The sequence below is a fragment of the Tenrec ecaudatus genome, chromosome 10 (assembly GCF_050624435.1).
Source record: "Tenrec ecaudatus isolate mTenEca1 chromosome 10, mTenEca1.hap1, whole genome shotgun sequence".
NCBI classification, from domain to species: Eukaryota; Metazoa; Chordata; class Mammalia; order Afrosoricida; family Tenrecidae; genus Tenrec; species Tenrec ecaudatus.
In genome coordinates, this window is record NC_134539.1 from 151315383 (window position 1) to 151886753 (window position 571371).

A 571371-nucleotide genomic window follows, 5' to 3' on the forward strand; every position below is an offset into this window, starting at 1 on the left:
CGTTCCCATCCCCCCACCCCATCAGCTGCTCTGCAGTCTCCTACACCTGAGATGAGCCTTTAATGCAGACCACCACGAGGAGGGGTCTGTGATAGTCAAGTTCTGTTTCACCTTGGCTGGGCCAGGGTTCTCAGTAGTTGGGCCACTGAGGCCTCCCCGGAGCTGGTGCGGTGGTCGAATACCATCTAATCAACTGCCTGATGGGCTCTGCTGGGAGCAGTCAAGCACCTGTGGGATGAGGGTGGAGTTTAACTTTTGATTCAAGTCACACCCCCCAAGGATGTTTCCTGGGGTGGGGTACGGCCTGCTTGAGAGGTGAGTAGGTGCTGGGCAGAGGGAACTTCTTCCATGTTTTTCTGCTGGGACTGGATCCTGCATCTGGTTGGCCAACTTCTTCTTCTCTGGAATTGAACCAATGCCCTGCCATACTGCCTACTGGCCCCAGGAGCCCTCCGTGGCTGCCAGCCTTGGGCTCCTTCGAGGCTGCAATCACAAGCCTGGCCTGCTGACCCCGCCCCCACCAGCCGGTGGTCTACGTGTTTTGCCTTCCTGCTTCCTGGTCCATCCTCCTGTTTGCTCATCAGCCTCTGCAGCCACGGGAATCAGGAGACCCCCTCCAGCTTTACGCCAGAGCCATGGACTGGAACTGGACTGGACTGACTGGCCATTTTCTTTCGTTGTTTTTTTTTTTTTTAACATTTTATTAGGGACTCATACGACTCTTATCACAATCCATACATATACATACATCAGTTGTATAAAGCACATCTGCACATTCTTTGCCTTAATCATTTTCAAAGCATTTGCTCTCCACTTAAGCCCTTTGCATCAAGTCCTCTTTTTGCCCCTCCCTCCCTGCTCCCCCCTCCCTCATGAGCCCTTGATAATTTATAAATTATTATTTTGTCATATCTTGCCCTATCCGGCGTCTCCCCATTTTTTTTCTTTTTAATTTTCTTGATACAGTTTTCTCTCTTTTGAGTGTGCGGGGTGTGACTGTGTGCTTGTGTGTGTGTGTGTTTTCACTGGTTTTGCTTCTCTCGAGAACTCGGCTCAACCAGAGCTTCTCCCGGCCTGCCCTCAGGTAGGAAGCAGGCCTATGTCAGCGCAACCCACGGCAGGCAGCTTCTTGACTGCACTGAGTGCTCCATGGTCTCTTCCAGGTGATCATGCATCCAGATCCCTCCCGGATGCCCCACCCCAACCCCCCAAGTGCAGCTCTTTGGTCACTGACCTTGTGCCCTCCGGAGTCACCCAGAACCTGGCCAAAGCTCTTGCGGATCAAGAACACCCAAACCCACAGAGCATGGTGGCTTGGACCACCCCCTACCTCCCACCTTGGGCAGCAGTAGACAGGGAGGGGTGCCCCCACTCAGCTCCCCAGTCGGAGAAGAATGAACATGGTCACAGAACTCCAAAAAAAAAAAAAAGTTTATTTATAAAATACCAACAGCTTAACAGGACCTGGGACTTTTCGCGGCATAGATTTCAAATGAATTCCTTTCTGACTTTTCATTTAAAAAATAAACCTGCTAACAAGCTATATGACATAGATACCTTTGCTCTTACAGATAGAAGGCAGACCCTCCCCGTAGCTTCTCGCTATATCTTTTAAATCAAAAAAATAAAGATTTGTGTTGATTTGTGTTTTTTTATCTATATGCATAAAGAACGGTAACACGTTTAAATACTTTTGGTTATTCTTATCGAAACAGAAAGGAGGTGGTCCCGGGGGCACCTGTGCTCGAGGGGGGTGCGCAGGGTCTCCTGGGGTGCCCCTGGCACTTGGGGAGTGAGCAGCTGCTCAGCCAGCTGCTGAGCTGGCCCTCGCCTTGTGAACTCCAGCCCCCTGCCCAGTGGGCACCTGTGGGTGTGCACTCCGGGCAGGAAGGGGGAGCCCCTACCCAGAGTGTGCTGGGGGAGGCTCTGGCGCCTTTCGCAGCGCAGCCCGGGGAGGCATGGGCAGTGACAGAAGGCCTCTGGGCAGTGTGTGCCGGGTGGGTCAGCCCGGGGAACCCTGGTTCCTGGGGATCTCGGCAGTGTGGGCGGTGGGGGGATGGGGAGGTTGCCTGGTTTCCAAGAGCCCTGGGCCTGGGGAACCAGGGCATCTTTGTGGTTGGTCAAGGCAGCCTGGGGTCGAGTGCTGGTGCCCAGGCCACAATGCGGAGCAGTAGTCCAGCTGGGCCAAGCCGGGGCTCCTGGGTCAAGACCAATTCCTCCCAGTGTCCCTGGCAGGGCCAGGCGAAGCTGGAGGCGCCAGGTGGGAGTGGCCTGGTGTGCACCTGCTTTGGTGGGGTCACAGGGCAGGGGCACTGGCACCATCAGCTCAGGAGATCAGGTCTGGGAGGCTCCCTGGTCCCCGTGGGCAGTGCCTACTCCACCCTTTCAAAGGGGCCTGGTGTCTGGGAGGTGGTTGAATCACTGAAGGCAAAGGAAACCTGGCCTTGTGTGTGCTCACGGCCCCTCCCCCGGGTTTTCCTCACCCCAGTGGTCCCTCTGTAGAGTCCCTCAAGGGGCTGGGCTAACACGATTCCCCAGGGTGAACTGGGGGCTCCCGTACAAGGTCAAACACACAGCACAGGGATGGGGACAGGGGCCCGCCAACATGAACGTCATGGGTAGAGAGGCAGAGGCAGCAGCTGCAGGCACACAGCGAGGGGGTGGAGGGAAGGAAGGGGAGGTGGGCTCTTTGCTGCCAGAGCCCTCGCTTCCTACAGGTGCAGATACCCCCAGCCCTTTGTCCTCCCACGGGAAGAAGTGTGGGTCTCCCTCCTAAGGTGCCCACAGCGGAGCCTGGAGCCTACCGCACTTGGCCAGCCTGTCTCACAACGTTGCTGCCCCCCTTTATCCAGGGCCCTGGGGACTCAGGGAGAATCCTGACCCTGGCTTTTAACCTCCGTCAGCATGGAAGCCCTCGCTTCCCTTGTCTCCTACCAGCGTAGACCCTGGGCTGAGCAGAGCAGGGGCCACTGGCCCTGCCCAGGGTGGTGCAGTGGGCCTGCTGGGTCCCTCCGGGGCCCAGGCAGTCCAGGAGTGGCAGACAGGCCACCTCCCTTTGCATCAGGACAGTCCAGGCCGATGGGATGCGCCAGGCTAACTGCGTGGCTTTTTAAAGAACGTTCCTGGGAGCAGTTGCTATTCTAGTTCCTGGTCCCAGCTGACCTGCCCTCTTGGCCGCTTGGCGGGGCGTCCTGGGCACTGGGTCTGCTTTGGACTGCGCCTCCCAAGGCCCTGCCCCCTCCCAGGCTGAGCGCCTGGGAAGACTTGGACTATGTGAGCCACCAGGCGGGCGCTGGGCAGCTTGTGTGTGTGTGTGTGTGTGTGTGTGTGTGTGTGTGTGTGTGTGTGTAGTGTCAGGCTTTGGATCAAGGACTGGGCTCTGTGGATGATGAAGCAGGTACTTCAGACCCAGGGACCTGGGGGCTCAGATCTGAAGGGGGTGTGCTGCCTGGGCCTGACACTCGAGGGGATCTCTGGACTGCTTCCTTGCATGGGAGACGGGGTGTGTGCATGTCTGTGCACGTGTGTGTGCACAGGTGTGTGTGCGCGCATGTGTGGATGTGTGCGCACCCCTGTGAGTGTGTGTATCAGTGCCCTCTCCCCACCCCTAGGGGCCTGGAGTTCACAATCCAAAATAGGCTGGAGCAGAGAGCCCCCTCCCTCGTCCTCGTCCCTTCTCTCCCCCACCTTCTCTTACTGGAGACGGTAAAGGGACCCAGCACTGTGTGGGGCGCCGAGCCACAGCTCTTGAGGGCTGAGGGAGGGGTAGAGAGGGCAGGCTGGGGGCACGGCCCGGCAGGGCACGGCAGTTGAGGGTGGAGAGAAGGGTGGACTTCCAGAACCTCCTCCCCACCCCACTCCACCTCTGCAGGGCCCCACCCACCCTCTGTAGACACCCACCCCCCCTCTGCAGATGCCCACCCCCCTCTGCAGACGCCCAACTCCCCCACTCCCAAAGACCCCCTTCCCCTTCTTTCTCAATGACGCTGGAAACTGCTGGAAAACTAAACCTGGGAGGTGAGGGGCTGACATGGTTTCTTGGTGGTGTGTTCTGGCAGGGGGGCGGGGGTGGGGGAGCAGGGTGGGTCTGGCCAGTGTGTTTCTCTTTCTGGCCCCTCCCCCGTGAATGTCACACGAACGAGGAGAAGCCCGCGATGGGTGCCCGAGAGCCGGGGGCCAGGCTGCTGGGTGGCCGGTAGAGGGTGCTCTGCTGGCTCGGGGGGTTCGGGGGGTTCTGCGGTGTTGGAGTCCGACTGGCCTTGGGCCGGAAGAGGCTGCCCTGCTGGGCGCTGGTGCTGTTGGCGAGGCTGGCGTGGTCGGGCTCGCCCGGGTCGCTCTCCGTGTAGCTGTAGGCCTGCGCCCGCGAGATGCCCTTCTGCTGACGCCTCCAGGAGTTGTAGTAGGTGGGGTCGCTGATGTAGTGGTTGACGAAGGAGTGGGCCTTCTGATGACCTGGGTCCACCTCGTACTCGCTGTCACTTCCCTGGGGGGCGAGGAGAGTCGGCGTGAGTGCTGGGGACAACAGGTCACTGACAGAAGCTGGGTGTCAGGGAGCCTGGGTGTGAGGCCCTGATGGTCTGCAGGTACTCTGCGGGTGCCACGTGGGTGTCATCTTCTTTTTTTATATCTACACCCTGCCACGGAGCTGATTCCCGACTCAGCGACCCGACAGGAGAGAGCAGAACTGACCCTGTGGGCCTCCGGGGCTGTCCACCTTTACTGGAGCAGAAAGCCTCACTCTTTCCCCGAGGAGCGACTGGTGGGCTTGAACCGCAAACCTGGTGGTTCAGCTTCACCCACCAGGGCTCCTTCTTCTCCCACAGAATCAAAAGCAACAAACAAATGCACTACCATCGAGTGGATGTCGACCCACAGCGACCCTGTGGGATGAGGGAAGACTGCCCCTGGGGGTTTCTGAAACTGTACTCTCGATGGGGATAGGGAGCCTCATCTTTCTCCTGCAGAGTGGCTGGTGGCTTTGAACTGCTGACCTTGCAGGTGGCAGTTCAACCCATAACCCATTAGCCACCAGGGCTCCTGCTCCTTTTACAAAGACCCTTTAAGGAGGCCCAAAGCAGGACACAGATGAGACAAAGCCACGTCCCCCTGACCGACGCAGGAGACCATGAACGTGAGGCCAGAACGGGGTAACAGGGTTCAGTCACAAGAGGACTTATGGGCATGATGGGCGACGGACAATCCCTGGAGGGGGAAGGCTCTTGCTTGGGCTACACCTGTCCACAGCTGTGGGTCTGAAAAGCCTCCAGATGGCTCCTGGGGCCCCCTGGCCCCCCGGCAATGGGGCAGCCCTTGCAGCGCCCACTCCCGGAGTATATCACGGACGTGAAAGGTCTAGGACGGCTCCTGCCTGCCAGGAGCCCTGGTAGTTACAGAATGAGCTGTGGTACTCAAGGTCTGCAGTTCGAAACCACCAGTCAATCCTCCAGAGAAAAAGGGGGTTTCCTGCTCTCGTAGAGTGAGGGTCTCATACACTCACAGGGGTTGTCCTGAGTCAGAGCTGACTCGATGGCAGTAGGTCTTGAGTCTGAGGACAGTGCCTAAGGAGCCCTGGTGGCACAAGGGTTTAAGGGCTCAATTGCCAAGCAGCAGGTGGGCGGTTGGAACCAAGGCCCTCGGGGATCCTGAAGGTAAAGAAGCAGTGCCGCGCCCCCCCCACCCCATGTGCATGACCCAGAACGGTAACAGCACGATGACAAAAGACAAGCTCAGAGTGTTCATGTAGGAGCCCGGAGGCAGTGGCACGAGGCCTATCTGATCTTGAGTCGTAGCCCTAGTGACTCCCCACCGACAACCCGGTCCCACGGGTCTGGGCAGGAGAAGGGGCAAAGTCCGAGGCGAGGATTCAGCCTTGAGAGCTTGGTAACAGGTTGGGTGGCGAGCGCCTCCCTGCCTGGTATGAGGTCGGCCTCTCAGAAGCAGGAACGGGATCTTGTTCCCAGCAAGAGAGAAGAGCCAGGGTGGAGCGGGTCCCCTGGACCCCAAGACCTCTGCGCAGTGAACCTCCTCGATCCAGGAGACAGCTGTCACACCAGGGGGTGGGGGGTGGGGGGCAGAGGAGCAGCAGCCGCAGAACCAGGGGCCAGAGCAGGGGGCTTCCCAGCCCACAGAGCAAGTAGTCTGAGTGCTTCGGGGCAGGTCACACATGACAACAGTTGTGAAGACGGTGCAGGGCCGGGCAGCACTGTGCATCCTGTGGGTCCCCACTGGACGGCACCCAAGGGCAACACCAGCTAACCAATAAACAGCCAAAGGAGAGGGCGGCTGGGCAGAGTCCGGCAGAGCCTGGGTTTCCCAGGGCAGCGGGCTCTGAAGCCGCTTCAGGCATGTGAAATGGGGAGCGGTTTCCCAGAGTGACTGGAGGCTCTGGAAAACGCACACTTTGCTGGCTTACTTTGCTTCAGAGCCTGGGGAGGCAGCAGCCTCTCTGGGTAGTAATGCAAAACAGGGCTTGGCCCTGAAATGTAGAGCTAAAAATACTGCGTTCCTATTCACCCCCTGCCCCCCCGCATTCCCAGGAATGTTCTGAGAACAAATAAGGCAGCAGATGGGAACACTCCGGAAGAGCCGCAGTGGGTTTCAGTCAACAGCGAAGGCCCAGGGCAATGCTGCTCTGAAGACCCCCACCCAGCTCCTGCACCCCTCACCGCCCCCCCCCCCACATACTCAGGAGGGCAGTGAACAGATTATACGGACCCCACTCACAACCACTCAAGGGGACAACGTCAAACGGACCCTCTGGGTCCCTGAGACGGAAAGCCTCAACTTTCTCCCGTGGAGTGGCTGGTGGTTTTGAACCGCTGACCTTGGGGTTAGCAGCCCAATACGTAACCCACTAGGCCACCAGGGCTCCTTATACCAACCCAAGTAAGATGAAAACCGAGTGCCACCGAGCCAACTCCGATTTATAGTGACCCTGCGGGGCAGAGTGGCCCGAATCCGATTTATAGCGACCCTGCGGGACAGAGTGGCGTTTCCAAGGCCTTGCAATCCTCCCAGATGCCGACGGCCACATCGTCTCCCCATCACTTGCTGGTAGGTCTAATTGGCAGCCTTCCTGTTAGCAGCTGAGCGCTTTGGCAACTGTGCCACCAGGATCCCTGTGCAGTGTGGAAGCCAGACTCCCCTGCGGTGGAGTCAGTCAAAACACATCACGGCCCTCTGGGATACAGCAGAACGGCTCACCAGACAGCCTCATCTTTCTGTCACAGAGCACGTGTGGGTTTGAACCACTGTGGTTAGCAGCCCAGATGCTTAACCCGAGGTACCACCAGGTCTCATTGAGTAGTAAACTTCTGGTGGGGGTGGAGAACCACAGAAAGAAGCTCTAGGTACCCCAGCACAAACTAGGTTGGGGACGTAGTCTGCTGCTGCTGTCACTTGGAGCCACTCACAGAGCTGCCCCGTGGGGTTCTGGGGTTGTAATCATCCTGAGAGACGGAGGAAGCTGTTCCTGCAGAGACCTACAAAGCCTCAAAGCCCCTGTGAGTGTGGGAAACTGAAGGATTTCTCCCAAGTTGTCTCCCCCAATATATGCCAAACCTAGCTGCTTGCTACACGGGGTGAATGACTATGCCCTTGGAGGTCAAGGGCAGTAGGTTAGAGGTTATATTTTCCCTAAGGGTTATGAGCCAGCCAGAGCAAGCAGACACCAGTGATTATCCAACAAGTAGGGCCCACTCCCTTCTGATAAGGCTAGTAGTAGATTGTTTCCCTGAAGGAGAGCCGAGGGAGGTCAAGCCCACTCAAGGGTGACCAAGGTTATGCCGCCATCATGAATCTAGGGTCCGCCCTTCTTGTCACATGTGTACCCCTAGTCCCACCCCTTCCTATCATCCCCTAGCTTATCCCCTTCCTGTTACGCCTATGCCCATTGTATATCCCCCTCCTATTGCTTGTATTGTCTATTGCACAGCCACCTCCCTGTGATGTGATGGTTACCTGTAATCACACACCCCTAAGTAGATATAGGCCTTGGTTAGCAATAAAGTTCCCTCCTGCCGGCTCTCTCTGGCTCCCTCACCTGCCCTCCGCCCACACTGTGCATGGACCGGCTGGTAAGATCATGGCTATCCAGGAGATGAGCATGCTACTATGAAATATGTCTGACTCCACTATTTCAATTTCTCTTCTAGTGTTCATGCTCTCTATGACTTTATAATCTTTATGTATCTTAACCGTACAATTGCATTTACTGAACCTGTGATTAGATGGGGGGGGGCTGTCCTTTCCCCCCACATCTGAGAGTCAGAGGCCACAGGAAGGAGGAAGTCAGTGGCTCACTTTTGGTTAATCTTTCCGGGAACAGATCACCAGCTCGGTCTTCCTGCGAGCCACTGGTGGGTTTGAACCACCGACCTTACAGGGAGCAGTTGAGTGCTTCTGGGGTCCCGATTTCCAGGAGGAGAAAACAGGCGTGGTCTTGACCCCAAGGGGTCCGTGGACAGCAGATATCACGTGCAACTTGTTCTCAGGAGCGCCTGCCATCTGGCGAGCATTAGCAATGCCAGCACCCCAGTCACCCGAGTGAGCCAGCACCCAGCCCGACTGTCCTGGCAGCCCCTGAGTTATGAAGGAAACCTGTCCCTCAGCGTGGTCTTCGTGGTCAACATATAGCCACGGTGCAGATAGGTGTTAGTTGTTTCGCCCGACTTCAGTGCAGAAAGTGGCTGAGGCCGACTCTAGGATTTAAAAGCCGCGCAAGCAAGCCGAAGCTGGAAGGAGGGGATCGAGAGCAAGGTCTGTCGGTCCAAGGAGCCCTGGTGGCGTAGTGGGTACACGGTGGAGTACGAACGGCAAGGTCGGTCGTTTGAACCCAAAGACCAAGCTTTCTACAGCCTTCAAAAACGACAGTCTTGGAAACCCACAGGGGCGGTGCTGTGGCGTGTCCTGCAGGGTGGCTCCGAGTGGGAATTGACCCCTTGGCAGTAAGTGACATCATAATTCAAACGCATCTTCAAGGATTGGCTCAGGCCTTTTGGAGTGAGGGCCAATTTGCATAACGTTAGAGGGCAAGTACCCCCCACACAGATGTACGACCAGAAGGCTCCTCAGAGGCAAGGCTGGTGAGACTTTGCCCCGCGTACTTTGGACATGCTGCCGGGAGAGCCCAGTCCCTGGAGAAGGACATCAGGTTTGGTAACGCGGAGGGGCAGCGGGAAAGAGGGAGACCCTCGATGAGATGGACGGATGCACGAGAAGCGCTATGCGGCCGGTGTGCCACTGGGCGGTGCTTTGTTCTGTTGGGCATCAGTCGCTATGAGTCGGAACCAACCCGATGGCACCTAATGACAACACGAAGGGTGACAGCCTGGGAAGCCCACAGGGGCAGGTCTCCCCTGGGCTATAAGACCACTGTGAGTCGGCATCGCCTTGATGGCAGTGAGTTTGGCCTTGGGGTTTAACCAGGCACCAGGGGACTCAAAGCCTTGAATTTCCGCATCTCCGTGTGCAGCAGTGTACAAGGGTTTGTCCAGCTGGCAGAGGGGAAAACAAGTGCAGAGCAAGTGACGGTTTTGCTGGAAGAAATGATCCGGCCGAGGCCTGAACTCAGAGTGGTCTGATGTTGAAGCTTCACCAGGTTCCAGGTTAGGAACGGCTAAGGAGAACTCTGTGTTTTTCCAAACCAAAAGCACCCTCACTGCCATCGGCGCCAGCTGTGACTCATCGTGAACCCTGTAGGACAGAGTAGAACTGGCTCTGTGGGCTTCTGAGACTGCGACCCACTACGCTGTCCAGATGCCTGGAGTCAACAGTCTGCAGCAGCTACATAAAGCATCACATTAACAGTGCAAAGGAAAAATGATATCGGGATCATCCAAGCTGGCACAGAAAGGGTAGCTGACAAAAATCAAACCCTGCTTCCTGATCGGAACTCTCAGCTACACAGGAATAGGAGGACGATTCTTCAACACAACCAAGGGCGTGTATGCAAAACCAACAGCCAGCATTCCTCTCAGTGGAGAAAGCCTGAGAGCATTCCCCGTGGAGAACAGGGATCAGACCAGGGTGCCCATGACCACCACCACTTCTTACTCAACACTGAACTAGAAGCCTCAGCCAAAGCAGCAAAGCAAGAAAGAGAAATCGACAGGATGTGCCTCCGACAGGAAAAGTGAAAGTGTCCTTCTTCACAGGTGACAGGGCTCCTCACAGAGACAACTGCAGGGACACCGTCAGAAAAGTTACTGGGACTGACAGAAGGACGCTGCCAAGTAGCAGGGTATTGGGAGACCAGTAGACGCACATTAGTTGGGTTTCTATATGTTACCCAAGAGGACTTGTGTTAGTCTGAGTAGACCAGAGAAACAAATCCACAGACACTCATATCATATGTGTATAAGAAAGAACTTTAGATACAAGAGAAATTGAATATTGAGAAAAACATCCCAGCCCAGTCCAGGTCAAGTCTATAAATCCACGATTAGCCCATATGTCCGATATAAATCTATAAAGTCCTCTTCAGACTCACAAAACACATGCAATGACGCTGAATGCAGGAAGATCACAGGCCAGTGGTGGAAAGTCTTGTGGATCCAGTGGCGGTGGAAGCATCTCAGTGCTGGCAAGGTCGCTACATGGCTCCTTCAGCTCCAGGGCTCTAGTGTAGCTCCGTGTGTCTTCTCCACAGGAATGTCTCACAGGGAGTAAGCATGTGTCCCACCTCCAATGAGCTATTTATCTCCTTAGTGCCTCCAAATGAAGTCATCAAGCTGTGACCTGATTGACAGGCTGGACTCCACCCCTTCACTCTTCAGTCTCAAATTGACAACAGATCATGTAACTACCACAGGACTCTTTCAGAGTATCAGATCAATACCATTTACAATAGGTCCCCAAAGACAAAATACCCAGGAGTAAACCTACTCAGGGATGCAAAACTACAAAACACTACTGCCTGAAACCAAAAGGGATCCACATGATGGAAAAACAACCCATGCTCATGGATAGGAAGACTTAAAAGTCTCAATACTACTAAAAAAGAGCAAATACCAATGACATTTCCTTACCAAAATGGAAAAACTAGCACCCAGCTTTATTTGGAAAGGAAAGAGGCCCCAGATAGTGAAGGCAATACTGAGTAAGAAAAAACAAGTAGGAAGCTTCATACTTCTGGATCTCACATACCTGGTAATCAGGTCGGTCTGGTACTGGCTCAAGACATAGACCATGGAGCAGAATTGAGAACCTGGGGTGACCCCATCCATTCACAGCCAACTAGTCTTTCAAAAAAGGTCAGCGTTCATTCCACGGAGAAGGAACTGTTCTCTTCCACAAAGGATGCTGGAGAAGCTGGTTATCCCCTTGCAGAAGGATGAAGCAGGCTCTGAATCTCACAACACACACACGCACACACAGTATCTCAACGAAGGGCTCAAAGAACTAAGTGTCAAGGCGACCACTGTATGGGAGGTGGGGGCATCTTTAAAAAGCTCATGGAAAAATTCCATCATCTTTGAATTCCATTTTTCCATGAACTTTTGAAGCTCCCTGTAAGACAAGATAGGAAGAAAACGAAGGGACCCGAATCTCAGCAGAAATGCTTTATTAAAACACAACTGGTGCATGGGTTTGGATTTGTGGCAGGTCCGATCCCATGGGCCTCTCACAGTGTCCCATGCGAAAGCAAACTGTCACCCCTAACCATTGCCTGGCTTTACCCCCATGGGCTTCAGGCACTGAGGCAGGTTGCACAGTTAAAAAAACAAAACAAAACACAACTGATAAGGCATGAACAGTAGAAGATAATTCAGGCACATCTACCTATCAAAAGACTTGACCAAAAGGGTGAATGGAACCCTGCAGAATAGGGAAAAATATTTGGCAACAACCTGTCAAGGAGCTAATCTCTGAAATACATAGAAAATGTCATCAACCTAATAGCAAAAAGACAAATAAGCCCATCCAAAAGTGGGTAAAAGGCATGATGGTCACGTCACCAAAGAGGATGTTCTGATGGTCAGCAGACACAGGAAAAGGTATCTGTGATCCTGAGCCATTAGAGAGAAACAAAACTGCAATAGGATACCATCTCCCTCCTGCAAACATGGTAATGACCGAAAAAAACCTCAAAACAAAACACCCCAGAAAACACCCAAACCAGAAAACACCACATGCTGGTGAGGCTGTGGGGGGATTAGAATGCCTGTCCTCTGCTGGCGGGACATGCAAAATGGTACAGCAACCACCATGGAAAGTCGTCAGGCAGTCCTCGAAAAGCCAGACACACAAGTACCTCCAGAGGCAGCCATCCCACTCCCAGGAGTGCAGCCACGGAAATGAGATCAAGGACATGAACAGACACATGCGCGCCCATGCTCCTGACAGCATCCCTCACCACAACAAAATGATGGAAACCACCCAAGTGCTTGGGTAAACAAACTCTGGTGCATCCTCACAGTGGGATATGAAGCAACTCCAGAGAATAATAGGAGAGTCTGCAAACACAACAAGGACGACGGCCCAGGAGGGCAGTGCCGAGTGAGGAAGGTCCTCCGGAAAGCATGATCTCACTACTATAGAAAATTAGGAATAGACATACACCCAGGAAGAAGCATTCTTTGGTAGGTACTAGGGAATGGGAGGGAGCGGGGAGGGGACGTATTTCCTAGAAATGCAGACGCCTGTCATTTTGGGCGATGGGAAAAACCAGAGCTCTCAGCCAGTGACTCAATTCTGATCCGCAGCCACCCTACAGGGCAGCATATAACCAACCGCCTCTGTGTATTTCCAAGACTACAGATCTTAAAAGCAGTAGAAAGCCGTATCTTTTTTTCCCCTATAGATTGGCTTGTAGTTTCAAACTGTTGACCTTGTGGTTGACAGCCCAATGTGTAGCCAGGACTCTGGTGGTGGGTATGGAAATAACAGATGAAGTACTGAGAGGAGTCAAATGAACGCGAACGTGATAGTGGGACAGGAGGAAAGTAAAAAGAACTAGGAGGCCAAAGGCATTCATAGAGGTACAAATATAGGCATGCACACATGTAAAAATATATTAGCAGGGATTATAGGCCTATGCATATATATTTAAATGTTAAGTATTAAGGTAGCAGGCGGGCATTGGGTCTCTACTCAAGTACTCCCTCAACTCGAGAACACTTTGTTTTAATAACCTGGCATTCTGTGATGCTCACCTTACTGACATGATTGCTGAGGTAAAAATGGGTGCATAAGCAATTGTGGTGAAGAAAAATGATGGTGCCTGGCTAGTAAAAGATAGAGCATTTTGAGTTTTAAGGGGTTGAAGTTAAACAAGCAGCCATCTAGCAGAGAAGCAACAAGCCCACATGGAAGAAGCACACCAGCCTGTGTGATCATGAGGTGTCAACAGGATCAGGTAAGAGGACCCAAAACAAATCTATTGAGTGGAGACCCAAAGCCCATCTGTAGACAATTGGACATTCCCTCACAGAAGGGTCACAAGGAAGGGACAAGTCAGCCAGGGTGCAGCATAGCACCAACGGAACACAGAACATTCCTCTAGTTCTTTAATGCTGCCCCCCCCCCCACCTATCATGACCACAGTTCCACCTTACAAATCTGGCTAGACCAGAGCATGTACACTGGTACAGATAAGAGCTCTCTACACAGGGAATCCAGGTCAGATAAACCCCTCAGGAACAGCAATGGGACTAGTGATACCATGAGGGTAGAGGAAGTTGGGGGGGGAGGGGGGAGAAATGGGGAACCATCTACAATGACTAATGGAAAACCCACCTCCCAGGGGGGACGAACAACAGAAACATGGGCGAAGGAAGACAGTGGACAGGGTAAGATGTGAAAAGAACAATCATTTATCATTTATCAGGGGTCCATGAGGGCAGGCGGGTCAGGAAGGAAGGGAAAAAAGAGGAGCTGATACCAAGGGCTCAAGCAGAAAGAAAATGTTTTGAAAATGATGATGGTGGCATATGTACAAATGGGTTTGATACAATAAATGTATGGATTGTTCTAGGAGCTGTGAGAGCCCCCAATAAAATTATTTATTAATAAAAGAGAAAGTATCTCAAAGGAGTCGTAACAATATAATGTGGAGCAGCATAAATACATGAAGCAGTCTCAAGATCTCCCCACCCCTAATCACCGGGAAAAAAAAAAGAGGATGACATTTGTACACCTTGGCCAGAATCCAGGAGGACACGAAGAACAACATGGGGAAATGGGCCAATTACAGCTCAATGCCATGCAATGGCCGCTGAGCAGATGCCGACTCATGGCGGCCAAAGGTTTCCAAGATTTCAAACCATGGGGGAAGCAGGCAGCCTCATCTTTCTCCATTAGAGGGGCTCGTGGGTTTGAACTGCTGATCTTATGGTTAGCGGCCCAACTCTCATTCCAGAGTGTCAGCAGGGCTCAATTCTGAACACTGACAGTCACATGTCTGCATGTGCTGACATGAGTAGAAATGCGTGCCTATGTCTGGAGGAGAGGGTATCTGAGCACTTCGTGTGTTGTTCAGTCCGCAGAGTTCTTGTTCGCTACCCTAGCTTGGTGGCTGGCGTCTGGTGTCTCCAGAGCTGTGGGTGGCCCTCTGAGACACAACGATGTGTCTCTACTTGTCTAGAGTCAGAGAGAAAGAAGGAAGCCAAATGCCCAAAGAAGAAACACAGGGTTAAAAACCCCCATGAACTGTGGGCTCGCCTAACCCGGGATTGGATGAACTCGATGGTGTCTGGCGACCACGGTGGGCCATTCTGACCAGGGGTGGGATGGAAGGTCCGGGTTAGAAGGGGGAAGACCTAGAATGAAACTCTATCATTCCAGCAGAGGCTGAGGGAACCTCCCAGACGATTGCCCCAAGGTACCCTGTTAGGCGGGAGCTGACAGAATTCCAGAGATCAGCTTCCAGTCAACCAGCAGACTGGACGATGAAAGGCACCGGAGCCCTTACATCTGTCCCTGCCCGAGCCCCAGCGGTCAACACTTGCCCACAGGCACGGAGAATGGCGAGGCCAGAGGAAAGGGGATGGAAGTGAGGAGGACACTGACACGCAGTGAGAGCTGTCACCAAGGTCCTGGAACCATCTGTCTATGGGGCTTGTGTGGAGCCTGGAGTCGGCTGGACCCACAGCGACCTCATGCACAGCCGAAGGAAACCGGCCGGGTCCCATGCCATTCTCACAATTGTTCCCATGCCTGAGCTTGGCTGCAGTCCCCGCGTCCACCCATAAGAAATGGCCACATGGGCACAGAAGTCGCTGAGCAACAGCCACGGTGACGTGTTCGGTGGCTGACCGCAAGTCAGCAGTTTGAACTGGCCAGCCCACTTGTCAGGGGACAGCCAGGCCGTTCTAGCCCTGCAGAGGGTTACAGTCTCAGAACCCCCTGGGGGCAGCTCCACCCTGTCCTACAGTGTCACTCTGTCATCCGCAGTGAGTTTGTTTGTGTGAATTCACCACCGTGAGCCTCCAGCTGCACACCCAACAGAAACAATTACACAGACATTTTATAAGTCTATAGCAGCCGTTGATTCCTGTCTGCCCGCTCAGCTCCTCACCCCTCTCCCACCTTCTCCACTCCCACCCCCCCACCTCCCCCAAGACCTCACTCTCCAATTCCTGCTCAGGACAAAAGGAACGTGCTTTGCCCCATCCACACGGCTCTTCTCCCACGATGCAGCACAGCACAATACGAGCCCCTTCTTCGCCTGCTGCCCAGCTGCTGGCCAGGAAGGAACAAAACCAGCCCGGCCGGTGGGCCGGGGACACCATATGCCCAGGGCAGGGAGGGGGCGGGGCTGGGGAGGGGGCACCTGGTGCCTGGGGCTGAGGCAAGCCTGGCCCTGGGAAGACAGGGTCTGAGTGAGCCCTGTAGGTGCCTCGTGGGCAGTCATCGTCCCTCTGTCCAGGGGCAGTGATGGGAAGTCCCAGCCTTCCCACTGGCAGGGGCTCTGCGAACACGTCCTCGTTGACCTGAGGAGGCGAAGACCGGCTGGGAGGCGTCCACTCCAGCTCTCAGTGCAGAGCCTGACACCCTGACCAGTGAGCGCCGAGTGCAGTTCCCACTCGGGGTTCTCACCAGCTGGGGTGTGGGCCCATCCTGTCCCCTCGCTAAGCCTCAGTGCCACCGCCTGTGAAGTGGGGCCATGCCCAGGGCCTCACAGGCTAGGTACCAGGGGTCCAGACAGGCAGCAGGAGGAGGAGGGGAGAACAGGCAGAGATGGAAAGGGGGCAGTCTCAAAACCCCCAAAGGAGGGCGTAGGGGAGTGGGGAGGCTGGCTCAGAGCTCAGTAGCTGGGAAGGGCGAAGAAAGCTCAGATGGAGCCCCCACCCCCAATACCCTCCACTCACATACACACAGGCTTGGGGGAGGGGTCTGACTAGTTTGGGGACAGGCTGGGGGTGGGGGCTCAGATCTTAAGGCCCTTGAGTCTATAATCTCAGCATCTCAACAGCCCCCACCCCCAGCCAGGTACCCTGAGGCCGGCGCCTTTCCCAGGGGAGGGGGTGAGAAGCAGCAAAGGGGGGGGGCTGGGTGCCCCAGACAGCGGGCGCCAGGGGAGGGGCAGGGCAGTGAGTCTGGCAGCCCCCTCCCAGCTCTCCCAGTCTAAGGAGGGGATCTCCAGAGCCTTCCACCTCGACAACATCTGTTTCTTTTCGAGGTGGGGGTGGGGTGAGAAGAGAAGAAAGCCAGGGGATGGGGGGTGGAGGGGGGAACCAGGGGCCCCGATTCCGGCTTTCAACTCTCCTGCGGCCTTCTCGGTAATTGAATGCAGCTTCCCTGAAACTAGTGCACAAAGGGGGCCTTTCACGGCGGCCCCCCAGCTCTCCCCCCACCAGGCCCCCTCCCCCTCTGGGCGGTCACTCAACCTGCCAGCCATTTCACAGTCCCTTAAAGCTGTGGCAGGGTCTGTGGAGGGGAGCGGGGAGGGGCCAGCAGGGTCTGTTCATCTCCACTCGGGCTGAATAAACTGCTAGGAGGGAATGATGGTGGGGGGGGGGCGTGCAAGGGGGTGCTGGGGGCAGGTGGAGGAGCGTGGGGGCTGGGCCCCCTGACACAGGAGCCCGCTTGTCCTCCTTCTCCAACACCACTCTGGGCCCCGCGGGACTCGCCAGGGCTGGTTCTCCAGAACCGGACTGCCAGGCCCTTCCAGAGCATCTCAAACCCTGGGGGGACTCCACACTCTCACCTTGGGCTCTGCCGGCTGGGGGTGGGAGGTGCACGGGGCTTCTGGCCGAGCTGCCTGACGGGACAGATGCATCGGGAGACCTCAAGTCCGTTCCATTGACGTCCTTGTAACTAGTTTGATTTCACAGCGATGTCTGCTGACCCAGTGATGATCCCGTGCCCCTGGGATGCACTAGGTGCTAAGCGATGTCTCCCCCATCAGCGTGGACTCCAGGTCTGCCCATAGAGTGGGGTTGCAATTGCCCTGCACTTTTCAGAATTTCTGCCCTCCCAGTGAGCCCTCTGTCTGTCCAGAACCTCAGCTCCCTCGGAGAAAGGGCGCCCTGCACTGCGCGGAACTCCAGCGGGTCGCCTGCAGCCCTCTGCTGTCCTCCCTCACCCTGTGTGCCCGCTCCTCTCCAGGCTGGACTGCCTTTACGCCTATTACACCGCATGGCAGAGGTTCCGGAGAGGGGGTTTGGGGTGGGCTGGCTCACCAACTGGTTCTGGGGGGATCCAAAAAATAGGCAGCTGTGTTCTCTCCAGCGGTGGGAACGGGGTGGGGGATGCTCCTGGGCCACAGCAGGCAAGCTAACAGGATCATCTTCTGGAGGTGCCCCTACCATGAAGGCACGTAGTGGTGGGCAGGGGGTGGGGGGATGTGCCTGCACTGGTGTGTGGAGCTACTTCTGCCAGGAGGGGCAGCTGGCTGGGCTCGTCCGGGTTTTGGGCGAGGGTGTCGAAGAAAGGCCGGCCACTCTGGCTCCAAGCCCTGACCACCTGGCCGCTGGGTGCCCCCTGGGGGGCATGGCCGTGCCCATGTCACCTCTGTCCCAAGCACTAGTCAGAGTAGGCTCACAGGGTAAGTGATGATGGGGGGGGGGAGGTCCTCAGCCAATGGCACTGACACCCTCGTGCACGTGGAGAGGCCAGAGTCGGGCCAGACACAGTCCTGTAGCTCCAGCGGGGCGGGTGGTCTTGGGGACACCTTTGGGTTCCATCAGGAATGGCTCTCCTGACGATGAGCACAGCTAGCTGACCAGTGCCCTGGGATGGGGACATGCTGAGGGCTCACCCACTTCTAGGTGGTCTGATGTCAGAGCTCTGGCCTCCTTTGTGTGACTGTAAACCATGAGCCTGGTTCTCTAGAGAGGCCAGCATCTGGGGGACCCTGGCTGCTGCTTCTGGGGGGCCCTGGCGGGAGCCTGGCTCTACTCAGGCACGGCTTCATCAGCGCAGAATTCACTCCTCCCTGCAGCCTTTGGGATAAACTCGGACCCCTGCCTTGTGTCGACAGGGCCGGAGCTCAGAGAGCCTCTCACCAGCAGGGCCTGGTGAGCTACGCTGCATTCACCCCTCCCCCTGCCCAGAGTGCTGCTCTCCAAGCCTGCAGTGGCCAGTCCTCAAAGCAGCCCTCCCTCGCTCCCCCTCGGGACAATGGCCCCATTGATCCCATTGCCCGGAGCTGCTTGGGAACCACTTGTCCGCTTGGAGCACTGTCCTCGGGTGCTTCCACTGGTGGCAGTGTCTGTTCTCTGAGGACGGGCCAGGCTTTCAAATGGCAGCAGCCCTCGGGGTGAGCCATGGGGCCTGAAAGAAGCGTGTTTGGTCTTTGCCAGTGTCTTGTCCACGGGGGGGGGAGGGCCATTCTAGAATGGTCTGCAGTGAGGGTGGGAGCCAGAATCCAGGTCTGTCCTCTCGGGCTGCTGCAGCGGCAGGGTCAACAGTCAGGTCTCCGAGATCCGGCTTCTTCCTCTGACCACCGGGCGGCTATGCCCACGGTGACGCTCCCTCGCAGCTCCTGGCAGGTGGAGGCGGTGTCTGAGCGCCACGTGACAGCGCCATGTTCCTGAGGCAGCGAGCCTTGGTGTTGGCCAGGAAGGCTGATGGCCTTACAACCGTGAGCCCTCGGCTTCACTAGCTGGCTCACCGCTGCCTCTGGTGTTGGTGCTGCTGCCGCCGCCGCTGCCGCCTGTGCTGTGCAGCCTGTCCCCATGCACAGCGACCCGAGGTACAACAGAGCAGAACACCGCCGGGCCTGCGCCCTCTGTTCCAACGCGATGTGTGAGCCCACGGCTGCAGCCACGGCGTCCACCATCTCCCTGACGCTCTTCCCCTAGTTAGCCAAGCACTGTGGCCTTCCCCACGGAAGGTCCTTCCTGGTGACGTGTCCAAAGCGTGCCAGCCAACGTCTCCCCATCTTGGCTCCTAAGGAGCATCCTAGCTGTACTCCGTCCAAGACCAATCGGCTTGTCCTTCTGGCCGTCCGCGGTACTGTCAATATGCTTCAGCGGCACCGTCACACCAAGGCACGGACGCTCCTCTGACCTTCCCGATGCCGTGTCCAACGTTCAAGTTCATGAAGGTGACTGGGCATCCAAGGCTGGGGTCAGGGGAACCTTGTGGTTGTGAGGTGCCAACGAGTCGGTTCCAACCCATAGCGACCCCGTGCACAACAGAACGAAACACTGCCCGCTCCTGCGCCGTCCTCTCAACTGCCCCTGTGCCGGAGCCCATGGCTGCAGCCACCATGTCCACCCATCTCCCCGAGAGCCATCCTCTTTCTCGCTGCCGGCGGCACCTTAACTGCCCTTAAGTCTGCTCAGGTTGAGTAACTTTCCCAAAGACGTCTTCATCCTTTCAACACACACCTGTGAGCCCTCCACCCTGTCTGTCCTTCCTACCTTCAGGGATCTTGGCATTCAGAGTAAATAGATCCATGCAGCCTAGACTGTGGACCACACCAAGTCCTGCAGGCAGGGCCCCAGGAGCAGGGCTGTGGTCAGTGGTCCCCACAAGGGCAGCTGGGCATTCTGTTACAACAACTACTTCCCAGAACCCATGAAGTGCTCTGCTCAGGATCAACTGGCCCTGGATTGCTATGGAAACCCCAGCCACATGATGAGCTTCTTCTGGAAGCTCCAGCGGCTGGCTTTGAGGGGTGACCCGGGCTCCTCTGCTCATCAAAGGGCAGCTTCTGAAGTCCCGGGTCCTGACACAAGCATCCCACAGCAGCCTCTCCAGGGCTGGGGACCTGGCCCGGCCGCATGTGCACCCACGGTCTCTCAACGGCTAACGCAGACCTCTGTCCTCTAGGCAATTCTGACAGCATGCAGGTGAGCTACGGGCAGTCGATCTGTGGCCCAGAGGGCTTCCTTCCGCCAATAAAGGCTGGTGCCCAGCCAGCGACCAAACCCAGGATCAAACTCCCTGCCGTCGAGCTGATACCGACTCCAGGTGACCTTATAGGACAGGGTAGACCCGCCCCTGTGGATTTCCGAGGCTGTAACTCTGGACAGGAGTAGAAAGCCCCATCTTTCCCATCGCCAGGACATTGGGTTCAAAACGTGCTCTTAGGAAGTTCCACCACCTGTCTCTCTGTTCTGAAAGGCACGGAGGAGTGTGTGTGTGCATGCGTGTATGTGTGTGTGCGTGTATGTGTGTGCACGTGCATGTACGTGCTGGGGCGGGGAGCATAGCTGATCTCCTCTGGCTCCCCCAGGAGCCCTGGTGGCTCAGTGCTAACATGCTGGGCTGCTAACCACAAGGTTGGCAGTTTGAAATTGACCAGCTACTCCTCCTGGCGGGTGGGGTGAGATATGAGGCTTCCTACTCCTGAACAGAGTTACCGTCTCAGAAACCCACAGGGGCAGTTCCACGCTGCTCTGTACGGTCGCCGTGCGTCAGAACTGACTTCGATGGCAGTGTGTTTGGTCTGGTTTGTCTGGCATCCCCTTGGCCATGAGGCAGAAGTCAGACATGCCTCCTCCACCTCCTGCCTCCTTTACCTACTCTGACCCCAATCGACCGTCATGGCTGAGTAGCTCGCTGCAGTGGCCACACAGAGCCCGGACGATGCGCAGGCTCCAGGAGTTTATCAGGGAGGCTGACAGGACCCCACGAGCCGGGGGCAGCAAACAGGGCGGACACAGCCATTAGTCCTCAGCAGCATCTCTCCACAGCCAGCAGCTGAGCCTTTCCCGGCTTACACCTCTCGGCCACATAGTCCTGTGGCCTCTCCTCTCTGGGCAGGAAGCCCACCCATGGCTCTGTCTCACAGTCCTGTAGTCTCTCATGGGCCTCCCTGCTCAGCCTTGGCCACCACAGACAGAGATCTGGAATGGGCCGTACTGGCGACGGTCAGTCCGGGGTCTCTCTCTGGGCCTGCAGAGAAGGCTCATCCTTCTGCAGGGGAGGAGCCACTCACATGGGGAACACGCCCCCATGCATAGCCGTGCCCCATCCTCTGCTGGGCCGCATGGAGCCGATTACAAGACCCCCCTCCCACACTTCACCCCACCCCACAGGCTGTCACATGGGTGTGGCGCCCATGTTACTGAGACGCTGGAAGCTATATGCCTCTGGTCATATTTCACATCCGGCAGGATCGCCCCACGGGGGACTGGATTCCGCTGTGTGTCTGGCTGACGACAGACTAGGAAGGCCGGCCTGGCCATCTGTTTCTGAGAACCAGCCAAGAAAGAGCCGTAGGTGCCGTGAGGAGGCTGTCTGTGTAGCTGATGAAACGGGGCTGCCCAGGTTGGAAGGCACAGAGCAGGGCAGCCTGGAGCCCACGCAGGGCCAGGCCGCTCTGCTCTGCGGTGCACATGATTGGTCGTCATCACGGCCACAAAGCCCACACAGTGGTAACTGCCACCATCACCGGCCACGGGCCGCTCACCTTCCTGCGCTCTCTGTCAACGGGAGCACGGCTTAAGGGACCCTGTGACAGCTGGAGGGGTGGGTGGGTGGAGAGGAGCAGGCCCACGAGCTCCCACTGCCTCCTTGAGGGTTAGCTTGACTCTCTACTCTCACCCTCCCCTTCGGCGACAGAGGATCCAAACTCAAGTTGTGGGCAAGGCCGTGGACCTCTCTGTATTGGCCCTGGGGCTCCCCACCATCTGCATGGCTGCCAAGCAGGGGAAAGCATGTTACAGAATCTCCTGTCAACTTCTGAAGGGGTGGAGTCAAGCCTGTCAATCAGGTCATAGCCAATGAGGCCTCTGTGTGGGCATGGCCTTCTCCTGAGAATTCTGAGAACTCCTGTCTTTCTCCCTAGAGGTGGGACCTACTCTCTCTCTGCCTTCCCTTTCCTGCTGTGGAGACACTCAGAGAGCTAGAGGAGCCACGTGGAGACCTGCGCCAGCATGGAAATGCTTCCACTACTCCTGGATCCACAAGGCCATCTACCCACCTGCCTGTGATCTTCCTGCATTCGGCATCATTGCATGTACTGCATGAGTCTGAAGAGGAATTTATGGACTAGTATTAGGCCTATGGGCTAATATCGGACGTATGGACTTGATCTGGACTGGGCTGGGATGTTTCTCTTTGATACAAAGCTCTCTCTTACACACTAGTGTCTCTGGATTTGTTTCTCTAGTCAACACGGCCTAACACAGCTCCCGGCTATTAACCAGGAGATTGGCGGTTCGAACCCACCCGAGGTGTCTCTGGAGAAAGGCCTGGCAATCTGCTCCCAGAGGGTCCCAGCCTGGAGCCTCTGAGGCAGCCCTGTTCGGCACACATGGGGCTACCTCGGGCCAGAATTGACCCAGAGGTCTTGCGTGGCTGTAAGGAGCTAAGGGTGTAGGATATCCGGTGGGGTGTACGGCAGCACCTTCCTCTTTGGGTTCCCCGTAAACCAGGCTACGGTGTCCATTCTCTCTCCCTGCCACCCAGGGTCAGCCTCTGGGCTCTGCACAGTCACCCTGGGCTGCACACAGCGGCAACAAGAGTGGGGTGGGGGGGAGGGTGGGGGGAGGGAGAGGCCAGATCTCAGGCTTCCTCCCACCCCACCAAGCACCCTGTTCTCTGCTGGCCCTTTGCTGTCCTCCTCCTCTCCCAGGACTGGGTGGAGAGGTCCAGGGGCTGGGGACACTGCAGCCTTTCAGGGCCTCTTCCTGGACACCAGCGGGTCTGGCAGAGCTTTGAGGGGAGGGTTGGAGTGGGCCGTGGAAATGGCTCAGCGTTGGAATGCACTCTTTCCTCCCCCATGTGGCCTAGGGCAGAGTGTCCCTGAGTGACCTTTCCCAAGAGGTCTCCGCAGGCACCGGCCCCTCCTTGACAGGAGGGCTGTGGCTTAGCGAGTGGTGGCCATGTGCCAGGCCCTTCTGCGTGCGGCCTTAGAGAACCTCCGCCATAGCCCAGGTCTCTCTTGCCCCGTGGACAGAGGCAGAAACGGAGGCCCAGAGACGGACAGCACGCCTCGGCCCCTGGCTCAGGAACAGCGAGGAACATCTGGAACTCAGTTCAGATCTGCCCCCCGGGCAGAGCGCCTCTCTGAGCTGCACCCCGCATACGGCGCCCTCACAGAAATCACGCGCACATGTGCACATACACACGCGCACATGTAAAGCCAGCGTGCGAGGGGATAGAGCACAGCTGTTTGCCTACGAACGGCTGCTGAACTCAGCGGTTCCCATGGCCTCCCAACACCCAGGCCTGGGTCCTTCCCTGGACGCTCTCCTGGACCCTGGCATTTCCTTTTGCAGGCTAGAGCTACTGCACGCTGGGGATGGGGACCCCCGCATGCCTCAAGGACCAGGTTCCCCAAGAGATCTAGTCCATCTCGTCCCAACATCCCAGGGTCCACGTTAAAGCTGGACGCCAAGCTATGCAGATGGCTTCTGGGTAGTTTTGTGTCATGCCCTCCCCCCCGAGTTGTCTGCCTTGGGTCTGCAGGGAAGGGGGTGCGGAAGCCTCACCTGAGAGTCGGAGATTTCTGAAGGCTTCTCCGTCAGACTGCTGCTCTCGGCCGGGATGAGGTCGTTGTACTTGGTGACGTCCTCGTCCGAGTAGTGGAGGCTGCCAGGGCTGGGTCTCGGAGGAGACCTGGGGAGAGGGTGGTGGGGATGTGAGAGGCCTCCCCAGAACCGGCCCTGGATGCCCCCTGAGTCTGGGAGGCAGGGGTGAGGACAGTGGGCAGGGATGGGCATCCAGGTGGCATGGGCGCCTCTCCCCAATGTCCTTTATTCTACTCTGTTCTTCCTCAGGCCTTGGAGAGCCTGGGGGCTGGGTAGGCTCAGGGGGTCATAGGCCCCAGAGATCAGCCCCATGAGCCTCCAGGGAAAAGTGGGGAGGGTGTCATGAGTCTCTAGTTGGGGTCCCAAGACCCCCGAGGTAGAGCCACATGGGGTGACTGTAACCAGCACTTGCTACAGGTGGGCAGTGTGGATTCTGTTTCCACCAGCACGGTCACACCTGACCCCACGACTCAGACACCAACGCCCTGCCTCGCTCCTCAGTGGGACTCCAGGTGAGGCCCACTCTGGGCCTGCAGATGAGCGCCACGGGGAACCCTTACCTCCAGGGAGCTCTCAAAGAGGGGGTACAGAGGGTGAGGGGAGGAGAGACACCTTCCTAGGGGCCAAGTCTCACCCCTGTTCTTGGCTCTCAGCTGTGCCCGGCCCAGGGTGCCAGAACCTGGGACACGGGCTCAGACAGGGCAGGGGGTTGGGGGCTGGGCTGCGTGCTCTGGAGCCCCGGGCAGTGGCGGTGAGGATGGTGGGCAGGTTCCTGGGCTCCCTGAACTTGATGCTGGCCCCCACTTCTTGTGCCTCTCAGGACGGGGTGGAGGGTGTCAGGGTACCCCGAGAAGGTCTCCCACGGGCCTGGTTCTGGACTCTGGCTGCCCCCATGGCTGTAGAACCACTGCTTGGAGGGCAAGCCTGGGTCCTGAGTATGTGCCACCGACCACTCACTGCCTATCTGCCAACCCCGCGACTCCTGATCCTGTAAGAGAGGGAACAACTGTCCCCCCCCCCAGGGGGGTGAGTTTCCGAGATGGAGACTCTTTGTGGGAGTAGAAAGCCTCATTGTTCTCCTGTGGAGGGGTTGGTGGTTTCCCACTGCTGACCTTGGGGTTCTCAGCCCCATGCGTAACCCACTAGGCCACCAGGGTTCCACCCACCAAGCCCTTGCACCAGACAGGCGGAGCCTGATCCCACCAGCAGGGCCACATCTCCATGATGCGAAGGATGCAGAGCTGGCAGTGACTTGTGTAGACATGACCTTGAGCGGAGGGGGAGTGGGACCCTGGTTCAGATGCGTGTCTCGGGGTGGCAGGTACAGCAGGTGCCCTGGGTGTCACTTAAGGCCGGCCCCAATGAGACATTTTCCTGGGCAGCAGAGGGTTGAAGACAACTTGCCAAACCAAACGGATTACCGTCTCCCGTCTCCTACCCACCCTCAAAGGTTCTCTGCGGCGGCCGCACAAGTACAGACAGGCTGCAGGCACAGCCAGCCTCCGCTTTCACCCAGGGAGTGGCCGGTGGGTTTGAACCTCAGCCCTCGCTACTTTCTGTGGATCTGCCTCTAGGCCGTGGGGTCCGGCATCCCCCTGGGGCTGGTCTGTGAGCAGGGAGTGATTTCTGTGTGTCCTCATCGAGGTGGGAGGCCTCCCAGTCTGTACACTGTGGGGGTGAAGCACTATGAGGAAGGGAAGTCATCCTGAAGGTCCCCTTGTTGCCTGTGGCAGGGCCCTGTGGCCAGCCTGGCGGGGCTGGCGTGGTCTCTGAGAGCTGGGCACAGGGGAAGCCTCAAACATCTCTTTCTTTGGGAGCCTGGTTGCTGGCAGGGGGTCAGGGGGGTTAGGGGGGATGAGAGCCCAGCTTGGCGGCCGGCACTGCTCCCCCTCCCTCCTTCCTCCCCATGAACACACACGTTGCTTCTCCACTTCCCTGGAGACAGAGGGGCTTTGTGTGCAGGGCCTGGGAGAAGCCGGCCCCCTGCATGCCGCCTCCGACGAGACTGGAATGTTAACAGGGCCCGAGGTAGAGTCCCCTTGGCCTAGCGGCCCCAGTGGCCCCTGAGACCCCGGAACGTAAAACCACCCAGGCACATCAGGTGAGGGTCGGCGGGCCCCCTTGGATTGAGACAGCTTTCAGGCACTGCTACCCTGTGTGGGGTACCTGGGGGTGAGCAGGGGAGATCCTTCTAGAGTGGGTCTGAAGAGGGGCCCCGGCAGAAGGGGTCTACACTGCAGGGCGCCTCTTCTTTCCTGGCTAAGGCAGTGGTAGGTAGGGGCTAGGTGAGAATGGGGGGGGGGGGCACCTGGCATCTCTTGGGGGTTGGCCCGGTCTACCCACAGAGTGGTCCATCTTGCCTTTGGACAAAGCCAGCTCAGGGCTGCAGCTCTGGGGCCAGGATTGGCTGACTTCCACCAGCAGGGGTTTGCAAGTGATTTGAATTCTGTTGTCATTGGCAGGAACCCTCTGGGTCCACTTCCTATTGGGCTGGGGAGGACCAGGACAAGGCCCTGGGGCACTGCCGGCCCTTCTGAGTTTTTCTGCTGACCCTGAACTTGCCAGCATTTCCCAGGATGTCTAAGATGGAATGGGTGCTGCCTGCTCTCTGTTCCTCCCCCTGCGTTCCTCACATGGGGATCCAGCTGGCCCCGCCGCCCACCCCCAAGTCCCCATCCTCAGCCCCTTGCCCCCACTCAGGGACCCCATTACCTGGTATAGAGGCCGTTCTTTCGGCAGAAGGAGTTCTTGACGGAGAGCCGGCGGTTGTTGAGCTCCAGGGCAGGGAAGCTGCTCTCGTCCAAGCTCAGCATCTCCCCATGGCCAAGGGCACCGGACTTGGCATTGTTCCCTGGGCAGAGGGATGGGAACCCGTCACTCCACTCCACTCTCTTAGACTGCGAGTCACCTGGCCTCACCCCACTCCACCTCCCGCCCCGCCTGGCTGCTCCCCTTTCTCTTGTTAGCGTATGGCTCCCAGCCGGAGCTTGAGATGGCATGTGCCCCCCCTACCCCCCATGGCCAGGGTGCTCACCAGAGTCAGTCTTCTTGGCGTACTTCTTGCTCTGGCCTCGGATGATGAGCACGAAGACCAGCAGCAGGATGAAGATGAGGCCGACGAGGGCGATGACCACCAGGAACCACCATTCCTCGTAGAACGGGGTGGCTTTCTGGGCTGTACACGGACGAGGGTAGGGGGCCTGTCACCTCACTCAGTTCACGGGTACGGCTGGTTCAGTGCCCCCCTGAGCCCAGCTGAGCCTAAGAGGAGCTTGGTGGCTTCCTGCCAAATGCCAGCTCAGGCACGGGGTGCCGTGGGGCACGGCTGCTTGGGAGGGTTGCCCGGTGGCATCTGGGCTCAGAGGAAAGCGTGCCGAGATGGATTAGTGATGTCTGCTCAGGCACAGGTGGGAAACAGAGGAGTACGTTTGCTACGTTTCTTTCTTCATCTTCTTTTAATCCTGCCACCTGGAGACTGGAAGGCTACCCTGATAGGCAGGTCCACATTTACATGGGGGGAAGGCCTTTCTCTGGCCTGGCAGGCCTTCCAGGGTTAAGTTTAAACCGAATCTTTTCCTGGTGCAGAGAGGGGGCGGTTGTGGCATGGGGAGGTGTGGGGAGACATGGGGGGGTCAGCCCTCCTCCAACCAGGGTCCCCCGCTCAGGTCTCAGTACCCCATTGACAAGGGGCATGACTCCTCTCTCTGTATCCCCAAGGGAGTGTCCTTTTTCATCATGGGGTCCTATCCATCTGGATAAGGGTGATGGGTGGGAGGAGGCCAGCGGGGGTGGGGGTGGGGTGGGACAGGGTGGTGGTTGTTCGCAGGGAACCGGAAGTGTGAGAGATGCCTGCTCAGGGAGACTCGGTTCTGGTTCTGGGTCACAGGTTTGGTGAGTGCAGTTCATGGTAAGCTCCGGGCAGGTGGGCCAGTAAGGGACAAAGGCGAGGCGTGGCATTCTGCCCACCCAGACCCTGGTCAGGCCAGAGGCGAGAGTGTACCCATGCAGGCTGCTGCCTGCACATGTTTTGGGGAGGTTTCCATGGAAATACAATGTCCGGCCTGGCTGGCGGATGCTGCAGGCCTGCGGATTGATCCGCTGGGACCCTGCCCCCAAAATGAACCCCACAGGCTCGAGGCCCCACTTCCTGTGTGTTCTGCACCGTGGGTTCACTGTACCGGGCCACCCCACAATGTGGGCTTTGTACCCCGCCCCCAGCCCCCCATCACCTGTACCTGGAACAGACTGGGAGGGGCTGCTGGGGGTCCCAAAGCCATAGTCATTGACGGCAATGACCCGGAAGTCATAGCTCACGCCCGGCTTCAGGATGTCCATGCTGAAGGTGTAAGAGGTCACCTCCTTGGGGATATCCTTGATGAGGATGTCCCAGAGCCCCTCATCTGCAAGGGCACAGACAGGGGAACCCATGAGTGCTCAGCTCGGCCCGGGCGGCGCCCCTTGGCTTCAGGAAGCCTCTATTGGAAATTATGGCTTTTGGAGCCTCTGTCCCACACTGCCATTTCTCTAGGGGAGACAGAGTCTCGCCATCCTTGGCTCTAAGGAGCATCCTGCCTGGACTTCTAAGACCGCTCTGTTTGTTCCTTTGGCTGGCTCGCTTCCAGAATTAGTTTATTAGAATCTCTCTGTGCACATGATGTTCAGTGGTACCTAAGGATTTCCCCACGGGTGATTAGTCTCCTTTACTCTCTGACCCTGCTCCTCCTGAGAGGGACGCCGGGGTACTGCAATCAGCTGCCATGCTCACTGCTCACGGAAAGGTGCCCCTGGGTGATGAATATGGTACAGGTTTATAAGAGCTATGGTCAGTCATCGAGCTATTAACTGCCAGGTCACCGGTTCGGACCCACTGGCAGCTCTGCGGGAGAAAGGCGAGGTTGTATGCCCCCAGTCAGGATTCACAGCCTTGGACGCCCTTGTTAGGGTCCGTGGGTACTAGAACCCACTGGGGAGGGCAGTGGGTTTTTTGAGTCCACCCAGAGGTGCCTTGAAAGAAAGATCTAGTGATCTATTTGTGAACGAAACAGCCCCTGAGACCATGGGGTGTGCAGTTCCACACTGACTCACCTGGCTGCCCCAAGTCAGAAGGACTTATTGAGGAGCTCTGGAGGCACAGTGGGGTGTCCGTGGGGCTGCTAACCCCAAAGGCAGCAGTTTGAAACCACCAGCCGCTCCTCGGGAAAAAGATGAAGCTCTCTTCGCCCGTAAAGAGTCCCTGTCCCAGAAACCCACAGGGATAGTCCTACCCTGTCCTATAGGGTCCCCACAGATCAGAAAGGACTCCAGGCAGTGAGTTTGTTTGGGAAACTACCCTGGCACTTCCCGGCGATTCTACTTGCTGCCACCAAGGTGCCTACGGGTCAGTGCCCCCTCCCAGAGGGCCAGGTCCTGCTCCATCAGCCCATTGAGGCAGCCCCCGTGTGGGCCCATCTCTTTGAGGGTCTCCCTCCTCTCCTCCGACCCTCTGCTCTACCAGGGACCAGGCCCTCCGGATCGCACAGCCAAAGGACGTGAGATGGAACACACACACACAGGGGCACGCTCTCTCGGGGAGCCCTGGTGGTGACATGGGTTAGCACTGGCTGCGGACTGCAAGGGCAGAGATTCGATCCGCTCCTGTGACTCTGACAGCTTCGGAAACCCTTGGGGTTAGTTGTGTCCTGTGATGCGGGTCAGGAGTACAAAGCCGGCACACCTTTACTTTTTGCCCTCTAAGTAGCAGCAGGGGGATGCGGGCTGCACGAGAGAGGGTAGCCTGTCCCCCAGACTCTCCTTTCTTAGGAGCCAGGGTCACAGAGACGGAGAAATTCTGAAGGGCTGGGACAGTCAATGGCTTCATTCCAGGAGGGGTTCCCCTCTGATTTCATCACGTGGCCCCGAACACACCATCCTTTGAGTGCCTAGCCTCCTCTCAGGCCCTTTGTCTGTGACCCTCTGGGTCTTGGCCCTTTGGGACATAATTCATGCCACCCCCCTACCTCTCCCAATTCAAGAACCACAGCAGGGTGGAGGGGCTGCCCCAGCTGGCCAGCACCCATCCATCAGGGTGACTGGGAGGTCAGATGGACGCTCCGTGGGGCGCTGGCCTGGCTGGGAGAGAGGATGTCTTCCTGCCGTGCTGTGGAGGAGGCAGAGTTCAGATGCAACCCGGCACACGGGCCCCTTTGCAGGCCGATGCCTGGCGCACAGTGGAAGGCGTGCTTGGCTTCCTGTCTCTATAGTAACTGCAGTGTGTGTGTGTGTGTGTGTGTGTGTGTGTGTGTGGTGGGGGTGATGCTGTTAAGCCTATTTTACAGAAGAACAAACCAGGGATCAGAGAGAGCCAGCTCTTTCAGCCCCGCTCTGTCTGACACCCTGGAAGCCAACTTTGTGTAGGATGGTTCTTGGGGGACCAGGGGGCTGGAGGCTTCCTGCCTGCTGTCTGACCCCTCTCCTCCCCCCCCCCCCCACAGGAGACAAAGGATGGACCAGGCCGGAGCCCACTGGAATGTCACACTTTGGCTCTGAAAGTCCCCTGGGTTCACCTGTCCTGGGTCTGCAGTGCCCGCTGCTCTGAGTGGCCAGGCCACACGGAGCTGTGGGGCAGGCAGGGCGTGAGTGACTTTGTCCTTAAGGGAGGAGGTGCATGAGCCCCCTCCCGCTGGGACCAAGGGGCAGGGAGGAAGCAGGGAGGAGGGCAGGGGCCATGAGGAAGGAAGGGGAGCCCATGCAGAATGGGGTCTGCTCACAAGCAAACAGCAGCCCCACTGCCCACCGCCCTCACCTGACCCTCTCGTTCCCATCCCCACCCAGGTCACCTCCCTGTTTCTTCTCAGACCCAGTCTTCCATCAGAGCCCAGAACCACCACCCCCAGCCCCATGCTGGGAAGCCCAGGAGATGCTGGGAAATCAACAGGGCCCAAGTCCCCAGCCAACATTCCTCAGCCCAGCGCCCCCGCCCGCCCGGGACTCCAATCACACAAACAAGTGGTGCGGCAGCACTGGAGGGGGCCGGGTGGGACCATCTGGAGGGGGACACAGCGCCAACCCGGCCCACGGCCTTCGGCTCAGGGCCGGACCAGGGGCTGATGGGTTAGCCATGTGACGACATTGCTTGGCTTAGGACCCCGCAGTGACTAAGGACGGTGTGGGGCTGTGCTCTGGGCATTATTAATGACTCGCTGTTGGGTGGCTGAACTCTCGGTGACCCCCAGCTCTTAATGGTCACCCGGGCAGAGGTTTAGTACCAGCTGTTGAGAGAGCCTGGACTTTGTCCTCTGACGGCCACTACCCAACCAGCCACCTCTTTCTGTTCTCACTCAACTTCAATCACCCCAGCAGGTGAGCCGAGCCGGGAACACAAAGACCAGCCCCCAGCTTGCCAGACCGGAGCTCTTTCTGATTCGCTCAGAAACCTGGCAACTCAGGGAAGCCGCCACTGAGAAGCAGGTGGCCGCTGTGAAAGCCGAGCTCAGGCTGCAGGCCCACAGGAGCGACTTTATCAGCCGTCCCTCTCATGACGGCTTTGGAAGTGCCTGTGATTCAGTTTCAGGCCCGACGGGAGAGGACGGTACAATTACAGGGGCTGCTGGGACGAGCCGAGGGCAGAGGCGGGGGCTGAAAGAGGCAGGGACGGTCTCTGGGAGACAGGGAGATGGTGGCCTCTCTGTCACGGGGCACTGGAAGCTGAGGTCACTCAGAGGACACTGGGCTTCAGCGGACAAGAGCCCAAAGCTGGAGCCTCTGGTTTCTAAGACAATCTTGGGCTCAAGTCGGTCTCTAACCCATGTTGGTCAATGCCAGCTGCTGCTATTCCCGAAGGACCCTGAGCTAGGGACTCATCTCTGAGGATGCCCTGCCCTTCTGTGGCCCTACCCGCCCCCAACACAGCCCTTCCAGGTGGAGGGCAGACAGAGGGAAATGAAGAGGGATCCTGGGCGACAGGAGAGACCTACCTGAAGGCCTGGCCTCTAGGACGTAGCGGGTGATGGGGCCCTTGCCAGGGTCCCCGCTGGACCAGTGGATGGCAATGGCGGAGCTGTAGCGCACAATGATGGGCACGCCAGGGGGTCCCGGGGCACCTGGAAGACAGCACCAGTGGGCACCCCCCTCCCCATGCTCTGAGGGGAGGAGAGGCTTAGACATAGGTAACGCAGTCCAGTCAAAGATGGTCTGAGAACACATTGTGTCCACTTGGCCGGCTCCCTAAGCCTCCAGCAGCCCTGTGTCCAGGAGGCAACTGGGCCGGTACCCCCCTGGACCCCCGCCCCTCACTCTGACTCAGGGTCCTTAAATCATAAGCCCTCGCTTGCAGCAGGGTATGAAACCGCACCTCTGCTGTTTACAGGATGTGTACCCCCAGGTGTGGGACCCCAGGGAGCCCTGGAATCTGCACGCTTCATAAGCACCCCCAAGAAACACCCGAGGGAAGGGGCAGATGCCCCCTGCCCACAAGTTCCTGGCTCCCCGGTTGCAGGGGGCGGGGGGAGGAAGGGAGACTGCCCCAGTGCGCTCTGGCCCTCACCTTCTCCAGGGCCGGTGGTGACGTTGGCTTCGATCTCCGGCCCGTAGGTGAAGGTCTTGGCTCGGATATGGAACCTGTAGGTCACGCCCTCAGCGAGATCCTTCACCTTCAGCCACAGGGGGCTGCTGCCTTTCACGTCCACTGTCACGATCTTGCTGACGCCTAGGGGGCACACGACCAGGGCACTGCAGGCGGGGCGGGAAGGGCAGCCCTATAGCCCAGGACCACCCGCCACTCAGCTTCCTAGCTTCTCCTCTGTCCTCCATGCTGGCCAGACCTGGGTGCTTACCCCTGACTTTTAGGGGTGCTTATGCTCCCCTAACCCCAACTGCTGGGGAAGAAGGCCTGGGCAGATGGCAGGAGGCAGGGGCCAGTGTGCTCAGGGCCAGGCTAGACTGCAGCTCTCATCCCCACTGGGTACCAAGGCCGGGCTGGGCAGCAGGCAGGCCTCTGGGTGAAGCACCCAGGGGAACTGGCCGGGCTGTCGGGGGTGAACAGACAGCAGGTGCCTGGTCCTCAGCAGGAGCTGGGTTCCTCTGCTGGGCCCCTCTTCCGAGCAAGGTTACTCAAGGTGACGGTATGGGTGACGCCAAAGGTCACCTGAGGGGTGATGAGTGCCCACCCCAGGATCAGAACTCAGTTCCCACTCCCCCACCTTCTGAAGAAACCTTGCATCTGCCTGTGCCTCAGTTTCCTCTCAGGAAAGGGGAGTGGCTGGTTTCCTGGGAAGTCTGTTTGGAGCTGATCTGGGCCCAGCATGAAGCTGGGATGTCCTGGACTGGTCAGGCTGGTCACTCTCTGGCCACCCCCTGGGGCTGGATGGTCCTATCTAGGGGTGGCCCCAGGTTGGACAGGACCCCTCTTCATTCACTGAGACATCAGAAGGTAGCATGCTCCACGTTTAGGCCAGAGTGTCCCTGCCCGACCCCACATCTTGTCTTTGTGACCTCTGACCTCGCCTCCCTTGTGAGGCTCCTGGTCAGCTCCCCTCTGTGTTGTGACACGCAGGCGCTCAGGTGGCAGCAGGGAGACTGAGAAGCCATTGTTCACTGGCTGACCCAGAACGCAGGCCCCGCCCCAGGGAGTGGGGTGAGTGGAGACCCATGGGGGTTCACCCGGCTACCAGGGCCCCCGCTGGGCCCCAGGGGGTGGGAAACAGGTCTGAGGAGCCCCCTTCAGGTAGGTCCAGTCCGGGGATGGCAGTGGGCAGGTGGGGTTAGCTGGAGGGGGTGAGGCAGAGGCTGTGCAGGAAGGGCTGACAGGGCCCAGCTCTGCAGGATGCAGGGTGAGGCAGGGGGCTCTGGACCTGAGGTCTGACCCCAGGGGGCTTCAGGGCACGGTGACTCCTAACTTGTATTTCGTCCAGGAGTAGGGAGGTCTCTGCTCCATGGTGAAAGGGTCCTGAGCCCCCCAAGGGGCCAGGAGAAGGTCTCTGGACCCCCTCGGGGGCTATGGCACCCAGTTTCTCCCTCCCCCCACCCTGACTCCTGCTGACTGAAGGGCAAGGAGGTATCTGACATGCCCCTGCCTGGGAGGGAAGACCCCTGGGCTGTGCCATCGGGAGGCTTCCAGCCCCTGACCTAGCGGTTTGAATGTCCCCAGGGTGCGTGGTGGAAGGGCCTGGTGACCCGTGAGGATGAGAGCCAGGGAGACCCCAGGGAGGGGTTCTGGTTTGCCACGTGTGAGTTTTGACAAACTCGACCCCCAGGAGATTGTTTTTCTTCTCCTGGTGGCTGGGCGGCCCAGGCTGCTGTTCCTCAGTTTCCCCGTGTGTAAGACAGAGACAGGCTCACCGCGTGTGCGAGCCCCACCATGTAGGCTGAGCTGGGGAGGGGCGAGGAGGGTGAGCCCCCCCACGTACCATCCACAGGCGTGCATGGCTCGTATACCACTCGATAGCCCTCCAGGATGCCGTTGGGGAACCGTGGGGCCTCCCAGGACACGTTTACCGAGGTGGTGGTCAGTTCACTGAACTTGACGGAGCCGGGAGCGCTGGGGGCTGTGGAGACAGAGAAGGGCTTTTAGACACGGATCTTCGGAGCCTGGAGTTTGTGCTGTGGCGCGACTGGATATTCTGACCCAGCTGGGAAGAGCGGGGCAGGCTTGGTACACAGTGGGCCGGGTGGGCCCTTGGGGTCATCCAGATTTCCCCCCTCCCCACCCCCAAATCTCTCTTCTTGCACTGTGGACTTGAGTCCTTGCCCCTGTCCTGGGAATAGCAAAGGGAGGGGGCTTGGCTCTCCCCAAACCATGGTATTTCAACGCCTCCCATCCGTGTGAGAGCTGACACTGAAGAGGGGAGAGCGAAGGAGAATTGAGGCCTTCGGAAAGTGGCGCTGGAGAAGGTCTGGAGGACCACGGCCGGCCCACAGCACAGACAGATCTGTCCTGGCAGGAGCACGGCGAGGATGGCGAGACATCCTCTCATGCACTTTGGACATGTGGTCAGGAGAGACCGGTCCCTGGAGAAGGGCAGCGTGCTTGGTAAAGCACAGGGGCCGCAACAAAGAGAGGTCGATGAGCTGGATGGACCCCCATGGCTGCAGACGTAACATGACGGCTCGCCCATCACCGCGGCGGTGAGGAGGACACAGTGCCGGGTGGTGCTCTGTCCCTGCACGTCGGGCCATGATGAGTCCACCCTGGCTCCAGGGCCCCTGACAGCAAGCCCTGGAGAAGTCAGGCTTCTTCCTGCTCAGCTTGGCCAAGGGCCGGGTGAGGCTGCCGTCCATGCCAGGGTGGTGGTGAAAAGGGGGTCGCCCGGATTCCAGGGGTTGCCGCCCCTGGTGGACAAGGCAGGGACTAGGTGGTCTCAGGCATCAAGGGGAGTCCTGAGCAGTGTGACGGTCAATGCCAGCGCCTGCTGACCAGAAGGGCTGAGGTTCGAATCCACATGAGTTCCTAGGAGGCAAGACCTGGCAACCCGCTTCCAAAGTCCAGCTGCCGAAGAAGCCCTGGGATGAGTTCTCCCCCAGCACACACGGGGATGCCAGAGGTTGTGGGGGAGGGTCACCTAATGGTGACTGGGTTCAAAACCAAACCAAACTCACCGCCCTCGAGCTGATGCTGACTCACAGCGACCCTCTGGGACAAGGCAGGAAGGTCCCTGTGGGCTTCTGAGACTGTTAGGTCTTGATAGGAAAAGAAACCTTCATCTTCCTACCCAGGGGCAGCTGGTGGTTTCGAACTACTGACTCTAATTTGTAACTTGCTACACCACAAGGTAAGTCGGATTAAAGGAGAGTCCAGAGGTGTGCTGGCCTCATTCTGGTCCCCGAGTGCTGGGGCTTGGGCCTGTCATCGAGAGGCTGTGGCGTCAGGAGCCAGCGCCAGACACAGAGTCTCCGGAAGAGACATTTTCTTGGCGAGAGAACCCTGGATCCGCCGAGGCTTCGGGAGGAGGGCAGAGAGGAAAAGGAGGAAGATCTGACGGGGCGGTTATTGTCCAGTGCCTCCTCCCCACCGAGCCAGCTGGGCTAATCCTGGCCTGTCCGGCTGTAGCTCCCCAAGCCGGCATCCTGAGTGGTCTTTGAAGGAGGGCCATGAACTTGCAGGGGTGGGGGGAGGCTTTCCTGCCTCCCGCTGGCTGGCTGGAGGGACGTGGGGCAGAACACTCTGTCCTGCTGCCACGGCTACAGAAGCTTCCAGGCTCCCGGGGGCTTACATCCGGCTGAGGACACTGACCGAGAGTGGACAGGCCATGTGCACATTCATCCTGGCCTCAGCCAGGGCCCTGGAGCCAGTTAGAGGGCAAGTGTCCCCTCCAACAGGACTCCTCAGCCCGTCAGGTGAGCTCCGCAGAGCGGGAGATAATGGTGTTGGAAGCAGAGGTCAGAGGAAGGCAGGGGGAAAATGCCCTCTTCATTCCACGAGGGGAACGCTGAGTGGGGACAGAGGGGTGAGCTGGGGCAGCAGCGCCAGCCCAGGACGCAGTCAGAACCCCTCGCTGGCCAGCTGGGGGGACCCTGGGCAGCCCTGGCCTGCTAACCCCAGGTGTTCTGTGAACCCCAAACTCCAAACCCAGTGCCATCAAGTCGATGTCCACTCACAGCAAGCCTAGAAGGCAGAACTTCCCCTGTGAGTTACCAAGACGGTAGTTCTTTAGGGGAGTAGAAAGCCTCGTCTTTCTTCTGTGGAGCAGCTGGTGGTTTTGAACTGCTGACCCTGTGGATCGCAGCCCCGTGCATCACCACCATGCCACTCTGTGAAAAACGGCCTAGAAGGAGCTGTGGACATTCTCTGGGGTGTTCTGTGCACCGGTGGGTGGCAGACCCCAGCCCTGCATCCCCTCCCTCAGCACCCTCGCCGCCCTTCCACGTCCCCAGAAGACTGTGTTGGCGCAGCAGGGACTGCAAGCAGGAATTCATCCAGTGGCTGAAAGAAAGTTTACTGTCGTACTGAGAACGAACCCCAGAGACCTTACAGCCCCCGGCCCTCTCTGGCCTGGCGACCACCCGCCTCTCCCAGCCCGTGAGCCCTTCTGCTTTCCTCTCCTCACTCGAATCCCTTCTAGCCGCCAGGCCTTTCATCTGCTGTTCCCCGGGCCCGGGACACTCTGTCTAGGACGTGCTGTGGCTGGCCTCTTCTCCTCCCTCGGATCTCAGCTCCACGTCTCCCTCGCCATGAGCTTCCCAGGCAGCCCTCTCCACAGCCCCGTCCCACCCCACCCCATCTTTACATCACCCACGCGAGCCCCACCGCAGGCTGGCCACGTCTCCTATTGGCTTGTTTGTAATCTGCCTCCCTCACCAGGGTGGGGAGCCCGTGGGTTTTGCTGTCTGTCCTGTCCCCAGCAGCGAAGGCTCACGGAAGACTCTCGGTAAATATTTGTGGAGTGAACAAAGCCAGGGACACATAAGGCAGGCAGGTTAGAACAAGGCAGGGGGAAGTGGGCGGCCGTGCCTGAACCACCTGCTTGGTGGGAGGCGGCCAGTGGCAGCTGCTCTTCTAGCCCATCCAGGCTGCTCTTTGCTGCTGCCCTGGGCCTCTGCAGGGCAGATCGGGGGGCCTGGGTAGCCCAGACCCTGGGGGTACAGAAGGAAGCTGCCTCCACTCCCCCACGAAGACCCAAGCCCTTCCACTTGTTGGTGCAGACCTCCTTGCCCGTCCCTCACCTGCTTGCTGGGTCTGGCCCTGGGTGGGTGTGCTCGGCGGCCCATCCCCTGCGGCATTGAAGGCGGCCACGCTGACCATGTAGGTCATGTAGCTGGTCAGGTTCTTGAGCTTCACGCCATGCTCGGCCAGGAAGAGTGTCTTCACTCGCTCCGTGAAGTTCCGCCGCTGGGCTTCCCAGAAATAAATCTGTGGGCGAGGGAGGGAGACGGCTCAGCAGTCAGGCATCCCCCTGCCCTGGCTGGCTGCCCCGGGCCTCCCGGGGCTCATGTGGATGTGGCCCAGGGTGAGAAGAGGAGCCTCTGTTAAGCGAACAAGCTCGGCTGCCGACAGAAAGGCTGGGAGTTCAAGTCCACCTGGATGTGCCTCACAAGAACGGCCTGCTGATGCCTGCTGCTGCAGATGACAGCCACAGACCGCCCTCTGAGGCACAGGTGTCCTGGGACACTGGGGCCACCTTGGAACTGAGTGCCCGGCCACTGCTTGTTTAAGAGCTGTTCCAGGGGCGCGTCCAGAGCCACGGCTCAGACAAGACTGGGCTGTCGGCTGGAGGCGGAAGGAGCCCCATGAGGGCACAGACCTCTGTGTAAATCCCCCTGAGAGATTTACAGAGCACTAGCACGTAAGCCAGAGGAGCCCTGGTGGTGTCAGTGGTTACGAATTGGGCTGCTAACTGCAAGGTCGGCCGTTTGAAAGCACCAGCTGCTCTGCAGGAGAAATTTGAGGCTTTTTACTTTTCAGTGTTGCACTGAGTCATTTTCGACACGATGGCAGTTGAGTTTGGTAAATAAGCCTGTTGGTTACGCATGGGGCTGCTAATCACAAGGTCAGCAGTTAGAAACCACCAACCCCCACATGGGAGAAAGATGAGGCAGGCTCTCTACTCCCATAACAAGTCACAGTCTCAGATATTCACAGGGGCAGTTCTACTCTGTCCTATGGGGACACTAGAGTTGAAGTCCACTCACTGGTCGTGGGTTAGTTTTGTGAGTGGGAAACATAAGCTAGGAGCCTGGTGGTGTGGCGGCGAAGCACTGAGCTGCCAACTGAGGCTTGAGCCCACCAGTCAGCCATTTGGCAGGAGAAAGATGAGGCTGGTTACAGCTGTGGAGGCCCCGTGGGGTGGGGCTGCTCCCTCCTGTATGGTTGCTATGGGTGGGAATCTCCCCGACGACAATGGCTTTGTTTTTGGGTGTCACACCAACAGTTAGGGAGACATGGGTCAGGTGGAAGGTGCCTGCGGGCAGTGTGACGTGGACTGGACTGCCCATCAGGGGTGCTGGGACAAGCACCAGCATCCCCTGGGGGAGGGGAGAAGGGGAGCTGACTGGAAGTAGAGTCTCAGTGGGGGATACAGTAAAGACCCACACCTGCCAGGATCTAAATGGTGCCAAGGTTGGGGCAACCTGGAGGACTGGGTGCTGCCCTTCCCCCTCCACTCAGCCTGCTTCCGGTGCTCCAGGCTGGAGGAAGATTTGCGGGGAGGAGCCCAGATCTGGTCTCCAAGTGTTTCACAGACCACCTGGGAATCTCAGGTGTGGCTGGGGAGGGCGGGCTCAACCACATGGGGGTTTGGTGGTCATTTGGCGCCATCTTCTGGCGAGAGAGGCTTCTGCAGGTTCCTGCCACCCGAATCTCTCAATTCCCGTAAGGCCGAAAATAAAAACGGGGTGTTAACAGAAGGTCCCCCGGATGTGACCCGCCACAGCAGCAGTGAGGGGGCCTTGTTGCTGTCACAGCCTTGCTTCTCTCCCCCCTTCCTGTCCAGACTTTTCTCCTATGGGTAGAGGGGTGAGGGACCCTGATGAACCATGGGCAGATGATTGGTTGATTGATTGATTGACTGGTTCACAGTAAACAACTCAAACCAGAACCTCGTTGTCCTTGAGTGGTTTCCACTGGCTGTTTTTTTGGCTAGGAGATCGCCAGGCCTGTCTTGGGTTTTGAAACATCACCTGTCAGTTAGCAGGTGAGCCCTTGTCTCTGCCCCGGGGTGAATTCCTGACGATTGTGGTGCTCCCAGAAAGGTTAGGGCTCCCCAACCCCAACATGCGGGTTCCCCAAACCAGCCATGGAAATCCCCGGGGGGCTGGGGATAGGGTGGGGGGTGCAGTCCATCCCTGGCCCGCATGGGGTCACCTTAAGCCGGGGTCAACCCGGCAAGCCTCCAGGAAGTTGGGTGAAAGATTTCAGAACCGTAGCTTATACGGCCTTGCCCGCGTCCCAGAGACGGGATTTGTGGCGCACATGGGGAGTCAACAGAGGGAGGAGTGGACGGACTGTCCCCCTGCCCCTCGGCGACCCCGTGTGTGACAGGAGGAGACCGGGGTGACCGAGCTTGCAGGCGTGGCAGCCTGTAAGTCAGTGGTTCTCAACCTGTGGGCCATGACCCTTTTGGGGGGTCACTCGATTCATGACAGTTCTGAAGTAGCAACGAAATAATTGTGATGATGAGTTGTATGAAAGGGCCGAGGCGTGAGGAAGGTTGAGAACCACGGCTGTTAAGTGTTTGCCATGCCTTTCTCCTGCAGCACTCCGGGTCCACGCCTTCCAGGGAGCAGCTAAGGGTCAGCATGTGCTCTCCTTGGGGATGAGGGCCACCTATCAGCACTATGGAGATGACCGGTGGCCTTGAGCAGAACAGGCTGGAAATGGGGAGAGCCACCTGGGTGGGGGCTTACGGGAGAGTGAACAGGAGGGAGGTGGAGGGGGTTTTTGAGGGTGTGGGATTCTGTGGTAAAGGGGGGGGCAGTGGGAGACAGCTGTGAGGAACCCTGAAGCCAGCAGGGGGCCCCTTAATGAAGAGACCTGCTCCCACCTGCCCTCACGGGCATCCCAGGTAGAGCCAACAGCAAATGCAGTGGCCTGCTGACTGGAAGGTGGTAATGGAGGGGGGGGGGGAAGGTGGGAGTTCAAGCCCACCTCGAGGAGCCACGGAAGAAAGGCCTGGCCATCTGGTTCCGACAACTCAGCTGCTGAGACCCTCTGCCGCCCACGGGCCTCCGTGAGTGGGAGCTCAGGGCTGTGGGGACATGGGCCAGGCAGGAGGGAGAGGGAAGCGACTACGTTTTGTCTTCGGAATGGGGAGAGGCTGGGGTCTGGGGCCTGGAGCCCAGGACAGGGCAGCAAGGGCATCCATCAGGTGATAACCAGGGAGAAGAGGAGTCCAAGTCGCACAGAGGACACAAAAGGGGCTGAGCCGTGATTGGAGGACTCAGGGGAGGGGTGCTCCTGCCAGTGTCAGCCCCACCAGGGGGCAGGTGCCTCTGCCCACTTGCACCTCAGGAGTCCTGGGGTGAGGGGTGGGGGTTAGAGAGTTAAACACTCCACTGCTGGCCCAAAGGTTGGTGGTTTGACCCAAGTGCCTTGGAAACAAGGCCTGGCAGTCCGCTTCCAAAAACGCAGCCACCGAAGGCCCCACAGAGCACAATCCCGACCCAGGGGGAGTTGGCCTGAGTCCTGCCTGGCTCGCAGCTGGGATCTGGCTGGGGGATAAAGTGCACTGCAGACAGCGCACCCTCCCCACCACGGTCCCATCTGTTCTGGGCTCCTCGCTCGGTCCTTGTTCCAGCACCTGCCGGAGAAAGGCCAGCCCTTCGGAGTCGGCCACTAGCCTGTGCTTCCTCCGGCGGAAGGTCACGGCACATTCACACGCACAGCCTCCAGTGGGGACCCCAGTTCCATCCCTGCATGCCTAGGTGGAGTCATGAGCGCATCCTCCATCCCTGCCTGGGGATGGAAGTCCTGGAGAAAACTTCCACTGGCCCCGTGACCCACCTCTACCCTCCTGCCCCTGGGCTCTGCACCCCTGCTCTGCTCGGCTCCCCTCTCCAGCACGCTCTCTCTTTGCTGGTTCCCATCGCGGCAGCACAGTGGGTTTGAACTGCTGATCTGTGAGTAGCAGTCCAATGCATAACCCACTCAGCCACCAGGGCTTAGCCAGGGCTACCTTTACAAGGTCGCCGGCGTGCGGTCCCTTCTGACCCTTGTTGCCACTGCCCCCGTCTCAGCCAGAACCTCCCCTCACCTGGATCACGTCGGGTCACCTGCCCACCTCCTCTCCTATGGCTCCCGCCTCCTTCTCTCCCAGCATGCACTCTGCGCCGGACTCTTCCTTCCTTCTGGAATGTTCTTCTCCCAGATCCACGCGACTCCCTTCCTTCAGGCTTTCGGCCCAATTCCCCTTTTTCCTTGACGTCCCTCCCTCAGAGCCCATGTGCAGTTCTTCACTCGCCCCACGCCTGGCTCTCTGTCTAGACCGAGCTTGTGTGTAGTGAGTGGGTCAAGGGCTGAGGGGGCACAGGCAAGAGTGACCACATGGCCGGACAGCCTGGGCTGCAGCAGTTCGTGGGGACACAGGGGGCCCAGTCTCAGCCCGTGAGGGCCGTTTTCCACTGGGCACACAGCTGCACTGGGGCACCCCATTCTGTAGTGCTGTCTGTTGTGTCTGTGCACCCCCCGGCCCCTGGCCCCCAGCCCTCCCTGGAGACTCCTTCAGACCTGACTGTCTGGAGGTCACTTGTCCCTGGATGCTTCTCCCAGGAAGGGGCTATGTGAGCGCAGCACTAGGTTGGAATTCCAGCTGGGTCCTGGGAGCGCGCGGGGGGAGGGGGGGACATCCTTGGCGTGTCTCTGGCGTTTGCCTTTCCTCCTCTCTGCTCCCCTCTCCCCAGCCCTCCCCAGGAAAAGGGGCCCCTGGGCTGGGTTCTGTCTCAGAGCAGCCTGGGACGGATGGACGTACGTACGTGCAGAGGCTCTCTACCTGGGCCCAGTCTCTGGTTTCCCCATCGATTGAAGGGGGGCCGGGCCGTGGACACCACTAACAACACAATCAACTAATCGTCTTTGAGGTGGTTCTGATTCCCCGCCACCCCGTGGAGACTTCCTGAGCCCTGCCGGCACAGTGGTTACACATTGGGCTGCAAAGTCAGCGGTTCGAAACCACCAGCCGTTCTGCTGCAGAAAGATGAGGAGTTCTGTTCCCGTGAAAGTTGCAGCCTCAGACACGCCCAGGGGCAGTTCTACCCTGTCCTACAGGGTCCCCACACGGCGGCACCGACTCCATGGCAGTGAGTGAGCCAGCGAGGGTGGTGTACTGGTGTGCGAGTTGGGCTGCAAACCACAAGGGGAGCAGTTTGAAACCACCAGCTGCTCCGAGGGAGAAAGCGCAGACTTTTGGCTTTCCAGCTTTGGAAACCCACAGGGGCAGTTCTGCCCTGTCCTGGAGGGTCTTTGCGTCAGAATGATGCCCTGACCGTGAGTTTGACTTTGCACTCCCTGTCCCCGTTCCTGCCCTGCACCGGGGTGACGTGCTACGCAACACACAGTATCCAAGAGCCTGGTCTCTGCGGACACGGCCTCACACACGACGTTACTCTTCCCTTCCACCCCCTCTCACGGGCATGTGGCTGGGGCCCCACCCTCGTGGGGTGAGACCCCACAGGCCTACAGCCTGAATCTCTGCTCTCATGACTTCAGCCTGGGCATCCGAATGGGCACTTCCTTTCCTCATTGCCACCACCACCTGCCAGCCTTCTACGGATCGCAGTGGACCGTAGGGCTCTGGGACATTAGAGACCACCTGAATCTCACCAGCACTCCCAACTGCCCTTAAATTCAAAAGCAGCTTCAGAAACCCCAACCAAACTCACTGCTCAATCAAAGTGACCCCCCCCCCCAAGGAACAAAGTAATACTGCCCCTGTGTGATTCCGAGCCTGTCACACTTTGTGGGAGCAGAACGCCTGTCTTTTGCCTGCCGAGAGACGGGTGGGTGGTTTCAAACTTCCGACCCTGCAGTTAGCAGTCCAGGCGTAGCCACTACGCCACCACCAACAGAGTCCCAAAGGTAGCCAGAAGCCCTTGGCTCACTGGGCAAACCCCACTGCTACCCCTTGATTATGGCGCCCCCATGTGTTGAAGGGTGGAACTGCACCATGGGAACAATATATTTATTTTTTTTACTAGCTGGCTGATTGGCCCCCTTGAAAATCACAACCGGGAAGGGCCTGGGTCAGCTCTGCTTTGTCCTGCAGGGTCGCTGTGAATGCAGGAGCACAGCACCCAAAGAAACAAACAGCCAGGAGTTTCTTCCTGGGCACCCCTGGGTTTGAACTCCCAACCTTTTGTTTCATGTAGGGATCTTAATTTGGAGCCCTGGTGGTGTGGTGATTACACCTGAGACTGCTAACTGCAAGGTCAGCAGTTCAAAGCCACCAGCTGCTCTGCGAGAGAAAGACGAGGCTCTCTTCCCCTGCCAAGAATTACCATCTGAGATTCACACAGCGGCAGTTCTATTGGTCCTAGAAGGTTGCTGTAGAGTTGGAATTGAGTCGGTCGCGGTGACTTTGGGTTTTATTTGGAGGGAGGGACCTTAATATTGTAATTATGTTTAGCCACTTTGAGGGATCTCAAATGAGGGCTGGGAGTTGGCAGGGCTTAGAAGGGCAGCTGCTCAGCCGTGTTGCCAAGCTGGGCCCTGCTTGGGTCTCCGGTGCTGCAGGTGATGGGTGCTGGTCTCTGTGCATGGCATGCCAGCAGCCACAGAGCAGGTCGACTAGAGTCCCCGAGCATGAGCCAGGCTGGGAGGAGGCAGCCCCGGCCCCTCTCTGCTACCACCCACTGACTACTCCAAGCCTCCCGCTGTCCCACTTGACCTGCGGGTGGCCCTACCTTGTACCCCTGGATGTCTCCGTTCTGGTTCTCCAGCGGGGGTGGCTCCCAGGTCACGTCCAGCTGTGTGGCGGTGGCGCCGTGGATGGCCACGTTTCTGGGCGCGGCGGTGGGCACTGAGGGGTGTGTGTACGGTGACTTAGGGGCCAGGGAGCTGGGTGAGGGAGGGTTGGGGTCCCCGAGTCCTATGCACCCTGTGGTTGGATTCAGGAGAGGTGGGAGACTGGGTAAGGCATACCTGCTTCCCCAACAAAGACTTCCTGGGGCGGGCTGGAGGGCCCCTCTCCCACGGCATTGTACACGCTCATCCGGATCTCATAGCGCCGGTGCTTGTTCAGGTCTGGGGGTGATAAGAGGTGGGGGGGGCACATGGAGGTTAGAGTCCTCAGGGCTGGGAGAGAAGGGTGGGCTGCCCCTTCCCCTCTAGCCCCTTGATGGAAAGCTGAGGTCGCAGCAGGTAAGGGCAAGACTTCCAACCAGATGAGGACATGTTTGAGGCCAAAGAGGGGGTGCTAGTAATATGTACGTGGGGTCACAGGTGGAACCCCAAGTGTGCCGGTCACACAAGGATATAAGGTCATTCGTCTGCCTGTCCTTCCGTCTGCCAGCTCTCTGCACAGGGTGTCAGCCTGGCGATGGGCATTGGGTGTGCTTCGGGGGCTCAGGAAGCCCCATGTTGCTGCCAAGTTTGGGGTGCTGGATGTAGGCTCCAGGGTGGGAGCTGGGAGCAGCCGGCAGACCAGGAACAGAGCCCTGGATGTCCCGGGTAGAGCAGCCGGCAGACCAGGAACAGAGCCCTGGATGTCCCGGGTTGTGTGTCTCTCCTCCCTCAAGGGTCCCCTTGCCCTCTCCCACAGGAATGAGGGGGTGTCTGATTCAAACGCCTCTAGAGCCCACGTGGGCTGCCAGTTGATAGAAGGAGAGGGAGAACCTGGCCCCAGTGGGGCCTTCTGGGCTGGGGCTGGGCTCTGGGAAAAGGGGGGTGTAGCAGGGGTATTTTCCCGGGGCCTTGGAGGGAGGCTGGTAAACCGAGCATCTGGAAGAGGGGGGTGTCTCAGGCTGGAAGATAAGGCCATGCCAACAGTTGCCCCACAAACACAGAGCTGGTCACCCAGCCGGGGGGCCCAGCAGCTCAGACCAGACCCGCTGCAGCACAAGGACAGGGGAGCCTGGATACACAGTGGCCCAGCTGCACACACAGGGCTGAAGCGCTCCTGCCCTGTGCCATCTCCCGCCCCAGGAGCAGACCAGACTGCTGTGCTCTAGAGGGCTATGTTGGCTGAGTTTGGGAGTGGATCGCCTGTCTTCTGCACGTCACCTACTTCCCCTTCCCGGCTGCTGACAGTTGGAGGGTGGTTGGAAATCAAACCCAGATCTCCCAGGTGCGAGGGTAGGAGTCTACCACTGAGCCACTCTGCGTTCAGACATGCCCTGCCCCTTCCACACAGGAATTGGGGTAAGCTTGGAGGGACTTGCCGGCCACCGCCTAGTTTTCTGGGATTTCAGGAAAGTCATGCAGCTGAAGGACTGCCCTGGTCCTCAGACACACTCAGAGGTGCCCCCCCCACACACACCCACCTCTGGTGGAGCAGCACATGGGAGGGGGGTGGCAGGCATGGTGGGAGCCCCAGGCTCGGAGACTTACTGTCCAGCTCGTACTGTGTGAGGCTGGGCCGACTCAGGTTCCGCGTGGAGTACAGGGCTATGGGGGGTTGGGGCGCGGGGTTCGGGTGAGACAGCAGACAGTGCAGGTTAGTATACACACATAACACACCCCACAGAGAAGCACCAATGCGGGGAGGGGAGGAGAGGCGGGACAGGAGAGAGGCGGTGCTGTAGCTGGCCTGGCTGCTGATGGGCAGCCAGAATCAGGACAGAGTCCCAGAAGCCTGAGGAACCAGGGTGGGGGTGGGGCAGGTAGGAAACCAGGTGGCTCAGGAACAGTGCTATTGCTCATTCTGGTCTGCCCACGCTCTTGCCTGGCCTGATGTCCCCAGAGCCCAGCATCCCTGGTGTGTGTGCGTGTGTGTGTGTGTGTGTGTGTCCCTCTAGGGGGCCCTCTAGCTCCAAGGAGCTCCCTTGTTTAAAGATGAACCCATGGAGAAATACGGGAGTCATTAATTCTCTCATATGAACCAGAAACTACTTTACTGCGGGAAATACGGCTGTATTATACACAGGCCATATAACATCACAACCACCAGTTCACGTCAGGGGGAAAGAGAGAGAGCAAGAGAGCGAGCGAGCGAGCGAGCTGGCGAGAAGGCGGGCTGCTGGCTGGGCGAAGACCGATCTTTCCCATTAATATTCCTTCGCTCCGCAATCAGTCATCTTGTTGTCTACGGACGCTCTCCGGAAGACAAAGCCCCAAAGGGTTCAGAGAATTACGAGTGGAAGAATCAGAGTTGAGAGGGTCTTAAAACGCGCCTCCTCTCCTGCCTGTCTGTTTTCATGAGTGGCCCCGGCTCTCACCCAAGTCCCATGGCCTCCTGGGCCCCCTCCCCCACAGCCAATCACAGAGCTTGGTGCTACTCCCGCCCATAGGGCCCCTCAACGCACCGCCAGCCTGCTGTGGGGGTCCCAACCCTGCTTTCTGTCCACATGACTGCAAGAGCCTCCCTGGGGGCTCCCTTGTCTTGGGTCCCCAACCCATGGTCAAGCCACCGGCCCCCACTGCCACACACAATAGCCCACTCCCTTCCCTTGCTTGGAAGTTCAGGGGAGTCCTATCTCCCTGGGACCCCTGTTGGACCCCTGCTGGCTCTGGCCACAGAGGCAGGCTGGCTTCTGAGGTACAAGAAGGGCCCCGGAGCACTGTCTCCTTAGGCGTGACTAAGGAGGGGTCTATTCTCTGCTCCTACAGGCCCTGTGGACACTCTGGTTGTCCCCTCCCTTCTGCCTGGTTACCTGGAATCACACTCCGAGGTCACCAAGACCAGGCTGCCTGGGGCCCAGAGGAGAACTATCCCCGAGGGGAGGAGTTCTGGTGGAACAGTAGGTCACCCCTGGGGCTGCTAACAGGAGCAAGGCCAGGAGTTCAAAGCCACCAGCTGCTCCAACGGAGAAAGAAGAGGCTTTCTACTCCGGGAACCCCCGGGGGTACTTCTGCCCTGTCACTCTGAGTCAGAATCAACTCGTGGGCTGTGAGTTTGGGCGTCAATCTCTAAGAAAGCACGTGGCCAGGCCTTTCTTGGGTGGGTCCAGTGGGTGGGTTTGAACCACAAACCTTTAAGTTACTAGTTGGAAGCACCCAGGACCCTCCTTCAGGGTTAGCTCACTGCCACCTAGTCGATTCCAACTCACAGTGAGCGGATGGGACAGGGCAGAGCTGCCCCCGTGGACTCAGAGGCTGAAGACGGTGGTGGGGCTGAAAGCCGCCTGTCTCTCAAGGGGAACGGTTGGTGGCTCACGGCAAAAGGCTCTTCCCTCGTGGATCGGGGACCCTGGCCGTATAGTGGGAGACCAGCCCGGCTGCTCCCCGCGTGGTCAGCAGTTCAGAAACACCGGCTGGCGGCTCGACTGCAGAGTGAGGTTTTCTATGGCCCTAGAGTTCCCGTCTCGGGGACCCACGGGGCAGTCCCCCTGGTCCCCCTGTCGCTGTGAGGCAGAAGCCACACCATGGCAGTGAGGGTGGTCTTTTTGTTGAGGGTATTGGGTGTCACCGTGGCATTGCTTTGGGTGTGACGTGACCCGGGGCTACGCCAGCCAGCAGGAGCTCAACACCGGTCTCATAGAAGGAGGGGGCTGAGACCCCAGGGTTCATGTCGCCGGGGTTCGGGGCGTCCCGAAGGTCAAAATCCAGAGGGGGAGAGGCACGCGCAGTGGGAGGGGTGTGCCCGGAGAAGAGTTTAAGGTCAGTCTCCCAGGTTGGCAGTGCCCCCGCCCCGCCCCGGCACTGTCACTCACAGGTGAGCTCCGCCCACTTGGCGCCCGGGTGGTGGATGGCGCGCATCGTGAAGCCCCGCAGCCCGTCGTAGAGCAGCTCCCGGTAGCGGATGCGGAAGCCCAGGAGGATGCCGTTGATCTTGTCCTCGGCGGGCGGCTGCGGGGAGGACCGGAGGGCAGGGCGGAGTGGGCGGGGCCGTCGGGGTGGCTATTCAGGCTCCGCCCCCGCCCCTCCCACTCCCCGCCTCCTGGGCCCCTAGGAGCGGCCTCTCCAAGCTAGATGCACTGCGGTGGAGTCCATGATGCTGACTCACCGCGACCCCGTAGGGCAGGGTAGAACTGCCCCCGTGGGTTTGCTGAGCGGTGGCGGGTGGTTCCGAACTGCTGACCATGTGCTTAGCAGCCTGGCACTGAGCGTTTTCAATTCCCAAAGCATATTCCCGTGCTAGTCACTGCAGCGTCCCCTGGGAGGCAGGGCATGGCAGGCCCACTTCATGTTGAAGCAGGGAAATGAGGCCCAGGAACTCATTCAAGATCACACAGCAAGGATATGCCTGAATAGCTGGTCAGTCACCCCAAACTTGGGCACCTGGGAGCTGGCCTGGTGTCTGCTGCTCTGTGCACATGGGTGCGTACCCACATGTATGTACATAGGTACACACACACACACACACACCACTTTGTCCTTTACTTTCAGCTCAGGGAGATGGTGGAAACTTCTTTTTAGGACCCTCTGTGAGAACCTGCTGAAGACCCAGGTTCCCTCTCCCCTGAGCCCCCCCCCCCCATTTTTATGAGCTCTTTAACTACCTCTGCAGCTGCCCTGGGGCCTCTCAGTCCCTTTTGCTGCCACTGTCATATCAGGAATGTCTTGAGGTGAGGGGGCTTCCCTGGCTAGGGAAGGGTTTTGGGAGGGTGTCCCTTCTGCTTTCTCTTTGCTTTGCCCCTGGGGTGGGGAGTGGATGCAGCACAGGCTGGTTTTGCCCCTCAGAGCCTCTGAAAGGCATGGCATGCAGGGGCCTGTCTTAAGCAGGACAGCTTGGCTGAGTGGGCAGTGCCCATGGGAGGGGTGGCTGGCGGGGGGGTACTCCCTCTCCCTTGACAGTGGATGCTTGTTCATGGGGACAGGTGCGCGCACACAGCAGACACACACACACACACACACACGCACCACACCACACTACACCCCCCCACACCACACTACACCCGGGGCTGACCTCTTTACTGGAAATCCTTTCATTGACCAGTCGGGGCTCTTGGGCCCTGAAGACATCAAGCATTTTCATGCCCAGTACTTAGTGGCCCCAGGTCAGTGTGGCCCTGTCTCTGACTAGCTGTGGGGCCGGTGGTCATTCACATCACTCCCCGAGCCTCTGTCTTCATCTTCAGAGGGGCTGGGCCAATCCCTGTCTTCATCTGCAGAGGGGCTGGGGCGGCCCATCCCTGTGGGCTGAATTGTCTGGAGAGTAGGATGGTGTGTGCGCATGTCTGCATGGGTGCACCTGTGTGTGTGCATGTCTGTGGGTGTAGCTGTGCTCCCTCTGTGTGCCCTGTGGGTGGAGACGACTGGGCCATGGGCTTCTGACCCAGCGGGGCACTTCTGGGCTCCTGGAGGGCCTCAGCCCACCCTCAGCACCACCTACCTGCCATCGGATGAGCACGGACGTGGTGGTGTGGGGCAGCACCGACAGGACTGTGGGGGCTTCATCCGGAGCTGGGGAGCGAGGACAGTGAGCGCCAGACCTTTGGCAACCCCCCAACCACTAGGGACCAGAACATGCAGAACTGGTCCCTCCCTCCCTTCTGGAGGGGGGCACAGGTGGAGGGAGTGTGGTCTGGGCACCAGGGGCTGCAGCTGCCCTCTGGCCCCGCCTCTGTGTCCACCCTGTCCCTCCCATGGCCATCCACAGAGCTTGGCAGATGTCAGAGAAGGCATGGCCTTGAATGGTGACCCATGCCCAACCTCTTTAAAGCGCTGTTCAAAGGGTGCAGATAAGGGTCCCAGTGGGCCTGGTGCCCCCACCCCCAATCTCTGCAAGCCCTTCTCATGAAGGCAGTGCCCAGGAGGCATGGCAGTACTGACCGGCCTGCAAGGTGGTCAGCGATTCGGACTCCTCACTGAATTCGCTGTCCCCAATGTCGTTGGTGGCCTTCACCCGGAACTTGTAGGAAGTGAAGGGCTTGACCCTATGGGAGAATATGGGTGGTCCTGTGAATGCCCCCCCTCCAAGGCTCCTGTGCCTGTCTTGGGGATGACGGGGTCAGGCTCCAACCCCAACACAGGTAGGGCCCAGCTACCTAGGAGGCAAAGTGGGCCCCTAGTGCCCCTGCCACCCCCTCCAACCGTGCCAGCTTGGGGCATGGCCTCCCCTTTCTTCCCAGCAGTGAGCCTCCTGCCCAGAAAACCTCTCCCCTCTGGATTTACTGCTGGGCGGAGGGGCTGGTGGGAATTCGACAGGGAACGAATTGCAGCTTGAACTGGGCTCTCTCGTTAAAGACATTGCGCCCGCTTCCCTCCTTAATGGGGGGTGGCGAGGAGTTCACTAGCGGGAACTTCAGACACCCATAATTAAGAGGCAGTCCTAATAGAGAGAGAGGAGGGGATGGGCAGAGAGGTGCATGTAGGGGGAGAGGGGAGAGGGGAGTGGGTGAGGATGGTGGAGGTGGGGAGACAGAATGGATTGGGAAAGCCTGTGGGTGATCAGAGCTTGGGAAGAGGGGTGGGGGTGGAGGGAGACGGGAGAGGAGCCAGAGAGATGGAGGGAGATGCCCAGAGAACTAGGAGCTTGGAGAGCAGGAGGGCCCAAAGGAGGGGAAGGGGCTGACTGGGAAGGCAGAGAGTAGATTGGGGTGGGGTGGCTAGGAGTGGCAGAGAAGAGGAAGATGGGAGAAAGGGTGGAAAGAGGCACGTGGACTGGGTGGGTGCTTGGTGTTGTAGCAGTGGAGGGAGCTGGGCTGGGGTTTTCCCAGAGCCCCCTGCTCCAGGGGCCAGCGGGTGGGGAGGGGTCACACTTACCTGTCCACCAGGAAGGAGGAGGCGTTGTGGTGGACGGAGGCGGAGTGCAGGACCCACCGGCCGCTGGGCAGCTCCCGCATCTGGACGCTGTAGTAGCGCACAGGGGACAGCCCGTCGCTGCCTGGCTCCCAGGACAGCAGTACGCTGCGAGCCTGCACGTCCTCCTGCCGCACTGTCGGCTTGCTGGGCGGCTGCGGGCGGTCTGGGGGGCAGGGGCGGAGGGCGCCTGGTGAGCCGGGCATCCCAGACGGAGGGCCAAAGACTGCCAGCTCTGGGCCCTGCCTGAGACACGCATATGGGGACTGCCTCTGTCCCTGGCTGTGTGGGGCTGGTTCCTGGTTCCTCAGCGAGTGGGCTGACTGCCCTGTGGCAGCGCTGAGACAGCTGGACAGGCCTGTCTTGGGTGGTGGGGGCTGTCCTGCATCCTGCAGGAGGCCAAGCGGCGTCCCTGGCCTCCCTGAAAGTTCTGAAACTCAAGAGCATCCTTCTACACTGCCAGGTGTAGGGACACACTGCTTAACCTTTTATTGGAGGTGGGGGGCGTGTTTCCTAAAAGTCAGTGTCACATAAATCCTTGTCTCAGGCCTGCTTTGGGGAGGGGGGACCCAGCCTCCAGTGGCAGCCTGAACTCTAGACCCTGGACAGCGCCCTTGGTAAGCATCATGGGCCAGGGCCAAGGACATGGCTACTTCCCATCCTTCTAGAACACCATAGTGGGCTCTTAGGGAGGGGAGCCCCTCACCCCCCAGGAACCCAAGGGTCCATCCCAACCAGAGACTGCATGACTCCCCAGCCATTCCCCCGGGGGGCTCTGAGCACCTGCTTTGGCCGGGCTGCCCCTGCTGCTGCCCCCCATGCCTTCCAGTCCCTGGGCCGGTCACCTCTCTTCTCTGTGGTCACCACCAAGGCCTCCGCAGCCTCTCCCCAGCCCTTGCGGGTCTGGGCCGTGATGCGAAACAGGTAGACAGCCTCGGGCTTGAGGCCGGTGGCCGTGTACTGCCGGGCGCTGGGGGCCAGCACCTCCACGGTGGCGGCGCTGGCTGTGGTGGAGTTGAGCCGGTATGTGATCTGGTAAGCTGAGGGGAGGGAAACAGGGAGGGAAGCAGGTGGAGCTGGCAGCCAGGCTGCAGGACCCGCCTATTGCTCGCCTGGCCACTGGGCCCCGGACACACAGGGCACGGCACACACAGGGTCTATGAGCTGCCTAACAGCCACAGGTGAGGGGACGAGCTGGGGTTTGACCCTCTCCTCCCATCCCTCAGAGGGAAACTTCTGGAGGCAATGGCGTTGGTCTGAGTGGACTCGGCAGTACCTGGGACTGGGGACCTTGGAGTATGGACAGTCCAGGTCCACAGGCTTGGAGGGAAGGCCCCTCCCACTCCATGTGTCTTTTCTTGATAGGTGTGTGTATGTGTGTGTGTGTGAGAGAGAGATTTCTGAATATGAAATGATGCTTTGTCTGTTTTCAGTTCCTTGCCCCCGCCCCTGTGGCCCATTCTCTCAGCTCTCTTCCCAGCATCCCACTGTGCTGAGCTGGCCGGCACACCCACACCTGGCCAGGCTTGGGCAGCATGGCCGTGACCCGTCAGCTGACCTGTGGGCCTTGGTGGTGCAGAGCCACCAGTGTTCCCTCGGGGGCCTGAGCTTCCAGCCAGAGAAAGCAGCTGGGACTGGGTTCTGGGGAGAATCAGGCATAGGGGCTGGGCCCCAAGTACTACCCCAACACCCCCACCCCTGGGTCTGGACTGAGCCGGGCCACCAGGAAGGCTTACCCAGAATGATGCCATTGGGGGCGGCGGGCGGCTGCCAGATGAGCCGCACGGATGTGGTCCTCACCTCGGGGAACAGGATGCCCATGGGTGGCCCAGGCACTGGGGGACACAGAGGACAGTGAGGCTCCTGGTCAGCCCCCACCCCCACCCATCTGTTTCCTGTCAAGCAGCTGGTCATGGATGGACACCGGGCTCAGGGCTCAGTGGGCTTGTGCGGGGAGCAGCTGGGGGCCTAAGCTGTCCAGATGGGTTCAGGGAAGCTTGGACCCTCAGCAGGGGCATCACTGGCAGCAGTGGCAGGCCCACGGGGCCCACTCCCTGGGATGCACCTGGGCCTTTGGAGGTCCAACCCTGGTTGCCACCCAGCATGCCCTGTGCCCTCCCCATCAGGCGAGGTGACTGCGGGGTGAGGGGACATGCCTCCCTTGAGCCCTCCACCTGTTCCTAGAAATACAGAACTCCAGAGATCTCTGATCACGCCCCTGTCCCCCAAACCAAATCTATTCCCAACCCACTGTTGGCCTGTCGATTCTGACTCCTGACAAGGGCAGAGTGGCACTGCCCACATGGAAGCCGACGGCCTCACCATTCTCCTTGGAGGGGTTGCTGAGTTTGCTCTGCCAGCTTTCAGGTTGGCAGCCAAGCACTTCACCCCCACACCAGCGGGGTCTGCGGGGGACCCACCCGTGGTGGGTGGTGCTGTGGGTGCTGGACTTGAGGTGTGGATGGGGCTGAATGTTGTGGGGAGTGGGGGTTGGGTAACTAACTACCTGGGCTGCCACTTTCCATCTCAGAAGGCCAAGAAGTCTGAGATTTCTAAATCTGAACTTGGCTTTCCAGGTCATTAGGAGAATGTATTTATCAGGGCAGGAGAATAGAACGTGTTTAATTTAACAGGTCATTAGCTTGATTGATAACGTGAAAAGGCACAGGCATTGGGTGGAGGGGCTTCCTTCTGCACTCTTATCGGCTCCTACAAGTATTTGCGGTGGGCAGCAGGTTGGCATGTGGATGGGGAGCTGTGGGGCGCAGTACAGATCAGCTGCCTGTGGGGTGCTCTGTGGCCGGCGTGGATGCCTGCTGGGCCTGTCCTTTCTTCTAAGTGGGCCCCTGGTGCCTGGGAAGCATTAAACCTCCCCTCCTGAGGTCTTGAACTCAGAGCCACTCTGCTCTTGGCTGAAGAGAGAACGGCAGGGATGCCAAGTTCAGATTCCAAGCCAGTATCCTGAGAGCACCAGGTGTCCCATGGCCCTGGGCTGTATGGGGTTGACCATAAACTGAAGGGTTGTCAGTTTGGGATCTGCCTGGAGGTGCCTCGGAAGAGATCCCTGGTGACCAGCTGCTGAGAGGACACAGCCACAAATGTCCTGCCTGGCTCCTGGTGGCAGTGTGCTGGGTGACTGCCCCAGGTTGGCTGCACCCGGACTCACCGTCGTCCAGCGTCCGCTCCAGGATGGGCGGGTGGCTGGGGCTGCCGTCGCCGACACGCGTGAAGGCCAGCACCCCGATCTCGTAGAGCACGTACTTGCCCAGGCCGGAGAGCTGGGTGCTGCGGGAGGAGTTCCCTTCCACCAGCCAGAAGCGGGGCTGGGCGTCGGAATCCTTTTCCTTGTACACCACCTGCCAGAGCGGGGGTTTGGGGTCGTGGGTCAGTGAGGCCGCGGGCTCGGCCTTGCAGCGCCCCTCCCTGGTCCTGGCCCCAGGAGTGAGTCGGGCAGACCCGGCAGTGCTGGCCAAGAAGGTTGGTAGATTGATCAACTGCCCCAAAGCACACACAGGTCTGTCTCGGAAGAAGTATGGTCAGGGTGCTCCCTTAGAAGCAAGGATGGAGAGACTTGGTCTCACGTTCCTCGGGCATGTCATCAAGACAGACCAGTCCCTGGAGAAAGGACATCGTGCGTGGTAAAGTGGAGGGGCGGCAGGAGCGAGGAAGGCCCTTGGCGAGATGGACTGACACCCTGGCAGCGCCACTGGGCTTAAGCCTAATGAACAATGGTGAGGTTGGTGCAGGCCTGGGCAGCGTGTCACTCTGCTGTGCAGACAGCCGCTGGGGTCGGCACCGACAACTGCGCCACCAGCCTACACTCCACAGAGCACAGGCCCCACCGTACTGCGTGTCCCCTCCCGCCGGTGACATGGGTCACGCTTACCAAGGGGTGCTGTCTCTGTCACAGTCTTTCTCAAACCACGTCACATCAGGGACACCCCCCCTCCCAAGTGTCTTGTCTAACCTTTCTGGTTGCCGTCTGTCCCAGGACTCTGTAAGCCCTGACCCACACTTCCTGTACAGGCTCTTTCCCTGCTAGGCTAGACGAGGACTGAGCTCAGCGATGGCCTGGGAGAAGGCTGTGGTTCAAGGTTCAAAGACTCCCTCAGGGTGGTCTTTGGTGGTCTTGGGAGGTCTTGGGAGTGGGGGCTCATCTGGCCTCCGCCTGGACCCGCCCAGACTTGGGTTCTTTGGAGTGGCCCTGTGCCCCGGGGTGGGGGGGTGGGGTTCAAAGCAGGTTGCATGGGCTTATAGTCAGGGCTAGACAGCTTCTTGGGGGTGAGCTGAGTCAAAGGCCACACAGAGTGGACGTCACCTAGGCCTCCTAGCTTCAGGGGCGTGGACCACGCCTGTAGGCGGGGCTCCGAGAAGATGATGGAGGCAGAGAACCCAGAGTGAGGCTTGGGGCTGGGAGGTGTAGCAGAGGCCAGGGCTGGCAGGTGTAGCAGAAGCCGGGGCTGGGAGGTGTAGCAGAGGCCCTGGAATGCCCTTGGGAGCTTCTCTACCCAGAGAGCTGCTCAGAAGGGGCCCGGGTTGCCATAGAACAGGAGACAGAGGCTCCTGTGTCCCCTCCAGGAGGCAGAGGCTGGCCTTTGAGGGATCACAGGGGACACCGCAGCTCCAATGGGGACCCAGGAGCAAAGAGTCCCTCCTGCTCCTCCTCCTCCAGGGTGCAGACCCACCTTGTAGCCCAGCACCAGCCCGTTGCGGTCGGCCTCAGGGACCTCGTTCCAGCGCACCAGCATGCTGCTGGAGGTGGTGGCCAGCGCAGACACGTTCGTGGGGCCGGAGGAAGGGACTGCGGAGGAAGGGGGTGGAGAGGAAGTCAGAGCCTCAGGTGGACCATCGGGTGGGGAGGGAGCACAGGACTCTGCCCACTTGATGGGGCACCCGTGCTCCCCAGAGCTCAATGGGACCTAGTGCACACGGCTCAGGGCTTCCGACCCTCCCTCCCTGTGGGCTGGGGACTCTTGCTCTGTGTGTGACCTTGTGAGCTTCTCCAGACTGTTGGAGAGCAAGCTCTTTCTGGATGCTCCACCTGAGGCTCTGAGATGCTGCTGGGTGTTGGGGTGTCTGCCCTAGGCTGCCTGCTCTCCTGTAGCGGCGGGGACAGAGGGGGTGGGCAGGGAGCAGGTGTTGGGGACAGGTAGATGCCCACCTAGGAAAATGAGCTCAATCTACTTTGGGGACAGTAGCTTCAGGCGTTGGTTCCTTAAACAGAACCGTGGTGGGGTGGGGAGCTGGGGGCTGACCTGACTCTCGGGTCCTGCCCACCACCGCCTGGCTCCAGGGCCCGCTCCCGATGGCGTTGAAGGCCTGGACCTGGACCCGGTACTCGGCCCACTCCTCCAGGTCCTCGATGACGTACTCCCGCCCCACGCGGTCGTGGATCACGTGGCTCAGCGTCTTGCCGTGGCCGTCCAGCCGGCTGTACTTGATCTTGTAGCCCACCGACTCGGGGTTCCCGTTGTACTCCATCTCGGGGAGCGGCTGGGTCAAGGCAGGGTGGGGTGGGGGGGCTCCCGTGAGACCAGCCCTGCCCTTTGAGGGGCGGGAGCCTTCAGGATGGGCACCACCTACTGCCCGACCTGCAGTACCCAGGTGAGGAGCCCTCACCTGGCGGCAGAGGTGGGTTAGACGGTATATATACCTGCCGCTCACCTGTCCCTCAGCTCTGGCCCCTGAGGGCAGCATGAACCAGGAGGATTAGACAGTACACCTGCCTCTCGCCTGTCTCTTCGCTCTGACCCCTGAGGGCAGCATGGGAGTGTTCATGGAGAGGAAATTCCATTCTCTTGCCACCCCATGTTCCCACGAACATTCAGATGCCCCTCCCCATCCTTCCCCAGCTATACTGCGAAGCCCCTGGGGGCACAACTGCCCAAACACTCGACCCCTAGCAGACACGGCGGTGGTTTCAGGCCACGTAGAGGCCCTGCAGAAGAAAGGCCTGGCAATCCGCTTCTCAAAGGCTGGAGCCCTGAAACCCCCAGGGGGCACTTTCCTGTGACTGACAACACATCCTTCTCTACCGGGCCCGGGAGGACCTTACCACCCTGCCACCCACCCACCCACCAAAGGACCCACTGTGGCCCTGGCCAGCCTACTGCCAGGCTGCCACCAGCCACCTCTGCCCATGAATACACCAGCCCCGCTTTCAGCTCCTGCCTGTCCTCGGAGAAGCATGCTTGGGGAGGGGGTATCCTGAGCAGGGATGGGGGACACCAGGCACTGGAAGGAAGTCCTTCCTTCCGACTGACCTCAGTCCCTCTGTTTCTGTATTTCCAGGCTTTTCTGTTGCCTCAGAAAACAGAACACACAGGCCCCGTCCCAGAGCCCGGTGCCTGGCTGGCGGGGCTGTGGCCCAGGGTTCTAGGTCACTGGCTGATGAACTTCTCAAGGCTGATCAGCAGGGGGGGAGGAGGGACTTGGGTCTGGGAGCCAGGAGCCAGGTCCTCAGAGAGTGACGGAGCTGGAGTGCCCACAGCCCCCTCTTCACCCCATACCCTTTTCTGCCTCCTCTGTCTGACTTCCACGTTGTCTGCTCACCCCGCTCACAGGCTCTTATAGGCCCGGACCCAAGGCCAAGATGGCGGTCAAGGAAGGTGGGGGAGTGGGACCCAACTGCCCACCACATACCCGTGAAGGGAAGGGGCCTCCTGGCATTAACCAGCTGAGCGGTGCCAGGGGCCTGATGGGCACAGCGATTGCCCTTTTTACACTCCTGCAGCCCCCTGGGGTCTCTTCAACCGTTCAGAGCTCAGAATGCTTAAAGGAAGATGGAAGGAGGGTGGGAGAGCCAAGAGCGGGCCAGGAGCCGGGCAGGCAGTAAGGGGAGGATGCTGATGGGTGCCCAGAGGCCCCATAGCCCCAGGCTGGGCCATGATGGACTGACAGTGCCCAGAGTCCTTCCCTAGCCACTACGACCTTTCGTCTGAGCCCCAGTGACTCGGTGGCTCGGGCTTGGGCTGCTAACAGACAAGTGAGCAGCTCTGGGGCTCTGTTTCTGTAGAGATGGATGCTGCTGTTGAGTGGCGGGTCACCTGTGACTCACAGCTACACCCGGTGACAGAGCAGAGCTTCCTAAGCCGCTGTGTCCGCCGGTGCTAATGGCCAGGGCCAGTGGCTCTCTGGTTCAACAAATGCGCTCACTGCCCTAGAGTGGACACAACTCACAGGGACCCGGAGGACAAGGCAGAACTGCCCCTGTGGGTTTCTGAGACTGCAGCTCTTGATGGGGGTAGAAAGCTGTGTTTTTCTCCCGAGGTGGTTTTGAACCGCCGACCTTGCTGCTACCAGGCCTTCTGGCGAGCAGCTAGGAACTTTACCATGGTGCCACGACGGGGCTCTGAGATTTGGTCAAATGACACCAAAGGAGACCCAAGTCCACCAGCGGGGAGTCGGTTCCCAGGACGGAGGGGAACCACCCCAGAGGGTGTCCAGGGCGGTGAGTCTCCCCGGAAACAGGCAGCCTCATCTTTCTCCCGGGGAGCGGCTGGTGGGCTCAAACCGCCCATCTTCTTGGTTAGCCTCTGAAACCCTGTGCTCCCTGACAAGTCCTGGGGGGCAGCGAGGCTCTCAAACATTTGAGGGTGCTGTGTGGTGGCAACTGTCCACCATTACAGGGGTGTCACTGAGACAGGGCCCACCTCACAGTGGGCCCAGCCACAGCCCAACCCTTGTCCTGTGGGATTCGTGGGATCTTCAGGGGAACAAAGAGGCTAGTGACTTTCATTGAGAGGACTGGAGATTCACCCATACAACCCCCCAGGAGCAGTCCTGCTCTGGCCTCCAGGGTCGCCCTGGTGATGTCGTGGTTTCTCGTTGGGCAGCTAACCCCAGGGTCCACAGTTTGAAACCACCAGCTGCTCCCCGGGAGAAATAGGGCTGCCTTCTCCCGTCAGGAGTGACAGTCTAAAAAGCTCACAGGGGCAGTTCGACCCTGTCCAGTTCTGTGGCTGTGCTTTATGGCATGAGGGAGTTCATGGGCGGATGGCCGTCAGAGCGGGTAGTGGTTGGCGAAGTAACCAATGGGACCAGCTGGGCCCGAGGCAGTCCCCACACACCGTGCTTTCTGGGAGTACCTTCTGCTCAGGGGGACAAGGAGACGGTCAGACAGGCAGCCAGCTGCAAGAGCTCAGACAAGAGTGCCCCGGCAATATAAAGGTGCCCCTTGGGTGCCTTTAGGTTAGGTCACCTTTGCAGGTGACGAGAGTCAAGGAGACACCCTCCCCAACCCCCACCCCACCTTCGGGACCTACTCACCATCCAGCGTAGCCACAGGCTGGTCTCACTGGCTGTGCGCAGAGTCACATTGGCCGGGGCCATGTCCGGTGGTGCCTGGAGCGTCTGGATCTTTCTAGAAGGCTGGCTGGGCGGGCTAGTGCCCACGATGTTCACCTGCCGCATGCGGAAGCTGCCGTGGGGGATGGGGTGAGCGAGACCGTGGGGGGGAGCCCAGAGCCCTTCCTCCTGTCAGGGCGCCCTGTGAGGCCTTGCCCTGCCCGAGTTACCTGTAGCAGGTGAAGGGGTTCAGGTCGGGCACCTGCATGGAGCGGGCATCAGGCTCACTGGGGAGCTGGTGGATCAGCTGCCACTCCTCACCCTCGCCAACCACGCCCACCTGGAAGCACCGGGGAGCTGACGCTGAGATGGGGGTGCTTGCTCGGCAGAGGTAGGGTTCCAACACTGCAGAGCACCCAATGGGGACGCCATCTCCTCAGGGTCCCCAAGTGTGACCTCAAGACAGCCTGTGTCAGGACCCCACCTTGGCTCCATTCAGCCCCAATCCTGGAGGGGGCAGGGCACCCTGGAAGCTGCGTTGTGGCAAGCCAACACGTGGTCCTTCCAGATACTCCAGGGGCCACCCCTCAGAGCAAGCCAGGGGCTCCAGGGACAGGGGCAACTTCAGAAGTCTCCCCGGGGTAACCCAGGGGCAGCCCAACCTGGGACACTGTTGCCAAGGGATTCAGGGGACAGCTGATGAGTGTGACATGCTGGCCAGACACATCCCACTGGCCCAGGACTCTGTGTGTGTGTGTGTGTGTGTGTGTGTGTGTGTGTGTGTGTGCAGGGATGGTGGAGGTGGAGGGGGCACTGGAGGGTCTTGGGAAGTGGGGGCGAGGAGTGGTTGGTGACCCTCTGGCAGGTGCCGGTGACAATTTCCATGCAGGGGTGGCCTAGGGCTGGGCTGGGGGCTGGGCTGGGGGCTGGGCCCTCCCCTCCCCTCCCCTCCCGTGCCTCACCTGGGCTTCCACCAGCCAGCGGGAGATGGAGGTCTTCCCGTCGTAGCCGGGTCTGAACTGCAGGGTCACAGCCCGGGGGCCGATGTTGGAGATGCCCAGGTTGCTGGGGGCCCCGGGGAGCTCTGGAGATGGGAGAAAAAGGGAGGGGATGGGAGGATACTGGGTCATCAGCAGGACTTCCCAGACAGTGAGTGGCCAAGGGTCACTTCTCCTCCAAACAGGGCACACACAGGGCTTCCTCTTCATGCCGAGGGAGAAGGAGGGGAGGCTGCCCCAAACTGCGCTGGACTCAGGAGGACACCAAGGGTCTTCCCAGCAGGACCACCACCCCTGCTGGTGGGATGCCTTATGGTTAATCCTCATGGTACACCCCGGAGAATAAGGCACAGTCCTTGGGGGGCTGTATGGTTTTTGGAGAGCCTTGTAGTCATGGGCTACACGGTCTGCTGCTAATTGCAATACCAGCAGTTCAAAACCACCAGCCGCTCTCAGAGAGAAAGAGGAGGCTTTCTACTCCTCTAAAGAGTTAGCACCTTGGAAACCCACAGGGGCGGTTCTACCCTGTCCCGTAAGGTCCCTGTGAGTCGGAACGGACCGGATGGTGGGCGTGGAGTTGGAGCAGGGGCAGCCATAGCCCTCAGAGTTGGGCCGTATTCTGGGAGGACCCAGGGACCAGGGATGGCAGAGGCAGGAGAGTGCTCTGAGGGGGTCGGGGGAGGCCGACACTCCTGAGAGAAAAGGGGCCCTAGCACGGGATTCTGGTCGGGTGGGCAGTAAGGACCCATGGAAACCCCTGCCCTTGACCCCGAGCCTGGCACCTACCTGGCGGCACCCCGGAGGAGATGGTGGAGGCAGACACCTGGCCCTGGCCCTTGGAGGTCATGGCAGCCACCTCAATGGTGTAGGTGGTGAGGGCCGTGAGGCCCGTGACCCGGTACTCCAGGGTCACGTTGGGCAGGTAGTGGGTCACTCGGGTGTTGGTCCGGTTGAACTCCTCCCAAGAGATCCGGTACCCTGGAGGGAAACAGGCCCAGAGCAGCTGCCTCCCATATCAACGGACTCCGGTGTGTGGCCCCCCAGGGGAATCGGAGCCAAGCTCCTCGGGCCCCCAGGGTGGAGTTCTTGGAAGGAGGTGGCCAGGGCTATCTCCCATGTCTAGGTGTATTCGGACTGAGCATGCGAGCAGGCCTGTCTCAGGCAGCTGAGGCTAGACCTTGGCTGAGCCCTCGGCTGCTTCTTATGTCTGTCTGCACACCTGCACTGGGTGCGCAGTCAGGTGCTCGGAGCAGGAAGGGGTGGAGGAAGGCAGCGCTGCGGCATCAGGCCTGGGCACCTGGTGGCCACCGAGGGGACTGCAGGAGCAAGAGCAGCAGTAGCCACTGGGGGCCAAAGATGCTGGGCACGGGTGCTGGGGACCCACTCAAGCCGTCTCAGGAGGAGGGGAGGGCTGGGTGGCATGGATGGAAACTGCTTGGAAGGTGAGGGGAAGGACTGGCTGGCCTCTCCAGGTCTCTGGCCCCCCCATACTCCCCCTAGTTAGCCCTGGACCCCTACCTGTGAGGAGGCCGTTCTTCTCCCCCGGCTCTTGCCAGCTGACCTTCAGCGAGGTGTCCAGGATCTCATTGAAGCTCAGGTGTCCCACCGGCCCGGGTACTGTGCCCCCAAAGAGTGCCCCAACACATACAAAGCCAGTTAGAGTCAGAGGGAGGCCATCGCTGCCCAGACAGCCCCAGGGGTCCTGGGGGGGCATCCCATCATAGTGGGAGAGCAGACAGGACTGGTCTCTGGCTCGGCTGTGTGGGGGGGACTGCCTACCATCCTCATGGGTGCGCACCAGCTGGGGGGCGCTCCGGGGCCCGTCTCCGGGCGTGGTGAAGCACAGCACCGAGGTGAAGTACTCCGTGAACTTCTTCAGTCCCGACACGAAGCCTGCGTGGATGCTGTCTTGGAAGTTGGGCCGCACGGTCACCACGGTAACCTCCTCTTCCAGCTCCGGCTCCCAGGCAATCAGCTGTGGGGGGGGGGGGGAGGCCAACAATTCAGGGGAACAGCAAGAAAGTTCCAGAAATGGCCACACCCTCTCACTGGTCAGCTGATGGACACAAAGCACCCAGACATCCAGGATGCTGGGCTCCCTCCCCGCCACACCCAGCATTGCAGATTACACACATGACCCTGAGGTGTACCATGAGGATTACCCATAAATCACTGGGGTGGTGTCCTCTGGGCAGTCCCTACCATGAGGATTACCCATAAGTCACTGGGGTGAGTGTTCTCTGGGCAGTCTCTGGGGTGTACCATGAGGATTACCCATAAGTCACTGGGGTGGTGTCCTCTGGGCAGTCCCTACCATGAGGATTACCCATAAGTCACTGGGGTGAGTGTTCTCTGGGCAGTCTCTGGGGTGTACCATGAGGATTACCCATAAGTCCTTGGGGGTAGGGTGCTCTGGGTGAGCACTTGGCTCTGGGCGGGGGCTGTGAGTGTCTCTCTGGCTCTGACACCAGCCCCTGCATTACTTCCCGGGCTCAGGGCCAGACGGGTGGTCATCACCTCGTCATTCTGCGGCGTCTGAGATCGGATGCTCCTGCCCCTCAACCGCACACTCTCTACCCAGTGCCGTCCTGTCCGCAGCCGGCTCCTAGTGGCCCACGAGGACAGAGTGGAAATGCCCATGGTGGGTTTCCGAGCCCGCACATCTTTCCAGGACCAGAGAGCCTCATCTTCCTCCCATGGAGCGGCTGTGGGTCTCACTGCAGACCTGGCAGTCGGCAGCGGAAAGCATCATCCATCCCGACACACCACGGCTCCTCCATGGACTAATGGGTGGTGGCTGTGCCCTAGGGGAGCCTGAGTCTCCCCTGCCGGGGGGAAGTGAGAGCTCTCCCTCTGCACCCCCACTGCCCCTGTGGGTGGGCCAGTCTCCCCCTTTTATTTGATGCTGGTCCCAAGGTGGGATTTCAATCAGTAACAGCCTCTTGGGGGTGGGATGTCTGTGAGAAGATGCAGGATGGGAATTCAGATGTTCTCTGTGGGACCCTTTTGTTGTGCTGCTCTGACGGGGCTGTCCCACCAGCTCTGACTCGCAGTCGCCCCAACACAAAGGCAAGGAACACCACCGGTCCTGCACCATCCCCACAATCCTTGGGATGCTCCAGCCCAGGCTGTGGTCCTGCGGCCCATCGCTCGCTCAGGGGGTCACCCAGGATGACGTCCTTCTCCAGAGAAGGGTCTTTCCTGACAGCGTCTCCCAAGCCTGTGAGAGGAAGCCCCTCATCCGCTGTGGACCCACCCCATCTTGTCTTCACTCCCTCCATCTCCCACCCCTCCCTTCCCTCCGCCGCCTGTTCCCTCACCTTCCTCTCTGGTTTTCTACCCTCTTCATCTGTCTCCACAGTGACAGCTGGTCTGGGAGACGTCCTCATATGTTTGAAGTTGATTAAATAGCAATTAATAGTGAAAAGCAACACTTGATGGGTTTTAATAAGCACGGGTATTTATAGATATAAAACAATACCACACCAATGTCTCCTGATTAACTCTCGCCTGCAACAATGCTTAATCTTCCCCTTCCCGTGGCCGCCTGTTTATAAAGGATGTTTTGAAATTTAATTGGTATTGTGAAGAGATAGCCTATGGCAAGTTAATGAGACACTAATTAGACCCTAAAATACTAATCAGAAATACTAAGTGGCATTTAATAAGTATGTAAAAGATCCCCCTTATTTTGGTTATCTTGTTTCATAGCAATTACGTCGCGCGGAACGTCTGCGGCGCAGACTACGAAACAAATCGAATGTTTTCATTTAATTTAATTAACGTAAATTTGAATTAATTATGCCGTCGGAACGAATCCTGTCGTGCGTTCCCCGGCGAGTGTGAAATCTGGGTAAATATTTTATTGGGTTTAGATCAATGAGAAGCACTTCCGGTTTGGTTTGGTTTCGGGGAGAGGCGTGTGTTTGCAGATGACTGGAGGCCACATGGCAGGTCCGGGGATGGGTCCAGTGGACGTGTGCCGGGTAACGACACAGAGCAGTGGTGGGGACTACACTGCAGTCCCGGGCAGCCCAAGATGGCAGCAGGGCCGTGGCTTCACAACACTGACTCTGGGTTGGGAGTCATTTAGGCCTCTCTGGCTGTCTCTGAGGATGACGAGGAGGTGGCGGCGGCTTAGGGCTAAGAGGTGTCCCCTCGGCCCGGAAAAGAGTAGGGACTTGCTTTCTGTGCCTTCCATGGCCTCAGAGAGGGGCTGGCTCGGGCGGCGACGAGGTGGGACCCACTCACAAGGCCACCGCTTGGTGAGCTCCCACCAGGCGCTCTAGGGGCCCTCTGAATGCGCCCTGCATCACCCTGCTAACCGGAAGCCTGGCAGTTCAAATCCCCCCAGCCCCTCCTGGTTAACCAGTGGCAGTTTGGGTCCCCAGTGTCTGTGGGGCAGGTGCACTCCGTTTGATTGGATTTGCCCGAATCTCTGACATGGATTACAACACAGTAAAAAAGAAGACCCAAGTTCTCACAACTGGACCGATAGGTAACCTCCTGGTAAATGAGGGAAAGGTGGAAGCAGTTTATTTTAAGGATTTCATCTTGCTTGGATCCACAATCAATGCTCATGAAATAAAATAATGTCTCCTTTGGGTCCATCTGCTGAACAAGATCCCCTTTTAAGTGCTGAAGAGCAAGGCTGTGCCTCTGAGGGCTAAGGTGCCCTGCTGGGCACGGGGAGCACACACTGAAGACGGGAGACGCGGGGAGAGCGAGCATCTGATGAAGAAGGCGCTCAGCAGCGGAACCCGGCTGTCCTGGAAGAACAGCAGCGTGCAATATGGCGACACCTCATCTCACTTGTTTGGACATGTTATCAGGAGCGACCAGTCCCCAGAAAAGGACACCACACTTGGTATAGCAGGGGGCCGCGAGTTTGAGGAAGACCGTCACGGAGATGGATGGGCACAGTGGCTGCAACCAGGGGCCCAGACATAGCCACCGCGGTGAGGCTGGCGGGGGGGGGGGGGGGAGGAGAGGGGACTGGGTGTGTTTTGTCCTGTATAACGATCACAATGAGGGCTTGTGTGTGTGGGTGGGGGTGGTGGGGGTGGTCACGGTCCTGGGCTGTCACAGAGAAGGACACTGAGCTCAGTAAGCCTGGGAGCCTTGCACATGGACCCACCTGGGGTCAGCTCCAGATTTGCTGATGGTGAGATTCCCATGGTCAAGACTGCCTCCGGGGTCTGCCTAGCTGTAGGTTAAGTCTTGCCTCTGCCCCTCCTAGTTAGCTGGGGGTGGCGTCAATGGAGCCCTTTAGCTGCCTGGCCTTGGGCTCCCCTGGGTGGGACCGGAGGGCGGTGAGAGCGTGCAGGGGAGGAGCATCCGATCTCAGTTCCTGAGACGGGCAGCTCCCGAGAGCAGAGGCCGGAGGTCACCTTATAAGTGCAGGGCTTGGCAGTGGTGGTAGGAGAAGCGGGTAGAGATGTGGGAGGAGGGCGAGGGGCTCTTTGGGGGTGCACGCTTGTGAGGAAGGAGGAAATGGACCTGCAATCAGCCAGCCTGATCCTGAGCCCAGTGCCGTCCCTTACTGTGTGACCTTAGGAAACCACCCGGCCTCTCTGAGCCTTAGACTGTTGCTGGGCTCTGTGGAGGCAGCTCTGGCTCAGGGAGACGCCGGGCACAAAAGGATGCAGCACCGCGCGCCCCGCACCTCAGTCTGTAACTCCAGACACCAAACCCGTTACCACGGGGCCAGTCCTGACTCACAGAGACCCCGTAGGACCGAGCAGAACTGCCCCCAAAGGCTGTCATCCTTAAGGAAGCAGATGGCCACACCCTCTCCCCCAAGGCAGCTGTGGGGTGGAGCCCCCGACCTTTCTGAGAGCAGGCCAATGATCAACCCATGGTACCCCCCCACCCCACTCCCCCCCGCCTCAGGACTCCTTTTATCCACAATCAACCACTCAGCTCACAGCCCTGGAGTTGGTGCTGATTCGCAGTGACCCTACAGGGCAGGTGAACTACCCCGGGGGGGGTGGGGGAGGGGGGTTTCTCAGCTGTAACTCGTTATGGGGGTAGGCAGCCCCCTCTCATTTCTCTCTCTCAAAGTGGCTGGTGGTTTCGAACTGCTGACCTTGGGGCTGGTAGTCCATCCTGTAACCATTACATCACAGAGCACAGCCACGTTTCAATTGTTGGCTCTGAGCAGGGCAGGGGTGCCTCTCCCTTCGGGTTTCAGCAGACCGAGGACAGAAAGGCCTCTGTGGCTCACTGACTCCTGCGTCTACAAGAAGGGGGACATGTCCTCTCTGGATAGATGTAGAAGAGAGGGCTTCAGACGTTTGTGAGAAAATGGAATGAAAAGATAATTGAGTTTTTCCACAAGCTTTTTTGCAGCCTTCTTGTGTGTGCGCCTGCACATATATGAGTGTATTTAAATGTATGTGTGCACGCACACCACACACATCAGGAGAGAGGCATCAGTAGGAGCACAGGAACTCCGAGGGACTCCATGTGACCCAGACTCCAATTTAGACCGCTAGCCTCTGAAACGGTGAGAAAATAAACTCTGTTCTTCAAAGCCACCCTCTTGTTATGGCCCCACTACGTAGCTGCAATGGGAGAGGATGCCTTTTTGTGGATGGAGCCTCTGCTGATATTAAACACAGGAAGGGTGGGAGGAGGAAGCAACCAAACCAAAAGCCCAGGCGTCCATGAAGGGAAATGAAGCCCCCTGGAGCCGCAGGGGTTGATCTCGCCATCCCCAAATTTACTTCGCCTCAAAGATTTAATTTCGGAGCCATGTAAATATTCTCCATAATCATAGCAGAAAATTAAATTTGAGAAATCAATCTGTAGAAATGGAAAACACAGAATGAGACCAACGGCCCCAGCGACTGATTGAATTAATCGGGTAATTACACACAGAGACACGATCTCTAAAGACGGCCGGGGCGGCCACGTGACTCTGCGTGTGTCTGTGGAGCTATCCCTACACACAAGGCGCCCTGGTGACACAGCGGCCCACGGTCAGCGGTTCAAACCCACCAGCTGCTCCTTGGGAGAAAGATGAGGCTGTCTGCTCCTGTAAGGACTGGCCACCCTGGACATCCACAGCGCCAAGGGCCAGTTGTGTTCTATCCTAGGCGGCTTGCCGGCAGTGGGTGTGTTAATCCCAGTGAACGGAGCCACACGGGGAGGACAACCCTTCTTCTGAAGCTGGCTTGTGTGCTGTGAGACTCAGCACACGAGGTCCTGAACTGCTGCAGCTGGAACTGGGTTTTTAGTCCGGGAGGAAAGATCTGAAGATAAATGGGACCATTTCAAAGCCCGTAGTGGGTTACACACAGGTCAGCAGTTTGAAACCACCAGCTGCCCCTCAGGAGAAAGACGGGGCTTCTCCTCCTGCTCAGTGACAATCTCGGAGACCCGCAGGGCACTGTGCCCTGCCCTAGAGGGGCGCTGAGTCAGCATGCTGGATGGCCGCGAGCTTGTTTGCGTGGAGACCTTGCATGTTGCACGTACATCAGAAGGATCAGCATTTCATCTTAAAAAAACACCCCCAAAACCAAAAACTCTTTCTTGGCTGTCCATTGAGGTCTCTGGTTCCTGTAAGCAGGCTCTGATCAGCTGCTAATCTAAAGGTTGGCAGTTCAAGTCCACCCAGCCATGGTTGGCAGGCTGGTGGTCTATTTCCACAGAGCAAGAGTCCCCCAATGGAGCAGGTTCTGCGCTGTAGCACGCAGGGTCACCGTGGGTTGGAATCGACTTGTCAGCCATGGGTGCGGTTTCCCCATCCCTCAGCAAGGCCTAGACACAACAGAGAGGCCAGGAGCAGGGTGCACCCCTAGCGCCCTGCTTGTGGTCTCTAAGGATCATTTCGCGACGGTGCAGCCGACCCGAGTCATGGGGGAACAAGGGCCCCTTGAAGAGAGGACCCATTCCAGGCAAGCAGCAGGCAGTGCAGACGGCTCCGGCCATCTCACCACGGCATGTAGCAAGGATGTTACCCAGATGCCTGGGCCCCGCCAAGAGGCCTCAGGAGCAGGCTGGAAGAAGTGGACAACAACCGGCACATTCCCAAGAATATGAGGATAGGACCCCAAGCGAATCGACACAAAACCCGAAAGAACCCAACCTGGCCCATCTGGGCTGCGAGGCGGCCGGTGGCTCCCTCTCAAACCCGGAGGGAAAAGAAGGGAAGGTCTTTCCCACTTTTGCCTCCCTTGGAATGACTTCCCTGGGAGGCGGCCGCCCCCCTGTTTGGCGTCGATCCAAGGACCTGTTGTTCGAGGCCGGAGTTCCAGAGTAGGTGGAGCTTTTCCACGCGCTTTCTTGGCTGTGACCAGTATGGAAGCTGGGCCCCAGGCCTATCACTCACGAAGCTCCTGGGTGGGTTTGAACTGCCGACCCGCAGGTGAGCAGCCACCGCCAAACCCTACACCACCCTGGTCTCTCTAGGGGAAGGCCACCGTTGGGCAACCGGAAAGATGTTCAGGGGGAAACGACGTCTTTTGGTGTTTCAGCTAATCAGTGGGGGAAAGTTCTAATATTTGACCCCCCCCCCCGTTTTTGCAGGCCCCCAAGGAAACAGGATTGCACCTGGAGATAGAGCACACCTCAACCTTAGGAAGATCAGAAGCCTCACAGTCCGGCCAAGGAGCGACCGCACGTGAACAGAAGGACATGCTGACGTCATTCAGGATTTCCTAGGACGGACGTGGGGGCCTCCGTCAACGCCCGCGGGAGGGACAGTCGGGAAGTCAAAGGGCAGTGCTACCGTGTTGGGTGAACCTGCTGGAAGGGGGCTCCTTACAGTGCTCATGAGCCACGATGTCCCTTAGAGGGCTAAGGTGCGCCCAACCACCCACATGACCATCTCTCCAGTCGCCTCATGCGTGTGGGGACGCTGGACGGCGAATAAAGAAGCGGGAAGAGGAAGTGATGCCTGAGCTATAAATATACTGCGAGTGTGGATGGCTAGAACAAAGAGCTCAGACACAGGACCCAATGGGAGGGTGGCCACTGCCCGGCGGCGGCGTTTCCTTCTATTGCACTTGGGTAGGTGCCTACGGGTCCGAACCGAGTCGATGGCACCTAACCACCACAACCTGGGCTGCAGGTAAGACAGACAAATCTGTCCCAGAAGAAGTCCAACCAGAATGCTCCTGAGAAGCAAAGATGGCGAGACTTCCTGTCTCAGGTCCTTTGGACACGTCATCAGGAGAGACCAGTCCCTGGAGAAGGACATCATGCTTGACGGAGTAGAGGGGCAGCGACAAAGAGGGGGCGCTTCGACAAGATGGATGGACACGGCGGCTGCAACAATGGGTTCAAACAGAGGAACCATTGCCAGGACGGCGGGCGCAGAGGGTCAACAACCACAACCACATAGGCGACCGGAGGGGGATTATCAGTGCGTGCTAAAACCACCCCAAGAGACAGGTAACGAACACACCAAACCCAAACCTAACTCATTGCCATTGAGTCGATGCTGACTCATAGTAACCGTATAGGGAAAGGTAGAACTGTCCCTTTGAGTTTCTGAGACTGCAGGTCTTTAAGGGAATAGAAAGCCCCCTTTTTTTCCTTCCCTGGGACAGCTAGTGGTTTTGAACTGCCGACCTTGCTGGTGGAAACACACAGGACCACTTCAAACTGACCCTCAAGCCATTGGCAGCCAAGTTGCACCCCACTCAGGGCCATTATGTGGGTGTCAGGGCAGGGCTGCTTCACGGGGCTGTCCGTGGCTGTGACTGCCCAGAAACAGATACTCCAGCCGTTCTCCTGAGGCACCTCAGGGAGATGTGCACAGCCAACATCGTGGCTGGCGGGGGTGCATGCTCATTGTTTGCAACTCCCCGGCATGCTTACACACAGCCATCTAAGAAGTCATACTTGGGGGGAAAATATTTTTTAAAGATTAAATTTGAATCTCTCCAGTTGCTAGCTGCAGGTTTCAATTTACTGCAAATAGAGTGCTCAGAGGAAGGTGGTCTATGGCCCCACAGGGAAGCAATCAGCAAAATCCAGACGGTGCAAGAGTTACGGGACAAATGGCCATGTCTCTTTCCCTGAGCAAATTACAAGAGAAAGAGAGAGGTGAGAAAGAGAGGCTGAACATTAAGTAAGACCTAAAAAAATGAAATCATTGCCAACAACAAAAAAAGCCCTAAGCAATTTCTACTCTGGGGGCCTTCTTGGGACCCCGAAGCAAATAAACCGTGGAGTCAAAGCGTGGGGTCTGGAGCCTGGCGGCAGTGCCGAGGGTATTATAGAGCTGCTGGGATTTCCCGGCGTGGGCGTGCGGCGTGGCTTTCGCCTCCGTGTTTATTCTAGAGCCCGGATGTACAGTCTCCCTTGGCAGCGATAACTACAGCCATAGACTGGATGCCCGAGAGTTGCTTCGAGAGATTCCAGGAAAGGGGGGTATGCGGTTGGGAGAGAGACGAGACACATTCGGCCCGAGCTGGGAAAGGGTACACAGGCGTCCGTGAGGGGCTCTGCTCCGTCTTTGGTGGATGTTTGTGACTTTCCATGCTTGACAATAAAACAATAAACAAAACCACCCAGCCCCACCTCATCGGAGGGACACACGTGCTGGGGGGGAGGGGTGTGTGTGCTGCAAATGGTTAAGCGCTCGACTACCAGCCCAATGGCTGACAGTTTGAAACTACTCTGGGAGCCTCAGAAGAAAGGCCTGGCTACCTGCTTTCCAAAGGTCACGGCCTCGAAACCCTAAGGAGCGGCTCTGCCCTGCACACACGGGGGTCGCCGCGGGTCATGACCCCCGTGGCAACACCCACACCCAGCGCGATGTGTAACAAGCACGGTGCCAGAGGCGCAGCGTACACGAGGTCAGCAGGTATTGTGCATATTACATGTGTCGGCTGTACACAGTCGACATCTCACGGCCATCAGCTGGACGCCACGTCATAGCGACCCTGCAGGGCACAGGAGGACTGTTGCGGTGGGTTTCTGAGAGGGTGGATCTTTACTGGAGCAGACAGCCTCACCTGTCATCCATGGAGTGCATGGGGGGATTCGAACTGCTGACCTTGCAATTAGCAGCCCACCTCATAACCACGCTGCCCCTAGGGCTCCATCTGTATCTCTCTCTCTCTCTCTCTCTCTCTCTCTCTCTCTCTCTCTCTCTCTCCCTCCCTCCCTCCCTCCCTCCCTCCATCCATCCATCCATCCATCCATCCATCCATCCATCCATCCATCTATCTATCTATCTATCTATCTATCTTTATATATCTATATAGACATAGTATAGCTACCGCATCTCCCCATAGAACAGGGTGGGCGAGGCACTTGGAGGGTCTTCCTGCTGGGAAGTGGGAGGATGTTTTGGACTCTTCTCCGTATGGATTTTAAAATGAGACATCCCAGTTGGCGTTTGACCACGATACCGAAAGGAGCAGGGTTTGACTGGGAGCTTGGTGGTTACCCCGTCCTGCTGTGAAAGGGTTACTTTCCCGTGTGCCTCAAAGATGAGCCCTGGAGGCCCTGCGGGTTCGGGTTCAAAAGCCGTGTCCGGTCGCTATGACCAGAACCGACCCGATGGTGGTGGATCCGGCACGGAGAACCCCCAAACCAAACCCACCACCACTGACTCGATACCAACCCTACAGGACAGAGGAGAAGTGGCTCCTGTGGGTTTCCCAGGCTGTACCTCTTTACAGAAGCAGGAGGCTGATCTCTCTCCACAGAGAGGCTTGTAGGTTTGAACCGCCAACCTTTGGCTTAACAGTTAAGTTCTCAACCCCTGCACCACCAGGGCTCTTGGGCACGGAGCAGACGCCCACAAGTGTGAGCTAGCTGTACCCTTCCCACCCTTCTTCCACCGGTGCCTGGCCTCGACACACCCCTAGTTAAAGTCTCCCAGCCTTAGGAGTATGCAGCCGCGACACGCGGCCCCTCCACTTGCCCTGGGAACCTGGGGTGCCTTCCACACCCCCTCTTGCTCTGGGTCATCATGAGACCTTGACCTAATTGCCTCAACTACCAGGCCAGCCCTCCTGGCCCATAGGGGGCCGTTTGCTTTGAAGTTGAAAACCTAGCCTTGGAATAAAAGTTTTATGCTTAGTATTGGCAGCAAGCTAATTGTTCCCAGTTCAGTCTCTCTGTTCCTCAGCTCTGGTCGCCCCAACTTCCCTCCCCAGTCTCCCCCCAGAGTCTCAATTAGGAGGTTTCTGCCAGCCGGGCAGTGCTGCGGGGGCTCAGTCGCAGCTCTCACCCTCTGGAGCCAGGGCGGGCTCTCTGCTCGGCGTGAAAGGCGGAGGCCAGGCTGCAGCAGCTCCGGGGCCACTTCTCCCAGGTTACTTGCAACCTCAGCAAAACATGCTCTGTGATTCAGGGTCCAGGCCACCTGCCAGGCTGCCCCAGCGTGCGGTGATAAGGCTACAAGATGGCTAATCCAAGGGACCCGGTGCCGAAGGCGTGTTCCAGAAACCTCCAACTTACACAGCTGGATTCCTGGCCATTCGCACGCCTGGAGTGTTGGAAGCAAGAGGGCCACGCTGTGCAGGACGCCTGGTCTCAGGTCTCTGGTCTCTGGGAGGTGGGTGGGTCTGGTGCACCCCGGGGGGGGGGGGTAAGTAAGGGGGGAAGTCCTGCCGTAGCACAGGCACACTAGAGGACATGAACCTTGACCCTGGGTGATGCCAACGGTTAAGGCACTCAGCAGCTAACCCAAAGGTTCCAAGTTGAGTCTGCTCATTGGTACCTCAGAAGAAAGGCCTGGTGAGCTCCTTCTAGAAAAGCCAGACATGGCAAACAGTATGGAACACCATTCTGCTGTGAGGCAGAATCGAATGGACCAATGATAACTGGTGATGCCCCCTACCGCTACTGGCATCCCCGAGGAGTTCTTGGTGGTGTAGCGGTTATAGGTCGGGCTGCTCACCACAAGGCCAGCAGTTCAAAACTACCAGATGCTCCGTAGGAGAAAGACGAGGCCATACAGAATGACAGCCCTGGGAACCCACAGGGACCGTTTGTTCTATTCTATCTTATAAAAAGAACCTCCTCAACTCTCACTGCCATCGAGTCCACGCTGACTCACACGCCCTCTGTGGACTTCCGAGACTAACTGCTGATGGGAGTAGAGAGCCCAGTCTTTCTCCCATGGAGCTGCTACTGGTTTTGAACTGCCGACCATGCGGATGGCAGCCACCGCGGTGTGTGCTGACACCACCACTCTGCTCCAAAGGGCTGTAGTAAGTTTTAAAAAAAACCAAAGACCTCCAGATGCTGTATCCTGTCCAAACGGGGAAAAGGAAGAGGAAAAAGAAGGAAAAGTAAAAAATGCGGAACCGGAGTCTTTAGTGACGAACCATTCCTCTCAAACCAACAGCAACGGGCTCGACGGCAGAGTGTCTGCCCGAACCCTGGGGCCACAATGAGTAAACAGATGGCTGCCGACTGAAAGCTGGGTGCCCGGGACCCCTCAGGAGAAGGCCCCGTGGCTTGCTTCCCCGAGGACAATGGCCAAGAGACCCCAATGAGCAGCTCCACGCTGTGAGCAGGGGCGGCTCTGAGTCGGCTGGACTTGACAGCTGTTGCTGGCACTGGGCAAACACACTGACCAAGACCTTGCAAGGGTGCTGAGAAGTCACACGCTCAAAGACTGATGGAAGGAACACGGACCAGAGACCCAACCGTGCCACGGAGACCAGCTCTATCTTTACGTGGCTTGTGCGGCCTTCCTGTGCAGACAGACCACGTCATTCCCAAACGAAGGCCACTCGAGGTGAAGCAAGTAAGCTGATACGCATTTCTAAGATCGTTACTTATTGACCAACATATTAGACTAATTTTGTGGATCAAAAAATTTATCTGCCAAGTAAAACGATTTTAAAGATAGTGTATTGATGCAAACATTTTCAAAATGAAAATTTTAAATTTAAAAACACTTTAGCAGAATAAGTATTCTTGATACACTTTAATCACTCGATTAAACTCTATTTCAGCCACTGATTTCTTTCTAAAAATTGTCTTTTTTTTTCAGTCTGACTTAATGTCTTGTGATGTTCTTCAAGAAATAAGGAAAAGTGCTGAAAAGCGAGCCTGTTTCCTCTGAGAACTGAAATGTGCCTGACCACGGTATTTTTCAGTCTCCTCATTTGCACGTGTCACCACTTGTCGGTCACTTTGCCGAACCGTGGTGGCTTGGGTGCCGCTGTGAGGCTGGAAGCGGTGTCCCTGGACTTTCAAATGCCAGCAGGGTCGCCCACAGGGAACGGGGTTCAGCAGAGCGTCCAGACTGAGAACAGACTATGAAGAAGGAGCAGGCTGCCCCCTGCAGAGGGACTCGCCACGGAAAGGCCTGCGCATAGCATGGAGACATTGCCGGTCCCTGAGAAGCTCATGCCCAGAAGCAGCAGAACCCGGTTGGAGACAGAGCCAGAAGATGGGCCCTCGGGTGGCAAGGCCCTCAGAGGATGACCGAAGAAGGCCTGCCTGCTCAAGTATAGTTGCCATAGAGACGCAGACGGGCCCGGCCTGCAGGAGGCAGGCCCGTGGGTCCTTCATCCGCTGATGGGCACGACTCAAACAGAGGAGAATCAGCTGTAAGCATCCGTTAGTAACTGGAACTTGGAATGTACAAGTGTGAATCTAGGAAAGTGGAAAGTCATTGAAAATGGGATGCAGCATATCACGGTCTATCTTCTAGGTGTTAATGGGCTGAAATGGACTGGCACTTGGCCATTTTGAATCAGAGAATGGTCAGGCTATGTCCAGAGTGATGGCTTTGCCTTCCTCATCAAAAAGGACGTGTCAAATGGATCTTGAAGCGCCTTGCTGCCTGTGAGAGGGTACTGTCTGTCTGCACACCAGGTAATCCAATCAGCACAGCAGTTCTTCAGATTTATGCTGCACCCACTAAAGCTAGCGATGGAGAAATGAAAGAATCCCGTCAACGTCTTCAGTCTGAAATGGATCAGACATGCGATCGGGACGCACTGATGACTATTGGTGTCTGGAATGCACAAGTTGGAAACAGCGAAGAAGGAGCAGTAGTTGGGAAAATACAGTAGTTGGTGATAGAAATGAAGCTGGCGATCGCAGGATAGAATTTTGCAAAAACCAATCACTTGTTTATAGGACATACCTTTATTCATCAACACGAAGGCGACTACACACATGGAGCTCTGCAGATGGAATATGCAGACATCGAATCGATTACATCTGTGGGAAGAGGTGCCGGGGAACCTCAATATCACCCTATAACACCAGGCCAGGGGCCTCCTGTGGAACAGACCACCAATTGCAGGTTGAACGTGAAGAAAATTCAAGCAAGTCCACGACAGCCAAAATCTCAACTTGGCAACATGCCACCTGAATTTCGAGAACGCTCAAGAAGCGAGTTGATACATCAAACCCGAGTGGCAGCAGACCGGATGAGTCGGGCAAGGTCATCAAGAACATCGAACGCGCAGAAAGCATAAGGTCACCCAAAAGCCAGGGAAGAAAGGAAAGATCAAAGTGAACGTCCAAAGAGACTCTGAAACTTGTCCGCATCCATGAAGTGACCTTAGCAAGGAAGAGCACGCTCAGCGAATCCTACATGGAAAGGCCTCAGAACAGAGGCAAGCCTTGAGTGGCAATGTCGAAAGATGACACTGAATGATGCAGGCGACCCCAAGAGAAGGTGGGAGGAATGCCGAGTCACGGCACCAAAAAGACCTGGTCGACTTCCACCGTTTCAAGAGGCTGCATAGGAGTGAGAACCAGCGGTGCTGAAGGCAGAAGTCCAAGCTGCACTGAAAACATTAGCCCCGAACAGGCTCCAGGAATTGATGAAATACCAATCGAAATGTTTCCTTCCACAAACTCGTCAACGCCAAGAAATTTAAATGACAGCTACTTGGCCAACCGACTGGAAGAGATCCATTTTGTACCCCTTCCAAAGAAAGGTCACCCGGCGGAACACACAAATTATAGAGCCATAGGATTGAGATCACATGTAAGTAAAATGTTGCCGAAGACCAGCCAATAATGGTGGCAGCAGTCCACTGATGGGGAGCTGCCGAAGGTTCAGGCCAGACTCTGAAGAGTCTGGAATAAAGGCGATCATTGCTGATGTCATACGGATCGTGGCCGGAAACAGAGAATACCATAAAGATGTTTACTTGTCGTCTATTGTCTATACAAAAGGCATCCGACTGGGTGGATCACAACGAATGACGGATCGCCTTGAGAAGAACAGGACTTCCAGAACAGGTCGTTGTGCTCACGTGGAACGTGCGTGTGGATCACGAGGCCGCTGTGCCAACAGAACAGGGGGATATACTGCATGGCTTAAAATCAGGAGCGGAGTGCGTCGGGGTTGCATCCTTTCGCCAGACTTACTCAACCTGTCCGCGGAGTCAATTGTCAGACGCTGGATGATATGGAGATGACTGCAGCATTGAGCCCGGAGGAAGGCTTAGTGACAATTTATAAATTATCAAGGGTTCATGAGGGAGGGGGAGCGGGGAGTGAGGGGTAAAATGAGGAGCTGATGCCAGGGGCTTAAGTGGAGAGCAAATGTTTGGAGAATGATGAGGGCAATGAACGTACAAATGTGCTTGACACAATTGATGTACGTATGGATTGTGATAAGAGTTGTATGAACCAGTGGGTGAACAAGTAAATGTGGTGAAGAAAGCTGATGGTGCCCGGCAATCAAAAGAGATAGTGACTGGGGTCTTAAAGGCTTGAAGATAAACAAGCGGCCATCTAGCTCAGAAGCAACGAAGTCCACATGGAAGAACACACCAGCCTGTGTGATCGAGTGGTCCCAAAGGGATCAGTTACCAGGCATCAAAGAACAAAAAATCATATCATTGACTGCACACCTCCATGATAGGATCGCTGAAGACGAATGGGTGCATAAGCAAATGTGGTGAAGAAAGCTGATGGTGCCCGGCTATCAAAAGAGATAGTGTCTGGGGTCTTAAAGGCTTGAAGGTGAACAAGCGGCCATCTAGCTCAGAAGCAACAAAGCCCACATGGAAGAAGCACACCGGCCAGTGCGATCACGAGGTGCCAAGGGACCAGGTATAAGGCATCATGCAAAAAAAAAAAAACCAACAATGATATAAGTGTGTGTATGTATGTGTATATATGTGTATATGTATATGTATATATATACCATATTAAATGAAGGGGGAAGTGCAGAGTGGAGACCCAAGGCCCAAGTGTCGGCCAATGGAGATCCCCTCATAGAGGCGTTTAGGAGAGGAGATGGGTTAATTAGGGTGCGAGGTAGTACCGATGAAGAACACAGCTTTCCCCCAGATCCTGGATGCTTCCTCCCCCCAACTACCATGATCCGAATTCTACCTTGCAGGCCTGGATAGGACAGAGGCTGTACACTGGTACATATGAGGGCTGGAGGTACAGGGAATCCAGGGTGGATGATACCTTCAGGACCAAGGGTGTGAGGGACGATGCTGGGAGAGTGGAGGGTGAGTGGGTTGGAAAGGGGGAACTGATTACAAGGATCCACATGTGACCTCTTCCCTGGGAGAGGGACAGCAGAGAAGGGGGGAAGGGAGACTCCAGATAGGGCAAGATATGACAAAATAACGAGGTATAAATTACCAAGGGCACATGAGGGAGGGGGGAAAGGGGAGGGAGGGGGGAAAAAAAAAGAGGACCTGATGCAAGGGGCTTAAGTGGAGAGCAAATGCCTAGAGAATGATTGGGGCAGGGAATGTATGGATGTGCTTTATACAATTGATGTATGTAAATGTATGGATGGTGATAAGAGTTGTATGAGTCCCTAATAAAATGTAAAAAAAGAAAAGAGGAGAAAAAATGATTAGGGCAAAGACTGTACAGATGTGCTTTATACAATTGATGTATGTATATGTATGAACTGTGATAAGAATTGTATGAGCCCCTAATAAATTGTTAAAATTTAAAAAAAAGAGTTGTATGAACCCCCAATAAAATGATTTAAAAAAAAAGAAAAAGAAAAACCAAACAAAAGGCAACCCTTTCTGACCATATACCAGGGATGTAATTAGCCTCAGTATTATGCAGAGTGCATTGGAAAGCGGATGATCAGAGGTAGTTAGCTGAAAATTCAGCACTTTGTCATTTAATCATCATCTTTTTTTACTCATTTAAAATTTATTCTAGTTTTAAATGTTTTCTACTTTCTTTTCTATTAAGGTTTTATTTTATTAATTGTTGTTAGTTTTTTTGTTTTGTTGTATGTTTTCTGTATATGCAATCCTGGATAAGTAAGTCTACACAGAGAGTAATTGGATTAATGGTCGGCATTTATTGGGGGGGGGGTTGTCAGGAAAGGTTGGGGGAAAATAAGGAGCTAATAGCAACGAGTACAAGAAAAAAAGAACATGTTCTGAAGTTGATTGTGGTGATGATTGTACAGTTCTTCCTGACATGATTGAACAATTGAATTGTATGGCGTTGATTATAAGCCAATACTCATATAACTGTTTTTTTGTTTTCTTTATTTAAAGAAAACAGTTGTAACTAAAGTGAATAAATGGTTGTAATGAAAGTGAAAGAAAAAAAAGACTGAAGAAGAAGAATGGATGCATTTGAACTACGATGCTGTGCAGAATATTTTAAGGCCCATGGACTGCCCAAAGAACAAACAGATCTGGGTAGTGTGAAGTCCAGCCAGAGTGCTCCTTAGAGGCAAGGATGGCAAGACTTTCTCTCATGTGTACTGTGGACATGTTACAGGAGAGGCTGGTCCCTGGAGAAGGACATCCTGCTTGGTAAAATGGAGGGGCAGCGAGAAAGAGGAGGGCCCTAGACAAGACGGACTGGCACGGCGGCTGCAGCCGTGGGCTCAGCGTGAGAACAATTGTGAGGAAGGAGCAGGGAGGGTGACTAGGAGCTGGAACCGACTGGACAGCACCTAACAACCCATTGCCAGCTCCGACTATTATTCCTATTACTAAAGCCATTGCCCGAGCGAGACCTTGCTGTACAAGGAAGTGACACCACCACCTTTCCTGTCCATACCCGGGGGAGACTGAGTTGTCCATTTTCAGCTGGGTTCTGGTCGTCGGCTGCCAGCACAGCGTACCCAGTAGGGGCTCACTCAAAATGGAGTGACTGAATGAAGCTCAGATTAAAGAACATGTCCAGGGGCCAGGAAGTGGTGGGCAGGATTGTGACCGAGTCTGCCCCAGACCCCCAGCACACCATGCTGGGCGCGCCCGGCCCCAGGAGCTCAGTCTAGTATCACGTGTCCACTTAAGTTGAGACCAGGGCTAAAAGGTAGTCGCTAGCGATGCCCAGAAGCTTAGAGTCCAGTGTCACCAAGGTTGTGCTCAGTCAGGGTATCCTGCTCTGTGGCCATGCATGGCCTGGACCTGTCCGTGTGTCCTCCGCCTTTATCACGTGTCCTCCGCCTGACTTGAGCCTCCCTCCTGATCTTTCCCTTGTCTTTCCCCCTCCCCAGCCATCCAGCGCCCACCCCCCCACACCCCCAAGCATTTCCAGGCACCCCCGGGACCAGCACCGGCAGCCATACCTTGTAGCCCTGGTTGATGCCATTGATGAACTGGGGACTGGGAGCATTCCAGGTGAGGCGGATGGCCGTGGAGTTAGTGGCTTCTGCATGCACGTTGCCCGGAGGGACCGTGGGCACTGGGGACAATAAGAAAGGGGTGGGGATGGGTGGGTGCAGGCCCAGCTGAGTATCTCACCCAAGGAGGGAGAGAAATGGGGACAGGCGTCTGCAGGCTCTGACTTAGTGCCCCCACCCCGCCCACCTCCTGGGTGGACTTATGCCCCTCGATCTCTCTGCCCCCTTCGCAGTGGAATGAGAGCTACAAGCGAAGGCAGCAGGGACTCTGGGGTAATGTGACACTGGTTGGAAGTCTCTGTGTCCCTGAACCTCTGCCCTTGGCAATGTCCCAGCCAGTTTTCCTGCCGTGGGGGGTGGAAGGCAGAGTCTGGCTCAGGGTGAAATAGGGAGGGTCTGGGGAATAGAGACGATGCAGGCAGAGGCTCCTGGGACCCGACAGGTGCAGGACCTGACAGGTAGGGGCCCAAAGGTACACAGCCTCTGACAGGTAGGAGACCCACAGATACAGGGCCCCACACAGAGCAGATGCATGAGGGCAGTAGGAATGGAACCCGCATGGCTGGGGCCCCCGGGGAGGGGCCCCCAGGGGCGGGGCCGGGAGGGAGGCCTGCCCACCTCCCTGCAGCGTCCACTCGGTGACTTTGCTGCTGTAGACGCCCAGCCCTGCACTGTTGTAGGCAGCCACCTCGATCTCGTAGTTGGTCCAGATGATGAGGTCTTCCAACAGCAGGTTGTTGACATCAGCATCCGTGATGTTCTTAAACTGGTACCCCACGGGCAGCCCGGCCAGGCAGTACCTTGGAAGGGGAGGGGAAGGGGACAGCGGGCTCAGAGGTGGCAAGGTCACCCGGGCTCCCTCCTCTGGGCCTTGGGACAGCTGTGCTGCCTGACACAGACACTGTGTCAGATGGACAGCCACCACCCGAGGCCAAGGCGCCCCTGCAGGGTCACGAGTGCCCAGGGGGAGCTGGAGTTGGGCCTGGCTTTAACGTCAAACCTGGAGCTGCACTAGGTAAACGAGGCGCGCCAGACCTCTTTAGAGTATTGCAGAGCAAGGATGCTGCTTTGAGGACCAAGGGGTGGCTGGCCCAAGCCGCGGCGCTTTCAGTTGCGTGTGAAAGTCGGGCAGGGAATCAGGGAGACCAAAGAAGAATCAATGCATCTGAATTATGGTGCCGGCGAAGAATATTGAAAGTCCCACGGACTGCCCAAAGAACCAACGGATCAAAGAACCAACAGATCTGTCTCAGGAGAAGCATGGGCAGAGTGCCCCGTGGAGGCAAGGACGGCGAGGCTAGGTCTCACGTACCATAGAGATGCTGCCAAAGAGACCAGTCCCTGGGGAAGGACACCATGCTTGGTCAAGTGGAGGGGCAGCGAGGAAGAGGACGGCCCTCCAGGAGGTGGATGGACACGGTGGCTGCAGCCACGGGCTCGGGCATAAGAATGCTGTCAGGACGGAGCAGGACTGGGCCGCATGTCACTGCATTGGACCCAGGCTGGCTGTGAACCGGGGCCCACGCCAAGGTACCGCCACAGGCCCAACAACACGGCTGTCAGTTCACGCAAACAGCCAGAGGTAGCCAATACCAGGCCGGCGGCTGGCTCAGTGGGTCCCCACTCCCGGCAGGCCTGCAAGCGGCAGGGCAGGCCTGTGGCCCTCAGTGCTTCAGAAGCAGGTTTCCAGGCCATTCCCAGGGGTCTCTGGGTGGGCCCGGATGCCACCGTTTCGGCTAATGCTTCAGTGCAGACCCATTTGTGCCTAGGCCCCAAATCCAAACTGGTTGCCCGGGAGGAATGCTTGGTTTGCAGGGGGAGGAAGACGGGGTGTGGCTGCAACCCAGGAAAGGGGCCTTGTGGGGGGTAGCTGAGCTTTAGGATGGCCCAGAATCCTGGGTCAGCAACATCGAGGGGTGATGCGTCAGCAAGGGCAACAGGAGCACCTTCCCTGAGGCCGGCCAGGCAGAAGGCAGGTCACAGTGCTCAAGCAAGGAAGTTCACACTCCACTTCTAATGGGTCACGGGTAACCCCCCATTTCAGAACTCAAGGTGGGGTGACAAGGAGCGGGGTCCTGGACGGCCCTGCAAACAGAAGTCCACACAACTGGGCTGTGTGCTCCAGCCCGACCCAAAGGACGGAGGTCCACTTTCCAACTTCACCAGCAGCCTGACGCCATGCTGGGCCTGGGCAGAGTCGTGGCGTCAGGTAAGTTAGCTCCTTCTGCCCCTGTCCCCCTGTGGGTCTCCCCGCAGGGCAGCGCTGACCTCAGGCAGACTTGCCCAGTCACAGTACTTCCTGGGTCCACGTTGTTGGCATCCCAGGCTCCCGCTGCTGGAAGTTCATCCAGATGTCTAAACTGAATGAGTCTTGCTGCCATGCAGGTGGCCCCGGGCTTGTTAGATGGAGCAGGGCTGCTGAGAATGTGCACTGTTCTCTAATCGGCTCCCTCCCTTCCTCCCGGGTCTGGAGTCTGCACCCTCCTGGGGGGCAGGGGGCGCCTACCTGATGATGTACCCCTTGAGAAGTCCATTCTGGTGATTCTCAGGAGGTGGCTGCCACTGGATCATGATGGACTGGTTGGTCCGGCCGCTGGCAATGACGTTCTGAGGGGGCGCTGTGGGGGGCTCCTCAGGGAGGGAGACCCTGGATGGGAAATCGGCAAGAGTGAGGAGGCTGCTGTCTGCTAGTGGGCTCTGGGGCAAGCCGAGGAGCTTCTGGGGCTCCAAGGGGCAGCCTGGCCCCTCCATGCCGGGTCCTGAACGGCCCTGGGCATGAGCAAGGCCAGTTGGGACATGCGGTATACAGACCACCCCCCACTAGGCTGCTGTGTGTGTGCTCTGTGTTTGTATCTTCAGAAAGGATGAAAAACAACCCCCTCCACCCTACCCCCACCCCCTGCCCTATGCCTGCCTTAGAAGACTGGCCAAGGGTCCTCTGAGACCAGCGACCTTAAAAATCCCACAACGCATGGTCACTGGGTCAGTGCCGACTCAGAGCGCCCCTCTAGGGCAGGGTAGAACTGCTCCTGTGGGCTTCTGAGACTGCAACTCTTCACGGGAGCAGGAAGCCTCCTCTTTCTTTTATGTAGTGGCGGGTGGTTTCGAACTGCTGACCTTGTGGTCAGCAGACCCTCGACTAACTACCACGCCCCCAGGATCCTGCCCCTAATGAACAGATACCGGAACAGCCAAGCCCACAGGTGGTGGTGGTCCGGCTTTGTCAAGTCGATTCTGACTCACAGGAACCCTGCAGGACAGGACAGAACTGCCCTGTGGGGGGTCCCAGGCAGGGTCCTCACAGGGCAGATTGACCAGCCTTTCTCCTTCTGAGGGAGGTGCAGCTTGCTTGCACTTAACTGCTGCGCACCGCAGCGGAGCATCTTCCAGAAACTTGGGGTGCATGAACCCCAGCTGTTCCTGACTGTGAGTGTTCAAACAATGGTGCCTGTCTTTTTTTAAAATTGTTTTGAAGTTTGGGTAGGGGTCAACGAGGGAGCCCCAGGGTGGGGTGTGGGGAAGTCGGGGTGCTGAATGCAAACGCTCCCGAGCCTCACCTCTGCAGCCCAGAGCCCCACGTTCCACTTGAGCGCATTTTTCACCCAGCGAACAGGCGTCCGTTACAGACAGAAGTTAATTATTTTTGATGGATGTCTTTCCCTTTTTGTATTTATTTTTATGCTATCCCCGCCCCACCCATACTGATGGATAGCGGTCCAAAGCTCAGGGCCGGGTGATTTAACTTTCTGCTCGGCGGCGAGGACGAGTGGCCTCAGGCAACTGGGAGGGCTGGACTCGGCATCCCACATGTCCTGCATCCTCTCCGGACCCCACTGGGCTTCTCTCTCTCCTGTGGCTTTGCAGATGCAGGAGGGGCTGGGGATCCTGCTGCTTTGTTCCCGACCCCTGTGGTGGCCCACTCGGGGCGTGGTACACAGTAGGTGCTCAACAGAGAGTGGACACATGGGTTTTCAGTGACCACCCTCCATGCAGAGTCGTCACTGGTCCTCTTTTCTGTTAGAGCCCGCCCCCCCACCCAAACTGAGGCTCGAGCGTGTGGGAACTGCAGCACACCCCACAGAAAGACCTTCAGCCCAGGGTCTCTGAGTGAGAGACTCAGGGCCTCTTTTTAGGAGCCGAAGCCAGAGTTCAAGGCCTGTGCCCAGTGCCTCTCCTTTCTCCCTGGGGGTGTCCGCTGGTTCTAAGGGACCGAGGCAGCCAGAACTTGCCACCTGCCCAGAGCTGGAGGAAAAACGGACCACAAAGACGGCGGCATCTCTCACGGGCAAACAAGAAGGGGCCATTGTGCCGGGACTTCTCAGAAGGGTTTACCCGTTTTGATTCAATTTCCAGTGTTTTATTTTTAACTCTGTTCATCTTAAAGAAAGCTTTGGTGACTGATGACCCGTGTACAAGGGCCCTGACCTGAAGCCCCGTGAGGTTCTATGTCCCTCGGGAGCGTAACACCCTTTCAACAATGCCGGTGGCCTGGGGGAGGGGGTATTGCAGGGTTGAGCAGGTGAGTTTCTGAACCTGTGATTTCACAGTCCAATTATGACTCCTGCCCACCTCCCTGAAGAACTCTGCTCCCTAAGGTGTTCAGTGGCTAGTTTTTCGGAAGGTGGTCACCAGATCTTTCTTGTAAGGGGCCTCTGGGGTGACCCGAACTGCCCACCTGTGGGTTAGCAGCCTAGTGGACCCTCCAGAAAACCAAGCCAAACCTGCTGCCTGGCCAGTCAATTCCAACTCAACAGCGCCCCTGGAGGCCAGGGGAAGACTGCCTGGAGCAGCCAGCCACGCCTCTGCTGGGGTGGGTGCCCACCTCTCTGCTGAGGAAGGACTGGTGGGTGCCCACCTCTCTGGTCGCTCCAGTTTGCAGACAGGCACTTAACCCTAGGTGCCACCAGGGCCCCTCTGGCACCCTCTAGGGATGACCTGTTTCCTGCTGTCCCGCTCACACCTGCCAGCACTTGGGCAGATAGGGCGCAGGCGTCTTTGCACCCATTTTACAGATGTGGAGCCTGAGTCCCGAGGGACAGAGAGAATCCCAGTGGGGTGTGTGTTGATGTTGGCTGTCCCCTGCCTCCCCCACCTTGGGCGCCTCACCGGGAGCAGCGGCCATGGAGGGAGCGGGCCTCCTCACCTCTCCGTGTCCCTGCTGAACTGGCCTTTGCCCACATCGTTGACGGCACACAGTCGGAACTGGTAGGACCGGGCTGGGGCCAGGCTCTTGACCATCACCGAGGTTGCCTCGGGGTCCACGCTGGCCAGGAGCGCTGTCCAGGGGGCATCTGCAGGGACAGAAGGTGGGGCAGAGTGGGTAGCTGGGGGAACTACTGTACCCCTCCCCCAGCAGGGGCCACACCTCACGGGCTAGCGGAGGAGTGCCCAGCCCTGCAAGGGGAAGTGGACATCAATCACGCCATCTTTTTCCAGTGCCTTAGCCTGTGACCGGGGTCGGGGGACAAAGGTGCTGGGTGAAGAAGCAAGGGCTCTTGGGAACTGAGTCACCTCACGTTGGTATGTTTCTCAGACCTGAGAGTTCAAGGTCACTTGAGAACTTGCTGCCATTGAGTCCATTCCGACTCATAGCAACCACTGGGTGGAACTGGCCCTGTGGGTATCCAAGACTGTCAACTCTTTAGGGGAGCAGTAAGCCTCCGCATTGTCCTGCAGAGCAGCTGGTGGGCTTGAACTGTTGACCTTGAGGTTAGCAGCCCGACATGCAGCCCACTGCCCACTGGATAGAGGGGGAGGACACTGCGATTTGAGGAGCTTCGGAGACTCTGGTCCTTAGTCCCCCTTCAGCTCTGGGCTCGAACGCACCCCAAAGCTGACTCTTCAGCCAGACAACTGACAACTCTATCAAGGAACCATTGTGAGGACGGCGCGGGACCAGGCATTGGTTCGTTCTGTTGTGCACGGGGCTGCTGTGGGTCGGAATTGACCCACGACCCCGAACAACCGAGGCACAGAACCGAGGGCCCCTGAGGTCTTGGTGGGGGTAGGGGCAGCCTTACTGTTTTCCGACATCTCCAGGATGTATCGGAGCAGAGGGCTGTTGCCGTCGAAGGGTTTGGCCCACGTCAGGTTGATAGCTCGCTTCTCTGTGGAGCTGAGAGTGGCCACTGGGTGCTCAGGGGCGTGGGGCAATTGCCTAGGGGAGAGAGAGGCATGGTGGGGGACCTCGAGCTGCCATGGCACCCATGCCTCCCAGCCCGATGCCTGGAAATCCTTCTCCAGAGCCCACCTGCTCAGCACCACGCCCATAACCCCGCTGGGGAAGAGCCCAGGGGAGGGTGACAGGTAGGGGGTGTCACCCTAGAGCTCGTGGCTTGCCCGGTGGGGCCTGGTTTGCTCTGAACCTTTGGTGCGCTCCTGTGGGCACAGGGTGTAGCCTCACCTGACACGCAGGTGGGCACTCCGGGAGTCATTGCCTCCGACCGAGAGAACACGACAGGTGTACGTGCCGATGTCCCCCGACCACGTCTGCGAGATGTGCAGGGAGCCGTTCTTGTCCAGGCGGGTGCGGGGGTTGCCCTCCACGCCCAGGGTGGCCCCGTCCTTCTCCCAGACATACCTACGGGTGAGGAGCAAGAGAGGTGAGGCGGGGTGAGCGGGATGGTATTCTGTGGGTGGGGGTGGGCTGACTTTACGCCCAGTTGAACCGGATGATGCAGGGGGCCTGCCGATTGCCTGCCAGACAGGTGTGCTCCATTCGGGGTTTCCTTGGTGGGTTTCTAGAAGTGGATCCCCGGGACTTTCCTCCTCCTCTAACTGAGCCCTGGAGTCCCAGAGAAACCTGTTCAGATTCCATCACAACCTGCATGCTGTGTGTGTGTGTGTGTGTGTGTGGTGTGCACTGACCAGGACTCACACCCGTGTCTCCCACATGGAAGGCGAGGAGGCTACTGTCGACTCACCACGTCCCTCTCCCAAAGTGGACAGGGTTGATTCCCACTCAGAGAGACCTCACGGGGCAGAGCAGACCTGGCTCTGAAGCCACACACCTTTCTTCTTTGGGATGGGCTAGGGGTTCCGGCGGCTGACCTTTCAGTTAACAGCCAAGTGTGTGACCATTGCACCACCAGAGTGGGCAAGGGGAGGCAAGCTCTACCAGCTCAAGCCTGAGAAGCTTCCAGACTCAGTCTGCAGCAGTTCGTCCAGGGCTGGTCTTGGACTGGGCCAGGCATTGGGGGGTGGGGGGTGGTTGGGTGGGGGGGAGGTGACTGACCCTGACTCCTGGCGGCCCATGACTGCCAGAAAAAAATCCATTCCTTGAGTTCTTATGGGCCAAGATTTTGGAAGGAGGCTGCCAGCCCTTTCTTTTGCGGTACCTCTGGGCAGACTCGAACCTTTCCATGAGCAGCCTGATGTGCGAGCTGGCACCCAGCCATCTGAACTGCCTGGGGAACTTGGGGAGGCTGCTGGAGTCCTCCATCTCGGCGGTGGGTGGTGGACAGGGCAGGGGCCGTCCTGGTTCTCAGTTGTTCCCACACCTCCGTTTTAGCGCTAGGTCAGCGCCAGGTTGCTTTTGGCCACAGACCACTGGGACACAGCCAGCCCCACAAAGCCAGGCCTGCGGTCTTCCTCCGGAAGGGCGGAAAGACGGCAGCTTGGAAAGGAGAGCCGCTTCCGCACAGCACGCATTTCGGAATTAGTTTTAGGAGGGGAATCATCTGATCGATGCATCGCTGTGACAAATTGACTTCAGTGTCCAAGAAAATCACTTTGGCTGTGGTCAGCCAGTACAAACGGGCCCTGAGAAATGAGTCACGCGCCCGAGCCTGACAATGCCAGCGATCTCGTCTGGGGGGAGCCCACGGTCATCCTTGTCATCGGCTCTGGGGTGGATGGCACGCCGCCACCACGGGGGATGGGGCTCTCCTTGCTGGGGCTGGCCTGCACGGGGTGGTAACCAAGAACCAATGGCCTGGGGGATGGAGGCCACACTTGCTAGGCGCGCTAGCAGGGCCGCGATGGGGGATGCAGAAGAGTGATCCTTTGCCTCAGGGGGGGCGAGGGCTTGGCTCCTAGCCAGCCCACCTCAGGGGCGGCCACCACCCATCTGTCAGTGGAGGCTGGGGTGTCCAGAGAATGCTGAGTAAGTTTCAGCGGTACTCCCAGATGAAGACTCACTAGGAAGAAAGGCTGGGCTCTCTGTTTCTGAGAACCAGCCCGTGAAGGCCTTAGGGACCAGGGGAGGCCCATCTGCAGCCCATTGTGGGAGCAGAGCAGGACCAGGCAGGAGAATAGGGCCACAGGACACAGGGGTCACCATGAGTCAGGGGTCACCTCCATGGCAGCTAATGTAAGGACAATAGGAATTACTCAGGGGAGGGAGCTTGTCATTTTTTTTAAGCCTAAGTTATGAGAAGAAAATCAGAGACAGAGAAGTAGAAAGTATAGATAAAAACTAGGAAAAACCGATAAACAAGCGGCCATCTAGCTCAGAAGCAACAAAGTCCACATGGAAGAACACACCAGCCTGTGTGATCGAGTGGTCCCAAAGGGATCAGTTACCAGGTATCAAAGAACAAAAAATCATATCATTGACTGCACACCTCCATGATAGGATCGCTGAAGACAAATGGGTGCATAAGCAAATGTGGTGAAGAAAGCTGATGGTGCCCGGCTATCAAAAGAGATAGTGTCTGGGGTCTTAAAGGCTTGAAGGTGAACAAGCGGCCATCTAGCTCAGAAGCAAAAAAGCCCACATGGAAGAAGCACACCGGCCAGTGCGATCACGAGGTGCCAAGGGACCAGGTATAAGGCGTCATGCAAAAAAAAACAACAACAACGATATAAGTGTGTGTATGTATATGTATATGTATATATATACCATATTAAATGAAGGGGGAAGTGCAGAGTGGAGACCCAAGGCCCAAGTGTCGGCCAATGGAGATCCCCTCATAGAGGCATTTAGGAGAGGAGATGGGTTAATTAGGGTGCGAGGTAGTACCGATGAAGAACACAGCTTTCCCCCAGATCCTGGATGCTTCCTCCCCCCAACTACCATGATCCGAATTCTATCTTGCAGGCCTGGATAGGACAGAGGCTGTACACTGGTACATATGAGGGCTGGAGGTACAGGGAATCCAGGGTGGATGATACCTTCAGGACCAAGGGTGTGAGGGACGATGCTGGGAGAGTGGAGGGTGAGTGGGTTGGAAAGGGGGAACTGATTACAAGGATCCACATGTGACCTCTTCCCTGGGAGAGGGACAGCAGAGAAGGGGGGAAGGGAGACTCTGGATAGGGCAAGATATGACAAATAACGAGGTATAAATTACCAAGGGCACATGAGGGAGGGGGGAAAGGGGAGGGAGGGAAAAAAAAAAGAGGACCTGATGCAAGGGGCTTAAGTGGAGAGCAAATGCCTTGAGAATGATTGGGGCAGGGAATGTATGGATGTGCTTTATACAATTGATGTATGTATATGTATGGATTGTGGTAAGAGTTGTTTGAGTCCCTAATAAAATGTAAAAGAAGAAAAGAGAAAAAAATGATTAGGGCAAAGACTGTACAGATGTGCTTTATACAATTGATGTATGTATATGTATGAACTGTGATAAGAATTGTATGAGCCCCAATAAATTGTTAAAATTAAAAAAAAGAGAGAATGAAAAGCATGCAACGTACTTGGTAAAAAAAAAAAAACTAGGAAAAACCAAACAAACAAATAAACCCATTACTCTTAAAAATAACAAATATTAAGGTAGTAAATGGACATTAGACCTCCACTCAAGTACTCCCTCAATGCAAGAACACTTTTCTCTATTAATCTGCCATTCCATGATGTTCACCTTCCCGACACGATTGCTGAAGACAAAGTGGGTGCATAAGCAAATGTGGTGAAGAAAGCTGATGGTGCCCAGCTATCAAAAGATATAGCATCTGTGGTCTTAAAGGCTTGAAGATAAACAAGCGGCCATCTAGCTGAGAAGCAAAAAGCTCACATGGAAGAAGCACACCAGCTTGTGTGATCATGAGGTGTCAATGTGATCAGGTATCAGGCATCAAAGAACAAATAAAATCATATCACTGTGAATGAGGGGGAATGTGGAGTGGAGACCCAAAGTCCATCTGTAGGCAACTGGACATTCCCTTACAGAAGGATCGCAGGGAGGAGATGAGCCAGTCAGTGTGCAGTGTAGCAATGATGAAATATACAACTTTCCTCTAGTTCTTAAATGCTTACTCCCCCCCACTATCATGATCCCAATTCTACCTTACAAATCCGGCTAGACCAGAGGATATACACTGGTACAGATAGGAACTGGAAACACAGGGTATCCAGGGCAGATGATGTCTTCAGGACCACTGGTGAGAGTGGTGACACTGGGAGGGTGGAGGGAGGGTGGGGTGGAAAGGGGGAACCAATTACAGGGATGCACATATAACCCCCCTCCCTGGGGGACAGACAACAGAAAAGTGGTGAAGGGAGACACTGGACATTGTAAGATGACAAAATAATTTATAAATTATCAAGGGCTCATGAGGGAGGGATCGGGGAGGGAGGGGGAAATGAGGAGCTGATACCAAGGACTCAAGTAGAAAGCAAATGCTTTGAGAAAGATGATGGCAACAAATGTACAAATGTGCTTGACACAATGGATGAATGGATGGATTGCGATGAGTTGTATGAGCCCCCCCAAAATGATTTAAAAAATCACCAACAACCTTAAGAACCATTCCCATCAGAGTAGAACTGGATTCATAGTGACCCTACAGAGGGCTGCCTTATGGGGTTTCTGAGCCCGTCTGTAATCTTTACGGAAGCAGGCGGCTTCTTCTTGCTCCTGCAGCAGCTAGTGGGTTGGAACTGCAGACCTTGAGGTTAGCAGTCCGAAGCCTAGCCGACAGCACTCCTGGGCTCCGTGGTGGTTAGACTCAAAACACAAAGCAAAAAACCCAAACAAATTCACTGCCACCCAAGAAAACCCCTAAAACTCACTGCCACCGAGTCAATTCTGACTCATTGCAACCCCATGGGGCAGGATAGAACTGCTCCATGAGTTTCCGAGACTGTAACTCATGATGGCAGTAGAAAGGTCCGCCTTTCTCCTGTGGAGCCGCTGGTGGTTTTGAACTGCCGACCTTGCTGTTGGTGGCCCACTGTGTACCCACTACACCACCAGGGCCCCTTGCTAGTTGTCAGGTCAGGAGCTGTCAAATGGACGCTATCAACAAGAACAGAAACTCGTTGTCACCCAGCAACCACTGACCTTGCAGCTAACAGTCTGATGCGTATCCCAGGGCGCCACTAGGGCTCCAGACATGACTTGGAGCTGAAGCGTACGGTACTTCAGGAGGACTCAGCTCCCCTCAAGGTAGAGAAGGCGAATCCTCACCACTGGACCAGCCAGCCACATCATGGTGAACGGAGCAGAGATGGACGTGGTCACGGATTTCGGTTCGTGTGGATCCACAATCAATGCTCACAGAAGCAGCGGGCAAGAGGTCAAGTGACACATTGCGCAAGACCTCTTAAAAGTGCTGAAGAGCAAGGGTGCTACTTTGAGGACTAAGGGGTGCCTGGCCCAGCTGCAGCATTCTCAGTCACTCGTAGGTATGCCAGAGTTGGACACAGCGCAGGGAAGACTGAAGAAGAATCGCATTTGAATGGGGATGGAGACTATTGAAACCATCATGGCCTGCCAAAGCACCATGCAAGTCTGTCTTGGAAGAAGCACTCCTAGAATGCTCCTTAGACGCAGGGAAGGCGAGACCTTGCTTCACGTGTTTTGGACGCATTGTCAGGAGAGACCAATCCCTGGCGAAGGACATCGTGGTTGGTAAGGCAGAGGGGCAGCGGAAGAGAGGAAGGGCCTTGAGGAGATGGGTGGACAGAGCTGCGGTGTTGGTACAAGGGCAGTTGTGAGGATGGTGCAGGACCGGGCAGTGTTTTGCTCTGTTGTGCACACGGTCGCTAAGAGTTGGAACCTACCCAACAACAACAGCAGCAGCAGCACCCCTGTGGTGACATCATCTGGTTTGGGACTTGAGAGGATTCAGAGTGAAGGGGTGGAGTCTAGTCTGTCAATCAGGTCATAGCCAATGGGGCCTCTGTGTGGGCTTGACCTTCTCCTGAGAATTCTGGGAACGCCTGGATTTTTCTCCTTGGAGGCGGGAGCCATTTCTCTTTCTCTCTGCTCACTCCCTTGGAGACGCTCTTGACAAGACACATGGCTCTATGCTGATAGACCCTGGGCCCTGGGAGCTGGAGAAGCCACATGGACCTACCCTGATGCAATCAGACCTCTGGAGCTGGAGAAGCCATGTAGAGACCCCTGCCAGTGCTGAGATGTTTACAATGCCACTGGATCCACAAGACTTCCCACCCACTGGCCTGTGATCCTCCTGCATTCGGCGTCATTGCATGTGTTTCGTGAGCCTGAAGAGGACTTTATAGATTGGTATTGGACATATGGGATAATATTGGATTTATGTACTGGGCTGGGACGTTTTCCTCAATATTCAATTGTGCTTATATTATATACCTTTCTTATATGCCTATGAGTATCTATGAATTTGTTTCTCTAGTCTACCCAGACTAACACAACCCCTTGGGAAATACATGTGCCAAGACCATTGAAGTTGAATCCAATTAGCAGGTTGTGGAGTCCAGTTAGAAATACAGGGGACAGAAGCACACAGTCACGCCACCAGGAAGCAGCAGACCTCCAAATCCAGAAGATGAGATCTCCCACAGCAGGGAGGCGGGCCAAAGGGTGGCCCTCTGCCTGTTTGTGTAAATAAAGTTTTATCGGAACACAGTAATTAGGACAAAGCTTGGAATATTGACTCTGGTCCTTTCGGTGAACAGGTTGGGGTCCTTCTGCCCTGCAAGAACTGGTGTCCCCAACTGATCAATGACGTGACAAGAAAATAAACAAAACAGGAAGATGGAAAGGTGGTGGGACTGAAGACGCAGTGCCATTCGGTCTTTGTTTAGAACCTCCATCCAGGCAACCACCACTGTCACTTCAGAGGTCGTCAGCGCGACAGAAACGGGGAGGAGACAGGAGCGAGCAGGAGGAAAAACACAGTCGTTACGTTTGTTTTTGTTTTAAAGTCCCAGCCGTGCACTCAGACATACTTAAGGTGAAATTACATGTCTGGGATTTTCTTTTAATGTATTGAGGTGGAAAAAAAGGCGGGGTTGGGGGTGGAGGAAATGGATCTGACAAAGCAGGCGCGTGCTGGTAATGGTGACAGAGTGGCGGGCACACGAGGGGTGATGATACAGCTCGCTTGACTTCGGTGTCTGTTTGGAAATTTCTGGAAGCAGAAGGGGGCTCATCCAAACCCGGTTGGGGCGGGGAGGCGGGAAGAGGGGTGTTTTCTAAGAGATTCTGCAATGACCGAACTATATAACTTTGGGGAATGGTTCTTCAAGGGCCGCTCAGCTTTAAATCTTATCACACAGTCCTCGGGAAATTAAAGAGGTGCAAACTTAAAGGGGTTACAAGGACATTCCTGACAGCATTTCTTTAGATGAGCAAAAACCCCAAAATAAAAACAAAACCCAAAACTAAAACTAAAGTTTTAGAAACGATTCCAATAGCCAGCACGAGAGCTGGCGACACGGAGTGGCCCCACTCACCACGGGGAGCTGTGCTCACACACAAACACTGACTGAGTTGAACCCCCAGCTCGCTTCCACGGGGTCCATGCTGGTTCGGAGCGAGCCTGCAGGGGAGGGCAGAACTGGCCCTGTGGGTGTCTCAGACGGTGGCTCTCAACGGTTGTAGGAAGCCTCACCTTTCCCAGACATTTGGGGAGCATTTAAAAAAGACAGATGCTTGGGCCCTGACTCAGAGACCAGCCGAAGCCGGTAGAAGCAGCAGGGAGACTCCGGACCCTGGCCCAAGTCCGAGGAGGAGGTGGGAGAGGGGGGCGGCCTTAGCCAGAGGCCTGATAAGGTTGAGGGTCACCAGAAACCAAGTCTTGGAAAGTTCGCAGTATGAAACTGCTCACTCTCTCAGGAGAGGGGGGGAGGCCTATCTTAAGGGGAGCCCCTTCCCGCAGGAAATCAGAAGAGAGATTTCCGCTGCCTGGCTCACAGGGCAAAAGAGCCCAGGAGGCATACTGGCTGCTAACTGCAAGGTCCGAGGTTCAAACCCACCAGCTGCTCCGAGGGAGCTGGATGAGCCAGAGTCCTTCTGTAAAGATGGACAGCATTGGAACCCCACAGAGCAGTTCCCCGCTGGCTTAGAGTCTCTGTGAGTAGGAATCGCGTCACGGGCAGTAGGTTCATTCATTCCCCTTGCAGGTCTGTAGGCTTCCCCTCTGGGAGCCCTCATGACCCAAACCAAAAAGCCATGGCCTTGCAGTCGATTCTGACTCCAAGTAGAAGTGACCCACAGGCTTCACGGGAGCCTCGTCTTTCTCCCTCAGAGTGGCTGGTGGGCCCGAACTGCCAACCTCTGAGTTAGTAGCCAAACCCTAACCCACAGTGCTACCAGGCTCCTTCCTTGTATTACAACCCAAAACCCAAACTCACTTCCACCGCCCCATTCCCTTTGGAGGGACCCTTGTTTATCTATAATCATCTCGAGAATGAATAAAATGTATGACATCTCCCAAGTACGAATAGATAATGTTTTCTAAATAAGATGCCATCTTTATTTAAAAAAAACATCACCAAATAGATATAACTCTTTGGTCACTTGGGACGTTTTCAATGGATGAGTGAATGTATTGCTGGGGCACACATGGGGATCCCTGTAGGACCCGCAGCCGCCTTCTGGTGTGTGTGTGTGTGTGTGTGTGTGTGTGTGTGTGTGTTTGAAGTTCTCTCTGAGGAGCTTTGACTGTTGGTAACTCAGGCTGATTAAGGGGATCGAAGAACAGATGTGTCTGAATGACGGGGCTGCTGGTGAGAGAGACTGAGTATCGTGGACCGCCAAAAAACCCCAAACGAATCTGTCTTGACAGCCAGAAAGCTCCTGAGAGGCCAGGATGGCGATCCTTTGTCTCACTTGGGACATGTTGTCAGGAGGGACCAGGCCCCGGAGAAGGACATCCTGCTTGCTAAAGGGAGGGGCAGCGATAGAGAGGAAGCCCGGTGAGATGGACAGGCACAGTGGCAGGCACCACTGGCTGAGACCTGAGCCCAGGTAAGAGGGCGGAGTCTCCTTCTCTTGCACACAGGGTCTCTGAGCCAGGACAGCACCTCATGGCAACAAGCTAACTTCAGATGTCGTTCCTCAAAGCCTCCGAGGACTTCAGCGTGATGCCCCCGTGGGTCGCGTGTTGCCAGTCTTACTCGTCCAGGCACATGTCTGTGCCTACGCCGGCCTCATCAGTTCTAACGAGCTGGGGTCGCTCAAACAGGGGCCTGTGAGGCACCCCCGGGCGCTCTGTGTTCTCTCCCGGGCGGGATGGTGAGGGAGCCTAGCGCCTGTACCCCCACCACACTTGGCTGCTGACAGCCTCAGGCCGGTGGCCAGGTATGCCAGACTCAGATTGTGCTCCACACGGTTTCCAGGGGCTGATTTTTCTTTTTCTTCTGAGTCTCCGCCAGCCTGCTGGTTCAAAGCCCAGGTCGTCCCTCCTGGGGTCTCGGGTGGTGCAGCCCTGTGGCCTGTCATATGCCCAGTGACCACCAGATGGCTCCCCAGCACACACTTGCCTTCTGGACAGATGCAGGGAGTGCCCTTTCTCCAAGACCCCAGCCCAGGGGTCCTCAAACTTTTTAAACAGGGGGCCAGTTCACTGTCCCTCAGGCCCACTGGAGGGCCAGACTATAGTTTAAAAAAATATGAACAAATTCCTATGCACACTGCACATATCTTACTTATTTTGAAGTAAAAACAAACAAATGGGGCAAAAACACCTCGGCGGGCCACATGTGGCCCGTGGGCCCTAGTTTGAGGATGCCTGGCTCAGCCCTTCCAGCCTTCCGGACACTTGCTTTAGCAGGATTGCAAACCAAGCTCACTGTCAGTGATCCTATAGGACAGAGAGGACCTGTGCTTGTGGGTTTCTGAGACCGTAACTCTTTATGGGGGAAGAGAGCCCCATCTTTCTTCTGCAGAGCAGCTAGTGGTTTTGAACTGCTGACCTTAGGGTTATTAGCCCTGTGTGTAACCCACTATGCCACCTGTAAAACAGAGAGGCAAACCAGAGGGATGTTTGCGTTCAGGGGAGCAGTTGGTCCTTGTACTCAGAGGAGACACGGCAGGGGTTCCTGGCTGCCCCCCCCAGCCCCCTGCAGGGGTGGTCACTGCAGGTCCCCAGCACAGTCCAGGAAGAGGTGAACTGGGTCACACCTGTCCTTCAGGTCACCCCAGGGGTGCTGTCCTGACCCTCGGCCTGGCACGGCTCCAGAGTCTCTTTCCCACGACCCCCGGTGGGCTTGGCCAGCTAGCAGGGGTGCCTGCAACCTCATGCCTCTTTCTCCCCCAAGTTATCCCCCCTCCTTCCCCTTCTCCCTCCGATGCTGGCGAGGCCTCAAGTCAACCCCAGGTGGCTCGGGTCCCAGGTAGCTAGTTGCCTAGCACCTGCCAGGTTCCGTCCCTGGGTATCACAAGCGTGGCCAACCTGCTCTGCGGCTAACAGCAAGGTGGGGACCAGCGCCCACCCAGAGGTGCCTCTTAAGAAAGACCTGGCGATCTGCTTCCAACAGGTCAACCCCCCCTGCAGCCCCCAGGGGCGCAGCGCTCCTGCGACACACATGGGGCACCCTGAGCCGTGGCCCTGCACGCCGCTCTGTGGAGGGACCCCAGGCTGTGACTTGACCCTACAGGCAGTGTCCATGGTTTATTAAACACCTGGGGCTGGCTACAAGCTGTCCCTTCCTCAGCGCCCCCTTCCCCCCCGCAGGGTGAGTACCTGACAGTCACTCTGGGGTCATGGCTCACGCCGCACACCATGGAGGCCTGGGTGCCCTTGATGACACTCTGGTCCTGGGGGGGCTTGGTGATGCGGGTCCGGGCTGAAAGAGAGCAGGAGGCTGAGTGGTGAAAGTGGACAGGGATGGACGACGGGCCATGTAGCCTGGCTCGCGGTGAGGGATGGCAGCCCTGAACCCACACGGGCGGGACTCCAACCTCGGGGACTCCCACGAGGGCCAGCCACCCAGAACAGAGCTTGCTCCGGTGACTTTGGGCCTGGGAACCATGTCCTACGGATGTCTTCCTGGCTTTTGCTCCTACAAGCCCACAGGATGGAGAAACAGAATACAGACACGTGGGGGGTGGGGTGGGGTGGCTATGGCTGCGGCACATCAGGGTGCAGCCGAGGGCTAGACGCCCCCCACCCCCACCCCAGGTATTCCGCCACTCACTGCTCAGGCTCAACAGGTGGCCCCCAGGTACGAGGACCTTGGTCCTAAGAGTCCTGTCCTGGAGTGGAACGGGCTGCCGGTATTTGCAGCCCACCTGGGATCCCTACCCCCCAAGTCCCTGAGTGGCCTGTTCCAGTCAAGGCTCTTCCTGGCACTCGGCCCCACCCACCTGATGATGTAGTGTCTGTGGCTGATCCCACGTCTGGGCCGCAGAGCCTAAAATATGCACTCTCGGGGATTACAGGAAGCACTTGCCCATACCTGCCTTCCAGTGTGAGGGCGGCGCCCACAGCAGGGTCCTGGACACCTGACACCCCTTACCGGACTCCCAGCTGGGCCCTGACCTCTGTGGCCCGCCCTCCAGGGACGATCCTGGCTAGACAGATGCCCAGATGTGCGTCCCCAGCCCTGCGGTGCACCTTCTTATACACAGATGTGTGAATGATGGGATTGCGCCGGACACACTCACCCCAAACAACCAGGTCCGCCGAGGCCTCGTCCACCCCCCGGGAGTTGGTGGCCAAGCAGGTGTAGGTGCCGGCATCCAGGATGTGCGTGGGGCTGACCAGCAGGCTGCCCGACTCCAGGAGCGTGAAGCGGGGCAGCTGGATGGAGCCGCTGGCTAAGATGCGCTCTCCTGGGGCGACATGGTGGGGGTGGTGCTCAGGCTGCAGGATCCCAGAGCTGCCTCAGGGCCCCCAGCACCCTTCCAGGGACACTCCTGGCACCCTGCCATGGAGCCCCTGAACACTGGAGACCCCCAACATCCTACCTGGTAGATTCCTTAGACCTCACCCTGATATCCTGTCCTGGAGTCTCCCCAAGCCCCGAGAGACTGCTGACACCCCACCCAGGGGACCCCCCCGTCAGACAACCCCTTGACATGATCTAAGCAAATCCACCCCAGCAGGCCCCCAACACGCAGCCAGATAGTCCCAGACATCCCACCGAGAAGCACCCCCCCTCTGACTTTTCTGTGTGTCCAGAGCACACCTCCCACCTGGCCCCAGCTCCTGCTGAAACGCTGGAAGTTCCACTGTGGCAGGGAGGCCCAGAGAGCCCTCTGCCTTGGTGACTAGCACAAGGTCACATGGACACAGAGGGGGCCCAGATCCCCGGATGTCCCCAGCCTCAGCTGCTGTCCGCCCTTCCCGTCTCCTGAGCCGGAGCAGCAGCTGGCACCAGGCGGGTGAGGAGCAGACAGTGTGACAGGTGGTTTGGAGCACCTGCCGCAGGAACCTCTGCAGGGTCACCTTCAGCGAGAGGAGGGGGGCCCGGATAGGAACATAGCATCTCTGGGTAGGACGGAGACCCCCCTGTGCAGTGGGCCAGGAAGGAGGGACCTGAGTGAGCCGAGGTGAGCCCAGCAAGGCCGAGGCACTGCTGCCCTGAGTGGGGAGGGCTCCGTGGGGCGCGCACAGGAGGACCTGGCTCCCGCTGGGGCGTGAGCACCCCATTGCTGGACTCCTTACTAAGCACTTTAGGCCAGGCCCCAGGCCAGTGAACATGCAGGGGTGGATGACGATGAAAATATAGTGCACGATGATAATATAGTGGGGCAGGAGGCCCGGGGGCAGGGGGAGGTCTGTGATGAAGGGGATCCCATGGGAAACTTGGAGACGGAGGGGCGACTGTGTGGACATGCGTGTGATATGGGCACACACGTGTGTGTGTGTGTCTACATGGGGAACTAGGAGTATTGGTGTGCAGAGGGGGAGTAGTGGGTGTGCGGGACCCAGACTATGAGGCAGGGGGACCTGGGCTGGGTGGGCTGCTACCACACAGGACTAGTGGATGCTAGGAGCCACCACCTCCCCGCACAGGGCACTCTCCTCTCGCCTTCCTGGCTGTCCCTGTCCCCACTGTACAGAGCGGGAAGCTGGCCACACCCGCAGAGGTGGCAGCGATACCCTCTGGAGCAGTCCAGGGTCTGGCACCCAGCTCAGCGTGCCCCAGAATTCAGCTCTGGAGACCACCCTAGACTACTACCCAGGCCCCCTGGCCCCCAAAGCCAAGAGCGTCCCACTTACCTTTTTGCCACGTGATGGCCGGCCGGGGTGCCCCCGAGGTCTCACAGGCCAGGACCACCGACATGCCGTCAATCACTGTGCTGTCCAGGGGGCCCCTGGTGATGTTGGGGGCGATGCCTGGAAGCAGAGATAGGGAGGATGCTCAGCTGCACCCCGGGAGGGAACCCCACTGTCACTGGGCCTCTCCTGCCATCCAGCTGGGCACCTACGCTCCGCGGGGCTCTCAGCCCAGACGTCCCCAGAGAAGGACACAGAGACCCAGGTTGCACCCAGTCTTGTTCCTCAGAAGCCAAGCCCTGCCCGCCCCTCAGGCAGATCACAGCCCCCAAGTCATCGGGACTCACCCTCCCCCAACAAGGAAGTTTCTGTGTTTTGGCGTCTTAAAGGAAAAGCGGCGGTGGCTACCGGGAGACCCCCCCCCCCCAGGAGACCCCCACCCACCGGGAGATCCCCACACCTGAAGAGCCCCTCTCCCCTAGCTGTTGGGGCTACGTTGCTTCACATGGGAACCCCCTCCTTGTCTGTGTTCCTGGGGCAGATGGCTGGTCTGACAGGAGCAGGAGCGGGGCTGAGAGCGGAGTTTAGGTCACCTCCATCAACAGGGACCGGTGACAAGCCCTTGGGACTCAAGGTCAGCCCTTAACACCCTGGGCTGTGGACAATGAGGCCACCAGCACCTCTGCACACGGGTCTGTGCATCTGTCACTTGGACCAACAGACACTGCCATCGAGCCAGAGCTGACTCAGAATGACCCTGTAGGACAGGGCAGACCTGCCCCTGTGGGTTCTGAGATTGGCCCTCTTGACGGGAGTGGAAAGTCCTGTCTTTCTCCCGTGGAGCGGCTGGTGGTTTTGAACTGCTGACCTTGTGACTAGCAGCCCAGTGTGTGACCACTACACGACCTGTCCCCAGGCTCTTTTTCATTGTGACAGCAGCTCTGGGAAGCCGGCCAGGCTGGGCAGCTATGTCTTGCCCTGAAATAGACTCCAAGGGGTGAGGCGAGGAAAGGGCCCTCCATCTTGACTCTGGGCACACGAGTGAGTTTGCTCTGGCTGGCATGGGGTCACAGGCTGGTGCCCCCCACCAGCCCCCAAGGCTACTGGGCCGAGCAGCTCCTGGGGTCCCATCTCTGCCGAGACCCAGGAAGGGAGGAAGCTGCATCCCAGGTGGGTAGGGCTCCTGGCAGGGCTGGGAGGTGGGCTTACTGGTGACAGCCAGGTAGGTGGAGGTCTGCACCTCGCCAGCCCCATTGCGGGCGAAACACTGGAACATGCCCGTGTCGTCGGGCACCAGCCCGCTGATCTGCAGGCCGCCGTCAGCGCGCAGCCGGAAGCGGGACAGCCTCTCCACGTCCACGACGGTCGCGTCCTTGTACCAGGTGATGGAGGGTGGCGGCACCCCTGCAGGGGACACAGGTGAGACTGTCAGCCAGGGTGCACAGGTGGGCTGCCTGCTGCTGCCCCTCTCTGCCTCTGAAGGTGCCCTGTCTCCAAGGGGCTCCACCCTGCGGGGAGAATGTCCGCAGGGTGGCTGGGTTCAGACTCTGTGGGCTGGAGGAGGGTCATGCTGACCTCTGGACCCAGCATTTGTTCCGGGTTTCGTTTGAGACTGGTGCAAATACAGGCACCTGAACATTTGCCGATTCAACCACGGCTCCACATGAAGCCCAGTGACACGGACTACATCGTCCACAGTGGCTCACCGTGCTCCTGCCTCCCTGGCTGAGTTACCCGTCACCGTGGACATCCATGCACTGCCCGCTAAGCCCCCTGGTCACCACGAACACATCATCTCTGGCTTCTCGCTATCAGTGAGGTCAAACGATCTCTGACCTGTGGGGACTGACTTGTTCCTGCATGTTGGGTGTTTGGTCAGGAGGGACAGCCCCACGCTTGGTAACGTGGAAGGGCAGCGACAAGAGGGGAGACTGCCAAGGAGATGGACCGACACAGCGGCTGCAACAGGATCAACCCCCTGTGAGGAGGGAGCAGGGCGGGGCGGAACTTTGTCCTGCCGGACACCAGGCTGCTACTAGTCAGAACCAACCCCACAGCACCGGAGCCCGCAGTTCACTCCGTGGGACATGCCCCAGGTCCACGTGGGTCTTGGGGAGCACCAGGCCCTCCACCTGCTCTGTACGGCCGGGGAGGGATCCAGGGACGGGATGGGCCATGTCCCGTTTACCCACGGACCTGCTCTTTGGCATTGTGGTGCTTTCCACTTCCAGACTACGGTGAAAAGAATTGCCACGCTAATTTTTTAAAAAGCAGTCTCTTGACCGGACTGAACTATTGTATGAAATGCAGAGTCAGTCCCAACAAAACGTTTTTTTTTTTTTTAAGGCGGCCTTTGGCAGAATCTTGCATGGGCGCCAGGGCCCCCAAGCTGGGAATGGTTCCTCCATCCACTTAACTCCTGATGTCTGGCAGCACCCTTGGCTGTGCTGCCTTGTCAGCACCAGCCCGCACCCGACGCACTCTTCCCCGGGCACCCTGGCTGGTTCCCAACTGCTTCCAGGTATTTGCTTATGAGTGCCTTCCCCAAACCCTCTTCTAATAGCACCCTGCCACGCGATGGGCCCCAAGCCTATCTCCTCCCTGACCCTCAGCGCTTCCAGCCCGGACATCACCGCACATGGCATCTCCGAGGTCAGCACCTGCCCCGTGAGGGACCACATGTTCCTAAAGGCAGTGCGTTTTCTTTCCTACTGGATCCTACACCGAGGGACACTGGATAAGCAAACCATCACTCCCCACCGTCGAGTCGGTGCCGACTCACGGAGACCCTACAGGACGGGGTACAACTGCCCCTGTGGGTTTCCGAGACTGGAACCCTTTAGGGGAGTGGAAAAGCCTCATCTTTCTCCTGTGTTGTGGCTGGTGGTTTCGAACAGCTGGCCTTGTGGTGAGCAAAGTCACGTAACCACTATGCTACCAGTGCTCTGGGGCACCCGGTAGCCGGCGGCATTTGAGATGAAGCAGGTCTGTTTATTCCCCCGTGGGCCGGCCCATCTCCTGAGCGAGAGAACAGGATTCTAGGACAGTGGAGGTTTGGTCTGGTGGTGTCGTGGTTACGCGTTGGGCTGCGATCCCCATGGTCGGCTGTTCGAAACCACCAGCAGCTCCATGGGAGGAAGACTGGGTTTTCTATTCCCGTCAACAGTGACAGTCTTGGAAACCCACGGGGGTGGCTGTGTGTCAGCGTGGACTTGGTGGCAGGGAGTTTTTGGTTTGGGAGTGTCTCTGCCGACCCCCGGCCCCTAACACAACTCAGACATGGGGGAGGGGCTCAGACTATCTTTGTAGCATGAATGAATGAATGAATGAATGAAGAGGCCTTTGTCTCCTTCCCTGGTGGAGTCTCAGGAAGGCCGTCCACGCGATGGCCGTGGGTTTGGCTGTGGGTCCCCGCTCTGTGCAGATTCTGTCTCCTCTCGGTGCTCAGTGGTGCTCCCTGTCCGGTCAATCGTGGACTTGGTCCCATTCAGGTTCTTCCTTCTCCCATCTACTCTGTTTCTCCCCCGACCCCCATGAAGGCCCTTCTCCCCTCTCTACCGCCCTCATCGCCCTTAGGTTGGAAAGTGTCACTTAGCCCGGCTACATAGGAACTGCCAGACATAGGAGAAGCTGATTCTGCAGGGGCTCCGCCAAGGGGGGTGGGGAGTGCACAAAGGAGAGCGAGCACAGAGCCCCCCCAAAAGGGCCTCAGGGTCACTGGGTGAGATGCCCTCGACACTGTCCACACCTCTGGAATGGGGGATGGTGTGGGTCTGCTCTCACAGGCCTGACGTGACGGCTGGCTGGGCCCTTTGTGGCCCCGAGGTTAGGGTGGTGTGGGGGTGGATTCGCCGTCAGAGATGACGCCCCTTTGGCCTGCTGCCCGAGCCCCGTTCTCTGCCCGACTGCCTCCATGCTCGGTGCCACGACCCAGGGGGGCGGGAGGTGGCGTGGGATGTGGAGGAGGGCCTGCAGGTGGAGGCGTTACCTTTAGCCCGGCAGGGAATGTCCACCACTTTCTCCATCTCGGCCGTGACGTGTCGTTCAGGCTCCTTGACAAACTGAGGTGGCTCTGCAGGAAAGAGGGGGGTCTTAGCCATGCGCCCGGAGACCCAACCACCGTGGATGGGGCCCTGTGGTCAGGGGAGTCCCAGAGCTCACCTAACACGGACAAGTAGGCCCCCCGGACCACGGCGGGGACGCTGCTGCTGCGCAGGACAGCCTGGCACTCGTAGTAGCCGGCATCGGCGCCCGAGGGGTTGGGGATGGTAAGCCGGCGGCTGTAGTCGCTGATGCCGGATGACAGGACTGCCCCATCTTTCTTCCAAATGATGTGCAACTTGATCAGGGGCCTGCAGGGATGAGGGTCCTGAGGAGGCAGCTTCCAAGCCTCTTGGCACCCTGAATGATCCCCTGGGGAACCCGTAGGCCAGGGCAGCACCTGAGTCAGGAGCTCTGGCAAGAGGGGCCCCTCTACCCACCTGGCGTTGGCCACGCACTCCAGGGTCACCTCCGAGGTCCCGGCCACCACGCTGGTGTTCTTGGGAGGGATGATGATCGTGGGAGCGATGGGGTCTGCTGGGCCCCCGACATCTGGGGAGAGGGCAGATGTCAGTGGGAACATAGATCCTGCTCCTCCGTGACCCATTAGAGGCGATATCCCGGGAGACCCGTGTCCCAGGGATCAGAGCAGCCACAGCGCCTGGGAGACCTCTCCCTGGAGAAGGACATCACGCTTGGTAAAGCAGAGGGGCAGCGAGGAAGAGGAAGGCCCTCGGTGAGATGGACGGACATACTGGCTGCCACCATGGGCTCAGGCAGAGGGACAGTTCATTGTGAGATGGTGCTGGACCGGGCAGTGTTTCTGTCCGTGTGCACAGGGTCCCTGTGGCTGGAGCCAACTCAATGGCCCCTAACAAAAGCAACAGTAGCGCCTGACCCTTCAGATGCTGACCCGAGACCCTCTGCTCTCTGCTCTGCCGATGTGGCATTGGATGGTGACCGGGGACGTTGCTGACCCGCAAGCCCTTGCCGCGCGCCTCAGGTAATGAAATCAAGCACACACTCGCTCGCAACCTGGCTCTGTTTTATTGCCTTCCCATCCATCTTCCTGCCTGGATTTATCCCGCTTACTTTGGCACCCCTGGCCTCTTCTGTCACCACGCAAGCTCTGGGGAGGGATAAACAACTACCAGACACTGCACCGGACGCCAGCCGGCCGACTCTAACCCCCGCCACAGGGCAGATCCGCGGTTTCTGAGGATGCGCGTTATTACAGATGCAAACTGCCTCACCTTCTTCCCTGAGAGCGGTGGGTGGCCTCAAACCGCCGGCCTTCCAGTTAGTGTTCTGATGCACAACCCTCTGTGCCCTTGTCACCAGGGATCCCTCTGGGTCCCCTGGACTCCATACTCGCTGCCCTCCAGTCGGTGCCCACTCCATAGAACAGGGTAGAATGGCCCCTGTGGGTTTCTCAGGCAAACTCTCTGCAGGAGTATAACCTCGTCTTTCTCCCACAGAGCAGCGGCTGGTTTCGAGCTCCTGACCTTGTGGCTAGCAGCCCGACATGTACCTGCTATGTCACCGGGGCTCCTCAAAAATTCCCGTGATTTTCACATGAATGTCAAGTCGGCTCTGACCCATAGCCACCCCCATGCATAACGGAACGAAACACCGCCAGGTCCTGCATCGTCCTCACATTGTCCTATGTCTGAGTCCTGTGGGCGCTGTGTCCATCCATCTCCCTGAAGGTCCTCCTCTTTATTCAGGGCCCCTCTACTTGACTGAGCACGATGTCCTTCTCCAGGGCCTAGTCTCTCCTGACACATCCAACATCCATGAGACAAGTCTCGACAGCCCTTGTTTCTAAAGGGCATCCTGGCTGTACATCTTACAGGACGGGTTGCTTGTTCTCTTGGCCGTCTCTGATACTTTTAAGTCACCAGAGGACACCCCCCCCACCCACCCAGAGGAGCCCTGGTGGTGTAGTGGTTACCCGTTGGGTTGCAATCCACAAGGTCAGCAGTTTGAAACCACCAGCCGCTCCGGGGGAGAATAAAGAGTCCCGGTCTCGGAAATTCACAGGGGACAGTGCTATCCTGTCCTACAGGGTCACTATGAGTCGCCATTGGCTGGATGGCGTTCACTTTCCAAAATCCATGGTCATCTGGGAATGGGGTCTGATCTGATCTGGAAGGAGGGGTTTGCAGACGGCCTCCAGGTCCTACTGGCGCAGGCTGGGTCTTAAACCCAGCATAACTGGTGTCCAAACCGTGAAGGGCTCAAACCCAGGCATTGACACAGGGGAGGGGTCAGGTGAAGGCGCAGGCAGAGGTGGGCGGGATGCAGCCCCAAAGGCAAGGAGGCCCCTCCCCCAGAGCCTTCAGAGGGCATGTGGCCCTGCCCACACCTGGACTCCTCCTCTGCAGAACCATCCTTTGACGCCACCCTGTCTGTGGTCCCAGGAAGGCCTCCGTGGGTGGTGGGAGCCTCCCGCCGGGTGTACATCTCGTCTCCAGCACAAAGAACAGCTGGGCCAAGTGCAGGGGCTCAGATCCGTTTGCTAAGTGACCCGGGAGCAGCCTGGCGCCCTCGCTGTGCTGCCCCCAGTGGCGCGGAGGGGAATGGCAAGCGGTGGGGGGCGCACCTGCCAGGTGTCCTGGGGGGTATTTGGGGTTCTGGTGTGTGGGTGGGGGTTCCCTGCATCACCCGGCCTAGTCTGCCGGCGCCATTTCCAACAGCGCGTGTGCACTTAGGTCCCAGAGGTTAAAGTTTCGTGTAGGTTCACCAGGCCGTCCTGCGGAGCCCAGCGATCTCCTCTGCTTCCTTGGTCCGCGCCCACCTTCCCGCTTGGGTGGGCCATTCATGCGTGCTCTTGGGCGAGCGGAGCCACCTTTTCCGCTTTCCTGTTCCTTTCCTTGATGCGTGGCTTCCCCGCCCGAGCTGGGGACTGGCTAGGCTGCTCCATTTCCTGCATCGTCTGGGGTCTTCTGCTCCCTCTTCCTGAGCCAGGGGGCTCTGAATGGAGTCTGGAGATGGGGGGCTTGTAGCTCTGCTGATCCTGGCCCCTCAGTCGGCCAAGCTCAGAGGCAGGCTCAAGAGTGGGGAAGGTTTGGGATTCTTCCTCCTCGTTTCCAGGGGTGAGACTTAGGGTTCCCCACCACCACCATTTTCATCTGAGGACAGGACCTCCTGTGGGGCCTCACACCAGGCCTCTGGCTTCTAGCTGGGCAGTGTGCCAAGGGGGAAAGATATTGGCTCGGTTTCCATCTCTGCAATTGGGGCAGAATCTGCCCTTTCAGGTGTCGTGAGTGACGATGCGCTTCCTTCCAGAGCTTTCTCTGCAGATTTCGGCTCTGCAGCTGCCACCTGCTCGAACCTCCAGCCTCCAAGTCAAACTTTTGCATCATGCCAAGGCACACCGTGGAAGAGCGCATGGTTTAGAATCAGACCAGGTGTGCGCCGCAGCTGTATCCGCCCACCACGCTGATCCAGTCTGCCCGCCGAGCAGCTAGTCTGAGAAGCTGGGTTACATGGAGAGGAACGTGGCGTCAGGATCAGAGAAGGGCACCGTACAGGTGGCCTCACCTTGCTTGCTTGAAGCGAGGAGGACTTGGAACCCTTGCTGATGAAGAAAGATCCCGAGGGTGGCCTTCGGGGTGGATTCCGACTCAGTGTGAAGGACACCCAGGTCCTCACACCTGCACCCACCAGGTCACATTATAAAAAATGGTGTGGATGTACGGCCAGGAGAGACCCATCCCTGGAGAAGGACATCCTGCTTGGTCACGTAGAGGGGCGGCGGGAATAAAGAGGAAGATGCTCAAGGAGGCAGATGGACACAATGGCTGCAACCACGAGCGCAGGCATTGGGACAAGCGTGAGGATGGCCCAGGACCACACAGCGTTTTGTTCTGTTGTCGGAAGAGCGCTGTGAGTTCGAACTGGCTGGACGGCACCTGACCACAACAGAGACCTTTTGCAGGTGATAGTGGAGCGCCAGCATCATTTCCCTCTGCGCTGACAAACCAGGAAAAAAAATAAGGGAAGGAAAAAGTCAGGTGACTGGCTTTGTGGCAGTGGTCTGGTTCAGAACCTGCAATATCTCCGAGGATCGGATGAAACAAAATCCACCACTAATCCTTGCAGCTCAGGCAGCCAGTTTTCGAAGCTCTGGGCGCTTCCAGACAAGGTCAGGTCGGGCTGCGTGTGGGTCAGCACGAGCCTGGGAAGGGCAGAGAATCCAACAGTCTCTGTGCACCTGCTCCACGGCTCCTGGAAATAAAACCTCCTGGGACTTCTTTTCTCATGACAAAGCTCTCCGGTTGGGCCCTTTCCAGAAGGCTCCGCACGCTGATTGATGCGGCTCTGGGTGGCAGCAACAGGGCAACCTTTATGGGGCCGGGAAGGGCATGCGGAGCCCAGGACCTTGGCCCTGAGCCACTTGGGGAGCCAGCCCAGCCAGCCCTCAGATTGGACGCCAGGCCTGGTTGGAGAAGGCCCAGCAGAGAATGAGAATAAAATGAACAAAATGAAGTACAAGGAAGGGGAAAGAGTGGGGGAATATAAAGCAAAATAATTGCACCTATATAAAAGGCTCATGTAGGTGTCGTAAAACGTGATCGGATTGAAAGCTGCTGATATAGCTGAATCCATAAAAGTGTGCTCTAAATTGTTTATTACACACCGGGCCGTGCAGGTACCACGGGCCCAGATTAATGGGGCTCGCGGCCGAGACAGACACTTAGAACCCCTGACGGGGACCGGCTGGGTAAACAAGGCCTGTGGAGGGAAGGTGGGACCCAGGTGGAAAAGGAGGATACAAGGCCCGGTGTGTGCACAGCGGGGCAGGAGGAAGAGTCACGAGAGACGAGGCGGGAGGGAAGCGTGCTGGAGGCTTGGAAGGGCAGGCGGCAGTGCAGGCAGGAGACAGGGTGAGAAATGGATTGTGATGCTGAGCAGGAGGAAGCGGGATTGTGGGGGCATTCCAGCAGGGCAGCACCCAAAAGGCGTGGGTTCCCACTGAGACCGAGGAGCTCTGAGCCTCCCAGGTGAATGGGGACTCCTGGCTGGGGAAGGGAGCCACAAGGTCAAAGGTTTGAGTCCGCCAGGGGCACTTTAGCAGCAAGGCAAGGAAACCAGCCAGCCCTGGGGTGGTTCCAGGTTGGACTGCTAACCACAAGGCCAGCAGTTCAAACCCACCAGCCGGTCTGCAGGAGAAAGACGAGACTGTCTGCTCCAGCAAAGAGCGGCAGTCAGGGAAGCCCATAGGGGCAGTTCTACTCTGTCCTAGAGGGTGGCTGTGAGCCCAAATGGACTCCGGGGCAGCGGGTCAACCCCATGCCAGTCTGGGAAGCCCAGAAGGGTGGTTCTTCCCTGCAGTGAGTGGGCCCCACCGAGCACTATTGCACCTGACACACTAGGGGGCGCCGTGAGCAGGTGGCTGTGGTTTCGGTGACACTGGCTTTGCCTGGCTGATGAGTGAGCAGCCGGACATCTCTACCTTGACTTCCTCCTCTGTCAAACAGGGACAAGTAGAGCTCGCTGTCTCAGAGGCTGCTGCAGAGAGCCAGTGGAGGCAGCTCAGCCACCTGCTGGGGCTCTGGGAAGCAGCAAGGGTGACAGAGATGGTTGTGGGGCCACACGGACGTGGGATGCACGGATGGCGCTGGGACATCGACCTTTTCACTTGTACTTGTGCCTCTCAAAGTCTGGGGCCTCCACATAAATACCACATCATGCGGGCCGCCCTGGGGCTCCCTGCCAGGCCCTGGAGGCCCAGAGGAGACCCCTAGCGAGCCAGGAATAAACTCTAACTTGGTGTTAGACCAAATGGGAGCAAAATCCCATTTCAAGCTCCAAGCTCCAGGGGCCTCCTGACCTGGAGGAGGGTGGATGGGAAGAAACACAGGGACCCCCAGCAAGGGGCATGGTTTTGAGACCAGCCCCACTGCACGCTACTGCACGCCAGGCTCAGGGTCCTCACGTCGCCTTATTTGGTCTTCTTAACTACTGCTTACCACAGGTGTCCACACAGAGGGGGAAACTGAGGCACTCAGTTCTCAAGCTCTGTCCAGGCTGCCTGCTCTCCTGTTACTGCCCGCCCTGCCCTGTCCTGGCACGCCCCACAGGTCTGGCACAGGCCAAGCATGCCCTTTGGTTTTTACTGTGATTTGATTTGAATGCATTCAGACATTGACATTCAAACTCAGAGCCTCCGTTCAGCTGCAGGAGTGCTTTCAGATGGGTGTGCGGGACTGTTCACACAGGCACCGAACCTGCTTCTTCCACTCCAGGGCAGATGCGATCTAAATCCAGATCACGCGCCGCCGATGGAAATTCCGCATCTGAAGTCTGACACGCACGCCGATTTCAAAGGCTCCGCATGGACACAACCCACCGCCAGGGTCCCACTAGGATTTCCTCTATCGATTCTGGGTTAACATGGTAACATTTTGGGTTAAATAAATTATGACTCAAATGAATTTCACTTATTTCCATTTACTCCTTTACAGCAGTGCGGCTCCTGGAAAATTCACAACGACTTCAGTGGCTTGGGTGGTATTTCTGCTGATGGCAGAACCCCGAGCCTTAGGGGCATCCGGGGGCCTTCTCAGATGTTTCTGAAGCTGCGATGGCCCCTGGGGGGTCACGACTGGGCTGGGGGACCACATCGAGGCCCCTGGCCTTGCTCTTTCAGCCCCCGGGGGCTACTGTGTGGCTGGCATGTCCTTGGAGGAGGAGAGAGGGTTGAGGGTGGGGGAGCAGGAAGGGGTAAGGCAAACTAGGGGGAGGAGCTGGAGCCAGAGGTGGGGACGTGGCAACTGGGCCCCCTAAATTTGCAGACAGGCACATGGGCGGGCAAGGGGCTGTGTTAATGTGAAGAGCAGGGTTTTGAAGCTCAGTCTCTCGGGGGATGGGGGTGGGGGTGGAGGAGAGCTTAGCTAAAAATCAGCAGAGCAGGCTCCTACACTTAGAAAATACTGCATGAGGCCGGAGGCAGGGGGTTGGACTGGAGAGACAGCCGGGGGTGGGGGTGGAGAGTGCAGGTAGGGGAGAGACCAGGTGGAGCCTCAGGGGGTTGAGTTGCAAGAGAGCGTGGTTATTGGGCCACTGAGTGAGCTCTGACTCAGGACCTGGTGTATGGCAGGACAAAGCACCGCCTGGTCCTGCGTCATCCTCCCAGTGGTTGGGTTGAGCCCATTGTGGCTGTGTCCCTCCAGGGGTCTCCTTCGCTGCTGACCTGCTTTACCAAGCATGGCCCCCTTCCTCAGGGCCTGGTCTCTCCTGACTTGTCCAAGGTCCGTGAGGCGGGGTCTCGCGCCACCCTGGCTTCTATGGAGCTCTTCTTCCCCGTGTTCCTTCCCAGGGAGATCTGTGGTTTTGGCAGTCCGTGGTACTTTCAGTCTCTTTCCTCAGCATCGTCCTTCAAATGCATTAGCTCTTCTGGGCTCTTCCTGGCTCAACCTCCAGCGTCCCCATGCAGGTGAGGGGACCGGTGGGGTGTGTGATGGGAGAGAAGGTGGGCTCCATGCTGGCAGGAAGGGTCTTCAACCTCGGGTCTGTCTGGGGTAAACTGAGTTGCCTTAGATGGTGTCGGGCCTGGGCTGGGTTTCTCTGACATCTTTGCCTCTGGTGGTGGCGGAGCTGGGACCGGGTTGGGCGTGGTAGGTCCCCTGCCTGTCTGTCCCCGCACGTTGCTGTCGGGGGGCGTGCATCTGCGCTCCCACAGATGATGGATGAGGCTGGCTTTGGTGCAGGAGCTGTGCAGATGTGAGAGGCGTGCACATCTGGCTAGCCATGCTCCTGACTGCGCTGCTGCTGTAGGAGGCTCGCCTGGGCCCTCCTATGCCCATTCCCTGCTCAGGACTGCTGCCGGGGGTGGGGGTGCGGCCCCACACCCATCCCTGAGTCCCAGATGGGAGACTGGGGAGAGCCACGCCAGCGAGGACCCACGTCCCCAGCACTGCTGTCCAGTGGGCCAGAAACCTGGTGGAACCAGCTATGCTGGACTGACACCGCTATGCCAGAGGAGTGGGCCTTCCATCCCTTATCCTCTGCTGAGCTATCAGGGGCCCTCCTGGGGAGGCCCATGCCCCTCTCTTTCAGGGATAGGGTTCCGAGGATGGGCATTCTGGGGAATACTCAGAGCCAGTGACACAAACAGTTAGGCGCTCAGCTGAAAGGTCGGTAGCTTGGACCTACCCCCAAATGCCGACGGGGACAGACCTGGCCATCGGCCTCTGAGAGCTCAGCCTGGGAAACCCGGCGGGAACTTCCTCCTGGCACACATGAACCAAACAGACTGGGCGATGACCCGTGTGGGCTTTGCTGTTATTTCGGTCCATGCTAGCTGAGCTGGGCACTTGGTTCCACACACAGGGGCTTCTGGCCTCCTGGGTGCCTGTCCTGCCACCACCTGAGCCCCTGCTACCGTGGGTGCATGCGCAGGCACTCCCCGGCACCCCGGATACCACGGGTCCCTCCCTTGGCCCAGCTGCTTGCCCCTCCCCAGTCCTCCTCCTCCTCCTCCTGCTCCTTGGGAGATATATCCCAGTCCCCACTTTTCTATCTTCCCAACGATCCCCTGGAGTGCCATTCCAGATTTCATGACCCGCTGCTGCTCCTGCCCCTTACTTACTCTCCACGGCGAGAGTGACAGGCTGGCTGGTCTTGTTGTCCCCGTTCTTGTCATTCACAGCCTGCACGTAGTAGCGGCCCGCGTCCGGAGCCACGCTGGACAGGATGACAAGCGTGTTGTCCAGTGTGATGGCTCTGAGAAGAGAGGAGAGAGGGTCCGGTGACGGGGCCTCAGGGACTCTGAAGATGAACCTCCCCTTTCCCCCTAGAGAGGGGCCTGCATCCCCCTATCGCCGCCCCAAGCCACCTCCCATTTAAAGACATGGCTTGTAGCCCCGTCCGTGGTCTGTCTGCCAATAGGCTGCCAGCATTGAGGGTCAGAGCCCCGGACACAAGTTCATGTCCAAAGGTCCCCACAAGTGTCCACGCCACATCCCCTTGACTCCTCCCAGAGTAGGCTCGGGGCCTGCCCTTTCTCCCAGGCCACCCCACCCCACTCCCTACCCCGAGGGCAGACCGTGGTGGCGAGGTGCTCATGAAATGATAGAAGGCATGATGGGTGAATGCATGAATGTGCAGAAGATCAGGATCACTCTCTGGAGTGCTTGGGGCCTCTGACCAATGCCGGATTTGTTCAGGAGGCGGAGGCGGGTCCGAGGTAGAATTCTCGCCCTCCAAGCCAGAGATGCAGGCATGAGCTGCCTCCCATCTGTCCTGGGGTGCTGGGTGCTGCTGGGGTGCTGAATAAGTTTCCGCAGGGCCCCCAGACTGAGGCAGAGTGGGAGAAGAGGCCTGGGAATCTGCTTCTGAAATCCAGTCCACGAAGACCCTGCGGGTCACAGTGGCCCCTCCACCCCTGAGTGTGCACAGTGGAGGTAGCGTATGGCCGGGCGGTGTGTCCTTGTGCACGGAGTCCCCCTCAGTCAGAGGCTGGCTTGATGGCAGCTCTCAACATCGGCTTCCGCATCTGTGCAGCCCGATCCAAAGGCCGCCTGTCCCATGGACTTCTGGGGTGCCCATCTCCCGCAGCCCCTTCCCTGATTGCTGCTTCCACTTTGCCAAGGGCAGCTGACAAGGCTGGGGGCAGCCAGGCAGGTGAGGAGGGGAGTCTGGCTGGCTGCCACTAGCCAGACCCCTATGCTGTCATCCTACCACTTAGTCCTTTCAGAGTCCATGTCCTTGGGAGACACGGATCTCGTCCATGCCAGGAGCGGGTCCCCCGTCAGCCACCGTGGCTCGGTCTACAAGTGTTGCCCACCCAGCCCCCGCCAAGCCCCGCCTCTCGCCGATTCTCCCAAAGACAAACACAGGCAGGAGTTTGTCAAGTGTCTCTCCCATTTTAATGTGATGCGCCCAAGACAGCTGTTAAACATCCTTAATGTTAGTTTAACAAGGACAAATCCAGTTGAATTCTTTTCAAATTTTCCCATTAGGTGAATGTTACAGTTGGAAACAGCCTCTCAAACAAACATCCGTTAATGCTTCTGCAGCCGGCGTGCTCCCCCTGATGCTGTGCCTCCTCACACGCCCAGCCTCCGACCTGCCATGGGCCCTGGGAGGTGTGGAGGCACCCCTACCCCCACCGCCACCCCCACCCCTCTGCACTCTAGCCAGGCCCGGCTGTTACAGTTTTAGCTCCCAAGCAAACCCGATGGGACAGTGGTTAAGCACATGGCTGTTATCCGATAGGCTGGCAGTTCAAACCCCCGCATCTGCTCCTCGGGGGGAAGGCGAGGCCGTCTGCTCCCATCAAGATGTATAGGGTGGGAGAATCCTGCGGGAAGTTCTGGTCGGTCCTACAAGGTCACTGAGTTGGGATTGAGCAGCGGGCAGGGGTTTTTATGAGATGTTGGGTAGTGCCCCTAGTTCACATGCACGGTGTTGCTAATTCAGAGGTGACTCAGAAGAAAGGTCTGGTGATCTCCTGAAAGACCAGCCATGGGAAACCCCATAGAGAAAATCCTAGAGGCCACCTGGGTCTGCCCAGCCCAGGTGAGGAGCTGAGGTCTCATCTGAGGTGAGGCTGCGTGCTAGCTAGCAGCTGGGGCCCGTGCTGGGGTCTGACACCCGTGAGGCCACTCCGAGTCACAACTGGCTTGGCTTTTGTACATGAGATAGTAGGGTTGGTACTGGAATCAGGAACTGGAAGGGATAAGGACGGGGACCAATCCTCTGCTTGCTGAGTCCCTTCCTGTCCCAGAGCTGCTTCAGGCAGTGGGTAGGATTGGGTAAAGGGAAGCCGGTGTGTCCCTGGGGCCATTCCCTGATGCAGGGTGCTGGCCAGGGCCAGGGGTGAACTCTGGAAGGGAGCCCGTGAGGCTCTCGGCTCCGCAGCCTCCTCCACTCCCAGTTCCTCTGAGGTGACCCCCCCCCCCTGCTCCTTGCTTACCAACCCCATCTGCACAGTCAAAACCCAGGGCTGAGAGAGATAGCCCTCAGTGGCCCCGCCAGTCTTGGCTATTGCCATGGCTACTGCAGGTGGGGTCGAAGGAAGGACAGCCGGGTTCTGCTCAGAACCACCTGCCTGCCTGCAGGCCAATCATGTCTCCCACCCCACATCGCTCCTGGACCAGAAGACCCCGTCTTGTCCTCATTCCACGTGTATCTAGTCTGCCTATACGCTTCTAGGTCAGGGTCCCCAACCGGGGCTGGCTTTGCCTCTCAGGGGACGTGTGGCCATTTCCAGAGGCATGTTGGTCACAATGAGGGCTAAGTAGAAAGAGGAGCCACCCGGTGGGGCAGTGGTGACTCTCTGGGCTGCTGACTGCAGGGTCAGCAGTTAGAAACCACCAGGTGCTCTCAGGGAGAAAGATGAGGCTGTCCACTCCCGTAAAGAGTTTCCCGTCTCGGGAACTCACAGAGGCCATCTACCCTGCCCTAAAGTGTCACTAAGAGTCTGCATCCACTGGGTGGCTTTGTTGTGGGACTAAAATAATGAGTTGATGGTCCCCAACAGCAACCACTACCACCCCCACACCTGTGCTTGCTGGGGCGGTGGGAGGGCTGGAGCTATCACCTCCCCTGCCAGAGACCCGCTCCGATTCCTGGCAGGCACACCTCGTGCACACCTGAAGCTCCCGCTGAAAGCTTGTGTGTGAACTGGAGGACGCTTGGCAGGTTTCAACGGCGCATCCAGGCTAAGAAAGATGAGGAAGAAAGGACTGGGGATCTGCTTCTGAAAGCCAGCCCCGTCGCAGCCCTGCCAATCACAGTGGTCTGAGCTGCAGCCGCTTGGGGGGTGCATGGTGCTTTGTTTTGTTGCCCGCACATAGCATCCTGGTTGCAGCTAGTTGTGCCGTGTGTGGCTGGCCTTAGAAGCAGGCTCAGGGCACTGGGACCCAGAGGTCATCGCTTCCAGGTGCAGCTGTGAGAGTGGAGGCAGAGGGCCGGGACAGGTCCTTCTCTGCTATGCACAGGTTTGGCACATCCACCGCTCTCACTTCTGTGTCTGTGCATCACCCCCACTGTGGGTTTCAGGTCCGCTCCACCCCGCAGCCACTGCACTGGAAGAACCCGGTGGAACCATCCTTGGGGGACAAGGTGGGGGTGTCATGGGCAGCAGGACCCAGCACTCGGGGCTGGGATAAAGTTCTGTTTTTCAGCCGGACCCCCTGCTCCTCCAGGTCCAGTTTCCCAAGCCTTCCTCACTCCTTGGATCGGTCCTGCTCCCGCCCACTGCCCCTAGGTGTGCGGGGCTCCACGAGCGAGCATCCAGTGGATGATCTAATTAGGAGTAGAACAGCTCATGCTAGTTCCTGCCTGAAGCCGCAGCATGAATCGCTGTCAGGGACCTCGTCTCCATGTCAACAGTGAGCAGCTGGGCGATGGGCGGCGTTGCCCCAGCAGGGGTGCATCCCCCGTAGTCGCCCCAGCACCCCTCCGGCGGGTAGCTCTTATCAAACTCGTATCTCCATGCACAGTCGCCAGAGAATGCCCTGAGATCCCCTTCTCTCAGTGACGAAGATGAACTCAGTCACTGCTGGGATAAGACCACCATAGGGGCCTTTGGGGTATCTGTCTGGGATGCCGGTGGGCGCTGCTGTGTCCCTGAAGCCATCTGTGTGTGCCAGGATGGCTCTCTCCTGGTCCCGAAGGATGCTGGCCATGACAAGGGGAGGAGAGGAGAGGCAGGGGCAAGAACAGGATGGGGAGAAGCATCAGGAAGTGAGGCTGGGGGATCAGTTTCATTAGCCATAAATATAGGTGATGAGAGTCAGAGTGCTTCCTACGGCTGCCAGGGCAGACATTACTAATTGATCACGTTCTTTTTATTCCCCTCCATGGCATGAGTCAGAAGCAGGCCCCAGACTCCTCTGGACACAGTGTTCCAGGCAGCCACTACCAACTGGTTGGCCTGCAAGATCTTGTCCTTGATGCCACCCAGGGAGTGTGAGATAGCTTCAGAGAAGGAAGGAGGGAAGGGGCCTCCCGTAGGGAAAGTCCACATTCACCAGCAGCTGCCCACACTCCTCTGGCGTCATGGTTCTACCTGCTAACAGGCTTCTAGCCCAGTTCTTCACTCCCTCTGTCCCGTATGTCTTACTCAGTAGCAGTCCACTTCCCTGAAGTTGAGTTTTGCCGTAAGGCTGGATCTGGCCAATGGGAGGTTAGCAGAGGCTTGAACAATGTATCTTTCTGGCTTCTCTCCTTCCTCTGCAGTGACCACGAGGACAAGACAGGAGTTGCAGAGCTGAGTCAGTCTAGTCGTCCCAGATCAGACAGTAGCCAGCAGACCTCTGACAAGTGAGCTAGTCAGCCAAGACCACACGAACAGCCCAGCCCAGCCCAGCCCAAAGCATTCATGAACACTCACAGCACTCTTGGGGACCAGATGTGCTGTTTCCATTTTGTGACACAACATTCCCGCGGTTGCCAGCATCTGATTATATAGATTTACATATTATATATATATCTTTATATATACACACATATAGGACAGGAGTTCTCAACCTTGGATTCAACCAAGGAACATTAAAAAAACTCTGATGTTCAGATCACACCCCATCTCTTTGTGTGCGTGTGTGTGTGATGCCCCAAAGGAGAGTATATTTTAAAGGCCCCTAGAGGACCTCACAAGGTAACTAAGATGACAATACCTCCATCAGGACCAAAAACCAAAGTCACCACACACAAAGCAACAACGAAACAGAATCAGTTGCCGCCAAGCCAACGGCGCCCGCTGGCAACCCCGTGGGTGCCCGTGTAGACCCACCATCCACAGGGCATTCAGCAGCTGTGGTCTTTGGGAAGCAGGTCACCAGGCCTTTCTTCCACAGTGCCCCTGGGTAGACGAGAACCTCCAACCTTCCAGTGAGCAGTTCATCCTGTCAGCCATCGACACCACCCGGGGATTCCATACCAGGATCCGTGTTGCTGTGCTTGTTAGGGGCCGACGCCCTACGTACAACTGGAGGAAACCCCGCCGGGTCTTGCACCAGCCCCCCAAGTCTTGTCATGTTGAGCCCATTGCTGCCATTCGGGGTGGGGCGGGGCTCTTCCTGTTTTTCCCTGTCACTCTATTTTACCAAGCGTGGGGGCCTTCCCCTGGGACCGGTCTCTCCTGATAAGACGTCCAAAGACGCGAGCCAAAGTCTCGCCATCCTCACTCTCTAAGACGCACTCGGGCTGCACGTCTACTCTCCTGGCAGCACATCGCGCATTCAATCTTCCTGGCCGGTGCCGTCATTCAGGGCATCCGTTATTTTTCAGTCTTTATTCATTGCCCAGCTGTTTGAGGCACTTGAACAGCCTACGGTGCGGTCGGGCCCATCTCAGTCCTCCGAGCGATACCTCTGCTTTCTTAACCCTTTAGAGGGCTCTTCTGCAGGAGGCGTGGCCAGAGCAACACTCTGTCATTTGCTTTCTCGACTGCTGCTTCCATGGGTGTGGACTAGGATCCAAGCTAGGTGAGATCCACGACAGTGTCAATCTTCTCTCCCTTTATTGCGATGCTGTTCATCGGTCCCGTTGTGAGGATTAGGGTTGTCTTTGAAGCAGTGGACAGGTGGTGCAGCAGGTTAAGCGCCAGGCTCTTCACCTAGAGTCGGCAGTTCAAATCTACCAGGCCCCCCCCAGGAGAGAAAAACGAGGCTGTCTGCTCCTGTCAAGACTTACAGCCTTAGGGACCACAGGGAGTAGTTCTCTGTCCTGCAGACTTGCTATGAGTCAGAATTTGATTTTTGAAACCATTACGATGTAATCCATACTGAAGTCGTCGATCTTCACCAGTAAGTGCTTCCAGTCTTCCTCACTGTCAGCAGGTAAGGCGGTGTCATCCAAGTACTGCAGGTTGCTGTGTTAGTCCAGGTAGACTAGAGAAACAAACTCATAGACACCCATACATGCATACGAAAGAGCTTTATATACAAGAGCAATTGAATACTGAGAAAACATCCCAGCCCAGTCCAGATCAAGTCCATAAGTCCGAAATTAGCCCACATGTCTGCTATCAATCTATGAAGTCCTCTTCAGATTCATGAAACACAGGCAATGATGCCAAATGCAGGGAGATCACAGGCCAGTGGGTGGAAGGTCTTGTGGATCCAGTGGCCGTATAAGCATCTCAGCACTGCTGTGAGTCTCCATGTGGCTCCTCCTCCAGCTCCAGGGCTCTAGAGCAGCCCCATGTGTCTTCTCAGCAAGCATGTCTCCCAAGATGTGAGTGTGTGTGTCCTGCGTCCAGCAAGCTCTTTATCTCCATAGTGCCTCCAAAGGAGGCCATCAAGCTGCCACCAATTGATAGGCTAAACCCCACCCTTTCAGTCTTCAGTCTCAAAGTGACAACAGATGATGTCACTACCACAGATGCTAATGGGCTTTCTTCCAGTCCTGACGCCGTGTTCTTCACATCGTCCAGCTTCTCGGGTTATTCGCTCTGCACACAGATGGAGTCAAGATGGTGCAAGAACATAACCTGAGGCACACCTGCCCTGATTTTAAACCACGTCCTGTTCACACAACGGCCTCTTGGTCTGTGTACAGGTTCCACACGAGCACAATGCAGTGTTCTGGGGTTTCTGTTCTTTTCTCTGCTACCCACAGCTGGGATCCACGCAGTCGAGTGCCTTGGCATGGTCTGGAAGACCCAGGGAAGCATGTTTCCAGTATTTGCTGCTTTCCGCCAAGATCCGTCTGACGTGAGCAGTGTCCCTCGCTTCACATCCATTGCTGATTCTGCCTTGGATTTCCGGCAGCTCCCTGTCCATGTGCCGTTGTCACCTTCAACAAAGTTTTGTTTGCATGCTATACTAATGAAATGGCTCAATGATTTCCACATTCCGTTGGGCCACCTCTCCTTGGGAAGGGCACAGGGATGCATCTCTTCCGGTCTGCTGGCCAGGCAGCTGCCTTGCAGATTTCTTGGCATGAACAACGTGCGCCGGCTCAGCACCGCATCAGCTTGGGGGGCATTTCAATTGGCATCCTGGCAACTCCCACAGCCCTACTCTGGCTAATGCAGCTCGGGCCTCTCCCTTCAGTACCACAGCCTCTTGAAAGGGCTGAATGTTGGTTGACTAGTTCTTTTTTGGCCCACTGACTCTGTTGACATCTTCTTTTGAAGCCCCGAAACCAGGGCTAGTGCCGCACAAATGAAATCACTTTATCTTGCCTTTGTCTGCGTGTGTCTCCGTGCCTCTCATCCCACAGAGAGCGAGGACCCCAATCCTCTTTTCCCAGATAGACCTAGGACCCTGACCTTCTCATCCCATATAGAACAAGGACCCTGAACCCTTCCAACCAACATAGAACAAGGGCCCTGGCCCTCCAGAACCATATAGAATAGGGACCCTGACCTTGGAGTAGGCAAGCCTGGAACCAGCCTCCCTCCCCTGCCAGCCCCACACCCAGCACCCCACTTGCCAGCTGCATGCAACTTGGCCAAGTGGTTCAACTTTTGGGCGCTTCCCTCCCCATCTGCGAGATGGGCACAGGATGAGTCATCTCATGCTGTCGTCGTGAGGATCACTCATTCGACAGGAAAGGAGAGTGAGCTAGGAGCATTCAGTCAGCATTCGCGTGCATCTCTCACCAGACCCAATATCTCCCCCAGGCCAGGACTCTCCGTTTGGTCCTGGGCTCCCGGAGAGGCCAGATTCTGCACCAACCAGGCAGCTTGGTGTAGTGGGCAGGCTGAGAGGATGAACAGGGAGAAGGTGGCCTTTTGCATTTTTTAGAAGTTGGTGAGGAGTTGGGACCTACCAGGGGATAGGCCAACAGCTAATGAACGCAACTGTTAAGGGGATGGTTGGGGGTCGAGTCTCCCCAGAAGCCCCTCAGAGGAGAGGCTGGTGATCTAAGAAGCTTCTCTGGAGCACAGCCCGGCTCTGACCCAAGGGCCGGAGCTCGAGTGGACACGGAGGCCGAGGTGACCGCTGGAATGGAGGCGGAGGGCCGCTGGGTGGATCCAGAGAGGAAATGCTTTGCTGGGAGCGGAGGTGTTGGGTGGCTCCAACTGCCTGCCCACAGCCTGGAGGCCACACGGCCTCGGGGGTGCGCACGCACAGAGGGTCCTTGTTAGAGCTGAAAGGGCCAAGTGTTCCCTTCTCCCGGCCACGCCTCCCGCTCCTGCCAAAACACACGCCAGGGACACCCAGCCACACCCACGCAACGGAAACACGGAGACTCCGCCGCCACCGGCCTTGGCTCACAGCAATGCCAGCGCCCGCCAACTCCCAGGGCCTGCCTGAGGCTGGCGGGTAACCACGGCAACGTGCCCGGTAAAGGCTGTTTGGTCAGTGCCCCTGAAAGGCTCCAGGATCCCTGCATACAGCCCGCTCCCTGCCTCTGAACAGAATTTCCCATCCTCCCGCCAGGTCCCCCCACGTGGAGACACCACGAGGCGCGCCATGCCCACTGCCTGCCCGACCCGTCCCCATCGGGCCCCACCCTGTCCCGCCCCAGTGGGCACTTACATGCGGCTGCTGGGTGGGATCTTACGGCCCTCCCGGAACCAGGTCACCTGCGGCTGTGGGAAACTGGCGATGCGCGGGGCACGGATGACGGCCGCTTCTCCGTGGGAGACACTCTGGCGCTTCTCACCCTCCTCAAAGCTCCCCATGTCTGCAGGAGGGCAGGGGTCAGCGGTCAGGGGGAGCAGTCAGGAAGGAACAAGGAAGGGGGAGTCTCTGGAGCTGGCCTCACTGCGATCAAGCACCCCATTAATCCCCTCACGCCCACACCCTCCACCCATGACCAGGACCTGCTCGGCTTTGTGCTCCAGAACATGCCCAAGGTCACACAGTCAGGGAGGGGCAGCGGCAGGATTTGAACTCTCCAGCCCGGTGGTCCTGGATGGCTGCAGGTCTTGGGGCTAGATCCCGGAGCCGGTGGGAGGCAGGTGGGAGGCGGAGAGGACTTGGGGCCCAGGGTGCGGTGGCACCCTCACACAGGTGGGAAGAGAACGGATTCCTCCCGTGTGGAGTGTGTGCGGTTCTGAGCGCGTGTGAACGTAAACACCAGATTGCTCTTGTAAAAATAGGCCTGCCCACTTGGCAGATACAGAGGGGAAGCCGGGAGAGAAGCGGAGAGCAGAGGGGGGTGGGGCAGGTGGGAGCCGTCTGGACGCCCACCTGCCTGTTGGGACCAGGAAGGGCCTGCCTCCCATGGCAGTGGCTCCAGGTGGGGGGAGGAAAGGATGCTTGTGCTGACCAGCACCTAGAAAGGGATGTGTCTGTTACCCAAGAGTCCCAGGGGTGTGTGTCTGTTAGTACCTTCGGCAGATAACCAAAGGGCTGGATGTTCGAGTCTCTAGAGAGGCAGTGCCTCAGAAGAAAGGCCTGGAGAGCCTCTCCTAAAACACCAGCTCTTGACCACTGTTGCTGGCACTGTTCTATGACGACGCGCAGAGGGCACCGCAAACCGGAATCGACACAAAGGCAAATGGACTTGGTTCCTCAGAGGATGGCTGTGGGCCAGCGTGCGTGGGCACCTCCCACGTACCTGTTGCTGTCACGTAGGTTCGAGCGGGTCCTGATTCACAGTAACCCGGCATACGGCACAAGGCACTGCGTGGCCCTACGCCGGCCTCACAACTGTTCTTAGGTTGCAGCCGTGGCAGCTCCGGTGTCCATCCATCTTATCGGAGGTCGTCCTCTTTTTCGCTGCCCTTCCTTCTAATTTACTGGGCATGGTGTCCTTCTCCAGGGACTGGTCTTTGTTAACATCCTGTCTAATCTAAGGGAGCGAGGCAAAGTCTCGCCATCCTCATTTCTAAGGAGCATGCTGGCCGTCGTCCTTCCAAGACGGAGCGCTTTGTTCCGTGGGCAGACCATGGCACCTTCAGTATTCTTCGCCAGCACCATAACCCACATGCATCAACTCTCCTCCGGTCTTCCTTGTTCAGGGTCCAACGTTCGCATGCATGGGGGCGACTGGGGAGACCCTGGTTTGGGTCTGGAGCTCCTGACTCCTCAAAGTAACACCCTCACTGTTCAACACTTTAAAGAGGTCTTGTGCAGCAGACGGTCCAATGCAGTGCCCGTGAGACATGCAGAACCTCTGGTCCCAGCCCAGACTCACGGACTGGGTCAGAACCTGCACCTTAACAGACACCCCCCACTCCCCAGGGTGACCCCTGCCCCCCCTCCCCCAAGTGAAGTTTGAGCAGCAGGGTTTGTCCTCAGACTTGGCTGCAGCTCAGAATCACGGACAGAGTCAGAAGTTGCTGCTACTGGGGCCCTGCTCCCGGGGCTCGGGCTCACTGGTTCGGTGGGCTGCCCATGGGAATTCCTTTCCACTGGCCAACAGACCTTCACGTCCCTCGGTCCCCTCATTGTGATGGACGGCACACTTCCTAATCCCTGGGACCCATGAACTCAACCAGGTCCAGCAATAACCCCAAACCTAAACTCACTGCCACTGAGGCGTTTGCGACCATATGGGGCAGGACAGAATGCCCCTGTGGGGTTCTGAGACTGTGAGTAGAAAGTCTCATCTTTACAGGAGTAGAAAGTCTCATCTTTTTCTGGAGGAGCTGCTGGTGGTTTCGAACTGCTGAACTTGCGTTTACCAGCCCCACGTGTAGCTCACGATGCCACCAGGGCTCCTGCTTGGAGGCAGGGCCTGGGGATGCTATGGGTCAGGAGAACACGGGGGAGGGCCAGCCTCCCTTCTGAGTGTGGGCTTGTAGAAGAGGGGAGACACTGAGACAGGCAATGCTCAGCTGGCCACTCACAAGCCGAGAGACACCAGGGGCAACCAGAAGCCGAGAGAGTCCAGGAAAGACCTGGCTGCAGAGCTGAAGAGAGGGCATGGCCTGCTGACAAGTAGACCTGGATTTCTCATGTCCAGAACCGGGCACAGAGCACACACTGCATTGAGTCATGTGTCACAGACGGAAGATTTTTTTTTTTCAATAAATGGAAAGTTTGTGGCCACCCTGCGCCCAGCAATCACCGCTCCGGTTTGCTCAGCCCTTCAGACATGCCTCAGGAAGGCCTCCACCCCCCGCTTGGATTCAAGGTCCCTCTGTAACTGGACCCCGGGCTCCCTCTCTTCCCACACCTCGCCAGAGCCCACCCCCTGCCGCCTTGGATGACTGACATCTCACTGGCCATCACAGGAAGTGTTGGGCCCTCCCTGGGAGTGACCGGGACAAGTCATGATTCAGCCAGGTGCCGTGACCCAAGAGTTTGCTGAAGGAATCTGGTCAGTCAACCAGGCCAACTCACAGTGACCCTAAAGGACAGAGTAGAGCTGCCCTGGACATCCCTGAGACTTTAAATCTCTGCTGGAGCAGACAGCCTCATCTTTCTCTGAGGATCGGCTTGTGGGTTTGAACTAATACCCCTGTGGTTAGCAGCTCAATGTACACCCCATTAAGCCACCATAAGAAAGCCTGGCATTGACATTCTTGCTTTAACTCTGGTAGACAGTATTTTCAATGTCTGTACTAAAAAGACCACAGAAAACAAAACAAAACAAAACAAAAACTCAAACCCACTGGGTCAGTTCTAATTCATAGTGACCCGGCAGGACAGATTAGAACTTCTCCAGAGGATTTCTGAGACTATAATTCCACACGGGAGCCAAAAACCCCATCTGTTTCCCTCAGAGGGGTTGGTGGATTCAAACCACCAACCTTCTGGCTACCAGCTCAACAGGCAACCCACTGCACCATTCAGGCTCTTTGTGTAGCAGCCAGTGCCTTTTACAACTTAGTCCTCTTATTTATTAGCTCTGGTCTTAGGCATGGCCTAAGGCTCCCGGCCTGTTGAGTCTTTATTTCCACTTTGGTAAGAAGGATTTAAGACCAGAGCCTTGGCCGTATGATTTATGAAGGATTATGTATGATTTTGTGTGTGTGTGTGTGTGTGTGTGTGTCCAGGAGGGGCAGGCTGTACCTTTTCAAAGATGGTGGCAAGGAGCTGGGCCTCTCCCTGGGCTACTGGGCTTCTGACGTGATTGACAGTCCTCCCGCTGAGAGGCTGGGTCTCTAATCCCTTCCTTTGGACTCTGGGGAGAGTGTGACTAATCCACCATTAGCACTTGCTGCCTGTGACTTCTGAGGCTAACTCATCCCAAAGTCACAGCTTCCATCTGCTTCTCTCGGTCTCGGGCCACTTGCCCAGGGAATCCAGACACCACGTTGTGAGCGAGGCCAGTATCGCCCGTGCAGACGTGGAACTCAAGCCGCGTAGAGAGGGACAGGAGTCTTTGCCAGCGACCAGCATCAGCATGAGGCAGGTGAAGGCATGGGCAAGCGCCCTGGGAATCCCAGCTCCCCAACCTCTAAGCCTTCTAGCTGTGGGCTCGGCCGTCACAGCTTAGGGACAAATCCTTGTGGTGCTCCATCCGTCAGGACGTCTGCCCAAGCTGACCGATAGATAGCATCACATGGTGAAGGGCTGGGGTAGTCTGTTTTAGGGGGGGCCACAGAAATGGGAAGTACGTATAAAACTGCTACTCACATTGTAGCTAATATTGTAGTATTCATAGGGAGGAAGCCATGTCCCCAAGCTACACACACACACACACACACACACAGAATGAAAGAACAAAGATTGGTGAGACGGTGAAGACCCCGCGCCCTAGCCAGCAGGCACCCCATGTGCATTCTCTCCCCCTCCTATAAGCCGAGGAGCCCAGTTTTAATAAATTCAGATTAATTCGGTGTTTATTAATTTCTATTACTTGGTCTTGCTTCTGAAAATCACATCAGTAAATCATACCGATTTCGGTTCTTGGAATAATTTCCTTTTTCTTAAACAAAACCACAAACAACAACATTTTCGCAGCCCTCGGAAGATATATTTGAACGTTTCTAAGCAATTTCATGCTAACAGTGTTTCTTTGTCCTCTCGTGCTTGTATTATTAGCTCCATTTCCTCGGTGAGGAAATTAAGGCTCATGGAGATAAAGTGGCTGATCCGAGCGTCGGTGGGGAAGGGTGGGCAGGGCCAGAGTCAAACGGGCCTGCCTCTTGAGCTTCCTGTTGGCATCGTTGGACGCGTCTGTGTAGCACAATGCTTAACCACTATGACACCAGGGCTGCGCTAGAGGCAGGTTATTTAGACACAAATCCCTCCAGGGCTCAGGTGTAAGCTCCCTTTAAGTCCACCCACTGCCATCACTCAACCATCCTGCAGGTCAGAGGAGGGTCAATGATGAAAGACCCTGTGCCTGGTGTCGTGGAAGCTGGTAGCCTGGCCACTGAGACAGGAGCAGCCAAGTGACCGACAGCACCCATGACACACTGGGACACATGCCCTTCTCTCCATGGCAAGTGGTGGCAGGGAGGTGCTGGCGATGGGGAGGGCGGGGGCGGCATCTTTATGTTGGAAAGCTCTGGGTCTGGAGGAAGGGGCTTTGTTCCTGAGGGAAGAGAGCATGTGAAGGTTAGGATGTGGGGGTGAGGGGCTGGTTACAGGAAATGGGATGGTAGGTTTGCCCAGGGGAATGGATGGATGGGTGACTAAATGGATGTTTGGCTGGATAATTATAGGATAGGTGAATGGGTGGTTGGGTGGACGGAAGGATGGACCCATGGAGGCATAGAAAGATAGATGGTTGGATGAGTGGATGTATCTACACAGAGATGGAGGGAGAGTGGGCTAGAGGACAGCTTAATACACATACATATATCACATATATATTAAAGAAGTATATAGATCACACCTATATTAAAGAAGTATATATATGGTATATATGTATATATAGATAGAGGTGTATGTACACAAATACACACACACAGAATCATGGAATCCTGGTGACTTAGTGAGTTACTCACTGGGCTGCTAACTGCAAGGTCAGCAGTTCAAATCCACCTGCCACTCTGCCAGAGAAAGGTGAGGCTTTCTGCCCTGGTTCAGATGCACAGTCTCAGGAACCCAAGGAGCAGTTCCACTCTGTCCTACAGGTCTTGAGGAGTTGGAGCTGATTGGATAGCAGTCAGCTTCATATGCGGTGGCTGGGAGGAGCGTCGAGGGGGCTTACAAAGAACAAAGCATTGCTAGTCGTGTGCCGGCTGCACAGGGTTTCTCATGTCTGGGCTCCTTGTTGGAGCCACAGTGTCTTGGAAGCCCCCCTCTTTCTGCTGACCTCTCCTAAGCAGGGCGTCCTTTCCCAAGGACCAATCAATCCTTCCAGATAACCTGTTCAGGGGACACGAGATGAAGGCTGGCCACCCTCGCTTCTAAGGCGCATTCTGACTGTACTTATATGTTCTTCCAGAGCATATTGGTTTGTTCTTCTGAGATAGACGGCACAGATACAGAGATGAAAAACCAAGCCCAAACTCAACTTGCTGCCATTAGAGAATCATGACTCATCTCGACCACGCAGGACAGGGTAGAGCTGCCCCTGTGCGTTTGCTGAGACGGTAGCTCTTTATGAAGGTAGATGGTCTCATCCTTCTTCCACAGGTGCCAGAAGCATAAACACACCTGTCTTAGCTGTTTCTATCTCTGTCCACTTATCAGTAGATAGCATATCAATCGCTCCATCATTATGTGTGTCTATAGTTACATACACGCGTGCACATGCGAGGGACACAGGCAGAGGTGGAGACAGGCAGAGCGATGGTGGGGTGCATCGGTGAATGGAGGGTCCAGGAGATGCAGCTGATGTACCTTTCCACCCCACCCCTGGCCCGACCTGCCTGTGGCTCTCAGGTCCCCCTACACCCCCATTCTCTCCACTCCTCTTTGTCACAGAGCACCTGGTCCTGCCTCAGGGGTTGGGGGCACAGGTGCTGAGCTGGGGCTGCAAGCAGGCTCACTCAGCCAGTCAGTTCGGAGGAGGGGGCCACACTGGGGTCTCTGTCCTGCCGACTCACTCACTCTCAGGGGCAGATTACCATGCCGACGCCAGAATGCACAGGCCCTGCTGGTCACCCTTCCAACGCGTCCCCTCAAGAGCAAGGAAGCTCCGGCCTGGGTGCGCAGCTGGCAGCGGGGAGGGTGGGTGTCTCAAAACGGTCCTTGATGTCTTTGCCATGTCGTAAAAGGCCTTGTAAAGTGCGCATGCCACTTGAGATGATGTTCCTTGGTTGTATTTATTGGAAGACATCTTCATCCCAGCATATGCCATCCATATCAAAGAGCGGATGTAATTACACGTCCGCGCGCGATACAAGACCTCAACAAACACGCTTGCGCCCACCTCCCAGCTCAAGGAAGAGAACACTGACAAAACAGGGCCCCCCACCCCTCCCCTCCGCCTGGCAGCCCCTTCTTCAAGCATGCACTCCCCTCCCCCCCGTCATTGCTGTCCCCAGGGCAGTGACAGCTAGGCGGTGGCTTTTCTGGAGTTTCGCTTCAAATAGAAACACCCTCCTTAAATCATGTGCGCTCCACGATGCCCGATTTCAAATCCTGTGCACCTGCCGTGGGAAGCACCGGGATTGAAGCCTAACTTTCCAGGAAGGGAGACTCCAGTTCAATCCCGGGCCAGTGCCTCCCATGCCCCCATCCCACCCCCAGCCACCACCCAGGTGTCAGTGCGGAGGACACGCGTAGCTGTGATGCTGACCAGGTGCCAGGCGAGCTTCCTAAGGGCAGAACAAAGGCCTGGCAATCGACTCCTGAGAACCAGCCCCTGGAAATCCCTGGATCCCAAGAATCTAGTCTGCACCTGCATTGTGTGCTCCTGGACCGACTGGTGATCCTTTCACCTCTGCCTGGGGTTGCTAAGATTCAGCAGTGGTTGACAACGCAATCGCCACAAGTCAACAGGCAAGCAAAGCAAAATCTAAGCTCACCGCTGCTGCGGAGAAGGCGCAGACCCAGAGAGACTCAGCTCAAACTGCTGACCTTGTGGCGGGTCGCCCAAAGAATGTGGTGACTCCTTAATGAATGAATGAGGCATTCAGGTCAACAAGGTGCTCCAGAGAGCCACTGTCATGTGACCCTGTGCCCTGGCGTGGTCCCTGGGGTCAGCACCTAATCTCAGGATGAAGACCAGGAGTGGCAGGTGCTGTGGTGTCTCAGCAGCCCGGTCCCCTGCTCCTGTCCAGTGACACGTGGGGCTGCTGAATTGCCAGGTGCAAGCGGAGACTGATTCTAGAACAGGGTGTGTGGTCTGGGGGTGGATGTGGAGGTTGGGGGCTGCATGTCCCAGTGGACAGGGAGGGGCTGGGTCAGGAGGGGGCCGTCGACCCCACTGAGGGGATGTGAGGTACCCAGGGATCAGGAAGGGGCCACATCTGGTCCCGAGGGAAACTGTTCCCAACACAACACCTCCAGCATTCATTCTGCCTGCTTCCTGCCAGAAGTGTACAGCGAATTAAAAAAAGAAACAAAAGGAGGGATTTTGGATAGGGATAGGGAAGGGGCTGGGGGTAGGGTGGGGTGGGGAGCTGTTTTATTGACTGCCCCTTAATTGCTGTAATTAAAAACATGTAGAGAATCTTTTTTTAATGACTTTGCTATTGTCATTACTTGTTAGCACAGCTGCCTTATTAATTTCTCATTAGAACCCAATTTGGAATCTGTTTGGGAAGGGGGCCTTGGGGCGGGGCAGGGCAGGGGGGGGGACTGCCTGGCCCCATGGAGGGAAAGACCCCCAAAGGGCAGGAGGCATTGGGGCACCAGGAGGGGAAGTAGGATTTGGGAGGAGCCAAAGAGGGGAAGTAGGATTTGGGAGGAACAGATCCTTAGAATGAATTCTCTCTCTCTCCGTGTCTCACAGACAGATGGATGCAGGTCTGTAGGCATAAGCCTGGGGAGCCATGGAGCAGGGATCAGGCTAGGATGAGTGAGGGGTGAGCATGAACTTCACGGTCACACTGGCTCAGCACCCTGTGCACCCTGATGGGTCCCTACCCTGGGACAGAGGGGCACCTGTCCAGGGAGATGAGTGTTGTTCTAGGACACCTCCCGTGGTCAGTGCCCCGAGCAGAAAGTCCTGCCTGCACTCCTCAGGGTCCCTGCAGGCTGAACAGGGTGGGGGGGGGAGGGCTTGACTCACCATCCCCATGGACATTGGTTTCAGAAATGAAAAAGATCACCACTAACCAAAACCTGCCCTTGAGTCGGTGCTGACTCGCAGTGACCCCACGGGGCAGGGTAGAATGCCACTGTGGGTTTCTGACCATGTTGCTCTTTACGGGAGTAGAAAGCCCCAAATATCTTCCACAGGGTGGCTGGTGGTGGTTTCAAACCACTGACCTTCCAGTTGGCAGCCCACCGCATAACCGCTATACCACAAGGTTCTGAGAGCCAGACTCCTCACTATGTTCAGAACAAGAAGAGTTGATTCTGACTCAGTTACTCTAGAAGACGAGGTAGAACTGCCCCTTTGGGTTTCCAAGACTAACTATCTTGGGAGTAGAAAGCCCTATCTTTCTCCCATGACATTCAGACAGTGGGTGCTAATATTTGCTTTTCTTTCTACACACTGAAAAGGAACCTGGTGGTGCAGTGGTTTAGCTGTCAGGCTGCTAACGGCAAGGCCAGCAGTTTGAACCCACCAGCCACTCTGCAGGATAAAGATGAGGCTGTCTGATCCCATAAAGACCTACAACCTTGTAACTCTAGGGAGCAGTTCTGCTCTGTCCTACAGGGTCGCTGTGAGTCACCCAGGAGGCACAGAGAAGTTAGGGAACTTGTGCCAGGACACATTGCCAGCAAGAGGTGACTCTCGGAGCCCAAAGGTCAAGGTCAAGTTCTTGGCTAGTGACTCTGTGCTACTGAGACCAAAGAAGGGAGAAGGGGGGAGAACGTCAGGTGCCCCCTGACTTCTGAGCCTTGGTTTCCTCATCTCTTTCCCCATCCTCTCAGAGTTGTCGTGGGACCCCACAGAGGTGTTACTAGAAGTTGTGTTGGGTCTACTTAGCAACTGATGGACAGGTGTGGGGCTTGGGTCTACTCTGTCCAGCTGCAATTGTCTGGAGTTGTTTGGGGCCTGTGTTCAGCATGCCTTCCTCTCTCCAGGTGCCCAGCCTGGGCTTACATCAGGGCCTGCATCAGGCTCTGGTCTCTTTGTCCCCTGGAAAGACATCAGAGCTGAAACGGATGTCTGAGATCACCCTCACTTCCAAATGTGGAAACTGAGGCCCAGAGAGGGGAAGGGGTCTGCACAGAGTTCTTGGCTACTCAGTGTCTCGTTTGGGCTAAGAAGCAGGGGTAAAGATCTATGACAGTTAAGGTTTTATGTCAACTTGGCTGGGCCAGGATTCTCAGGGTCTTTGTCAGGTAACACCTAGTAATGCCCCATGTCCTGAGTGAGCTCAATGTAATCATAGCCGAACAGCTATGGGGCCAGAATTAGGGTGGAATGTAACACTCTTCCTCGGGTCATATAGACCTGATACAATGAATTGCCTCTGGGATGTGGCTTGCTTCCAATATGCGTGGATGCTGTGGGAGACTTGTCAGTTCTTTGCTAGGTTTGGATCATGGACTTGAGCCAATGGCCTGCCATATTGCTTGCCGACCCTGGGAGTCCTCATCAACCTGCCATCAGAGCCGCTGGCCTCAGACTCAATGCCGCTGCAGCCACCAGGTCTCCCTGCTGATCTTGAATTCATCAGCCCCCACAGCTACAGGACTCAGGAGAAGCTTCTAGCCTAGCAGCGAACCCATGGATGTGGAATGTGCCCACACGTGGGACTTGCCGACTTCTACAACTGTGTGAGCCATTATCTTGACACAAAATCCTCTATCTATCTATCTATCTGTCTGTCTGTCTGTCTGTCTATCTATCTATCTATCTATCTATCTATCTATCTATCTATCTATCTATCTATCACCACTGTTTTCCTTTTTCTAGAGACCCCAGACTAAGACAGGTCCCCACTGTGAGTGGTGACACAGAGGTGGTTTAGGATGGCTCTGAGGGGGTGTGGGAGGAGGGTGCCCAACACGCATTTGCCAGAGGCCATTCCAGTCTGTAAGAGCCCAGGCGGCAGAGTGGTTTACACATCAGGCTGTTAACCACAAGGTCAGCAGTTCCAACCCACCAGTCACTCCAAGGAAGAAAGATGAAGCTTCCTACTCTCGTAAGAATTTACAGTCTCAGTTCTTCTCTGCCCTATAGGGTTGCTATGAGTTGGAATTTTCTTGAGGACAGTGAATTGATAGATAAGTAGATAGATAGATAGATAGATAGATAGATAGATAGATAGATACCATTCCGTGGTCTGCCCCAGGTAGAATGGGCGTAAAACATAAGAGTCAAACGCTTAAACAGTAAAACAGTGGTTCTCAACCCGTGGGTCGCGACCCCTTTGGGGGGTTGAACGGCCCTTTCACAGGGGTCGCCGGATTCATAACAGTAGTAAAATGACAGTTAAGAAGTAGCAATGAAAATAACGTTATGGTGGGGGGTCACCACCACATGAGGAACTGTGTGAAAGGGTCGCAGTGTGAGGAAGGTGGAGGACCGCTGCTCTAGACTCGTCACCCCGAGACACGCTTCTGACTTTGAACGGACACCATCCCCGGAAATCAAAATCACCTTCTAGCCAAACAGCAGGGAGGCACACAAGATAAAGGACCCGGCCAGGAAGACAGGAGCCCTGGTGGCATAGTGGGCTACATGCTGGCCTGCTAGCCACAAGGTCCGCAGTTTGAAACTCCCAGCCCATCCCCGGGAGAAAGACTTGTTTTTTAACTCCTGTAAAGCGTTACACTCTCGGGAGCCCACAGGGGCAGTTCTGCCCTGTCCTAGAGGGTTTCTGAGAGTCAGAATGCACTTGATGGCTGCGAATTTGAGTTTGACCTGGAAGAATGGTGTCCTACTGAAAAAAATCAGAAGCCACCAGCCTGACACCAAAAGGCCAACTGTTAGTCTATCGCAGAGATGGGAAGATAAGAGGGCAAAGGGGGCGCTGGGAACAGTAGCTGGAAGGAAATGAAGGAGTCTGTTGGCCCATTGTGAGACAGGCAGCAAGCACCACTGAACCACTGGGGCGAGGGAGGGCCAACGTGAACCCACCTGGCTAGGCAAACTTCCACTCAGACCCAGTAACTTCTTATTTTCTCTAAAACATATACTTAAGTATACTTCTTTATCCCAACAATGGCTCCCACGGGCTGGATGGGGGCCAGGGACCGGCGCTGGATTGGCCCTGGCCCCTCTGAGCTCAGTGAAGCTCCGGGCAGGCCGAGGAGGTGGTGAGGTCACTGGGCACGTGGGACAGATGGGCGTTGGGCTGGGCGGGTGGAGGTGACCCCAGCCCTCCCCCAGGCCACATGCCGCTCCTCTGGGTCCTGTCCGCTTGACAGCCGCTTGACATCCATCATCTTCATCCTGGGCTTTTCCGCCCCTCGGAACGCAGCGAGCTGCCTTTATCAAGCGCTTATTTATGGGGATGAGGCGTCCTCCGCTTCTGATTACGGTTGTTTTCCGTAATTATTACAAACACTCGGCCTCACTTGAAATTTCCCGTGAGGTCTGTCTGAGCGGCCGGCTCCTCCCTGTGCTACAGTGGTGGGGAGGGCATGGTTTCTGGGAGAAGGGGCCCCATGGTTTGGAAATTCCAGGGTTCACTAAGGCCTGCCCCACTCTCAGGTCCACCACGGAATCCTAGGCCACCCCTTGTTGAACCCCACCAAGGGACCACTCAAGAGAAGTCCCATTTCTGGACCCAGGAGGCATTTTAGGATGGGAGCAGGCCAGAAGGGGGTACTTACTGACCAGTGGCTGGGGGTCTAGGCCCTGTGACACCATTGAGAATCTCTGATGCGGCCCACCCCTTCCTCCACCAGGAGTCCTCTGGGGGGTGTTGGGGAGAGGCTATTGACCCCACAGACTTGGCAAGGGTTTACCACTTGATTTCTGTCCCCCTGCCTCTCTGGGGACCCCTACTTGTCACCTTCCCTCTCTGTCTCCCAGTGCCCCAGGAAAACCATGGCCCCTTTGGTGCAATTGCTCCAGGGCCTTGTTGGCTGGAGGATGGACCATTGGGGATGTGGGGCCCTCCCTGAAGTTGCCAGGCAGAGTGTTGCATGCAGCAAGAGAGACTCAAGCCAGCTTTAGGAAGAACCCCCCAGGTGAGGGTAAGATGCCGGGAGGAGGTTGTCACAGCAAGTGGGGCCCCTTTTAAGAGACAGAGAGACTGGTCTCATGTAAAGAACACCCAGGACAGACCCAGGGGGTACCTGGGTCACTCAAAGGGGCTGTGACCTCAGACGGCTCCTGGAGGGGAAGAACTTGGCTGCTGGTCCTGGCATGCTGGGATCCCGGGGTGGTGATGGCTGGGGGCCTGCAGACCCGCCCGCCCTGCTGGCACCCTGGTACTCACAGGCCACTTGCACCTCCGTCTGCCGCTGCAGTAGCGCCCCCATTCGGTTCCGCACGATGCAACGGTAGAAGCCGGCGTGGGTGCGGTCCAGGCTGCTGATCATGTACCTGGGGGCAGAGGACACAGCCCGTGAGCAGGGACGAAGGTGTGCATAGGTCATCATCACTGCTTCCGGGAGGAGGGCCAGCAGGAAGATCATTTCTCTCTCTCTTGTGTTTTAAGAACATCGTTGATTTGGTATTTCTATTGACAAGGTTCATAGGAACAAATGGAATATTTCAAATCAAAGGTCAACTGTTCGGTCTCACCTCCATGCTTATTTAATTCATTGGAAGGAAATATGCCTTTCCTGACTTAATATCTTTAACACACAATGAATCAAACCTTTTGAAAGCGAGCCTTTGACAGGGAACATTTTTTACACGTTTCTCTTCCGGGATCCAGAGATTCTAACCTTAAACACTCCCTGGACACACCACAGGGCTACTTGTCCCATACGGGTGTCTTGTTTTAGAATTCATAGGTTACAGTGGTGTAGTGGTCACCCATTTGTAATCTGAGAGGTTGGCAGTTCGAAACCACCAACCACTCCGTGGGAGAAAGAGGGCTTTCTGCGCTCATAAAGAGTGACCGCCCCGGAAACCCACAAGGGCAGTTCCACCCTGTCCTGCAGGGTCGCTGTGAGTTGGCGCGGACTCGATGGCAGTGAGTTTGGTTCGGTAGCAAAGTCAGTGTAACAGAAGAGATGCCAGTCTCACTCCAGGGTGGTCCCTATTGATCTTGAATCTTGATTGGCCCCCAATTAAAACTCCACAGCTCTGATCCCATGAATGCATGGCCTTCCTTGAATGGGAAAAGAGGTCTATCATCCCTTTAGAGAACACCTAGTCACGGAGGTCCCCTGCTACCCACACATGCTGCTTGACGGGTGTTTCTCTCCACATTATTTACGTGGCTGGAGGTGGCCCCAGGGCTCCTGTGAATGTCAGCGTTTTATATAGGCGAAGCAGTTAATAAAAATCAGTTCACCTACTATGAATATAAGCCACGTGTGTTTATATTTCACCCCACCCTGTCCCCTAGCTGGGACTTCATCCTGGCCTGTCACAAAGGCCCCTTTCAATGGAAGGTTTGCTCCCAGAGGCCACGAGGCCTGGCCTGGGCTCAGCTGCCCTGGGAAGGGAGGGCAGTGGGCAAGCCCTTGAACCTCCCAGTGAACAGGCCTCCCTGGGTCCTGTCTGGTCTGCTGGACACTGCTGTCCTCCCTGCCCAAATTCACACTACTGAGAATCGTGGGACACATGGCTGTTTGTGGCTGGGCACGGCTTTTTGCTGTATTAATTGAGATGGATGAAAGTGACACAGGCAGGGACGTTGGATATGGATGTGGTTCCCCAAATGCTCAGCATCCGCCCCTCCTCCGCATTCCAGACAGCCTGTCACCCTTCAGTGACGGGAACAGGCGGAGCCTGCGGGGGGCCTGGAGTGCCAGCTGGCTGTGGGCTCTTGGGTCAGGACACAGGGCTTGGAAGTGGCTCCCAAAGCACCAAGGGAGCAGCAGAGGAGTAGAAGGGGTGGGGGAGAAGGCAGCTGGAGGGCAGACCGGGGTGGTGGGGGCGGCGGGGGGTGCGTGCTGCAGGGTCAGGAGAGGGGCTTCTGACATCGGGAGCAGGGCAGGACACAGTGTGGCTGCGGGGTGCCAAGCTGTTGCCAATTCTGACTCACAGTGACCCCACGTAACACAGGAGAGCTGCCCTGCTGGGTGTCTTAGGTTGTCATCTCACCAGGGCCTTCTCCTAATGAGGCCAAAGGGTGGGCTTGAACCAGTGACCTATCGGCTAGCAGACCATCAGGGTTCTCTGCATGGCGCTCTTGGGCATAGAAGGGGCTGGGGACCAGGGGCCTGTCTCCCTGGCATGCCAATGTGACCCCATTTCCCCTCCCCAGGCAGGGGTCCAGCAGGGCCTTCAGAGGAACAAAGGACCCCAGAGTGGTCCTCTTAGATTCCCCAGTGTCCTAGGCTGGCTGACTCAGTGGACTAGCTGACAGGTACCTGAGCCTCGGCTGGTGTGTCCTGCCTGGGAGACACTGTGACGTCCTGGTCTTGCCAGGTTTTAAAATACCAGTTCTGGCAGAGGGGCTGCCACCTTGCCCACCCTCATGAACCTCACCACTGTGCCAGGACCCTCGTCACCACGGCCATCCTACCCCACCACCATCAGAATCTTCAACCGGATCAAGACAGTGTGGTTTCCCTACGTCCCTTCCTTTCACACCGCGGTTCCCAGACTCCCGGAGACCACGGGGCAGGAAAACGTAAACCACCGCCTCCACCCACCTCAGATTGACATGAGACCGTCACATTTTCATTTTCTCCGGCAGATCATTCAAACTAACCAACCCCCAAAAGGGAAGGGATGGGATGGGGTGCGGAGTACACGGAAATAGACATGGTCAGCATGCCGCTTAGAGAAGCACATTTCTTTTGGAGCTCACTCAAAGGAAAACCCGGTCTCAGCATCGGGTGATTTTAACTCACTTGAAATGTAAGCTTATGAGCAGCCCGCTAGCCATTCTCTCTGTTCTCCTTGTAGGGGGACAGGAGGACATGCTGCCGCCCAGTGGTCCGCATTTGGGGGCTTCGAATGCATCAGCACACGGACTCCGCGGTGGCCCTCGGATGACCCAGACAAGGACAATGTGCGCTCAGCAATCAGCCGGCCATGTGCGGGCCCCTTGTTCTGGAAACACTGCCTGGTTTCCGAGCAGGAAAGGGGTGCATCGGGTGCGTGCCCTTTCACCATACCGATTCAGTCTGTGTGCTGGGCAGGTCACCCAAGAAGGTGGATTCTATGAGAAAGACATCGGCACCAGGCTCGGAGGAAGGATGACTGACAACCTTCGAGAGGCAGAGAGATGACCTTGCTGGTTGAAAGCAGGAGGAGAGGAGATCAAGGGCTGCCACCGTTGTGACGGGGGTCACAGATCAGTGTAAAGACCCCCACAACCGGACCAGGAGGTAACATCATGGCGGATGGAGAGCGGACTACAGATGTCAAGGATTTCATTTTACTTGGATTGGCAGTCGGGCCTCGTGGACGCAGCTGCCAAGAAAGCAAGGGGTGTATGGTGTCAGGCAAATCTCCTCACAAGACCCCTTCAAAGTGTTGAAGAGCAAGGGTCTTCCTTTGGGGACTAAGGTGGCCCCGACACAGGCCATCTCCTCCTACGTGTGAAAGATGGGAAAGGAATATGGCAGGCTGCAGAAGAATTGATATATCTGAATTACGTTGTTGGTAGAGAGTACTGGAAGGCCCGCGGAGTCCCCGAAGAACAAACACACCTGTCTCGGAGGAAGTACAGCCAGACGGCTCCTTAGAAGCTAGGCTAGTGAGACTCCCTCTCAGTTACTGTGGACACGTTAGCAGGAGAGACCAGTCCCTGGAGAGGGACATCCTGCTTGGTAAAGTAGAGGGACAGCGGCAAAGAGGAAGCCCTCAGCAAGATGGATGGGCACCGTGGCTGTAACCACAGGCTCAAACATGACCCGCGGTGAGGCTGGCACAGGACTGGGTGGGGTTCCACTGTGCCGTGCCCACCCCCGGTCACCGTGCATCAGAGCAGACTCAACAGCACTAAGCAACAACTGCAGCAGGTTATCGGTTCGAACCCGCCCCATGGCTCCTAGGAAGACAGAAACCCAAAGGCAACTGGAAACAACACAGTCCCAGACCATGTGGACCTCAGAATCCACAACTCCAACACCAGAACAACTAGATGGTGTCTGGCCACTGCCACCGGCTCCACCAGCTCTGAAAGCGACCCCATTAGAAGGCCCTGGATAGAGGGGGAGAAAAACGTGGATTGAGACTCCCAACCCATACGAGAGACGAGGCTTCCTGGTAAGAGACCGGTGGAACCCTTGAGACCATGGTTCTTTGTTATCCTTGAGGATTGGGAATGCACCCACCCCAGGGATTGATTTTCAGCCGAATAAGAGACAGGCCTCTGAGGGGAACGATGCCACCAGCAGGCACACACACCTGAAGGCCCAAAGGACAGCACTGACTCCAGACCACGTGCAGCAGTCTTGGGAAAGAAGGAGCGATGGAGGCTGGAAACACAGGGAGGAGTGGGATGAGGGCTGCCACGTGTGGGAGCTGCCACCAACAGCCGGGAATAAAACATGTCTTCACTGTGGAAGGGAAGTCTCATCTACTCGGGAAACTTTCACCCCATTCGCAAGACACGCACGCACACGTGCTGTCACTGAGCCCATGCAGTCTCAGGAGAATTGCCTCTGGGAGTTTCGGAGACCAGCTCTATGGGAGAGGGTAGCCTCATCTTGCTCCCGTGGAGCGGCTGGGTGGCTTTGAACTTCTGGCCTGGCGGTGAGCAGCCCGACATGCCATCCACTGTGCCACCAGGGCTCCCCCAGACAAAACACTAGCAGCTCCTCGATTTTTAAAAAATTGAGCAGGATGGCCATGGAGAACGCCGAGCGGAGCATCTCTCTTCTGAGACAGAGGGGCTTGCAGGTGTCCGCTTGGTCCTAGCCCTGTGACCTGGGTACCTTGCTGAGAGTCGCTGTCTGGGAGACGAGGAGGCAGCTTCACTTGAACAACCATTTCCCCACATGCATTTCTGACAGGCAGTTCAGCCCTGACATGGGACCCCAGAGGGTCTCCCTGTCTTGCCGGCATTGTGTTTGCACAGCATTTCCCAGAATCCCCCGGCTGCCCAAGCCCCTTATCTTTGCCGAACCGGCTGTAGCTCTTATCTGTCCAGAGTGTCCATGCAGAGTGGAGCTGGGGGTACAGCCGGCTAGCAGCCTCTGGAAACTTCCCTCCTCTCACCCCATCCTCAGGCCAGTTGCCATCAGTTTCTGCCGCCATGGTCCAGGAGCTTCGTGTGGAGACAGTTTGGGCCTTAAATTCGGGGTGCGGACCAGCGAGAGAGATGGGCCAGAGGCAAGGGACTCTGGTATAAAAAGCAGAGCTAAAGAAATGGGCAGTCGGTTCCCAGGGGATGCTCCACCCCCCCCCCCCCCCGCCTGGCGGATTAGGCAGTAATCCCAGCATGCTCCGGCTGATGGTAAACAAGGCCCCTATGGGCTCAGCTGCGTTGATTTCTAATCTGCAGTGAACGGTGCACTGCGGATTAGCTAAGTAAGCACAGTCAGGCTCGTGCCTACCTGGTCTCGAGGGTCCTCCGTCCCTGCCACTATCATAGGGAAGGAGGCTCTAAACCAAACAGCGCCAAGGATGTACTCGTCACACACCGGACTGCAGGAGACTCACCAGTGGGAGTGATGGGCAGGGTGGGCAAGGGCCAGGGGGCATGGGCAGTGCACTCCGGGGGTCTGTGCGGGGTGGGGTGTCCCTGTCCAGTGTTGAGGACAGAACCTGCTATGGTTAAAATATGCGAGCCCTGGGACCCCGGGGACCCTCCTAGAGCTGGCCTTTGGGCAAGGTTTGCAAAAATGCAACAGAACATCTGCAGGGTTGGCAGGGGCCGGCGCCTTGCTTGTCCGCAGAAATCCGCAGACAGACGATGGAGCAAGTACAGTGTCCACCCAGAGCCGAGTGGACCGAGGAATGGTGGCCCGGCCATGGAACGGAAGTCGGCAGGGACACCTGCCAAGGCTGAGGTGGGAGAGAGCTGAGCGGGAACAAGGGCGTCTGGGCTGGAGCGTGCGTGCGCGCACACGTTATATGCACGTGCCCGCGCACGCCGGGAATCCAAACAGGAGGAGGCAAGGCTGAGCAACACTGGGGTCAAGGATGAGAACGCAGTGTCGCGGGTGCTGCGGTTACCATGGCAACCCATGGCCCAGACCCGCTACATCCCCACCATTGGCGGCTGGTTGGGCGGTTGGTGATCCACAGGGCTTTCATTGGCCACACTTCAGAAGTCGACTACCGGGCCTTTCTTCCTAGTCTCCCTGCATCTGAGAAGCACTTCTGGGGAATCCAATTCAGCCTCCTGGCAACACGGAGTCGCTTTTCGAGAATACAAGCTGCTGCGAATGTTCTCAGACTTAGGAGTCCAAGGACCAGCCCAGTAATGAGAATTTGGGTTGGCCACGCCCCTGTTCTCTCCCCCTCCCCCTCAAAGTTAACAAAGTGAAAGAATGAACAGTGCGATCCTGTTTGGCTAAACTGAAATGGAACCCCCCCTCCCCACCACACACCCACACAATGTATGCACATCTGTGTAGAGGTACAGGTCCCAAAGTTTGTTCCTGATGGATCACCTGTCTTGGGTTATCTACCTTTGGGGAGAAGTCTCAGGATGGGGAGGGGCGGGGGAGCAACTTTCCCTCCTGGGCGTGATGTCTGTCTGTGCCGTGAGCGCTTTCGTTATCCCACACACAACTGCTTCTGTGGTAACAATAAAACAAGGGCGTGCGCATACCTGAACATGCATCATCGCATATGAGAAGGCACGGGGCTCCTTAGGTTGGATTTGTTTGCTGATGTCAACGGTGTGCAGAGAAAAGCAAACTTGAATAAAAATAGCTTTCTGCCCCGGACTTCATATACATCAGTCAGGAGTCCCCAACCCTCACCTCACCCCCTTCTCCTCCAGCCCCATCGGTGGCTCCTGCATGTCCCCTCCGCTGGGTTCCAGGGGGGAGGTGGGCCCAGCCCCTAGGTCCTGCTCAGTGGGTGCAGTTGGGGTGCAGCCCCACGCTCTCAAGGGTGCCTCTTTCTCTGGCATGCCCCCAGCCAGGGAAATCTATTTCCAGCTCCTAGGCAACATTATTTAAAGTAACAGATCTGCCCACTGTTTTCCTGACCAGGGAAACCCACGTCCCTCTACCCACAGCGCAGCTCTCCCGAGGACTCCCGGGAGGAGGGGAGGCAGCTGGCCAGCCTCGCCTCTACAAAGCCCTTGCATCCCATTGCTGCCAGGAATAGCGCCCGCCTGGGCTGGTGGGACCCACTCATTGAAGCTCTGTTGTCCCACCCGCCTGCGGAGGCCAGCCCAGCTGGGAACAAGTCCAGGCTGCCCCAGAGGCAGGGACAGGGATGAAATGGGAGGAGAGCCCGGCATCTGCCCCGCCCTAGTGAGAGGGTGGGGTTGGAGGGTGTATGGTGCTTCCTTGCCGGGACTGGGGGACAGGCTCAACTTTTGCTTCTGCTTTTTGGTAGTCGTGGGACTTGGGAAGATGATGGAGCCCTCCTGAGCCTCAGTTTCCCCACTTGTACACTGGGGTCAGTGCTGCCCATCTTGGCTGTGAGGATGACAAGCGACTCTGACCCTGAGTGACCTGGGGCTGGTGCAGGAGCTGTACTGTGAGGGAGCAGGGGTGCCTGCCACTGTGGGAGGGTGCATGGTAAAGTGGGGGCAGGGGAGGCACCCTGTGAAGGAGGAGGACTGGCAGAGTGACAGGGGAGAGGAGAGCGGGCTCTTAAAGGAGGGGGCACAGATTCCCTGACTGGTAAATTCCGAGGTTTGTCCATGGGGAGAACCCCGGCTGGCCTCCGCATCAGTGAATGGAGGGGCTGCCACGCCCTTTGGCCCACCGCTGCTTGTCACCTCTCCAGGCTGGACCTCAGGCCCTCAGCTGCCAGCGGAGGCAGTGTCCTCTTCAGGGGGCTGCGGTGGGCAAGCATGAAGCACATGCCTCCCACAGCCCTCCTCTTGGTCTGCAGCACACTGTCACCCTCCTTCCCAGGGTGGGATTCCCAACCTCTGGCCACCTCTGTTGTGGTCTCAGGGGAGACCAGTGTCAGCCCCTTCCTGCCTGACTTACAACCTTGGTCTCCAGCCAGTACAGAAGAGTCACAAAGGTGTGTCCTCAGGGGCTGGTGAACATGTGGATTGACCCACCTTCACTCACCTATTTGTCCATCTCTTCATCCATCCACCCTCTATCTATCATCTGTCTATCTATCATCTACCAATTGATCAACTTGTCATCTAGCTATCCATCTCTTTTGGTCAATCAATCATATCTATAGCTCTGTCATCTAGATAGCTAGCTATCCTCTATATCTATCCACCTGTTCACCTATCTACCTACCACCCTACCTGTCTTCAAGTTAGCTATGATCTATTTCTACCCATCTACCCATCCATCCATCCATCCATCCATCCATCCATCCATCCATCCATCCATCCATCTATATCCACCTACCCACTAACTCATCTATCCATTCATCATCTGCTAATTCTATGTATCTTATCTATCTACCTATCTATCCGTTCACCTACTGACCTATTCTATCCATCCATCCATCATCTGTGAATCCTATGTATCTATCTACCTATCTATCCATCCACCTACCGACCTATTCTATCCATCCATCCATCATCTGTGAATCCTATCATCCCTTAATTCTATCTGTCAATCTGTCGACCACTCTATCAATCTGCCAATCATCTAGTAACCATATCTATCAATCAATCAATCAATCTATCTACCACCTGTCAAGCAGATATATTTATCATGTATTAATCATGCCTATCCACCTGTCACCTATTAACCATAGCTTTCTATAATGAACAAGATATTCACATGAAATCAAAACCAGAGAAGAAAAGGTGCCCAGGGAAGACCTTCACCCTTGTCTCCCCCTGCTCTGTCTTCTGGCCCCCGCCCCCACCCCACTGAGGAGGCCACACTGTGAGTTTCCAGAGTAGCATCTCTGCGTCCCTTTATGCAAATACCAGCCACTTCAAATGTACAATCCCCACCCCTTTGTAGACAGGAAGCAGGGCCTCCCTCCTCATGGCTCTCTCCCCACCGGTGCGTTGTGCAGGGAGAGGTGCATCTTGGGGGTGTCGTCACAGCCACACAAGAGCTCCCTCTGCTTTCCTGACAGCCTGAGTGGCCCGGGCTCTCTTAGCAGGAGGAAGCCTGGTGCTCTCCGAGGTAGATGGGCAAAGGGAGTGCCAGCCCCGGGAGGGCCACAGGGGTGGGGCAGAAAAGAGGGGGCCCAGGAAACTCCCACAAGAGTCCCCATCCGTCATGGGCTGTCCCACTGTTTCCCAGCAGGACCAGGTAGCTCAGTCCACTGGCTGCCCCAGTGAAGACGGGCCAGGGTGCAGGGCACGTGGTGAAGACGGCCCGGGGAAGAGCCGAGACGGATAATTGGATTTCAGAGACAAGAGATGAGCGAGCAGGGGAGAAAATGACTGTCTAACAAATGTGGCATCTTCCCCAGCGCGGGGGAAGCACAGTGCCCTTTTTTGGATCGAGTCCTTGAGTGTCACAGTTGATATTTAAAATGATTCTTACTCACATTAAATAAGATATTTCAATTCCATGAAGCTGTCAGTAGCTGATGCGGACACGAGAAATAATAGGCGCGCTCTCCTTGTATTGTCCTCGTTAATAAATCAGGCGCTGGGGAGATGTGTGTTGTGCTCACCGAGAGGAAGGGCGCATATGCGTGCACACACACATGCTACACATGTACACTCACTTGAACATACCTGTTCATGGGTGTGCACACCGCACCAAAACACACCTGTGCACATGCACACACCCACACATACGCCTACCAGCAAGCACATTCTTACACACACGAACACATATGCATGCAAATTCCAGCACATGTGTGAACACATAAACACAGTCACATGCACACTGCTGGCACACTCACATACACACAGCCATGCAGACACATGTCCACACACGCACATACTTGTATAAAAATGTACACACATATGTGTAACACTCATCTACACATGCACACAGGCCAATGGTGTGCCCATATGCTCACCCTGTCACACACACTTGTACTCACATTTATGCACAGACATACATGTGAGCACACACCCCCCACTCAAACACACACATGTGCTCATGCACATACAATCCCTGAGTGCACACGTGCCACAGACACTTCCATCCAAGATATGCAGGACTGATGCACGTCCACCCAGGTCCGCCCTGCTCAGGCTCCTCAGATGTCTCCTGACTCTGGACCCAGTCATGGATGCTTTGTCTCCTCCTTAGTGTGTGCTGGAGGGACCAAGGTGTGTGTGCGCACACACACACACACACACTATAACACATCACAACACACACAGTGCACACACATACACCGCACACACTCACACACACAAACACACACAGAGCATGCTCAGTAACAGATGCTGAGATTGGAGGTGAGCGAGCCTCGGACTGACCCCAGATATTCAAGCCAAGCATCCACTTGGGAGGCCAGAATTGTCATGGGCTTGTTGACTACGTCATGATGTCGTTGTCCTCCATCCTCACACAATGTCAGCGATGCCCATTTTCCCATCAGGACCCAGCCTTTGGAACTCCAGCTTGTCACTACGCTCCCAGTGGGTGTGTAATGATACTGAGGTAGTCACAGGTTATCATAGAATCATGAATGCATGATACAATGAACACAATAATTACCATGGCAAAAAACTATCCCCTGAGGTAGTTAGTTTATTGTACCAACCTGGCCAATAAACACATATGGGGTTAATTGAAGGACGAAGGGATAAATGGCTCAGTGTGCCTTGCCTTTGTAGTTCTCAGGTCTCTAGCTTTCTGATGGTTGGACCAGGGTAAGCTGCCTTAGCCAGTTCCCTGCTTCAGCTGGCAAGGCTCACTTCCTGCAAGACATCCTGAGAACCTACCCCGATGCAGCCCTGGGTGCTGGAGCAGCTATGTGGAGACCCCTGTCAGCGCTGAGATGCTGATACATTCACTGACTCGGCTTTCCTCCTGCAGTGGGTGTCATAGTGTGTGTTTTGTGAGATGGAGGAGGACTTTGTGGATTGGTGTTGGAAATATGGGTTAAAGTTGGACTTGTGGGCTTGGGCAGCACTGGGTTGGGATGTTTTCTGGATACTCACTTAACCTTTACATCAAACTCTCTCTTATACATGAGTTTCTGTGGATTTGTTTCTCTAAAGTCCCCAGACTAATACACCCCCGTTCTAAGGGGTTTACATGCCTATCACGATCCCTCACTCCCTGCCACCAAGTCCATGCTGACTGGCAGTGACCCTGGAGGACAGAGCAGACCACCCCTGTGGGTTTCTGAGCTGTAACTCTATATGTGAGCAGAGAGCCATATACCAACCAGTTTCACCCTGCAGCCCCCCTGGAGGCAGTGCTAGTGGAAGCCTCAGTTTACAGAGGAGAACACTGAGGCTCAGAGAGGTTGAGGCTGTTACTTACCCACTTACCCACGTCGACTAATCAGTACCCAGTCCACTGGGACAGTCTAGTCACAAAACCAAACCTCACTTCCACCAAGTCCATTCTGGCTCCTAGAGACCCTATGGGACAGGGCAGAACTGCCACATGTGAGTTTCCAAGATGGTAAAGTCTTTACAGGAGTAGAAAGCCCCATCTTTCTCCTGAGGAGCAGCTAGTGGTTTTGAACCATTGACCTTGTGGCTATTAGGCCAGTGCCTAACCCACTACATCACCAGGGTTCCCATAGAGAAGATGAACCTCTTCTGGATTTGTACCCAAAGGCCTGCTCTGGGGTCTGTGCTGAAAACAGGCAGTTTTGAGCATCTGTCCCCGTCCCCTTAGACACACACTATTGGTGCCGGAGGGGGTCAGAACTGGGGACCCAGAAGGACACTGCTGCTGAGCTGGGACCACCCTGGTAAGAGGAGCCTGCCAAGGAGGGGCCCCACTACTACTCAGGAGAAGCCCCTGGTGGGTCTGCAGATGGTGGAAGGGCAGACTTGGGGGTGGAGGGGCTGAGGCAGAGCTAAAGGCTTCTGAGTGGGGGTGTCACTGGGACCCTAAGAGTCCTGGATGCCAGAGGAGGTGGTGGGGGCACAACGAGGAGCTCAATGGAAGTATCCGGAGCCCGCGGATGTCAGGGCCGGCGCCAGGGAGGACACCGGGAGGACGGCCCGTGCTGAGACGCGACAGCGCAGTTCCGGAGCCCTGAATCTGCCCTGCTATTTTAGGCTGTTTCCTTCCCCCCACGCTGCATTCTCCTCCCACATCTTGGAGTGTGACACGCACACTCACACGCACACGCAGCTCCCGCTGACGGAGCACTGGGGCCGGGGGGCCGGTGGGAGGAGGAGTGGGCTGAGAGTATATGGGGGGAGGAGAGGTGGCCCCTGTTATCAGTATTCTCGGGAGGTGGGGGAGGGCCCTGGCTTGTCCCTGCACCGAGGGTGGACAGGAAAGGGCATGGTGGCCCTCGGAGGTGGGAGGACCGGCAGCACCGCAGGCTGGATGGATCATAACCCAGGGGGCCCGTGACTTTGACGATGGAACCTGCAGAACAGAGATGCTGGTGGGCTGGGAGTGGTGGGCCCGCCCCGCCATGCTCCATGCCTTCAATACTCATTCTCAGGCTCTGGGACTTTCCAGAGGTGGGTGGGTGGCAGCCAGGACTTGCCCGTATGTGGAGTAGCAGGCTACTGGGGGTCCTTAGAGACCCCCTTTTCCAAGGAATGGAAGCACCCAACCTTCTTCCAGCTCCATCACAGCTCGGTAGCTTCACCCCCACCCCCATCCCACCCCCCACCCCCAGCCAGAAGAAGCCTCCTCTCTGCCTGAGATGTCTACCCTAGGGTTGATTGGGGAGTGGCTTGAAATGCACTGTAATGTCCTATTGATTGGCACGGCCCCATGTGTCCCTGAGCCTGGGTCTGACACATTCTGCCACCCTGGGTACACATTGGCCTAGAACAGGGTGGGCCATGTCCAGCCCTGGGGCCTATATGAGGCTGTGATCAGCCACACAGTTAGCATCACCCACCTCACTCCAGAGAAGCGGTTCCAGCCTCCACATCATGGAGCTGGCTCCGACTCATCACAGCCCGACAGGACACAGCGAAGCCACCAAGGAACCAAGAGAACCAGACCCACCGCCAAACAGGACCGGGGGAGAACTGCCCCTGTGTTTCCGACATCGTCACTCTTGATGGGCGCAGAGAGCCCTGTCTTCCTCCGGTGGAGTTGCTGGTGGCTCTGAGCTGCTGACCTGAGCGAGTAGCTCAATGTGTAGACCCTGGGCCCCATAGGCATCACAGTAGGGGTGAGGTAATTAACTAAATGTTTGACCACTAAGGCCTGAGAATGATGTTATAAATATTCAGGTGGCCCTTGACGGAAGAAAGGGCCTGGGGTTCCCCCCACTCTACGCCCCCGGCCAGGAACCGTGGTGGGCAATCAGACAACAGTTCCTGGGGGAGTGGATGAAACAGCATTGAGCAAACCCAATGGGGTCCCCAAAGATGCCTGCAGCCTGGGGCCCCGTCACTGCCCATGCCAACAGGGGGTGCGACGTGAGTAAGTGAAGGAGCCAAGGAGTCGAGCTTGGAAGACCCAGATGCACCCAAGGTAAGCACAAGGCTCCTTGAAGGCCAGAGACTGGGGCGGGGCTGTGATGATGGGTGAACAGGATGGAAACATGGGTGCTGCTGCAAGTCAGGGAATGGGGGTGGCCTCGGGGACCTTGACACGACAAGACTATGGCCTCCCCCTCCCCAAACACCGAACTCCCCACCAGCAAGTCCGTTCTGACACACAGCAGCCCTGCAGGACAGAGCAGGACTGTCCCCGTGTTTCTGAGGCTGCACATCGTTCCGGGAGCAGAAGTCTTCTCTCGTCCAAGAAGCAGCCAGTGGATTCGAACTGCTGAGCTTGAGGTGAGCAGTCTGACTCCCAGAGAATCGAGTCCTTGACTCTCCCCCAGAGCGTCCAAAAGGTACCACCCCATGATGTCAGAGTCTCAACTTTCAAAACAGGAACAAGGACCAATAATGAGGGTCATGACGATGGCGTTATGATTAAAAGCATTATTATTGTCATTCCTCTCACAACGATGACCAAAAGGAAATGGAACTCACTGTCCTTGAGTCAGTGCTGGCGCCTGGTGACCCTCTAGGACAGAGCAGAACTGCTCCAGTGGGTTTCCAATGTCCTAACGCTTGACGGGAGTGGAACGCCGTGCCTTTCTCCTGCGGAGCGGCTTGTGGGTTTGAACTGCCGACCAGCAGATAACCCACTAGGCCATCAGGTCTCCTTGTCTCGAGTCAGTTGACAGCACTAGGTAACAAGCACAGCCAGATGGACTCTCGATTAGGGGCCGCAGCTGCTGACGGATAGAAAGGTTGGTGGTTCGAACCCACCAGCCGCTCGGAGGGAGACACGTGTGAAAGCCTTGGAAACCCCATGAGGCAGCCCGGCTCTTGTCTGTCCTTCAGGGTTGCTGTGAGTCGGAACTGACCTGTTGGCACTGGGCAGTGGGACTGGGCTGGGGATGGGACAAGGGGGGAGGGGATGGCCAGGGGGAGGGATGATGGAAGAAGCTGGCTGAGCCCCTGGATGTGGACCTGCCTGAAGGCCCTGCAGCTTCTGGATCCATGGACTGATCTGCTTAAAAGTGGGAGAGGTTCTTCTGGGCCGGCCTCCAGCTCTGAGCCTCACGCATCCAGAACAGAGGAAGTCCCATGGATCCCACCCTGTGGTTAGGGTGGTGGGGTGTTAAGCATTAGGGATTTAGCATCGGGGAAGCCCCAGGGCTCAGGTTCAGCCAAGGTTAGGTAGGTGGCCACCAGCCCTGTGGCTTTCTCACCCGTTTACAACTCTCAGTGAACCAGGGCCAGGCTTCATGACCCTGTGACTTGGCAGCCTGCAGGTTCCCACTGAGCTCTGGCTGGCCAGGAAACCAGTGGGGGCAGGGAGGTCTGGCAGGGGTGGGGGTGGGGGAAGAGGGTGGTGGGGAAAGGCGTGGGGGCGGGGCTGTCAATGCTTGAGGGGAGACTCAGGAAACAGCCCCTGGGTCCTGAGCCAAACACTTGGCGTGCACCCTGGGGTATCTGCCTCTCACTGAACCTTCGGGGGCACTGGGGGGGGCATCCCCACCCCATTTGGTAGATACTGGCTTCAGTGCCTTACGCAGCTCATGGTCCCTCATCCCAGGGGCAGCAAAGTGAGACTAGGTCCTAGACCCACCTGCCTGCCACAGTGTCCTACCCTGCCCGGCCCACCGAGGGCCTCTGCTCGTCCCCTCCCACCGCAGAGAGAGACTCTGCAGGGACCTGTCCGACCCAGGGCCTCCACTGGACCCCGAGGGGCTAAGCAGAGGGAACATTCTGCAGAGTGAGAGGGGACAGTGATGCCACACCTCTTACTGCCAACACAGAGGGGGACACAGGGGAGGGACACATCGCCTGGGCTGCCAGCAGTTGAAACCGGAAGGGCTTCAGTTGGCATTAAAGCAAGATGACCAGAGAGAGGACTGGGGAGGAATCCTGAGGATGGAGGGGGCGGGCAGAGTGCTCGCTGTTTGATAAAAAGAAGGAACGAAAGGCAAGACGGAAGATGCTTCTCTCGCCTGGCTGACAATCAGGCCCCAGACCGCCTCCTCTGGGCACCCTCCCATCCCACTCTGGGCTGGGAGCCCGAGCAGCGCCTCCACCCCGGCCCCCGCACCCCAGACCCCTGATGGAAATCGCTCTGATCTTGTTCAAGCTGCGCTGGATCAGAAAGGTAATCGGATTAAAACATCCTGATGAAAGCCCATGGGGAAATCAAGCCGTCCGATCACGGTGGATCACATGCCCCACCCTCTCCCGGCTCTCCTTGGCCTCTCTGGTGTCCAGGGCAATAGGGTGGCCCCTGATGGCCTCTCAGGCCCAAACCCAACCAAATGCCCTGCCTTGAGTCGATGCTGACTCATAGTGACCCTACAGGATAGGGTAGGCCTGCTGCTGTGGGATTCTGAGATTGTCATTCTTTATGGGAATCGAAAGCCCCCCTCTGACACTCGAGGAGTGGCTGGTGGTTTTGAACTGCGGACCTTATGGGACACAGCCAGATTCATAGCCACTAGGCCACCAGAGGAGAAAACACAAAACCCAGGTGGTAGCCATGGAGCAGGCTCTGACTCAGGGTGACTCGTGTGGGTCAGATGGGAGCTGGGCTCTGCAGGGTTCACAACAGAGGGCCGCAGGCCGATTTTCCGAGGTGGTAATGGGAGGGCTCAGGTAGCAGCTGTACGTTGTGCCACACAGGGACTCCTTGGGCATGGAGGAGTAGCCTCCTGATCAGACCTGCCCAGCGCCTGAGACTCTGAGCTGGTGGCCCAGGCACCTCTCCTCCTGACAAGACAGCCACAGCATCCCTGGTTCGAGAGAGCCCAGACACTGGGAGAACAGGCTTGAAGAGGGCTCGGCTCAGGCCAGGACGGAGGCTGCAGCGGAATGAGCAGGTGAGGGGCAGCAGCAATGGGGTCTGGGGTGACCAGAGACCTGGGCTGATGGGACCGGGCTGGGCACAGGTGCTGGGAGGGGCGGGAGCCTGAGATGAAGGAAGGTCTGGAGGAGGCAGCCCTATCCTAGGAAGGGCCTCAGGCATGATGGGTCAGTGGCAGGGACCTTGAACATGGCTGAGATGAGACCCACAGAGTCCATCGGGTCGCCGAGGCAGGCCTGTCCAGCAGGGGGCTGATGGACCACCGACCATTGCCTACAGGAGAGCTTAAGACCGTGAAAGCTTACGACACCCTTGCTGTTCAGTGTGTGGATGGGTGGGGAGGGCGCTGGGTGAGACCTGGCTAGAAATGTAGAGACCCTGGCCGGCCTCCACATGCCAACCTAGTCTTCCCAGAGGTTCTCAGGGCGCCTCACGAGCCCAGCAGGGTGAGAAATGCGTGTTGACAACGAGGAGGAGGCTATGGCACGTCAGGCTTCAGACACGGATGGTGCCAGACTCAGTGGGTGATCTCATCCGTCTCCTCGGCACCCCTGTGTGTGAGGGGAGCCACAGGCTTTTATGAACCCCAGCCGTGGCCTCATGTGGACGTTTAGGCCACTCTGGGCTTCACCACTCAACACTTAGGTACCTGTTACTCACGGGGCCATCAGGCGGTGGGCCGACTTGGCAGGAAGTAAAAAGCTCCTTGCAAGGGAACAAGAGCCCTGGGCTGATGGGGCGGGGGGTGGGCTGGGTCGTGGAGGTGCGGGGTAGGCACAGGTGTGAGGCAGGCACAAGTATGAGCGGGCAGCTCTGCAGTCATGCGGGCTTGGAAGACCCAGATTTGTTCCAGCATGATCAACATATCAGGAGACAATTTGAGCACAGGTGAATTCTGCCTTTGCTTAAGAATGCCTCTGTCCTCCCCTCACCCCCCCCCCCCCCGACTATCATGATCCCAATTCTACCTTAGAAATCTGACTAGACCAGAGAATCTGAATAGGTACAGAGAGCAACTGGAAACACAGAGAATCCAGGATAGATGACTCCTTCAGGAGCACTGGTGAGAATGGCAATGCCTGGAGGGTGGAGAGAATGTGGGGTGGAAAGGGGGAACTGATTACAAGAATCTATGTATATCCTGGGGGAAGGACAGCAGAGAAGAAGGCGGGGGGAGACATCGGACAGTGTTATATATGACAAAATAATAATAATTTATGAATGATGAAGGGTTCATGAGGTAGGGGGAGTGGGGAGGGAGGGGGGAAATGAGCAGCAGATATTAAGGGCTCAAGTAGAATGCAAATGTTTTGAGAATGAGGATGTCAACAAATGTACATATGTGCTTGACACAATGGATGGATGGGTGGATGGCTTGTGATAAGAATAGTAGGAGCCCCCAATAAAATGATTAAATAAATAAAGAATGCCTCTCTCTATAAATACAGTGTGAGGACAGCGAGACCTGGTCTCGTGTACTTGATAGTGGGCATCAGGCGAGGGGAGTCCCTGGAGAAGGCCCTCAGGCATGGCAAAGTAGAGGGGGTTCTCAGAAAAGAGGAAGACCCTCCATGAGACGGGCTGACGCGGGGGCTGCCACCACGGGCTCCCACAGAGCCAGGGTGGTGAGGACAGGGCAGGACCGGGCCGTGTTTCCCATAGTTGTGTGCTTGTACCCACAGTGCCGCTAGGAGTCATAGCAACCGCGGGCTGAGCCCAGTCCTGTAGGAATGCTCAGAGCACGCTCCCCAAACCTCACTGCCCGCGAGCCCATGCCGACTCACAGTGACCCCATGGGAGAGCATCAAACTGCTCCTGTGGACTTCAGACGGGAACCCTTTTCCAGGTGGAGAAAGCTCCACCTCTCTCCCGTGGAGCGGCCGTCCTGTCCTGCCTGGAGCTCAGTATATCTAAACTCTAGAATGGAGAATCCCATACTAATTTTTCAGACAAACATCCAAAAGACTCAGCGCTTCCACCACCCTCCCCTGCAATGAAAAGCTTCTGTCCTGCAGCCCATCACCCAAGAGAAGGATAGGCACCTGCTTTGGAGGCCCCCCTGGACCTTCTGGAGCCTCGGGGGTGGCATCACCCACTTTGGGGACACGGGTCTAGGTGAAGATGTGAAAGCTGCTGCCACATGCCATGCTTCCACTTGTGGCTCATGTCATTCTTCCAGTTACCCACCAGGACCACGGGTGGGAGGTGGGGCTTCCCGGAGGCAGCAGGGAAGGAGTTAACCCCAGCGGCCCTCAGCATCTCTGAAAGCCAGGCAAAGGAGGGTCTGGTCATCCTCGGGCAGGCACGGCTTGGCCTGATTCTTTTACTCTTTATAAAGCACGGGGGCTATATCCTGCCCGGTGGAAGGCGTGGGGTCAGGTAGATGGACCTCGGCAGCACTGGCTGGAGGTGCCCGGTGGGTACTTACTGAGCTGGGGTGGTGTGAACCCTGCTAGCTGTGCCAGTCCTGCCCAGCCTGAGCTGCTGCCACTGCGGGAGTCTCGACTTCCTCAGGCCTGATAAGGCTGAGGGCTCCCTGCCGCTGCCCTCGGAGAGGCCACCCGGTGTGGGCAGGAGTCCCTTTGCTGTTTCAGCAGATCCAGTTGCGAGGCCATGTTGATGGTATCTACCAGGACAGGGATCCCCCGGGCAGGGGCCTGCTTCTGCACTGCTCGCCCCACCAGGCCCCCAGTTCCCAGGCTCTGGGTCACTGCCCTTTTGGAAAAGCATGGACATCCTGCTACTAAGGTCGGCATGCACCTACCTACTAACTGCCAGCTCTAGACTGTGGACTTTGGGGACCCATGTGTCATTGTCCCCAGTTCAAGGAACACCGAAGTTGATACATGCAGAGCGTGTGGCTCTACCACCCTGCAAACATTCCCCCACACTACATTCCTCACTGCCAGCGGGTCAGTGCCGACTCATGGGGACCCCACAGGGCAGGGTAGACCTGCCCCTGTGAGTTTCTGAGACTGCGGCTCTCTGGGAGTAGACAGCCCCTTCTTCCTCGTGAGGAGTGGCTGGTGGTTTTGAACTGCCAACCTTGCAGTTAGGAGCCCAACTGGTAACCACCCAGGGCTCCTCAAATTACATTCACACACATGTATTTTATATACATATATGTGTGTGTATATATCTCTGCATATACATACACGTGTACGTTGCTGTGGGCCATTGAGTTGACTCTGACTCATAGAGACCCTTGGGGGCAGAGCCGAACTACGCGGCAGGGTCTGCGAGGTACCATCTTCACGGGAGCAGGTGAACACTGGTGGATTGGATCCACTGACTTCCGCTTAGGAACAAGTCTCCATCTGATTTCACATTGACAGACTGTGTCACGAGGGCTCCTCTCTCTACATATGTGTGAGGGTGCTTTGAGAGGTGTGTGGAAAATTCCAGCAGCTTTCAATTCCATTTTTCTGTGAACCTTTGAATCCCTCTCCTAAATATACACAACACACACACACACACACACACACACACTCCTGGTGCCATCACCAAGCCATTCTCCCAAGGCACTTCGGGGTAGACCGGAACTGTCAACCTTTAGGCCAGTAGCTATATGCATTGCACCACTCAGGGATGCCTCATACAGAGGTAGTTCGATGGATGGATGGATACATGGATGTCTGGATGGATGCCTGAATAGAAAAATGGATCAGTGAGTGGATGGATGGATACATGGATGCTTGGATGGATGGATAGATAGAGGAATGGATCTGTGGGTGGATGGATGGATGGGTCGATGGATGGGTCTGTGGGTGGATGGATAGATGATGGATGGATGGATAGATGGATAGATGATGGATGGATGGATAGATGGATAAATGGATAGATGGATAGATGGATGGATGGATGAATGGATATATGGGTAGATGGATGGATAAATGTGTGTATAGATGGTTGCATGGATGGGTGGGTGGATAGATGGATAATAGATGTATGTATGCATGTATGGATAGATGGGTGGGTGGATGGACAGACAGATGGATGGATGGATAGACGGCTGGCTGGCTAGACAGGCTAACCTTAACTTACCCCTCCCTCATTTTCAACATGGATATGAAAAGTAAATCCAAAAAAAAAAAAACATCTGCCACACAGATTGTGTTTTATCTTCAAGAGGACGTTTTTAGCACCAAGAGTAAATCGAGTTAGCTGTATGAAAGCTCGACACGCTGCCCTTGTTTCTATCCTGTCTCAGCAGACCCGGTAAACTCCATCTGGGCCGCCCGCCTCAGACTCGCCACCAGTCTCAGAAACACGTCACCTCTCCCATCTGCTGCGGGCCCTCTGCTCTCCCAGGCTGACGCCCGGCCCTCTTGGTGATCAGTCTCATCCTCCTCTGAAAGGCTACAAGCTCCTGAACCCAGAGCCAGGCCGGTTTCTTCCTGAGTCACCCCCCGGTGCCCGGCACCGTGTCTCGCACCCAGCGAGTGGTTAATCACCCTGTAGTGGACCAGCTGCTTGTCTACAGGGCTTTGGACGAGTTTGAAACAGCCAGTCCTGGGTCGATCACCATTCAAAGTGGTGCGGCCAGCTGTCATCCTTCATGGGGCAACCGTCGGCTTCCTACTTGGGCCCAAACCCCACTTGCACGGCGGCACAGGCTGCTCAAACGCTGTGCTCCGAGAGCCACAACCGAGCCCTTCGGAAAAGGCCAGACGTCCAAAGGCCCACGGAAGCACAAGGCAGAGGGTCCCAGTCTGTCACTACGCCGGTGGCACGCCTTAAGTGAAGAAGGAAAGGTTTCGGCTGTCCATATATTTTGCTTTCTGGGTGACCCAGGGCCAGGTCGTTGCTCAGTCTCTCCGTGCCACCTTTCTCATCTGTAACACTGAGACGATGGCAGTCATAAGCACTTCTATGGGCCAGGCACAGTTCTAAGGCCTTCACGGAACATAGCTCACTCGCTGTGTTTGTTGTGTGCTGGGCAGGCCACAGAGGCAAACTGTCCTGCAGGGGCTTCTTGGCTGTGGTCTTTTTTAAACTTGATTCACGCTTGCTGTTAAAAATGTCCTCTTAAAGATAAAACAAAGCCCGCGTGGCAGATGGCTTTCTTGGAATTACTTTTCATATCCCCGTCGAACACGAGGGAGGGCCAAGTTAAGGGCAACCAGTTTTATCAGGACTTCACCCACACGTGTCACCATTCAATAATCCAACCGTATCAGGAAGAGTTGGCCCAGTGACCCCCCCAGTCAAGCCCAGAATAGTTTCCTCTTCCTTGCACTCATTGTTATTCACGTAATTATATATTTTTCCCCCTAATTGTGGCCGAAACATACGCAACAAAACATTCTCCTGGCTGTCATCTTTACGGAAGCAAGTGCCTGGTCTTTCTCCTACTGAGCCCCTGGCTGGGTTCGAACTTCAGACATTTCAATTTGCAGCCCGATTATTAGCCATCGTGGCACCGGGGTTCCTCATTAACTACTGGAGGAAGTCAGAATGATTTTGTTTTTTAATCCCAAATGTGGTGTAGAGGTCAAGGCCCGTCTGAGAGCCACCGGGTGGATGTGGCCCTATTTCCAAACCCCTCACAGGGAACCTGGGGGCAGAGGAGTTACCTGTGGGGCTGCTGACTGCAAGGTCAGCAGTTCGAAACCCCAAGCCACTCCTCTGCAGAAAGACGAGGCTTTCTACTCCCCCCAAAAGAGATAGAGTCTTGTTCTTAATGTAAACTATGTACTTTAGTCAAGATCCCTGGCAGCACCTTGGGATGGCCAATGGCAGCTGGCTGTGAGGTTGGATGTTCAAACTCACCAGCCACTCGGGAGAGAGGGGCTGTCACTATGAACTCATTGGAGTCGGTTTGCTGGCAGTGAGTTTTGGCGTTTTGATACTTTTAAAAAACGGACGTCAGCGAGTAATAATGTATCGACATGCCCTTAGCAACGCCGTAAGAACAGCGTGGACCTGTCCCTGTGGCTTTTCGAGACTGCAGCTCTGTACAAGAGGAGAGAGCCATGAGCTGGAACCCATTGGACGGCAGTGAGCCTGTCTGGTTTTGTTTATTGACGTGTTGACTCGCCAGTGATAACAACTGGGCCGCTGGCAGGCAGGATGGTCACGCAAGCTGGAGACCGTGGAGTGAGAGTTATCTAGACTTCCGGCACCATTTTTCTGTAAAGATAACATTGCTTTAAGAAATAAAGTGTAAAAATAGTTTGTGGCAGTTACAGAGTCTACTGTCAACTTGAGCGAAGGGGTATAGTCTAGACTGTCAATGAGGCCTCTGTGTGAGCGTGGCCTTCTTCTGAGGATTCTGGGAACTCCTGTCTTCCTCCCTGGAGGTGGGACACACAGTCTCCCTTTGAGACAATGCTGTTGACAAGCCACATGGAGACACGCTAATGGAGCCAGAGCCCTGGATCTGGAGGGGCCACGTGGAGACCCACACCAGTGCTGAGGTGCTTCCACTGCCACTGGATCTGTAAGACTTCCCACCGATGGGCCTGTGATGTTGCTGCGTTTGGCATCATATCATGTGTTGCATGAGTCTGAAAGGAATTTATAGACTGGTATTGGACCTATGAGCTAATATCAGACTTACGGACTAGATCTGGACTGGGCTGGGCTGCTGTCTTAATATACCATTAGTCCGTAATAAAAGCCTACTCCAGGCCAGAGAGGGTCAAGGTGGGTACTCTTTAAGGGCAAGCCCCTAAATGGTCTATGCTTTCTAGGGGAACAGGTGGATGGATATCCCATAGAGGCTTTACCCTTTGGCCTCCAGGGGCTACCCTCCCCTCCTTTTCAGGGTCACTATCTCCCATTCCAGAGTGGCCTTTCCCTCCCCCAAGAGCCCTGGGAGTTCTGCCGGCACCCCGTCTGCCCTCATCCTCACGCTAACCTGTAGGACTCTGGGCTCTGCCAGGCCACTGAGCACCAGAGACAACGCTGTCCACACTCCCAGAAGCCTCCACTGCCTGGGGGACCCGTGCAGCCTCGGGAAGCTGTGAGTCCCAGAGCCCGCTGCAATTGTGGATGCTGTGTGTCCTGCAGCCGATTCTGATGCCCAGCTGCCCTCCAGGACAGAGGGGACCAGCCCCATAGAAGCCAGAGCTTTTTACCCATTTAGAGAGCAGAGAAGTGGACCCCATGAGAGATTCCTTTAAAAGGGGGAAGACCCTGGGAGGGGCCCCCGACCCAGGGAGAGGGGAGGGAGAGAAGTTCTCAGGGCAAGTTGGGGATCCCCAGCCCACTGTGGGGCAGCACAGACTAAACATATCATTTCCACACGGTGAAGGAGTCCAGGTTGGGCACCTGAGTGTCTCCAATGGTGTCTACCTCTCCTGTCTGGCAGGATGGCCACATCACGCCACGCCCACCTGTATGCAGGCTGCAGCACCAAGCACACGTGACATCCTCCTGCGTGCCACGTCCACATGTATGCGGCCAGCTCCTGGCCTTCAGACCAGACTCACACACACCAATTCCTCGGGATGAACCATCAAACCAGTCCCAATTGGCAGGTTCAAAATTTCCTTGTGGTGGAAAGAAATAGGTTCGGTTCATCACAGGAGAGCGTGTCCTGGGAGTCTTCCATAAATGGCGGCAGCAGCCAACGCTTCATTTGCACATTTCCCAGCAGCAAGGGTCCTCAAGGGCTATGGGGTTTGGCTGGGCCAGTGTGTCCGCCCTGGAGCCACCAGAGGTGGGTCCAGGACGTCATGGGACGGCAGGGGGTCTCCACAGGGCCTGGCTCCTCCTGCGGGGTGTCCTTGAGCTTTGCCTTCCCTGTCTAGGCTTCTGTAGCATTGGAAGCTCTGATACTTCCTGCTTGGCAGACTCCCCAGGCCTCCCTGTAAGGACAATCTTAAGTGATGCACACCCCACCCCAAGGACTCTTAGGGCTCCCCGAAAACCCACTGGAGGGGAAACTCAGGTAAGAGAGAGGTGGGGCCAAATCCGCACTTCAGGCCTTGCAGCACCCACAGAGCCTCTCCCGCCTGCCAGCCTCACCTCTGCTGGGTCAGAAGCCCCCTGCGTGTGATCCCAGGGATCGGAGGAGGAGGGATCTGGGGTCTGATTCTAATACGAGCGAGCACTCGGGGTCTCTGGCTGTAAAAGGGCCCGAGGCCGGCTGAGGCCTTCTCTGCAGCCATCTCAAAGCTCTGGGTGGGCCCCTGCCCCCCATCCTTTGCTCAGGTCCAGCAAGGTGATGGCTGCCATCCATGCCGCTTCCTCTGAGCTGGGACTGACTCCCCCCCACCCCCCCACCCCCACCACCGGCACAGGGCCTGTTAGCAGAAGTGAGAGGGAAGCAGTTGCCATGGAGACGGAGCCTGTGTTTAGAGACCTTGCTTCTTTCCCTCTTTCCCCTTACATTTTGAACTTATTAGTCTTAATTGACATAATTATTGCAACATCGACCTGAGGCTCAGGGAGCCAGCTGTGCTTCTGGGCGCCCGTGGCCCTGTTTCTCTTTGCACGTCCTGTCTGTCACCCTGCTCTACCCGGCAGCACCTTACAGGGCGACTCTTCTTCCCCCAGTGACTGAGGCCACCCTGGTCCTCTATCTGTCCACATAGGGAGCTGAAGCTGCCCTGGCCCCTCGCGTCTGTCCACGTAGGGACCTGTGACTACCATGGCCATTGTGTTCATTCGCCCCCATGTCTGAGAAGAATGTATCCTAGAGACGGGGTTTGGTATGGGTGAGAAGGGGCTTGGGATCTCAGAGCTTCTGTGGGGCCAGGTGAGTCATAGACTAAATGCCTCAAGGAAGCAGGGGAGCCAGGTCCAGCCCCTCCATCCACCAGATATGACCCTCTGAGTGGTATCTGCCCTCTTCGTCCTGCCAGGAAAAGCCAGGCTATGAGCCTGCAGGCTGCATCTTCCAGGGTCGCTGCAGGAAACAGAAGAGGGAGGAGGAGGAGGGAGCCCCACAAGGGGTCGGCGTGTGTCCTCTGAGGCCAGGCTGGTCCTGCCCACGCCAACAGGCCCTCTCAGGGCAGATTGGGCTCCTGCTGGGGCTGGGGCTCTGCTCTGCCCCAGCCAGGATGATGCCTCCCTTGAGTTAGGCTTGGGATCCCAGCCAGGGGCCACCTGGCAATGTTTGGGGACATTTCTGGCTGTCATACCAGCGGGGGAGCCCCAACGCACAGGATGGCTCCTGATGGTATTTGGTGTCGTGAGGTCAATAGGGTGGATGGCGAGAAGCCCTGCTCTAGTAAGCGGTGGTCTTGTAGCAGTAGTTCTGGTGGTGTAGTGGTTACATGCTGGAAAGCTAGCCGCCAGGTCTGCAGTTCAAAACCACCGTGGGAGAAAGACAGGGATTTCTGCTCCCACAAACAGCGGGTCGCTCTGAGTTGCCATCGACTCAATGCCAGGGAGTTGGGCTTTTTGAGTGAGTTTTCTTGTGGAAATACAGGGCACGGGACTCAAAACCCGTGATCTGAGCCCCTCCCACCCCCACTGACTCTGCATCCACCCCCCACTGATGTCAGCCTGTCCCTGCATGTGGGCCACCAGGTCCGGGTGCAGGCCAGCCTCCCAGCCCTCCCTGACTCCCCAGGAGTGGGCATACCAGGTCAGGAGAAGGACAGCAGGGCTGGCTGGGGTCTCTTCCCCCAGGTCCCCCTTGGGCAGTCCTCCCTGAAGATTATGGCATTTCCAAACTCGTTAACTTTTAATTACTACCTTCCCCCTGCCTGAGTACCCTGGCTCCATGCCAGGCACATCTCTATTAAAATGCAATTTATGCCCATCATAACTAATTCCTGCACTTCGGCTTCTCAGCCCCAGCCTTCAATTTCCAGACGAGATGTCCAAACTCCAGGCCGTATGGGAGTCGGTCTCCAAAGAGTCTGGCGGTGGATGGAAGCTGGCTGTGGTGAGGAGGGGGGTTGGCCTGGTTCCTGGGTTTACATGTTGGCCGCCCCACCCACCTACCACCTTCTAGGGGCACAGCCATCGATGCACCCACACCTAGACGGGACTTTCACAGCCACCCTGCCCTTAGTGTCCTTGGGGTTGTCGAGTGGATTTTCCTCTGACAGAGCGAAGGAGCCATAAGGTTTCTAGGCTGTAGGTTTGCCAAGCTCCTGTTGGCGTAGTGGTTACACGTTGGGCTGCTAACTATAAGATCAGCAGTTCAAAACTGCCAACCGCTCCTTGGGAGAAGGAGGGGCTTTCTACTCCAGAAAGGGCTACAGTCTCAGAAACCCACAGGTGTAGTTCTAACCTGTCTTGTACAGGTGGCTGTGAGTCGCCATCGACTCGATGGCAGTCAGTTTGGTCTTTTGGAGTTTAAATATTCCCAGGAGGAGATCGCCAGCTCTCTGTGCCGCGGAACTAGCTGCTGGCTGGGTTCCCACAGACCCCCTTTCAGTTAGAGGCCGGGCTGATCAGAATGTGTTTGTGGTCCTAACTAGCTTCAGGCATGCTTTCATGGCAGTACGGCAATATCAGTCCAATAATAACACTCCAAACAAACAAAACCCGAAAACACAATGGAGCTATTTTGTTGTGTCGGCCCCATCAACAGTGTCCCCGGCATGGTCTGCTGCACCACCACGACCACCACCACCACCACCCCGCTTCCAGTGATGTCACCGGTCAACTCAAAGGTAATTAATTGGCTGGTAAGATTTTGGTCAGCCATACATGCAGCCCACTGGTGAAGGGGGTTAGTGTGGGAGGAGGCTAGAGAGGAGCAGGGCCAACTTGGGCATCAAGGACCTAGGTGGGGTCTGACCTTGCAAGCCGTGTGACCTTGGGGAAGTCAAAGGACCTCTCTGAGCTCCAACTCCTTGATACAGAACAAAGGTGGTAATGGCTTCATCCTGGCAGCATCAGAGACCGGGGTGATGCCGACTGGGGTGGGGCTCAGGCTCTGGCACCCCCACCCCCAGCATGAGTCCCACAGCTCTCTGGGAAGGTGTCTGTCTCTGCTTCCCCCTCTCTAGCAGCCTGTTCCCCCCTGTAAGGGCAGGCTGGAGAGGAGGGCCTGAGGAGGGGTGAGAGACTAAGCAACCAGCAGGGAGTCCCCTTCATCTTTTCAAAGGCTTCAGTGTCCCTCATGAGTCCTTGCCTCTGTGTCCCCCCAGAAGGCCGCAGGGCCCTCTGTCTGTGCTGGGCTTTCTTCACTGACTGAGCCAGGCAGTGTCCCGGATGCTGCAGCTCCCTCAGCAGGGGCCCAGCCCAGTCTCCAGATGCCCGCCCTCCCCCCAAGCCTCCCATCCACACACAGCCCTTTTCTGCAGCCCAGGCTGGCACCCCCTCACCCTGGCCCCTTGCCCCTGGGTGCAGAAGCGACACATGGTAAGTGATGGGGTGGCGACAGAGCAGCCCCCCACCTGGAAGCCTGGGGGATTTCTCAAAAGGATAAGGAAGAATCCGAACTTGCTGAGGTCACTCAGTGCTCTTGGCTTGGACCTGCCCTCTGGGCATCGTCGGCCTGCCCGGGAACTTCTCTAGAAGTTCGCATCAGCAGAAGGTGGGGGGGGGGGGGAGGGGGAGGATGTCACAGGGCTCACCGCCTCCTGCTTGTTATGAAATGATGTAAAGAACCCAGCCCCCATGGCCACTAGTCCTCCTCTATGTGTGTGAGTGTGAGTGTGTGTGTATGTGTGAAAGCGCGTGAGTGTGTGCCAGTGTCGGGGTGTGTGTGAGTGTGCATGAGAGACCATGAGTATGTGAGTGATTGTGTATCAGTGTAGGTGTGTTTGAATGTATGTGTGTGTGTGTGTGTGTGTGAGAGAGAGCGTGAGTGTGTGTCTGTGTAGGGGTGTGTCTGAGTGAGTATGTGTGAGCTTGAGTGTGTGTTTATGCATGGAAGGGTGCTGACAGACAGCTGCAGGAGAAAGAGACATTTCCAGGACCGTGACAAAACAATCCTGGAGATGACTTTGCCTGGACTGGTCACGAGGACACATGGTCACCATTCCCGCAATCACCTCCTGATGGTCATTTCCCAGCTGCTGGGCCATCCCCAGCCACACGGCAGCCCCTGCAGACACCTCGGAACTATGTGCTTCCAGGAAGAGGGAGCCGACTCCCGAAGGTCCACCTGTTCCACTCGGTACCTGAGGCAGCGAGTAGGGGGAGAGCAACCGAGCCCAGGCGCGCCCTTCCAACGGACGCCAAGTCCTCGCACTGTGCTGTCTACAGTGGGCTCTGCAGCCACCCCCTCTGCAGCACACCCTGCACTTGTGGAAATGCCTCACGCACGTACTCACGCCCGTGCACAGCACACAAACACTCACTCATCCAATACCAGGCCCGTTTTGCTGCAGACCCCACTGAGAATCAAGTCTCTGGGAGGCTGGGCGACGCGAACTCAGCTTTTTCCTTTGGGAATGGGACAGGGAGGCGGGAAACACAGTTAGAGTTAGGGCAGCATTTCCAATCGGATTTTCTCTCCACGTGCCGAGTAAACTTGTTATGTTTCCGCCTGGAAACTGGATATAACCGCCTTACTTCAAGTGCTCGGGGACGAGGGAGTTCTGAGCGGCCAGCGGTAGCCAGAGGGCCCTGGGACGGGAAAGCGGGCCCCTTTGTACTTAATATGGTGTCAGTACACATTCATTTAAGGTGAGCAGAAGTGCTCAGAATCTGCTGGGGGCATGTCAGGAGGATGCAGGATTTAGCTTGAAGGGACTCCACTAGGCGAAAAAAACAAAACAAAACATGGATGGTGGGGGAGGGTTAAAACACACCGAATAAAGAAATTAAAAAAAAATTTACATGTTCCTACTGATGCCCCGTCATTGTAGTGGGGACAAGAAGGAGATGGCTCTGCTCTACCACAGAGTGACAAGAAGGGATGGAATTGTTCCCCATCGCCACCTCCACCACCACCACTGCCACCGCTGGCCGTGGCTAGCCCTCATTCACGGAGGCTGGGCCACACAAAGCAGGGCACTGACAGCCTCAGGCGACCATTCCGCAGCCCCTCATTGACTACAGCGGGGATCAGGAACCAGGAGGCCAGTCACCCAATCACACACTAGGCAGGGCCCTTTTACCTGAGAAGGGGCCCAATTGGTCCAAAAGTTCATGAAAAGACATTGAACATCATTGGTCCAACCAGAACCAGGGAGCTGCTACCTCACTTCCTTCCTGTCCCTCCCCTGCCCCCGCGCCCCACCTCCCACTGAGATGGCCAACAACGGTAACAACAGCAAGCATGGGTGCAGGTGTGGAGACACTGGAACCTGCATCCACGGATAGTGAGACTCAAATGGATCAGTGGCCTGGTTGGGGGGAAGCAATTGGACGGATCCTGAGAGAGAGAGAGAGGGTTGCCATGTGGAACGGCCATCAGAGGACTCCTAGGTGTGTACCCTAAGAACCAAAAGCAGGGACTACAGCAGAGACGTGGACACCAATGTCCACCGCAGTGCTCGGCACGGTAGCTGAAAGGCGGAAGCAACCTGCGTGCCAACAGCTTCATGGGCAAGACATGGCACGGTTACAGGGGAAGGGGGGGGAGGCTGGGCTTCTGGCAATGGGAAAATCTGGTGGCCGTTGCCTTGACCAATGGATTAAACGTTAAGTAGAGCCTCCTCCCCACTAGGGCACTCCTTGAATAGGAGAATCATCACAGGATGACAGCCGGACAAGCCCCCATTGGGAGCATCCTTCAGACGCAGCAGGGTATTTAACAAAGTCAGTGCCAGGACAAGACGTGGAGGCTCAGTTAAGTCCCGAGACACCCCGTGGGTCTATCTAAAGAGCCAGGACAATGGAATGCGACGTGCAGCCCTGGATCGGAGCTTGTATTGAACAACAACAACAACAACTGCGGCTGGAAACGGTGTGATTGGGACAAGTGATGACCTTCAAGGTCAGGCTGTGCATCAGAGAGTCACCAGGTGTCCGGGTTCGATCCCCCAAGGGTGAGCAGCGGGCTGGGGTTTTGGAGAACGCCTTGTTCTTGGGAAATGACTCAGGGCTGAAGCAACATCTCATCTGTAAGAGTGGAGCAGAACCAGTGTGTGTCTAGATGTGTAAGGAGAGAGGGAAAGAAAAGAGAGAGAGAGACATTTGCACAACCACAAGGAAACCCTATCAGAAGGAGAAGACATTTGAATGGCCTTCCAGGAGAGAGAAGGCTCATCCAGGTGTAGGAGGCCCAGGCAGAGAAGCAGGAACGTGCAGGGAGCCTTCCTGGAGCCTTCAATGGTCTACTTTGGTGGGCGTGGGAGTTAGCTCAGATGCGGGCAGCAGGAGTCTGGGCAGAGCTGCCTGGAGCAGACCACAGAGCGCTCAAAAGGCCGTGCTAAGAAGCGCCAGCTGCACCTGGGGTACAGCCAGTTGCGATTACAGGGAAACCCTAATGAAACCTAGACCCGTCGGCCATTCCTCGGCACATGAGTCTCCCAGGAAAGAGAGCAAGGAGTTGAACTATGCTAATGGCAGCCAGTGAGCGTGGCTTGGCTTCCCAAAAGGACCTGAAAGGAGGAACCGGCATTTGGGCCTCTGCTTGAGGTTGTAGGGGCAGAGGGGGTACAACGAGGGCGAGAATGCCAGCTCCCGAGTTGGATGATGCACACGTGAAGCCAGGAGCAGTCGCCTGACCTTGACCTTGGGTATGTTATTTACCTCCTCATCTGCTGTAAAAGGAGTCTGACCTACTCACTGGATTCAACAAGACAACCACAGACTGGACATCATCGCACCGGTCTGTCATAATATTCTTCCTCACAATGATTATTCTCATGGTAGCACCGGTAGATGGACCCTCTACCTTGAGGCCCTCCAGAGGCAGAGGGCTGATGATTTCCAAAGACGGCAAGGACAGGCGACAGTCCCATAGTCGGGCAGGTCTAGTTTTCTGCTCAGCTGGGATCTACTTCCCTGTAGCAACACCCTCCTTGGCTCCTAGCTTTCCCAGGACCACACAGGAGCAGCTCTGGACCAGAGAAAACACCAACTCTCCTTCTCATGAGTCCTGCCTCAGGCTCCCTGCTGATGGAAGTCCAGGGCAGGCTGGAAGCCCGGCATAACTTACACCACTTATACCTGTGGTGTACCACCTGCACTCTTTCAGTTCTCCCATCATGCACATGCATTCTCCAAGAGGGATGCAGGGGAGGCTGCCCAAACCTTATAGGGGTGCAGGCCGTGGTCAGGAGTGGCTCTGGGCTCCCAAATGAAAATGATTTGAGGACTTGCTTCTGGCCAACCTGAGGTCCAGAGTGGCCAGCCCTGGGGTCTTCTGCTTCCTGGTCCAGGTGCCACCTCATCCACAGGGGGCAACAAGGGTTGGTCCTCCTGCCTTGCGTCCTCCTCTTCCCCATCAGCACGTGAGCACACCTCAGACCAGCCTGGGGTCAGGGCAGAAGGAACCGGGGTGGAGGTCTCCCTGGGCTCTGGTCTCCCTGGCTCCAGACCGAAGGGATGGCTCTCCGGGAGGCACAGATTCTCCAGTGGAGAAAGCATCTCCTCTGGCTTGCAGCTCTGTCCCTGGCGACAGATTTGCATCTCCATCCCCAGGGCAAGACAATCTTGTTTCCCCAACAAAACCGATTATGTATATCAGGCTGGGATTAATCACCAGCACAGGGCCAGGAGCCAATAAACAAGGCTGAGATGGGAGGATAAGGGAGGGAAGGAAGGAGGGGGAGGGAGCTAAGGGGGAGGCTGGAGGACTGGCCCTTCACCCTCACCCTTCCAGCACTGACCTGCCCGCACTGAGACCCTGTTCTTCCTGTCCCTCCTCCTCCCTCCCAGCCTGGCAGTACCCTGAGCAGGGAAGGCAGCCTGAGCAGAGGGCCACCTCGTATACCCCACCTGAACTGCACCCTCCCCACTAAGCAAATGTTGCCCCTTTCTGACTGAGCCCAGGTGGTCGCACACCCTCCTGCTCCCCTGGACCCCATTCTTCCACAAGAGAGAACAGGGTCCTCTTCTCTGGGCCACTGACACCAGCTGACAGCAAGCCTCTGGACCCTGGGTCCTGTCTGGACAGTGCCCTTGTCCACCCCACAGCCATCCTCAGCCGGGCTCAGCCGGGCAGGATCTAAGACTCAGACTTACAGAGACCCTGGGGACAGAGTAGAACTGTCCCATAGGGTGTCCAAGACTGTCCTTGTCACGACTTTCTCCAGCTTCTGGGCCCACTGCTGACCCTTTGGTTCACAGGCAAGTGTTTTAGCTCTTGAGTCACCTGGGCTCCTTGGTCCCCAGGTGTCCTAAAGCGGGAGACTTTGGCCAGTCCTGATACCACATCGAACCACGCATCAGTTTCCCAGACATCCAGGAAGAGGAAGGGGCGGCCTAATTGCACTCCAAGGCCCGAGCTGACCTGCACGGGGGTTGTGGGTGGCCTACCTGTACTCCAGGGAGAACTTGGTCAGCTCCCGGTTGTCATGTAGCCACTTGAACTCCAGTGGCCAGCTGCCCTCGGCCATGCACGTCAGCACCAGCCGGTTCCCCTCCAGGTGCACCTGCGTGCGCACGGGCTCCGTCTTGAAATATGGGGAGACATCATCTGTGGGGACAGGAAAGAGCCACGGGTTAGTCCTCGCTCACCTAACTGTGCTCGCTTGCTTAATGCCTGCTAGCCTCTACCAGGTACCAGTCAGGTAACAGGTAACGCACCTGAGGCTGCAGGACCCAGCTACTGGTCCTGTTCCCCAGCTTCACCCCATCCCCCAGTCGGAGTTCACCACCATGCCCGGGACCCTGCTGTCCACGCCCCAGAGGCTACTCCAGGGCCACCTGCCTCGGACAGCCCCACCTTGCCCCTTTATCCTCTTCATCCCTGCCCCCACCACTCCAGCATGTCCTTGGCTTCTGGAATTTTCCGTCCAGGTGTAGGATGAAGGAAAGATGCTTGCCACTTCTTGGCCACTTCCTCCCATTAATGTCCTCCCAGTATGGAGGAAAGTGGCATTGGCCTGTGTTGTTGAACTTCTGACCTTCCAGCGAACAGCCGGACTCCGTGAGCACCTGTACCACCTGGCTCTCTGGTGCGGAGGGTGGGGACCCATGAGGTTTACTCTGACACAAAAGGAGGCTGCCAAGCAAAGCAGTAGATCCAGGGAAGAATAGGGAAGAGGAAGGGGGGGACAGCCAGCAGGAGGCAGGTACAGTGGCCTCTTCTATCCCTGGGCTGGCCCCGGGAGCATCAGGGAGGCCCAGGGAGCTGGATCCCCACATCTATCCTTGTACTCTCGGATTTGGCCAGTACTGTGCACCCTCTGACTTTGGGCAGGTTCAGCCTGCACCAAGGCCTCCCGCTGGGCTCACAGAAGCTAATAGACACTTGGGGCATGGTTGACGGTCTCTGCTTCCAAGCACCTCCCCTCTTGCACCCCTACGCCCCCGATCTCAAAATTTCCAGAATCTTGCTACCGACCCTCACTGTGGAAGGGTTCCCAGAAGGGTGTCTGGTGCTATCCAGGAGGAGCTGCCTGCGAGTAGGTGCAGAGCCAGCAGTGTCGTCACCTGTGTCACACCTGCCCACCTCCCTGTCGCTCCTAACAGCCGGGACGTGCACATCCTGTCTTGAGGGTGTTTGGCAAAAGAAGCTCTTTTAAGCTGGTGCCCCCCTCCCACTCCCAGTCTTGGCCCTTGCCCATGCCGGCTGGGCCCCGGGAGGGCGGAGCAGCCAGTAGGCACCCGTGTGCCAAGGAAGTGCTTTGTTGGCAGTCGCTGAGGCCGCAGGCTCGGGCTCGGCCGCGCGCGCTTAGTGAGCGGGCGCGCTCTCACTTCAAAGGCACGTTCACGTTCTCCAGCAGCTTTCCAGAGTCCTTTGCGTCTCGGCTTTAACCCGCTCCTTAGTTCCTGTCATCCATCGTTTGTTTTAAAACAATAACATCCCAGCCCCCTCGTGACTCCACCCCCCGACAGAGGGCTGACTCACAGCTTGTGCAGTCAGAGGCGGGCGCCAGGCAGGCAGGCAGGCAGGGGGCGGGCACTGGTCCTAGCATGCATGCCCACACGTACTCACACATGCACGCTCACATGCATGAACACACACATGCATGAATAAGCATGTGCAGACTTGTGCACTCACATAAACATATATGCACACATGCACAAACACAGCACATTCATACGCACTTGCATGTGCACACACGCATATTCACCTCCACGCATGTGCTCACCACACATGATCGCACAGGTGCACATACGTGCGGGCATGTGCATACACATGTGTGCAGATATGCACACACACGTATGCATGTGTGTATGCATAAAGACTCAGTCACACACATGATAAAGCATGTGGTGACACACACAGACATAAGCACACACATGCACACACTCTTTCTGCACCCAGACAGCCCCTCTGGAGACCTGCACGCAGCTGCACCTGACAGCTCCCTCCTCCAGCCCTCCCAAGGGTGCCGGGCAGAGCCGAACACCTTCTGCTTGGATGAGCCAATTCCAGTGGCTGCTGGAGATAATGACTTGGGGGGCAAAGGGGTGGGAGGCCCTGGCTCAGAAGGTGCTGGCACCGGGCCCAGTGCACCCGGGTGCTCTGCTCCGGTGGGGACCTGCCTCCCCTCTGCCCCTTGTCCCTTTGAAGAAAGGCCCCTTCTGTCTGACACCAGAGTCCGGTGCAGGAGGCCCTCCTGGTGTGTGGCTGGCCTGGTCTGGAAGCCGTGGATGCCAGGGGGCACAGACAGGGTGTGCTGTGGGAGGCAAGGCACTCTGGGACAAGCTGTGGGGTGTGTGTGTGTGTGTGTGTATGTGCGCGCGCACATTCAAGAACTGATTCCTGCACCACCAACGCAGGTAACACATGCAAATGAGAAAGAAAAAGACGGGGCCTGGGCATTCTGGGAAAGAGCAGGAACAAGGGGAGGCCAGCACCACCAGCTGCTGAGCTATGGTGTAAAGCTGTACGAATCGACAGCCTGGCGTCTAGAAGCAGACCCCAATCTAGGTGGGAATATTGACCATCGGTGACAGCACAACTCTAGATGGGCGGTGGGGGGGGGTGGGAAGGATCGGTTCTTCGGCAAATGAGTTTGAACAGCTAGGGGGACATTTGAGGGGCGGGGCGGGTGGGGGTGAGGTTGAGTTTCTTCTGCCTGCTTGACCTCAAAGTCTATGCTAGCTCAACTGAGTAGCAAGAAGCAGACTTCTGAAAGTGGCAGGGGAAAGGGGTCACGGAGGGTTCAGAACACAGCATCATGGCAGAGCACACCGACTCACCAAGTCCCTTCTTAGCGAGATCCAAAACCCACCAGAGAGAGACCTTCAGCGATACACAAATTCTGCAGGGGCCCCTCCCGGAAAACATACCCAAAACCTCATAAAGGAAAAACGCCCAAGGGCAAATATCGCTGCTCTGATTGTGGCCAAGGGGCTAATTTCCCCGATATCAAAATGGTCATCACCAACCAATAGGGAGAAGACGAAGAAGCCAACCGACGCCTGAGCAAAGGATCCGAGCTGTTTGTGGGCAGTATTTACAGACGGCCCAGACACCCGGCAGGGGCGCTCTGCCTCGTGACGAGAGGAGACAAGCAAACACACCTAGGCTCTGTGCAAGGCTGAGGCTTCCTCTCTTGCCCCATTAAAGGGGCGATCTGAAAGGCGGACGGTACTGGCAGCTGGCCGGCAGGGCAGAAGTACGTTCACATCCAACCTCGTGGGATGGTGGGCGGCTCTGTATTGTAGCGTCAGAGAGCGAGTGGGCAACAGCTAGCCAATGTGAAAATGCGTACCTTCTGCGATCTCTCAATTCTTCTCTACCAGCTCATCTGGGCAGGTAGGGGCAGTGTGGCACCAGCTGGAGTAGCTAAGGCTTGGCTCAGGAGCCCTGGTAGAGCAGTGGTTACGTGCTGTCTTGCTAACAGCATGGTCAGCAGTTCAAAGCCTCCAGCTGCTCCAAGGGAGAAAGACGAGGGGTTCTACTCCCGTAAAGAGTTACAGCCGCAGAAACCCACGGGCCAGGTCCACCCTGTCCTGTAGGGCCCCTGTGAGTCTGGATCGATTGGGTAGTTTGATTTGTGAGAGACCTTGGCCAACAGACTTCTCAGCCGGAGATGGGTCAGCACAGCCTTGGGAAAGGACCCTTGGGGAAGATACTGGGTGCCTAATGGGATACTAGTTGTACAGAAGATCCCCCTCTCCCCACATCAAGGATAAGACTATATGTTCTTGTCCGGGCATCAGCATTGCAGGAGGGGACATAGAGACATCTCTGTTTGCAGTGAAGTTTCGGGGGAGTACAGAGGAGTGGAGGGAGAGCAGGTGTGGATAGGGAGGGAGGGAGAGGGAGGGCGCTATATGCATATCAAGGTCCCTGAGCTTCACGGAAGGTTTGGGTGCAGCTGCTTAATTGACAGGAAGCCACTCTGGTGACCTGTCCTGACAGATTGCAGCTCAGGTGGTCCCCTATTCTGTGACACTCCGGTCCCCACGCATCAGGCTTGGCTGGAGTTCAGCATGTGTGTGTATTTGGGTGTATATATTATCACACCCAAAACTCACTGCCACAGCGTCATTTCCGGCTCCCAGCCACACCCTCTCTAGAGTTTCTGTGACCATGTATTTGAGGAGCGGACAGCCTCATCCTTCTCCCCGGGAGTGGCTGGAGGGCTTGAGCTTGACCTTGGAGTTCGCAGCCCAGTGCCTGACACACAGTGCCATGAGGTTCCTTGAGCATTTGGTTATTGTTGTTGTACAGGGCCATCGGTTTGGCTCTGACCCACAGCGATCCTGGACCCAACAGAAGGAAACACTGCCCGGACCTGCGCCAGCCTCACCTTTGTTCCTGTGCCTGAGCCCATGGCTGCAGCCACGGTGTCTATCCACCCTGTCTAGGGTTTGCCTCTTTTTCACCGCCTCACCAAACAGGATGCCTTTCCCCGGGGACTGGCCTCTCCTGACAATATGCCCCAAGTATGTAAGAGGAAGTCTTGCTATCTTGGCCTCTACGGAGCCCTCTGGCCTGACTTGTCCCAGGACAGATTGGTTTGTCCTTTTTTGTTTTGTTTTGTTTTAAACGTTTTATTAGGGGCTCATACAACTCTTATCACAGTCCATACATATACGTACATCAATTGTATAAAGCACATCTGTACATTCTTTGCCCTAATCATTTTCTTTTTTTTCCCTTTTCTTTTTTTACATTTTATTAGGGACTCATACAACTCTTATCACAATCCATACATATACATACATCAATTGTATAAAGCATATCCATACATTCCCCACCCAATCATTCTCAAAGCATTTGCTCTCCACTTAAGCCCTTTGCATCGGGTCCTCTTTTTTTCCCCCTCCCTCCCCGTCCCCCCCTCCCTCATGTGCCCTTTGTAATTTATACATCGTTATTTTGTCATATCTTGCTCTATCCAGAGTCTCCCTTCCCCCCCTTCTCTGCCGTCCCTCTCCCAGGGAGGAGGTCACATGTGGATCCCTGTAATCACTTCCCCCTTTCCAACCCACTCACCCTACACTCTCCCAGCATCGCCCCTCACACCCTTGGTCCTGAAGGTATCATCCACCCTGGATTCCCTGTGCCTCCGGCCCTCATATGTACCAGTGTGCAACCTCTGCCTTATCCAGCCCTGCAAGGTAGAATTCGGATCATGGTAGTTGGGGGGAGGAAGCATCCAGGATCTGGGGGAAAGCTGTGCTCTTCGTCAGTACTACCTCGCACCCTGACTGACCCATCTCCTCTCCTAAACCCCTCTGTGAGGGGATCTCCAGTGGCCGACACTTGGGCCTTGGGTCTCCACTCTGCACTTTCCCCTTCATTCAATGGTTTGTCCTTTTTTATAGCAGTCTGTGGTACTTTTAATATTCTTATCCAGCGCCTGTTCAAATGCACCTTGTCTACATTACATAATGTTATGCTATGTGTGTCTATGTGTTTACAGGAGCCCGGGTGGTGCAGGGGTTAAAACACTCTGCTGCTCTCACTCCCAAGTCTGTGGATTGAACCCACCAGGCACCCTGGGAGAGAACGAGGTGGTAGCCGGGTCCGGCAAAGATTGATTTACAGCTTGGAGACGCTATGAAGGGAAGGCTTAAGGATCTCTAGGAATTTTGGATATGTGTGCATACACACACACACATACACAAACACATATGCACACACACGGGTGGGTAAGCAGGGTGGATATGAAGCAGGCAGGAACTCAGGGGAGTCCTCATAAGTGGGGGTCCTGACCGCCAGATCCCAAGCCCCTGGAATAAAGAGCTGCCCTCAGAAGCACCAAGAGGCCTCAACCCAGGATGCCCCCCTAGATCCCCCGCCAGGTCAAGGCCCCCGGTTGCCCCCTTGCTACACTCTCTAAAGACACCATTGTCATCATCAGGCGTGCATGGCCCACCACGGAAGCTATTCTCAAAGTCTCCCCTGCCCTGTGCCCCCAGCCCAAGAATGCCTTCCTTCTCCCAGTCTCTAGGCCCCTCCGGCTCCCAGCTCCGGGCTGTGACTTCCCAGGCAGCTCAGGCCTGGGAACAGCACCTCCGGCCGGAAGCTTACCCTCTCGGATGGGAGCGCCAGGCGGGGGCCAGTCAGGGTAGGATATGGGGACATGGCCTCTGCCTGCCACCTAATTGGCCTTCTGAGCGGTCTCCTTCTCGGCTGGAAACATCAAAAAGCCGCTCTCAGCAGCTCTGCCCGGGTGCACAGTGAGTGTTCAGTCCCGGCCGGCCTCCCTGGAATGCCAGGCATGGTGGGTGGCTGGGATTCCGAGGCTTGCAATCTTCTCACCCCACCATCCCCTTCTGCCCACAATCACCTTTGGCCTGAAATGACCTTAGCCTAGCTGGACACCGAGAGGCCCTGTGCCATGGTCACCTCCAAGCAGATCAGGCCCTGGGCCAGAGGGATGGGGTGCTCACCATACCACACCCCCACCACATTTCTGCTCCAACCACCACCACGTCACCGCCACTGATTTTAGTCACCCCCCATTATTCACAGAACTTTCTAGAAACGAAGCCCTTTCTGGCCGCCATCTCTGGTAAGACTGATTGACTCGATGGTCACTAGCCAGGATGGCTCACACACACTGCCATCACCATCTCCACTGCCCATGTGAGGACCGTGCTGGGCCTGGGCAGCCAACTCTGCCATGTGGCCCTAAAGGTGGAGCTGATGGCCAGGTTCTGGATCCTCTGGAGGCCCCAGCCTCCCCTCTGCCCTCCCCTCTGGCCTGTAACCGCAAAGGGGTGATGAGGGTGGGGCGCCCCTGGGCGCTGGTGCTGTGGGGCGGGGGAGGCAGACGGAGACAGTGGAGCAGACATCTTGAGAGACTGGGGCCCACCTCTGGGGAGGGGGCTTCAGGTGGCAGGCTGGTGGGGTGCAGAGAGAGAAGGCGGGAAGTAAAGGAGGGCAGGAGAGCCGAAGGGGAAGACCCTGCATGCCAGAGTGGCCAAGTGACCTGAAGCAGGGCCAGAGCCCCAGGGATTCTTAGGACTGGAGATGCCGTGCTGCCGGCCCCTGCCACCTTCTTTCAGAAGTCTTGCCTGAGGGCCCCAGGGGAGAAGAAACACAGGCTGCCAGTCCCAATTCCTACGCTAACTAAAGGAGACCTGGTGGCACTGTGGGTTAGGCGCTGGACTGCCAACTACCAGGTTAGTGGTTCAAATCCACCAGCTGCTCCTCAGGTGACAGACGAGACCGTCTACTCTCAGAAAGAGTTACATTCTCAGAAAAACTCACAGAAGCAGGCCCACCCTGTTCTATAGGGTAATGAGTTGGGGTGCTCGGGAGAAAGATGAGGTTTTCCTGGAAGGGCAGTTCTACCTTGTCCCCCAAGGTCAGCATGAGCCGACTGGGGAGGCTTTTGGGGTGGGGTCTCTGTGAGTGGAAACGGACATGATGGCCGTGAGTGAGACCTAAGTATGTAAAGATTTACAGGCTCAGACATCCCAACGCTGCCTGCTGTGAGCCAGGCACTGCTGTGAGCCGGGACTGCCTGGACAGCGTGTGTGTGTGTGTGTGTGTGTGTGTGTGTGCGCGCGCGCACTAACCATTCAGAGTCCTCACTGCCCTCTTTACAGACAGCCTCGTCTTTCTCCCTTGGAGCGGCTAGGGGTTCTCAACTGATGATCTTGCTGTGGGCAGCCCAACTCGTAGCCACCACACCACCAGGGCGCCACGGGGTCCTCTGGGGGTGTGATGGGTTAACACGTGGGCGGGTTGAGTCCTCCTAGCAGAGCCACAGAGGCCAGGCCTGGTGATCCTCTGAAAAGCCAGTTGCTGAGCCCCTGGGGAGCACAGCGCCTCCTGGACACGTGCGAAGTCAGCATGCGTTGAGCTCAGACAGACAGCATTGGCTTTGGAGATGCGAGCTCATGGTTGACCTGGGGCTCATGAACCACCCGAGCCTCACCTGTCTCCAAACACAGGATTACCTGTCCAGAGGGCTGCTGGGAAGGTGTAAGGCAGTGGTTCTCAACCTTCCTAATGCTGCGCCCCTTTCATGCGGTTCCTCATGTTGTGGTGACCCCCCGACCATGACATTGTTTTCGTTGCTACTTCATCACTGTCATTTTGCTACTGTTAGGAACCAGTCGACCCCTGTGAAAGGGCCATTAGACCCCCAAAGGGGTTGAGACCCACAGGTTGAGACCCACTGGTCTAAGGAGCTGCTGTATATGAAGGTAGAACACTGAGCTTGGCACTTGAAAAGGTGTCAAGGGGATAAATGGGGCTGGAGGTAGGAGCAGGAAGTTTTTGATTCCTCCACCACCCATCTCAGTCACTTCAGAACCTCTGAGGGCCCCCGATCCATAGTTTGTTATGATCCACACAGTTGAATGTCAGCATACACTGTTAATAAAGCACAAGCAAACGTCTTTCTGGCGTTCTCCGCTTTCAGCCAAGATCCATCAGACATCAGCAATGAGATCCCTTGTTCCACATCCTCTCCCGAATCGGCCTGAATGCTGGCAGCTCCCTGTCAATGTGCTGCTGCCCCTGTTGTTGAATGATTGTCAGTGAAATCTTACTTGCACGTGGTCTCAATGGCACTGCTCTATCATTTGCCCATTCTTGGGGGCTCCTTTCTTTTGGGATGGGTGCAAATATGCTCGAAGACAAGTAAACCTGTCCTGGAAGAAGCTCAGCCAGAGTGCTCCTGAGAAGCGAGGGTGGTGAGGCTCTGTCTCACGAACTTTGGACATGTTCTTGGGAGAGGCCAGGCCCCGGAGAAGGACATCAGGACATCGTGCTTGGTACAGTGGAAGGGTGGCAAAAAAGCGGAAAACCCTCGACAGGATGGATTGACCTGGTGGCTGCAACAATGATGGCCTTGAACATGACAATGGTGTTGAGGACTGTGCAGGACAGGGTGCGGGCTGCTTGTTACACAAAGGGCCCCTATCACCTGGGACTGACTCAGCAGCATCTAACAACAGGATGCCCAGTCTCCTACGGGCTCTAAATATAACACCCTGGATCCACTCGGGGCAGTTCAGAGGGTCTTGAGCAAAGTCTCAGCCGGAGATGAGGATGGGCCGAGCCCTCAGGGGGTTTTGCCCAGAGCCACATATAGTCCTGTGGCCCCCTCTCTCCCACTTGAATCCAGGGGTGGGTGCTGAGCACGAGTGCTGACCAGGTGCTCAGGTATATAGAGGATAAAGGCCCAGGGAGAGGCTTGTGTGGCCCTTTGGGGTCCCCCCTCAAGCAGAAGCAATGCCCCTTGATCTTCCTTAGCACACACATCCAGCAGACCCTATGAGACCCCTCCAACCAAACATCTGGTCATCAGATCCATTCCAACTCATGGCCACCCCACGTGTTATAGAGGAGAATTGCCCCCATTTGAGCTGTGATCTTTATGGAAGATGGCATCATCTTGGCTTTCCCCTCTATGGGAGCAAATTGCCAGGCATTTCTTCTGCAGCACATTTGGGCTGGTAGCTGAAGACAAACGGCTGGTGCCATCCACCGACTACCTGTGTGCCGCAGATACAGGGCCAGATATGGGCCTTCCCAGCAGCCCCCCACACCCCCGGCCAGGCCCTGCCAGCTACAGTTTCACAGTAGTATCTGAACCCCTCAGCTCCTCCCAAATCTCTGCTCCTTGCTGCCGCCCCACAAATAGGATGCTAATTTATGCCCATCCCTTGCCTCCCTGTCTCCTGGCAGCTGCCAGACCCGCTCGGGCCGGTGCCGCCTGCATGCCAAGTGCTTCATTAGCCAGGAGAGAAGGCGCTCGCCCTTCTTAATCCAATCCCACCAGTGACCTTCAGGAACCAGCACCTTCGGATGCTGGGGGCCTGGGAGGGGGCGGCAATCAATTATGCCGCGGCCTCCGCAGCTGGCGCCGAATGCATGGCTCGCTCAGAAAAGCGTGTTCAAAAAGCATTTAATGGAACAGATCATCAATTTGTTTGAATACACATCTAATCTCATTAGAGGGGTCCTGGCCACTGGGGCAGCGAGCGCAACCGAGCTCCAGCACGGCCTTGGGGACTTGGGAGTGGGGCTGGGTAGGGGGGCCTGCCTGGGGAAGGAGGGGCTGGGTCCCTTGCCCACCACCCAGTCTACCTCGGCCCACTGCACGACCAGCCAGAACATTACAGGGAGAGAAGAAGGATGCGGGTCCATGGTAGAGGGGCGGTTATGTTCTGTAGGGTCTCCATGTGTCAGACTCAGTGTGACAGTCATGGGCGTGGCACATCATAGCTGCCTGTGTGTGACCCTGGGCTTAGGTGCTGTGTGCCAGGAGACAAGGACGGCAGCCCTCACCTCCCTATTCCTGGGGTCTAGCAGCAAGCCTGGGCCATAGGGTGGGGTGGGGGACACACCCAGATCTGTGAGTGAAAGAGTGGAGAAGCCACTGTAGAATTGGCCAGGTCACTGCCTCTTGCAGGCTGACCATCCTAAGGGATGTCTCCATCCTCCTCCATCACAATCTGATATCATAAGACCCACAGAGTCATGTGCATGATGGCCTTCTTGGGCCCTGAAAGGCACCCAAGCCCCCAAACAAATTCCCGTTGAGTGGGCACTGGCGACGAACCACCAACCTTTCAGTAAAGGTCAGCTACCCAGCGCATAACTGTCTGTGTCAGCCACAGCCTCGCCCAGGGTTCACAGGCCAGGGCTGCCATTCACTGCGCCTCTGGCACACACAGCTTGCTGAGAGGGGCGAGGACTTAGAGCAGGGCCCGGCACAGAGAGTGAGTGAGCCCCCTGAAAAAGTGGCTCTGGTCACCTGGCGTCCCTGAGCTGTGGACACCTCACAGCCAGGGCTCCCGCCGGGCCCGCACAGGTAACTACTTCCAGTCAGGCATGGAAAAAAGATGGCTGTCATTTCCAGTGGGTTTATTTTGCAATTAACGGAGAAGAAAAGAGGCCCTCTCTTCCGTTTCAGCTGGAGGGTTCAGAGATTAAACTTATATCATTGATTAGAATGCTTTTGCCTAATGGCACGATTACCATTTTAGTGTATTCAGATTCATTTGAGCTATAAAAGTATGATAATAAAATTTTCACGAACTCTGAGGTCACCCAGGGCAGGGCGTTGTGCTCGAGGGAAGATTCGCCAGTTTACCAACTGGGACCTGAGAGTCATAGAGATGGAGGCTTTCATTCACGGTCCGCCTCGGGGTGGTCAGCTGCTGGGCCAGGCCCAGCTGGCTCTGTGTCTCATTGTATCTGGTCATCACCCCCCCCTCCCCCAGCCCCCCCCTCCCCTGTAAGCCCTCAAAGGCCCTTCAGCTGGTGAGCACTCTCCATCTGGGGCTCCTACTCCCCCGAGCCTCTCATGGCTCAGGCTCCAGGAAGTGCAGAGTAAGACTTCAAGGGGCCCAAGGATGCTTCCTGGAACCCACAGCCCCTGCTCACTGATGGTGTCCACGGACACCTAGCCGGGAGGGAGGTGCCGTGAGGAAAGGACTAGGGCCCCCACAGTCCAGGCTGCCGTACTCCTCAAGGGCATCTCTCTCTGCCCCTTTTGCCTACCCAGGGTGCTGGGACTGCTCACCCTTGGAGAAATGTTCCCACCCAAATGCAGAGAGCCTCGGGCCTAAAGAGGGAGATGGGAAGCGAAGGCAAGAAGGCAGGCAGGCATGGATCGCCATTGGCTCACCTCGACCCCAAGATCTGAGCTGACGAGCAGACCACTTTAACACTCCCTGCCCTACTTCACCACCCATCTGGTCTGTCAGGGTGTCAGGGTGTGGTCCTGCTCCTGGGGCACCTCTGGTGCTGCCGTGCTGATGGAAGCTAAGCCACTGGTCAGCATGGTGCACCTAGGATGGAGCGGCAGTCTAGGGGAGAGCAGGGAGAAAAGCCAGGCTGGCGATCTACTTCAGAAAGCTGGCCCAGGAGAACCCCACGGATCCCCACGGAACACTGTCTGGTTTGCAGACTTTGGATGCGTCATCTGGAGGATCCATCTCCTTGGGTGGACAAGGTGTTTGGTGAAGGGCCTGCCAGGAGGACAAGGGGTGACATGGAATGGCACTGTCACCATGGTGATAGCTGGTGACTGAGAGGATAACTGGGTGCTGGGCAGTGTCCCATCCTGCTGGCAGGTCAGCTGTCAGGAGTCAGCTGATTCCTGGGCAGGTCATTAACTTAAGCAATGGGGGAGGATGAAGTGGGCTTGGTGCTGGGCTGCGGTTGGACCCAGGACCAGGCTCTAGGTGGGAGAAAGATGAGGCTTTCTGCTTCCAGAAAGATTTACGTCAGCGACCCCGCAGGGCAATTCTGCTCTGTCTTACAGGGTGGCTGTGCTTGGGACAGTGGTGGTTTAATCTTAAAACAACTGCACCTTATCGCCTCCCGCTGGGGCTTTCCAGCAAAGTGCCGCGCTTCTGCCCCCTCCCCTCTCCTCCCCTGGCGTCCAGGAGAATGAAGAAACAAAGGAGGTCATTGTTGAAGGCTCGCCCCACGCCAAGCGCCCTGCGTGTTCCCATTTAATTCTGGCAGCCACCTTGGGAGAGAATGATTACTGCTCTCCTTGTCTTTAGCTCGCTGGGGAGCCGGGTTGGTTCGAACCGCTGTCCCACCCAGCTGCCTGGGATGCGCCCGCGCGTCCGGGGGTCCCCAGACTCTCCAGGGTGGGTGGAGGGCGTGGCCCCGGGGGGAGGGCGCACCGAGGCGCGCGCACCGGCTGGCTGAGCGCCGCCGCCGGGCAGGGCACGCATCCATCAGGCTGGTGACCCCGCTGTACCGGAGCTCTGTGGCGTGTAACAAAGACTGCGGAGCAGAAAATTGGAGTTCAATTTGCCGTCCATCCCGCGCGCAGCACTCAGCCCATTCCAGTCCCCGGCAGGCACCTCTACGCTCGTCATAAATAATAACACCACGCGGCCGGCTCCGCGGCCCTTTCAGCGGTCCGCGGCCCAGCAATTTACAAGCGGGATTATCCACAGAGCCTGCACATGAGGGTGGGGGGGGGGAGGGGGCAGGCAGGGCCCTGGCCGCTCCCTTCCTGTGCTACCCACGCGTGGGCTGCATCCAATCTGGAGGGAGGCAGACCTCAGCCCTTTTCCTGAGGGGTGCAAACGTGCCCCCCCCCATATGACCTGAGAGACTGGAGGTTCAAACCCACCCAGAGGTGGGTAGGAAGAAAAACCTGGTGATCCGCATCTGAAAGCTCAGCCTTTGAAACCTTGTGTCCGACTGTTCTTCTCTGTCCCACACGGGGTCACCATATGCCAGGGTCCACTAGATGTCAGAGGGGTGAGGGATGGGAGTTCCCAGAAGCCCCCCAGGACTTGAGGCCTGGGACCCATGCTGAATGCAGTCCCTGGGACCACAGCCTCCTTGTCGTTCAGAGAGGAGTCCCGGAGTATCTCTCCGCCCACAGCAGTGTTGTCTGTTTTTACCAGAGGACCCTTTCATCCCAACTTCACGGGGCTCCTGGGAGAGGCGAGGGGGGGGGGTTCAGGGGTCACCAGGCCCACTGGTTCAGCCTCCCTTCCGACAGGTGAGACACCCAACGCCCAGAGAGGTGCTGTAACACATCTAGGGCATCAGGTGGTAGAGCCACATGGAGGGTGGCCAGCCAAGGGGCTGACACAGGCTGGACTGGTCTCTGAGCAGGCCTTGGGGACTTCCAGGGGGACAGGGGGGCATCTGGGGACAAGCCATGGGGTACCATACAGGGTCCCCACTCCTCACCGGTGTACCTGGGCCCTCCTGCTGCCCTCCACCCCTCAGGGAGACCCCCCAGAAAGCCTGCGTAGTGTTCTCAGTCCTAAGAAGTCACCCTAGCCTCACTTGACCCTATGCTCTCATCGCCTCCTCAAACAGCACCCTGAGCAGGTCTGGTCTGCCAGGCCTACGCCTGGCTCCCAAAGGGTGGGGCCGGGTTTTGGATCCATCTCATGGGGCAAGAGTGAGAGAGGGCAGGGACAAAAGCTTAGACTAGCTCAAAGAGAACCTCTCTCCCCCACACCTCTGCCCAGATGTCCAGGCTGTCTGGGGGGGACAGACAGAGAGCGAGACCTCATGGGTGGACAGGCAGTGTCTGCACCTCACCTGTCGCTCCAAGCTGCCCACCTTTGGCCAGCCATCTGTGCCCTGAGCTGCTGCTCCCTCGAGGGCACAGCGGGTACCTGGCAACACCTACCGTGCTGGGGTTGTCAGGACCGAGGGCGCTACATTTATGAAACGCTGGAAACAGATGCCTGGCTGTGGATCAGCAATGTGCCAGGCCTGTGCGGCGGGTCTTAGGTGTGATGGCTGCTGCCTGTCATGCTGTGGAGTGGTCGTCCAAGGATGGTGGGGGTGGGGACAGGTGTTGTCTCCAACTGCCATCCAGTCAGCTCCCACTCAGACGCGCCCACATGGGACACAAATGGTCCTGAGCCCCTTCACCATCTTTAGCCTGCCAGCCCATTGGTGTTCATCTTTCACGGATGGTCCCCCTCGCTCTCACTGGCCCGTTCCTTTAGCCAGCGTGATGTCCTTCTCCACAATCCCCTCTGGATGACACAGCCCAAACAGGAGAGTCTACACCTCGGACAAGAGTCTGTGCTCCAGGGTCTTCATGAGCTGGTCTTCAGAAAGAGACTGCCAGGCCTTTCTTCCTAGTCTCCATTAGTCTGGAAGCTCTGCTGAAACCTGTCCCCCCTGGGTGACCCTGCTGCATCACTGTCACCGCCACCTCTCACTGTCCGTCTCCCATGTACTATCTCTTCATCTTCCCCTCTTCTCACAGAGACCCGGGCATTATGCACCTAGGGCCCACCCTTACTTGCTGTAACTGACTTGATGCCGGCCCACAGAGACCCTACAGGACAAAGTAGAACTGCCCCCGTGAGTTTCTGAGACTATAACTCTTTATAGGAATACAAAGTCCCATCTTTCTCCCACTCAGTGGCTGGTGGTTTTGAACTGCTGACTTTGTGGCTAGCAGCCCACTATGTAAGGACTGTGCCACCAAGGCTCCTGTGTGGAGTCAGACTTCTGAGTTACACATTGGACTGCTAACTTCAAGGTGGGCGGTTCGAGCCCTTGAGCTGCTTCATGGGAGAAAGATGAGGCTGTCTGGTCCCATAAAGAGTTATAGTCTTCGGAAATCCCGGGGAGCAGTTGTCCTCTGACTTCTGGGGTCCCTGTGAGTTGGCATCGACTCAATGGCAGTCGGTTTGGGTTTTTGTTGTGGTTGTCCTGTGGGTTTGGTTGCTTTTGGTTTTCTGATCTAGGCAAGTAGTCCGGTGGTGCAGGTCGTTGGATACTCACTCAGTGCTGCCAAAGGCTCGCAATCCGAACCTACCCAGCAGCTCCACGAGGAAGCCCTGGGGCGGATTGGTCACAAGTTATGCTGCTAACTGCAAGGTCAGCCCTTCGAACCCACCAGCTATTTGTTGGGAGAAAACAAAACCAAACAAAGGACGCTCCTCTATGAGCCTTGGAAACTTAGAAGGGTAGTTCTACTCTGTCCATAGGGGTCGCTGAGTCAGGATCGGCTGGATGACAGACAGGCATTTTTCTGGTTTCGAGCAGCGTCTCTGGAGAGAGCTGGTGCCCTGCTTTCCAGAACCGAACATCAGATCCAGGACCATCTCCCATTAACAAAACTGACTACCCCTCCAAAGGAAGGCACAGCCACCGAGGCCAGGAGCAAGGGCGCGATGTCCCTCTCCAGGATGCAGCTTCGGCCACCGTGTCCTTCCAGGACCCAGCTCCGCTGTTCTAGAACCTTCTGTCTCTCGCTCTGAGTCTCATATGGAGCAGGTGCTCAGTCTGCATGGGGTGGAGGAATGAATGGCGGAAGGGAGGGAGGATGGAAAGGAGGAAGAATGCAATGAAGGAACCAGAGAGAAGCATGAGGATGCAATGTCAGGGTTCCCTGGTGCCCAGGACGGGCTCTGACATAACTTCAAGCCCCCCGTGACCCTGCCACTTCTCTCTGCGCTGGCCTCTATTGCCTCCCTGGTCCCGGACAGCTTGGGACAGTGCCGTGCCCAGCACTCTGCAGGCAGGGCCTGTGCTGAGCTAATGGTGACAGATGACGTGAGGCTGGGAGCCCGCAGGCAGCAGGATTGGCAAGCTGGCAGGAGGCGCTGGCCTGATGGATGGCTCTGCGTGGCATTAGGCCGTCACCAACCAACATTCCCCTTCCTTCCCCCAGCATTTCTGGGAAGGAGAGCAGTGCCCCCCGCCTGCACAGATTGAGCACACCCCCTTACTTCCCTGCAGTGTTCCCACCCTGGCTGCACCCACCAGACCTGGAAGCGAGGCGATGCCTCTTCCTTCCACAGACACCCTCACCTGGGGAGCATGCGCCCAGAGCCCTAGACGTCCCACCTCCTCTGCCTTCAAGCCAGGCTGGAGAAGTGGAGCCCTGCAGGCTGGAGTCCCCCCTTCCCAGCGCCCTAGCAGCTGTCTCTCTGTATGTGTCCCTGAGTCCAGTTTTCCGGATGGGAATATGGATGCTCACAGACTTGAAATGATTTGGCCCAGAATACACAGATGGCCAGTGTGGGTGCTGGCATTCAAACCCAGGCCCTCCTGTCTCCAGAGCCATGTACCCTCCATGCCAGCAGGTAGCATAGGTTGCTTCTGGGACTCCCTCCCACAACCCCTGAGTCTCTGGGCGGCAGGGGCAAGAGCCTAACCCCACATTGAGGTGGGCTGGGTGGGAGGCAGGGTAAAGGTTAGCAGTGGGGTCCTGGCAGAGGCTGCACCCCCATGAGCATCCTGAGATTGAGGCTGTGGCAACCCACCTCCCCCAGCACCTGGGTGGTCGTGGGCCTTAGTTCTCTCTAGGTCATTGTCAGGCTCGTTCACCTCTGCCCCCGCCAGTCACTGAGGGGCCAGGGCAGGAGGAGGATGGGACTGGCACAGTTGTGTGGGACCAGAGAGACTGCACATAAACCCTGCAGGGGAGAGGCAGGGAGAGTCAGGATCACTGCCCCCTGCCGGGGGGTCATGATGGAGGGCAGCAGGAGCTCGGGTTTGGCAGCAGATTAGGCCAGCGTGGGAAAGTGGGACTTTCCCGGAAGGCTGCACGTTACCGGAAAGGACAATAAATTAAAATAATAGGGCTGTTTGGCTGGTGACACGGGATAAAACATGCGGTCCCACAAAGCCCTGTGAGACAGTCGGAGAGTGAGAGAAGGCTGGCTGAGCCGGGTACAGTGAGGAAATGCCCTGATTGAGGGGGGGGGGGCGGTGGCGGGCCACCCCCTTGCCCCACTCTCTGCAGCCCCAACTGCCCCTTCCCTGGGTACAAGGGTACAGTGTTAGCTCCAGAGCTGGCTCTTCAGGGGACCACCTGCAGGAACACCCTCTCCTGACCTTGAACTCCCCTCCCTCTGCCACTGTTGCCCCGCTTCCCCTCCTCCACCCAGGACCCAGCCTTGCTGCCCATGCCCCTGGGCCCTGACACCCAGTCCACAAGATGCTCTAAGAATGCAGCTCGCTGATCATTCATTCATTCATTCACTCACTCATTCATTCATTCATTCTCCCTGCACTGGCCCACTGGCTCTTTTGCTCCCCCTCTCTCTCAGGACACGTTGGAAGAGGTGAGCCCACTGTGTGTCAGGAGCAAGAAGACCGCCTTTGTTCTCAGGGACCTGCAGGCCTGGGGGAAATGGGGGAGCCCCCTGACTGTGCAGAACAGCGGGGGTCCTCCTGCCCACTGTGGGGACGACTACCTGATGGCCAAGGGCAGCAGGGAGGTCCCCGTAAGCAGCACCCTGAGGGGACAGCTGACATCATAGCCCTGAGCAAAGAGTCCGCTTGTGCAAAATGCAGGCGGTGACAGAGGCACGGGGGCTTCCGGGACGGCGGTCACTTCCGAAGGATGGATGGGATAAAGGGTGAAGAGGGAGGTGGGCTTCACGGTAGGCACGCCTGGGTCAGATGAACTTGCATTTAAGCTGAGGCTGCCCCACTTGGGAGCCCTGTGCTGTGACCTCGGGGGTCGTTTCCTGATGAGAGCAGAGCCCTTGCAGGGCTGTGGCCAAGGACGAGGGGAAAGTGCAAACAGATCCCTGGTGCTGCCCAGGCATGTGGCTTGTCAGCAAGTGATGGCCAGCCCACTGTGGGGCGGGGTGGGGGTGCTCAGGTCCCAGAGGGTGAAGGGCTTATGGACGGGGCGAGGAGTTTGCATGCTAGTCTGAGGGCAGTGGGTGGCGCCACAGTGGGATTTGAGAGCATGTGTGTGGGTGTGGGTGTGTCTGTGTGATACTGTGAGTCTACGGGTGCATGTGAGCATATGCATGTGTGCACGTATAAGTGAGTATATATGTGTAAACGTATCAAGTGTGTGAGCAAGAATGAATGTGGGTGTGATACTATATGTATGCGAGACAAAGTGAGTATATGTATGTATGTGTGAGTATGTCTGCCTGAGCATGTGTGTGTGTCTGAGCATGTGTGTCTGTGTATGTGTGTGTCTGTGTCAATGTACGTGTGCATGGGCAAGAAGGAGTATGTGTGCACGTGAGGTAGTATCTGTATGGTGATAAAGTGAGTATATGTATGTATGTGTGAGTATGTATGCCCGAGCATGTGTGTGTATGCGTCAATGTATATGTGTGTGAAAGAATGAGTGTATGTGTATGTGTGGTAGCCTATATGCGAGCGTGTTGGCGTTAGGTGTGAGTGTGTGTGATAGATTGCACGGCAGAGTCTGTGTGTGAGTGAATGTGTACGTGTGATGATGGAGTGTCTGTGTGGTTGAGTGTATACGTGTGCTACAGTGGGTGCATGTGTGTGTCAGAGTGCGTCTGTGTGTGAGGTATGCATGTGTGTGTGTGTTTCTCTACTGGCCCTTGGGACACTAGGACCAGCCCCTGTCCCCAGGCCAGCCCCACCCCAGCTCTCCCAGCTTTAGTCCGGCTTGTTCCCAAGCAGAATCGGTGCGCAGACAAACCCCAGGGTAAAAAACGTGGATGCCGGTCTTGAATGGGAGAAAGGCTATGGCTTTGGTGGAGTTAGTGATGCTGTCGGCCAGGTTCTGACACACAGCGGTCCCAGGATGGAGCTGGACTACGCGTCGGGTTTCCTGGGATAGAATTTCATGAGGCTCTCCCAGGATGGAGAGACCTTTCTGCCACGGAGCTGCCGGAGGATGGTTGCGGTTAGTAACTAGAGGGCTTATCAGTTGCATGTAGCTGACCATCTGGGACCCCCTTGTATATACTCTGGAGCTGTTCAGGTAAGCAAAGACCCCAGGGAGAGGGGGGTCAGCGATGCAGAGGGCAGTTCTGCTGTCCCTGCCTGTGGTGCACCCCCGCCCCCCCCCCCACACACACACTTACAATCCCTGGTCCGTGCATGTTACCTGAGCCGAGAGAACAAACAGGCATTAAGCATCTGCAAAGTGCCGGCTGCCCCAGGTGCTTTAGATGCGCTTCTGTGCTGTGCTCAATCTCCCGGCAACCCTTCAAGGTCATGACCGCCCTCTTGCAGACAGGGAACCAGCTGTGTCTCCAGCTTCTGGACAGAGTGGCCCAGGCCACGCCCAGCCGCTGGTCGCGAGGAGAGCTGCTACCTGGTTCCACGGCAGGTGCGCAGGGAGGGCTGCTTTACCCAGGGGTGCAACAGCTAGAGGAGCTCTGTGAACCCTGGCCCTCACGCAGGGGCTTCCCTGGGGGATCCCATCTCAGGGAGGCGGCGATACCCCTAGGAAATCCGCAGGGTGGCTGCAGGAAGGGGACTACTCCCCAGAGTGTACGCCCCTTCTCCCTCTGTGGTCATGTCTGGCCCCTCCATCTCTCCCCCACGCTCTATGGACCTCGAGATGCTGCCAGGCTGTCACTCCCAATAGCAGCTCAGACTCCCCCAGCTTATCCACAACACTCCCACACCACATGTTTCTCCCCTGAAGGTGTAAGGACAGCCACTCCCAGGCACAGTGGATCCTTGGATCACTTCCAGCCCTGCCCTTGGGCTACCCCCTCCTGCACCTGCGCCTTCTTGCTGCACCCCTGAACGCACCCTAAGTGTGTGGCCTCCCCAAGGGCACCCGGATGCTCCTTTCTCTTTGTTTCATCCCAGAGCCCCTTGATGCCATTCTGGCCACTCGGGTAATTGGTATATGTCCCCTCCTGGGGACCTTGATTTCTCTGCTGTCAGATGGGAAACAGTCACCTGCCCAGAACAAAGGTGCCTTCACAAGAAGAGGAGGTTTCACTTGGAGCCAGAGGCACTTCAGACAGGAGGCCAGGGAGCCCTGAAGAGCCCGGGAAGGAGAGACTGGGCTGGAAGCAGGGAGGCGTGTTTGGGCACTGGCCCCACCACTTGGAGATGGGGGACTCAGGGGACCTGCTTGTGTGGTTTAGGAAATAGCATGGTCATGTAGGATGAAGCCCACACTCATTGCTGTGGAGTGGTCCTCTAGGATGGGGTGGATTGGAGCTGCCCCGGTGGGCTTCCTCTGAGAGACCGCCACTCTCGACGGGAGCAGAGAGCCTCATCTTTCTCCCGTGGAGTGGGCTGGTGGGTTTGAACCACCGGCCTTGTGGTTAGCAGCCCGACTCCCTTCATGAAGAGGAGGGTGATAACTAAACCAGGTCGCTGGGATGCGGGCACAGAGCAGGCTTCTCATTCACAGACACCTGGATGGGCTGGGGCCATGGAGGAACAGTCTACAACTGCCACCTGTCTTAGCCACTTTCCGCCCTCCCCTGCCTCATGCCCACCTTCTTTCGCCCACACCCCCCAGCCTAGTGTTAGCACACCTCATGCTTCCGATTCACCTGGCAGAGGCCAACACACAGCTCTCTTTTGAACACCCTACTTTCCCCAGAAGTCTTGGGGTTGAAGGAGAATTTTGCAGCAAGTACAGCCCCCCACCCGTATCTTCCTATCAGCATCTTGAATTCTTGGGGAACCTTAATCACTGTTGATGAGCTGATAATGATGTGTTACTGTGAACTACAGCCCACAGTTCACACTAGGGTTCACCCAGTGTGGTGGGCATCCAGTGGCTGACACATGACATCACACTGAACTTACACCATCCTCCCCCTGCCATCCAGTCAATTCCGACTCAAAGTGACAAGACTGGGCAGGGCAGACCTGCCCCCGTGAGTTTTTGAGGCTGTATCTCTGGACAGGAGCAGAAAGCCTCCTCTTTCTCCCCAGGAGCGGCTGGTGGGTTCAAACTGCTGACTTCGAGGTTAGCAGCCCAACATGTAACCAGTACGCCACCAGGGCTCCTCTGTCCACCCTTACAATGTCACATATTAGGAGTTTCACAAGGGCACCACGGTTGACAAGTGTTAGTGGGGACATGGAATGCAGACACTTAATTGTGCTCCTGGGGAACCGCCCATAGACCAAGAGATGGTAGTGTGAACAGCCTGGGGGAGACTGCGTGTTGGGAACCAGGAGCTGTGTGTGTCAGAGCTGTGTCCTCTCCTTCACACTTAGTCCGTCTGCCTGTGAGCAGATACTCTGGACCATCTGAAGAAGAACTTGGCATCAGGGCCGGAGGGAGGCTTATCTGCAGGACATCATGCTTGGCACGGGGAGGAAAGCCCCTCATTGAGATGGATTAACACCCTGGCTGTAGCCAAAGTCTCAGGCGTGAGTATTGTGAGGTTGGTGTGGGACTGGGCAATGTTTCTTTCTGGTGTACACGGAGTCGCAGTGGGTTGGAGCTCACACCATGGCACAGAACGCACACACGTATGTAGCCGACCCGCACAACCTTGCTAGTGGGAAACAAAGAAGACTCACAGCACTTGCTGATGAAGATCAAAGAGGATAACCTTCACGATGGAAAGAAATCCCAAATCCTCCCAATCGGACTGATCAACAACACCCAGCTAAGCAGGAGAAAAGATCAATGTCATCAGGGAGGTATGTCATTTTCCTTGGATCCTTCATCAACGCTCATGGAAGCAGCAGTCAGGAGATCCAGCTGTGTGCTGCCCTGGGGCGAATCTGCTTCACACGACTCTTTCAGGTGTTCACGAGCCAAGGCGTCACTCTGAGGACTCAGGTGAGCCTGACCTAAGCCGGGGTATTTGTCATGGGCTCCGGCGCAGGTGGAGGATTGAAGAAGAATCGGGACATTTGAATGACGGTGCTGGTGAACAATCCGTCATGGGAAAAGTATGGCCAGAATGTGCCCCAGAGGCAAGGATGGTGACACGCTCTCTCAGTCACGGACTTCAGACGTGTTGTGAAGCGAGACCCATCCCTGGGGAAGGACACCATGCTTGGCACAGTAGGCGGGCAGAGAAGAACAGGCAGACCTCTGGTGAGGTGGATTGGCGCAGCGGCTGCAACAATGGGCTCGAATATCACAATGGTGGGGCTGGTGCTGGCCCGGGCAGTGTTTTGTTCTGCTGTCCACAGGGTCACCAGGAATTGGAACTTCCCTGAGACCACCTAACAGTGACCACCAGACAGTGGAGCCAACCGCAGGCCCTTAGGGTACACTCCCCCAGCAATGCGTCCCCCGGCAAAACCCACGGGGAGATGCGACCCCATCCAACTTCCCTAACAAAGACTGGCCACCAATGCCAACTCATGGTCACTTCATGGGTGTAAGAGAAGAATGATGCTCCTGAGCATTCCCTGACTGGTTTTTCTCAGAAGTGGATCACCGGGACTTTTTTCCGCGGTACCTCTGGGTGGACTCATGCTAGCAGCCTCTAGGTGAATCACCACGCACATCAACCTGAGCCCCCTCCCAGGGTTTCCTCTATGACAAGCGCTTCTGATTCCTCTTAACTCCCATGAGCCTTGTTGGTGTCTGACCATGCCCATCACTCCTCCCCTAAAACTTTCCAAGTCTGGCCTAAAACTCGCCAAGCCTGGCTGTCCATCGCCTTCTGCTGGCCCTGCTCATATTCCCCCCACCCCCGACTATTCCGACTATTCCTTCCTTCCGACCTGGCTCATCTCTCTTCCTGAGAGATGGGGCTTCTGATCTGCTTCTTCACATCTCCCCAGGGTGAAGGCGGTGGAGTGAAATCATTTGGAATGGCTTTTCTGACCCTACTCTTTGCCATGCAAATAAGGTGTAGGGGATGCTAAGGAGGGGATTGGTCAGTTTGGCCTATCCTCTGGGTATAAAGGGAACCATCTCAGAAGCATCAACAGAGAGGCTCGCTCAACCATCAGAAGAGAAGGGCCACCAGCCGAGCACTTGCGAGATCCCTGTGTGAAGTGGCCGTGGCAGCAGAAGCACTGGGGCCATGGCACTGAGACCATGAGACTAAGCAATGGACTTTCAGGTTCATGGAAGGGTAAAACAGGGAGCCTTTAAGCAGGAGCCTGGCTTGTAGAATATGATGCCCTCTGGGCACTTATTGGCATGAGAGGAGGTTGCTAGGACTTGTTTGGGCCGGGGAGACGCCAAGGGAGCACATGGCTGAGAGGCTGAGGACCAGGGAGAGACGTCATGCCGGCCTGGCTGAGAAGAGGCGCTGCTATGGACCAAAGAGCTGCATCCGTAGAATGCTCAGGCATCCTTCCCTAAGCAGCTCCACAATTGGGAGTACTGTGTGTGCGTTGTGGTGGCACAGGGTGGATGATGGCACCCAGCAGAGCGCTGTGGGGAGATGGTTGGTGCCAGCTGGATGGCATGGAACAGCAGTGTGCAAGGTGAAGGCAGCTCTTGCCTCTGCCTCTTTGAACTCAGCCGTGAGCTGGTGTGGAGTGGGGTCCTCCTTCTCTTTTGGGGGGCTGCTGGAGGCCGAACGTGAGTCCTGTACCTCTTCTTCAGTAAGAACACCATTGTCGCTCTTGGGGTTTTTAAACTCCCACTTGAACGCTCAGGCCTCCCAGGTCTTTCCCTTTGATCCCCTGGCGGAATCAGGCAGCTGCCATATTCTGAGCCCGCTCCAGGTTCAAAACTCCCAAACGCCCAAAGTGGAACCTACATCTCTGCCAACTTGCAGCCCCTCCCCCAAATCCTCTAGAAGAGGGCAGCGCCACTGTCCCCTCATCGTCAACGCCTGAAACAATGACAGCCTTCTCCTCAGCTCCTGGCGCTGTGAGCAAGACCGCCATTCCTTGACGGCTCCTCTTCCCAGTAGTGTTTTGTCCATTCTGATTCATAGCGAGCCCAGAGGGCAGAGTAGAACTGCCCAGTGGGGTGGGGTGGGGTGGGGTGTTTCCACGGCTGAGGTCTTTCTGGGAGAAGACAGCCTCGCCTTTCTCTGGCGCAGCAGCTGGTGGGTTGGAACCCCCGGCTTTTCGGTTGGCAGCTTAGTGTGTCACGACTGTGTCCCCAGGGCTTCCTGATGCCTGTTCGAGGGAGCTGGAATGTGAACCAGAACTTGAGCTAATGATACTGTATCAGTACCAGTCAGTCCATCACTTGCAACAAGGGTAGTGCAAGCATGATACATACTATCACGTGTCTGGTCCACAGCCGGCAAGGGGCACCTACGAATCCTGTGAATGACTTAATTATTCTGCCCACTGATGCTCTGTAGTCCTTAAACCAGCCACCCCGCCTCCCTGCACCCCTCTCTGCGTTCAGATCTGACATGGGCGCGGGGTTTCCACGTGTCACAATCAACCTCGATGGCCACTCAGACACTCACGATTCTGACCCCCCGAGACCGCTCCAAGGAGTCGATGCCCCGACTCCTAGGGTGACCCTATAGGACAGGGTAGAACTGCCCCTGCGAGTTCCCGAGACTGTAACTGCCTGTGGATAATAGAAAGCCTCCTCTTTCCCCTGCAGGGGGGTGGGGGGGGGCTGGTGGTCTCAAACTGCTGACCTTGCAGTTAACAGCCCAGGTGTAACCACTACACCACCAGCCGTCTATAGCGACGGCACATCAAACAAAACTCCAACTCAGTGCCGTCCAGTCCACACTGGCTCACAGTGACCCGCTGTGGGTGTCTGAGACGTTAACTGCTGAGATAGGAGTCGAGCGCCCATTCTTTTTCCTCAGGAGCTGCTGGTGGGTTTGAACTGCTAACTATGAGGATCATAGCCCAACGCATAACCACTCCACCACCAGGGTTCCTTCGACATCTACTAGTGGTTACTTAATTACAAACACCCTTGGCCACATGCTTCCTGTTTAAATTCCTTCAGTGGCACCGGTCACAGAAAGGGCAAAACACACAGTCCTTTATGTTATTAAGCCGCACGCACGGTGGGGGTCTCATAAACATTGGTGCAGTGGAGGAACTCAGGTCCTGTGGGGGCCTGCTGAACCAGGCAGCCTTGTCTCTGGGCCTTAGCTGCTGCTCATCCTCCAGCCTCTTCTGGACACGGCTACGGGACCCAGCCTGGGGCCAGGCCTGTGACCCCATCCCTGCCCCACCCACCACCTGTGTGACAGTCCCCTCCTTAAATAGGCAGCGTCCTCCCTAGTCCTCAACATGGGGCTGATGTCCCCTCCCTGCCCCGCAGGCCAGGGCTTGGAGGAGTGTGTGCGTGTCCCCCGTGGGGGTGGGATGCCGCCGGCATGGAGTGGGCAGAGTCCGGAACGCTCAGCGCATCAGACCCCCACAGTGGGTGTGGGAAACTGTTCGGAAAAGACTGGCTGTCGGGAAAGGCGGCCCCGCCTGAAGACTGCTGCCAATGTCACCTTACGCGGGAGTGGTGTGCGCTGTGTTGTGTCGACTTTCCAGCCCACCCCCCGCTCTTGTTACAAAATAAAATAAAAACAGGAGGTAAAGGGAGCGCACCATGGGAAAGATTCCACAGGCCCATCCAACGGTGCTCTTTCTGTATTTGCATCTCCTTCCTTACCCACACACCAGAGCACCAGCCAGCAGGCTGCAAAGGAAGGCTGCAGTGCCTGCCGGCAGGGGTGTATGTGTGTGTGTGTGGGGGGGGTTGAGCTCTGAGGCTGAGCAAGGCTGCTCTTCCCTTCCTAGCCCCCCCCCCCGCAGCCCCCTGGCCTCGCCTCAGACAGCCCCAGCCCCCTGAGGGTCTTCTCTTTGAGCACGCGCTGAGCGAGCATCCCAGCCTGGTTCTGGTGTGGGACCCAAGCAGTCTCCCCCTGCTCCCCAGGAGGTCTGGGCTCCAGGACCAAAGAAAAGTCCCTGGCTGTCTCCTCCAGAATCAGGTGGCCAGGAAGGACAGAGGGACAGAGAGGAGAAGGAGGAGGAGGGGGAGAGCGAGGAGGAAGAGGGAGGCTTCTTGCTGGCCTTCAGAGACCAGGGAGTATCTTCCAGGATCCAAGGTGGAAGCGACCAATTTAGCTAACCAGTTGCAACCCCCCTTCTGACTTATCCACCCTGACTGTCAAGTGACGAGACGAACAAGCCCACTAATTAGACCAAAACGGCAGCCGGAGAGGGGACAATTTTCCCAAGGAGAGGGGGACTCCGCTATCCCACCAGAAAGGAGCCCTCCTCAGTGCGAGAGGCTAGGGGGGCACTGCAGGGGCAGGTGGGGAGTAGCTCTGTCCTGGCTCCTGGGGCCCTTGGCCTAGCAGGTGGTCGGCACAGGAATGCAGTCAGGTGGATAAGAAAGAGCAGTGTCTATACCAAAGGAACCGCCCTTCCATGCAGGGCCATGGCTCTGTCCCTCTCCAGCTCTGGCCCCTTCCTGATGCCAGGCCAGACTCAGAGCGGTCCTTCCTCTGTACCCCTGTCAGTGGGACTGTGGGGACCGGTCATGTGCCAACAGCCTCATCCTGACCAGGTTCCTCAGCATCCTTGGCCTGGGCTCTGAGCCAGGCATGCTCCCGACCTCCAGGGCCAACTGGTGACCCCTGACAAGGTGGCCTGGCTTCAGCAGACATCCTCCGGGCCAGCAAGCACATTCCCTGGAGGCCAGTCTGGTCCCTGGGCAGGGCCAGCAATACAGGTTTGTGTCCCAGCAGGAGGGCACACCCTCTAGGGTGTCTCAAGTGCCCTGGCCCTGTCCCTAGGTCCTCCAGAGGACATGCCAGTCATCAGCCACTTACAGGACTCACTTCCCAGGGTGCTATATGCTGTCCCTTGGACCACACGGGCCGGATCAGTGCCCCTTGGTAGCAGACCTGCCCCAGGCCGATTTGGGGATCCACAGTGGCTGCCAGCCCTCCCCCTTCCCTTCTGACCTCACAGGCAGGCTGGGCACCTGTCTCCTGTGGTCCAACTGCCTGCCGCCCAGCTCCACCGAGGCAGTGCCTGTCTTTGAGATTCTGCCCCCAAGAAGGGTCATTATTGCTAATGCCTTTTCTCCCCCATCTGTTGTGATTGTTTACACTCCACTTGCTAATTAGAGACTAATTAGCTGGTGCTGAAATTCATCACTTTCCAAACACAACACGGCAGCGGGAAGATGTGGGCAACATCTGCACCTCTGCTCAGGGCCCAGGCGGGGAGCGGGCGGGAGCAGCCGTCGGGCGTCTGTGGGGTTGAAGGAGTCAGGCCCAGGACCGCCTGAGCCTCCCAGGGGTGCAGCCTGCTGTGGGAGGGTGTGCAAGGGGCGGGGCGTGGGGGGTGGGGCGCACAGTTGCATGAATTTAGGCTGTTATGGGAAATGCCCATCACAGGCTGCAATCTGGGGTGGGGGTGGGGAGTGTGGAATCCTTCCCCTCTCCTTGCGCCATCCCACGAGGTACCGCTCACCCCTAGCCCTGGCCAGGGCTGCGGCTGGCACAGCCATGCATCCTGTGGACTAATTAGTCCCTTTGCTCTGGGCGGGAGGGACCAATCATTGTCTCTTAGATGGCAGCTCACAAGCTTTTAAAGCATCAGACGCTGCTCAACAAACTCGGATGTAGACATTAGCTTCATGAACTATGTTAAGCCAATTGACCCAGATGTCCCCTGAGACCGTGGTCCTCAGCCATCAAGTCCAGTAACTCAGCCCCTCAAGGGGTTTCGAGATGTCCATAGCTGTCTCCCTGATGTACTTTATGACTACATAGGCAGTGCATATAAATATGTAGTTACAAACACCCACAGCTATCCATGTACACGGCTCCCACATCCCCCCGTAGGCCCTCCCCCCGACATTTATGTGGGCAGCACACATACCCACTCATGTAACCCTCTCACACACATTCTGGGTTGTTATTACTGCTACTGCAGAACTGTGTATGTTCTAACATGAGGATCACGCTATTGATAACATGAAACATATTGCAGATGCTGTAACATGAAGCATGCTCCCTTGTTCATTGGCTTTGGTTACATTTATTGCACACTGCCTCTAGCTTCACCAGAATTAACACGCGGCTGTAATTTACTAGAGGAGGCCTGGTGGTGTAGTGGTCACACGCTGGGCTGCTAACTGCAAGGTCAGCGGTTCAAAACCACCGGCTGCTCCACAGGGGAAAGATGGGCTTTCTACTCCTATAAAGAGTTACAGACTTGGGAACTCCCAGAGGCCATTCTATGCTGCCTTGCTGTGGGTTGCTATGAGTCGGTATCCATTCAATGGCAGTGAGTTTAAATTCAGTAAGTGATCCTCCCATCCCCGGGAACCATCAAAGAACGCGGCTTTCTGCATGCAAACCTCATCTTGGCCGATCATAAAGGTGGCTTTCATAGAATTGTGTCCTTTTGAAATCGATGTAATTTCCCTCAGCACGATGTCCTCCAGATCCATTCACATTCTCAGGTGTTTGACGCAGTCCCCATCATTCTGTATCATGACCTCACATTTCATAGCCTGTATGGACTAACCGGGAAGCCAGCAGTTTGAAACCACCCGCTGCTCTGCAGGAGAGAGATGAGGTTTCCTACTCCCCCAAAGAGCTACCGTCTCAGAAAGCCACGGGGACCCTTCTATAGGGTTGTTAGGAGTTGGCATTGAGTGAATGGCAGTGAGTTTGCCCTATGGATGGGCACGGGGCCTATTTCCAACTAGTTCTCATCGCAAGTAACACTGCAGCGAACCTGGGTGTGCGCCTGTCTATTCGTGTCACTGCTCTGATACGTCTGGGAGGTAGATCCAGGAGTGGAATTGCTGAATCCCACGGTATTTTTATTCCTAGCTCCTTGAGAACACGCTTCTGTTTAACACGCACGATTTTAACATCCCATCAGCAGTCTGGCTGTTTCAATCTCCCCACAACCTTGCCAGCATTGGTGGTCTTCTGATGGGTGTTATTTCTGCCGGGGTGCGATGGGATTCTTGTTGAAGTCTGGCTTTGCATCTCTATGGGGGCTGATGGCCGCAGCGTCTCTCTCATCTAATGTTCTGTAGCTTCTGGCATGTCTTCTTGGGTGAAGTGTCTGTTCATGTCCTTTCCCCATTTTTTTTTTTTTTGGTTTGGATTGTTTGTCTTTCCCAGCTGTCTAGTTTATTTTCTGTGGTTTTCATATTTTCCTTTGGGTTTGTCACCACGTTAAGGCCCCTGACTTTGTAGTTTTAGCTTGTACACGTAGGACTCTGATCCGTGTTGAGTTGATGGGTGAGCTATGGATCCTGTTTCATTGTCCCACAAATGGATGCCCAGTTTGCCAACACGACTTGTTCAGGAGTCTCTCTCTTGCCCAGTGAACGAACTTTGACGCTGTTCCAAAGCTCATTTGTCCACAGATGGATGGATGTACTTCGGAGTCTTCAATGCCGTGCAATTCGTCCATGTGTCCGTTGTAGTGGTGTCAGGCTGCTTCGGCTGCCATGCTGTATAGTATGTTCTGAGATCAGGAAGCGCGAGACCTTTCACATTCTTCTTCGCGGATAATGCTTTAACCATTCGGAGCTCTCCCCTTTCCAAAGCAAGCTGGACATTAGCTTTTCCGTTGTGTTCAAAGTGTTGTTGGATTTGGGATCGACATTGCCTTATGGCTATAGGATGCTTTGGGTAGGCTCGATATTCCCACAATGGTCGGTTTGTCCTATCCATTCGCATGGTATCTTTTTCGGTTTATGTGTGTGTAGGTCCCCTGGTCGCCCTGATGATACAGGGGGCTGTGCAGTGAACAGCTAATTGAAAGGTCAGCGGTTTGACACCAGCAGCCACTCAGTGGGAGAAAGATGAGTTTTTATCTCCCCATGAAGATTTATAATCTTAGAAACTCACAGGGTCGGTTCTGCCTTGTCCCAAAGGGTCACTATGAGTAGGAATTGACTGCGCGGCAATGAGTTTGGGTGTTTTTCTTCTCTTTGGAGGTTTCTAGCTTTAGTGGTTTTCCTTGTAGAAGTCTTTTCTATCCCTGGCTAGAAGTATTCCTAGGTGTGTTATTCTTTTGAAAGTTATTGCAAAGGAATTGCTTTCTCGCTGTTCTCCTTGCTGGGGTGCAGGGGAAAGAGTAGGCTGTCTACTCCCATCAGAGTTTTCCAGCCTTGGAAATCCGTCCACATCAGCAGTTCCACGCCTTCCCATCGGGTCTCTGAGTCTGAATTGACTTGATGACAGTGTGAGTGTTTGGGGCTGACTAGGGAAACACATTCATAGACACTCCTGTGTGTATTCATTAGAAAGGCTTTATACAGAGAGTGATTTTACATTAAGAAAACAGTCCAGACCAAGTCCATCAGTCTGATATTAGCCCATATGTCCAATACCAGTCTATAAAGTCCTCTTCAGACTCACTAAACACATGCAATGACACTGAATGCAGGAGGATCACAGGCCAGTGGGTGGGAAGTCTTATGGATCCAGTGGCGTTGTAAGCATCTTAGCACTGGCAGGGGTCTCCATACGGCTTCTCCAGCTCAGGGCACTAGCGTAGCTCCATGTGTCTTGTCAGCTGCAATGTCTCCTCAGGGAGTGATCTGAGAGTCTCCCATCTCCAAGGAGGAATACAGGAGGTCCCAGAATCCTCAGGAGAAGTCCAGGCCCACACAGAAGCCTCATTGGCTATAACCTGATAGGCTAGACTCCACCCCTTGGTTCTTGGTCCTCTCAAATGGACAATTATGTAACTACCACACTAGTGTAGAGAAATCCAACTGATTTTTGCAAGTAGATCTTATACCCTGCCATTTTGTTGCCTATTCATTTCAGTAACATTTGGATGGACTCTCTGGGATTGTCTACGTATAGGCCCATGCCATCTGCAAACAAGGATTGCTTTACTTTTTCCTTGCTAAGTCAGATGCCCTTTATTTACCTTTCTGGTCTTATTGCTCTGGCTAGGATTGCCAGTGAAATATTGAATGAGCGTGATGACAACGGGCACCCTTGTCTAGGTCCCCTTCTCAAGCGCATGCTTCCAATCTCCCTCCATTGAGAATCACGCTGGCTGTTGGCTTTGCATACATGTCCTTAATTATGCAGGGGAATCCCCTGCTATTCCTAGTTTGCTGAGAGCTTTTATCAACAAAGACTGTTGGACTGTATCAGAGGCCCTTTCTACACTGGTTGAGATGGTCTTGTGCTTTGTGGTGGATTCTGTGGCTTCGTTGTCTAATGTTGAACCAGCCACTCTTGCATCTCTGGTGTCAAGCCCACCGGATGCAGTGTTCTTATTTGGTATGCTGTTGAGATCTGTTGGCCAGAATTTTGTAAGAAATTTTACTCTGTATTCGTGAGACATACAGGTCTTTAATTTCTCTTTAAAAATTTTTTTGGGGGGTGGAATCTTTGCCTGTTTTCAGTGTCAGGGTTTATAGGCTTCATTAAACAAATTTGGAAGTATTCCTTCCTTTCTGGGTTATGAAAAGTTTGAGCAGGCTGGCATGTTTGGTAGAATTCTCCCTTGGAGCCATCTGTACCAGGGTGTTTCAAAATAATATATAATGTCTTCCATTTCTTCTTTTGTTGTGGGTCTCCTTAGGGTTTCTCTCTCTGCATTCATTTAGGTCGACTGATGTTTCTAGAAATATATGTCCATTTCTCCTGGACTTTCAGTTTTGTTAGAGCCAATTGCCTTGGTACGATCGTCTTTATCCCAATTGGCTCTCTTGTCATTAGTCACCCAGTTTGCTGCTTATTTTGATGATTTGCTTCTTCTCCTCCCCCACCCCCACCCCAGCCTTTGCCAATTTGACTAGTGGTTTGCCAATTTTATTCCCTCTCTGAAAAACAAAACAACGTTTAGCTTTGCTGATTTCAATTTTTAAAATTCATGTCGATCATTCCTTCTCTGATCTCTATGATTCCCTTTCTTTTGGGGAATGGCAGGCTTCTCTGACTGCCTTTCCTGTGTGTTCAAGTTGTTGGGTTACCTTATTGATGTTGGATCTTGATTCTTTTTGTGTGTGCACTTAATGCTACATATCCCCCTGAGCACTGCTTTGGCTGTGTTCCAGAGGTTTTGGTTTAAAATTTTTTTTTCCTTTTCAAATTTCAATGACGCATTAGATTTTCAGTAAGGTGTTACACAGTTTTCAGGTATTTATTTTTTTCTTGTTCTTTCTGCTACTGATTTTCAGCTTTACAGCACGTGGTCAGAGAAGATATGTTATATTGATGTTTTTTAATTCATTAAGGCTTACGAGATCATCTGCTCTGGAGAAGGACCCATGAGCATTAGGAAAGAATTTGCATGAGGATGCTCTTGGAGGACGTCTTCTGCATATATGTCTATGAAGTCAAGTCGGTTGTGTTTTTTCGATCGCCCGTTTCTTTGTAGAGGAGCCCTGGTGGTATAGTGGTTACGAATTGGGCTGCTAACCATAAGGTCATTAGTTTGAAACCACCAGCTGCTCTGAGGGAAAAACGATGAGGCTTTCTACTCCTCAGAGTTACAGCCTTAGAAATCCACAGAGGCAGTTCTACCCTGTCCTGTAGGGTCGCTAAGAGACAGAATTGACTCAATGGCAACGACTTTGCTTGTCTATTTCTTATCTCAATTCTGTGAGCGTTTGCTTTGTGCATTTGAAGCGTTGTCTTTGCATGCGTACGTATTTATTATTACTCTCTCTTCTTGATTGAACCTTTAGTCATTCCATAGTGCTTTTGTCTCTTATAAATAATTTTGGCTTAAGGCCTATGTTATCTAAAATTATTATGGCTACTCCTGCTCTCTTTTGGATATTCTTTGTGATATCTATATCTATGTATGTCTGTCTATTTATCATCTATCTATGTATCTATCTAGCTCCTTTAACTTTTTAAAAAATGTGTTTAGGTCTCTGTGCCCAAAGTGTATCTCTTGTAGGCAACATACTGACAAGTCAGGTGTTTGAGAATCCCTCCTACCACTCTCCGTGCCTGGACTGGTGAATTTAACCCATTGACATCCATCGTGGTTCATGACAGTTGAGGATTCACGGCTGCTCTTGTGACAGAGTCTTTGTCCCCATCTGTCTGCCTGTGGGGCTCTTTTTGTCTGCGGCCCTATTTTCCCATCCACGGTGGTTGTGCTTGTGTTTCCTGATCTGGCTGGTTTTCTGCAGCTTGGCTTTTGGTGAGTTACCATCTTACTTCTTGTGGCCACCCTCAAGTTTACCGTCATCTCGTTACCATCCAAACCATCTGTTACATCTTGGAATCACCTTGAGCCACCCCATGTAGATGTTCTATAACTTACATCTTTTATTCTCCTTCCCCCCTTTTAAACATTTTTTTGAAAAGACCCTGGTGTCGGAGTGAGTGAGTGGGGCTGCTCACAGCCAGGCCAGCAGCTCCACCCCGGTGGAGAAGGAGGGAGGCTTTCTGTATCTTGTTCAACTTCGCTCCTCCGTGCCATGGTCCGCGTTTCATCTTCAGTTGGCCTCTCTCCATGCCCACTGCTTTTGTTCCGTTTCTCTTCCCATTGGCGCTCGACCTCGTCCTTCACCTGATGCTTGGGGTCCCAGGTTGTGCAGCTTATCTGCCCGCGTGGTCCTTTTGGTCTTTGCTGCTGCGGAAAGGCATGGTGTGCCTGGCGAGACCGCCATCTCGGGCCAACTCTGATGCTGGCACTTTAGCACAGTGCCCAGTAGGCACTTGTTGAGCGAGCCGTGGGGTGGCGCCATCGGCCATGCGGCTGCTCCTGGAGGCCACAGCCCCCCTTACCTTTCCTCGCACGCAGCCGTGTGCTGGGAAACCTTTAGAACAGCCCTCCAGGGGAAAAAAAATCTAATAAGAGTCCAATGTGCACTGTTTGGTGCATACTCCACCAGGACTGATTTCAGGCTCGCAATGAAGCATCGCTGAACAGGGTAGGGAGGGATGTGCACAGCACAGCTGGATTTTGGGGGGCTGGCACCGGCTCCCCCAGTGCCTGCCGCCACTCCAGGGGCTACAGCATGCTGGGGGGACCACAGCCTAACTGGACTCCACCGCCAGATCAGACACCTGGTTCAGGCCAGCCTGGCAGAACTACTCTGGCCAGAAGTGGCCATGGCACATGGGCATGTGGCGGTGAGGGCATGATGCATGCCCTTTTTAAAGACGGGGTACCCCCATCAGACATACTCTCTACTTGATTGTTCTTCGCCCCCTGCCTGATCTGACACTTCCCTCCTCTGGCTCATTCCAGACCAGTTTTAAACTCTTGCACAGGCTGGGGCTCCTTGGGAGGCACAAAGGATCAACATGCTCAGCTGCTACACAAAAGGTTGGAGGTTCTAGGTCACACAGAGGTACCTCAAAAGAAAGGCCAGGAGCCTGGCTCCTGAGGACGCAGGTCTGGAAAACTTGATGGCTCCCCTTCTGGGGTTCCATGAGTCAGAATCGACCCCACGGGCACTGTTGGGTTTTGTTTCCTTAACCACATGCTACCTGTCCTCCCAAATAGGCCCAATCCCTGCTCCCCGACTATCTGTGGGTCTGAGCACTGGGCTGGCACTGGAGCCTGCGTGGGCATCCTCCAAGGGCAGGCAGCACACAGGGAGGCTGGGTACCGCTGCAGCTCCACTGAGTTGGGAGGTCTGGGGCGGAGCCTGGGGCCCGGTGGCTACTTGGTTTCTCAGTGGGCTTTGAACTGCAAGGTCAGGAGTTTGAACCTAGGGCTGCTCTGCAGGAGAAGGATGAGGCTTTTCACCAGCCTGAGTGACCTTGACGGCGGTGGGTTTGGTTTTCTGGAAAGGTTTGCAGTCTCAGGAATACACGGGGCCGCTCTCCTCTGTCTTAAGGGGTCCCTATGAGTCAGAATCGATTCCACGACAGCGAGTTTGGTTTGGGGTCGGGGGTGAGGCCTGGGAATGTGCATTTTCTAGAAGTTTCCATGTGAAGTTGGGGCTGTGGGTTTAGGGGCCTCACTCTGAGAGCCACTCAGCTGCAGCAGGTAGTGCTGGCTGAGGAAGACTGGGCTGTGACAGATGAGCATGGGGGCTCTTTTCTGGAGCACTGGTGCCATTAGTGGTGATAGGTTGGGCTGCTAACTGAAAGGTGAGCAGTTCAAAACCACCCGCCGCTCCTCAGGAGAAAGATGAGGCTGTCTGTTCCCATAAAGAGTGACAGCCTCAGGATTCCACAGGGGCAATTTTACCCCATCTTACAGGGTCACTAGAGGCGCCGCGGTAGCATAGTGGCTACGTGTTGAGCTGCTAACTGCAAGGTTGGGGGTTCAAAACCACCTCTTACAGGAGTTTGGACAAGGCTTCCAAACTCCTGCAAAGAGTGATAGTTTCGGAAAACCACAGGGGGCAGTTCTACCTTGTCCTGTAGGGTCGCTGTGAGCCGACGTCGCGTCCGTGGACCTGAGTTTGGTTTTGGGGTGTAAAGGGTGGCTGTGAGTCAGTCTGCTTGATGGCAGTGAGTTTGGGTTGTTTTGTTTTCCCGGCGCCATGGGAGGACTGTAACTGAATGTACAGTGTGTGGTCTGTCCCCAGCCCGGTGCAGAGACAATCACAAAACAGCTGGTGTTCTGAGACCCCTTTCAACTCTCTGTACGAGACGAGGCGGGCCAGTGCCTTTCCAAGTGAACAGAGAGATGGAGGGATTGCTGGGGCTTCCAGTTGGACACACAAAGAGGCCATAGGATGCTCTCCCTGTCCGGCGGCCCCCACAAGCTGATGCAACCCCCGGAATGAGTCACTGCCCACCAGGCCCACGGGAGTCCCTTCCGCAGGCAGCACGCTGGCCAAGGGTTCAGAGCTGCTTTCTGCCTCCCCAGACCCTGGGCTCTGGGGGCAATGGAGCCACCCCCACCCCCACCCCAGCCTTTTCTGAATTGGGAGGGTGTGTGAGGGTCTGGGCAACTGTGGGCCCCCTCCCCCACCCCTGCCTGTGAACATTCTAATCTCTAATCTCCAGCCTTCAGGAATTAATCCCCCTAATGGGCCCACAGCCCTGTCCCTGCACTCTGTTTACACAGTGGGCCTACACTGTCAAGGGCTTCCAGGGCAGCTGCTGGGACCAGGCATGAGATGGGGTGGGGGAATGGTGACCACCCATCTTGGTCTGGCAGGGCCGTGGAGCCTAGGGAGGAGGCTGTGCCTGTCCGTCCATGCATATGCCTGCACCCATCTTGGCTTGCTCGTGGGCGCGCACGCCTTGGGTGGGTGGGTGGGTCTGGGCGCTGCCGGTGAACCGCTGCTACAGATATTAATTGCCTGGGATGATGGTGAGCTCAGCCCCCTGCCAAATGGAAGTCTGCTAACGAGGGACAGAGATGGGAGACCATCAAAGCCGATTTCCAGTCTGTCGATATTGCTTTCGGGCCACTCATCGACCCCGCCCCACCCTCACCCCAGCCATGGCCCTCCTTCCAGGCCCCACCCCCATGCTTTCATCTCTCAAAGTTGGGCCTATTGACCTGCCTGGCAAGAGAGCTTTTTATCATGCTCTGGATCTGATAATGGAGAGGTTTCCTGGGGCCAGGGAGCAGGGCCAGGTTGGCAGGCCTGCTGTAGGCTGGGGCTGGGGGGGTTTAGAGGGGAAGTAGCATTTACTGGGCACCCGTTGGATGCCACAGCTACCTCCTCACGAGCTGGGACCCCTTTGGCCACTGTTAGCCCCACTCTCCAGAGGAGGGCCAACAACCATCTGCAGCAGAGCGGGGCTAAGGCTGGCTCTTCTGACGCCCTTTCTTTCTGCCCTCTGCCTGGGTGTGTGGGCTGGAGCAGAAGTGTAAGCCCCGGCCAAAAGCAGAAGGCTCAGAGCGGGCAGGGAGGGGGCAGCCACTGGCCGGAGGGAACACCAGGAACACCTGCCTCAGTTTCCCCAGAGTCCGCACCCATCCAGGGGCGGAGATCATGTAGTTCACCCCTTGGGCAAAGGAATTACGGAGACACCACTGGGAATCTGTTTGGTCATCATTCACTGGACAGGCAAAGCTGCCCCCCTCCCCAGGAAAACATCACAGCTCAGCAGTGGTGGGGTGGGGGGTGGGAAGGGAGATCCTCCAAAGGAAGACTGAACCCCCAGCCAGGCTGCCACTGGACCAGGCATAGCCAAGGAGAGAGGCTGGTGGGGAGCAGAGGTGGAGGGAGAGGAGCCATGAGGAGGGGAGAGGGTAGCAGCAGGCACTGTAGGCCTGTGGGGGAGGGGGGAGAGGGGCTGGAACTCAGGTTGGGGGGCTCTTTGCTGAGGTCAGATGACACAGATGCTGAGATCAGGGCCACAAAGAGGAAATGGGAGGTCCTGAAAGGGGCTACCTCTCTGCCTTCATTTCTCAGGTAAGTCCCCAAACACCACACAGCTGTCCCCACCCCAGTGTGGTCTCCATGCCTTGCCCCCCTGGGATTCCCCCTCTGATCTGCCCACAGGGCTTATGGCTGCTCAGTGGCCTGGTCACCCGGCTGTGTAGCAGCAGGCCAGGCCCTCCCAGGAGGCACAAGCCTGAGGCACAGGTGAGAGGGGGTCCCAGAGGGGTGATGACGCTCCCCCGAGACCCCCAGGAAGCAGCGGCAGAGACCAGATTCCCATGCAGTCTGCAGAGCCAGTGTTCTCACCCTTAACCATCAGGCCATCCTGCCTCCTCCCCCCTTCCCCCCCCCCCCCACCATGGGTGGCTTCCACACACCCGCGTGCATACGGGTGGCAGAGGAGAAATACGGAGTCAAGTGGGTCCCCCTGTCTAAGAAATCGGGCGCATTGTGTCCTAGGAGCTACCAGCATGGACTACGACATCCCAGGCTAAGGGGGAGCCCAGGACCAAGATGGGCTAGAGAAGAAGCCCCACGCTGCAGCCCACTGGAAGGGGCCACTTGGCTGCTAAGAGAGAGGTCAGAGGCCAGATGCCTCCTCCAGGTAGCTCACAGAAAGGCCATCCACTGCCAAAACCCCAGCCACCGAAAACCTCTGGGGCACAATTCCCCTCTGGCAGTATGCGAGGGGTCCCCACCAACCAGTGCCGGCCACCCACTGGCTTCACTTCTGTTTTTAAAGACCCTCTTTTAGACCCACCCGGGGTTTACAGGAACGCCCCACAGACAACGCAGTGTGGCCCAGGCGTGAGCGCGCACATCCCACTGGGACGTTTGTCAAAGCCAATGAGCCCATATTGATACAGTATTATTAGCTAAACTACACAATGCATGAGAAAAAAAAAAGTAAGTGTTTTACTAATGTTCTCTTTCTTGCTGCCAATTCCCTCCCAGGACGCCTCGGTCCTGTCTCCCAGGCCAGGCCGGCAATGACTGTGTCTCCGGTCCTCATTGGCAGCCTCGGTGGCTCTGAGGATCAGCGGGTCAGTTGCTCTGTCTCTCCCAGCCGGGAGGAGTCAGTTGGTTTCAATCCTTAAAAGACACTTGAGACATGCACAGACCACCTACTGAAAAACCAACATCCTCGTAGCGAACTGCACCCCCCCCCCCCCAGCCACGGAGACGACACTGACACTGGTTCCCTTGGGCCGTAGCATTGCTGGTGGCTAGCGGAGTGTAGTACTGGGTTATGGGCTTTCAAGGAGCCCTGGTGGTGCAGTGGTTAAGTGCTCAGACACAAGGTCGGCAGTTCCAATCCCATCAGCTGCTCTGCAGGGGAAAGGCGAGGCTGCCGGCCTGCGTATAGACGGGAGCCTTAGATACACTAGGAGACAGTTCCCCTCTGTCCTCCAGGGTCGCTATGAGTCTGGGCCAACTCAAAGGCCCACAGGTGGGGCTTTCTGGTTTCATCTGCCTTGCCCTACCTCCTGCACCCCCTTCCTCACCCCAAGCATCTCTGGGTACTCACTCACCTGGGGTTGCCATGATTTAGGGTCAACGCCCCAGCAACTGGTTTATGACCTTTCTTCTTATTTCTGTTTGACAAATGAGAAAGGGGAGCAGAGCCGGTAGGTAAACTTGAGACCAGCCATCAGGTGGGGACAGGGCCTGGACATGGGCCCTCAAGCCTGTACCCCCTGCCCCTCGTCTGCTCCTCTCCCTCCAGGGGGCTGCAGCCTGCTCCTCCAACCAGGGCCTACCTGGAAGGTGGTCAGAGACTGAGGAGGGAAGTCTGTCTGGGGTGCAGGGTTTCAGCAGAGCCGGGACATTGGTCAAGCCTCTAGGCCCCTCAGCCAGTCAGAGGTGGAGGTGCTTGACTGTGGGTACCAGCTGCTGCCCAGCCCCTGCCCCCTCCTCCAGGCTGTGGCCATGAATGCCACATCAGCCTTGACCTATAGACTGTCCACTGCTATGTCTCATTTTGCTTAAGCAAGCGGCCGCCCAGGTCTTGTACACAAGCCTTGGCTGACTGTGGTCCAGGGCTTGCATTGGGGACCCCTACTCCACTCCAGGATCGCTGGTGGTGTCGTGTCATTGTTGGGTGATCAAGGTTAGCAGTTCAAAACCACCAGGTGCCCCGAGGGAGAAAGATGAGGCTTTCTGCTCCCATCAAGAGCTATAGTCTCAGAGCCTCCAGGGGCTGCTCCACCCTGTCCCGTGGGGTCTCCAGGAGTCCACAGAGCAGCTGGCCAGGGAGAGGCAGCTGAGCCTGGGGTGGGCCTCCAGTTAAGGGAAGGAACACTGGGGTCTGAAGAGCTGGGTTACAACATGGGCAGCCTGCCCACTAAGACCCCGGGGTGCTCCTGAAAGCATGCATGGTGACAGGGTGGATTTAGTCAGGAGCATGAGCAATCCCAGTGGGCAGCTGGCCCCTGAGACAGAAGAGGCTCCAAATTAGACTCTCAGCATCTCCACACCACCTTTCGGACCCTCGCTCCCTTCTCAGCAGAGTCACACGGTCCTGGTTCCCTTTTACAGATGAGAAGACTGCAGCAGCTGAGCAGGCCAGGCAGCCTGCCCACAGTCCCTCGGTAGGTGGCAGGGCCAGGCCGACTTCCAAGTCGGAGCTTGCTTGCCATTCTCCCAGGGCCGCTTCCAGAGCTTTTGTGTCTCTCCAGGCAGGATCACAGGCTTGGAGTCGGCTTTGTTTGGTTTGATATTGCCATGGCTCCCCCACAAGGAGCAGCGGCAGCGGGGGAGGGGGCGTGGGCGGGCCCGCAGAAGGGAAACAGCCTACCACGTGGGATCCTCCCACGGAGAAGCTGGGGTTTATTTAGCTGTGAGTCAGGCAGGCCAGGACTGGGAGCCGAGGTCTGAGTGATGATCGAGGCTTCCTGACGGGGAGCCTCAGGCCTCACATCCCTCTCAGAGGCTCCCCGCCCCCAGGGCTAAGTGGCGGCTGGGGCACCTATAAACAGCCTCTGTGCACTGCCGTTTCAAAGTGCCATGTGCCACACCTCAGGTCCCAGGGGCAGCCAAAGACCAGGGGTGGGAGGGAGCTGGGCCAGGCACAGGGCCTACCTCTCACTCAGCTCATGGGGGTTCTGCTGAAGCAGGTTCCCAGGATGACAGGGCCTGGCCAAGGGCACAGGGCGGGGTTGGGACCTGCTGATCAATGGATTAATCGATCAATCGCAATAGGGACTGACCCAGAGGTGGCTGCTGTTCAGAAGGGGGGGGGGGCAAGGACAGGACCGGGGTGCTCATCCGTCCTTTCTAAGGATGAGCCCTGGCTTGGTCTTTGGCGTACCTGTGGGCACAGTGGAAGTAGCTGTCTAAGAAAGAGGAACTCTTACAGCCAGGGGCCTCCCAGCGGGGCCCGGGGCTCACTGGGGAGGCTCAGTGGCCAGTTTCTAGGAGCAGGCTGCATCTCCATCATCTGGTAGTGGCAGGGCAGCCAGGAGAGGCCGTGGTGCCAGCAGAGGGGCCAGCAGGTAGGCCTCGGGCAGTGCTGGGCTGGGGCCTCAGCATGGCCAGACGGCAGGGCAGTGGTCCTGAGGGCAGGGCAGTGGGTCAGGGTTCAGGTCTGAGGGCAGTGGGTCAGGGTAGATTTCTGGGATTATTTCTCTCAGCTGCAGAAGCAGGAACCAGAAGATTCTTCCCAGCTCGGCCATTCCAAGGCTCAGTGAGGTAGGACTAAGATGGTGTGGGAGTTCTAGTCCTATGTCTCCGGAGCAGGCACATTGACGTGTGTGTGTGTGTGTGTGTGTGTGTTGGGGGGAGGGGAGGGGGAAGGTACCAGCCACCTACACACCCAGCGGTGGGGTCTATACTCTGCAGATGAAGACAGATTGGTGGCATGGCATTCTGCCCCCCAGCCTGTTACCCTACTGCTAGAAGGCACAGTGTCAAAGCCTGTTTCAGCCACCAATTAGCCAACCGATTCCTGTTCCCACTCCACAGACGCAAAGATCAGGTTCCCCAAACCTTTCCCGGGATCGATGCTGAAGTCGTTACTTCAGAGATGACGTGGTTAGGGGAAGTGCACCTCAATGCCGAGGCGGCTGTGTGTCTGAGGCCAGGGTGAGCATTGATCCAGGGTCGGGGGTGAGGTGGGGTGGGGCTACCGCTCTAGCTAGAAGGATGCAAGCAAGGGCCAGGCGTGGCCTCCCGGAGTCCAGGTGGGTGGATGGATGGATAAAGGAAGAGAGGGTGGCTAGATGGATGAACCAGTGGATAGATGAATGAGTGGATGGACAGATGAACATAAATGGATGGGAGGGTGGAGAGATGGATAGACAGGTAAATGAACAAATGGATGGGTGGGTAAGTGGGTAGGTGGATGGATGGATGGGTAAATATATGGAAGGGTTGGATAGACACATGGAAAAATGAATGGTGAATAAACAGATGAGTAAGTGAGTAGATGAATGGATGATGATGGATAGATGGGTGAATCGATGATGGTGGATAGATGGGTAGAGAACCGATGAATGGGTAGAAGGTGCATGGATAGCAGGATGGATGGATGGATGGATGAACAGATGGAAAGAAACACGGATGGATATAGATGATGAGTGGGCAGATGCATCAGCAAGTGGACAAAAGGGTGGAAAGCTGGGTGGGTGAGGTCCCTGACAAGCCCACAGCATCACATCATGCCAGAAACCATACCAAGAACCACTCAGAGGTCGTCAAGCCACCACCTTGGTTTCTCAGGTAGAAACAAGAGTCAGGGAAGGGGAATGGCTCCCCAAAGCATGCACAGAAAGCAGGGACTGGCCAGATGGGGGCCCGGATCTGTGTCCCCAGGCTGGAGGCTGACATTCACTGAGTCACAGAGTACAAATCACCCAGGCCTCCCCCACCTGGCCATGTGTCCACCTGTGTGTACGACAGTCCAGGTGGCAGGTGGGGTCCTGTGGGGAGCAGATTCTGCCCCCATCAAAGGGAGACTTTCCACCTTAAAGAATGAATTGCATTTGTGCTGTGAGAGCTACTTGGGAGACCAGGGGGACAGGAGGGGGTGTTGGATACCAGAGGCAAGGAAGGGAGAGCCCAGGGCACTAGGGCACTGCAGTCCAGGGCCTGCTTCAGCAACAGGGACACTCCTGCCGCTGCCCCTAGCCCCGGGCCCCAGCAGGGCGATGGTGAATGCCAGCATTGTCCTGCCCAGTGGGCTCATCAGCCTGATTAGTGCCCATTAGTGGAAGGCCCCACTGTGCTGCTTGGCCTAACCACCAGCTATTCCCCAGGGTGGGGGCATCCCCTGCTGCACAGGCTGCCCCACGGATGCCCCATCCGTGTATCTGGGGACTTCAGCCTGGACTGAGTCCCACCTTTGGGCTGCCCCTTCCCAAAAGCTGGAGTGCTCCTTCAGGGATTGGGAGAGGGTTTCCGGGGTGGGGGTGGGGGGCAGAGGGGCAGGATGAGGTAGGATCAGCCAAGCAGGGAAGTGACTGACCACCAGAAGAAGCAGACCACAGCCTCAGACCTGCCCCGTCCCCCACCCAAATAAAAAGATGTGATTTATGGGGAGCGAGAGAGGGGAACGGGGACAAGAGGTGCTTCGGGCAAGGGTGGGGGAGAGAGAACAGTGGGGGCAGTCACTGCCCCCTCTTCCCACCCTGGGTGCCCCTGACCTCTTTCCCCAGCCCAGACCCCTGCTGGGGAAGGCTGAGGTCTCCATCCAGGGTTCAGACCTCAGGCCTGCATGGCGCTCCGGGGCAGGCAGAGGAGAAAGGAATCAATTAATTCATTAGACTGGCGCGTCTGCAGGCATCGCTCCCAGGATGCGGCGGGCCTGGCAGGCGATGGCGGTTTAATGGGCACTTTTGCTCTGGAATGACACCTGGGCCAGCTGCTTCCTCCACGGCGGAGAGCTTGGTAAAGCTGTGGGAGCTGCCCACGAGGGAGGGACAAGTGACAAAAGTCTTGCAGCTCTCCCTGTCACAGCTCAGCCCACACCTCTTCCTCCTGGTGACCAGAGCGGGGACAGCACCTGGAGAAGGTGACCCAGACCTCTAGGGCTGCAGAGCAGCCTGGCGGCCCCATGTGTTGACTGGAGAGGAGGCTTCTGGTCCTGGTGGGTGCCTGCACCCAGGCCCGGCTGGTGAGCTAAATAAAGGATGATTTCCAAAGGCCAGCCACACACCCACGGCACCTGGGAACACTGGTGGCTCAGAGCGGGGTGAAAACTGTCGCTGGCACCCAGCTGACCAGGGGACAGAGGCTTGCCCATGGTTGGGCTTCTGAAACGATGCCCTGGGTCTGATTGGCACAGGGGCCAGGCGGGCTGGGCTCTGAGAACTGACCTGCTTCCGCAGCCCTGCCCCCCAGGACAAGTGGCCAGAGTTCCCTAAGGACCATCTCCCAGGGAGCCCCGGGAGCTGTCCCCTCCCTGGGAGCATGTGATCATGCCACTTCCCAGTGCCTGGGTGCCCAGCGCTCTTTGGGAAATTGGCCTCCTGCTCACCAACCAAAGAGCGAGCCTCTGTGACCGGTTTGACTGAAACCTCTGACCCAACGGTGTGTGCTACTAAACCGGAAGGCCGGAGGTTCAAAACCACGCCAAGGTGCTGCGCAAGAAGGGCCTGGAGATCTGCTTCCATAGGCGACCAGAAGACAGAAACAGGCTCGCAAGCACTGAGTAGATGCCAACTCATAGCGGCCCTACAGGACAGGAAGAGCTGCCCTGTAAGTTCCTGAGGCTGTCACTCTGCACAGGAGTGGCCAGGCCCCATCTATCTGTCTTTCCGAGGAACAGCTGGTGGTTTGCAGCCACTGATCTGTGGATCACAGCCTGACTTGGACCTGCGGCACCACCAGGCCTCCCCCTGACTACAGCCGGGGGCAGACCCACCCAGCAGTCACGCACATGCATGCACGTACACATGGTCACCTGAAGTTGGAATGAACTCACCTGAGACAGTTTGGCTGTTTTGACTGCCCCCAGGAGAGGCCAGACCCTCCCCTCCCCGCCCCTGACTGGCTGAGACACCCCAAGAAGGCTTGTCATCACGTACAGCCTCTGCGGTCAGCCCTCTCCCCTGCGGCATTCTGCGTTTCAATGATGACCCTGGCTGTCTCCAAGACGGATGTGCCAAGGACTCCTTGTCACCATGACGCCATTTGCCTCCTCATCGTTTGCCCAGGCGCCCACCAGGTGCTAGTGGCCCCCGTCTGAGTCCAACTGCGAGCTGGTAAAGGAATGACTTTCTGCCCAAGGTAGAAACCAGCAAGGAGCCCGCTCATTCATGCGCACGGCCGCAGATCGACGGGGAGGCTGGCCTGGAGAGTTCCGGGTGGGGCGAAAGAGGAGAGGGGCTCAGGGCTCCTCTCCTCCAGGCAGGGTCCCTAGATTGCTGCCAGCAGTGAACAGGAGTGGGGGCTGCTTGCAGCCCCCCAGCACTATGAGCAGCGTCCTCACAGGGTTTGTTTGTCTCATGGTGCCCTGGGCTCGGTGGGTACCCCGTGCCCTTTAGCTGGTGCTTGATCTATGAATTATTTAGCTAAGTAATGAGATCCCTCATTCATGCAAAAAGCCCTTCCCTGGCTCCCTGGCGAGAGGTGGCATTGTGAGTGATGCCCAGTCCCAGTGGAAGAGGGTGAACTGAAGGGGGTGGGGAGGGGAGGGGAGGGCGGCCAGTGGTGCTAGAGGTGGGACATTAATCCAGCCACTGCTAGAGAGGAGGCGTGTGTGTGTGTGTGTGTGTGTGTGTGTGTGTGTGTTGGTGGGGTGGTGGTGGTGGTGAATCAGGGAGAGCTTCCCAGAGGAGGAGGCAGTGTCTAAGCGGCTGGCAGTCCACCCAGCAGATGTGGGGGCATGCCCCACCAGACTAAACCTAACCCAGACTCGGCGGGGCCCTACGGAACAGAGTGGAACAGTTTCTTGGGTTTTTACGGCTGTAAATCTTTACAGGAGCAGACCACCCCATCTCTTTCCCTCCAAGCAGGGAGGCTTTTGGGTATGCTCTAGAAGGAGGAGGGTGACAAGGGCACCCTCGGGTGCACCCCGTGGCCTTCCCCCGTCCCCCTTCACTGCTCAGAGAGCCAGGGCTGCCAGGGAAGCAGTGGGCAAGAGGGGTCTGGCCTCCTCACCTCTTGCTTCATGGTTAGGGGCCCTGCCATGTGTTCGGCTGGATGCTGCAGCCCCAGGAAAGGGCTTCTCACTTGCTACCCCTGCTCCACATTGGGAGACAGCGCAGTGATCTCAACACGAGGAGTGAGCATGGGCCAGCTGAAGATGCTCCCGGGGAGGGGCTGGACTGGAGCAGATATTTGGGTGGGGAGGTGGCAGCCTGCCCCCAGTCCCGAGATGAAGGGGGCAGGCGCCAGTACAGCAGGAGGCAGCTGTGGGCCAGACTCCCTTCTCTCTGGGGTGCTTGTTGAAGAGGGGTGGCCAAAACCCAGCCTGGGACATAGGAACTATTGGGGTGTTCTCCGCAGGAGTTTGCACCTCCGCAGGAGATGCTCAGTCCCAGGTGCCGGGCAACAGAGAGGACACCTGCAGACCAGCAATATAGGCAGAGGCTCCTGCCCCTAGGCTGCAGGGCTCCTTAGAGCCAGGATGGGGTCAGGGCGTCAGCTAGAACGTGGAACACCTGCACAACAGGAAGCAGAGTCAGGAGAGAAGCTGAGCCATGCCCCTCATCCCCAAACCCATCACCAGCCTGTGAGCATTATATAGGGTTTCTGAGGCTGTACATCTTTCTGCCCTGGACTGGGTTCGAAACACCAACTTTATGGTTAGCAGTGTGTGCCGAACCCACAGCACCATTAGGGGCTCCTTTAGCTGAAGCAGAATTTTGTCTTTTTCTACTCCCACTGCCTTTAAGTTGATTCTGACTCATAGTGACCCTACAGAGCAGGGCAGAACTGCCCCTTTGGGTTTCCCAGCCTGTAAATCTTCACAGGAGAAGGAAGCCTCACTGTTCTCCCTCGGAGCAGCTGGTAGATTTGAACTGCCGACCTTGGGGCTAGCAACCAGCCGACCAAGTAACCCACGATGCCACCTGGGCTCCTTAGCTGAGGGAGAGCAAGGTAAACACCCCACCTTCCCTTTTCCTCCCACTGAGGGCTACCACCAGACTAAAACTCACTGGCCACTGAGATACAGGACAGAGCAGAGGGCAGGTGGAACGGGAGTGGACAGCACCCAGGGGACCAGAACTATGGGGCAGCATGGTAGCTGTAAGCCACCCCAGCTCTAGGCCGGCCGGGCTGTACAAACCCCACGGTGCTCCTCTGGCCCCTGCCAGACAAGGACTTCTGGCTCTCACCCAGCTCCAGGGGCCTTGGCGGAAAGGCCCAGAAACTCCAGCCCGATTCATCAAGCTCCCAGTGGCAGGTTGCAAGGCCAGAGACCTTGCCCGCCAGGAGCTTAATCTCCTGGACAAGGAACATAAACGCCTCCAGAGGAGCAGAAGACACATAGAACACTTCAAGGGCATTGCCGGTGGAGCTCCTGCCAGGTGGTCCTCGAGTGCCCTCCTCCTCCATCTCCTGGTCAGTGGGGCCAGGGACAAAGGCCTGAGGTCTTCCACACGATCCCCTGGTGCTGGGGAAATGGATCCGGCCCGCTCCCTGTTTTATCAAGCCTCCTGCGCACCGCCTATAGAGGGGGCTAGAGAGGCAACCAGCCACACAGTGGCAGAGCCCCTGCTTCCCGTGCCCAAGGGCGGAGTTCGATTCCCAGACAGTGCGCCCCAGAGAAGCTGCTTCTCCAGCATGCAGAAAGGTCTGGTGAGTGACAGCCCCAAACCAGCTCCTGGGTCCTGCTGTGCATGGACTGACCACTGCCGCTACTACTACCCTGGCCCAATGCCCCCGGGGAAGGAGGATTTCTAGAAGTCTATGCTGTCCGAAGCCACCCAGCTGGACAGGGTAGAAACTGCCCGCCCCCACCAGCCCACCCCGTGGGTTTCTGAGACTGTCACTCTGCATGGGCGCAGAAAGCTCCATCTTTCTTCTGCGGGGCGGCTGATGGTTTTGAACTGCTGACCTGTCGTTAGCAGCCCGACACTTAACCCCTATGCCACCAGGGCCCACCAAGCTTCAGTAAACGGTAAACTCCAGGCTCCCTTCCCCACTGGATTCTGGGACTATGATTGGCTACCACCGATCTGATGGATGGCTAAAGCGACCAATCCTCGGTCGGACAGCCAGTGTGCCAACCAATCGACGGTTGCCAGAGGCTGATGCTACAGGAGACACCCCCCCCGCCCTGCCCCCACCCCTCGGCCAGCTTCACCCTCTCGTCTGGAGCGCGCCTCTAAATCTCTTTGACATAAAATATCGTCTGAGAGCCGCAGCGCGGAGAGATTAAAAAACAATAAAGAGAAAGCGAAACTCTCCACTCTAATTACCAGCCTCTAGCCAGCAGCAGCGAAAACGCACTAAAACTTTAATAGGAACCACTGCATTTAATTTAACGACACATTTTTTCAATTACCAGAATAATTGTTTTATTCATAAAACGAGTTTCAATAAAGGGGGTAATTTTCCTTTGTTTTTATTATTCATTTGTGCAACATATTTGAGCGAGAATTCCCTCATGTTAAGGCAGCTTGGAGATGACGCATGACATCTGTGGCAGGAGCCATTGCTTGGTGTGTCCTGTGGGCTGGGGGGACCGGAGACCGGAGGAAGTGGGCCACGGTGGGCGGAGGGTGGACACGCAAGCCTGAAACCCTCCAGCCTCACCCCCTGGAATTTCCCAAGGTGCAGTTCACTGTGCTTTAACACGTGTTCACAACCTCCCCCGCACCCCATGTCCTCTGTCCAAACTCTGGGCTGCTGGTGGCCCCTGGGAGGAGGACACTGGGGATTCGGCACTGACGGCTGCTCCGGACCCGTCATCCTTCTACACCGTGACACTGGCGAGTTAAAGAGTGAGGGATGATTCTCGAGGGTCCTTGCTGGAGAAATGAGAGCAGGCGCACTTAAGGACACCCCCCAGCTCCCGACCTTCTCTCCTTCCTCCTCTCCGTCCAATCCAGTAACCACCACAGCCAACTGAGTGTTCACTCTGTGCAGTCCGGGATGGTGCAAAGGCTCCGCTACTAACCACAAGGTTGGAGCTTCTAGCCTACCCAGAGGTGCCTCCGGAGAAGGGCCAGGTGACTGACTTCTGTAAAGCAGCCACCGAAAACCCCGGGAGCACACAGGTCTACCCTGGCACGCACCTGGTCACCAGGAGTAGTCGGGGCCAGCTCTTGGCCATGTTGAAACAGAACCTGGGTTAGCAGTACCGCACCAAAGGGGGATCACTCACTGCTATGGGGTTGGGGCCTGTGTCATAGCATCTGTACAGGGCAGAGCAGAACTGCCCCTGTGGACTTCAGAGGCTGTACCCATTCACGGGAGTGGGAAGCCTCTGCTTTCGCCCAAGGAGGGGCTTGTGGTAGTTAGGTACTATCCAGTAGGTTCCGATTCACAGCGACCCTACAAGACAGGGTAGAACTGCCCCTGTGCGTTTCTGAGGCTGTCACTCTTTAAAGGAGTGGAAAGGCTCATCGTTCTTCTGTGGACCAGCTGGTGGATTCGAACTGCTGACCTTGTGGTCCATAGCCCAACACGTTACCTCACATGCCACCAGGGGAGTAGGCACTTGGACTTCACCCACTGTAGAGGGGAGAAAGGAGGTTACCTGACTTGTCCCTTGCCTGGTTGTACAGGTCATACATGGGGACAGGGTTCGCGTGCATGGCATGGATCCTGTCCTGAGCCGGTTGGCCTTAGGCAGGCTGCCTCTCTGTCTCCTGGGGACTGTCCCTATGAACAAGGCCCTGCACTCTGGCTTTGGCTCAATGTACACTGCCCCCTGCACACATGTGCTCTCTGAAGCTCTCGGCTGGAGCCACTGGCTGGAACTCGGCAGGGGGCCGGCTATCTGGGGAGCAGCCACAAGGAGAGGTTCAAATGTGGAGTGTGGGGTTCCTCAGGGATGGCTCCAGCTCCCCGGTCAGGGTCACAGAGGCCCCCCATGGGTGGGAGCAAAGGGCTAGAGCGAATACTGCCCTTGCCTCCTGCCCCTGGGCAATGAGGAGGAACTGAGCACAGCCCCCTGCCAGTCAGAAGGACGGGGAGAAGAGATGGGGCAGCCCCTCAGGGACACTGCCATTGGAGAGCCATCTGGGTATGAGGTCAAACACCCATAACACACACACACACACACACACAATCATTATCCTCACGGTAGAGATGACCAAGGAGACCCTGGCAGCTCCAACAGTTAAAACTGCCACCGACTGGACGGCCAGGTGTTCACGTCCACCCGGGGCACTCAGAAGAAAGACCTGGTGGTCAGTTTCTGAGAACGCAGATGCTGGCAGCCTCATGCTCTGGCACTCACGCCCACCACCGGGGGCAGGCATCCACTTGGCGGCAATGGTTCTGCATGTTTGGCGACTTTCCCCTACCCAGCCACCTCTCCGGAGACCACCTGATTCAGACCTCGGTGGCGGCCTGTCCCAGGCCTGCTCCATCCATTTGGAGGGGCCCCGAGGACAGGGCCACCAGCAGGTCTCTAAGCCTGCCTTGGCACAGGGCAGGGGCACGGGAGGTCCCATGTGGTGCTTATTCAGCAACCTGACCAGACGCAGCGACATCCCTACCCAGAGCCCTGATTCTGCAGCCAAGGTGTATCCTGGCTCAGTCCACCTCTTCCAGGAGGCTTGCTCACATTACCTATAGATCATCCCTTCCACGCTGCCCAGCTCTGGGCCGGCCTGGGTGTGGACACTCCATGGACATTTACTCCCTGGGGCTCTGCCCCTGTACCTGGTCAGTGGGGGGCAGTTTTTTAATGACAGAGAGCTGAGAGCTTTCGGCTGCTCGGCGCTGTGCCTCTTCCTGTCTCAGGAACCCCTGATCCCACACTGATGGGGACCCAGGCTTGGAGGAGAAGGGCTGGGGTTTTCTCTGGTGTGTTCCCTCTGACAGTGTCTGTCCCACCCCTCACTGTGCCCCCATCCCCCACGGGTTACAAGGAGCGCCAGCAGCCGTGGCTGCACCCTGGAGGATGACAGTCCAGGGGACAGAGAGCAAGGAAGGGTCACTGAGGTGCTGGATTTCGGGTCTCATGAGGCCCAGCGCCTCACCCGTCTGTCCAGGCCCAGGAGAGGAGGCAGCTTAGCCAAGGCCATTGTGCCTCTTGTCCAGGCCACACTTGGAGGTCACGCTCTGGCCCCTGCATTGAGCAAGCACGGTTGGCTAGCTCATCTCCCCGCTGCACTTCTTCTTTGCCTCTGAGCACTAGAGCTCAAGGGGGTTGGAAGAGGCAGGCACAGGTGGGGTGGGGGTGAGGGTAGGGGTGGAGAGGAGGGTCTAGATCACAGGAGCAGCAGATGTCGGCGGGTTAGCAGCGCTGCTTCCCAAAGCCGAGAGAGCCACTTAACATTCTGCAGAGGACACGGCTTCCCTTTCATCAAAAGCAAACACTGGGATTGAAGTGCCGCAGACAGTGGACACCTGGGAGGTGTGGCGTCTACTAGGCTCACCTGGAGAAGGGGTCGTGGACAAAGGAGGGGCTGGTGGCGTGGGTCCCCCCAGGTGGGTCGTCCCCCCCTCTCCCCACCCGCTCAGTGGACGGTGGTGGCCGGGAGGGAGGCTGTGGAAAGTGTGGGTCCTGGAAAAGCATTCAGGGCTTTGGAAGGCACAAGGGTGGGGTGGGGTGGGGCAGGGGGCAGTTTGCCAAGCAGAGACCCATGGTGGTGGTCACCATGGAGCCGTGCCACATTCTAGGGCTGTCCTTCGTGGGGACACCTGCTGCTGGGGATGGAGGCATGGCCACTGAGGCGGGTTATGGGGTAGGAGTAGGGATGGTGGGCAGGCTCTCCTCAAACAAACAGACTCAGGAGCAAACAGCAGCAGCTCTGGTTAAACACACGTCTTGCACGGGGCCTAGGAGACGTCTGGAAATACGAATACTAACAACAGAGCTTCTTGAGTGGGACTCACTCCAGCTTATCCAGCTGGTCCCCGGGCAGCTCTCCACCTCTCTCCCAGCCGCAGGCCAGAGCTGACCTGGTCCCACTGCTCAGTCTGGCTGGGCGCTGGGAGGGCATCCTCGGCTAGGGACCCTCATTCATGTTTGACCTGCATAGGCGGGTGCTTGAGTTTGATGTTTTATAAATCGACGGAACTCTCATGCCTTTGCCTGTTGCTGTTGTTACTGCGTGGCCGTGGCAGAGTCCCACCCCTGTGGCCGCCTGTCCTGGGCTTCAGAAAACCTCTGTAGCAATTGGTCAGCCAGCCTGGAGGGAGGTCGGCCAGGATGCAGGACAGCCCCTTCCAATTTGCGTGTGGTCGCCGCCTGCTGGCTCAGAGACTCTGGAGGGGAGGGGGTTCTCAGGACCTCAGTTTCCTCCCCTGGAATGGGGGTGATGATGATAAGGGAATACCCCCTCATAAGGCCTTTGCGGCTCATATGGGAATGCCGTGTAAGGGATGTAGCACCAGACGCACACTGAGAGCCAATATTGAGCTTGGAACCCGACATGTGAACCCTTTGAATCTCTGTGTGGAGCGTGAGAAGAGGGTTAGAGGGATAGTGAAACATGTGTGCCGCCCCCCACCCCCAACCAGTGCTCACTGCCATCGAGGGGAGGCCGACTCATGGGGGCCTTGGAGGACACAGCAGAACTGTCCCCACAGGGCTTTAGAGACTTGTCAATCCTCATGCAAGCAGACTGTCCCATTGCGCCCTGCCCCTCCCCGGGGAGCAGCAGGTGGGTTTGAACCAACCACTTTACAGCGAGCCACCGAGTGCTTTAACCACTGTGCCACCACCCCGCCTCAGCATGTCCACACACTGGGATGCGATTGGGTCGGAACATGCCGTGAAGTGCCTTCCTGCTCCGGACTGGAGGGACCATGATGTGGAGGGAGGCAGGTCCCCGGGCAGGAAGTGGATCTGACCCCCAGTGGCCCCGTGTTAGTGTTGGAGAGTTGAAATCTTTGTAGAGAGGCACTGGCCCGGACACCCACGGGGGGTGCGGGGAAGGTCTGCCCTGTGCTGTGGGGTTGCTGTGGGCCAGAGTCTCATGATGGCAGCGCATTTGGTTTGGTTTGGTGTGGTGTAAGAGTGGACCCCACTGAACCGCACTCTCTGGAGAGGTACACCCAAGGGTCCATGAAGTTCATCTCCATTGGTCTCTTCACATGGAAAGTAAACCAAAGATATATTATTGGGAGGTTCGATTCTAGTTCCAGAACCTTCCAACTGTGTGAAACTGAGCAAGCCATTGATCCTCTCACCGACTCAGCCCCCTTCCACAGGGCAGTAACGGATTCCTCAGAGAGATTGGTCTTACTGGGCAACTGAACTCCAAACCCACTGCTGTCAAGTCAATGCCAACTTGCAGGACCCTGAAGGATAGGGTGGAGATGCTCTTGCAGATTTCTGAGACTGTAACAGTGTCCGGGAGTAGAAAGCCTGGTTTTCCTCCCACGGAAGAGCTGGTGGTTTTGAACTGCTGACCCTGAAGTTAGCAGCTTCACGCGTGACCTACAGCGCCGCCAGGGCTGCGTTAGGTGATCCAAGCTCATGGGCAAATACAACCCATAGGGCATGCTCCACCAATGTGAGGGGCCCCAGGAAACCAGACCTGACCATGCTGAGGAGACTGAGCTCAGAGGGCTCATGGGGGCTGCTGGACCTCAACATCCTGCTCCTTGCTGAGTCGGGAATTCCTTTCAACAAAGGATGGAGATTATCTGGGTACCACAGACCCAGTGTGTCACAGCCAGCTGCTGCCTTGCCATCCCCCATCCAGGGATTGCTGGGAGCCTGCACTCTGCCAGGCAGCAGCATGGTGGGCAGTCACTCTAGGGTGTCTTAGCCGCCCCCATCCAGCCTCACTCCAGGAGGCACTGAAAAGCCAAGCCTGACACTCTCTTTGGAGAGACCTCCTCTCCCTGTACCCCCCTTCCTCTGTCTGCTGCCCCATTCACCCCTCCCCCAGCACCACGGGCATGAGTGCCGCATCTGTGGAAGCAGTGAGGATTCGGGTCAGCTATCAAGGGGGACAGCCTGAAGTTCTGGAAAGTTGATAAAGACTCCCAGGCTCGGGTTCACTGGGCAACCAGAGAAGCCGGTGAAACTGAGAATCTGTGGATGTAATTAGCTCCGCACCGCGTCTGCCGGATATCCTCCGGGACCTTCCAGGATTTCTCTATTAATGGCCGTGGTCATGCCGGGTAGAGAGGAGGGATGCCCAGCTCTGAAACCAGCTTCAGATGGAAGGAAGACAGAAGAGATGGGAGGGAGGAAGGGAAGGACTCCTCAACAATTCCGGGCACAGTAAGAGACCCCAACACGTTGCCCTCCACGCTCCCCTTACGTCATCCACCAAGCCCCCAGGGCTCACCACTCAGCATGATTGGCTCATCCCACAAAGAAACCAAGGCCTGTAGAGGTGGCCAGTCTTTCCCGGGACCACAGGCTTAGCTAGTGGCCCAGCTCAGACCAGCCGTGGGGTCCTTTTGCCCAAGCTGCCACTGGGGTCCCGACCCTTTCCGGATGAGGGTGACCGGTCCTGGCTCCTGGAGCCAGCCAGAAGCCATCGTCCTTGGAGAGGAGACTGATCTTCCACCACCCCCCCCACCCCCCCCCGCCACTGCATCCACCTGGGGAAGTGAATGCAGCCAGCACGCCCCCCCCCCTTGGCCCAAGACCCAGTGTGCTGGGACAAGGTCTCGTGTCAGTGCCAGAGGTGGCTCTGGTACATCACCAACCTGCCCATCCCTGCCAGAGTCGGGTGTCAGCGTCAGTCCCAGCAGTGCTTGTCCCATTCAAAAGGGGCATCCAGAGATGCTGTGGCCACTGACTGTCCACGTGCCTGTCCATTTGTCCATTACAGCAGCCCTTGGGGAGCGCAGGAAGAGTCCTGGTGGCACAGTGGGTGACACACTGGACTGCTATCCCCTAGATCAGCAGATCAAAACCACCAGCCGCTCTGTGGGAGAAAAATGAGGCTTTCTATTCCCCCTGAAGAGCAGCAGTCTGGGAAAAATGAGGCTTTCTATTCCCCTTAAAGAGTAGCAGTCTGGCTGTAAGGAGGAATGGGCATTGAGGTGGGTGTGCTCAGGGGTAGTGACTGAGAGAGGTGGTCAGGGCAGACATAGGCACGCGGCCGGCACCAGGGAGGGCCCAGAGAAGGAGGCAGCAGCCGGCAAAGGGCAGGCATGGGAGCTCTGTAGCCAACTGTGCCCCTAGCCTGCCCGGCCACCTCCTGTGCGCCTCTGGGGAATGACCTGACCTCTCGGAGCCTTGGTGGAGATGGTGGTGCCATGCCTGCTACAAGGCAGCTGGCTCGGGGTCTGGCAAAGGGCAAGGGCTGGATACGTGGAGCACAGTGGAATGGGAGGCAAGGCAGAATACCACCGTGCCGCCCGGATGCCTTATGTGTTAGAAGTCTCTCTGGGGACTCCCACGATGTGGAACTTTCTGTTGACCGGAAGGCAGAGGAGGCTAGTGGGGAGGTGGGCACTCGGTGATAAGCTGGGGGGCGCAGAAGGAGGCAGGGAGGGGAGCGGGGCAGGGTCCTCGTCATCTGCGGTGCCCCCCTCCCCCTCTCACGATACCTTAGTGTGGTCCAGTGCAACCCCCTACACCACCTAGGGAGTCCCCCTGAACGTCTGTGTTCCAGAGTCACCAAGACCCCCAGGAGATTCCAGAGAGCCAAGGGAAAGGGTAGAACAGGCCCCCAGGCCTGTCATTTGCACAGAAGCAACTGGGTGGGTTTGAACTGCCAACCTTCCTGCTGAGAGTCCAGTTCCGAACTGTTTGCACCGCCAGGGGTGCTTGGCTGGTGAGTCAAAGAAAGTCCAATCAAGCCCATGGTTGGTGTGTTGATTCCATCTAGGAGGGGCCCTGTAAGGGCAGCATACACTGGCCCATGGAGATTTCAAGGCTGTCTTTCTGCTTCAGAGCAGCTGCTGGGTTTGAACCTCTGAGTGTTTGGTTAGCAGGCGGGCACTGTGCCACCAGGGCTCCTTTAAGAGTCACGATGCCACGGGAATCTTGCCAAGAGAGGCCAAGAGAGGGAGGACAACTCAAAGTCCTCGGCCTCTGACCTGCTCAGGCCAGGCTGGGCCCAGTGCCATGGGGCTTCTGCATCTGCCGGCCTGCTGGGCTCACAGGGTCGCCCCAGAGGGGCAGAGCGGAGAGTCTGCTGGTGAAGGGACAGGGAGGGGGCCTTGTTTGGGCACTGCCTGAAAGGCTGTGCTGCATGGAGGCAAGTGTTCAGGCTCGGGGCCCGAGCACAGAAGCTGGGTTCAAGTTCGGCCTTGAGCACATTGATTAAGTTCTCAGAGTCTCAGTTTCCTTATCTGCCCCCAACTAGTACTGATGCCCCACATCATGGGATACAGACCAGGTGGCTAGAAGCCCAGGTGCTGCTTGGCTGGGGAGACCCCAAGCCCCGGGCTGTGTTAAGCCTTTGGTGGTTGGTTCGCAGGATGGCGTGCTCCACGGGTCTCAGGGGCGTGGTGATTGTGCGTGGTGTCCAGTGACCATGCGCAAACATCCAAACACAACAACTCAAAGTAACAGCCGTGCTCCTCACTACCCCAGAGAGGCTTGTGCAGCAGCTCGACCTCATGCCGTACGTTTTTGGCTCTCCTGACTGCTGCGTCCATGAGCCTTGATGGTGGATCCAAGCAAGACGAAATCCTCGACCACTTCAACCTTTTCTCCATTGATCAGATTGTGACCTACTGGCCCAGTGGTGAGGAGCTGGGTCTTCTTGACACTGAGCTGGCATCCATTCCGAAGACTGCTACCCTTGATCTTCATCAGCTCCAAGTCCTCACTTTCCGCAAGCAAGGCGGTGTCATCTGCATACAGCAGCACGGTGCTAATTAGCCTTCCTCCCCTCCTGATGCCGCACTCCTCCTCACAGTCCAGCTTCTCTGATGATTTGCTCAACACACGGACGGAGCAGCAAGTGAGCAACCCTGACACACGCCTTCTCCGAGTGTAACCCAGGCCGTGTTCCCTGTTCTGTTCACAGAACTGCCTCTTGATCCACGCACAAGTTCCGAGTGACCACAAGGAAGCATTCTGGAATTCCCGTCATCCTCAAGGCTGTCTGCGGTTCATGGTGGTCGACACAACGGAGCGCCTTTGCCCAGTCAACGAAACACAAGGAACCATCTTTCTGGGACTCTCTGCTTTGAGCCAGGATCCATCTGACATCATCCATGATGTCCTTTGCTCCACGTTCTCTTCTGAATTTGACCTGAACTTCTGGCGGCTCCCTGTCCATGTACCCCGGCAATCATTGTTGGATGATCTTAGGCAATATTTTACTTGCGTGCGAGATCAATGGTATCATGTTCTATCGCTTGAGCATTCTGTTGGGTCACTTTTCTTTGGAATGGGCACCAATATGGATCTCTTCCACACAGTCGGCCAGGTAGCTGTCCCCCAAATTTCCAGGCACAGATGAGTGAGTGCTTCCAGGGCTGCTTCGTCTTCATGAAACACTTCAATGGCTATTCGGTCAGTTCCTGGACCCTTGTTTTTGGCTAATGCGTTCAGTGCAGGTTGGACTGCTTCCTTCAGCCCCATTGGTTCTTGCTCACATGCTACCTCCCGTAATCCTGGACTGTGGGCTAGTTCTTTTGGGTACAGTGACTCTGCATTCTTTCCATCTTCTCTTGAGGTTGCTGGCATCACTCAATATTTTGCTCTAGAATCTTTCAAAATTGCAACTCAAGGCTTGACTTTGCCCTTGAGTTCTTTCGGCGTCAGATACGGGGAGCGAGTTCTTCCCCTTTGTTCCTCTAATTTCAGGTCCTTTGCACATTTCATTATATTTGGCTTTTTTAAAAATTTATGGGCAGAAGACACAAATAGGCAATTCACCAGAGAGGAGACCCCATGACCAACAAACAAGCATAAATGCTCACGATCACTAGCCAGATGAGAGGCACACATTAAAGCAACGAGGGGCTGCCTTCCCTCATCGGCACTGAGAGCCAAGTGCAAAACAAGCAAACAAGCAACAGACAAGAAAAAAACAGCAAATAAATTCTGGAGAGGCCGCGGAGAGATTGGAACCCTCGTCCCTGCAGGTGGGACTGTGACACTGGACAATCACTGTGGAAAGCTGTATGGCTCTTCCTTGAACAACTAGGTCTAGAAATACCTTATGATCCTGCAGTCTTTCCACTCGGGATATAGAAATAAGGAGCAGAACACGAGCAGAGACACACACGCTCCTTCTCATTGCAGCGACAGCCATCAAAGCAAGATGGTGGAGGCAACCCATATGCCCATCAGCGGAGACAGTGATAATCATACAACGGAATACTACACATCCCTGAAGAATGATGAAAGTGGCCAACCCCTCATAACAAGGACACATGTGGCACCAGGACGGATTTGGAAGAGAGTATGCTGAGCCACGTTGGTCAACTGCGTAAAGACAAACGCTGCTGGAGACCAGTGTTACAAAGGAAGAGCACCAGGAAAAATGGTTTTCATATAAAAAAAACACAGACGTTGGTGGCCCAGGGATGGAGGGAAGGAAAGGGAAAATGACAGGAAGCGAAGAAAGAGAGACAATTTAATTTATCAAAGATACATTGATAGTAGTACTCATTCACAACCAGGGAGTCCATTCCCACTCCTCTTGACCCTGTAGCGCAGGGTAGAGGGGACCCGGTGAGTTTCCTAGACCGTGACCATTTATGAGAACAGAAAGTGTTTCTTTATCCCAGATAGCAGCAGACATAGATCAGGCTCAGAAGGTCAACTCAAGGGGGGTCAAGGTTAGGTTGCCATCTTGACTTTAGAGTCCGCTCCTCTTGTCACATGTGTACCCCTCGCTCATCCACCTCCTACTGCATGTACGCCTATGGTACATCCCTTCCTGTTGTGATGTAATGGGCTGGGGCATTCTAGTCCCTGGAATGTATATAAGCCGCGATTGGAAATATATGCACGCGCTCTGTTTGGAACTGGCTGCTGAGATCATGGCCGTCTGGAAGGTGAGCAATTACATGCCTTATCTTGTCTGATGTCTCTTTAATTACCTATTGGGTTGTGAGGGCTGATACCCAATAGGTAGCTAGGTAGTAGATAGACAGATACATATAGGTAGGTAGACTAGCTGACGGCAGCAGGCTTGGACACACCCTGAGGTCAGCAAGTGGGGTACAATGTGGGGTGGGGACAGAACCCCAGCTTACACCCTCTTTACCACCCACAGGGGCACTGCCCCCACCCCCAGACATAGCAGGACACTGTGGTGCCCACTGCACCACATCGAGCTCACAGGCACAGGATAGAGAGCAAACCCCACTTACTCCAGACGCCACTAGGCACAAGACTTTGGGGAGCTAGCCAGGGCCCCGCCCCAGACCCCTCCCGCTTGGGCCTTTCTAGACACAGCAGAGACAAGGTTGACGGAGGGAGGGGCTGGGGGAGCTATTTTGGGCCTGGAAAGGAGGCAATGACAGGGTTGGTAGGGCGGGGACCCTACTCCTTCTGCCCCCATCCTCCTCCCTCTCCCGGCGGTCACCCTGAGTCTGGCCACAGCACTGAGGGTGAAGTGGGGGCAGAAGCCTGAGACAGGGGGTAGGGAGAGAAGGCAGCTTTCAGACAGGGCAGGCTGGGAGGTGCCCGGAATGCGAGGTGGTGGCTGAGAAGGGAGTGAGCAGATGGGTCTATTGGGGGGAGCAGAGAAGGGCATTCTGAGACTGTAATTCTTTAGAAGAATAGAAAGCCTGGTTTTTCTCCGGAGGAATCGCCAGTGGTTTCAAACCACCGACCTTGCGATCAGAAGCCCAATGTGTCACCACCATGCCACCAGGCTCTGCCACCAGCTATGGGTACTCTTGAAACAGAACGAGAAGGACAGACGATGGAGAATTTAGCAGTGCTGGTTCAGAGTCTGAAGTCCACCCGAATCTGGTTCGACTACAACAGGGGCACATCGGCGTGGTCTCCCGGGCCGGAGCCCCCAGCCACACAGCCACAGAGACAGGTGCCACTGGACGCAGGCACAGCTAGAGCCCCTTCCCCACTCACTGCCCATGCCCTTGCAAGACTGAGCAGCTGGGCGCTGGGCTTCAGGTAACAGGTGTGGCTGCTTCAGAGACCCCCTCCCTCCCCTCCCCCAGCCACCAGGTAACAATATCACCACCTAGTCGATGGACAGACCTCAGAAGCAGGCAGCCACTGGCCAGGCCTCAGCATTCAGAACATGCTGGTTCTTTATTTGAGGGCAGGTTCCGGTTTGGGCTAAATGGGGCAGCTATAACCCAGACAGAAACCCGCAGGCTTATTGGCTTGAAGCCCAAGAGGGGCGTCTGGAGCAGTTTTCCAAACTCAAAACCCCAAATCACTGTCATCAAGCCCATTCTTACTCCCCAGAACCCCAGAGAGGATTACTGAGATGGTTCAGGCTTTCCGGGGGCTGACGGCCTCCTCTTTCTATCCAGGACAGGCAGGTGGGTATGAACCTCCGACCCTGAGCTCAGCATTCCAGTGCTTGCCCTGCAGCACCACTGGGGCTCCTTAGAGCAGTTATAGCGCTGCAAGGAGAGGCTGGGAGCCCTAGAAGGAGGAGAGTGAGTGAGCGAGAGAGAGAGAGAGAGGTGGGGTGTGTATGTGTCCCACATCCTGAATATAATCTCTGTCCGTATCTGTTCATATCTGCTGTAGGTACCAATGCATCAGTTCTGACTCACCGCGACCCCGTGCACAACAGAAGGAAACACTGCCTGGCCCTGCACCCTCCTCACAATGGCCCATGGGTCCATCCACCCCCAGGACCGCCTTGCTCTCTTTCGCTGCCCCTCTACTTGACCAGGCACCATGTCCTTCTCCAGGGACCGGCCTCTCCTAACAACGTGTCCCAAGTATCCATGTCTTCGGCTGAGTCAAATATATGAGGGGTCTTTAAAAAAGTGCATGGAACAAACGGAAAGAAACGGTAATGGGATTTGTGTGTGTTTCCAGTTTTTTTAAATCATTTTATTAGGGGCTCATAAACTCTTATCACAATCCATACATACATCAATTGTGTAGAGCACATTTGTACATTCATTGCCCTCATCATTCTCAAAACATATGCTCTCCACTTAAGCCCCTGGCATCAGCTCATTTTTCCCCTCCCTCCCCACTGCCCCTCCCTCATGAACCCTTGATAATTTATAAATTATTATTTTGTCATATCTTTCCCTGTCTGACGTCTCTCTTCACCACTTTTCTGTTGTCCATCCCCCCAGGGAGGAGGTCACATGTAGATCCTTGGAATCGGGTTCCCCTTTCCAACCCATCCTCCCTCTACGGTTGGTAATGGGATTTTTCCATGAACTGCTTGATGCTCCCTTGTACATGCACACGACAGACTCTTCACAGCCCAAGCAACAAAGGCTTGAAGGACTGAGCAGGGAATGCTGCTTCTGCTCACTTCCAAGGGGGTGGGGGGGCGGGGAGAGCGTCCAGAGCTTCAATCCAGCCAAGGTAACTGCCTGCTCGAAAGAAGGGAGGGAGGGAGGGGGGATCGGAAGGAAGGAGCGAAAACCAATATGCTAGAGAGGCCTATCACAAAATCCCGAGTCTCCACAGGTGCCATTTGCAAAGCCCAGGGCACCATCCAAACATCCCAGGCATACGAAGAAACGGGACAACAGAGCCTACACACAGAGTAAAGGCAATCAATAGAAGCTAATTTACAGCAGCCAAGTTGTTTGCCTTGGGGAGGCTGATTGGGGTTGCTCTGGAGAATGCCAAGGAAGGGCAGGGGTGGTCTGGGCAGGAAAAAAATCAAATAAAAACAAGCCAAAAAATTATAAAGAGATGAGAAAGAAATGAATGCAACATGGCAATTATCATTAGCCTCAAGGACATAAAGGAAAAGATAGTCACAATGAAGGGCCAGAGAGAAAGTCTCAGCGCAGAGTTCAAAGAAAAATTGAAAAAGAGTCAAATAAAAATTCTAGCATAGAAATCTGTAAGATTTGGAAAACATTGAACTGGATAGACATCAAGGCAGATTGAAGGGCGCAGAAGAAAGAATTGGTGAATGTGAAGATTGATCAACTAAAAAACAACACAAAAGAGCAGGCGGGGCCAGGGGACTTGGAGACATTTCCGAAGGTCTAATTATTATGTAAATGAACCAGAAGAAAAGCAGCAAGAACAAAAGCGACTTTAAAAACTGGGTTTGCAGAGATAACCCCAAACCCAACCAAACTCACTGTCACCAGTCCATGCTGACTTACAGCGACCTGCAGGACAGGGGGGGAGCTGCCCCTCTAGTAATGGCTAAGAATTTCCCCCAACTGGAGAACGGCACACTTACTGAACCGGGGTGCTTAATAAACTCCAGCAGGACAACTACACAGAGAAAGCAATTATTAAACCAACAAGTTACAGCCGTGACCGCTCTGACGACAAACCACTGGAGAGCAGTTTGGGGCAATATATTGCAGCTTCCCCAACGAGAGCACACACACTCTCCCACCCCCACCCTCCACCCCACCCCACCTCAAACTCATTGCCACGGAGTCAGTTTCGACACATAAAGACCATACAGGGTGGGGGAGACCTGTCCTGGTGGGTCCCGGGGACCATAAATCTCTATGGGAGTAGAAAGCCTCATCTTTCTCCTAAGGAGCAGCTGGTGGATTCGAATCACTGACCTTGCAGTTAGCAACCCAAGGCCTAACCCACAATGCCAGCAGGACTCCTTTATAGCCTACAGTGTAATGTCAACGGAATTTTTATCTGGACTGGGAAACCAAGAAGGTCATGCGACTCCTTATATCACGATGTTTGCAATACCTCGGAGGTCTGCCTGCACCAGAAGGGAAGAGAACTGGGGGCAACCCTGCGGAGCGGGCAGTGAGGGGTTCGACCTCTCAATAAGGTCTTGGAACAAAGCTAGAGTTGTGAGTTCACTGCACCTGCAAGCCTCACCCCATACGTGTGTAATCCTCCAGCCCCGCTCTTTGTGTTAGATGCCTGGGACGTGCACAGTAGCCCCTCCATTAGCTCCAGAAGATATGGGGGTGATCAAAGTGTCAGTAGAACCTCTCGGCAGCCGGGCTTGAGTTACAGTCGGCCGGACGCAGCCGTGGACACAGGGAACTTACTCTGGGTGAGGGATGCGTGTAAGAGCTCTGAGCCTTAACTCTTGCAGGCTGGGATGGGGGAAAGGGAGAGAGGCAGACAGCCCCATTATTCTACCTGGAGCCCCTCGGGATGGCTCTGCGGTCCTGGGGTGAGTGAGTCTGTACTGAGCCAGGCAGACATGGGGCAATGGCTGTCCTGGGCGTCGCTCACATAACCTCCCTTCTTGTTACCACACACAGTCCTACCTCCCAGCTCAGCCCCCAGATGCTGTTCCTCCCGCTCCTCCTCTCAGCCCAGCAATCATACAAGGCAGACTCTGAGTGCTGGGCTCTGTTTCCCCAAAGCCCAGCATAGAGCACGTGCTCTATGGGAAATATCTGGGTGCTTGTAAGGAAGAAGGGGCAGGCCTCAGGATGTCTGGCTGAGTGCGTGGCCCAGCTTTGCCCAGCTGTGGCCACTAGACTAATCCTGAATGAAGAGTACGCCATCCACTGAGCATCCTTCTCACGGTGGTGGTGATGGCGGTGATGGTACTCATAATCCTGATGGTGAAGAGATGATGGTAGTGGTGGTAAGGATGATGGTGACGATGATGATGATGAAAGTGGTGGTGGTGGTAAAGATGGTGATGATCATGGTTTGGTGATGTGATGATGGCGGTAGACAAGATGGTAATGGCGATGATGATGATGGTGGTGATGGTGGTGGTGATGGTGATGGTGGTGGTGATGGTGGTGGTGATGGTGGTAATGGTGATGATGATGGTGGTGATGATGGTGGTATTAGCAGTGATGGTGATGGTGGTGGTGATGGTGATGATGGTGATGGTGGTGCTGATAGTGATGGTGGTGATGGTGGTGGTGGTGGTGATGATGGTGATGATGTGGTGGTGATGATGGTGGTGATGGTGGTGGAGGTGGTGGAGGAGGTGGTGGAGGAGGTGGTGGTGGTGGTGGTGGAGGTGGAGGTGGTGGTGGTGGTGGAGGTGGTATTAGCAGTGATGGTGGTGGTGATGATGTAGTGGTGGTGATGGTGGTGATGGTGGTGATGGTGGTGGTGGTGGTGATGGTGATGATGTGGTGGTGATGATGGTGGTGATGGAGGTGGTGGTGGTGGAGGAGGTGGTGGAGGAGGTGGTGGTGGTGGTGGTGGTGGTGGTGATGATGTAGTGGTGGTGGTGGTGGTGATGGTGGTGATGGTGGTGATGGTGGTGATGGTGGTGATGGTGGTGGTGGGGATGATGTAGTGATGATGATGGTGGTGGTGGCAATGATGGTGAGGGTGATGATGGTGGCTGGTGGTAGTAACGATGATGGCAGCAGTGATGATGGTGGCTATTGATGGTGGTGATGACGGTGATGAGAATGATGGAGTAACTACCTTCCACTGAGCACTGGCTACGTGCAGGAGTTTCTCCAAAGCACATACAACCCAATGCTGCTGAGTCAATCCTGCCTCACCGTGCCCCTATGGGAGAAGAGAGAGCGGTCCCAGCGGTTTCCATGACTGCATTTCTATGGAAACAGGTTGTCACATCTTTCTCCCAATGAGTAGTTGGTGGGTTCTGACCCCATGCCTTTCCCCTAGCAGCCAAACCTCCAACCCACCACCCTTTCGTCTGCTGAGCTGTGGTGGCTGTGTGTTGCTATGACCTTAGGGCCTACGCCACCGGCATGACAAAGACCAGCAGGGTTGCCACGGGCCACAGGTGCCACTGGGATAAGAAGGAAGGCCCGCTGCTGAAAACAAGCCACAGTAAACCCTTCAGGTCTCGACCAACCACTGTCTCATCCAGGGCTGGGCGATGAGCTGGGAGACACCTGAACTGCACGGTGGCCACACCAGGGGACTCAAGCCTGCAGGACCATGGAGATGGCATGGGACCGATCAAGGGTCCCGTCCACTGCACACGGTGTCCCGCAAGGTCGAAGAGCAGCAGCAACAAGCACTTGACATACAGGATCCCCGCGTGTCCTTACAACAACCCTACCAAAAGGGCCATTCATCCCACGGATGAAGAGACCGAGGGTCAGCGTGTGATGTCACCTGCCCTTGGCAGAGCTGGGGCCAAAGTCACGTCCATCTCCAAAGCCTTGGGAACTTTAAATCCAAGCCACAGTCACAGTCATCGAGTCGATGCTAACTCATAGTGACCCTAGAGGACAGGGGAGAACCGTCTGCCCGAGTTTCTGAGATTGTCACTCTTTATGGGAATAGAAAGCTCCCTCTTTCTCCTGGGGAGCATCCGGTGGTTTCAAACTGCCAACCTTTCGGGTCACAGCCCAGTGCAGAACCACTACCCACCAGAGGTCCTCTTGGGAACCTGAGAGCCCTTAAGAGCTGCCCTATTCTGAACACCCTCCTCTCAACTCTGGCTGGCCTGAGTCAGATTCAGCTCTGAGTGGTCCCCTTGGCCAGACTGGTCGAGTCTCTGGGGATGAGGTTGAACCTTCTGAAAACCTTTGGGGGTCCCGCCTCTTGGGAGTCTTGCTTCTCTGGGATCAAGAGGGATTTTGTGGAGCCCCAGCAAGGTCTCCAGCGGCCACCCATGCTCACCCGGGGCCCATGCTGGGCCTATTGATCTGGGCCCCGGGGCCGGGCCGGCACGCCCACACCCCTGCATGGAGGCCTAGGAAACCATTATAGCTCAATTAGCTGTAACCACTTTCCAGCTCTCAGCTCTGCTGGAGCGGGGGCTGTGTCCGGCTCCTTACTGGAAGCACAGCTTCTCAGCCTGCTCGGCTTCCAGGAAAGGTGGCCCAGCTGAGGCCCGGCAAGTGGTCCTACCCACACCCCCCACCAGGGTCTCCCTTCCCATAGCTGCTTTCTGGGGCCCAGGGCAAAAGGTCCAGGAACAAGTCAGCAGCCTCATGGAGTGCCCTGGCCATGCTCTCCACACTAGGACTGGCCTGACATGGGGCCAGAGGGCTGCCCATCCCATCCCACACAGTCATCCTGCTGTGGGGAGACTTTGAGCAGGCCAGGGAAGGTATCCGTGTCTGGGGCTGAAACCTCAGGTGTTCAAGTCCCGGTGTTCTGTCCCAGCAATGACCTCAACCTGCCTTCTCCAAATCGTTGCTGTTGGGGACTTTGAGTCCGGTCCTTTCCCTTGTGACCCATAAGACAAAGTAGATCTGCCCTGTGGGGCTCCCAGGTTGTCACCTGGAAGGGACAGATGGGCAGTGGCTGCTGAGTTCAAACTATCGATCTCTTCTTAATAACTGCACCACCAGGCCAGAGCTTTCCAGATGGTTCTAGCCTGGGTAGCCCTAACAAAATCCAACACGGGGTCCCAGCAGACCGAAAAGGCCCTTGTTCAAATGAGGGTGGAGTAAGGCTCCACGGCCTGTTGGCTGTCCTGGGTCCCACAGACAGGTGTGACCACTGGCTCTGACCACTGCCTGGAGTACCGGATCCCTCTCTTCACCGGCCAGCTCCTGTCCAGTCTCGGCAGACTTAACATCACTGCCCTCAGAAACCTCCCCTGCCTCCCAGCCTGGCTTTTCTTGCTCTTAACCCACAGCCCTTCTTCTTGGCATGTGTGACCCTTTCGCAGTTTGTTTTTATTTGGGCACTTCCTGCCCATGAGCTCCAGGGGCTGGGGAAGTATCTGTTTTACTCCTCTCCTGATCTCAACAATCCCCAGTGCTGGGCACACAGTGGGCATTTGGTAAAGATGTGTGAGTCGATGGATGGAAGGATGGTGGATGAGTGGATGGATGGATAGGTAGGTGAGAGATGGATGGATGGATGAATAGATGAGTAGATGGATAGGTGGATAGAAAAGTAGGTGGGTGGATGCATGGATAGATAGATGAGTAGATGGGTGGATGGATGGATGGATAGATGAGTAGGTAGGTGGATGGATAGATGAGTAGGTGGGTGGATGGATAGATGAGTAGATGGATGGGTGAATAGATTAGTAGGTGGGTGGATGCATGGATAGGTAGATGAGTAGATGGATGGATGGATAGATGAATAGAGGGATGGGTGGATAGATAGATGAGTAGATGGATTGATGGATAGATGAGTAGAGGGATGGGTGGATGGATGGATAGATGAGTAGGTGGGTGGATGGATGGATGGATGAGTGGGTGGGTCAGTGGATGCATGGATGGGTGGGTGGGTGGGTGGGTGGGTAGATGGATGGATGACTTGATGGGTGGATGGATGGATAGATGAGTAGGTGGGTGGATGGATGGATGGACGGATGGGTGGGTGGGTTGGTGGATGCATGGGTGGGTAGATGGATGGATGAGTTGGTGCATGGATGGATGGATAGATGAGTAAGTGGGTGGATGAGTTGGTGGGTGGATGGATGAGTTGGGTGGATAGATGGATGAACGGGTGGGTGGGTTGGTGGATGGATGGATGGATGAGTTGATGGGTTGATAGACAGATGAGTAGGTGGGTAGATGGATTGATGAGTTGGTGGGTGGATGGATAGACGGGTGGGTGAGTCGGTGGATGCATGGGTGGGTGTATACAGGAGAGGGTAGATAGATGAATATATGGATGGAATACATGGATAAATGAACTGATGATGGCTAGACATGAAATAGGTGGGTGGATGGATGGGCAGAGTGGTGAGGTGTGGGTGGGTGGGTGGGTTGGTGGAATGAGTGGGTGGGTGGGTAGATAAATGGGTAGATGGACAGCCCTGTAGGCTGAGGCACTGGGCTTCCTCTGAAACCCCCTGGAGGAGAGGCAGCTCTGACTCCTGCCCTTGACCATTCATTCCCCTGTCAGGCAAGACTCACAAGCAGTGTTCCCTCCACTTTCTACTTCCCCTTAGATCGCTCCTTCATCCTTCAGCCCATCCTCTTCCCCAAGAAACCCACCAGCCCCATGAGAACCCCCACCAACCTCCCTGGAATGGTCACTGTGATGAAACGGTGCCTCCAGCCCACCCAGACAGAGTTTGCTTAAGATGCTAAGGCAGGTTGAGTACCTATGAACCTGACCTTGTTTGGAAATAGGGCCTTTGAAGATAATAGCTGTTAGCTCACAAGAGGTCACCCTGGGGTAGGGTGGGTCCTACTCCCACCTGAGCAGTGTCCTTAGAAGACAGAAAGACACCAAGAGACACAGACGGAGGATGGTAATGGGTCAGTGATACACCCTCTCCCTCCTGGGGTTGCATGTCTGCTTCGGTGGGTTGGGGGAGGGAAGAGGACACGCATGACAGGAGGCACAGGTCCCAAAGGAAGCAAGTCCTGGGAGTCAGAACCTGGGCCCGGTGTGTGTGTGTGTGCGCATGTGTGTGTGTGTGTACATTGTGGACTCAGGGTTTTATGAACTTCAAAACCAAACTCCCTGCCATGGAGTTGATGCCAACTCAGAGCGACCCTACAGAGCAGGGTGCAACTGTCCCGGCAGGTTTCCGAGACTGTCAGTCTTCATGAAAGTTAAAAGCCTGTCTTTCTGACTTAGAACAACTGGTAGATTCAAACTTCTGACCTTGCCGTTGGCAGCCCAACGAAGAACTACTACACCAAGTCTGCAGTTGGGTTTCTCCAGGACAAACCCAGGCATTGGTTTCCCTGGGTGCTCAGCAGGTGTAGCAGTTACATCATCTCCTTTCAACTAGCGAAGGGGTGGAGGCTAGCCTGTCAATCAGGCCATAGCCAATGAGGCCTTGGGGTTGGCATGCCCTTCTCCTGAGGGTTCTGGGATCTCCTGACTTTCTGGGAAACACACTCTGCTACACAATCCTATTGACAAGCCACATGGAGCTACGCTGATGGAGCCAGAACCCTGGAGCTGGAGGACCCACGTAGAGACCCACGCCAGTGCTGAGATGCTTCCACCACCACTGGATCCACAAGACTTCCCACTCACTGGTCTGTGATCTGCCTGCATTAGGCATCATTGCATGTGTTGCATGAGTCTGAAGAGGAATTTCTAGACTGGTATCGGGCATATGGGGTAATATCAGACTTATGGATTTGATCTGGACTAGGCCGGGATGCTTCTTAATATACAATTGCCCTTTGATATGAAGTTTTCTATTACTATTTCTATTTCTGACCCCCTGGGTTGCCCTGGTGCATGGAGGGTCTGTGTCCTGTCCGAGGCTCCACTGACAGCTGGAGCACAGAACAGAGTCCCTGGTCCTCCGACCCAGCTCTGCATCAATCGACCAGAGAGCCTTCCAGAGGTTTCCACCCACGGAGAGCAGCGTATTCTCACCTGCACGTGTACACTATCATCAACCAAAGACCGCCGCCCAAAGACAACCCCCCGCCCCTGCCACCCGGCACCAGGTGCTCTCTGTCCATCAAATGTGGCCAGTCCCTCCCCCAGGACCCTCTCTCCAGCCCTCACCTCCCGGCCTCAGGACCCCTATGCCTTTAGTAGGGATCAGCTCAGGACGTGCTCAAACCCTGGACTGAAGAGCACGCGCACACTGGCCGCGGAATACCCCATCCCATGGCCGTGTTCACGAGCCTTCCTCTATTCCTCACGGCTAGTTCTTCTGCAGGTCGCTCAGCTTTTAATGATCCATTTCACGGGCTGAATAAATGGGATGGAGGGATATAATCCGGATCCATAGCTTTCCTGGTCTTAAACCAGGCAGCCTACAGGTGCGGTACAGGTTTTGCATGAGCACCATGGCTTCATGTTCTGCAACTCCTGTTCTCCTGGGGCTGCTTCTCTGTGCCAGGTAGTGGGGCAAGGGTGGGGAGTGGCCGGTGAGGCGTCCAGGGACAGACCACGTGTTATGGGTTGAAAAGTGTCCCCCTGCTTCTGGCTATTAATTAAAAGCTGCCTCTCTCTCAGCGCGCGTGTACTTGCCACAAATTAATAGCGGGCTTCTTAATCAAATATATATTAACTTGACCAGGTCATGGTTCTCAGTACCATGTAGTTATCTTCCAGGTGGTGATGTGATGTAATTATGTATCTTCCACCTTGTGATGTAATTATGAATCTTCCACCTTGTGATGTGATGTAATTATGTATCTTCCACCTTGTGATGTGATGTAATTATGAATCTTCCACCTTGTGATGTAATTAAGTATCTTCCACCTTGTGATGTGATGTAATTATCCTGGGTGTTGTAATGCCTATGCTCTGTGGTGCTGAGAAAGAGCCCGGGTGCTGCTGCTGGGTAATCATTAGACTACTAACCACAAGGTCAGCGGTTTAAAACCAGCAGCAGCTCCAAGGGAGAAACAGGAGGCTGCCTGCTCCCCTAAAGCGTCACAGCTCCAGAAACCCTGCATCGACTGGATGGCCATTAGGTTTGGGTTTGGTATGAGGCAAAACGGACTTGCTGGCAGTGGGTTGTTGGCATGTTAACGAGGCAGGACAGGATCTACAGGATTAGCTTGTCCTTTATTTTAAATCATTTTGTGATTTAATTCTGTAATCACAAGATGCTATGTGATCTATAATTCACATATCATACTATGTAATGGCTCAGTCCTATTAAGCAGTGTGGCATAACCATCACCACAGTCAATTTAGGGGTCTTTTCTCCTTTCTCACACTTGTGGTTAACTCCCCATTCTCACCTTGCCCCACTTCCCGGGCTCTGCCCCCCAGGACCCCTAACCAAATGCCAAATCCACTGTCATCTATTGGATGAGGACTCATGTGACCTACGGGAGCAAGCAGAACCACCCCTGTGGGTGTCTGGGACTGTCCTCTGTATGGGAGTAGAAAGCCCCGTCTCTGCACACTTGGCACGGCAGGTGGGGGTGGGGGGCACTGCCAGGAACGGGAATCGACTCCAACAATAACAACGTGGTGCAGGGGGAGACGTCAGTGGCTGGGTGTGGGGAGGGCAGCGGGGCCCAGGGCGTGAGAAGAGATACTCCTTGGGAATGGTATGGATGCACTTCCTCTGGTGGAGGGAGGGGGCGTCACACCCGGTCTTACTCCATCATATATGACTGTCTAACAGTTTGGGCGGGTGGGGGGTGGGGAGAGGGGCTGCCCTAAGTCCTGGTCTGGATGGCCCACATGCAGGGCGAGCAAGCCCTGGCAGAAATGCTCACCCCCCAGGCAGCTCTCCCCTTCTCCTCCCTGTCTATCAGTCTGATTCTTCTGCCCACCTGCCCTTCAGAGCCCAGAGGGATGGAGGTCTCCATCCTTCTGGTGCCCTTTATTTATTTACATTCCCTTCAGAGGGAAGGGGGGTGGTGTGTGTGTGTGTGTGTGTCGGGATCAATTCTTCCGCATCACTCAGCTCGGCTCTGTTCAGCTCCCCTCCCGCCAACCCCGCTCCCCCTTGCTGAGACCAGGAGCGTAAATTCCTTCTGGCTATTAATTAAAAGCTGCCTCTCCCTCAGCGCGCATGTACTTGCCATAAATTAATAGCGGGCTTCTTAATCAAATCTTATCTCCTCCTCGAGCCATAAACACGTGGAGCTGGAGTTGGTATCTTCACGCACCCAGCCGTGAAATTTAATTTCGGATGCTTCGGCAGACGGCATGGGGGTAATGGGTGGGGACCTGTTTGGGGAGGGGGCGCCCCTCCTTGCACCCCACGCCAACAGCTGGGCTGGTGGAACAGCCTCCCCTGATGTTTGGGGGGCGGAGCATGCCCAACCCTCCCCTCCCGATGGTTCAGAAGTTTAATCGTCTTGATTGAAATCTGTGTGCTGGCATATTTCCTCCCATCTGATCCTCCTGGCAGCTCCCTGAGGGAATGACTTTGGAGTCGGAAACTCTGGCTTAGAGATGAAGAGGAAACCTCTATCTAATTCAATTCAGAGTCTGGTCTGGATGGAGTTCCAGCTCAGTTCGTTACTAGCTACTACCACTGTCCCTCTGTCTCCATCCGTCCAAAGAAAACGTGCATGACTGTTGTCCCTCTGGGGAGAGAAGAGGGAAAAAGGATGGGATGCTACCTGAGAAGGATCCAGTGGGGCCTGCGGGGCCCCTCAGGAAGGAGCAGGTCACCACCGCACAGCCATCGCGGAATGGAGGAGCCCGGCATAGACCCCTGGTCTCCCACTCCATGCCCGTGACTCTCCATCTGGAGGTGCTGCAGGCTGGGGCGCCCTGGCAAGTTTGACTGATCCTTTTCTACCCCCCACTCCCACCCACCATCCTGTTGAACACTCGCCCAGTGTGTGTCCGTGAACCCAGGATAGAGGAAGCTCTAGGGACAGGTTAGGGCAAGGTCCAGATGAAGACACTCCTGCTTGAAGAAACTGTACCCCAAAGTACTCCCCGGTGCCTCCTTGCCTAGGTTACCCAGCATCCCCTTCTTCTCCATAGCAGTCTCTGGTCTCAGTCAGCACCTGGGGCTGCCTCTCCCTTCAGCTTGGTTACTGGGGCAGGGACTCATGTTCCGTTCACATACTGGATTGACTCCTGCAGCCACTGCTGGGCCAGTGAGCTTCCCCTTCAGAACCTGCAGGAATGAGCGGCTCTGTGTGGGCCCGAGCGTGGCAGCCCATATCAGCTCCCAGCAAGCCGTCCTCCTGGTGTGCAGTCCACCGCCATCAGACTCCTGTGGGTCTGGCTCACGGATGCTTCCTGAATGAGCTCCCCCTGGGGGCAGGTCTGCCCGCCCTACATGGTCGCTATGAGTTGGGATCCACTCAATGGCAGTGAGTTTGCATAAGGCCCTTGCTGCCCAGGACATCTGCTGAGAAGCCAGGATGTAGCTTTGAAGCCTAAGGTGCGCTTCAGATCCACGCCACGGTATTTCCAATCGCCTCTACGTTGATTGAGGAAGCCCAAAGGATCAATGCACTTGAATGCTGCTGCTGGCAAGGAATACTGAACGTACTGTAGACGGGCAAAAGGACAGACAGACGCGTCTTGGAGAAGTAAGGCCAAACCCAAGGAGGGCGAGACTGTCTCCTGTGTACTTTGGACATGTTGCCAACCGAGACCAGTCCCTAGAGGGCATTCTGCTTGGGCGGCGACAAAGAGGGCGGCCCTTGACAAGATGGACGGACGCAGAGGCTGCAACACTGGGCTCGAACATACGAACCACGGTGAGGCCAGTGCAGGACCGGGCGGGGCTTCCCCCTGGTGTGCTCGGAGTCGCTGTGGGTCAGAACAGACTCGATGGAGCCTGACCACAAGTCACTGGTGTTTGCCTCTCTGCGCTGCAGCCTGAGAAAGCAGACTTCACACCAAGCCCGCTGCCCCCCGTATGTGCTTACTGAGAAGGGCGGGGGCTATCACAGCCACCCTGGAGTCCCCAAGGACCAGGGCTTGGCATTTCCAGGGCTGGCACCACAACAAAGAGGGCAAGTCAGGCTACGTCACTGCAGAGTGGAAGTGCTGCCCTCTCTGCGGAGCCGGGACCCCTCCTCCAGCGGCCCATTTGACGGATGAGGGTCCTACAGCAAAGGGTCCTTCATGAGCCCCAAGGCCCACAACTAGTGGCAGCAGAGCCAGGTTTGAACCCAGGCCAAGGAAAGCCAGAGCCGGCACCCCAGGATATCCATGCATGCATGCGTGCTGACACTCAGCTGTGATTAAACCATCTGGTCCCCAAGGGGTGTTTAAGGGCCTACGGTGTGCCCTCTCTGCACCCTTGGACACTTTCCTGGGCCACGAACAAAAGGCTGGGGGTCCGGTCTACCCTAGGCACCTCAGAAGTAGGCCTGCGGATCTACTTCCAAAAAATCAGCCCTTGAGAGTCATTGGAGGCCAGTCTTTCCCAGACACACACGGGTCCTCCGTGCGTTGGGAGTGAGCTCAGCAAGACCCGGCTGGCCTGGCCTGCTCTCTGTAAGCTCCCTGTCCAGTCCCAGTGTGCAGAGTCACACTTGAACGCAGGCAGCAAGCATGCCCCTGAGCACACTCACATCACAACCCCAAGGACAGGGTGGCACCCATTGTCCCTCCCTGGTGTGCCTTTCAGGGGCTCAAAGCGCTCAAAGAAATATGATCCATTTTAGAAATGAAGTGTCCCCTGGAAGAGCCGGGCATAGGCTACCAAGCTGGGAAGAGCCATGGAAGAAGGCCTTGGAGCCAGCCAGGCAGAGCTGAGCCCAGAACCCCCACGTGCCGGGAGCCCAGATCTTGGGCAAAGCCCTGAAAGCCTTCAGTTTCCTAGTCTGCCCAGTGGGGCCACTGTCGCCTGCAACACAGTGCCGGTGGGGCCACCAGAGGCACATTAGATTAGCACTCACCCATAGCACACACCGCGTCTGAGCTGCCAACCGAAAGGTCAGGGGTTCGCTCCAGCCTGGCAGCTCCCAGGAAGATAAAGCCTGGTAATCTGTTCTGGAAAAGCCACCAGTATGGGAGGCGCTGCGGGGTGGGCGTCCGTCCTACATGGATCACTCAGGGGTCCAGGGGCCTCTCTCCTATGCCAGCGCTGGTGAGTACTGAATGACTCATTTCGGCCTGGTGTGGGGGGTGGAGTAGGGAGAGAGCAGGCAGGTGAGAGTGGTCCTGCCACAGAGCCCCCTCCCCAGCCTGCAGGAGCCATACTTAAGCTTGAAGCAGTCCCCTGGAGCAGAGCAGATTAGCAGGTGTTGTCGAGGCGCTAACTGCCATTAGCACCTAATTAAGCCTTTGTCCTTGCTGTCATCAGGTGAATTGAAGAAAGAGCAGGGGGAGAGGTGGGGGTGCAAGAGAAAGCCAGTGGGCAGCCCTCCAAGAGGGCCCACACAAGGGTCACTGCTCCTGGAAAGGAACCACGGGGCTGAGGGGACACGGTGGCCAGGACGGGGCAGCCCATCGCGGCTGTTATAAACACAGGGCGATTGACTGGGCTGGACTCAATAGGAAATGGGGGGGGGGGGGGCTTTGCGGATGAAAGAGCACATTTAGCGAGAAGGCTCTGGCAGCTGTCGGCCAGATGGATGGAGGAGCGGCTGGATCGGAGGGGGCAGCAAGGCGGCCGTTCCTGTAATCCACCGAGCGCCCACGTGGCTGAGTACCAGGAAGCCCAGAAAAGACAGGCCTGGCCACGACGCCTCTTGCTGACCATTGGCCTTACGGATCGGAGCCTGAAGGTCTCACCGGAAGCGCGCCAACCGTGATGATGCAAAGCTAGCTGTATTGGTTAGGGTCCTTTAGAGAAGCAAATCCACAGAAACTCATGTATACGAGAGAGCTTTAAATAAAGGGTAAGTGTGCATCAAGAAAACATCCCAACCCAGTGCTGCCCAAGCCCACAAGTCCAACATTAACCCAGTAACCCACATGTCCAACACCAATCCACAAAGTCCTCCTCCATCTCACAAAACACACCTATGATGCCGATTGCAGTAGGAAAGCCGAATCAATGAATGTGTAAGCATCTCAGCGCTGGCAGGGGTCTCCACACGGCTGCTCCAGCACCCAGGGCTGCATCGGGGTAGGTCCATATGGCTTCTCCACAGGGATGTCTTGCAGGAAGTGAGCCTTGCCAGCTAAAGCAGGGAACTGGCTAAGGCAGCTGCACCTGGTCCGACCATCACAAAGCAAGAAACCTGAGAACTAGAAAGGCGAGGCCCACTGAGCCCTTTATCCCTCCGTCCTTCAATTAACCCCTCATGTGTTTATTGGCCAGGTTGGCACAATAAACTAACTACCTCACTGGCCTTGAGTCTGGAGCCACAGGCAGAGCCAGCACCCCCCACGGCACAGAGGGCCGGCCTCCCCACCCCCGCCCGCTGGAGGTGGGGTTTCAACAACCAAACCTAGAGAATCACCTGGTCAGGGACGCTCATCCTGACCATGGCCTTGCGAGTGTTCTAGGGCGGCTGGGGAAAAAGGCCACAAGTGGTTGGCAGTCCCGAGGCTGCTAACTGAGACGTCAGTAGTGTGATCCACCCAGAAGCACCTCAGAAGAAAGGCTTGGCAAAGGCTCTACCAGTCCACAAAGCGTGTGGCTGCTGCATTCTGCAGTGCCTAGCATCACCAGGAGGGGGCAAGTTCAAGGAGCAGGCTCGCCTTCTTTCCCAGCCCTGGAGGCTGCCCGCTTCCTCTGGAGGGGACCGCAGAGAGAGGGTGTCATCCCCCGGCCAGCTGGCAGCTGGTGGCTTTCCACACATGCCCGTGGCCTTCCGTGGCTTGCAGCTGCCTCGGTGGCTGCCATCACATGGCTTTTCTTCCACATCTGTTTGTGTCCCTTTGAAAGGCCACATGGAAGGCCTCCCTTACTTTCTCACGTGATCCAAGGACGCCCCCAGGGACCCTGTCTTGAACAAGGCACTGAGGCTTAGGCTTAGGACCTATTTTGGGTGGGGACACACAATTCAACTCCAGGCAGCCCCCTGCCCTGGGTACCCCTGCCTGGCGACAGCTGGCTCAACTGCACCTGTTCTGAGCTCCCATGTGGAGGGCAGGGCGTGGCCTGCTCCGGTCAAGCCGCCTGACTCACGGGTGGTGGGCAGAGGTGAGGGTGTTGTGATTGGGGAGACTGGTTTCCAGTCACCCCAGGAGCTGTCTCTGCTTCAGAGGGCCCCAGTGGGGCTGGCGGGTTAGCACACTGAAACACAGGACTCGCAGGCACAGCTGAATCTGAGGTCAGACTCTGGACTGTGAGGATTGGGGGTTTCCAACCGGCCAGGCCTGCAGGGCCTGCGGCAGGCACGTGTGGGGTGGAGAACCCTCCTGTAGGAGGAGATGAGCTGTTTCCCTGATGTTCAGCCGGGCGGCTGCGGTGCGTCGCGTGCCACACGGACTCCAGCTCTGTAACAGGAAGCACTGCCCCCTTGGGTTCTCTAGACGCATCGTTACCCTCCCTGGTGATGCTGTGGGTTAGCCACTGGGCTGCTAACCTTAAGATCGGCAGTTCAAACCCACCAGCTGCTCCGAGGGGAGAAAGATGAGGCTGTCCAGTCTTGGGAAGCCCATGTAGGGTGGCGATAAGCCGGGGACTGGTGTTTGGGATGCTCAAGAAGCAGACCGCCATCTCTTTCGGCAGCTGAGCTGCCATCAACCTCTCTTTAGCATCCATGCCCTTAACCCGTGGTGCCGCCTGGCTCCTTTCAGATGACTCTGCCCACCTGGAGAAGACCAGACGCAGAAGAATCTAGAGGGAGTCCTGGAAGTGTAGTGGTTGCTCAGACAACCGAGGGGGAAAGATGGGCTTTCTACTCCCAGAAAGAATGACAGTCTTGGAAACCCACAGGGGTGGCCCTACCCTGTCCTGCAGGGCGGCCATGAGTCCAGCGCCGACTGGATGGCAGTGGGTTTTGTTTTGTTTTCTTTTAAGAACTAGAACATGGCAAGGAGCCCTGGTGGCAAAGTTACGCCTTGGGCTGTGACCTGTACGGTCGGCAGTTTGAAACACCAGCAGCTCCATGGGAGAAAGTTGGGACTTTCGAGCCACGAGTCGGCATTGACTGGGTGGCTGTGAGTTTGGTTTGGGTCTTGAAGAACCAGAACATGGTGAGTGGGACCTTCTCTGGATGAGATGCCAGGACTCCGGGGTCCCCCGGGCAGGTAGGTGGCCGAGGTTGTCTGGGGAGGGTACTACACCTGAGGCTAGTGGCATGGTTGGGGCTGTCAAGGGTCTCAAGGGAAGAGGGAGGGCAAGATGCAGGTATAAGAGGGGGTGCTTCCGAGGTCAGAGAGCTGACCCCAGTTAGAAACCAGAGGGCCCCAAAGTCTCACACAGGATACAGGCCCCCAAGCAGCCCACCTGCCTCTGCCTTCTCATCTGTAAGAAGAAGAGCTGGTTGTCTGGAGTCCCTTCCAACATAGGCACCTGGCTGGGCTACCGGCCATGATCTGTCAGGAGGGTGTGTGTACAGCCTCATAGCCTGCCTCCCCTTTAGCCCACTGCACCAGGGGAATGCATGGCTCCAAAGAGCACCACAGACTGCAGCTCCCAGCCCAGCCCAGCCTGCTCTTGGACTGACCCGGCCCCGACCCCCGGCCCCCTGCTTGGATGGAGGTTGGCCAGGCATCACTGCCTCTTACCTTCCTATTGGCAGGATTACATCTGGATGCTTAAAATATACTGGAGCAGATTTCATCAGAATAATGAAAAACGACCAAAAATGAATGGGAAGCCAGCCAAAGAGGGTGGGCTGGTGGAAATGGGGTTTGGCTTTTTTTTTTTTTGCCTCTGAGCAGCCAACCACATGGAGAGTGTGGTGGTCTCGTGCCCGGCCCTGCCAGAGCCTCTGCCATCTGTCTGGCTAGCTCCCTCTTGCTTAGTGGGCTTCCAGAAACGAGGCTGTCTGGTGTCCACGGAGGGCAGGAGACCGGTACAGCAGGGACCCCAGCTGAGTGGGCAGAGGGAGACCAGGGCACTGGGTCAGGGGGTCAGGTAGGGAAAAGGGGATAGATAGTGGTTGGGGCTTCCAGGCTGTCCCCCACACCTTGACAGTGATGAGTGGCCCTGCGTGATGGGGAGTGCTGGGGAGGGACAGAATGACAGGGTCATAGACTCAGGGCTGGTCACACGGCTTTCTCCTGAGCACCCTTTTGGTGGGGAGGGGGGTACAGCCTCAGGTAACCCCAGCAATGTTGTGTTTACAGCACGTGGGGTCCCTTATATGCTAGACTAGATGCGTGACAAGGAGATCACAGATCCCGCCTACTGAAGACAGCCAGGCATGTCCACGGGGCCGCCCACTGCCCTGCCCTGGGGGGCCCTCTTGTCCTCCTGTGCCTCGGCCATGCCCACACCCCTGGAGTGCTATCCCCAGTGCAGGCGCTGTGGGTCTGTTGCCAGCCCGGCTTGTGGGGCTTCACCTGGGAGCGGAGGGGGCTACAGGGTCCTGGAAGGGACACCCAGTCCTTGGCAGGAAGGTGTGCCCCTCTCTGCGGGGACCGTCCCATGATGCCTCCTTCTGTGGAATCCCTGGATCCCAGGAGGCACTTCCAGGCTGACACGGCTCTTTGGTGAGGTCAGCTTACGCTCAGCACGGCTGCAGGCCTCTCCGAAGTCCCTGCCTCTTGGCCTCTGCCTGTGTTACAAAACCCCTTCCCTCTGCCAACATGAGTCCGAAGGCACTGCCTTCAGCCAGGGAGACTTGGCCTGAGCGTACTCTTGTCTCTTTGTCTCTTGTCTGCCACCTCAATCCAATCCATGGGCCAGGAGCCCAGGACCCTCTGCTGCCCGTCCCCCTGTCCTGTGTTGACTCAGTGTTACAGTTCTGCCTCTGGGATCCAGGGGAGTCTCAGTTCAGTCTTGGGAGGGATCCAAAGGACTGCAGGCCGATGGGCTCTGAGGCTGTGCTTGGGCGGGGAGGGGCAGTATCAGTGCCCCCCCCCCCCACCAAGGGGCTAGGGAGCCTGCCTTACATGCTTTGCTTGTTGTCAGCCGAGAGCAGTCCCTGGAGATGGATGGGCGTCATGTTTAGTGGGGGAGGGCAGTGAGAAAGAGGAAGACTCTCTAGGAGATGGATTGGCACAGGGGCTGCCAACCATGGGCCCACGCCCGGCAGTGTTTCCTTCTATTGCCCTGAAGGTCGCTGTGGGTTGGAACTGACTCCGTGGTACCTCACACGACAAGAAGCCCTGCTGGCCTGGGGGATTCTCTGTGCACTGCAACCCGAAGGTCAGCAGTTTGAGCCCACCGGCCACTCCGAGGGAGAGAGATGACCCGCAAAGACCTACAAAGATGACCCGCAAAGACCCGCAAAAAGCCGGAGAAACCCAATAGGGGCTGTTCTGCCCTAGCACACAGGGGCTGAGTGCCCAGGTGGCACAGTGAATTAAGAACTCTCAGCTGCTCACCCCAAAAGCTGGCAGTCCGAATCTACCCAGAGGTGCCTAAGAAGCAAGCCCTGGCGGTCTGCTTTTGATCGGGAACAGCCTGAAACCCCCAGGGATGCCAGCTCTGCTCTGAAAGACATGGGGTCTCCAGGAGTCAGGATCACCTCCGGGACACCTAGGGGGCTCCTGAGTGGCAGCAGGGGGGTCGGGCATTGAACAATCACTCTGGGCGGACCACTCCCTTCCGGAGGGCAGGCAGCCTGATTCCTGCGCCTGCTGAGGAAGGGAGGCAGCAGTCCTTGTTTCTGTAAAGACAGTCCTGGCCTATTGGTGAGCCCCAGAGCAAGACCCGCCTCTCTGATGGGCTGGGCCTCTTATTGGCGCAGGGGCACAGGCCTCTGCTCTTGCCCCTGCCCTGTAAGAGCCCTGAGATGGGGGCACCACTCAGCTCCCCCTTCAAGGTAAGAGGAAGAGGAAGCTGAAAAGGGCAGGGGAGGGAGGAAGAAGGGGATTCCAGGAACAATAGGAACCAGCAGCCAGGCTCCTCCTCAGGCCCCTGCCCACCGCTGACCCCACAGCCCTTCTTGTCCCTGCGCCACTCACAGAGCAAACCCTAAACTCACCGCCGGTGAGTCATCTTGACCCCATGGGGGAGAACAGCTCCCCAGGGTCTCTGAGGCTACAAACCTTTAAGAGAGCAGCCGGCCTCTTTTTGATCCTAAGAGTGACTGGTGGGTTTGAACTCGCAACCTAGTGGTTCATGGCCAACCGCCTAATGGATGGTGCCACTAGGGCTCCAGAGCACTTGTCAGCCTCCAACACAAAAGGCACCCTGATGGCTGGAGGGCTACGTAACTCAGCAGCCAACTAAAAGGCCAGCGTCTCAAAGTTACCCAGCGGCTCCTCTGGAGAAAGGCTTGGCAGTCAGCTCCCATAAAGATGGCAGGTCAACCGCAACCACACACACACAAGGGGGGCTTCAGGAAGGTCACGGACACCTTCCATTCCCGCTTCAGGACAGTTCTCCATCCACCATACTCCTATGCCTTCTCTGTTGCTGCCTCCCCAAGCACTGACTGCAAGGTCAGAGGTTCAAGCCCACCAGCCTCTCTTCGGGAAGACTACGAGGCTCCCTGCTCCTGTAAAGAGTCACTGACGGGGAGACCCGAGGCAGGGCCACCGCGAGCCAGCATCACTTCCAGTGGGGGTGGGTTTGGAAGAAATATGTACGGCCAGAATGCTCTGTGGAGGCAAGGATGGGCACAGAGGCAAGCTAGGAGATGTCTCTGCACTCCACTTTGGACATGTAGTCAAGAGACCAGTCCCTGGAGAAGCACATCATCTTGGTCAAGTAGAGGGGCACGGAAAGGAGGAAGGCCCTTGACCAGATGGATGGGCACAGTGCCTGCCACAATGGGCTCAAGCGTAAGAACACTGGTGGGAGGATGGCGTAGGACCGGGCGGTGTTTCCTTCTGTGGGACACAGGCGGCCAGGGCCGCTATCAGTCAGCACTGACCCAGCAACACCTAACAAGCACATGTGGGTACACGCACCAGCTGCACAATGAGCATGGAAAGCTGAGAAGAATCGACGCATTGGAACCACCGTGTTGGCCAACGAGGGGCCTTGGTGGTGTGGTGGTTACACATTGGCTTGCTAACTACAAGGTCAGCAGTTCAAAGCCACCAGCTGCTCCCTTGGAGAAAGTTGAGGCTTTCTAGTCCCATAAAGAGTTGGTCTCAGAAACCCGTAGGGGGCAATTCTACCCTGTTCTATAGGGCGGCTGTGAATTGGAATAGACTCACAGGCAGTGAGTGTTTTCTTTTTCCTTTTTAGTTGACAAAGAATATAGTTGTACCACGGGCTTTCAGAAGAACAGCCAAAGCTGTCTTGGCAGAAGGACAGTGAGAATTCTCCTTTCAAATAGGGATGGTGAGGTCTTGCCTTGGGCGTCTCCGACATGTTCTGAGCAGAGACTCGTCCCTGGAGAAGGGCACCGTGTGTAAAGTCGCGGGTCAGTGAGGTGGACGGACACAGTGGCTATGTCCGTGGGCTCAAGCATGACTGTGAGGGTGGTTGGTGCAGGGCTGGGCAGAGCTTTATTCCCTTGTTCATGGGGCCACTGTGGGCAGAGACCAACCGACAGCCGCAAACAACAGCCTTGTTCTCTGATTAAGCTGCTCATGGGCTTGAACCAACGACCTTCATCAACAGGGCTCCTGCCTGGGGGTGTAAGCAGAATCCGTGTCCTGCATCAGCATACCTGGGCCCTGGACTCACTCTGAGCCCACCTGGCTGAGCGACCTGGAGGAGGCGCCATCCCTTCTCTGGAGAGGTAGCATGGCTCAGCAAGAAAGTCTGACCAAACTCCACACCTGGCTCTCCCATGCCTGCCCTGGCCTGTTCCAGCCTGTTTCCTTATCTGTCAAGTGGGTTGCCCTGAGCATGAAGCCGGATCACCTGCGGGATCACACCTCTCGAGGTGTGTCTGGCTTGGTTAGATGTGGATGTAGGTATGTGTTCACATGCCAACCTCACCCCACAGTCCCAGGGTCTGACAGCAGGATCCTTGCCAAGGACGGTCCCCTCCCTGTGGGTCCCAGGAGCCCACAACCAAACAACTCCTGTCCAGCAGGGCAGGACTCAGGAAGGCCACCCTCCAGGCAGATGAGGGGCGAGGGCTCGAGGCAGGGTTGCGGATGGCAGCCTGTATCAACCACCTTCCCGCCACCTCCGCCCTCCTGTACCTCCCAGTGACAGGCCCCTGTCACAGCCCAGCAGCATTTGGGCAAAGAAAGACAAGCTGGCTTGGGAGGAGAGGGGCTGGCCTTGTCATTGGAGGCCGGCAACTGGTCTCCCTCCCCTCCAGCACAGGAGGGCCCAGGTGGGGCGCAGGATGTCTCCTCCCTTTATTCTGTCCCCCGCTCCTCACCCAGGGCTTCTCAGCTATGTGCCAGCTCCTAGTCCTGACTAGTGTGCTTGCCAGTCTCACCCTCTGATGGGGACTTGCAGCATGGGACCCCTGCTACTGCCTGCGCCCTAGTGCTAGTTATCAGGTACCCCTTACCCAGCATGGGCCCCTGACCCTCTGACTCAGATAAACACAGCTGACCCAGAGGACAATGACAGCCTGACTGAAGGATGGTTGCTGAGGGCTGGACAATGGTGCTGGATGAGGCAGTGTCAGAATGTGAGTGAGTGTGTGTGTGTGTGTGTGTGCACGTCTGTGTCTGTGCATATGTATGTGTCTTGTGTGCATGTATGGGTGTATGCATACGATGGATGGCTGCTTGATCCGAATCGGGCTGCAAAGGCTTTCCTCTGAGGTACTTCCAGTACGACTCGAATCACCAACTGAGAGCCTGGGAGTGTCTGCACCACCAGGCACTCTCTCTGAGGAAGGATGGGGGGATGTGTGGACAGGAGCCGGGGTGTCGCAGAGGTGAAAGCGCTCTGATGCTAATTAAAAACAAGTAAACTAAACAAACCTCCCTGCCATTGAGCCCGTCCAACTCTTTGTGACCCTCTGGGCCAGGGCAGAGCTAGAGCTCTCCCTGTGGGTTTCTTTCCGAGAGGTGTAACTCCCCAGGCCGCGACTGTGGAGCCAGCCAGGTGAGGTCTCTGGCAGCTTGAAGCCTTTCTCCCCCTGTCGTGGTGTTGCTTATTAATTCAGTTGTGAAGGTTTTTTGAGCGGCTCGGCCGTGCTTAGTGCACTTGGAAGGACAGGAAGAAGGGAGAGGAGAGGGCGGGAGAAGGATGGGTCCCGGGACTCAGGACACTGCTGGAGGCTCCCTAGCTCCTGCCAGAACTCAGTCTGTGCCTGGGACCCCCCAGAGTTCAGTCAATGACACCCCGCCCCTGGAGACCAAGGGGCCCTGAGCATGGCCAGGGTCCTTGGGTTCTCCCCCAAGCACCGTCTGCTGGCAGGATCAATACAGCTCACACACCGACGGCTATTTGTCAAGTGCGCTCCGCAGCTGTGATTAATCAAGATGCTGAAAGCAGCACAGCCCTTTGCCGGCAAACCCTGGATGCCACACAAACCACCCCCGAGCGCAGATCCATGAAGGTTCTGGAAGAGGGGTCCTGGGCTGGGCAAAGAGGGGAGCCCAGTCCACACCATATAGCCCTGACATTTGGCAGTCTGACCCCTCTCGCTTGGGCTGTCCTGGTCTCAGCCCGGGCCCCGCGTAGGGAGGGCTCTGATCTCACCCCAGGAGCTAAGGAGGGCAGCTATCTGCTGGGGTCAGAAGCCACATCTGGAATCCTTCCTCTTCAGTAAGGGAGCGGCTGCTTCCCAAGGCCCCCTGATTCCTCCAAAGCCCCCCCAGCCTGTGCTGCGAACAAGCATGGTAATTTGTTCAGTAAGAGCGAGCCGCCTGCCCAGCAGATCTCTCCCGCATCTGTCTGCTCTACAGGAGGGCCGGCACGGGAAACAGGGCTGAGCCCCACCTGTCCTGGTCCCTCGGTCCATCTGGGGACAGACAGGCCATCAGGGGCCCTTGCCAGCTCCTCTCTTGCTCCATGGTAGAGCTTAGTGGGCATCCAATCAAGGTGGGGCAACTCGATGTGGCACCAAATCTTCAGTGCCAACCACAGTCCGTCAAGAGGCAAATATTCTGGCCCCTCTCCTGCCCGGGCACCTTTCCTTCATCCTTGGACCAGCTCTCATGGCGCCAGCCACTTGCTCCCCTGCATTCCAATCTGTGTCCGGGTGGACTCAGAGGAGCCCATGGGGGTCGCTGCTGGGGGCTGGCATCCTGGACAGCCTCTTCTGATGCCGTTGTCCATCCTGTGACCCCCCGCCTCCGCCCTAGATGGAGCCAGAGGCCTGAAGACCCTGCCCTTAGGAATGGTCCGGTTAACCACACCAGCCCCTTCAGGCAGGTGAGCAGGCTTGGGGATCAGTTCTGGGATCCAGAGTGTTCCACCTTGTCACCCAAAGGGGCTCCCCACCCCAGCCCCTCTGCCATAAGGAAGCCAGTGTGAAGAGGTGGGGCCGCCCATCTCCATTGCAGCCCCACCCCTCCCACAGCGCAGGCCCATGGCAGGGACTGGCCATGTCCCCCTAGCACTTGGCAGGGCCGGACACCTATGGGTGCTCATTTGGGACTGGTGGAAGAGGCCAAGCTGAGGCCCTTTCCCAGCTTTTCTGCAAACCCTGCTTGGGGAGGGGTGGGGAACCAGGAACCATGGGCAGGAAACCTGTGCCCTCCCCCCATCCCCCAGTCCCTGGAGTGCCAGGAAAGTCCACAGGCACAGGCGTCCTGGTCCTCCAGGCCTGGGCCTCTGGGAAGGGTGCTGGCTGCAGGGGGTTCCGGCCGAAGCACCCAGGCACTGCTCTGGGTGGGGCTGTCCTGTGCCCACTTGGAAGCTCAGCCGTTCTTACACGTCATAAGTACCGCCCACTGTGGCAACAACCCCGTGTCCCCTTGAGGCAACACTGCCCATGCTGAGACCACGTGTGGACACCTTGTGCATGCAGAGAGGGCAGGAGGACACCCGTCGGGTTGTGTCTTTGTAACATAGGACCCCCAGGGGTGTGTGGCCCAGAGGACACTGCCTATGGGGGAGGGGGATGGATGGCCAGTTCACTGGCCACCCAGACCCCTCCCTGCTAGAAGGCTGTAAACACCCCATGCTTCTGCTAAGCTGGTCAGGGGAGCAACATCTGCTCCCTGGACGATGGTCATTGGACAGCAGACACCCCAGGGCCCCACTGTCCTAGACTTCCTCCAAAGGAGACCCCCTCCAGCTGGGACCCCTCCTGGGGGAGAGAAGACAGAGGACTTGAGAGTCTGCAAGGGAGGTGTCAAAGAGAAGGCCTAGCTGGAGTGGGTTGGGGGTGGGTGGGCAGAGCGGACAAGGGTGAAGGGGAGGGAAAATGGGAGCAGAGGGTGGCTAGCGAGAGAGGACACGGAGAGAGAAGGCTCCGGGGCAGGAGGGAGGCGCCGGGTCCACGGCTACGTCACCTGGTCATAGGACAAAGACTGGCTCAGAGATGACAGCAAAACGGGCAACAGCAGGGCCATGGAAACTGCCCCTGAGGGAGTGCCCGCCAGCCCCTGGCACAGACACCAACACGTCAGCCCTCCTGGCCCACGGAGTGTTTATTTCCAGGGAGCGGTTTCCAGGTGGGGGTCCATGGAAATAGTGCCCTCACACACACTACCCCTTTAAAGCAGCCCCACCCCCTGGCCCCAGGAACAGAGCCCCTTTCAGCACGGCCACTGAGCTGACCTGTGCGGCTAACCAGAGAGCACCAGGGAGAGTGGAGGCCACGTCAGAGGTGGACGCCTGGTCGGGGCCCGACTTCCTCTCCCTGTCCCACACCCTGAGGACCCTGCATCTGGGGGAGGGCAGGCCACTGGGCCCTAGAAGTCAGCCGCCCAATTCATCCCAGGAGGCCAGAGGGCAGCTGGCTTGGAGGGACTCAGACTAAAAGGCAGAGGAGGGAGGGCCAGGCCATCTGAGGGCGTTGGCCCAGAAGCGTCCATGGCGAGGTGGGGATGGGCTGATGCGTGCGTGTGTGTGTGTGTGTGTGTGTGTGTGTGTGTGTGTAGATGGGGGACCTTCGAGATGGCACGGGGGGTGGGTAGGGAATGGAGCAGTCAGGAGAGAATACTGAGGCAAGGAGACCTGGGCCGGCACAGAGGGGAGGACAGACGGATGGGTGAGGGTCCAGGCCCAGGCCTGCCCCCCCTGTATTAGGTGCCGCAGAGTCGTGTCCTGGTCCTGGGGGCCCCTCGGGACACCATGGAACTAGTCCAAAGGGTTTATAAGATTGTGAATCTTTGTTACACTGACTGCTAGGTATTTTTTCCTGTAGTGGGACTCAAACCAGCGGCCTTCTGGTTGGTAGCCGAGTGCTGCATCCACTGCACCACCAGGGGTTCTTACTGCCCAGGGAGTGGAAAATGGGAGGTGGGACCGGGTGGAGGAAGAAGGCTTGCTGGCTGGAAATCCAAAAGGTAGGGGGGTCCTATCTGAGATGCCTCGCACAGGTCAGGCCACAGCTAAGAGGTGCGGGCCATGGCAAGGCTGCTTCATATCCGTGAAAATGGTCTGGATCCTGAACAGGAGGAAGCCTGCCTCAACTTCTCTTCTGACCCTTTCCTGCATCGACTCAGCCAGCACCGTCCCCCCCAAGACAACTAAAGAGCTGGGCTGCCGGTCAGATGTAGGACCATTGTGACCCACAGTATTCTCACCGACTGGTCTTCAGAAGCCAACTGCCAGGTCTTTCTTTCTAGGCCCCCAGTCAGGAAGGGCTGTAGAGACCAGTTCTGCACTGCAGCAACCTACAAGCAAACCAGGTGCAGGGCATGAGGTGCCCTGGCCGGGATTTGAACCGACATCTCCTGCGTGGAAGACCAGACTTTTACCACCTGTGGCCCAGGACAGGTGTCCAGAATGCTTGTTGGCTGGCTGACAGACCAGCAGCCACCTCCCCCGCCCCCCCCCCCCCCCGCCGTCCCCCAGCTCCCAACACTCACCAAGCCAGAGAAAGCTGACACCCCACTTCCCGAGACGACCGAAAATTGTGGAGTTAGCTTTTTTTTGATCCTCCCAGTGTTTTAAGGAGGGAGAAATTGGAGAAGGGAAGAGGCAAAACAAAACAACCCACTTTCAGCAAACAGACAAAACGAGGTGGCCTTGTTGGGACTCTGACGAGATCTAATTAGCAGAGACGGGCTGTGTTGGTTTTCCTCTGCGCACATCCTGTTTGTTTGTGGGGTGCTGGGGTGGGGAAGCACCCGGTGCTTCTGCTTATTATTACTTGGCTTCATGGCTCAACTAGCACGGAGACTTGTGTGATGAAAGGCAGGCTTGGTTCTCAGCGGAGGCAGCAGGAGTCCAGGAGCAGAGGAGAGAGAGAAAGAGAGAGAGAGAGAGAGAGAGAGAGAGAGAGAGAGAGAGAGAGAGAGAGAGAGAGAGGGAGGGAGGGAGGGAGGGAGGGAGGGAGGGAGAGAGAGAGAGAGAGAGAGAGAGCAAGCCCTGGGGGAACTGGGTATGGCCTGTGCTGCTGCAGGGGGACCACTCTCCTCAGAAGGGGGGCAGGGGTACTGCTTGTGGGAGAGGGCTTTGGGGGATAATGAAGTAAGGACAGAGACCACGTCTCTGGCACTGGCCACACCCATGTGCTACACAGCCCAGACTGGTTTGGAGCCCTGGCGGCTCAACAGTCACGCAGCTAACTGCAAGGTCGGCTGTTTGAAACCACCGTCAGCTCCTTGGCCTTAATAGGAGGCACTCCACTCTTGTCAAGAGTCACAGTCTCAGAAACTCACGGGGCAGTCACGCCCCGTCCCCCCGGCTGGCTAGGAGTCAGCATGGACTCGGTGGCAGCGGGTCTGTGTTGAGTTTAAACCCAGACAGCCACAGGAGGGCCCGGAGGGCAGGGTATGCTGTTTGCACCCAGCAGGCAGGACTACGAGAGCTGTCGTAAACCAGCCCGTGGGCCGTGGCTAGTAAATGGTGAGAGGATTTTCTAGTGCAGCTTGGGCTCATTCCAGAGCCCATCTCCCTTCGGACTCCCACTCCCTTCCCTTGCCTCTGGAGAATCTGGATGGTCTGTGTCAGCCACGGGAGAGAGGGAATGGAAATGGGAGACAGCTTCTACTAGGAATGGACCCAGCACCCACCGGACCTACAGGGGTGTGGCAGCTACATAATCTCCTGTCAGCTTGCGAAGGGGTGGAGTCTAGTCTGTCAATCAGGCCATAGCCAACGAGGTCTCGGTGCGAGCATGGCCTTCTCCTGAGGATTCTGGGAACTCCTGTCTTCCTCCCTGGAGGCAGGACTCACACACACTCTGCTTCATCTTCCTGTTGACAAGCCACATGGAGCTATGCTGATGGAGCCAGAGCCCTGGAGCTGGAGGAACCACGTGGAGACCCACGCCAGCACGGAGACGCTTCCACCGCCACTGGATCCACAAGACTTTCCACCCACTGGCCTGTGACCTTGCTGCATTCCGTGTCATTGCATGTGCTGTGTGAGTCTGAAGAGGACTTTATAGATTGGTATTGGACATATGAGCTAATATCGGACTTATGGGCTTGATCTGGACTGGGCCGGGATGTTTTCTCAATATTCAATTGCTTTTGTATGTAAAGCTCTTTCTGATACACATATGAGTGTCTATGAATTTGTTTCTCTGGTCAATCCAGATGGACACAAGCGGTGACTTGCCTGCTGGCTGTCCCTGATGTTGGGAGCTATACGCTCGGGGTTTCCAATATCAATATGGCTTCAAGAGAAAGAAGGCATTGTGAAAGGGAGTCAATGAATACCAGGTAGAGCTCCATCCCATGTGGTCCTGCCGATGTACCTCAGACTGGAAGGCGAGACATGGACCTGCCACTGTGACCTCAAACCTGCCCATACCCCGAGGATGGGGCAGGGCTGGGCAACCTGTCATCCTCTTGTCTGTGGGGCTGCCAGGAGTGGAGACAAGGCCGCCGCATGCACCTAACTGTGGGATGGAAATGGACACCCTGACTCTGGAAGAATCTTGGCTGCAGGTCCCAGGAGGGGCTGAGTGCAGATGCCTGGGGCCACGTGGAAATCCTTGGGTCAAGCATGAGGAGACAGGTTGGTCAAGGCCTTGCAGGCAGGAAGTGGAAGCAAGGGGAGCCGGCATGCCCCGTGGGCTTCCAGCCCGTCCCCTCTCTCCATAGGGGACACAGCACCCACAGGGTCCTACTGGTCTCTGCGAAAGATCCTGGAATCACAGGGCCATTGATTTGTGGCTGGTACACATGCCCTTTGCCAAGCATTCCAGGTCTCCCCACCCTGGATACTGTGTCAACGGCAGACTCAGAGCCCCACCCCACAAAAGCATGGTGGGGAGGCTTTCAGGCTTGCAGGTGGGAAGCGGGGGACGGTGAAAATTGCTACCGCCTCTGAGTGCCTGGAACAGGCAATGCTCTGAGCCAGACCGGGGGACTGGCACGTCAGGACAGTTCAGGGCTTTGTCTCCTAGCTTCCAGCACCCTTTCCCCGAGGGGCCTCTTTGTCTGTCTTTCTCTAGAGCAGTGGTTCTCAACCTTCCTCATGCCGTGACCCTTTCATACAGTTCGTGTGGCAGTGAACGCCCCCCCCCAACCATAAAATTATTTTCGTTGCTACTTCATCACTGTCATTTTGCTACTGTCATGAATCAGGCGACCCCTTGGAAAGGGTTGTTTGACCCCCAAAGGGGTCGCAACCCACAGGTTGAGAAGCGCTGCTCTAGGTAGACAGGTCATGTCCTTGAGAAGAGTCAAGTGCCCTCTGAGAAAGAGATGGGACAAAGAGTGTTGCTGAATGCTTCCCTGAAGCCCGAAGTCTTTGAGAAAGAAGCCCCCAGCACAGTCTGGGTGCGGACGAACCGGGGTGAGGGGCTGAGAGCGAGCAGAGGGCCCCTCAGGGAGGCTGGCCCCTCCATGAACTGAGAGCAGGGGAGGCCCAGACATGCACAGATTCATTCCACACGCACCCCTCCTTCAGAGCCCAGGCGCTGTTGTGGGTCACGGGGATGCATCAGGGGACAACGTCAGGGGGAGAACAGGGAACAAAAAGTGCACTAAAGGAGGACAGATGACCGAACATGCCCTCTCCATCAAAGTCACTGCCACCGAGTCAGTGCGGACTCAGCGATCCTCCTGTGGGTTTCCAAGAGACTGTAACCGTCGATGGAGCAGAAAGCCCAGTCTGTCTCCTGTGGAGCTGCTGGTGGTTTCGAACTGCCGGCCACTCAGATCGCAGCCAAATGAGTCACCACTACACCACCAGGACTCCTTTCTAATATGCTAGACGATGATACAAATACTGCCATGAGCCAGCCGGTTGCTGGTGGTGACCCCAGCGTGGTGGAGTCCAACCGCTCCACAGGGCTCCTCACCGCAGCATTGCCAGCCTTTCTTCCACAGGACTGCTGGACACATTCAAACACGCAGCCTCCAGGGCAACAGCCAGTGGCAAACCACCTGGACCACTCAGGACCTTCAGAAACACAAACTCACTCCCACGGAGTGGATTCCGACTCACAGCAACCCCACAGGCCAGGGCAGAACTGCCCCCGTGAGTTTCCCAGGTGACGATACAAAAAGCAACCAACGCACAATGCCATCCAGTCGATGAGGACTCAGAGTGACCCTGTAAGGCAGGGGAGAAGTGCCCCGGTGAGTTTCCAAGCCTGTCACTCCTTACGGGATGAGAAAGCCTCATCTTTCTCCTGAAGAGTGACTGGTGGTTTCGAACTGCTGACCTGGCACTCCCAGACCAACTAGTGGCCACCACGCCAGCAGGTCTCCTAATATAGTGATATGGAGGAAGAAGGAAAAAAAAAAAAAGATGTTGAGCAGGGGCCAGGGGGCTGGATGGCAGAGGTAGGGTGGCCAGGCTGCAGGTGTGAACAAAGCCTGCGTTCCCTGGGGGTGAGGCTGAGGCCTGGCAGTCAGGACCAGGATGGGGAGCTGTCTGGTGTTCTGGCAGGAGCTATCTCAGAGAGGCATCGGCGGGGCAGTGCAAGGCGCTGTCAGCACGGCAGCTCGTGTGGCTTCTACCCAGTAGGTTCTGAGCCGAGTCCATGTGCTCCGATCTGTTTTTACGGGACTCACGGACACGCAACGGGATCCCTGTGGGTTTCTGAGACTGCCACTGTTTATGGGAGTGGAAAGCCCTGCCTTTCTCCTATGGAGCTGCGGGTGGTTTCGAACTGCCGACCATGTGGATCACAGTCCGACGTGTAACCACGACACCACCAGGGTTCCTCTGCGTGGACTAGTTTAATAGGCTCTCCTTTTCGGAGGCGGCATGGAGGGTTCCCGTAGGCACCCTCACCCAAGTCTCCTGCTGTTCCTGCCTCCTTGCGTTGCTGGGGCCCTCGGAATCTTGGTGTGTCCTACAAGTTCCACCCCTCAGTGTGTCCCAGGTTCCCCAGAGTCCCTGAATGCCCCCCTTCTGCTCCAGCATCCCACCCAGGACACCACATTACCGTCGGTCATCAAGTCTCCACAGGCTCTGCTGTGCTAGGGCAGTTTCTCAGACTGCCCTGGCTTCCAATGCCCCTGGCCGGTTTGAGGAGGCCTGAAGCAGGCCCCCCAGGTCGAGTGTGTCTGGCGTTTTCCTCACGGTGAGATCGGGGTACGTGTGCTGTTGCAGAAGTGCAGGGTCATTGCCATCTCACTGAGTTGGGGCGCATCCAGACTCGGCATGCGACTAGCTGGCTGGTTCCTTCCCTGTGAAGTTCCTTTTGGAATTCTTTTCTCCATGCTGAGTTACTTGGGAGCAAGTCATGAAGAGCAACCTACACTCAGCTGGGGGACTAGCGTGTTGTGTTAGGAGGTTGCAACAGCCCTCCCCCCCTCCCCCGGGGCAGAGAAGGTAGGGAGGAGTGACTGGGGTCTCTGTGCATCCACATATGGGGCTCGAGAGATCACAACTACTCAACTAACTGACGTGGTTGGGTTCCAAAGACCAGGTCATTCTGGGAGAACCGACCTCATCAGATCTCCACGCGGAAGACAATGACATCATGACATCACTGCTCCAGGACGTCTCCACCCCCCAGCACCCCCAAGCACACCTTTACATGACGGACAAATCCCACCATTACAGAGCTGCCAGACTACTGAGGAGCAAGGCTGGGCCACGTGGACACTAACCTTCCCCATCACGGCCTCACTGTCACGGCTACTCGACGCTGTTAGCGTGAGACAATGCTCGCAGGGCAGTTTGGACTCGGGTCCTAAATCCAATAGGTTGGCGAAAGGGGTGGCTGATAAGGGAGGCTGTTGGCCAGGTGGGGCCCCAGGTGGTGCTGATGGTGGACTCTTGGCTGCTAAGCAGAAACGAGGACATCTGAGCCCCCCACCATCACCCCCGAGGCACTCAGAGCTAGTCTTGGCACTCCGAGTCCCGGGGCCAGCCACGTTCTGCTGCGCACATGCGTGCTTAGCCGGGCTTGGAGACAACTGCATGGCAGGGGGTCACGGGGGCTGCAGGTCCTCAGTCTGAACGGTTGAGGATTGGAGAGCAACCAGTAGGGAGGGCGGAGGTGATGCCTGGTTCATTCCTGGGGTGACCAATGGACACCCCAACATGAGAAGAGGGACGCATCTTGGCCGGGAGGGATGGTGCTGCGTGCCACGGAGTGTGTTTCAACGCCCGGTGAGCCCGCGACACGGGGACGCACCAGCTGCCCCCCAGGACTGGCCCTAGTGCTCTTTGCAATGTTTCCCTGGTATCTGCTGAGGCCCAGCTTCGAGCAGATGCACCGCAGCAGTGCCACAGTCCCCAATGTATAATTCAGTGGTCACTTACCTTGGCGGGGCCCCGCAGCCCTCGCGCCCGGCTTCTTCTGGCCGTCCCTCCCCTATGCACACCAGCTCATTGCTCCCGGCCTGCGGGCAGGCCAGGGAGCCTCCTATCTGATCCTCCCAGTGGCTGTGCCCTGGAGGGGTTGCTTGGCTGTAATTGATTTTCACCTACAGGGAATTAATCTGAGAGCAGCAGGGATCACGGAGGGAAGGACGAGGAGGGCCAGGCTGCTCTCAGGGCCTGAGAGAGGGGCCGGCGAGGGAGGAGCCATGAGAGGACATGGTCTTGGTCAAGTCCACAGGGAAGGTCTGAGCAGGCAGAGAGGGTTCTGGGACAGGCAGCACCATCAAGGTGTGTGTGGCAAAGGTGAGGTGGAAGTTGGCGGCGGCGGGGGTGGGCGGACTGGGCAGAGCCAGGGTTTGTTTCCAAGGTGGGAGATGCCGCAGCGTGTTTCTGGCCAAGGGACATGGCCTTCACGGCAGGCGACAAGTACCCTCACGTCTATGTTCCATGGACAAGCCTTCAGCAAGGCCTCCCCAGATTCCACAGGGGCCAAAGGGCAGGGAGAGGTGGAGTCCAGCCTGAGAGCAGAGGTCTCTGAATGCCTATAGGGAGCCCCCAAGAGACCCTGAGGATGATGGGGGTAGGGGTGGAGCAGGGGCCCTTGCTGGCTGGAAACGTGGTCCCCGTTCCTGAGGAACGCTGAGGGCAGCTGTCAGAAGTTAAAAATCCCTGTGCTGGATCAGGGGCCACCAAGCTGGCATAACAGGGGCACAGGAGAAGCCACCAGGTAGCCACATCGAAACAAGGGTCTCTCGCACAGGGGACAACAGGGGTAAAAGTGTGTGCTGCCCACGTCCACCAGTCTCAAGAAACTCAGGAGAGATCACATCCCCGTTCTGGGTCCTGGTGGGATGACCTTGGCCTCTCGGGCACCACTGCTCCCTGGATAGGAGTGGCAATGCTGAAACCAGCCTGGGGTGCTCTAGGCTCCCTTTTCTGGGGAGGGGGACCCTCAGGCTTCATCAGCTATGCAGAGGGGCCCCTGCCTTCAGGAGAAGAGAAGAGAAGAGTCTCAGCCCCAACATGCAGCCTGTCCCCCAACTCCAAGTCCAGAGACCACTTGTCCCATCCCAGGCCCTGCAGAGGGGCAGAATGTCAACCAGCTGCTCTGTCACCATCTTGGATCATGTCCCATCCCACGTCCCGAGAGGCAGCCAGTCTGGGGGGCAGTGCGAGGCAGGCTATCTGAGTCACTGGGTCTGGGGGTCACTCGGCTGCTTCGGCACAAGGGTGCTGGCCGCCAGCAGCACAGAGATGGGTGGGAGGAGGGCGGAGCCTGCAGAGCATGTGTATGTGAGTGGTCTGCACACGTGTGCAGATGAGTGGGCTCCTGTGTGTGCTGGTGAGTGTGTCACAGGTGACGTGAGGGCCAGGGAAGGGTGTGTGTGTGTGTGTGCGCGCGCGCGATATCTACTGCTAATTATAATAGGGTGTGGCCGGCCAGAGAGGGGGTGTTTATGTGTAGTGTGTGTGTGTGTGTGTGTAATAAAATATACTGCTATGTGTATTGTTCAGGCAGGTCCGGTCGCTGTGTGGGAATCTGTGCAGAGTACACATGTCATGTGTGTTTGTGTGCAATGGTGCATTGCACACATTGTGTGTGCTGTGTGTCTCAACAGGACTGGGAGACCATGTGCGGGTGTGATGTGAGTATGTGTATGTAATGCACTGCGTTTGTAAGTACTGCGTGTGTCGAGGAAGTACATGTGCCCTGGGGAAGTTTAGGAGCGTGTGTGCTTGTGCGTGTTACATGGAGAACATTGTGTGCGTGTGGACTATTGGTATGTGCCTGTGTGCCAGTGAAGGTGTGTGTGTGTAACCATGTAGGTGTACAGGCGGAGGTGTGAGTGTATTTGGTATATGGAAGTGAACGTGTGTGTTACTTGAAATGGGTGTAAGTGGAGGTGAGTGTGTGTGTGCGTGCTTTGGAGGTGGGGGTGCAGCATGGAGGTAAACAGCATGGAGGGGGCTTGCACCCCCAGGGCCCGCAGCCTCAGAAGAAACAGGAGCATCGATCAGAAACACAGTCAAGTCTCAGAAGGATGTGAAACACGCCGGCGACCACAGTTTCGATTCTCTGCACAGAGGGAAACTGCCTTCGACTGGAACTGCAGGTGCCCAGAGCCCACCTGCGTCTCTTCAGAGAGGCCAGGGGGCTGCCCAGGGTCACGCAGCTCTGAGGGCAGATGGGTCGGAGTGGACATAAGCGCTGGTTTACTCCTGGCCCCTCTCACTTCTCACTTGGGACCCAGATTCAGTGAGGGTTCAGATGAAGTTTTCTCTCTCTCTCTCTCTCTCTCTCTCTCTCTCTCTCTCTCTCTCTCTCTCTCTCTCTCTCTCTCTGTCCTGTGACCTTCCCAAGGACAAAGATCCTTGTCTGGTTCGGACTCCTGGCTCGGCACCTCCCACCCCTGACTTCAGGGCTATGGTGGTAGCCCCTGCCTCTGGCCCCTTCTAGGAAGACCACACAGAAGTTCCTGTCCTCTCTGGTCTGCTCAGGGGCCAGAAGTCCTTGTGCCCTCCCTGCCCGGGAAGGCTCTCCAGTGCAGGTGCTCTCTCTCCCGGGATCCTGACACCCCTGCCCCCTCCTTCTCTGTGAGACCTTGTGTACATGCCCAAACCTCCTGAGCACACTGGTGGTTTTGCGCCTCCCCAAGGGCCAGCTGCTGAAGGGTGCACAGCAAGGGCTGGGCCCACAGCTAGCACTCAGGAAGGGGTCCCCTGGCTCCCCTTCGGCTCATGGGCGCACCCCCACAGCCCTCTTGTCGGCACCCACCCCGTTGGCAACCAGAGAGGTAGAATTCGGTCTAGCTTCTCCCCTACAGCCACCTGTGAACAAGGACACTGGATCCCAGAGTGTGGATGACAATGTCGCCTGCGTGAGCTCTGGTGGGGGCAGGGCCGCTGGACGAGACCCACCTGCCCTGCACAGATTCCCCAAGTGGTGGCTGTGAAGGTGTAGAGCGAGACTGGGACACTTCCTGATGGTCACGGAGAGTCTAAGTGCCACACACCCCCTCCCCGCCGGCTCCCGTCTCAGGAGGAAGCCAATGCTCCCGCCACTCTCCCCACAGTACAGTTGTGAATTAAACATGCAGCCTAATGAGTTGATTTTATTAGTTTGCAAACGCATTGAGAACTCGTTATCAAAATAAACATCAATTTCTTTCGCCCCTGCCGCAGCCTCTTCAAACAGAAAAACAAGCACATACACACAAGGGCCAAGATGCAAATGCGGGTGTCTGGGAAGTCGGCCTGCGAGACCCCCTCCCCAACCCTTCGGCCCTACTGGGGTGTGAGGGGGATGAGAAGCCAAAGGGGAAGGAGCTGTCCAGGACAAGTCCGGGGGCTAGAGCCGGGATTCTCCCGTTCACGCCTCTGACTCCAGCCTGACCCAGGGGCTCAGAGACACAGGGCGGCCAAATCCATCACATCACACCATGGTGATGAGGAAAGTCATCCCCAGCACCATCACCTCGTCGTCATCCCCATCCCCATCTCAGCCTTATCACTGTCACCATCCCATGATCATGATTACAACCATCGTCTCCTCATGTGGTCATCCCCTCCATCCTCACCACCACCATCATTATCATTGTATCACAATACGCTGGTCATCATTACGATCACATCATGATCCTCATGTGGTCACCTCCACCACCACCACCTCCACCTCCACCACCACCAACACCAACACCACCTCCACCATCACCATCACCACCACCTCCACCTCCACCACTACCACCACCACCACCAACACCACCTCCACCATCACCATCACCACCACCACCACCACCAACAACAACACCTCCACCACCACCACCTCCACCACCACCACCACCTCCACCACCACCACCACCACCAACACCACCTCCACCATCACCATCACCACCACCACCACCACCACCACCACCACCACCACCATCACCATCACCACCACCACCAACAACAACAACAACACCTCCACCACCACCACCTCCACCATCACCATCACCATCACCACCACCACCAACAACAACACCTCCACCACCACCACCACCACCACCACCACCACCACCACCACCACCACCATCACCACCATCACCACCACCACTATCACCACCATCACCTCCACCACTACCTCCACCATTATACCACCACCACCATCATCATTGTATCATAATGTGATCTTCACCATCATATCACACCATATCATATCATATCATGTCATGTCATTGTCATCCTCATGATCTCATCTTTATCTCCATCACCATCATGACATCATATGATCATGATTATGACCACTGCCATTACCACCACCATCACTGTCCTCATCAACTGTATGTCTTAGTCCAGGTGGACTAGAGAAACAAATCTAGAGACAGTCATATGTGTATAAGAAAGAGCTTCATATCAAAGAATAATTATGCATCCAACCCAATCCAGATCAAGTCCATAAATCTGATATTAGCCCACATGTTCTATACCAGTCTATAAATTCCTCTTAAGGCTCATGAAACACATGCAATGACACCTAATGCAGGAAGATCACAGGCCACTGGGTGGAAAGTCTTGTGGATCCAGTGGCAATGGAAGCATCTCAGCGTTGGCATGGGTCTCCACATGGTTCCTCCAGCTCCAGGGCTCTGTCTCCATGGCGTAGCTCCATGCGGCTTCTCAACAGGAATGCCTCACAGGGAGAGTATGTATCCTGTCTCCAGGGAGGAAGAAAGGAGTTCCCAGAATACTCAGGAGAAGGCCATGCCCACACGGAGGCCTCATTGGCTGTGACCTGATTGACAGGCTAGACTACCTCTTCGCAAGTTGACAGATTATGTAACTGACACACTGTATCATAATGTGATGACAATCATCGCTAGCATATCATTATCGTCATATGGTCATCGCCACCACCATCCTCCTCATCACCTTCCTTGCATCATAACGTGGCGACCATCACCACCATCGTCTCATCATCACCGTCATCACCATCATCGTCATGTGGTCATCACCGCCATGGTGATGCCATCATCATCGTCACCCCCATCTTGTCAGCAGCAATATCAGACTCTCCCTGGGCATAAGACTACATTCTGTGCTCTCTGGCCTGCCATTAACTCTTATTACTGCGGTTGCTAACTGCCTCCAAGTCAGCTTCAACATGCAGCCACCCTGCGGTGCTGCATGGCGCCCCCTTCCCCAGTGTCCTTGGTGGCCACTCTGTAAAGGGAGTGCCTTCCAGCCTAGGGGCCGCATCTTCCAGCACACCGTACTGGACACGATCCTGTTGTGATGATGGGACTCCCACAGGCTAGTTTTCAGAAGCCGATCACCACGCCTCTCTTCCCAGTCTCAGCCGGGAAACTGAACCCTGTCTGCCACCGATGGCCCTGGTGGTGTTTGACATACGGGGGGCGGCATGGCTCCCAGCATCCCGGTAGCACGCACCACCACAGTGTGACAGACTGGTGGCGACCACGGACCCCATGGGGTAGACAATGTGACCCCATTTCACAGGGGAAGACATGAGGCTGAGAGTCGGATTGCCGGCGCCTGACCACCCATGAGCAAGACTGTTTTTCCCCACAACAGTTACCAGACGCATCTGGCTGAGCGGAGGCGCACATGAAGGAAGTTGTCCTTGGGGGTGCTGAGGGGGGCCCACCCTCCCAAACCACGGACTCTGTGGTCTCTAAACCTTGTCTCCTGGGAGCCGCCAGGAGGCCCCTGCTCCCCTCTCCCCCACGCTGCCCTCCCGCCTCCTCCCTCTGCATCCCCCTGGCCCCAGGCCCCAGGAGAGAAGGTTCCAGGCTGTCGGAATTAACCACCAAACCAGCAGGACAGGGACCGTATTGTCACGCTCTGCCGTCCGTACCCTCTCTGGATAGGATGTTCTAATCCCATTTCATCTGTTCATCCTCTTTCCACGGCTGTCAGCTGTTTGCTGGCATTTGGGAGGCAGGTTTCTGAAATCAGAGCTGCCCCAGGGCCGGCCCCTTCCCCCGCTGGCATGTGGGTCTCCATCTATCACGCTGTCCTGGGCCTCTTTGTGGGCAGCCAAGCCCCTTCCAATGGCCGCTGGGCCCCTCCCCTCGCTCCTAGGGCCTCACATTGCCTTCTATTTCTGTCCTTGGCAGAGCTAGGCTGGGATGCCTCAGCCAAGCCCCCTGCCGAGAGGAGGAGGGGACCCTGGGATTCCACTGGGAAGGAATTTGCTAAGCCCTAGCCCCTTTGCTGCAAGTGGGAGGTGGGAAGGAGGTAGGGGGTCTTTGAGAAGTCAAGACCCAGTGCTTCTTCAGCAAACTTGCCCTCCATAGTGCAGCTGGAGAGCCAACTACAAAAATAAAACTTCCAAATGACAATCACACACACCAGGAAAATCCCCGCCTCCCACCCCTGAAGATGCAGAAGATGGAGCCAGGCCTGGGAGAATCGTAGTGGTACAGGGGTGACAACACACAAGATGAAACGCACCACCCCCTGCAGCTCAGCGCACAGGAGGCAGAAGATAATGTCTGGCTCTTCCAGACCTGGTAGCAGGGTGGTTTTGTGTTGGGCTTCCACCGTTGAGGTCAGCAATTCGAAACCACCGGCCACTCTGAGGTTTTCCACTCCCGCACATGAGGGAAGCTTTACCTTGCCCGATAGGGTCTCCCTGAGTCAGAATGGACACACTTCTGCCTCCGAGCTTGCCCCTCCGCTAGGCTGTAGAGTCAGAATCTCCCCTTTGGCAGGAGGCTGGAAAGAGGCCAGAGGGTGAACCACCTAGATAGCCCATGGCCATCAAGTCGACAGCGACCCCCTGTGTGCCGTGGGGTTTCCCACGACTGATGGTCTGAAAATAGATCGCCTGGCCTTTCTTCCGAGGCACCTCACTCTGAACTCACTCTCACGTTCTGTGCACAGCCGTGTACCTCCACCGGGGACTCTAACTCTCCAGATGCCCTCTTGTTTCTTACCTGCTGGCACTGTAAGACCTGCACCTTGCTGACCCCCACCCTCCCGCCCTGCCCCTGTCTCATCACCTCGACCCTCAGTCTCCCAAGGTGCCCGGGAAAAACAGGGAGGAGAGTGGCTAGCAGGGAAGGGACCCCAATGTGCTAGGGAGGGCTGGTCAATTGCTTTCAGGGCCCTGTCGGTCCAGCTGATTGGTCCTGAGTGTGAATGTGTCTCTGTGAGTGACGGTTTGTTGTGCTTTCCCTTCCTGGATGAACGACCTGGAGACGGATCCTTGGGCTCCCGTGATGGAGCTCCAGACCTGGGCTCCTTGGGGCCGGAGAAGATGGCCACTCCGAGAGCTGCCATTCAGGAAGCAGCGTTAGTGAAGGTCACACAGGGTGTACAGGAAACAAGGAGAATCGATGGCAAGGCTTTGAAGAGCAGCACCCCTTAAAACAGAGACACAGATGCCTGCGAGTTTCTTCCCAGGGGCTCCCTAGGGTGCCTGGGGTAGAGGCCAGATTCCAGGGTGCCATGGAACCAACCGCCTGGGACACTGGAATAGAACAGGGGTCAGAGAGCCCCTTCTGAAGTGGGACAGCTGAGAATGGAGGGGCTGGACGGTGGACGGAAAGAAGGCCTTGACTATCGGATGGAAGGGGATTCCCACATGCCCACACCCGGCCCAGGGGCCGCTGGACAACTGTTTCACAGATGAACGAGCGAGTGAGCCAGTGACCACCGCTGAGAGCACACTTGTAGGGAGAGACAGCTGGCCTCATACCAAGCCCAGGAGGTGGAGGAGGAGGGGCAGGAGGGCAGTGGATGGACGGACCGACGGACCTGGGTTGCCAGAGTCACTTCTCATTCGGGACTTGTAATCACTGGAGGGGGAAGCATCGGTCCATCTCCTTACAGCAGGGTTGAAGGAAGTCTGGCTCTAAGCAGATGCTGCCGAAAGTCCGCTCTCACTGGCTGTACAGTGCCCTTGCTGCCTCAAACCCAGCGGTCTCCAGGGGGCAGAGCCTTGGCATGGGGAATCCCTACTATTAGGCTCTCCTGAGTGACACCCCCCCATGCCCACTCCCGTCTCGGCAGCCTAACTGCTGCTCTTCAGAGTTCATGAATAATTAGTGAGTCCACCCCACTGAAGCCACTTAACAGTGAGCGATTTCAGAGCACTTTATGCCCATTAACGAAAGAACTCTTCATGTGCCGCCAGGAGGGCAGGGCCATGAGGAGGAGGGGCCCCGGGGAGACCCGGGAAGTCATCCCGTCCATCCCCTGCCTCTGCCTCGGGGCCAGGTTGCGTCAGAGAAAGCCCAGCCCTTGGCTGTTGCGGCCATCGGACTCCTGGTGTGGCCCAGTCGACCTGCTCCATAAGGTTCTCTCGGATCCCCTGGTTACGTACCCGACTGCCAGGATTCTCTTCCACGGCACTCCTAGGTGGGTGGAAACGGCCACCCATCACTCCAAACCCCTGGCCGTGGCTTTAATTACAGCTCCAGCTCCCCAACCCCCACCCCGCCCCAAGGCCAGAGGAGAACTGTCCCCCAGTGATCCCAGATGGTGACATTTTATAAGGACGAGCGTCTCATCTTGTGGCCATAGACTGGCGGGAGGCCTTGAACTGCCAGCCTCATAGTTATTAGTTGGCAGCATGGCATCCCAAAAAGGAGGCAGGGGGAACAGAAGCAAAGCGAACGAAAACCTGCTTGGAGAATTCAGCCAGATCCAAGTGTCTCCAACACAGGGGAGACCAGGCCTGAGCAGGGGACGGGAGGACCAGTTCACCCCGGGGGGCACTGCCCCCAGCAGGTGAGGTGGGGAGGCCGTGTGGGCACCACAGGCAGGGCAGAAGCCAGTCTGTTGAAGGACAGGGAGGCAGACAAGGGAGGTTCAGGAGGGTGAGCAGTCCAGCCAACAAGAGAGCTTCCTCACCTCCAAGTAGGGGGAAAGGCAATTCGCCGGGGCAGAACCAGCTTCTTCGTCTGCAAGCAACATGGTTGCGATGCTCAGCCAAGGCCCTTGGCCTCAGGCTCCTCCCTCGGCCCAGCCACATTGGAAGTTGTGCTTCTGGCTGATGGGGCAGGAAGGGCCGCCCATGCCACCTGGACAAGGGTGAGCTTGGTCGGTCAGAGGAAACCTGCAGCTGCCCCGCACGCATCCCCAGAGGGAGCAGAGAGCCAGTCCTGGGGCCTGGAGAGGGTGTCCGTCCCCCACCCCCTGAGCACAGCCATTTCCTCGTCAGACGAGGCCCTACGGTAGGTCTGCCGTGTGTCCAGCTCAATGCTAAGGGGCCTCCATTTCTGTCCTTGGGATGGAAAGACCCTTTTTCACTAGTGCCCAAGCCGGGCGCAGAAGGGTCTTGGGAATGAGGGCCACATTTATACATCAACAGCGCACGCTTTCTCATATGTTTGCCACCCACCTCCCTGCCCGGGAGGTCTTTCAGGATACTAAACTTTTATTCTCTTCCAGCAACATGTTAAAAGGAGAAAAGGGGCGTCGTGGTGCTTATGAAACTATCTTTGGGGGTGGAGGTGAGATGGGAGGTGGCAAACGAGAGTTGGGTTGTTGGTGTGACAAAACAAAACACAGGGGTGGGGTGCAGCCCTCCTCACCCATAAACCCATGGTTCAGGAGAACACGAGCCAAGCAGGAAGTCCCCCGAGGAAAAGTGCCTGCCTCTCTCGCTAAAGCCAAGGAACTCCCTGGAAGGGCACGGGGACAGGTGGCCCTGGCTCTCGTGCTCTGCCTTTGAGACCCTGAACTCCACGTGGAAGCGCCTTCCCATGGGGAACAAGTATAAACTCTGGACAGAACACCACGCTAGTCCGCCCACCTTCCTTCGGGAGGGATGCTGCGCCCTTCGGAAGAAAGGGATGATGGCCTGATCGGAGTGCCCGTCTTTCACTTGAGGGCAGCTGAGAACGCTTGCCATCTCGCTGGCCTGAAGAACTAGAGTGTGTAGAAAATTCCACCAAGGAGCCCTGGTGGTGCCGTGAGCCATACGTTGAGCTGCTTCCCACAAGGTCAGCAGTTCAAACCCACCGGCTTCTCCGAGGGAGCAAGAGGAGGCTGGCTGTCTGCTCTCATTAAGATTTATAGCTTCAGAAACGCTAAGGGGACAGTTCTGGTCTGTCTACAGGGTCACTGTGATTTAGCATTGACTCAGGGGTCATTTGTTTTTGTTTTGTTTTGTTTTGCAGACACTGGAGGGTGAGCTGTGAACCCTGGAAAGTAAAGAGCGAAAGAGCAGAGTCCCAAAGCCTGCGTATCACCTCAGCCAACCGATAGCAGACTCTGGAGCCACGCTTGCCCACAGTGGAAGGCACGCAACCCAGGTAAAGACGACTCAGGTAAAGACTGGATCTGGGCGGGCACCTGGGGGACAGGCTTTGTGGTTTGAATCCCACCCAGTTAGTTCCCACTGATGCGAAAATAAAGCCAGCACCCTTTGAAAGGACAGATCAACATCCGGACCCACGGAGTCCACGACACACGGCGAAATAACTGCACATACTGGGAATCATGGGACAACGGCTTGTCCTCCAGCCAAAATCCCCAAACCAGATCACTGACCCCCCGAACCAGACCCCTGCCCTGAACTTGATTCCAAGTCATTCCCCACCCCACCACCCCGCCTCCTTGCTCACATAGATTTTTCTAGGTTGCAAATCTTTAAAAGAGCAGAGTCTCCTCTTTCTCCCATAGAGAAGCTGGTGGGTTTGAACCACCGACCTTGATGGCAGTTAGCAATCCAAGGCTTGCCCAACAAATAGAGGACCCACAAAATCCATCCCCACAAAAGCCTAGACATTGACTTTCACAGATAAGACTGTTGAAGCAGCTAGGCTAAGTCTAAAGAACCCTGGTGGTGCTGTGAGCCAAGTGCTTGGCTGCCACTCCAAAGTCAGTGGTTCGGATCAACCCACTGCTTTGCAGAAGGATGGTGAGGCAGTCCGCTTCCAGAGAGACTGATACAGAGGCAGCCTGGCACCAGGCTTCTAGATCCGACCAAGCCCCTGAGCTCTTTGAGCAGGGGAGCCCCGTCCACAACAGGAGGCCGCATACAGCTCCACTAGGACCAGAGACTGGAGAAATGACAGTGTCAACCCCTTCCATTCCCTCTCTGCCCTGCAAGAGCAGGGATGGTGGGTGGGGGCTAGCCTAACTCTTGAACTCTGAGCCCACTGGGTCAGCAGCTCCTGCCCTGCGGAGTCCAGGCAGGCTGGTGGGGCTTTCCCCCACCTGGTTAATGGATGCACACATGTGGGGAGAGGCTCTTAAAAAAAGTGGTAGCTCTCCACGGCGGATTCCCTGGTGACTTGGCCGTGCTGTTTGTTTAAAGGGATGATGTCCTTGGCCCATTCTCCTTCCTGGGTCAAAGACGGCAGTGTGGCCAGCATCTTCACCCAACATATCCTCTGGCTGTTTCTCCAGGAGGAGGATTGGGCTGGGCTGGGCATCTCCAGTCCTTCTCGGTTAGGCTGGGGTCAGGAAAGGGGTGAGGAGGCAAAGGGAGCAGGGAGACTGGGGAGAAGCAGGGCCAAGGGTGTCTTCTGAGTACCAGACACTGGTGGTCAAAACAGACCAGAAGCTTCCCTACTCCATCACAGCTTCAGGGGACCCACAGTTGGCTTCCTTTAGCAGGTGGCCACCCGTGGCCTGCAGGTCGGCAGTACGAAGCCACTAGCTGCTCTCTAGGAGACTCAGGAGGCTTGCTACTCCCATAAAGAGTTAGTCTCGGAAAGCCACGGCGGGGTGGGGGGGGGGAGGGGGGTAAGTTCTACCCTGTCCTACAGGGTCGCTGTGGGTCAGAGGGCCTACACGGTGGCGATTTTGGTTTGGGGATGGCCCTGCAGAAAGTCACCTTAAGATTGCACCAGCAGCCAGTCCGTCTCAAACATTAATGTTCACCTGAGTCACCTGGGCACAGGTTCTGATTCAGCGGCACATATAGCAAGTTTCACACGGTGCTGGTGGTACGAGAGGGCTCTCAGCCGCTCAAGGAGTGATTTGATGTGGGAAGACAGCCTGTCACATTGGTGGTGGAGCCTGTGATAGCAGCAAGCATTTGCTGAGCACCTACTGCCTTGGATTGCTAACTGCCATCAAGGTCGGTGGTTCAAACCCACCAGCTTCTCTATGGGAGAAAGAGGAGACTCTCTGCTCTTTTAAAGATTTGCAACCTAGAAAAATCTATGTGACCAAGGAGGCGGGGTGGTGCCAGAAGGTACCGGTGCAGAGGGACATTCTGCCCGGCCACCCTGTTGGAGGAGGGGGTCTCCTTTTCTCTTGCCGCCCATTTTATAGGAGAGGCAGTCGAGGTGAGAGCGCTCAGGAGCCTGGTGGAGTTTCCAGGACCCACAGGCTGCAGGCCCAGGATCCAGGTTTCGGCATGTTCTGGTTTCTGGGCTCTGAATTTGCCCTCAGCTTCTCCTGGATACCGAGACCAGAGGCAGGGGAGCCACACATACCAGACAGGACCGGACATGCAGGCCGGAGACCGAGGCTGAATTCCGGGCCCACCCTCCCCCAGCCCCTCCCCACCCAGACCCAGGCAACCCCCCTGGTCAGACAGGCAGAAAAGCCTGTGTGTGTGCTTGCCCAGCCTCTCCCTTATCTCCGAGGTGGCGCCTGGGACAACAAGACCTCTGTCTTCTGGGGGACAAGGAGGCGCCGGCAGGAGGACAGGGTCCCAGACAGCTGGACCCTCTGCTCTCACAGAGCAGGGGGAGCTTGGCAGTCTCAACAGTGGGCAGGGCCCGTTGGGGGGGGGGGCAGTCCCCCAGGCACCCTGCTTGAAGAGTCTGAGCTTTAGTTCCATTCTCTGCTATGGTGGTCCTCCAAGGTGTTCACCTTTCCCCATTCCATGCCTCCCTGCCCCCCGGGACCCCTACAAATCATGCCCGTGGGAGCGAGAGTACGGTAGCAGGGTACGGGTGGGAGTGAGACCCCCGTTTCATCTTGTGTTGGCTAAACCATCCTGAGCCGGTCAAAATGGTGTTGGTGAAAGGCTGAGGGGCTGGCCAGGGCTGGGGAAGGAGGCCCAAGGCCTGCTGTCTTCAGACTTCTGGCTCTCCAAGGCCACCCCCACCGGGCAACAACCTCTGTGGGGTGCTCAGCTGTCCCAGCCTGCCTCCAGGGTCTCCTTGAAACCTGAGCCAAGTGGAGTTGGTACAGAAACTCTGGCCTGGCCTGAAGCCCCAGCTGGAGAACACTGTTCCCCGCCCCCCCCCCCCCCCCATCCCAGGACACTGCTCAGGCCTTGTAGGATCAAAGCCCAAGCTCTTTGGCTGGGCAGAGCAGGCCAGGCCAGGGCAGGGGCTGGTGGCAGGCAAGCCCAGGAAGGACTGTGGGCCTGGGGCTTTTTATCAGACCACCCCCCACCCATGCCCCGTGGGAGCAGGAGAGAAAATTCTGGAACCCTGAGGAACAAACCTCGAGTCCTGAGCCCCATGACCCTGGTCTTTGATGTGGGCCCCGGAGGGGTCCCTGAAAATCTCTTGAGACAAAGGGTCAGCATCCATGTCCTTGAGATGTGGGGGTTTAGTCCTGTGCCTCTTCTGCATCATGGCCCCACAGAGGGCCCCGCTGGTGATGCACACACATGATTTGCATTCAATGATGAACCTGAAGGTTGGCAGTTCAAACCCACCAGAGGCACCTTAGACAAAAGGCCTGGCAATCGGCTTGAAAGAAACAAGTCCCCCCCCAAAAAAACCAGGGGACAGCTCCCCACCGGGACATGCCGGACCACCAGGAGTGGGAGGCAGGGTTTTGTTCAGTTTTGCTGTTTGGGGAGGGTGTGTGCCGAGCAACTGAGCAAACGCTGGCTGGAGGACGCAGCCCCGACACCGGGCACTCAGAAACCAACGTGAGCACCTTATCGTTTGGAGGCGACCCGACAGGTGCACTTGTGGGTTGAGATGATGGGGACACAGGGGGACTGTTGGGGGGAGTGAGTGGGCTAGAGAATGGAGCCCAGCGAGGGCTGAGCATTATATAAATGCCGGCAATTACTGGATTCCGAACGCGCCTCTTCGCATTTTCACATCCCTTGAGTTCAGATGCACCTCACAACAGACGAGTGGCAGCATTGGTGTTGTTCTTAGGGGCGGCACATACCTGGATGACATATTGTTACAAAGGAGCAGGTAGGTTTGGTGAAGGATGGCATGAGGGTGCTGATGGCAGAGATCGTGGTGGTGGTGATGATGGTGATGCGATGACACACATCAGACAGCATCATTCTGTGAAGCGTCCTTCCATGAGGGCTGAGTCCTGAAGCTCTTGAATGTCCAGTTTCATATGTAAAACTACTGGGAAGCAGGACAGTAGCAGGAACCTGGGGTCCCCCAGGGAAGGTGGCCCCTGAGGGCCGCTCCAGGCTCTGGAGGTGGGCCTGGGGTCATGGGTTCTAAGAAGGGTCCCAGGTCCTTCCGGAGCAAATGGAAAGCTGCTCGCTCACAGAGAGGTGGGGTTCACCTGTCTCTGAGGATGGGGCTCTGGGCCCCTAGATGGGCCATTGGCCCCACCCTGCCCTCCTCCAATCCCCCAGACACCCACTGCACCAAACAACAACAATAGCTCACCACCATCGGTTCCAGCTCAGAGCAACCTCTGAGTAGGAGGGAGCAGAACTGCCCCTGTGAGTTTCCCAATATTTTCAGGAATAGAAAGCCTCATTTTTTAACCCAAGGAGCGCCCGGCAGGTTCAAACTGCTAACCTCCTGGTTTGAAGTGCACAGTGTAATCTGCCCCACGTGCTCCTAGACCCAGGTGTCCAGAGCCAACTCCCTTCCCACCATCTGTGGGCAGCTGGGAGGCTGGGCTGGCTGTCGACGGTGGTGATGCGTGTTGCCCAGGGCAGGTTGAAAGGGACGGAGGAGAGAGGGTCCTGGGAAAATCGGTGTGCTCCTTGACCCTTAGGTTGACCTCCAAGAGCAAGGCGGCGTCTATAAGAAGTCTGGGTCCAGGTCTGCCCTGCTCCCCCCACAGATACCCTGGAGCTGGACATTCCAAGTTCCTAGAGATACAAGTTCAGACATTCCAGGCCCTTCGGCGGGCAGGGGGGCTGGTGCATACAATAGACTTTGTGTTTCTACCCACGCCTGTCCTTGGTTGCTCTCGAACCTGGGGCTGCGAGGGAGGCCCAACCATCAAAAGCGCCACTGTCTACCTCTGGCCAGACCCCTGAGCTGGGACTCCATCTCACCCCTCCTCCCTGGGAGGGGTACTTTGGAGCCCCCTTTCTGATGCCTTCCAGCACCTTCTACGTTCTTCCCCAGCCAAAGCGTCAGGAGAAAAGGGTTCCAGAGAACAAGGCGCTCCCTTCTTCCTCCGCGCCACGGGCAGGGGGTGACAGGGTGGTGGACACAGCTCTGCGGCCACCCTGGGTCCCAGCCCAGGGCACCTCCTGGCCCCATGGATTTCTCTTCATTAGTGCAATGCCATCAGCGCTGACAGCCGTGTGTTTATAACTGTCTCGACCACAGCCGTTCTTCACCCAGTGATGCACAGACTGGTAATGAGCCTGGCGCACAGCTAATGAGGAACTCCCCGCCATCCTCCTCCAAGCTCCAGGGCCAGGGCAGCCTGCCGAGCCCACCCCGTGGGCTCTTCATGGGAGCAGGAGCAGGGGCTCCCACAGGAGGTCAGGGTCCCGGGGCCAAGCCAGCTGGTACTCTCTCCCTGCCAGGCCCCCATTGCTTCTGCTAGCTCAGCGAGAGACATTTAACAGTGATGGGCGCTTCCCGGAGGTGCAGGGAGCGGTCTCTGAAGTGCAAGGACCTCTGGAAGGGCTGAACGGAGCCCTGGTGGTGCAATGGGTCAGGCGCTGGGCTGCTCATCACAAGGTCAGCGGTTCAAAGCCACCAGCCACCTTGTGGGCATGGCCTTCTCATGAGGACTCTGGGGACCTCCTCTCTCTCTCCCTGGAGGTGGACCACTCTCTCTCTGCTTCCCTTTCCTGCTGTGGAGACACTCAGAGAGCTGGGGGAGCCACATGGAGACCCGAGCCAGTGCTGAGATGCTTCCACTGCCACTGGATCCACAAGGCCTTCTACCCACTGGCCTGTGATCTTCCTGCATTTGGAATCATTGCAGGTGCTGTGTGAGTCTAAAGAGGAATTTATGGGCTAGCACCAGACTTAGGGACTTGATCTGGACTGGGCTGTTTTCTCAATATACAGTTGCTCTCTTAGATACAGCTCTTTCTGATACACATATGGATGGGCCTGGATTTGTGGCTCTAGTCAACCTGGTCTAACACAGACCCAAATGCCCTTCAGCTGATTAATGAGGAAACGAAACATGGCCTGTCCACACAACAGGAAGTTAGTCCACCACGAAGCGGGCGAGCCTTGCAGACAAGGTGTCCAGTGAAAGGAGCCACAATGCGGTGACCCCATTGCTGTGGGGCGCCCACGGTGGGCAAACCCACAGAGAGCGCGCACACCAGGCCTGGGGCAGTGGGGTGAGCGTGTTTTGTGTCCGATGGGCATGATGGCAGTACCACACGGCGGAGGCAGATGCCACGGGGCGCTGACCAGTGGACTGGGGACCTGTGGCACTCCCATGTGACAGTAGCACAGAACTGCCCTGCAGAGTGTTAGGGCTGACGTCTTCACAGGAGAAGATCCCCAGTCTTTCTACTGCAGAGCCACTGGCTGCGTTTGAACCGCCAACCATTCTGAGATTAGCCAAGGGCACACCCGGAGCTCTCCGTGCCATTCAGTCATACACACGCATGACTCTTTGATGGCATGTCAACCTGACCTTAGCACATACATGACAGGGCTTTGAAACGTGTGTGGGAAAGAGGAACGAAACCATTGTGCACGAATGTTTGGAAGCGGCCTCATGTGCTCAGTGCGTGTGTGCATGTATGCATGTGTGTGCATGTTGGGGGATGTAGGTGTACGTGTGTGGGAGTGTGTGGGGATGGGTGTTTGTGAAGAATGTGAACCTATGTGTGAGTACCTGTGTGTGGGTGTTTGTATTGTGTGTGTATGCTCGTGAAGAGTGAATTATGTGTGGCTATGTGTACATCTGTGGGTGTGTGTATTGCACAGGGGTAGGTGTGCGTGTGAACGTGTGTGTGAACGTGTAGGTGGCGTGTGTGTCCATCTGTATTTTTGTGAATGTGGATGTGAGTAGAGGATGTGTGTGTGTGTGTGTCAGAGAGAGTGTGTATGGGTGGGTGTGTATGTATGTGACCATTTGGGTCTGTGTGCAAATGTGTGTATGTGCTGGGGTTTGTGAGCATGAACACAGGTGGGCATGTATGTGTGGAGAAGGTGTGAGTGTACGTGTGGAGTGTGCGTGTATACGTGAGTGTGTGCACGTGGAAGGAGTGTGCGACTTGAGTGAGTGAGTGAATGTGTGAGTGTGCACACGCACAGGGTGGGTGGGGGTGTGAATGACTTCGTGTGTGTACCTGTGGAGAGTGTGTGCGAGGCACCTGTGGCGACCGTCTGTGAGCATATGTGTGTACGTGGGGAGGGTGTGTGTGCACAAAGCATCTTAGAATCTTCTGGATGACTCGGCCCGTGAGACGACCTCATTCGAGCTTCTCAGCAGGGCTCTGTGACGTGCCCTCCAGCAGAGGGGCATGAAGGGAGGGCAACAATGACCATCTTCACGGTGTCAACCAGCCCTCCAGCAGGGGGGCCCATGCGGATCAAGCCCAGGGGCATCCAGGGCAGAACGAAAGGAGAGACAGTCTCCTGCCAGGAGCCACGCGGCGTGGTCGCAGCATGTTTGGTGGTCTGGCCAGAGGCTGGGCAGGCGACCCCTCTCCTGGGTCACTAGAGTCCACCCTGGAGGAGTCTGGAAACACCGCGGTCATGCCCGCACCTTTTCCCTGTGAGGACAGAGAGGCCACGCAGCCCAAAAGGAGTGATCCCAAGTGACCGAGAGCAGGGCGATAGCCAGGCATCGTTCTGAGCCGTGACTGCTTCCCCGGCCGACAGCCCTTCAGTAAGTGCCAAGTAGTGCCCTAGTCATAGGGTTAAGTTCATTAATTGGGAAAAATAATTTCTGTCTACTCTCTCAATCTTTGTTGATGAAGGGTTATTATCCAAACTCAAGGAGTTTATAATTAAAGAAATCAGTCACATCCACATTAGGAGAGAGCTCAGATTCAATGTGACCGACGTGCCAAACGAGAAAGCTAGTGGCTCACTGGCTTCAGCGCGGGGGAGAGCTCCGGGGTGGGTGAGCTCCAGCCGGTGGACAGGGCAGGCAGGGCCAGGACGGAGGGGGTGGTGGACGGCTGGGGGGCAGCGAGATCGCAGGGACTCCCAAGGCCGGACCCCTCCGTGGTTGGTGTCAATCCCGCAGTGTGGGAAAGCCACCCCAGATCTGGCAAGCAGAGGGTGATGGGGACGGTGTGGGACTCGGACCCAGTGGGGGTAAGGGAGGGTCTCAAGTTCCCTTCTAGAGAGAAGTCAGCCTTGGACTATTCTCCCCACTCACTACTTCCCTTCCTGGCCAAGATGGGGACAAGCCTGTGGTCAAAAGGGATAGTCTCCAGAGCCCGGGACCACCGGCCCAAAGCAGCCTGGGGAGCCATTCCTGAAGGCCAAAAGCAGGGTCTTGGGGAGGGGCTGGTCTTCCTCCATGGGCTCCTTCTTGTAAGTCACGTGACCCCAGCGAGCTCCTTCATCTTTTCTGAGCATCGGCAATTCCGAGGCTGGTACCGTGGACCCTTTGCAGCCCACAGGGGTGAGGAGCATACGCAGGGATCGGGCAGGCTCCCCAGGGAGGGGTGTGGTCTGATGAGCATGCCGGAAGGCCCATGTCGCTTGTGCTGGTGTAGCAGGCGAGTTCTCCATGGCACGTGTACGCGCAAGCCAGAGACGGAGAGCGCTGTCACCCAAGGCACATCCCAGACAGTAGCGACAGAGGTGGCAGCAGGGGTTTCTGTGAGAGACCAGGGACCAGAGGCATGGGGAGCTGGGCCCAAAGCGGATAATGACGGTGACCATGACAGACACCTACTCCATGTTTACCAAGCACCGAGCACATCACATTCAACACCACCACGACACAGCTCAGACCGACCACCATGATGCCCACTGTCCGGGTGAGGAAACAGGCCTGGGTAGCCTGTCCAAAGCTGTGCCAGCTGGGCATGCATGGCAGAGGAGGGGCGTGGGCTCAGGGGTCCTCCTCCATGGGTCAGGCTCCTTAGAAGCTGTCCCGCGTGAGCCCTCAGAGGCCACACCTGCACGCAGGGGGTGGGGACGCTGCCCAGTTCCACGTCCATGACGTGGTGACGACCCAGTGCCCAGCCTATATCTGACCACGGCCCCGATTCTGAGCAGCAGAACAGCCTTGCCACGTGCACCCCTGCAGAGGTGCAGGGGGGCAGGGGGGAGATGTTTCCAGAACGCTGGCTCTAGTTAAGCAAAGAGAGGCCCCCGTGTCCACCCCAGAAACTGAGTATCCTACATGGGACTACTTTACGACCAGTAGGATCTCCTTCCCTGGAGACGGCCACATCATCAAACTGCCATCACCCCCGAGGGCCGCTCATTGCTTCCTGTGCGCCATCAAACTTTCATGGTCTACTCCTCGCCCGCTACCCACCCCCACGTCAGTTAGAGGGGCGCAGTCCCACGGGCCCTTCAGGACTGCCCCTTTAAGGGACCCTGAAGAGACTCCCAGGCCCAGGGAGGGAGCAGAAGACAGAGGGATGGTCCCGCTACTGCCCTCTCATCCCCTTCCACCCAAGGGGCCACGGCCAGGGTGAAGGCAAGAGTGAGAAGGATTCGGGGAAGGAGGAGAGGTGCCCAGAGCGATTTCCAAAGCTTGCTAGTGTCCCTATCCCAGCCCAGGTCTCCCACCCCCACAGCGGTCCGAGTATCTCCCCGGCAAACGGCTGTGTGACTTAGGGAAGATGTCATGACGATACCACGGAGACCACGGGCAGCCAGGGGCACCTGAGAGCGGACAGACATTGAGGCCTAGAGGGTTGGGCTCAGATCCCCACGCTGTGACTGCCGAGCTGCAGGACTGAGGGTCGTCAACCGCGCGGGCCTCAGGTTTACACACACCTTTCAGAGGTGCAGGGAGGATGGGAGCTGACCCTGGCTATGAGGCATCGAGCCATCTGCGGCACACAGGACCGGGCACTGAGTGTGGGTTGTGCCCACTGTGTTAGTCCACAAGGGGTCCTGAGATAGTTAAGGTTTATTGTGCCAAGCTGGCCGTTAAACACATGTGGGGTTCATTGAAGGGCAGAGAGATAAATGGCTTGGTGAGCTTCACCTTTCTTGTTCTCTGGTCTCTTGCTTTCTGATGGTCAGACCAGGGTGCAGCTGCCTTAGCCAGTACCCTGCTTTAGCTGGCAAGGCTCACTTCCTGCAAGACATCCCTGTGGAGAAGCCATATGGACCTACCCCAATGCAGCCCTGGGTGCTGGAGCAGCTGTGTGGAGACCCCTGCCAATGCTGAGATGCTTACATGCTCACTGATTTGGCTTTCCTCCTGCAGTTGGCCTCATTGCATGTGTTTTATGAGATTGAGGAGGAATTTGTAGATCAGGTGGGCTAATGTTGGACTTATGGGCTTGGACAGCACTGGGTTGGGATGTTTTCTTGATGTGCACTTACCCTTGATATAAAACTTGCTCTTATACATATGAGTTTCTGTGGATTTGTTTCTCCAGTCTACCCAGACTAACATAGGTCCCATGTGGGGAAGAGGCAGAAGCAAGTGGGGAAATGAGGTGCTCTGGGGGAGAAAGTAGGTCAGCAAATGAGTCATGTCCTGACCCCCATCTCAGCCCCTCTGGAGGCACAGACATGGGAGCAGAGTTAAAGCTGGTTTATCACGTGTGGATGATGCCCCAGGCTCCACGTTGCCTTCTCCTCCCAGGGCGCGCAAGCCTTATTTCATGGCCAAGGCCCCAGAGGCTCCCATGGTCAGTCGCTCAAAACCCAAACCAGGCAGATCAAGAGAGGCCACGGCAGAACTTGAACTCGGGTCAGCTCTGTCTCACGCTACCAACAACTCCTCAACAACCGAAGTGGGGAGGGGCGGAGGGGGAATCAAGAGGGCAGGGAAACTGGCGCACACTGGCCCTCCTTGCAGACGCAGACCGGTCAGTGCTCAGCAGTTCAACCCACAGCTGGAGGTTTGAGGCCAACGTGATGCCCCTTGGAGGAAAGGTCTGGCGATCTGCTTTGAAGTCAGCCACCAGGAACATGCTGGGGGCGGGGGGCGAGGGCAGTTGGTTTGGGTTCCCACATTCTCAGCTCAGGGAGGGGTTGGACACTCGGTCACTGGTAGTGTGGTGAGTTCCACGCTGGGCTGCAAACTGCAAGGCCAGTAGTTTGACCCCTCCAGTGGGAGGAGTGTGTGGCATTCTGCCCTGTCGAGAGGGCTCCCTTGGGAACCCACAGGGGCAGTTCTGCTTGGTGCCGCAGGGTCGCTAAGAATGGGAAAGGTCTTGATGGGCTGGCGTGAGTCTGAAGTTTTTTGGTGAGTGCAGAAGGACTTCCTTGGCTGAAATGAACTTTGGGAACCTTGTCGCCGATGGGTTAGAAGGCACGGATCCATTGTGACCCAATAGGCTTCCAGAGGAAGTGCTGTCGGCTCAAGCAGGTCATTGTGCTTCCACCCTACCCCCACCCCCACCCCTTCAGCAGCAGTCAGGGGCTTTGTGCATCCACTCCCTAATGTGCTGGGTGCTGGCTGACCTGCTAGAGGCAGCTGCATCTGTCCGGTCAGAATCTGGCAGAGCTGGGGAAGGTGGGACGATGGCCAGAGCAGGGTCACTTCTTCGGTGGCAAGTGCTGTCAGCAGGGCGCCCCTCTCGGTGCCCAGGGCTGTGAGTGGGGATGGAGGAAGGAAGAGCAGAGGTCTCTCCAGTCTGTGCCAGGGGTGACCGGGCAGGGAGGGAGCTGGAGAAGTCAGCTGGGGCTAACTCACAGAGGATCCGCCACTCACGTGTGTGTGCATGCACGCTCCCACACGAACGTGTATATTCACCATGCTCATGTCCTTGCTCACCAAGTATTTGTCCAGCCCTGGTGACAGGAAGTTTCACGGTGACTAAAACCAAACCCTCTCAAGAAGCAAATACCAATCCGCAGGTGGGTGTAAGTCTAATGGGCTGGGTTTGGAAAAAACAAAGCAGGCAAGGGACGAGTGGCCATATTAGGAGGTGCCAAGGCCTCGGGAAGGGGCAGGGGAGTCCTGTCCTGAAGGACACAGGGGTGGGCCCTTCGTGTGTCTTGGACAGGTGGGTGCAGTCTCAGGAGTTGCAGGCCTCGAGTACAAGGTCCTAGGGAAGAGCATGATTGGAAAATTCTAGTACAAGGTCCCAGGAAAGGATGTGATTGGTGAATTCTAGCCAATTAGCAGACAGCTAGCAGAGGTGGGACAGAGGGAGGAGGGGGGCATAAAGAGCTAAAAGGAAGCGTGTGTGTGTGTGTGTGTGTGTGTGTGTGCGTTCGTGTTCTCACAGCCCTCGTGGGCCACACATGGGAGCACGCAAAGTGACTTGGCTCATCTCAATCTCACCTGATCGTCCCAAAGCCCCCGTGGGGGTAAGGCCCGCTATCTGAAACACCGGCTCCTCATTTACAGCTGCGGAACCGGAGGCCTGTTCTCAGACTCCCTCCGTGGTGGTGGAGGAAAAATTCAGAGGTGCCGGGACCCAGGCTGAGAGTCATGGCAGCTTCTGCAGTGTGTGCAGGGGGTAGGATGTGTCAGGGCTCCTACCCTGGCTTGGGAAAGGGCTTTCTGGTCAGGCCAACTAGTGCAGTCCCTGCTGTGCCCCAGAGCCACGAGCAGCCCTGGCCCTGCCTTGTGCCCATCCTGGGGCAGCATCGGTGGGAGGAACTGGGCACCCCAGTCATAGGGCTCATTTTCCTTTCCATCACTCTCAGCCAGGCTGCTGCCCACAGCCGCCGCCGGCCCACTTGTTGCTATTGGCATCTCCAGGACCCAAATTACGATGACTAATTCCCACCAAGGAAGGCAGCTCCAGGACTGTCTGGGGCAACATGTCGGGGGGGGTGTGCACAATCCCCCCAGACTACCCAGTATACCCAACGGCAGTCCCCGACTTAAGTCTCTTGACTCCCCAAGGGTCCAAGAGTAGGGGGGCACCCAACCAGTGGCCCCCTTCCACCTCAGCCAGATCCTAGACTACCCAGCACCCCACCCCCCAAGGTCCCCAATTTCATCACCGACTGAAGGCACAGCTATGGAACTACCAACGGCTAATCGTCTGTGGGTAGTGAGTACCCCGTCGCCAGGGGTATGCGAGCCAGAGACTCGAGGGCAGTCCTGGGTACCTTATGTTTCTTTCAGGTCAGATGCAAGGATCCCACCCTCCTTTCATCCGGAGGGCAGAACCAGTCCATTTTCATGTGCCCTTTAGCTTACGGCGTGGCGTCGTCCTGAGCTACAAAGTCAAATGCATACCAATGTGCAGTTTAACACATCATTTTAAAGGCGGCTACGCGGGCGCTGTTTAAACAGAGGCCGCTGTGAAGAACTTGGCCCCTTTCCCAGACTCCCTTCCCTGATGGAACAAGGTTGCTGGCCCCTCTTCTGGCCCTCCAGTAGAGGACATTGGAGAGAAGCGGTCGATAAATATTTGTTGAATCGGTGCATGAAAGCGGGGGATTCTGGGGCAGGTGTGGGGGCTGCTGGCTTGCTTCTCCCTCGGGGGAGCGGGGAGGTCTTGACTCTGCTCCTCCCAGGCAGGGATGAACCTTCAGCTGCCAAGGGAAGCATCCAGGGATGTCACTTGTTTCGCTGTAGCTGGAATGTTCCAGAACCCCGGCCTAGCTGAAGCCAGGCGGCTCACAGGGGGGCTTGAGCATGGTGTGCAGGGCAGAGTGCCACCCCTCTGGTCCCCGGAGAAGGGGCTGTGGGGAGCAGGGCCACCTCCCTTCTGGGTCTTGTGTGGCATTTTCAGCAGACAGCCGCTGAGCCCCAGGCCAGGGTTGGCACCCGGGCCTCCTGGTAATTAGCAAAAGGCCCTGATCGATAAGTTATTTTTTGCTGTCAGTAATTAATAATTACAGCTTAGCCGCACCGTGTAATTAAACTTTCATCCGGCTCCCTCGCGAGCCGTTGGGCTTTCATAGTGTTAAGCAGCTCGCACTAAACTTTCTCCCCTCAGCACCATCCTCCAGAGCTGGCCTTTCCAGGGGTGTCCCGGATCCTGCCTCCCCCCCTACCCCAGTCTCTTTTGTTCCTCCCCCAGGCAGAATTTTTCTGGACCAGCTGGCTGGGGGCTGCTAGTGCTCCAGCCCCTTCACTCCCTCGCCAGGGTGTCCCCCCCCCCCCGGCTGGCCTTCCCCAGCAGCAGTTGTTAAAACACAGGCTCCCAGCCTCTCTCTCCGGTCAGAGTTTCAAGGAAGGGAGCCTGCTATTCTGACTCACAGTGACCCTTCGGGACAGGGTCGAACCGTGCCTGTGGCTTTCCGAGGCTGTGCCTCTTCATGGGAGCAACAAGCCTCATCTCCCCCCACCCCCCAACGCTCAGAGCAGCTGGTGGTTTCAAACTGCTGACCTTGAGGTTAGCAGCCCAATTCCTAAGCCATTACACCTGTGGGGCCTCCGTACAGAAACCACAGTGATGTGGCTGTGTCCAGAGTGAGAGAAAGGCACTCAAGACCTCTCTCTGGGTAGCCCTTTGATTGAGAGTGTTAATTGAACCGATAGGGATAACAACAAGGGCGTCCGCTTATTCAGCAGGGCATAGGGTCCCTCCCAGTCGGAACGGACTTGCTTCATGGCAGAGTTCACTTGGTTTGGACTCCCTGGGCGGTAAAATGATCGATTCCTGCTGCTAACAACAAAGATGGGGATTGGGTCCACTCAGGAGTGCCATGAAAGAAAGGCCTGAGAACCAGGTGTCAACCACGGACACGGGTACACACACCATCACAGAACAGCGAAGACTCTTGGAGGCATCTCCTGATCACGGGGGGCTCTGGAGGACATCGTCCTGAGGAATGAAATGCAGTGATCACCAAAGGAGACGTTGACTTATATATGCGCCCACTATTAGAAAAAGTCGAGGAGAGGGTTTCATGGTAAAAGAAACTTATTTTCTTTCTTTCTAGGGATGGGAGGAGAAGGGAAGGTCAATTACGAATTCGAGACTAGACCAGAGCCCTGGTGGTGTGGTGGTCATGCGCTGGGCCAGGATCCACATGGTTGGCAGTTCGAAACCACCAGCTGCTCCGAGGGAGAAAGGCTGAGCTTTCTACTCCCGTGCACAGAGACAACCTTTGGGAACACGTGGGGGGGGGGGGGGTCTCCATGAGTCAGGGGGGTTCTCCATGAGTCAGCACTGGCTGGATGGCAGTAAGTAGGTAAGACAGTAGACGCTGGTGACGGGGGAAGGCAAAATGACTAAATAAATAGAAGAGGGTGTCTGTTGCCTAGCGGACTGGAGCGTGAGAGCGTTTTACCCGCCTTTGTTCTTACCAAGGAAGAAAAGGAGCAGACAGGTGCTCTCCCATCCGTGGCTCCCGTGCATCGGAATCGACTTGACCATGGGTACTGGTACCAGTTTAGGAGGCAGGCATGGGAATCCTCACATCAACCCTGGGAAACCCTGCAAGGCAGGAGCTGCTATCCCCAATGTACCGATGAGGAAACAGACATGGCTCCAGAGGGTTCTGAGTCGGGCTGAAGGCAGACCACCCTAGCAAAGTGGCAAAGCCCGGTTACGAGAGTCTTTCTCTGCCTCTGCCAACCTCACTTAGCTTGGGGCACGAGAGCCCAGGTTATGGGGGAGACCCTCAAAAGGTGGTCCAGCGCAGGCGGACCTACTTGACTCAGTAAAATCTGGCATGGGCCAGTGCAAGATTTGCCCCCAGGCAGGCCCAACTGCCCACCAATCCTCTGTGTCCTGGCCAGAGAATGGGGACAAGGGACTCAGAGTGACCAACACTGGGAGGGGTGGACCCACTTCAACCACCCCCAAAGGGTTAACGCTATGACCTAAGACACAAAGGAGCACTTGTTCTTCACAAAAAAGGTTAAGAAAGGACCCCCGGGACCCTGGACCCATCCTCTTCTCCTCGGCCCCCCCTCCCCCAACACACACACACACACACACACACACACACACACACCCAGCAATGCCCTCTAGTTCCCACATTCCTCTGCAAGGAGGATTGCAGCCTGCCCCAGACACAAATGGAAGGCGAGGGCCCTTGGCCTGGAAACCTGCTCCTCTCTGATCCAGAAAACACAAACAGAGCCACAGGCGAGCAGGCAGCCGAAGCTCCAAAAGCCACAGACTCAGAAGCGGGAGAGTGCGGGCGTGAATCAATCAGCGATCTTCCTTGCCTGGCCAAGGGTCGGGGATGGGGTTGGGGAGCCCCTCCATCGGAAAGCACGCACCTGCAGGGGCCAGGGGGCGGCCTGGCTTTCACTTCGTGGGCACCCGAGGGACAAAAGAGTGGCCTCAAGTCCATGTGCCAGGTGTGCACGTGGGGATGGAATGTTTGATGTTACAAAAGGATGAGGCTACAGGTGCCCTGGGCTCTCAAGGAAGGGTAGCCCTGGCACAGCCAGTCAGCTGGCTAGGGCAATACTGCTCTTGCTGGGTCTGGCCAGCCATTACAGCAGAGAGCCCTCCTTGTCTCCCGCTAAACTAACCCCCTGGGCATGTCAGAGCAATCCAGGTGGTTCCGCGGATTACAGCTGCTTCCTGAACTGCCAGTGGGGGGGGGGGGGGGGAGGGGAGAGGGAAGCCAACCCCAGCTGGGTGATGGCTTCAGGAGGAGGTGCAGTATCTAGTGGCTGTGGAGGCACGGGGTGTTTGCTGAGCAACTAAATGACCTTACACAGGGAGGCGTGGGGAAGGAAAGCTCTAGCCACAGGCAGCAACGGCTTAAGCACTGGAAGTGGAAGGACTGAGGTTCAGGAGGCGTCGCCAGGGGACGGGCTCAAAAAACATTCTGAACTCTATCACCCACCAAGAAAGACCATGCGACCCACCACAGGGCACAGGAAACCTGGACCCAGTCATGATCCCTTCCGTCACCCGTGCCATTGGCCTCTGGAAAGAACTAGACCTCAGTGTTCTATTCTGTAAAATGGTACCATCCAGCCAGACTATCTATGAGGTTGCTTCCTGCTCGGAGATTTTTATGATCATCATAAAAATAATAATAGCGTTTATTACCTTACATTTATAGGCCCCGGTACAAAATTTCCAAGTGCTTTTCTGTAAATTGCCTCATAAAATCCTCCCCTCAACCCTGTGAGTGAGAAGCAATCATTTTTCATCTCTTTGATCCTGGCCCTCTGGACAGTCAGACGCTGGGTGCACTGGGGACCCTTCCTGTACGCGGTGGGACCATTCTGGGGTGTCTGACGCCTCCCCACCTCCCCCGTGGGCCCAGGCCACTACCCAGAACCTGCAAGTGGCTAAGCCCGAAGAAGCTATAGCTGAGGCTTCGTCTCCCTCCACCCCCAGCAGGCGCCGCTGGACACCGCGGGAGACGCTGTGTGGGTCTGCGAACCCCAAAGGCAAGAAAGCGCAGGGGCGACCGCCCGCCCCGCCAGAACCTTCCAGGGGTTGGGGGAACGCCTGGGCACCCACCCTCTGGGGGGTAGCGTAGATCACGCGTCCATGTCTGTCCTGTGATCCCCCCCCCCCACCCCAATCCACCAGCCTTTCTTCCCGCTAGGCTGCATCTTGCAGCTACAGGTCAGAGTGGTGACAGCAGACACAACGGAGCTGCCGGTGGAGTCTGGAGGCTGAGGGTCTCTAGGGGTCTGGGCTGGGCCCTGGACCCCTGTGGACACCCCCTCCTCTGAGATCCCCGCCCGAGTCGCTGACTGCCTCTAGCCTCCGTGGCCGGCCGACCTGGCCCGGGTTCCGGTATGTGGCCAAGAGGGTCAGCTGTCCTCCCTGAGAGACCCATCAGCAGCGGCGCCCGCCCAGGGCTCCCAGCTCACGCCGGGTCACTCCATCCTCCAGGCTCTGGCTGAAGAGCTCCAGGCTGGCTTGGCCATGCCCTTCCCCCGGGCGCAAGGCAGCTGGGCAGCAGGAGCCAGGAGCCTGGCCCGGGTAAGATCTGGGGGCCTGGGAGCCCAGCGGGGCGCACCATGGCACGCCCTTCCCGCACCCGTCCGGCGGGAGGGCCCCCTCTGCGGGGCTGGAGGTCAGCGCCCCCTCTCATCTTAGTTTCTTCTCAGCCTCTGGGGCGACGACTCCCATCACAGACTCCTCCCTCCCCTATTCGAAAGCGACAAGTCTCAGAGAGCCCCCCTAAACTCAGAGGGGTGGGGGCTCAGAACTCCCTGGAGAGAGCTCTGCCCAGGCTAAGCTTGGTGTCCTGCGGCCGCCCCGAGGCCAGACGGGCTCCCACCATCTCGCTCCTGTCCACTCCCCGAACCCCTTGCCCAGCCCCACCTCCGGGTGGTCCCCCTACCTTGAGCGCTGGCCGCGTGGATGTGTAGCAAGGTCAGCAGAGTGCAGGGCAGCAGTCCCCACATAGTGGTAGCCTGGTGTGGGCGGGGGATCCTGGGGCACCCCCTCGCCCGTTTTATATTCCTGGTGGGGTCTTGTAACCCCGCGGCTTCGTTTTCTGGGACACTGTACGCGGCTCTGGATCCCGGGAGGTACGTGTCCTGGAGGGCCAGCGCGGGTGACCCCAATCCTTCCTCCTCCTCTGTGTTCAAGTCCGAGCCAGTGGCGCGCTGGAAGACGAGGGGCGAGCGAGAATAGGCAACGCTGGCCTCGCAGACTCGGGGCGCCTCCCGCCCTTCACACCCCAACTCCGGGCTTCGGCTGGCAGGACGGCCTCTGTGCTCCAGCCGGGTCGCCGGCCCGGCGCCAGAAAACACCGACAACTTCAGGAAACTTCCTCGGCGGCCACGTTGCCGCCCCCCGCCCCCTCCCCGCCCCCTGGTTGGGTTCTCGGGCGAGCGCAGTCACCGCCGGTCCAGACGCCCGGCCCCCAGGGCCCAGCCCGGCGCAGCTGCGGCAGACGACGGGGGTGCGGGGGGTCTCTCAGGGGCGCCGGCTTCAGGGGGCGCCGTGAGCATAGCGGTCCGAACCTCCCCGGAGCCGAAGTTTTCTTCTCTCTAACTTTGCAGAGGCATCTGCCGGGGCCGCGCCGCCGCCCTGGCGCCCGAGCCCGAGTCGCTGGGTCCCGCGGACCGGGTCGCGGGGCTCCGCGGGCTTGGCGCTCGGTCCGGCGCCCGGCCGGTTAGCAAACTTTGCGGGTCCCGCGGCCCGGCGCGCAGAGCCGCGCGCCCATGTCCGTGCTGGCCGCGCGGCGGCGGGCCGAGGGTGGCTCGCGGCCCCGGGCGGCTGCGGCGCCGGGGCGCGGAGCCTCGGGCCGGCCGCAGGATGGAGCCCGGAGGCGGCTGTGCCCTCCGCCGCGACCTGGCCGCAGCTCTCCCGGCGATCCGCGCGCAGAGCCCGGCGGGCAGCCCCGGCTCCGGGGCGCGGCGCCTTCGCGGACGCCCGGCGCTCGCCTCCTGCACGGGGCCGGAGAAGCAGCGGCCGCCGCGCCCGCCCAGCGCCTCGGCCGCGCAGCCTGCCTGGGCCTCCGCCGCCGCCGCCGCCGCCGCGCGCCGAGCCCGCCGCCCTCGGCTTCCCGGGCTCGGCGTCCGGAGAGTCGCTCCTGCCAGTGCCGAGCGGGAGCTGCGGGGGCAGCGCCAGCCGGGGACGAGCGCGGCGGAGGCGGAGACGCGGAGAGGGGGGCCGAGCGCTACCCCGTGGCCGCGACTGGAGAGCCGCCTGCGCGCCGGGAGGGGGGGTGGCGGCGGCGGCGGCGGCGGCGGCCCCGAGCCAGGCCCGGGAGCGAGCCCCGCAGAAACGCGATCCGTCTGCGCGGCCGCGGGCGCCCAGCGCCTCGGGGACCCGCCGAAGGGCAGCCGAGGTAGGCTGCAAAGGGTTGGGGGGTGGGCGGGGGTCGACAAGCGCAGAGCCCTGAGCTCTCTGTCCTGCCTTGCCTGCCAGCCTTCTCTGAGCACCTCGCTCCTTGTGGTCTCATCATATTCCTGTCCCCCCAGTAGCTGGGACCGCCCCCCCACCTCCCCTCGCCCAGTATTGATGGACGGGGCTGAGGGGGGTGTGCTTGGGGAGAGGGGCTTGTCAGTTGTTTGAGTCCAAGTTCCCTTTTCAGGTCCAGCAGTGAAAGTGCGCAAACCCCAATTTGGGGGGGTGGCGGGCAGGAGTGCAAGACAGAAGGGGCTGGCTGGGAGTTGCAGAAGGCAGAGAAAATGAGGTGCAATCTTGCCTGTAAAGGCTAGATGCGGCTGAGGGCCGTAAGATGAGGGCGCCTTCCCTGAGGACAGGTGGTCCTGCAGCCCCTTAGCTCGTACCGCAGCCGAAATTTTCGGGGGGCTCAGTTATAGTATGGGGGGTACTAGGTGCTTTAGTCCCCTTTCTGTATACATATACCTGTAAGTCTGTATATGGTATGTGGATAGCCTTGTATGACTGTTGGTCTAAAGGCAACTATATGAAGCTTGCGGGATACACTATGTTCTAAACATCGACTGCTTCTGACTGAAAAATAAATGAAAACATTCCGACTTGTTGTGAAGGACTGCAAGTTGTCCCCATTGTGTGGGACTCCCTATGTAGCAAGTTCCACAGGCTTGTGCAGACCATCACCCTTCAGAAACCAGGCCTTTCTTCCTGGGCACTTTGGGTAAACTCAAACCTACTGTCTTTCAGCTAGGAGAAGAGCGTTTAACCACTTGGGCCACTAAAAGTACTATATTCCCTGGGATGGGCCTCCGAGCCCTGTGGACCCTTCCTTACACACTGCCCACTGGATGCAGCAGGGGCACGCCGAGAACTAGTGAGGTCTTCTGCCACAAGTTCTTCTCCTTTGTTTTGCCTCCTCTCTCTGCCTGGTGGTCCTGCTTAGCTGGGCCCGTGGCGGCTGCATCTCCTGTCTTGTCCTTCTGAGTCCAAGGCTGCCCCTCGCTGGTCCTGGTTGAAGGGCCCCCTTCCTGACTGCAGGAGAGCTGGGCACAAAACCACCGCCGCCCGCTCAGCATGCCCTTCTCATTGCACCGGCCATGGAAGAGAACGGAGCATTATCTGACAGTCTGGGAAAGCTAGCCCGCCTTCCCTACATCCCTTCCATCAGCCTGCTGACTGGCTGGCTGGGAAACAGAAGATCCCGGGGGTGGGGGCAGGTGGAAGCGGGGAGGTGGCCTTGAGGTGACCGGTGGCTACACCACTCACACCTGCTGAGGGATCCCCCCCACCCTCAGCCTGGCCCCCACCTGCACCCGCTGAGCTATGCAGGGCCTCCGACCTGAGCTCCAGGAGTAGCGGCCTTCAGGGTGTTGTTACAAGGTTCGCTCACAGAGGGGGCCTGAGAGCCGGGTTTGCAGGGCACCGCCAATTCTCCACCAGCAAAGGAGCAGCAGGAAGGTTGTCTCTCTGTTGACAGAGGGTGGCAGTTCATGATGACACGCCTCCAGTCCCCAGAATTCCAGTAACAGGGAAGCTCTCCAGCATCTCCCGACCCGTGTGGCACAGCCATGTCTAGTCCCTTTTCCTGTGGCTGGTGGTTTTTTCCTTTTGAAAAGTGCGTGACACGGGCAGGGGACAGGCAGGAGCTGGGTGCCGCTGAAAGGCTCCTTGGCGTGGCCTGCGGGTCAGAGAGGAAGGGAGAGGAGTCAGCAGCTTTGAGAGTGGATCCCGGCTCTGGGTTGGAGGTTTGGGCTGTGTCTGGGCACAGCTTACTTGGCTGCAGGAGACTGGACCAGAATGGCCTGCTTTTGCTTCTTATCACAGTTTCCCTGGCCCAGGAGGAGGCCGAGCAGGGAGCCTGTCACTCCGAGAGAGCCTCCTTCCTGGGAAGGAGACCTCATTGCAGACCACATGAGCTCATTCTTGCCACCAGCAGCATAATTAGAAGGTTGCAAACGCTGCATTTACAGTGGGTGCCGCATCAGGAGGGGCCGTGCATCCCCAGGCTCCAGGCTGCCGTCCTGTTGCAAGCCTGCCCCTTCCGAGTGCAGTCTGGGCCTGCAGCTCCCCTGGAAATCTCTGGGGACAGGCTGTGGGTCTGTGCCCTCCTGTAGCTCCCTCCACTCCCAGCGGCAGCTAGCTCCCTGGCGGAGGCATTCCACCTCCCAGAAGCCCAGGCCGTCTCCAAATTAAACCAAACTCACTGCCAATGAGTCTGTTCTGCCTCATAGCGACCCTCTAGGGGAGAATGGATCTGTCCCCTAGGGTAACCTAGACTTGAAACCTTTTGGGGGAGCAGACAGCCTCATCTTTCTCCCGTAGAGCACCTGGTGGATTTGAACTGCTGCCCTTGAAGTTAGCAGGCCAACCAAGCCCACTACATCACCAGAGCACTGTCCTCATCTGCTCCAAAAACTCAAAGCAAATCCACTGCTACCGTGTCCGTGCTGAGCCCACAGTGAGCCTCTCTCTGCAGAGTTTCTGAGGCTGGAAATCTTCACAGGCAGACAGCCTCATCTTTCTTCCGTGGAGTGGCTAATGGGTTTGAATGGCCAATGCTTATCCCGCTGCACCACCAGGGCGGGGAGTGGAGGGTCTTGGGCTGAGGCAGGATCAGGAGCAACTCTTTCTGACGTTTCACCTGCCCTGACCTCTCTGCCTGTGTTTCTTACACGTTGACAGCTTCAAGCAGATGCCACCGGAATAGGTCACCCTCCCCAGTGAAACACCAGGACCCCACGGGACCTCTGTCTGTCATTCTCCCCCCATGGGAAGAAGGCCTGGATGCAGAATCTCACCAGGGAGTGAGTGTTTGTGTGTATGAGAGAGAGTGAGAGCGAGCGAGAGAGAGCATTGTACCATGGCCCAGCCAATGAGGGGGGAGACTATTTCAAAAAGCTCAAGCCCCCATCCCCACCCAACCTCTTCAGCTGATTCCTCTGGCCCAGCCCACACAAAGCAAGGGGTGGGGCTGGGGCCAAGTCTGTCTTGTGGAGTCTTCGTCCAGTTGGTTTCTGACCTTGTTTACAATCTCAAATGTATCTGTCACAAGAACAGAGTGTCCTGCCGACTTCTCTACCAGCCTGGGGTTTGTGTGTGCACTGGCCAGGCAGCAGCATATCCCATATCAGGGGTGGGGGGTGGGCGGGGGGGGGAGGCAAAGACACATGGCTTCTATCCCTCTGTCCACCCCACCTCCTTCCACCAAACCAGTCCCTGAGTCCCAAGTGGCCCCACAGGCGTCTCTCCACCAGGAAGCCCACACCGGGGGTGGTTGTGCTGGGTACCAGAAGGCATCCAGGAACCCTGGTGGCACAGCGGTGAAACGCTTGGCTGCAAATCATCAGGGTGGCAGCTAATCAGCAGCTCGGCGTGGGAGGTGGGGACAGGTCTGGTGTTCTGTTCCTGTTGAGTTCAGCTTGGGAACCCCCTATGGGGCGGTTCTAGTCTGTCACATGGGAGGATGGCCATGAGTCAGAATCAGCTGCTGGCACAGAAGGACAACAAGAAGGCAGACAGAATGAGCTCTGGAATGAGGGGGCCTAAGAGGGGTCCCAGCTCAACCTAGAAGACAGAAGAGATGGGAGGGGCGCTGGAGAGTCTGAGTGGGCGTGGCCATTAAAACTACAGGGCTCCCCAGCCCACAGCCTTCTTGGTGGCTGAGTGGCTATACCTTGGCTGCTAACTGCAACCGGCTGCTCATTAAGAAAAAAAAAGCTAGAGGTGGTTTAAGACGCTCCACTGGAAGGAAAGAGACCTGGAGTCACTTAAGCCAAGCCCCAGCCCCGTCCTCAATGATGCACTCAGACTGAGTTCCATTCCCACCGGGAGCAAGGGCCCTGGAGGACAGGGCATGTCCACAGCTGGGCTGGTGGGCCGCCTTTGTCCACAGCTCCTCTGTCAGCAGCAGAAGCGCCTGGCCTCCACGTTTGGGCCTCTCCTTGCCTGAGGATGCGCTTCCCTCTGCCTGCCCTGCTCTTTCTAGTTTTGGCCCTCCAGTTCCCTGGGGAAAGAGACCAGGAGGCCTGGGCGCTGGTGTCCACATCCACAGAGGCCTCCTGGTCCGGGGAGCTAGATGCGAACGAGAGAGGAGAGGCTAAGAGAGCACAGGAGGAGATGTTTTTTAAACAATGAAACAGATAAATGTAGGCTGGACTGGGGAAGGGAGGGAGCGCCGGAGGAAAGAGCAGGCTCTTCATATGGGCCAGTGTCAGGCCTGCACTGGGGACCCAGGGGGGCCAGGTGCAGAGAGAAGCGTAGTACCACCACCAGCCAGGAGGGGGCGCAACACACACACACCACCACCACCCAAGGTCTAGGTTGGAGGGGCTGAATGTATCCTTTGGGTTTCAGAAGCCAAACTATCACCTGTTTGATTAAGAAGTGCCCACTGTGTGTCCACCATAACGTTTTCTAAGCCCCATGAAGAAACCTTGCAGTATTTGAAACTGCTCCGAAGCTAGGCATAAGATTTTCAGCAGCTTCTTCCTCCATAGTGGGGAGCTGAGTCCTTCTTCACTCTTGGGGCAACCCTGCTGGCACTGGGAATGCCAGGGCTACAGATTCCAGCAGCACAGCAACACACAAGCCCCCACAGTAGGACACATTAACAGACAAGGCTTATTAACAATCGTGGGCTGCAGATGACACAACCTTGCTTGTTGAAAGTGAGGACATGAAGCTCTTGTGAAGATCAAGGATGGTAGACTTTGTTATGGATTGCAACTCAATGTAAACAAGACCCGCATCCTCACAACTGGACCAATAGGTAACATGGTAAATAGAGAAAAGATGGACGTGTAAAGGATTTCGTCTTACTTGGGCCCTGTATTAGTCTGGGTACTTTAGAGAAACAAATCCACAGAAACTCATGTATAAGAGAGAGTTTTATATAAAGGTAAGTGCATATCAAGAAAACATCCCAACCCAGTGCTGGCTGCCCAAGCCCACAAGTCCCGCAATAACCCATATGTCCACCAATCCACAAAGTCCTCTGCCATCTCACAAAGCACATGCAATGATGCCAACTGCAGGAGGAAAGCAGAATCAGTGAATGTGTAAGCATCTCCGAGTTGGCAGGGGTCTCCATACGGCTGCCCCAGCACCCAGAGCTGCATCGGGGTAGGTCCATACAGCTTCTCCGTGAGGATGTCTTGTAGGAAGTGAGCCTTGCCAGCTGAAGCAGGGAACTGGCTAAGGCAGCTATACCCTGGTCTGACCATCACAAAGCAAGAGACCCGAGAACTAGAAAGGCGAGGCTCATGGAGCCATTTATCCCTCCGCCCTTCAATTAACCCCACATGTGTTTAATTGGCCGGGTTGGCACAATAAACTAACTACCTCAGGCCCCCAACCAATGCTCATGGAAGCAGCAGTCAAGAGATCGAAAGACGCATTGCATTAGGCAAACCTGCTGCACAGACCTCTTTAGAGTGTTGAAAAGCAGGGACGCTACTTTGAGGACTCAGGTGCGCCTGACCCAAGCCATGGCATTCTCTATTGCACCATATGCGTGTGAAAGTTGGACATTGATTAAGGAACAGCGTAGAAGCATCCACACATTTGAGTTGTGGTGCTGGGGAAGAATACTTAAAGCACCATGGGCTGCTTCGAAGGACGGCCTGGTCTGGGTTGGAAGAAGTTAGGCCAGGGTGTTCCTTAGAGGCAAGGTTGACCAGACTTCCTCTTACCCACTTTGGCCGTGTAATCAGGAGAGACCGGTCCCTGGAGAAGGACGTCAGGTTTGGTAAAGTAGAGGGATGGCAACCAAGGGGAAGGCACAGGGGCAGCAACCCGGGGCGTGAGCGAGCACAGGAACAATTGTGACGGCGGTGCAGGCTGAGCAGTAGCAGTGCTTTGTTCTGTTGTGTGTAGGGTCGCTATGGGTCAGAGCTGACTCGATGACACTCAACAAGATGGAGAAGAAGCCTGGCCCTGGGAGGCTGGGCTGTCGTGTTTCACCGGGATAAGGAGCTGGAACCACTTTGGGTCATTCACATCCCCAGAACCAGGAACTCTAGCTTGAGGCGGCTTGACTGGATCTGCCTTGAGTCAGAGGGACCCGGTGGCCCCGCCTTTCAGAATCCTCAAAGCCAACTTCTCACCTTTCTGAGGTTGAGGACCCCTGATGGGCCAGCTCCTTGCTGTCAGTGGGTGGTCCAGTGGGGGCTTGTGCTTTGTGGTCATGCCGGAAGCCAGGCCACCACACCAGTATTGCAAGTGCCGGTGAGGGTCATCCATGGTGGACAGGTTTCAGTGGGACTTCTGGATGAAGACAGACTGGGGAGAAAGCCGGGTGGCCCGCTGCCAAGGAGATTAGCCCAGCAAAGACCCTGATCACACCAGGGCAGTGTGGGACTGGCTCCTTTTGGCCAGTTGCTGAAAGGGGAGATTGTGTTAGTTGAGGTCAAGACACAGAAAGGGCAAAGAAGACCCGTGGTGAGATGGATTGGGGGAGCAGCTAAGCTGTGCACTCAAACTTGCCCTTGATGGGTGTTTGATGCAGAATTGAGCAATGCTTCCTCCTGTTTACCATGGGGTCACCATGAGCCAGAAGTCATTGGACAGCAACTATGTATGCATGTATGTATGTATGTATGTATGTATGAATCTGTCTATACATCTATCTTTCTACCTACCTGCCTGCCTGCCTACCTGCCTACTTATATCTATCTATCTATCTATCTATCTATCTATCTATCTATCTATCTATCTATCATCTATCTATCTATCTATCTATCTATCTATCTATCTATCTATCTATCTATCTCCTATCTATGTATCTACTTACTTACCTATCTATATTTCTACCTACCTACTATCTACCCACCTAACTACCCACCCACCTACGTACCTCCCTACCTACTACATTTGATGGAGTCTATTCCTCACCAGGAGCCCTGGTGGCATAGTGATTATGCTTTGAGCTGTGATCTGCAGGGTCCACAGTTCAAAACCAGCAGCTTCTCCCTCAGAGGAGGACAGAGCTTTCTACTCCATAAAGAGCTCCAGTCTTGGAAGCCCACAGGGGAAATTCCACCCTGCCCTAGAGGGTCACTGGGAGTTGGTGTCAACTAGATGGCAGTGAGTTATTTTAAATGTCTTCCTCACTGGCCAGCACCGACCCCTTGCTGCTTCATAGCCATGCCACACACATGCCTGCCTCACAACTTGGCTCTTGCTGATCCTGTGTTCAAAATGCCCTTGCCCCAGATAGCTACACATCCCTGCCTCCTCTGGGTCTTGACTTTCACGGTATCTTACCCATCAGGCCTGCTTGTTGATCACACCTAAACTACAAGTGCCAGTCTCATGGTAGAGTGGTGTGTGAGACACCAGCCCTGGTGGGGCCGAGGCACTGGCCAGCGCATAAGTCGCTGCTTGGTCCACTCGGCCAGCACAGCCTGCTGACTCACCAACATGCCTGCACGTGCACCCGTCTACACCATTCAGTCCTCTTTCCCGGTAGCATATTTGTCCCCTTCTGATGTACTGCTTCTCTGTTAGTTTATTGCCTGCCTGCCCCTGACTAGAAGGACCCTTGGGGGAGGAGTGGTTAAACACTTGGGAAGGGTGTTCGTCTGCTTGTAACCGTACCTGTAAGGTCGCCAAGATCAGTCCACGGGGTGACGGGCGTTCAATGTCAGGAGAGCATCAGGAGAGCTCCCGTGTCTTCCATGTCCTTGCCGGCGTCACTTCCACTGACCTCACAAATTAGGTCATGGGCACCTCCGGTGTGTGTGTCCTGCTATTCGAGTTGCAGGAAGCACGCAGGGCGCCCCAACACAGCAAGGCAGCACCCGATGAAGGGAGAGCTGCAGCCCACGCCATCCTGAACATTTGCTTAATTTCTGCAAAGTCACGCTTTGAAGGGCTGGGTCCACGGAGAGGCCATGGGGCTGCGGGCAGGAGGACGAATCTCATCAAGGATGCCCAAGAGGTTCAGCACACACTCCAAGGGACACGGTGGCGGAATCAGGCTGCTTACTTAAGTTTCGGGAAGGGGTTCTTTATACAACACGGCACTCTCCGTTTCTTAAAAGCCAAGGCATATGAAATACCATTCCATCTATAATCTGGAACCCAAGCCTGCCAGTGCTTGGGGGGAGACGTGGGGGTGGGGGTGGAGAGATTTTCAGAAGGTCAGATGTGCCTGTGGGTGGGACTCTGGGGCTAGAGGGCTCTGAGTTCAAATTCCAGCTCTGCAGCGACTAGCAGGGGATGTGCGAAGACTCAGTTTCCCCATCTGTAAAAGGGGATGCGTGACAGGACCTGTCTTTGAGGTACCACCTAGATAGGTCATCTGGCAGTCCCAAGAAACACTCAACATGAGCCATTATCATGAGAAAAAAAATTCCTCAAACTTACATGTCGTTCAGACCTCTGGAACCAGGCCATGATAATGGAGCTGGACTTGATTCTAGTGGTAGCTGTAGTAGGTGCCATGGAGTGAGTGCTGACTCACCGCTGCCCTGTGCACGGCAGAAGGAATCACCGCCCAGCCCTGCACCATCCTCACGATTGTTGTCTTTGAGCCATGGTTGCAGTCACAATCCGACTTGTTGAGAGTCATCCACTAGGGAGGAGTTAGCTGCTGAAAACCTGGTAAATTATTCTAGCAAGGGTTGGTCAACGCCAGCCCATGGATGGTCCCGATCCTCAAAGCGTTTTCTGAACTGTGCTGCTGCTGCCACCTTGCAAACCACTCTGCCAGTAGATTTGTTGGGGGGAGGGGAGCACGATGCCAGAACCAGTCCTAAGAAACAGAATCCCTCAGGTTTCCAACAGAGGCTGTGTTTCCACAAGCGCATCCTCCCTTAGAAGGGACAGTTTGGCTGGGTATATCAAATGCCAGGTGCAAAAATCCTCCTCTTCCAGCACCTCCTCCCAGCTTGGTGAAACTCCCCCAGTTTGCTGAGGAGACATCAGACGCAGACATGGGATGCCCAGGTGGCTGTTTGTTCTCTCCTGGGGGGAATGTTCCCTTTAAGATTTCTGGTTCTGGAACTGAAGTTGTGACGAAGTGTCGGCCTCTGGGGCATTCACCTCTTGCGTCCTGGAGAAGGGCGCCTCCGGTTTCTTTTTCTCCAACGGTCTTTCCTGTCCTTGGGCATCTCAGCCCCTCCCTTTTCCATCCCCACTTCCGTGAATGCTTGTCCCGGGTCTTGTCCATCATGACCAGCCTCAGCAGCAGCATCTCGGAACTTGTGGGGCCACCCCTCTGTATCTGGACAAGACCCCGAGGCCATGTGCACATGTGTGATGATTTGGAAAGTGCTTCTTTACCTCACTGTCCCCTCATGTTCTGTTATCAGGATTCAGGTTCACATACCTGAAAAACACCTGGCGTGGCAGTTGGGTGATTTTACGTCAAGGACGCACTCCTGGCTAGGGGTGGAGTCAGACCTGTCAATCAAGCGGTAGCTTGATGACAACTCCTGGGGGGGGGGTGTGTATGAACGTGGTGGTGGCAGGGGGCTCTGGGAACTGGCTCTCTCTCTCTCTCTGCCATTTCACCCTCCTGCTTGCTGGGACTCTGCTGCCGAAACCTGAGAGCTGTTTGTGTCCTGCCATATTTCCGACTTCGGATCCATGGGCCTCTGCGCCCATGGCCTATGATCTTCCTGGTTTAGTTCACTTTCTGCATCACCAGGCAGCCCCCCACCCCCAGCCCAGCCCCGCCCCCAAGTTCATGTGAGTCTGAAGAGGCACTCTGGACTGGCGTCAGACTTGGGAACTGGAGTTGGGCTGGGATGCCTTCTTGATAAGTAAATACTTCTTGATCGAAAGCCCTTTCTTATTCACAGATTCGTGTCCCTGGATTTGTTCCTCTAGACAACCCGGCCCAATACACCTCATCTCTCAGTGCACGGGTCCCCATAACCACCCTCTCCTCTTTCCAGGCACAGAAGCCAGGTGTCTCTCTCCTCCTGGAGGAGATGCCACTTCACCCGCCCGGGGTCCTCCTCCGCTCTGAACTGGCCCGTCTCCAGTTCTATTCATCTGCCCCCCTCCTCCCCTCTTTCTTTCCTCTGGCTCTTTTCCTAACGCTGTGAAATAAAAGCAGGTATTTCACAACTTGAAAAAGCTTCACGTGACCCTCTCGCCTCTCCCAGCTCCCATCCTGATTCTCAATTTGCTTTCCCTGCCAAATGTCCTGCCCACATGCAAACCAGCCTCGCGCTCTCTTTCCTTACATACTCCCTCCCTTGGCCCCCTGAAATCTGCCTTTTGACTCATCGCTCGGCAATAACTTTCTGAAAGGTCTGCTCTCCGCCTGGAGACTGGACTGTCGCCATCCATCCCTGCCCCTTCTGAGGCCTGTTCCGCAAACTGAAGGTGGGGGTACCCTCCTTGGGACGACTGCCTCCTCGCATTCTGCCTTACATGCTCAGCTCAGATCTAGCCTCTCACTCCTGGGGGAGCTGGGCTCTTTTCCTGAGGACGGCACCCTGCACCCATCAGCTGGACTGATGGCATCCCCACTCCTTCACGCCCTTGCTTGGGGTACACACTTATAAAAAGACAAGGTCAGGGCAGGTGTGATTCCTCCTGCATGTTAACCACCTCTCATGCCAGATTAAAGCCGCTTGGGACAAAGACAAAGCTTGGCGTCACTGGAATGGCTGGTCTTGGGACTCTGGTGGCCCTGGGGACAGCTGGGTGAGGGGCATGGCACAGGAAAAGGGGCCCCTTTCCCACATGCTCTCAGACACTGCCTGGTTCTAAGGCCTGTGCTGGGCTGTCTCTGCCTGGAAGGGATATTTGTTTGTCCGTTGCCTGAAGACATCGCTTGCAGCAGGGTCTTGCTGCCTCTTTTGGGTGCACTTGATCTTCGTCCCCTTTCATTGTAGTGGCCTGAAGACAGTCAGCCCCGGGTCACAGCTCGCAGGACTCCTGTAAAACCGAGGCCCAAAAGAGGCTCCCTGTGCGACTGTCTGCTTGCTCACAGCCGGTGGCCCTGCTGGGCAGTAGAGGGGCATCCCTCCTTCACCCCCTCCTTCCTGCCTGGCTGGGCCTGGTCCTGCTTCCCCATGCCCTGGGCTCCAGTCCCATGCACTCTCTGATGCCAGCCTCAAGGCGAGCACAGTGAGGGCATCGAGCCCTGAGGTCAACTTCTCTGTCCCTGCTGCCACCCCAGAGTCCCCATCAGAGTAACAGACTCTTTCTGCCCCCTGGACTTTCTGCCAGACCATAAGGTCCTCCTCAGCAGCCCCGCCCCCATCCCATCCCAGCCCCCGAGTTCACTCCATCACCTTGGCTGAGTCTTTGCCCCCTGCTCTCCTCTCTTCTTCCTCTCAGGACCCCGCTTGGGGGTGGGGGTGGGGCAGTCAGAAAACCAGGTACACACAGGTTGCCTTCGCTGACTTACTACTCACCATGCCCATTGTCACCCGGGGGCCGCCCTTCTCTGAGGAGAGGACGAGCAGGTCTACTCCTGCCCAGCAGATGAGCACATTGGCAGGAGAGTCCATGGCTACCTTACCTTGCTCGTTGGATAAGCTGGCCACAGCCCTGGCCCAGCCTCTGCCATGTCCTGCCAGGCCACTCCCTTAGCCCCTAACTCTGTGCTTCCTCTCCCCAGCCCCGCAAATCCACTCTGCAGAGAGCAGCCAGCATAATCCTTCAGAAAGTGAATCACATCGGGGGTGGGGGGTCACAATCCATGGGGGCACATGTGTGTTGATGGATAACTGGCACTAGGCTCTGTAACTGCCCACCCCTGCTGATTTGCAAGGAAAAGTTACAAAGGAAAAAATTCAATTTAAATTAAGTAAATCAATCAAAAGGAAAGCACAGAATGTGGTTTCTCTGCCTGTTGCTGTAACTACTCTGGTAGTTACATAATCTGTCGTCAACTCGAGACTATTAAGAGTGAAGGGGTGGAGTTTAGTCTGTCAATCAGGTTGCAGCTTGATGACCTCATTCCGAGGTGCCTAGGAGATAAATAGCACGCTGGAGATGTGACACACACACTCTCCCTGTGAGAAATTCCTGTTGACAAGCCACATGGAAACATGCTGATGGAGCCAGAGCCTTGGAGCTGGGAGAGCTGGGTGGAGACCCACACCTGCACTGAGATGCTTCCATCACTGGATCCGCAAGACTTTCCACCCACTGGCCCGTGATCTTCCTGCATTTGGTGTCATTGCACATGATGCGTGAGTCTGAAGAGGAATTTATAGACTGGTATGGGACATATGGGCTCATATCAGACTTATGAACTTGATCTGGACTGGGCTGGGATGTTTTCTTCATATACAGTTACTCTTTATAGAAAGCTCTTTCTTATACGCATATGAGTGTCTATGTGTTTGTTTCTCTAGTCCACCCAGACTCACACAGGGACCATCTAGTCAGTTCCAAGCCACGACGACCGCGCACAAGAGAATGAAACACTTCCCCGCCCTGCGCCATCCTCACAATTGTTCCCAGGCCTCAGCCCAGTGTTACGGTCTCTGTGTCTATCCATCTCCTAAGGCCTTTTCCCTCCTTCCCTGCTCCTCCACTTTGCCAGGCAGGATGTCCTTCTCCAGAGACTGGTCTCCCCTCAGAACATGTCCAAAGTGTGTGAGATGAAGTCTCGCCATCCTTGCCTCTAAGGGACACTCTTCCAAGACAGATGGGTTTGTCCTTTGAGCGTTCCCTGGTAGTGTCAATATTCTTCTCCAGTGCCACAAAGCAAATGCATCGATTCTTCTTTGGTCTTCCTTATTCCATGTCCAACTTTCATATGCCTGTGAACCAAATGGAGAAGACCATAGCTTGGGAGCAGGGCCATCTTCGTCCTCAAAGGAACAGCCTTGCTTTTCAACACTCTAAAGAGGTGGTGGGCGGCAGACTTACCCAATGCAGTGTGTCCTTCCGTGAGCATTGACTGTGGATCCAAGCAAGACCAAATCCACGACACCATCGATCTTTTCTCCATTTACCATGATGTTACTTGTAGGTCCAGTTGTGACAGCTGCAACCCTCGATCTTCCGCAGCAAGGGCTTCAAATCCTCCTCACTTCCAGCAAGCCAGGTTGCATCAGCAGCAGCTCACAGGCCGTTAACAAGCCTGCCCCCCTCCTCCTAAACGCCAGCTTCTCTGATGATCTGCTCAGCCAACGGATTGAACGAGGATGGCGAGAGGAGGCAACCCCGACGCACCCTTTTCCTGATTTTGAGCCATGCGATATTCCTTACTCTGCTTGGAACTTGTAATCACGCGATGTTATTGAGGCTGCGGTATTCATCTGTGAATAAATGTCTTCATGGTCTTTTGGAGTTTCCTTCCCCGTGCCCCCACCCCACCCGCCCCTCCCAAGGCATGTCCTTTTATTTTAGACGAACGTATTATGCTGAGCTGGGCTGCCAGCCATCAGGTCAGTCAGCAGTTCAAAACCACCCGCTGCCCCACAGGAAAAAGATGGGGCTTTTTACCCCGTTAAGTGTGACAGTCTTGGAAACTCTTAGGGGGCAGTTCTACCCTGCCCTAGAGTCGCTCTGAGTGGGCGGCGGCGGCTCGGTGCCAGTGAGTTTGGTTTTGAGCAGGGAAGTAAGAGACTGGTTGGTTGATGGTGGGATCGCTCGAAACCACGGCACGGTTCTCTCGACTGAAATACACGCTCGCACCTTCTCAGGATGGAAAAGGCATACGGAGCGGCGGCGGCAGCAGCTCACACCCACAAAACACACCAGCGAAGATAACTCCGTGACGCAGAACGTTTAACAGAACTTTTTTTCTGCAAAGCGATTCCATAACTCCTGAGATTCATTTTAATTGTTTCGCAAAGATGTTCGCTTACTCATAAGACGAAAAACCAAACCAAACCCGGAATAAAGCACCCTTACCATGGCCTGCTAGCTCCTGCCTGAGCCTGCCCGGGAGATGCCTCTGCCTCACCTGGGAGCATCATCTTCCTCCCTCCCTCCCCCCTCCCTTCCGGCCCCCCCTGCCCCACCTCCTCCTCCTTCAAGTTCCCTGGCTCTGCCCACCCTCAAACCCCACTGGCTACTTCCTGATGCCCACCCCCGACTCTAACTCTAGACCAGCCTTTTGGAAACACCCTTGCCCAGGCCACCGTGTAAAATGCAGCCCCCCTCACTAACTGGACCACAGCGCCCTGCACTCTCCCTTCTGGGCTCCGGCCCCCGTTTTGGCCGGGGCCTCCTAGGAGGGAAATGTTCAGGGCTGTTTCATCAGCTGAGGACCAGCCCAGCAGCTTGCAGTCCCTCTCACTAACTAGACCACAGCACCCTACAGTCTCCCTTCTGGGCTCAGGACCCCACTTTGGCCTGCCTCCCCACTCGCTGGGGCCTTCTAGGAGGGAAGAGTTCAGAGCTGTTTCATCGGCTGAGGACCAGCCCAGCAGCTTGCAGGCCACCATCCCTCCATCCATGGGTTTTGAGCAGGAAGCAAAGTGGCTGCCTCTGAAGAAAGTGGCCCCAGGGAACAGAATCCACAATTAAAAGGTGGGGGGAGAGGGGCAAAGGCCTCAGATTTCAAGCATGCACTGTGTCCCATCAACAAACCTTCTGGATCTTTTCTCCTCCTTTGGGTCTCTCTTATTTTCGAGCCCACTGAACTTCTGGGGACTCTTAGTGACTCCCTAGGACAGGTAGGACTGTCCCCCTGGAGCAGACGGCCATAGCTCTCTTCCGTGGATTCAAACCACTGGCCGGTCAGTGGGCAGCCAAGAGCGTAACCGCTGTGTCACCGGGGAATCCTTTGTCTTTAAGAGACAAATTCACGCCTGGAATTTGAGCTTCCTTCCCTATCAGGAACGGCTTTGTTTTCTAATTTTTCATCACAAATGCATGCGGCCATAAAGGATGCATGGTATTGTTTTATGTGCTTTTAAAAATGTATGTAAATGGCAGTACGTGCGACCGAAGGCTATACGACTCGGAGTTTTGACTCAACCTTGTCATTCCAGCGTGCGCATGCATCTGTATTATCGATTGGGCCATCCATCGTAACTGATCCACACATATAGAGCCGTGGTTATAGGGGTTCGTCACATGTGATTTTATTCATCCTCCTAATGAGGCACATTTGGCTTAGCTCCAACTTCATCTGGGAGAAAATGCCTGCGAGAACCAGCTTGAGCTTGGGGCTTCCTGTGCACGTCTCCCTTGGACCCAATGAACAAGAGGCCCCTGGCCAGGTTGTCGGGAAGTGGACACACTCCTGTGGGCTGGGGCACTATAAAGTTAGGACAGAAATGCTCAGCCCTGTGGCCCACTCATCCCACCTCTATCAGGGGGCCCTGGTGGCGTAGTGGTTACACATTGGGCTGCGATCCCTAAGGTCAGCAGTTCCAAACCACCAGCCGGCTCCTCAGGGGCAAGATGAAGCTTTCTACGCCCATAAAGCGTTGCAGTCTCAGAAACCCACCGGGCACTTCTACCCTGTCCTGTAGGGTTACTATGGGTCTGCATCGACTTGATCGTTCTCCCCACCCTCCCCGGCTATCTCCAATGCTAAATTGTAAGTCTCCCCCTCCTCAGCAGAAAGGATTCACAGCGCTGACTTAAGTGGACTGTGCATTTTCACCGGGCTGACACTGACAATCCCAGGAGCGTGGTTGTTGCTGGACATGCCATCTTGGTCCACTCCTGGCGACCCCCCTGGAAGGAGGAGCCGCCCCCCTTCCCACAGGGTTCCCTAGGGTGTAATCATTCTGGGGCAGATGGCCAGGTCTTTGCTCCAAGGGAATCGCTGGTTGGCTCGAACCACCAGCCTTTAGGTGAGGAGCTTCGTGCTGACCCACTGTGCCAGCAGGGGCCCGGAAGGGAGCTGAGGAGGCCCAGGCCAACAGCAAGGCCGCACCACTGCAGTGTGGTGCTGGGGCTCAGATCCCTTCAGCACAGATTTGGTCCCCTGAATCTCCTATTCCCTGGGGTACTATCTCACTGCATTCTATTTTATTTAAAAAATTAATGAGATTACACATATATACATATATATGCACACACATACATATATGACTATACATGTATGTATAGATGTGTATATATATATATATATATATATATATATATATATATATATATATATATATATATATATATAGAGAGAGAGAGAGAGAGAGAGAGAGAGAGAGAGATGTGTCACTTATTGTCCATGATATAGTCTGTGACATAGGACATCATGTGATTTGGGCATTGTGTGAAATCACACTGTAACCTGGTCCTGCTTGTTCTTTGAGCATCTTGCACAAGCTTTTTGTTTTAGCCCAGCCCTCAATGTCCTGAGAGAGGCTCATTTTAGTGGCTTTCCTCTCTCCATGTCCTCAGTGATTTCTCTGTATCCGACTGCAGCCCTCCTCGCATGCTGCGTAGCCAGGGAGCTGATCCTTTAGCGGCTTGGAGGGCTGTGTCTGAGGACCGAAGGTGGTGGTCAGGTATTATGTGCCCAAACACCGAGCGCTGGCATGCATGGGTTTTCTGCCTGCATGTTGTTTAATCACACGTTGTCTCACTTCCAGAACAATGCTTCGCTCCCCGGCCGCTCACCGCTGCTCTCACCAGCTCTGGCTTTGTGGCATTTGGGAGCCAGGATGCACACTGCGCTAATATTTTCTAAGGAGAATTAAACCCAGAAGAGAGTTACAACACAAGGCGCAGGGTACACAAGATCGGAGGAGACCTCCCGTGAGACAAAGCAGATATCGTTGTGCTAACTTTCATCTAGAATGTACAGTGAAAGCACAAGCCAGTCACATTTGCTCATTATGACTCCCGAGACCTGTAGGTAGGTACCGTGCAGTCAGGTCTCACTCACCGACCTCCCACGCGCCTTGAAAAAGAAACACTACCTGGTTCTTTGTGCCCATCCTCACAGTTGCTACGTTTGAGCCCATTGCTGCAGGCCCTGCTGTGCCAATTCATCTCCTTGACAGTCTTCTTAATTTTCCACTCACTTTCTTTACACACCAAGCGTTTTAAATGGAAAGAATTTAACGCAGGGGTTGGGTGGTGTCGAGGTTACACATTGGGCTGCTAACTGCAAAGTCAGCCATTCAACACCACCAGCCACTCCTCTGGAGAAGGACAGAGCTACCTACTCTGGTAGAGTGAGAGTCTTGGGAACTCACAGGGGCAATGCTACCTGGTCCTGTAGGGCCTCTCTGAGTCAGCATCAACTTGATGGCAGCGAGTTTGGTCTTTTGGACCCTGTGTATTTCATCTGCTTGGCTATCCCTATGTCCCTACTAAGTTATCTTAATAGCTTAATAACAGGCCTTGACAGTATATTCAAGGGGTCTAGATGGTGCAATGGTTAGGCGATGGTTCTGCTACCAGAAGGTCTATGGTTCAGTCACACCTGGCAGTGCACCCAGAGGAGAAAAATCCTAGGAATCAACTCATGTCAAGACTATGACCTGGTCAACAGGTCTCCTCTGCCCTGCAGGCTCACAGTGCGTCAGAATCCACGAGAAGGCCCAACACAACCTACTGAATTTCAGTACTCAAGAGGTCAAAGTCTCATTCATTGGGCTTCTCTTTGAAAAGTTCTCGCTGCTATTTTGGGATATTGCTTTTTTCCATATGGATTTTAGAATCAGCTCATCAAGCTAAAGAGCTCTTGTTCGGATTTTGATCAGGATAATGTCATATTTATAGATTAACACAAGGAGAATAGATGTATTTATAGTATCATATCTTCCCTTAGAGAATCTTGCCTTCCGTCTTCTCTTACGTCTTTCTGGGGTGTTTTCTAATTTTCTTCATACACTCTTTATTTGGGTTTGCTCTTGGGTACTTTGCTTTTGCTCTTGTAATGGGGGATGGCTCCCATTTTTCTATTAGATTTTTTAATTGGTTATTTCTCGTGGCGTTTGCATGTTGATTTTCAATTCAATTCAACTCTGTTTGTTCTAATAGCTTTCCAGTGGACACGCCTGCGTTCTTTAGGTTGATCATCAAATTGTGGGCAAATAGTATTAATTTAGCCTCTTCTCTGTCAATATTTATAATTCATTTGGTTTTACTCCAGGAGCTCCAGTGGCACAGGGGGCTAGCAGTGTTGGACTGCTAACCACCAGGCCAGTAGTTCGAACCCACCAGCCACTTCATGGGTGAACGATGTGGCAGTCTGCTTCCATGCAGATTACCAGCTCAGAAATCCATGGGACATCTTTCTACTCTGTCCGAGACGGTTGCCAGGAGCTGAGATGGACTTGATGGCAGTAGGGTTTTGGTTTGATTTGGCTTCCTGGCTGCATTGGCCTGTACCTCCCATGCAACGCTCCTTTTGGAGTATTGGCGTTTGAGCTTTGTGTGAACCGGTTTTGCATGGAAACAGCTGTCATGGGCAACTGTCCACACGACATTTCGTGTTGGCTCATTGCAGTGTGAAGGAATCCTTACCAGGTTGAAGAACTTTTCTGGGATTCCTTCTAGGGTGCAGTGGCCCTTCTTCCGGCGGTCCTTCTAGCCATAGGCCATGACTCCCACACAAGGGTTAGGCAGGGCTAGGCAAATCACGTGCCGGAGCCATGCTGAGGCTGGTGGACAGCTTACCGATCACACAAAGAAGAGGCACAGAGCACCATGGGGTGGGGTCATGCAGATAAGGTGGAGGGAACCTTAAGGGAATTGGTCAGTTTTGTCAGCCAGCCCATTAAGCTTACAAGAAAGTCAACTACAGAGTAGAAGGGGGCCCTCACTACCATCAAGGAAAAAGAACTGAGTGTAGAGCTCTTTCTTTGGACCTGGGCTGAGAATCTCTAAAACTCAGGACACACACACACACACACACACACACACACACACACACACACACACAAACACACACACACACAAACACACACACAGCGAGCTAGCAAATGAGAGAGAGAGAGAGAGAGAGAGCTGTAAACCACAGGCAGTGCATGATGGTGAGACGCAGCAGCAGGTGTGGCAGAGAACTGGCTTCGGCAGAACCAGAAGACTGGCAGGAGACGGCGCAGTCGGTTCCTGACACTCTCAGGCAGGAGGCTTGCAGGGGGTGTGGGATGCCTCTGAGCACTTCTCAGTGGAGCTTAAGGGCTTTCTAACTCTTTTCTGTGCAAGGCAGGGCCAGCCAAGGGGCCCAGGAACTGAGAGATCACGAGGCTGAGGGCCAGGGAGAGGCCTGCCTGTGGGCACAGCCAAGAAGCGTTCTGACAGAAGTACTGTATGCGGAGTCATTCCTGATCCTGAACTGCAGCCCGTCACTCCCCCAACAAACTCCACAGTTGTGAGTATGGTCCATGAGTTGTTCTCTGGGGCCATGGCAACCCAACAGAGAAGGTAAAGAGCCACGTGGGTGGGATATGGCTGGTGTCAGAACTGAGCGAGGATGTTGGAGAGAGGAGGCGAGCCTGACTTCCACCTCCTACGACCATCCTTGGATTGCTGGTGATGAAAAAGGGATGTAGGAGATCAAAGGCTGCCCCGGGCCATTGGGACACCATCCGTCGCTTATAACTGAGCCAGCTCAAGGTCGTTCTAAGACCCCCACGGAAAGAGGAAGGGTTTGTCCACTAAACCGAAAGATACACTCAAGCCTTCTCTTCCAGTGGCCATCCAAGCCCCTGGAGAGGCTAGCTGCAGCTATTCATTTCCCTCCTGAGACTAAGGGAAGGAGATCACTCTCCTCCACCCACTTAGATGTTGCTAAACGAAGCCCTGTCATCTTAACTTCCATGGTTCATCTTGTCGAGCGAGCAAAAGTGCTGAACTTTGTCAACACCCCCTCTTAGGGGTGTCCCGAAAGGATCAGAAAAAAAAATCCCCTCTCCTTTAATTTGTTCATGCAAATCATGACCCGATCGCTCTTCCTAATATCGAGCCACCCCTTCACTCCTCAAATAAATCACACCGAGGATGGCACATTATTCTTCGAACCCACCGTGGAATTTGATTTATCTCTAATATTGGGGCCTTGAGTTTGATTTACTCCTGACATGCCTGCCTGTCATTTCTTAATCATGAAATTGGCTTTTTGGTGTGTGTGTGCCCTGCTCTGGGTTTTGTAGACTGAAGGTGAAGCACGTCCACTCTCTTCTCTGTATCTGGCTAGTTTCTACACCATGGGAACGACTGGTCCCTTGAAGATGTAGGAGAGCTTATCCATACACTTCTCGGGGCAGGACTTGTGCCAGTCCTCCTGTTGGCTGTTAGATCCATTGCTATTAGATCCATCGTAGTCCTTGACCGGCTCGATGCGATGTCGGGGAAACTGTATCCCTAGGTTTGTTTGATCTCTGTCTTCCAGGTGGGTTGGGTCCCTTGTGTTGAGTGGCCTCTCTGGCTACATCCCCTCTGTGGCCGCAGTCTCTGCTCTCAGCCCCAACCTCAGGGCTCCCACTTGTCTGCCCTGGGCTCTCAGCATCCCCTCCTTTGGCTCTTCTTGCTTCTTCCATATACCAGGAGTCTTCCTCACCCAGGGATGCTCACTGTCTCACAAATTCCACAAGACGGTGGCTTTGGGGAACAGACAGTTAAGTTCTCGGCGCTCTAAATCCAAGTCCGCATCTTGCCCGTGCCGATCCCTTCCCGGAGTCGACTCCTCGCTCTGGGGTCCCTTGGCTTGTAGAGGACTGTGCCGTGGCGTCTGTCTTCCTCTGTGTCTCGTCTGATCTTTTTATAACTCTGGAGTAATTGGGTTTAGGATCCATCCGACACTGGTACAAAGCCAACGATTCGCAGATGAGGTTGCATTAGATCTGCATTCGGGAACGCAGTCAGGTTACACTGGATTGCGTGATGCATACAAGGTGATTGCCTCCCACGGTGTCTGCAAAAGGTAGTTCGGTTACGTTGCACTAAGTGATGGAAAGTAATCTGCTCGACCCAATGCCAACTGATTTATCAACAGGAGGACTTTCTACTCCCGTTAAGTGTTACAGTTCCGGGAACTCACAGGGGCAGTTCCACCCTCTCCAACAGCGTTACTGCGAGTTAACATCGACCTGATGGCAGTGAGTTTGGTTTAACTAATCCACAACAACGGGTGTTTGAACAAATAACTGAACATCCTCTTCTGGCCAAGTTGACACATAGAACAAATCACACTGAGGTCTCTGTTGCCTCAGCAACCCTACACGGCATTTCTGTTCTTCTATCACCTATCTAATCAATTCCCTGTATTGAATCCCTATGGTTTGAAACACCTAGTGTGATCACTCTATTCCGTCTGGTTCGGAATTCTTCTTGAATAAACTTTGATCGTTTATTTGTCCCCACCCCCGACACAAGTCATTACTTCATGGAGATTTCCAAATCTCTTAGAAGAAAGCTGACTACAATATTCTGAAAAAATTTTCCCCTCCACTTCCGTAGCCACCTCTGTTCCCGTCTCTGTCCCTCAAGTAGCTTGTGTGTCTATTTGCTCAAACACAGGAGGCATTTGTCAGGCATTTGGTTTTATTAACCTTTTGCTGGAGACTTTGCATACATCATCAATCATCATTGCATCTTCTTATCAACCTCACACATCACACAGGGACCAGCAACACAACACCTTTCCGCAGTGTCCCAGACCACACCCTGCCAAGGGACAGACCTGAGACTTGAACTCAGATCTCTCCCCATTCACAGCCGGCGCCCTGCACCCACACAGCATCCCAAATCCTGCACATGCCTGACGAGATCAAAGGGATCAACATCGACACGGATGGCATTTCCTACAAAGCTCATGCATGGCTTTTGTAATTGGGGGGAGGGAAAGTTAATTAAGTCTAGGCAAATAATGACCACAACACTAGCCCAGGAAGGAGAGCTGTCACTGTACGATTGGGCAATGCTTTGGAACTGAACGTTGATAGAAAGAACCAGGTAGCCGGCCCCAGTCTGCTTTACTCTGGGGTTGGGTGCTGCTTATTTGGACCTTCTCTGCCAAGTCACCCCCTTTTTAGAAGCACAAGAAACCATACTTGAAGGCCATGCTAACCGTCCTGATTGATGGGCTCCCTGCACTGTTGACTGTAATAGGCTTTGGGGAAGAGGACCCTTCTGCCACCCCCCTTGGACCCCCTGGTTTGGAAGTCCCATGATGCTCTTTCTGCAGAGTGTGGTGGGTGGCTCCAGAGCTGGGGCTCTGCAGGAGATTGGGCAAATTCCCACTGGTGCTGCCTGGTCTCCTGAGCCCACAGCGAGGCAGGACTAGAGGATCGTCTTTGTCTGTCCCCACTTCCTCCTCAGCCCTGCGCTTGGCTTCAGACAGCAGAGGAGCGTCTAAAACCTCCCAAAATAGCCTGCTTCTGGAAAGCCCTAATGCAATGCATGCCACGGTAGGCATATCGATTCCTATTTTTGGTTCTTATCAAGATTTATTTTTCATCCCTCCAGGTAAATAGTGACCTTGGGCTCGCTGCCTCCCATATTTTCCGGTCAGGCCAATGAATCTTGGTATTGACCTGGGGGTGGGAGGGTGGGGGGCATCAATAGCTGTTTATTGTTGAGATAGTTCAATGTCAATAAGTGGCCCCCATGGCAATCGGGGAGGGGAGGCTGCCCAGCAAACCCAACTGCTAGAAAACCAGTTGCTTTTCTCCCCCGTTGTCATCTCAGCCCAGAAGGGGCTGGTCTTCAAGTTGATGAACTCTTTCACAAGGAGTGGGAAAAACCAACTCACCAACAGGGATTCTGCAAAGGGAACTTTCTCAGGATCATTGTCCAGGATGGTGAACGGAGTGAACCATCCATGAGTGTTCTCTCTCTCTCTCTCTCTCTCTCTCTCTCTCTCTCACACACACACACACACACACACACACACACACACACACACACAATCATACTCTATCCTATAGGAAAATCCTGAACAGCTTGGGCAGAGACACTGGCCATTGGAACATGTATGAGCTCCTCCTATCCTAGATGCAAACACCTCATTCGCCCACGAGGCTGACCTGATTAAAGGGGAGAGAGGACAAGAGCCCACGCTGGCATCCCACCCTCCTAGGTGTGGATCATGGCCTTGGTACTGCGGTGCTACAGTGTCCTCTTTTGTCCCCTGGGGATCCTGACTCTTGAGTCCTACAGATTGGAGACACTATCTGTGATGTGACTGGCACCCAGCAGGTGCTCCATGAATCCCAATGTGTGTGTGTGTGTGTGTGTTTGTGTGTGTGTGTGTTTAAGGATTCTTTTGCCTGCTCTGCTGGGCTCGTGGGAATCAGAGTTCTCCGCGTGCATTCCCACCGTCGTTCCCGGCCATTCTGTGCTCTGTTTGTGTGTCCTCAGTGACCATCATTTGGACGGTGTTGCTGGAGAGGAAATAGGCTGGGGGATCGAGGACCACTAAAAGGATGAACTGATCTGTGTTGGGAGAATCATGGCCAGAATGCTCCTTGGAGGCAGGGATGGCAAGACTTCGCCTCATCTACCTTGGACATGTTGTCAGGAGAGACCAGTCCCTGGAGAAGGACACCGTGCTTCGTAACGTGGAGGGGCAGCGAAGGACAGGCAGGCCCTCAAGGATATGGATTGACCCCAGTGCTGCCATGATGGGCTCGGGCATGGGGACCATTGTGAGGGTGGCGCAGGACTAGGCAGTGTTTCCTTCTGCTGTGTGCAGGGTCTCTCGGCGTCCATCACAACTGACTCTATGCGTCAAGACGAACCACACTGGCACCTAACAAGAGCAGCGGCAACAACCATCGTCGCCGTCCGTGTTATTTGATGCCACGCGTTGGCTTGGCTTCCTCTGGCCGTTGTACAAGACACTGCCCAGCCCTGCACCAGCCTCCTAAGTGCTGATGCTTGAGCCCGTTGTGACAGCCACTGTCCCAGTCCATCTCAGTCCTTGTCCCTGGTCCTTCCCAACCATGATGCCTTCCTCCAAGGCCTGGCTCGTCCTGATCACGTGAGCACGTGCACACGGTGGGGTCTCCCCATCCTCCCTTCTGAGGAGCATGCTGATTGTGCTGCTTCCGAAGCAGTGCGTGACCTGTGGCCTACTCACCGCTCTCCCCAACACCATTCCCCAAAGGCACCGGCTCTTCTCTGGGCTCCGCTACTCACGACTCAGCTTTCCTGTACTACTGAGAGTAGTGCGGCTGGGGTCAGGTACACTTAGAGCTCCTTGGGAGATTCCCATACACAGGAAGATGCATACAGAGATGAGTCAGTCAGGGTGCGATGTAGCACCGATGAAGAATACAACTTTCCTCCAGTTCCTAAATGCTTCCTTCCCCCCAACTATCATGATCCGAATTCTACCTTGCAAGTCTGGATATAGCAGAGGATGTACACTGGGGCAGATAGGAGCTGGAGGCATAGGGAATCCAGGGCAGATGATACCTTCAGGACCAGGGGTGTGAGGGGCGATACTGGGAGAGTAGAGGGTGAGTGGGTTGGAAAGAGGGAACCGATTACAAGGATCTACATGTGACCTCCTCCCTGGGGGACAGACAACAGAAAAGGGGGTGAAGGGAGATGTCGGACAGGGTAAGATATGACAAAATAATAATTTATAAATTATCAAGGGTTCATGAGTGAGGGGGCAGCGGAGAGGGAGGGGGGAAAAAGAGGACCTGATGCAAAGGGTTTACATGGAGAGCAAATGCTTTGAAAATGATCAGGGTAAAGAATGTACAGATATGCTTTACACAATGGATGTATGTATGGATTGTGATAACAGTTGGATGAGTCCCTAATAAAATGTTTCAAAAAAATAAAAAAGGATGAATGAATGAGGCTTAAAAGCCCTTATGGGATTTTAGAAAGACCCGCATTCAAACCCTGGCCCTCAAACCAGGTGATTCTCTGTCTCCTCGGGGCTGAACTGGAGATGCTTTCACTCAGCACTCTGAGGTTTTGGGTGCAAATGCTTACACAGGTGTCTCCTCCTTCCCGGGTCTCCTAGCCCTCTCGGGCTGGATCCTCTCCCTGTTGCCACCCAGCAAACCCCACCAGGACAAGGGTGGGCTCACAGGCAAGGTCAAGGCACAGCAGGGTGACATCCTCCTTCACCTCCTCTTTTCCCATCTCTGCAGAGGAGCATGCTTTCCTAAGACCACTCTGCACGGGACGCGGCCTGGGAGAAAAGGACCTGAACAAGTCCTGTCCCTGGAGCTGCTGGGACTCTGAGGTGGCCAGAGAGAACAGAAGGAGGTGGATGGTCAGTGAGCTGTCAAACACTCACCGGAGGGAGTAAAACCAGTGCAGTCCCTCGGAGAGCGCACATACATCCCAGGTCTGCCTTTCCCTTGGGTCCTAGGAACATTGCCCAGGCTCAGGCCTGGTCCTTACAGAGCCTCCCAGCCAGGTCAGCCATCACACAAGGTGAGCAAGTGTGAGCCAAGGGGAATGCAGGGACAAGGGTCTGAAGCTGGGTCTCCCCAAGTACAGATCCCAATATTGAGCGGCTGTGCTGGAAGGAGGGAGTGAGTCTGGGGACAGAGGAGAAGATAGAGAGGAGGCGTTCAAGCGTCTGGCAGGGCCTAGGGCTTGTAATCAAGGCCCCTGGTGCCCTCTCCTCCGGATCTGGGATTCTAAGAATAGAAGTAGGAAACACCCGGCTTGTTTAAGACCCTTCCTGGCACAGGAGCACAGCTCTCTAAGCCCAGATTTGTTGTCACGGTAGATTTCACAAACCATGATCCAGCTTTGGGCAGCTTCCAGAGCCTTCCGCCCCGTGCCACTCCTGGACACTGGCTCCTGTTGCCAACACCCCAAACCAAGACTGTGCAGGCTGGATTATAAATCTGCATATGCAAATCAACACACACACACACACACACACACTTCCTCAAAGGAGCAGAGCGTGAAAGATTACACATTAGTAGGTGGCAGCCTCATCTGATGTGGATGAAGCTTCAGACGAGAGAGCAAGAGATTTTCTGGTTCCTCTTTTCTATCCATTACTTCCACAACCACGTGCTGACTTATGACGTGTGTCCCCCACGGTGTCACGACCTGGGCACCACAGGTAGAAACACATGTCTTAGAATAAGCACGTATTGCTCTGGTAATTTGTGTTTATCTACAGACCTGTGCAGGAGCCTTGCTTGCATTGTGGGTAATGTGCTAACCACAAGGTCATCAGTTCAAAACCACCAGCTAACCACAAGGCCATCAGTTCAAAACCACCAGCCAATCCATAGGTACAAGATGAGGCTTTCCACTCCCATAAAGAGTTAGAGTCTCAGAACCCACAGGGTGAGTTCTACCCTCCCCTATACGGTTTCTATGAGTCAAAATCAACTTGATGGCCAGTTTGATTGGTTTGGGACAGATATCTTCATAAGGGTATGTTTCTATATATGTGGATGTATGCCTAGATAGACATAGGTACACACTGTTGATGGTGTTAGGTTTCATCGAGTCAGTTCTGATTCATAGTGACCCTAGACCCTACATACAACAGAACCAGACACTGCTCCTCCTGTGTCCTGCTCATGACCATTGGTAGGTGTTAGCGTGGACTCTCTGGAGAAGCAAAACCAGTGAGACCTACATAGGTCAATAAAGAGAGAAGTTTATGTCAAGAAAAATGACTCACACAGTTGTCAGGTAGGGGAAATTAAGTCCAGTGGGAGCCCGTGGTCAGATGTTCAGCCAGAGGCTGTTCCTGAACCACACAGCTACCAGGGCTGAGGGACCGGAAAGCACTCAGAAAAAGCAGGAAGACCATTGGCTGGTAGATGCCAGCAGATCAGGCCAGTGGCTGGCAGAGTTGACAGTCTCTGATGGCTCCCAGGCAGCCGTCATTAGCTCCCAGGGCTGGTGGGCAATATGGCAGACTGTTCGCTGGAGAAGGAGAGAGAATGTGGCAGACATGACCTCCAGGCCAGCAGGAAGGGTGGAGCTCTCCAAGTTTCATTAGCACATCAATCTCAGCAACCTCCTAGGGGAGTTTCTCCCGGCTATGACCTGAGTAACTGGCTCAGAGCAGATCCCATCATATTAGATCACATCATGGGTAAAGGATTCAACGGCCACATGACTGAGGATCCTGGCTTCACCAAGCTGACACGACACCTAACTCTCACGAGCTCATTGTTTGAGCCACTGGGCTCATCGAACACATCAAGGGGTCTCCCCCACCCCCTTTTTTGCGGTCCTTCTAGTCTACCAAGCATGGTGTCTTTTATATGTTTCCATGGGGAGACCTTTAAAACCATCATGGAAAAAAACCCACATTATTTCCACAAACGTTTGGAGTGCATAGATAAATAAAATAAATTCTGTATATAATTAATTTCAGCCCTTTTGCCTTTGAGGGATTCAAAGTTCACTAGAGAAGATGAACGTGTAAACAATTATGAGCTGGTGAGAAGAAATTGCATTAATGTACGTAGGATCAAAGAGCAGAGGAAAATAGAGTAAGAAGTGTCGGTGTTTGCAAAGAAAGCTGGGAAAGGCTTCAAGGAGGAATACTTGAAGGCAGATTGAGCATCATCCAGATACACAGGGAGCACTGGGACTGCCTAGGCAGAGAGGATGTTTATTCCTTTATAATTATTTATTAGGGCATCTGCTCGCAGTTCGGATGATAATAGCTATTGGTTAAAATGTCTAAAGTTACGAGTGCCTATCACTCCATCTTTCTAACCTCAAAGCAAGAACAAGCTGGATAAATGACATAATTGCCATTTTAAAACCCATAGGAGAGTGGAGGACTCACATCCCAGAAATGTGTGTGCCTTTCCTGGGATGGGTGAGGCCCATGTCTTCTCCGGTGGAAACGGCAGGGGAAGAGCTAAGCCGGCCACAGCTGGGGGTAAAGAGATGCAAGCTAAAGTTTAATAAACTCTTAATATTCATGTGGAAGCTGACACGACCGCTTTGTTTTGAGGAGCGTAATCCCACTTTCCAGTTTTGTTTTGTTTTTCCCTTGCAAGACCCCAGACAGCCAGAAGCTGTAGGCAGGGAAGCGAGTGAACAGAAATTATCCAAACGAGCAAGCCAGGGTGACGCAGGAGAACAAAAGAGCTTAGCATCTGGGCTCTAAAGCTAAGAGACCCCCTCCCCTTGCTAGTGCTCAGATCCCTACTGTCAAAATCTCTGAGTCAGTGGTGAACTGGATTTAGCTGCAGATGACAAGAAGCTGAGACTCACCTCATCCACAGATTAGGTTGACTCAGCCTCCCACCTTAGTGGGTAATTATTATGTGCTTTAGGCTCTACTGTTCTGTGGCACACAATGTCTGAAGTATAATTAAAAATTACAAAACACCCGATGAGGCAGAAAAAATGTGGCCTGTAATCAAAGGGGAGAAAGCATCATTGGAGAAGAATCACAGATAATCCAGATGTTGCAATTTAGAAAACAAAGGCTTTAAAGGAACCATTCAAAATAGTTTAGTGGATCCAGTGGGAGAGGTGAAGAACATATGTGGACAGATGGAGAATCTCAACATCCACTGATTAAAAGGAACCCAATCATTATGCTAGCACCAAAAGTTACTGTGTCTGACATATTTACATTTACATATTTACTCAATAGACTTAACAGAAGGCTGGACACAACAAAAGAAAAGATCTGTGAACTCAAAGACAAGTCAATGGAAGCCATCTGATTGAAACAGATGAAGAAAACAGCAACACGTTGAATAGAACACTCCGTGGGATAATTCCAAATGTGAGCACATATATGTGGATTAAGGTCCCAGAAGGAATGGATAAAAATGCAGTGAAGAAAGATTTGAACAGTTCTAATCAAGAATATTCTAGAGTTGATCAAGGACGTCAACCCACAGATCCAAGAAGTTTCATATTTGCCCATCAAGATAAATACAAGCAAAACCACACCTGGACATATCATATTAAAACCAGTGAAAACCAAAGAGAAAGAGAAAAGTCTTCAAACCAATTTAAAAAATACATACTATGACCAATGACTTCTTGTATTGAGAGAGAGAGAGAGAGAGAGAGAGAGAGAGAGAGAGAGAGAGAGAGAGAGATTCAGAAGACAATGGAATGAAAAACACCAGGTGAGCTGTCAGTCTGGGATTTTATACCCAGCGAGAATATCCTTTGAAAGTGAAAGTGAGAGGGAATCCTGTACAGTTAACAAAAGGGAAGCAAGCTTTCGGCAGTACACCTGTCCCAGAAAAAATGCTAAAAAGAGTGTTTTTGGCTACAAGGAAATACCGATGGAAATCTGTACCTGGGAAGAAATGGTGAGAACCAAAAAGTATAAGACCGAGGGTCATATAAAACTCTATTTCATGTACATGTATCTTAACATTTCCATGAAACGCTATTAACTAAAGTGAAAATGATGAAGTGTCTTCAACAGCTCGTGGAAACATATTATCAAAAAAAGAACTATGATGCATGTCAATGATTTTTTCCCCCTGCACCCCATTAACTTGTACTCATTTGTTGTAACGTGTCTGGCTAGGATCTAGTTTGAGGCACTAAGTAGAATAAGACAGCAATCAGGAAAGAGTCCCTCTAATCTAAGAGCAACATGAATTGAAGCAAAATCAACCATCAAGTTTAGGATGATGCTTGGGTGGAAGAATGGCGAAATCATTGATGCTTTATGAAGTGTCTACAAGGACAATTCTCCAATGAAATCAGCAGTTTACAAATGGATCGCTCACTTTGAGAAGGAAGTAGACGATGCTGGAAATGAAGCCTGCCACAGCAGGCCATCTGCATCGACTTTCCAGGAGAAAATTAACCGTGTTTGTGCCCCAAATGAAGAGAACCTACAATTTAGCTGGCGGAATAATCACCACCACCATAGAGATCTCAACAGGTTCAGCTTACACATTTCTGACTGAAAAACTAAATTTGAACAAATTTTCTACTTGACGGGTGTCAACAGCTTAATCCCAGGTCAGATTCAGACAAGAGTAGAGCTTTCCATGGAAACTTTTAAACAAACAGGGTCAAGATCCTGAAGCTTTTCCTTGAAGAATCATAGCAGGAGACGAAATAGAGCTTTTACCGGTATAATCCTGAAGAACAATCCAACCAACAGCTACCAAGAGGTGGAAGATGTCCAGCCAAAGCCAAAATGAATTGGTCAAGAGCAAAGGTTATACAGTAGTTTCCTAGGGTGCTCGAGGGATCTTGCTTGTGGGCTTTACAGAGGGTCAAAGAATGATCACCTCTGCTTATTGTGAGAGTGCTTTGAGAACGTTATAGCCAAAGCTTTAGCAGCAAAAGACCCGGGAAAGGGTCCCCAGGAGTCCCTCTCCATCATAGCAAAGGTCCTGCCTGTCCCGTTCACCAAACAAGGGAAGTTTGGCAAGCGTTTCCATGGAAATCGGTAGCAACCACCCTGCAGTGGTGATTTGACGCCTTCTGACTTATTTTTGTTTCATAGTATTAAAAACAATCTTCAAAGGAAATCCATTTTCTTCCATGAATAATGTAAAAGAGATGGTGTTGATCTGGTTCACGGCCCAGGATCCTCTGGATGAAGTGGCTTGTACTGTCACTTAGTGTTTTGAACTTGATGCCGTTTCCATCGATAAGTGCAATGTATTACTCAACAGTTCATCTTTCAATCCCATTTCCCTACAAACTTCTTGTAAAACCATACATGGTGGGGTGGGTAGCTTATGAATAGACGACGCATGTGAAGGGAGGACATGTGAGATGGGTTTCATGAACTCACACCCCTTTTTTCACCCTGACATGGCTAGCTTCCAAAGACCAAGTTGACATGTGAAATCGGTGCTATGTGAAAACGGGGGATGGCGACATCCCATCATAAAGTGCAGGGTGACTACATCAGCCCATGACTGCCAAACCACACCCTTCCATAACTGCCAGTCTGTGTTGTTACTTAACTGCCAAACCCAAGGGCGTCCCCTTCTGACTGACTCATAGTCTTGACCATCATAGCCACCATGACCCTGGCTTTGTACCTCAAACTGTACTACTGCTAGGTAGACGTTGTTAATCACACAGTAATCAGAGAGAAGATACTGTATTCTTGCCAGAAGTGTGAAATGCCAGAAGAGAAGTTGGTTGAGAAGTGAGCTGGAGGAGGAGGAGGAGGGTGGGAAGGTTACCACATGGTCCGTGATCTGAAGGTGCACTAGTTTAAGTTGAGGACAAATGATGACCTAGAATTCGCTGGAGTTTGGGACCACTTTCTACTCTGAGAAACCCCGTGTGACACAGGAGCACCTCCCCGTGGGGTTTTCTTGATTCATGAGCTGTCAGGAAGCAGCTTGCTAACCCTTTCTCCTAAGTAGCTGCTGGGTGGGCTCAACCTGGAAAACTCTGGATGAACCGCCAAACAACCATTGTCCCATTCAGGGGTACTAGAGTAGCCACTAGAAACGAACACAAAGGGATATTGCTACACCTATCCATAGAAGAGATAAACAGGACACGGCAAACAAAGAAGTAAAACAAAGAAAAATAACGAATTCAGAAGAAAGCAGAGGGTGAAAAGTCATGGCAGAAGAAAAATAGACGCAAGTAGCAAAAGCAGACTTAAATCCAAGCAGATTACTAATCACATAAATGTAAATGGATCACATTCAAATGCCAAGACAGCGATTGTCTTTGGAAGAAAAAGCAAGATCTTAATATATGTTGTGCATAAGAAACACAATCTGTTAGGCTTTAAAGCCACAGAGGAGTTGAAAGCAGAATAAATGCCAATCATGAGAGAGAAATGGCGAGATCAACGAAGGCTTCAAGAAGGATATTCACGGCCCCCCCTCCCCTCACTTGAATCTCAGACTGAACGCAGAGAAAAGGACGTGACAATCTTAAATGTGTGTGAAACTGATAGCTGAGCGCAAAAATACACAAAGGGAAAAAAGTGCTCGCCAAGGTAAAGACACGCATTCATCATTGAAGACACTAATGCTCCTTCATCATGCTCCGACTTGTCAAAGAGGTACATCACCAACAAAGGACAGACAGGATTTCAGCTCCAAGGAGCCCTGATGGCAGCATGGACACACACCGGGCTGCCAACCACGAGGTCAGCCCTTCCCCCATAAAGAGTCTCGGTCTCAGAGCCCGCAGGGGCATCTCCCCTACCCTGCAGGGTCACTGGGAGCCAGAGTTGACTTAATGACAGTGCGCTTGGCTCAATTAACTTAAAGTCTTTGTGGCTTATAGGACACAGCTATACCCAGTGATTACAGAATATATGTATATCCTTTTAAAAAAAACCCCTCACAGAGCATGATCTTGACTTCTCAATCAGATTAGAAATGCATAGCAATAAAATCCCACAAAGTCTATATAACTACTTGGGAATTAAGTAACATATTTCCAAAGAATCCACTGGTCACAAACCAACACCACCAAAGCCTTTTCTATCGAGTGTAAGTCAACACACATCAAAAGCTGTAGAAGGAAGTTGCTTTCAACGCTCATAACAGAACCAGACGGAGGTCTAAAATCTACCTTAAAAAGTGATGGAGAAAAAGCATATGACCTCCAAACTAGAAGGGTGGAAATATTAAAGTTAAAAGCAGAACTCTATGAACGAGCGAGTGAGCGAGAGAGCGAGAGCGAGAGAGAAAAAAAATAATAGACAAAATCAACAAAGATGAGCAAAGCAAAAAGTTAGTTCTTTGAAAAAAATAAATAAAATTGATGAATCTCTAGTAAGAACGAGGAAGAAGAGAGAGGATAGACAAATGGCCAATATCTGAAATGAAAGATGTATCATCACAGTAAATCCTGCAGGCGTTAAAAGGATGATAAGGGGCTACGAACGTAATGTGCCAATAAATTTGACAAGTGGGCCGAAATGGGAAAATTCTTTAAAAAGCACAATCTGTCACAAGAAGAAAGAGGAAATCCAACTAGCCTGAATCAATGAAAGAAATTGATTTACACCCCCCCACCGAAAAAAAAAGAAAGCTCCAGAGAGTTCTACTTGTGAATTCTCTCCGTTTCAGGAAGACACAATGTCAGTCTTCCTGAGGACACAGGTGAGGAAATATTTTCTAACTTATTTAATGACTGAAAACATCCCTTCCTCGGACAAACGACACACAAAGCAAGAAACGAATAAACAGTAAACTTTGTGAATGCATGCGTCAGAAATCCCTTTAAAACGAGCAGTTTTAATCTGGCATTAATTTCAAAAGATACTCTATCACGGACCAAGTGTGTTTAGCCTGAGGCGGCAAGCTTCATTTAGCATGTAAGAGGCATGAAAACAACTGATTACAAAACAATAAAATTAAAACCCAAACAAACCTGACGATCTTCGTAGACGAAGGTAAAGCACTGGACACCACACAACACTCATCCAAAATTCTCAATGCACTGAAAATAGAAATAAAGAGCAAGACCCTTTTCAAATTTGACGAAGGGCCTCTAGGAAAAAGCTGGCGCTAAACCACCCTGCGTGGGCGCCCCACGTTCCCCCTTTGGGCTTGGAGAGCAGGCAGGAGTGCCCACTGTGACCACGTCCACTCAGCAGGGTAGCAGAAGGCTGGCGAATGTAAGAGGGCAAGGAGCATGCGTGAAAGCCATTTAGAAAGAAAGAAGGAAACAGCTTCTATGTATAGAGGACGGATTTGCAGGACACAACATTCTAGTGGATTGATAGAATTGTTTCTAGAGTGATGAAAAATAAATTTTCCCCAATAAATGACGTTCGTAAAATCACACGGTCACACTGGGGTCCCTGGAGCAAATAATCAGGAGAAATAACGGTGGGGGTGGGGGGGGCACCATACGATGAGAGCCCAGGTGGCAGGCGTGGTTACGCGTTGGGGTGCTGTCTGCGTGGGTGGCAGTTCGAAATGACCTGCAGCTTCTGGGGACTCTGAATGGGCTTTCTACTCCCGTGCACGGTCACCGTCTCGGAAAACCACTGGGATCACAATGAGGCAGCCCTGACCCCAGTGGCAGCGGGCTGGTTTGGGTTCAGATGCACGTGGGGAACGGGTCGGGGAGAGAAGCACAGGATGAAACCGTCAGGAGGTTCTCAACAGGCAGTCATCTGGACCTGATGCTTTCTGAGGCAGAGCCACGGCTGATGAAAGGCATCTTGCAACAAGGCGGAGAAACCAGGGCGCTCTTGTAGACTGGGTGGTCTACACGGGCATTTGAGAGGGGGAGTGTGGAACCCGCTTGGCAGTGGGTGTGAGACTTATTTCAGGTTATCTATTGAGCTGTAACCCCCCCCCCCCTCCCACCACCACCTTTTGAAACAATCCCCAACTTATTAGGTCATGATTTTGCCATCAGAACTGGGCTCAGCTGGGCGATGCTTCGGTGAGTCTTACTTGCACCGTCTGGTGTGGTTGGTTCACTGTGGCCTGGGCTCAGCCGGGATAGTAGCTTGGCAGGGTCTCTCCCTCCCCCTCTCTTTGCCCCTCTCCATTTCTCTCCATCTCTCTGTATTCTCAGGACCTCTTCTTCATGGGTCTCTTCATGTGGTCCTTCCAGCAGGATAGCTAGATATAGATATGATATAGGTATGGATATAAATATAGATATATTTACATGGTGGTCATGGAGGGTTAGGACTTCTAAGGGAACAAGCCAGATGCTTCCAAGCTGTCTTCAGACTTAGGCTGGGCGCAGTCCACATTCTAATGGCTAAAGCACATCACAGGGTCAACCAGATTCGAGAGTAGGGAGTCACACACTAACTACACACGTACAGACGATCCCTAGCCAAGTCATACCGGGCAGCTTCTTGAACTTCTCCAAGCCTCAGTTTTCCTATCTTTAAAATGGAGACGACCATAGCATCTTCCACGTAGTATCATTGTCCAGACCGGATCTTTTTATACAGCTAAAGAGCTTGACAGAGGGCCGGGCACGGGGTCAGCCCTCAGCAGAGACTGGCCGTCCTCCGTGTCATTGCTATTCCTACTGCTGTTTGCTTCTTGCCGAGCTGAGCTGGCCGAGCTCCCGCCTAGTGGCACAGTAGGTTAAACGTTGGACTGCTAACCAAAAGGTCAGTGGTTCAAACCCACCAACACCCCGTGGTGGTGGGGAGTGGGTGGGAACAGATGGGTAGCCAGCCTGCGTCTGTAACAATGCATCATCTTAGAATCTCTGTGGGGCGGAAAGAATCACCATGGGTCAGAAATGACTCGATGGCTGTGTGTCAAGTGCTTGGACGCGTCCAGCACTTAGTGGGGCCTTATTCTGCGGAAGGAAAGCCTGTACCCACTGGGTGCTGGCAGCAGTGAGCTCGTTGCAGACTCTCACGCGTTGAGAGGGTCTCCTTTTCCTGCACCTCCCCTGCCCAGGCAGGAAGTGCCTTTGCTGCGTGCTCTGCCTGGCGAGGGCTGGCCAGGCCAGGAGCTCTCCTCCTCCTTTCCCTTGAAGTTCCTGTTTGCTTTTGTTAATTAAATATGGGTCAGCTATTTACATGAATGATAGCTGTTGCCATGCCAACCCGGAGAGCATCTCCTAGTGACAGCATCCTTTGCCCTATTCCAGGAGAGCTGGTCCTCCTGTCTCCCCCTCCGCTCTTTGCCCCTACACCCCCCACCCCAGTGCTTCTCTCTCTCTCCATGTGCACACCCCCCCCCCCCTGCCTCATGCTCTCCCTCCATCCCCCTCTCCCTCTCTGTCCCCTCTGGGTGCTCTTCTTTGCCACACAGCCCTGGAGAGAGCAGGACAGAGGGCCAGGGAATATTCCAGATCCAGTTTTCAAGACACTTTGAAATGCTAAATGATCCCTCAGACCCCTCCTTTCTGCCACCCCCACATGTTTAGCATCTATCATTTGAGAAAATACCTAACAATGAGGCGTTACTAGGAATTCAGTAATGCTTTTAAATGAATGGAGTTAATTCATCCCAGCCAGCATGGGGGAAGCTGGTACCTCTTTCTGAGAGTAATAGAATTGAATTTGATTTTCAGGCGCGGCTGGAAACCCTGGTGAACTCATAGCCCCCACAACTCCCATCCCTTGCTGTAATTCTGAGGCTTCTCAGGGCCCCCAAGATCACACAGGTCAGCATCCTGGATGGGCCTGGGGCTGCTCAAAGTGAAGTCCAGGGATCTGTCTTCTCAGAGCATAACCGGAGAGTCTGCTAGAAGATGGGTGGGGGCCTCAGCCTCAGAGCCCCCCCCCCCGCCCCCGACCTCCTTTTTCAGATCCTTGTCTTAGTGGGACCTCCAGTATGTGATAGCTTCAACTCGTTAAACTTTCAGGAGCACTGCTTTGTAGAGAACATGAGGGTCACCCACAGCCAGTCAAGCTACCAAGAATGGCTAAGTCACCCCACAGGCTTTGGAACTGGCCGCCTGGGTGTGCCTCTCACCTCCTCATCCAGAGAGATAGATCGGTGGGCTTTCTACATGCCAGGCTGTGAGCTGCACACCGGAGGTACGATACAAAACCAAACTCGCTGCATGAGAGCCCGTGCCAACCCATAGTGACCTTCCAGGGATGGTGGGAGAAGAAAGCTAGCTGGGGTCATGCTCTCTGCGCCCAACCCTAGTGAGCCTCCGCCCCTGGTGACTGTGTCCTGGAGGCTCTGAGGGAAGTCAGCCCGGATTCACTCCTTCATTTTCTCACCCATCCTTTCAGTAGACCCTGATCGGGCGCCACCGCCAGGCCAGGGGCGGCTACACCGATAGCATGTGGAAGCAAGCTCCTCCAGTGAAACTCATCCACAATGGTCAACCTCGGAGGGCTTCCCTGAAGAGGTGAGACTGGACTGAGTCTCGAAGGATGCACCAGAGGTCAGAGAGAGGCGGAGTGGGGGCGTGGCAGAGGTCATCCAGGGAGACCAACATTGCTAAAGGACAGTTTGGGACACTGAAAGGAGACCATGGGCTGTGGCACCCTGGAGGACCTGGGCAGGATTGCTCCCCCAGAAGCAGTGGGTCCCAAGCGAGGTTGAGTGGGAGGTGAGGGACAAGATGGTGGGAAAGGCCATCTCTTTCAGAGGGAGGGCTTTTATTTTATTGAACTGTCTTGTGTAGAGGTGCCCTGGTGGTGGGGTGGTTATGTTATTGGGCTGCTAACCGCAAGGTCAACAGTTTGAAACCACCAGCAGCGCCTCAGCAGAAAGACGCACTATCTACTCCCGTCAGTCATTATAATGTTGGGAAACCCTACAGGAGCAGTTCTCTCCTGTTCTATTGGGCCGCTGTGAGTCAGAATCGACTCAACAGCAGTGCGTCTGGTTTGGTTTGGAGTCAGGGATTCCTTGTAGAGAACAGAGACTCTGCTTTTGAATCTCTGTGTGAGCTTCTCTCTGAGAGTCAGTTTCTACTTCCTCGGTGAAGCAGGGCTGGTCATAGTAACAAGGCAAAAGCCATGCCCACCTTGATGAAGGGTGCAGGCATCCCTCACGGGCAGCAAGAGGGGGTGCATCTTCTGGAGAAGTTCCCTGGTGAGAACTGCACTGTGGGGGGCTCAAGGAAGACCCAGAGGCCCCGGGGGTGGGCAGAACCCATCTGCTCTGCCCTTGATGGAGCCCAGCTCTGGAGAGAGAAGGAGAGCGAGGTTGTGGGATCTGGCAGGAGAGGCACCAGCCTGCCCAAGCTCTAAGATTGATGCCCCTGGGACTACTGGCACCCCAGAATCCTCAGCCTTCTCGGAGCGAGAGTGAGGACTCTAATCCAGCTCACCCAGTCCTGCAAGATGTGTTTTGGGGAGATACTAAGTGTCTGGGGGGGGGGGCAAAGCTATCTTCTGTGAAATAATAGAGACATTTTCTTACCTTTACTCATTCCATTAAATGGACAACCTTCTCTTCTGAGCCTGGAGCCCTGATAGCAGAGTGGTTACGCATTGGGCTGCCCTCTTCAAGGCCAGGAGTTTGAAACCACTGGTTGCTCTGCGGGAGAAAGACGAGGCTCTGTACTCCTATAAAGAGTCACCGTCTCAGAGACCCTCAGGGGGCCGTTCTCCCCTGTCCTGCAGGGCCTCGATGAGTCTGAATCCAGGCCGTGGTTTGGTTTTTCGGTTCGAGTGGGAGTGGCAGGGGTGGGTTATGCATTGAGCTGCTATGTTCAAATCCACCAGCCGCCGCTCAGGAGCACAATGAGGCTTTCTGTTCCCCTTAAGGATTTGGGGCCACGGAAATCCCCAGAGGCAGTTCTTTTCTGTCCTATCGGGTTGCTGAGGGTCAGAATTGACTGGAAGGCAACGAGGTTACTTTTGGATTTTTTAAATAGCTGAGTACGAAGGAAGGAGCCCTGGTGCGACGTGGACTCGGCGATGGGCTGCTGACCTCAAGCCCCGTTGGCTGTTCAAACCCACTCACTGCTGCACAGGAGAAAGAGAGGCTGTCTGCTCCTGCGAAGCTTTGCAGTCTCAGAGGTGCTGTGTGCGTGGGAGTTGTGGCAGGTTTGGTGTGAGAACAGCAGAGGCGGACGCAGCGATGTCTTGGTGCATTTGCTGTGCCACGCACTGCTGTCGCCTTGGGAAAGAGGAAAGCAAAGGGCTGATGCGGGACACACTGCCTCCCGAGACCCTTGGGTGTCGCCACAGCGTGCTCCATGATGGGGTTTCCAACAGCTGGCACCTCAGAAGCAGACTGTCAGGCCTTTCTTCTGCATCACTGTGTCAGCCTGGGCAGACTAGAGAAATACATCCATGGACATGCATATGTGTACAAGATAGAGATTTATATACAAGAGCAATTGAACATTGAGAAAGCATCCCAACCCAGTCCAGTCCACGTCCATAAGTTTGATACTAGCCCATATGTCTGATACCAATCTATAAAGTCCTCTTCAGACTCATGAAACACATGCAATGATGCCGCATGCAGGATGATCACAGGCCAGTGTATAGAAAGTCTTTGGATCCAGTGGCGTTGTAAACATCTCAGCGCTGGCCGGGGTCTCTATGTGGCTTCTCTGGCTTCAGAGTTCTGGTTGCATCAGGGTAGGTCCATGTGGCTTCTCCAGCTCAGGGCACTAGTGTAGTTCCATGTGTCTTGTCAGCTGCAGTGTCTCCCAGGGAGTGGCAGAGAGAGGTGTCTCCTGCCTCTAAGGAGGAAGTACCGAATTTTCCAGAATTCTCAGGAGAAGGCCAAGCCCAACACAGAGGCCTCATTGGCTATGATCTGATTGACAAGTTAGACTTCACCCCCATACTCTTAATCCTCAAATTGACAAACGGTTATATATCTACCACAGCCACCTTCACCGTGGAGGGTACATGTGAGCCCATGGTTGCAGGCCCTGAGTCCGTCACCCACCGGGCCGCAGGTCTCCCTCAGTTTCACTGCCCCCTCTTACTTTACCAAGCCCGATGTCCTTCTCCAGGAACTGGTCTCCCCTGACAACATGAGATAAAGTCTCGCCACCCTCGCCTCGCTTCTGAGCAGTGTTCTGGCAGCCAGTGCAGGAAAACCCAATGGCGGCCCAACCCAGGAGACCTATCATGGACCTGGAAAGGCGCGGCGTGCATGTCCACCCCCGGCTGCCACCCACCTGGTGAACCGAGCCCGCGGCGTGCCCGGATCCATCAGCGCGTAAACTAATGATAACGATGATTGAGCCTGCGCTGCTCTGGCACATTAAAATCAGATTAATTCGTTAATTTAAAATAACAATACCCATTAAGATCATTAGTAACACCTTAACTCGATTTAGAATCCCAGCTGGAAACGACTCCCGACTTTTCTCGGGGATCATCTAATTCAGGTGCGTCTCTCGGGGAGGCAGGTCCACTGTCCATCCTTCACGTCTCTGCAAGCATTTACTGAGCACCTAAGAGGGGCCGCACCCTCCCCAGGGCTAGCGCCATGGGGCAGGGTGCCATCCACAGGAGCTGGTCTTGAAGGAGGCAGCTCGGGGACAGGGTGGCCCTGGGGGAGAAGCAGGGGAGAGGGCACTTAAGACAGTGGGAGCCGAAGGGAGCACAGGGCAGTTTGGCCCCGAGCCGGGGTGGCTGAAGCCCAGAGAAGGATACACTGCGGAGCGGACATTCGTTGGTGTGGTCTGGAATGAGCAGAGTGAACACCCCATGTGAGGTCGACGGCTCAGCGCTAAGGGGGAGCTCCGGCTGGTGGCCACCTTGCCCTCTGCTGTCCAGGCCGCCGGAGACCCGGAGGACGCCTTCAGTCACCGCAATACGGGCATTGTCTCTTTGGAATGCTGTGCCACTCCCGGGTTTTCGGCCCCTGGTGCAGTCCTCAAGCTCTTCTCTAGGGGCCGGATGGACTGGATAACAGTGACTTTGAGTGGGCTGCGACTTGGGCTGCTTGCTAAGTACAGGGTCCGTGGTTCGAATCCACCAGTTGTCTTACAGATGAGCGATGAGGCTGTCTGTTCCTGTAGAGATTTAAAGAGGCGGTTCTCAACCTGTGGGTCGAGACCCCTTTGGGGGTCAAATGACCCTTTCACAGGGGCCACCCGGTTCATAACAGTAGCAAAGTAAGAATTAGGAAGTAGCAACAAAAATAATGTTATGGTTGGGAGGTCACCACAACAGGAGGGACTGTCTGAAAGGGTCACAGCCTTAGGAAAGTTGAGAACCACTGATTTAAAGCCTCGGAAACTCACTGAGGGGTTCAGCTCGATCCTGTCCTACGGGCTTGCGGTGAGTCAGAATCAGATGGTTGGCAGTGAGTTTAGCTTTTCGGGCAGGTCGATAAAGAGGGGCCTGAGAGTGAACGTAGCTTACTTGTGGGGCTGCTTTGAAACCCCAGCCGCTCCTCGAGAGAAGGATGAGGATTTCCATTCCCGCAAAGAGTTCTGGGCTTGGAAACCCACAGGGGCAGCTCTACCCTGACCCATGGTCCACAGTCAGAACAGACCTGGAACGGTGTTTCACAGCACAGTGAATCGAGGTGGCCGTGTGTCCTGGGTCGCAGTCTTGGCTCAAAGGCAAGGAACATCTTTGGGTTCAGGGAGGGGTGGAGGTGGGTCTCAAGGACATGACCCTAGGGAGAGTCTCTCTACCACCTCCTGTCCTCCTCAATGTGCCCCCACCTTGTCCCCTCCCTTGGGGCGGTCCAGCCCAGCCCAATCTCCACTTTCCAGACTCAAACAACTTCCAGCATCCCCCACTTTGGTCCCCAGGGTGTGGGTGACCGTGAGATCCCTCTCTGGTCCCTTCCTGGGCGGAGGCTCCTTCTCCCCAGGCCTCCACCCACATGAAAGCTTTGTCAGGGTTATTTTTCAATTAGCAGCCAAATCCTCGGGATTACTGTTTCTCATTTGCGGGGATTATTGGTTGTGAAAATACGAGCGAAGATGGCAAATATTTGCAGCAGGTCCCCCTCCCCCTCCCCCTCTCCTCCCCTGCCCCCCTCAAACTGTAATGAAAAGGCCGGCCACATGGGTAGAGCCACCGTTGGCTATCCCACGCTGGCCTCACAGAGGACACGGAGGACCACGGACCCCAACTTGGCCATTAACAAGGCACCCAAGCCATCCATGACCACGGAGCAAAACGAATGGAGCTCCCTGCAGAGGGAGAGACCTAATCAATCTTGCCCAAAGTGGCCTTCACTTGGGGTGCTAAGCTGTAATTAGTGGGACAAAGAAGGGAGGGGGGAGCCAGGAACCAGGCTGGGGAGGGGGCCTGGCTGCCTCTGCTTCTTGCCTGAGTGCCCCACCCCACTCTCTGGACAGAGATTGTCCCTCTCTCCCACCTCCTCTCACCTCCCCCTTCCCCCGCCTCACCAGTCCCCACTCCCTCGGGGCTCCTGAGACCCTCTGGACCCTCCTTTTCTCCAACCCCCAGAATGCAGGCTCCTGGTTCCTCCCCCATCACCCTCCCACCTGGTGTGCCCGCTGCCTTTGTACCTGTGTCCTGACCACTCCCTCCCCTCCTCCCCTTCTGATGCTTCCTCAGGAAGGGTCTTTCCTGAAAACCAGGTAGCTCTCCAGAGTTGGCCCCGTCCCCTGCACACACCTACTCCTGGCACAGGGCGAGCTGTGTTGGCATCAGCTCTCTGGGGCCTTCCATATGACTGTGGTATCCATGCCGACTCATGGCCACCCCAGAGTGGACGGCGGCAATGCCAAGGCGGATCGCAAGGCTTTCTTCAGAAGCACCGCCAGGTGATTCGAGTTTCCAACCCTTAGGCGAATGAAAGAACCATAGAATCACAGCCCTGGAATCCGTTCCGACTCATAGCGACCCTGGGGTTTCTGGGATGAATAGCTACCTAATATACAATTAATTACTCTCTGATATTCAGTTCTCTATTACACACAGATGCATGTCTCTGGATTCGTTTCCTAGTCAACCCAGACTAACACATCCACTTAGCCACCAGGGGGATCTTTCTGGGGTATTAACTCACCTTCCACTATCAACTATCAAGTTGATTGCAACTCATCCGGGCCCTACAGGACAAAGGAGAACGGTCCTTGTGAGTTTCTGAGTCTGTTAAGTCTTTACAGAAAGCCTTGTCTTTCTCCTGTGAAGCAGTTGGTGGGTTTGAACTGCTGGCCTTGCAGTTAGCAGCCCAATGGGTAACGCAATCACAGGAGCTGGCCCGGAGTTGCTGTGTGTGTGTGTGTGTGTGTGTGTGTGTGTGTGTGTACAACTGGAATGAAAAGATCATGGCGTTTCCCCGGGACCTTTCTGCAGTTCCTTCATACAAAGATTCTGAGCCTGGCGTCTGGCCAGTAGCTGATGTTGAACTCAGTGGGTGGTGTGGGTCCTTCTGGTTCTGGTATTATAGGGGGAGGGGAGGGGACTGTCCCGTGTCAGGTAGATGTGTCATCCCCACCAGAATGGGGTGATTTCTGAATTGACCCATCCTTCCTTCGAACAGCTAGTGGTCACCCTGGGTGGTGCTTGACTGTTGATTGAAAGGTGAGAGGTTCGAGTCTCTTCAGAGGTGCCTTAGGAGAACGGCCTGGCGGTGCGGTTCCTAAGAACCAGCTTTTGAAAAGCCCATGGGACACAGTTCTGTTCCGACACCGATGGAGTAGGCCACGAGGTAGGGCACCTGGTAGGTAGGGTCTTTTGGTTCTAAATGAGGGCTTGATGGGCAGGGATGCTGAATCCTGAGTGCCAAGTTGGTGGGCGGGTTGGGGCGGGGAGTGTCCATGATTGGAGAGAGGGAGCCTTCTCTGTCCACTGGGGAAGCTGTAACCCCATGGCCAGTGGGCGGGGCTCCTGGAGGATGGTTTGCAAGGTGTGTGCGTGTGTGTGTGTGTGGGGGGGGGGGGTGTTTCTGTGTCAATCCTTTTCTGTAGTCCTGATCCTGAGGCAGAATCCCTCTCTGCTCCAGCCCCCAAGAGGACCAACATCATGCTGTTTTCCTGGCCCTGCAGCCTGAGCCTCCCCTGTTGCACCCAGACCCAGCCACACTCCCTAGGCGCACAGGGCTGCCCTTCAATCTCAGGCCCGGGACAAAGGAGCCCAATCCGGATCCCCAACAATGGGGAGGCTGTTCCCTATGCTCTGGGGTCTGGAGCCCATTTATGGAATATTTCCAATGCAAAACAGCAAGTTGCAAAACAGTATGTAAAGTAGGAGCTTATTTTGGTTTGAAAAAAAAAAAAACAACCTCCAACTCTATCGGTACGGACAGAGAATTGTCTGGAAGAATATACCCCGAGAGGCTCACAGTGGGCTGTGGCTGCTGTGGGTGTTTTGTTTTGTTGCTTTTTTTCTGGGGAGTGGGATCACAATGGGTTGTGATTTCCTTCTCTGTGCCTATCTGCACACCCTGATTTGTTTACCGGGAGCCTATATTTCTTCTGTCTCAACTAAATAAACAAATACGGCACAGCTCCACCAGGTTCTTGGAGGAGGCCTCATTTGCATGCATTTGCATGTCACTCCATCAGACACCATCCATCAAAGGCCCACCCCATCAGCCTTCCAGACACCCAGCAGTGATGGAGGACTGCGGGTCTGGGTAGCCACCAGGGACCCCAGCCCCTGAGGAGGACCTTGACCCACCTGTTCCACCCCACCCCCTGCTTGCTAGTCCCCGCATCTCCTGTGGGGCTGGCCCGGTGGCCCCAGCTTGGTGGGACAGCAGCAGCCCCGTCACATTTCCAACCTCAGGCATCCGCTTCCTTCCTGTTGGCAGTGTCTTCATGTTCTTCTTGCTGCTCTGACCTTAAGTGGTTGATTCCCCGCCTGCCTGCCCGCCTTCTCCTCCTGTTCTGCCTCCCCTCCCTCCCTCCCTCCCTCCCCGCAGCCCCCTCTCCTCTCTCTTGGCTGCATCGCCAGCGTGCTGCCTATTTTTGTACTTGGTGAGACTGGGGATACAAAGGGCTGGGAGCAGGACGACACGGCGCAGGCATGCTGGCTCCCTCGCTTAGTCCTGCGACGACAGCGTGTCGCTGTCTCCTGCCGCGTCTGTCTGTGCGGCTACTCTGCTAGCGTTTCAGGGGAAGCTGACACAGAAGTTGGAGAGCTTGCGCCCTGTGGGGGCACGTGGGGGCTGGCTCTTCCTAGGTGGAGACATACATCCATGCACGCACCCATGCCACATGTATGCGCACACGCACACGCACACGCACACGCACACGCGCACATGCACATGCACACACACACATGGGCTTGAAGGCTGCTTTGGGCTTCATCATTCTGTCAGAAATGCCTGTTCTTAGACCAAAGGGAGATGGACTTTCTACTGAAAGGAGTAGTGACATTCCATGGAGTGGAGACCTCAAGTGTCAGGATGTCCTGGGACCCCAGAACCCCAAATCCACCTGCGCCAGGGTCCCAGAACTGCCCCCCCCCCACCGTCATGATGCCGTTTCTCACAGCCATGGCACCACCCGGTGTCTCCATTTATAAGCAGAGGGGCCTTGGGCGAGCATTTCAGCATCATTGCTTCAGGACCCTGCGCTGCACCTTCGGGCAAAAATGACCCCTGCCTCTCAGGCTTCTTAGGGGAGGTCCGGGAGCAACTGTGGGGCTTCACCACTCCTGTGCCCTCTGGCCGTGCTGCTGCGGCTTGTGGACGACTGTGATGCTGGAAGCTTGACCACCGGTACTTTAAATACCCAGCAGGGTCCCCCACGGCAGACAGGCTTCACCAGAGCTTGCAGTTGTGGGTAGACCAGGAAGCTTTCTTTCTGGCAATCTACCTTTGAGGGTTAGTCGGTGAAAACCTTACAGGTGTCGGGAGGGCATGAGAGTCTCTGGCGTGTTACACTGGGTTGTCCAGAGCAGGAAACCCAGTGATGTGTACACTTTTATACTGAGAACATGCCTATCAATTGTAGAAGGGGGTCAGTCTAGGCTAGCTCAAGTTCATGGGTCAGCTGTAGGCTACTCCTGACTGGAGTAGCCAAGGGAGCTGACAAACCAGGAAGCAGGAAGCAGGAAGACACAGCCGGAAGGAGAAAGACCACTGACTGGGGTTTGCAGGGGTGAAGGATCCCGAGCTCAGGAGGCCAGGCCTGTGGCGGTCGGAGCCAGTGCATTCAAGGTTGGTAGGTGAGAGGGCAGGCTGCTGATAACTCAGGCAATATGGAGTGCCATTGGCTCAAGTCCAAAGGACCAAAGGTCAATGAGCCAGATGCAGGATCCAGCTGCAGCAAAGCACAAGCAAGCTCTCCATAGCATCTACATCTAGACGAAGCAGGCCACACCTCCAGGAAACACCCTCAGGGTTGTGGCCGTGTCAGGAGATTGTACTCCATTCAAACCCTCCCACAAGGACTCTTCCTGGAAGATTCCTCTCATGGTTGCATCACGAGGGATTACTAGACCAAACTGCCCAGGATCCTGGCTCAGCCACGATGACACAAAACCTAGCTCAGACCACTGGCTTACTTTGGGAGAGTCAGCCACTGAGGAAGGACATCGTGCTTGGTAGAGCGGAAGGCCAGTGAGGGCCAGGGAACCCTGCCTGGCAGAGATCGCGTCAACAGCCACAAGAATGGAACCCTGCCCCCCGAGCATGCAGGTGGCCCAGAGCCATGGGCGTCAGACACCCACTGAGCGCAGCCCTGCCTGTGTAGGCTTCAGAGCAGTGGCTACAATGGGAAGAGGCCCTCCGGTGAATGGCATTCCATCATCTTGGCCCTGGCTGCTGCTCAGGGCTAGAGGGAGTCACTGAGTCTCAGCAAGTCCGTGCCATGTGTCTGACTGGCTAGGACTGTCAGCCCCGAGAAGGTCTTAGTCTTCTTCACATCTTGCCCGGGGCAGGCTGCTCGGTTGACGCTGGACACATTCTGATAAAATAAACGTGATTCAGGTGATGCAGCTACAGGAGACAGAAAGGCTGTGGGTAGGGCAAGACTGGTGCATCTCCCAGTGGCCATCACTTCTCTATTTCCAGAGAGAGAACTTTGCTGGATGGGCAGGGGGCACAATGCCCCCAGCTGGACTTCAGGGATCCTGCAGAGGTAGAAATTCTGTGTTGGAGAGGCTGGCAGACAGCAGAGTCTCCTGATGCGGCTGCCTGCCCTTGTGTGGGATGATGCTGGTCCTGAGGACACCACCTCTCCATGTTTCTCATCCATAGCACCTGCCAGCCAGGTCTTGGAGTGCCTTTGGGGTGGCCAGTCCACCTGGGTTGCCATCTGTGGTCTATCTGGGGTCCCAAAGAGCATATGTGAGCTGAGGGAACCCCCCTGAAAGGAAAGGTGACCACTGGCAGGACCTCATCCTGAAAGACACATTCTCTGTCATTCCCCAGGGGTTCCCACACCCACCCTGGGTCATGCTGAGCCCGCAGGCCCTGGGGCAACTCCCTCCCCATGCCCAGAGGTATGTCCAGCCCAGGACATGGGCCGACTGCCTTCCCGTCACTGCCGGGGCTGCAGGGAGTGTCCCCTGCAGAAGCTGCTCATCCTGTAGCAGGCTGTATGCCCAGTGCTGTAGGGACAGCCTGGCTCCACCTGCACCCTTCTCTGAACTGGTCCTCCCCACGCCCCTCACTCATCAACTGACCACAGGGCGAGGGGGAGGGGTATCCCTGGTCTCAGGTGGTGCAGTCCTCCCTTTGTGGTCAGATGAGGCCGGACTGTCCAGCGGTCCCCTCACTCAGCATCCTCCCACCTCCTGCGTTTCTCCCCAGGTTCCTCCTTCACAAACCCTCCCCAAGAGCACCCTCTCTCTGGTGTCTCTTTCTGAGAAACTGGCCTGAGAGCCCCCCAGAGGCTCTTGCTTTTTTGGGTGCCAGAGAAGTCTGACATCCCTTGACCCCCAGCAAGAAGCTCTGGAGCAGATGGATTCTACCTCAGGGGGAAGCAGGGTGGAGACAAGGGTTCCTGCCAGGTGCCAGAGCATTGACCCTGGCTCGTAGTGACCCACACTCAACAGCAAACTGCTTGCTGCCCAGTCTTGCACCGCCCTCACCACGGCTGCTAAGCCCCAGCTTGTTGCTGCAGCCCCTGTGTCCATCCATCGCCAGATGGCCTTTCTCCCTTTTCCTGACCCTCTACTTTACCCAGCATCCTTTTCTGCCCTGGGGACTGGTCCCTCTTGAGGACAGGCCTAGAGTAAGCAAGACACAGTCTGGACATTGCTTCTTCTAGAAGCAAGGACTGTGTTGCTCAGGGGTGTTGGCCCCCTCACCCCCAGCATCAGCTGGTCCCAAGGGGGAGTGGGAGGGGCAACCATGACAGTCATGTGTCTGCTGTATACACATGCACACACATGTACACATCATACCCACATACAGATATAAACAGCATGCTCCCACACAGCACATGAGCACCCAGGCACACATACACATGCATGCCTATACACCCACAACATGGTACACTCACACATTACATACTCTTCTACATGTTCAGACACACACACATACAATGTGCACATAAGTGCACACACAATGAACTAAGAATGGCTTGCACATGCTCACCCACACCCTTAACACTCACCCCCCCACATACACATTATATGTACACCGCTCACTCACACAACGCATGCACACACGCAAGTGTCAGGTTTTAGGGTCTGGGCTGGCTGACCTCCTTCCTTGCTTCGCAATGCTGACAGAGTTCACGCAGCAGAAGTACTCTTGTAATCCGAGTGACTTCGATGAGGGGCCGGGCAGTCTCAGTTATGACAGTCTCCAAAAGCCCACGCTGTGGCTGGAAAGCATACAAGCCGCACAGAGACCATGCGGGAGCTCGAGACTGAACATGGCCACTCACTCAGGAGTGTGCGGAAAACCATGTGAAAAGAGTCATGGAACAGGCGTTCGAAACCACATGCGACAGAACCGAGAACAGGAAATCCCCCGAGACCAAGAGAGCCACGGGCTCCTGGACCTGCCTCTACCCCTCCTGCATCACTGGAGGGGGCGTGGTTGGGGTGCTAGCCCACCTGATTGACTGAGTTCAGGTGCACCTACGTGCGATCACATCTTCGGTGACTAGGTGTTTTCCTGCAGGGGTCTGATGGGTGCCTGGTATCCCTGCAACCCCTTCACTGTGGCCCTGCCAGGAATGTCCGCCAGTGCAGGCATTAGGGGGGACAACCCCCCTTTTCCCTAGTCTAGTAGCCTGTCACAAGCACACACATACCACACACACTCTCACACACGGGTGTAGACACATGCCCATAGATGAACTGCAAACCAAGGAAGTCACAATGGATCATGCATGCTCCTGTGCACACACCACACAGGCACACTCACACACCACACGCCTTCACACATGGTGCACACACAACTCAGTCACACAGACATGGACACACACGCGCCTGCACACAGATGAGCAGAGTGACCTCACAATGGCTCATATCTGCTCCCACATACACATGCACAGCGCATGCATGCTCACACATCATGGCCACACAACACTCTTATGCACACAGCTCACACACACAACACATACTCACACCAGTGCACCCCCATGCCATCTCTCCAATCTGGACCCTGGGGCCCCACAGTGGGGAGAAGCCCAGGGGCAGGCTGTGGCTTGATCTCTCCCCCATTCTCCCTCTCTCTCCTTCCAGCCTGGAGGTCTCCCCTCTTCCAATCCCTCTCATTTCCCTTCCTGGGGAGGAGCCTGGCCTTCTGGGCAGACCCCAGAGGTCAGACTTCGATTTCCCATTTCCTGTGCATTTAGCTTCCTATGTTGGCTGGGCAGGAGGCAGGACCCTCCCATTGATCTCCATCAGGTTAGCCAAAAGGGCAGGTGCATTCCGGGGTGCCTGCACCCCTGAGCCCTGGGGAAGTCTGCCGCAGAGTGCCGCCAGGAGCTTGTTGGCTTTGAGGATACAGAATCGGTTTGCCTCTTTCTCAGTTTGTTTCTGCTTCCTGTTGCAGAACCAGCAGAGGTGGGCAGCTTCAGATCCCTGTGTGGGGCTGGGCTCCCCTACCCATGGGCCCCCCAGTCTTTTCTTGTCACTCTTACTGGACAGGATGCCCCTGCTGGAACCTGAGGAGGGACACCCTCCCCCAACCATGCCCTATCCACTACCCCCCTGGAAATGGCTGGGGTCCCATCTCCAAGCAGCACCCTCCGCACAGACTGCAATCCTTGGGCATCAAGCCGATTCTGTCCCATGGTGACCCATGGGTCTGTGGGTCTGTTCATGGGGTCTCCTAAGTTGTCAGTTAATATGCTCGGAGGCTCCCCCCTCAATGCTTCTTACTCCAAACCTCATGTGATATGGTATCTGTGAGCTATTCATTCAATAACTACTTATTGAGCACCTACCTACTGTGTGCTGGGGAGCTGGCAATAACCCCAATAGACCAAACCATCTGATTTCATGCTCCCAGTTCTTGGACCAGTGGCTACCTATAAGAATGAGCAAGGTGCCCTGGTGGGTCAAGGTCGGCGGTTGGAACTCAGCAGCCACCCTTCGAGAGAACTTGGCTGTGTGCTTCTGTAAAGATGCACAGCCTTGGGAACTCCGTAGACCTCTCTACTCGGTCTTACAGACTCGTGATGGGTCAGAATTGACTCTGCAGCAGTGGGTTTATCTTTCCAGTGTTGTTTTTTAATCTTTGTGGTGGTCAAGTCCCACATCTTTGTCTCATGGGGCAGTGGGTGGATTCAAACAGCTAACCTTTTGCTCAGTGGCCGAGTGTTTAACCAGCACCCCGCCAGTGATCCCTACAGACTAACACCCACTGCCATCGAGTTGGAGCTGACCCATAGTGGCCTTATGTAGGCTTTCTGAGGCTCTAAAATCTTTTAAAGTAGATTTTTTATTGTGTTTCCACTGAAAGTTTGCCCAGCAAATTAGGTTCTCATTTAACAATTCCTATACAGTTTGTTCAAAGACCTTGGTTACATTTATTCAATTCCAAAGAAAACAAGAAATAATGATAAAAAATAGAACAAATTTTTAAAAGAACAAAAACAACTCAATGCCATCAAGTCAATTCTGACTCACAGAACCCCTGTAAGAACGGGGTAGAACTGCTCCTCTGAGTTTCCAAGTCATTTAATCTTTAAAAGAGTAGACAGCCTCATCTTTTTCCGGTGGAGCCACCAGTGGGTTCGAACCACTGACCTGTGGTTAGCAGCTCCATTCACAAGCCCACAACACCACCATTAAGAATGGGCTAAAAGGAAAACAAATAATAAGATGTTGAATTTTAATTAAGGAGCCCTGGTGGCATAGTGGTGAAGTGTTGAGCTGCCAACCGCAAGGTCAGTAGTTTGAAACCGCCACCTGCTCTGTGAGAGGAAGACCAGGCTTTCTACTCCCAGAAAGAGTTATCGTCTCAGGAACTCACAGGGGGTAGTTCTACCCTGTGCCATGGAGTTACTCTGTGTCACCATAGACTCAATGGCAGTGAGTTTGGTGTTGGGCTTATATTTGCATGAATTCACTTTCTAATCAGAAATGTAATCAGATTTACTCTCTCAAGGGCAGTGCTTTTTATTCCCCTGGCCAATTGTCTGAGGGAGTTCCATGGAGGCTGATGCCCTCCCTGCGGGGTCTCTGCCAATGGATTTTGGACCTGCACTGCCAGCCTTCTGCAAACTGGGTGCTCAGCAAGAATTAAGCTCCCTCCTCTGATCTTGGATTTTGTTATTTACAAACCTTGGATCACACAGGCCGACGTGCTTCTTCGATGTGAAACCCTCAGTCTTTCTGGGAGCAGGAAGCTTCCCCTTTCTCTCCTGAAGTGGCTGCCGGCTTTGAGGTACCAACCCTGTGGCTAGCAGCCCAATGCTACCTGGGCATCCCAAAGGCCAAGGTCTCTACCTGTGCTCTGCCTATGGCTACTATGGACCCCATGTTGCTTCTGTTCGTCTAGGTACTTTAGCGAAACAAATCCACAGAAACTCATGTATAAGAGAGTGTTTTAGATAAAGGGTAAGTGCACATCAAGAAAACATCCCAACCCAGTGCTGCCCAAGCCCACAAGTCCAACATTAACCCATATGCCCGACACCAATCCACAAAGTCCTCCTCCATCTCACAAAACAGATGCAATGATGCCGACTGCAGGAGGAAAGCTGAATCAGTGAGCGTGTAAGCATCTCAGGGCTGACAGGGGTCTTAACACGGCTGCTCCAGCACCCAGGGATGCGTTGGGGTAGGTCCATGTGGCTTCTCCTTGAGGATGTCTTGCAGGAAGTGAGCCTTGTCAGTTGATTCAGGGAACTGGCTAAGGCAGCTGCACCATGGTCCAACCATCAGAAAGCAGGTGACCCGAGAACTACAAGGTGAGGCTCACAGAGCCATTTATCTCTCCGCCCTTCAATTCATCCCATATGTGTATATTGGCCAGGCTGGCACAATAAACTTCGCTGAGCCATTTATCTCTCTGCCCTTCAATTCATCCCACGTGTGTTATCGGCCAGGTTGCCACAATAAACTTTAACTAACTCATTGCTGTTGACAGGATGGCAACTCATGGGCTCTGACTGACATTGGGGTGGGGGTATCAGGGTGGGGATGGGGTAAGACCAACCTGCAAATTCCCATGCCTTGTCCCTGTGACCTGCCCAGGTCAGTCCCAACACCTGTCAGGTCCTTTGTGTGTGCACCTCCTCCCCAGCTTCCTTGCAGGTTCCCTGAGCTTCCTCATCTCTGCAACCTCCCCCTGGCACCAACCAGGATTGGGATCCAAGTCTTGTTACTCTTCCTTGTGTGGCCTCTGTAGTCCCTACCCTCTTTCCATGGCTCCTATTATAGAAACCCAGTCCACTCATTTTCCATCTTGCCTCTGCTCTTTTGAGTCCCCAGTCCCAGCCACACCCCACTCCCATCCTGATTTCCCAGCTGTTTCTCACACCATCATGTCTGACCGTAGGGATGGTCCTGGGCCACCCATGGGTCAGAGTGGAAGTGGGGTCCCAGGGTTTTGACTGGCTGATTTGGGCGGGGCACAGTGGATTGTCAGGCCATTCTTTCAACACAGCTCTGGATAGACACCAACCTCTAACCCAGGGGTCCTCAAACTTTTTAAACAGAGGCCAGTTCACTGTCCCTCAGACCATTGGTGGGCTGGACTATAGTTTTTTTAAAAAAAATTATGAACAAATTCCTATGCACACTGCACATATCTTATTTTGAAGTAAAAAACCAAACAGGGCAAAAACAGCCAGAGGGCCGGATAAATGTCCTCGGCGGGCCACAGGTGGCCCACGGGCTGTAGTTTGAGGATGCCTGTTCTAACCTTTCGGTCAGCAGCCAAGCGAGTTAACCACATGTACTACATGAAGCTCCTGACACTGGTCAGGATTCTGACGTCCCGGCTGTACCGCTCAAAGCTGTGTGGCCTTGGTCAAGCTCTCTGACACTCCGTGCCTTGTCTTCATCTCGCGAATCAGCATGGGGCGCAGCGATGACAGCGCGTGGCTTCTCAGAGCCCCTCCCCATGGTCGTTGATACCAGGTGCTTCTGAAATGGTAAACTGAACCCGTGAAGGCCCTCAACCAGGTACCTTCAAGGAAGCAGAGCTCACAAAGTAGTCCCGGCCCGGTCCGTGAGACTAGGTGCGAAGACAGCCCACAACCCCCGTGGCTGCAAGCCGGCTGTTTCTAAGGCTGTAAATCCTCAGTGGAGCAGACAGCCTCATCTTTCCTCAAAGATGATCATAAGGACTGAATAATATTTATTAATCACAGGAAGGCCTAATGCATATTTTAGATGCCTGATCACCCACGTGCTGGAATATCAAGAAAAAGAGAGTTACTCTAAAAATTATTGTTTTTTAAAACAGGCAAGACCGATACCAGAAAGGAGAATGCATTATTTACCCATAAATTTGCCTCTTTCCAGACTGGGCCCTCCCCCTTCAAAACAAAACAAAAACAACTCTCCTACTGACTGGGAATGTCCTGGAACATCCAGAGCCCCATGGAATCACAGCTGAGTCCACTCTGGTTAATGGATTCAGGATGGCTCCTGGTGAGTAATTATACAGGGAAAGGGTCTGTCAGTATAATCTTCTGTCTATTGTCACTTTGCAGGATATTGGGGATAATGGACTCATCTGCCCAGAGTTCAGACACGGGGCCCCTGTGGCCATTCTCATGAGTTCAAAAGTGCCCTGACCCACAGGCTGGAGCAGGTGCCCGTCCTGCTCTTGCCCGTGCTGGGGCATGGGGTGAGAGATCTGGCTGCGTGGGAAAACCACGCCGGCTGGCTGAGTCTAGCTGGGCCCGGGTCCCCAGTGGCCTCGCCCAAGCTAAGATGCTCAGGACGCTGCAGGAGCCAGGCCCACAGGCCTGGGAGAGGCCAACCCATCCCTCTCCAGGGGAGGGCTAGAGCCAGCACAGCAGCCCCGGGCTGTCTGTCCTGAGGAAGGGGACAGGAGATTTACCAAGAGGACTGGAGTTTTATGAACCTGCCTCCCAGCGGGTTGTAAATCAAAGGCCCCGCATGACAGAATCATTGGCCCGAGGAAAGAAGACACCATCCCTGGGCCCGGTGTCCCGGGCTGCGTGACACGCCATAAACCACAGCAGCGCCCAGCTGTGTGGGGGCGCCGTCAGAGGGCTGTGGGGGCGGCACGGAGCGGGCTCGCAAATGCGCCAGGTGCCTGCTCAGCCTCTTCTTTAGGTTGCCAGTCTCTGGATGGCACCCGGGGTGGGTGCCCCTCTCTGAGCTCCTTCCCTCGAGGGGACAGGAGTTGACTCTGACTGTGTTGGGTAGAAGGAGCCCTGGTGGGCTGCTAACTGCAAGGTCAGCAGTTCAAAACCACCAGCCTGACAGTGGGAGAAAGATGGGACTTTCTGTTCCTGCAAAGACTTACCATCCCAGAAACCCACAGGGGAAGCTCTACCCTGTCCCATCGGGGTCTCCATGAGTTAGTATCGACTCTCTGGCAGTGAGTCTGGTTTGGTTTGGTGGTGGGGCTGCAGAAGAAACGCCTTTGGGTTGAAGTTCCTCCTCTGTGACACCTGCTGGGCTTGGGTCACTTCTTTGGCTCTTGCCTTACTCCCTGCTCCCTCCCTTCCCTCCATCATTTTCCCTCCATACCATCCCTCCTTTTGTTCCGGAGTTGCAGCATCCATGTATTTATCAATCGACCCATCCACTCCCGGGTCCAGGCAGCCCTAGATCGTGGAGGCTTGGGTGTGGCTATGGTGCTGAGAGCAGGCTCCATCGAAGCTTCTGGGACAAAGATGGGCGAGAGAGCAAGCCCTGGCAACCGACTTCTCAGCAAGCTGGGCTTGCCATGAAGCACCTGGTCTCAGGGTGGTGCGGGACTTCCCAGGCTGGCAGCTGACAGCCATGACCAACAGCAGCAACCACGGCAGCTCTGAGAGCCACTGGGGCTGGAAGGGGATGCCGCAGAAGGTCTGAAGCACAGGGAGGCCAGAGCATTCCGGCCTGCCCTGCTCATCCCAAGGACTTAACACTTAGAAGGAGAGCCTGGGATGAGTCTATTTAAAAACCCAAACAGAAAACCCCTCACTCCCCTTGAGTCGCTCTTAACTCATGGCAACTTTATGGGGCAGGCTAGAACTGCCCCTGTGGGTTTCTGAGGCTGTGACTCTGTATGGGGATAGAAAGCCTCTTCTTTCTCCTGAGGTGCAGCTGGTGGTTTCGAACTGCTGACCTTGTGATTTGCAGCCTGATGTATAACCACTACTCCCACCAGGACTCCTAGGGCTATCCGATCAGTGATGTCAAACCAAACCAAACTCACCACCCTCCAGTCAATTCTGACTCACAGAGACCCTGAAGGACAGAGTCAAACTCTGCCCCCTCCCTCCCGGGTTTCTGAGGCTGTACATCTGTATGTGAGCAGAAAGCCTCATCTTCTTTATGGGGAGCGGCTGGTGGTTTCAAACTGTTGACTTCCTGACGAGCAGCTTAAAACCTAACTCACTAGGCTCCGCTTAAGTAAGCAGGGGTGTATCTGTGCTTACTGACTAATCTGCAGCAAACTGTCCCCCGTGTTCATCACATGTGTGAGATTATTCACTCCAGATGAGTTAGTATTGCCTTCCTTCCTGAGTTTTCTGGCCATGTCGGGCGTGGTAAGTTTGAAAAGACTCTTTGGTGCTGGAGGGAGCGTGGGGCTGGGGGATAGGTGATAGCCAGGCCCCACTGAGGGGGTGACGAAACATGAAGCTGTGTATGACAGGAGAGAAAGCAAGCACAGGTGGGTTCCTGCTGGCCTTGCTGCTTGTCACGCCGATGCCCAGTGGCTCCATGGGAAGCCGGCTCTGGCAGGACTTGGGGCATCAGGTGAGTGGTGGGTGGGGTAGCTGGTGGCCTTGGTGGACCCATGCCTGGAAAAGGTGCTTTCTGCTGAAAGCAATGCAAAGACCAGTCACCCAACAGGGGCCTGGCTGTGTTCCTCCCTCCTGGAAGAGGTCATGCTTCCAATTTAATTCCCTGACCTTGGGCAGGTCATTCCAGCTCTCTGGGGACTGGACATGTATGGATGATTTATTGGTCCTTTCAAATCCCATGCATCTGAGAATCAATTCTCAATGACGTTCCCATCATGAATAAAGCCCTCACTAAAACGTATATAAATAGATTAAATAGGCCAACGATACAGCGTTATATTTAATATGATTCATCATCGTCCTGTGCTGTATGCAGAGCCATCGCTCGCCCCTCTGACGCCCGCCTTGACTGTAGGGCAACACGTGGGGCGGGGGCTTGCAGCTCCTCAGAAAAACACCCTGTGGTTTCCACCCTCGGAGTCCCCGCCCTCCAGCAGCAGAGCAAGGGGTGGTTGGTTTGATCCCACCCGCTCACTCATTCACCGCCAGGGGCAGACACAGGCCACCCAGCCCAGCTCAGTCCCACAAAGACCTCTCTCTCTAGGTCCCCCATGAGCAGCGCTTGTCCTTGAACCCAGCGCCTGTGCGGACAGGGGACGACGGAGTGCGGCAGGGAAGCAGGTGGCTGTGGTGTGTCCACAGATGCCAGGTGTCCTCCACCTCCCCAGCAGGAGGCTCCCTTTCAGGTGGACAGGAAAGCATTGCCCACCTAGCCAGGAGCCCCAGCGGTGCAGTGGCTAAGCCCTTGCTTACTGTTGGAATCCACCAGGCGGAAAGACCAGGCAGTCTGCTTCCAAAAGACTCCTGTCCGGGCAGCCTGATGGGCTGTAGGGTCTGCAGGGTTGGGGTGAGTCAGGAGGGGCTCCCTCAAAGGGGGGACATGGAGAATAAACGGGACCCTTGGTGTGATGGGCTCTGACCAGGCCTGGCTCCGGTCTGTGTGGGATGGATGCTGGCTGTCCCTCCCCGTGTCCTCCCCTAGCCCAGGCCAGCCCAGGCCATCTACTACCCACTAGCAGGGCCACATGCTACAGTCATCATAGACACCAGAGCCGCACACACCCTGCTAGGTGGTCGGAATCTGGGCTTTTAAATGAACTGCTCGGAAAACAGGCTGAGTCTGCTCCGCTCGCCCAGTGCCTTTTGGGGTTCAGATTCCATCCCTGGTTAAAAGCAAAAACGGAAGCAGAAGCCCACGCGATTTTCATGGGAGGTGCTGGGCCCAGCGGGTCGAAATGATGTTTGAAGTTCCTCCCTGAGTAAGTGGGAGGCCCCGTGGCTGCCCTGGTCATGCACATGGGCTCCGGCTTGACTGGCCACTTGCCTCCTTGTATGGGCACAGGCGTACACTCATACTCAGGCACACGCATGCACCCCCAAACACACGTGTGTGCAACATAGGTGCACACACAGGCCCCCGCAGCTCACTCACAAGTACGTGCGAGTGTGTGCCCACACAGGTGCAGATAAACACTAGAAGCACATGCATGCACACGCACCCACAGCAAAGCACTAACACTCACCCTTACATGCGTGTGCCCCTGCACATACCACCCCTGTGCATGTACACACACACACATCTGGCACAGGTACACATGCATGTCACTGGCGGCCGAGAGTATCCCTGGGAAATCCACTCCCATTTCCTTAACTCACTCCCTGCTCTGGTTTCCCAGACAGAAGGAGACTCACCTCCCACGACAACAGCATCTTTAGCTGCTGAGGGCAGGAGGGGAGGTGGAGGAAGTGGAAAGGTAGGGAGAGAGCGAGCAGTGGGCCAGAGACAAGCCCCCAGGCTTGCCACCATCACTCCTGGGTCCCCAGCCTGCCGCGCGCGGGCCCCTCCCAGGCCGGGCTCGGGCCATGGAGTCTTTAGAGCGGACAGGATGAAACCATCTCGTTTTGGATCCATTGAGACAGTAAATTTTTTGAGTCCCTATAAGCTAAAATCAATATTGGCGCCACCGCGTGTCATTAAAAACAAAATGAACATGACAAAGCCAAACTGCTGCCTATTAAACAAATGAGTTTTCTCTCTGCACGGGCCCAGCGGGTTATCCAGTCCTTTATTACAGGAGCAGCTCCACGGGAAGGGGCCAGAGACGTGTCCTTGTGAGTCATCTGCATGTGGGTCGCAGCATGGCCTCCTTGTGGGCGTCCCAGGAGATGCCCCGCCACTCCCTGACCTCCTTTCCCAGGGTTTCCCTGAGCTTCCAGACAAGGCAAAGAGGAAAGGTGAACTGGCATCTGAGAGTCAGCCACACGCGTTGGGCCTACCCAACCATCCCTTCATCAAATCTCTCAGCGAGTGGTTATTAAACAAACACCTAATATCTATCAGGCTTTGGGCGGTGGGCAGTGGGGCCGGCTACGGCAACGGAACAGAAAGCACAGGGTCTGTTTTCGCCAGTTATTCCTGCCCCGTGAGCATGGCAGTATGTTTGCAGTAGGCCCAGGGACCATCCAGACACTGCCGGGCTATGAGGCTCAGGAAGCAGCAATTTCTCACCTGCCCCAAAGGCTGCAGAGAGTGGCCCAGAGATGGCGCCACAAACCCCGGGGCGCCTGTCTTCCCTCTGCCCATCCTGCCCTATGGCACTCTTGTTTGTAGACTTGCCCTCCTCTTGGTTGAAAGATGGCTGACACAGTTCCGTTTGGATTGCACACAGCCCTGCCCAGAGTCACTTTCTAGGTCTTTCCCCACAGGCCTCAAGTCCTACTGGCCAGGATGGGTGTGTCAGACCAGGGCGCCAAGTTCAGAGGCACTCATCTGTGTACAAGAGAGAGCTTTCTACCAAAGAGCAATTGCATATTGAGAAAACAGCCCAGCCCAGTTCAGATGGAGTCCATAAGTCCGATATTAGCCCATATGTCCGATACCAGTCCATAAATTCCCCTTTAGACTCGTGCAACACATGCAATGACGCCGAATGCAGGGAGATCATAGGCCGGTGGGTGGAAAGCCTTGTGGATCCAATCCAGTGCTGGCTCCTCCCGCACTGAGTGTGGCTCTTCCACAGGAAGGTGATGCAGAGAGTGGGTGTGGCCCACCTCCAGGGAGAAAGAGAGGAAATTCCAGGAATCCTCATGAGAAGGCCATGCCCACAAGGCTGTGACCTGATTGACAGGCCAGACTCCACCCCTGTACCTATTTATCAAGTTGACATGAAATGATGGCTATCCTCAAGCCTGAGGCTGAGAATGAAGGTGAGCCTCGTGGAAACAGTGTGAATGGCTGTTCACAGGCTCCATCTGCCCAGCCCTCTATCAAGGGATGGAAATTGATGCTCCTGAAGCATCTCAGAGATGCCCCACCGCCTGCTGGCTCTGTCTTGGCATTTCTCTGGTTTCTGGTTGGGCTGATCACATCTGTGATGGCCCCTCCTTCTCTGCCCTACTCTGTGATCCAGGAGACTGGCTGGCCAGGGGGAGGCAGGACCGGAGGCAGGACCAAAAGCCAGAGCCTGACAGGAGGAGGAGCCTGAGGCTTATTTCCCAGCTCCCTTTAGACAGGTGACTGGGTTGTCTGAGAAGCAGCATGTTGACGTGCTTATATAGGGTTGTCTTTCGTGTTCCCAGAAGCCAGACAAAGCAGATACCCATATTCTAATCTCCATTTGACAGACAAGGATCTGGGGCATCAGGAGGCTGAGCCTTTTGCCCAAGGTCACTGGCTTGGACCAGCATCCTATCTCCCAACTTGCAGTTCCTCACCCCTTCCCGGATGCTGTACTTTCTTTTCTCTGCTCTGAACAATCTCGGGTCCTATCTGCAGAACTAAGGGGTCTGTTCTACTGTGAAATTGGATGGTAATGACCATCTTCTCTCCATTTTTCAGGTGGAATGCATTCATATATACACCTTCGGTTATTCAGTTGTCCCTTGACTTCTGTCTCGGTCTTTCTAGCACTTGCCATTTTGTCATCAGAATCACCTACAAAACATGAGAAACAAGGTAGCGCGTCGCCCAGTGGTTTAAACTCAGTGTCTCAATAGTTCATGGTGCTCGACACAGACAATTATGTGCTTCTCCAAATTCCTATTTGAGAGCCACCCCCCCCCCCAACTGTTTTCAGACCCTGAATGGTTAACCGGGAGTTGAAAATTGGTTTCTTCTCAAATTCTACCATCAGTCAATTGGTGACGACCCCCCGGGGTGCTGCGTTGAAAAGGATGAGGAGGCTGCATCTGGACTCGGCAGGACGGGGCACCGGGGTCCTTAGATCGGCCTGCCACAGGCCCAGGCATTGAGCAGCTGACGTGTTTGTCATTGATTTACATGGCCTGACCCTGGCCTGTCCCTCCAGGAGTGGGGAAGACGCTGGTTTGCAACCTGTCTTGATTTGGGCACCTCTTAGGATGACGAAGATGGGGGAGAGAGGCCCAGCTGGCCTCCTTTCCATCCCACCGCCCCCCTGCCCGTGTTAAGTGGTAATCATGATGGTATTAATGACGATCACGTAATATTATTTAAGCATGTTTCTTTAATAGCCACGGCCATGGCCAAGCTCCATGGGCAGACCTTGACCACTGCCCAGCAAAGGGCAGTTGTTTGGCTGGGATGATGAGAACATTGCTGGCATGGAGCCCCCTCCATCATCCTTGCCGAAATGCAGAAGCAAGCTCTCTGAAGGTGACGCAGCAGCTGGTGGGGAGCAAGGGATGAGTGCCCCACTCCATGCCACAGGAGGATGACAAAGGACCGGAGGCTTTGGGGGCACGTGGAAGCAGTGTCCCCCTGGCCAATAGAGGAAAGGCATGGAGTTGTTGGTGAGGCATGAGAAGGTCACGGGGAAGAGTGAACCCAAGAATGAGGCTGTATCAACTTGTTCCAGCTCCTGGCTGAAGACGGGTGAGCCTGGGCAGCGCAAATAGAGCGCTTGGCTGCTAAACGAAAGGTTGGAGGTTCGAATCCACTCAGTGGCACCTTGGTAAAAAGATCTGGCGATCTAATTCATAGGGAGCACAATTCTACTCGGTGCTCGGGTGTCATCCTGTGGTGGGTGGCGGCTGGTCCAGTGGGAGCTGCTGTCATTGTCATTGTTTGGTGTGGGGTAATTGGTTCAACAGCACAGAATGCCATGACGGGCCTCTGTCACTCACAGCTGTTTCTCAGTCAGAGGCCATGGTTGTAGGCACCGTGCCCATCCATCTTGCCCAGGGTCTTCCTGGGTTTTTTTTTATGACCCCCTACATGACCAAGTGTCACGTGTTAATCCAGGTAGACTTGAGAAACAAATTCATAGCCACTAGTATGTGTATAAGAAACACCTTTATCTGATGGTGCCTGGCTATCAAAAGATAGAGCATCTGGGGTCTTAAAGCCTTGAAGGTAAGCAAGTGGCCATCTAGCTCAGAAACAACAAAGCCCACATGGAAGAAGCACACCAGCCTGTGCGATCATGAGATGCCGAAGGGATAAGGTATCAGGCATCACAGGACAAAAAATCATATCATTGTGAATGAGGGGGAGTGCGGAGTGGGGACCCAAAGCCCATCTGTGGGCAACTGGACATCCTCTTACGGAAGGGTCTCGGGGAGGAGATGAGCCAGTCAGGGGGTGATGTAGCAAACATGAAACATACAACTTTCCTCTAGTTCCTAAATTCTTCCTCCCTCCTCCCCCACTATCATGATCCCAATTCTACTTTACAAATCTGGCTAGACCAGAGGATGTACACTGGTATAGCCAGGAACTGGAAACACAGGGAATCCAGTATAGATGATACCCTCAGGACCAGTGCTGAGAGTGGCGATACTGGGAGGGTGGAGGGAAGGTGGACTAGAAAGGGGGAACCCTTTACAGGGATCTACATATAACCCCTTCCCTGGGGCACGGACAACAGAAAAGTGGGTGAAGGGAGACGTCAGACAATGTAAGACATGACAAAATAATGACTTAAAAATTATCAAGGGTTCATGAGGGAGGGGGGAGCAGGGAGAGAGGGGGAAAATGAGCAGCTGACGCCAGGGGTTTAAGTGGAGAGCAAATGTTTTGAGAATGATGAGGGCAACAAATGTGCTTGACACAATGGATATCTGTGTGGATTGTGGTAGGATGTCTGTGTGGATTGTGTATGAGCCCCAATACAATGAAAGAAAAGAAAGAGTTTTATATACAAGAGTAATTATATATTAAGCAAACATCCCAGCCCAGTCAAGATCAAGTCCACAAGTCTGATTAACCCATATGTCCGATACCAATCTATAAATTCCTCTCCAGACTCACGCAATACATGCAATGATGCCGAATGCAGGAACATCGCAGACCAGTGGGTGGAAAGTCTTGTGGATCCAGTGGTGGTGGAAGCATCTCAGGGCTGGTGTGGGTCTCCATCTAGCTCCTAGAGCTCCAGGGCTCTGACTCCATCAGCATAGCTCCTTGTGTCTTGTCAACAGGAACGTCTTGCAGGGAGTGAGCTATCTGGCCTCCTGCGAACTAGTTATCTCCCTGTCCCTTCAAATGAGGTCATCAAGCTGCAACCTGATTGACAGGCTAGACTCCACCCCTTCCTCAAGTTGACAGGAGATGATGCACCTGCCGCACGTGATGTCCTTCTTTGGGGACTGATCTCTCCTGACAACATGTGTAACGTACATGCCGCTTGCCTCTAAGGAGCGTTCTGCCAGCGCTTCGTCCAAGACAGCTACGCTGGTTCTTTTGGCAGTCCGTGGGCTTTTGAGATGGCTCGCCAGCACCACCAGTCAAATACGTCCAGTCTTCTTCTGCCTTCCTTATGTTCCACGTCCACATGCACGTGGTTGAAAATGCCGTGGGCTGGGTCAGGCGCCCCGTTGTCCTCACAGTGCAGTTTATCAGTGCCTTCAAGGGGTCTGGGCAGTGGATTTACTCAATGCTGTGCGTCGCTGGATCTCTTGACTGCTGCTTTCATGAGCATTGGTTGTAGATTCAAACCAGACAGAATCCTTGACAACTTCAACCCTTTCCTACTTTCTAACTGCTGTCACTTGTCCTTTAGGACCAGAAAGGCCGGACGCCACATGTCAAGGGTCCAGTAGAGTGCAGAAATGATCAATCAATATCAGATGCAAGGAAAACTTTGCTGAAGATAATGTTTTAAAAGTTGCGGTCAGACATCGGTCATAAGAAAGTCAGTTGAGCTGCTGGAAATTCAGGCACATTCCGAAGAGCGCCTGGAAGGTGCACAATGACGGCTGGTGTCTGACGGGTCTTGGCTGAAAGCAGAGGATGCCAGCAAATCGTGGACTTGCGTTTTATTGGCTGTGCAAAGGGGTTCCGTTTGTGGCTAGATGATGGTGCGAAGAGGGGGGATTTCAGAACACTTCATCGTATTCAGGTGGAACCTGTACCTAGACCTAGAGGCAGAAGAGAACCAGGGGGAAATGCATGGGTTAAAATCAGGAAGGGCGTCAGTCAGGGTTGCATCCTTGCACCTGGCTCCTTCCATCCATATGCCGAGCACTACTTCAAGACGCTGGAGGAGGACACGGCATCGGGATTGGAGGAAGGCTCACGAGCAACCTGTGATCTGCAGAGGACACAACCTTGTTTGCTGAAAGCAAAGAGGATTCGAAGCACTGACTGATGAAGATCAGAGACTAGCTTTCAGGCTGGCTTTCAGCTCAATGTAAAGCAACCCCCGATCCTCACAACTGGGCCCACAAACAACGTTATGATCAAGAGAGAAGAGGCTGAAGTTGTCCAGGGTTTCATCATCAATGCTCATGGAAGCACCAGTCAAGGAATAAAAGGCTGCATTGCACCGGGCAAATCTGCTGTACCAGACGTTAAAGTGGTGTTGCCCGAATTGCTGCTCTATAACTGACCTCTCGACTTGATCTCTCTGGGATCCAGCATCCATTGTGATGGCTGCACAGAAACTCAGAGGCAAAATTCACGGTTCAAGGGCTTATTAAGGGTGTTCACAGGGCATTCATGCCAGTGAGAAAGACTCAGGTAGTTGTCTGCCAGGACGTGTTACCAAGTTCCAGTTCTGCTATTAAGTGCCCAGAGGAGCATAGCACTTTGCTGTCAGCCTCAACCTGAAGGCAATCCAGCTCAAGCTCTTTGGGTCATCAAACGAAGTTCCTTGAATTAAGTACCCAGAGGCATGCCTCAGCCCCAAGGCATCCAGCTCCACTTCTGTGGGCCAGCAAGGCCAACTTCCCCAGTGAAGTGCCCAGAGGCACCCCACTCCACAAGCCAGCCTCCTACACAAAAACACTCATCGTATCTTGCTCTGTGGGTTGGGAAGCCCATCCCTGTGTTCCACGCTCCGGATCCTTGTTGGGCTGCCTGCTCCTCTGATGGTTTAGCTGTCATCTGGATCCAGGAGGTTCACCGCGCAGGGATCTCGGGTTCCCAGTACTTGCTCCACTTGCTGGTGATGAGGTCCTTCCTCCTGTTTCCCAGAGGGCTCATTTTATCCACAGCAAGATGGCACTACAGGGAATCCTGCTCACAGTCACTCCCAGGAAAATGCGGTCAATATCTTCTCCCACCTTTTTACCAGGCTCTTGCAAGGAAACGCCACTTGGTAGGAGGTACAGACTTTGACTAGAAGAATCATGTTCGTTCAACAATTCACTGACTCTGCAAGAGTGTTAAAGAGCAAAGGCAACACTTAAAGGATTGAGATAGCATGTTGCACTTGACCCAGGCCATCATATTTTCCATCTCCTCGTCTACATGTGAACCCGGGACAATGAATAATGAAGACCACAGAAGGATGGATGCATTTAAATTAGAATGTCAGCGAGAGTGTTGTAAGTACCAGGGACCGCCAGGAAGAAGACACAAATCTCTCTTGAAGGAAGTACGCCCCAAGTGCTTCTTCGAAGTCAAGATGGCAAGATGTTGGATGTCTGTGATTGCAAGAGATCAACCCCTTTCAAAGGACATTATGCTTGTTAAAGTAGGGGTCAATGACAAAGAGGAAGCTCTTCGATGAGATGGATTGACACAGTGGCCGTCACCATGAACGGAAACACAACAATTGTGAGGTGGATGCAGGACTGCACAGCGTTTTGTTCTGTTGTACATTGGGCTGTGATCAGTGGGAGCCAACTGGACAACACTGAACAACGAAAAATGGCAACAATGATTCCATGTGGGTGTTCTACCCGTTGTTGAGTATGTCTATTTCAATTCTGCATTTTTGAATGTGGAGATCATTACTGGATCGGCTTAGGGACCCACTGGACCCCTTTGTGAGATGCACCTGTGCTAAGGATCCATTCATAACCAGACCTCCATGTGCCCCTCGTGTTAGTCTGGGTTGACTTGAGAAACAAATTCATAGCTGTGCATACGTACATAAAAAAGAACTTTATATACAAGAGCAACTGTATATTGAGAAAACATCCCAGCCCAGTCCAGATCAAGTCCATAAGTCCAAAATTAGCCCATATGTCCAATAGCAATCTATATTTCCTCTCCAGATTCATGCAACACATGCAATGATGTCAAATGCAGGAAGATCACAGGCCAGTGGGTGGAAAGTCTTGTGGATCCAGTGGTGGTGGAAGCCTCTCAGTGCTGGTGTGGGTCTCCACGTGGCTCCTCCAGTTCCAGGACTCTAGTGTAGCTCCATGTGTCTTGTCTTCAGAAAGACCAAGCAGAGAGTGTCTGTGTCCTGCCTCCAGCGAGCTATTTATCTCCATGATGCCTCCAAATGAGGTCATCAAGCAGCAACCTGATTAACAGGCTAAATCCCACCCCTTCACTCCAGTTGGCACCAGATTGTGTAACAACCACACCCCTACTCTGACTGGTGGACCACCATGGCATTTTGGGTCTCTTAGAACTAGTGCCAACTCAGAGCCAGGGTCCAGTCAGCTCCGAAGTATGATTAGTTCCTTTCCCCCCGTGAATCCTCATCCTCATCAAAGGCTGTAGCTCTCTTTGGTGACATCTGGGACAAAGATGAAGAGTACAAATGGTTGACGGCATGGTGAGCTCTTTCCTCAGGAGCACCTGGCCGCCCCTTCATTCAAGACACTGCGGCTCTGGAAATGGCCTCGAGTCTGGGGACTGATTGAGGGGCCATAACTCTGGCAATTCTAGTTATACTGCCCTTCCCCTGACCTCGAATACTTCTGCTTGGACAGTTCACTATTTAGTAGGGTTCCTGTCTCTTTCACTCTTGGGACACCGTGACCAAGTGGTCAGTGCCGTAAATCTGCATAAGTCAGAGTGTTCTTATTACAGCGCCGGCTCTGCTGTCCATTACGGGAACCATGCCCATCGTGACTTGGGTGATGAAGTGCTACCACTCGGCCCCTAGTACCACGGGGTCCAATCATCCCCGTTGTCCTTACATATCTTGAGTCAGTTAGGACACTTCCTGCTGTCCCATTGGGCTTACATAGACTACCAATCACAATGGTCTCCACAAAGATAGTTCTTCACCGTTGTGCAACTAGGGGTGTCCCCCGGGTCCTGGAGGCGTGGGTCTGTGCGTCTAACCTGAAAGAGTCACTCTCACGTATCTATTTCCCGCCGCTTTATGATACGTCTTCTGCAGTACACCCAGGCAAGTCTGACACTTCAACTTGATTTACTGCAGCCCATTGCTTAGTCCATGCTTCAGCGAACCGAGCGAATAAACTATTAGGCCCTTCCCTAGCCTCTCGCGCTGAAACACTGACTGAAGGCGCTTGGCTTCGTGGGCTCGCATCCATAAACTCAGAATGATCCAACTTTATGTTCCTTGCACCATTATCCCACACCCGTAATGGCTATTCCCCCACAAACTCCCTGGGTTTCCTTTAGTACGTACCAGAAAAGTCAAGCACTTTCTTTTAGAGCAGAGCATCACTCTTCCTGGCTCCGACTCTCTTCCTCGTCTTTTGGGGCTTGCTGGGATTGGAGCCTCGTTTTGGGGGCAGTAGCAAAGATGGGCGATGGAGCGCGATCCTGGGGGGACATTCAGTCATGTCTTGTCAGGCGTCTGCCTCCGGTGATGCCCCTACCCTGGCAATCATCTTAGACGAAGACTCTTCAGGCACAGCGGGGTTAAGTTCACCAAACCGGGGAGGAGGAGATCCTTGTTTTCCTGGGGGGGTTGGTATAGCGGGCCAAGATGGTTACATTCTTCCACTAAAGGGGGTTGTAGAATGTAGAGGCCTCGGGTCCCCACCTTCCCGGTTGTCTTCCTAGATGTCTCCACCCCTGGCTTCCTGTGTGTGTGCGTTTTCATTCAACACCCTCACTTTAACTTCAGACACTTTTTGAGGCTGAGAACACAAGCGGTGTTGTCATTCAGCCACTCGGACGACCGAGGCTCAGCGCGTGTGTTTTGCTAAGATCGGGTCTGTGACCACACGGACTAAGACTTTATTTCGGGGGCCCGTGTGGCAACCCCAGGTCTCTTTCTGTGAGGCTGGAGCTGAGGCGCTGAAGCCCCGAGCCCTTCTCTTCCTTCCGCCATTAATTTAGCAGAAGCAGGACCAGCCGTCCAGCTTCTTTAGACGGCTCACCTGACAAAGGTGGAGGAACGCGTCCACAGTGCTATCGCCCAGCGCGTTATCTGCCGCACAGCTGGGTTTGCTCGACTGGTGGTGCTATTTGGCTTTTATCTATGGTCACCTTATGCCATCAATTAGTCCTACTCCCTTTACCGCGGGAACCAGGGTCATGGGGGCCTTTACGACTGGCCAGACTTGAGGACCCATTTAGGAAACCCGTCCTTGGAATTTCTAGAGCCACTCTTGGTACCAAATGCCTTAGGCTGAGCTCTCCCGAGAGGAGCATGTGCATGTGTCATCCTCAGGATAGTCTGGTGACGTGGGTGTGACTACTTACTGTTTCATTGGACAGTGAGACGGGGGGGACCCAGCATCATGCTGCTCGCCGCGGGGCTGTGCTTGGGGGGTGGGAGTGGGGTCTGATTTGTAGCACTTGCCAATGTCTAAGGTGCCACCAGTCCCATGATGGTGATTTCAGATTTCCAGTGGCTTACCTCACAACATTCCTGAAAAGCATTGGACTGAGAACCACAAGGTCAGCTGTTCGAACCCACCGGCTACTCCAAGGGAATGGTGACACTGTCTGTTTCCCTAAGATGTGTAGTCTCAGAAACGCTCTGTGGGATTCCCGTGAGCCAGCTCACTCCCATGGCGGTGATCTAGGCCGACTGAGGAGCTGCTATGAGCCTGCCAGCTCCAGCAGGCCACTGCGTCCACTGCCTTCATGTCCCGGGGCCCAGCACTGGCAGAAGCAAGAGCTAGGCTTTAGTAATTGGCGACCCCCAGAGCCCTACACAACAACACAAGGGCATGTCAAGACACATGCCGCAGGGTTTTCCGCGGCTACTTCCGCAGAAGTGGACAGCCAACTTCTTCTTCGCAGTCTGTTCCTCATCTGGAGGTTCTGTTGAACTAATGTTCACTTTGGATGACCATGCTGGTGATTGAAATACCGGCGACATAGCTTCCAACATCACAGCCAGCAGCCAGCCACCTCCATACGTCACACTGACAGACAAGTGGCAGGGAGGAAGATTGAAAGGACCGCGGACTGCCAAAAGAACCGACCCATCTGTCTTGGAAGACGGACAACGGGAATGCTCCAGAGAAGCAAGCGTGGGGAGACTTCCTCGCATGCACTTGGGAGGGGTTATCAGGGGAGACCAGTGCCTGGGAAAAGACACTGTGCTTGGTCAAGGGGAGGGCAGCTAAAGAGGAAGGCCCCTGATGGAGGGACACCATGGCTGTAGCAATGGTCATGACCATGGCAATGATTGTAAGGAGGGCACAGGGCAGGCAGTGTTTCCTCCTGTAGAACTCGGGGTCGCTGTGAGTCAGAACCTACTCAATAGTGCTTACCACCACCACCACCACCACCACCACCACCACCAAGATACTAGGGGTAATGTGTTGGGCTGGACAGTAGTTACATCATCCGGTGTCGACTTGTGGAGGGGTGCAGTCTAGTCTGTCTGTTAATCAGGTCGCAGCCTGATGACCTCATTGGGAGGCTCAAAGTAGATATGTAGCTTGCTGGAAGTGGGACACACACTCACTCCCTGTGAGACAATCCTGTTGACAAGACACATGGAGCGAAGCTGATGGAGCCAGAGCTGTGGAGCTGGAGGGGCCATGTGGAGACCCCTACCAACGCTGAGATGCTTCCACCACCACTGGATCCATAAGACTTCTCACCCACCGGCCTGTGATCTTCCTGCATTAGGCATTGTTGCCTGTGCTGCGTGAGTCCGAGGAGGAATTTATGGACTTGTCCCCGACATTGGGGCTAATATCAGGCTTATGCACTTGTTCTTGACTGGGCTGGGAAGTTTTCTCAGTATGCAATTGCTGTATGCTATAAAGCTCTCTCTTACACATACATGAGTGTCCCTGGGTTTGTTTCTCTCTAGTCAACTCTGACTCACACACTCCGCCAACACCGTAATCCAAACACATCAATTCTTCTGCTCTCTTCCTTGGTCACTGGCCAGATTTCACATGCGCAGGATTGGGCGAATACACCACGACTTGCATCAAGCACACAGTGCTCAAGGCAGGCGCTTCTTACGAGAGGAGCCGGACCATTGCTTGACTTCCAAAAAGCCTCAGAAGATTGTTTTGGCTTAAGGTTTCAGGTCATCTCGGGGCAAAGCTGCAGGGGTCCCCCCAGCTTCCATGACTCCGGAAAGTCTACGGTCTACGAAAACTTGAAACGCAACTCTACACCCCCCCCCCACTTTGATTAAGATTCTTCTGCCAGCCTCGTCCTTGGACCTCAAGTTCCCTTTTCCTTTGTTTTTGCCCCACTAACGTTTCTGTGTTTCTGTAGAAGATGAATTCATCCTGTTCTTTATGGCGCCTGGGTTTTGTCTCTGTCTTGGTTATGGAGTGCTGGCAAGGCAGAAATACCACAAGTTGATGACATTAACAGACATGTCTATTCTGTCCGTTTCCAAAACCCAACACCCAAACTCACTGCCATCAGCGAGTCGGTCCTGACCCATCATGACTCTACAGGATAGAGTAGCTCTGTCCCTGTGTGGTTCCGAGACTATAACTCTTGATGGGAGTAGACAGTCTCATTTTTCTCCAGCAGAGCAGCTGGTGGATTTGAACCGCTGGCCTTGCAGTTAGTAGGCCAAGGTGTCATCATGGTGCCATCAGGGCTCCTTAGTGTTGTGGTTTTGGAGGCTGAAAGCCCAAACTCAGGGACCATCTGGAGGAGAGGACTCCTTCTCTGTCAGTCCTGGCATCAGCCTTCCCTGGATCTAGGTGGTTCGCAGCACAGGGACCCCAGGTCCTAAGGATGCTCTCTGCACGCTCTGCTCCTGGCTCTTCTATCTCGGTGATGCTGGCGAAACTCCTCCTCTGCTTACTTCTCTCTCCTGTGGCCACACCCCAGAGAATGCCCCTCATGTGGGACCAAAGCTATGATTTGCGTAAAAGGTGTTGCACCCCAACCTGCTGTCCTTACTTGGCTGATCCGGTCAGATCACATCGGCAGGATGATGACAATGTTACCTAACTGCCAGAGAACCACGGCCCAACCAAGCTACACCTATTTGGGAGGGTGGGGGTAGGGAGGGGACACAATTCAATCGACGGCAGTATCCCACTTTGAAAACATGTTCCCAACTTCAAGGCTAGAAATATAGTAACCCAGATGTCCGCCACACCTCCTTTTATGGTCTTGTTTTGTTACCATTCAAAGCCTTGGGTCCATCTGGAGCATATTTGGGGATAAGGAGCGAGGTGGGGGGATCCTGTTTCCTTTCTTCCAAACGTTGGACCAGTTCCTCCCACACCACATAGTGGGTCCTCTTTCTTCCAGAAACAGCCTTTACGCAATATTTTTTTTGGAGGGGCCACATAAACCCCTTTGAGCATTGGTTGGAATTGGGGAACCTTCTCCCCAGAAAGACAAACACGTCTACTGGTTTTACAGACAATGTCGGTGGGGCACCAGGACTCCCCAGAACACGTCTGCTGACTCCCCTCCCGGGGGGTGGGCTGCAATCCCTGCTTTAAAGCCCCTTTACTTTGTGTGGAGGAAACAGGTGGGATTTGCAGCTGGGGAGGAGCAGGCCAGTGAGAGATCACCGTTAGCCGTGAAGACAGTGGGGAAGAACCTTGTGCAGGCAGAAGTCTCACTGGGCCTGGTCCCGGGGCTGGTTTGTGTCTTCAGAATTGAACATCTGCTCTTCCCCTTCCTCCTGACCTTCAGCCACAAGCCACAGGCCCAGGGGCAGGTTGGGCTTCTCATTCCAGCAAGGCAATGGAAGGCGCTCTGAGCACGTCTCCAGCGCCGAGGGGACAACTTGGGGACAGGGATTCACGTGCCCCACCTTCCCTGGCTCTGACTCACAGCAAAGCAGGGAGCCGCCTTTCTGCCAAGGGCCATTTAATAGAGCATCGTTCTTAGGCCATCCTGGTCCGACATTTCATAAACGCTCCCTTTATGGGGTGGCTCTTCTCAGCTCCCGTGGCCTAGTGGCTATGAGCTTGGCTGCTAATCACAAGGTCAACAGTTTGAAACCGCCAGCCGCTCCAAGGGGGAAAGGCAGGGCTTGCTACTGCCATAAAGAGTTACCTTCTCGGAAGCTCACAGGGGCAGTTCTACCCCGTCCTGTTGGGTTGTATGAGCCTTGGTGGCAGTGAGGTGATGGCTGGGACTGCTTCTCTTTGGTGAGATGTGTGATGTTAGCTGCTGCTGACGGTTCACGGGCTTTATACCAGTGGTTCTCGGTCCTCATGCTGAGAGCCTTTCCTACAGCTCCTCATGTTGGGGTGACCCCCCCCCCCCAACCATCAAATTATTTTCGTTGCTACTTCATCACTGCAATTTTGCTGCTACCGTTATGAATCACAATGTAAATAGCTGATATGCAGGATGTATTTTCATTGTTACAAATTGAACGTATGTAATGATAATGATGAATCACAAAACAACACGTCATTATATATTGTGACATATTCATGTCTAATGACAAATACATGAAATTTGGTGTTGAAGCATGGTGTAGCACGGGTAACAGTCTGTAGGCCAGGTACTCGTAGGTGGGTGTGTCTGCATGTGGATGGACCTGCCTGGAGACAGAGGAGCGGTCTGAGTTCCTAAGACCATCGGAAATATGTGTGTTCTGATGGTCTTCGTCCACCCCTGTGAAAGGGTCGTTCAACCCCCAAAGGGGTCGAGACCCACAGACTGAGAACCACTGCTTTATACGAACAACTGGGTCTGTCTTGGAAGAAATGCAGCCAGAGTGCTCCTCGGAGGAAAGGCCGGCGAGGCTTCGGCGGACACACTTTGGACAGGTGGTCGGGAGGGACCAGTCCCTGGAGAAGGACATCTTGCCCAGTGAAGCAGAGGGGCAGCGACAAAGAGGGAGGCCCTCGGGGAGATGGTTGCACAGTGGCTGCACCAATGGGCTCAGGTGTAGGGACCGGGCCATGCCTTGATCTGTCGGGCAAAGGATCGATAGGCATCAGAACCGACAGATGGCACTGAACAACTAAAGACCTGCTTTGCCAGCCCCCAAATACCACCGTCTTCATAACCCTCTAGGTGGGCCTCTGCCTTGAACTGAGCTGGCCCCGCAGATGCCCACAGAAGCCAATGTTTGGATGGCGAGGCACCCTGAGGAGACCAAGACACATGTGTTCCTGAGCGAACTTGCCTGAAGCCATCCATGGATCACAGAGCCGTTTCTGAACTCACTTTGGACCAAACCTGTGCGCGTGCGGACTGGAGCCTGGCTTGCAAGAGCTTTTGGCTTACCTTTCCTACGTGCGCTGGGAAACTAACAAGCTGTGTGCCTCGCTGTCCTGCGGTGGGATGGATCAGAACCTGCGGTATCTCAGAGGGATGACTGCCCAGTGACCCCCTCAGGGCCGGGAATCCATAAGACTGTCCTGGTTTTCTGGGTCTCACAGGTTTCCGTCTTTGACGGGGTTTGAGTCTTACCACTTTTCTTGTGATTGGGTAGTAGAAAATATCTGGGGCTTCTGTTCTGTCTGGGGTCGAGCTTTTGCAGGTTTGACTGTGTCTTCTTCAAGCTCAGCCAGCTAGAAGGGACACGTTATTTATGGAGATAAAGGTTTGCGATCCACACACGCATATACGCACACCCACAGGTTTTCTTTCAACTAGTCCCATGGTCTGATGGACCACGCACACCTGTGTCCACAGTCCTGAGACCTGATGAAGGAGATGTGCCCAGCAGCCACGCCTGACTGTCCTGGAAGCGCTCCCCCGAGGAGACCCTGGATCTAGGGGGCACAAAGCTCAAGACCATGAAGGAAGTGAGGTGTGTGGCCAGATGGGGACAGGCGGAGTGGTCTCTGGTCACCCTTTAGGACTGGCACTGAACTCACCCCTGTGTTTCAAAGTCCAACCGAACAATGACAAATACAAGCAAACACCGCCATTGAGAGAGCCCCTGTTGACGCATAGCGGGGTTTCTGAGACTGGAACGGTTTATGGGAGTAGAAAACTCCATCTTCTCCCTTGGCCGAACTGCCGACCATGTGGATCACTGCTACATCACTGCTACATCACATCATCCAGGTGTTCTCTCCCAAACAACAGGCGGCCCTGTGAGTGGAAGCGTAACTGTGTTGACCTGTGCTCACTTAGAATAACCGGCCATGTGGGGCGGAGGCATGTCCCCGGGGCAGACAGAAGGCAGAATGGAGGTGGGAAACACAGAGCAGCGGGTGGTGCCACCCCCCCACCCCAGGGTAGCATCACCATGAATGAGAAGAAATATTGTATTTGAATCATTGATCCACTTAGCACACCTTGGCCCCATTCACAAGAATGAATTACAAAATAAATAAAGGTGTCTTTTATTCATCTCATCAGCTTATCTTTACCCCCTCCACCAGCGCCCCCCAAACCTATCACACAGACAGAATTGAGGTGGCCCTTGTCTGTCTGTTTGGGCCTGGCCTGACCTGGGCAGCAGCCCGCTGTCAGCTGCAGACAGGCCCGGGCTGTCCTGGGAGAGCTGGGCCTGGCAGAGTGACAAGTGCAGGCACCTGAGGCTGCGGTTCTCAACCTCTCCGGGCTCCCACTTTCCAGAAGCTTCCTCACTCCTGTCAGGTGCCCAGACGTGCCATCTGTTCCTGGCCAGGAGGCCCCGGCCACCTCCAACTGCCCACAGCCTCAGGCCTGAGGTCTGAGCCCAGGTTCCTTGCTGTCCCAGTCCCCGTCCTTCCTTTTAAACCGACCCCAGGACAGGAGGAGGCCGAGCCTCCTTGGGCAGTGTCCGGCTCTGCAGAGATAACATGGCAGTGCCTTGCTGGCTGGCCCTGTCCAGGCATAGACCTCAGCTCCACACTTCATTGACAATAAACAAATGCACTGCCATTGGCTAAACTCTGATTCACAGCAGCCCCGTTGGACCTGGTAGAACTGCCCTTGGGAGTGACTCGACAGGAGTAGAAAGCCCGGTCTTTCTGCCCCCTGGTGGTTTCATGTTGCTGACCTTTGGGGTTCGCAGCCCAATTAGTCACTACTACGCCACCAGACTCCCGGGAAAGCTAGCACCGGACTATAAATACAGGTAACTCTTTAGATTAGTGGAAAGCCTTATCTTTCTCCCTTACGGTGTAGGGTGGTTTAGAACTGCTGTTAGCTGTTCACAGCCTTTGTTAGTCTGGAGAGGCTAGAGAAACAAATTCACAGACGCTCACATGTGTATAGGAAAGAGCTTTATTTAAAGAGCAATTGTGCATTAAGAAAACAGTCCAGCCCAGTCCAGATCAAGTCCACCAGTCCGATATTAGCCCATATGTCTGATACCAGTCTGTAAATTCCTCTTCAGCCTCTTGCAACACATGCAATGATGCCTAATGCAGGAAGATCACAGGCCGGTGGGCGAAAAGTCTTGTGGATCCAGTGGCATGGTGGAAGCATCTCAGTGCTGGTGAGGGTCTTCATGTGGCTCCTCAACAGGAAGATGAAGCAGATGGAGAGAGAGAGAGGCCCTCCTCTAGGGAAAGAGAGAGGAAGTTGCCAGAATCCTCAATGGAAGGTCAAGCCCACCAGGAGGCATCATCAGGCTGGGACCTGATTGACAGTCTAGACTCCATCCATTCACTCTATTTATCAAGTTTGACTGAGTCTGGGTAGACAAGCGAGACAAATCATGGACACACATATAAGAAAGAGCTTTATATCCAAGAGCAATTGAACATGGAGAAAACAGCCCAGCCCAGTCCAGATCAAGTCCATAAGTCCTATAAAGTCCGCTTCAGACTCACAAAACACATGCAATGAAGCCAAATGCAGGGCAATCACAAGTCAGTGGGTAGACAGTCTTTGGGTCCAGTGGCATTGTGAGCATCTCAGTGCTGACTGGGGTTTCTCTGCGGCTTCTCCAGCTTCAGAGGTCTGGTTGCGTCCATGTGGCTTATCTTCTGCAATGTCTCCCAGGGAGTGGCAGAGAGAGAGAGAGAGAGAGTAGTGTCTTCCACCTCCAAGGAGGAAGTCCCAGATTTCCCAGAATTCTCAGGAGAAGGCCACGCCCACACAGAAGTCCCATTGACCATCTCCAGATTGACAGCCTAGACTCCACCCCTACACTCTTCATCCTTAAATTGACACCAGATTAGGTGACTGCCCCACGTTGACGTGAAATTATGTAAAAACCATAAAGGATATGGAAAGTACCGTTGGATTGCTACAAGAACCAACCAGTCTGTCTTGGAGGAAGTGCAGCCAGACTGCTCCTTAGAGGCCAGGTGGTGAGTCTTGGTCTCACATACTTTGGATGTGTGGTCAAGAGAGCCCAGTCCCTGGAGAAAGGCATTATGCTTGGTCAAGTGCAGGGTCGGTGGCAAGAGGCAGACCCTCCACAAGGATAGGCTGATACACAGTGGCTGTCACCATGGGCTCAGACATCACGGTCATTCTGAAGATGATAGAGGATCGGGCAGCGTTTCCTTCTGTCGTGCGTCGGGTCGCTGTGAGTCACACTGACCCAACGGCACTGAAAATCCCAGCTCACCAGATTAGATGGGAAACCTGAGGGCAGTGAGCTTGCGTGAATGGGGGAGGAAGCGCTCAGAACAGGAGGGCAGGAAGGATCGCACAGCTTGGGGAATCTCACCAAAGGCCATGGAGACTCTGTCGACCTGCTACATATGTCCTCAGCAACCATGGAAAAAACGAATTATTAATTTTTAAAAGGCACGGGGCAAACAGGGAAATATTTATCATGCAACTCATGGGCAAGAAGGCAGTTTATTAATTTCCAAAGGGCTCAGCCTAACCCTATTAACAATGAAATAACCTGAGAAGGACCACAGGCCACAGGCCGGTAGAGCACACCCCAGCAAGGACGGTGCTGTAGTAAGCAGAGAGGGTCCTCCGGGACGGCCGCACGCACTCTCCAAAGAAGAGGAGGAAAAAGAGGACAGAAGGGGAGAAAAAAACAAGGAAAACATGGTGCTCAGAGTTGATTCCTACACATAACGACCCCCCCGGGACGGAGCGACACTGCCTCGCAGGTTTCCAAGGCTGTCATGTAGGTTATGAGTTCGACTGGCTAATCACAGTGTCAGAGGTTCAAAACCACCATTCATTCCTTGGGAAAAAGCCCAGGCTTTCTCCTCCCCCAAAGACTCACAGTCTTGGCAACCCGCAGGGGCAGCTTTACCGTGTCCTTCCGGGTCGCTAGCAATCAGAACGGACTCCCCGGCAGAGAGTTTGATTTTGTTCATTTTGCGAAAGCTAGCTGCCTCATCTCCCCCCTGAGGGGCGGCTGGGGGGCTAGAACCACCAACTCTTCAATTAGAAGTACCGTGCTAGGTTACCACCCCACCAAGGCCCCTTGCAAACGAAAAGGACATTCAGAAACTGGGGTTGCCCGTTCTTTCTGCTCCGCCCCGACCTTCCCAATGGACCCAACCTGACGCCACATCATGTTTTCTTTATGGATAGTCCTAATGGATTGACTTCCCTATAGCGTGGCATTTAGATTACATCCTGCGCTCAGGTGTTATCAGCTGTGTTATCAAGGGCAATTTTGCCACTAAATCTGTGGTTATTTACTTACGATGGATTCCTAGAAGGAGCGTAAGCATTTAGCTTCATGTAGCGGATTGGATCTTTTCCCAGGTATTTGGTAATATGGGGTCCAGGGCCCCCTGGGAACAGCAGCCCTGGAGCTGGGACACAAGGTGCATGATGTCCACGGAGCATCTGCTATGTGCTGGTCCCCCTGGAAGTCCCCAGGTGTGGCCTACTCCCTTAAGTGTTTAACTTTAAGCCCAGAGGTTAGTTGTTCAAACCCACCCCAATGTCCCTCGGAAGGCAGGCCTGGCTATCGGCTTTGAAAACTTACAGCATTTGAAACCCCACGAAGCAGCTCTGCCCCGCTCACAGGAGGAGGTCACAGGAGCTGGAGTCCCCACAATAGTAACAGACAAACACACAACCAATGTAGGGTGCTGGGGTGTAGGGTGTTTCACCCCATGACATGCATTTCCTGCTTATTGTCTAAGGCAGTGGTTCTCAACCTGTGGGTTGCAACCCCTTTGGGGGATCAAATGACCCTTTCACAGGGGTTGCCTAAGACCATCGGAAAACACATATTCCCGATGGTCTTAGGAACCGAGACACTGCTCCTCTATCCGTCTCCAGGTGGGTCCGCCCACATGCAGATACGTCCACCTATGAGTACCCGGAGTGAAGACTGTTACCCATGCTACACCATGCTTCAAGACATAATTTCATTTATTTGTCATTAGAAATAAATATCTCACAATATAGAATGACATATTGGTTTTGTGATGAATCACCATGCTTTCTTGTTGTTCAATTTATAACAATGAAAATACATCCTACAGATCAGATAGTTACATGACGGTTCATAACAGTAACAAAATTGCAGTGATGAAGTAGCAAGTAAAATGATTTTCTGGTTGAGGGTCCCCACCACAGGAGGAACTGTCTTAAAGGGTCGTGGCATTAGGAAGGTTGAGAACCCCTGGTCTAAGTGAAGGACTTGGGGATCAGAGAGGTTCAGTAACCTCCCCAACATTGCATCGTGCTGCAGGAGCTGGGGCTCAGGGTGCGGGGGAGATGGGTTGGGAAACATTCCATGATTGGGTCACCTCCCCAGCTCTCTGGAGAGTGGGGACTGGGAAGAAAGAAAGGTGTCCCCTAGAGACAATTGTGCTTCTTCTCACAATGTCCCCTGCCCTGCTCCCCCGCCCACCCACCCTGGGGTCCCAATGTGTGCCTTTCAAGGGAAAGTTCCGTGTGCGGGAGATGAAGGACATACACACACTCACACACGTGTGTACCAGCCATGGGTGAACGGTGAGGATTAACTGGCAATGGGCACGAGGAGGCCAAGGGCAGCGTGCTCCTTAGGGGCAAGGCTGGGGAGACTTTGTCGTACAACCCAGTGTGTGTTGTCGAGAGAGACCCATCCCCAGAGAAGGACATCGTGCTTGGTCCAGTCGAGGGACAGTGAAGAAGAGGAAGACCATCGATGAGCTGGATGGACACAACGGCTGCCACCCCAGGCTCAGGCACAAGCATGATTGTGAGGGGGGCACAGGACCAGTCGGGGTTTCGCTCCATTGTGCATAAGACTGCTGTGGGTCGGGACCGACAGGATGGTATCTCCCAACAACATGGAAAGGTGGCGTTCAATCTGTACATCTGAATTGTAGGTTGGTGAAACTGTCACAAACGAATTTTAAAAGAAGAAGACATACACACTCTCTGGCTTGTGTGTGTCTGCCGTCCACAAATTAACCTGGAGGGAAGAATTTGCCCAGAGATGGGTATGCCCGGGGCCGTGAGCGCAGGAATGAACGAGTTGATGGCAAATCTCGCCTCCGGAAAGATAGCGGTGCAGCAACAGAATTTAAAAACTGCTAATGGTTAGCAGCAAAGAGTTAACCCTGTTGTCATGCAGACGAGCCCGGAGGACGGAGCAAAACTGCACCTCAGGGTTTCTGAGGCTGGACGTCTTCCGGGGGCAGACAGCCTCATCTTTCTTCGGAGGAGCGGCTGGGTGGCTTGAATTCTCAACCTCATGGTTAGAGGCTGAGTACTTACTCAACTGTGCCCCACTAGGGTCTCTCATGCGACAGTTGACGAGGCGGGGGAGGCAGGCTACAACACGGCGTGTGCACTATTAGAGAGTTGTGTAAACAAAAAAGTATCGGGGGAGAGAAAAAGAAAACTGAGCCTGTCCGTGCTAAAACGTGAATGAGGTTACGGGTTCAGGGACAGTGAGTTCTGTTAGTGTACCCGTGCCAATTCTGCTTGCCCCGTCCCTGCAGGGAGCACCATTGTTATGATGGAATTTAAATTTTGCTTTGTAAGAAAAATGGTTAGTTTTGTGATGGGCCCACCAGAGGCCTGCGGTTAAGCAGGCTGTGTTTGCACAGGGGGAGGGAACCTGGACGTGCCTGCCTCTGAACACGGCAGGTGGCTGCCAGGGTCCAGGCATAGGTGGCACGGAGCGGGCCTGCAGGCCGGCCGGCAGGATTAGCTGGGCCCAGGCCCCCCTCCCCTCCTGCCATCCCTCTTAGCTCCCAGCTGGATCCCACTGGGGACAATCAGTATCCCACGTCCCCAGTCTGTTAGACACAGTGTTTGATTGAAGCCGGAGCTACTCGGCTTAGTGCCGGGGTGAAAAATGACCAGCCGGTCCCCGGAGAGAGAGAGCTGGGCTTGGTATTTATAACCCAGTCTCCCCAGCGCCAGGCTTGGACACCACACAATTTTGACAGATGATTCTCACGAGAAACTTTTCGTTTCCATTTGATTACGAGCCATAAACACAGATTGCATTTGAATGGAGTTAGGACTCTGCTTGGGTTGAAACTTCCAGGGCTCAGGAGGCCTTCAGGATGGATGGATCTTCTCACCCCAGGTCCCCCTTACCCCCAGCTCTGATGAACCCACTGCCCGGCATCCCTGGAGCCCGGCTGCCTCGGTGATACAGATGCTTTGGTGAGGCTGTTGGACCATTGTTCTGTGAGCATCCTCTCTCCAGGCTTATGTCTCCTGTTGGCTTGGGAACCCTTCCTCCGGGCCACTCCCTCCCTCCTACCCAGCTAGCGGCAGAGCTTCAGTCCATTGTGGTCTGGGGTCCATGCTATGGATTCATTCCATGTCTCCCCTTGGCTAGGTCATCCTTCCCAGTATAATGTCATCACTCTCCAGCTGGTGATCTGAGACAACTCTGTGTTCTGCCCACCTGTACCCGTGCGACACCAATGAAGGGGCCCTGGTGGCGCTGTCTGGTAAGCACTGGACTAACCCCAAGGTCAGCAGTTCAAATCCATCAGCTGTTCCAAGGGAGAAAGATGAGGCTGTCTGCTTCCGTGAAGACTGCGCTCGATGCCAGTGGTCTGGTTTGGGTGCTGGGGGCAACCCCGGGGTAGAATTAGCAGCAACGGTGTTCCTGAGGCAGTGTGCAATCTACAGGATTAGGGCGTCTCACGAGCCCATCTCTTTTGAGGTGTCAACGGGCTTAAGTAAGAGAGCAGAGATATGAGGCTGGCCTTCACAGAGAAATAGGAGTCAGGTGCAGGGTGCTTCCTTTGGACCCGGGGTCCCTGCGGTGGGAACCTCCTAGATCTAGCAGCCACAGAGGGAAACCTCCTTCCTTCCCCAGGAGCCTGGACTCTGAACTCAGAATTCCAGGCTCCCTCCACCCACTGCCATCAAGTCCATGCCGATTCGTGGCGACCCTAAGGGCTTGCCGGTTTCCACGACTGTAACTCTTTATCGGAGTAGAATGCCTTTGGTGCCTACTGGTTACATATTGGTCTGTGATCCACAAGGTGAGCAGTTTGAAACCACAAGTCACTCTGCAGGTGAAAGGCAGGGCTTTGTAGTTCCCCCAAAGAGTAGAAATCAACTCTCAAATTCAAAAGGGGGTGTTCTAGCCTGTCCTACAGTGGTCTCTATGAGTTGCCATCAACTCCATGGCAGTGCATTTTTTGAGACTCCTAAACTGTGAGAAAATACATTTCTGTTTTTAAAAGTCACCCCCTTGTGGTAGGTGCTACAGCAACGCTTGTGAATGCAGACCGCACAAGGGTGATTTCCCTGGCACAGCAACATCGGAGAAGAAGCCCGGGGCTGTCTGCTCCCTGGAAGATTTAGCAGCGCACAAACCCCATGTAAATGGGGTTACTCTGAGTCGGGATGGACTTGATCGCTGAGAGTGAGTGAATAATGGAGTGAGTGATTGAAGACAACCCCTCCCCAGCCCCCACCCCATCCCCAGTGGTATTTTTTGTCTAGCAGCCCTCAGAGAAGGGAGCCAGCCCCCTAGCCTCTTTTCTTCACTTCGTCCGTCCCTTGGACATCTGGGCCTGTGATGAGCATCCCTAGAGCCAGAGAAGACCTACCTGTTGGTGTCCTCAATGGAGCTGCTCTCCAAGACAGGGCCCGTGGTGTCCATCTGGAGAGGATCTCAGGGAGCTAGGAGGACATGTGAGAAGGACCAGTGTCAGGGCCCCACCCAGACTGGGAGCCAGGAATGCTGGCTCCTCAGGTGAAGCCCAAAAGTGTGTCTACACTGGAGAGTCAGCCTCAGAGAGGGAAGGAGGGTCCCCACCTCCTGAAGCATGGCTTCTGGTCCCACAATTTATGGGACAGGATGTGGATGACTTCAGGGCCCCGAGTCAGAGGGCAGGATGCGCCCACCTCAGGGCCCTGTGCCAAGGCCTTGAGTCTGGGGTTGGAATGAATTCAACAAATGGTGATCAACTGTGCCAGGCTCTGCTCCAACCATGGGGGGACAGGGAAGAGGGGTGTCAGAATAAGACCTGAGTGCTCAGGGGTCCTGCTGGGCCAAGGACAGAGGCCAGCGCCCCAGTTGCAACCCTGCAACGAAGTGGAGCAAGGTGAAGCAGGGAAGGGAGGAGGGGAGCTGGGCGAATGTGTTTGAGATGTGCGCACTTGGGACTGTGGGGGCAGCAGAGACAGGAGGTTGGTTCTAGAGCCGTCTCGGAGGCTGAGCTTTTAGGAGGTGGAGAGATGATTCCCAGGTTTTCAGCTTGAGAAGAGGGAGGACCAAGCGACCTGTTGGCATGGAGAAACCTGCAGGGGGACAGGTGTAACTCACTCCTTCCCTGATGGTGGCACTTGACTTCTTGGTTCCTGCTTGGGGCTACAGTGCGTGATGTCTATGCTCAGCCCTGGATCCACCCACCCTCCTTTGTGGATGCCCTGTCCAGGGGGCTCCATGCACCTCCTTGCAATGCAGCTGCTTTCCTGGGGCTGACCATCCCATAGCCACTCACCCCAGGGCACCCCAGCTCAGAGGCCAAGAGTCACACCCCAAGGGAGCGCAGGGTGAGGCCCCCAAAGATGGCTCTCCTTCCCGTCTTGCATAAGGATGGCTCTCACATCGGAGGAGGCAGGCACCTGGGATCAGGTGGTGCCAAACCTTCTCATTTCCAGGCAGGCAGAGTGGTCATGTCTGCAGCCCCATCCCTGGGCCCCGATGCTAGGGCTGCTGCAGCCTCTGTTGAGCTCCACCCGGCCCCAGCTCCTTCTCCATAGAAACAGAGGTGGTGGGGGCGCCCACCCAGTGTTTTGCGGAGCTGCCTGCCGCAGGCACAGCTCACACCAGGCTCTTTTGTGCACCAGCTGCTGGGCCACCCCCCCCCCCCCTGCTCTTTCATCCCTACTCCTGGGAGGCCCCGGCTCTGGGTTCTGTGCTAATACATCTGGAATCCTCCAGGCCACATGACAGGAGCATCTGTTGCCAGTAAGAAGAAACGCCGTGCCCGCCCCTCTGTCATCAACCCGCATGGTCTCCAGCTCCAGGCCACTCGTGCCTTGGTCACGGATTTGAGGATTTCCAAGATGTTGCCAGAGCACAGTCTCATTTCAGGCCTTTCCGTTTCTTCTGTGGTCGCACGGCAGAAGGACAGGGAGGGAGGGTGACAGTCAGTGACTAGTGACCTCACCAAAGGGCCTAGTTAGAGCTCCACCCCACATCTCTGTGACTTTTCTTGGGATACACAGAAAGCCTGAGGGGGCTGAGAGAACGTGTAACATATGCCCCCTTAGTCCCCCTTGAGTCTCACTGCTTAGCGGGTCTCCTGCCTTACCTGCTTGTGTCCGGCTGCCAGAGAGCTGGCTCTGAAGCTGGGGGGAGGTGGCTCTGCAGAAGTGGGAGAGCTAGCACCACCCACCGGAGCAGCCCCCACCCAGTGACAGGATGTGCACACACCCAGCTCCCTTGTCAGAGGCGTAGGCTTGACAGGTCGCCAGGCTCCCCATGAGGTCACTTCAGTCACCCACATGGAGGCTGGCTTGATGACAGACTCTCCCTGGGAGCCCCCACCCACCCAGAGCATCTCCGTTCCTCCTGGTGGCTATGTGTCGGGCTGCTAACCACAAGGCTAGAAGTTGGAAATCGCCAGCTACTCTGAAGGAGAAAGGGGAGGATTTATGCCCATTAAGATTTACAGTGTTGAAAATCCACAGGGGAAGTTCTGTTTTGTCCTATAGGATGGCTGTGAGTTGGAATCGATTCGATGGCAGTGAGTTGAATTGAGTTGAGTTAAATTGAGTTGAGTTCAGTTGAGTTGAGGTGAGTTCAGTTGAGTTCAGTTGAATTGAGTGGAGTTAAGGTGAGTTGAGTTGAATTGAGTTGAGTTGAGGTGAGTTGAGTTGAGTTGAGTTGGGTTGAGGTGAGTTCAGTTGAGTTCAGTTGAATTGAGTTGAGTTAAATTGAGTTTAGTTAAGTTGAATTGAGTTAAGTTGAATTGAGTTGAGTTGAATTAAGTTGAGTTGGGTTGAGGTGAGTTCAGTTGAATTGAGTTGAGTTAAATTGAGTTTAGTTGAGTTGAATTAAGTTGAGTTGAGGTGAGTTGAGTTAAATTGAGTTGAGGTGAGGTGAGTTCAGTTGAATTGAGTTGAGTTGAATTGAATTGAGTTGAGGTGAATTGAGTTGAAACCAAGAGCAATGGTGAGAAATGCCAACACCTATGGAATTACAGGCTGTTTTTAAAGCAGGTCAAGCAGTTACCTGAGTGTTTGGGACTTCAAAAACAAACAAACAAAACCTAACCTCACTATCATCCAACTCAGAGAGATCCTATAGGACAGGGCAGAGTTTCCCCTGTGGGCTTCCTGTACATCTTTACAGGAGTAGACAGCCTCATCTCTCTCCTGCAGAGCAGCAAGTGGGTTTGAACACTGACCTTGGGATCAGCAGGGCAATGTGCTACCCACTGCTACCAGAGCCCCTCGTTGGGGTCTTCAGAACTGGTGACAGTCACCATTAGATGGGAAGTAGGCACATCAGAGGCAGACTTGACCCATGGACCGACTATACATGTGGCTAACATCCTAGAGAGGTGCTCAGAGCCCCACCCCTCTCTACTACCCTTCCCACCCCTGGCTCTCACCACACCAAGAGGCTTCCCTATCAGAATATAAGCCACCGAAAACCTCTGTCTCCAGCCAGAGGTGTGAGCAGGAGTTAGATAGCCAGTTTTAACAGGGTACAAAGCTGTATGGGCCGTTCCTGGTTTATGAAGGTCCAATGTATGTTCTATCCACAGTCCAGAAGCAGTTCTCTTAAAGCCTAGTGTATTAAAAATCTGAGTGGTTTGTAGACAGTGGTTTGGAATAGTAAATAAGTATCCAACCATTACAAGGAGATACCTAAAAAAAAACAACAACCATAAAAATCAACAAATAAACACAATTTAAATTTGTATTTAATTTTTTTTTTTACAAAGCAACCATATCACCTTCAAAGTACTTGTCAAATCTGCAATTCCATTCTTGGAAACATTTTTCAAAATCATGTTTGGATGACTGAAAGCACCTCCCTCATTTTTTTTCTTTACCTCTTCTATGCCATCAAATCGCTGTCCTTTCATGTCTCTCTTCATTCGTGGAAATAAAAAGAAGTTGCACGGAGGTCAGGTGAGTAAGGTATATGAGGTAAGAAAGGCATGCTGTTTTTTGCCCAAAACTGGCGCACTGAGATGGCTGCATGAGCAGGTGCGTTGTCGTGGTGGCAAAACCAGTGCCCTGTCTGCCACAAATTAGGTCTTGCTTGTCACACAGTTAAGCAATCTTTTCAGAACCTCTAAATAGAGAGCTTGATTAACAATCTGACCTGGTGGAACAAACTTCAAATGCACTACCAGTCGACATTTTCGTATGTTTGGGAAGTTGAGGACATCCAGAAGGAGGTTTGTCATCAATTGATGCTTTGTCTTTTTTGAAATGAGAAAATCACTCTTACACTTGAGTTTTTCCCATAGCATTGTCCTTGTAAGCTGTGTTCAATATCACAACAATTTCTGCAGCATTTTTCCTAAGGAAGAAAACAAATTTCACAGCTGCAAACTGTTCTCTTAAATCAGCCATCACAAAAAACAAGGTTCCAGCGAAACTGCTTTTACAAAAAAAATTCCCTGTGACCAGAGAGAACCTTCCCAGGCAATGCCACTGGGTGCACTAACTCAGAGCGAGTTGCTCAATGCTTGCCTAGCGTGAAAAATGCATACTAATGAAAGTTCTGCTATACCCAGCAGAATTCTGGTTTTGTTTGGGTACCCCTCATATATTATCATTACTGCATCGTCATGTTAAAGTTGAGGGAGTGAGCCTGGAAAGACATCTTTAATGCTTTCGGATGCATCAAAATGTATAGCACAGAAAATATGGTGGGCACTAAGACAAACACCTGACCGATTGATATTGGGTACGGACTCTACCTAGCGGTTCCGACTTATGTACAATCCGACTTAAGACAGATTAGGCACCGAGCTCACTCTTCTTCCAGGGACTGCCCGTATCCAGGGTGAGCATGAGGGCTGAGAGAGGAGAGTGAAAAGATGGGTGAGCTGGCCTCAGCCACAGACACGGACACGGGTCCTTCGACCGATCACTGCCGTCACCTGTGGGAAGAAATTCTGGGGTCTGGAATGGCGATGCAGTTTGGCTGACGGGCTTGCTTCCTGGGTAGTGTCGACATTAGCGTGGACTCCCAGGGCGATGAGTAGGGGAACACCCTCAGCTGCTAATAGAATGCTGGGAGATCTGAGTCCATCCGGGGGCCTCTCCGAAGAAAGGCATGGTGATCTTCCAGCCCAACACCATCTACCGGTCCATCCAGAGGCAGAAGCTGGATTAATTGGGGCCATGGCAGGGGAGGCTGGGGGCGCTGGGGAGCTATTAATGATGAGCACAAGAATGAAGATGCTCTAAGAATGGCTGCGGGGATGATTTTGTACAACTCTCCTTCATACGATTAAACTACTGACTGGGATCGTCTGTGAATCCCATGCCAAGGAAACTGTTACCGACCAGTCAGCTGTTGAGCACACCAGGGCAGACCTGGTGGAGAACCCTTGGTGGACACTGGCCGCAGCCTGAGATAGTGTCATGGGGCCATGATTTCACCAACAGGGGACCCGAGTCGCAGGGACTCATCGACTGCCTGTCCGGAGCCGCTCCCCCAAGGCTCCCTTTAGATTCACGGCCCTTTCTGAGCAAGCCTCGTGCACATCCTCCATGTTCCCATGGTGTTGTCCGTCCCACACAACCTTCACGGAGGACGGGGGTGTGGCCAGCATGGAAGACCAGTCCGTTCCAGGTCCACTGTGCAGGACAGCTTGGTTTGAGAGAGGGCCATCTCCAGAGCAAACCCCAATGCCTTCTGCTCTGCCCCGCATTACAAGGGCAAGGAGGAACCATTTCAGACGGCGTCCCGGTGCCCAGGGCTCAGTGGTCTGGGAAGGCGAGGAGGGGGTCTGGTTCTCATTTGGACAAATGAGCCTGTTTGCAGATGCTTCCGTAGAGACCCTCAAACACACCACATCCTGTCCCGGTGGGCGGCTGTGACCAAAGACAGAGAACAGACCTCTAAGAAACACCTGGCCCAGCAGTAGCCGCCACTGATGTGAGAGGTGGGATACCGTTTGCCCAATTGCCTCCTTGTCCCGGGACAGGACCCTTCTAATGAACATGTTGGCTGGGTGTCAGTCTGTCCCCTGTCCAACCAGAGGGAGCAAGGAGGGGACTGGGTGGGCTGTGGTTAGGTCGCCATCATGCTTGGTTCCAGGGCTGGGGACAAGCAGCCCCCCAGGGCTAATCTGAGAAGGCAGCGTGTCCAGTGGTGCCATCTCTGGGTCCCAGACGCATCCCATTTTCCTACCAGCCTCGGGCAGCAGAAGCCGGGCCAGTTGTGCAATGAGGCTATGCTGCAGTTGGATAGAGACAGGCCGCCCTGCAGGATGGCAGAAGACCTTCCATGCCATTCTCCAGAATCCCCTTGCCCAGGGCACCAGGCCAGGGTTACATATACAAGGAGGACCAGGGATCCCTAATGCCTCCAGAGACATGGGTGGCAGTTAGCAGAAAGGGTATCCCCACTCCATCTCTTGTGCCCCAAACAGGAGGGGGCTCATTGTGATAGAGTCTCAGAGTCCTTCTTAAGGCTACCATTCACTCTACCCCCTCCCTGCCTATCCCAACACAGAGCGACCTTACAGGACAGGGTAGAATGGCCCCTCTGGGTTTCTGAAACTGTAACTCTTCACAGGAGGAGAAAGTCTCAGATGTGGGTGGTGGTTTCGAACTGCTGACCTTGTGGTTAGCAGCCCGGCGTGTAACCACTACACCACCATGGCTGCTGGAACGCTAAGACCCGGCAGATGCTAACCTTTCATCAGAGCTGGCTTTCAAAATGACAATTACTAGCTAGAGCCGTTGGCTGGGGAGGCGCAAATGGTTTGTGCTCAACTGCTAACCTGAAGGTTGGCAGTTTGAACCCACCCAGGGAGGCCTCTGAAGAAAGTCCTGGCGGATCGGCTGTCGTAAAGTCTTCGGTGGAGAAAGCCCCACGGGCACAGCGCTCCAGTGTCGCACACGAGTCAAAGGCAGAGGCCTGGAAACGTGAGCAGCCCAGGGAGAGAGGAGCCTGTCGCAAGAGAAGTGCCCCGTGGGGACAGAGCCAAGCTGAGCAAGGCCATGCTGAATGTTGAAGCTCTTTTTTACACTGCGAGGGTCCCAAGAGAGCGGCCCCTAGTTACGTGTCTCTGCATTCGGCAGAGGGACATCCTCATTTGAGCAGGGGGTGGCGGTGGTGGGGGATGGTCTTGGCTGGACTCTCCCTTAAGGGCCACTGGGACTCTGGGTGTGGACAGAGAGCCAATCAGACCCTCTCTTTGAATCTTCCTTGTCGCAGAGGGCTTGTCTGGGACTGTCCAGACGCAGTGAGGACATGGATTAGTGTCCTAGGACTGCTGTAATTTAGGGTCACCATGGAGTGTCTTGTAAGAACAGAAGCGAATTGTCTGACAGTTCTCAAAGCTAGACTCAAGCCAATGCTGACTCATAGCCACCAGAGAGCACCGAAGAAAACCAGTCCAAGTCTATCCATCTGGACAGGAGCAGAAAGCCTCATTCCGCAGCCACAGAGTGGCTGGTGAGTTTGAACCACTGTCCTATCAGTTAGTAGCCCAACTCTTAACTCACCACGCCACCTGGGCTTCTGCCCTGAAGACTGTTGTTAGGAAGGAGACTTTGAGTCAGTTAAGATTCACAGTGCCCTTCTGGACAGCAGATCAACACACTGCCCAGTCCTTCCCCTTCCCCACAATCCTTGTTCCCCGGGAGCCTACTGCTGCAGCCGCGTGCCCGTCCATCTCCCGGGTCTCTCTGTGTCCTGCGGATGCTCTGCCTGACCAAGCACGGTGTCCTTTCCCAGGACCTGGTCTCTCCCGACAGAGCCACACAAAGTCTGCGAGGCCACGGCTCACCATCCCTGCCTCTAAGGAGCCTTCTGGTTGTGCTCTTTTTCCTTTTCCTCCTCTCCCAGACGGAAGTGTTTGTTCTTGGGGCGGTCGATGGCACTTCCTATACCCGTTGCCAACACCATGATTCGAACGCATCGACTCCTCTTCGGTCTTCCGGATTCATTGTCTAGCTTGCACGTTCATGTGAGGTGCTGGGAAGTGCCGTGGCTCGGGGCAGGGGCGCCTCAGAACCCCCAGGAGACAGGATTGTGCTCTCGCCCTGTAACGAGGGCTTGTGCAGATTTGCCCACTGCAAGGACATCATTGGATTGCTTGACTGTTGCTTCTGTAGGCCTTGCTGGTGGATCCGAGTCAAAGGCAAAGCTTGCCAAGTCCATTTTCTTTCTCTCTCTCTGTTGATCACGCTGTGGTGTGGTGACCCCACTGCTCAGACGGCTGCTTCCTTTACACCGAGTTGTCGCCCATCCTGGAGGCTAGCGTCGCAAGCCAAGATGACGCCAGCCATGCTCCTAGCGGACTGCTCAAGGGGAAGGTTCTTCCTGGCTTCTCCTGGTTTCCGGTGACTCCTGAAATGCCGGTTCAGACTTGTACGTGGATCGCGCCTTCTCCTGGCCTGTCTCCAGCCAACCCACTCACTTCCTTTCATAGGGCTACAACTTAGCCTGGATTAGACCCACCCTTCTCCGGAATGATCTAGGTCAATGGAGCTGACGGCCTCTTCAAAGACTGTGGTTCTGAATAAGGGCAGGCAGACACACAGGGGGGTGAGAGAGGATGCCAGGGCAGTGTTTTGGTGGTGAGGCACTGGTCTACCCATGAAAAGCTCAGACTCCCTGCCACCGAGTTGAGTCTGTCGTTTCCACCCAGAGGACAGAGCAGGGCTGCCTCTGTGGGTCTCCGAGACCATCGCTCTTGATGGGAACAGAAAGCCTCATCTCTCTCCCACGGAGCGGCTGATGGTTTTGAACCGCAGCCCATCCGGTAACCCATGACGCCCCCAAGGCCCCTCCAGCCATGACCGGGCATTATTCATACATGCACTGGAAGAACAGGTATCAACGGGAGCTGGCCCAGGTAAACAGGGATATATGAAAATGTGTGTGTGTACCTGTGTGCGCTTGTGTGCATGTGTGCGTGCGTGTGTGTATGCAGAGAAGGTAAGAATGGAAAATACAGCCTCCCTGTCTCCCCCCTCCCCTTGCCTGGGGGGCAGCCCCTCCTCCCCTCTGCCCGCCCCCAGATATCCCTCTTAGGTGTGCAAGTGTGGATCGATGGGGCTCCTGGCTGAGCTGATGAGGCTCCCAGGGGCTTGCGCAATTAATTCAGCCTCTGGCCGGCTCTCAGCAGAAGCCAAGTGCAGCCACAAGAGGCTTTAATTGCCACTGCAACGGGGCTCCACTCCTTCCCGAAACCTCAGGAGCTGCTCACGAGTGTGAGGCCCGGAAGCTGGGGGCTCAGCCGTGCTGGTCTTTCAGGCCCAAACCCCAAGCTCTTGGCAGGTCTCCAGGGAGTGCACCCCTTGGGATGTTTTCTCCCGGCAATCCCTCCACTGGGGTATCCTTTGTGATCCAGAGATGGGCCAAGCTGGGATGGCTGCCTGAGATGATCTAGCCTCGGGGACGGCACCCTGCAGTCCCGGCTGCCTCGGTGGCTTCTGGTCCTGCATGGAGCAGACTCAGAGCTTGATGCACTGGGGAGGGAGGGGCAGGATGCCAGCTGGACCTGGTCAACCTGGGCTAAGCAGGGCGTCTTGCTCTGTGTGTCTGTGTTGTAAGAACCAGGACACAGAACCAGGGTTGCCTCCATGTCACCTGGAGGACCGTGGGGTGAAAGGTCCCGGGCTAGGCTTTGGTGGGGGCCGGGGGTCACCTGTGCAGTCCTTGTAGGTGCCACCACCATCCCCGCACTGTCACCACTGTCACCACACCCATTCTGAATTGCAGGGCAGGGTAGAGCAGGCCCTGTGGATTTCCCAGCTTGTAACTCTTGACAGGAGTAGAAAGCCTCCTCTTTCTCCCACAGAATAGTGGGTGGGTTTGAACAGCTGACCCTGTGGTTCGCAGTCGAATGCATCACCATGATACCACCAGGCTTCTGCCAGCACCTTAGTGATCTTCACGCTATCTCCCAGCTCAGAGGCTCGGCCCCTGAGCCTGGGGCAGACTCACACTGTGTCCGGTGCTGGGTGACCACACCTCACCCAGACTTGAGCTTCCCAGACATCCAGTAATGCACCACTCCCTTCTTTTTGGATCCCAATTGGCAATAAACTTTCCTTCCTAAGCCCATTCGGTTGGGCAGACAGTAGGTGTCTGTGACCGACACAGGGCAAGGCTGGAGTCCCACTGCCACACAGAACGAAGAAGCTGGCAAGCAGGGCCACATTTCCAGATGAAAATCCATTTTGGGAAAAATTAGAATAGGGGATGGTGTGAATTAAATGATGTGTAACTTGAGGGGTCCGGCTGCTGACTGCGAGGTCGGCAGTTCAAACCCACCAGCCACTCTGTGGGAGGAAGACGAGGCTGTCTGCTACCATTAAGAGTTCCAGTCTTGGAAACCCTCATCTGTGTTGGCATGGCTGGGGAGGCAGTGGGAGTGTTGAAGGGAAGCCGGGGCACAGGGGAAGCTTCCGGTGATGAAGAGGAGGATGGTGAGACCTAGCCGTCATACTGATGACAAGGACCACCCCCAGCATGCTTTGCAGGTGGCCAGTGCTCCCCTCTACTGTCCCGTTCTGTTTGTGTTCCATCCGACTGAGCAGGAGCAGGGAAAGGAGGAAGGCCCTCCGGGAGAGGGGTCCACATGTGGCTCCAGCACGGGGACAACAGCGAGGATGGCTCAGGACTGGGCAGTGTTTCCTTCTGCTGTGGGCAGGGTCTCTCAGCATCACCGCTGACTATATGCGTCAGAACGAACAATAATGGCCTGCCCTGCGGATGAGAAAATCGAGCACCCAAACTCACTGCCATTGAGTCCATGTCAACGCACAGGGACCCTGTAGGACAGAGCGGAACTGCCCCCTGTGGGTTTCTGAGGCTATATGGATTTGGAGAAATGGACAGCCTCATCTTTCTGCAATTGAGCGGCTGGTGGGTTTGAACTGCTGACCTTGTGGGGAGCAGGGCTGGAAGGCTGCTGTCTGCCCGTGGGGGCTGCTGTGCTGAACTGACTTTGGCCCTCTCATCTAGGCCAGCTGGATTACAAGTAGCTCTTAGCCCTGAAACCACGAGGCAGCTGCTCCTTGGGTGTGATCTTGAATGGCTTTTAGGGCCCCAGTGGCCGTGCATGGCCAGCTTATGGGGAAGCAGCTGGGCCCTGGGGAGCTGGGTGGCACTGCCCGACTCTTCATGCCCTTACCACGTGGGCCGGGAAGGTGGCAGGCTATTGACCTACCCCCTGAAGACTTTGTGGAAACTATCCCAGGGTCGGATCAATATGGCAGCTCTGTGTTCATTAAGGTCCCAGTCAGGGGCAAGAACCAACATGCAGGGTGACCCCTGCGCCTCTGGGCACACTGCTGTTGGCCGGGGTACCCAGGGGCAGGCTGAGCTGTGAGCAGCCATGCAGGGAGATTCGTGGTGAAGCGCCGACTCAGCTTCTGGGCTGGTGGGCGGCACGAGGGCAGCAGGCCGCAGCGGGCCTCCCTCCTCACTGCCCACGGAGCTGTGGTGCACCAGGGCCGCTTGGTGGCGGGTGGGTGTATGGGAGGCTGGCTGAATGGTCGTGAGACAGAGACAAGCCTGTGTCAGGTCTCTTGGCTTGATGTGAGGAGCCTGCCTTAAGCAGAACCCCTTAGTCATGGGGGCGGGGTGCTGTGAGCAGGAGACAGCGAAACCCTCCCTGTTCTATATGCTCTGTTTTCTGTAAGGCTGAAATGGCTCTAGGGGAAAAAAATCTCTTAATTAAAAAGCAACTCTGTGAGGAACACCCCCAAACGCGGTGGGCTCCACACTGAAGGAGCCCGGATATACCACACACGTACACAAATGGCAGGCGGAGTGGGGTCGGGGTAGGGGGCTGTCTCTCACCGGGTTCTTGACTTAGAAAGTCCACAGCTGGCTGCATCCGAGACCAGGTCTTGTCACCACGAGCTGGTCATCCCTCCCTCCCTCGGCTCTGACTCTGTCAGCCTTGGCTTTGCGCAGACTCCTGAGGCAAGATGGCGGCCAGCAGCTCCCGGTCTTGGGAAAGAGTCCTTCTTTCTCATCATGCAGCCCAGGCCACATCCTGGGCCTGACTCTCGGGGGTCTGGATTTGGGGAGCATGAATCATTCACATCTCAATTTGTGACCCCCGTCCCCTGATTTCCTGATTCTGAACTTGGTGGCAAGATCAGCCCCATGAGAGATGAAGAGATGGGGAGGGGTGCATTTTCTTTCCCCTCCAAGGCCCAAGGATGGGCATGGGCATTGGGTGACTCATCACACAGCCCATGCCTGCTTGTGTGGGCACTGTGAACCTAGATGGGCCAGCTCTGGGTTGGGGTGTGTCTGAGAGAAGTCTATGCCCATTGGGGGGCAGGGAGAGGTACACAGTAGCAGATATCCGAACCCCAAAGGTTTCATTCAGAGGGAGAGAGAGAGAGATCTTGCTCTGTGCTGGGCATAGGACACAGCCACCAATAAGAGTAGTTGATGGATATACGTGCACCCAGGGGTGTGTGTGCCCACGTAGTGGGGGGCCTACTTGCTCCAAGGGAACCCCATCCCCCTCAAGTCCTAACAAGCCCTGCCGACAATCCCAGCAGCCCCAGCTGTGCTCAGTCAGGCGACCTCCTGAAAGATGTGTCCCGGGTGTGACCATGAGGGCATCTGACAGGGAAGTGGATGCCCCTGGGCTGGGTCCTGGGCTCCCGTACTTCCCTTCCATGTGACTTCACCACATGCCCCATTCACCCTGCCTCTGCACCTCAATCTTCTCCTTTGTTGGCGGGCTTGCCAGCCTTGCCCCCACCCAGGTGTAGCCGGCGTGAGACCAGCTAGTGGATGTAAATGTTAAGGAGGGTCTTGACATGCTGCTGAGAGGTGGAGCTGAGGCTCCCACCTGGGCCCTTGGGGACACACAATCCACCTGAGAGCGTGAGCCCCCTGATTGAGTCCCCACAGTAGAAGTTGGCAGCGCCCCTATGAACACAGTGGGGGTGTCAGCCAATGAGGGCTTTGGCTGGCGAGCAGCTGGTGAGCTGGGTGGCTGCCACCCTGTTACAGAACAGCCAGGCTGACACTGCAGGTCTGAGTGGAGCCCCGGGGGGAGGCGAATGTGCAGGCATGAGGGGGTCAAGGTCTTCACAGGGGTCTGAAGACTTGGGGCTTCTCTTCTTCAGAGGGACAAGGGGGATAACACAGAGGAAGACATGTGGGTCAGTGGGGCAGGGAGGGACAGGTGGGAGGAAGTTGGACTTTTACCTGGCCAGCAGAGAGGGGAGACGTCTGTACCCCACAACCCAAAGTGGGGTCCGCGGGGCATCGGCATCACCTGGATGCCTTGTTGGGAACCCCAGGCCTGCCTGGACATACAATGCACGTCTGGGCTGCTGTGCCCTGGCTGTGGCCTCATGGTGAAACCATGGGCAGCAGAGCACTGTGTCCCGGGAGCTTTCAGAATTCGATGACTAGGCCTTTCTTCCGAGGAGGGCTTGAACGGTCACCCTTTCCATTAGCCACCTCGTGTGTTCACCCTGGGTGCCCGGGCACCTCATCTCCAAACCCAACACGCCACCATTGAGTCGATTCTGACTTCTAGCGGCCATGGAAGACAGGGCAGACATGCCCCATGGGTTTCCTCTGGCTGCCGTCTCCATGGCAGCCGACAGCCTCATCTTTCTCCCGAGGGCTGGCTGGTGGGCTTGAAGCAAGGACCTTCAGGTGAACAGCTTGCACCACCCAAAGATTCCGCCCCAGGCTCCCTGCCTCCGAATCTCCTCTGATCTGTGTGTATGGAGAATTCCGAAGCATTGCTTTGACAAGCTCCAGCCCGGGGAGGTGTTCATACCCTCTAGTCTGGCGTCTGAGCCTCCACATAGGGCCCTGGGAACCAGATGCATGCAGCTCAAGGGCCGCTGGAGGGCTAAGCTGTCGCTTGGTGCATACCCACTGGCCACGCATGGCTATCTGAAACTCAGTATCAAGGAATGAGAATTAAATCATGTTTCCGTGTTTCGGGTTCCCAGTCCCATGAGGTCCATGTGACCAGGGCTACCATATTGGACAGGGAAGCTTATAGAAGCATCCCGTCCTCACGGAAAGTTCTGGGCTGTGGCTGTTGTTCTCAGGTGACATCAGTGGATTCTGACCCATAGCAGCCCCTCCAGGCCAAACCCTTGCCGGTCCTGCACCATCCTCACAATCGTTGTTTGGGCCCATTGTTGTGACCACTGTGTCCCCCCATCTTAGTGAGGTTCTTGCTCTTTGTCGCTGACCCTCTCGTTGACCAAGCATGATGCCCTTTTCCAAGGACTCGGGGTCTGCTCTCTTCTAGTGACACGTCTGAAGTCCGTGAGACAGAATCTTACCATCCTCACTTCCAAGGAACATTCTGACCGTCTTCCAAGGCGGATTGGTTGGTCTTCCTAACAGTTCAGGTATGGCCGCTGATCTCCACCCACACCACCATTCGAAAGCATCATTCTTCTTTGGTCTTCCGGAAGCTGGGCAGTGGGGATCCCTGGGTAGCCATATGCGATGACTACCCAGAGCCTGCTCCCTCCCTGGAGGGTAGCGTCACTCCCTGGGTGGCAGGCGAGAGTCAGTGTGTGTGGTGAGCACCAGAGTGACAGATGTGTGGAAATGCAGACGTGTGTGCATGGGTTGGGGGCGGGCGATGGCGGGTGCAGGGAGCATCGGCGTCAGAACATCTGGTGGGAATCCAGGCCTGCATTAGGGAGGGTGGGAGACAGGGGGGAGAAATGGGAAATCTCTGAGTTCCAATGCCCTGCCCCGGCCCCGATTGCATGAACCAAGACAGAGAAGCCAGCTGAGCAGGGCAGTGGGCAGGCTTGATGTAGGACTTTTGACCTGCCCAGTAGTGCTCAGGGTGGTTTGATAGTAAGACAGGGAGGCCAGGGCCAGCCTGCCTGAGTCCACTGACCGACTGGCTAGTAGCAAGGAACCCCTCAAGTGTGGGGGTGGGGAGAGCTGTAAAGGACAGAGCGTAGCTACATGTTCAAAGCATGACATCGGCTCTAAGGATGGTCTGCCTTTGTCTTTTTTCTATTTCCAGCAATTGCCAGAAACCTTGGTACCCCAAGGTTGGCAGACTCACCTGGAAGTAATCGTGATGACCAAGGGCCATTCCCTAAATGTTATGTTGTCCATCGTCCTTACAGAAAATGGCCAGAGGGACCAGAGAGGTGGGGGCTGGAGATGGTAGGTGGCAGGGAGAAGGGGGAGCTGGGCTGGGAAGGGGTTGGCTCTGCCCCTGTTGCCCCTATGTCTATGCCCCTGCCTGGGCATGGGCTGGAGGAAAACACACCAGTACTCTTCTTCCTTGGCCCACAGCTCTGGGCATCTCTCTCCTTCCTCTTTTTCTCCCTTACCACCCCTGAGAGGTGGGCTCAGGAGGCTGAATGGCATCTTGGTAGAAGAGATTCATCCCCCTTCGGATCTTGGTCCTGAAGGTTCTCTCTTCCTGGAGTCCAGCTGGAGAGAGATGCTCCTGAGAGGGACCCCAAGGCCTAGAGAAAGAAAGCTGGCTCCAGGATGGGAGATATGGGACGCCTGAGGGGAACAGAACTTCCCAGCCCACCCACTCTGGCCCATTACTGCAGGAAGTCAGCCTATATGAGGTTAGAGCCACTGAAACTCGTGTGTGTGTGTGTGTGTGTGTGTGTGTGTGTGTGTTGGGCGGGGGTGGGTGGGCGGAGGGGGTAGGGTTATGAATCCTGTCTACAATAGAACAGGACATTGCTGGGCCCTGCTCCATCCCCACAATCTTTGCTACACTTGAGCCCATGGTTGCAGCCACTGTGTCCATCCATCTCACAGAGTGTCGGCCTCTTTCTGGCTGACCTTGTACTTGATCCAGGGCCCAGCCCCTCCTGATACCATGTCCAAGAGGCATGCGATGAAGGTTCACATCCTCCTTTCTAAAGAGCATCCTGGCTGTCCTTCTTTCAAGACCAATGTGCCCATTCTGCTGACAGCCTGGGCTTTATTCAGTAGTCCCTGACAACACCACGATTCAAAGATCTCAGTTCCCATGGGCCCAGATCAAATGCAGATGAGGCTATGGAGTGGACACCGCCACTGCTTGGGTCAGGCCGACCTAAGCGCTCCAAGTGACATCTCTGTTTTTTAACCTTCCAAGCACTCTTTCTTCCATCAACCTGATTCTGTGGAAGTCACGGGGGGGTGGGGGGGAGGCTTACTGACATTTGTGACCTGCACACAGGAGCCCCGGCAGGGTTCAAGTCCATCCGCCGCTCCGTGGGAGAAGGTTGAGGGCAAGAATCTGTTTCGATAGAGATTACAGCCTTGAAAACCCACTGGAGTATTTGACTCTGCCCTGCAGGGGCAGTTCTGCTCGGTCCTATAGGGTCTCTGTGAGTCCGAATTGACCCCACAGCAGCGAGTCTGGCTAGTAGGAAGGGCCAGTATGAGTCAGAAGGGACTCTATAAACACTGGGCTTTGGACATGCTAATGAAGGGGTACTGGTGGCCCAATGGTTAAAGAGTTTCACTGTGAGTAAAAGTTCAGGGGTTCGAAGCCACCAGCTCCACCATGGGGGAAAGATGAGGGTGCCTTTTGCCATAAGATGGCAGCCTGTGTGTCAGCTCTGCTCGGTCCTGCAGGTCACTGAGGGTCAGACTGGACCCGATGGGGGTGTTGTTGTTGTTGTTTTAAGGGCACACATTTAAAGTTTACCATTTGATAGGGTTTTCCGTATGTCCGTAACTCCCATGAAGCCGTCTCCACCACCGTCTCGATGGAGAACCTCCCCATCGTGTCCCTGTGCCTTCCTTTCTGTAAACAGATCCTGTGAGCTCCTTGCTGTCCCTCCATCTCTCCCCCGTCCCTGGTTTCCACTCTCCTGCCCTCCTGCTGGGGCTTCTGCGGTTGCCCCTGCTCAGATTCTCACCTCCCAGAGTCCACAGGGCGCTGCTGAAGGGCAGCTGTGCTTGGTTCATGTCCATGTTGAGCCGGGGACAGAGGCCACCCCCATGCAGACACTGCTCCTGCTCCTCCCTCCTCTGCTGGCCCACAGGATACAGGTGCCGCTAGTGCAGCCTGCTGCCTTGTCTGGGACCAGCGGGCCTTACTCCCAGTGGTTCACTGGTCTGGCTTGAGCCCCCACGGTGGGTTCCCACAGCATGGTTGGTGCCACCAGCACAGAGCCAGGCATGGAGATGCCCCTGTGTGTGGGGATATTGGGGGGAGGTCCCCCAAACACCCCCTCCCAGTATTCATAGCCTTGTGTGTGGGCCATGATCTGAGTTGCTGTTTCAATGCACAATAACCCATGTACAACCCAATGAAACACCGCCCACCTGCCCCGAGCTCACCAGGGTTCAGACTCGAGCCCATTGTTGCAGTCACCGTGTCTAACCAGCTCCTTGGGGACCTTCCTCCTTTGCACTCGACCAAGCACAGCGTCTTTCTCCAGGGACTTGTCTCTTCTGATAATGTGCCCAAAGTCTGTAAGACCAAGTCTCTTCATCCTGGCTTCTAAGGAGCACGCTGGCCTTACTTTGTTCCAGGACAGATCGTTTTGTCCTTGTAACAATCCATGGTGTTTTCAATGCTCTTCCTCAGCACCATAGTTCAAGTGCATCCATTCCTCTCCACGGGCTTCCTTATTCGATGTCCAACTCTCACGTGCAACTGAACATACCACACATGCACCTGCGTCCTCAAAGCAGCAGCCTTGCTTTTCAACTGTGAGGCTGTCCTGGGCCTGAGTGGTGGGGCGATTGCTGCAGGGTCCAGTTCTGTGGAACTCGCTTTGCTTGCCCTCCCTCTTGGGCAGGGACTCTCGCACTGTGGTGGTACGTTGACTTTGACGAATCTTCTTGCCTCATTGAGGAGAGGCCCACAGGCCAAAGCACGGAGGGCCGCCCCCTCAGTCAACAATTCACCTACTGCAAACCAGCCTGTGAGCTGGGAGGCATAGCCTGTCCTCCTGACCCGTGGAAGGAAGGTGGACATGGTCACCACCTTGAAGTCCTTGGAGCCGCCAAGGAGACCCTGTGTCCAAGGACCCAACTTCCTAACCTACAGACACGCACGGTGAGACCCTAACAGGGAGTTGTTTCCAGTCATTACATTTGGGGGGATTGTGTTAGGCAGCGCCCGATAAATAACTCCTATTTCCACAATAACATATCTTTGGGAGGTGCAGGACAGGAAGTAGGGCCTTACCCTGCAGCTGCAGGCTGGTTGAGGTTAGGGTTAGGTTCGTGGAGATGCAGGACATGGGGGAGGACCGTGGCACAAAGGCTTTATCTGTGGGTGGGAGTCAGGGAGGTGATCTGACACCCTCTCGGTATACCCTCACGGGGAGCTGCCTGGTCATGACCTTGGGGCCATCCCTGCAGGTCCCTGGGTCCTCAAGTAGGTGACAGCGTTGCTCAGCTCTCCTCCACGGCCTGAAAAGTGCTCCCGCTCCATATTCAATCCACGCAGCTATAAATATTCAAACGCTCCAGAGGAGAGATGGGAAACAGGGCTGTGGGCAAGATAACGCCGCACGGAGCTGGAGTCCGGGAGGGGAAGCGAGAATGAATTTCTTTCTTTCTGGTCCAGCTTCAGAAGGTTTGTTGCAGAAGGTGCTGTGGGCGAGAAAGAGCAGGGAACTCATGCCCAGCTGGCCCAGGGGGAAGGCTGTCCCTTCATGGTTCACCCGGACCAGGCAGAGAGCCGTGCCATCTGGACCCTCAGCCGGATAGGTGCAGGGCTAACCCATCACCCCAGACCCGCGGCCCTGAAAATCACATCTACCTGGAAAGAGAGTTAAAGCCAGAAGCCCCGATCGTGCAGCAGCTAAACTCTCAGGGCTGAGCGCAGGTTAGCGGTCCAAACCCACCTGGTGGGCTGTCAGGAGAAAGACTTGTCCATCTGCTTCGGTCACGACTGTGGCCTAGGAAACGGCTTCTGCTCTGCCACCTGGGGTGGCCAGGTGTCAGGACAGGCTCGATGGCACCTAAGAAGAACTCCACCAACAGATAATACCAAGCAAGGAGATGGAGCGGCCCTGCATGGACATCGGGGAGCTGACCTCAGGCCTCCACAGCCCAGGAGCTGAGCTCTCCAGCCCGGCCAGCTCCTTCTCCCCACCGCTGCAGTCTCTCTCCATCCATGGCTCTGTAGCTTCTGTTTCTCCCTTAACCCCGCCCCCCTGCCCTCCCGCCACTGGTGGTTCATCCACGGACTGCTCATCCGGCCCCTAGCCCGGTGGGCCCTGCTTCCTTCCTTCTCTGTGCCCGTCGTGGCCACTGGGTTTGCACAGCACTGCTGCCCCCGTCCTCTGTCCTTCCCACAATCGGACCTGAGAGAGCCACAGGGTTTTCAGTGGCAGATGCTCAGACCTTTCTTCCTAGTCTATCTCCATCTGAAAGCTCATCGAAACCTGTCCAGCCTCCCAGCCACGTGCAAGCCTCCTCGGCCAGACTGCTGGCAGTTCCGCACAGAGCCCAAGTCTTCTGCACCGAAGGTGAGGTGAGGATTCCACCACTCTCCTCATTTCCTCTCTGTCCACCTTGGATCTATCTCACCAGCATCATAACTTGGGGACATAGCCAAGGAGGTCAAAACTTTCATTTGTCAGAAGGTATTGGCTGCAAACAGTCCGGAACTCTTGACCTGACATTTGGGGCCCTCCTCCCATCCCCCTTTCCCCAGGATGACGTTCCAGGCTTGTGTGATGGTTCAGGATGATGTCAACTAGACCCTGCTGGGTCAGGGTAGGGACAGGGCCCAGCCTATCCACTGGATCCCAGCTCGATAGCACCTCCTGGCTGTCATAGCCTTTCTGTAGAAGAGTGAGAGACCCATCAGTGTCAAACCCGCCTCGGTCCTCCATCTGCTGCCAGAACTGGATCTTGCATCTGATTCTTCCATCTCCGGTTGTGTCGCCCGAGGGTCCCTGGAGCCCCCACAGACCCCAGTGGGTTCCTGAGACTGAAATTCTTTGAGAGTTAAAGACCCATCTTTCTCCCACAGAGCACCTGGTGGCTTTGAACTGCTGGCCTTGTGCTTAGCAGCTCATTGTGATTTCTATACGCAGGGACTTTTCTCTCTCTACCCTCCACACCCTGCCAATGGCTGGGTAAGCACGCTGTGATAGATGCCTCTAGAACCGGCTGAAGTTTTGCCCACATCAGCTACTCCAGATTCTAAGGAGCTGGAAGGGGAACAAGGGAGTCGGGGACCACCCTAATCTCATTCACCTGCAATGATGGGCTGAGGGGGGTGAGAGTGGGGGGTGTTGCTATTGCTTCTTATTCCTGGGAGGAGACTTCCCAAACTGATTCCAGGGGAAGCAGGACTGTCCGGAATGATGCCGTGACAGGATGATGGATGGTCACTGGGCGCCGTCCCTGACATCCCAGCGCACACCCTCCTGCATTCTTTACCCAGAGCCGCCACCGGTGGAAGGCTGAAAATAAGCTCTCCAATTACAGGATCCTCCATACAATGCCATTACGGCCCGGAGACAATCACACAGGATTCCGAGGCGGTGAGGTGGGGTGCCGAGGGGCATGTTGGGAGCTGAGCGCTGCCACTGGGGAAATTTCTTGGGGCCCGGAGGCCCTTGCGTCCGGAATTCCATAAAAGCCACCGGTCTGAGCGGAGACTCAAACCACCTCAGACATCCAATTGTCTTTTCCATCTGAGAGGCTGCAGAGGTGCCATGGGAGTGGCTGAGGAGCACGCTGCCACCGATGGAAGGAGGGGCCTCCGTGCTGGAGTCTATTTGCTTTTATTGAGATGTTATGTCACACCCTTGGGGACATGTCAGCGGGGCGGAAGCAGGCACAGTCGCCGGCTGCTCCTGTGGTATCCAGCCTGACTCAGCAGGACCCACCGGTGCCCAGACCCTGAGAAATGTCAGAGAAAGGGGCACTGAACCCTGGTGGTGCCAACAGCTGCCCCGAACTCACTCCTGGGGAGACAAAGACATACAGTCCCTACCAACACTGCTTCCCGATCTACAAGCCCTAATGGCTGAGTGCTTACCCTCTGGGCTGCTCACCGCAGCATTGGCAGTTCAAAACCACCAGCCACTCTGTGGGAGAGAGATGAGGCTTTCTAGTGCAGTCAAGAGTCGCAGCCTCGGAAGCCCGCAGGGGCAGTCCTGCCCTGTCCTGTAGGGCCACCATGAGTCCGCATCAACGCCATCCATGGCTGTGAGTTTGCTTTTAATCCATCATCAGGGGACCCTGGCGGCTCGATGGCTAAGCACACAACTGATGGCCAACTTGTTTCAGTTTGAACTCCAGCCTGAGGGAGAAAAGACCCGCTGTCTCTCTGCTCCGCTGAAGACTCCAGCCCTCTGGGCATAGGTCTCATAGACCCTCAGAACTGACTCCACGGCTCCCGCGACAAGAAGAACAACAGTGCGTGGGTCAGCACCACCGGTGGTTCTAAACACCTCAGGCCAGTCCCTCGCAAGCACAGGTGCTTAAGTGCTCACCTGCTCACCCAGAAGGCAGGGGTTCGAGTCTCCCCTGAGGCCTCTCAGAAGAAAGGCCTGGTGATCATCTTCCGAAACTTCAGCCCCTGAAAGTCCAGAGGGGCAGGGGTTCAACGTGAGCTGGTTTAACATATACGGCCGGTAGGTGAGGTACCAGTGCCCAGCCCTGGTCCTGCCCTGGCCAGCTCTGCCCGCCACAAGCCCCTCTCCTCTTGGCTCTCAGACCCCCTGTGATGTGGAGGGAGCAGGTTTTTCCTACAAGACCCCACTCAGGGACCCACCCACTGGTCTCTTCCGTAGACAGCACCCCGCTCCCCCTGCTGCCATCTCTGTCCCCAGCTCTCCAGCCTTGGCTCCGGGCTTCTGAGTCCAGGCCTGGCTCCTGCACCCCGCGACCTCTGCTGTCCACCTAACCTGGCTCACACCACCCAGTGTCCATTCTGCACACTCCCCGGAGGCCAGCCCCTGCCATCTGCGCTTCTGTTTCTTATCAGGAGCCACTGGGTTTACAAGCTCCATGTCCGTCTATGGCCGTGCATCTGTGTGCTTCCAGATGTGGATGTGGCCCCTCCCGCTTCCTGTGCAGGAGACCCCGGGGGCTTCACCAGCTGCCGGTGCACTGCCGGTCCCCTGGAATCAATCTGCCCCCTCGGGGCTCCAGATATTGTTGTACAGCCTCAGTATGATTTTACACCCTCAGTTTTTCTTTCTGGAAAAACTCATGTTCAACAACATTTTGTTCCGTCCTATGATGGACTCCAGGACAGGTAAACACGTTTCTCTCAAATATAATGTTTAGTGTAAATCGGTTTGACACCTCTGCCTCCTTTGACTGAGCCTCCCCTCCCCCAGCCCCCACATGCCTCCCTCCAACTCCTCCTCCGTCTCTGCTGGTTGGGGCCTTGAGGAAAATGAGTGTCTGAGGGTCAGTGGCTTTTAGTGACAAAGGGTCCCCAACTCAGCACAACCCACCATGTACTTTTCCGGGTTCTGGGTGGTTCTGACGTCATGTGGAGGGGACAGGGCCCAGGAAGCTCATGGCTGGGGCCTGCACCCTCCCTTGGCTCCCCCTGTCTGCTTGTTCTGTCTCCACTTCCCCCTCCCTCCACATGAGGGCCACTACACCTTGAGTCAGAGCCTCACCCGCCACTCCCTACCCTCTTCCCCTTCTCAGGGCCTTAGGAGCCCACCCTCCACCCCGCCACCCCTGCCTGTGGCCCCTGCATTTCCCTTGGGGATGGTTTCTCTGAAATAGATTGCCAGGCTTTTCTTCTGAGGCACCTCCAAAGCACTTGAAACACTGCCCTTCCAATCAGCAGCCGAGTACGAAGGCATGTGGGTTCCTTCCAGCCTGGGCTGGCTCTGATGCCTCATTGCTTCCTTGGCCCAAACTGTCCCCCATTGCCCCCTGGACAAGCAAACCATGAGTCCCCTGGCTCCCCCATCCCCATCCCCATCCGCCCTTGATCTTCAATAGAGCGGCGGAAATGCTGTTCTCCCTGGATGGAGGATTCCCATCCAGGATGGCCATGGTCCCCTCCTGTCTCCCCCAGGGGCATGAGGACAGGAGGGACAGAGAGGGCAGCAAAGGATGGCAGTCCTGCGAGATCCCCAGCTGGCGCTGGGTGACAGCTGTGCTTGGGACCCATCTCCGTAAGGACAGATCAGACGAAACGGCAGGGAGATCCTCAGGCTTCCAGAGGCTGAGCTGTCTCAGAGGGACGCACGCCCCTTCCCCCACATACACCCCCCCTCCCGTGTCCCCTCAGCCTGCGGTCACAGCTTTGCACAGCTCTGCTCCCTGGCAGGGATTTAATCAGCCTCTCCACTATTAGTCCCCAAGTAGTAATTGAAGTGGTCTGATTGGACCTATCTATTAGGCCCAGCGAATGGTGGGGAGATGGCTCGGGTGCGTCCCCTCTGCCTGCTAATCTGTCTGCCTGGCATTTTACCCGGAGCTCATGCTTGAGCATTCAGGCCCTTTGCAGTATTATTACCACTCAGCGCCCATAACACACTCCATCATTGAGTGGGCACGCCGGCCGCGGGCGTGACCCTATAGCCCATGCTGGCCATGTGATGCTGGCCGTGGGATGCTGGGTGCTGTCTTTGAGGCTCGTGTGATCTGGTTGCTTGCTAGGCTCCTCCGGGAGAAAGCTGACTGCCTTTGATATAAAGAGTCAGGCAGAGGTTCAGAGAGGGGTCTGGGCTGGAGATGGGCACCCAGGGTGGGCCTGAAGCTGGGTTACCCCAGAAGCAGAACTGAGACAGGGAGCTAGGTGTCAAGCATTCATCTTGGAGGTGAGCCTAGGAAGCTCAGCTACAGGGGTGAGGGGCATGAGATGAGACAGGCACGGTCAGGAAACTTATCCAGGGTGCGGGGTTATCCAGCAGCCGGCTGCCGGGGACAACTAGGGCTCAGTCTTCCTGGAGGACACAGGGAGACGGTGTGGAGAACACCGGAAAGTTACATCATCCAGAAATACAGAAGCTGGAGCTTTTCTCCTCTAACTCCTACCTGATTTCTCCCAGGGACTCCCGGGGTGTGAGGCCAGGTTCTATAGAGAAGCGAACCAGGAGCTTATTCACGCACAGATGAGAGAGGTGTTGTAGTTCAAGGCAGTGGCTCATGCAGTTGTAGAGGTGGACAAGTTCTAAGGTCGTGGGTCTGATGCCAGGAGCGAGACTTCGCTTGACTTGCGTAGCCACAGAGGCTGAATAACCCAAGATGGGCTGGTCAGGTGACAGGCTGCTGGCTGCAGAGGAGCCTGCGTTCAAGTTTGCAGGTCGGACAGTTCTCTGCTGAGGACTCTCAGGATCAACAGGTACGTGGCTGGCTCAAGGGCAAAGAACTGGAGGTCAGATGCAAAATTTAGACCCAGCAAGGGCCAAGGGAGCTTTCCCACAGTGTCTACTCATATTGGAAGCAGGCCACTGGGGTTCCATTGACTGGTTGCTCATAGCCGATCTTGTTATGGAGGCAGCCACGTTGTGTCAGAGGTCATCATGGGAGATTCCTCTGTGTGACTGAGAAACCGCGGAGAATCCTGGCCCTGCCAAAAGGACACACAAAAACTGTCACACAGGGGCCGGTGACTATTCCCCAGCCCTTTCAGCTTGGCCCCTGCCAGGTCGCTGGATGCTCTAGCCCACTGAGTGCCCAGGAGAGGTGGGTGGAGCCTGGAGGCAAGGTCTGGTCTGAATGCAGGTGTTGTGATCCATGGCGTGGAGGGCAGCTCTTGGAAGGATCCTTCCCCCTCTCCTGGCCCTGCGGGGTTAGCTGAGTCTCCTTGGACTGGCCAGAGGTCCAGGTGGCACCACAGAGCCCTGGCAGTGTGCAAAGGGCCACGAAGTCTGCCCAGCCTGGATCGAATGCTACATCCAAGGTCAGCCTGAACAGATAGGGCGTGAGGTCTGGGGTCAGACGGCCAGGGTTTCAGTGTTTTGTATGAGCTTGAGCAAGCAGCTTTCTTCTTCTTCTGAGCCTTACGTCTGTGAAGTGAGCACAGGACCGGTTCCTTGCAGGATTGCTTTTAGGGATTTAAGGAGTGATCAGAGGTGCCTAGCCCAGTGCCTGCCACAGAACAAGAAAAACAAAACCAAACCCACTGCTGCCTTCTGATTTCTGCCACTTAACGTTTCCATGGCTTTAAAGCTTTATGGGAGCAGAGAGCCTCATATTTCTCCTGTGGAGCAGCTGGTGGGTTTGAACCACTGGCCTCTTGCCTAGCAGCCCAATACACAACCCACTGTGCCAAGAGCCCCATCCAAACCCAGCACCAACCTGTTGTGATCAGTTTGAACATACCATCTGGTGACCCCGTGAGCTACAGAGAAGGTCCAAGTTGCATGGGGTTCTCTGGGCTATGCCATCCGCTCTCCTGTTGGCAAGTTTTGCATCCACTGACTATCAACTTCAGATCAAGACTATATGTATGAAGATAAACCAGAAATGCTTCCCACCAAGCACACACTGAATGGAGTGGCATTTGACAGCCCAAGGTAGCCCCTGGCAACTGTCCAGATGCTCCCCACCCTCCAGCACCCAGCATTCAAGCAGTGTTCTAGCTCCCTGTCTGCCAGAGCTGTGCACACCCCTCGTTCTATGAGGGATGGCTGCTTAAAAAAAAAAAAGGCAATGGAGTTGTGGAGACAGCCCCTCCAAGGACAAGAGGGAGCCAGGAGTGCTATTTACATGACATTTGCAGTTCATTAGGTGTTATAGGTCATCCAGAGAGGATTGGAAATATATGGGAGGGTGGGTGCTGGTTACCTTCAAGGGCTACAGCCTCAGAGGGACTTGAGCAACTCAGAATTTAGCATCTGTTAGGAGCTCTGGAGGCCTCATGAGTTTCAAGTTGGGCTGCCAACTACAAGGTCAGCAGTTTGAAGCCACAGCCAGCCGCTCGGTGGAGGAAGAGTGGGCTTTCTACTCCCAGAAAGAGGTACGGTCTTAGAAATCCACAGGGGCAGTTCTGCCCTGTCCAGTAGGGTTGCTATGAGCAGGAATTGACTCGTTGGCACTGAGTTGCTTTCCCCCCCCCAAGGGGTTCCTGGAACCAGTGCCCTGAGGAGACCCAGGGAATCTTGCCACGTTGCACGCAGACTGACTGCCAGGCCTTTCTTCCATGGCGCTGCCACGGATGTTAGAATCAGCAACCTCTCAGTTAGTAGTGGCATGTAAACTGTGAAAAGCACCACCTGGACAGCTCCACTTAATGTCCCTTCCCCATCACCCACTGCCCCAGACCCACCCCGGACCCAGTACCCTGCTCAGAGTGTTGTCAGTGATACAGGTTCCCCAGGGGCTCACCCTTCAGGGGTGCAGACACCTGCAGTCCTTCAGGGCAGTGCCCCCTCCTGGCTGGCCTGGCCCTGTCCTGCCTGACTTGCCAGGCCAGGGCAGCACCAGGTAGCTAGCTGGCATCCCCTGAGGGGCCAATTTACGCAGAAGCTTACTTTTTTCCTTTTTTTGAAACTCCCTTCCCTTTCTGCAGCCGCGTAAGTCAGCTGTCGCTGCTGGGGCTCCCGGCTCTTCTTCAAAGGGCACCCCTGGGCAGGTGGAAAGCCTGCTAGGAAAAGCTCTTTTTCTTCTTTTCTTACTTGTTCTTTCTTCCTGGCAGAATTCTTGCATGTGCCTCAGTTCCATACGTCATCAGGCCACTCTCCGGGATGAGACATCTCTAGCCCTGGAGGCAGCTCCTCCAGGTCCCCCGAGACCCACTGTCCCGGGCAATGACCCTAGAGGACACAGTAGAACGGCTCCGTTAGGTTGCTGAGACTGTAAATCTTTACAGGAGTAGACAGCCTCATCTTTCTCTGTCGGAGTGCCTGGTAGATTTGAACTCTGGACCCTGTGGTGAGCAGCCCGGTGCTTAACCCAATGCACTACCAGGGCTCCTTCTCTCCTTACGCTGAGGCTCTATGCCCTTGCTCTTCTGCTCCCCATGGGCCCCCGGCTTCCCAGCACCCTGGTCTTGGCACCGGATCTCATTTTCATGGTCTGATCAATGTGTGGCTGTCCATCTGTCACACGGGGGTGGCTTACATGTTACCCTGGTCATGGGAGAGAGGCCACCAGTGTTCCAAACACCAGCGGGGTCACTGGCAGGGGGATGTTTCAGCGGAGCTTCTGGACGGTGGCAGACGAGGCAGAAAGGCCTGAAGATCCCCTTCTGAAAAGCAGCCGGGGGAAACCCCAGGGCTGGAGAAGGAGGTGCCGTGGTGTGTGGGCAATGGTGGGGGTTCTGGCCACGTTGTGCTCTGTGGCACCTCACGTCATCCTGAGTGGGCTGGGTGGGCCATGACTTTCAGTGGCGCTTCCGGTCCAAGATGGACGAGGCAGAAAGTCCTCGAGCACTCCTTATGAGAGTCGGCCACTGCAAACCCCATGGGCCCAATGGGCCTTCCTGCCGTGGAGCTGGTGCAGGACAGCTGTGTGTGCGTGAGCTCACCTGAGGCCCTGAGCTGGAGTGGACTCCGTGGCAGCTCGTGACGACAAGTGTGTGTGTGTCATGGGAGGTGTGGGCAGGAATCAGACTCTGTCCTCCTTCTGAGTCTCCTACAGAGCCTGGTCCAGGGCCCAGGGCAGCTGCAGCTGGCCAGCTGGGGGTGAAGCAGTCCCCGACCCCTGCCAGGCGGCCTGCTGCTCTGGGCAGCAGCCAGAGCCTCTGCTACAGAGGGACTCATCAGGCAGAGCGCCCTGGACGCCCTCCATCATATCAAAGAGCAATTCTGCGCAGATTAAGAGGACACAGCCGCCTTTCTCTGGGGCTCTCGGAAACCATCCATCCTCCTGCCGGCAGCTGCTCGGGCTGGGCAGGCAGGGTCTGCATAGAGAAGAACCCAGTTACTAGACAGTAAAGGGGGGGGGTCTTCTCCTGGGCTGGGTGCCTATAGCAACGGGTTCTCAAGTGGCCCCTGCTTCTTGCATGGGGTTAGGGGGTGGGTGGGCATCCTTTCAGCCCAAGCTCAAACCCCACTGTGCTAGGCGAGGTTCTCTAGGAAACCAAAATCATTGCCACTTGCAGGAGTACGTCTGTAGGAAGATATTTACATCAAGGACTAGCTTACATGGTTGTAGAACTAGATAAGTCAAGTCCAGTTCAAGTCCATGGGTCAGATGGAAGCTAGAGGTTTCTCCTGACTCCTGTACCTGCAGAAGCTGAAGAACAGGCAGCAGGAGGATGAAGCAGGTGAGGCACGGACTGGTGGATGCAGAGGTAAGTGAATCAGAGGCTGGCGGGTTGGAAGTCTGCTCAGGGCTCCTGGGCTCTGCAGGCCACACAATGGGAGACTGGTGCATCAGACAAGGATCCAGATCAAGGAGAAGGCGAAAGGGTGCATGAGAGAGCTCTGCTGTGCTCAGGGTCTCTCTCTCATACCCAAGGCCACCCCGTCCACGGAGATGTCATTGGGCAGTGAAGGGAAGGCTGGGCTCCACCCCTACCTCCAGCCAGGCATGTTTAGTGGACATAAACTCTAACCATTCCATTGACCTATACAACAGTGATCAACCTGTATGTCTCGACCCCTTTGGGGGTCGAATGACCCGTTCACAGGGGTCGCCCGATTCATAACAGTAGCAAACTGACAGTGATGAAGTAGCAACGAAAATAATGTTATCATTGGGGGGGTCACCACCACATGAGGAGCTGTATGAAAGGGTCCTGGCATTAGGAAGGCTGAAAACCACTGACCTACAACCTTCTGGTTGATTACGATTCATGGTGATCCTAGTGGGCAGAGCAGAGCCGCCCCAGGGGGTTTCCCAAGCTGCCATCTCCACGGAAGCAGCCGGCCTCATCTTTCTCCTGCAGAGCAGGGTGGTGGGTTTGAACCGCCGATCTTTCACTTAGCAGCGGAGTGCTTAAGCGCTGCACCACCAGGGTCCCTTTTCTTTCAACCAGAGCCCACATAGTGCTCAGGGCTTCCTGCTGCAACTTCAACATGGCCAGGAAGCCACCTCGGTTAGGGGCATGGCTAGCCACTTCCCCCAGCCGGCCCCTCTTCTGGCACCCACCAGCTACGGCTGCATCGCTGCCCAGAGTCACTTAGGTCTTGTCCTAGCTCAGGGAAGGGAGGAAGGACAAGGAGGCTGCCTGGGGAGAGGGCAGGAAACAACTCTATTTATACTTTACCTTGGAGGCGGACATGCTGGCAGCCACAGGGCGGGGGGGAGGGGGGAGGAAGCTTGCTGGGGGAGGACTGTGGAACAAGGCGGGAGGAGCCTGCTCATGGAAGGAAGGGCAGAGAGCCGGCAAGGCGAGTTTACTGATTGCTTTCCCTGTACCAGGCACAGCGCCAGACCCCTCTTAGACCCTATCTCATGATGTAAATATAGCTGGTGGTCAAGGGCGGGGCTCTGGCGTCGGGCAGAGCAGGGTTAGAATCCCAGCTCACTCACTTTCCTGCTTGGATAGCCTTTGGCACACAGGTCCACCCACCTTGGCCTCTGTCTGTTTACCTGTGAAGTGTGGACAGCCCCCGGACTCACCTCTGGGAGTCGATGTGGTTGTTGGCTACTGCCAAGCTGGCCCTACAGCAGGACCAAATGGTGCCCGGGCTCAGGCCCTCCCTAGGATCAATGTGAGGGGGTGGGGCGGGCAGGTCTGTTGGGATCCACAGAATTTTCCCTGGCTGGTTTTTCAGAACACCCGCCCTTTCCTCCTACTCTATTTTAGTCGGGAAGCTCCACTGAACCCTGTTCTGCATCCGAGGATCAGGTAAGCCTCCCGTGATGGACAAGGTGAGGAGGGTGACTGGTTGAGGTGCATTGCCTGGGAGTCACATCGGGGTCCCCTGCATGCAAGGTGAGGATTGGGCCTCCAAACCACCACAGCTGCTGCTAAACCCACTGCTGTGGGGTCACGATGAGTCTAGATAGGACTCCTGAGGCTGTAAGTCTTTACAGGAGCAGACAGCCTCATCTTTCTCCAAAAGAGCGGCTGGAGGGTTTGAAGCACTGACCTTGTGAGCAGCATGACACTTACCCTTCAGCGCACCGCTGGGGCGCATTATGGGAGCTGATAGGAAGGTGAGATGAGGGCTCTTTGTTTCCAGAGCGCTTGGCAGCGTGCCTGGCGGCTCGCGTGCCCGCTGCAATGTTAGCTCTGTCCGTCGTTAACCGCTGTGTGGCGGAGACGTCTGCACCCCGGGTTTTCCACGACGGACGGAGCAGCAGAGGTCCTCAGACAGCCCGACACTTGGCCAAGCCGCCGAGTTAGGAAGTGGCAGCTCGGGGACCTGGTCTGGGCCGGGGACTTCGCAGCCAGCCTTCAGCCTCGGTGGGAAAGTGACCACAGGACCGAGGGCCAGCTCAGGCCTGCCTGTGCTGCTCTGCTGGCCCAGCCCCCAGACAGGTGATGGGGCTGGACAGGACCCTCTCCTTGGAGCTGGTAGAGAAGCTGCTGGAAGGTGGGCCCTGTAGGGTAGGCCGCTCTGCCTGGGCTGCTGTAGGCTCCGCCCTATGTGGGGCTTCCTCCTTCAGCAGGCTGGAGAGCCATCCAATGGGGGGGGGGCAGGCAGGCAGACCAAGGGGAGGGGGGAAACAGGAAGTAAAAGGGGGAGGGGAGGAGAGGGAAGAGGTGGAGGAGGGAGAGGGGGAAGAGGAGGAGGATAAGGCAGAGGCAGGGGGAGGAGAAGGGAGAAGGGGGAGAGCAGTGGGGAGAAGACAGGAGGGGGACTAGCAGAGAGGAGGAGGGGGAGGGAGAGGAAGGGGGGCCAGCAGTAAGGGAAGGAGAAGGAAGAGAAGGGGGGAAGAGGAGGAGGGAGCGCCCCTCACTCACTCACTCAAGGCAGAATTGACTCTGGATAAACAATTACAGCCTATTTACCTCCGACCATATGGTGTTGGGGAACAGGTGTGCGGGTAATGAAGAGCCCAGCTCCAATTAAGCGTCTGGGAACCCGGCCGGATTCCTGCTGCATCTTTAGCTTGGGCCCAGGCCCACTGCAAATGAGAGCTAAGAGGGACAGGGGCTCAGTGGGGCAGACATGGGACCTGAGTAGGGGTCCTAGAACGCTGGGCTGGGTGCAGGGTGGGTGGGTGGGGGTGGCCGGCTCTCTCTGTCAGCCAAGCCATTCTGCTGGTAAGAAGGCCTGGCCCTGGCTGGGGGGGTTCTCTGGGGCTTTTCCCATGGCAACACGGCCATGCCTGGGCTGCACAGTGGAGCAGTCCTTGGCTTCTTGGGAAGGCAGCCAGGTACCTGTCAGCACTGCCCGGACGCCCAGAATATCCCGCGGTGGGCGGACCCTGGCCCTTCTCTGCAAAGCCCCTTTCCACCCTGGCCTTCCCCCACGTGCCTGCGCTTGCTTCAGCCCCATGATTCAACTTGCATTTTGGGGACGGAGCTCCTGGGCAGCGCCCCACAGTGACGAGCTGAAAGTTCTGGTGGTTTGAGCCTGCCCAAAGGCCGGTTGACCTGCTTCTGGGAGCTCTCAGCCATTCTCGTCTGTGCTCCCGGGCCTGGGATCCGCCCGATGGCACAGCCGCAGCCACAGATGCTGATGAGCTCCGTACTCCCAGCCCAGCTTCTCCCTGGGTTTATACATCAGACCAAGTCCGGATCTCTCTGAGTTTGTCCCGCGGGTGCTAGACATTCTGCTGTAGTTTGCTGCTGCTTTGCCACCAACGCAGGGACAGAATGCCAAGTGCCCAGCGACTCCGTTCAAGCCTGCGGTTACCGCGGTGGGCAACCCCTGCGTTTGTGCCTGTTGTGGAGGCTGTTGTACGCCAACAACTGAGGCTTCCCACTCATGTGTAGGGGACGGAGAGACCGTGAGTCGTACACAGCACGTGACTAAGGAAATTCCAGACTTTGGTGGGAACAACTGGGGAACATCAACCGTGTCATCTGCCGACAAACTCCTAGCCTCCCTCGCCTGCCCAGCTCCTCACCACATGTCTCCCGGCAGACGTCGCCGCGGCCACCACACTTGCTTCTGTCCTTGCACTCACGTAGCATTGTCAGCAGCTGCTTCCGTGCCTCCCTGCACCCGGCAGGACACTGACCTTCTCAAGGATGTGAAGCCTGCGCAGCTCACCTGCTCTGTCCAGCATATGGCACAGCGCCAGGTGGGCAGAGAGGAGTGCTCCGTGAGTGATGGAGGGGGGCCGGCTGGGCCCACACAGTCTCTGCCTGCTGGCCTGCTCAGAGGGTAGTGCCCACTCTGGCCTGGCCTGAGCAGGTCTGAGGAAATTGCAGTGCACAGTACCAGCCTCTAGGAACATCTCCCGGCTCACCCGATTTCAGTGCTGGGCAAGGTGCCCCTCTGGAGTGGTTCCGAGGCTGGCAGCAGAGCCAAAGCGAAGATAAACAGCCCTCGTCCCTGTGCAGGCGGATGAGAGTCGCACGGGGTCACGTGTCGCTATGAATCTCCCATGTCAGGTTTTACGGCCGAGTGATGAGGCCGCACCAACAAGGCAGTGGTGGGAACACACCCATGCTGCCAGGAAGGCCCAGGACAGAGCCTGGCAGTCCAGGAAAGAGACAGGATGGAGATGTGTCTCCCCCATGTCCCCACCCCACCCTCGCCCCCAGGCTTTTGCCCAGCTAATATTTTGGGTTTTTTTCTCTTGCATTGAGCCTTGCTTGTGGTGGTCACATAGAAACCAGAGCCCTCCCAGATTTCTCTGCTGGGCGATCTCCCGGCAGAACACCCCCCTCTCAGGCCTTGGCCCCCTGGGCCGGGCAGGTCTCCTTGGGAGGTGCTGTCCTATTTTGCCTGATTATCAATGGAGTACCTGCCAGGAGCTGTGCACAGCTGGATCGAAGGAAAGGGGCGGCCCATGCTTTAGGGGACAAGGTTTCCAATGAGGGGCTCAAGGTATGTGTGGAGGGGCTGAAGCTCTTGGTTTCCTGAGCCAAGATTTGGGAACACTCCAGCCTCCACCCCTCCCTTCGGAGCAGAGAAGGCTGGAAGCAAACAAAATGGGTTTTGAGGTGAGAAACAAATTGGATTTTTAAAAAAATGCTCCGGTTCTAATGATCGGAGAGGTTATTCATAATCCTGGAGTAGAACGGGCCCTTGAAATCTATGTTTTGTGTTGACAGCTTCTCCCTAATGGGCGAGATCTCACACCCGATAGGCCCATAAAACACAGGCATTGGCTGCCCTGCCGAGAGTCTAATAAGGGAGGTGGGCACCTCGCAGAGAGATGAGAGAGGGCAGTGGGGGGCCGAGGGGCACCCACCTCTTCCCATGATGTTCCTGGCCCTCAGCCCTTGACCTACATGTGGGGGGGGGGGAACGACCCACACACCACATTTCTCATGGAGCCAGAAAGTTCCAGAACGTCAGAGTGTTTGCTCCACTAAACACTCCCACGCCGCCCCCAGGAAAGGGTTCCCTGTACAAATAGGTTAGGGAATGCCACAGGCCTAACCCCTCCCTGGACTCCTAAGCACAGCCAGCGGTAACACCTTCAAAGCTGGGAGAGATCATGCTGGGCAAAACACAACACAACACAACACAACACAACACAACACAACAAAATTAGCTTTGCTCGATAGGCCTGATCATTTGCTGTGCTGTTGGGTGTGAAGTCCATTCCCACTGTCTGGGGCACTGCCTGGGAGCGCTGATGGCACAGAGGGGACGCATTAGACTGCTAACCGCAGGGTCAGCAGTTCGAAACCACCAGCTGCTGTTTGGGTGAAAGCCAAGCTCTCTGCTCCGGCAGAGAGTTCAGTCTGGGAAACTCACAGGGCGGGTCCACTCTGTCCTGGAGGGCAGAGTCAGAACGGACTCAACAGCCGTGAGGAAGACAAAGCTGTCTCCTGAAGTCTAGCCGGTGCCACACCTGGTAAAGGGGAGGGGCAGGGAGAGAGAGCCAGGCCCTCGAGGAGACTGGTGGACACAGGGGCTGCAGCGATGGCCTCAAATGCAAGGACCGTGGTGAGGCTGGCACAGGACCGGGCTGCGCTTCCTTCTGCTGTCCGACTCCATGGCCCGCTGACAGCCACAGGGCAGAGGGGAACGTCCCCAGTGGGTTTCCAGGTGGGAAGCTTTACGGGAGCAGGTCTGCAGGCCGTCTCTCCCATGGGGCCACAGCTGGGGATAAGCCACACATGGTTTGATTGGCAGCTACGCGATTAACCGTATGTCCCCTGGGCTCCTTTGACCCTAGAAATCTCCTTCTTTGTCAGAACCCTTGCCACCCAACTGTCCCCCCGAGGGACCTTGGCCTTGATGGCTCTGGGACTGTCGCTGTGGTTGGCAGGTGCTATCACGTGCGTCCTGACTAGTGGCAACTCGCTGGGCAGCAGAAAGAAACACTGTCCAGTCGGTTGGCACTGGCCTCCCATCATTGCTGTTTGCACCCATTGCTATAGTCTAGCGGGCACTGCATCTCATGGACGGTCTTGGTGTTCATCCGGGTGGACTAGAGAAAGAAATCCAGAGATGCTCCTGTGTGTATAAGAAAGAGCTCTATATTCAAGAGCAATTGAATATTCAGAAAACATCCCAGTTTAATCCGGATCAAGCCCATAAGTCCTTTATTAGTCCATAAGTTTGATATCAATCTATAAAATCCTCTTCAGACTTGAAAAACACATGCAATGACACTGAATACAGGAGGATCACAGGCCAGTGGGTGGGAAGTCTTGTGGATCCAGTGGTGTTGTAAGCATCTCAGCACTGGCAGGGGTCTCCATGTGGCTCCTCCAGCTCCAGGCCTCTAATGTAGCTCCATGTGCTTTCTCCACAGGAATGTCTCTCAGGGAGTGAGTGTGTGTCCTGCCTCCAGAGAGCTATTCATCCCCTTAGTGCCTCTGAAATGAGGTCATCAAGCTGTGACCTGATTGATAGGCTAGACTCCACCCCTTCACTCTTAATAGTCCCAAGTTGACAACAGATGATGCAGCGACCACATTTTGTTTGTTGACCCTCTGCTTTACCAAGCATGATGTCTTCCTCCCCAAGCTGGTCTCTCCTGATCACATGTCCGAGGTACATGGGAGGAAGTATTTCCACGCTTGCTTCTAGGGAGCACTCTGAAATGGTCCTAGTGGCTCACTGCCATTGCATCAATTCTCCCTCCTGGGAAACCAGTAAGACAGGGGAGAACTACCCATGGGTTTCTGAGACTGTAAATCTTTCGGGAGCAGAAGCCTCATGCCTCTCCCATGGATGGCTGGTGGTTTCCTGTGGCTAGCAGCCCACTGGGTAATCGGCTGTGATGCCAGGCCTCCTTTCAGAAAGACCAGTTAAAACAGAGGGTCAGTGAGATGGAGTGGCGCTACAGCCTCCACCACTGGCCCAGACGTTCCTGTGACCACCAAGAGGGTAGTGGGCTGGGCAGTGTTTCGCTGAGAGATACCCAGTCCCTGGTGAGTCAGGCCCTGCTGCATGGCCACCATTACAAGCAGTAGCACTTGAGGTCCTAAAGAATCAACCCTCCCCGGTATCCATGGCAGTACACACAGCTATGGATTAGGGGATGGCTGCCAGCATGGTCAGAGGAGGGAACTTGACAGGGGATGGGTGGGTAAGTGCATTGGCAGAGGAGATACCCACTGCCCCCTCCTCGGCATGCCCCCCACCCCCAAGTGCATGGTGTTCACAACAAGCCCATTTGCGAGGCATTTCACGTCTTACCAAAGCCACGTCCACCCATCCATCCATTACTGTGATCCTGGTAATAATTCTGGATGTGTAGGAGGTCCTATTTTTATCTCCAGGCTCAGAGAAGTTGACTCACTCGCTGTAGGTCACCCACGATGTAGCGGAGCCCAGGATTCTTCACAGGTGGGCTGCAAGAACCAGCCTAGGGGCCAGAGAGATCAACATGCAGGGATCATCCCAGAGAAGCCCCAGAGCCTGGTCGCCCAAGGGTGGCATCCGTGCAGACGCCCATGCTCACTTTGGGCCAGCATGGTTGAGAGCTGTCCGATGGAGGGGCCACCCAGCTGGGCGCTTGAGGAACCTCCTTGTTGCAGGTGACAGCCAGCAAGGGAGAGGAGTTGAAGGGTGCTCGGTGGTCCCATGGCTCAGCCTGGGGCTGAAGGGGCAGGGCTCAGAGCATGGAACCATGCAAGTTCCAGGGCCCCAGGTCCATCTCAGTATGATGGACACAGAGGCAGGCCCATTGGTGAGCACTGTCCAGCGGGGAGCAATCCAAGTTCAAGCTGATTGTGAGTCGAACCTGGGAACTGGCTGCTCCATAGGCAGGCGTTAATAGCACCCGGAAACCAACAAGCTCCCTCGGTCCCAGCGGCATTGATTTTCCTCTTGGTCAGAAGAGGCAACCCTCCAGGTACCTGGATACAGTACCTGCGGTTCTGCTCCCTCCCCTTGGACCCGGAGCACGTCCACCTGGTGCTGCCGAGGCCTGCGCATCTGGACCCTGTAGGGCAGGGTCAAAGTGTCCCCAGGGGTCTCCAAGACGGTTGCCTGCACGGATGGCTTTCTTCCTTGCACCCCGCCCTCCCCCCCAAGAGCTGCTGGCCATTCAAATCGCCAACCTTTCAGCTCCCAACCGGATGCTCAACTACTGACTGTACCGGAGGAGCTCTGACCTGGGCACCTCTGCTGGACCGATCCAAGGTGCTGCGGGAAAGGGAGTGGCAGTGGTTTGCAGACACAGCCTGGGGCTCAGCACTGTGCCGGGGTTCTGAGCCACAGAACTTGAGCCCCAGGCTCGGGGCAGGTAAGGCAAAGCTGGTAAACAAAGGAATGAAAGCTGAGCTGATGGTGACGATGGAGGCTGCTGTGAGTTAGAGGGGCTGTAAGACACACTGTGACCTGCAAGGTGGCCGTGCGAATGCACATCTGTAACAGTCGAGCCCACTGATGACGACAGCGCCCCCGTACCCCCCGCCATGGGTCAGAGCAGAAGGGCATGCCATAGGGTTTGCCCAGGTGGATTGCCAGGCCTTTCTTCCGAGGCCCTTACAGAGAAAGATGAGGGGCAGGCATGGAGATGCATGAGGAGGAGGGTCCTGTGAGAACAGAGACAGATTGGAGCCACAAAGGCCCAAATCAAGGATGCCAGGAGCCCCCAGAAACTGGAAGATTCTCCCCCAAGAACCTCAGGCAGGGTACTGTGGCCTCCAACCCGCCGGAGAATGCACAGCTGCCGTGTTCAGCCACCCAGCCTATGGCCAGCGGTCAGAGCAGTTCTGTGGACGGATGGGGTCAGAGTCCACAGCAAGGGGCACTTGGCCTCGCTTGGGGCGTTGTCAGAGGCGGAACAAGGGTGAGCCCATGGGCATGCTGTTTCAGACCCCTGTGAGGAAGAACTAAAGAGGAAGACTGTGCATGGGTGGTGGGCTTCCATTTCCATGCCCATCCGACTGGCTTCCAGGGGGTGGGGGGAGGATGTGGGCAGGAAGCAGATCCAGGCAGGGAGGCTGGGCAAGGGCCGTGGCTCACCTCTCTTCTCTGCCCCTGTTATACCTGCCCAGTGACCCGCCTGCCCACCCCAGGCCCCTCCCACGATCCCTTTCCCGCAGTGCTTCAGGATTGTGACGTGATGCTCTGGCTAAGGACGCACAGCGTGCACACTGCGGGTGGGCGTGTGCTAGCATCGCGCTGGGGGGCTCTCTCTGCAGCTCCAATTTCCCCTTTGCTACAAAGTGGTATTCTCTGTGAATGTTGGCACAGGGCTCATGGTGAGCAAGCAGTTCCGTGCAGGTAGCTCTGCTCCCTGCAGACATATAGTTTGGACATGACCCGGTAGGTACAGCTGGGGAAGCTTCTGGAACTCCACTGCAGACAACTCACCCGGGAGCTGACGTACCAGGTGGGGGTGGGGCTGATGGTGCTGCCGGCCCATGGACCACACTTAGAGTAGCCAAAGTCCAGATGAGCTGGTGGTCAGAGCCGCCACTTGGATTCATATTCTCTCTCTCTCTCTCTCTCTCTCGTTCACTCACTCGCTCAGCCACTCAAACTTCCTGCTCTCCAGTCGATCCCGACCCATCAGGGCCCAGTAGGGCAGAGCAGAACTGCCCCCGTGGGTTTCTGAGACTAACACGTCCTGGGAGGACAAAGCCTCGTCCTTCTCTCGTGCGGCGGCTGCTGGTCTTGAACTGCCGTCCTTGTGGCTAGCAGCCAACGTGTCAACACGTGTCCCAGGGGTGTCTGAGCATGCTCTGTGGTGGTGGTAGGGGGCAAGGGTAAGGGCTGGCTCTGCAGATTGCCAGACCTTTATCCTGCCGTGCTTCTGCTGGACGTGAACCCCCAACCCTCTGGTTAGCAGCTGCCTGTGTTCATCCCCAGTACCACTCAGGGACCCAAGGAAAGCCTGGTCCTGGTCACTTGGCCACAGTGCCGAACAATGACGTTGAGTGTGACCAGGCCAGGAAGGACTTCCTAGAGAAGGGCAGGCCGGGAGGCCTGGAAGCCACCCTCCAATTGAGGGACTTGGGATCTGAAAGGCCGCTGAGTAACCTGCCTGCCTGGTGCCACAGGGCTGGGTGCAGGGCAGCTGCAGGAACACTGACACTGGTGCACTTGGAGCTGATCCTATGAGCCACACCCCTGGCATTGGCCTTTCTCCTTCAGCCCTCATAGCAGTCTTGATAGGAGACTGGTGCCACCACCCCATTTTGCAGATGAGGCCCAAAGAGACAGGAAACACACCCAGGTCCACACAGCGGTGTCTGGGGACTCCGGAGCCTGGGCCCATGTTTCACAAGTGCCCCAGCAGACTCCTGGGGTCCAGCAGACCCGAATAAGGGGCCCTGTCCTCTCGGTCAGTCATGCTTGCCCCACAGCCTCAGCAACTTGTCATAGGGCATCCTGGAATGGGTCTGAGGGTCCCTAGACTTAGGCTTCTGCTTAGGATCAGCCCTCTCTGTCCTGTGCTCACACTGAGGGGTCACAGGATGCAGGTTCCTCTTCAGCTGTTAACACAGCAGGGCTGCTGATCCCGCGTGAGGTGGTGGGGCCTCACCTAGGGGCGCCCAGCCACCCTGAGGGTGGGAGAGATTCCCGCAGAGTAAGGGAGGCCAGGGCCCTGGGCACAAGACTGCCAGACTGTGCCTAGTATGGGCCGTGGGCAAACCCGGGTTGTTTCAGATCACCCCGAGGCAGCCTAGCTTCCTCTGCCTCGCCTGCACCAGTCACCTCCAAGCCCCTGTTCACCCTTGTCCAAATCCTCAGCTCCAACCCCCAAACTACCTCGCAGTCCCTTCCTGGGCACCACCAGCCCTCTCACCATTCCTGGGTGGAGGCGGGGGTCTGTGTCCATGTATGAGTGGGACCTGGGGTGGGAGCTCAGATGCGCCGCAGGCGGGTCTGGGTACCCAGGGATGCCCGTACCAAGAGCAGCAAGCAGAGTATCTTCTCTGCTAAGAGGAGGTGGTTGCCCGAGTCCTCCCTGCCCCTCCCCGAGGACACGGCCCACTGAGTCCTGAGACTCACAAGCCCCCAGCTGTCCCTGGAAAACCAGGACAGGTTCCAGAAGAAACAAACAAACCAATTAGGAGCCAGTCCATGCCCGCGGCCGGCGCGGCTGGCCCTCCTCATCTCCCAGCCTCGGCTCTGCTGCTGGTAAGTACCATGTGTCCTAATTACACACTCCTCCGTGACAGGTGGTGTCAGAAGCTGACAGGAATTCAACCAAGTGGCTCTCCGGAGGCCCCTCCCTCCCGGAGCCCAGGCCAGCCGCTGCAGGGGGCCGATTAGGGGACCCAGGTAGCCATTAGCGGGATGATTTCCACTGGACCACACGGGCCCCCTTCCCGTGTCTGCTCAGCACTGTGCGCCGGTGACCTTGTCTGGGCGTCTACAGATTCATTTTCTTCCTTGCTGTGCAGCGGAGCTGAAGGAAACAACTTAGCCACCTCTCTCCCCCCCACTCCCCTCCCCCGCCCCACGACAGCTCAGCCTGGCCCTGGTCCTGGGGACATTCAGTCCCCTCCCAACTGGGTTCTGCTGGCAGGCTGTCTCTCCTGGGTCCTTCCCCTTCCCCATCCATCCCTGCTTCCTCTCTGCCTCTCCCTGTCTCTCTGCCCAGACACATGAGTAGATCTCAGAGCAAAGGTCACCCCTGGGGAGCCCCCCTCACCACCCGTCTGAAACCCCTACTGTCATGGACCCGATTCCAGCTCATAGCAACCCTGTAGGACAGGGTAGAACCGCCCAGGTGCATTTCTGAAACTAACTTGTTACGGGAACCAAAAGCCTCGTCTGCCTCCTGAGGGGCAGTTAGTGGTCCCGAACTGCCGACCCTGCAGTGAGCAGCCCAACACGTAACCACTACACAACCAGGGTTCCTCCACTGCAGACTGGGTTGGGCTGGGTGGGCATCTGTAAAATAACAGTGGGAATCATGATCCATGATGTCAATCTCTTGGTCACTTGAGGACATGGTGGGTTCTGTGAAATGCCCACCTTCCATGCAGAAGACGATTGGATTCCTGACGTGGTCCCCTCACGTGCAGTCACGTGCAGCATAAGCGTGGAGGCTGCCGTGCTGCTGGGAAGCTGAGCCGGTCTCGGAGGGAGCGTTGAGATGATGTCAGACTAGGAGGAAAGACCTGGCGGTCCACTTCTGACCACCAGCCAGTGAAGACTGTGTGGATCCTAACAGTCTGTGATGACCATGGGGATGTGGGCATGTGGCAGCATGAGGATCCGATGTGCAGGGGCATGCCGTGGTCTAGGGACACACTCCAGGGCCACTCACCGCAGCGGGTGGAGCACTGGCCTCTCTCACGCCCTGTGTGTGGGCTTCCCTGCAGGAGCAGGCCACCTGGGGAGAGACATCCTGGGGCAGGGGCAGAACAGGGGGGTGGTGGCTCTGCTCTGTGACTTGCCTCAGCTCACATGGCTAGGAAGGGCAGGGACCAGGCTTAGGTGCCCAGGCCCTGGATGGCAGAGCCCATGCTCTTCTTGTTTCAGTGACCATCAGCATGGTGACCCCAGGCCCTCTGGAGGCTAAGGCTGCCCCATCCTTCATTAGTCTTGGGATGGCTTGCTGATTGAACTCTTGTGAGCCATTGGTTTCAGGAACTTTCTTCCTAGTCTGCCTGGGTCTGGAAGTTCGGCTGACACCTGCTTAATAGCCCAGCAACACACAAGCTTCCCCTGACAGATAAATGATGGTTTTGAAATCAAACACTGGTCCCCCAGCAGGAAGGCTGAGATGTCTAACGCTGAGCCAGAAGTTGGGCAGGTTGGGTGTAAAGCAGTGGTTCTCAACCTGTGGGTCGTGACCCCTTTGGAGGTCAAACGACCCTTTCACGGGAGTCGCCTGATTCATAACAGTAGCAAAATTACAGTGATGAAGTAGTAACGAAAATAATTTTATGGTTGGGGGTTCACCACAACATGAGGAGCTGTATTAAAGGGGCGCAGCATTAGGAAGGTTGAGAACCACTAGTGTAAAGCAAGTGCTGGGGGCACCCCTCTAAGAACATCTGCTCTAGCGAGAGGATCTGGGGTGTCCGTGGGGGAGAGGGCCAGGGCCTGGGAAGCCCTAATTAAACCCTCATCACCAAGACCCACAGAGGGCCTTGAGCTCTCAGGAGTCATGTGATAAATTCCCCTCTCCTCCCCTTCCATGGCTGTAGGACCCTTCCCCAAACCAAGCATCCAAAGCAGGAGGCCTTGAAGTCTTTTCTGAGAGGAGACTGGATCCATCTGTGGGTGGGGAGAGGCACCCACACTTCGCATCCTGGGGTCTGATCACAGGACTTGTGGTTTCAAGGGGGGATCTGTTCTTGGCGCCCCATCACCTCCCTGGCCTTATAAGTGTGTGTGTGTGTGTGTGTGTGCAGAGAGAGGGGGTACAGGGGAAAGCATGGACCACATACCCCATCTTCCAGACCCCCTCTCCTCTGTTGCTGCTAGGCACACTGGGTGGCCAGGATTCAGAGTGTAAAGGTAGCCATTGAGGAAGGTGAGCGTGACCTGCATCCTTCATGGAGAGGGAGGGACTCATTACCAGAATAACTAATATTTTAATTCAGGGACTCCCCACTAGCTCTCACTGAAGCCCAGAATATGGAGTGGCCCAGGCTCCATGCCAGGCAGCGCCAGGGCCCCCTGGCTTCCCAGGCTGAACCCTGGAGCCTCCCCGCGCATTCTGCCCAATAAGCCAGGCAGCCGACTGTAGTCCTGTCCGCCTGCCAGGAACCCCAACTGATGATAAGCGCTATTAAAGGTCAGCTGGGGAGAGAAAACTATTTACGTTAAATGTCACCGATTAAAGCCGCAGAGTGGGCCTTGGGTGGTGAGGAGGAGGGAGGTAAGAAGCGCTGGCCAGGGCTGGCCTCTCTGAGGACCAAGAGATGTGGGCAGGGTGGCCAGATGTGGGGGCTGCCGACACTTGGCTTCCTTCAGCCTCTGGAAGCAGGTGGATGTTAACCGCCATAGGTGATTGGCCAAGGCCGCCGTCTGTCAACGGTTGCTAGGCAACCGGAGTGAGTGGAGGTCAGGGACTGGCTGAGCTGGTTCCCACTTTACCATCTCAGAGGGGCGTCGAGGTGTCTGGCGGAGGGCAGGTGAAGAAACTGGGAGGAGGCCCAGCACCGTGGTGGGGACACTAGGGGGACGTCAGGGGTGTGGACAGCACTAAGTGACCCAGGCCGGAATTCATGGGGAGAACGCTAAAATAATCATTTGTCAAATTTTAGCACCGACGTTTATCATTTTTATAACGACATCCCTGCAGTGAAACCACAGATTTTTGTTCTTTTGCAATGATTCCGTCTACCTACCCCTCAATGAAAACTCTGCTAACTTATTTATTTTTTTGAATCGTCTAAGCCGCTCAGGCCGGGGCTGTCATTATTACCAAATGACAAAGGTGCTTGGAACCTAAGTGGTGTCATCAGCACCAGCGCCTAGGAGCGTCACTGAGGCGCAGGTTGTTTTTCCGCCCCCTCCGTCACTTTGTACGACGGCTGCGACAGAGATTTACAAAGCAGATCATCAGTTTTACAAGCACGTCTTATTCCAACTCATCCGCTGCGACTGCGTGATGTTTTTGTAGCAGCTGATTTTGATACATTTTCTAGTGTTTTAGCTACAGTGTTGTGGTGATTCATATTTCTGAACCTATACCAATAACTTCCCCCCCCCTGAGAATAAAGTAGCAATTAAAGGACAAGGAAGAGAAAAACATGAAAAGGCTTTAGCCCGGCGACTATTAATGTTGCAGCTAATAGGCTGAAACTCAGGGTAGAAGGATTTTACGAAGCAATTTTGTTCCCGGCGTTTATATATAATCTAAGAAGTATTATAGTTAAGCAATTTGCAGCTATGATGATGACATGTGATTCCATGATGACATTTGATGACAAACATTACTAAGGATGTTTATCTGGCACCGCCTGGCAGAGGAGGGAGGTTCATGGTAGGGAAGAGGTGACACAGGCCCGGGTGTGAGTGTGATGGGTGGGTTTTGTGTCTGCTTGGCCTGGCTGGAATTCTTCCTGATTTGGCTGTCAGCCCTCCCCCATAAGGTGCAGGTGACAGCCTGATCACGGGCTCCTTGGGGCACTGGCCTATTGGAGATCTATCAAGGAGGAGCTAGGAGACTGGCTCGCTCTCCTTCTGCTGGGGTAGCCTCTGCATCTGTCCCGCCTGCCACCTGCCATGGCCTGCCACCTGGCCTGGCCTGGCCCTTCTGCTCCCAGCTTTTGTGGCTCTTGGATCCCTCCCAACTCCTTGTCAGGCCGAAGAGCCAATGTTCTGCTTATGGTATGAAACCATGGTGGCAGGAATTCCCAACCTGGAGTCAGTGACCACATTTTAATGTCCTTTGCATGTATTAGTCTGGGTAAACTAGAGAAACAAATTCATAGACACTCAGATGTGTACAGGAAAGAGCTTCATATAAAGAGTAATTGTACATTAAGAAAACATCCCTACCCAGTCCAGATCAAGTCCATAAGTCCGATATTAGTCCGTATGTCTAGTACCAGTCTGTAAATTCCTCTTCAGACTCACACAACACAAGCAATGACACCAAATGCAGGAAAATCTCAGGTCAGGGGGTAGAAAGTCTTGTGGATCCAGTGGTGGTGGAAGCATCTCCGTGCCGGCATGGGTCTCCACATAGCTCCTCCAGCTCCAGGGCTCTGGCTCCATCGGCGTAACTCCATGTGTCTTGTTAACAGGAATGCCTGGCAGGGAGTGAGCGTGTGTCCCGCTTCTAGCGAGCTATGTATCTCCTTAGCGCCTCCATACGAGGTCATCGAGCTGCGACCTGATTGGCAGGCTAAACTCCACTCCCTCACTCTTAACCGGCTCAAATTGACAACAGAGAATGTAGCTACCAGAGCGACCAGTCCTGGGAAGGGCATCGTGCTGGGTCAAGTGGAGGGGCAGGGGAAAAGAGCAAGGTCCTTGATGAGATGGACGGGCACCATGGCTGCAGCCCTGGGCTCAGACATAAGAACAACTGTGGGTGATGCAGTTGCAGGCGGCGTTTGCTCGGTTGGCCATGGGGTCAACAACACCTGAGCACTACAGTATGGCCCAAATGGCAGTAGGAGTTGGCCCGGAATAGAGTGGAATTTTTTTTTCCCTCACAACACCCTAAGCATTTTTCAATTTAAAGATAATTATCTTTATGAGATTAGCATTACACCATATTAAAATATCATTTCCTTTATGAAATAATGACGGTAGGAAATGGTATGTTTAGTTTTAATATCCAAACTTGGGAAAACAGACCGTTGGCCAACCTTACACAGGAACACATTCTGGCAATTGATTGTGATGGAGGCTGCCCGAGTGGGTGGATGTAAGGGACATGCTGCATTGCATACTTGACTGTGGTTTGAATCTCGCTATTTTGTTATGCATACTTTACCACACCGAAATGTTTTGAAAACAAATACCCCAAACACAAAAGAACAAAACCCAAACCCAGTCCTTGGGGGTGTGGCTTCTTGGGTATCTATAAGGGAGACACTGGGGAGGGAGACCTGCCTCTCTGCCTGCTGGTGGGACTCTGCATCTGTCACCACCTGCCAGCTGGCCTAGCCTTTCTGCTCCCAGCTTTTGGGCTCTGGGGCTCTGCCCAGCTCCTTCCCAGGCCAAACACCCAACCATCTCTTAAGGATTGAGTCAATCCCAGTGCACAATGACCCTAAAGGACAGGGTAGAATTTCCCCGGTGGGTTTCCAAACCGCCAATCTTTACAGGAGAAGAAAGCCTCAGTTTTCTCCCTCAGCGCGGCTGGTGGGTTTGAACCACTGGCTTTGTGGTTAGCAGCTCATTATGTATCCTACGAGGCCCTCGGGGCTCTAACGATTGCTTTTAAAGAGGAGTTGTTGCTTCTGAACCTGGGCCCGAGTATCCAGCAGGAGCCTCGCCTGCATGCTGGGCCAGCCTCGGGAGAATGTGACCCAGGAGCATGTTCACTGACAGATCCAGAACATCTCCGAGAACTTCATTCGGTCACCTGGCACTGCTGAAAATCATGGCTCATCCCCTACCCGGGGACGGCTCGTGCGGCAGGCTGAGTCAGAGGCTTACCTTCCGGTTTTTCCCGTGCCCTGGCTTATACCAGCATCGGCTCCCATGCGGATCCCCTTGCCGCTGCCGCTGCCGCCGGGTGTCCAGACAATACAAGCTCACTTTAACATCGGTGTAAGCAGACATAATTCGAAAGGTAAATCTAGTGGAAAAAACCAACACTGCCACATATGTTTATATCTGTATAGATACAAACACACAGATCTACAGACATATGTATGTGTCTGAATGTATGTGTGTATAGCGTCTATAAATAAATATAAATAGACAGATACATAAAACGCATCTATAAACACACATATGCAAACACACACATCTATATACATATCTCTATATATACCATATATACTCAAGTATAAGCCGATCGGCCGAGGCACCTAATTTCACCACAAAAACTGCATAAAAAAATGTGCTGAAAAGCCTGGCTTCTACACGAGTATATATGGTATGTGTGTGTATGTATGAATATATGTGTGGTGTGTGACATGTGTAGGTTTGTCTATAACATAAATAAACATAAACAGATACCTATAAACTATATATAAGCACACATATAAACACATATACATAAGCAAACACACATATATATACATACACACACACATATATACATACACACACAAATATATATATATAGCCATTTGGTGTCTTCTCACTCGTAGCAACCCTACCTAGGGTTTCTCAGACGATACATCCTTATAGGAGCAGACAGCCTCATCCTTCTCCCTCAGAGCGGCTGGTGGGTTTGAACCGCCCATCCTGAGGTTGACAGTGCAAACTCAGGCAACAGCCCCCCAGGACTCCTCTCTGCACAGCACCCAAGCCCTGGCCTGCAGCCTTAGGTCAGGTCAAGGAGCGGTGGTTGCAGGGGCCGTGCAGGGCAAGGCTGTTCTTCGTTCAGATCAGAAGGAACCTAAGGTGCGGTGACACTGGGCTCCCCCCTTCCCAGCACCTCTGTGCTGGGGGACTCAGGAGTGAGAGAGGGGTCAAGAGAGACCCCGGGAGGAGACCCCAGGAGGAGACCCCAGGAGGTCACCCCAGGAGGTCCTAAGCCTCCAGGCAGGTGGAAGGTGGTCAAAGTTGTCAGGGAGGGTGTTGCAGATTGAGTTGTGTCCCCTCTCACAGACATGCTGTGAATTCTATCCCTTTACCTGCGATTAAGGTGCCCTAGTGACTGTGTGGATCAGGCATCGGGCTAACCTTAAGGTTGGCAGTTCAAACCCACCAGCTGCTCTTCGGGATAAAGATCGAGGCTGCCTCCTTCCAAAGCTGCACAAACTCTGGGAATGCTGTGGAGGGTTGCTATGAGCCAGTGGGCTTGCTTTGCTTGGGGCACCCCTGCTATTATAACCCCATTGGAGGGAGTGGGGTGCTTTGTGATTCCGATGAGATGGCAACGGTGCAGGGAGCTTCTTAAATCCACCTCTTTCAATAGAAAGGAGCTTAACAGAGGAAGCAAGCAGAGATGGCAAGAAAAATGACCCCTTGAAGACCCCCCAGGAGCCCAGGAACAGAGACCGAAGAGTCAGGCCCTGGCCCCAGAGCTAAAAGGGAGAGAACGCCTCCCCCCAGAGCGGGTGCCCTGAATGCCAACAGTTACAGCCACCTAAAGCCATGAGAAAACAGATTCTTGTTTGATAAAACCACCCCTTGGCAGTATCTCTGACACCAGCACTAGAGGATGGAGACAGGTGGGATTGGTCAGGTGGTCCAGGGAGGGAGCGTTTCTAAAGAGAGGCACTCCCAGGTGCCCTGGAGTCTGAGCCAGCCTTAGAGTGTCTCTGAATGGGCAGGGTCAAACTGTGGGCACAGCCAAAGGGTGTTTAATTGCAAATTAGGTGGAGGGGTTCACATTTCGGACCATCAAATTAGTGTCTGTGGTAGTTACATAATCTGGTGTTATGCCCAGATGAGTGTCTATGAATTTGTTTCTCTAGTCTACCCAGACTAACACAGCATCCAAGGATTTAAGTCCCTCATCAAACACCCTAATAGCTACCCCTACCCTGCTCCCTGATTTCTGTTTTCTCTCTTAGACTGCATGGCAGTGAATTGGGGGAAGCTGGTCCCTCTGCAGCCTGCTCCTCTGACGCTTCCCTCTGCCTTGGGCTCCACTCTCTTCATCACCCCACAACCCCCTGGTGTGGAGGGTTGAGCCTTAGGGTACTAAGTACAAGGTCAGTGGTTCAAACTCAGCAGCCACTCCACAGGAGACAGACGAGGCTGACTGCTTCTGTAAATAGGCATAGCCTTGGCAACACCCTGGGGCCATTCTACTCAGTCCTTGGTCCTCCGGGGCCTCTAGAGTAGGGATCAAGTGGGGTTGGTTTGGGTTTGCGGAAAGTCAGGTTCAAATGTCCTCTCTCTCAACTCCTCGTAATAGCTGTGACATATCATATTGACCTGGGAATGCACTGGCCACCCAACTCCAGGGGAACTTCAGGAAGCAGGGAGAATGGTCTGGTGACATCCTATTCCGTGTCCCCAGGTCACCTAAGTTAGCACCCACCTGCTGTCTCACCGTAGCTTTCTCTTCCCTTCCTTGTACCCCCTCTTCCCCACCACCCTTGACAAACTCCAAAGTCTGTTCCCTTTGGTGTAAGAACTTGTTTTTTTTTTTTGTTTTTTTGCTAAAGCAGTGGTCTAATATAATGGTTCTCCTATTGTGATTGGCTAATTTCACTCAGCATAATGTTCTCCAAGTCCATCCGTGCTGTGAAGTGCCTTGTGGGATTTGTGATTATTCTTTAGAATGGATACTATTCCATTGTGTGTCGGTACTAATGTTTCTTTATCCATTCTGCGACTGATGGGCAATGCATGTCATTCCATCTTCTCGCTATTGTGAACAGCACTGTGATGAACATAAGTATGTATATATTTGTCTGTGCTAGGCCGGCTTGGTGAGAGAAACAAATCTAGTGACTCGCATCTATGCATAAGAAAGAGCTTTATATCAAGAAGTAATTGTAGATTAGAAAGGACCGCAGCTCAGTCCGACTCAAGTCCATCAATTTGCTATTATTCCATCAGGCCCTCTTCAGAAGCACAGAGCCACGCACACTGATGCAGAGTGCAGGAAGATCACAGGCCAGTGGGTGCAGAGTCTTGTGGGTCCGAGGTTGGTGGAAATATGGCAGCGCTCCTGGGGCTCTCAGGGTCCGTGGCAGATTGGGAGCTGTTCCCAGGATCCTCCTTATAAGAGGCCACACCCCCAAGGAGACAGCATCAGGTTGTGACCCGATTGGCAAGAGTGACTCCACCCCTAGCCAAGAGTGTCATGTTGACATCATTTCATCTGACTGCCCCATTGTTCACGTCATTCCCAGAGGGTTTCCACTGCATGGGTCAGCAGCTCTTCCGTGCCTCAGAGAGCCCTCTGGAATGTGCTGGGAGCAGTGGTTCCATGCCACCCAGCACATCTGAATGACCCCAACGGCAGTCGGAGCCCACCCCCAGAGCTCCAGATCCCATAGGTTTTGGGGAGCAGGAATCTGAGCACACGCCTATCTAACCAGCTGCTGCTGGCCCTGGGACCCCACGGAGAGACTTACTGTGTTCGCAGATGCTGTTGGCATAGCATAGTGGTTACGGCTGTGTTAGTCGGGGTGGACGAGAGAAACAATTTCATAGACACTCGTATGTGTATAAGACAGAGCTTTATATCCAAGAGCAGTTGAATATTGAGGAAACATCCCAGCCCAGTCCAGATCAAGTCTGTAAGTTCAACATTAGCCCATTTGTCCGATGCCAATCTATAAAGTCCTCTTCTGATTCACGAAACATGTGCAATGACACCGATTGCAGGAAGATCACAGGCCCGTGAGTACAAAGTCTTGTGGATCCAGTGGTGGTAGAAGCATCTCAGCGCTGGCAGGGGTCTCCACTTGGCTCCTCCAGTTTCCAGGGCACAGGGTCTATCAGTATAGTGCCACGTGTCTTGTCAGTAGAGCATTTAGATAGATGATAGATAGATAGATAGATAGATAGATAGATAGATAGATAGATAGATAGACAGATAGACAGATAGATAGACAGAGTCTCCTGCCTACAAGGAGGGAAAATATAGGAGTTCCCAGAATTCTCAGAAGGCCATGCTCACATCGAGGTCTCTTGGCTATGATCCGATTGACAGAGTACACTACACTCTTTCACTCTTAATCCTCTCAAGTCCCAATTGACACCAGATTATGTAACTACCACAGGCCCCTCTCCCCCATGTCAATTTGGCACTTTCACATAAATCTTTAGCCATATATAATTTTCAAACAATAATTAAATCATATCTTACCTAATAGGATAAAACTAAAATGCACACAATTCAATATATTCCACCCTCATTTAAAGATAATATTCTATAAATGACAAAACAAAAATCTCCTATGCTTTACAATTGCGGTTAAGTACCATCTACACCTTAATCCTATGAATATATTCCCCCACCTATGAAAGTTTGTAAGCCAGCCACTTCATGCCTTTATCCATCCCATTTTGGGTATCTAATGTCTATACTGCCCACTTACATCACCCAGTGCTCTCAGGAGACAACCATATTCTTTGATGTGAAGAAACTTCATTCCACTTGGAACCTTGTGAAGTCTGCATCTATAAGCAAAGTCAAATCAGGACAAGCCATCCATAAAGTCAGCAACAATATGCACCAGTTCACAGGCTCAAAAATAATCTTCTCTTCATCTGGTCGGGTTCTGGTCAACTCAATGTGGGCTGCCTCTCTTAGCCTCACCAGGGTTTCCATTGGTTACCTCACCTTTAGACCATGGGTTTATCACAAATTCTCAATAAGCCTAGCCCCCTTGAGCTAGGCCAAGAACTCCAGGCCAGTCAACCCGCTTCAGTCTTCTTCTCTAGTTCCTATAAACCAGGTCCACAGGTGTCAGTGACCAGACTCAACCAGTCTCTCTATTGCTGCTTTTCTCCCACTTCCACTCAACTAGTGGATCCAGGTGGTCACTTAGCAAGTATTTCAGCCTGCCCACAACTCCCTTTAATGTTCAGTCCTAGAGAGGAGTTTTTTTCACGGTTCCAGATTTTTTTCCAGCTTCTGACAAAAATCACTAGAATTCAAATTTCAAAAAGCCAAAGAGTTCCTCTTTTTAAAATCTGTCAACAGGCTCTAGGCAAGTCTCTTGGAATGCAAATATGAGTACTCCAAAGCACTGGATGGGGCTTATCTTTGCAGAGCCTTCTTTGCATGTATGTCCTAAACCCATTTAAAGTTCCAAATTTTATGGCTGAAGACAAGTGGGCTTACATGCTCTCTATTTTCATACTTCTCATAATCATTTCTAAGATCCTTATATCACCAATAAGCAGAAGAAATCAGCATAAACAAAGTAGAATTAGATACTAAACTCAATTCTTAAAACAATCAAGTTCAATCCTTATTCAGTTTATCTTAATCCTTATCTAAACTATTCGATTTATATAAAAATATGGGATTAGGCCTCTGAGAGTATCAAACCAGATCCAGGCTTCCTGTCAGTCATTTTGACTTTCTGTCAGCCACTTTCTCTAAACAGCATGGTCTCTGAGAAATTCAAATGGCGATTTTTACCCCTCAACACAAAATACACACGAACAACATTCATTTTTGCCATTTCAAACAGGAATAACCAAAGACTACAACCAAACAAAATAATCAAAACTTTAACTTCCCATGTTCTTTCCAGAAAACAATTCGGTAAACTGCGTGGACATATCTGACCTCTGGCTAGTCCAAGAAGAAACACTACCAGGAGGCAGAAGTCAAATAAATATCTACTCTCCATCTTTATGTTTTGTTTCTCTAGTACCCCACTCCTGGTACCAATTGTGTCAGACAGGGTTCTCTATATACACACACATATATATTATAATTGCTAATTAGTCCACACAGTAGTACAGAGGGCTCAGTTCAACTCACTTCTATGGAACAGTTAATATACTGGAAGTCCTTCAACTCATGAGGGCTGCTGGGTCCAAGGTCAAGGAAGCAGACAGCTGAGTCTTCCTTATGGCAATGCAGGTAGTCCGGTCACACCCAGTAAACAGCAGGGCAGGCCACCAAGAGTCCACAAGACAACAGGAGCTGACAGTCCTCAGCTCAAGTGATGTGTACACCAGCTGTGTGGGGAAGCAGGTCTTGAAGGAACCTCAAGCCCTAGCAACACGATCCACAGTTGGGTGTCCCACGGGTAGTGTAGCTCATAAGTTGAAGCAGAGAACTAGCAGCTGCTTGTTGGTTTGATTATCAGAGAGCAAGCGAGAGACAGGCGGGGCTTGCTGAGCCATTTATCTCTTTGCCCTCCAATCAAACGGTGGCCTTATTAATCCCACATGTTCCTATTGGACAGGTTGACACAATCAATGTAGGTATCACAACGGGTTGGGCTTCTAAGCTCGAGGTCAGCAGTTCAAAGGCACCAGCCTCTCTTTGTGAGAAAGGGGAGATTTGCTACTTCTCTGAAGAGTTACTATCTCACTCACAAGGGCGGTTCTACCCTGTGCTATTGGGTTGCCAAGAGTTGGAATCCACTCAATGGGTGGCAGAGTTGTATTCGAGGAGACTGAGCAGGGAGGCCTAGGAAGATGAGGTGGGCAGGGCTGGGCTGCAGGGGCAGCTCAGGGGGTGGGCAGGCACACTGAATGACAGGAAGGGGACATGGGGCCAAGTGTGCAGAGTGGGCACAGGCAGCTGGCAGAGGGCAGGAAGTGCACAGCAAGACCCTGGAAATGGGACTCCAGGCAGGGTTTGCATCTCAGGGGACTGAGCTGAGGGCCCAGAGGGTGGTGGCTTTGATGGAGGGGGTCAGAATTGTAGCTCAGCTTGCTAAGAGGGTGGCCCTGTGCCAGGACCTTTGAAGGTCAGGAGACACACAGGCTGTGAATCAAGTAGCCAAGAAACAGCCCAGTGGGGAGAACACCTGATATATTGTGGACTTGGAGGCTCCAGCCCCCTCAAAACTCTGGCTGCTGCAGCCAGGGCCAGGGGGCTTCCAAAGGGCAGCCCCGAGGGCTCCAGGCATGGCCACTGGCCTGGCTTCCTGGGGAGGGGGACATTTCCCAGGAATGCCTAAGAAGCTGGCAGAGATGCAGGCCATCACTGCCACATGCTTTGGCAACATCCAGGGAACAGACTGGGCCTGGAGGGACAGCAGGTGGGCAAGCTGACCCCAGGAGAAGGTGGCCCTGGCACTGAAGTCCAGCCAGCCTCAAAGAGACACCCCACCCATCTCTTCATAGTGACAGCTAATGCTCACAGCTGCCAGCCCACTGGGGGTGGAGGTGGGCGTGGACTGGAGGCAAGTGCGTCCAGAGGTGCCTTGGAAGAAAGGGCTGGCGATCTACTTTGGAAAATCCAGCCTTTGAAAATCCTGTGGAGCAAGGCTCCATGGGTTCTTTTGCATATTAGTGGCCATTTGCTTTGTTAATAGGAGCCCTGGTGGTGTAGTGGGTTGCACCTTCGACTGGTAGCCACAAGGTCAGCGGTTCAAAACCACCAGCCGATAGGAGACTTTCTACTCTCGTAAAGAGTTACAGTCTCACAATCGCACAGGGGCAGTTCTACCCTGTCCTATAGGGAGGGGCACTATCCACTTGATGGCAGTGAGTTTGTTTCGGGTAAACTTCAGCTGCTACTGCCTGTCCCTGGGCCCGAGTTCTCCCCTACCTCCATTCTCAGCCCTGACCTGGCCAAATCAGACCTACTCCATGGTCAGTAAACTGCAGGGAACACTTTTCTGCGCTCTAAAGGAAGGTGGGAGCGCGTCTCTCCACAGCTCGGTCTGTGTTGAGTGCACCTTGCTCTATCCCGGGTGGGCTCTGATGCCCATGAATGCTCCCCATAAACACAAGGCTGGGGTGCTCCTCTGTGCTGGTGTCAACACTCCAACCCCAGGGCTTCAATCAGTACCTGCTCCCAGGATTGCATGAGAGGCCACAGTGACATCTCCAAGGTCAACTGCAAGGCCAAGGCCCCTGAGCACATCCAGACCCCACCAACTGGTCTCCGCAGGCCCCCGGGCCTGAATCATTCTTTGTTCAAGCTTCCTGGGCCCACAGCTCTGTTCTGCCCCCTCTCCTTCTCCTGGTCTCCCTGGTAGTCCCCACACCCCACCTCCGCACTTGGCAGTCGGGTCCCTACATGGGCACACAGCAGCTCGTCTGTGCCAATAGACGCCCCCTCTTATAAGCCAGTCCAATCCCTGACGGCTCCACTCCTGCCAGGAGAGAGGAGGTGGTGGCTGGGCTGTGGCTAGAGCAGGCCCCGAGCCTGTGAGGTAACCTAGAAGAAGGGGTGACAGCATGGGTGGGGGCAAAGTGGGGAGAGGAAGCCCAGAGGTTTCTCTCCAGACCCCCCTGTGGCTGTGGAGGCCCATGGCCCAAGGCCCACGGCAGGCCTGGGGGCTGGAGTGAGCGCAGGACAGGCTGATGTCAGCATGGGGAGGGTCAGGGATGGGGTTGGTAGGTGAGTCAGCTCACCAAGGCCCACTGCTGACCCTGAGAAGCCCATCCCCAGGCTCCCCCCACTTCTCTGGTCTTCTGGAAGAATCCGGTGTACATCTACAAGTACAATGCTAAGAGAAGATTGCTGCATAATTTGGGAGGATGGGGGGACACGACCCCCCCTCCAGAAATTGTCCCACCAGGACTCGCCTCTGAGAACCAAATGCCAGGACAAAGTGCCCTCTGCCTTGAGTCCTCTCGCAGTGGACACTCCCTAAACAGCCCAAGGGAACATCAAGTTCCCGGGACAAGTGGCTAGTCCTCCACCAGTGGTTGGATCCCAGCCAGAGGCATCGCAGAAGATAAGTCTGGCGATCTGCTTCCATAGAGATGACGGCCAAGATAACCCCATGGAGCAAAATTGCACCCTGTCACCTCTGGGCCCTCCACGGGTCCATGGGAGAACGCTCACCTTCCCTGCTCAGCTGCATGCACGGCCAACGCACCTCATTCTCGGCCATCATCCATCCGTCCATCACTGAGGCTTGCGTGTGTCTGTGACGCTCACCAGGTTCACTGGAGCTCCCAGGCTTCGGCAGACTAGGAAGAAAGGCCTGGAGGCCACGTTCTAGGACTCAGCCAATGGAAACGCTTGGAATCATCGTTGTCCCACCCGCAGCCAATCATGGGCACGGTGCAGGACCAGACTGTGTTTAGTTACATTGTGGTGGAACCAGGGGAGCCAGGGCCACATCTCCTGTGGCTGCCATGACTCTGGAAGGGATGCGAGGAAAGTGGACACGTGGGCTTCAGTGACCTGGCCCAAGAGCGCATCGTAAGGATTTGAGCCCAGAACCGTCTATATCCACAGCTCCTAGTCGGACCTGAAGACAGAGTCCTTTCTTGGAGCCGTCTCTGCCTGGGTGGGGCTGGGCCATCCCTAAGGACACTCAGCCCATTGCACACCCAAGAACAATGGGAACCAGCTGCCCCCAGAGTAAGGCATTGACGGGAGTCTGTAAACGCTGGCCTGCGTGTGGGATCCAACAGCTGCCTGTCTCTGTAGGGCTTTTCCTGGACACAGAGGGGGGGGGGGGGTTTGGTGTGTGTGTGTGTGTGTGTGTGTGTGTGTGTGTGAGAGAGAGAGAGAGAGAGAGAGAGAGAGAGAGAGAGAGAGAGTCCAGGTATGGCCTGCGATTCTCAAGTCCCAAAGGCAGAGTAAGTGGATTAAGGGCAACAGCAGAGCCCCAGCTGAGCCGGTGGGGATGGTGACTGGGCTGTGTGTGTTGGTGAGTGCATGGGCAAGGCACCTGGGCTGTGCTGGCTGGGTCTCCCTTCCCTCCTTAGAGCAGGCATCAGGGGTGAGTGGGCAGACACTCCTCTCTAAGGGAGCTGGGTTTCAGAAGCTTTTATACTTTCATATATCGGTACTGTGGCTGCTGCTGAAATTTAAGCAATTTTCCCTTAATTAAGTAATTATCTCAGGTATAGCTGCTCCCATCTCCAGGAACTTTTCTGGGGGGAGGATGGGAAGGAGTTAGGATGGGGTGGGGGTGGGGGGTTGTTCTCGGGAAGGGCCCAGATATAGAAACACCCGAACTGCCAGCTTCCCCCACGGGGCTCCCTGCTGAGAGGTGTGGAGGTAGAGGCTTGGGAGCTTCAAAGCAGGCCTCTCCACTGTCTCCTAATGGCTCAGCCTGGCCAAGGGAAGTGGGGATGCAGCCTCGAGTTGCATAGCAACCAAATCTCTTGCCTGACTGAGAAGGACGTGCAGCTGGCCTCCATCTTTGAGTGGACCCCTGCTTCCTGCTTCCTGTTTCCTAAACCCAAACCCACTGGCCTCCGGCCCATCCTGGCCCATAGTGGCCACTGGGGCAGACTAACATGTCTTCCCAGGGTTTCTTTACAGCCTCATCTTTTTTCCCTAGGAAGTCTGGTGAGTTTGAACTGCTGACCCTGTGCTTAGAAGCCCAACACTTAACCCACTGAGCCACGAGGGCTCCTTCCTTCTCCCTCCCCGGCCAAGCCAGCAGCCCTAGATACTTGGTTGCTATGCAACCAGCCCAGGCAACCTGTTTCTACCCACTGATCGCCAAGCACCCAAGTGCTTGGGCCCCTGGTGATCTGGGTCCCTGGGGGTGGAGAGCCGCGTTTCAGAGTGGGAATGTGCAAGAACAGAGGTAGGGAGTGTTTTCTAGGCTTGAAAGAGGGGGAGGCTCCGTCCTCACTGGGAAGGGGGCGGAGAGGAGGGCTAATCTGGACCAGCCCACCCCGGTTCCCTGGAGCCTGCCCTTCATCTCATCTTCCTGCCAAGACTTGGCCTGGTCATGGGGTGGTGGTGGTGGTATTAGTTATGGGCAGACACCCAGATCCCCTATGGCTGGGGTGGCCAGGTCAACCCCAGGACTCCTCAATCAATGGGCTGCTCAGATCAATAATGGGAAGAGTCTGCGTGTGTTAGTCCGAGAAGACCAGAGAAGCAAATTCATAGAGACAATCATATGTGTGTAAGGGAGAACTTTATATCAAAGAACAATTGTACATAAAGAAAACATCCCCAGCCCAGTCCAAATAAGTCCATAGGGCCAGTATTACCCCATATGTCTATACTAGCCCATAAATTCCTCTTTAGATTCACACAGCCGTCTAATGATGCTGGATGCGGGAAGATCACAGGCCAATGGGTGGAAAGTCTTGTGGATCCAGTGGCAGTGGAAGCATCTCAGCACTGGCCGTGGGTCTCCACGTGGCTCCTCCAGCTCCAGAGCTCTGGCTCCATCAGTGTAGCTCCATCAGGCTCATTGTCAGTAATGTGTCACAGGGAGTGAGCGTGTGTCCCCCCTCCCGCGAGCTATTTATCTCCTGAGCGCCTCCATATGAGGTCATCAAGCTGCGACCCGATTGTCAGGCTAGACTCCACCCCTTCACTCCTGAGTCTCAAACTGACAACTGATTCTGTAACCACCCCACCGTGTATGCCCCAGGAGTGGCTGGGATAACCCAATATGAAGAGAGACACCCAGACATTGCCTAATTCATACCTGTTGCTCCGTTTAAGAGGTGGCCAGACGAAAAGTAACCCTAAGTCAGTGTCTTTACAAGATAGGAATTCAGTGGCTCACCTGCTTTTTGAGGGCTTCCAGGTGCCCCGTTTCTTTGTGGAGATGCTTCATGCGATCTCTGCCCTGGTGTCCCTCTCCTCCTCTCTGCCTTCCTTTTCCCAAGTCACCCCTCTGACAGGCTTAGGTGGGGACCCACCTGGTTTAGCATTTTCCACGGAGACTGCATCTGCAAGCAGTAGCATGTTGCCTGATGTTGCCGTTGCTCTCAGGGGCAGGAGGGAGTCCAGTGCTGACTCGCAGCGACCCGGTGGACATCAGAATGGAACATTACCCGGTCCTGCGTCGTGTTGTCCCATCGGAGCCCACTGTTGCAGCCACCAGGTCGGTCCATCTCCTGGAGGGTCTTCCTCTTGTCTGCCAGCACGAGGCTCAGGAAGCCGACAGATCTTTCTGAGAGACAGGGCTGCATCCTGGGTTTTCATCGGCTAAATCCGGCAGCCCCAGGAGACGTGGTGGTGCGGTGATTAAGCTTCTGGCTGCTCAAGGAAAGACTCAAGATGGTCAAACCCAGTAGCTACCAGGCGGGAGTCAGGGCAGAAAGATAGCCCGGGGACCATCCAGAGGCCTTGTGCTCTGTTCTATAGGGTCGCTGTGAGTTGGAAGGGAAGCTCCGGCAGCATAGTGGACACACATGAGGCTGCTAACTGCAAGGTCGGCAGTTTGAAACCACCAGCTGCACTGGGCGGGGGGGAATGACGGCGCTTTCTACTCCCATAGAGTCCCATTCTCAGAAACCCACAGGGCAGGGCCACCCTGTCCTACAGGGCCGCTATGAGTCAGCATGGACTCTATGACTGTGGCACTTTGCACAATCTCCTGTCAACCTGATTGAAGGGGTGGGGTCTGGCCTGTCAATCAGGCCATAGCCAAGGAGGCCTCTGTGGGGGCCTGGCCTTCTCCTGAGGAGTCTGCGAACTCTGGTCTTCATCCCTGGAAGAGGGACTCACTCTTTCTCTGCTTGACATACCTGTTGACAAGCCACATGGGGCCACGCTGATGGAGCCAGAGCCTTGGAGCTGTGGGAGCCATGCGGAGACTCCTGTCGGTGCTGAGATGCTTCCACTGCCACTGGATCCACAAGACTTTCCCCAGACTGGCCTGTGAGCTTCCTTCATCTGGCATTATTGCATGTGAGTCTGAAGAGGAACTTATAGATTGGTATTGGACATATGGGCTAATATCAGACTTATGGACTTGCTCTGGACTGGGCTGGGATGTTTTCTTAATATCCAATTACTCTTTGATATAAAGTTCTCTATTACGCATACATGAGTGTCTCTGGATTTGTTTCTCTAGTCAATCCCAACTAACACAATGACCGTGAGCTTGGTTGGGTTTGTGAGTCAGAACTGACTTGACAGCAGCGGGTGGGGTCTCCTTGAACTTGAGCAGTTCTCCCAGGGCCTGCTTTCTGAGGTCTTCTCCCCACCAGCTTCAAGCAAGGGAATAATGCTTCGTTCATCCTTCCAGGGGTGTGTTGAGTGCAAGAAAGAAACACTTCACTTGGGAGCGGTGGGCAGGGGTGGGGCGGGGGTTGCTACAGAAAAGCAATTTGATCTCTGGTGGTACAAACAGTTACATTCTTGGCCACGTAACCCAAAGGTGCTGGCTCCAAACTATCCAGGGGCTGGAGTGATCTCCTTCCATCAAAATCACAGCCAAGAGAACCCTATGGGTGGTCTACCCATGGGATCACTCTGCAGAACCCGATAATAACACAGAGCCAAAGGGCTGCCCGTAGGCGAACAGGCTGGGCCATCGTTCAGGGTGGCTTTCGTCCGAGGCTCTGGACATAAGACAGAAGCAGAGAGACAAGAGGCTCTTCCTTTGTGGGGTGGTCATTGCCTACGACCGAAGGTCCAACCAGCTGTACTGCTTGCTGTCAAGCCAATTCCAACTCCCAGTGGCAACCTGATAGTGCAGCCTAGAGCCCTTTCACAGGCTCTCCAAGGCGGTATGTCTACGTGAGCAGACAGCCTCCCCTTTCTCCCCCAAAGCGGTGGGGACATTGGAACCCTTTAGCCATTGTGCCACACCCTCTCCCCCTAATCCATGCCAATGAGTTGATAGTGACTCATAGCAACCCCATAGGGCACAGTAGAACTGCCCGTTGGGTTTCTGAGACTGGAAAGCCTTATGGGAACAGAGAGCCTCATTGTTCTCCAAGGGCCTGGATGATGGTTCGAACCACTGACCTTGTAGTTAGCAGCCTGATGTATAACCCACTACACCAGTGGTTCTCAACCTGTGGGTTGTGACCCCTTTGGGGGTTGAACTACCCTTTCACAGGGGTCACCTGATTCATAACAGTAGCAAAATGACAGTGATGAAGTCACAATGAAAATAATTGTGTGGTTGGGGGGTCACCAACACACGAGGAACCGTATGAAAGGGTCATGGCATGTGGAAGGTTGAGAACCACTGCACTACACCCCTGAGTCCCCTTACTGTATTGCTGGGGCTTTGCTTCTGTGGAAGTGGATGCATCCCCTGGGCCACAGGAATTGAACTTGACTCCTGTCGGAGAACCATCTGCCCCCTGCCCTCCTGGAATAAAACATAGGCCCTGTCTGCTGACCTTTGGTTCTCAGGTGGCAGGTGTGAGCATCATGTCAGGTGGGAAGGAGACTGTGGAGGGATTGTCCAGTCCCCAAGTGAATGTGGATGCTTCTCCAGCTGCTCAAGCAGCCTGTACTCACCAAGGGTCCCACGCACAACCGGGCAGAGCCCGGAGCCAGACAGAGCCCGGAGCCAGACAGAGCCCTCTCAAATGCTCCTCCCGGGAGTGGACCCCAGTGACCCACATCTGGAGATGAAAAATGGAAATGCAGACAGCTTAGCAGCTGGCCCAAGACCACACAACAGGGGATTGAGACCAGAATTGCCTGTCCCCTGAGCCCATATTGACCACTATAACTTGCTAGCAGCAGAGTGCAGTCACTTGCGGGAGCCCCTGTGCCTGTGGTGGGGCTGGGCCATCAGGGACCCTCATCTCATTGTCAAAGGACCACCCAAACCTGCTGCATCCCATCACGCAGCCTTTGATGGGGGTCATCAGACTACAGCCACTGTGGTGGTTACGCAATTTCATGTCAACTTGATAAAAGGAAGAAGGGGTGGAGTTGAGCCTGTCAATCAGCCTGATGCTGCCTCCTTGTGGCCTAATCATGAAGATTCTGGGAACTTCCTTTCTTTTACTCCTGGGAGGCAGACCATACTCTCCCTCTCTGCTTCACATTCCTGTTGACAAGGCACATGGAGCCACGCTGATGGCAGCCAGCGCTGAGATGCTTCCACTGTCTCTGGATCCACAAGGCTTTCCATCCACCGGCCTGTGATCTTCCTGCATTTGGCATCATTGCATGTGCTGCATGAGTCTGAGGAAGACTCGTGTGTTAGTCTGGGTAGACTAGAGAAATAAATAAGCAGTTTGCCTTCAGTTGGCAGGGGCAACAATACACTTTCATAACTCTCCCCCAGGGGTACATCAACTCTTCTGCCCTCTGCCATAATTTATTCCGAAGGGAACATGACCACCTGTCTATTCTACAAAATGTCACATTGGTCCATTATATTGATGACATTATGCTAAAGAGGTCGTATCAAGGACTCTAGATTCATTGGTACAACATCTGTGTGCAAGAGGTTGGAAAAGTAACCCAAGAATGAGTCAGAAACCCTCCACCTCAATAAAATTTCTAGGGGTCCAGTGGTGGTGTGGGACATGTCGAGACATTCCTACCAAAGTAGGGAATAAGCTATTGCATCTGTTCGCCCCCCCCCCCAACAACTAAACAGGAGGCACAACCCAGTGGGCCTCTTTGGATTTTGGAGGCAACATATCCCTTAATTATGAAGCATGAAAGGCCTCCGATTTTGAGTGGGGCCCAGAACAAGGAGAGGCTCTGGGTGATGGTGTGTTTGATATGTTCTAGCAGTTTTGTCAGGATGTCAAATATAGGGAAGCTGGTTGGCTGGTCCTCCTTAGGATGGAAAGTGTGATTAAGGAGAGGGATGGTCTCAGAACCTCAGACAAGTGTCTCCAGTGCCAAATAACAAACCTAAAAGCTTCCACCTGTGCTACAGAGGAGAGCCTTCTCTCCTCCATTAATAGAGCTGACATTGCTGAGAACCAGGTCCAGAGTAATAGCATGCAAGTGGCTGAATTATAACATCAGCTGAATTGCAGCTCTAGAGCACTGTCTGATACCGGTGAGGGCATTGATAGGAAAAAGTTGGGACCTTACACATGGGATGGGAACATATGGGCTGATGATCCAGACGAGGAGGATATTGAGCCCCTAGAAACAATTGAGCCACCCCAATCAATAGATCCACCCCTCCCAGCTGAGGGTATTAATCCACCATCAGTAAAACAACCTTCACCTGAGCAGATTAACCAAACTGTTCAAACAGAAATGCCAGGTGGGGTTGTATCTGTAGCATTTCCTGAGAGAGTTTTATAGAAAGGGTAAGTGCACATTAAGAAAGCATCCCGACCCAGTGCTGTCCAAGCCAATAAATCCAACATTAGCCCATATGTCAGACACAGATCCACAAAGTCCTCCTCCATCTCACAAAACACATGCAATGATGCCGACTGCAGGAAGAAAGCCGAATCAGTGAACATGTAAGCATCTCAGCACTGGCAGGGGTCTCAACGTGGCTGCTCCAGCACCCAGGGCTGCATCAGGGCAGGTCCATGTGGTTTCTCCTCAGGGATGTCTTGCAGGAAGTGAGCCTTGCTGGCTGAAGCAGGGAACTGACTAAGGCAGCTGCACCCTGATCCGACCATCACAAAGCAAGAGACCTGAGAACTAGAAAGGTGAGGCTCCCCGAGACATTTATCTCTCCACCCTTCCATTAATCCCACATGTGTTTATCGGCCAGGTTGGCACAATAAACCTTAACTAGTGCAACTAGTATTAGATATATGGGCTAACATCAGACTTATGGACTTGATCTGGACTAGGCTGGGATGTTTTCTCAATATACAATTGCTCTTTGATATAAAGCTCTTTCTTACACACATATGGGTGTCTCTGGATTTGTTTCTCTAGTCAACCCGGACTAACACAGCTGCCATGACCCTCTGCTCAGGCCACTCTGTGACCTGCATCAGGCCTGAGGTTTGACCTTCCATGAGTTTCTTCTAGAGGCTGCCAGCTGCCACCAGAGGTAGGCAGCTGGCTGGAAAGTTGTGAGTGTTGGGAGCAGAGATATGGGCAGGAGCCTGCAGCAGCTTCTCAAAGGAGCTTGTGGCAGGAGGGCAGGGCCGAGGGTCACAGAAGGGCCCTTGCCTACCCAATGATGACCCCAGGAGCCCCCACACTGCAGCCCTCAACTAAGCTTTGGCACCCAGGAAGTCCCCTGGCTCCACTGAGCCCTCCAGTCTACAGCCCCCTGAGGCTGATAAAAGTGTGAGCATATTAATCTATTCTCCGCAAGCACAGAGGGGCCCCACATCCAAGGAAAGGGCAAGCCATGTCGCGACCATAAAAGTGAGTTTCATTTTTATGCAGTGGGAACCTGGGGGATCAATTCCTTGTGGACAGAGGTCACAGGATAGTGACTGAGTTTTAAACAGGCTGGAGGAAAAGGGGAGGGGAAGTGAGGGCCAGGAAGTGGGCAGACACTGGCTTGGTCCCCTTCTCAAAAATTAGTCATTTTTCTGACTGTCTTGCAAGCCATGGAGATGTGCACCTACTATGTGCCAAGACTTGGCTGGCTTCTACAAGACCACAGAGAGGGATGAACTGGGGTTTCAGCTCTCAAGACACACCGGTCTCCCGGGGGTCCTGAACAGCGCGCTAGCTATGATAGGGAGATTATGGGGTAGACACCAAGACCTTGGAGCTTGCCTCTGAGGGGCTAAGTCTTACTTCCACTGTTTACACGCTCTGCTGTTTGGACCAGGTACTTCTCTCTCTCTCTCTCTCTCTCTCTCTCTCTCTCTCTCTCTCTCTCTCTCTCTCCTTTCTTCCTCAGTTTGCTCAGTTGGAAAATAGGAATAATAACAGTCCTAACCTCATCACATAGTTTTAAGGTTTATAATAGAAGAAATGGTGTGGAGCAGAAGAGAGAGGCTTGTTGGGGGAGGTTCTCATGGGAGACCTATGGAGATGTGGGGGGTGACTATGATGACTCATCTTTCTCTCACAGAGCGGGTGCTGGCTTTGAACTGCTAGTTTTGAGGTTTGACAGCTCAACATGTAACCCATGGTGCCACTAGGGCTCCCATAACGAGTTCCAGTCTTGGCACCCAGAGGAGTAGTTTGTCCGGGTCCTGTAGGGTATGGACTGACAGAGAGTTGAGTGGATGATGGGACATCATTTGCTAGGGACATCTGCTCACTGAAGCAGTGAGGGCAGGCTTCATGGAGGAGGTGGCTCCTGGTGTCCTTTTTAAAGGAAGGACAGAAGAGACCCCCAGGAATGGAGAAGGGCAAGGCTTCTTGACAGGAGAAATACCCCCTTTTTTCACCAACCTAAACAGGGACTAGGCATGTGAACCTCACCAGTTGGAATGCCTAGTATTAAATTAGCCTCCTCTGTGGAAAGAGATGATGGAGAAGCTCACTCTCATCCGTCAGAACAAGGCCAGGAGCCAAGGGCTGGGCAGACCATCAATTGCTCACGTGCACGTTTATGTTGAAACTGGAGAAAATTAAAACTAGTCCATGAGAGACATAAGACAACTTCAAGTATATCCCTTCTGAAGTTAGAGAATGTCTCAAGAATACATTCGGCACTCTGGATGCTAGTGACCAAAGACCAGACAAGCGGGTGGCTGACATCAGGATGCTCTAAATAGAGACTGCAGGAAGTCATTCAAAAGACAGGGAAGAAAGACGAGCCCAACGTGGGTGTCAGGAGAGACTCTGAGATTTGCTCTTGGACAAGGAGCTGCTAACGTGATGGCAGAGGTGATGAAGTAAGAGCTATGAGCCGAAGACTTCAAAGAGCAGCTGGAAGAGATGAAATAAAGCATTAGAATGAGCTGGGCAAAGATTTGGAATTCGAAAACCCAAAGGGATGAACACGCTCAGCATAGATCAATCTGAAAGAATCGAAGAAAATAAAATCCAGGCCTCAAGCTACAATAATGAAGGATTCTAGGGGCAAAATAGTGAACGGTGCAGACAGCATCGAAAGAAGATGGAAGGCATATCGCCCCCTAACCTCTAAAAAAATCCATAAAACCACAACGAGAGAACCGCACTGCCGCCAAGTCGATGTCGACTCAGGGTGTCCTACCCTAAAGGACAGGGTAGAACCGCCTTGTGAGTTTCCAAGACCGTAACAACTGTTTACAGGAGGAGAAGACCCCATCTTTCGCCAGAGAAGTATCTAGAGGTTTCTAACTGCTTTTCTTTCAGACTGCAGCCCGGTGCACACCCACCAGGTCTCCAGGGCTCCGGAAAGAGTCACGATACCAGAAAGAGCTGGTTGACAGCCAGTCGTTTCAAGAGGTGGGATATGATCACAAACTGATGGTCCTGAAGGAAGCAGTGCTAGATGTGCTGAGGGAATAGGCAAAATAATAACATTAACAATGGGGCTTCGGGAATTGACTGGATAGGAGCTGAAAGACTTGCGCTGATGTTAATTCAGCATCAGTTGCGGCAGGCCCTCCGCGGGAGACTTCCGGAAACCCAAGCTGGACTCTCGGACGAGGACATGGCACAAGGGATACCACGTCTTCTTTGATGGCAGCTGGGTCTTGGCTGGAAGTAGAGATTGCCAGAAAGATGTGGACTTGCGTCTTATTGGTTTCTCAGGAGCGTCTGACAGCGTGCGCCCCAAACAATCATGAGTGACCTGGCGATGCGTGGGGTGTCTAGAACACTTCACCCTGCTCCAGGGAACCTGCCCATAGACCAAGAGACAGTCGTTTGAGCAGAATAAGGGCCTGGTTTTAAAGCAGGAAATACGTGTGTATCTTTTCACTGTTTCATCAATCTTGGTAACGATTGATCGAGGGGCCGGGAAGAAGAGGAAAGCCCTTAACAAGATGGAATGAAACCATGGCCGTGCAATAGGCTCCATTGTGAGGCTGGCGCAGGCCCGGGCACTGTTTGTCCTGTGATGCTCTGGGTCGCTATGGGTCAGCACCGACTCGGTGGTACCCAACAACAACCACCACGTTCAGTCTGTATGCCAAGCAACTCATTCAAGAAACCAGACTCCGAGAAGACACATGAACCACCAGCATTGGAGAGAGACTCATTAACCATCTGCGATGTGCGGATGGTACAACCTTGCTCGCTGGAAGCAAAGGGGGCTTGTAGCATTTCCCAGTGACGATTAAAAAATTACTCCCTTCCGTCAGGATCGCATCTCAGCACAAAGAAAACAAGGCGAAAAAGCACCCCCCCCCCCACTGGACCAATAAGGAGAACCATGAGAAATGGAGAAAAGATTGCGATTGTCAAGGATTTCATTTTACTTTAGCTCCAAGATCAATGTCCATAGAAGCGGCAGTCCAGAAATCAAATGACATATTGCATCGGCCACATCTGCTGCAAGGAAGAATGGATGCCTCTGAACGATGGCGCTGGCGGAGAATATTGAATACACCACAGACTTCCAGAAAACAAACAAACTTGTCTTGGAGAAAGTTCGGCCAGAGTGTCCCTTCTAAGTGAGAACGTCGAGGTTTTGGCTCACTGACTTTGGACGTATTATCAGGAGAGACCAAAAAAACCCCACAAAAAACAAACCCCCTCATGACCATGGTGTAAATTCTGAGTCATCAAAACCCTGTCGGACAGAGCTGAACTGTCCCTGTGGGTTTATGAGACTGTGTCTCTTTAGGGGAATAGAAAACCTCATCTTTCTCCTGAGGGCCAGCTGGTGGTTTGGAACCGCTCACCATGCGAACCCAACTACCCTTCCAGGGCTCCAGGGACCAGCCCCTGGAAAAGGCCATGCTGGGCCAAATAGAGGGCTACTGAAAACATGGAAGACCCTCCGAGAGATGGGCTAACACAGGAGCTGCCCCGATGGTCTCAAACAGTGATGGCAAGGATGCTGCTGGACCACCAGGGACGGCCACCTGTCATGTGCTCAGTACCTTTGGGGTAAGTGGCCACGGGGTGACACAGGAATAGAGGTCTCCAGAGGGGAGTTCCCCGCCCTTGAACCTGAGATGGTCCACCTCCGGGACAGTTCTCTGTGTGTTCTCCAAACAGGTGCCTGGACATAATGGCCAAGGTTTTCGGGGATGCTCAGGTTGTCCTCGGAGATGGCTCATGCTGACTGCTCTGAAGAGGGAGTCCAGCTTCCTTCGGGTAAAGACGGCTGCAGGGTGGGTGGGCGGTGGGTGGGGAGCATGGCCGGGGATGCAAGTATGACGGCCCGGAGAAGACCCCCACTCCCCCCATCAGAAGCTGCTTCCAAGGAGAGCCTCAAACCCCAACTCCTCCCACATTCCACGGAAATGAGGAATAGAAAGAGGCATCTGGGAGAATTCCTGCTGGGCAAACAATGGCTGCTTGGAGATGGTGGGGAAGGGAAGCAATCATTTCACCATCACGCTTCTGTTCTAGGGACCCCCATGCTCCCACCTGCCCCCCCATCCCACCCTCTCACCCCCAGGGTCATCCACTCCCTGGGAGCTGCGACCACAGTGCCCAGAATCCGTGTTTTCCGGGCTCTCCTGGGTTTTGAACATGGGACTCCCTCCGAGACACACCAGAACCCCTGATATTAAAAAGAGACACCCATATTAAAAAGAGACAACATATTAAAAAAGAGACACCCATATTAAAAAGAGATACCCATTGCCACCAAGTCAATTTCCCCATGGGTATGAGAGCACGGCTGAACTTCACAGGGTTTTCAGAAGTTGATTGCTACTGCCTCCTAAGGGGACCGGGTAGACTTGAACTTGCTACTCTGGGTTAGCTGCCAGGGACTTCAAACCCTCGAGACAGGTCTTATGAATACCTCTGCCTTAAAGAGAGGAGAACAGAGGCTCGGGAGAAGCGAGGCCCCACAGCTAGTCCGGGAGGGGGCTGGCCAGACCTCAGAGCGCCAGCTCCTCACTGCCAGCCCCACCGTCACACCTTCGAAGCACATCCTCACAGGAGCAGGCGGCAGAGAGGTGGGAGCGTTGGGAGGCTGCTGGGTAACTAGCGGCACAGAGTGGGGAAGGAGGCGTCTGGCACCGCCATACAGCCAGGCCCAGATGGTGGGGAGCGACATCCACTGGCTGGCCCGCCCGAGCTGGAGCAGGAAGGGGTGCAGACAGCAGGCGACTTCCAGGCAGACAGACTCCATCACCTCGCGTCATGAGGGTCTCGCGCCCCACCCAGGGGAGTGCCAAGGGAAGGGAAGCCTGTGACCTCACTGGTTGGGCCAGCAGCCAATGACATCACCAAGAGGCCCAGAGCCAGCTCCAGCAAGTTATTTATGGAAAGAGCTGGAGGCCTGGCCCAGCCCCTGAGCTGTCTCAGACGTGGCTCCAGGGGCAGCCTGCAGCTGGCCTGGCAGAGCTGTGAGGCTGGATGGCAGATGAGGAAGGAGGGACGATGGGGGCCCTTCGGCCCACTGATGGGGTGGGGAGCGGATCGCCCAGGCTGGTCCACACTCCTTGTCGGAGAGAGTGCCGATGGGGACCCCAAAAAGGACAGGGTAGGTTTTCAGTGTCAGGGGGGCTCACCTGATACAAGCAACAATGTGTGAGTGTGTGTGTGTGCACTGCAGGGTATGTGGATCCCGTGGTCATGGCATAGCCACTTGCTCCTGCACCTTGTATCACGGCAGCCATGTGTACAGCTGTGGCACATCTTTGCACATCCTGTGTGCACACGTGAATGTGTGTGTGTTTGTGTGTGTGTGTGTGTGTGTGTGTGTGTGTGTGAGAGAGAGAGAGAGAGAGAGAGAGAGAGAGAGAGAGAGAGAGAGAGAGAGAGAGAGAGAGAGAGCAGGGGGAGCTGGTAAGTGGGAGAGAGGAGTCGCCAGGGGAGAGAAATCACTGTTGGAAGCAGGGAAATATAATTTCAGTGGAAGATACAGAGGCACTTATAAAGCTTCAGCAAAACTAGACAAACCTTTCAATCCATTTATCAAAAATGCCTGCAGCCCCGCCGCCTGAGCAGGTGCAACAAGAATAAAATATTGAGCAGAGCCAGGGGGTGGGGATGTGGACGAGCCCAATAAATAAGAAGATTCTGAGATGCTGGCCCTGACTCTGATGGCTGGGCTGGCCGAGTCTGCTACCCAGCATGCACCGCAGTCCCTCAGGTGCTGGCGGGTGTCAGGGCTGCAGGCAGCTGGGGTGGAAGTGACCGGCTCCGTGGCATTTGGAGGCTAGGCTTTCTGGGAGCATGCCAGGGGAGATGGGTGAGGTGAGCGGGCATGGCACTGAGCTGCCGGCCCCGGGCAAACTGCTTTGGTGTGGGGCAGCCCCTGCTTTGGGGTCTCCTGGCTTTTCTAACAGCCCTTCTTCTTTTGAAGATCCCCTCAGAAGGAACCAGATGGATGGGGCCCCAGATGGAGCTGCAGGGGGTGAGAATGGGACCAGGCAGTGGCTAAGGGGGCTCCCTCGACCCCTGGTCCTGTGCTTTCTACTGAGAGCACTCCCCTTCACCTTGCCTTGACAATTGGGGTCTCTGGGCGGTGGGTGTTGAGATGGGCAGCACATAGACTCCAACTGGCCTGCGGATGCCCCAGTACCTCGGGACCCCCTCTTTCAGGCCATCTGTGCTTCCCCCCCCCCCCGCCCCACCGGACAAGAAAAAGGATTTCTGCCCAGTGATTGCCCAAATGCACCTCAACTTGAGCCCACACAATGGGGCTTCACAATTGAGTTTTTCACCCCCAGCTCCATAGGAGATGAATGGGCCGCCGTGACCCTGCCCCAGCCCCGCCGCCCCCCACCCACATGTAGCTGCATGGCTCAGCACACTGTGCCCACCACCCACCCTGCCCTGTCCTCACCATCGGTCCCTGCATCCCTTATGGAGCTAGAAGCCTTGCCTTGGGACCTCAGCAAGAAAAGGGAGGGGCAGCTCCAGCCAGACCGACCCCCCCAAGTCCAGTCTCTGAGCCCCCCTGGCTAGTGTCCTGGGGGGAGCTCAGTGGAGTGATCCTCTAGGTGGCTGAGCATTGAATACTCAAATTCAGGAAATAGAATTGAAGCTCAGCATAAAATAGAGGGATTGGGGGGGGCAAGGTGGATAGTGGGGGGACCGGCTGATTGTTCCTGGGGACAAAAAGGCAGAGTCCAGGGTTCTGGGGGGGAAAACTGGTCCACTAGCCCTACTTTCAGAAACTTTGCAGGTGGGGGGGGGGATCTCATTTTTCTAGAAGGTTCTTGGGGAGAAAAGGCCTGTGCACAAGAAGCTCTCCCTGGGTGCCCCTCTGTCCTGGTCTTTGGGGTTCCCGTGGTTCTCATAGGAGCTGGGCCAGGGGGCTGGATTCCCCTTTGAGCCGAACTCCCCATGTACCCCCTGCTTTTGTTTCCTCGGGCCAGTGTCTGGCGCAGTAGGACAAAGCCAGACCTGACGTCAGATTCCTGGGGACCTGGTGAAGATCCAGAGGGGCTGGGGCCCAGCAGCTGCATGGAGACATCCCCATCTTGCTCCAACTTTGGGAAGATGTAGATCGAGTGCCAGAAAGAACTTTCTGGAATGGCAGGGCCCGCTCCCTGGAGGGAGGGAAGGAAGCAGGGACTGAGGCATGCATGGTCCTGGGACTGTTTTATGACTCGTCATAAACCTGGGAAAGCACAGCCCTGCTTCATCCAGAGCAGGCCCCACTGTGGGGAGGGGGGAGGAGGAAAGTTGCCAGGCAACCAGCCCAGAGCCCTCTCTCCTCTGCCTTGTAAATCCAGGAGGAGAGGAAACGTCGCTGTCCTGGGGTGCTGGGGTGCAGTCTCACAAGATCAAACTAGGAAAGCATCCCGCCAAGCAGGGAGACCTGGTCCCCAGGCTAGCATCTGCTTTCCAGCTGCTGGCTGGACGGACTCTTTCCACTGACTTACAGCTGGGCGGCAGCCAGCACTCCCGGGGGGTGGGGGGGCAAGGGCTGGGATTCACGTGGAATGGGTTTCTGAAGGCAGGGGGACGGGTCTCTGATTTCCAGAGGGACTGTAGGGACAGGTCCACATGGCAAAGATGATGGTGACCGTGGTGACCACGATCATACCGTCAGGTGCCAGACCCCTGCTCAGGGGTGGGGTGGGGTTGGGGGGCTCACTTGTATCTTTCATTCTCACAATGATTCTGTGAAGTAGTTGGGCCGCTAACCACAAGGTCAGTGGTTCAAAACCACCTGCCATTCCTTGGGAGAAAGATGAGGTTTTCTATTCCCGGAAAAGGCGCCGTCTCTGAAACCCACAGGGGTAGTTCTAACCCATTCGCGAGTTCTGGATCTGGCCAGTGGGAGCCCTGATACCACGTAGGAGACACCCTGGGGGCGTCCTGACGTAGCTCCTGTGGTTAATGCTTTGGGCTGCTAAGCCTGAGGGTGAAGGTTCAAGTCTACTCAGCATGCCTCGGAAGAGAGGCCTGAAGATCTATTTCTGAGGCACCAGCCCCCGGAGAGCCCAGGAAACCCAGTGGCTGCTCTCAGTCACTGACCATCAGCACACTTGCCAGCAGGGTGGCCCCTGCTCTGATAGCTACCAGCGCTGATCAGGTTCCTGGGCCAGGCCCTGTTCCTGACCCTGACCCTGATTCTGTCCCTGATCTTGACCCTGCCCTGACCTTGACCCTATTCCTGACTCTATCTCTGACCCTGGCCCTCTTCTTGATCCTGGTCCTGCTGCTAGCCTTGCCCCTGCCTCTGCCTCTGTTCCTGACCCTGACCTTGGCCCTGGTCCTGAACCTGAACCTGACCCTAGCCCTGACCCTGGTCCTGAACCTGAATCTGAACCTGACCCTAGCCCTGACCTTGGCCCTGGCCCTGGTCCTGAACCTGAACCTAACCCTGACCTTTACCCTATTCCTGATCCTATCTGTGACCCTGCCCCTGTCCCCAGGTGAATTTTACTTGCCAACAATAGATTCAAAGCAGCTCATGATTTTTACAGCCTCCGGTGTCACCAGCAATCTCCACCTTCCACACGAGTCAGGAGGGCACCTTGCCCCAGCCCTCCCTGCCAAGGGTCTTGGCCCGCCCGCAGTACACCTGGGGAAAGGTGCGAAGAGTCGGAACAGGTACGGGCGGGGGGAGGGGAGGCGACAAAAAAGTTCAATCAGGTTTGTAAAGGGCACAATTTACAAATCCGTCACATATTTTACTAGGCTGGGATTTACGGATTAGCCTGTAAGACTTAGGCGGCTTTTGGTGCTAAAACCCTGAGCGTCGGCGGCCTTGGGGAGGTGAGGCGGAGGAAGGGGCTTGCTCTCCCTATCTCGCTTTCATTTCCCCACCTTTTTTTGATCTAGGCAGCCCCATTAATCTGTGCTTTATCTGCCTATGGAGAAGGATTGAGCTCTTTATTGGATTTTTGTCAAGAATAAATGATTTAGGTTGGGATATTGTGGAAACGATTTTTTGTGGTATTACACCATCTAATAAATGAAACAGCAGGGATCAATTCCTTTCCTGCAATGTGCTCAACAGGCAGGGTAAAATATGCCCCACAATTATTTGGTATTGCGCTCCATAGATATTTATAACGGAGGATGACTGCGCACACACAGCTGGCCTGGGTGTGGATACCTGTCCAGGAAACACCATCCATCAGCTCCAAAGCCCGGCATGTGGACCCCAAGTGACCAGACAGCCGGAGATGCAGCACAAGACCCCGTTAGGTGTCAGGCTGGAAGCAGGGCAGGAAGCGCCCACGAGACCTGAGACAGGTGCTCTCACCTGGAGGTTGTAGTTCCCGAAGTCTTTGCTCTGGGTGCACTTCCTGGCTGGCACGCACGGTTTCTATATGACCACTGTGATCGGTTTCTCAGCACCCTGAGCTGAGCGAGATCCCCAGCCTGCCTTGCCTCCCAAAGTTGCCCGGGTGGATTCCTCCACACCATGACTCCCACGTTCCACATCTCAGACACCTGCAAACTCTGGCGATGTGCCTTCAAGTTTTCCCAGGAACCCTCTCATGCCTGTTACTATCCCCCTGGCTGGGCCTCCTTCGTCCCCATGGGAGTTCTGTGACAACCCCTGGCAGGTCTTTCCACAGCTGCTCTGGCCCTTGCAGCCCACTCATACCCACCCACCATGGTTTATGCTCCACAGGACTGAGAGCCACGTGCCTGCAGAGGCCTCAGAGCTCAGGACTGAGAGCCACGTGCCTGCAGAGGCCTCAGAGCTCAGGACTGAGAGCCACGTGCCTGCAGAGGTCTTGGAGCTCAGGATTGAGAGCCACATGCCTGCAGAGGTCTCGGAGCTCAGGAATGAGAGCCACGTGCCTGCAGAGGCCTTGAAGCTCAGGACTGAGAGCCACATGCCTGCAGAGGTCTTGGAGCTCTGCACTCTGCAGTGCTGCCACTGGGACCTCCCTGACTCCCCACTCTGCCCCCAAGCAGGAGCAGGAGCCCTGGTGACAGATGGAGTGGGTTACAAGTTGAGTTGCTAATAGCAAGGTCAGCAGTTCGAAATCACCAGTCACCCCAAGGGAGGAAGAGGAGGCTTTCTTCCTCCGTAAAGAGTTCCATGGTCTTGGAAACCCACAGGGGCAGGTCTACCCGGTCCTATGAGAGTGCTGCGAGCAGGGTTGGCTTTGATGGCTGAGAGTTTTTTGAGAGTTATCATCAAGATGGACCTAGTTGATGTTTGCTACGGTCTTAGAATAGAACCTGACCTACGTGAAACACACGTGTTTAATCAAGGAATGAAGTCGATGAGATTGATGCTGCCCCAGCCCCCTATTGACATTTTTCAATTGGCTCCTCACCCCTAGTCCAAACGCCTCGCTTTCTACCTTGCCAGGTAATGGGCTTCTTTCTTATGCAGACAGTTGTGGGTTAAGGATCTCCCGAGCACATGTGTTGGAATCCTAAGCGCTGAACCTGTGGACAGAGTCACAGCGGATTCAGCGTTTGACTGTCCACTACAAGGTTGGCAGTTCAAATTGACCACTCATCCCTTGGGTGAAAGATGAGGCTGGCTGCATCTATAAAGACCCCCAGCGTCCACCATCCTAGATAGACTCACTATGAGTTTGAATCAACTTCTGGCAGTGGGTTGGGGTACACTGGGGTGGGGGTACACTGCAGGGTGTGTGTTGTGATCAGTTTGGAGACAGAGTTGTCTTGGTTGGCAGACATCTCTTACACAAATAGGGTGAGTCCTAAATCTAATCATGTCTGAGCAATAAAATGAGCAGATGAGACCGCTAAGTATACACCTGCCTTATGAGCCCTGGCTACAAACTTAGGAGTCAGGGACTGTGCAGGGGTAGGAACCAGGAGATGCAGCTTTAGGCTCTGGCCTCAAGGACTGTGGGTAGAACAGAGCCATCCCCACCGCGGGGACGCGCTGGCTGAGGGCTGCATCCAGGGGCAGTAACTGGAGGGCACCTCCGTCCTGGGCCTACCTTGCTCCCTGAGGCAGGAAGAGGCCTTCTTTGGAGAAGGTGGTCAGGGCACAGAGAAGGGAGAGCCAAAGGCCTGTGGGCCTGGCATGCTCTGCAGCCACTGGTGTGAACTGTGTCTTCAGGAAAGCAAAACTAAATGTGGAGACTAGCCCGTGTCCTGGCACAACATCATTGGAAAAATTAGTAATGTTGATAATGCAATTTTAATTTTTCTTTTGTCTTTAAACATTATGTGTGTGCGCACGTGCACCCCCCACACACAGAGCGTGTGCCCACACCCACAGGGGGCAGTGTGGGTTACATGTCGGGCTGCCCACCTCTGAGTCAGCAGTGTGAACCCACCACCTAACGGAGAAAGATGAGGCTGTCTGTTCCCAGATTGACAGAAACTCAAAGGACAAGTCCTACTGTGACCTAGGGGACCCACTGTGAGTCTGAATCCTCTGAATGGCAGTGGGTTTGGTTTTGAGACTCGAGTGTGTGTGTGTTATAGAGAGCCACCAGGCACACACACACACACACACACACACACACATCTGTAGATGATTATGCCGGGGCATGTGTACAAGGGGGCTTCAAAGAGTTCATGGAAAAAGTTCTGTTACCTTGGAATTCCATTTTTCTGCAAACTCTTTGAAGACCCCTCCTTAGAAGCGTATACTGTGTTTGCCTGAAAATAAGACACTGTCTTCCGTTTATTTTTCCTCAAGCAGACACACGATGGCTTATTTTCAGGGGATGTCTTGTCTTTTTTAATATGGTACAACAATCTACACTGATTCAAATATAGCGAAGTCGTCTTCTTGTGGAGCATGGACCCACAGTGCTGAGCCAAATGGCAGCCACCGCTTGACTCCTTCCCCTGAGGACACAGGATACCTGAAGCAGAGCGTCCTGCTCCTCACCTCACTGGGAGACTTTGACTTTCACTGTCCATGTCTCCCTCTCTGCCTTGGCTTGCAGCACGCACAGAACGATGAGGACCGGACAGAGGGAGCCGCCCTTATGGACGGAGCTGCCTGCACCCCTCCGGTCCCCTCCGAGGTAGCAGCTGTCACAATGTGCAGAGAAGGGCTGCCCGTCTCCGTGACCGCTCCGCGCTGGTGCGCTGCAAAGCCATGCCTATCACTGCGCCTTATATTGGAGGATGGCTTATATTGTGCAAATGCCTAGAAATGCTGCTACAGCTTATTTTATGGGTATGTCTTAATTTCGGGGAAACACGGTATGGCACACACGCATACGTCACTCTCAACCCACTGGCCCTGAGCCAACTCCCACTCGCAGCTGCTCTGCACCGAGCCCCTGAGGCCATCCGTCATGACAGGAGCAGCCAGCCTCCTCTTTCTCCCAAGAAATGACTGGTGGGCTTGGTCTTGCAGCCAGAGCAGTCCACTGCCTGGCCGGCAGTGCTTCCAGGGCTCTTAGATAGGCGTGGTATGGTAGACCTTCTGTGGAGAAGTTGGCGGATGGTATACCAAGTGAATGATAGAGGTTGGGCCCAAGGAGGGGGCATGCTTTTCATTTCTCTCTGTCATTGCATTTGTTTTTCTGAATAATTAGACTTTATTTCTACTCAGGGAATGCCTGGTTTTGTATGTTGGGAAAACTGCAGAAGAAACAAATGGTTGGAACCAGACGGGCAAGGCTCACGGAGAGCATCCGGAAGTACAGACGCATCAAGAGAGACACCATTTCCCTGTTGATCAGGTGGCTCCCACAGAACCCGTGGCTTTGCTCCCCACCCTCCGCCTCCCACTGCTTTAACTCAGTATTGCACTGTGAGCATGTTCCAAGTCATGAAATATTCCTCTCACACACGCGCGCACACATATATTTTAATGGCTGCATAATATTCCCCGATAGATCATCATTTATTCATCCATTCCTCCACCCATTTCCCTCGCCGGCCTCCTTGCTCCTCCCTGACACCTATTTTAACTCCTGGTGTGAGACATGGTGGCTGTCACAGTCCCTGGTCAGGAACTGTATCTCTGAGAACCTGGGGACGTCTGAGTGGCTGCCTCGTTTATATAAAATGGGCCCAGCAGCTCGGAGCAATCCACACCCTGTGGCATCCCTGTGTCTTGTGTTTTGGGGAATGTCCTAGCTCTCGGGTGCTGCTGTGGCCCACACAGCACAAGGGGCTGACGGTAACACACAGAAGTCCCTTTCCTTGCAGTTTAGGGTGCGAGAGGTCCACGCCCAGAGCATCAGCTCCAAGGACCGGCTTTTTTGGTCGGCTCTGAAGGCAGATCCTGGTCTCTGAGCTTCAGCTCTGGGGCGATCTCCATGTGACTGGGCTTCTCTCTCCCCCTCCCCCCCAGTCTATGCTCACTCAGGAGCTTGTTGAAGCTCTTTTATGTCTCAAAAGAGACCGACTCCGGTATAGTCTACACGAATCCTGCCTCATTAACATAGCACAGACATCTCGTTCCCCAATGGGCGTATAACCTCAGGCAGAGAGGTGAGAATTGACAATGCACACTTCAGTCCCTCCCGGGGAGGCAGGAGGTCTTGCCCTGAGCTGTCAGCATCAGCTCCCTCTGGTTTTCTGGGCTTACACCCACCCTCTCCCGGCAGGTGTTCTGAGCTGAGTCAACGGACCTATTATTACTTAGAAATCAGGTTGCCACCTGAACTTAGTAACATTCCACATGCAGAAGCCTCAGGCCTCGCTGTCTGTCCTTGTGTGCGAACGCACCCTTTGGGCCATTCCCAAATCGTGCTGCATTGAAGGGCAGTCCCTGCCTTTGTCCAAGTCCCCCCCCCCCATGCCTGTGAAGGTGGCCTTGTTTGGAACTAGGGTCTCCATAGACAATAGCAGGTAACCACACAGATAAGAGGCTCTTTGTGCATAATCGCAGGTCGCCTTGGAAGAGAGGAGGCCCTAACTTATTTTATTCTTATTATTAAAATTACGAGTTGATGCATGTGATCATTTCATAGTTTAATCACATCAAGCAGTGCCGTACCATGGCTACCACAATCAGATTCCAAACATCCTTTTCCGTCCTGGACTCCTTGACACCATCTCCCTTTTTATCCTGCCCCCCCCCCCCGTATCCCCTCCCCCTCGAAACCCTCCTGCTACTGCTGCTGTCCCTAAAGGTTCATCCATCCCGGTTTTCATATACCAGACAACAGAATGGCCTATAGCACAAATTCAAGAAGGTGACCTCACCCCCACCCCCAGGGACATAACACATCTGAGAAAAACCCTAACACGAACAAACAAAGAAATACATAAGAAGCAAATGTTGGAAACCAGATCCGGTCCAGCCCGCATCAGAGGGAAAAGCAACCGACAAGGTTTTCACTGCTTAAGTCGTGTCTTCCTTTGATTTTCTCGACTTATCTCTCCAATGCACGCTGCCCGTCAGAATGCGCTTGGCGGCAGTGGGCAGGCAGGGGGTGGTTTTGAAGAAGGGGGCCTTGGGGTGACAGAAGCAGACTGGAATGACCTGCAAGTCAAGGAACGAATGCGCAGGATGCCGGCAGCCCTGGGGAGCCAGGAGGAAACCATGGAGCCATCAGAAGGAACCCACGCGGGTGATGCCGTGGTTCAAATCCCTAACCTCCAGGGTAGTCAGACAAGAGACAATTTCTGCTGGGAGCCATCCAGTCTGTGGTACTGTGTTCGAGCAGCCCAGAGACGCCCAGGAACGCATCAACGACGGCTGTGGGTTGGGCCCGGCATAAAAATCAACCGATAGAAAAGAAACCTGAAGAGAAACGAAGGAAAAAATGCCAGCCATGGGTTGCAGTATTCAATGATTTTATGGGCAAAATAGTGAACGAGGCAGAAAGTATCAAAGGGAGATGGAATTGTGTGTCTCGGGGCTGAATCCTCTCCCCATGCTTCCTGCATCATTCAATCTGCATCCTGAGCAACTAATCCGAGAAGCCGGGGTCTGTGAAGAAGGATGGGGTGGCAGGACCAGGGGAAGGCTACAATATGCAGATGACAAGCTTGCTTGCTGAAAGTGAGGAACTGACGCAGCGCTCGCTGACGGAGAGCAAGGATCGCAGCCCTCAGGTTGCTTTACAACTCGATAGGAAGAAACCCCAAATCTCTCATTTAACCAGTAGATAACATCGTGGCAAACAGAGAAAGGACTGAAGTGGTCAAGGATTTCACCTTGCTTGGATCCACAATCAATGCTCATGGAAGCAGCAGTCAAGAGACCAAGCGGCACCTTGAATTGGGTCCACCTGCTGCCCAGGGCCTCTTTAAACTGCTGTTCGGTCTGTACAGGGCTGCCAAGGCAAGGTCGTGACTTTGAAGCCTAAGGTGCTCTTGACTGAAGCCCTGGTATGTTCGATTGCTGCCTCCGCATGTGGGAGTTGGACACTGAATAAGGCCAGCGGCAGAGGAGCCCATGCCTCTAGTTAGGGTGCTGGTGGGGAATATGGAAAACTCCGGGGACCCCCAGAAGAACAAACGCACCGGTCTTGGAAGAAGCATGGCCAGATGTTCCTTAGCCGCAAGGATGGGGAGACTTCCTCTCACGTCCTTTGGACGTGTCAGGAGAGACCAGTCCCGGGGAAGGACATCACGCTTGGTCAAGCAGAAAGGCAACTAAAAATGAGGCAGGCCCTTGAGGAGACGATTGGACACAGTGGTGGGCACCGTGAGGGTGGCCGAAATCTGTGTTTTGTTTCTTTCTCTTGTACACGGCGTCGCTGCAAGTGGGAACTGGTTCCACGGCCCCTCGCAGCCACAGCCCCCATGGAAAAGACCCGTCGTTCCCGGGTGACACGAATGGTCAGTCCCTTGGCAGGAAGGTCTGGAGATCTACTTCCCAAGAAATGAGCCACTGAAACCACGGGCCGCAACTCCACGCTGACACGTATGCGCCCACTCCGTGGCAACTGTTTGCACTCCGTGGTCACGGGGCTTGTTGGTTGGTTTTTGCTGCAAAAGAAAACATCTTTGTTTTTCAACTTTGCTTTTGTGAACTGGGTGAAGGCTCACAGAGCAGGCCCTTTTTCTCACAGGCAGCAGGACGCCCACTCCTGGCTTCGCCGCATTCACCGCAGTGGCCCCGGCCACCCGATCCCAGCCCCTCCCCGTGCTTCTTGCCCCTACGTCCCTTGGAACTTTGTGCCGGGGCAGATGCTACTCCCCCTACCCGCCCTGATGGCTGGTCATCCTAAGGTACGCGCACACCTCACGCGTGTCACTGCCCCCCAGGCACCTGTTGTTTGGCTGCAAAGGGGCTGGAAGAGGGGCCGAGGGCCACGGTGTCCGTGACCCGGAGGCTTGTCTCTGATGCTGCTGTGTGTTTGTCCATCTGTTTCTCCCACTGTCCAGACCTTCTAATGTTAACCCCTTTTAGAGCACGTGATAGTGTTCTCTCACTCACTCTCACACTCACTGACTCACACTCGCTCACTCTCACTCTCACACTCACTGACTCTCACACTCACTCACACTCACTCACTCTCACTCATTCACTGACATTCACTGACTTACTCACTCACAGACTCTCACTCCCTGAGCCTTACTCACTCTCACACTCACTTACTCTCACACTCACCCACTCTCACACTCACTCACTGACACTCACTCATTGACTTACTCATTCACACTCACTCTCACACTCACCGACTCTCTCACTGAGTCTCACTCACACTCACTCATACTCACTCTCACTCATTCACACTCACTCACACTCATTGCCTCACTCACACTTACTCACTGACACTCACTCATTGACTTACTCATTCACACTCACTCTCACACTCACCGGCTCTCTCACTGAGTCTCACTCACTCTCACTCATTCACATTCACTCTCACTCATTCACACTCACTCACTGACAGTCATTGCCTTACTCACACTCACTCTCACACTCATTGACTCTCACTCACCGAGTCTCACTCTCACACTCACTCACTCACACTCATTCACATTCACTCATTCACACTCACTCACTGACACTCATTGCCTTACTCACACTCACTCTCACACTCATTGACTCTCACTCACCGAGTCTCACTCTCACACTCACTCACTGACTGTCACTCACTCACTGACTTACTCTCAAACTCACTCACCCACTCTCAAACTCACACTCATTCACTGTCACACCCACTCACTCATTCACTTCCTTATACACTCACTGTCACACTCATTCACTGTCACAGTCACACACTCACTCATTCACTTATACACTCACTGTCACACTCATTCACTGTCACACTCACACACTCACTCATTCACTTCCTTATACACTCACTGTCACACTCATTCACTGTCACACTCACACACTCACGAACTTACTGCCATACTCTCATGCTCCTGCTCACTAGCACGCTCACTAGCATACTCACTAGCACACTCACTCCCACTCTCTCACTCACTGGCAGCGAGTTGGTGCTGGCTGTGGCACTGAGATCTGCCCCTGTAGCTGTGTGAGACTGACTCTTTACAAGAGTAGAATGCCCATTCCTTCGCTGGTGGTGGCAGGGGCCCAGCCTCATCCTGTGCTCTTGGGATGTGGAGACTGAGGCTCACGTGGTCTAGGAGTCCCTGGAACTCAGTGGGAGCTGTGTTTTGCATTCCTCATTGTTTCCTTAATGGAAGACGGAAATTAAGGCCTGGTGGTCTATTTCAGAAAACCCTCTGGGACACAGATGTCTGATGCACAACCTGTCACGAGGGTGCCCGGGACTGGGCAATGTGTCTTCCGGTGGTGCGCAGGTGTCATGAGACTGTACCTGGTCGTGGTGGCAGCATCTCTAACCTAAGCAAACAGGGCTTTCGGCTGCTTTGAAGGCGTATAACCCGAAGGCGGGAGGGGGCTGGAGGGAGCAGGGGAGCAAGCACCAGGGACCGTCCACCCTGCGGTGTGGCATTTGGTGACCGTGACTTCATAGTTCGGGTCGCAGAGGAAGCGCGTTGACCTATTCTGGGTTGGCATCAATACAATAGCAAAGGCAATCTTTAAATAGCTTTCTCGCCTCTCGGAACAAAACCCTGTGCTCCAAGCGGAATCTGGGAGAAGAGGTTAATTGAGGGTTGACTCACCATCTTAGACTGGCAACAAAGAGCCCCTTTGCAAACATTTCTTACCTTGGATGGCCGCATCTCCACCCTGAGGTTGGAGCTTCCAGTGGCCCCTGAGCCTGTCCCCCAGCCCCACCCCACTCTGTCCCCACACCTGAGAATTGGCGGACCTGGTCCTACCCTCAGGGAATTACACTCTTCCCATCGGAAACGTGTGACAACTGAGGCCAGGGCTCTAAAGGCAGCTGATTCAGCACCTTCTCCTATTCTGGGCGATTAGCCAAGAGACCCACTAAACTTTAGCATTTGATTGGCTTCAGCTTGAAGCCTACTGATGAAGCCAGAGGTGGGACACGCAGAGAAGGATAAGATGGAGTCTGTGTGATCATGGGGTTCGCTCTCAGTGTACAAGGCTGATGACGGAGCAGGGAGACGGTGGGCAAATCAGTGCCCACTACTTGATCACTCATTCATCCAACAGCCGGCTGTGTGCCCGGTCCCATTCTGATGGTCAGGGTCCATGTAGTGCATAGGCATGCCCATCTCCTCATGGCCTCTGAAGTCTCTGCTCAGGCTCTACGGACAGTCTGGCTGTATTTCTTGAGACCAATTCATTCATTCTTTGGAAAGGCTGTGGCATAGTCTGGATTCTTCGCCAACACCGCAATGCATCGATTCTTCATCGGTCTTCCTGATTGGTTCTGTGGCTTTATATGCAAAGGAGGCAATTGACAAGGCAGTGGCTAGGCTCAGGGGTACCTTAGTCACCAAAGCAACATCTCTGCTTTTGAGAAGTTTTCAGGTCTTCTGCAGCAATATATGTTTTTATATACACAAGGAGTTCATGGGAAAATTCCATTCGCTCTCCATTCCTTTTGGTCCACAAGCTATTTGGGATTCTCCCTCTCTATACACACTTCTATATAATCTAAAAGTGAATGCATACTTGAACACTGTGGTGGTTACATCATCTGCTGTCAATTTGAGAGTTCACAGTGAAGGGGTGGAGTGTAGCCTGTCAATCAGCCGGCAGCTTGAGGACCTCCTCTGGAGGCGCTAAGGAGAGAAATAGCTCGCTGGAGGCGGGACACGCTCTGAAGACCCAGGAGACATTGCAGCTGACCAGACACATGGAGATACCCTAGTGTAAGGTGGTAATCAGACGTCCCGCTTTTGGCGGGACAGTCCCGATTTTAAACGATTTGTCCTGCATCCTGCAGCATTTTTAAAAAGTCCCGATTTTTGGAAAGAATGCACGACAAGCTAGGGTATACGGTTTTCGGCTGCCATGTGGCTATGTCACCAGGATATGAGTTTTATCAATGGTGTCCCGCTTTTCCAATGTTAAAATCTGATCATCTTACTCTAGTACCCTGAGCTGGAGGAGCCACATGGAGCCCCACACCAGCACTGAGATGCTTCCACCACCACTGAATCCACAAGACTTCCCACCCACTGGCCTGTGATCTTCCTGCATTTGGCATCATTGTGTGTTCCGTGAGTCTGAAGATGGCTTTATAGATTGGTATCAGACTTATGGGCTAATATGAGACTTATGGACTTGATCTGGACTGGGTTGGGATGTCTTAATATTTAAATGCTCTTGCATATAAAGCTCTTTTTTTTTAAAGATAATTTTATTGGGGCTCTTACAGCCTTATAACAATCTGTACATCAATTTTTTTCTTTTAACAATCATTTTATTGGGGGCTTGTACAACTCATCACAATCCATCCATCCATCCATCCATCCATCCATCCACTCATCCATTTCCATTGTGTCAAGCACATTTGTACATCTGTTGCCATCTTGATTCTCAAAACATTTGCTTTCTACTTGAGCCCTTGGTATCAGCTCCTCATTTTCCCCTCCCTCGCCAACCCCCTCCCTCATGAACCCTTGATAATTTATAAATTATTATGTTGTCATGGCTTACACTGTCCGACATCTACCTTCACACACTTTTTTGATGCCCTTCCCCCAGGGAGGGGGTTATCTGTAGATCCTTTCGATCGGTTCCCCCTTTCTACCCCACCTTCCCCTCCCCCGCCTTGTATCGCTACTCTCATTATCGGTCCTGAGGGGTTCATCTGTCCTGGATTCCCTGTGTTTCCAGTTTTTATCTGTACCAGTGTACATCCCCTGGTCTCACCAGATTTGTAAGGTAGAATTGGGGTCATGATAGTGAGAGGGAGGAAGCATTAAAGAACTAGAGGAAAGCTGTCTGTGTCTTTATTGCTATACTGCACCCTGACTGGCTCGTCTCCTCCCCAGAAAGAGATGTCCAGCTGCCGCTCTTTCTGATACACATATGTGTCTCTCTGGATTTGCGTCTCTAGTCCACCCGGGCTAACACAAACACCTACCGTGAGGAATTAGGTGCGTCTGACCCGAGCATGGTATTTTTTAATCACTTCATCTCGACAGCCAGGCAGTATTTAAGGACGAGCGAAGGAGAATGGCTACCTTTAAAGGACGGTGTTGGGGAAGAATTGTGGAAGACCCCGGGCTGCCCCTAAGAAGGAACCAACCCATATGGAAAGAAGTGCAGTCAGAACGCTCCCCCGCAGGGACAATGGACAGACTTCATCTCGCACACTCCGGGGACGTGCAGAGAAGAGCATTTGGTTGCTCAAGTCAAGGGTCCCCATAAAAAGCAGAAGACCTTCCATGGGATGAATGCACACATTGGCCGTGGCCAGGGGCTCAGGCGTAGGAACGGTGGCGGGGATGGCCATGCATGGACCGGGCAGCGTTTCCTTCTGTGGTGCAGAAGGTTCGCTATGAGTCAGACTGGCCCAACAGCACCCACCACCCAACGCCAGGCGACATTGTGTTAAACCCTTCCACGTCTTACTGTGTGCACACAGCCACTCAGCATGGTTGGCCTGACTCTGTCCATTTTCTCACGGATGGCGTGACTGCTGAGAACCGAGGCTGTGTGATCTGTAAGTGATCGCCCATGCTCCTCTCTGGGTGCCTTGCTTCCTGCTCTGGCCGTGAGCCCCCTCCCTCCCCCAGCATTCACGGAGCCAAACCATGGCCTAGAAACCAGGCTGGATGGACCCCAGGAGGGAGAAGGGACCTCTTAGGACTGCCATATGCCTAGATCAAGCACACAGGTAGGGCCAAGGCCAGAAAGGCCCAGATCAATGACAGCAGAGTCCAGACTGAGCCCCCATTCCAGCACAACCACCCCACTGGCAGCTCCCAGTGACCGAGAGCACCCCTCATATATCCTGAGGCCTCGATGGAGCTGAGCAGAGTCGGCTGTCCTGGCGTCCCCCCTTTCCCCGCCCGTCCTCCCAGCAGCCCAGAAAACAGGTGTTGTCCATTAGCAGGTGAGCGACTCCCATCTAGAGGGAATGCCCAGGCATTAGGGATTTGACATCCTCTGCTGTGATTTTGACAAATGAGGCATAAGTGCACGAGGGACCCAGCGCCCTGGAGTCACGGCTGCTGGCACCAGGGAGGAAGGCTGGGGGTGAGCCCTGACCCCCACCAGGGGTCCCTCTGCCAGGCCTTTCATCTGCATAAGGACATGAAATGAGCCTGGGGCCGCTGGTGTAGAGGGGGACATTTGGAGGTTAGCAGGGGACAACTGACCATGCATTCTCAATCACACCTGTGCACCGGCAGGAGTCTTTGGCTCGGACACTAAGCACCTTCAAGGTGACCATCATAAGCCAGATCTGGAAGTGCCTTCTGTCTCTCCTTTCCTCCCTGTGCCCCCCACCTCCCCCACCCCCAGCCCTGTTTTCTGCCTCGTTGAGACAGAGTGGGTGTGATGGCTGACTGGGGAGAAGGTGTTTCTCCTCTCAGCTCAGGAGCAAGGCTGATGAGGAGGCAAGGGTGGGTAGACATGAGGCCACAGCTCTGCAGGTGGCTCCTTCAGGGATGAAACCTGGCAGCCACCTGATCTTGCTCAAGAGCAGATTCTGCCCCAGCAAGTCCTAGGCTAGGCCCAGCTCCTAGCTTGCTAAATTGTTTCCAGGTGAGGTGGATGCTGTGTTCCCAGGCAACACTGTAGGGCAGCGATGCCCTGTTCTAGGAGGAGAATAGAAAGACACCCCCCACCCCCCACCTTTGTTAACTTTTAAATAGGATGAAGATAAAGCGCTCTAGGCAGGAGGCCATCATGGTGGCCGAGGAGCCACCGAAACTGGGCCACTTAGATAGGACACGGAAGACAAAGCAGACCTTCTCAAAATCCTGACGGGCAGATCAGTTCATCAGAGCTCAGGCAGTGGACAAGGGACTGGGCTGGGGTAGGTCCCCTGCTGCAGACAGGGTGGCTCAGGCCCCTCCGGCCAAAGTAGCCAGACAATGCAGACTCCTAGTGCCCTAAATTCTACCCAAGGCACAGCCAGGCAAGGCCCTAGGACTGGGCTGCCCCTCCCTGGACTGGCTATGAGAGTGGAAGCCATTCATTTCCAAACAGGCAAAACTAGCAATCTAGCAGGGCTTACTGGCATCGAATCAATGTGGACTTGGAGCGACCCTATAGGACAGGGTAGCACGGCCCCAGTGGGTTTCCGAGACTGGAACTCTTTATGGGCATTCAAAGCCTCATCTTTCTCCCAAGGAGAGGCTGGTGGTTTCAACCTACTGGTCTTGCAGTGAGCCGCACAATGGGTACTCACTCTGCCACTGGGGCTCTTCGCCAAGCAGGCTGTGTTGTTGGGTGGCATGGCCAGTCCCGACCCGCAGCAACCCCATGCACCACGGAAGGAGACACTGCCCGGTCGTGCCGGTCCTCACCAGCCTCTCTGTGCCCAGTGAACCCACGGATGCAGCCCTATGTCAAGCCATCTCATGGAAGTTCTTCTCCAGGGACTGGCGTCTCCAAACATGTCTGAAACCTGTAAGACAAAGTCTCACCATCCTGGCCTCTAAGGATCACTCTGGCCGTACTTCTTCCAGGACGGACCTGTTCATCTTTTTTTTAGCACTTCAGCATTCTTCTCTGGCAAAATTGAATTACATCTCCATGCTTCTTTAGTCATCCTTATTCAGTGTCCGACTTTCATGGGCATAGGAGGCAATGGAAGCTACCGTGGCTTGCATCGAGCGCAACTATGTCCTCAAAGTCACGCCTTTGCTTTTCCATACTCTAAAGAGGGCTTGTGCAGCAGATCGACCTAATGCAATTTGTCCTGGTATCTCTTGACTGCTTCTTCCATGCGTATTGCTGGTGGATCCAAGCAAGATGGAATCTTTGACAACTTCAACCTTTTCTCCATTGATCATGATGGTGCCCGTTCGTCCGGTTGTGATCACTTCAGTCTTCTTTACATTGAGTTATAATCCACCCGGAAGGCCGCAGTCTTTGATCTTCATCAGCAAGGGCTTCAAATCCTCCTCACTTTCAGGAAGCAAGGTCCTGCCCCCCACAGGGCTGTTAAGAGCCTTCCTCTGGCTGTGATGCCACACTCTTCTTCATACAATCCAGTTTCTCTGGTGATTCGCTCAGCACAGATTGAATAAGGATGGCGAGCGGATACCACCCCGATGCACACCTCTCCTGACTTTAAACCATGTAATATTCCCTTGTTCCATCCCCACAACTGCCTCGGGATCTGCGTACAAGTTCTGAACGAGCACAATGAAATGTTCTGGAATTCCCAATCTTCTCAAGATAATCTATAGTTTGTTATGATCCACACCATCGAATTCCTTGGCACAGTCAATAAAACGCAAGTAAACATCCTTCTATTGTTCTCTGCTTTGAGCCAAGATCCATCTGACATCAGCAATGCTATTCCTTGCTCCATGTCCTCTTCTGAATCTGACCTGAATTTCTGGCAGCTCCCTGCCAATGTCCTGCTGCAAACGTTGTTGGATGATCTTTAGCAAAAATTGTATGTGCATACCATTAATACCACTGATACTGGTTGAGAGTTGGAGCATTCCTTTGGGCCACTTTCTTTGGAATGGGCACGAGGATGGATCTCTTACCTAGCAGGTAAGTGGTTAGAATTAATCATCGGAGGCTGAATCTATGTGGAGGCTCAAAGACAGAGTTAAGGGTCGCTTTGTAAACTCTAGCCTTCTAGAAACCTGGAGCTCAGAATTTAAGTTCTAGCACAGCTCAAACATGGCCACCTAACTGAGTCACCTGAGAAGCCAACAGGACTGGTGCCTGGGCCCAGAGAATGTCACTGGGCCAGCCTGGCCATCCAGGTGATTTCTAGCCACAGCCAATTTTGGGCAGCACCGCCAAGGAGTCTGGCTAGGGCTCAGTAGACCAGGGGGAGGAGACCAGAGTCACACTCTGCTTCTGTCTCCCAGAGCTCCTTGGGGCCAGAGCCTCATTGTCTATCGGCGGTGCAGAGAGAGAACCATGGCGCCCACCTCCCCCTGCGAGGTGTGAGAAGCTCACCACCCATCCTGCTGCTCGGTAAAAGTGGGGTTTCAGAAGGAGAATGCCTCCCCCAACACAACCCATGTGCCAGAACACCCCCGCGATGGCAAAGCCATGCACTGGACTGTGGGCTACACGGACAGCTACCAGGTGACCTCATTCACAGTCGGGGTCTGCAAGGCAGCAGGTGCAGAATGAGGGGCTGAGTGATCACACAAACAGGAAGAGAGACTGCCTTGGGAATAAGAGCTCCCCATCCTCGCGTCATCTGGGGAGGGTTGGCTTTCAGGATGGGGTGCTGTCTGTGATCTGAGAAGGGAAGGGTTTGGCAGAAGGGCTTTTCCCCAACACTAGCACACCATCACGCCACTAGCTAATCCAGCTTTCTTCCTTGGCAGAGGAGACGGGAGAGGAAACTTCCAGTCCACAGAAGGGTGCCTGCCAATCCCCCACTAGGAGACGAGATTGAAATAGCGTTCTGAGATCCCTCGGTGAGGCTGACACACACGTGGCCCCTGCGGCCCTCCACTCGGCTCGGCTCCCAGCTGCAGCTCTCAAACAGTGCTCTCTGGCCACAGCATGCAGCTGTCTCTCGCTGCACAATGGCGCTGGCGACAGGCGCGGGGGCCTCACACGGAGCCTGGTGGAAATAGCATGGGAAATCTGCGCATGCGGGTTGCAACCGCTCTGGAGGGGGGGCCTCCTGAAGGATGGGGCAGCCTCAACCCCGGGCTAACCCTTGCCTGGGGGAGCTCTGATGGGGTGGGTGTGTGGCTGGGGAGGGGCAGAGCTGCCCATGCGACCGGGGCTGGGAGTGATCGGAAGATGACACAGCTGAAAAAACATCGCTTAAAAGGTGGAGAAGTTAAATGCCACCTTGGGGCCAGCGCTGAACTCCAAGCTGGGAATGAGATAATGAATTATTACCCAAGGAAATGAAACTGCTAATACATTCAAAAGCAAAGCCGGGGGCAAGGGGTAAAACTCCATTTTCCAAAAAAAAAGAAAAAAGAGCTAGTAGTGATTTATAAATTGGTTTCTCTCACCTAGCCCCCCCCCCCCCACTTTACCCCCAGAGTCCCATCCTTGCCCATCTGGGCACACAGAGCCCCCTCCCACTTGCCCAAAGGTTCCTTGTTTGTCCTTTTGCTCAGGGACACCCTCCCACCACCCTCACTATCTGCAATGCCCCCACCCTGATCCCCCCTCTGCCGTGAGAACAGAAAGTCCAAATTGTGTGGAAATTTGGACCAATTGGTCTTGAGAGCCCAGTCCCTAAGGAATGGCCCCGCAGAAATCCATCTTCTTTAGGAGTCCTGGCTGACCTTTGAGCTGACGAATTACAGGTGGAACCAGCTTTGAATCAGCAATCAGGGCTGGACGCAGCTCAGGCGGAGAGCAAGTCAGGGATGGAGCCCGCTGTCCACTGGGGACACTCTCTGGCTGCAGTCTGGTTGTCTCCAGGTGTCCACTCTAATCCTTATCACGCAGGGTTCCCTAAACCCTGGCCCCCTGGTTGTTCTCCAGCCTCCTCCTTCCCCTCCTGAAGCCACCAAGCCCCTGCTGGCTGACCTCATTGCCTGTTTCCGCGGCGACAGACCTGCGATGTCACTTGTGGAGGCCCTGTATGCCTTCCCGTGGGGAGGAGGAGAACAGCGAGGGAAGGAACAAAGATCTCATGTTCACGCCATCATCTAAATAATGGAAAGGGGGGTTCGGGTATGCAGCGGGGGGTGGGGGTCGCTTAGACTGCAGCCATTCCTTAGAAGCCCAGGCTCCCCCCTCAACTGCTCCCCCACAGGCCTGTGCAGGACATCACATTGCCTCCTGAGAGGCCAAGGCTTTAAAAGCAGGGTCAGTCCCGGAGGGAGGGTGTCAGGGCTCAGTTTCCCTAGTGGGCCACCTCTCAGCTGCCTGCCCTGCACCTTCGGACAGGTGGCCGACTGATGAATCCACGTGGCCAGGTCCAGCAGAAAGTTGGCTGTGGGGCTCCCACCCTGGAGCCTGGGTTTGGTCTGCAGGCCCCCATGCCACGTGGTGTTCAGAACTGGGTTCAGCTGGAAGGGAGGCTGCTATTTCGGTGACTGGCGAAAGCTCCCTCCACCCCCCCCCCAAACTTCCCTGAGCACATGGGGACCTCTTCTTGCAGCCAAGCGCCAAATGGAAAACTCTGCATCCGCTTAGAAACAGGGGCTCCTTGGCGCAGCTCCCCGTTCCCTCCCTGGGCTGCAAAACCCACTTTCACCTGAGTTTTGGGTAATTTGCTGTGCAGCCTAAATTATGTAGACAAATGAGGCTCCGTTGGACTTCAGGTGGCTCAATTACCTGGGTAATTTGCATGGGTATGAAGGAGGGAGATTGAAGACTAGCTCATAGTGAAGAAGCTGACTTGGAGGGCCCTGAAAGCCCCCCTCCCTCTACATTGAGATTGTTACCTACCATTAGCAGAATGGAGCTGGAGGGAGCAAGCTACCCACCCTCCCGCCTCAGCAGTGCCTAGCCAGAGTGGACCATGGAGAGGGCAGGACCCCTGGTCCATCCCAAGAGTCTTATCCCTGGGCCTGGGTCTTCCCTTAGATTCCTCGGCCAGGACCTGCCTGCCAAAGTAAGACCACCGTCCGAGAAGACTTCCAAAGCCAGGTGGGAGAAGAAAGCAAGAAGCTCATTCGTATGGATCCCTGGTCCCGAAGGAAAATGAGGAAGGAGGTTTCCCACAACCTGGCCAGGAGGTGAAGAGTTAACCCTGTAATCTAGTCTGCCCAGGAGCAAGGCAGAGGCTGGAGTTATTTTCAAGTCCGAGTGTGTGCAGACAGAATGTCTGATGATGGAGCCGGGGCGAGAGGAAAGCTGAGGTCACCCCCAGCACGTAGTGAAGGTCCAGTTTAGGGTACAGTCCTGTGCCCAAGGACCCATGGGTGCTCTCCGGACTCCCATCAGGGTGGAGACTCCACGTCCCTCTCAATGTCTCCTGTATACATTTGCCCTTGCGGGGGGAGGGGGGGCACAGCTCGCTGCTGAGCTCAGGGGACTATCTGCCAATGCCTAGTGACCTTTCGGTGAGTGTGACCAATTACACTAGAGAGTAACCACTGCTGAATTGCAAAGCAGCACATGCAAATTCTTCCCATCTGTGCGTGAGTTGGAGCAGAAGCTCACTTTCCTGGCTGCACGTTGGCATTACCTGGAGAAGTTTGAAGTATTACCAGGGCCTGGTTCCTCCACCTGGAGAGTCTGGTGTTAATGGGTACCGTAGACACTTACGTTTTTTGCTAAGCTCCCCAAGGGGATTTCAATATGCAACCAGGCCTGAACCCCTCTGAGCTGTAGGGTCGGAAGTTTGAATGGAGGGCTGGAGAAACTTTGGTCTGCCAAGAGTGGAGTTTTCCTGTCCCGCTGCTGGTACCAACATACACACGACACACCTCACACACGCTCTTGTGAGGAGGGCTGCCGTCACCAGGAACTCGTGACGGCGAAGGTTTGCCTGTGGACATGTTCAAGTGGAATAGACGGGAGTGGGGAGAAGGGGCATGAGTGTGCACAGAATGGAGGCTTCATTCAGAACTACCAATCCGTTGAAGGAGGAGGCAGCAGAAGTGGTCCCTAGTTCTTGTGTGCCCCTTGCTTGGGCTCCAGGAACTGGGTGTGGTAGACGATGCCCAAAGGACGCTGGTCTATCACCAACCTCGTTGAGTCTGTGTTGACTCACGACGGGCTATCCTGATCCTTCATTATTCCAACCATGGGCCACCTGCACGCATTATGGGTCACATTAGGTCTCCCTAAAAGTGATGGTGGTGATGGCGGGGGTCGGTGCCCTTGAACCAGTTCCAGATCATCGCAACCCCGGGCCCAACAGAACGAAACACGGCCCAGGCCTGCGCCAGCCTCACACCATTCTCAGGTTTTAGCCCATTCTTGTAGCCAAGGTGTCACTCCACCTTCTCGAGGGTCTTCCGCCTCTTGTTTGCTGCCCCTGGACGTTACTGAGCTCGGTGTCCCTCTCCAGGGACTGATCTCTTCTGACAACGTGTCCTAAGTATGTGAGACAAAGTCTCACCAATCTTATCTCTAAGAAGCATGCCGGCTGGGTTTCTTCCAAGACAGATTTGTTTGTTTGGTCTTGGGGGGGCGGGGTGCGCATCCTATGGTACTTTTGATATTCTTTGCCAGCAAAGAATTCAAATACCTCGATTCTTCTTCGGGCTTCATCATTCAACGCCCGACTTGCATGAGTGCATGAGGCACCTGTGGATGCAATCCTGTTTAGAGATAAGGTTTTCTTAGTTGTGCTAATGAAATCACACCCTAGTGGGGGGATTCCAAGTCCAACCCTTTCTGAGGTAGACAGAGAGCAGGTTTAGACACAGAGACAGGTATACACAGGGGAAGACAGGAAACACCTGATATTCTTCTACAACCTGAGAGAGGCCAAGGAACCAAGGAACTAGGCACCAGGAGGGACTGCATACTGCCAAGGAGTCCCGGGTTTGGATGTTTAACTTCCAGACCCCTGAGGGAAGTGCACGTCTGTTCTTTCAAGTCACCTGCTTGAGGTGCTTCCACGGCAACAGCACCAGGCACATCAGGCTGGGGAACCAAGAGACAAACTCCCTGCCAAGAGTCAACTCTGGCTCACAGCAACCCCACAGGACAGCAGAATTACCCCATTTGGATTTGTGAAGCGGTGACTCTTTTGGGGAGCAGAAAGCCTCTTTGTTCTCCTGAGGAGCAGCTAGTGGTTTTGAACCACTGACCTTGTGGTTCGCAGCCTGATGCACAACCCATTATGCCACCAGTGTTCTTTGGTGGCTACACCAATGGATTCCAATATATCACTCATCATGAAGATGGCACCCCAGAACTCCAAACTCGCTGACATCAGGTCCATGCTGATGACATAGCGACCCTATAGAACAAAGGAGAACTGTGGGTTTCTGAGACGGCGACTCTCTAAGGGTTTATGCAGTCTCCTCTTTCTTTCCAGGAGAAGCTGGTGGTTAGTGGCTGTGCTAGTCTGGGTCGACTAGAGAACCAAATTCATAGACACTCTTATGTGTATAAGAAAGAACTTTATGTACGAGAGCAATTGAATACTGAGAAAACATCCCAGTCCAGTCCAGATCAAGTACATAAGTTTGATATTAGCCCATATGTTTGATACCAATCTATAAAGTCCTCTTCAGACTCATGAAACACATGCAATGACGCGAATGCAGGAAGATCACAGGCTAGTGGGTGGGAAGTCTTGTGGGTCCAGTGGTGGTGTAAGCATCTCATTGCTGGCAGGAGTCTCCACGTGGCTCCTCCAGCTCAGGGCAGCACTAGCGTAGTTCCATGTGTCTTGTCATCAATGTCTCCCAAAGAGTGAGCAGAGAGAGAGTGTCTCCTGCCTCCAAGGAAGAATCCAGGAGTTCCCAGAATCCTTAGGAGAAGGCCATGCCCACCCAGAGGCCTCCCTGGCTATGACCTAATTGACAGGCTAGATGCTATTCCTTCACTCTTAATCCTCTCAAATTGACATCCGATTGTATAACTGCCAGAGCAGCTCAAACATGTTACCCGCTGCACCACCAGGCCTTCATCGGTCAGGACAAAGAAGAAGCGTTCTATTTCTGTAAAGAGTGACAGTCTCAGAAAGTCCACAGGGGACTTCTCCCCTGTCCAGTAGGGTTGCCATGAGTCAGAATCACCTCAATGGCAGCGATGAGATGTTCAGGAACTGAGGTTCACGTAGTCAGCGTCCATAGGCTGCCGTTGCTGTGAGTCAGCAAGGGCCCTTTGTCTCTGGCCAGGAGGTGCCTGTCTCCTTTACAGCATCAATGAAAGGGTGGCGGGCCAGGCTAATAGATTAACACAGAATCTCAGACTTGTCACCGTTTAATCTCCATCGAAGCCTGCTTCCTTCTGAAGCTTAGGAGAAGGAGCAGTGGGGTATTAAAACAAAACAAAACAAAACAAAAAAACGCACCCTCCTGCTCACTCCTTGCTCTTCCTGTAGATAGAAAATAGCAACAGAAAATAGTCCCGCTCCTATCTCCATGAGAGGGGTTCTCAACTTCCTCATGCCATGACCCTTTCAGACAGTCCCTCATGTTGTGGTGCCTCCCCAACCATAACATTATTTCCATTGCTACTTCATCACTGTCATTTTGCTACTGTTAGGAATCCGGTGACCCCTGTGAAGGGCCATTCGACCCCCAAAGGGGTCATGACCCACAGGTTGGGAACTGCTGCTCTATGAGCAAGAGGTGAGTGAAAGTCAAACTAGGGGCACAATACACCCACACCCACACCCACACCCCACCATTCGCTCTCAATTCCAACTGGTTTTAAGCTCCACTGAGCTCAACTCTGAGCTCCTTTCCAGAACATTCTGATTGATCTTAGTGAACTGGCTTGATGAGCCCACCTGGTTCTGTCTGGTCTTGCTTCAGTATCCCAAACCTGCTCACCTGCGTGTGATTGGAAAGGTATCCCTTGCCCTCGCTCCAGCCCCACTCACTTTCCAAACTGTTTTTCTGCTTCTTCTGGGGTTCATGCTAATGGTCTGCACTTCCCTCCATGGGCAACCTCACCTCTTTGAAGTCAGAATGTTAAGAAGGTGCATTAGCCTCCCGCCAAATTGAGCCTCTCTCAGCATCTTCAAAAAGAGCTCCTTTCTAACCCAATCCTTCATTGAGACCAACTGAGTTAGCAGGTAAGCGGTCGCCTCAGAAGGATCACTTCCCCTCGGCACTAATTATCATCCTCTGCTAGGAGTGGATGAGAAGTTAGCTCACAATGATGCTTTCCTGGGAGCAGGATCGGTGTAATTTCTAGCCTGTTAATGATTATTATTAGAATTATTAAAAATAACTACTTTTTTTACATGCCAGGAACCTTACAAAGTGCTTTTTTAAAAAAAGTATCTTTAACCTACCCAACAATCTTAAAAGGGAAGTCTTTCTCATTCAAGGCAGCTGAGGTTTCCCGTAAGGCTGACCGTCCCATGTGAGCAAAGACCGGCAGTCCTCTCCTGAAGGTCAGGCGTTGGAAGGCCACCAAACAGAGAGCACTGGGGGCGGGAAAGACGCAGCTCCAGGGGGGCAATCCCTCCTGATGTGTCTGGCGGTGCCACGGATCCAGGGCAGCTAACAGTGGCAACAAATGCCTTACACATGGAGCTGAGGAGCCCCGGTGGGGAAGTGGTGATGCAGAGTGCCGCTCCCTGCAAGATCAGTAGTTTGAAACCACCAGCAGCCTCCAAGGGAGAAAGGGCTTTGGATTCCCATAAAGAGTTACAGTCTTGAGAACTCACAGGGGGCAGTTCTAGCCTGTCCTATAGGGTCACCAGGAGTCCAGCATGACCGTGACTTTGGTTTGGTGCCTGGGACCCGAAGTCAAGTCTACCCATTCCCCAAATCTGAACTTCTCCCCGACCCCCACCACCCACACACCCCTTTTAAGGTAGTCTCCAATGCAATGGAGCTTCCTGTTCTTGTTCTGTTAAATGTGGGTTGGACTAGAGAAACAAATCCAGTGACACTCACATATGCGTAGGAGAGAGCTTTCTACCGAGAAGGAACCGGGCATCAAACAAACATCCCAGCCCGGTCCAGATCAAGTCCATAAGTCTGATACTAGTCCCCAAGTCCCTCTTGACACTCACACAGCCACAGGCAATGATGCGGCCTGCAGAACAAGCTGGGGGTGTAGAATTGTGTGGACCCAGTGGCGGTGGCCGCATCACAGGGTTCCTGCAGGTGTAGGCGTGGCTGGTCAACAGGAAGGTGAAGGCAAAGAGAGAGAGGGATCCACCCCCAGAAAGCCATTGATCCCTGTCGCACCTCCAAAGGAGATCATCGGGCTGTGACCTGACTGACTGGCTAAATTCCACCCACCTCTTCGTATGGGCGCCAAGTTGGCACACAGGCAAACTAACTATCCCAATGCATGGACCAGCCTGCAGGTGACTGAGCGGACAGGGCTGACACAGGAACCCCGACTCTTCCCTGAAATTCTCTGGGGTGCCCTTTCTCACTCCCTTCCTCCCAGAGCACCAGGAAGAACTTCAGAGACACCGCCGGGAGCCTGAGATGGCTTTGCTTATGAGCTGGTCCCAAAAGGGAGGTGCTGGTCCTGGGTTGGAGGATGGGAAGGTGTGGGGGGGGGGCTTAGAGAATCGAGCCCCATATCTCGTGAGTGAAGAACTCCTCTCCCAGGTGCCTCAGTTCTCCGCTGCTGCTGGATCAGAAATACCACAAGGGGTGGCATTCACAAACAAAATAAATGTATTCTCTCACAGTCTGGGAGGCTAGGACCCCTAATCCAGGTTTCCATCCAAGGCAGAGACTTGTACACCCTCCCCCTCCTTTCAGGCCCGCATATTGGGTAACAATGAGCAAGTCTGCCATCTGCACGCCATTGTGGGTGCATGTGCGTGCACCCTCACGCCGTGTGTGTGCGCGCGTGTGGGCATGTGTAAGAGAGTTTCCTTTCCGAGAGAGGCACGGTCTGCCCTTGACGCAGTTTCACAGGAATGAACCCTTGTGCCTCGGGGGGGGGCCTCCCATAAGCCTCATCTGTATCTCTCCCACACGTGCAGTTCCCTGGAATTTCAAATATTTATACTCCTATATTTAAACTCGGGGCTTTCTCTCCTGCTCCCTCTCCCGCTCCCCGCCAGGAGTGCTCTCCTTCATCACCCTGTTCCCTTTGCCCTACCCTGATCTGCACTTTCTACCAGCGGGTAGGTCTGCGGAAGGATCCATGGGAGGTGCTGGGCACTTTAACAAGCCCTGGATGCAGGGCCGGGGGGTAGGACTCAGGGGCTCCAGCCTCCTCCTCCAGAAGAAAGCCCTGGCTGGGCCCCTGGATGTCTCTCCACTGCAGCTGGGCTTTTGGGCTCTCTCTACTGTTTGCCCAGAGCTTCTGTACAAGGCTCTGGATAAATACCCATCATCACCTAGCTTTCCCGAGGCTCAGAGTCTTAGCTCCTGGAGGTGATGGCATCTCATGGGGCTGACTGGGAAGAATTCCCCCGTAAGGTTATTCCCAGCGGAGAGAGTGCAGAGTCCTACCCATCTGCCCAAGCCTGAACCACCCGCTTCCAAGACACAGCTCTCTAGCCAAGCAAGGCCTGCTGGCTGCAGTGCCAACAATGAAACCCTATTGCTTAGCTATTACCTTAGTTAGTAGGTGCCCTGGTAGTGCAGTGAGTTATGCGTTGGGCTGTTAACTGCAAGGTCAGCTGTTCAAATCCACCAACAGCTCTTCCAGGAAAAGATGAGTCTTTAGACACCTGTAAAGAGTTGTAGTCTCGGAAACCAACAGGGGCAGTTCTACCCAACCCTATAGGGTCACAATGATTCAGTATCTACTGGATGGCAGCAAGTTGGAGTGTCACCTTCATGATGGTTGATATACAGGAGACCATTGATGTGTCTACCAAGGTTCCAGGGATTACACCTTGGGCTACTAACTACAAGGTTAGCAGTTCAATTCCACCAGTCTCTCCGTACAAGTGAGTTGAGGTTTTCTACTCCAGGATAAATGCAGCCTCAGAAACCTGAAGGGGAACTTCTACTCTGCCCTATAGGGTTGCTATGTATTAGAATCAAGTCGGTTAACAGTTATCTTGTGTTAATTGTTGGAGTTTTATTCTTACGGCCCTGGTGTATTAGTCCAAGTACCCTTCCAATCTAGGAGGGTTCATAGGAGGGGTTTAAGCAGCAGTTGGTTGTGGCCCATAGGGATTTCCTTGGCTAATGTTGGGAAGTAAAATTCACCTGAGTAAAGATCGCCAGGTCTTTCTTCCTAGTCTATCTTTCTCTGCAAGCTCCACTGGCCCTTGTCCACCATCGCTGGCTCTGCAGGCATTTGAGTTCCTGGTAACACAGTTTCCAGCATCATAGCAATGCACCAGCCACCCCAGGATGGCAGACTGGGTGAGAGACTGGCAGTGTGGTCAGGAAGCTTTAGAGAAAGCAAGGGCCTCTTGATTTCCATGTCTGACTTCCGGATGCTCAGGGGTCGCTCCAAACACCTTCTCCGCAGTCAGCCGATGTCCTGCATTGGGGAAACCTGTAGCACAAGATCTCCGTAAAATGTTAAAAGAGCAAGGATGTCACTTGGAGCGCGCAGGTGGTCTTTTCCATCACCATGGTGATTTTCAGTTTCCACAGGTGCCAGACAATGAAGATCAGAGACTGGAGAGCGAGCACTGGATGCAGTTGAACAATGACGGCAGGAGAGAATCTCTCAAGGACCCGGACTGCGCAAAGAACAAACCCGTCCTTCTGGGAAGAAGGACAGCCAGAAGATCTGTAGGACGAGAGGAGGGCGAGACTTCCTCTCCTAGGCTTCAGGCATGTTATCAGGAGGGGCCAGTCCCTGGAGAGGGACATCTTGTTTGGGAGAGCAGAGGGTCAGGGACAAAGAAACAGACCCTCAAGGAGATGGACTGGCCCAATGCCCCAGCAAGGGGTTTATGGTAGTTACGTCAGCTGGTGTTCATTTGAGACTTGAGAGTGAAGGGGTGGAGTTTGGCCTGTCAATCAGGTCACAGCTGGATGACCTCATTTGGAAGCACTACGGAGATAAATAGCTCACCGGAGGCGGGACACACGCTCACTCCCTGGAAGACATCCTGAGAACAGGAGACACGGAGTGACTATGGAGTTATTAGAGCTGGTGGAGCCCAGTGGAGACCCACGCCAGCACTGAGATGCTTCTACTGCCACTGGATCCACAAGACTCCCCACCCACTGGCCTGTGATCTTCCTGCATTCAGCGTCATTGCATGTGTTGCGTGAGTCCGAAGAAGAGGACTTTATAGCTTGGTATCAGACATATGGGCTAATATCGGACTTGTGGACTTGATCTGGACTGGACTGGGATGTTTTCTCAATATTCAACAGCTCTTGAATCTAAATCTCTTCCTTATACACAGAGGAGTATCTATGAGCTTGTTTCTCTGGTCTACCCGGACTGACACAGGGGACAAGCATAGTGATGATTGTAAGGATGACCCAGACCCGGCAGTGTTTGGACCGGGTCGGACCTGACTTGATGGCACCCAGCCACTGCCCTCTCACCCTCCTTCTCATTTCCTGCCAAGGGATCGGTGACTAAGGGAAGCCAGTGTGACCCATCCTGCTTTGGGGCAAGCACGGGCTCCAGAGGCAAGCACACAGACACACGCACCGCCTCCCCCCAAACATGGCCGCGTGAAGAGCAGGAAGCCATTAGGACCTGTGAGGAGGCTGGGTCTTGAAGTCTTCTTTGGGAACTCGCAGATCCACCCTCTGTTCACTCCCCAAACCCTCCCTGCCTGAGGCCCCGGAAGGCCAACCTGAGCAGACCACTCCCGTGGGGCATCTTGCTCCATGACTTCCGGCCGTTTGGCTGAGAAAGCGCCCTGGCCAGAGATCCCAGGGTGGGGAGAAGGCGAGGCCGGCATTCACTCCTCTGGCTGAGGTCCTGCGGGGTCACCACAGGTTGGCTGTGTCCCTACCACAACGGCCCCTGCTTATCTCACGACAGCCTCTTCTACGGGGGGCTGTGCTCCTGACTCCCTCTCATCCAGCCCTCCCCTCGGAAAATAGTCCCTTTGTGAGTGACCTTCCCTGGACAGGCAAGATGGAATTCCCTTCTAGTTGGGGCCACGACTAACAAACACCAGGATGGGTTAGGGGAAGGGTCCTTGAGCCATTCAGCAGGTTATGTGTTTGGCTGCTCTTGGAGGAATGGTGGTTCGGGCCCACTTGGAGGTGTCCAGCGAGGAAGTGGGGAGATCTCCTGAGAGCCCAGCATTGGAAGATCTCAGGTGAAGGGCTTTCTCTGACTCACATGGTGGCCAGCACCCACCGACATCCACTCGGTGACCCCACAACCGTGATAACAGCTTGGGGGACTTTGTTTCTTCTGGATGGAACGATGCCACCTAGTTACCCCCATTTTTTCAATTTGGTTTTGGTTCTTAGAAGGCTTTAACTTTTATTTTGATTTTTAACAGTTTCATTGGTACCTAATCCACGCACCCACCATACCGTCTATTTTTAAAAGTTGTGCACCGTCACGGTGATCAATGTTCATGTCTGCTCATAGTTGCTAGTGGAGGAATCAGGGTGGGAATTTTGCCCCCGGCATCTCAGTGGGTGATGCGTTGGCCCGCTCACGTCAAAGCGATGGTTCGAACCCACGAGCCACTCCATTGGGAGAAAGATGAGGCAGTCTCCTTGCGTAAAGGTCACAGCTGCAGAGACCCTATAAGATGGTCCTCCTCTGACCACCAAAAGGCCACCAGGAGTTGGGATGGACCCGATGGTTGTGAATTTGGAGTTGTTCCCCCACCTTCTCTCTCACAGTGTGTGTGTGCGTGTGTGTGTTTTAAAAAAGATTCTTTACAACTCTCCTGGAAACTACAGATCTAAAACCTTGCCAGACCCACATGAAACTGGTTTCAAACCAGAATCGGCCCTGAGGGACTGGGTGGGGGGGCCTACAGACAGGCTATACTGCTCATCATCCCTTGAACCCCCTGCCGCCCCCCCCCCTATTTTTCATCTTGAGGAGGAAGCTGGAAGAGAGACCCTCAGACAAATTGCAGCTCAACTCAGCCTTCCCTGACTTCCGCCTTGGTGGACGGGGTTGGTTGGTGCTCAGGAGTCCTGCACGTAAGGGAGGTGGCTGGGTGGCTGGGTGGGGGTGTTCAGGGTATCAGACCCGGCGTGAAGCGTTGTCAGCCGATGTGACGGTGGTTCCAAGCCTCTTCCTTCTGATTGTGTATCTCGGTGCCGCAAGACTACTTCAGGATGATCTGGACGCCTACTCCTGTAGGAAACCGGGAAAGACGTCAGGCGCGCCTTCTTTGTTAGGCCATCACATCCTTGTCAGCAAGCACCGATGACTTCACCAGCCCGAAAGGTTCTCCCATTCAACTGCTGTCAGGAAGACTGATTCAGAACCGCTGCACAAAACAAAACAGCTCCTCCTGGGAGGGGCTACCCGCCTTCTCCCCACCCGAGCAGGCGCGCGCCCGTGGTTCCACGTCACACGTCAGTTCCCCTGGTTACGTTAGGATGTTCCTGGCTGGTTGGGTTGGTAAGGAACTCCACCTGCTGAAAATCTGGACCACCACGGTCTTCATCGGTGTGTGGAACCCGGGGGGACTTGAAGCACTTGCCCAGGCCAATAACAGACTGCAACCTGCAGGATGGATGGACAGAAGCTCCACGTCAAGATGACCCACCTCCTCACCGCTGGACCAACAGACAACATCATAATAAACAGAGACACATCAACGTTGTTCAGTATTCCATTTTCCTCGGATCCACAACCAGCCAAACCGACAGTCAGGAAATCAAAGGACATATTGCACCGTAAGAAATGTCTTTAACATACTATGTTCCTCTGGATTGACCAGAGAGACAAGTCCAGGGAAACACTCCTATGTGTTTAAGATAGAACTGTACGTCAAAGAGCAATTGTACATTAAGAAAAATACCAACCCAGTCCAGATCAAGTTCATAAGTCTGATAGTATCCCATGTCAATACGAGTCCACAAATTCCTCTTTAGACTCACACAGCCGTGCAATGTTGCTGAATGCAAGATGACCACAGGCCAACGGGTAGAAAGTCTTGTGGATCCAGTGGTGGTGGACGCATCCCAGTGCTGGCGTGGGTCTCCACGTGGCTCCTCCATTTCCAGGGCTCTGGTTGCATCAATGTAGCTCCAGGTATCTTGTCAGCAGGAAGACGACGGATGCAGAGAGTATCTCCTGCCTCCTAGGAGGAAGACAGGAGTTCTCAGAATCCTCTGGAGAAGGTCGTGCCCACATGGAGGCCCCATTGGTAATGGCCTGATTGACAGGCTAGACTCAACCCCTTCACAATTGATAGGAGATTCTGTAACTGCCACACATGCTGAAGAGCAATGATGTCACTTTGGGGACCAAGGTGTTGCCGATGCAGCGACATTTCCAATCATTTCCCATGGGTGTGAAAGCCGGACAATGAGTCAGGAAGACTGCGGATAGAAATGCTGCATTTGAATCATGGCATTCGGGAAGATTCCTGGAGGCATACGGCCGGCCTGAAGAACAAGCCAGTCTGTCTTGGAAGAAGTACAGGCAGGATGCTCCCTGGAAGCCAGGCGGTTTTGTTTCAGACACTTTGGACGTGTTATCGGGAGAGCACTGTCCTTGGAAAAGGACATCGCACTTGGCAGAGTGGAGCGGAGAGGAAGGCCCTTGATGAGTCGGATGGCCACAGGGGCGCCCAGCCCGGGATCCAACAGAACAGCCCCTGTGAGGCTGGTGCGGCACGCTGCAGGGTTTCTTCTGTTGCACCAAGGTCGCCCTGAGCCGGAAGCAGACTTGATGGCATCTGAGAACAACAGGAACAAGAGCAGAGAACATGATTGCCACTCTGATCTTGATGAATCACCCTCCCTCCCCAGGCCATCCTGTCACACCCGGAGCTTTCCACGATCACTTGGATGAGAAGAGACATCTCTGTCAGCGCCAGACGCCATGGAGACGCCGCAGCCACATTAACGGCAGCCAAGTCCGGTCACCGGCAAGTCCATTCCAGCTCCTGGCAGCTCGGTGGGCGTTCGAGTAGAACTGCCTTCCATGGGGGCTCAGTGGCTGCCTTCTCATAAGCGGATCTCCAGGCCTTTCTCCCGAGGCCCCTCTGGGATCACTGAGGCCACGAGCCTTTCCGTGAGCAACCAAACTCCTCCACCTGTTCCACCACCCTGGGCCTTGGCTGCAGGGAAGCCACTCGATCCACGTGGCTAGGGTGAGCAGATGGACGCAGCAGCTGGTGTCTACTTCTCAGGGAAGTACAAGGGGGCTTCAAAGAAGACCGTGAAAAAAAGTCTCGTGTCTTTTTCCTTTCCCATCTTCCCACCAGCTCCTGGAAGCCGCTCCTGCCTCCTCCTGTTCTTGTCCTTGGAAAAGGCTAATGGGTTCCAGAAGAGAGAAGGTGGGGAGGGAAGAAAGGGAGGCAGGGTCAGGAGAGGCAAAGGATGTTCTTTGAGACCCAGAGGAGAGGAAAGCGGATAGGAACTGCCAGTGTGGGAGCAGCTGTCTTTTATCAAGGTTTCTCCGTGAGACGGCGCAGACGCTGTGTGGTGGGCGGCCTTGTCGGGGGCCACTGGGCCGATTCTGGCTCGTGTGACAGGGGAGCACGGCCCCATCGAGTTTCCCAGCTGCCATCTTTCAGGGACAGGTTGGCAGGCCCTTCTCCTACACAGCCTCCAGTAGGTTTGAACTGTCGACGTCTCCGTCCGCAGATAAGGACGTGTGTGTGCCGCCGTGGCTCCTGAGATGACGCAGGGATCCCGTTTTCTTTGCATGGTACATTCCCGAGTCACCTGGTTACAGGTGAGAAACCTGAAGCTGGAGGAGTCACCATGCCCCCATGCCCCCCAAACCACAGAGCCCCAAGCAGCTCAGGCAGGATTTGAGTCTAATGGGCTTGGTGGCTAAGGCCAAGGGGCTCAGCTCTACAGCACCATGCAAGCGGTTAAAACCACAAGCAGCCTCACGTGCACATGACAGAGTGACCTCTCTGTCCTTGGCGGTCCTCATCCCTCTCCTCCGAGTCCAGGGTCTGCTCATGGTAGATTTCCTTCCACAGGACAAACAGGCAGATGGGTGCAAATCACTCTTCTCTCAGCACCCCCACCCAGGGAGGAGGTGGGCAGGGCTGGCACCTCACTCCGACTCGACAAGGAGCTGGGATGGGGAGGGTGGGGGGCTGCTGCTGTTCCAACCCCCCCCCCCTCTGCCTCTGCTCACACCTCCACGCTGAGCCGGGACCTGCAGGCTGGCCTGGAGGGAGTCAGCTGGGTTGGCCAGGCGCCCAGCAAGGCCCTGACTCAGCACGCCGGGTTGACGGTGGGCTTCTAAAGCAGTGACCTTTGCAGGATGAGACCAGAGGCGTGTCTGGGGGGCGCGTACCGCTCGGCCTCCACATTCTTCAAGTGGGAAGAAGCCCAGGCAGCTAGCCTGACCCAGGGAGGAAGATGCCGTCCACAGGGGCCCCTGGTCGGAGGTCTTTGGGTTCCCTGGACACACACTGCCTCCTCCGTGAGAGATTCTACTTCTCTCTCAGGGCTATGTGTCCTTCGATGCGAAGACTCCAGGGACACAGGCCAAGACACATCGGATTCAAAGCCTTGGCTTCCCCACCAGCTGTCTCCATCCTCATCCAGAGCGCAGCTCTCGCTGTGAAGACAAGCTGGCTCCTGGGAGCACAGAAGCTTTGCCTCCGTTGCCCAGAGGATACAGGCTGGGAACCCTCAGGAGGGCTGACTGCTGAGAACCAATCTCCTGAGTGCCTGCCTGGGTGGTGCGAGTGATTAAGAGCTGGGCTACCAAGCCAAAGGCTGGGGGTTCAACCCCAGCCTGAGCATCTCAGAGAAAGGCCTGCTGAGGGGCTTCTGAAAAGTCGCAGCCACACAAACCTGAGGGAGCTTGGTCTCACTCTGCACACTGGGCTGTCAGGTGTGGGAATCGGCCCAATAGCAGCTAGCCTTGACCCAACACCTGTGTACGCAAACCTGCTTTATAGACTGGCTCTAATGGGGCCTCTGAGCTCTCTGTTGGAAAGCTCCCTGGCTCGCCTGACTTGCTGTACACCCAGGCAGCCTGAGAAGCTGTTGGGTGAATGGAAGTACCAGACCTCCGCTCCTGTGTCCACCACGACTCAGGCACTGTTCCTGCTTCAGAAGGAGCAAGCTGAGCCCTGGGTGGTACCCTTCGATTATTGCAGGTTCAACCCCAGTTACAACTTCCTGACCTGGATGCCCAAGCGATATAGGAATCCTGGTGGCCGAGGGGGTTCCGCTTGGAAGACTTTCCTCGTCTTGGGAGAGGATTGGCATTGGGTTGGTGTTCCTGGTTCATCTGGGCCCTTAGTGTCTCCACTGTCCCTTGTCAGTCATGTCCTTGCCTAAATCCCAGCCAGTATGAAGGGATTGGCTGCTCTCCCCTTTGCTCCCTGGGACACGGTCAAAAAGAGTCCTTTCCAGCGATTTTGCCAATGGGGTGTCGTTAGGGAGAGGTGGAAGAGAGAAGGCGAAGGAACGGAGAGAGAAAGGAGAGAGAAGACGAGGCAGAAGAAGGAGGAGGGGAAGGAGGGGAGCAGGGGGAGAATGGAGCCCCAGTAGTAATGGCATATTCAATGAGAGCCAGAGAAACCCACCCCGTCTGTTCCCACACAAGAAAGCAACACTTCCCTACCCACTTGCTTCCCACAAGCCAACTCTGTCACAGCCACGTCCCCTGCCCTGCCTGCCTATCTCTCAGACTCGTCAAGATACCAGGCAAGCATGGTCCCGGATGGACCTTGCATTCCCTGACTCTGAAGGATGCGGTGACTATCTAGGGGCACAGCTGTTTCTAGAACCCTGGCTGGTCTTGCCAGCCTCGTAAGGGCCATCTGGTCCAACCCTCTGCTGGATGGTGGGATCCCTTGCCCGCTCACCTGCCTGCAGCTTTCCAGCACTATCTGTACCTCTCGGTGAGAGCCAGGGTGATTAGATACACAAGACCACAAGGTCCCGGCCCCAGGGGGCAGGGTGGTCATGCCCCACCAACTCAAGAACCACGACTTCAAGTCACAAGTTCAAGGGGAAGACAGAGGTGAGGGAGAAACCCAGAAGGCTCCTTAGAAAGAGCAGGCCGAAGCACCAAAGCCCACATGGAAGAAGCACACCAGCCTGTGTGACCACGAGGTGTAGAAGGGACCAGGTATCAGACATCAAAGAACAAAAAATCATATCAGTGGGTGCCCACCTTCCCAATATGATCACTGAAGACAAATGTGTGCATAAGCAAAAGTGGTGAAGACAGCTGATGGTGCCCGGCTATCAAAAGATATAGCATCTGGGGTCTTAAATTCTTGAAGATAAATAAGCAGCATCTAGCTCAGAAACAACAAATCCCAAATGGAAATAGCACACTGGCTTGTGTGATCACGAGGTGTCAAAGGGATCAGGTATCAGGCATCATCAGAACAAAAAAAGCATATCATTGTGAATGAGGGTGAGTGCACTGTGGAGACCCAAAGCCCACCTGTAGGCAAGGACATACCTTACTGAAAAGTCACGGGGGTGGGGAGACAAGCCAGTCAGGTTGCAGTGTAGCACCGATGAAACATACAACTTTCCTCTACTTCTTAAATTCTTCCTCCCACCACTATCATGATACCAATTCTACCTTACAAATCTGGCTAGACCAAAGGATGTACATTGGTACAAATAGGAACTGGAAACATAGGGAAACCAGATCAAAGGACACCTTCGGGACCAGTGATGAGAGTGGTGATACCTGGAGGGTGGAGGGAAGGTAGGGTAGAAAGGGGAACCGATTACAAGGATCTACATATAACCTCCTCCCTGGGGGATGGGCAACAGAAAAGTGGGTGAAGGGAGACGTCGGACAGTGTAAGATATGACAAAAGAATAATAATTTATAAGCTATCAGAGGTTCATGAGGGAGGGGGGCGTGGGGCGGGAGGAGAAAAAATGAGGAGCTGATATTAAGGGCTCAAGTAGAAAGCAAATGTTTTGAGAATGATGATGGCAACAAATGTACAAATGTGCTTGACAAATGGATGGATGTATGGATTGTGATAAGAATTGTACGAGCCCCCAATAAAATGATAAAAAAAAAAAAAGAGAAAACCAACCAAACAAACAAACAAAAAAAAAGAGCAGGCTGTACAAAGAGCAGGGGTGAAGGGGAAGGCAAGGTAGGCTCCATCGGCAGGCGCACACAAACACAATTCTCCAGGGATCCCTAATGACACTCTGCAACCCCCGCCCCCGCCCTCCACTCAGCCTGCCCCTTGGCTTGGCCCCCGCTAGGATCAGCTAAGTCAAGGACCCTGGAAAAAGCCGAGGGAGAAGAAAGGGGAGTTAAAAAACACCCAACCAGGGAATGGAGCGGCGCAAACCACAAGTGCAATTAGTCAAAAAGGAACCTGAAATTAAAAAATGATTCCAAGCCGGAGAGGGGAGTGCATACGTTACTGCAGCCCCAAGACATTTATGAATAATACAAATGACGCGAGGTGCTGGGACCGGAGCACAGTTAATTAATATGTACAGGAGCAGAGATGCACTTGAAAAACAATAGTGTTGCTTCCCCCTCGCCAGAAGTAAAAATATTTCCAGAAAGACTGACACGTTTATTATTTTCTAACATAATTACCTTATTGTGCGGCATTTGTAATGGGACACATTAGAGACGCTAAGCACCTGCCTGGTTCCCCTTAATGCAGTTTGGTTCCGTGGTACTTGGGAGGGATGGTGGGAGGAGGGCTGGCAGGGTGAGAGCCCGTCTTGGGAAAGCCGTGTAGCTTTGCATACCTAATGCCATGTCCTGTCCCTCCTTCTGCTCCTCCCAGACCCAGGTCCCCTCCTTCTGTCACCCAGTCTGCCTTTCTGAGCCCCTTGCCACCCTCTCCTGGGCACCTCTGAGAGCTAGTAGCAGGGTGAGGGGTAACCTGGAAGGGAGAAAGACGGGGTTGCCAACTCCCACGAAGAGTCACAGCCCTGGAAGCCCACAGGGACAGCCCTACCCTGCCCTGCATGAGGGGCGCTGTGAGTCGGCCATGAGTCCATACCTGGGAAGGAGTTCCAGGAGGAAGTGGCCGTGGGAGAAGCCAGAAGCAGCAGGATAGGTGAGTGAGGGGAGAGACGCGAGTGCTAAAAGGACCCTCCCCCCATCCCCCCCCCAAATCAAGAACAGTCTCAGCAAGCTCCAACGAACCACCACAGAGGAGATGGTGACCCTACAGGACAGGGTAGAACTGTCCCTGTGGGTTTCCAGGACTGTCACCCTTCATGAGAGCGGAGAGCCTCACCTTTCTCCCTCAGAGGAGCTGGTACTTCCAACAGCTGCCCTTATGATTAGCAACCCAATGAGCCACCCACTACGTCACCAGGGACAGCGTGCTATTGTTGGTGCTCCTGACATTTGTATGGTGAAGCAACCATTGAGAAACCCAGTGGACAGATTAACCACAACTCAGATTCGCTGCTACAGAGTTGCTTCTGCCTCATAGCGACCCTAGAGGACTGGGTAGAACTGCCCCTGTGAGTTTCTGAGATGGAAACCCTTGATGTGGGTAGAAAGCCCCTTCTTTCTCCTGTGGAGCAGCTGGTGGTTTCAAACCACTGACCTTGTGGTCAGCAGCCCGACTTGTAACCACTATGCCACCAGGACTCCCAGTGACCGATGGCCTTGGGAAAATCGACGGCCAAAGACTTCTTGAGAGTGTGAAAGAGCCAAGCCGTGCCTGTGATGACGTAGGGCCTCCGGGCTCGAGCGCTGGTCTCTTTGATCTCCTCAGAGGCATGTGGAAGCTTGAAGATGCCTGATGGACGCTGTCTAACTGCGGGGCTCAGCCATGAATAGGAAATGCACCCTGGAATGCTGGAAGAATAGGGGACCTGGGGGCACCACGGTTAACGCGCTTTCCTGCGAATCCAGAGATAGGTGGTGTGGGCACCGGAAGGGGCAGCGGGCTTCTGTACAGATTTGCAGCCTGGGAAGCCCCACAGAGCACTTCGCCTCTGTCTCATTGGGTCCATGCGAGCAGGGATTGATTCAATGGCAGTGGGTTGGCAGTCTTGCCAGAAGAATGAGCCAATCAGTACAGCTAAAATGCTTCTTAGAAGTGAAGTAGGTGTGTATGATCAGGAGGTGTCGATGGGATCAGGTATTAGGCTTCAAAGACCCAGAACAAAAATTCCTATCAATGTCAATGAGGGAGAGAGCAGAGTGCGGAGTGGAGACTCAAAGTCCATTTGTAGACAATTGGACAAACCCTTTCAGAAGGGTCACGAGGAAGGGATGAGCCAGTCAGGGTGCAGTATAGCACTGAGGAAACATAAAACTTTCTTCTAGCTCTTTAATACTCCACCCCGCCCCACTGTCATGGCCCCAGTTCTACCTTACAAATCCAGCTAGACCAGAGCATTCACACTGGTTACAGATAAGAGCTGGAAACACAGGGAATCCAGGACAGATAAACCCCTCAGGACCAATAATGAGAGTAGCGATACCAGGAGGGGAAGGTTGGGGGAAAGGGGGAGTCGATTGCAATGATCTACATATACCCCCCTCCCTCGGTGATGAACAACAGAAAAGTGGGTGAGGGGAGACATCAGTCAATGTAAGACATGAAAAAATATAATTTATAAATTATCAAGGGTTCATGAGGGAGGGAGGGAAATATGAGGAGCTGATACTAAGGGCTCAAGTAGAAAGAAAATGATGATGACAACAAATGTACAAATGTGCTCGATACAATGGATGGATGGATGGATTGTGATAAGAGCTGTACAAATCCCCAATAAAAGGATTTTTTTTAAAAAAAGAAGAAGTGAGGCTGGTGAAACTTCTTTGTGCTTAGTTCAGACACATTATCGGGAAAGACCGGATCCTAGGAAAAGGTATCATAGTTGGTGTGTTAGTCTGGGTAGACTAGAGAAACAAATCCACAGAAACTCATATGTATATCAGAGAGAGTTTTATATAAAGGGTAAGTGCACATTAAGAAAGCATCCCGACCCAATGCTGCCCAAGCCCACAAGTCCAACATTAGCCATGTGTCCAATACCAATCCACAAAGTCCTCCTCCATCTCACAAAACACACACAATGACGCTGACTGCAGGAGGAAAGCCAAGTCAGTGAATGTGTAAGCATCTCAGCCCTGGCAGGAGTTTCCACATGGCTGCTCCAGTACCCAGGGCTGCTTTGGGGCAGGTTCATGTGGCTTCTCCTTGGGGGTATCTTGCAGGAAGTCAGCCTTGCCAGCTGAAGCAGGGAACTGGATAAGGCAGCTGCACCCTGGTCCGACCATCAGAAAGCCAGAGACCTGAGAACCAGAAAGGCGAGGCTCACTGAGAATTTAACTCTCCGCCCTTCAATGAACCCCACATGTGTTTATCGGCCAGGTTGGCACAATAAACCTTAACTATCTCAGTTGGTAAAGGGTCAGCCAAAACTAGGACAAAACTCCATTAGGTGGATCAGCTCACGTGTGCCAACAAGAGTGATACATTAGTCTGGGTTGTATTGATAAACAGATCCAGTGACTCTCATCCATATATAGGCAACAGTTTCCTATCAACCCATCATCTTATATCAAAAGATGGTATCCCAGGCTAGTCCAGCTCAGGTCCACAAGTTCAATGCAAGTCCAGGCCTGGACTAGGGAGGCAGAAAAGTGAAGCAGGGTTGTCCCAGGCTGGTGGGTGCAGAGTCTTGTGGATCCAAGGCCGGTGGAAGCATATCAGGGTTCCCACAGCTCTCAGGATCAGACAGAATTCCAGCAGGCCGGAAAGGTGGAGAGGCAGAGAGAGAAGGGGGTTCCCAGAATCCCCCTTTACAAAAAGGTCACACCCTCAGAGAAGCATCATCAGGCGGTGACCTGATTGACAGGTTGGAATCCACCCCTACAATTTCAAAAAGGTTGGCATAAAATCATCCGACTACCCCCAGGCAAGGGTGGGGTGAGACCGGGCAACATTGTGTTCTGCCGTACCGACCCCAATGGTACCTAACAAGGACGTGTGAGGACGTCGGCGGAGACCTTGGCTTTGGGTCCCAGCTCTACTGGACCCAAGTTCAACATCACTTTGCCTCTTCGGATCTCAATCTCCTCGTCCAGAAAGTGGGTCCAGCGGAGGGCACCTGGGTTGGCAGTCCTTCCCTAGCCCTGCAGCTCGGTGCTGTGACTAGAGTTAGTTTCGCCCAGCTGGGTAACTCACCGTGCCCCCCTCCCCCAGCCCTCCTTCCGTACCACACCCTGCTGAATCCTAGGTAAAGTCTATCATCAATTGTAGCCATAGAAAACCATGAGATCACTCTACTCATAAACCGCTTGAATGAAAACGTCTCGGCTTATTTGGTAGTAGCAACGAAGTTGTTTGGTAGAACCTTTCTACATGGAATTCCAACTTATCAGCTATAATATTATTAGGAACGGGAGTCTTAAAAAATCATTTGCAGCCTTATTTTCCTTTAATTATTACTTTCCTCTCAAAAAGGTTATTGATGTAGCCTTGCAAATACTAATCACCACACGACTGCAGCTAAAACGCCAGAAAATTTGACCACAGAAAGGGCGGCGGCGGCAATGACAGCCCGTGCGGGGCGCGCTCGGGGAGGAAGCCGCGTGATTCAAAGCACCACAGTGCCTGGGTGACGATGAAGCTCGCACCTGAGCTCGTTCCAAGGCTCAAAGAGTAAAATAGCGCAGAGTTTCAGCCTTGGAGTAGATCGATGGAACAGAAACAGGTATCGAAAAGAGTTACCGTCTTGGAAACTCACAGGGGCAGTTCTACCCTGTCCTGTAGGGCCCCTGCTATGGCATTGAGGGTTTTTTTTGGGGGGGGGTATATATTGAACAATGATCTTGCTGTTATAAGTCACTACAGGAAAATTTCCATTAAAAGCAAACAGCGTATTTCTGCTGAAACGATGCACACACAGGTTACAGGCTGTCACTTGTGATGTCGCCTTGTGGACAGTGTCACCTGGTATGTATGGTCTGTACCTCTGGCACCCCCAGAGGGCGGCCACTGCTGTAGCTCTCATAGGCTGTAGCTCTCCACACCAGCTACTCGGACAAGAGACATGTCTAGTCATTTCATCCAGCCCTATTGACTCATGGTTGTAGAGGTTCAACATATAGTCTCCCCAGCTTTCCTCTCCTCCTTGCTGTCCCACACACAATTGAAATTAGAATTGGGGTACAGCATCCCTGGTTGCTCCCCCTTTAACCTCTTGGTCCCCTCTGAGCTCTCCCACCTCCAAAAATGGTCCTCCTCCACCTTCCCCTTGCCACTTTAAGCATTGACTCCCCTCCAGGATTGGCTCAAAGCCTCTCTTCTGTCTGGGTCCTCCCTGAGCAATTTCGTTCCCTCCGATGGCTTGGTTGTGCAGATAAATCTCTTGCCTGTATTTAAAGCCCTGTCCTTTCTTCGGAGCTGCAGAATTTGTGAATCCAGTTGCCCACGGGACATCTTTATCTACTTAAAAATCACTGTGGACCAAATTGGACCCTTTATCTCCACCCACCGCCATAACCTGGTTTCTCATTCCATGGTCTATTTCAGAGCCTCCTAGCCCCCCATTCCCACAATTCGGAAACCCAAGAGCCTTTCCAGAAGCCTCCATCTCCTTCATCTCTCATATTCATCTGTCCATAAAGCCAACCTTATATCTCCAGAGCTCAGTCTTTTCTAGTCTCACTGCCATAGGTGGTCTGCATTCCGGCAACAGATTCATAAAGTAGCCTCCCACCTGCCCTCCCTCCCAGCAGGGCCGAGAGCCTGGCATTTGGCCAATGGTCATAAATAGTTCTGCATGAGTAAGTCTCTCTCTCTCTCTCTCTCTCTCTCTCTCTCTCCCCTCTCCTCTCCTTAGTCCATTGTCCACATTGCAACGGCCCTTCCTGCTCAAATCCAGAGACGGTGATGTCTCTCTCCTGCTTGGAAGCTCCAAATAACTCTCCGTGATCCAGAGGATAAAGCCCCACCTCAGTACTATCCAGCCGGGTCCCCACCGTGCACACGGTGCCAGGCCAGCTGTATGGGTCTCTAATCATAAGACTCTGTCTCATGCTCCTCTTTCTTTCATGCATGACTCCTTTTGTCAGGAGCCCAACCCGTCCACCATCAGACGGCCTCTGCTGAAGTCTGAGCGTGAGAATGCGGGTTACCCACTGCTGGGGAATCCATCCCTTCACATGTAGTGTCTTCACACCACCACCACCATTTCATCTGCCTTGACTGGGCTCACATAGCTGGCTCTCCTGCATGGTCTCTCAGGAGTCTGAAGTCGGGAGCTTCCTCACTTGGGTGTCCTGGCTGAAGCTGGGTGCCAGCTGGATCCTCTCCACACAGCCTCTCTGTGAACTGGGCTTCCTTCCAAGGCAGCGGCCAAGCCCCCTGAACAAGACTCCTAGGCAGAGATCCGCAGAAGCTACCTGGCCTTTTCTAAACTAGCCTGGGAAGTTCTTCGACTTCTGTTCTGCCACATTCTGTTATTCAGCTGGTCACCGGACCCACCTAGGCTCAGCCGGATGGGAGATCCACTCCATCTCTCAACAAGAAGGTGACAAGATCCTGCATGAGCATGTGGGGAGCATGTAGGATGGACACACTGTCTTGGTCATTAAAAAAAAATACCACCTGTCTCATATGATGACTCCTCCTCCATGAAGCCCATGGATGATACCTGTGCAGCTCCCTGAGGCCCTGTCCCTAGGCTGCCCTCTGGGGTTCTCCACACACATCACTGTTTTTATTCCTTGCCTGGTTCCTTGTACATGTGGCTTATGTTTTACTTAGCCTTGTCCTGCTGGGGAGCCCTGGGTGGGTGGGTAACCCCTTGGGATGCTAAGCATAAGCTCACCAGCAGTTCAAAACCACCCGAGGATCTGAAGGAGAAGGTGCAAGCTCTCCGCTCCAGTGACAATTTAGAGTCGCAGAAACGCACAAGGGCAGTCCCACTCTGTCCTACAGGGTTACCAGGGATTGGAATCGGCCTCATGGCAGTGAGCTGTCCCCTTGCTATTGTCAAGTCAGTCCCCAACATGGCCCCAGGCACAGGGAACCAACCCCATCCCGTTATGCACCAGTGGTGGTTGGAGATGAGACCGCTGTGGTCCATGGCGTCTTCAGTGGCTGGCTCTCCGAAGCAGAGTTCCAAGTCTTTCTTCCCAGGAAGCTTCGAGGAAACCTTGTTGGGATCCTGGCAACATGCAGGTCTCCGTGGGCAGAGAGCAGGGTGAAGCATGAGGTGCGACATGTGGGACTCGAACCCAAGGCTCTGTGAACCTCCCGAATCTCACCTCAGAAGCTACTGAGCACGAGTCTAGCACACCCCACTATTGAGGTTGTCACGGGACCTGCTCAGACTCCACGCAATGGGACACCCACTCCGTCTCCCAGTGAGTAGGTGGCAAGGTTCTGGGTGAGCAGGTGGGGAGCACTCTCTACCCTGAAAACCACCACGACCCCTGGCACAGCTAGGAAAAGCCAAATCCCATCGCCATCAAGTCCATTGGGATGCAGATCGACTCCCAGGACAGACTGGAACTGTCCAGAAGGCTTGCCTTCTGATTTGTGGAAGCAGACTGCCGGCTTTCTCCCTCAGAGCAGCTGGTGCATTGGAACCACCAACCTTTCGGTTAGCAGGAGAGTGCTCTCTCCATGGCACCATGAGGATTTTAAAACACCCACCACCACTGGGTCGATTCTGACTCAGAGCCACGCTCTAGGGCAGAGCAGCACTGCTCCCTAGGGATCCCCAGGCTGTGAAACTTCACACCAGCAGACGGCCTCGTTGCTCTCCCACCGAGGGCCTCATGGGTTTGAATTGCCAACCTTGTGGTCAGCCCTTAGTCTGGTGCCTCACCCACTGTGCCACTAGCGTTCCTTCCATCCAAAGAGCCCAAACCCACTGCCATCAAGTCAACCCCACTCCCAGAGACCCTGCGTGGTGTTTCTGAGATGGTAAGTCTTTGTGGGAACAGTCTCATCTCTGTCCCATGGAGTAGTTGGTGGGTTTGAACCACCATGTTTGCCGTTAAGAAGTCCAACACGCAGTCCACAGCCCCCTCTCAGGATTTGTGCTCTCTGCCATGGCAACACCCAGACACTCTACAGCCTTGGTGGACAAGGTAGAGCTGCCCTTGTGGGTATCCAAGGATGTAATTCATTTTGGGACTAGAAGAAAACAAAATAGAAATTCGCTGCCATCGACTTGATGCCTACTCATAGTGGCTCCATAGAGCAGGGTAGAAATGCCCCTGTGCGCTTCCAGGACGGTAACTCTTGATGGGAGTGGAAAGCCCCGTCTTCCTCTGTGGAGTGGCTGGTGGTTTCAAACGACTGACCTTGCCGTGTGCAGCCCGGTGCGTAACCACGGAGACACTCCACAGAATGCTCCATCAAGAGAAGCACTCGGTAAATATTTACAAACCAACCGCCGAGAGACTTGTCATGATGCCTGCTGACCTGCAGAGGGGGCTGCTCTACCTGGAGCAGCCAGCGCTGTCCACCTCGGCTACAGCCCAGGTCAGGATGCGCAGAGCCTCCAGCTGGAGCTGTCCAGCCCACGGAAGAGATTTCCGCTGCAACACATACCTCCCCAACAGTCGTCATTCGGACGTGGCCTTCCCCCACTCCAGGTCTGTGACCGTATGGCAGGTGTGCCCAAGGCAGGTAGACTCAGACAATGCCAGGCCCCCACCCGGTGCCTGCCCTGCTCCCCAGTGCCACCTCCACCCTCTCCTCCCGTTTCACAGCTCCCTACATCGGACTGGAAGGTGACATCTCTGGAGAGGGATACGTTCATTGTGGGAAAAGCTGGGTGGCGGAAGCAGGTGGGGGAGATCGAGGCGGATGGGAGGCTTGGCTGGTCCAGCTGGCCTGCATCCTTCCTGCCCTCCTTGGCTGCCCCGGCTGGCCTCCCCCGCACCCTCCTCACTGGCCCCTCAGGAGCACTGGAGGGTAGAAGTCCCCTTCTCATTTCCTAGCACAATTCCCCAGCTGCCTGGCCTGGATCGCTGGGTCTTCAGAGCCACTGTTTGCCAAGGCTTTCAGCGGGGCAGCTCCCTCGTGGGCACCCAGCCCCGCTGCCTGACAGGCGGCTGTGTGAGGGGACAGGCCTGAACGACTGTAATATGAGCCATGAAAGTGAATATTAAAGGCTTTATTACAGGGTGAGGACTGCTAATTGCAACGTTCCTTTCAGGAAGCTGGAGCTGATGAGTTTTAGCAGCAGCACCCAATTATTACAACTCTGTCAGCGTGGGGGAGCAGGGCGAGGCGGGGGAGGGGAGGAGGCAGGCCGGAGGTACAATTACCTGAACTTTATCCAAGGCACACACCGCTGGCCTGGAATTTTAAAATGAGATTGCTTCTGCTCCCAGCTTCCTTCTCTCCGCGCTGCGTGACTGCGGATTACACACGCTTGCACGTGCGCGGGTACACACACACACACACACACACACACACAAACACACACACACAAACACACGGAAGGGATGGCTTTGGTGAGCACCCAGTCTGGCTCTCACAGTAATGTAGCCCAGTGCTGGACTTGGAGCTTGTTCGGGGGACCCTCTCCCCCAAAGCTGCTCCATCTCTCCTTTGCAAATGAGAACACAGGTCCAGAGAGAATGAGGGCTCTGCTCTGGTTACCCCCTTGGGGAAGAGATGGAGCCGGAACCTGTCTCCTGGTCCCACCCTTGAGCCAAAAGCCAGGGCCATGGGGAGGCAACCTGAGTCTCCCCTAGAATTAATCTTCAGGTATGGGCACTGCCCCTGTGGACACGGAAACCATGCTGAGTCTGCGGATGTGTTTGTGAATGAAGAGAGCCGTTCTCTCTGGGGAGCTGATGTGTAATTCTGGTCATCATCTTCTTCATCCTCATCTTAATTGCCCTTATCTTCATCCCCATCCTTAGCTTCACCCCCACCCTCAACCCCATCCTCTTCAAGAGGGGATCCACCATCATCACCGCCATCATCATCATCAGCCCCTTCATCACCCTCACGCTCTGAGCGTATCAGAGCTTGGCATTGTACAAAGTGCTTTCTGGCGTTCACGGACCACCTCTTCTTGATTCCCTACTGGGTGCCAGGCACCAGAGATGAAGAGATGACCGTTCACGCCCGTGTCCGTAATGAGCTCACAGCTTGGTGCGAGAGGCAGACTGGCCACCCGGCAAGGAGACTGCCTCGAGGCAAGCATTACATAGAGGTGCTCACCCACTTATCACCTCCCTTAATCTAATCACATAAATCGACGTGATTGCACATAAAATGTTAATACTACAAATGCGAAACCTGTCTGGGCCAATTGAGCGAGGAGGATGGCAAAGGCAAGAGGCATTTGGAGGTGTTAAGATCACCGTTGAAGCTGGTAGTCCGCGATGGCTTCACTAACGAGGCAGGCTTGGATGGTGGGCAGGAATTCAATAAGCAACAAGGAGAGCTGGAGATTTTCCTCCCCCCCCCCCACCCGAATCCAACTAGAAGGGCCCACACCTAGAATAGAAAGTCCTCTTGATTCCCTTTCCAAAAGCACTCAGGTTCCCTGGGCCATTGGGATGCCATCCCTGTGTGGTCCCTATCCAAGGGATTCAGTCCCAAGTTCTATGAGATTCTATCCCTTCCCCAAACGGGGCATCATAAGAGTTGGACTGGGGTGAGGTAGCCAAGGGGGTGAAATCACGGCAGCCCTGCCCGCTTTCCTTGCACTTGAGTGAGCTGAGAGTTGACGTGTCTGACCGGTGCTCCTCAGACAGGTCATCCAGTCCCTAGAGGTCTGCCTAGCAGTGGCCCTTGCTTCCTGTATGTGATCTCTAGGATACCGGTCAAAAGGACACACGTCACCCAGTTGACCCGTTCTCCAGGGGCCTTCCTGGTAGCCACAAGGAGATGCATAAACAAATGAGGAGGTCCAGAATTGGGGGCTCTTTGGCATATAGATGACACGTAGCACCATGAGGCCAGGGAAGGTCATGTAGAGCAGTGGTTCTCAACCTTCCTAAAACGGCGGCCCTTTGCTACAGCTCCTCGTGTTGTGGTGACCCCCCCCCCCCCCGCCGCAACCATAAAATTATTTTTGTTGCTGCTTCATAACTGTCATTTTGATATTGTTATGAATCAGGTGACCCCTTTGAAAAGGTCGCTCAACCTCCAAAGGGGACACAACCCATGGGCTGAGAAGCGCTGATCTAGCGAGAGAGAGGATGTACAGACAGGAGAGGAAGTCTCACGGACTCAGTACTATCAAGTTGATTCAGTGAGTCAGAACGGACTTGACGGCAGTGAGAAGGGAGGAGGGGTCTGTAACGGCCGGTGCTAGCTCAGGTGAGAGAGACAGGAGGTCAGACAGAGGACTCTGGCGCCCTGACAAAGAGAGACGGATCAGGAGAGAGTGGTACACGGGATGCCATCCTGCAGACGGACCACGTCCGAGGACCATTGTGGAGGTTTCTGGGAGCTGCGTCTCAGGTTAGAAAGCAGGCTGTCATGGCTGTTCTAGGTGCTGGTGGGTCTAACCCACTCATAGCCACCCTATGCCCGGAGAGAGGACCACTGTCTGGTCCTGCACAATCTTCACAGTCAACCCTAACTCTATTGTTGAAGCCAGGGCACCAGTCCATCTCAGCGAGGGTCTGCTTTGTTTCACCGTCCCCCTACTTGACCAAGTGTGACGTCCTTCTCCAGGAACTGGTCCCCCCTGGCCACAGGGCCAAAGTCTGTGAGACAGTCTCACCGTCCTCGCTTCTAAGGAGCACTCTGGCTGTGTTTCCTGCGAGACAGATGGCTGTGTTCGTCCAGCGGTCCATGGCACATTCCACAGTCCTCACTAACCTCACAATTCCCAGGTGCCGGCTCTTCACCGGACTTCTGTAGTCATTGTCCAATGTTTGCATGCTCTGAGATGACTGAGAATACCATGACTTGGGCTAGGCGCACGTGAGTCTTCCAGGTAACGATTTTGCTTTTAAACACTTTAAAGAAGTCTGTTGAAGCAGATCTGCCCAAGAAAGCATGTTGTTGGATTTTCTGATGGCTGCTTCCATGGATATTGAGTGGTTAAAATGTGGATGAGGGCATCGTCAAGGGATCCTTGATCCTTACCTCACACCACACACTGCCCCACTGGTACCAAGTAGATCATCTCTTACAGTATCAGCTTTTTGTGTGCAGTGGCTTAAATTTAAGAGATTATGTTAAAGAAAACCATCATATTCCATTGAAGAAAGTCATCCCTTTGTGATATGCATATGCAAATCTCCTACACTAACCTGTGAGCTCCTTGGTCTCAGCGGCAGCCTCTGCCATCTCCATATGCCCAGCCAGTGTAGATCAACATGGATCCTGGTCCTGAACATAAAACCTAACTCCCACCACCTTCTCCAATAAAACCTAAGAGCGAGCTTTGTAATCTTAGGATAGACACAAATTTCTCGGGACAAAAATATATATAATAAACACACGCGCCCTAAAAGAAAACAAACAAGCAAAAACAGCCGATACGTTGATAAGCTGCGCTTCATAAAAATTTTAAAGTCCTTCTCTTCAAAAATACCATTAAGTAAATGAAAAGCCAAGTCCCAGACAGGAAGAAAATATTCATAACGCACTTTGTTGTCAAAGACCAGCATCAAGAATATATTAAAGAACTCTTACAGCACCATAATCAGATAAATAACTCAAGAGGTAAAAAGTGAAAAGATTTAAACAGATCCTGGGCAGGAAAAAGGAGGACAGAGCGAGATGCTCCACACGGCCCGTCACCAGAGAAGTGCAAATTAAAACCGCCATGAAATATGGCCCTGAAAGATGAAGCTGTCCACGCCTGTAAGGATGGGCCATCTCAGAACCGTCAAGAAGCAGTTCTAGGTCGTCCTATCAGGTCACAGGCGTCTGAGTCAACTCAGTGGCAGGGAGAAAGGGTGGAAGGGACATCAGTATACACACCCACTACCAGCACAACCCACGCATCTTGCTAGGGAGTCCATTCTGACTCACAGCGGCCCCGTGGGAAAGAGTAGAGCTGCCCCTTTGGGTTTCCAGGATTGTCAGCTTTACATAGCAAGCCGCCACGTCTTTGTCCCCAGGAGTCGCTGGCTGGTGGGTACTTTCTGCCAGCCTTTGGGCTAGTAGCGAGCGCTTAACCACTGTGCCATCAGGGCTTCAGAAGACGACGTGGCTGCCTAGGATGCAGAGCAAACAGAACTCGTGTGCGTGGCGATTGACACTGCCGAGTGGCCTAACCGCTGTTGGGAGCAATAATTTTTTTCTTATTAAATCGTGTTATTGGGGGCTTGTACAACTCTTATCACAATCCATCCATCCATCCATTGTGTCAAGCACATTTGTACGTTTGTTGCCCTTATCATTCTCAAAACATTTGCTTTCTACTTGAACCCCTGGCATCAGTTCCTCATTTCCCCCTCCCCATTCCCCGTCCTCATGAACCCTTGGTAATTTATAAATTATTATTATTTTGTCATATCTTACACTGTCTGATGTTTCCCTTTACCCACTTTTCTTTTGTCTGCCCCCCCAGGGAGAAGTTTATATGTAAATAAATCCTTGTAATCGGTTCCCCCTTTCTACCCCACCTTCCTTCCACCCTCCCAGTATCGCCACTCTCACCACTGGTCCTGAAGGGATCATCTGTCCTGGATTCCCTGTGTTTCCAGTTCCTATCTGTACCAGTGTATATCTTCTGGTCTAACTGGATTTGTAAGGTAGAATTGGGATCATGATAGTGGGGGAGGGGGGAGGAAGTATTTAGGAACTAGAGGAAAGTTGGATGTTTCATCGTTGCTACACTGCACCCTGACTGGCTCGTCTCCTCCCAGTGACCCTTCTGTAAGGGTACATCCAGTTGCCTACAGATGGGCTTTGAGTCCCCAACTGCACTCCCCCTCATTCACAATGATATGATTTTTTGTTCTTTGATGCCTGATATCTGATCCCTTCACTCTTAAGACCCCAGACCCTATATCCTTTCCTAGGCACCATCAGCTTTCTGGAAGCAATCTTTTAAAGCGAACCCAGTGAACATAACCCACTCTCTTATTTGCCCAGAGATAAGGCTTTGTACTTCTGCCAATAGTAACTGCCTCTGAAGCCCACTGGGGCAGTTCTACCCAGTCCTATAGGCTCACTATGGGTCAGCCTCTACCCGATGGCAGTGAGTGTGGGTTGGGGTTTCATGCTTCCCAAAGTGGGCTGCAAAAGCCTAACACTTTACCCAAGATTGTAGCCTAGAGTACGGACGTTTTTATTTGTTGATTTCTGGAAAATGGGTGGTAGCCCATCAGCCTGGGAGCCTGTGGATTAGAGAAACAGAGAGAGGAGAGCGGGGGACGGGGACAGAATGCATGACTAACTGCCCTCGCGAACCAACTGGCTCCTTTGCCAGGAGACTAGAAAAACAGGGGGAAAGCCGTCAATCTTTGGTGAACATTTGGGTCAAATACGCCACCAAAGAGTCCTGATCAAAACGGGAAGAAATGTGGGCCAGAAGGTAAAATTCTCATGGGATCCAGACTCCCGTCAACCCTCACCCCCCACCCAAACTTTCCTAACGAGATCGTTCCTCTTAAACCTCATTCTAAAATGACCCCCGGAAGTCTTCTTCGAAGAAGAACCGGTTTAGCTTCCTTGGTAAAGAACATCTACCTCGAGCCAGGTGCGCTTTTAAAGAACTCTCTACGGGGCCCGGTTAATGAGACCAACTCACAAGAGTCGATGAGAAACTCGGAGAATAGCGAGTGGACGTGCGATGGGAGGGTCGTTTGGCAATGGAGGGTCACCCCGGTCGCACCGCTTGAAGGGTGTCAGCAAGGTCGCTGGTAGGAATGGTTGAGGGGACACGTGGCGTCCTCCGTGTGTTTTAACAGCAACGATGGAAATACATCCTTTAAAACATGACCCAACAAGTCCGCACCTCTGTGTCGACCCCAGAGAAGGGAAGGCGTTGGTCCACACACAACCTTTCATGCTAATGTCCATCTCAACCTTGTTCCCAACAGGCTCAAGCTGGAAACAACCAGATGCCCGCCAAGAGGAAACCAGACAAGGAAACTCGGGGGCTCTTTAGACAACGGGGCCCTAAAAGAAGACAAATTGCTGAGATAGACAATGATGTTCAAGCCTCAGAAACGAAAGAAGCTGGACGTAAAGGTAGATAGATCGATAGATCGATAGATCGATAGATCGATAGATCGATAGATCGATAGATCGATAGATAGATAGATAGATAGATAGTAGATAGATAGATAGATAGATAGATAGATAGATAGATAGATAGATAGATAGATAGATAGAGATGATAGATAGCACAGGAGCCCTGGTTGCATAGTGGTTATGCATTGGGCTACTATCTACAAGGTCTCAGGTTTGGAAACCATCAGCCACATGAGGAAGAAAGACTGGGCTTTATATGTCAGTAAAGAGTTACAGTCTTGGAAACCCACAGAGACAGTTCCACCTTGTCCTTTAGCAGTGGTTCTCAGACTTCCTCCTGCGGAGACCCTTTCACACAACTCCTCATGTTGTCGTGACCCCCCAACCATAAAATTAGTTTTGTTGCTACTTCCTAACTATAATTTTGCTACTGTTACGAATCAGAGGACCCCTGTGAAAGGTCATGACCCCCAGGTTGAGAACCGCTCGCTGTCCTGTAAGATCGCTATGAGTCGACATCGACTCAGTTAGCAGTGGGTGTACTGTACAAGGTCCTCTGTGTGGCCAGCTATACAGAGCCATCTGTCTGCTGTGGGAGGCAGCAGATCCAAGTCAGCCTGGTGAGGGCGGGCACGGGAGTCTGGGGGAACGTGGACACTTTGGATGGTGATGGACGTGATGCGTATCTTTATTGTGGTGGGAGTTACATGCATGTGTGTACGGGCATGTGTTAAGTCGGATCACAGGATATACAGCTTATTGTCTGTAAATTATAACATAATCTGGTTCATGTTGTGTTTTTTTTAAAACATGGAGGGTGTCATCTTACAATTCATATATTGACGTGTTCTCCATGTGCATGTAAACGCACACGTTTCCACCTGTGTGCAGGTAATCCCTGATTTAGCATTCTTTGAATAACTTACAACTGTGTGTGTGTGTGTGTGTGTGTGTGCTTACATCGTATTGCTAGTGATATCTAGGACATACAAAGTCACTTTTCTGGTGTGATTCCTTATTCCTGTGTCCAAAGATCATATGTGTAACGATCCTAGTGATCACCCTCTCCCCCAAAACCCTCCAAACTCACTGCCATTGAGTCAATGGTGACTCATGGGGACCCTATAGGACAGGGTAGAACTGTCCCCTATAGATTTCTGAGACTGCAGCTCTTGATGGGAGTAGAAAGGCTGTTGTTCTCTGACAGAGTAGTTGGGGGTCTGAACTGCTGACCTTAATGATTGCAGCCCAAGGCATCACTGCCGAGCTACCAGGGCTCCTTCCTGGTGATAGAGGGCAATGATAGTGGACTCCGACTCCATCGGAACGCACTGACCGTGGAGGTGTGCCATGGGAGCTTGGTAACGAGTCAGGAGCAACCTGCATAATGTGGGGGCTTCTCCCGGGAGGTGCGCTTAATGTTCGGAAACGTTGTGGGGTTCGGTCTGCCCAGAAGTGCCTCAGAGGAAAGGCCTGGTGCTCTTCTTCCAAACAACCAGCCCTTGAAAAACCCTGCAGGGTGCAGTTCCTACTCCGACCCACCCAAGAGAGCTGTGAGTTGGAGTGGACTGGACAGTGAGGGGATTTTTACGGACTAGACATGTCTTAGAAAACATCCCAGGGATGCAAGCCAGATCGACGGAACCATCTACATCTACGCGAAGATAATGGGGCGGGGCGGGGTCTGCGTTTCATGACAGTGGCCAAACCGACTTTGGCCTTCACTCTGGTGCCTTGATGCTTTGTCACGGAGGTGGCTCGATGGATAAGACCTGGCCCTTCCCTGTCCACGAAGAACACTCGGGAGATGAGCACAGAGGCTGCCAGCTCTCCACCCCGGTCTGGACCAGCGATTCCCTTCCATTATTTATTGAGCATCTATGTCTTCAGCAATATCAGATGAGACAAGAACCTTCCTTCCTCGGCCCAGCTCAGTAAGTAAGCGCTCGGATGAGGATTTCAGGACTGGTTCCATATTGACTCTCTAAGGCCCGAGTGCGATTATTGTTTCGCTTCGGGTGCTGATCTGTTTGGGGGGACGGGTGGAGGATTGGAAGCAGCTCCTCGCTGACAGCATGCCACGGTGCCTTCAGCAGGGCTTTGCCTCGTGCTGGAGCCCTGCAGCAGAGGCGCATGTGCCTGCTTAGCTTCGTGAAATATGGCGATGGCGTGGCTCTCGTAGCTTTCCGGAGAGACCCTGTCAATGTTTAAGCCACGTAAGGAACGCAGAGGATGGCTCTTCCTCCTCCCAGCCGAGGGAGCGCGAGAAAGGCAAGGCGAGAGCTCACGAAAACACAGCTGCCACGAGCAGGCCAATGAATGTGCTCCCCTTGGCACAGCTCTCCTTCGGGGGAAGGCCTGGGCCCAGGGGCTTCTTAGGTACCCTTCCCAGCCTCTAGTGGTCATGCCATCTCCCTCCTACATGGCCATGGCTGACCTATTGCTCTTCCGCCAACTCAGTGCCTTCAGCATCTTGAGCATCCCGCGGTGCCAGCATCCCTATTGCTCAGCCGAAGCAGAACTCCCCAAAGCCCGGACATAAGCTTTATTCCCAGCAGTTATTCTGGGTGCATATGGGGAAGGCCAGCATGAGGCCAGCAAAGGAAATGGCTTGAAGTGCAAGGGTACAGCGGGGCTTGCAAACTGAAGTGGAGCGAGGAGGGCCCACCGTCATGGAGGGGGCTCTGCCATCCCTCGTGACCGAGATCCACCGATGGCAGCTAACTTCTGGCCCCACCTGCAGCCTGGAGGAAGGCTTCGAGCAGGCTAAGATAGAGTCACGTGGCTTTTGTAGAGTTTGGGCCAGGCCTTCTCTGGTCGGCATGTGGTTGCAATCATGATTAGTCTTCCTAGTCAACACTGTTGCTGACAACTGCCATCAAGTCGGGTCTGACTTGCGGCAACCCCATGTGGCAGTCAAATATTCAGGTCAACTGAACACTGCTGGCTAGGGACAGAGTGCAAACTGACAATCAAGTGGCAGCTTAATGAGGCCTCCTTGAAGCTGGGGCTTCCTTATAAGAGCAAGAGAAGCTGGAATCTTCTCCTCTCTCTGCCCAGTTGCCTTCCTGCCTGCTGGGACCCTGTGCCTGCCTAGAGGGGGCAGCCCTATGTGGGCCACCGGACCACGAGAGCTGTGTGGGCCCTCACAGTCCCACTGAACTCAGATCCATGGGACTCTGCACTCGCCAGCCTGTGATCTGCCTGCTTCCTGCCTCACTCTTCTGCACCATCGACCTGCAGCCCCTTGAGTCTGAAGAGGACCCAGACTTGCATCAGACTGTGGACTTGAGTTGGATTGGGCTGGGGCGCCTTCTTTTGCTAGAAGGTGACTTGTTGATCTCATGCTCTCTCTTGTGCATATACATGAGTGTCACTGGATTGGTTTCTGTGGACAAACCAGTTTAATGCACTCTGTGTCTAGCACCAATGGGCCCTGCTCCATCCTCCTCATTGTTACCTTCGCGCCCATTGTTAAATCCATCATGTCAATCCATCTCATTGAGGAAGCAACATTATGCCATAGAAATTGCGGCTATCGTTACATAGGACTGCACCCCATTCCCTCTGCCCCCCACATGCGTCGGCCATCTGAAAACCACCATGCCACCACCTACAAGGGACCTTCGGGGGCACTGGGCAGATTTGCCATTGCAAGGTTAGCCCCTGCTGATTTCCACAGAGCAGGATCACCTGGGAAAGAAACGGGGTTATCTCACAGAGTGGCTGGGAAGGGTGGGGAACCAGCTTTAAGCCACGAAGACCAAGGAGGCAGGTGAGAATGGCCAAGTCTGGGCTGCTGACAGGTTAGACTCTGCCCCTTCCTCAAGTTGATAGGACCTTATGTAACTGCCTCCCCACCCCACCCCACCCCACACTGCTCCTTGTCTGTGCAGACAACTAAGTCCCTCTTGCTTTCCCTACACACAGGGCCCCCTTCAACAACACACCCTTGGGTCTCCATCCCCGGAACCCCCCTAGACTCCGCTTCCCCGTGAGGTCAAAGGCGATCAGCATCCGCTCTTCTGTGGACTAATGAACTCCTCCTGGTTTGCTGGCACGGCCAACATCTGTCCTCTTTCTGGTCCAAGCAGACAAATAGCTTGGTTCGTCATCCTACTTGGCATGTCAAAGAACGACAACCCAAACCCTTGGCTGTCCTGTTGGTTCCAATTCAGAGTGACCCTAGAGGACTAAGCGCCACTATCCCATAGGTTTCCATGGCTGCCATCTTCATGGAAGCCGATGGGCCCATGTTCCCCCGTGGAGTGGCTAGTCCATCTGAATCATCGGCTACAGTTAGGATCCAAGCTTTGAGCCACGGCGCTACAGACTTCTGTACTTGGCACGTGGTGGGTGCATGGGAGATGATAGGCATCCTTGTTTGCTTTCCTGGGCCTCTCGACGGGGCCAGAGATGATGTACACACACACTTGCTACTCAAGAAGGGCACTCGACCAGCCCCAGACTTTGCTGCATCTGAAGGAGCCCCTGCAGGTGCTCATTTCTGCAGGCATGTCCCCCGGAGCCTCTTTTGGGGTACTCAGCCACGGGCTGCAGGGAAGCCCCCTTGGTCTCCTTTACACGAGTACACTCCAAGGTCCTCCATGCAGGGGCTCGCATTGCCCGGGAGGAGGGGGCAGGGGCGGGACCCTCATGCATGCCTTGTAGAATCAGAAATCCCCACAGTGCCATGGGTGGTGGGAACTGAGCGCCCTGCCAGGTCACCAGACCATGTGCCACCTCCCACGCATCTGCTGCAAAAGACACGCCCCCACCTCAATCTCTGCCCATTAGAATTTTCAGAAGCCCAGGTGGCCCCTTGATGACGGAGATGCATCTGATTCTAGCTGGACAATGGGGAAACAAAGGTAGTCCGCTCCATCCTGCCCTAGGCTCAACAGCCGGAAAAGGCATCATGTTTGAGAAAATGGAGCCCAGCGAATGAAGGCCAAGGAAACCCTCGGTGAGATGGCGCCAAGAGGGTCTCCTCTCACAGCACCCCCTGATCCAGGGATCCTAGCCTCTCTCTTTCCAGCCTGGGGGCGGTGACCCTTCTAGGCCCAGATTTCGCTGAGGCTGCGCCCCCACTGCGGTGCCGCCCATTCAGTCTGCAGGGCTCAAAGTGAGCGCCTCTGTGAGATCCTGCTCAGATTAACATGCGGAATTTAATTACGGGGCCCAGGCTAGTGCAATGTTTAAAGTCATTTGCTAAGCCTGGCAGTTCCAGAGTCTTTCCAGCCCCGTGCCCGTCACCGAAGGCCTTTTGATCATTAACCACTGAGAAAAATCTCAGTTTGCCTATTAAGGTCAGGAAATGATCCTTCCCCGTTCCCACTAAATGACCCCAATGTTTGTCTCTGGGCAGCTTGGGGAGAAGGCAGGGCATGCATGACCAGCTCCAGTGCCAAATGCTATTACCAGGTAGAACCCCAAGGGGTAACGGAGGCACACCCCCTTCCTAAAGGAAGTGCATAGCTGGAATGAGCAGGGACCGAGGAGCTCCCAGGAAAAGCAGGCGGCTGGGGGGGGGGGGGGAATGGGAGGGGAGCAGGAGGAGGAGGGAAGGATGACTCATGCCTCCCCAACAGAGGTGGCATGCACATCCTCTGGGTTTTGAAGAACAAAGAGAAGTTAGTCTTGCCAATGAACTGGCGGGAAGCGTCAAAGGGCAGGTCAGGCAGGGCTCTGGTAGCCCTGATTATGGCCACCTGTCTCTGAAATCTCTCCTGCTGGGCCTTTGTGGAGTTGGAGAATTGGTCAGAATCTGTCCCCTAAATACTGTAGACAGTAAACCCAGGAAGCTAAGAAGCTGAGCCCTTGTTGCTATTCTCGGTAGTTGGCACTGACTCAGGGCAGCTGCGGCGTCCTGGCAGCATCGTGGGTTAACCGTGCACTGTGAACCGCAAGGTCAGCCATTCACAACCATCAGCTCCTTCGAGGGGAAAGATGAAACCGTCTACTCCCCTGAAGAGTCACCCCTTTAAGGTGTTGACAAAACAAGGTTGCTACTTTGAGGGCTAAGGTACCCCTGACCCAAGTCGGAGAGTCGTCTTTTGCCTCATGTGCCTGTGGCAGTGGGACACTGAATAAGGAAGACCAGTGAAGGACGGGCGCCTTTGAAGGATGGTGCTGGAGGGCAGTGAGAGTGAGGACGGCCCTCGATGTGGTGCGTGGACACAGGGGCCTCAAATAGGATCACAGGGTGTGAGGCTAAGGTAGGATAGGACTGGGCGACGGTTTGTTCTGTTGTACAAAGGTCGCCAGGTGTTGGCACAACTCAGCCACCGCCACCAAGAGTGGCTGTCTCTGAAACCCCCAGAGGCAGTTCGCCCCTGTCCTACAGGGTCACTGAGGGTTGGAATGGACTCTGTAGCAGTGAGCTTTTTTCCCCCCGTTGGCCGCCGTCTGTGGAGCAGAAAGCAGCGCTCTGAGCCCCATGCCATCGTTGTTAACACTGGGTGTTTGGGCTCATCTCTGTGTTTTCTGGGTTGCTCCACGCCATGGGGCCGCCCTCGTGGTAGTTGCTTTACCAGTCTTCCCGATGGCACGTTCAGAGTATGACAAGGTGCCGCCGTCCTGGCTTCTTCGAATCAGCCCAGCTGCATGCGTTTCTTGTATCCACTAACCCCTAAAATCTGAAGGCATCAATTCTGACCCCACCCCGTCTTCTTTTTCTCCGGCCCACCCGGCTTCCACGCCCCTGTGAGCTCGGTGAAAAGACGCAGGCTCATGTCAGGGGCTCCTGACTCAGCAAAGCACCACCTTGGTGTCTCAAAATCATTAAGGTCCCCTGCGAGCGTTTGCACCCCACAACTGCCCCTCTGACCCCGGGATGATGGTGTCTGACGGGATCGTTTGGGAATCCAAGTAGAACGAAATCCTACACAGTGTCCGAGCCTCGGGACCCCACCGCACACCACCCCAGGGCCCTGGCTTGAGCCGGCGCGCCCTGCCCCGGTTCCAACCCCAGCTCCTTCCACCGCACTGCGGGCACCGTCCGTCTGAGGTTTCCATCCCTTTAATCCTCATCAAAGGAGGAGGAAAGGAGGCAGGAGGGGTGGATTTACAGCCTCCGGTGAAGTTCAAGATGAATAAGAACAATCACAATTAAAATCAAATTTCTGAGAGTCGATTTGATCTCCTTCAAGGGGAACGCGAAGAAGCCGCACGCTTGCTGAAAGCCACAGCTGCTGCTTCACAGGGATTTAAATTCTCAGCAGAAGGAAGTCGGCGCTAACATCTGGGAGCACCGGCCCTATTCAAGCTCCTTTGGCGGCTGGCTCCTTCTTACCCGGGACCCCGGGAGACCAAACACAGCTTTTAATTAGTCAGGAGAGCTCGGGAAGCCTCGCCTCTCAGACATACCTCAGTTGAACTCCCTGCTCTTTCCTGCCTGGCCACCTTCTCGCCGGGGGTGGAGGAACGCTCCAGTCAGGGCCCAGGTGGGGAGAGTGAGGGCTGGGGCAGGGTGCTGGGGGTCAGCTCAGAGTGGGTTAGATAGTAAGTATCAGCCCTGCCAGCTCTTATTGGGCACTGGGTCAGGCTCAGAGAGGCAAGGAGGCAGGTTCAAGGTCACACAGCTGCTACGTGGACTTGGAGCCCGAGTGCTCGGGGTCCCCCAAGCCTGGCGGCTGGCAGTCTGCCTCAGGTGACCTGTGAGTCAAAGGAGAAAAGGCCTGCTTCCGAGCTGGTGAGAGAGCGGGAGAAGGATTCCACAGGGAGCCCAGGACTCCAGGCCCACATCTTTCCCAACCTTCTGGAAAATTCCTGAGTGCCCTAGGCCGGAAGCTGTGGCATTCTTCCTCAGTAAGGTCCCCACGTGGGTAATCATAGTGTGGTGTCATTGACCCAGCTTCTAAAGGGATTTCTGTGATCCTTGGGGAAGACCTAAGTCAACTCCCAAGGAGTCCCAGTGGTGTCGTGATTATGAGTTGAACTGCTAAGCTCAAGGTCGGCAGTTCAAACCCTCCAGCCACTCCACAGGTAGAAGACGAGGCTCTTAAACCCTGTAAAGAGTTACAGTCTCAGAAAACTCACAGGGGCAGCTCTACCCTATCCTGTAGCATCACCATGAGTCTGCATGGACACGATGGTGATGGATGAGTCACCTCCAGTGACCCCCAGTCACGGCCGCCTCATGTGTGTCAGGGCAGCACCCACCCCCGAGACTTGTCATCGGCTGATCTTTCAGAAGGGGATCTCCAGGGCTTTCCTCCAAGATGCTGCTCAGCAAGACACCCCTTTGCTAGAGTCCATGCTGCCTCACGGCCACCCCGTAGGATAGCAGAACTGTCCCAGGGGGGTTCCAAGGCTGTCACCTTGACAGGCACTTTCTGCCCCCTCTGTCTCCAGGGGAACGCCGGGTGGGTTTGAACCCCTGATCATTTGGTTATCAACCAAGTGCTAAATCACTGCGCCACTAGCGACCCCACCCTAGGAAGTAGGGGTGCATATATGGCACAGTCCGAGGGAAGGGCCACCAGGTATCCTCAGGAAGGACCCCCCTGCCCCCCAATCGCCTTTTCTTTGTCCTCATTCACTTTTGGCCACAATTCCTCCCATCTCACAAAAGAAAAAAAGGAATCTCCTGCCATTGATTTCCGTCATCCAGTCTGGCCTGGCTCTGGCTTTGTGAAGCATTCCACGATTATACCATGTTACAGAGGTGGTTTGCAAACCATCTCAAGTGCCTCTGGGAACCGGGCCATGGGTTGTGCAGGAAGCAGGAGGGGTCCAGGGGACAAGAGCCAGCCTGGTCCCTCCACACTGAAAGGGCCAGCATGAAACGGGAGTGACATTGCCTTCATGAATGGGGACCGAAGGCCTGGCCCACCTGCTCCAGTGGCCCTGGTGGGCAGCAGGTGCGGGGATTCCCGGCGCCTGGGCTTCCTCCTGGAGGGTGGAGGGAGAGAGAAGGTGAAGGGGACCATGCTCGGCCAGCTTTGTTTAGAGAAACAAATCCAGGGATACTCATCTCTGCATGTGATAGAGCTTGCTATTAAGTAGCAACTTCACATCAAGAAGGTACCCCAGCTCAGCCCACCCCAAGTCCTTAGAGCCCATGGTAGCCAGGCCCTCTTCAGACTCACGGAGCTGCAGGCGAGGGATGCCGAGAGGTGAAGCAGGAAGCAGGTGATTCCAGGCTGGGGGATTCAGTCGCTTGGGCCCACGGTCAGTGGAGACGTGGCAGGCACCCACAGATCTCAGAGTTGGGCGGCCCACGTGGGGCCACCTTGGAGGCAGGCTCAGAGTCCCAGTGAGGAGAAAAGCGAAGTGGCAGAGAGGCAATGCCCAGAGGCCCCCACTATCACGTAAGAGGCCACGACCTGAGGAGCATGCTGGGTGCACTTCCTTCCAGACCACCTTGCTTGTTCTTCTGGTGGTCCGTGGCACTTCCAGTATCCTCACCCGCTTCAGAGTGCACGTGTATCCACTCGCATGGGGTCTTCCTTCCTCAGCACCCAGCTTGCAGAGACATGGGAGCCGGTTGTAAACACGCACAGCACACGCACACCCCTAAGGCAGCGGTTCCCAACCTCCCTAACGCCATGGCCCTTTCATACAGTGCCTCATGTTGTGGTGACTCCCCAACCATAACATTATTTTCGTTGCTACTTCATCACTGTCATTTTGCGACTGTGATGAATCGTCTTATAAATATCTGATAGGCAGGATGTATTTTCATTGTTACAAAGTGAACAACAAGAAAGCATAGTGATGAAGCACAAAAACAATATGTCATTCTATATTGTGAACTATTTATTTCTAATGACAAATAAATGAAAATTTGGCTTGAAGCATGGTGTAGCATGGGTAACAGTCTTCACGCCGGGTAATCGTGTGTGGACGTATCTGTATGTGGGCGGACCCACCTGGAGATGGATAGAGGAGCGGGGTCTCGGTTCCTAAGACCATTGGAAATATGTGTTTTCCCACGATCTTAGGTGACCCTGTGAAAGGGTTGTTTGACTCCCCCCAAAGGGGTCACGACCCACAGGTTGAGAACCACTGCTCTCATGCATATGTCTCGACACTTAATAAACAAAGGCTGTCGTTGTTAAGTGCCATCAAGCCCTTCCCACGCATAGCGACCATGTGCACAACAGAAGGACACACTGCCTGGCTGTGCACCATCCTCACGACCTCTCTCCCAAGAGCCCAGCCCAAGAAAGTACCCTTCCCAGGTGCACTTGGTGATGCCCGTGTGACCCTACAGCATCTGCCTGACCTTGGGGACAACGTGAGCTCTCCAGGGCAAGATGTAGTCGGACAGCAACAAGGAAGTCAGACGGACACACAGAAGACGTGTTCCTGACAGCACCAGAGGTTGGATCTGAGGGTCCTTGAGGACAAGCCTGCCGCCAAGGCGTCTGGGGAGGGAGAACGGTCTGCTTCCCACTCTCCTTCCCAGCCTGAAGTTGAGTCCAGCCAGGGCGCATGCACAGGCAGGGGCCTGGGTGTCCTGCAGGAAGGACTTGGGGCTGGTCATGGTGGGTGGTTGGGTGGGGAAGCAGGGCTGGAACTGAAGAGGAGGCTGATGTAGCCTCTCTTCCGGGAAGACTGTCCCCAGAAATAGAACCACTGGGTGTGGTAGGTAGGTGTCTGCTGTCTGGCATCCCGTGGCGCCCCTTCCGCCGATTACTCCCTGCCAGCAGCAGGGCGAGGACTGGGGAGCCGAGGTGAGAGTGCTCCACTTGTCTCTGCTTTCTTGGATCGGCACCCTTGGCGATGCGGCCTCGCAGCTTCTCCCATCATGGTGGGCGGGCTGGCGGCGTGGGTGTTGGCAATCCTGCTGCCACGGGTTGATTCTGAGTGGATAGGGGTAGCACTGCTCCCGGGCATCCTCCTGCATCCTCTTCACGGGAGCAGATTGCCCGGGCTTTCCTCTGCACGGTTGCTGCGTGAGTTCTGACCTGCCCCACCAAGAGCCCATCTGCTGCCCCCTGTGTCTTGCTTTGCTCGGTTGCACGGGGTAGGCGTGACGACAGTGGGTCGGTTGCTGTCAGGACCCCAAGGCCCCTTGGGAATGAGCCTGGATGAGCTAGCTGGAAGACAGACAGAACTCATTCTCCCAGCGTGTTTGTTGCTCAGCAGTAGCCGATCCATCTGCAAGGTGCGGCTGCTTCCCGGGCAGGTGAAGGAGGAGGTGCTGTTGCAGGCAGCTTCTCTCGTATGCGAGTCCCTGTGTGTTTCATGGTTCATGCACTCAGCTACCAGCAGGTTGGGAGTTCGAGTCCACCCAGCGCACCTGGCCATCTGCTTTCCTAAAATTCAGTCGGTGTAGTTGTTTCGTGCCAACTGGACATGACTGGCTAGAGATGGAGTCAAACCTGCTGTTCAGGTCACACAGCCTGATGGTGCTTCCTTGGGGATGTGGCCTCTCAGAAGGGAACTTCCTGCCCTCTCAGCACCCTGCCTTCGTGCTGGCTGGGACCCTTGGGACCGGCCGCCCTGCCATGCTCCCACCGAACTTGGATCCACGTGGCTCTGTACCCACCGGCCTGTGATCTCCCTGCACGCTGCCTCTTTGTTTGTGGCTGCATGAGTCCAAGGAGGAGCCCTGGTGGTGAGCTGGTGACACGTTGGGCTGCCATCTGCCGGGTCGACAGTTCAAAACCACCAGAAGTGCCGAGGGAGAAAGACTGGGCTTTCTAATCCCGTCAACATTCAGTCTTGGAAACCCACGCAGGTCACTAAGAGTCAGCATCGACTCGATGGCAGTGAGCTTGGTTTGGGTTTGGCATGCATCTGAAGAAGGACTTGTGGACTAGTACCAGACTTACACACTAGAGTTGGGGGGGGGGTGCTGGGATGTTGTCTTGATATGTAATGACTTCTTGCGATAACGCTCCTCCGTGTATGTGTATGAGTGTCTCCGATTTGTTTCTCTAGCCAACCTGGCCTAACACAGCCAGAGAGAGAGCCCCACATCCTGGTCAAGGTGAGGGGGGCATGTTCCTGGTTCTGGGGGCAATGCATTGAGCACAGTCCTGGCCACTGAACAGTGAAGATTGTAGAAACAGCAGTTGCTCTGTTACCTGTTTCCAACACCCAGCCCCGTGCAGCACGTCTCCACTCTCTCACTCACGGGGCTCTAGGAGTCGGCGTTGATGCCATGACAACCAGCTCTTGGCCTTGGCATCGCACACAGTGGGGGCCTGAGACCCGGGCACACAGACCGCCTCGCTCAGAAGCTAGCAGCCCGGGCGTGTTGTGCTGCCTTCAGCAATGTCAGCAGATGGTCTTCCATTCAGCAGAGCGAGCCGACCCACACGGTCCCTGCACCCCTTCCTCCTCCATGAACGCAGCCACCTGCACACAGTGGCGTCTAATAAAGGCACGGGGATGATGAGGGCGCTGGTGGCCATGGAAGAAGACAGGTGTCAGTGTCAGGGCTTCCGAGATCCAGGAAAGAAAGGGTGATGACACCCCAGCAGTCACATCCACTAATTGCTTCCATCGTCTTCAGCACTGTGACACACTCCCCCAGGGCCCAAGTCATCACCAGTCTGCCATCCTGAAATGAGACCCCACCACCACCCCGCCCCAGCAGCAGCATGACGGATGAAGAGCCAGGAGGTCCAGCCTCGGGTGGGACGCTCATGAGTGGTGGCTGGAATGAGACAATTCCTTTTCCCTTTTATACCTGGGAGAATGGGGCGCCACCAGGGGATTTCCAGAACAGTGGGAGGAGCTTTTCGTTGGAATGGGAGCAACTTTGTATTTTGGGTTGTTGTTTTATTTTGTCCTTTTATTGCGACCATTTCCTCTGCTCTGTCCCACCCTTAAAGGACAACGGCTCGTTTCTGCAGACCCCGGCTGTGTGTCTTGTGGAAAGATGAGCGTGTGAAGAATTTACTTAACCTGGCTGTGAGTACCCAAGGAAACAGGTTGTTTCACGGGATTTAAATACTCCGTTAGGAAGCTCAACAGAAGCAGGGGTGGGGGTGGGGCTGGAGAAAGGGGAGTGGGGGGGTGTACACAGCTGTAAACGCATCTCCTTGCAGGGAACTGTGGAGGGAAAGATAAGACAGGTGGGAAGAGACGGGCCCAAAGAGATGGTGAGGTGACCCCAATCATTTGACAGCACCTGCTTTTTGTGCTTTTTCCCAAGGTGATATTAAAATAGACTGAATACACAGTCGGTCACCCTTTCACTCGTCTGAAGCCACCAATGCGTGCTGGCCTCAGAGGCTCTCAGCCGGCGTCCATTGTCACCATGCACCAGCGGAGATGAAAGCACAAGAGGAGCTGGTGGCTCTGAGGCTTAGCTGTTGGGCTGCTAACTACCAGGTCAGTGGTTCAAATCCAGCAGCTGCTCGGCAGGAGAAAGATGAGACTGTCTGCTTCCGTACAGACAGATAGTTCAGCGATGTTCCTGGAGTCACCATGAGGTTGAATCGACTTGATGGGGGTGGGGTCTTGGGTCCTGCAGCAGGCAAGCCCCGGTGGAGGAGTTGCTTCGACTTCACACCACCCAGCATCTGGGCCAACTGCATTCAGCTATTGCGAGCACCAAGCCTCGAGGGCTTCCTGGAGGAGGGGTCTTGGAGCCAGTGCTCAGCCTATGTTTCACTGCCTGACCCTCACCCCTCCACACACACACACCCACTCCCTTCCTTGCTGGCTGGCTCCGCGAGGGAAAGCATGGAGCGTGGGGTTAGGGTCGGGAGGGCTGGTTCTTCCTTGCACTCATTCCAGGCTCAGGTGGCCACACAGACCTCAGTTCGCTCGTCTGTGACATGGGAACCATCGCATCTAACTGAAGTGGTCATCCTCTGAATGTAACCAGGGCGTCAGCAAAGCTTCTGGTCCACCGTCAGGGACACACCTCCTCTCTCTACCCTCTCAGCCTCTGCCCGGTTGCACAAGCAAGCAAGCAAACGGGGAATTACTGCCCCGTTGTTTCTGCCACAGCACCCAGGGTTCCGGAGCACTCCGGGGAGGGTTCTCAAAGACAATAGGTCAACAGTCCTTTCCTACCTGGTGCCTCTGAGCGGGTTCCCTGGTTTGAGGCTACTCATTTAACCATTAGCAGCACTCCGGCTCTCCCAGGGTGCATGGCCCCCACCCTGAAATCTGGGTTCAGCATTTGTCTCTCCCAGGAGCCCTTCCCTGAGATTCAGCATCACTGAAGGATGAGTGAACAGGTCTCAGAGAAAGAGCAGGAAGAAAGGCCTGATGTCTAAGAGTAAGGGGCTTGGAGTCCGACATTAGCATTTAATCCTTGACCCCGTGATCCCATGCTGTGTGTCCTTGACTGAGGTCTTAGCCCCCCGGGAAAGTCTCCATCTCTCATTAGTCATGGTGTGATAGTTAGGGTGGATGCCAACTTGCACGGGCCAAGACTCTCCCATGATGGGTGTTATGCGGTGTTTTCAGCTCCACGATGGGATCTTCCGTGAAGCAGTCAAACAGCGGTGAGAATCGAAAGAGATAGTGTCTGGGGTCTTAAAGGCTTGAAGGTGAACAAGCGGCCATCTAGCTCAGAAGCAATAAAGCCCACATGGAAGAAGTACATCAGCCTGTGCGATCACGAGGTGCCAAAGGGACCACGTATAAGGCATCATGCAAAAAAAAAAGAATATATATATACCATAGTGAATAAAGGGGGAAGTGCAGAGTGGAGACCCAAGGCCCATTTGTCAGCCACTGGAGATCCCCTCACAGAGGGGTTTAGGAGAGGAGATGGGTCAGTCAGGGTGTGATATAGTACCGATGAAGAACACAGCTTTCCCCTAGATCCTGGATGCTTCCTCCCCCCAACTACCATGATCCTAATTCTACCTTGCAGGACTGGATAGGGCAGAGGTTGTACACTGGTGCATATGGGAGCTGGAGGCACAGGGAATCCAGGGTGGATGATACCTTCAGGAGTAGGGGTGTGAGGGGCGATGCTGGGAGAGTGGAGGGTGAGTGGAACTGATTACAAGGATCCACATGTGACCTCCTCCCTGGGAGATGGACGGCAGAGAAGGGGGGAAAGGGAGACTCTGGATAGGGCAAGATATGACAAAATAACAATCTATAAATTATCAAGGGTTCATGAGGGAGGGGGGAGCGGGGAGGGAGGGGGAAAAAAGAGGACCTGATGCAAAGGGCTTAAGTGGAGAGCAAATGCTTTGAGAATGATTGGGGCAGGGAATGTATGGATGTGCTTTATACAATTGATGTATGTATATGTATGGATTGTGATAAGAGTTGTATGAGCCCCTAATAAAATGTTTTTTTTAAAAAGGAAAAAAAAATGAATTAGGGCAAAGAATGTACAGATGTGCTTTATACAATTGATGTATGTATGTGTATGGATTGTGATAAGAGTTGTATGAGCCCCTAATAAAATGTTAAAAAAAAAAAAAGAACAGGGGTTCTTCTGGTACAATTGAAGGAGGTGTCATCCAGCTCGTGGGCCACTCTTAGAACAGAGTGATGCTGTGGGGAAGCTAGGTCACTTCTACCACTGAATCTGGACCTGGCTCCGCCAACCTCTTGCCATGTTGCCATGCTGCCTGCCAGGTCAAGGAGCCATCAACAGACTGCCCACCTTGGACTCATTTGACTGTGCATCCATCAGCCCATAGTTCTCTGAATCATTCTGCTTCTGTTTGTCTGCTCTTGCACCTATGAGGCTCAGAAGAGGCCTCCAACTGGCCAGCTGGCTTGAGCAGCTGTACCCACTTCTGTGACTGTGAGAGCCATTTCTTGATGTAAATTTCTTTCTGGATACACACATATACAAGCATAGCTGGGTGGTTCCTTCTCTAGAGAATGCAGTCCAACACAAACAGGGTGGTGTGTTAGTCTGGGTACATTAGGGAAACAAATCTACAGAAACTCATAAGTTTTAGAGAGTTTTATATAAAGAGTATGTGCACATCAAGAAAACATCCCAACCCAGTGCTGCCCAAGCTCACAAGTTCAACATTAACTCATATGTCTGACACCAATCCACAACGTCCTCCTCCATCTCACAAAACACATACAATGATGCCGACTGCAGGAGGAAAGCCAAATCAGTGAACGTGTACGCATCTCAGCACTGGCAGAAGTCTCCACACGGCTGCTCCAGCACCCAAGGCTGCATCGGGGTAGGTCCATGCAGCTTCTCCTAGAGGATGTCTTGCAGGAAGTGAGCCTTGCCAGCTGACGTAGGGAACTGGCTAAGGTGGCTGCACCCTGGTCCAATCATCACAAAGCAAGAGACCTGAGAACTAGAAAGGTGAGGCTCACCGAGCCATTTATCTCTCTGCCTTTTAATTAACCCCACATGTGTTTATCAGCCAAGCTGGCACAATACACTTTAACTATCTCAAGTGGGGAGTGAGCTTTGTAGGGCTGTCGGGCACATGGTAGGTGCTCCATAAACAGCAGCTGTTCCGTGGTCCTCATCAACCATGACCGAGCCCCGGTGGTGCAGTGCATTATGTGCCGGGCTGCATCACACGGTCGGCAGTTTAAAACCACCAGAAGCTCTGAGTGAAAAAGAGGAGGCTTTCTACTCCTGTAAAGACTTACACGCTCCGAAACACACAGGGGGCATTTCTACTTTGTCCGGCAGGGTCACAATGTGGTTGGGCTTTGGGGGAAAATGAGTGAATTCTGCAGGGGTTCTGTTAGCTCTGCCCCAGATGGTCGCTCTGGACAGTCACTGTGACATGCCACTCACTTCCAATTTCCTTTCGGAGCCAACTCAAAATTCAAGGTGAGCCTTCACACCTGAGGATTTTTAGAGGCGCTCTGAGCTCAAGAACTCCACCCCTTTGTGCCCATAGCCCCCCGGAAGGCCAGTAGTTTCACAGCCAAACCATCTCTCCCCGTTTCCATCTCCCAGGGAGGCGTCCATGCAATTTCTCGCAGGCTGTGGCCCCTGGTTTGAGGTTCAGCAATGGTCTCTTTGGGCGTTAGACTGATGCTCCACTAATGCTTATCCACCCTGCCCCCACCCACTACTTACACCCAGCCAACTTCCCCGCAGCTCAGCCCTCCTGTCTAGCTCCGACAGTGCTTCAGCAGGAAATGAAAATCATTTTGAAAATCAGAGTAAGCAAAGCAGGAGAAGGTAAGGTTGCCATATAAAGGGTCATCAAATACATTTTTGGAGCCAAATGGGAAACGAGCATTTCTTCTCTGCCACGTAGGTAGATAGCTGAGCGTTTCCTGTCCCCTCAGCGGTCACCGTCCAAAGTGTTTTGTGTACATTGGAGGGGACAGAGGGAGCTGTGGGTCGATGGAGTCCTTGGGCACATGGAATCTCGATACCAAGCTCTTTCTGCTTCCTGGGTGCAGGGCTGGGCCAGGGAGCAGGGAGGAGGCGTTTTCTGTTTTGGGTTTTTCCAATAAGAGCACAGAGTGATCTTTCTATAGGTGCTGAAGCCTCGGTGTCTGGTTCCCTGGGTGCTGTTGTGAGGAGTTGTCAAGTTGATTCTGACTCATGGCGACTGTGTTAGGTTGGATGTTCCAAAGAAGTCAACCCAGGGATGCTCCAGATGTGTTTGTCTGTCGGAGGAGATTTGTATCAAGAAATGACTCACACCATTATAGTTCATCAGTTTATAGAAGGAAATGGACGGGAAGCAGGAGAGACAAGTTGAGGGGCCACAGACTGGCGGATGCAGAGGTAAATGAATCCGAAGTCAGCCAAGTGGATCCATCATCTGGAGTCCATTGCCAATCCCTGGAGTTGGCAGGGGATGCAAAAGGAGATAATGCAACAAGACACAGGATCCAGCTCCAGTAGAAGGCCAACGACCGAAGAACACCCTGCTCTGCTCAGGGCCTCTCTCTGACACAGAAGGCCCTGCCTTCAAGGAGCGGTCATCAGGCCTGATTGACAGGCTGGCCACACCCCTACCTTCACCCTTGACGTATCCTCGAACCATCGCAGTGACCCATGAGCACATCATAAAGATGGCGAAGGACCGCACAGCCTGGGTGCCAGGTTGTCATGACTTGGCGCCAACCCCATGGCACTTAACCAGGATGACCCCACAGGGAGGATACTGGGACCCTGACATCTGTGCCATCAGGTTCTGACGTCTGGCTTCAACAGTATAACCCATCGTGTGCAGAACCCAGAATGTGATGGGCACCGGGAGCATGGCTCCTGGTGTAGTGGACTCTATCCACCCAGTGACCCATCCAGACCAAAGGTAGCCAAGGGACACTGCCTCAGCTGCAGGAACTGTGATCTCAGCTCCAGCGTCCTCCCTCCAGTCTTCTCCTTCCCTGCTCTGGTAGTGACATCATCTGTGGTCAATTTGAGACTTGAGTGAAGGGGTGGAGTTTAGCCTGTCAATCAGGTCACAGCTTGATGACCTCAGTTCACTGGAGGCAGGACACGTGCTCACTCCCTGTGAGGCATTCCTGATGATGAGCCTGATGGAGCTGCACTGATGGAGCCAGAGCCCTGGAGCTGGAGGAGCCACGGGGAGACCCACACCAGTGCTGAGATGCTTCCACTGCCACTGGATCCACCAGACTTTCTACCCACTGGGTGTGATCGTCCTGAATTCAGTGTCATTGCATGTGTCTCATGAGTCTGAAGAGGAATGTGTAGATTGGTGTCAGACATATGGACAAATATTGGACTTACAGACTTCATTTGGACTGGGCTGGGATGTTTTCTCAATATTCAACTGCTCTTATAGATAAAGATCTTTCTTTTACACATATGAGTGTCTCTGAATTTGTTTCTCCAGTCCACCCAGACTAACACACCTGCCTTCGGGTCACACGTATACCTTCTCTCCCTCCCAAGGCTCTGGTCTCCTCTGTACCAAGCCTGGCCATCCGCAGATCAAAGGCCCATTGCCACTGAGCTGATTCCAACTCACCGTACCTCCGTCTCAGGTTCCTGAGACTGTTGGTCTTCATGAGAGTAGACAGCCTCGTCTTTCTTTTGAAGAGCAGTTGGTGGATTTGAACCTTGGTCCTTGCAGTTAGCAGCCCAAAACTTAACCCAGAGGGGCACTGGCACTGTCCTCCAACTTGCCCTAGGCTAAGAAGGACTGAGGATCCTGAACATGGTGCTGAGGGATGGAGAGGGAGAACCAAATATACAGAATGACCACGGAAGCAACGCTAGTGAAACATGATTCTCAAAATACTCTTTTAACCTGTAGTCTTCTGTACTGGAGGAAGCATGTTTGAAGGATGATGGGCTCCCTTCTTGGCACTATCAATAATAACAAGATCTCATGGAGGGTCTGATCATGACCATCACTGGGAAGCAGTGATGAGCAGTAGGCATACTGGAGATTCCTGCCCCAACTGGAATGAAACAAACAAGCAAACAAACGAAAACATACTCAGTGCCATCAAGTCGATTCTGATTCGTAGTGAGCCTACAGGACAGGGTCAAACTGGCCCTGTGAGTTTCTGAGCGTGTCATTGGTTCTTTCGATACCATGGCTTCAAAGATGGCTGATCATGACCCACTGTGGTGCCCGAGATGAGAAATGTTGGGAGCAGAAAGCCCAGTCTTTCTCCCAAGGAGCGGCTGGTGGTTTTGAACTGCTGACCTTGCAGTTAGCAGCCCGACACTTAACTACTATGCCACCAGGGCTCCACTGCTCCATATTGTTCACTCACTGCCGACAACCCAGAGCGACCCTCTAGGACAGGGTAGTCTGTTCCTAGTCTGGAAGTCTGGCTGAAACCGGTTCACCTTGGGTAACCCTGCTGGGATTTGAAATACAGGTGACAGCGTTTTCAGCATCCCGGTTACATGAAAGCTACCACAGTGGGACACCAGGACAGATGAGTGGCGAAGTGACCCTTAAGGACAACATAGAACTGCCCCGCAGGGTTGCCAACGCAGGTGGCAGTGGTTAAGTGCCTGGCTGCTAACAAACATGGGCAGTTCAAGCTCACCAGCTGCTCCGTGGGGGGTGACGGGGTAGGAGGGATGTGGCAGTGGTCTTTCTTAAACTTGCACATTCTTGGACACCTTAAGGAGCAGTCCTCCTGTGTGCTATGGCGCTTCTATGAGTTGGATTGGCCTCAAAGGCAGCGGGCTGACTTGTGCTTTTTAAACTCCGCACCACATGTGTATTACCTACAGTTCTAATGAGTGGATTTGGGCTAATTGTTTTCACTTTCTTTTGCTTTCTCCCAAAAGCCACACCCCTGAGACAAAGCTCCCAGAGGCTCCCGGGTGAACCAAGGCAGAAGTGACCTGAGACAGGGAGCTGCGTTGTCGAGCCCAGCCCTGGAAGCCAAGGGGACAGGCGCTCTAAGGCTGGGCCTCCTGTCCAGGCTTTTCCCATGTGGCCTCTGAGAACCAGACAGATGCCGGAAGTTCATAGTGGGAAGGGTCTCCTCAAGCCGCCTTCTGCTCCATGCCCGCCCCTCTGCTCCATCGGCCCACGGTATAGCTCGCCTCCTGCCCGGGCCTTTCTCTGCCTGGAGGCAGAGTGGTTAGGCTCCCAATAGCTAACCAGAAACTCATGGTGTGATCCCATCCGTCGTTCTGTGGGGCAAACATGAGGCAGTCTGCGTGTGCTTCTGTGGACAGCTTTGGACGCCTACAGGGTCACTGGGAGTCAGAATCATCTTGATGGTCGTGAGCTTAGCTTGGTTTTTCTGCCTGCTGCCCGCCTCCCTCTGGCTGTCAGCCACCATGGAGAAGACAGGGGCCTTGTCCCTCCCCCGAGAACTGGTGTCCCTGCAGCGAGACACCCTCTCCTTGGCTCCCAGCCCAGCCAGGCCTCCACTCTGCTGGGAGCCTGCTCCGCTCCACCCACTCCTGAGGAGGGACCGGTGGACGTGAGCAGTAGGGACAACCAGGGAAGCAGGCCCTGGCCACTGATGGCTGGTAGGAAGAGATGGGCATTTGGGGCCCAGGGGCCAGGGACGATGGTCGGCGGGGACAGCGCCAGGGAAGTTTGGCACTGGGTTTGAGCAGAAGGGGCGGAAGGGGACGAGGGTTCCAGGCAGTTGGGCATGTCACATAATTACAGGAGAAAAATTAGGCCGGAGCCTGGCGCTCTCTGCCTCTGTCTGAGTGATCATCAGCCTTATTATAAAGCAACTAATTATTAGCCTGGCTCATTAGCAATTATAAATCTCTAACTCCAGAACTTCATTAAAAAAAATGACAAGTTAACACTTAATTATTTCCCCAAACTGCCTGGATCATGCCTGGTGTTAACACACCCACATCCCGTGGTTCTTCGGAGCAGTTCTGGGAAGGGGCTCCTGCTCTGTCTCCCTTTTGGAAGCAAGCCCCCTGAGATGGGAAGGAGTCATGGCTGGCTCTGTGGGAGAGTTCCAGCTTTCCATACAGGAGACCCAGGTTCGAGTCCCAGCCTTTCCTGTGTAGCCTCACCCAGCTGCCCATGGAGGCTGCCTTCTGCAGAGCTCCCGGACCAGCTTCTGTCCAGATCGTTCAGAGAATTGGTCAGCACCGAGCCTGTGCACCACAGTGGCCCAAACCATAGCCGACGTTGGGGCTGGGCAGTGTTTCCCACGTTGTGCATGGGCTCCCCATGAGTCCTCAGTGTTCAAGGTAGAGAGAGTAGTGGGCTAGCTAAAAAAAAAAATAGAATCCCCAAACAACAACAAAAAACCCCAACCTCACTTCCCTGGAGTCAGTGTTGACTCTGGCGACCCTGGAGGACAGGGTAGAACTGACCCTCTTTCTTCTGAGGAGCCACTAACGATTTCGAATGGCTGGCCTTGACCTTGGCAGCCCACCGTGTAACCACGGCACCCCGGGCTGCCCCGTAAAACCAGAAACACTTCTTGAACTCTGTGCCAGGCGCTCGGCGGCGTGCTTTATCTCAATGAGAATTTCCCAGACCTCGCGGAGCTGACCTTGTGTACCGCTGTGCTGCCGGTGGAGACGCTTGGGCCAGGGCACCTGCTGTGTAAGCCCTAACCAGCACCAGCTCGGATGGAAGCCAGAAGGCCGGACTCAAAATGCATACCCTTCACCATGACACCCTGCACAAGCTCAGCTTTCCCCAGCTGAGGGACTCATGAGAGGAGAGACCCTTCCCATCCTAATGACCTCAGTGCTTGACCCTCAAGGCTAAAAGATGCCCAGGAGACCCTGGTATGTCTCAGCAGAACAGGGGTCCAAGAACCGTTCCCACTTCTTAGGGCCCCATCTTCCCTTCTCCGAAAGTCATCTCACAAGCGGGCTTTCTGGTCCCCTCGTCCCTCCCCAGTCAGTCTCCTCTGCCAGTTCCCAGCTGCAGCTTCCCATTCTTCAGCAAGGACTGAAGGATGGCAGGGAGAAGAGGTTTCTCCGGGGCTTCCTCTCTCCCAGCTCAACGGGAGTGAAGGCAAGCAGGAAGGGCTTCCAGAGCTGGACCAGGAAGGTGAGAGAGCCACAGAAAACCACTGAGCCCCGAGAGCTAGGAGGTTGAAGAAACACCAGCCTACCTACACCATCCTGCGTGATAAGATGGGCCTGAACAAGGGAGGGCCCAGGGGCTGTGGACCAGATTCTACCTGAGGGGATGCTGTCCCCACCTGTAAAATTAGGGGTGCGCTACACCATCCCTGGAGCTCACCCTGCACCGGATGTCTCAGAAGGCCCCATCTGGTCATTGTAGGCAGCCAGTCAAACAGAGAGAGGCCCCTGTCCACCATTCGAGGTGCACAGCATCGGCTGGAAGTGCTTACTCTCAGAGGTGCAGAATGCAGTATGGAGACGATTTGCATGACTGTGTGTAGGAACATTCACGTGTGCATGCAGGACTGGGTGGGGCTATGGAAATAGGGTGTGAGTAACAGGACCGGAGCAGCCCGGTCAGCTTTCCTGACCCGCTGCCCTGCCCCACAGCCTGACCCCCTGTTGTTGCGACAAGGATACATCACGTTTGAAGCAGAAACAGAGAAATAAAGCCCAGGCCCCATGGAAGAGCGCGGTCCAGATCTCTGTGTAACGTGGCCGAGGCCGAGAGCAGAGGCACCGGGGATGGAAGCACAGAGACGAGGGGACAGAGCCAAAGGAGCGGTATTGAGACGGAGGGACCAAGAGACAGCGGGACAGGAGGGCTTCCTGGTCCACGGGGGAGGTCGCAAGAGACCATGTGGCCATGAGGCTGAGGACCAGGGAGAGAGACTGGCTGCTGGCCATTGCTGTGGACCAAGGCCTGTGTCTTGACCGCTCACTGATCCTTGCTGGCGGGAACTCCCTACTGGACCGCCTTAATCGTGAGCGTTGTCTGTGAGCTCCATGTGGCCATTGCAGCTAATGACTTCATCCAGCAGAGCTGCAGAGTGGTGTGGGAAGAAAGTTGGCATCAGAGCAGGAAAAGAAGGATGGAACATGGGGGCACATCTCACCCCTGCCTCCTGGCACCGGGGAAGCCAGAGGAGGGCAGCTCGGGGCCCCCATGTACTTCTCTGCACCAGGGCCACAGTGTGGGAGTGGAGGGCCAAGGAGAGCAGGAAGGTGGGTGAAAGGGTGGTGGGTTAGCTACTCACACAGCTGCTGCTGGGGTTCGAGTCGTCCCTCCATCCAGGACAAGGACTAAACACGGGCAGCCCCATTGAGATGCCGCGGGGAGACCGAGGGTGTGCTGGGAGGAGCCCGGTCCTCTCATTCCCACAGGCCAGGGAGGGCGTTGGGGAGAGGGTGACCCCCATCTAATCCGGCTACAGGAGCAAGCAAGCAAAAGGAGGTGCTGGTTCACCTGATGCCACGCAGGCCACGGGGCCTCGCTGACAGAAAGGTAGGAAAGCTGGTGGGCACCTTGGGCGCAGGGATGGTCAGCTACAAGGGTCCTGATGTCCTTCCCTCATGGGCCACCGGCTGGATGTTCTCATCTGTGTTAGTCTGGGTTGATGAGAGAAACACATTCAGAGACACGCATATGTGTATAAGAAAGAGAACAACCTCATGTCCACAGTTGCATATATCACTGAATTGTGTATTGAGAAAATGTCCCAGCCGAGTCCAGATCAAGTCCATAAGTCTGATATTAGCCCATATGCCCAATACCAATCTATAAATTCCTCTTCAGACTCACGCAACACATGCAATGACGCCAAATACAGGAAGATCGCAGGCCAGTGGATGGAAAGCCTTGTGGATCTAGTGGTAGTGGAAGCATCTCAGTGCTGGCAGGGGTCTCCCCATGTCTCCTCCAACTCCAGGCCTCTAGCTTAGTTCCATGTGTCTTGTCAGCAGGACTGTCTGGCAGGGAGTGAGTGTGTGCCCCGCCTCCAGTGAGCTATTTATCTCCTTAGCAACTCCAAATGAGGTCATCAAGCTGCGACCTGATTGTCAGGCGAAACTCCACCCCTTCACTCTTATGTTTCAAGTTGACACCAGATTATGTAATTGCCACATTGTCCCTGGGGAGGGTGCCAATTGGAGGCAGAGGCAAACCGTCAAGTCTCGACATGAGCCCCTGCTTGTTGGCGCTTCCACGTGGATGAACTCAGTGAACAATGGCCCTTTGTGCCACCCCACTGCCCAGCTGGCAACACTGAGGTGAAGAGCAAGGTCGCACAGCTGGCCCTGAAGGAAGGCAGGATCGGAACCCCACGGTCGGGCTCCTCTATGCACATCTACTCTTTCTTTTTTTTAATTAAAAGCTCATTTTATTGGGGACTCTTACAACTCTTAGAATAATCCATGTATCAATTGAATCAAGTATATTCATCCATAGGTGGCCATCATTCTCTTCTCGATATTTACTTTCTATTGAGCCCTTGGTATCAGCTCCTCACCCCCCACCCCCACCGCCCTTGTGACCCCTTGACAGATGATAAATTAGGCAGTCTCTCCATGAGGCAGCCCAGACCCTGGGGAGGGGTGAATGAGGAGGTTCTGTTGGCAGACCCTAAGCCCATCAGGTTGCTCACCCACCCTGCTTCTCAGGAGATACTTTTTAAGACAAGGGCCCAGGGGACAAAGCCATGCCTGAAACCCCAGCCCTCACTGTGGCCCCTGGACTCAGTCCCAGGAGACTTGCTTTACCAGGCTCTGTCCTCAGCCTTGGCCTTGAACTTCTCACTGTGGGCTCCCCCATCCAGCTCCTTCCTGTCCAGGGGCCTGCAGCCTCGGCGGCAGGTGATGACTTCCTGCCTAGCACCTCCCGCAGACTGACAGGCGACCGGCCCCCGAGTCCCCTGGGAGACACGAGAGGATGAGGAAAAATTACGGCTGTGGAACCGAGTCTTAAAAATTATATCACTTCTGCTGACAGCGTAATTACTCCTTTTCTTGCGATTTAGTGCACCTCTCTGATCCTTAAACAGCCAAGGAGTGTTGTAAGGACTTGTCCCTTTCAAAGCGGGCTCTTTCCTGGGCCTGTGCCCAGAGGGTGGGCGACAGAGACCCAGAGCGGGGGGCACGGCCCCAGAGTCCCTACGTTTGTGTCTTCCCCAGACCCTGAGGGAGCCTCGATCACCTTAGCCTCTGGCAAACTGATCCAAGTGGCCCTGCCCACAGCCACCCAGCTGTCAGCTCCCCCGTGGCTGTGACCACAGAGCAGACTGCAGGCAAGGGCTTAACCCTCTAAGTTCGCCACTCTAATCCTGAAGGGGGGCGCTGTTTCTGGGAGGGACCCCCTGGAACCAGCGACAACTCCCATCAGCGTCTCCTCTGTCCCTCCCAGACCGGCCCCCAGATGGGCCCTACGCCACACCAAACTCACCGCCAGCCGGTCAGTGCTAACTCACTGAGACCCCACCGGGCAGGGCGGAACTGCCCCTGTGGGTTTCAGACTGTCACCCTTTATAGGGGTAGGAAGCCTAGATGGGCCACCTGCGCCCAAACCCACCGTCTAGGCTCTGTGTTACAGGGACCCCAGCGGGTTGGGTGGACATCGCTTCTGTTTGGAAGTGGGGGTCTTCTGGATGAGCGAGGTGGCCTGGAGGGCCTGGGACTGGAAAGAGGCAGCGTCCTTCTCCTAGCAGTAAGGAAAGGGGCTCTGTGAAGGGCCGGAGTTCCAGAGGCCCAGCATGTCTGTCCCAGGGATCAGTGACCCTCCTCCTGAGGGGACCTATGAGGAGGCCTGGCCACCTCTCCAACATCCTCCGGCTCCGGTCTCCTAGAGCTTGGCCATTTGTCACAAGCTAGGGTCGAGTCCCTGGTGACTACAGACCCACTGAGCACTATGGGTGTCTCACAAGTTCAGGAGTTTGAAACCACCGGCCACTCTTTGGGAGGAAGATGGGCTCTTTGCTCCCGTGGAGATTTACGGTCTCAGAAATTCACAGGGCAGTTCTACCCTGTCCTCTAGGGCTGCTGTGAGTTGACATCGACTCGATGACAGTGAGTGTGAGAATGAGTGAGTCAGTGAGTGTGAGTGAGTAAGAGTGAGTGTGACAGTGAATGAGAGGATGAGTGTGAGAGTAAGTGAATGTGAGAGTGGATGTCAGTGAGTAAGAGTGTCAGTGAGTGAGAGTGAGTATGATTTAGAGTGTGAGAGTGATGGTGAATGAGTGTGTCAGTGAGTGTGATTGTGTCTGTGAATGAGCGAGTGTGAGTGTGTCAGTCAGTGTGATTGGTCAGTGTGATTGCGAGGGTGTCAGTGAGTAAGAGTGAGTGAGTGTGTAAGTGAGCGAGTGTGAGTGATTGTGAGCATGTCAGTGAGTGTGAGTGTGTCAGTGAGAGTGAGTGAGTCTGAGTGAGGATGTGAGTGAGTGAGAGTGAGTGTGGTTGTGTGTCACTGAGCATGAGTGTGAGTGTGAGCGTGTCAGTGCATGTGAGCGTGTGAGTGAGAGTGAGTGCGTCTGAGTGAGGATGTGAGTGAGTGAGAGGGCTGAGCTCCTGACACCCACTGGCCCAGTGAGCACTGCGGACGTCACTGGTTATGTGAAGCCTCCTGGGGAAGTGTCAGCCCGCAAGGGTGGGCCCACCAGATGGGACCCAGGCAGAAATTCAGTAATGGCAGCAGAGACATCTCTTGGCCACCCAGGGCCCAGTCCCCTCCCTACGTGGGAAGCGACCCCAGGACACAGGGTAGAAGCTGACTATGCCAACCAAGACCCTCTCTGTCTGGGCCTCTCCTGGGCTTTGACCTCAGCTGGCCAGGGGATGACCTCAGGTGGGGAGGACAACGCCCACTGTCCAGTCCCCAGGGGCAGCAGTTGTGAGGGGCCTGCAGTAGCACATGGTATCCAGGGCCCTCAGACCCCATGCCCCACCCCAAGCCCTGGACTCTTTGGGGTCCTCACAGGACCAGCCTGGGGTGTGACTTTAGGCCCTGGCTTGGCTTGCTTTGCCACTAAGCCTGTCCCTTGCACCCAGCCCTTCCAGTCACCCAGTGGCTTTGCTGCTTAAATCAACCTGAGCCTGTTTCTATTGTGTATTCCCTAGCTGAGGTGGCCAATCAGGCCCAGGCACTCAGCACCCCACCCTGGGTCTCCTTTAGCCCCTTGGTCTCCACAGACACTTAAGGCACAAAATAAAGACCCAGAGAGCCTGTCCTCCTGCCCTAGAGCACAGAGCTCGAATGGAACTAGGATTCAAAGCCAAGTCCTACAGACTTCGTGCATGGTGCCCACCTCCCTTCTCCCACTCCCCCTGCCCCCTTCCAGACCCCTAGCTGCCAGGTCTTCCCCAGCCTTCACAAAACCAGCACAGCAGGAGGAAGGTCAAGAACACCCGCCCCGAGTTTCCACAGCCACATGGTTTCCAGGACTGACGGAGGCCCTCTCCCTTGGCCGGCCTGCAGAGTCAGCAGCTCTGGGGCTCCCGCGGTGGAGAGCGCGGCCTGATCTGTATTCATCTGCGAGCTGGAAAGGAAGAGGCTCTGTGTCACTGGCAGCTCTGAACTCGGGCCTCTCACTCGCTGTCTGGCCAGCCGCCTCCGGTGCCATGGGTGTCCCTCAAATCCACACCACACTGGTTCAGGGGACAGCGGCCTGGGCTCCACCTGCCCTCCCTAATGGGCAGGAGCCGCCTCAGTGACTGGGGACAGGGAAATGAATGATTCGGCCTCCGGCTATGGGAAGCTAGCCTTCCACCCCCCACCCCAGGAGAGGACAGGGCGCAGGGAATTACAACAGGAATCCATGCTCCGGCCTCCCTGCTGCCCAAGGTGGGCTCGTGTCTGAGTCTCCTGCTGCCCGGTGCACAGAGATGGCCATTTTTCTGGCATTGATCCATGGGTTTCCCATTTGCTGGGTGCGTGGCCGGCAGCAGCCGGGGCAAGGGGTGTGCAAATGAATGTGAAGTGTCAGATGGAGCTCAGGGCATATTTGTGAGGGCTGAATGGACATGGGGGCCCTGACCACTGAGGAGGGGCAGCAGGAGCCCGGTTTGTTGGGTGCTTTTAGATCACTAGAGCCCCGGCTAATGTGGTTACACGGCCTGCTAACCGCTGGGACCAGCAGTTCGAAACCATGCACTCCCCTGTGGAGAAAGAAGAGGCTTTCTACTCCCCCACCGGGGCATTCTGCCATGTCCCCTAAGGCTGCAATGAGTTAGAGTCAAATGGATAGCAGTGAGTTTGGTTTGGGGGGGTCTATGAACCCCAGGTTGGGGCTAGGAAGGAGGCTGGAATTCAGGGTCTGGCTACACACAGCAGAGCTGGAGCAGCCTCAGGCTTTTGGCCCCTACTTCCGTCATCAGCGGGGGGTCTAGGCCAGACCTTGCCAGCTCAGTCCAACCCCCATGCTTCTTCCAGCCAACCTCTGCCCCTTCCCACCATGCCCAGCGGCCCCTACCTCCCTCAGGTCCCTCCCTTTGGCCCTCTGGCCCTGTGCTGCAGCCGAGTGGTCATTCCAGCAGGTGTCGTCTCACTGGACAAGGCGGTCACCCCCCTCTAGCACCCTAGGCTCAGTACTGGGCACATTTCTCTCAGGGTGGGAGGCCCCTGAGCAAGCTGCTCTGCCTCCTCCTCTACCTCCCAGGGAGAAGCCCCGGTGGTGCAGTGGTTTGGGCTGGGCTATAATCTTTGCAGTCGGCAGCCATCCAAGATTTCTTCGTCCTTGGATCCACAATGATTGCTCAAGGAAGCAGCAGTCAAGAGAATGGACACGTTGCCTTGGACAAATGTCGACAAGACCTCTTCAATGTGTTGAGGAGCAAGATGTCACTGTGAGGACGACGGTGTGCCTGTCCCCAGCCATGGCATTTTCAGTCACCTCCAAGGCATGTGACCTTCAGACACTGAGTCAGGAAGCCCCAAGAAGAATCGATGCATCTGAGTCATGGTGCTGGGGAAGGATGTGGAAAGTACCGTGGACTGATGAAGGACAAACAAAACTCTCTTGGAAGAAGTCCAGCCAAAATGCTTCTTAGAGGCAAGAATGGTAAGACTTCCTCTCACATACTTTGGACATCTTACCTACCAGCAGAGATGAGTCCCAGGAGGAGATCACAGGATAGATGAGTCCCAGCAGGAGGGGCCGCGAACAGGGGGACGGCCCTCAAGGAGATGGATTGGCACACTGGCTGCAACAGTAGGGTCCAACAAAGGAGCAATTGTGAGGATGGGCTGGACCAGGCAGTGTTCTGCTCTGCTGTGCGTAAGGTCGCTGGGTTAAACCGGGCTGACTAGAGAAACAAGTCCAGGGACGCTCAGATGGGCATCAAAGAGAGTTTGTGGTCCTTACATAACTTCATGTCAACTTGATAAATAAAAGTGGAGGGGTGGAGTCTAGCCTGTCAATCAGGACGTAGCCTGATGGTGCCGCCTTGTGGGTGTGGCGTTTTTATAAGACGGGTCCTGAGAACCTCCCCCCTCTCTCTCTCTCTGCCTTCACCTGCCTGCTGGCTGGCCTTGATTGCTGCCACATCCCTGTGATGCGTCCACCACCCTTGGGTGCACAAGACTGTGATGGCAACCCACTGGCCTGTGATCTTCCTGCGGTCTCCATCATGGCATGTGGCTGCGTGAGTCTGAAGAGGGACATAAGGACTAATATCGGATTTCTGGGCTTGAATTAGACTGGCCTGGCATGTTTTCCTGATATATAATTACTTCTTGATATAAAGCTCTTTCTTACACATATATGAGTGTCCCTAGGTTTGTCTCTCTAGTCAACCCAGCCTAACCCAGAGCTATATATCAAGGACTAATTGTGTACCAAGAAAACATCTCAGCCTAGTTCAACTCAAGTCTGTAATTTCAATATTCGTTCATAAGTCCCCCTGCTGACTCATGCAGCCGCATGCCATGATGCACAGTGCTGAGAGATCACAGGCTAGAGGGTGAAAATCCTGGTGGATCCAATAGGGTGCACGTATCTCCGGACCTCTGGCAGCAGGAAGGTAAAGCGGGGGAGAGGGACCAAGCCCTTGGGAGAAAAATGCAGGTGGTGATCTCGGGGGCCAGCAGGTAAAAGTCATGTCCTATCCTATCACCCTCCACACCCTTATTTGTATCTCCTAGCTCTCCGGAAACTGTAGGGACTTCTTTCCCGGTCTCTCTGGGTTCCAGTAGGCTCCCTGCGCTAAGGGAACCTTCTGGAAGATTATTGGGAGCCAGCTTGTTCAGAAGAAAAAAAAACACCTCACTGTCCCAGAGTCCATTCTAACTCATAGCAACCTGATTGGTCATAGCAGAACTGCCCCCTGTGGATATCTGAGACGATAAATCTATATGGAAGTGGCAAGCCTCATCTTTCTCCTGCAGAGCGGCTGGTGGGTTCAAACTGCTGGTCTTGCAGTTAGCAGCCTAGTGCATCACTCACAACACCAACAGGGCTCCTAGATTGTTGAAGGGAGGGTGGACAGGACCTGGGAGATAGGTGGAGGATGAGGGGGTTCTGGAGAGTGGACCACAGAACACATCTGACCATGATACTTCTGTCACAATGAAGCCCAGTCACCGCCTCAAGGAGTCCCCGCAGACAAAGCCTACCTGCCTCCCGACATCATTTTCCCTTTGTCAAAGTCAAATCCAGAGTGTCTCATGGGCCAAGCCAGGACAACTTACAGGGCTTCGAACCTGCCTCTCGGGATTGGCCAAATCCGGTCAGCTGACTAGAACTGGCTGCCGGGAATGGCCAAGTTAGATCACCTGATTGGACACTGGCTGTGGGAGAGATGGCGAGTTGGTCCCTCCCTGGGTCTTAGAAGTGCACGAGGGCCACTGTGTCTCCCCTGATCACCCAGATATACAAATGTCCCCTGTCCATCCCTGAAGCTTTTCCCATGACCTTCTATTCAGTCCCCGCGCCGGCTTCCCAGGGACAACACCATGTCAGCAGCATCCCCAAGCCTCCGCTTAAGGGCAGACAAACCAGACGTCTCCCTTGGGCGGTGAAGACTGCGAGGTTCGCACTATTACAAAGCAATCTTCTGGAGGAGAGGAGAGCCATTTGGACGGGAAGTGGGCGTTCAGGAATTTGGCTTGTCTCCCTGCGTGGAGGCAAGATTGATTTGATGAGTAAAGACGGGCTGCAAGTGGCTGCTCAGGGGTCCCCTCAACCCTGCCTCCCTTCTCCCCATCCCAGTCCCTCTCTGGGGCCCTGCCCCTGCCTTCCTTGTATCAAAGCTATGCATTTCACAGTGCAAGGGCTCATCCCAGGGAAAGTGAAGCTGAGGCCCAGGGCAAAGACCCTGGACTTACAGGGACAGAGGACAAAGGCCCTGGACTTAGAGGGACAGAGGACAAAGACCTTGGAAAGAGGACAATGCCCTGGACTTATAAGGGCAGAGGACAAAGGCCCTGGACTTGTGGGGACATAGGCATCCCCAGATGCCTTGCCCTTTGAAGGGACTCTTGTATCTTTTATCTCCCTGGAAACCCCACATCAAAGGGCCCTCTGGCAACACCAGTGCATCTTCCAGGTCCCCTCTGGGAGGGGCCTCGGGCCTCTCACTCCCCCAGCCAGTCCCTGCGCAGCCCCCATTCATTATTGCCTGTCCTGTCCCCATTGACTGATGAGAGTCACTGGTGTCCTCCACAGACCCATTCCTGGTGGATCTGTAGACAACGGATTTCAAATTGATTTAGAGCCTGTGTCATGCTGGCTTAGAGAAAAATCCCCACAGAAATTAGCCAGTTTAACGTGCAGGGGTGGGGTGGGGAGGGGGGCTTCCCAAAGGCTGCCCCGTGTAATTAGAGCTGATGACTAATTACAGGGGCAGGGGCAAGAGCAGAGGGTGGAGCCAGAAGGCAGACAGGGTGGGGAGGGACACTCAAGAGAAGGCAGAGCCAGTGACCCAGTGGGAATTGGCTGGTGACACCTGGCCACCCAGACGGCCTCTTCTGGGACTGGACGAGGATTGGCTTAATGATGACAGGCCCATGGCTGGCTCCCGCCCTCATCCATCAAGGCAGTGAGCACAGTGTGGGCTCCATCTGAGGCCCGTCATCTGTTGTCTGAATGGGTCTACCAGCTGCCTAATGATCTTCCCAGTCCAAGTGCTTCCCCATGCTGCCACCAGGGCCCCTTCCTCCTGTTATAGAGGACTGCCCCCCACCCCCACCCCACAAGACATGCCGGAGGCCGAGCCCCTGCTATCCGTGAAGGTGACCTGGTTTGGAGAATGTCTCCATTCACAGGAGGTCCTATGGGCCCTGGCGTCAATGCTGACTCGTAGCGACCCCCTGTGGGTTTCCAAGGAACTACTGTGGCTCAGTGCAAGCACCAGCGGCACCACCAGAAAATGATGGGACGGGTAGCTCCGATGAAAAAGGCTGGCTTAGAAACCCCGTGGGGCAGCGGGACTCCGCTGGAAGGCAGCGTCTTATTGTGTTTGGGTTTTGTTTGTTTACAGAGTGGACTTGGGCCAGCCTGAGAACCTGCACATCCAGAGCTGGGGACAGCCGGCACTGCTGATCCACAGTCCGCACTTGGAGGGGGCCCATTAGCTCTGGAATTTTAAGCTCACCTGGCCACACACCCTCCTGAAAACAGAAGGAAATGCAAGCCGCCCTGGCTGAGTTCCATGTGTCTCTCTGACTCAGTGATGCCCTGCCCCGTGGGGTCTCCAGGGAGAGCAGATCGCCAGGCCTGCCTCCCTCGGAGCCACTGCAGGTGGGGTTCAAGCCTTTTGGTTAGCAGCCTACAGCCAGACTTTTGTGTCCTTCAAGGTCACAGGAACCAGGGGCAAACACCTGGCACTCACCTGAGTCGGTACGGTGCCCTGGTTTGTCGAGATCTGGAAAGAAGCCCCAGTACCTGTCCTTTGGGCCCAGGGCTCCCTTCCCTCCTCCCCCAGCCCCTGGCCATGGCCGTCCTCCCCCGGACTGAAGCCCCCTGTCAGCTGTCAGGCTGGTCTGATCGATAGGCCTGCTCATCTGTGCGGTGTGAGGCCCTCTCCACAGATGCAATCAGGGCTCCGGAGACGTGCTGGCAGCGGGCAGGCGCCGAGGGTGCGCGGCAGTACATTTAATCAAGGAACAGATGGGGCGCTGATAGAGTGTGTAGAGAAATCAGGTTTCTGTGATAACATTCTCTTCCCCCCACTCAGCCTCCTCATCCCCTGGCTGCTCCCAACAAGGACACCCAGCGTCAACTCCAGCCCTGTCCTTTCAAAGGATGATTTTCCCAGGAACCCTGGAGATGGCTGCCACCTCCCCACACCCCACCCTTAGCTCCCTGCCCACAGAGCCAGACTCCCCTCGTATCCAAACCTGGGAGGCCTGGAGTTGACTGGTCAGGCACTAACCACCCTCCAGCAGGTGTCTGAGGATGGCACAGGGCAGGGCAGGGTTTCCTTCTGTCACTGTGAGTCTGAACTGACTCAAATCGAGGACACCTAAGAGCCATGGGCATCTGCAGCCCTGGTACCACCGCCTGGAGCCACCGCCCGGAGAGGAAGTCAAGCCCCTCCTTCTGCTTAACTCTCTGCCCACTGGCAAGTTCACAGACCATCCACCCAGGGCTGTCTGGGCCTGAGGAGGGGCCAGGCAGGAGGCTGCAATCCCAGCTCTCCACTGGGTATCTGCCCCCTAGGGGAAAACTGACTTCACATTGTGATGGTTGAAGTTGGGAGGGGGACGGTGCCACGGACAGCTTGGAGGATGCTGCTGAACCTGCCATAATGCCCAGGTTGGCCTCACCCGCCAGGACCGGTCCAGCCCCCAAGTCCGCTAGCAGCAGTATGGAGAAAGCCGCCCTTCCAGAGAGCAGGGTCCTGGCCAGGCTGGGTGACCCACCTCCTTTGAGGGTGCTGTGAGGGTGTGTGTTTCATGGACACACCGTTTTTACTTTTAACAAAGCAGACGGAAGGGTTGTGTCCCCCCTGTGCTGCCATCTTTCCAGCGTGGTGTCTCTGGGCCATGAGACTCAGTCCCAGCCCACTGGACCTGTTGACAGGAGTAAGAAGGCCAGTCTTTCTCCCCAGGAGCTGCTGGTGGTTTCGAACTGCCAGCCTTGCAATGCACGTAACCCACACGGCACCGGGGCTGGCCATGTGGCTCAATGTGCCAGGTCTCTGAATATGCTACTGTGCACTTCCCCCAGTGCAGGCTGCTGTCGACATCACTTTCCCATGGACTCTCCAAACTCCCTGCCTCCACTCAATCCCAACTCACAGCCGCCCGAGGGGTCAGGGTAGAACTGGCCCTGTGGTTCCCGATGCTGTAACTCTTTACGGGAGCAGCAAACCTCATCCTTCTCCTGCCGAGCAGTCTGCCGACCTTGCACACGGGCAGACACGGCTCAGGTGGCTTGCTGTGGAGTGAGGCAGGATTGGCTGGATGGCACTGGTACCTCTGGGACTCCTCCTTGTTCACAGCGACCATATCCACCCGGGGGCCACTGTGGGGACAAGGGCTTCCTGATGGGTGTGTGATTTCAAAAGTAAATCGAACCAGAAACCAATCTTGTTGCCAGAAACCACACTGAGGACAGAGAAAAACTGTCCCTTAGGGCTTCCCCAGGAGCCCTGGTGGCTTAGTAGTTATGCGTTGGGCTGTGACCTGCAAGGTCAACTGTTCAAAACTACCAGCCACTCCAAGGGAGAAAGACGAGCTCTCTGCAGCAAGAAAGGGCTCCAGTCTCAGAAACACACAGAGGCCGTGCTAGTCTCTTACAGGGTTGCAGTGAGTTGGCACCAACTGGATGACAGGGATTTTAGTTTTTTTTTGGGGGGGGACTATTTTCAGGGTTTCCAAGACTGTCGCCATCACTTAAGTCAACCGTCACGACTTTCTGTTTCAAACCCCCAATCTTTCAGTGCATCCGACGTTTGCACCCCGAGCAGCAGCATGCACCCCACTGTTGATGGAGTGTTGTGAGTATGCTGTGGTTGTGGGGTGCCCCGGAATGTGTCCCACGTCCACAGTGAGTCCCTGTCCAACACCGCCCAGCCCTGGGCCATGCTCACAGCTCTCCCATGTCTGAGCCCGCTGCTGTGTCCTCCCCTTCCCGTCTTCCTCTGTCTCACCGCCCTCCTTCACCGGGGACTGGCCCCTCCTGACAGCACATCCGAAGTACACGAGATGAAATCTCGCCGTCCTTGCCTGTAAGGAGCACGCTGGTTAGACTTCTTCCCAGACAGGTTTGCCGCTCCTTTGGGCCGTCCACAGGGTCCTCACCCCGGCTGTACTTCTCCCGAGACGGACTTGTGTGTGCTGCTGGCTGTCCATGGCACGGTCAGTATTCTGCGCCAGCGCCACCAAGCAGAGGCACCTGTTCCCTTGGGTCCTTCTTTGTCTGCTGTCCACCTTTCTCGGGCACTGAAAACACCCTGGCCTGAGCCAGGCGCACTGGACCCCTCTGAGGGATGTCTTTGCTTTTGATGCCTGCCTGCATCCCCCTAGGCTTCTCTCCTGAGACGGAGGGAGAGTCGGGGACTCAGAGCACAAGGCAGTTGCTCACGGTTGTGGAGGCAGTCGGTAAGCAGCATAGCCAGGACCTGAGACCCCAAGCAGCTCCAGAGACATCCCTCCTGCTCCGACACCCCTCCTTCCCCCTGCCCTCCACCCACAGCACCAGCCCTGCCTAGAAGTGAGTTCAGCACGGCCCGGGCTCCTGGACTGGCATCTGCACGTTCATCTAATGACTCCCGGATTCAGGTGGTCAGTGATTCTGGAGCCCGCGGCTGCCATTTGTCTTGGTCTAAGATCTAGCTCCCCGCAAGGGACGATGCCGTGCCACGGGTCCTGAGACATGGCATGGCTGGACAGGCGGGGCCTGGCTTATGAGAAGTCTCTGGAGTCTCTAGGCAATGCAAGGGGCTCATGCAACGACCGTCAACCAAGGATTGGCTGTTCAAGTCCGCCGGAAGAAAGTCCTGGCAGTCTATTGCCAAGCCGCCAGCCACTGAGAGCCCTGCAGGGTGTCGCTCTGCTTCCATGCACACGATGGTGCTGCAGGTCGGGGTCGGCTGAGGGAAACTGGTTGGTTTGATCGGGGCTACGAGGCATCGTCCGGAATCTCTCTGCTCTGGGGTAACTGTGTCCGGCAGTGCCCCTACCTCCTCCCTTCAGAAGTTCAATCATGCTGGGTGTCCATGCCGGAAGTGCCCTGCTTCAACGCCTTGAGTCCCCTGGAAATAAGGAGGTAGCTTTTTCTGACCCCTAGGCCTGGGCGGCCCAGCCTGTCTTCAGCAACAAGCTCTCTTCCCTGGGGCCCCCTGGCCCTCCCGTTTCTATTTTCCCGGTAATAGTTTTTTCCTTCTCGTCAGAAACAGTTTCATCTCCCGTTTGAGCTGGGCCTTGGGGCTTCCCCGGTCCTCGGAGGCGTTCTTTCTGCTACCAATTCCAATATAAAAGTACAGCCATTTCTCAAAGATGCACATCAACAGGATGCAACAGGTGCCTGCAGACCCCGGCACACCCTGCCCTGCTCCAGTCCAGCCCATGGGGGCAGGACTCCTTCTCAAGGGGGCTCAGTGAGGGGGTCCCACTTTCAGAGACTCTGATAGACGCAAACCTGGGAGAACACCCTGCATGGGCTTCGTGCCCAACTACACCCAACCACACAATGCAGCGAAGATCACCAGAGAATACAAGCGCCCCGGGGTGGGGAGAATTCTAGTGTGGACCTAGCCACAGGGTTAGACCATGCGCTTCGGGTGCACCTGTGGACTGAAAGGTGGTGTGGATTCTCTGTCTGTACCGAGATGCACAGATCAGGCATGTGTGGAGACATGACTCCGGCGGCGGGTGGAGTGACACACCTAGATTCTGCAGGGCGGTGTGTGGTCAGTAAGCATCTCGAAGCATCTATGGTGCTGGTGGAGAATACGGAAAGTGCCAGGGACTGCCAAAAGGACAAACAGATCAGTCCCAGAGGAAGGGCAGCAGAGTGCTCCTTAGGGACAAGGATGATGAGACTTGGTCTCACAGACTTTGTATGTGTGGTCAGGAGAGACCGGCCCCTGCAGGAGGACATCACACTTGGTAAAGTAGCGGGGGGAGGCGGCCTGGACAAGCTGGACTGACACCGTGGCTGCAACCACGGACTCACACACAAGAACCATTGTGAGGATGGCACAGGACCAGGCAGTGTGACTCTGCGGTGCACACGTCACTGTGGGTTGGAAGCGCCTCGAAGGCACGTCTAACAACAACAACAACAACGTTGTGTAGCGAAAGGGAGCTGGTTTGGGCTGAGTTCCTAGAAGGTTGTATTAGGGGCCGGGTGGCGGTGTGGGTTAGAGGCTGGGCTGCTCACTGCAAGGTCGGTAGTTCAAACCCACCAACCGCTCCATGGGACGACAATGAGGCTGCTTGCTACGTACAGATATATGGTCTTAGAAACCCTACAGAGGGCCTCGATGAGTGGGTATAGACTCTGTGGTCGTGGGTTTGGTGACTTGGGGCCAGTGGGTACAGCAACTGGGAAAGTCTGGGTATACAGCTATGTCACTGTGGGCTCCCAGCTCTGGGTGGCCCACGCACAGTGGGACGAAAACGCTGCCGGGATGCGTTGCAGACTGGACTACTGTGATGCAGGGTTTTCATGGGCTGGTTGCCAGGCCTTTCTTCCTCCCCTCACCGAAACCTGTCCAGCATCACAGTAGCCACGTCTCCACTGCTGGGCGGGCACTGGTAGGGCATGGGATTTTCATCTTAGACTATAAATGTGCGGCCGGCATTTTACCATGAAATCGCGAGTGCCCCCACTCATCAACCAGCAGTTCATCAGAGAGGAAGCTGCCACGCACTGAGAGGAGCCCTGGTGGCACACTGGGTTACATGTTGGACTGTTAACCACAAGGTCAGCAGTTCGAAACCACCAGCTTCTCTGCAGAAGCAAAGGGAGGCTTTCTCTCTGCTCAGAAGCCCACAGCAGCAGTCTACCCTGTCCTGGAGCCTCGAGGCAACCTTGGTCCTGCTCCCCGGCCCTGGAAGGGAACGCCTGCGGGTGCAGTGGCGGGGAGAGGCTGTGTGTCTTGAAGACAGTGCTGTGTAGAATCTACTGTCTGATTCCAACAGCGAGCACTGTGTCCATAGGGAGACAGAGGCTGCCGCACGTCGTGGGCCACCAGCAGGGAGAGGGCGGGGACAAACACCATCGGAAAGACAACCAGAGCAACCAGTGGGTGAAGGCAGAGGGGCACCTTCAGAAGCTGGGGGTCCCCGACAGGCTACCGCTGGGTAAACTGAGGCTCTGGGACTCTCAATGTCCCAGCATCTCCCCAGAGCCCACTTCACACAGCTGCAAATGCGTGGCTCCTTCTAGAATGACCCGAGCGGGCAGGAGTCAGGGGCGGATGATTCAGCATGGGCTGAGCGGTGCTTACTCACACATCTGTAGGGAGCAGCTTCCCGTGGGTTTCCCACTGCTGCCGGGGCAAACGTGCGCAGCTGTGGTGAGCCACCGACGTGAGACCAGCCAGCCCGTGCTTACCTCCATCAGGGGGTCTAAGTTTGAAAAGGGGTTGTGAGTCTGCAGCTGGGTCTGTGAGTGGAGAGAGGAGAAACACACACCAGTCAATCCTTGAATGGCATCTCTAAGGTGGCTTTAAAAAGACGTGAAGGTGTGCATTACTGATGTGTAAGGAAGCACCAGGAAGCCCGTGCTTACCTTGCCTGCTGGGTTCTCTGACACTGACAGAAACTCTTCTTGGCTGGGACACTCCCCCCGCCCCCCCAAGGGTCCTGGGCAGCAGGGCACACTGTGCAGGGGTAGGAAGTATGCAGAGAGTCCCATCAGCTATACCCCCCACCCCTACCCCATGAACCCCCAGGCACACCTCGAGTTACCTCTGCCTGACAGCAACCGCCTCAGGTGCCCCGGGAGCTGGGCTTGTGCTAGGGAGGTGGCAATCCACCTCCAGCAAGATAATAAAAAGTCTAATTATACGTTGACAGACCCTGCGAGGCGCCCACTGAGAGGACGCCCACTTGCTTACAAGTCTGCGTGGGCACGGCACTTTCCAGAACCACCAGTGGGAGCTGCCTCAGGCCCTGCCAGGTCTGGAAGCTGGCAGTGCCCGGCGGCTGCAGGGTCTAGACTGAGGGCCGCTTGGCCGGAGCAGGACACCCAGGCCAGGAGGAGCCAGCTGCTCGGCCTGCACTTTATGCGAGGACCAGGGTGAGTTTCTAATGGGAAGTCTCTGATCTGCGATCCAGGGAGGGTGGGCAGGGGGGCTGGAGGACAGGGCCAAAGCCATGCATACTGATGGGCCCTTGGCAGGTGGCACAGGCTACAGTCTGGCCTCGGTCAAAACCTCAACCAGCCCTGACTTGGTCCCTCCTTACTTGTTAGGAGCCCGGATGGAGAAAGTCGGGTTTGTGCTCAGCGCAGACGCACACGCTGATGGTTGGAGCCCGCCCAGTGGCTCTGAGGAAGAAAAGGCTGGTGGAAGGTCCCAGTAAAGATGAAGCCAAGGGGACCCCATGGAGCTGCTTCTCCTCTGTCCCCAGGGGGCTGCCAGGATCCAAGGGCCGATGCCACCTCCTGTACTACCTGGCACGCTTGTCAGCCCCTTCGTCTCATTTCCTCACCCGAGCCAGACGCAGGACACACCTGGGAGGCCATCAGAATACCCCGGGCGAAGCTCCGTCAGACAGGAACCGTGTCCCTGATAATGCCAGATTCATTCATTCTCCATCCGTGGGCCTCCGCCAGGAAGAAACAGCGAAGTGAAATACAAAGAAGACTCTCATTGTTCCTTATTGGCCCACTGGGAGGATCAGGTGCCCACGTGAGATCTGGCCCTTCTTCCTGTCCACTTCTCTGCCACCCGGATCCCCAGGGTGTCCTGCCCGACCCCTGTCTGCAGCCTGCCCCAGCTGGCCGCAGAGATAGACTCAGGGGAAATGATTCCACCGGCTTATGTTTACACAATGCCCCTTCTCTTCCTGGAGACACCTTCCCATCATGTGTCACTGTGGTGGACCTGGCGTGTACCACCGTCCCCTCCAAGGATGGCTCTGATGTGCAAGGGCAGGGAGGACAGGGACTGTCTCTGAGCAGAAAGCCACCGGACCAGAGGTCACAGGCTCCCCAGCAGCCTAGTGACTGAGCCAAAGCAAAACCAGCCAAACTCCCTGCCATTGAGTCATTGCCAACTTGCAGTGAGCGACCCTACAGGACAGGGTAGAACTTCCCCTGTGGGTTTCCAAGACTGTCACTCTTTTTTAAAAAAATCATTTTATTGGGGGTTCATACACCCCTTATCACAACCATACATAGGTCCATTGCATCAAGCACATCTGTACATATGTTGCCATCATCATTTTCAAAACATTTTCTTTCTACTTGAGCCCTTGATATCAGCTCATCCCCCCCTTCCCTCATGAACCCCTAAGAATATGTAAAATATATTTTCATGTCTTTCATTGACCGCTGTCTCCCTTCACCCGCTTTTCTGTTGTCCATCCCCCAGGGAGGGGGCTATATGTAGATCATTGTGATCAGTTTCCCCTTTCTCCCCCACCCTCCCCTTTCCCTCCCGGTATCACTACTCTCATTATTGGTCCTGAGGGGCTTATCTGTCCTGGATTCCCTGTGTTTCCAGCTCTTATCTGCACCCCTGTACATGCTCTGGTCTAGCCGGATTTGTAAGGTAGAATTTGGATCATGAGTGTGTGTGGGGGGGGGCGGGGGGAGCATTAAAGAGCTAGAGGAAAGTTGTATGTTTCATCGCTGCTCTACTGCACCTGGCCTGGCCCGTCTCTTCCTTGTGACCCTTCTGTGAGGGGATGTCAGTTGTCTGCAGACGGGCTTTGGGTCTCTACTCCGCACTCCCTTCATTCACACTTATGTGATTGAGACAGGCACCCTTTGTGGGAGTGGAAAGCCTTTCTCCTCTGGAGCACTTGTGGTTTCAAACTGCTGATCTTATGGCGAGCAGCTCAACGCAGCACCTGCTCTGCCCCCAGGGCTCCAGGTGGACACAGAAGCTCCGCCCACTGTGGTCCAGCTTCTGCCTCCAGCCAGTCCTCTTTCGTACCGGTCCCTACCTGGTTGGGGAGGGTCCTAAATGAGCTTCTTGCACCCAGTGCCACAAACAGGGAAGAGCTGGCGGGCGAGCTGAAAGGCCGGCAGTTTGAGCCCATCCAGAGGTTCCTCGGAAGAAAGGCCTGGCGATCTGATTCTGAGAGGGCCTGGCCTTGAAGACCTTCTGGATGCCAGCCCCACTCTGCACACACGGTGCCACGTAACCATCCCAACCCCCATCACACTCTGCTGGGTCCATGTCCAGAGGACCCAGTTTCTGTCAGCCATCCCTCCCCACCCACACTGCACTGGCGCCCCACTCAGCCCCCGCTCCAGCCTGGCCTCCCTCTGGCCCAGACTCCCTGGGCTCAGTCCTCCCTGCCCATCTCTGCTCCTTCCCCTTCTCCTGCCCTGCCACCCGGCCTGTCTGAGGAGCCACTGGCCACCATCAACCCCAAAACCAATCCATCAATATGGTATTTACCATCCCTACTTGGACTCCCCCCCATTTATCCCTGGAGCTCCGTGGTGAAATCTCTAACACGTCTGGTGACCTGCGGGTGGCGGGAGACACGACAGGAAGGCGTGCTGATGATGGGGATCGCTCCTTGATTAAAACAAGGGAGAAAAATGAGGTGCGATCAATCTGCCTGGGTTCCCTTTGCCTGGAGGGGTCCCTGCTGTGGGGGAGGGACAGACAACCCACGGGATGGGGGAAGGGCCCTCTGCCTTGGCTGCTGTCCCAGGCTCCTGTCATTGGCTGTCACAGCAGCTGCCGGTGACATGGGGGAGAGCTGGAGGTTTGCAGGAGGCTCCGGGCTGGGTGGGGTGGTGCTGGGGGAAGCGATTTCGTTTGCATTCTGACTTTGGCCATCCGTCACTGCTGCTGACAGGAAGAGGTAATAGAAGTGCCCCAGAACCCTGCAGTTGATTTCCACTCGGCAGCATTTCTCTCGCAGTGGAAACATAAATCCGGCCGGTTTTTGTGCAGATTTTGCAAAATTAGTCTCCCTCCATATCACTCTGTGTACATCCCCGGCCAAGGGACAGAAGGATGGTTCTGGCCGCCATCAGAGGGTCTTCTTACACTAAGCTTCTTTCAGGCAGAGGGGGGGCTGGGCCCGCTGGGCCAGTGCAGTGCCCGCTCAGGGCACAGTCATCACAAATGGTGGCACTGAGCTAGGTCCCCCCTGTGCCTCACCTGGTCACGTGCCGTCCTCCAGCGCAATGGTGCGCGGCATCAGCAGCACCTGAGAACATGTGACTCCCCAGGCCCTGCTCGCCCTCCCCCCATGGCAACTGGTGCTCTGGAGGCGGGCCGGACAGTCTGCTGAAGCATGCCCACCCCACCCCCTGGGGGGGTAGTCTGGGGCTGGGGCAGGAGAACAGTTGATTGTGTACATCATGTCCCACTGTGCCTCCCACCAGCACCCCCTGGAAGCTCGTCAGAAAGGCAGCATCTACCAACGGCATGCGGACGTTGCTGGGTTGGAGGATGTTTGGTTGTATATATTTTCGGCAGAGTTAAAAACGCCTAATTGCATGAACGACAATGAGTAGCAGGAAGCTGCCGAAGAAAAACAAACGGTGGTGGTTACATCATCTGCTGTCGACTCGACACGATTAAGTGTGAATGGGGTGGGGTTCAGCCTGTCATTCAGGTCACAGCTTGATGACCTCATTTGGAGGTACCACAGAGATCAATAGCTCCCTGGAGGCAGGACACATGCTCACTCCCTGGGAGACATTCTTGCTGACAAGACATAGGAGCTACGCTAGAGCCCTGGAGCTGGAGGAACCACAGGGAGACCCACACCAGCGCTGAGATGCTTCCAATGCCACTGGATCCACAAGACTTTCCACCCACTGGCCTGTGATCTTCCTGCATTCGGCGTCATTGCATGTGTTTTGTGAATCTGAAGAGGAATTTAGACTGGTGTTGGACATATGGGCTAATAGAGGACTTATGGACTTGATCTGGACTGGGCTGGGATGTTTTCTCAATATTCAACACTCATATATAAAGCTCTTTCTTACACACCTATGAGTGTCTCTGAATTTGTTTCTATAGTCTACCCAGACTAACACACAAATGCAGCAGCTAAGGGTTCCAAATCTAACTGTGAGAGACAGCTACATGGCCAACTGACCAGAAGAGGTCCTTACTTGTAGGCCTTCCAGAGAGAGGTGACCCGAGATTATAGAACAATATCACTGATGTCACATGCAGGTAAATGTTGCTGAGGATGCTTCAACAGCAGAGGGATCTCAGCTCAAACAGAGAATACCAGAAAGACGGTCACCTGTGTTGCATTGACTATGCAAAGGCGTCTGACTGTGTGGATCATAGTAAACTCTGGGTAGCCTGGAGAAGAATGGAAATTCCAGCACACTGCTTCGTGCTCACATGGAATGTGGATTTGGATCAAGAGGCAGTTGTGAGTCAAGAACAAGAGAACACTGCATGGTCTCCACTCAGGAAAGGTGTGCCTCAGGGCTGTATCCTCTCACCATACTTATTCAATCTGTACACCGAGCAAATCTTCAGAGAAGCTGGATGATGTGAAGAAGAAGGTGGCATTGGGATTGGAGGAAGGCTGGTTAACCACCTGCAATATGCAAATGACACAAGCTTGCTTGCTGCAAGCCAGGAGGACTGGAAGGCCTGGCTGATGAAGATCAAGGATGGTCGACTCCAGTAGGGATCACAGCTCAATGTGAAGAAGACCCAGCTCCTCATAGCTGGACCAGTCGGTCAGTAACATCACGATACATGGAGAAAAGATCGAAGTGGCCAAGGATTTCATCTCGCTTGGATCCACAATCAGCAGTCACAGAAGCAGCAGTCAAGAGATCAAAGGACACAGTGCACTGGGGGAGCGTGCCACACAAAACCCCTTTAAAGAGTTGAAAAACAAGGGTGTTACTTTGAGGACCGAGGTGCGCCTGGCCCAAGCCATGGTATTTTCAATCGCCTCATCTGCATGTAAAGTTGGACATTGACTACGGAAGGCCGGAGAAAAAGCGATGCCTTTGAGGCATGGTGCTGGTGAAGAATATCCATAGTGCCACGGACTGCCGAAAGATCCAACCAATCTGTCCCGGAAGCAGTACAGCCAGAATGCTCCTTAGGGGCAAGGATGGTGAGACTCAGACTCATGTACTTCAGATCTGTTGTCAGGAGAGACCCGTCCCTGGAGAAATGGAGGGGCAGCGAGAAAGAGGAAGGCCCTGGACGGGATGGATTGGCCCAGTGGCTGCAGCAATGAGCTCAAACAACAAACAATGGTGAGGATGGTGCGGGGAGGGGTGGTGTTTCTGTGGCACGTGGGGGTCTCTAGTCAGAAGCTTCTGGATGGTCCTTAACATCAACAACAGCAAAGCTCCCGTGAAGGCCGACTGAGTTAGGACCCAGCTTTGATCGGCTTCCCCCGAAGGTCTTCCATGTGCTAAGGTCTAAAGAGCACTGCTTGGGTGTTTTTTTCACTTTCCTCTACCTCAGGGCGAAGGGGACACGAGGGAGCATTGGAGGGGGAGCTGAGGGCCTGGAACTCAGGGGCGAGCGGACAGAGAAGCAGCAAGTCAGAGGTCCAGGAATAAAGGCTCTGGGGAGAGCGCAACGGAGCCTTTGGGCTGGGTAATTAGGAGGGTGCCGGAGATTGGATCTGACGTTACGTCTCCCCTGTCAGAGTTAAAGGCAAAACCCTTCTCTCCCTGACTGCACCGTGGCTGGAAGCAGAGCTGACATCCCGTCACTGCTGTCACCTCGGCATGACAGCCCCGGCCCGCGCGCGCACAGGAGAGCGTATGATTTGATTATTTTGGGATGGCCTTCCGATTATTTTATAGATGAGGATGATGGGATGCTGCACACCCAAACCATCCTCACTGCTGGGCTGGGCTCTGTTGCTATAGAAACCGTGGGAATGAAGCCTCCAGAGACTGGTGTTTGCAACCTTGTCCTCGCCCGCCCCCCCCCCACTCCTGCCCCTGCTCCCCCTGCCCCACTCCTCTGCCAACCCACCTGAGGCAAGAGGCCCAACTTCCCCTCACCTGGCGACAGACACATCTGTTCCACTGCAGGCACGCTGACCTTATTTCACCTGCACGTGCCCCAAGAGGCCAGTGGCGCAACCCCTTTTGTAGACGTGAGCCTTGAGGGAGGGAGAGATCAGAGACCTTGCGATAGGTCATGAGGTTGTTCACTAAGGGACCCAGGATTCTCATCTAGGCTGGAGAGTTTGGGGAACCCACGTCTAATCCTGAACAAATCATGATGTTATCCTGCCTCGGTTTACTGAGGTGTGACAGGGGATGAAGGGGGCCGCCTTTTGGTTCCCTTCCTAGGTGCATTGTCAAAGGGAGAATGCATGGTCGCTGGCTCAGAGGCCGGGGCCAGGGTCTGGATCCAGCTAGTGCACTACATGAGCAGGCACCGCCCACCCGTCTGTCCATGAGCATGGTGCTGGGATCCCAAGCGGGTTTCAGTGGGGCTTCCAGACTCAGAGGGACTAGGAGGAGAGAAAACTGAAACAAACATATTGTCATTGTTATCTTTGGGTGGACGCTGACTCACAGTGGCCCTGTAGGACAGGGTAGAACTGCCCCTGTGGGTTTCTACGGCTGTAACTCTTTACCAGAACAAATGCACTGCCATGGTATGAATTTCCACTCATAGTTTCCTAGACCGTAACTGTTTACAGCAGTAGAAAGTTCTGTCTTTCAAAGAGCAGCTGGTGGTTTCGAACTGTTGACCTTGCGGATGGAAGCCCAACTCAAAACCACCGTGCCACCAGGGGCCCATAACACTTTATCAGGGAGTAGAAAGCCTCGTCTTTCTCCCTCGGAGCAGCTGGTGGTTTTGAACTGCTGGCACAGAAGTTAGCAGCCAGAATATCACCATTGCGCAGCCAGGGCTCGGCCTGATGATATGTGACGCAAATCCACGCGATGGAAACTTGATGGTGAATCTCGAGAGACAGTCACGAGACAAGCAGTTTCTTGGGGGTGTGTCAGGAGAGGTCGGGGTGAAAATGGGGGGGCTAATAATAATGAGTACAAGGAAGCAAAGGTCTGGCGGTGATGACTACATGACTCTGTTACATCGTGGAACGATGAAGTTGCATGACAGGTGAATGATTTGTGAATAAAGAGGCCAAAAGGAGAAAAGACTGTATGGATAGCAACCATCGGATCGCCCACCGATCGTGGGGATGATCAGTGACAGGGCAGTGTGTCCTACCAGGGGGCACGATGTTGACGTGAGCTGGGGGTCCACCCAAGGGTTCAGAGGGCCACCTCAAAGGAAACCTTCTGGTCCCCAGGAATCCAGGACCACCCTCTGCCCGGGTCTGCTGTGGGCTGAGGCTACCAGGGCTGGGGGTCTTTCTGCTTGGTCAGTGCATGGGTCACCCTGGTTGATGACCACGGTGGGTTTGGCCCTGAGGGTCAACGCCGACGGAGTGGAAATGAAGCCGTGATGGAGAGCTACCTTTGCACTGTGTGTCTTCACGGGAGACCTGTTAGCAGCCGTGACATGGGAGGATGAAAGAGCAGGGAAAGATAGAGCGGGAGATTACCTCAGGGATGACACTGGCTGATTAAGCTAAGTACACTCCGTGGCGTCTCAGCTGGCAAGTGCTCATTTACTTATCTTAGAAGAACTGGGGTTTTTTTCACCTCAACACAATCTTTACAAACTCCCGACACTCCGCAGCCTGCACACAGGCCCCGTGGGCATGGCCTTCCATGATTTCAGAAGGACTTCGACACTCCGGAGGCTCCCTAATGCTCGCTGCCCTCTCTCGGACAGTGACCAGGAGGAGGCCCTTGGCCACTCCAATGACATGCTGGCCCAGTTTCTTCTTCTCAGAGATCCAGGGAGACTTGGAGTGAGACAGCGCAAAGAGAGCAGGGCTTCTTCACCCTGAGGTCCTTGGGTTCCTCAGAGGAGCATCCTGGGGAAGGGTCAAGTCCAGGTGAAGAAAGGACAGCTCAGAGCACACTACTCCTAGCAGCCCAGTCAGAGTCCACGCAGGCATTTCTATGATAGTCCCACATTTCCCCAGGGAGCGAAGTCTCCTCGTCCTTGATCCTGAAAGATGGACATGCCGGCCACCATTCCTGAGAGGCACTCCATTGAGAGTCTGGAAGCACCAGCCTTTCACCCAGAGTGTGGCAGTCAGGGCGCTGGGCTCCCACTTCTGTCTCTACAGGTTCCCAGCATCCAATCGCTGAAGAATGCTGATAGACCAAGCAACCTCACTTCACCTGTGACTGGCTCTCAGCCATCAGGCATGCCTGTTGAGAGGCTGTGTCCAATCCAACAGTGGGAAGCAGGCCCAGCCCATCTGCATGGAGACTGGACAGTGGCACCAGCCACCTGGTGGACCGGCGCCATTCATGCTCCGCCTTATGTGTCCTTTCTTCCTTTGGTACATTTGCTCATCTCCTGTGCAGCCACCGCCTGCCCACCAGTGACAAGGATTGCTTGCCCGCTGCCAGGAGGCTGACCCAGGAGTCCTGGTGGCATAGTGGTAACTCGTTGGGGTGCTAACTGCAAGGTCAGCAGTTTGAAACCACCAGCCCCTCTAAGGGAGGAAAATGAGGCTTTCTACTTCCATCAAGAGATACAGTCTCAGAAACCCACAGGGACAGTTCTGCCTTGTCCTGTGGAGTTGCTGTGAGCTAGAGTGGATTGATGGCAGCAAGTGAGTGTGTGAGAGATGCTGAACAACAGATCGGTGGGAGGGGGACTGGGGGTGGTGCGGAGGGGCTCAGACCAAGATGGACCAGGAAGAGAAGGCTGGAGATACACTCTTAACAATCTCTCCCCTCCCTCCCTCTCATGCCATCGAGCCAATTCTGACGCATAGTGGCCCTATGGCATGGGGTAGAACTGCCCCTACGGGTTCCTGAGGCTGTAAAACTTACAGGGGGAAGGTAAAGCTTCATGGATCGCAGTGGTCACTCTGCAGCTGACTCTGAGGGACCAGGGAGCCTGCTGCACCATTGTGCCTGGGGCTTGCCCTCAGCCCGGACGGAGGGAATGGCTGGCAGCAGCAGCAGCTATGACAAAATGCCAAGAGACATCAGAAATGCCACACCCAACCCACTGCTATGGAGTCACCGACAGGTCAGGGTAGAGCTGCCCTGTCAGGTGCTGAGACTGTCCTTCTTTCCAGGGGGCAGAGAGCTACTTGACCTTTGAACTACTGACCTTGCAAATAATAGTCCAATGTGTAACCACTACGCTACCAGGATACGCAGGGGAGAACAAACGAGATTGCCACTCCCAGGGGTGTTCACACGCTCAATGCCCACCCTGTGCCCAGCTGATTGGCAAGACCTGCCCAGGTCAGGATTGCCGGGGCAGCAGGATGGGGGACAGATAGGCTACACCCCCTAATGTTTATGGAATGAATGAACAAATGCACTTACGAATGATGACAGGGAAACTTCTGGAAGCACACGAGCCAATACAGTTAGAGAGGGTCGGCCCCTGAATGACCAACACCAGGACCAGGCACACAGGACCAAGACTAGGCATGCGGGACCAGGACCCAGCACACAGGTCCAGGCAAACTGGTGGCCACAGCCTCTGCTCACTTCTCAGAGGGTCTCCAATTTCCAGACATTTGATCTTCTTGCCCCATGTGCTGCGCCCCTTCCCGCCAACCACCCCCCACGGAGAGCCTGGTGCATCCGTCATCCTCTGGGCACCGCACCTCTCCAAGCAGCTCCAGGTCCACTGAGGTGGGGTCATTTATCTCATCCCTGCAAGTGTCAGGGTTGTCGGAGCTCACGTTGAGTTACGAGGCAGAGGGACCCTCGGTCTCTTTCAAGACGTTTTTCACTCTGGATGTCTCTCTGAGCAGGATCACAATCAACCGCTACCGGGCTGGGAGCTGTGGCGGGCTGGCCGGCGGGGAACCCCAAACAGGGGGTCCCTCTGGATGCCAGGAGAACCTGAGCGGCACAGACAGTCCAGCACAGAGCTGGCCACCAGAGAGGTGTCAGTTCGAACCCAAACAGAGATGCTTGAGAAGAAAGGCCTGGGGACTCACTGCAGAGAGTTCCCAGCCACCAGGCACCGAGGAGTCCCTTCCACTCCGCACTGGAGGCCACCAGGAGTCAGGAGCAGTTTGATGGCAATGGGTTGGGGATACTTTTGCCTTTGCCCGTGAGTCCAGGGGATGAGCTGTGCTTCGTGCCCAGGCAGCAAAGATGCAGGGAAGCGTGGTGGTCAGTCTGCTAGTGACCGCTTGGCTCTTGATTAACACTCTCCTCTCCTCTGCTCTCCTTCCCTCCCTGGGGGCTGGCATATCACTATACCACTTGCTGCCTGTTGCCTGTTTCTTGGGACAAGAACTGTCTCTCTCACTTGGAACCTCTTGGAGAAAGAAACTTCTAGAAAAGGCATGCCTCCCTCTAGGAGCCCTGCCTTGAGTCTGGCCCTGTTTGCCGTCCGATCTGCAGTTGCCCATTCAGGGCAGGGCCCTGGGTGCCTCCCACTTCCCCATCCTCTCTTCCCCCAGCCCCCTGCAGCCCTTCTCCTTCCAGCTCACCCACCCCACCCTGCACACCTGGCCGAGGGGCTGCCCACTTCTGCAAGGAGATCCCTAATGCCAGAGCCACTCCGGTGTGACGGTAACAAATTGTCCGTATTATAGCACTTTGCATCTTGATATCCATTCTTCTCGTCGGGCTTATCTGTAAACTGACTGAATTCACGCAGGGTTGCTAAGAACATAGCTGTCATGTAATAGATGGGGTCTCCCGGAAAATGAACATTTACAAATGGCTGTAGCATTTACTTAAAATGTCATGCCAATTGCTTGCTGCTGTCTTTATGCAATGAGATTGATTTTACTGCTCCAGAGAGTCCTCAGCCTTGATGGCGACTTTTTAATGCAACCAGGAGATGCTTTGGGTGTTTAATCTATAAATAGAGCCTGCTCCTGCTCTAGGGCACCTGCTCTCCAAAGGGCAGCCCAGGTGTGGGTCCAGCCTCCTTAGTCCATGCTGCTCCGTTCCCGCCACCTCCTCCCTCTAGAAAAAGTTGGGATTGGGCTGGGGCTGAGCTGAGCCCATTCATGTATTCAAATGTATGCAGATGTATGTATTTTGTTTAACAAGTTCATTCATTTGCTGGGCCAGGCAGTTAGGGGTTTTCACGGTGTGATATCCATGCTGATTCTCCTTTCCACACCTGAGTCGCCCCTGGGGCTTCATTTGTGGAGTGCATAGAGCTGGAGTCCCCCGTGGTGGAAGGCCCGGGGAGGGCAAGCATGCCTCTTGGAGAACATGGCGGTCAATTCTGCTCAAGGTGAAATCCTGGGCTCTGACCGGCTTTCCCAGGTGTGATAGAAAACGAGGAAGCCAGCTGGCTTGACAGCCATTCCTTGGGGATTACAGTTCTCCTGTCACAACACCCCTGCTTGGCTACTTTGTCCCTGGAGCCGAATCAGTTGCCAATGAATCAATGCTGCTTTGTGACAGCTTCATGGGGGCCCCGCGTAGGGCGGAGCTCCACAGGGCTCTTGTTGGTTGGGTTGCAGGTGGAGAACACTAGTCTGTCTTCGCTAGAGGAAGCTTTGGGTGGACTGGAGCCCTGGTGGCACTGGGCTGTGATCCACAAGGTCAGCAGTTCGAAACCACCAGCTGCTCCTCAGGAGAAAGATGAAGCTTTCTACTCCCATAAAACGTTACAGTCTTCACAATCCATAGGAAATGCTCTACCCTGTCCTACCAGGTATAGTCATTCACACTGTCCCCCCTCCAACGCCACCCAAGAACACTGCCTTCTGTGTCTAAACCATTTCATGACTTTCTTTAGCAGTGTTCTTTTACAATATTGACCCTTTTGCCATTGACCTCAGCAGAACGCTTCCAGGATTATCTAAGCTCTGATATGTTTCCCAGATTCATCTACTCAAGTCCAGGGAAGCCTCCAGCCTGACACCTGATTCACGTATTCTTGGGACTTGCCTACCTCTGTAGCATTGTGAGCTATTTCTGTGATATAGACCTAGACCCCTCTCTCTATCCACATATATATAAGCTTTATTGGGCTTTACTTCTCTAGAGAGCTCAGCCTAAGACATCTTGTATTTGATATTTTTCTGTGATCTTCCTGGTATTGATTTTTAATGTTAAAGCATGGTGATACAAGAAGTTGTTTGTGCTATTTAATGTTGCTACATGCATGGAAGCATACTTTGTGGCCCAGTGTATGATCCGGAGAACCATCCATGAGTACTAGAAAAGAATGTGTGCTGAGTTGTGGTCAGATAACGTGTTCTGTGAGGTCAATTTGATCGGTGGTGTGGCTCTCCTTGATGGGTGGTGTGGATCTCCTGTATTTTGACTGCATTTGTTTCTAGTGGATCGTCAGCAGTGATGTGTTTAAAAATCTGTTATTGTTGTTATTTTCATGGACTTGTATTTTCCTCTCTTCAATTCTGTTAATATTTTCTTTGTGCATTTTGGTACTCCTTCACTGAGCACATAGATATTCATTATGGCTATGTCTTTTTGTTGGATTAACTTTTTAATGATTTTATAACATTGTTCCTTGTCTCCTAAGCTGATTTTTGCTTGATAGTATACTTTATCGGAAATTAGTATCTGCATTCCTGCTCATTTTGGTTACCATTTGCTTCATGCAGGGTTTTCCATCCTTTGATGTTGAGCTTATTTTTTTTATCTTGGTATCTAACTTGTATCTCTTGTATGGCGTATATTAGATGGATAATGCTGTCTTATCCATTCTACCACTCTGTCTTTTGCCTGGTGCATTTAATGTATATAATACAGTCAGTGTAATTACCAAGACACCGAGATGTACTATTGTCATTTGTGTGTGTGTGTGTGTGAGAGAGAGAGAGAGAGAGAGGCTAATAATTTATTTGTCCTGCATATTTTTCTGCACTGAGTTAATTTTGCATATGGATTTTCTTTTCATCTCCTGTTTGTGCTGTTGGTTTTGTGTTTACTGAGTCTTTATGATTTTCTTCTTTCATAAGATTTTTCTTAGAAGATTCATTACTTTTTTTGTGGTCACCGTGTAATTTATTTTTATCTTCCTAAATTTAAAGCAACCTGCTCTATCTTAAAATCTACTTGATTTCCTTTACACTTGGAAGTTCCATGAAAAAAAAGTCTATTACTTTTAATTTTTTTTGGTAATTGTTGTTGTTTACAGATTGGCGTCTCCTATTCTTCATTTTCCAACATGTAAGCTTAATATCTTTTTAACAACTTCTTTTTCTGGGTTGGTTTCTGGGTGATGTTTCATGTGTCTCCATCTCAGGCTGTTGTATATCATTTTCATTTCTGTAACAGAAAAGCTTCCTTTAGCATTTTGTGTGTGTGTGTGTGTGTGTGTGTAAGACTGATTTGATTATCACAAATTTCCTTACGTTTTGTTTATCTGGAAATGTCTTAATTTCTCCTTTATACTTAATTTCTCAATCATACTTGAGCAATTTTGCTTGGTATTTAATTTTTCGTTGGCATTTTTCCCTACACACACACACACACACACACACACACACACACACACACTTTTTTTTTTTTTTTAGCTCCATTGCCTTCTTGCCTACGTGGTTCCTGCCAAGGAATCTGAGTGTAATCTTCCTGCTTCCCATTGTCACATTTCATTTTCCGTGAGCTGCTCTCAGGACCCTCGCTTTGTCTTTGACTTTGGAAAGTTTAATTCTGATACGTCTTAGGGATTTTATTTGGGGACTTATGCTATTTGGGGGTCCATGGAGCTTTTTGAGTTCATACAGTCACATCTTTAATGATATGAGGGAAGTTTTCTGTCAACACATTTTTGAAGTTTTCTCTGTACTTCCATTGGCTGTTCCTGTTTGGGGACTCTGGTCAGACATCTGTTAGTCCTCTGGATGGTATTCCACAGAAGCACTTTTCATGTGCTTCTTCAGTCTTGTTTCTATTCTTCCTCTAACAGATTGGTAGCAAGGGATGTGTCTTCTACTTCGCTTTCTCTGTCATCAGTTGATTAAATTCTGCTCTTTTGTCCTTCTGATGCACTATCTATTTCTGAAAATTTAGTGTTAATCTTCTGGATTTCTAGATGATGCATTTTATAGATCCTTAAGGTATACTTGTTTTCTTGTGTTGTTCTTGTATCGTCTTTCTGAATCCTTCTAGCGTTTTGTTTGTGTTTTCCCTGTTCTTGGACCCTGTATTTGTATTTGTCTGTGGAATTCCTTATCAGGCAGTTCCATTGCTCCCCCTCGCCCCCCAGGGAACGTCTTTGATTCTTATTTTGTTCCCTAGCTTAAACCATCATGTCGTGTGTGTGTGTGTGTGTGTGTGTGTGATTTGAAGTTGTTATGTTATTGGATGTATTTGTTGCTTGCAGGGTGGTTTGTTCTGTTTTGATATAGCCAGTTGGACAGGGTGGGCATGCTACTCTGGTTGCCTGTTTGGCAGCATTGGTAATTTGACGGCAAGGGGGCCCTTGCCATCTGTCTCCAGGTGGGTGGAGGAGCAGATGGAGGGGGGTGCGGATCTGCTTGCTGACCACACTGAGTAGCTGAGGCTGGGCTGGGTGCGTGTTGGCTGCTGTCTGTCATCGACCCAGAGGTGCGGGAGCTGTAGTGACACCCACCCGGTGTGGAGGGCAGCAGGTGGCAGGCGTGGGGTTTGTGGCTGAGAGGCGTGGGTGGTGGTGGTGGCTGATTAGTGGGGATGTGGTTCCCACATTGGAGGGGGTGGATAAGATATATCCACAAAGAAAGATAAAAGGAAAGGAGACAGAAAGAAAGTAGCAGTGGACATGAGCATTTGTTTCATGGCCTCCTCCTTGATGACATAGAATGGAAGAGCTAGAGAGGAGGTGGAAGCGGAGGGGGTGCCAAGGTTAGAGGGTGCTAACTGTGGGCCTCTTCGAACCGAGGCAGGTGTAGGCCGGTGGTGCCCAAAGGTGAAGATGGCATCAAGGAGATCACAAGCTTGTGAGTGCTGAGCCTAGTGGATCCAAGGTCAGTGAGAACATGACAAAGGGCCAGACAGCTCTTGGGCCCAGGTGGCCCACGTGGGGCAGCCCCTGCAGACAGACCTAGAGCCCCAGCAAGCAAGCAGGAAGGCAAAGGGCAGGGAGAGAGGAGGCTTCATCAGGCTGTGGCCTGATCGACAGGTTAGATGCCACTTTGTACACATTCGCACAAATTCGAGCGAGATAAACTCTGACAATGACACCTTTATATGACTTTTCATCTCCGAGGCCTCAGCAGAACCTGTGAGGGAGCCACATCCCCCTGCCCCGGATGTGCCTGGTGTGTAGCAGATCTGGGTGCTGGCGTGGCCTTCCACCAGGCATTCATAGCATGAGGCTGCTTATCCTCATTAATGGTTATAATAACTCTTCCCCAGGCGTCCCGTTCTGCTGGAGCACTTGTTCATTCATCATGTTCTCGGAGCATGTCAACAACCCTGAGAAGCAGACGGGGATACTGCATTATCTCCATTCATTTGTTCAACCAATATTTATTGTGCACCTCCGGTGAGCCAGATGCTGTGCTGGAGCCTAGGGGGAAACCACAGAGCACTCTAGACTCACCCTAAAATCTTGACGGGGTCTACATCCTGGTGGGTGATGGAGACTCACCTGTTAAAGCCACCACTTGCTCTGCACGTGCTTTCCTGCCCTTGAAGGCAACAGGTAGGTGGATGTCAGAGCAGACTTTCTGGAGCAAGTGATTGGGCGCTGAAGCCTACCAGGCTGGAATGGAAGCAAAAGCGAGACACGGAGCAGTGTGTTAGGGCAGAGTGTGCCATATTTCTCAAGGAACTAGATCTCGGAGAGGGTGAGATTTTTCTCAAGTCCCATCACTAGAAAGTGCGTGTGTCTGAATGAGAGTTTTCTAGAGAAACAGAACTGATGAGCGTGTAGACAAGGGGGCTTCCAAAAGTTTGTGGAAAAATGGAATGAAAAGATAATTATTTTTCCTTATGAACTTTTGAATCCCCTTTTGTAAATATGAATATAGATATGGACATGGAGATCAATATGGGATAGTTAGGTGTATCGTGCCGGGTAGGCCAATGGGAACATGTGGGCAGAGCTTCATCAGGTCGCAGCTTGATTGGAGAGTGACTGAGATAAATGAAGGCAGTCCACATCCCATATCTCTCTTGCTCCCTGGTGATCAGGCCAGCATGTTGCGGCCTTAGCTAGTTCTCTGCCTCAACCTGTGAGCTACATTACCTGTGGGCCAAGCCAACCATGGACCGAGTCGCTAGAGCTTGAGACTCCTTCAAGACCTGCTTCACCACTCTGCTAGTGCGTACATTGCTTGAGCTTGAGGCTGGTGTGTCCTGTCATGCTTGAGTTCGAGATTTTATCGGGTCTGCTTCGCTAAACTCCAGAGCTACTGACTGCAGCTGACCCGCCCTGCTGTCTGCTGACCACGGGCAGACTCTGCCTGTCTTGCCTGAGGGAAGACTCCACTGTCTGCTTCCTTCACCTTGCAGCCCACGTGAGTTGAAAGACTTTGAGCCCTTAACTCTTCCATGAAAGTGAGTTAACCTGAGCCCTCTTTACTGCTTTGTGGACTAATTAGCTGTTATATTCCTCCTTGCTGTCCCAACCTATATATATAATCATAAGTGTCCTGGTTTTGATTCTATAGAGAACCCTGCCTAACACACAAGAGATATATGTACACCTAATTCTTACCTATCGACTGTCTTCTTAGGTGACATTTTATATGTATGACAAGAGTGAGAATAAAATTATTCAAATTATCTTAAAACCATGTGTTTTGAGTGACAGAGTGAAGCCCTCCTGGGTCCCAAGTCATTGATCCCTGCCATCCCACCCATCTCCTGAGTCTTAAATCTAAAAAATAATGTTAAATGGCAGGGGGAAGGGACAGAAGCCAGAGCCTTGGAAGACTGCAGCATGGGGAGAGAGAGAGAAAGAGAGAGAGGGAGAGAGAGGGGGAGAGAGGGGGAGAGAGAGAGAGAGATCTGCTCAAATATGTTTATTTTCTTAAGGCATAAAAAGCACTAAGGAGACTCTTTTTTAACTAATTGATTAATTATATCACATTAGATGAAGTGAGGTTCTCTAACTTCGTCTAATGTGATAGAATCACTGTATTGCATTATCATATGGAACGGCAACTAGATTCATGTTTGGCCAAATTGCTGAGAACTATCACCTGGCCAAACTGATGCATAAAAATCAGCCACTACCTGGGGCTGAGGAATTGCACAACCACAGTGGAAGTTGGTATGGCATGCCCCTAGACAAATGCAAACACAAACATCTTAGAATCCGGCCATCTCGCTACTTGGCATGTGCCCTAAAGAAATAACGAACACAACTCGAACCGACATACATGCACCTATGTTTATTGCAGCAATTTCTATCATGGCAACAATCAAAACCCCCGACTATAGAGGAATGCATGAACAAACTCTGGTAGATGCACACAACGGAATAGTATGCATCCTTAAAATCAGTGAGGAGTCTGTCAAACATGTGAAGCCATGGACCAAATTAGAAAGCACTATGCTTAGCAAGTTAGTCACACCGCAGGATAAGAGTGTAAAGATGACAATGAGGCTGGGTCGGCAGGGAGTGGCGGGGGGGATGTGGGAGAGGGAAGGGGCAGAAAGTATGGAGGGAGGGAGGGTAGGAAAAGAAGGGGGAAAAAGAACACAACCACACACAGGTGTGGCTTCCTGGGCCACTGTTACTGATTCAATTGGATGGGCTGGGCTGTGGGACCACGTGGAATATGTTTGTCTTTGTCAGGGTCATGCTCGACAAGCCAAAGGAATAAATGAATGAAAGACATATAAATAAGCACTCCCCATCACCCAGTCCATGCTGACTCAGAGGGACCCCCTGTGGGTTTCTGAGACGCTAACTGTCCACGGGAGCGGAGAGCCCAGTCTTTCTCCCGAGGAGCTGCTCGTGGTCTGGAACTGCCGACCACGCAGATTGCAGCCCAACGTGTAACCACGCCACCGCCAGGGCTTGTCCTATAAATAAATGAAAAACAAATAAAGAAAACTTCATAAAGTTAAAATTTTTAGAAAAGCAAGAGTAAAGGGTCACAGCCTTTGAACCTCACCAGACTCCTTACTGCTGGGATCTAAACATTTGTCTGAGCGGCTGTAAAAGGTGAAAATTCAAGTTAAAATGGACTTGGATTCTTCGTGACATACAAGTTGAAATACACACACACACATACATGAGGGGGGTACCCCCCTAAAAACCGAATTTTTTTCACAGCTATGTACTTAAATTTTTTAACAAAACGACCTTATCGCTTTCAAAATGCTCTCGATAACACAATACATTTGTCAAATCTGCAACTCCATTCTTGGAAACATCTTTCAAACTCATCTGTTTGGGGTGACTGACAGCACCTCCCTCGATATTTTCTCCACCTCTTCTATGTCGTCAAATTGCTGTCCTTTCATGTCCCTCTACATTCTTGGAAACAAAAAGACGTAGCATGGAGTGAGGTTAGATGAGTCAGGTGGATAGGGCAAGAGGGCATGCCGTGTTTTTGCCAAAAACCTTCACATTGAGATGGTTGTGTGAGCAGGTGCTTTGTCATAGTGGCAAAACCTGTCCCAGTCTGCCACAAATCAGGACTTTCTACTCACACCCTGTTACGCAATCTTTCCAGAACCTCTAAACAGAAGGCTTGATTAACAGTCTGACCTGGTGGAATGAACTCCAAAGGCCACACGTCAAAAAACAAATAAGCAACAGGTTGTTTTGGGGTTGTTGTTTTTGTTTTTTTTTGCACTGGTGGTGTATAGATCAGTTTCTTTGGCCAACCTGCCTTTGAGGTCACCATGTGGGAATATTTACAAATGGATCAACCCAAGACTCCTGACTTGGGGATCTCCCCTCTCCTCGGCAAGACATGTGCCACTACGCCCACCTTTCCCATGGACAATGGTTGCTTCTCAGACATTAGATGCTGGACAGCTGTGGCTACCAACGCTGATCTGAAAAAGGATGAGACAGAATCTACATAATGATTTAGATTAATCATCTGCAAATGACCCTCAGCAGAGACAGGAGAATAATAAGAAAGTCAATGTGTTCAGAATGTTACTAATTACTTAAGATGCAGGACCTAGTATTTCGTTAAAGGTCAATACATGGATGAAGCTAGGCATCGCGTGGAGTCACCAGCCTCTCCCCTGTTCCTCAGACCGTGGTTCTTCAGCCTAGACAGCAGGTTCAGAGACTACGAGCAAAGCAGAGTCCATAAATGAGTCCCCAGAAGGCAGAGTCAAGGAGGTTCCGGAGCCCCTCATTCGCCAACCCTTGAGGGGCCGAGACAAGTCAGGGTGTGCTCAGCATGTCTGAGAGCAAGGCAGCTGGAAGACAAAGCGTAAGCTGTATGTTCAGTTCCAGGTACAGCCAGGGGTCAAGCATTCTTCCAAGAGAAGCAGCTCCAGGCGCCTCCTTGAAACATCCACGGCAACCTTTGGTGCCAGGCGACTCAGTTACCTCGGCAACCATTGACTGACAGGGGAGCCTGCAATCTAGCCAAAGACAATTATGGGCAAGTCAGAGAGAAGGGATGCTGGCCAGGGTGCTGATTGTATCCGCTCTCTATTACGGTGTAACATAGCGGATGGAAACAATCATTGCTTTGTTGTCTCCTGTGGTTTCTGTGGGCCAGGCGTTTGGACAGGCCAGAGACCTTGTCCGGGCTCAGGGATATCTGGGGCCTTGGTCAGAAAGACCAGAAGACCGTGGGGGACTCAACAGCTTGAGGTTGCAATCACCTCAAGACGTCTTCCCTCGTATGTCTGCTGGTTGCAGGTCATTGTCATCTGAGACCTCTCAGCTGGGCTTCCAGCCAGAACACAGACGTGCAGTCTCTCCGCGTGGGCTCGTCTGGCTTCATCCCAGCCGGGCAGCTGGTTCCAAGAGCAAGCGCCTCTGCGGAGTCATGTAGTGTCACCTACAGCACCCTCTGCGGGAGGAGACAATCCCTGAGGTCCTCCCAGGTGCCAGGGGAGGGGCTGTCCAGAACACACTCTAGGAAGAGTCTGTGGGAGGAGAGAGATCACCGGGGCCATCTTTGGGAGGTGCAATCTGCGCCTACATAGGCCTGAGCTAATTGAATCCATGTGCTTCAAAAAGATGGTGTTGTCATCACCAAGCTGGTTCCCACTCACAGTGGCCCTGCGCACAATAGAGTGAAACACTGTCAGGGAATTCACCATCCGCACAATTGTTCCGCGAGCCCATCGATACAGCCACCGTGCGCGTGGCTCCATCTTGTCAAAGGTCTTACTGTTTTTTCCCTGCCCTGATACTTCACCAAGCATGGCATCCTTCTCCAAGGACCAGTCTCTCCTGACAACCTCTGCAAAATACGTGAGACAAGGTCTGGCCATCCTTGCCTCTAAGGAGCATTCGGTTGTACTTCTTCCCAGATAGATGTTTGTTCGCTTGCCCGTCTTTCCATGCTCACCAGCACCGGACCTCAAGCGCGCATCGATTCTTCTTCAAGCCTTCCTATTCAAAGTCCAATTTTCACTCTCACAAGAGGCAATGGAAAATGCCATGGCCTGGGTCAGGCAGGGGCGGGGGGGGGGCACCTCGTTCCTCAGAGGGGCACCATTTCTTTTCAGCACCTTAAAGAGATCTTGTGCAGCAGATGGACTCAACCCACATGTCCTTTGGCCTCGTCGCTTCGGCTTCCGTGAGCATGGATTGTAGATCTGAGCCAGGTGAAATCCCTAGCGACTTCATCCTTGGCTGAGTTGGCCTTGGTGTGACCCAGTGATCTAGTCGTGAGGATTTGGGTCTTCTTCACATTGACTTGTTATCGAGGCTGCAGTCCTCGATAAACTCAAAATGCAAACAAAACTCACCGCCATTCAGTAGATGCCGACTCATGGCAATCCTGTAGGACAGCGTAGAACTCTGCCCATGGGTTTCGAGACTGGCCCTCTTTACGAGAATAGAAAGCCCCCTCTTCTTGATAGGTTGGGGCACGTGGTTTAGACTTCGCTGCTGATGTGGAGGTCGGCGGTTGAAACCCACCCTGTGTTGCCATGGAAGCAGCAAAGTCCTGCTGACCGGCTTCTGCTAAGGTTCCAACCAGGAGAACACGTGTCTGTAACCTGTGGGGCCACCGTGAGTGAGTCAGAATAGACTCTTCAGAAAATGATGGCAGCGACCAAACTACAGGTGCTGAGAGCCTGTTCTGAGCGGGGCCCTGTGCAGTGCTCTCCCACCTCCTCATCTGGGGAGTTTGACACAAACCCGGGGCTGCTGCGGAGGCGCTGGGCTGACACAAAGCAGCATCTGCATTGTGTGGACCTGTGTGTCCATCTTGGCCCTCACCCCCAAGGAAGGGCAGAGGGATGGTCCCCTGGCATGGCCGAGGTGACCTGGGTTCTGGGCAAGCCTGTGCTTTCCATCAGGCCCACAGCAGCCCCCACGTCCACAGGAGGATGAGAGATCCTGTGTACACTGGTTCCCACAGAGCTGGGTCATGGCTTCCCGGCCACCCCTCCAGCCCAGTTCCCCTCCCCGCTTCCAAGACCAGGCTCCTCTGCTGCTCCTGCCTCCCTACAGCAGCTGAGCTAAGGCCTTCTGACCCCGGCTGGCTCCAGTCCTCACTTAACTGGACAAAGTTTCCCAGGAGCTCATGGCTGGCCAAAGAAATCTGGTCAGAAATTGTCTTCTTGGGATGCCTGCCATCTGGAGGGGCAACTCTGGGCCATCGGAGGATTGGATCCTCCCTGTGACGGGGCGCTCACTCCCACCCATGTGGGTTGCAGACAGCTGCCGGCCTCTCTGGGAGTGCTCAATCTCATTACCCACACCATGCACTTATCTCTAGCCCCGAATGTGATGAAAGTACCTCCCTCCTCTCCCTGCCAGAATCACAGTGGGAGAAGGGACCCCTCCTGGTGGCCCCCACACTTGTGTCTGTGCGCAAATGGGCCCCTTGGCAGAGTATGCTGTGGTGGGGAGGATGGAGGGGGGAGACTTTCCAGAGAGAGACAGGGATGGCCTTGACGGAAGGGGTGAGTTACATGAACCCCTGAAGAGAGAAGTGGAGCTGGCAGCAAGGGGGTGGAAGCCCAGCTGATGGACTGGGAGATGGAGGGGCACAGGGGTGGGGGACTCAGGCTGTGGTGGCCTCCAACGGGAAGAGGCAGTCATGGGAACCTGGGAAACTTGGTGAGAGGGGAGGTTCAGAGGCACAAGAAAGCAAGTGTACCTGGTGGACAAGGCCAGGAGGGCTTTGGGAAGTGGAGGGGATAAGGGGATGCTGCCAGGCTACTGCATGGACCTAGGTGGGGACAGATAAGGGTCTGCTTCCCCAGATGCTGCGGTAATGGATGCAGGTCAGAGCTGGACCAGAGGGTAGAAAGTAAGAATGTTGCAACAAAGGGTATAAGATTCACTCATTCATTCATTCACCCACTTAGTCATTCACTCACTCACTCATTCATCTGTTCACTCACTCACTTCTTCATTCACTCACTTACACACTCATTCATTCACTTATTCATTCACCCACTTAGTCCTTCATTCACTCACGCATTCCATCACTCACTGGCTCAGTCATTCACTCACTCACTCATTCATTTGTTAACTCACTCACTTGCTCACTGACTCATTCATTCACTCCACAATCACCTTGCTGTCAAGTGGATCTGATTCATGAGGTGCCTGTGTGACCAAGCAGCTGCTCATGGATTTTTCTGGGCTGTAATTTTGATGAAAGCAGACTGCCAAGCCTTTTCCTGGAGCAGATTCGAACCATCATCTCTTAGGGGAAAGGCTGGGGCCACCACACAGGCAACTTGTGACCAGCATCCCACTGGACTCTGCAAACATGGGACACAGGACTGCTAATCCGGACTGCAGTTCTCTTGGCTGACCTGCCACCTGTGCACATGGCAGGTGCCTTGCCCCTCCCTGGGATGCCAGGTAGGAATTCTGCAGATACATGGAGGGAGTAGGGCTTTTCCAGAGTATCCTAGAAGCCAGAGAGAGAGGCTCCTCCTGCTGCCCAGGGGCAGCAGTGGGGAAAGGAGGTCTGAGAACTGGCCTTTGATAGAGCTGACCAATGGGAGAAAGTGTCCCCTTACTTCTAAATGGCTCTTGACCTTGAGGACACCTGCACCCACATGTCCTTCTGCAGACCATGTCCGTCACAGACCATCTGCTTTGGGCTCCAGGCCAAAGGAAGGCAGATTTCTGGCCAGTGGCTGGCAGGGCCGCCGCCTCTGACCTCACAAGGTGGAAGTAGAACCAGCCTGCCCCACTCCTGTCTCCAGACCCCAGTGGCTACAGCCCTGGGGAGGAGGCCCCGCCACTCTCAGGAGTGAGACACCAGTCATGAGAAAGGCCGGCACACATGTCCCAGTGGCCGAGGAAATCCCTCTCCTTGCCCCTCGGAGACCTCCCTCCATTAGAGAGCCCAGTGGCCCTGCCTGGCGTCCATCCTCAGGCAGCCCGGTTCCCGCTGCACCTTCCACCTTACAACTCCTGGGAATGCTGGCTGGGTGCCCTTTACCAGACATGTGCTCCACCTGTCCCAATGCCTTCTTCTCTGAAGCCCCGGCAGCCCTGCCTTTCCAGAGAAGGGGTGCCCAAGGGGGAGATGGGCATCTGCCCACTTCCGAATCCCCACCCACCCACAGGGCAGCTGATCCCAGAGCAGCTCCCCGGACTCAGTGCCATGAACAGTCCCCTTCCTCAGCAGCCAGGGATGCAGCAACCTGCACTGCGGGGGGCTTCAGGCGGTCTCATAGATACCGGACAGATGGGGACTGGTGTCATTGCCTCTAGGGTCCCCCTCTGTCTGGCTAGAGAGGCCCAGCAGAGCCACCTGTGTGGACATGGTCTCCTTCCTTCCCCCATGGTCCTTCCCAGGGCTGCCTTCTCTGAGGTGAGAGCTGGCTGTAACCGGGGGGGGGGGGGTAGGGATAGGGACTTCCATCTTCTCATCTGAGCCCCCTCTGTCACTCGGCTCCTGGAGGTGCCACCCAAGGAAGTGGGTGAGTGAGGGGAAGCCTGGCAGGAAAACCCGAGCTCCAAGGGTGAAGCCTTCCTCTTCCTCCTAAGATGGAAACTCGGAAAGGGTTCAAGAGGAACCGGTCCGGGTGCATTGGTGATACAGCGCTGGTCCCGGGTGGAATCCTCGCCTCCCCTTTGGGAGACCCAGGTTCAATTCCCAGCCAGGGCACCTCAGGAGTATCCGCTGCTTGTCTGTCAGTGGAGGCAGGTGTGCGGCTCTGATGGTGGACAGGTTTCAGCGGAGCTTCCAGGCTCTGAAGGCCTTGGGGAAAAGGCCTGGCATTCTCGTCGCCAAGACCACTCCATAGCACTGCGGTGGATCACAATGGTCTGATCCGTAGGCCACTGTGGGAATGTCATTGAAGGGAGAAGCTGTGTAGGGCTGGGTTCTCTAGAGAGGCAAAACCAGTAACACCTGAGTGTGTGTGTGTTTAAATAATATATGTGAAGAGATTTATATCAAGAAATGGCTTGTACAGTTGTAGAAGTAAGTTCAGTCGGTTCAAGTCTGTGGGTCAGATGTCAGCTGGGGGCTTCTCCCTTCTCCTGACTTGAAGCAAGAAGAGGAAGCAGGAGGGCCGCAGGCTGGTAGATGCAGAAGTTATTGGATCCAAGGTCAGCAGAATGAATCCATGATCAAAAGTCTGCTGATGGCTCCTGGGATTGCCGGGCAACTAGACAAGGAACCAGACATAGCATGCAGACCCAGCAGAAGGTGCAGGGGGAGCACAGAGCTTGGCTCTGCTCAGGGTCCATCTCTTATATGAAATGCCACGTCTGCAAGGAGGTGTCATCAGTCTGCAACCATCAGAGCAGAGTTTCATTCCACTGTGTGCACTCGCCAGGGGCTGAGGCTGGTCCCACTGAAGCCGACAACAGCCAGGCAGTGTGATCTGTCCCAGGACTCAGGCAGTGTGCTTGGGCAAAAACCCAGGTATGAAGTTCCATCCCTAAAACCAGGGGGAAAGGATGGGCAGAGGGGTGGCTGGCCCTGGGCAAGGAGACATTATCTGCAGGCTGAGGGTGAAGGGCATTCAGGACCCTGGACAGAACTGGGGTAGGGGTGAGGGGATAGTTGGGAGGGGTGGGGTGAAGGGAGACCCTGGGATGCCCTTTCCTGGAGAGTCACAGGGACCTCAGCTCACCCTAGTCCTTCTGAATTCAAACGAGGCAGGCTGCAGAACTCTGAGCCAAAAGACCTTCACGCAAGACCCTGGAGGCCTGGCCATCGGCCCGTACTGAGGTGAAGGATGGTGGATGAGGACCAATGGCGTCCAAGCCCCACAGACGATATTACTCAGCAGTTTCATGCTTTCATCTGGAAGTTATTGGAAAACCTTGGTAAGCGGACCAGTTGCCTCCTGGGCCCAGACTCCCAGCTTCCATCCAATTGGCATAAAGGCTCTTTAAAGCGTTACCTCTTGACACCCACCGTAAACATTCTGTGTTCCTGCCAGGATAAGCCCGCCACAAATTAATACCTGGGGCCGATCCCGAAATGCAATTCTTCCCGGCCGCAGTCGTCCCCGCCAGCACCTCTATCTGCACTGACAGACGCGCGGAATCTTCCATCAGCGCGATGCATCCACTGTTTGTTTTCTTGCCTCTGGTCCCCAGAACGGCCCACACAATAAACTTTAGCTCCCTTATGATTATCCATGAGCTTCTGGGGTGTTCTTGCCGCCTAGACCACCAGCATCAAGCCAAGGGCCCCTGCGTCTCCCACAGGAAGTCTTTATCCTCCAGCCCCACAAGCCCTGTCTTGGTGTCAGGGAGAGGAAGGGCAGGGGTCTCCATAGTTCTGAGCAGCTGGGGATGAAGGGGGAGACCCCAAAGCCAAACCTTGTTTGGCCAGGTCGATTCTGACTCCCCTCGATAGAGTAGAATGGAAGGGGACCATCCTGCCTCCCTCCCGTGGAGTCGTGGGTTTGAACTGCTGACTCTCTGTTGACAGTTGAGCAAGTGACCCCTGCATTACTCAGCCAGAAAGAAACCCCGCCCAAACCCACTGCTGACAAGCCATTTCAGACTCAGTGACCCTGTAGGACAGAGGACAGCTGTCCCTTATGGTTCCCAGGCTGTCAATGCTCCTGGAAGCAGATCACTCCCCTTTATTGACCTCCAGGGAGGCGGGGGCCTCAAACCGCTAAACTTGAGGTCGGCCCCAGAGCTCTTTAACCACTGTGCCACCCAGAAACCCATGGATCTCAAGTGGATTCCAACTCACAGCCACCCCATAGGGCAGAAGAGACCGGTCCATCTTCGCAGACGCCCACTGCCCCATGTTTTCTCTGAGGAGTGCGGGGTGAGTTCAAATCCCCAAAGCTTAATCTACTGCCCCCTCGGGGCTCCTGAAATGAAGGGAGTCGGTGGGACAGCTCACTGGACAGCATGCCACCCTGCCCCGTGGCTGGCCACGGTGACACAGGTGAAGGAGCGTGGTGGTCATCTCAGCAAGTGCCCTACCTGTACTGCAGCCCCGATCTGCTTGCCCAAGAGCCTGCCCAGGAAGGGTCCGGCTGGGGCCCCTGGCCCTTTGCCTGGTTCCTGACACTGGTCCTTGTAGCCCACAGAGCCACGGGTGAGTGAGGAAGGGCTTACATGAATGGCCCTGAGCCCTTCAGACTGAGTGGTCTGATTCAGACTCACGGTGGGCCTGGGGGGACCATGGGGAATGGGTAGAACTGCTGACACCTTGTACAAGGAGCAGGTGACCTGGGGCTTCTCCTGAGGAGTCCCTGGGTGGGTGCCAACTACCCACCTTTCTGTGCCTAGTCAAGTGGTTCACTGTGGTGCCACCAGGCCCCCTTGAGTCTGGACCTCAGTCCCCAGAACTCCCCTGGAGCTGCTTGGCCGGAAACATCTGAGATTCCGCAGGTGGACCCTGGGGAGTTAGTGCATGGGACTGTGGGGGGTGGGGAGCTCTGGGGGAAGCCCACCCCCCAGGACCTGCAGATGCCTCTGACCAGCATGCCCTGCAGGAAGTTCCTCTCTCCTCTCCCTTCTCTCCTCTCTCTGTTGGATGTCACTTCTGGAGGGGGCGGGGGTGTCTAGAGAAGCCCCGCCAACATCCCAATGTCTCATGGGCCTAAATGCAGCGTAGCCCCCACTCCCCACCTTCCTGCAGCGTCTACTCTATTCCAGCAGGGTGGTGGGACTCCTGGACCTTTTTACCCACGGGGGAACGTCTCAGCCACCTGTCTGAAGAGACCCATTCCCAAATGGCAAGATTTAAATTATACATTAGCTTTTTAAGCAGCACTTGGAACTGGCAAAGGAGACAGATTTTATCCGTGGGGAAGGCCCACCTCGGGCAGCTAAATTTCATCTCAGGTTTGTGCGATGGGTAATAGCTCTCAGCTCTCTCCTTTATTAAGAGGCACGGCCCCTGTCCAGGTCTGCGCATGTGGAGCCCAGCCACGCGCAAGCCGTGCCCAAGGTCCCAGGGCCCCTCTCCGCGCGGGCATCGAGCCCACCCACCCGCTCCTTTGCTGCTATGGCAACTGCCACTGACTGCCCTCTGCAGCTCCACTGTGCCCACGTGGAGGTAGGGGACACGGTCACTCTGCCCAGGGACATGGGGGACACGTGCTCCACGTGGCCAGGCCCCCTGCAGAGAGGAGCTCTCCACATCTGCTCTGTCGGTGAGTAGCTCCCACCGCCTTGGCAATGGGATCTTCTCAAAGGGTCAGGCATTTCCCCCGCAGGTAGACTGCCATGCGGAGCAGCCCGGGGAAGGCTACCCGAGTGAGCAGGCTTCCTGTCTGGGTCCTCCCATACGGTGTGACTTCCCGGTGCTCCACGCTCTCCACATCTCTGCCATCCAGCCAGTCAGGACTCACACTGGCCCATCCAGATAGGGACCTCCCTGGGGGACTTCCATCCCTGTCCCTCCATTTGGACCCTCCCTGTACCCCACCTCCCTCGCCTCGCCTTGGCTGCAGCCCTGCACCCCTGCCTCTCCCAGCCTCGAGATCTGAGACCCTCTGGGGTACAGCCGGTCCTCAGAACCCTGCTGCAGCTGTGGGCACAGAGGCCCCACCCGCCTGGGCTGGGAGTGTTGCCACTGACCTTGGCACTGGAGAGCGGAGCCGGGGCGGGTCACGGCCAGCATGAAGCCCACGTGAAGGGCTTCCCAGAGCATGCTCTGCCCTAGATAAGCTGTTAAAAGCCTAGATCAATTGGCTTCTGAAAATCAGGCAGATCGATATGAACGGAGCTGTGTATGTGAGAGAGCTGCCTCCCCCAGCTGTGCTCAGGGACACGTGCCACCCCCCCTGCCCCAATGCCACCAGCACCCAGCCCCCTCCCCAGATGGCATCCACTCACCAGTCCCTGTGTCTCCCAAAGGAAGCCACTGCTGACTGCTATGACCCAAGGGGACATTAGGAGCCCTGGCGGCATGGTGGTTAGTCATTGGGCTGCTACCCGCAAGGTCAATAGTTGGAAGTCCCCAGCTGCTTCGCAGGAGGAATGAAGCCCTTGCCACTCTTCTAAAGGGTCATGGTCTCAGGATCCCACAGGGCAGTTCTGTCCTCTCCTGTAGGAACCGTCTCCATTGCTGTGAGAAGAGACCAGTGCATGTGTGGCCCTGCCCTCTTGGTCCCTGGCTCCATGTCCCCTCTGCCTCTTGGGCACATCTTCAGGGAATTCTGACAGCTCTTAGGAGCCCCAGGTCAAGTTCTCCGTGAGTGGTTCTTAGGATGGCCGGGAGGCAGTGAATGGGAGCTGCCCCCAGGGGCCCAGATCCTAATGCCCCGGAGTGTGGCCCTGATCACTCCCGGCAGGCTTCCCATGGAGGTCCTGTGACCTTGAGTGTGAGTGATGAACGGGTACCAAGGTCAATGTCTTCACGGGTTCACCAGGGCTGGTGCACTTCCAAGAAAGAGCCCCCACAAAGACAATCACACCAACCAACCCGCCCGGGCACTGCCAGCCTCCATCTGCATCCTCCTGGCAGTCCCAGCATAGTGGGTCGGTTCTGTATGGGCAGTGTCGTGTGAGTTCCAACTCAAGAGTGACCCCACGTGACAGAGCAGACCTGCCCCAGCCACCCCAGGTTTTCCAGCCTGTCGTCTTTGTGGAAGTCAATCGCCATCAGGTTTTCTCTCCTGGAAGCTGTCAGGCGGGTTCGAACTGCCAACCTTTTCCCAAGCAGGATGTCCTTCTCGAGAGACTGGTCGCTCCTTTCAACGCGCCTCACGGATGTGAGATGAAGTCTCGCCACCCTCGCCTCTAAGGGGCACTCTGGCCGTACCTCCTCCAGGACAGAGTTGGTAGTTTTTTGGCAGTCCACACTGCTTTCACTGTCTTTGCCAGCACCGTAACTCCAAGCACCGATTCGTCGTCAGTCTCCCTTATCCAATGTCCAACTTCCACCTGCATCCCAGGTGGTTGAATACCATGGGTTGAGTCAGGTGCGCCTTAGCCTTTAAAGTAACCTCCTTGCCTGTCAGTTCTCTCCAGAGGTCCTGTGCAGCAAATGCACCCAGTTCTACAAGTCCGTGGATCTCTTGACTGCTGCTTCCTTGAGGCTGGATGGTGCGTCCAAGCTGGATGAAATCCTTGACAACTTCAAACGTTTCTCCCCATTGATCCTGCTGTCACCTATTGGTCCAGTCGTGAGGATTTTGGGTCTTCTTGACACTGAGCTAACGGTTGTAATTCGGCCCATAGGGACATGATACAGGAGTTCTGAGATAGTAAATCTTTACAAAGACCTCTTCTTTCTTCCAAGAAGTGGCTGGTGGGCTCGAACAACTGACCTTGTGGTTTGCAGCCCAACGCTCTTCCATCAGCACCACTGTGGCTCGCTTAGAAAGTGGATAGGAAGATGAAATGAGGTGCCATATCTAAAACACTCAGCAGTGTGCCCGACCTCTAGCAGGTGGGTTTGAACACAGTGCCTCACCCATAGCACCACCACGATGTATTGCTCCATGACCGCCCCCACCCCCAACAAACCAAACCCCAAATTCACTACCTTTGAGCCGATTCTAACTCAGCCACTCAACAGGAAATAGCAGAACTTCCCTGTGGGTTTCCAAGGCTGTAACCTTTCTCCTCTGGAGTGGCTAATTTCGAACTGGTACCATTGTGGCTAGTGGCCCGATGTCTAACCTACGGTGCCACCGGGGCTCCTTGCTCCGTAATTAGCTACCATGATGATCTCTTCTGGTTTAGTAGCTGGGGCACAGAGAGGCTGTGCCACTTGCCCTGGGTGCACAGCCAGGTCTCAACCCCATGCAGCCAGGTTGGGGATCGTCCATCCTTGCGGTGGTTACACAATGGTACCTGGTCGGCAGTGTCCAGTCTTGCCCTCAAGTCTCTTCCTCTTCCTGGGATAATCCCCCGGATGAGGAGGAAGGGGCCTGCCCACCCTGGGGTCCCGTGTTGGTGGAAGCCTCAGCCCCTGGGGATGGTTTAACTACATGAGCCTTGTCGTTCCCACTATGCTCAGCAGTTTGGCTTGAAAAATGATGGACTGAAATTTAAAAGCCCGGAGAATGGGCTATTATTCTTATCAGCACTAATAAAGGTGAAAGAAAGCCTTTTATTTCTCCGTGTGCCAGCCACTCGGAAGACAGGCTGCGCCCCACTCACCCCTCCCCACGGGCTGCCCCGCCCCCTGTCCCTACTCCCAACATCTGCTGAGATCCCTCAGCCTTCGCCCATGTTCCCGGGAGCCCCATTCCACTACGGAGCCCTGCCCTCGGAGGCCCACCTCTCTAGAACAGTGGGGCAGAGGCAGTGGCAAGTGGTCATTCACTGGCAGGGGACCATCCAGGGGTCCCACCACAGGGAGTTCAATGCCCTTGCTCAGCTGACCTTCTGGTGAGAGGCCCAGGGAAGGGCTATGGGGGTTGGAGGAGTCCAGGCTGGGAACAGGGAGCCCACCCCCTGTGGTGTGACTCCAGGGAACCTAATGCTTCAAAGCATGTGGCACCTTGAGACTTCGGGCGTGAGAGGCCAGGGTGTGCCCTAAGCAGGTGCCTGGAAGAGTCAGCAGGGGTTGGGGAGGGGGACTTCCCCCATCTGTCTGTCAGCTGGTCATGCGGTGCTGGCTCTTGTGTCCCTGTGATGCTGGACTTTCAAATGCCAGCCGGCTCACCCATGGTGGGCGGCTCTCAGCAGAGCATCCAGACTGAGATGGGGAAGGATGAACCAGCCAGCTACCTCCTTACTCATCGCCACCAAGCAAGCCCTGCCCTCGGGCAGCTCTGCTCCATGACCCAGGGGCCACCTGGAGGGGAAGCCACTCCACCACAGGGAGCTTGGTGCTCAGGCTTAGAGATGTCGCAGCAGCTCCCAGAAGTCCCAAAGGGTCCTCCGTTGGCACCCTCCACTCCCCTCCCCTCTCCTCCCTCCCACCCTTCCTCCTCTCTCTTCCTCCGCTCTTCTCACCACCTTCTCCTCCCTCCCCTTTCTTCTCTTCTCTTCAATCCTCTCCCCTCTCCCCTCTTCTCTCTTCTCTGTGGGTGCCCGAGGGCTCCCGGACCCTCTTCCTTCCCCTCCACCCACACCCACTTGTTGAAAGAAGACTACAACATTTCACATCCTTGGAGATGCTGGGTCATGACATCAGATCTCTCTCTCTCCCTCTCTCTCCTCCCCTGTCTGTCTCTCCCCTGCCTCTCCTCTGCCCCCCTCTCTCCCCATTATTCAGATTTCCACCCCAAAGCCCTGGCCCTACTGAGAGCAAGGTCAGCTCTCTTGGGGGGACAAGAAAGGGTCCCCAGACTCCCAACTTTATCAGCTCCTCTGCTAAGTATCACAGGCCAGCAGCAGGGTCTGACCCATGGGGGGCGCTTTTGCCCCCCCCCCACAAAACACCCTGGGGGCGCAGCAGGGCTGCAGAGGTTTTCAGAGGACGAGAGGACCCTCCCCAGAGTCCGTCCCCTCAGATGCCCGGCTTCCTGTGCGTCAGCTCCCACTCCCACCCCTCTCAGTCAGCAGAGGTGAGCACAGAGGCAAAAGTCTCCCTGGACCCGAGTGTCTTCTCCTCACTGCTCTGCAGGTGCATCTCCAAGCTCTGCAGCACCGGCCTGTCCATCATCCTCCCACTGGCTTCGCACTGTGTGCTGGCTGCCCCGTTCGCTGTCCTCTCACGGTCCTCCTCTCACTGTCAGGACGATTTGCCCTCATCCAAACCCACCCACAGGCACTAATCCATGCCACGGCGACGGGACTGAGCCTGGGGAGCAGGACGCTGAAAGGAAGAAGCCAGACCCCAAGAGCAGTGTTCCACACATCCATTTATAGCAATGTCCAGACGAGGACAGTCTGCAGACTGAAGCAGACTTGTGGTGGCTGGAGAGAAGGGTGGAGTGTGGCAGGACGGCCCCAGGGCTATGAGCTTTCACTCTGGGAAGGAAAGGGCTTGGAAATAAACCAAGGTGAAGGTCATAGGACATTGTACCCGAATTCAAGGCCACGGGATTGTCCGCTTCAAAACAGCAGCTTCTATGTTACAGGAATCTCATCTCCCAATGGAGGAGGCATCCCTGAAAAAGATCCTCCCTCTCCAGCCAGGAAGGAAGGCTCTTTCTGCTCCCTCTCTCAGCACCCCGACTTTCTCCGTCCGGGAAACCCTCACCACTATCGTTCGACGGTGATGAGTCTTGATGGCTCAAGGCTTAAGCGCTCAGCTGCTGACCCGAAGACTGTGGGTTCTAAGCCAGCCCGTGGCAATCCGCTCCCAGGAGGAACACAGTAGGGGACAGCACAGAAACCCCGGACATCAGGCTGCTGTGCGTTGAAAATGGACGTGACCACACCTAACCCCCACCACAAGGACCAGGCTCAGACTGCTGGCTGACTGTAGATACTGTGTGTGTGTGTGTGTGTGTGTGTGTGTATGTGCTCATGTGCGCGTGCACACACACACGCTTTTCACATCGTGCACACACACACGCTTTTCACATCTTCCCCACAAGGTCACTAAGTCCCAGAGGTCATAGATCTTGTCACGGCTCACTGCTATTTCCCAGTCACCGGGACCATGTGCAAGGAGCCCCAGTGTGGTAGTGGATTCACTGTGTGCTGGGCTGCTCACTGGCAGGTCAGCCGTTTGACACCACCAGCCCCTCTGCACCCTTGTCAGATGTGAGATGCAGTCCCCTGAGCCCGATGCCTTCAGAAAGGAGCAGAGTCCAAGGGTGCACCCACTGGGAAGCCACCCTCTCAAAGAGCTGCTCATCTGGAGGAGCAAACTACTGGGCTCTCAGGCCTCCCCAGAGGTCACCTGACCTTGGACCTGGGTCATGAGCAGTGGGAGGGCAGGCCTCCTCCCCTCTGTGGCAGGCAGACTGAGACCCCCCAGTGAAGCCCCACCTCCTCAGGTGAGCAAGGATCCCAAGTGGCGCCATGGTTAAGTGCTTGGCTACTCATGGCAAAGTTGGCAGTTCAAATCCACTCATTGGCTCCACGGAAGGCAGACCCAATGATTCGCTCCCTTAAAGATGGCAGTCTGGGGAACCCTGTGTGACAGTCCCATCGTGTCCTCTAGGGCCACGAGGACCCCAGGACAATGGCACGCCCATGTACAATCTGGACTTCTTGTGTGGGGGGGGCCCTTCTGGTGCCGTGCTTCAAACAGACTGGCGAAGGTGATGGACATCCCTTCCGCGGACAGCTTATCCAAGAAGGCGCCCCCTTCTCGCTGGCTGACCCTCTCGCTCCTGCTGGCTTTCCACTGTGAAGAACTGAGGCCAGCAGCCAGTGAAGAACTAAGAACCAACCGCCATCAAGGAATTCGATTCCGCCAGCCACCACATGAATAGGCCCTTCCCCAGTGGAGCCTGCAGATGGGACCTTGGTTCTAGCCAGCCCGGCCTGCAGCCTCATGAGGGATCCTGAACCCAAGCCCCAACCTGAGCTGCTCCCAGATGCCGCCTCACCGACTGTGAGACAGTCATGGTGCTGTCGGGGGCGGCTGTGCATTGGCATGCACTGGGTAGCTAATGCTGCTGCTGCTGCTGCCTGCCATGGGCTGGGCTCTGACTCGATGCCGTGCTATGCAAGACAGAATGAGACGCTGGCCTGTTCTGGGCCGTCCTCACAAGCATTGCTGTGTTTGAGACCCTTTGTTGTTGCCGTCACCGGGCCGAGCCATTGCCTTGAGTGCCCTCTCTTCGTCCCCAAGCACAATGTCCTTCTCCAGGGCCTGGTCCCTCCTCCTGCTGCCTGCAAGGATTCAGGGGAAGGTCTCACCATCCTTGTTTTCTAAGATTGGCTGTGCTTCTCCTTTCAAAGCAGGTTTGCTTGTTCCTTTGGCCGTCCATGGTAGAGTCCATCTTCACGGGCATCCAATGTCTGCCCTTTCTTCCTTGTGGCCCAGCTTGTGTGTGCATGGGAACCAAGGGAAAGGACCACAGCCTGGGCCAGATGCACCTTAGTCTTCCAGGAGGTCATCTTTGGAAACACCCCCTCCCTCTCCATGGCGGACACCAGACCATGCCTCGCCAAGTTTCATAGAACAGTTAAACCATAAACTCAGGGGGCAGGGGGCCTGAACTCAAATCCCAGCTCTTCTTCTTGTGTCTGTGTGGCCTTGGGAAAGCCACTGAGCATCACCTCTCTCACCAGGGGGCCCAATGGTGTTACCTACCTCGCAGGCTTAGGGGGTAAACTTGCCCTGCTGTGGTCACTTGCACGTTGCTGTGATGACCGAAGCCATGGCACAGGGCTTGCCGATGTGGGCAGAGCTCTAGGAAGATGATAGGCCTGGTCATCTGTGTCCAAGAGCCAGCCGATGGAGACTCCATGGGTCACCAGAGAGCGGCCTCTGCCGTCGTGCTGGAAGAGGAGCCCCGGGTTGAAGGGCACTCTGCAGAGGCCGCAGGGTGGACCTGATGGCACGAAGGGTGGCGGGGATGGTGTGAGACTGGGCAGCGCTTCAGGATGGTGTACACGATGCTGCCATGCGTGGAAGCCAGCTCCAAGCAACTATGCCCAACAGCCCACTAGTAATACAGGGCAAAATGCGTGTCCGCAGGATCAGAAGACCCCAAACCAACACTCATACCGACGCGAATAAGGGGGCCGGAGTGGAGACCCAAAGTCCATCTGCAGACAACTGGACATCCCTTTACAGAAGGGTCACAAGGAAGGGACAAGCCAGTCAGGGTGCAGCATAGCACCAATGAAACATACAACTTTCCTCTAGTTCTTTAATGCTATAGCCCCCAATTATCATGACCCTGATTCTACCTTACAAATCCAACTAGACCAGAGCATGTACATGGGTACAGATAAGAGCTGGAAACCCAGGGAATCCAGGACAGATAAACCCCTCAGGGACAGTAATGGGCATAGTGATACCATGAGGGTAGCGGGAGGTGGGGGAAGAAAAAGGGAAACGATCACAATGATTGACATGTAGCCCCATCCCCCAGGAGGATGAGCAACAGCAACACGGTGAAGGGAGACAGCGGATGGTGTAAGATATGAAAATAATAACTACTTTTCATTTATCAAGGGTTAATGAGGGTGGTAGGGCGGGGAAAGAAAGAGGAAAGGGAGGAGCTGATACCCAGGGCTCAAGCAGAAAGAACATGTTTTGAAAATGCTGATGGCAACAGAGGTACCGGTGTGTTTGACACAATGGATGTGTGGATTGTTGTAAGAGCTGTATGTGCCCCGAATAAAAGGATTTATTAAACAATTTTAAAGAAAGGGAAAGAGAAAAAATACAGGTGAAAGTCTTAGATGAGAACTGGGTGGGCATGTGCAGCACTACAATGGTGATGGTGGTGGTGATTGATGGAGGTGGTGGTGATGGTGGTGGTGGTGGTGGTGGTGGTGGTGGTGGTGGTGGTGGTGGTGGTGGTGGTGGTGGTGGTGGTGGTGGTGAGGTGGTGGTGGTTGTGGAGGTGGTGGAGGAGGTGGTGGTGGTGGTGGTGGTGGTGGTGGTGGTGATGGTGGCAGATGGTGGTGATGGTGGCAGATGGTGGTGGTGGTTAGGTGCCGTCAAGTCTGTTTCAGCCCACAGTGGCCCGATGTGCAGCAGAAGGAGAGAGCACCCCATCCTGTGCCGTCTTCAGCGCTGCTGTGACGTCCGAGTCCATGGCGCAACTCATCTTGTTGAGGGTCTCCCTCTTCTCCCGCCCTGCCTCGACTTGATAGAGTGCGCTGTCCTTCTGTGGGGCCTGGTCTCTCCTGAGGACACACCAAAAGAACGTGAGACCCAACCTCGTCCTCCTTGCCTCTCAGGAGCATCCTGGCTGCACTTCCTCCCAGAGAGACGGATTTGTTCGTTCCTTTGGTTCAGTAGCATAGGGTACCACCAATGAATCCTCTGCTCAAAAGCCCTCCCCGAGAGTGTCAAAAAGCAGATGCCACTTTCAAGACACAGGTGGGCGCATCTGAGCCGAGTCGGGGTATTAACCGTGGCCTCCATCACTTGCACACGCTGCGTGAGGACTAGGGCAGCCCGAAGAAGGCTCGAAGCATCTGAAGGACGGAGCTGGCGAAAGATACCACACAGACTACTGGGTGCCAGGGAAGCCAGCGCGCCCATCTGGGAGGAAATCCCAGCAGCTCATGTGCTTTGGACAAGCTCTTGGGAGGGGCCCAGCACTGCTAAGGACCTCCTGCTGGGGAGAGCAGAGGGGCAGCGTCAGCGAGGAAGAGCTTCGAGAAGATGGGTTAACGCAGGGGCTGCTAGGGTGGGCTCAGACGCCGCGAGGGCGGTGAGGCTGACGCAGGACGGGGACAGCGGTCTGCGCTGTTGAACCCGAGGGCGCTTCAAGTCAGAACTAGCAACTACTGCCATCGACGGCGGGCGTCAATCAGACAGTGACAGCGCGTCTTAGTCCAGTCATAGTGACCGCCGTACTCCCCTGTGTTAGGACAGCCACCTAATCACATGTCGCCCATGCTACCCAGTCAAGGAAAGGCCCTGTGGCAGGGAGAAGCCCCCTATCCGCCCTGCTGCAGCCCAGAAAGCCAAAGTCTGGTGCCGTGTCCTCAAAGCCCACCCCTCCCTCACCAGGCACTGGGATAGCCCCACTTTGGCACACGTGGCGGTAAGCCCACGTGCGGGTTTAATCATCTCATTACTTGTAAACACACCCACAAACCAGTCAGGATCCATTCCTCCTGATGGTTAAGGGGAATTCAATACTGGACCATTACAATGAAAGCTCATTATGGGCAGTCAGAACATAAAACAGTCCCCAACAGGGACACGCCAATGCAGCCTGAGAGCTGTCGCCTGGCTGCCATCGGTGCCCAGCGCTGAGGCCCACCTCCAGTCCAGGGTGGGGTGGGTGGGAGGCAGTGGGGAGGGCTGCTTCTGGCAGGGGAGTCACTGTGTCCAGGTGGAGTGTCTGTGTATGGGCAGGACATGTGCCGCCACAGGATCTGCTCCAGACTCATCATGGTTTCTCTTAATCCCCCAGGTGTCTTCCCCAGCGCAGCAGCCTCTGCCAGTGGTGCCACCTCTGGGGAAGGAAGTGGAGGACCAGATGGGGCTCCGCTCCTCTCTGCAGCGGCTGGCCTCCTGGGCTGTTGGCAAAGGGGAGTTTGTCCCTGCCTGGCACCAAGCCACTCGCCAAGTGACTGCAGCTGGTGAGATGACTGGCAGGCCATGCCTGGGTGCTCCAGTCTGGAGAGAAGACAGGGCCCCTGCAGGCAGGATAAGGGGGTGGAAGCCAGCAGGCGCCGGAGGCTGAGCACAATTTATGTCCCGGGTCATAGAGAGCCCGCTGCTGGTTTCCCCTGATAGAGTTTGACCCCATTTTCTTTTTTAAATTGCCTGTGAGCACACAGCTCCTCTGAGGATCAGTATCTCCCCCAGTTTCCGTCTGGGCCTCCCTGGGGAATGAGTCTGCAGTTCCTCCATTCTCTGATCCTCTCAAGGTGACAGTGTGGCGACGGCGGGAGCTGCAGGTACCTGCTGCCTATGTGAAACTCAGTTTGCATATGCGAGTGTGTGTGTGTGTGTGTGTGCATGTGCAAGAAGGGGTGTCCAGGACAAGTGTGCAGGTGTTAAGTGCATGCATGTGCTTGCATGAGCACTCGTGCTCGACCATAGGCCCAGTGTGTGTGTGTGTGTGTGTGAGCGTGTGCATGGGTGCATGAGGAGAGGGCTTGCATGGGGTGTGCACAAGAGGGTCAGCAACTTGTGCATAGGTATGTGCGCTTATGAGCCCACACGTGTGTGTGTGTGTGTGTGTGAGTGTTTATACAGCATGGCTAGTGAGCATTAGCGGATGTCCTCAGGAAGACATAAGCCAGTAATTGCTGTCAGAACTAGGCTTCTGTTTAACTTCTCAAGCTAATCATCCAATTTAATAGGCATCTGCTATTTCTCAGAAGTGTGTTTGAACTCTACAACCAAGTGATTTTTTTCCCCCCAGCAGAGAGCTACCCTCAGAAAAAGACACATCTGGCCCGAGAGCCCATCCTCAAACAGCAGCCCGGTGGTGGGAGGGGAGGCTAGACAGACAGACGTCTGATGCTCACTCACCAATTAACCCTCTGACCCAGGAGCCAGGGCTTGTTTGTTTCCATGGGGCGAGGGGGGCCAGCATGGACAGGCCTTCTCTCCTTCACAGGCAACCCCCTGCCCACCACAGTCCCAATAAGACGCCGAGGGCACAGCATGCAGGCCATGTCCAGGAGGTTGTGGTCTTTGGGGGAGTTTGGAAGGCTTCGTGCCACATACAGTGGGAAATGAGACAAGACAAGTGTCCATCTTATGGTCTCCGGCCTGCCACAACCTTCAGGCTTGGTGCCCGCTGCCAAGGAGCAAGCAGCTAACAGAGTGAGCGAGCAGCAGCAGCTTGGCTCATAGGCACCCCTACAGCCACAGTGGGGACCCCCATCCTGTGCCCCAGGGGCCAGACTGTTCAACTGTAGGGTGATGCTGAGGCGGGAAGCAAGGAGCAGGCTCCACCAACACTCAGTGCCAAACTCCTCGCTGCACAGACACTGCAAGCTGACCTCTCATCCCTGCTGTTCCCACGGCCCAGGGGAAGGGGCAAGTAGGCGGGGCAAGGGGGAGGGATGTCTGCCCCTGTATCATCCCTGTGCTGAGTCCAGAATTCAAACCACTACGACAATGGATCCGTCACCACCAGAAGCTGAGCTGGTCACTGAGAGAGAGAGAGAGAGAGAGCAAAGAGGGCCTGTCTGGGTTGCCCTTCAGCCCAGAAGTGGAGCATGGTTCCATCCTGCACACCCCCTCCCAACCCCCGGGGCCAGTGAGTGCCCTCTGATGACCCGAGGGTCCTGATCCTGGTGCAGAGGGACCAGCTGGTGAGAGACAGACCCACTTCTGTGAAGGAAACAGAACTCGGAGACCCGAAGAGGTGCGTCCGGGAGGAATGGGTGCTGGTGGGGGTGGCCCCGGTGGGAGGGAGGTGTCGAATACGATCTTGAGGCTCTTGCTGATTGAATGGAATCTGCCTCCTCACTCACTGTTGACCATCTATCCGATTCTGTAATGCCAAGCAGTCTGGAGGAACAACGGAGGCCAGGAGGCAGCGCTGGGGGTGGTGTTGAGCAGGGCAACAGACAAAGAAAGCCCCTCTTTGGGACCCTCTGTGAGCTCCTGGCTTAGGTCAGGATGCTACCGAACCCCACAGTCAGTCTGAGTCCCAACGCTGGGGTCCCCTGAGGCTTGGTGTAAGATCTTCAGATGAACACCCTCAACCCTGGCCAAGGCCCTGGTTGGGGGACTGGGAGAGACCCTGGAAGAGGGGCCCCAGTTATGCCATGCCTGCGCATCTGATCCGCAGTGCCCGTGAGATCATGCGCCCTGGTTGTTTCACCCCGCTGGCTCTGTGGCTGTTTGTGGCCTGCAGCCGATCCCTAAAACAAGGAGGCCAATTGGGAGAGAAGTAGGTTCCTGATGCGGAGGGGAAGGGTCTAAATCAGACAGGGCAGCCAGGTCAGATCTGGCACCAGGAAGATTTTAAAACCACTGCTGTCCCATTGATTAGTGGCCCTAAACGGGGTTCCCTAGGCTATATAACCCTTTATGGGAGCAGACAGCCTCCTCTTCCTCCCGAGGAGCCACCGACCTTGATGTTAGCAGCCCCAGGCTGAGCAAAGAGTGCTATCAGGGCCCCTGAACCCAAACCAGACTCACCGCCAGCAAGTCACCACTGGCTCACGGAGACCCCAGAGGGCCGGGAGAACTGCCCCGTGAGTTCCCGAGACTGCAACTGTTGAAGGTGTAGAAAGCCCTTCCCTTTCTCCTGCGGATCCGCTGGTAGTTTCAAACTGTTGACCTTGCAGATCATGGCCCCGTGCATAGCCATTCCCCCACCGGGACCCCTCAAGGGCTTCTTAGGAAGGGTGATGTAGGGACATAAGCAAAGGCCACCTGCAGGGGCAGGCTGGCACCGGTTACACCTATGTCAGGTGCCACCAAGGTAGATTGGTGTGGTGAGTGGGCATAGCAGGGTGCTTCATCCAGGCCAGCCAGCTAAGAGCCCCTCCCTGCCCTACTCAGTCGGACGTGGTTGAATCCTGTCCAAATGTCAATGTAGCACCTTCTCCTCCAGGTGCCTAACCCCGTCCTGTTTCTGTCCTGGGCCGGCACGTTCTCCATGTATTATCATGAGAAGTGGGTCTCACTGTCCCGATCTGGGGCTGGCCTGGAGCTGTCCAGTCGGCTCTGGCTGATGGAGAGCCCAGAGGAGCCAGAGCAGCCTTCCAGAGGCGTTTTGGGGCCTGGTGGTTTGGAAGCCGATTGCCAGGCCTCTCTTCAGAGGCGCTTCTGGGTGAACTCCACTGCTGGGTTGGAGCTGGTCACAGCACCACTCAGGGACTCTGTTACTCATTGCCAGCGAGTCGATTCTGACCACAGTGGCCCTACGGGAGAGCGTCCAGTGGCTTGCCTCTCAGGGTTTCTGAGGCTGTAGGTTTTTATAGCAGCTAACAGCCATATCCACTCCAGTGGAACACTGGTAGGCTTAGATTATTTGCTTAGCAGCCACGTGTTTAACCACGGCACCACCAGGGATCTTTGGTGAGTGCTGTCAAGTCCGTTCCAACTCACAGGGGCCCTGCCACGACAGAGTGAGACCCTGCCCGGTCCTACGCCATCTTCAACCACGGCTGGGTTTGAGCCCGTGGTCGCAGCCACGGTGCCCATCCAGGTCCTTGAGGGTCCTCCTCCTTTGTGCTCCCCTCTCCTCTCCCCAACCCGGGGTTCTTCCGCAGGGACTGGCTTCTGCTGGCCTCCCAAGGGAGAAGAAAACTAACCCCCTGCCATCTGGTTCGCTCTGACTCACAGCGCCCCTGGAGGCCAGCCGGGAACTGCGCCTGTGTGTTTCTAAGACCGGAGAGCTTCGCGGGAGCAGAAAGCCTCGCCTTCCTCTTGCGGAAGGGCGGGTGGTTTCAAACCATCGACCTCACAATTCATGGGCCAGCACTTACCAGCTAGCGCCACTAAGGGGGCCTCTGGTTCTCACTGCCATTGAGTGGGTTCTGATTGGTGGCCGCCTTATCGGATGGAGTAGAACCACCTCTGTGGGTTTCTGAGATGGTAACTTTTTTAAAAAATCATTTTATTAGGGGCTCATACAACTCTTATCATAATCCATGCATACACCAATTGTGTAAAGCACTTTTGTACATTTATTGTCCTCATCATTCTCAAAACATTTGCTCTCGACTTAAACCCCTGGCATTCAGCTCCTCAGTTTCCCCCCTTCCTCCATGCTTCCCTCTCCCTCATGGAACCCTTGATAATTTATAAATTATTATTTTGTCACATCTTACACTGTCCGACGTTTACCTTCACCCACTTTTCTGTTGTCCAGATGGTAACTCTTAAGGGAGTCAAATGCCTCCTCTTTCCCCCACAGAGTGGCTGATGATTTCAAACTGATGACCTTGTGGATAGCAGCCCACTGTCTGACCCACTCCCCAACCAGGGCTCCTCACCAGAGCTCCTAGGAACCCAGAACTCAGAAGGACCAAAGACCCCCTGAGTATCACTCTGCTTGTAAGGGGCAGAGCCTGGGTGTGAACCCCACTTTGAGCTCCCAGGCCAGCTTTCTCTCTGCTTCCCAGAGTTGTCTCCCTGCAGACAGGGGAGTGGAGGGGGCATTCCCCAAAGCCCCTCCCCTCCCACCCTTGTCCCGATGCCCAGACTGGAAAGCAACTCCAAGCCAGCTGGCCCCGGATATGCAGCGACTGACCCCTTCTGCCAGCAAGTCACCGTCAGCTTGGACCGACCCTCAGCCAGCCACCGTCCCGCTCATAAAATTCCAGCCTCATTAAGAAGTGTTTCCTCACCCATCGGCACGCCACTCTCGGAGTAAAACCAAGAAAACATCGTCTTCCGCTTAGTTTAAAGATATTTATGTCACACTTTGAAATGTCAAGCGTTTCCGTTTAAATCCTCTCACTCCCGGGCTGACAAAGGGACGCAGGAATCTTCGGGAACCGCTTTAATCTCCATCAATTAGGAAGAAAGCCGTCCTAGGCAGTGTGGCAATAAAAGGACGCTTTCATTCGAGAGCTAATTAAATATCAACAATTGGAAAGCGGCAACAGACACTTAACCTACAGTCACCCGTGATGTATTGGGAGTGGAATGCATCCACTCCGGGGATAAAGTGAGCTATAGTCATTTTAATATCAGCTGTCACACTCTGCTGACTCCCCTTTGTTTCCCTCCAGCACAAGCACCCCCCCCCCCCCCCCCCCCCGGTCCCTGCCGGGATCACTCCGCCAGCCCGAGTCCGACACAGGATTAATTAAGCCAGAGTCCCACACTGGCCTGGTGGGCGCTGGGGTACCCTGGCTGGGCAGCACCATTCTGTGAGTAAGGCCCGGGGCAGCAGATTCGGGGCACCAAGCCTGGACGGCTGACCTGGACCAAAGAGCACAAGCCTGGTAGGAAGCTTTGAGGGCCAGAAAGAGCATCTCAAACTGAAGGTCTGAAAGGAACTCCGAAGTACGGCGGCAGACAAGGAA

The 571371-nt window shown here is 55.1% G+C and overlaps 1 protein-coding gene and 1 non-coding gene across 3 annotated transcripts; one reads left to right on the forward strand and one right to left on the reverse strand.

Annotated features, from left to right (window-relative positions):
- Nucleotides 1-3963: 3963 nt before the first annotated feature.
- Nucleotides 3964-287469, reverse strand: SDK2 (sidekick cell adhesion molecule 2). 2 transcript variants are annotated; one of them, XM_075562174.1, is made up of 45 exons: nucleotides 286731-287469; nucleotides 165960-166119; nucleotides 133508-133614; nucleotides 120735-120882; nucleotides 111884-112017; nucleotides 103725-103836; nucleotides 103405-103595; nucleotides 103232-103315; nucleotides 100453-100647; nucleotides 99247-99363; nucleotides 97686-97853; nucleotides 96763-96865; nucleotides 86324-86500; nucleotides 85941-86077; nucleotides 85064-85211; nucleotides 82427-82567; nucleotides 80539-80720; nucleotides 79867-79982; nucleotides 62178-62373; nucleotides 61917-62015; nucleotides 61185-61376; nucleotides 60363-60484; nucleotides 59631-59740; nucleotides 59383-59533; nucleotides 56370-56607; nucleotides 55800-55915; nucleotides 54281-54470; nucleotides 52851-52949; nucleotides 51960-52154; nucleotides 51079-51280; nucleotides 50146-50249; nucleotides 49706-49776; nucleotides 48084-48219; nucleotides 45823-45879; nucleotides 44416-44517; nucleotides 44178-44293; nucleotides 37509-37695; nucleotides 34256-34393; nucleotides 32395-32556; nucleotides 31826-31951; nucleotides 28109-28273; nucleotides 26908-27048; nucleotides 26586-26724; nucleotides 23835-23961; nucleotides 3964-4483 (listed from the first exon to the last, which is right to left on the reverse strand). In XM_075562174.1, exons 1-45 carry the CDS (start codon nucleotides 286792-286794, stop codon nucleotides 4130-4132), a joined length of 6519 nt encoding a protein of 2172 aa, XP_075418289.1. In that variant the 5' UTR covers nucleotides 286795-287469; the 3' UTR covers nucleotides 3964-4129. The 2 variants fall into 2 exon arrangements, with proteins under 2 accessions (XP_075418289.1, XP_075418290.1); XM_075562175.1 differs by lacking the exon at nucleotides 45823-45879.
- LOC142460551 (small nucleolar RNA SNORA42/SNORA80 family) lies at nucleotides 11582-11716 on the forward strand. The gene has a single exon (XR_012786735.1). It is a non-coding gene; the product is annotated as a small nucleolar RNA SNORA42/SNORA80 family (small nucleolar RNA).
- Nucleotides 287470-571371: the final 283902 nt, after the last annotated feature.

Bases quoted from the DNA above. Each gene is read 5' to 3' on its own strand.
- SDK2 (XM_075562174.1), bottom strand. From the start codon at position 286,794: ATGTGGGGACTGCTGCCCTGCACTCTGCTGACCTTGCTACACATCCAC. The intron at 86,501-96,762 runs GTACTCACCCTG...CCTCACCCGTAG, and splicing joins GACCCCAGAGTGACTGTCAG to GTATGTCTGGGAGAAGGACG. The intron at 55,916-56,369 runs GTCAGCCCCCAG...CTTCCTCCGCAG, and splicing joins GGGCAGGACCCGAGAGTCAG to TCCCTTCCTCCGGCCCCACG.